Source organism: Taudactylus pleione, unplaced genomic scaffold (assembly GCF_031769625.1).
Source record: "Taudactylus pleione unplaced genomic scaffold, aTauple2 ptg000113l, whole genome shotgun sequence".
Taxonomy (NCBI): domain Eukaryota; kingdom Metazoa; phylum Chordata; class Amphibia; order Anura; family Myobatrachidae; genus Taudactylus; species Taudactylus pleione.
The window spans coordinates 14,921,928-15,492,500 of NW_028284515.1; the positions used below are offsets into that span (position 1 = coordinate 14,921,928).

At 44.3% G+C, this 570,573-nt stretch overlaps 5 protein-coding genes, 1 long non-coding RNA gene and 1 other non-coding gene across 11 annotated transcripts in view; 4 read left to right on the forward strand and 3 right to left on the reverse strand.

Moving 5' to 3' along the window:
* Positions 1-6,357: 6,357 nt before the first annotated feature.
* LOC148525121 (photoreceptor outer segment membrane glycoprotein 2-like) lies at positions 6,358-25,898 on the reverse strand. Its single transcript, XM_088471336.1, has 4 exons — positions 25,763-25,898; positions 23,566-24,189; positions 9,813-10,059; positions 6,358-6,945 (listed from the first exon to the last, which is right to left on the reverse strand). Exons 2-4 carry the CDS (start codon positions 24,144-24,146, stop codon positions 6,679-6,681), a joined length of 1,095 nt encoding a protein of 364 aa, XP_088327462.1. The 5' UTR covers positions 24,147-24,189; positions 25,763-25,898; the 3' UTR covers positions 6,358-6,678.
* A 31,040-nt stretch (positions 25,899-56,938) lies between these two features.
* TTBK2 (tau tubulin kinase 2) lies at positions 56,939-169,928 on the forward strand. Of its 2 annotated transcripts, XM_088471338.1 has the most exons (16): positions 56,939-57,102; positions 71,216-71,369; positions 100,671-100,818; positions 111,125-111,198; positions 113,516-113,656; positions 114,554-114,658; positions 132,251-132,316; positions 133,088-133,180; positions 134,214-134,339; positions 137,157-137,314; positions 142,390-142,606; positions 144,884-145,095; positions 145,362-145,953; positions 154,712-154,960; positions 163,187-164,403; positions 167,668-169,928. In XM_088471338.1, the coding sequence occupies exons 2-16, from the start codon at positions 71,301-71,303 to the stop codon at positions 168,149-168,151; spliced, it is 3,951 nt and encodes a 1,316-aa protein (XP_088327464.1). In that variant the 5' UTR covers positions 56,939-57,102; positions 71,216-71,300; the 3' UTR covers positions 168,152-169,928. The 2 variants fall into 2 exon arrangements, with proteins under 2 accessions (XP_088327464.1, XP_088327465.1); XM_088471339.1 differs by lacking the exon at positions 154,712-154,960.
* Positions 169,929-193,789: 23,861 nt separating this feature from the next.
* Positions 193,790-295,462, forward strand: CDAN1 (codanin 1). The gene is made up of 28 exons (XM_088471261.1): positions 193,790-193,878; positions 199,479-200,170; positions 200,714-200,923; positions 201,284-201,465; positions 208,300-208,419; positions 215,059-215,137; positions 224,939-225,059; positions 228,010-228,119; positions 228,376-228,465; positions 243,339-243,414; positions 247,873-248,081; positions 258,018-258,132; positions 258,605-258,748; positions 258,956-259,122; positions 259,480-259,564; positions 259,645-259,734; positions 263,259-263,313; positions 266,181-266,314; positions 266,884-266,987; positions 267,585-267,734; positions 279,087-279,150; positions 280,161-280,239; positions 280,314-280,468; positions 284,806-284,913; positions 285,238-285,301; positions 285,397-285,602; positions 286,712-286,819; positions 292,348-295,462. Exons 1-28 carry the CDS (start codon positions 193,798-193,800, stop codon positions 292,471-292,473), a joined length of 3,924 nt encoding a protein of 1,307 aa, XP_088327387.1. The 5' UTR covers positions 193,790-193,797; the 3' UTR covers positions 292,474-295,462.
* On the reverse strand, positions 295,300-451,139 carry STARD9 (StAR related lipid transfer domain containing 9). The gene is made up of 33 exons (XM_088471260.1): positions 451,030-451,139; positions 422,232-422,301; positions 403,994-404,110; positions 381,785-381,901; positions 378,321-378,353; positions 377,928-377,989; positions 376,872-376,984; positions 372,908-372,977; positions 370,730-370,802; positions 369,455-369,522; positions 369,275-369,372; positions 366,316-366,516; positions 364,599-364,696; positions 361,182-361,259; positions 360,265-360,348; positions 359,650-359,829; positions 356,404-356,443; positions 354,770-354,907; positions 352,299-352,381; positions 347,806-347,909; positions 338,207-338,394; positions 333,185-333,668; positions 321,552-330,023; positions 320,076-320,273; positions 319,649-319,823; positions 319,276-319,422; positions 318,245-318,347; positions 315,779-315,927; positions 312,163-312,227; positions 311,518-311,723; positions 306,605-306,684; positions 305,788-305,946; positions 295,300-296,856 (listed from the first exon to the last, which is right to left on the reverse strand). Exons 1-33 carry the CDS (start codon positions 451,074-451,076, stop codon positions 296,755-296,757), a joined length of 12,402 nt encoding a protein of 4,133 aa, XP_088327386.1. The 5' UTR covers positions 451,077-451,139; the 3' UTR covers positions 295,300-296,754.
* Positions 451,140-451,277: 138 nt separating this feature from the next.
* LOC148525125 (uncharacterized) lies at positions 451,278-457,042 on the forward strand. Its single transcript, XR_015878318.1, has 2 exons — positions 451,278-451,365; positions 456,206-457,042. It is a non-coding gene; the product is annotated as an uncharacterized LOC148525125 (long non-coding RNA).
* Positions 457,043-514,455: 57,413 nt separating this feature from the next.
* LOC148525126 (U8 small nucleolar RNA) lies at positions 514,456-514,584 on the reverse strand. Its single transcript, XR_015878321.1, has one exon. It is a non-coding gene; the product is annotated as a U8 small nucleolar RNA (small nucleolar RNA).
* A 19,587-nt stretch (positions 514,585-534,171) lies between these two features.
* The window catches only part of NUMB (NUMB endocytic adaptor protein), a 122,653-nt gene continuing 86,251 nt past the window's right edge, over positions 534,172-570,573 (forward strand). For all 4 annotated transcript variants that reach the window (XM_088471262.1, XM_088471267.1, XM_088471266.1 and 1 more), the window contains exon 1: positions 534,172-534,321. The gene's annotated coding sequence lies outside the window, so the exon portion shown is untranslated. The remainder of the gene's footprint in view (positions 534,322-570,573) is intronic.

Consider the following 570,573-nt stretch of genomic DNA (forward strand, 5'->3'; position numbering starts at 1 on the left):
TACATATTACCATGGACCTGTCATCCCTACATAACTTTTCATTTATATTCTTCAAATGTTCAGTTAAGGGGATGCGGTTAAGATCCTGACAACTGGGTTTCCGAACCCCGGCACTGGAATCCCGATCGCCGAGACAACACCGGAGCCGAAATCTTAGGGTTAGGCTGCGGGAGGGGGGAGGTTAGGGTTAGGCTCCGGGCAGGGTGTTTAGGTTCAGGCACCACCCGGGGGGGTTTTAGGGTTAGGCACTAAGGGGGGAGGGTTAGGTGTAGGCACTTACCGGGAGGGTTAGGGTGCAGGGTAGGGAGGGTTAGTATAAGGGTGCAGGAAAGGAGGGTTAGGGGGTAAATGGGACAGGGGAACATTACTTACCGTTACCCTGTCTTGATTTGAACCATCGGGATGCCGCTGTCAGTGTACTGACAGCCGACACCCCATCCTCCATCTGTATTTCATACCGATTTCCATGTGAGCATTTGCCAGTCATTAGAGCTATAATTAGTATAGAACTTCCATGTCTCCAAAGCTAAAGTAACCATAACTATTTGATGCCCATTAGTTCTCTTTTCCCGGTGATTCATTGAGTTAAACTGCAGAATAACTGCTCAGCTGCTGCTGATGAATACCGGTTAAGAAGTTGTCACTTCTGGATTATATTACTGTAATGATTCCTAGATGTCGTTTCATGGTATTGTACCCATGCTGTTTCCTAAGCAATGAAATACCCAGCCTTATCTTAATTCTGATTGCATTAAGTAGCATGACCAACCAGCTAAGTCTTCCTCCTGAGCCTGTCTATTTCTGTCTCATGGCAGATGTTAATCCCTGGCTAACTTGTGTTTTCTTAATAGCCTACATGTCTCTGAAATTAACCCTGAGAATATTGATGTCATTGTGTGTTTCCGCATGTCGGTGTTACACAGAGTGAAGGGTTCTGCTTATGTTATTAGAATGTTGGAGGTGTGCACCATGCTAACAATATGAGGTTAAATGAGGCAGTCTAACAGTTCTGGGTGCAATTAATGAAACAATCTGCTAGGTAGAAATCCCTGATTCCCTGCGTATTCAGCAGTGTGACGCGGGCCTGAAAGGAATTACCGTGTCCAGAGACGTCACAGAGCTGAGCTGTTCCGAAGGTAAAACTCTGGTTATTATGTGGAATACAAAAACGACTGTGATTTAATGTTTGGTAGCTGATCAGGAAGAGAATATATATAGCATAACTCCCAACATCGACAGTCTGCAAAGTGGAATGGTAGACCGTAAAAACAAAATGTAGAAAAGACACCTGCTTCCCCAGTATGTGATTTTGCAGCACCTCCCAACCCACAGAAAATCGGGACGAACATCCTGATGATGGGATAGTCCTACAAGATCGTGACTGCAAAATAAACATCAAAGACTTAAATTTGAAAAAGTTTACTTAGTTTCTATATGCTGGTTTTCCATCTTATCACAGGCTGTACTAAATCTTGTGTATGTGTATATATATATATATATATATACTGTATATACTTGTTGTTGCCTGCGACTTCACCCACGATGAAATTGCTTCTGCCAACATTTTTTTTATTTTAGGTGTTCTAGTTGTATGGCTTTTCATAAGGACAACTGTCGCGGGAGTGACCCACGTGACCAGCAGCGCTCTACAGACTGGTGGTAGCAGCGCCTTCACCCACCACACAAACTGCTATGTAGCCTATCCTATTCAAGTGAACTCTGGCCAAAAGCACCTCTCCCCCCAACCTTACAGGTCGCCTGCATGGTGCCACACTTATCTCTTGCATTGATGATGTCAATTCCTTTTGTATTGCTCAGCATTAACTTGACATATCGAGATGAGACAAAGTGCAGGTTATTTCTAGGAGTTTCCATGATGTGGTTTTAATGAAATTCTGTGGATATACTGTATATATAGATAGATATGTACACACACATTATATACCGTATCCCTTCCCATGGCAGTGGGTACCAAACAAAAGTGAGACACCAAGCCTATAATGTTAGGGAGTGTCACAGACTGCTGCAACATGGAACTTATTTATACTAGCAAATTGCCAAGAGGACTTTATCAACTGGACTTACAAGATCACTGTGGAAATTGGCCTAATGTCTAATAAAGGCAAGAAATTGGCAGACTGCTGCTTTGCAAATGTCTATATAGCAGGCCTTGGTAGAGACAGCACAGTAAGCGGAGTCCGGCCTTGTGGAGTGAGCATTGGCACTTGTTGGTTTAGATACTGCTTTTTGAGCATATATCCCTGATATAGTTGGTAGTCCATTTAGCACTGGTGATCTTGTCTGCTCAATGTCTTCCTTTGGAATTGGCATAGAAGAGAAGAATGAGACATCTGACTTCCTGAAGATAAGACAACGGAGATCATCTAAAGTTTAGCATTTGCCACCTATCTCTATTCATTCTTTGTAGATGGAAAAATAGAGTGATGATGAATTATTCTCCTGAATGATGATGAATTCTCCTGAATGAGGTGCTGGCTCCTTCCATGTTAAATCTCAGAGAGAGAGAGAGAGACAGGTTGGCTCAAATGGAGACAATAGGCTAGCTCATCCATTTAATAAGAAACACATAAGAATTACACAGGTTCTGTGACTGGCTGACTTCAAATCTCCATTTCACCTGATTTTAATCAGCCGCAGAACCTGTGTAATCCACGTGTGTCCTTTTATTAAAGGGATGAACTGGCAACCTTACACAGAGAGCATCTGCAGAAATAAGTTTAGACCCCCAATGCAGCTCTCTGCTCTTTATAAGAGGTCTAAGTTGCATATTTATTGATATTAATATTTTGGCCCTGAAGAAAAAAATATTCTTTAACACTGCCTATTACAGCGATTCGGAATGAATCTTGCCTCCAATTTCTCAATCCGAGGCTGTGGTTATTTCCGGCTCACTGGCAGCCTAACACTGCATGTGAGGAGTTTCTCCAGTATGCGCTTGTGCAGGCTACCTGGCAGGATCTTATGGAATATCCCAGAAAATAAATAAAAAATGTAGCCAGTAGTCTGCAATGGCGTTGGCGATTCTGAGCTTGGTAAATAGGGCCAGAGCTAATATTGGGGACCTCTTTTTGCAGCGTAATTTAATCGTATGCAGAAAATATCTTATATCTCAGTTGATGAGCTAGTCATATAGTATTATGGTGTCCAGTGCAACCTTGGTATGCAGAAACTAGAGGTCTGAATCTTGGACTATGACCAGAATGTGATCTCCAACCCCATTAGCAAGTGGAGACTTGTTTGTTCTGAAGCTGTTCTGCTTATTGTCTGGTAGGACTTTCTATTTCTCCTTTGTGTTGCGGTGACTTTCTCCAATTTTCTTGTCAAATGCAGGGCCATACAGGAGATGGCTTCATGGTTGGAGCAGACATAGATTGTTTGGAAGTGGCATCCATCTGGCATTGGTACCACTGCATTCTCCCAGTAAATAAACTAGTAACTACTATTTCTGGCTTGTTTTATCAGAAGTACATGTATTTGGATTTGCCAATGTAATGTAACCTGACCTTTTAGTTAAATGAATCTGAAAGCATGGCCTGTTGGGTGTATTATAGGAAAGGAACAAGATACACTAAAGCTGGCCACACACTAGACCAACTTACATCCAACCAGCCAACTTGTTGATTGGTTGGAATGAAAATCTGGTAAGGAATGAAAGCAAATAACAATCGGCAATATGCTCCCAAATGCCTGAAAATTAACAAAAACTGTTGTTTGAACAAATTGTTTAGATCAAACATTTAACAAACTTGTCTGACGACCATTTTCATCTGTTTTCTGGCATTTAGGAGCAAATTGCTGATCATCATTTACTCCCATTGTTTACCAGATTTTCATTCCAACCAATCAACAAGTTGGCTGGTTGGATGTAAGTTGGTCTAGTGTGTGGCCAGCTTTAGGGGAAATTCCAAGAGACAACACCCAGGGAATACATTTCGCAAACCAAAGTTCATATATTTTATTTTTGAAGGTGTTTTGGTTCATTAAAGGATGTAATGGAAGAAGAGCTCTTATAGTTTGGCAGCGATTGTTCAGTGTCAGACTGATAGAGTAAGGCCGGGTACACACTTGTACAACCGGCAATCTTGCCGATGGTCGGAGCAATTTATCTTTATCCCGGACCATGCAAGATTGCCGGCACACATTAGAAGATTTAATAAACGACGGCACAATGTGTCATTCCGTCCTTCATTATGATGCACTGCACCACATGCGATATCGTGTGATTGGCCGTGCAGCACGGGCAGTTACATGATATCGCATGCGACCCGCGAGAGCGTGCAATCAGGCATACACACTGCACGATATGCCCGATTTGTCATTCCAGTAATATCGTGCAAGTGTGTACCCATCCTAAGATATGATCGTTTGACTTCGATGGTCTGGATGGTTTACGGAACTTCCCCTTTCACTCTCAGGTCTCGCCCCTGACTATTCCCGTTTCCTACAGTACAGCCATGGCCAAAAGTTTGGAGAATGATGCACGTATTGGTTTTCACAAAGTTTGCTACTTCAGTGTTTTTAGACCTTTTTGTCAGATGTTACTATGGTATACTGAAGTAAAATTACAGCATTTCATAAGTGTCAAAGGCTTTTATTGACAATTACATTATGTTTATGCAAAGTGTCAATATTTGCAGTGTTGACCCTTCTTTTTCAAGACCTCTGCAATTCGCCCTGACATGCTGTCAATCAACTTCTGGGTCACATACTGACTGATGGCCGCCCATTCTTGCCTAATCAATGCTTGGAGTTTGTCAGAATTTGTGGGTTTTTGTTTATCCATCCGTCTCTTGAGGATTGACTACAAGTTCTCAATGGGATTAAGATCTGGGGAGTTTCCTGGCCATGGACTAAATATTTAGATGTTTTGTTCCCCGTGCCCCTTAGTGATCACTTTTGCCTTATGGCAAGGTGCTCCATCATGCTGGAAAAGGCATTGTTAGTCACCAAACTGTTCTTGGATGGTTGGGAGAAGTTGCTCTTGGAGGATGTTTTGGTACCATTCTTCTTTATTCATGGCTGTGTTCTTAGCCAAGGGAGTGTGATCACACAGTTTTGCCTGAGAAGCAACCCCACATATGAATGGTCTCAGGATGCTTTACTGTTGACATCTGACAAAAAGGTCTAAAAACATCGAAGCAGCAAACTTTGTGAAAACCAATACTTGTGTCATTCTTAAAACTTTTGGCCATGGCTGTATGTCTCTACATAATAATAAATTTAGTGCATAAATAAAGAGCATACATTTAGCAGTGTATGAGTTGGTCCTATGTGACTGGGAAAACACATACTGCCCATTTTCTGTGTAAATATCCTTAAATTATGTAGACCTGAAAGGGTACTTGGCTGTCCAACAAATGACAACCCAGTCCAATTTTAGATGCAACATTAAAGACAGGCATCCTGGACTTGTCTGTCCAGTTTGTCACTAGCAAACCAATGGGAGATGTATCAAGCCTTGGAGAGAGAGATAAAGGGGCCTATTTACTAAGCCTTGGAGATGAAGTGAATGGAGATAAAGTACCAGCCAATCGGCTCCTAACTGCCGTTTCACAGGCTGTGTTTGAAAAATGAGTTAGGAGCTGGTTGGCTGGCACCTTATCTCCGTCCACTTTATCTCCATTCAAGGCTTAGTAAATAGACCCCAAAGTACCGAACATTTAGCTCATAGCTGTCATTTTACAGGCTGTATTTAAAATATTACTGGAGCTGATTGGTTGGTGCTTTATCTCTCTCCAAGGCTTAGTACATCTACCCCGTAGTCCACATGGACACATGGTTTCCTGGTTAGAGTTACCAAAGGAGCAGGAATTGGGGCCAGCGGAGAGGAGTGTCAGTGGGCTCATGCACAACATAAGGACTGGAGTAGGCAGCGGAGACCAACATTTTAGGAAGCTCTGTTGCTGGTGATGTACTATAGTATGTCTGTACCCCAATGGTAATGCATAGTTGGTGGCTGTGCTGAAGGACCTGCTGGTGTGCAAGTAGCTTGATCTTAATGCAAAGAGGTCAAATGTGGAGTGGATGCCAAGACGTGTACTGTCATTATATCTTAGTGCAAGGGCCTGCCGGAGACTAAGCTCATGAACAGTGGGGCTTTGAGAGATCAAGTTCTAACTTAAAAACTTAGATTAAAAGAAAGATGTTTACATAATTGTAGATGCACCAACATCACAAATGATTATAATGTGTTGGATATAACCTTAAAAAAAAGCTACACAGCTTTCTATGGATTTCTTTTACACGTGGGCATCCCAAAAACAAAAGTACTCTTATCTGCTAAAGTTTTCATTCACAGTACAAACGTTTGTAGGATATAGAATCAGTTTACAAATATTTAAAAAGTCCATCAACTTTAATAACAATCGTAACCACCTTTCTAGCATGACCATAGCATTTCCTTACAGCCTTTCAGAAGACATTTCTATCCTCAACTGCCCTAATGAATTCTCTCTCACTAGATAATTCCAGTCTCACAGGCATTAGATCCAAAGAGTCTGCAGCTTCTGGTCAAGTATGAAAACTAAGATGAATTTTTGTTCCTTTGGGAATGTTTTCCATCCACATACAGAAACCACATTTCCTTAACTTCAAAACGTGTCCATCAGTGTGCAAATCTTGGTGTCTTATATAGGCTTTTGCCAGCAGCACTTGTAATCAGCTAACAGTTGGGATGGAGCTTGGTGGAACATTATCTGGGCCATAATCTGCTTTTGGGATGTCCACATTTGGGTCCGATATCCCGGTGACTGTGGAAATCTGGTTGACTCTGCCGAGATTCTTGATTATTTTGAAATTGTGTTTAGCAGTCTCCATGCAGCTGTTTTCCAGCAACCATCCATGCGATTCGCTCTCTGGGTCTCCCAACATCAAAAGGTTTTCCATTGCAGTCTGAAGGTAACGTACACCAGTCAGCACTGAGAGCTGTACAAACAAAGCATCAAAAGTCAATATTCAATTATAACTCAATGAATACATAGTCCCTGTAAAAACAATTTAGGGTACATTAGTTAATAGGTCTTCTTACCACATAATGAGGTAAGCACCTCAACTTAAGAAGCACTGGAGGCAGTTTCAGTTTGCTCCATGTAGTGCAATTTTCTGCCCTCAATGACTTCATTATGATGCCCTGTCAGTGCCGGATTATAGACGGGGCAGTGCTCCAGGGACCTGTACAAGGAGGGCCGCAACCATTGGCTTGATGGTGCTTCTTTGGTCGTCCTGCTCCCTAACCTCAGTCCCTACTCGCTGACACTACCTGTTCCCTGGGTCCTGCTCCCTGCAGAGACTGGGACTGATAGTCAGTGGAGACTGGTGGAGTGTTCGGGAGCAGTCCGGAGACGGAGGAGCGTGAGAGGATGGCCTGAGGTAAATTAACCACTGGACCGTAGCGAACCGCAATATGGAGATGGGTTGGGGATTGTACTGTGAGCATAATATAATACAAAAGGGGCATTGTATAAATATATTTTTTTGTTTTATTGGTGGGGACCCACACAAAACTCAATCTGGCCCTGTGCACTAATGGAAAATAAAATGGGCAGTCATCACATGCCTCCTGCATCTCATAGAGCTCACCAACTGGGGCATGTAGCAGGGAGAGAGAGTGGGGGGTAAACCTTCAAAGTCTGAATTCATACACTTGGGAGACATAGTATACCTACTTTTTATTTTGCCCATTTCTGTATGGTGGGCAGCAAAGGAGGGTACTCTCATGCTACAGCCGTGCCTGAAATGGCTTTGCAAGAACTTTACATGAAAGGGCACCAGCATTGGATTGAAGCAATCAGAGTCACATACAATTGTCCAGTACAGAGCAATACACTCCAACACATTAGTCTAAGAAATCGTACATTAGGTTAATTTTTACATCTTGGACAATTTTCTGGAGCTTATTATATTTACTGATGTGAGTTAGAACCACAGTGAGTATGACTAGCTACATGGTAGGGTGGATATAGCAGACAGTGCCAGAATTTGTGATAAACTAGGTGGCCAGTGGTTGCCAATGATAGAGGTTTTGTGGCACAGATGCCACAATGAATGTCTTGTATATAAAACAACAAAGATAAAATGTACTATAAAAAAATATTATACATAAAATAGGTGTGTTTGAAAACAAAGTTAACAGTTCATTTGTTGCACTTATACTTAAAATATGCAGTGGGATAGGGTTTCATACATTTTGGTGACACATGCAGACTACTAAAGTAACACAAAAACAAAAATACTGACATACTCATTGAGAACCACTTAGGCAGGCAAGTTGGCATGCCTGTGACTCTTTCAGGTACTGCTTTGTCCCCACAATGTTTGATCATGACCTGTCTCTTTTTTTTAAAGGGAAAGATATAGGGCCAAATGTAATAGGGTGAGAGTTTAGCGGTAAGCTCTCACATTGGTCGAGTTTTATCTTCAAAATGTGAAAACATCCGGATGAGAGTTTAAATTGTAAGAGTTGTTTTAGTCTAAAAACATGTGCGTTTGCCTGTTCTCGGACTCTATTACATTGGGCAAGTTTACAAAGTGTGAGAGTTTACTGCTAAACTCTCACATTTTCTAAACTCTCACCCTATTACATTTGTTCCATAGAGTTTAGTACATAAGTTAGTCATACAGTATAATACATTAATTATTGTATCCCCAATCTGCCCTGAGAATGCCAGTGACCTTGTGGGCAGCTGATTTAGGGGGAGATGTACTAAACTATGGAAAGTGATAAATTAGAAAGTGATAAACTACCAGCCACTCAGCTCCTAACTGTCCTCTTACAGGCTGTGGTTGAAAATGACAGGAGCGATTGGTTGGTAGTTTATCACACTCCACTTTATCACTTTCCAGAGCTTTCGTACATCTGCCCCTTAGAGTCTCATAAAAGATAGATAATCTAAAATAGTATATAGTACTATTCATGCATTATATGTTGACAAATATTTTCGTTTAGCTAAAGAACTACTTAAATTTGAAAACGTCAGCTGCTCTCCCCAACTATCCTGCCCAATCCATTCCCAAATGCCTTTAACAGTCCAATCAGGAAATCTCTTCTGTTTGGTTTGACTTTTCCCAAATATCTAACCTGGTTCTCGAGGACCCTCCCCCAACATCTTCCTTTGTATCCAAATGGGAAGATCGGCTGTGGTGTCAAAAACCTTACTCTATGAGAGTCCTATATAGCCAGATGGGAAGTTCATGATGTAGAGCCAACCAACCACGGTCCTCAAGGCACACTAACAGTCCAGGTTTTGAGGATAGCCAGGTGTCTCAATTAGTACTGCAGTTATTTTGATTTAACCATCTGTGCTCAAGCATGGATATCATTAAAACCTGGATTGTTAGTGTGCCTTGAGGACTGAGTTTGGGAAACTCTGATGTAGAGCCTTTGACAATACAGCTAGCAATATGTTAAATGCCTACATGAGCAGGAGATAAATGAGCCTAATGCTCAGACTATTAAAAGCAATGGGGGACCCACCAAATCTAAGGACCTAATATCATCCAAAATGCGTTTTTCAGTTATAATTTTGAACGTTGTGATAAATGTTTCCCAATCTTTATAATGTAAAGGATTATTTTAATGGAAAATTCAGTTTGTCCTTGACTACTTGGGCTAAGCATGGTATGTATTTTTCAGTGTCATTATAGTATATAGTTATTATTATCCTTTGGTAGAAGAATATATTTTCTTTGAATTTAATAATATTTTAATTCTACATCTCTTCTTTGCTTTGTTGTTGACCTGCTACTATTTTTATATCTCAGGTAATGCTATGAAGTTAGTGTTGCAGACTTACCTCAAAGAGCCAAATAAGAAGGACCGTCATACCGATAGACTGCATTAGGTTGTCATAGTATTCCAGTAGAGCCTGCCTGCAACCTCGCAGCCAGATGTTCAGCTCTTCTGTCAGGTAGTCATAGTTATAATGAGCCGAGTTATTAGTGATCTGAAACTGGATGCAAGGACGAGGGGAGTTTGGGTTACAGCAGCTGAATGGGACCCCATCTAATAAGTATTTTCCATCCACGTTGCTCTTGAAACGGCTGCAAGAAGAAAATGAATAACAAAGTAGATAATTAATGCTATATGTGCAGCTACATCATACTTGTATGCTCATCATTATTATGCAGCTTGGTTCCATTTGTGTCTATATTTAATGTTTTATTTTCCCAATAGCTGGCAAGATTCCGCATAGTGACTAACATATGGTTTTACTGACCATTATTCGTAACATAAAAGGGAAAATAATAATTTTTCCATGGAAATCTGTACTAAGACTTAATGGCAACAAAATTGAATAGTGGGATATTAACAGTTGTATATGTTTTCTATATGTACTTGAAGGGAGAGTGTAGAGATTTGCAGTTATCGTAGACTTATTATATACATCCAGCAGCTATAACATTAAAACCACCTGCCTAATACTGTGTAGGCCCCCCTCGTGCCAACAAAACAGCTCTGACCTGTCGAGACATAGATTCCACAAGATCTCTGAAGGTGTCCTTCCTATGGTATCTGGCACCAAGACGTTTGCAGCAGATCCTGTAAGTTACAAGATGGGGCCCTCTATGCCTTGGACTTGTTTTTCCAGCACATCCCACAGACCATAACATCACTAGAGGAGTGCTGGGGACGTGGACCGCACTGGGTGTCACCCACTGTGGGGTGACGCAAAAATGCAGGCTCCTGGTCACTGACTTGGAGCCGGGCGCTGCACCAGAGCCGGATTTAGACCTCATAGGGCCCTAGGCAAGATACCGGTTTTGCCCCCCCCCCCCCCCCCCACTAACCCCCCACCTCCCCCCTCAAACAATCTATAGCACTATTTCATTCCTGATTCATGCCCATGTACAGCACCCAGAAGAAAAGGTCCACCACGGCCTTGAAAAGTCAGCTATGTATTTACAATACACTTGATTTTTTTCTAGCTCTCGCTAAGCTTTCCCAATTTTGGCCCTACTGGATTGCCCCTTCTATAGCTCTCACTGCCAGTACATTCCATATCACAGCCCTCTCACAGTAATCACTCACCTAGCACACTGACCTCCATCCCAGCTCACTCATGCCCATTCATAGCACACTGAGGGCCTGATTCAGAGACCAACGCTCTGAAAGAGCGCTCGCTCTGAATCAGCGGGTTTTTTTTTTTGGTGCGGTCTCCTGGCCGCTCGCATAGCTGTTGGTGACCATCCACAGCTATTGCGAGCTGCCAGGATGATGGTCCATCGGGCTTGCAACGAGACCCTTGTGGTAGGGCCTCATGGCCGCAAGCCCCAGAGAGCTTCTGGCTCTAATAGAGCCAGAAGCTCTCCCACTGACATCACTGGTGATGTCAGTGGGGCTGCCCACAAACGGCAGGCGTTCACATGGGAACGCCTCCGTTTGTGAAGCCACCCCCTGCCATGCCTACAAAATGGGGCTAGCTGTCGATCAACATCGACAGCCGTCCCTTTTGTAGTGAGCCACGGAGCGAGTGCTTTTTGCACTGTCTCCGGGGCTCGCGCACGTCGTGCGTGCGCACTGGGCCGCCATCGACCTGCTTGCGAACGCTATGCGCTTGTGAGCGGGTCTGAATCAGGCCCTGAGTCCCCCACAGCACACACACTAACCCAGTTACTGCCCACCTTACAGCACCACATAATGCCCCATTCTATGTCTGTCTGACAGCACAGGAGGCGTCTTGTGTTAATAGACGCCTCCTGCATGCTTCAGTGATCTGCTGTTGAGTCCGAGGACGCATCACCAGGATCACTTGCGTGAACATTGACCATTTGAGTAACCCTAAGGTTAGTCAGGATGGCCCGGATGTTCATGCTGCCAGGGGGACATGCCCCCATTTTGTGCATGTGAGGATAATGGACCCACATGCATAAACATCCCACCATCGGGTTTCTGTACATCTCTGAATGACCCCCCAAGGACTTTGCTGTTCTCTAGATACCCCTTAACTTTCCAACCCACAGTACAGAAGTGGCAAGATCAGGACAGAGGTGAAAGGGACAAGACAGCGGCAAAAGAGACAGGACAGTGGTGGCAGGAACAGGACAGCTGGGACTGGGCAGCAATGAAGTGACAGGACAGAGAGCAGGGTGGGACAGGACAGCATTGACAGTGACAAGACAGAGGTGACAGGGCCAGGACAGAGAGGACATGGAAAGGACGAGGATGACAGGACCAGAAAAGTACAGAGGGGACAGGAGCGAGGGGGTGGCAGTGACAGGATAAAGGTGAGGACAGGGCCAGGACAGATGTGACATGAAAAGGACGAGGATGACAGGAAAGGCAAAAGCAAGATTGGTTTAAAAAAAAAAATACTCGCATGTATTCCCACAGCGGCATCGGCTCGCACTATTGCATTTAGGCCAAAGTATTAATGGGTCAGTCATAAAACTGTTTCAGACATTTGAGTCCATCTGTAAACTGTGTAGAGATTCCATAAGTGTAAGGTTGCGTCTGTAGGACAGGTAAGTATAATACTGTGTATGATTAAAAGTGAATGTGACATATGTAAAATAACATTGTCTAGCAGCTCTGGGGAGCTTCCTGTTTGCCCCCCCCCCCCCCCCCCCACCTCCCTCAATCACCATGGTAACTAGTCACATACAACAGCAATAGAGTACTGGAGACAGTACTCTGTTATTGTTGCATGTGATTCCTGCACACTAGTCAGCCTGGCTAGTGATTCAGGGGGCGTGTCTGAGCCTTGAAAGTAACCCAGAAGGCCAGAGCCAGATTAAGGTCCACATGGGCCTGGAGCTGAAATTTGTGATGGGCCTATTTTATGCCAGTGCAGGGGATGTGACTAAAGCTGGGGCAGTGGAGCTACAAAAAAAAAAAGTTTATTTCTTTTGCGTGAAAGTGTGTGTACTGTATAGAGATTTAGTTATGTGACCGGCAGCCGCAAGACCGCTGGTCACAATCCTGACAGCAGAATGCTGGCTAGGGTTTCATGATAGGCGTTGAAATACCGACACCTATAATAATCCCGACACCGGAATCCAGGACGACGTGTGCCCTAATTAAGTAGGTCTGGGGCGCCCGTCCTGTTAGCCGCGGGGGTTATTAGGTTTATGGCATTTAGCGGGGTTAGCATTAGGTTTTTGGGGGGAGAGGTCAGGGTTAGGCACTCCTAGGGGGGAGGGTTAGGCACCCCCGAGGGAGAGGTTATGGTTAGGCATCCCCCCCGGGTGTTAGGTTTAGGGAGCGGTAAGGGGGGGTTAGGGTTAGGCACTAGGAGGGGAGGTTAGGGTTAGGCACCACTAAGGGAGGGTTAGAGTTGGGAGGGGGGCAGGGGAGGTTAAAATACTTGCCACCCAATCCCATTCCCCTGTATAGTCTGCCTTTCCTTGAGTGCAAAAAAATCTAAAATTTTCACTGTTTAGTACCATATTTCTTTAAGTGTTCATCCCAGATGCCTAACCGGATTGGGTACGGGATGCCAGGCGCTCGTGATCCTGGCAGTCAGAATCCCAATGCCGGCATCCAGACAGGGTTAGGATACTGACACCTGTAGGTCAGTATTTTAATCCTCCCCCTCTCCTTACCCCTCCCTCCCCGCAGCCTAAACCTAACCCTCCCATATTCAGCCTAAACCTAATCCTCCCCCCCACAGTCTGAACCTAATCTTCCCCCCCGCAGCCTTAACCTAACTCACCCGCAGCCTTAACCTAACTCACCCGCAGCCAAACCCACCCCCTAGTGCCTAACCTTAACCTCCCCTAACCTTCACCCAAACCCCAATAACTGTCAAGTGCGGTCGCAGGGGGGCTGCAGACTATGCGGGGGACTTGCCTACTGATTTTCGGGAGGCTCCTGACAGTCTCGGGAGAGTAGGCAAATAGGTTACAGATAGGGTAAATATGTTATATATATATATATATATATATATATATGTGTACTGTATATATACACTGTATATATACAGTAATACACACACACTCATACACAAACAGTCCCTTGGTAGGATTACACACACGCACATACATTCATGCTCAGGGTGAGATCGAAAACACACGGAGCAGCACTAGATATTACACTGACCTGTAGGATGCATTGAACGGTGATAGATGTCCTCATGCCTGTATTTCTTCTGACCGTATTTGTCTCTGTAGCTCAGCCTCTGCGGCTCCATTTTTCTCATTTCACTGACATCATTTCACTCACACAGTGTCCACGGAGTCTGAATTCCAGTTGCTGCGGAGGGAGGGAGAGGCGAGCGGGCGGGGCTTTGGATGGCCGCGGGTGGGCGGGGCTTATTCCGGCGGGTGGGCGGAGCTATGTCAGGCAAATGGCCTTCGGGGGGGGGGGTGGTAAGAAGTGAATGGTCTGGGCTTTAGATGGCCAGGAAGTGGATAGGCAGGGCTCACCAATGCCGGTGATGGTGACTGTTGACAGGAGTATTTTTTTTCCTGTGCGCACTGGCTATACTACAGCAGATGCTATGGGCCTATTTTCATGGGGGGGCCTGGAGCTGGAGCTCCACCCGCCCCATTATTAATCCGACCCTGCAGAAGGCACACACAGACACACTTCCATGGCAGCCCAGCAGCACCCCGTGCACCAGCTCCACTTACCGTGCTGAGCGTGCTCAGGGTCTCCCTGATGCCCCAGCCTCCTCTTCTGCGGCTCCTCCCCAGCAGTCTCTGCGGTGCACGGCGCACGGCTCGTGACGTCATGCGCTGTGCCAATATGCAGCTAGGATGTCACAGAGGGCTCCTCCGGAGTCCGAACAGCGGATGATGCGCGATCGCGGCACCCAGCCCGGCAATAGTGTGAGCCGCCCCAATCCGCGCCTAAATTCATTGTGCACTTGAGTGCCTCTGGCTCTCCTCCTGGCGTGATTCTCTTACTCCTCCTCCCTCCCTGTGTTCCGCCTCCTCTTATGTAACTATACTGCCTGTGTGTGTGCACAACACAGCGCTGCAGGGACAGGATCTCTGCAGGGCTGGATTTCAGGGGGGCCCGACACGGGCCCCTTGGGACCCACCGGGCCCTAGGCGGCCGCTTAGGTTAGAGTGATAAAACCGAGGCATTGCCCCTACCCATAAGGTCACGCTTTCTTTTTGGAGGGGCTATTGAGCGCACTGGTTATCACCAACCCCAGTGATGCCACTGCCTTCAGATGCTCGATCGGATTGAGCTCTGGGGAATGTGGAAGCCTACAGGTCTACGCCTTGAACTCTTTGTCATGCACCTCAAACCAGTCCTGAACAACTTTTGTAGTGTGATAGGGCACATTATCCTGCTGAAAGAGGCCATTGCCATCAGGGAATATCATTGCCATGAAAGGGTGTACTTTGTCTGCAACAATGTTTAGGTACAGGTGGTACGTGCAAAAATAACATCCACATGGATGCCAGAACCCAAGGTTTCCCAGCAGAACATGGCCCAGGGCATCGCACTGCTTTCTTCCCATAGTGTATTCAAGTGCCATCCCTTCAGGTAAATGACACACATACGCCCGGCCGAACACATGATGTAAAAGAAAACATGATTCACCGGACCAGGTCACCTTCTTCCATTACTCCATGGTCCAGTTCTGATGCTCACATGCGCAATGTCCGCACTACACAGTAACAAGCACCGCCGACCACTATTACACTCGTACTACCCGGTGGCAGTGTGTTTTGGCAGCCAATGAGAGTAGACAGACTCTTATCTGCTGCGACCACTGCTGGTGCCAAGCTGGAGCTCACTCATGTGGGACTACTACTGGGGTATTATATAAGGGGCACTACATAGGGGGGACCACTACTGGGAGCACTGTATAAGGGTGCACTACTGGGGGCATTTCTTTTGGGGACATTGCATAAGAGGCACTACTACTTGGGGCATTAAGATGCTTACGGAATGGAAAGGAATGTTCCCGGAGTGATGAGAAACGGTGGTGTCACGTTGCTACGTCATTTTCCAGTGGCCACACCCTTGTGCCATGTGACCATGCCCACTTTTTTGGCGTGCGCACCTACTTGGGGGGGCTATGTTTCTTAATTTGCCCTGGACTTCAAATACCCTAGTTACGCCACTGATGGGCACTCTGACCGGTCTTCAGCTACGCAGCCCCAAATGTAGCAAGCTGCAATGTGTGTTCAGACACAATTCTGTGATAGCTAGTATTAACTTTTTCAGCAATTTGTGGTAGAGTAGCACTTCTGTGGGAAAGGACCATATAAACTAGCCTTCGTTCCCCACGTACATTATTGAGCCTTGAGCGCCTATCACCAGTTATCCTTCCTTGGACCACTTTTAGTAGGTACTAACCACTGCACACCAGGAATACCCCACAAGACCTGCCATTTTTGAGATGCTCTGACCCAGTGGTCTAACCATCACAATTTGGCCCTTGTCAAAGCTGCATAGATCCTTACACTTGTCAATTTTCCTGCTTCCAACACATCAACTTCAAGAATTGACTGCTCACTTGCTGCTTAATATATCCCACAATATTGCAAGGGTCCCAGCAAATATAAAAATGCTGCACAAAGAGAGTATTATTCTGCAATAGCAGCAAATATAACTATTTAATGGCCAGATCTCTAAAAGTAAAGAGAACAAGAAAGCACCTCTCTTATTCCAGCATATTGTTGGTTAAATATCCACTGATAAAATGCGGTTATGTCCGTAATGTTATTGAATAAGATATATAGTTTCTCACCCTTATATCTGCACAATGATTCCGCTGTAATCCCTTGGTAGCCCAGTAATTGTAGGACTTGTAAATAGGGCTGCTTGTCCGGATGGCAGTGTCCAATCATGGATCCTCGGTCCGTTGGCTTCCAGCAGCAATCCCACACTCACGCTATGTCCACACGGTGAGACCGCCATCTCTACCATGTGATAGGCTGTGAGTGCTGGGAAGGCTGGCGGCTTGCAGCTGACCGGCAATGGATGTTGGTTTGTAGCGGTGCTGTAAATAATTGCTGGATCCCTGCTTGTAATGGCGGTGGCAGGTTTTACTTAGGAAATTGCAGTTGCTATTGTTTTCACATAATTTATTAAAATCTGAAATTTTATATTTTAAATTTGAATGTGTACTGGATGATTTAAACACTCATTGATAGATAAAGCACAGTTCCTCAATTTTCCTTTTTTTATTTTTCTGATATATTTTTAAGCCTGCAGAGACTTCATTGGAACAGCAGGTAAATAATCAGTTCATGAGGATAATTAGCGCCTAATGGTTTATGTTATATTGTTTAATATATCCCACCCCTTGACAGGTGCCATTGTAACGTGATAATCAATCTTATTCACCTGTCACCTGTCACCTTATTCACCGGGCAGCACAGACGGTGTAATGGTTAGCGTTACTGCTTCACAGCACTGAGGTCGTTGGTTCGATACCCACTACGGCCCTAACTGTGTGGAGTTTGTATATTCTCCCTGTGCTTGCGTGGGTTTCCTCCGGGTACTCCGGTTTCCTCCCACACTCCAAAAATATACTGGTAGGTTAATTGGCTCCTAGCAAAATTACCCCTAGTGTGTATATGTGTGTGTGTGTGTGATACGGAATATAGAGTGTAAGCTCCACTGGGGCAGGGACTGATGTGAATGGCCAAATATTCTCTGTAAAGCGCTGCGGAATATGTGTGCGCTATATAAATAACTGGTAATAAATAAATAAATACCTGTCAGTGGTTTTAATGTTCTGGCTGATGGGTGTATCTCAGAGTCTAATTTCAAAATGTCTCTTATTAAACCACCATAAATAGTTAAAAAAAAAAAATCAATGGTGTTTGAAAAACTTCCATACTTACAGTCCAACCATCCCACCTGGCATGAGTGCATTACATTTAAAGCCTATTTATCATTGAATTTTTGCAGAATATCCACCAAAAACAGGTGTTTTCGTGAGGTACCCACAAATATTAAGTATTCCTGTGATGTATGTATGGTGGACTGCAGCAGATATCGGAGATAAGTTTCTTTGGAGATGGCTTTATTGCCAAATTTACCAAGCTTTGCCTTCCAGCGCTTGGCACCATTAGTTAACGCCCATTGGCAACATAATGCACAATTTACCTGTCATTGGCTGCCTGCACATGCTTGGCAGAAGACTGCGCAGAGGTGCGCCGGGGTCCTGGAGTGGAAGTGAAATGATTACATTAGCGCTCAGTTCACTTCTAACACATCACAGGATCAGGCTCCTTTTGGATGCCCAGTCCCTGCATGTATTTTATGATACATCCATGCGATCCTTCATTTCTTCTTGTTGTGAGAAGTGGCGATTACAGATTAAAATGATTGGGTCTAATCTAAATAGATTATGGGGTAAAAGAAACTGCGTAACTTATTGTCTCACACCTGTAATTTACTGCTCTGTGACCTGTTATTCATTCTTCTTGCTATACAAAACTGTAAATAAAGAATGTATATAAAAAATAAATGACGTTTCAAAGGAGTGTACAATGCTATAATGAATTTATGAGGAGAAAATGAGCTGAGCCCGCCAGGGCAGGTGACCCTTGATGGTTGAGGATCTCAAATACAGTTGTGAGAAAATATATGTAAATCCTTGACAAATCTGGTTTTTTTCCCTGAAATGGCAAGAAAGTTAACTTAAAGTGAATATATATATATATATATATATATATTTAATTATTTCAGTCTAGGCATTAGGACGTCACCCCCTATCTCTGGAAACATAATATTAGATGTAGTGTTACCTGTCCAGAAGGGTTCACATTGCTTGAAAGAGGGGATTCCCCTCTTTCAAACGAGGTTCCCCTCAAATGTGCAAATACCAGTAGGAGGGGGGGGGGGGAGAGATAGGGCAGATTTAAAGCCCTCAACCCATCTATGAAGAATGTAATGGAATCTTTAGTTCATGGTGACAATAACAGCTAAGGGGCGATATTATCTGAAACGGGAAATCTTTCAAATGTGGATGCCCCTGAGATAATAGAAGTCAGGGTGCGAGAGATATTGCCCCATCACTGGACTTTAGTTAGATTTCTTTAGTGTAGGTGGTTATTCTATGGGGCACAAAGATTAGGGAATGTACACCAGTTTGGGGTATTCATTTGATATCTTCCTGACCATGTGTGATGACGTCAGTGACCTGCGCCCTCACCCAACTCCCCTTGAGACTTTTCTAAGAATTTTCATGTCATTGTCCCAAGACAATTGGTCTGAGTTACTGTCCTGGGCGGAATTCGCGCACAATGCCTCATATCACTCCTCTACGAATCAAACTCCGTTCCAGGTGGTTTACGGGCTTCACCCTCGAATTCCTGAGTTTCCGGAGCCTACCAGCTTTTGATGTTCCAGCCGTGTAGGATATAGTACAGAGATTTGCATCCATTTGGGCCCAAGTGCGCACTAATTTGGAGAAGACGTCCTGTCGCTGCAAACTACAAGCAGACAAGAGACGCAGGAAGGTACCCTGCATGAAAGTTGGAGACCAGGTTTGGTTGTCAACCCGGAACCTACGCCTCAGAGTCCCGTCTATGAAGTTTGCCCCACGTTAAATTGGACCCTTCTCCATCACAGAAGTCATCAATCCTGTGGCTTATCGCCTTCAACTCCCCTCTTACTTAAGAGTTCCAAACTCTTTTCATGTCTCCCTTCTCAAGCCTCTGATTCTGAACAAATTTCTCAAGGTTCTCCCTGTTTCACCTCGTATCCAGACTGAGAGAGGAGTGGAGTTCGAGGTCTCTCAAGTCCTGGATTCTCATATTCTCAGAGGCCGTTTGCAGTACCTCCTAGATTGGAAGGGTTACGGCCTGGAAGAACGCTGCTGGACCAATGCCCGGGACATTCATGCTCCCGCACTCATCAGGCAATTCCATTCTACACATCTTGAGAAGCCTGGTGAGTGTCCTGAGGCCACCCATAAGGGAGGGGGGGGTACTGTCACGACCAGGGGTTCTCGGCATGCCAGCCAGCAGGTATTACCTGTGAGGATGCTATGGCGAGGGGCGTCTGGTGGTGGTGCTGGTATCTGGCATGGTGCATTGGCTGCACATAGTTCTGTGCGGGCATACTGTCACTCTGGTCTGGTTAGGCCTGATGGTGCTTCCGTTCCGCTCTGGCATGGGCTCCGCCATCTTTCCTCCGGTCATGTGACCTAGTCGCCCTATCCTGGTGTGTCACATGCTCTCTCTGGCCAGTCACAGTCTGGCACTGGGGATTTAAGGGAGTGCAGAGCTTCTTTTCATTGCCAGTGCAACGTGTTTCTCAGCGAGAGCTGAGAGAGTTCCTGTGTTTTCACCTGTCTGTTGGGATCATTGCCTAGCCTGTTTCTTCCTGCCTGTTCCAGTCCCCTGGATTCTCCTGCCTCCTCCATTGCCTCTCCCTTGCCTGAGTACCTGCGTCAGCTATTACCCTGCACCCTGCCTCTACTTGCCTTCTCCCTGCACATTCATTTCAGCTTGTAACTTCACTTCAGCTTGCAAATCATTTCTGCCTCACAAAACCTGGATTACTGGACTACTTTCTGTTATCACTACCTGGACTTTTTCCCATTGCTTCACTACAGTTCCCCAAGTGCACTTTAGTGCTATACACAGACTTTTTGTTTTGCCACTCATTAAAAACTCCACGTTTATTTTTAAATCAGCTTCAGTGTCTGCTCCTTTTACCACCCCGGGCCCACAACAAAACTAGAGCCTCACACCATGTATACTGTAACTTGGCGCATAATCGCATTCACCATCCACCATCAATACTTGAGCCAGCCTATGGCAGACATAGTGTCTCCTCCTGAACCAGGCTTGCCTACCCTCCCGTTTTCGGGTGCCGCTCCCGGCCCCCCCGGAAAGGCAGGCAAGCCTCCCGGAAGCTTGCGACCCTCCCGACCTGCCCCCTGAAGAAAACGTAAACCCCCGCAGCGGGGGGCCCGGTGACGCGATTAGCGCAGAATCGCGTCATCGTGGCCCAGCCCCCTGCTTCACAATGCTGAAAATAACAGCATTGTGAAGAGGGGGCGGAGTCACGATGACGCGATCGTGCGTCCCCGCCCCCGTCACCTCCCCCAGTGTGCCGCCAAATGGCCGGCCCCGCCCCCTGCTATTAGCCGACAATCAGCTCCCTCCCGGAAGGCTGGAGCTGATTGTCGGCAAGTATGTCCTGAACTCAGTCTATATATGGCCTCTGTGGCTGCAGCTCTGCATCTGAGAACGTAGGCGCGCTCACTGCCACGCCCGGGACACTCCCATAACACGCCCATAAGACATGTTTTCTCTGTTCACTTCATGCCACCTGCCAGTCACCACCCAGAAACACGCATGGCTTTGCCTCGCCATTCCTAATGCCAGCGTTCCCACACGTGACAGCATTTATGGACAAATAGGCTAGCGCAGGCGCCGTAGGGGTTTTCAGGATATTTTGCATATGCGCAATAGTAAATAATCACTCAACTGCGCAAACACGTTGTCGATGGTCCCAGTGTCGACAACTACTATGTGGACAGCATAATGCCAGCATGGTACTAATGCTGATTAAAGCATTTTAACAGTGTCAACATTATAACTTTAAACATAATGCTTTACCATTTAAACTCTCCCATGTAACACACCTCTATGTGAATCAATGTTCATACCTTCTTTATTGTCCACATTTATCCAATATTCTCTGATGCTTATGAATCATTACGGTAACCACTCAAGGAGTTTCTATGAATTAGATATTCTAATCACTGGGAGGAGAATCCGACGAGTTTGGAACACGGACCCTTCCTGTAAAAACGTTTGTCACTATCAGATTCTGCTCTTCGTGACACTAGTTTGTTGAGGTGAATTATTCCCTGATCAAATAAGAATTCTGAGAACGTCAGGAAAAAAAGTTGATGCTCTTGAGGGGTGAAATGATTACTCGTCAATTGCTGTAGACTCTGTCTCTTTCCAGCAAGGATCATTCAACGATCACCATTCTTAGAGCAAGGAGTAGAATTTGGTAAATCAACAAAGCGTTCCACATTAACTGCTTGGAATCTGCAGATCTGTCCTGCACTGTCTATTTATGTTTGTGTTCATGACTTCTTCATAAGGAAAGTATTAAACAGTGGTGCACAACTGCTCATAGGAAGATACCAAAGAGCGAATCACTGTTCTCCAAGGAAGGTGATCTCAGGCTTACCGAAGACCACCCAGATGATCCAAAATGTTATTTCAAGATGAGACAAATACATTTGGACATAATAGTATAATTTAGAGCTAGCCTTGCATCCAACCAAATAACCTTTTCCAACAATGATGCATTCATTTGGTAATTACAGTTTGGGGCTACATTGCATCCTCAGGATCCAAACAATACACAGTCTCTCAGGCAACAGGGAATTCTAAATTGTACCAGCAAAGTGTACAGGTGACTGTTATAGTATTAATTTAGAAGTTTTGCAGTAGGTACTGTGCATTCTCACAATAATTATCAAAAGGATCTGTTTTCTTAAAACAGAAACAATTACACATTATGACCGAAATAAAACCCTGACTCTAGCCCCACTGTAATGTAAGGATGTGACCTAAAGTTAAAGAATTATGAGCCTGATTCAGAGAAGTATGCAAACCCGATGGTTTGCGCACATCTCCGATATTTTGGGGTCTGCACAGGCGCAGGACCTGTACTGAGCATGTGCAGAACAGGTCCTGTGATCTCGCCCCCCCCTCCCCAAAGCCGCAGCATGATTTACATGCTGCACAATTTGGGAGGCGAAGCGGGGGCATGGCTGGTCAGCATTCCTGGAAATGGGAGTTTGACTAGGCCACCTTCTGCCTAATACAGCATGGCCCCCACTGTCGCTTCGTTGCTGCCGGCATCGGTTAATGTGTACGCTCTTGCTGCTGCCGGGACTCCGCCAGGTTCCGTCACTAACGAGGTCGGTACACCAGTGTGTACTGGCCTTGATCTCAGTTTACGCAGCCTGGCCACAACCATCAAGCACGATGGTTGCTATGGTGATCCGAGGCGGCACCTACGAACGCTGCACTTGGTTCGCAGATGCAACAAGGAGTTTTCTATTTCATACAGACACCTCCTGCTGCATTTATATTTCAAATGGACGGTATTACACAGCTGCTTCCTTGCGACTGTTCAATACCATCCATCTCTAAATAAGGCCCTAAGTTAGGCAGAACTGTGCAGGACTGATCACAATGTATTTGTGGCATGGTGACACAGTGATTAGCATTGCAGCTTCACAATTCTAAGAGTTTTATGTCAACCAGGCACTATTTGTTTGAAGTTTGGGGGTGGACAGTAGATTAAAAAATAGTATATATAAAGCACTGCTTAGTGTTTTGGAACTATATAAATAAAGCATGGTAAACAATAATAATAATGTACAGGAAACACTTGTATCATCAAGTTAAGTAGATATCACAAGTAACAAATTCTAAAGTTGCATATCAGTTTTTTTACAAAAATAATAGGCCCTATGACTGTGTTTTTGTTTTATTTTATAATATTGGATTCTCTTTACCAATGCCTTTTATGTCGTGGTACTCTGTACTGATGCCTTTATTGTTTATTTTGGGTCACATTTTTAACTCTTTTGCATGAATACACATAAATGTAAAGAAATCAGAATCTTACTATCCTAAAGTACTTACTCAGTGATCTCCTTGGAACCCATATCCAGATAACGTACAGATACCCACTGGATCTCAAACCAGTCCCTGAAGCCATTGTTGCCACAACATTGGTACTCAATCTGGAGAAGGTCTATAGTAGATTTCAAGAAACAGCGTCCAGGGATGTCCGTGTCTTTGTAATACTTCAAGGCATCTTTGAGTCCACGGTATAGAGCAGACTCCAGCTCGTTTCTCATGGTATAACACATGATGGCTCCCGCAAAGACGCAGAATGTGAAGAAAAAGGTGCAGATGATGTAAGGTAGCATGAACAGTTTCCACCTTGAGAACTTATTGGCGTCCAAACAATCATAGCAGATCTTTCCACCAAGGAAGTTTATTACACAAGCAATGGTGCCGACGGCAATGAGCATGTTAGGGACCGAGTGGATGTCCCCACTTATCATCAACTCGCTGCGTTTCTTGATTTCAATTTTGAGAAAGAGACCAAGGCCGAAGATGACGACTCCAGTCACCACAGAGATCCAGTTGAGTATCCACAAGACTTGAGCTAGTTTTCCCCTTCTGGTCTTGGTGAATTTCACTTTAAGTACTGCCATTTTGTAACACAGAAAGCGCCCCCGGAAAAAGGTGGAATTCTCGCTATGGAAACAACAGAAATACACTTTTATATCATTTACCATTTAGTGTTAAAAAATATATGAACATTGCTTATATTTAGGTATTCGCCCTTCCTCAATGTTGCTGTCAGGTAGAGGTCCCTCCTCTGATATCCCCACTTTCACTTGTCCATATACCTCAATAATTCTACCAGTAACTGCTGTATTTTCTGTGGAACGACGAGACAGATGGCACTACTTTCGTATGGAGGGTTCCACAAGCAACTATTTACATTCCTTATTGAAATTGTCATTTCCAAACCTCAATTTTGGCCTAATGTACTTTTTACCAAAATGATATTTTTTGCCAATTGTCAAGTGTCATTTTCATAGATCACTTTGCAACTATGCTCTATTATGGGTATATTTACTAAAGTGAGAGTTTTTAGAAGTGGAGATGTTGCCCATAGCAAGCAATCAGATTCTACTTAAAAGTGAACTGGCACCATCTCTAGAAGATAATAGCTAAATCTGATTGATTGCTATGGGCAACATCTCCACCTCTAAAAACTCTCACTTTAGTAAATTTACCCCTTTAGAGTTTATTTTTCTGTGCTTGAGTTGTAAAACGTATAACATTACTTACTCCTCAGTGAGAATCATTCTATGCATGTTAGTGCAAGCTGCCATACTATAATTAAATATCATCCATTTACTGTTACAATTGGGTGCCAACCTCGTGGTCATTATTAATTTAGAACCAGAAACGGCTCTGAATTGAGCATAGTTTTATGAAACTGGAAGATATCTATAAAGGGGATGTAGTCGGCAACCCGGCGTGCAGATGCAGACGGTCTAAATACTGGCGCTAAAATCCCGACAGGTCGGGATCCCGGCATCAGTATCCCGACCATCGGCATCCCAAAGGTAAGTATTGGGGTGTTAGGGGGAGGCACTATGGGGAGGGTTAGGGACCGGGGAGGGGGTGATAAGGTTTAGGCACTGGGGGGGGGAGGTTAAGCTTAGGCACTAGGGGGGAGGGTTAGGGTAGGGGTTAGGAAAACACTTACCGTTCGTTCCTATGGGTGTTGTCCCGCTGTCGGTATTCTGACCATCGGCATCCCGGCAGCCGGGATTTCATACCCAACCCCTATAAAGTCTGTATTCCTTTCCAGTGTGATAAGTAATGTTTCTACGGCAAATCCCTTCTAGTCTATAGTCAATACAAATGATTGGCTCCAGCAGCATTTAGACTACATGTCAAATTAGTGACAGATTGATCCATTAAATGTCATTGTCTTTTACAATAAGCAATGAAGATTTGATAACAGAAATATCCAGCCATAATATTGTATTTATTCCCCTGTTGTTGTGATCAGTGATTATAATGAAAACTTGCAATTTAGCATGAACAATTGCACTGTAATGTCTTGTTACTGGCAAAACAACATATATCTGTACTGTACATAACCGCACAAAACATCAGAGGTCATATCAATTATTATATTTATATATTGCACTAAGCAGATATCAGTTTAATGCCATAGATCTTGTTTCTTATTTCATACAAATGTTGCCATGTTATATTTGAGAAGTATTTGCAATAAAAATGTTACCTGTGTTGGATTTCTTTACATGTAGGTCTTTGCTGTTACATATACATCCATAGAGTAAAGTTCAGGAAAGGTGCTTGATTGAATGGTAGTGATTGCAAACTCCAGCGATACCTAGGACTTCTCTTTTCCTCCAGGATGCAGGAGACGCAAGACAGAGGATTTGCAGTATGAAGACTCCAAGAGCCTGGCTGCTGTAATCCTCGCTGGACTAATTACGGCTTACAGATTTAATTGTGCCCCTTATGGTAGATGCTGCAAAGCACTTTACTAAATAGGATGCTGTGCTGTAGCTCAGCGTATGCTTTGACATTCTAGCTGCAGAAAAATTACATTCACAAAAGGTTCCGATCATACAAATTAGGGTCTTAAAGTCGGCACCCTTCTGCACATAAGCTTATTCACTAAGATAGTGTTAGATGCAGAGCCGTAACTTGACATTATTGTCGATTGGGTCAAGAAACAAATTTGACACTCCCAGAGAACTCAGTTATAATGAAATTAACCAAGTATTGCCACTTCAGTCAGGCTTTCATTCCCAACACCCAACAGAGACAGCACTAACTATGGTAGTGACTGATTTGATATATGCTAAGTCTAAATACCATTACTCACTTCTTATTCTTTTGGATCTCTATGTTGCATACAAACACTTCAATCCCTAGGTCTCCAGACACAGTCCTATCCTGGTTCTCATTCTACTTATCAAATCGCCCTTTCAGTGTGTTTCTCTGAATCCACCTCCTCTTCGCTACCTCTATCAGATGGAGTACCGCAAGGCTCAGTCTCAGGTCCTCTGTTTTTTTCCAATCTATACCACTTCTCTTGGCAAATTTATCAGCTCCTTCGGGTTTCAGTATCATCTGTATGTGGATGATACTTAAATCTACTTATCCTCTCCAGATTTGTCACCATCTGTGTTAGTCCACGTTGCTGTATGTCTTTCTGCCATTTCATCTTGACATGACACCATAACTGCACATGCGCGACTCCATCTTGTTCACTGAGTATGAGCAATACAGTGGAAGACAGCTGTCCTCCCCTTAGCTCCTAAAACCTGAGCTTAGTACCCGCATATGACCGCTGTTACAGTGCCGGCACATTTACCAAAATACATGAGGAGTTACCGGCTGGTCAACTGCCTAACCCAACTCTGATACAAGCTCTGTTTCATGCCCTGGACATCCAGTGTAACAGTGAGTACGGCTGTACACAAGAAACCAAACATCTGATTAAGTTCCACTGAACAATTTGTCTGGCTTCTTTATAGATCTGCTGGTGTGTACACAACTCTGCTAAACCACTACTTGTACACACATTTCCAACAAATAGTAGTTACCAACCTTATATCACTGTTGAGAACTCAACAATCAAACCTACCCTACAAGCCCACATTTTTGGTTAAATGTAATTGTCAGGATGTGGCCTGTGATCGGCCTTTACTCACTGCTGAACTGTCGTCCTTGGGCTCTGAGGCGTTCAGACGCCAGGTGTAAGTGGTGAGTTATGGCTGAGGATTCTCCCCGGGGTCTGCTAGGAGTTCCATCTGTGCATCCTGGTTCCCACGTTAGCGGTCATGGGTGTAACCATGTTAGTTTATTTCACCTGATCAGTTTCCTCCAATGGCAGTCCTGCGGGGTCTCAGCTGATCTCACAATCCAATGACCAACTGCCTAAGGGTATTTAGGTCTGACTCCTGCAACAGGAAGTTGCCTGATCAACATCATTGTATGACTGTATGTCGCTGTTTCCTTGTGACAACCTTCTCATGTTACAGAGGCTGTATTACTTTCCTCAGTGTTCCTGGCTTCCTGTTGTCTTTTGTGACCTCCGTGTACTCACTACCTGTGTTCCTGTACCAGTCCGTGTCCGCACCTCCGGGGCGTCTCGAGCACATTTGTGTATTTATTTACAGTGTTTCTGTATTCTCCGTCTCCGTGTATCTAATACTTGTGCCTTCATGTTCGTACTTCCCGTGAGTCTCAAGTAGAAACCTTGTGTGCACAGTTCCTGTGTCTCAATACAAGTTTGTTCCCGCACCTCCGGTGCGTCTCAAGCACATCTTTGTATGCTAATTACCCAGACCTCAGTACAAGTTCATCTCTGCACCTCCGGTACGTCCCCAGAGCATCTTTGTGTACTCTGCTCCTGTGTTTCAGTACAAGTCTGTCCCCACACCCCCGGTGCGTCCCCAGTGCATTTTGTGTACTCATTACCCGGACCTCAGTATAAGTTTATATCTGCACCTCTCATACATCTCAATTGTATTCTCTCGTGTACCCTTACAAGTTTGTGTCAAGAGCTCCAGTGTGTCCCAAGTGCAACTCCGAGGTTATTTCCTGTATTTTCCTGAGCAAGCCTATCTCTGGATCTTCCTCTCCCAGTGTTTCTAGTGCCTCTTTATTTCCGTTCCTTTCTAGTGTTAATCCATTCCCAGTCTCCCTGTGTTATTTCTAGTGTTCCCAGTGTTAGTGATTTTCCCGTTATATTTGTTACTGTCTTCTGTCACTCCCAGGTACCTGTCCAGAGGGCCACGACCTGCTCACTTGGTGCAGCGAAAACCAAATCCCAACTGGAGGGGTCACTGGAGAAAACCACCAAGTGAGTTAGAATCTGCGCCTCTGGGCATGTCTAGCCAAACCTGGGTTTGGCCAAAATTAGAAGACTTAGTCTGTCACCCCTTTCATTTGTTTCACGGCTATCCTAACCCCCGGTTCTTGCCCTCAACAGAGGTATTCCTAGTTCCCGGTTGTGACAGTAATACATCAAAACCATGTAAATTCTGGATCACCACAGTGACGATACATTTGTACACAATTCATGTTTATAGGAAAATGTAACCATTAAGCTGCAAAATTCTCTCTATGTTAAGAGACGCTTGTGACAAGAGTAACACAGCATTATACTATATGTAGGAATGAATAACTCCTCAATGGGAACATTTTCTACGCACACGTGGGATAAGTGGATCATGCTCAAATTGATTGTGATTTACAACTATATGGGAACTGCAGAATCCCAAATTGAGAGACATTAGTTCAATTACATACTCTGAATTAAAATTGGATACATTGCAACAACAATTTCTGAAACTTCATAATAAATCAACTCCTGTTGCGAGAGTAATATGAGATATATACAGTATGTTGTATATCTGGGATTTGTTTCATTTGTAAGTAAACTCTATGGATACGCTGGAACACTACCATTTCTCAAACTGCAGAATAAATCGGCTCCTGTTGTGGGAGTAGTAAGCAGATAGAAGATATACTGTCAGGTGCATAAATATTGGGACATTGACATAATTTTCATATTTTGGCCTCTATTCACCACCACAATGGCTTTGAAATGAAACAAACAAGATGTGATTTAACTGCAGACTTTCAGATTTAATTTGAGGGTAATTACATCCAAATCAGGTGAACGGTGAAGGAATTACAATGGTTTCTATAGGTGCCTCCTACTTTTTAAGGGGCCAAAAGTAATGGGACAAACCAGGGCCGAAACTAGGATATCTGTCACCCAGTGCAAGGCAGCAATTTTGCACCCCCTCCCTTCCTGTACCTGAAGTTTGTCCTTGCTCGACCATGCGGATGGTTGGCATAAACCCCCTGGCAATGAGCATAAACCCCCCTGGCCAGTAAGGACCTCTAGCATTTGTCTCCTCTTTGGCGGCGGCCATTTTTGGATGGCCATTTTCTGAGCCTGCAGCCGCCAAGCCACCTTGAGTCAGCTTTTTTCACCCCCTACAATCTGGCACCCGGTGCACGTGCACCTCTAGCCCCCCCTAGTTGCGGCCCTGCACAAACTAAACAATCCTAAATCTAAACTTTCACTTTTTAATACTTTGTTGCAAATCCTTTGCAGGCAATTTCAGCCTGAAGTCTGGAACGCATAGACATCACCAGACGCTGGGTTTCATCCCTGGTGATGCTCTGCCAGGCCTCTACTGCAAATGTCTTCAGTTCCTGCTTGTTCTTTGGGCATTTTCCCTTCAGTTTTGTCTTCATCAAGTGAAATGCATGCTCAATCGGATTCAGGTCAGGGGATTGACTTGGCCATTGCATAACATTCCACTTTTTAGCCTTAAAAAACTCTTTGGTTGCTTTTGCAGTATGCTTCGGGTCATTGTCCATCTGCACTGTGAAGCGCCGTCCAATGAGTTCTGAAGCATTTGACTGAATATGAGCATATAATATTGCCCCAAACACTTCAGAATTCATTCTGCTGCTTTTGTCAGCAGTCACATCATCAATAAATACAAGGGAACAAGTTCCATTGGCAGCCATACATGCCCATGCCATGACACTACCACCACCATGCTTCAATGATGAGGTGGTATGTTTTGGATCATGAGCAGTTCCTTTCCTTCTCCATACTCTTCTCTTCCCATCACTCTGGTACAAGTTGATCTTTGTCTCATCTGTCCATAGGATGTTGTTCCAGAACTGTAATGGCTTTTTTAGAAGTTGTTTGGCAAACTCTAATCTGGTCTTCCTGTTTTTGTGGCTCACCAATGGTTTGCATCTTGTGGTGAACCCTCTATATTCACTCTTGTGAAGTCTTCTCTTGATTGTTGACTTTGACACATATACATCTACCTCCTGGAGAGTGTTCTTGATTTGGCCAACTGTTGTGAAGGGGTTTATCTTCACCAGGGAAATAATTATTTTGTCATCCACCACAGTTGTTTTCCGTGGTCTTCCGGGTCTTTTGGTGTTGCTGAGCTCTCCGGTGTGTTCTTTCTTTTACGAATGTTCCAAACAGTTTATTTGGCCACACCTAATGTTTTTGCTATCTCTCTGATAGGTTTGTTTTGATTTTTCAGCCTAATGATGGCTTGCTTCACTGATAGTGACAGCTCTTTGGATCTCATATTGAGAGTCGACAGCAAATGATTCCAAATGCAAATGTCACACCTAGAATCAACTCCAGACCTTGTAACTGCTTAATTGATAATGAAATAATGAGCGAATAGCCCACACCTGTCCATGAAATAGCTTTTGACTTGATAGTCCCATTACTTTTGGCCCCTTAAAAAGTGGGAGGCACATATTGAAACCGTTGTAATTCCTACACCGTTCACCCGATTTGGATGTAATTACCCTCAAATTAAATCTGAAAGTCTGCAGTTAAAGCACATCTTGTTTGTTTCAGTTCAAAACCATTGTGGTGGTGAATAGAGGCCAAAATCTGAAAATTCTGTCAATGTCCCAATATTTATGGACCTGACTGTTTATGTTGTATAACAGACATTTGGGATTTGCTAATAGATTGAGAAATTGTTATATTATAATGTATCCAAACTGCAGAATAAAATCAAATCCAGTTGTAGGAGTAAGTAAGCAGATGTGAGATACTGTAAAACAATATATGGGATTTACTGAATACTTAAGGGAATGGAATGAATATACAATATTACATATTGTGTTTAGGTACATATGTATATACCAGTGGTTCCCAAGGATTCAGAATGATTGACCGTTGGCCGCATGACCGGCGGTTCAAATTTCGACAGCGGCTTCCCGGCAGCAGTGAAAATCCCGATCGTCCCAAGGTAAGTATTTCCTACCCTATTCTACCTCCTAATCCTCCCTTAGGGGGTGCCTAACCCTAACCTCCCCCCCAAGTGCCTAACCCTAATCCCCCCTCTAAGTGCCGAAACCTAACCCCCCCTTCCCAGCCGCCTAAACCTAGGGTGCCCAACCCTAACCTACACCCAGGGGTGCCTAACCCTAACCCACCCTTCCCCTAGCCTATCCCTAAACTCCTGGGGGGGTGCCTCACTCTAACTGGTACCTCGGTACCTCGGACTGATACCTCAAGAACCCTAAACCTAATCCTTCCCCCCCCGCGGCTGTCCGCGCCCAGCTTTCCTTCGATCGGTAAGACGGGTGTCGGGCTCCCGGCGTAGGTAAAATTATAGGCATCAGGATTAGACAGTTGGGAAGCCGACGGTCGGGATTCCGTCCGTTGGCTTCCCGACTGCTTCCCGTTCACAAACTGTGCGCAGCAGCACCATGGGGTGCCTCGGGACACTTGCAGGGGTGCCTCAGGTTGGTGGTCCAGCACCAAATAAAATTATTTATGGTCTATGAAATGTAAATATGTGGACAAACAGAAGCGCCAACTTGTCCACCACCACATAACTGAGCCTAAGGATGACAGGTAGCACAATTTACTTCACTTTACTAATTTTTTTCTGAATTTCTTAATAGCAAACTTATGGCTTAGGGGTGCCGTGAAAACAATGCTGATACTCTAGGGCGCCGTGATTCAAAAAAGTTTGGGAACCACTGGTATATACTGTTTGGTGACCAACATTCAACAAGTGGCATGTAGCCTGTTGGGAGTCTTTGAGCAAGAACAATATGATTCTGAGATCATATAATAATTGGATTATATCCTAATCATTCAACTTTATTTCATCATTCAATAGAGTGGTGCATACATTAATGATTGAAAAATAAACTAACAATAATTATGGATAACACCAGTTTTTAATTCACATAAACACAATTTTATATAATACAAAAATAAAATATATATTTGATTATTATATTTTGCTAACCTTATTTTAAGGATTTAATAAAGGTTATATTTTAAATTTACTATGGTCACTATATGATATATCTTTAATACGCCTGTGAGTGCCCCATAATAGGAGTACGTTATCCCTTTCCTTATTGTCAAGCGCAGTTCCTCACCAGCTTTCCGGCCTACCTCTCTTCAGCTGCTTCTCCCTGCCTCCTCCTATGAAGGGATGGCAAGCCCAGGATCCGGCTCTTCACCAGGACCCCTTGACACCTGCACGCCCTTCCCCTGCTGCCTCATTGCCGAGCACTCCACTTTGCCACGGATCCCTGCAACAGCTCCCTCAGTTTCCAAGTAAGCAAGGACTTTCAGTTTCTGCAGAAAAGTGGCATGGGAAGGGGGGGCTGAAGTGACACAGGGAGTGACACTCCAGGAAGACCTGGAGTGACACAGGGGGAGACTGGGGAGACAATGGGGAGCTTAAAGAGACACAGGGGGGCCTGGAGTGACACAGGAACCTTCAGAGACACAGGGGGAGTCTGGAGTGACTAAAGTAGTAGTGAAGGGGATCATGGAGACATCTGATTTACGGATCAGCTGCTTCCGCACCGCAGCAATGTTGAAATGCTCCGGTTAATTTATGTCCACTGATGCTACTTACAGTGAGTTGGATACTTAATTTTCCTCTGCATTCCAGCCCCCGATAATTAGCATGATGAATGGACCCCCAGATCTATTAACTCAACCTCCAATTTTGATTGTCAGGAGGGCAACTCTTGGTGTAGTTTCTGTAGAAACAAACCAAGCACACATAATCCAAGTGCACAAATTGAAAACTGGCACTAGAGGGTCCGTCAGGCAGTGGGGCCCACCGGGGGTTTCCCCTGTATCCCTATGGGCCAGTCCAACTCTGGTAGGAGTTACAAATAGAATTCCTACAAATAGGAGGCGTGGCTTCACAGTCTAAAATGGTGGACAGGTTTCTCCACAACTCTGTGCTCAGTGGCGGGCTGGGCCAGGGGGCAGGGTGCCATGTGCCCCCCGGGCCGCAGCATTATGCGGGCCGCGGGCAGTCTGTGTCACTGTGACACAGGCTGCACCGCGTGTGTAGCGCTGACCGGATGGAGTTCGGTCAGCGCTACACAAGTGACAAACACACAGCCGCCGGCACCAGCAGCTGTGTGTTTGTTTTGATCAGCAGCCAATGAGAGTCTGTCAGGGTCTCATTAGCTGCTGCTGCGCCCACTGCAGGAGCCTCTCCATCTTCCGGCTCCCGCAGTGGGTAATGGGAGAGGCGTCATAACGTCATATGATGTCTCTCCCATAATGCAGAGCGCCCCAGCACGGGAAGGACAGACGGAGGAGCGGATGGCGACGGCGGGAGCGGGGATTCAGGTAAGTGTTTTTTTGTTTTTTTTACTACGTGTGTCTACCTGGGGGGGGGCTGGCACTACAAGGGGGAGACCACTACTGGGGGCACCACAAAGGGGCAACCACTACTGGAGGCACTGCAAGGGGGGGACTACTACTAATGGGGGCAATACAAGGGGGGGACTACTACTACTGGGGGCACTACAAGGGGGGGACTACTGGGGGCACCACTACTGGGGGCACAAGAGGGAGGGACTACTACTGGGGGCACTACAAAGGGGGTACCACTACTGGGGGCACTACAAGAGGGAGGGACTACTACTGGGGGCACTACAAGAAGGAGACCACTACTGGGGGTACTACAAGGGGGAGATCACTACTGGGGGCACTACAGGGGGGGGCACTACAAGGTGGGACCACTACTGGGGATTATAACTGGGGGCACTTCAAGGGGGGGACTAGAACTGGGAGGGACTACTACTGGGGGCACTACAAGGGGGGGACTACTACTATGGGCACTACAAGGGGAGGGGACAACTACTAGGGGCACTGCATTGGGGGAGGGGACTACTACTAGGGGCACTACATAGGGGGGAGGGGACTACCATTGGGGGCACTGCATCGAGGGACCACTGCTGGGGGCTCTATAAAAAGGGCAATACTGGAGGTACTGCATAGGGGGGAGACTACAACTGGGGCCACTATTTAAGGGGCACTGCATAAGGGTTACCACTATTGGGGGCACTGCATGGGGTGTGGACTGCTACTGGGGGCACTATATAAGGAGCACTGCATAGGGGGTACCACTACTGGGGGCACTATATAAGGGGCTTACTACTGGGGGCACAAGGGGCACTGCACAGGTGGGACCACTACTGGGGGCACTATATAAGGGTCACTGCATAGGAGGGATCACTACTGGGGGCACTACTGGAGGCCTGCATAAGGGGGTCCTCTCCTGGGGCACAGGGGGCACTGCATATGGGCACCATGACGGAGCTGTCCCTAATCTTTATTTTTACTTTACATTAATCCCATATGGACCCGCCTCCTCCCTGGAACACTTGAGGGGGGGAGGGGCGCCGTAGCACGCACATTCTTCAGGCACCTTGGCTACACACTACTCCTCTGCCAGGGCCGCCTGCATGCATTTGCCCCCCAGGCTATAAGTTGCCAGCCAGCCCCTGTCTGTGCTACCAGGCTGATTTCCCCCATTGTGGTGACAAACCTGCTACTCACCGCCCCAGCATTGGCCACCCTGGTACCCCCGGGGATATGTTGCTTCCCCCTCTCCGAGTCTGCACTTGCTCCTGGATCTGTGAGTGCTGCCCACCTGGTCTTCCACATGGTTACCCCGCTATCTTTGTACCTGCACATCTGTGGCTAAGTGTAGGACCCTTCTGGTGGCTTCACACGATCCCTCACTGCCCTATATTGCTGTCCAGGAGTCCAACCAGGGGCAAATGCAGGATTTCAAGAGGGGGTTTCCAAATGCTTGATTTAGACAGTGTGGCCAGTCCATGAAGAGGACATAATTAGCACTTAACCAGCTTTAATATGTGTCATACATATTGTGTGTCATAATTCCAGCATATACAGGACCGATCACAGTAAGCCATTAGATGCGGCAGTAGGGCCATCCTGCCTGAGCTGAATGCTTTTATACATGTGGGCCATGCTTACCTCATACTTACCAACATTTCACTCCCTCCTGCCAGGAGGGAGCTGTCGGGCTTTCTTGGCGGGCGGTGGGTCACTGTAAAAAGGGGCGTGGCCAGACAATGACGCATATTTGGGGGGCGGAGCATGGGGGCATTACATCGCCATCGTGGCTCTGCCCCCTCTTCACAATGCCAATGCTGAATCGCGTCACCGACCCCTCTGCTGCTGGGATTTATACTGTTAGTGTAGGGGGGGATGGGACGCTGGGGCCCGAGAGGCTTGCCTGCCTTTCCGGGGGGCCGGGAGAGGCACACGATTTTGGGGAGACTCCCGGCCAAATTGGGAGGGTAGACGAGTATGACTTACCTACTTTTGGAAAGTAGCTTCAGGGAGATTCTAAATGGTATGATGGTTTGCACTGTACACCGCTGAGGGGGCATGTTATGCTCCGCCTAAAGGGCGTGTGTAGCTACACTTATGGGTGTGTCTATTGCCGCTCAGGGTGGTGTCCTAACCAATGGTAGGAGGAAACTAAATTACTAAGTGTAGCATGCTGCCAGAGGGTGTTATTGTCACCCTATACACACACACAGAGGTCAGTGCCAGAGGTTAGTGTCACCACACACACACACACACAGGTCAGTGCCAGCCTACACACAGTGCCACCCTACACACACAGAGATGTCAGGGCCAGCCTACACACACAGGTCAGTGCCACAGGTTAGTATCACCCTTCACACACACACAGGTCAGTGCCACAGGTTAGTGTCACCCTACATACACACACAGAGGTCAGTGCCAGACTACACACACACATACACAGAGGTCAGTGCCAAACTACACAACACACACACAGGAGTCAGTGCCAGTCTGCACACACACATTAGTACCACCTTTCACACACAGGGATCAGTGCCAGCCTACACACACACACACACAGCGGTCAGTGCCAGTCTACACACACACACAGAGGTCAGTGCCAGCCTACACACACAGTTAGTGCCACCCTACATACACACACACACACATGGGTCAGTGCCAGCCTACACACACACACATTAGTACCACTTTACACACACACAGGGGTCAGTGCCAGCCTACATACACACAGTTAGTGCCACCCTACACACACACACACGGGTCAGGGCCAGCCTACACACAGTGTCACCCTACACACACATGGGGCAGTGCCAGCCTACACACACACACACATTAGTTCCACCTTACATACACACAGATGTCACTGGCGTTAGTGCCAGCCTGTGGAGCTGCTGAGATAGAACCATAGACAGTCACCTTGGGACCAGGCATCCTTCGTCCTCCAGGCTTCCGGACCCAGCCAGACCAGACCTGCTCTCCACGCCGTGCCAGCTCCCCCATCACACCTCTTTCTGCATATCTCACTCTCTGCAGCTACCAACATGCAGGTGGGAGAGGGGGAGGGATCTGCCGCTTCTGCCACAGCCACTAAAAGAGACTGTGGTGCGTTGTCTCCATGCCTGCACTGGTGGCTGGCCGCTCATTCACAGGCTCTGCTGGGCGGCCAACAATGCCCATGGACACTGTTGCCAACTCTGAAATGAGAAACAAGCAACTCTTGAGTGAAAAACAAGCCCAAAACAAGCCCAACCCAATCCGATAAGCCCAAACCATAAGCCCAACGTAATATGGTGGTACGAGGGTGGGGGTAATTTAGTGAAAACCACAAACGTTATTGTTTATTATTCATTTTCTTAAAATACACATAAATATTTGCAAAACATGGCTTTTCCCTGCTCTACGAATAGACTCCACTGTGCGAAGTAAAGCGCAGGGCACTCGGGCCTGATTCGGCATAGGACGGAATTGCAAAGCCGCATACAAGCAGCTTTGTAATTCTGTCCTTCCTAAAATGCAAATGCAGCAGAAGGTGCCTGAAATCTCTTTGCTGCATCTGCGATCCCAGGCTGCGACCAAGGTTGCAGTCTGGGATCACCATTGCAACCATCGATCGCGATGGTTGCACCTTTGGTCAGGCTGCGGTAGATGAAGCTGGCCATGTTCTGTCATCATGCAAGGCCCTGAAGTCTGCGTCCATGGATGCAGATCCTAGCCTTGCCACTCCCAGAAAATGGGGGCTACATGCCCCAGTTTCTGGGAATACAGGGCGTCTCCGCCCCGCAAACTCCTCTGCCTGTCAATCAGGCAAATGCATACAGGTGCCTGTACGATAGAGCAGGACCCGTTCTGCACATGCACAGAACAGGTCCTGCGCAGAGTCCCAAGCAACTAGTGTGCACTGGTGAATCAGGTCCTCTGTGCGTGGTAAAGTACAGGACAAAAGAGTAAGGTAAACAAGCACGTGAAAACAAAATAACTGACTTATGGGAAAATGTAACTTCTAATGATCATTTAAACGAGTTATTCTAGTTAAACAAATCTATATAACTACATATACAGGGAGATATACATACAGACAGACAACTAAACATAAATGGATTGGTGAAGGAGCTATATAACATTTGCTCACCTTAGTAGTGGAATCTGGCTATCAAGCCCAAAAACAAGCTACCTAAAAAAAAATAAGCCCAAAAACAAACAACAAGCAACCATCCCAAAAAACAAGCAACTGGGGAAAAAAACAAGCCCAATTCCGCTTGTTATAAGCGGACGGCAACTATGCCCACGGATCCACACTGCGTGCACCAAGCACCACCCCTGCCGCAGCTGGGCTTGCGCATGTGCGGTCCTTATTTCAGATGGGGCTGGTGTATTCCGGGGTATTGGGAGGGCTTTGTGGGGCAGCGGGAGACTGGTTGGCGTAACGGAAGCCTCCCGCAGAATGCGGCATTCTTGGCAAGTATGACTGTGGGCACCATTTAGCATGGGAGCAAATGGGAGTCTTGGGAGCAGCAGAAGAACCTAGCACTGCTCTTGACGTATATGTACATCTTATGCACTGGATAACAATATTAATAATTAACCTTATAGATGGTCTATAATTAGTGCAACCTTAACAGTGCATGTTTTCCAGATCTCCTAATTGGTGCACAGGGGTATTCATTACTAGCTGACACATGTTAAAAGAGCCACAGGTGGTGCTAATTATTTTATTTGTGATACTGAAGAGAACATGCAGCACTAGTAAACTATAATTATATACTATTTATATTGTGGTCATGGTGTGGACAGGGGAGGGGGGTGTCCAGGCAACCAGAACCCCCCTCTATGTTTTGCCTATGGGACCAACACGCCCTCTTCATGTCCAGTGCTTCAACTCTGCATCCTCCTGCTGCTGCAACCCACGGCGCAGCACAGTTGACTCATCACTGCAGCCTAAGCTGCGGGGCCCCTTGCATAGAGTTCAGCCTGTCTGGGGCTTGTTGGTTAGGAGGATCGCTGGAGCATCTCTAGTCACCAGTGAGTACCTACTTCCATGGGAGCTCTCCTACACCTCTGTCTGGGCTCTTTTATTAACCCCAGCCTTGCCACCACTTTCCCATGGCCCCTGTATTATTATCTGCATCTGTACAGGATTCTCCTAGAACTTTCCCTTTGGTCTCTGGGAGATATATGTGACTAATATCACTCTAGTGGGCAGTGTTCTGGGCACCCCTCCTTCCCACAAAAGAAACAAACAAAAAATCTCCCATGGTTCTGCATTTCCCAGAACTCATCACCTGCACCAATATATATTCACCACTGGAGGGCCTCAGAGTACCATCTATAACAGACTGAGCATTCTATGGGCCTGAATTATTATGTCTCGCAACTGCGATTGCAATAGCGATGACGTACGCAGTCTTACTGCAATAGTATGCTAATCCATTGCGATCACTATGCTGACGCAGCACTACATAAGGACGCCCACTTTACCTTACACACATCCGTAATCCTAGCAAGTCTGCAAAACCATCGGTGACATCGAGTACCATCGTAGCCCCACGCACACTTGCCCAAGCTCTGACCTTACTCATGAATTTCTAACTTACTTGCATGCTATGAGTACTCAGGCTGCATAAGGCATCGCAGTGGATTATTTACGCACGCCCCTACAACAGCGTTCAAACACACTGGCACGCCTGCATTCCGCTGACCTCCCACGCCCCCATCACCTCCCAAAAATGGCACTTCCTGTCAATCACTCTGCGATGGGTCTGTGTAGTCACTGCGGTCACAGTCCCGATCGCTGTGGGCAGTTCACTCACTCGCACAGTTGTGATCGGTAGTGTATCAGGCCCTGTGTTATTACTACGACTAACCTCAATAGCTGTTCTCATTGTGCTCATATATTTTTGCAACCAGCATTACTAGTGAGTTACACTGCTGATCTTCATTATACTACAGTATATGTGCCTTTTGCAATCTCCTTTATTGTCTGAAATAAGATTTATTTTCTCTACTGTATGAAGGTGTCTTACCACTGATGGACCCTCTTCATTAACCACTACAGTGGAACCGTGTCTCATTCTCATAGCTTTATCTGTACCAGTAATTTTACTTCTCTGGTATATCCCCACATTTATTTGTGTCTTATCTCATAAAAATAAAACAAATCAGCCGTGGCCACCGCCCTCAGTATATTTAAGACTAGACGTAAACCACCTACACAAACTGCAGATCAACCAAGCTCACCTCAACCAACATTGTCTTCAGGGATGGAGATTGACCCTAACATTCAAGCGCTTCTCACCACTCTGGTAGATGGTATTAAGGATCACAAATATACCGGAGACAATTTCTCTGTGGACATTACTGACCTAGGAACTCTTTAGGCATATACTTCCTGACTTAGAGGAGCGTGACCTGTTGCTGGATAGAGCACAAAGAGCCCTAAGATCCAAACAACCTCCTGGACAATACCCACAGGATATTGTCACACGTTTGCCTTACTTCCGCACCAAAGAGAAAATTGTTGCCGTGACCAGAGACACCCCGTTTGTTGATTTTTGAGACATGCTCATACAGATATTTCAAGGCCTTGGTCTGTCTACTATTTAGAAACGCAGAGACCTGCAACCAGTTTTCAAAGTGCTTCGGCAAAATAATATCAAGTACCGTTGGAACTTTTCTTTCCAATTACAGGTCTTCACGAACAATGCAACCCATCTGGCTAAAACTGTGGAGCAGGGACAGAAAATGTTGGAAGCCATTGAGATTCTACCGGAGCCTCCCATGACCTCAACTTCGAACAAATCTCCGAAACCACAATGATGCAGACCGCCAGCATAGGAGTGGGCTACTGTGGGTGGACATCGAGACGAGACAAAGATTACCCTTCGCCTTGAGTCTTTCCACTGTTGTCACTGGGTCTATTTCCTGTTAATGGAGGTAGAGAGGACATTAATACTCTGCTCTCTCTTTAGACATAGAAGAACATTGTCATGGACAGATCGTATACTTTCTTTGCCTGAGGGCTACTTTACACCACCTAGATACACGTTGGACATGGTTTTGACAAGTTCTTAAATGTTTACGAGACCTATTGTCTCGAATAAAATGTTATCATAGTTTTATAGGACTATTGAGTTATGGTTACAGTGCAAAGACTACGTTTTCTGTTTTTTTATGTTATGCAATTTCACCTGGTAGTCTTTACATTCCTAATCACTCTACAATGCACTGTATATTTAATTTTCCTACTCCAAACCTACATTACATAAGGTTTTCACACTTTTGCCTATATTTTGTCTGTACCAATTACTTCCTCCTTACAACGGTCATTACTACTGGTCTTTCAGCAATCACTTTTGTTGGGTTTTTTATACTAAGGCCCGTATTCAATTTGAGGCGAAAAGCCGGATTCCGCGGAAAAGTTTTAGCAATGATGTCATTTTGCCAGGCGGAAAAGTATCGCCGTATTCAATTTGAAAGACTTTTCGCCTATGAATAGCAGGCGGAAAAAAGTGCAGAATTGGGGTTTTGGGGTGCAACATTGTGGGAACCCCCGTGCAGCTTTCAGACAGTCCCCCAAAGGTAAACTGTGTCAAATTTATAAATTTTTTTAAATACTTAAGGACACCCCAAAAAATCACTTTGAATTTGGGGGCGAAAGAAAAAAATGTTGGGGGACAAAGTTAACAACTAGCGAACTATACTCTGGGGTGTCCCCAAGTATGCCCCATGTGTTTTTTTCATTGGATCCAGCAGACGCGCAATCAGAGACTTCTTTAGTCTCTGATTGCTTCAGAGACCAGCATTCTCAGTACTAGTGGGGGTCTGCCGAGCCGGGAGCCACATTAGAAGCTCAAAAGAGCCTCATGCGGCTCTAGAGCCGCGGGCTGGTCACCCCTGATCTATTGGATCAACACGAATCCACTCACATTCTTTTGGCACCTTGACATATATCGTCAAGCATTTTGGTTGGCCTTGGGATAAATTGGCCTCCTAAGGCCTTTCTCTATTTTTTTTTTAAAAAACTAATTTTTTATTGAAGCGTCAAGTGTCACATTTACAAACATCACAATGAACAATAATACAAATGTTCATATAATAAGAAAAAAGAGCAATGATCCTTCAAGTGAGCTGCTACCCTATCTGCCATACGCATGTTGCTAGAAATTCTCTCAATTAACGTTAATGGTCTTAACTCCCCTAGGAAGAGCACAGAAGTTCTAGGGGCTTGCAGAAAAGACAAAGCAGATATTGTGTTGCTCCACTAGGCAGGGAGGGTTGAGGTTGAGGTTAGGTAATAGGCAGGGATGGTTAGGCAATAGGGGGGAGGTTAGGTTCAGGGGGCGGAGATGGAGGGTTAGGGGTAAACGAAGGGTTAGGATACCTCACGACAGGCAGGACCAGCAATAGAACTCACGGGGCCCGGTACACACAATTTTTAGGCCTCCCCCCATCCCCAGGTGAAGCAGAAGGAAAGGGGGGGGGGGAGAGAAAGAGAGAGAGATTTGAGTAGCAGGGAAAGGTTATGTGGACAAACAGGTGGAGTTATTTGTGGTGCCCAGGGGCCTTACCTTTCACTCAGTGAGACGCTATCTACAGCATCTTTCCTTGGCCGACACAGCAGGGCAGAGCCCTATGAGTGACGGTGGAGAGCAGGTCCTCATATTCTTTGCGCCGGGGCACCAGCAGTTTCAGAGAGAACAAGGTAAGAGGAGGAGGGGAAAAGACGGGAGGGGAGGGGAGGTTACGGCCCATGGCAGTGTGCTCTAATGAGTCAGTCTGACTCATTACAGTACTGCTGTCGATACCGCTGCGGCCACACTCATTACCATAGGCCCCTGGTGCAATGGACTGGCTGCATGCATGACATTACGCCACTGTAGCAGAGCAGGTGTAATGCAATATAACTTTCCGGAGACACATACATCATGTGTAGCATTAACATGAGTTCGGACAGCCGTCCTTACACTCCATGGGTTATTACCCTACTGACTGTATGCGGTTCTGCTTTACCAAGGTACACACGCCGTCTGCAATATTATCGGGGATTGGGACATTTATATTTATTGTTGTATACCAATGCCGTATTCAATTAGCCGCAATAAGTCCGAATCCGCCCCAAAAAAATAGAGGTCGAAAAAAAAGTGCAGAATAGCGGTTTTGGGGTGCACACTTTAGAAAAACTTGAGAACACCTCAAAAAAAAGTACTTACTTTTTTGGGGACAAAGTTAAAAACTAGCGAAATAGACTCCAGGGGGGTCCCCAAGTATGCCCCAGGTGTTTTTAAGATTGCAGGTGCTTGCAGCAGGTGGATTTTTCACGTTTTATAAAACTTCACTTTAGCAACGTAAAAATATGCTTGCACCCATTTTCATGTATCCCAGTTATGCTGGGACTAGTTATTTTCTCAACAAAACCCTGCAAAATGCTATTCTTCACCACTTATACAAAGACGCTAAATAGCAGCTATTGAGATCATTTAAGTACCCCAAATACCTTCAGGAGGCCTATTCAGGGGTATCTATAGTGATCCCCAGTGTCAGTGCATCTTTTGGGGGGTGTCAGGCTGATTTCCTCAAATCTGACAGGACTTTTCACCGGGACCCGTTATCGCTGATTTCTAATTGAATACGGGGATAAGCGGGGACGCGCGTGATACTTTTTTGCATGCAAAACCAGCAATGACGGCGAAAAGTCCGGCATGCGAAAAGTACTCGGCTTTTCGCACCTAATTAAATACGGACCATAGTGTGCTCAGCGGGTACTACCTAATTTTCACAGGACAAATTGATATCATATTAAATCACATTATTTCCACGCTTTGTTGTTATGTAACAATACAGTTTGTTCAGCGGGTACTACCTAATTATACATGAGCTATATTCAGCAGTGATTTCACAGGAAAAATTTACATCATATTAAATCACATTATTTCAACACGTTAAAGACACACAGCTAACGTGCCGACGCGCGTTTCACTGTTGCTTTCTCAAGGCTCAAGCAAATTGTCTCAACTTCTTGGATTTTGAGCATGTATAAGGACCAACTGTCCGTTAGATCCTGGTTACATGATCCTTTTCACCTATCACGATCTTAGTTCTCTTTGTTTAGTTATTGTGACAGGATCACCAGAGATGGTGCTCATGAGCAGCAGATTCTGTGTGGGGCAGTAGAGATCCGTCCACACAAAGTAGAAAGGGAGTGTGGCAGCTTACCTAATGGCTGTCCTTTGCACAGAGCCCAGGGAGGACTGGAGCAGTCAGACAGTCCAGGTGGGACTACAATTGGAGACCAGTGTGTGCTGGGAAGCCACTGGTGGCTAGGAAGCCAGGGTTCAGACCTACAGAAGGTAGGGAGAACTCTAAACCTCTGAAAGACTGTGTTGAGAATGGAACTGTGAGGCTGTGGCAGCCATCCAGCTAAAGACCAGGCTGGAGCCTGTGTCAGGATAGCTGATAATTGGGAAGCCAGAGGCCAAGCCAGGCAAGGCTAAATATCCCAGTGCTACTCTGCAGGAAGCAGAGAGAGACTTTGGACTTTATTTGCAGACTAGCTGCCCAAAGGTAGTCAGGGGCGAAGAAGTGAGTCAGTGCCTTGAAATGGGGGCTTGGTGTTAGTTATTTTCCTTCTAAAGTATGCTGACTAAAGCACTTTTCTTATATTTATACATGAAAAGATGTGTGACCCTGACTGAGCACCTACAACACTGCACCACTGACACCCATCTACCAGCTAGTTTCTTCAAGTCATCACAGTATTCTGTTCCACGTGGCTCTTATCATTACTCCATCGTGGCCGCATTCCTCTATCTACGGATTGCCTTTATTGTATTAATTTACTTGGAACCGAATATGTGTTCATTTTATATTTATTTCAAAATAACTCTGTAGTATACATATTACTGAATGATACGGTATGGGATGTAGTCGGCATCCGGGATGCCGACGGTCTAAATACCAGCGCCAAAATCCCGACAGGTCGGTATCCCGGCACCAGTATCCCGACCGTTGGCATGCTGAAGGTAAGCATCGGGGTGTTAGGGGGAGGTTAGCGTTATCTAGCGGGGTTAGAGTTATGCATTAGGAGGAGGGTTAGGGTTATGCACCGGGGAGGGAGTGTTAGGATTAGGGTGCGTGGAGGGAGAGGTTAGGTTTAGGCACCTGGGAGGGGTTGTTAGGTTTAGGGTGCGGAGAGGGGGAGGTTAGGTTTTAGGCACTAAGAAGGGGGGGTTAGGTTTAGACACCGGGAAGGGAGGGTTAGGGTTAGGTTAGGGGTTAGGTTAGGGGTTAGGGAAAATACTTACCAGCCGTTACTATGGGTGTCGGGATTCTGTTTGTCGGGATGTCGCTGTCGGTATTCTGAACAGCGGCATCCCGACAGCCGGGATTTCATATCCAACCCATTGGTATATATCCATCTTGTAATATAGGACTAGTTAATAGAATACATTTGTTGATATGAAACAAAATATTGAAAATAATTATCAGGGCTTGGTACTGGACATTAATAGATAGTAATTAAATCCATAATCCTCCTCCATTCAGTTACCCATTTATTTGTTTGGTCTGGGATACCTGGCAATTGGTCTGGGATGCCTAATTTAATAACTTGAAGACTACGTCCTGGTCGGACCTCCCGTTGGTGTATGTTGGGCAGAACTTTGACCCAGGGAGCTTGTTCTGAGCACTCCACTGGATGAATTTGGATAAAAGGTGGTCTGGGATGCCTAACTTAAGAAGTTGAAGATTTAAACCCATGCAACGCTGGGTACTTCAGCTAGTTAAATATAAATAAAGCAGAAAAAAATCAAAATGGTTCCCTGGAGTTCAAACTCATTAACATATAAAACAATATACCACAATAGACATTAACTCGAAAGCTAAACAGAGTCTCAGAAATGATAATCACATTACTGCACAAAAACATTTGTGTGAATAATGATATGCTTAGTATTGAATGTTAACTCTGCTGTGATCGAATGCACGGAGCTCATACTATCAACAGTCAGAACCAAAGAACCGCATATCCACTTGCCGATTAAATAGAGCAATTGAACGATAATGACATCGTTATCGTTCAATCGCTCATTAATCGTGCACAAATCGGGCATTTAAAATGTCGAAAACGACCAGCGATGCGCGCTCCCGCTGGTTGTTTTCTATATCAATCATCGCCTGAACTTGCCGGTTAATCTGCCGATAACGACAGATTGGGCATGTTCGGGGATGAGGGAGGGTGCCTACACTGAACGACATATCGCTCAGTGTAGGCACTACAGGGGAAGAGGAACGACTGTACGATTGCAATGTTGTAATCGTACTGTTGTTCCATGATCTGCAAGTGGATACGCAAAGGTTCAGTCCAAGATCCAGGATCCCAGATCCCTCCAAACAGCAAATTGTGTAAAATAGACAAACAAATAGGGATTTCAGTTACAATAAGCCATGGTCGATATAGTGCAACATGCTATTCTGTTCTTCGGCTGTTTTGTTGTTGAGCACAGAGGGCCTGATTCAGTAAGGAACGCAGTTGCTTATACGCACGCAATCGGCCGATTGTGGCATACTGCGCATGTGTATACATTGCGGTGCTTGTGCGTGAACTAGCCATTGCAATTGGGAAAGCGATCGCAGAGGATACGCAGTCCCATGGCAGAGTGATTGACAGGAAGTGCCGTTTGTGGGTGATGGTCGGGTGAACGCAGCTGTGCCAGTGCGTTTCAACAGCATTGCAGGGGCGTGCATAAATTAGTCACTGCGATACCATACGCAGCCTGAGGCCTCATAGTGTGCGCTGAAGTAAGCAATTCCTGAGTGAGGTCTGACCTGTCTTAACTGTGCAATGGGGGCCTGATTCAGAACTGAACGCTCTGACCAGAGCGCTCGCTCTAAATCAGGGCCCTCCTACCTGTTTTAGGAGCGTCCTCATGGACGCTCGCATAGCTGTGGGTTACCACCCACAGCTTTTACGAGCGTCCATGATGATGGTCGCGATGGTCAAGTCCATTGCGTCCATCGGGCTTGCGATGGAGACCCTGCGGTAGGGTCTCGCTGCCGCAAGCCCTGGAGTGATTTTGGCTCTATCAGAGCCAAAATCACTCCCACTGACATCACTAGTGATGTCAGTGGGGCCGGCTTCAGACGGTAGGCGTTCCCATGGGAACACCTCCGTCTGGCCACCACGCCCCCGGCACGCCCACCAAAGGGGGCGTGCTGTCAATCAACATCGACAGCACGCCCCCTTTGGTGCGAGACCCGGAGCGACAGCTTGGCTGTTGCAGTCCGGGTCTCGCGCATGCGCACGATGGAGCTCCTTCCGTCATGCGCAGTGGGGCAACATCGACCCATTTGCGAGCGTCCTTTGCTCGCGAACGGGTCTGAATGACCCCATGGGTCCGATGTTACTCGATGTTACCAATTGTTTCGCTATGTTGACAAAGTATACGGATGTGAGTAAGGGGAAGTGAGCGTCCTTATGTCAGGCTGTGATCACAATGAGTATATACACATTTACATAGCACCACTGATATTAGCAAATGCGTTGCGTGCGCATAAGCAGAGTAGCGATCCTTAGTGTCTCCAAGCTCTGCCCTCTGACAGCTAGCTATTGCAGTGCTGGTCCATAGGAAGTAGTCATTCTGGAATTAGTTGACACCGACCCCGCGGTGTTGTAGCAGTGTGACCATACATACTAACATGTAAGTGGTTACAGGAGCTGTTCATCTGGTCACAGCGGCCAATTGCAAGTAATCAACTTTACACTTACACAAGGATCTGCGCACACACAAATCGAGACCCTTTCAGGAGGCTGTTTTCAAACTTTTTAGCGGGCATTTTAGTTGCACTTCATGACTAAACACCCACACTATGGGGGTCATTCAGAGTCGGTTGCAAGTGCTGAGCGCTCGCAACCGACTCGATGTTGCCCCACTGGGGATGCGCACGACGGAGCCGGCTCCGTCGTGCGCATGCGCAAGACCCGGCTAGCGACGGACACTCCGTCGCTAGGGGTCTCGCAGCAGACGGGGCGAGCTGTCAATGGTGAGTGACAGCTCGCCCATTTTGGGAGGTGGGCAGGGGGCGTGCCTGCCCAAACTGAGACGTTCCCGCCGGAACGCTTGCCGTTTGCGGGCGGCCCCACTGACATCATTGCTGATGTCAGTGGGGAGCTTCCTGCTCGATCAGAGCAGGAAGGAAGCTCCCTGGGGCTTACGAGTGCCCAGACCCAAACTTAGGGTCTGGTCGTAAGCCCCGATGGTCGCGATGGACTTGACCATCGTGACCATCACCCATGTTAGTCGCTAGAGCTGTGGGTGTTAACCCACAGCTTAGTGATAGACAAGGAGGCGGTAGTTCAGGATGCAAGCGGCCGCCCTGCTTCAGTGCGACCACTTGCAACTAACGACCGCCTCAGAATGAGGTCCTATGCCCTTACTGTGCTGCGGCTGTGACTACACGCCTGCTGTGATCGTTTGCACGACAACTTCCCGCTACTGCACACCCATCCCAGCCATGGTCTAGGCCGCTAGTCCGACACAGGGCCTAATTCAGATATGCACGCAATGCCGGTATTTACGCAGTTGAGTGATTATCGGCCGACTGCATGTACCACAGTCGCACTGCGCATGCGCCAAGGTATCTTGATGAAGCTGTTTCGTATCGATGATTTATTTGCTAAGTGATTGACAGTCAGGGCCCATTTGGGGGCGGTTAATGGGAGTGGTGGGAAAAACACAGCCGCTTCGCAACTATTTTTGGGGCGTGTCTGAACCTACAACTGCGATCCCTTACACAGATAAAGTGGTTGTGGCGTCTCAGTTTAGGTGGCCGTTCTGCAGGACCATAGAGCTACTCAGATGCCTGATTATTGAATGAACTGTGACGACGCTGCGTATGTGGAGTTGCTTGGATTTGTGATGGCCCCGGTGGGCGTCTCAATACATATTCCAGCATCTGCAACATATTTTCCCACAGCGTCTGTGTGCAGGATGGCAATCGATTGCATTAATGTACATATCTGATTCTGGCCCACAGTCTCAAGTTACATATGAGACTAAGGGGTCTATTTACTAAGCAGTGTTAGGAGACAGAGTGAAAAGTGATAAGAAAGCCAGCCAATCAGCAGCCAACTGTCATCTCACAGGCTGTGTTTGAAAATAACAGTTGGGAGCTGATTGGCTGGCACCTTATCACTTTCTTATCACTTTTCACTCTGTCTCCTAACACTAACAGTAAATAGACCCCTAAAAAAGACACAGGCTGTGAAAATCATTGCATGTGATTGGCAAAAATCACAACTTGAGAAAAATCTCATTGCGTTCAATAAGGTCCTAAATTCCCAATTCACCTGTGGACATCATTGAGCACTAAATAATAGAGATGACAGGACTAATTAACATTTGTACAGATATTATTGCTGTGGCCCTGCAGTTGTCAGTGCACATCTTGCCAGCAGGTGGCGCCAAATATATTGATATGTGGTCTGCAGATAATAAACTAATTATGGTGATCTACAATTTTCTGCCACTTTGGAGCTTACAATCTATACTCTCCACCGCACGAGCACATGGGTTAATTTAATCAGAAGCCAAATAACCTACCTGTATGTCAGGGGAGGTTTAAGAGAGGAGGGGGCCCGTGTACATTCTCTGGACCTGGTTCAGACGATGGTGGCCCAGAGCGCATGCGCACAACGGAGCCAGCTCCGTCATGCGCATGCGCAAGACCCGGATAGCGACGAGCACTCCGTCGCTCTGGGTCTCGCAACAAAGGTGGCGAGCTGTCGATGTTGAGTGACAGCTCGCCCCGTTTGGTGGGCGGGGGGGGGGGGGGTGGCTGCCCAAACGGAGGTGTTCCCATGAGAATGCCTGTCGTTTGAGGGCGGCCCCACTGACATCACAAGTGATGTCAGTGGAGAGCTTCAGGCTCTGTTAGAGCCAAAAGCTCTCTGGGGCTTGCAGCCACGAGACCCTGCCACAAGGGTCTCGTCGCAAGCCCGATGGTCGCGATGGTCTTCTTGACCATCGCGACCATCATCATGGCCGCTCGCTGTAGCTGTGGGTGGTCACCCACAGCTATGCGAGTGTCCAGGAGGCCGTTCTAAAAAAAAAAAAAAGCCCAGCCCTGATTCAGAGCGAGCGCTCTGTCAGAGCGAGCGGGTCTGAATCAGGGCCTCTGTGCGGGGCCCCACCTTTTTTGCTGTAGTAGACTCTGGCACTGTGCCAGAATGTACTGCTCATGGGTAGGTCTTCGGGAACATGGCGCCACAGAACTGATCTTTCTAGGCACACATTCTCCCACCTCATGTTAAGAAGACCATACTTACCTACTCCCCCTGGAGTTACGGGGCTCACAAATTTTTGGGTAGCCCCCCGCACCCCTGGAGGAGTGTCTTGATCTCCCGCATCCAGAGTCCCAACTACTTAATTACCAAAAAATAAGTCCTGTACTATATATATACACTTGTGCCCTTATATTAAGGCTGAATCGTAAAAAAAGGAATTTTCCATAGAGAACTCCTAAGGGGAGCATGGTGTTTAAGGGGCTACACCTCAAAAGCTATTGGAGGTACCGAGCTGAAATTTGGCATGGATGGGTAGAACTATCAATTTCAGGGCAGAAAAATGAGGATTTGGGAGTAATCTAAAGTTCCAACTGTCAGTTTTTTGTGACACTATCAATTAGGAACGCTTTTCTGCTGTTCTCTATGGGGGATTTTTGGGAAAGCATACCTCAGTGTAGGGGTCAAATTTACACTTGAGGTTTGTTTTATTAGGTAGCTATTGATCCAGGGTAGGGCATTTTGGAGTTAAGGTAATTGAGAAAGTTACAGTTTTAAATCTATTATCTCACAATTGCGCCATTATATTGATAGGAAGCTTCAATTTGTTGCGCAGCCTCACTAGGTGCCTTCAGCAGATGTTCTCACTGTGGCTTCACTTGGGTGCATCAAGATGACTGGCCAGTGCGGGCGGTAGCGGCGGTGGAACCCGGGGGAAACAAGCGGCCATTAGCTGCAGCCTTGGTCGGGGGGGGGGGGGGTAGAAGGCATTAGCAGCGGCGGTGAGGGCTGCGGGACCCAGCAGCGGTGCGGGCAGTGGCGGCAAACAGATGCAGCATGCACGGATCTGGGAGATTTGTGATGCCTGCATCTGTGTGGTAAAAATAAACACAGATGGGCTATCAGTCCAGGCCTGGAGTGCCCTGGAGATGGGAACCCCTTTATGGGAGGGTCCCCAACTCCCCAGGAATCCGGGTCTGGGCTGACTAGCGGTCAGGGATGATGATTCAGCTGGGGGACCCGATGATAGGGCACCCCTGGCTGTGGCATTACCTGTCCCCCCCTTCCCCCGCTAGAAAAAGTCTGGTGCTGGTTCTGATTAATACAGGGGGACCCTACACATTTTTTCCCCTGTATTTCCAGAACAGGACCGACTCAGAGCCCAGTGTTGTTTGCACTTAATACCGGGGACCCCTATGTCGTTTGTCCCCTGTATTTGGCACAAGCAGTACTGGGACTCCAGAGCCCGGGGCTGGTTGCTCCTCTTTGGGGGCGGGGGGTACGTGTTTAGGTTTTTTTTAAATGTACTTTTATTCATTTTTTTTAACACAGATGCAAGATGCATGGATGGATCTCACTGATCCGTCCATGCATCTGTGTCTTATTGAGTTTTTTTTCAGATACAAGCCACACGGATCGCATTGATCCATGCGTGCATCTCTGAATCATTTATTTTACACAGATGCCTGCAGTCAGCTATCTTTAGATCTTGCACAATAGTTCTTAAGTCAAAATGTGCTGTTTAAGCACCATATCGTGTCCTGAAGTGCCGGCGAGTGTTCAAGGAAAATTGTTCACGGTATTGCATCTTGAGCACATCGTTCCACGTGTAGGGGTCTTAAGGAGTAGTTCAGTGGTGGGACTATCAGCGCCAGTGGGCCTTTCTGTCCCCCGCTGCTGAACCTGTGCACTGCCGTGGTGCTGCCACTGCTCTGCACCCCCACTGATGCCCCTGAGCACTATCCCACTGCTGCCTCTGCTCCGCACGCCTGCAGCCTGCCCCTCAGCCATCTCTCCCGCTGCAGTCCCCTCCACCATCAGTGCTAGTGTACCATTTTGTTGCCCTTCTCCCCTGCAGATGGCCCAGTTTGCTCCTCCCATCCCTGATGGTTAGTCAATTATAACAAAAACAATGAAATTCCATAGACAAAAAACCTATGTCCCATTAAGGCACCTTAGACATAATCTGAAATGTTACAAAACCTATTGAATTTCTGCCACTCAAACTTAATAAAAGAAATAAAATTCTGATCATTAAGGCTAACACCTTAATGGACATGTTCCTTGTGCAATACAGATATGGTATGCCATCACATTCTGTGGTTAACTGCAGATTCAGCACTCTCACAGAGTGAGATTCCTGTCACTCACAAAATGGTTAAGCTGCTAATTCTCAGAATTGTGTGCTCATTGGAATACACAAATGCAGTCTATGCAACTGAGGTCTGAGCAGAAGATAGAGCTGCGCAGATGGGATAAGAGTGTTGTGGATTGGTGAGACACAAAGGCGAGTAGAGGGGGGAAGATTAAACAGTACAGAGGGGGGGAGCCAAAGTGATGCAGGTGGGTGGAAAACAGTTGTGCGGATATGGGAGAGGAACAAAGTGATGCAGATGCGTGGAAACCTGGAGGGGAAACAGAGTGTCACAGTTTGGGGGGACAGAGCGATGTGGATGGGGGTACAGAGTGACAAAAACATGGGAAGACAGAGCAGTGAGGATGAGTAAAGACAGATTGGTGCAGGTGAGGGAATACAGACTAGCACAAATGGGATTGGGGAAGACAGATTGGTGCGGATGGGGAGGAAGACAGAGTGGTGCGGATGGGGAGGAAGACAGAGTGATGTGGATGGGGGGAGACAGAGTTGCACGATTGGGGGGAAGGCAGTGGTGCAAATGGAAGGAAATAGAGTGGCACGGTTGCAGGAAGACAGGGCGGTGCAAATGGGGAAAGACAGATTAGTGCAGATGAGGGAATAGCACAGTTAGGAGACCACACGGCTGCAGGGATAGGGGAAGATAAAGCACAATGTAGGCGAATATAGTGCATGCATGGACAGAGTATGATAGTTTTAGAAATTAGTGAGCTAGATGTATATTCTTTTTTTCAATAAAGATTTTTACTTGAATGACACAAATTCAAAAACTTACATCGCTACAAAATTCTTTTGTATATTATAAAATTGTGACATAGTTTGTATTAAAGAAACAAAGAAAAATAAGACACTGTGGTATCTCTTTGTATTATAATTAAACAACTCCACCTATCAACTGGAGTATGAGTGTCTTATTTGACAATTATAACTAACCGTCAACATGTATAAAAACATACCGTATATCTGTAAATCAGTAAGAAAAATTACATACAAAACTGTCTAAACCATTGGTATTTTGATTTCCCTTGTATTAGAAAGGTGCCTGTCCTTTTAAAACTGCTGAATTGTACCAAGTCGTCCATTGGAAACTACGTTGAAGAGCTGTTTTCAGGTCAGGTGTTAGTGTATGTATGAATGGGAGCCATATTGAGAAAAACTTCCCTGATATATTTTCTTTGTCAATAGCTGTGGAAGACCAGTTCATACTAAATAAGTGAAGTATTCTTGGCAGCATCGGGTTGAGGGAGGGTGTATTAGGTTCTATCCAACAGGATAATATTGTTTTTTTGCCTGGAGCTGCTATTTTTGTTAAGAGAAGTTTCTCCGATTTGCTCAAAGTGTGTATTGAGGAAGATTTGTATCTGTTCCAAAAGGCCCATTCTGGTTTCTTCAAAAATTCTATGTGTAACGTGTTTTTAATATATAAGCATGACCACAAACAGTGGTAAATATCTGCGTCTGGTGATTTAAATTTAAAGCAGTTTGCGTTTGTAGATTTCCCTAAGTATTGTAGTCTAGGGGTATAGTATGCCCTATGTAAGATTTTAGAATTCACTTCTGCATAAGAAATGGAAATCAGGTCTTTATTTAGTTTTCTGGTGGCTTGGGTAGATCCAAATCAGGAAATTATTCCTCCACTTTGCAAGTCCTCCCGTTATTTTAGATAAGTCCAATATGGGTCTTATATGTGAATTTATACAAGAAGAAGGAAAAGGATCACTGAATCTAAGACGGAGCACATCATCAAGTTTATATTGCCTGTCTGTCTCTTTGAACACTCTTATTGTTCTTTGTAAGTAGCTAGGCACTTGTAAGTAAGGAAATATAATACTCTGGACGACTGAACGATGGAGGATAACAACCAACGATGCGCGCTCCCGCAGGTCGTTGGTCTTTGTCATTCATCGCCCGAACATGCAGGCCAACCTGACGATATAGTCAGGTTGTTGCATGTTTGGGAATGAGGGAGGGAGCCCGGCACTGAACGATATCGTTCAGCGTTTGTTCTCAATGTTGTTAACGACACACTAGACGATATCGCTCATGGGGCGTATCGTCTAGTATGTACGCATCGATAGTCTATATGATTGTATTGTTATTGACACATTGGCCCGTATTCAATTTGAGGCGAAAAGCCGGAATCTGCGGAAAAGTTTCACCGATTACCGATTACGTAATTTCGCCAGGCGGAAAGGTATCGCCATATTCAATTTGAAAGACTTTCCGCCTAGGCGGAAAGTCATTGCAATGTGATAGGCGGAAAAGTTTTGCCTATGTATAGCTGGCGGAAAAAAGTGCAGAATTGGGGTTTTGGGGTGCAATGTTGCAGGAACCCCTGTGCAGCCTTCAGACAGTCCCCCAAAGGTAAACTGCATCAATTTTTTTTTTTTAAACTTAAGGATACCCCAAAAAAAATCACTTTGAATTTGGGGGTGAAAAAAAAATGTCGGGGGACAAAGATAAAAACTAGCGAACTTGACTCTGGGGGGTTCCCAAGTATGCCCCAAGTGTGTTTTCACTGCACGGGCTTGCGGCAGGTGGATTTTTCACGATTTTTTCAACTTCACTTTAGCAACTTTAAAATATGCTGCCCCCCATTTTCAAGTAACCCAAATTTGCAGGGAAAAGTTATTTTCAGCAAAAAATCATCCTGAATACTATTCTGCACCACTTATACAAAACGCTATTTAGCAGCTATTGAGCCCGTTTAAGAACACCAAATACCTTCAGCAAGCCAAATCGGGGGTAACCATAGCTAACCCCCATGTCAGAGCATCATTTGGGGGGTGTCAGGCTAATTTCCCCAAATCTGACAGTACTTTCCACCTGTTCAAGTTTCGCCGGCTCCCGTTTTCACATACTTTCAAATTGAATACGGGGATATGCGGGCACGCACGCGATACTTTTCCGCCTACAAACACGCGATGTAGGCGAAAAGTCCGGGAGTCGTAAAAGTATCACCGGTCCACTCAAATTGAATACGGCTCATTGTCATACCTCCCAACTGAGTCCTGCTATTCAGGGACTGTCCCGCCCACGGGCTGCACGACTGTGTCCCACGGTGGGGGGAAGTTGGGAGAGAGCACTCTATGCAGAGCAGTGGGTGAATAGAAGCTGCGAGGGGAGAGCCTGGGGGCAGCCCAGCATCTTTGTGAGTGCCGGGCTCGCCCCCTGAGTGATGTAAATAGGGTCGTGTCACAGGGCCTCCGGCGCCCATAAGTCCTGAATACTTAATTACCAATGTTAGGAGGTATGCATTGTGATTGTTTCAAGTGTGGACTCTGGTAGTTTTGGAAGCGATGTAGTAACTGGTAGTATGCAGTGATCTGAAAACACACTGAGGGCTCAATTCAATGATCGGAGATGCTGATGATGCAGTGCGCATCCATACGGTAGCCTGTAAATCGTGCATTTTAATATGCGCCCCTTTAGGGCTACGAACTGAAATGTGCAATTTAGGAGGGACATTGGCATAGGCAAACGCAGGGGGGGTTCTGTCTGCCTGGAAACCCCCCTCCCCAGCACACACATGACCACAGTAGAAATAGTAATATAATAGAATTTTGCTAGTGTTGCATGTTCTCAGTATCACAAATTAAATAATTAGCTCCACCTGTGGATCTTTTAACATGTATCAGACAGTAATAAATTACCTGTGCACCAACTAGGAGATCTGGAAAACATGCGCTATTAGAGCTGCCCTGCTATAGAGCCCAATATGTACATATATGTCCAGGGCAGTGCTAGGTTCTTCTGCTGCTCCTCCAGGCTCCCGGACTTGCTCCAATAGTCTGGAATGGAGCCCACATCTAAAATAAAAACATTCAGCTCAGGCAGGGTGGCCCTACTGCCGCATCTAATGGCTTACTGTGATCACTGGTCCTGTATATGCTGGAATTATGATACACAATACACTTTGTATGACGCATATTAAAACTGGTTGAGTACTAATTCTGCCCTCTTCATGGACTGGCCACACTCGCTTTAAAATCAAGCATTTGGAAACCCCCCTCTAGAAATCCTGCGTTTGTCACTGATTGGGGCCATGAACGTTCCAACGCTGTTATAATGGTACATTACAGGCATCGCCCGCACATCACTCCGAATTTAATCCAAACCCTATTTATGTATATTTATAACTAATCTACTCTTAGTTGCCTATTTATTAAGCGTGTGTGGGGTATATTTACAAGAGTGCAAGCTTTTAGAAGAGATGTTGCCCATAGTAACCAATCAGATTCTATGTAACATTTATCTAGCATCTTCTAGATAATAGCTAGAATCTGGTTGCTATGGGCAACATATCCGATTCTAAAAATCCGCACTTTAGTAAAAATACCCCACAGTGTGTTGGCGTGTGTGACACCAGGTTTTAATGTGGTATTTTATACAAAAGAAAATAGTGGACTACATTTCCCGTCTGACCCTGGCCCTCGCACATGCGCAGTCGGATTGTGACGCTTCTCCCAGGTAACCGCTATCTCCATGTAACGTTAGGCATCCGCTAGGAGTGCCGGGGAGGGGCCTGGCGAGGGCGTGTCTGTGTTACGCCCCTTCTATTTGTGATTGACATGAGCTCTTCTCCCTCATTCTGCTATGACTTGCAGCCTAGCCAATTCCAGCAACCCAACCGTCTTGCGGGGGAGGGATCATTCGCCTTGGGGGCGTGGCAGTTCCTAGCAGGCTAGGTTGTGGCTTGTGTTGGTTAAAGGTAGTCTGTGACGTCGCTGGTGGTGCAGTGATGGAGAGAGGGGGGAGCAGCCGGTGACCCGGGGAAAGGGGCGGCGCAGGCGCGGGACCGGCGGCGTGTTACGGGTTAGTAGCCTGGCACCGGTATGGATGGCCACCAGCTCACAGCTACGGATGGATAGAGGTGACCTGAGCGCCCCGTTTGCGTGATAAGCTTACCCCAGCTGAGTACGGGGTTATATGGGATGTCAGCAGCTCTGGGCTCCGGGTACCACTGAGGTCAGTGTGTGTGTGTATGTGACAGTGTACATTGCAGCTCAACATCCATCTCCAGCCATAAATCATGTCTTCTACAATGGCACATATTGCCTCTGTCACTGTGCATGCATTTCCATTGTGATTCATTCTTATGGCTGTGTATATACATATATGTGTGTATGAGCCATGCACATAGGTTTCTGTGGAGACATTTATATATAATATGTCAGGGGCATGTGTGTGATCTGTCTGTATAGGCTGAGCAATGTAGATGATGAACACTATGAAGGGAGCTGTGTGTATAATAGCCTGCACAGGGAGAGAAATGTGCTCTGTATAATATGTATACACACACATAGTAGGGAGGGGCCCAGCAATCTGCTATTTCTTTATTGTACTGGAGGCTTCCCCTCCTCCCCTGTCATTACTGAGCATTGCATGACCAGGAGACCCCTGTGGAGAATTGAGAATCCCCTATTGGTAAAGCAGTTTTCCCTAGAAATTCTGCAATTCTTTATTTATTTGGCAAGTTTGATCACACTATTGTCTTTTTCAGAAAGTGTGTGTTATCTGTGTGCAGCATCTACACTGCTATTGTACCCAAACTATATTGTCAAATGAGCCATGCTGAGTGCCTTTCACAGTGTATTATTCAGGTTGTTACAGTGGCAATTGGCCACTTTGCTCCTATATGGTGAATATTGTGTGGTTTGGTCAGTGTAAAGGGGCCTATCCATTACACGACTTTTGGAATGATCCGACCAAAACCAGGAGGTTTTGGTCGCTTTGTTCACAAAGTTGTGTAATGGATAGCCGGCAAGGACCAGCAATGCGCGTGCACACTGGGTCCTTGCCAACCCCTACTATCTACGGAACATGCTGGTCAACCTGACGATGATCGTCAGGTTCCCCATGTTCTGAGATAGTAGGTCAGGATCCCGCACTGATAGACGATCAGTGCGGACACCGCACCCAGCAACCTGGAGGACTGAACGGTAGTCGTTCGGTTTTTCAGGTCGCCTAATGATTTGGCACCTTACGGAGCCGATCCCAGGAATCTTGGAGAAAGCTTCTTCTAAGCCAGAGGTTCGCAAACGCGGTCCTCAAGACACCCCTACAGTTCCGGTTTTAGAGATATCCATGGCACTAATGAAGTCACATGTGCTCAACCATGAATGTCTCTAAATACCTGAGCTGTTGGGTAGCCTTGAGGACATAGTTTGGGAACCTCTACTCTAAGCTATTAACGTCGTTGGTGGCAGTTAGCGTTTTGCTGGAGGCCTCTTAGATAAGTGTGTGCATATAAAGAGGCCTATTTATCAACGAGTTTTATCATACGCAACGAGTGATAAAACTCGTTGTGTATGATAAATGGTGCTCCAGCCAATCGGCTCCCAACTGTCATTTTTTAAACAAATGACAGTTGGGATCTGATTGGCTGGAGCACCATTTATCATACATAACGAGCTTTATCACTCGTTGCGTATGATAAAACTCGTTGATAAATAGGCCACGAAGTCTGGTTTACTCTTCATTGTGGCTGGCCAAAGACATCCAAGAGTGCCCTGTATTTAGGAATCATGGAACTCCTACGTTATACGTCATATGTCAGTTTGTATACAGATGATATCTATACCATGCCTTTTCAATATTCATTGGTGGTGTGAAACTTTGCATCTGTTCAGTATGTTTTCCTTGTGCTGCTGCAGAAGTCAGACATATACAAATGTAGTGTTGGTGCATTATGTGTGTATACAAAAACATTGTAATGAAGGCAGATCCTGCAGGCCTCTTGTAGGTTTCTGAAGCTTTCCAATGTTTTCAGTGCTGCAGACTTTGCATAGCAATCCCCTGCTTGTTGCAGCGTGTAAATAACCCCGTAAGCTCTCTGTGTGCCAGAAACTTTGCATTAAAAGAGCGATATTTAAAATCTGGGCAATGTGTGAATGATAGTGAGGCGAGAGCTCTGCGGTAGGGAGCAATGATGAGTATTATTGAGTAGCTAATCTTGTTGCTGTGTGGTAGAGATGACAAGCTGCTCTTACTACACTACTACAGCATCCACTGACAGACTACATATACCCTCTCTGTATCACTTTTTAGTGTGGATGTTGCAGATTTGCTACGTTTTAGTAAGTCACCAGGTAGGCTAAAATATGAAGTTTTTCCAAGATCTATTTTCTGCAATTTTTTATTAAAAATCTAATTTTTTTTTTTTTATTATTTTTATTTTGAAGCCAGCTCTAGATCTTGTTCTTTGATTCACTCAGTCTGTCACCTAACATTTCACCATCATTTTGCTGACCGTCCTGTTTTTACAAGGGAGAAACAAAAATACTATTTATAGCTTTAAATGCTCTTTTACAGTGAGCGCAGTTGCTGAAAAATTGCTTGATGTCTTAATGCTTTGCAGTGTAGCCTATTCCTGTAGCACTTTTACTGGGGTGGAGCTATACTTTAAAGAGCAACAAGGATATACAGCTCTAAACATCATACCACTCTATTTGTGGGCCGTGCTAAAGATGTATTCCACAATAATAATGCAGGGCAAAATGACAGTGTAAAATGTATCAATATTCTTGTTGTACAAAGTATATATTTCAGTTATACCCCTTTTTCCACCAAAAACCGGGCTCCAACACGGGACACTGAGCACGGGTCAGAGCCGGGTTGCTGGACACGGGTCCAGCCATTCACACCGGACCCAGGTCTTCTGACGTTACAGTGGACGATTGGAGATGATGTCCTCTTCAAGCGCTACTGAATCCAGCCAATCCACTGGTTGAATGCATGGCCTGGGTCATGTGAATTACATCGGACTGTGACCCTGGTCACATCCAATGTCGAATTCCCGGGTCACTGGATCTGGGTTAATTTTAAGGGACCCTTCCACTAAGCTGCGCCCGGGTAGACCCTGCAATAACCCAGGTTATTGAGGCAGTGGAAATGGGGTATTATTTAAAAAAAAAAATACAAAAATAACAATAATCAAGGAATGCAGGAAAGTTGAAAATACCTATTAAATTTATATGGTACATATCATTTCTTTTGAACAGTCACAGCAGCAGTCATATGTGTTTGTTCCACAACAAACCTAATGGATGCTGTCAGGTTGAGAATGTTAGATGTGAGTCAGATTTCTGCAGACTTTGCACGCCGTGGTTCTTACAGCCAGGGACTGTGTCATCTAACAAGTTTAAGAGATATTTTATCAATCTGTCAATAAAAACTTGTTAAAAAAAAAAGAGATATATCCACCCTCCATCTAAATCCGTAGTATTGTAACAGCATGTTCTTAAAATAATTTGTACTGCTTATGGACTGCCTAAATGTTATATAAAATATATATCCTATCTTTATTAACATATACTTGTGCTATTTATTGTATTTTATTGTTCTCGTCAGTCTCTTGTCTCCTTAATACATAATTGTTTCTCTACCTAGCTGCAATCTTATCTCTCTTTATTATTAAAACCGAAATGTATCATAATGTGGAAATTTCAATCTACAATTTACAAAGTAATACATTACCAGCTGCAGTAAAACCATTGGCAGTATATCAGGAGATTGTTAAGGCCAGGGAAGGATATAAGATATTATATATATATATATATATATATATATATATATTAGTGCTACCTACCCACAAGCAGGTTATGACCTGAGGCAGTGACGCTGTGTTATATTATAGCCTAGTATATTGGCCCTTACAGGGATTCTATACAGCCTATCCTGACCAGGGAAATCTATTGTCTTTGGTGTACTCCTTAAAGATCACGAAGCCACAGACTGGCCACGGGTTATCCATGCAGTCTTTGTCATTGTTAGGCAACATGATATATTTCACTGGATTCCCTAATGGGACCCTAATGGCCTGTGATATCACTAAAAGGGTGCACATTACCATTGTGAGGAAACATCACATAATGAGATTCAAGGTCAAGCACATGTTCATGCATTCTGAGCAGGAGGCAAAGCATTGACACTTCGATATGGTTACTCGTCAATAAAAGGTAATTTTAATAATCTGTAATATGTCATGTTTTATTTTTATTTTTATTTAGCTGTGATCAGCCAGGTGTGTTATGCTACTCAGGGCCCTTCATATTTATAAGGTGTGCTTTGACCAGTGTCTTATCACCTGAAGGGGTTCAGTCTATATCTTCTACTCACTCAAGATGTCCTTTTTTGAAATGGGTGGTGAGGTGTGGCAGGATGGGATTCCGCCAGGGAAGAGGTCACCTACATCAGAAGCAGGAAATAGCTTTGCCACTTTCTTACATTGGGTGGACTTATGCCCTTTAGCCCAGTATGAAGGAAGCTACTAAGAGGAAGTAGTGTAGAATGGTGTCTCACTTTGTGCTACCTTCTGCAGGTGTAAATACTGTTTATATTGTATAACAGCGATTGTCCCAGGAATTTATTCCCCGTTTCTCCTGTCACCTCAGTCTCTCTTGCACTTGTCGACCCTCAGTCTCTCTAGCTGTCCTGCCCCTTGTTGCCCCCCCCCCAGGTGTCCTGATGTGCACCACACACGAGCACCTATGAGATTACCTTTTTTTTTTTTTTATCAGCAGTCATGTTTATTATATAGGTAAGCCCTTACTTTCCTTTGCTTCATCCACCGCACTCCTCTTCCTGTATTGCTAGATTCATGTTCCTGCTCTTTGGTTTATTAAGACTGTATCTGGAGTCCTGGCTAGGTCACTGCCCTCCACAAGTTGCTGTTAGTGTTTGGATTGAGTGAAGTTCTGGTCTTTTTTAGTATTGAAAAGTGCTATCATTAAGGCCCTTGACAAAAAGATCAACTTGCTCCAGGAAGAATTACAAGACTGGAGCTGGTGATAATAGCAGGAGCCTTAGCAGACACAGATGGAGTTTGTGACCAGACTCTTTGGGGGTTATGCAATAGGTTCAGAGAATATGGAACCAATGTGATGTTAATGAGCTCGCCGCTACATTGACAGTAAAGTAAAGGCAATCAGTTATAAGGCAAAACCAGCCTTATAACTGATTGACGCTTTAAATTTAATGGCGCACTCACCGAAATTACATTGGTTCTATTACCTCGGAACCTATTATGTAACCCCTTGTGTCCACTGTACCAACAGTGAAATGCTACTTATCTTGAGGTGGTATGAATGATCATTGTGAAGATGTGGGAAGCCATGGAGTGAGTGGTATATAGTGAAAGGCGCATGTGCAGTGCGCAAACATCAGGCCACTTGCGAGCGCACAGCGCGTGCGAGCGGCCCTGAATCAGCTCCATTGTCTGATGTGTCTTATGCTGATTACACAATGAAAGATATATTGCCCGTTCCATTGAACATGTGATCTATCTGTAGTGTAGCGGTCATTCTAGCACCCTGCACCTGTCACAACCCGTGCAGTTCCTCTTTCCTGCCTGGTGTGTCGATCTCTGCTCTGGTGCTTCTAGCACACTCAGCTGATGCAACAAACTTCTGATATACAGACCAATGTGTGCTTAAAGCACCAGAGCAGAGAGCAACACCCCAGGCAGGAAAAAGGAAGTACACAGGTTGTGACAGGTGCAGGGTGCTAGAATGAAGACTAGTAGTGCATCAACGGGTGTGTACAGACGATATGCCTGTGAACAATGTAGTTCAGACATATCGCATCTGCCCTGCAGCACAGCCAGTGCCAATATATCTGGCTGCCTGCCAACCACCCATACACTTGGTCCAGGGACCCGCCAGTGACTGACATGTCTCAACTGGCTGGGCCAATTTAAATGCCCGTCCAGTTGCCCACATTGGCAGAACGATTGGTAAGTGTGTGTGTGCACTTACCAATCGTTAGGTAGGTTGGCCGACCTGTCGGCCAGGTGTGTACCCACCTTTAGTATCTGACGGAGTGAAGTTTTTGAAAAATGAATTCAAACCCTTATTATATTTCTAGCACGTAGGTTCATAAACGCGGACCCCAAACAGTTCATGTTTTCCAGGTCTCCCCACAATGAAATACTTAGCTCCACATGTAGAGCTTTCAAAATGTGTCAGTGAGTATGAATACACCTGTGCACCTGCTAGGTGGCCTGATAAGCGTTAACTGTTTGGGGTCCTGGGGACCGAGTTTGGGAACCACTATTATAGCACATTATGATATACCAGTTAAATTAGATACTTAACTATATCAAAGCAAAGACACCTTTTTCATTGGCAATCAGTCGGGTAAGTATTAGTGTTCTTGCACATGAGGATTTTATCTAGGTACTGTATGAGAGTAGTAGTGCTATGACAGCCTTATGTTAATAGTCCCAACAATGTGGCCCATAGTGATACCAATGTGTTAAGGGTGAAGTCCTCCAAATAATAATCTGCCCTTTAGCTGGGATGTGTAATGGGTCCTGGGACTTGAGTGTCCGTGACTGATGCAGCTTAATGGCAGTGCGCACCACTCGGAAGTCCATCCTCAAATGGGGCGCTGACTACAAATTTGTGAGTAATGCGATCCACTGTGGAAACATGCAATGGTGTTAGCGGTGTAGGAGACAAGGCCGGGAATATACTCTTAAAAAAGTTCCTGGCAAGGAGAATGAAACCCGTTAACCAGAGTGTACTCCCTGCCTTGTCTTCTACAACGCTAACACAGTCTTAGCACTACTACTCTTATATGGTACCTAGATAAAATTTTAAACTCATTCCTGAAAAATTCTTACTCTGCGGTCAGCAACAGCCTTATTGTGCTTTCAGTGCCTTGCAAAAGTATTCACCTCCCTTTGCATTTTTCATGTTTTGTTGCCTCACAACTTGCAATTAAAATGGATTGTTTGAAGGTGTGCATCATTTCATTCACAGAGCATGCCTACAACTGTGAAGTTGTGTTTATTGTGTTATATTGCGAATCAAACAACATTTAGGACAACATAACAGAAAACTTCAGCGTGCATAACTATTCACCGCCCTAAAGTCAATACTTTGTCGAGCCACCTTTTGCGGCAATTACAGCTCGCTTTGGATAAGTCTCTATGAGCTTGCCACATCTTACCCCTGGGATTTTTGCCCATTCCTCAAGGCAAAACTGCTCCAGCTCCTTCATGTTGGATGGTTTCCGCTTGTGAACAACAATCTTCAAGTCTGACCACAGATTCTCAACTGGATTGAGATCTGGGCTTTGACTAGGCCATTCCAACACATTTAAATGTTTCCCCTTAAACCACTAGAGTGTTGCTTTAGCAGTATGCTTCAGGTCATTGTCCTGCTGGAAGGTGAACCTCCGTCCCAGTCTCAAATCACAGGCAGACTGAAACAGGTTTTGCTCAAGAATATCCCTGTATTTATCACTATCCATCTTTCCCTCGACTCAAATCAGTTTCCCAGTCCCTGCTGCTGAAAAACATCCCCACAGCATGATGCTGCCACCACCATGTTTCATTGTGGGCATGGTGTTCCTGGGGTGATGGGATGTGTTGGGTTTGCGCCAGACATAGTGTTTTCCTTGGTGGCTGAAAAGTTAAATTTTAGGCTCATCTGACCAGAGCACCTTCCTCCATACATTTTGGGGAGTCGCCCATATGCCTTTTGGCAAACTCAAATCGTGTCGTCTTATTTTTGTCACTAAGTAATGGCTTTTTTCTGGCCACTCATCCATTAATCCGAGCTCTATGGAGTGTACGGCTTATTGTGGTCACATGCACAGATACAGTCAGGTGCATAAATATTGGGACATTGACAGAATTTACATATTTTGGCCTCTATTCACCACCACAATGGCTTTGAAATGAAACAAACAAGATGTGCTTTAACTGCAGACTTTCAGATTTAATTTGAGGGTAATTACATCCAAATCATGTGAACGGTGTAGGAATTACAACGGTTTCTATATGTGCCTCCCACTTTTTAAGGGTCTCTGGGAAAGGTAAAGTTATCAGGAAGCGGCACAATCAACCAGGGCAAGTTTAACATTAGGGCTGACAGAGCTACAAGCTTAAAGTCGCCTCCCACAAATAGGCCCAGCGCTGATCAATTAAAAAATGCAAATCGATGTCCATGACTTGATATAACATACAGGTGTGTCCTCGTACACCTACCCACAATACGCCATGCGGGGCGAGACACCTGGCATGAGTGAGCCGCCTCCAGGTCTTGTGCGACTCTGCTTGCGCTGAGCGTAGTTTTCCTCGGTAATCCGTTTAACTCACAATGTGATGCGACTAGTACACAATATTTGACAGTTGTTTATCTGTGATTTCATTCTTCGTCTCCTGGCGGTATGATGCATGCACAGACCTAAAACGTCGGGCAATTGCGCGCACCTCTGAATCCGACCCTAAGCCTATACTGTATGTAGTTAACCAGTACTTATGCAATTATATTTTTTGACTAATATTTGTTGGCCCATTATTCTATATGGCTGTTTGTGTGCGCACCGAGACACTAACATGGTTTAGGATCTTTCTTTTATATTCTGAGGTAGCATGCGTAGTGCTGAGGTCAATTACCCAATACATTTCCCAATTTCGCCTTGTTAGAGTCTGTGAAGTAATTTGTGACTGTGTCATACCAGGCTTAGATTTGCTGGAGGCACTTAGGACATTTCCTCAGCCTCGGTAGTGGCACATTTGTTTCTGCTTGTTTACAGCCTAGCAGTTTTTTCTATGTCCCTTCATTGTATCACATACCTGAATGTCCCCTATAAACGTGTTTTTAAATAATGCAAGTTATATCCTTTTGTGCATCGCCAGATCATCAATCTAGCACAATGTTTTTTTGAGAACCTGGCTAACAATTGTGCTTAATAACTGAGTGGTACCCCCTAACATCGCGCTAAGGGCCTGATCCGCATGCTATGTTGGTTTTCCACTAGGCTGCGGGAATGGCAGGACGGGGAGGGACGCCTCTAATTTGTCTCTCTTGGGGGAGTGCCCTGCACTTACGGAGGTGCTGAACTTCCCTCAAGCTCTCCACTCATGGTGCATAAATGCCGTGCTCTTGCGTCTATTCATCCTGGTCAACTTTTCCTGCCTGCGGGACACGGTGGCCCGCGGGTGGGGAAGGCCGAGAGCATGCTGTTTTAGCGGGACGCCGTTAAAAGGGCAGGGTGCATTTTACTCTGTTAAAATCGGGCAGTGGACGATTTTAGTGGGAACACTACAATTTTGATGTCTATATTGTGCCATTTTATTTTTACAGTGCATGTGTCTTAAGTCACAGCAGGCATGCCTCCCGATTAGTGTTCGTACAGAGTCGCAGTTGTGATCTCAGACGGGGGATGCTGGTGTCAGAACTTCAGCGCAAGAATCCGGACAGCAGTCGGATTCTGAAGCTTCCCGCAGCCTGACCTGATGTTGGTCACGTAAGAGGCCGGGAATCTGCGTCTGCCCATGCAGACCCTGGGCTTGTCCCTCCCTGAAAAGGGGGGGGGGGGATCTGTAAGCGAGATCGCAGGACCCGGCGTTCTGCACATGCGCAGAAAGGCTCCTGTGCAGACGCAGACCCCTAACAATTGGAGATGCATGTTAATCGTGTGTACAAGTAAGCAGACTTGGTGATGTCTTCATAGGAAATAGCAAAAGCCATATAATGAGCATATTGTATGTTGAAGATTCCAATTACACAAATGTATAGGTCAAATATTGAATAAAACCTGGTCAGAGTGCCATAAATGAGGAGTGTGACCCTATAGAGGCTTTGAGTTACTTGGCCTTCGGTCACTCTGTGTGTGTGTGTGTGTATGAGTAGTAGCATGTCACTGCTGAGTACTATGATGCACAGAGTTGTTGAAGCAGTGTGATGTTGTGCAGACAGTAGAGGAGTGGATCTAAGAAGGATTGAAGAGGTTATTAATGTCTTTTATTTACGCCATGAGTGCTTCGTGGACCAGCGTACCAGTTGTCTTTGCCATGACCTCCTTAGAGAAGTACATGCTAACTTCAACAGACCAGAGTACTCTGGAGTTAACAGATGAATCACCTGTGTTTTTGTGAAAAGCACTGTTTTAGCAACACACATACCTTAGAAGTCTCCTATACACTGACTGCTATACTGCAGTCCCATGGCCACAGTACACAAATCACTATGCTGGAGCTGGGCTGAGCTGCACTGTGACCGGCAGTTGTCCTTCTTCTACTTTTATGAGCAGGAGAAAATCTAATTTTGTTAGAGTTTAGCAAATGTTCACGAAGAAATGCCACCTTTTATATATTGCATAATTGTGACATCATAGGGAATTGTAATATCTGAATTGCTGACATATCCAATTGCCAGGTGATCCTTCATGAGGTATCAAGCTATGATAGTAAGGGATGTGGTCAGAATGTCGTCATTCAAAATGTGGGCACTTTAGTGTTGACCTTTTCCGTCAAAATGTTGACATATACAAAATGTGGGCATTATAAATTGTTGACACATGAAATTATAGTTAGGCTGCAGTTAGGGTCAGACTAAAATAGGTCTGTCGACACTTTTACTGTTATTCATAATGTTGACATGGTGAATAACTTGTTGACCTATGGCTACTTTGGGTATTCCTATGAAAGAATAAAGTGTTGGATTTACTTGTCGACATTCTGATTGTCAGCATCCTGAATGTCGGCATGTCATACCGCACCCATAAGTCATGCTTTTCAGGAATATTTTGATGAGCTGTAGTATTTTCCATTATTACTAGTTTTATGTTATGTTTTTCACTATTGGAGTCCACGGGGTATATTTACTAAAGTGAGTGTTTTTAGAAGTGGAGATGTTGCCCATAGCATCCAGTCAGATTCTAGCTATTTTCTAGAAATGTCAAGTAGAATCTCTGATTTTAAAAACCCACACTTTAGTAAATATACCCCCACATGTGCTGCTGTATAAAGGTTCATCAGTCATTCCCAAATTTGCACGTAGCTTTATCAATAATAATGCCAAATTAGGCTATCTCTCTGTATATGTATGTATGTGTATGTGTGTGTATGTATATATATATATATATATATATATATATATATATATATATAGCTAGATTTAAAGAAGCGCACTCACCAGACTAGTTTAGAAATAGTAAGACAAATTTCCAACACTTTATTCTTTCTTAGGAATACCCAAAGTAGCCGTAGATCGACGTTTCGGTCCCTGCAAGGACCTATCTCAAGACCACCACTTCAGCATAAAGTCAGCACCATGTTCAAACGTCGACCTACGGCTACTTTGGGTATTCCTATGAAAGAATAAAGTGTTGGAAATTTTTCTTACTATTTTTAAACTAGTCTGGTGAGTGCGCTTCTTTAAATCTAGCTATTGCGGACTGGGTCTTATGGACAAAGCCTGAAGAGCACCCCAGCTGTTGCAGACTTCAAAAAGTGATTGCTACTCTAAGATTTATATATATATCTCCTAAATAGTTAGTGCATTAAAAGCATATTCCTTTAGACTCTTTACCAGGGACACTGGACCTCCTTTACAAAGTGCATCAGAACACCAACATGGGCCTATCTATGCACTGTACGGTACTAGCCTGGTTTACACTCTCGGAGATGCCTTCATGCTTCTAGTTTGCGGAGAGGTGGAAAAAAAACTGGAAAAAGGGAGGTGTAAAGGTTTTAAATTAAGATTTTACATATTCCTCCTAAAATATGTCTTGACTTTGCCTTATTCATGGCTTAGATTAGTCATGAGAGTGAGGCTATATTGGGACTGTCTTCTTTTACATGGGGCACGATTGTGTTCTAGAAAGCATTAAATACAGTGTAGACCATAAGTGTGGAAACCCCCTTATAAAAAGGAAATGAGTAAGGAGATATTAATCAATTGTCTTCACATGTGATATGGGAGTGGGGGAAACTTTTTAGGGTATGTCACCAGTATGGCGGCCATCTTAAAGTCGGCTATCTTGGATGCCACTCTAATTTTTTTTAAAAGAGAAAGTAGTCATGTGACCTATCAAAGAGATGCAGAATTCCATAAGAAAAACAACGGTGTTCTTCATTTTTGCATATCTTTATTCATTCTTGAGTTTTAACATAACTGTTATAGGATATATTTCAAGTGCTGTCCACCATGTTGCAGTGTCAAGGCTATTCTCTTTTCCCATTCCTGATGAACCATGACCAACATGTCTGGCTGAATCTGAGCACAAGCATCAATAATATGTTGTTGCAGATGATACCAATGTTGTATCTTCACAGCATAAACGTGTTCCTTTAAGGAACTCCACAGAAAGAAATTCAACGGAGTTAAATCTGGGGATGTTGGCGGCCACTGGACTGGACCTATATGGCCAAACAACCTTTTGGGAAACTGCACATCAAGATATTCCCTGACAATGAGTCCATAATGAGGTGGGGCTCCATCTTGCTGGAAGAAATTAGAACATGACCCATCCTCTGATAACAATGAGGGAAAAATCTCTTCATCTAACAACCTCTTGTAACGTGCTGCTGTTACTGTTCCATCAATGAAGAATGGTCACACAATACGGGTACCCACAAACCACACCATACCAACTGTTTTGCCGAGGCTACAACCCTACAGGCATCCATCCAGTGAGGGTTTGTCTCTGATCAGTACCTGTGGTTCTGTTTATTTACCTCATCATTGACAAAGAAATTTGCCTCATCGCTGAACAATACCTGGTGTGGAAAATGAGGGTTCAGTTGAAGTTGTTGTGTTACCCAGTGTACAAACTCCACCACACGGTCTGGGTCATCCACAGTCAGGTGTTGCAACATCTGAATCTTATAGGGGTGTCATTTATGTGCAGACAAGATTTTCAAAGTGGCCGTATGACTAACCCCACATTCACCAGACAGATGACGAGTGCTACATTGTGGACTCTTTGAAAATGATGCCCGCACAGCAATTGTTGTTGATTCATCTGTAACAGTTTTTGGTCATCCACTTTTTGGTTTATCTGCAACTGATCCAGTTTCTTTAAATTTAGTAAAGAGTTTGGCAAATGCACTGTGAGTAATAGGTTGGCTATTTGGGTGATAGGTTGAAATATTTTGCAATAGCACGTGTGCTTCGTTCTCCAGATATCAAGACAAACTCAATACGTTCTGTTTGTGTTAGTGCCATTGTCATTAATGTCACTACCTGCAAAAGAATTTCTCAGATAAAACTCGAGAATTAATAAAGATATGTTAAAACGAAGAACACCATTGTTTGTTTTTCTTATGAAATTCTGCATCTGATGTGAAGTCACATTTAAAAAAAATAGTTGAGTCCAAGATGGCCGACTTCAAGATGGCCGCCATACTGGTGACGTACCCTAAAAAGTTTTTCCCCACTCCCATATCATGTGTAGACACTAGATTAATATTTCCTTACTCATTTCCTTTTTATAAGGGTGTTTCCACACTTATGGACCACCCTGTACATTAGGAAAAGTGCATCTAAAACTGTGCTCCTCCTCCAGAGTGACTGGAAGGTGCAAAATGTTTCCTAGTAAAAGTATAGCATGAGACCCAATCACTGCCAGCTCAGAACTGGGACAAATCTTCATTGTGGAATGAGGAGTGCTGTGTACCCGTCTGCAAGATATGCCCTTACGACAGTGCCTTCTCCGCCTTTTGACCTAGTTTTGATCATTTTGCTCCGTAAAATGATTTCTTAGTTTTGCACCCCTCCACAAACAAGGCACACCAGTGTATCTGCCCTCAGTCCGCTAAACTTCACCCATCTGTTGGTGCAAACTTCTTCTTCTACACAATTCCACCATCTGTTTCAGCAAACACTTACCCTTTGGCTGAAATCTAGAAGTGCCTGTACAATTATGTGCTCATAGCTTCACCACAGATGACTTTACGCAGCAATTGTGCCATTTTGCATTCATAGATGAGGCTCAGTGAAGTCTGACTAAGCCATCCCAAAAATCTCTGCTAATTGTGTGTGGGTGTTTAAGGTGAACAGAGGTCAAAGCACTCTAAAACATGGCCGCCAGTGTGAAAACCTAAACCAATAGTCTGCCCACACAAATGTTTGTCTAGAAATAGAATCCAGAACAAACAGGGTTTACAAACACACTGATCTGTTCATAAATGTAATTAGGAGGTTGCGTTGGTTTCATATTTTAAGTATTCACTGAAACGTTAATTATTTAGGGTCTCATAGTTGCAGTCCTAATTCCTGTAATCATTACTTAGCTGCACAATATATATCGCTAATGAAGGTAATGTTATTTTTCTCTGTAGCCTCTGGGTAAATGGGAGCCACCTGTGGGAGACGGATGATCTCCAGGGACGTGAGTTGTGCCTAGCAGCTCCACAACCAAGTACCATGAGTGGGGGAGTGGAGCAACCGGACATCCTCAGTGTGGGAGTTCTGGTTAAGGAAAGATGGAAAGTGGTAAGTAAATCATTCACTGTACTGTCTTGTACTCTATATATTGTTATCATCGTGTTTCTCCGTGCAGCAATATTGCAATGCAGTATTTATCTTGACTAGTCTGCAGGGAAAGTAGTGTGATTTAAACGATAGTTTGGACAATAAAAGCTTTATCTTAACAAAAAAACATGAACCACTTCTGATAAATCGGCCGTGGGTTCCTTTAAATACAAATGACACCAGTAGTGCCCTTTGTATTTGTGTTAACATTGCAATGCCCTCAATATTAACTGCACCGTTACACCACGTTAGTTTTCACAAACACAATCGGGCTAATTTACTAACATTGCACTTGGGAACACAACATTTACTAAAACCACAGACATGCAGCTAGTGTTGGGTTGATTGCAAACTTGCTCTACAGTAGATGATTTGGCAATTGCTTATTGTGGTTCAATTATTTTTTTTTTGCACTAAACAGAAGCAGCAGCTTAATTCATGAATGGCATAATGTTGGTGCCTGTATGACAAGATGTTAGTGGTAACAACACTACAGTGGAAAGCAATGACCCTGTATAGGGTGTCCATCACGCTTTGATTAAACCCTTTATTTCCTATAACCTATTGATCATTTACCCCATTTTTGTATCTTAATTTAACCAGCTCACCAAAATGTATATCTGCATTTTTTTTATTTTTTTTTGCGAGAAGAGAAACTGAAACACATGAGACGTGGATCTACTAATACAGTCTGAAATTACACAAACATAGCAGTAATATGAATACTGGAAACCATTTAACTTTGGTAGAACACTGTAAATATGCATTTGTGATCCCAGCATTGCGACCGAGGTCGCAGGCTGGTATAACCATCTGTCGCAATGGTGGATGGTGCCGGGCTGCCAGGCAGCTGAGTAATCCTCGGCTTACACAGGCTGGCTGGCTGTCTTCCGAGGCCAGGAAACTGCCTCTGTGGACGCAGCCCCTGGCCTTGACACTCCCAAAAAACGTGGAGGACACGCTCCAGGAAAAAACGGGACAGACACACCCCTGTTCCCGGGAACGCCAGCCGACCCTGCACCACCCCTTAAATGCCTCTGCCTGTCAAACAGACAGAGGCCTAGAAGGGGCTGCGTGCAATCACGCAGGACCCATTCTGCACATTCACACTGAGCTGGTCCTGCACTCTTGCATGCAATGCTGAATTAGCCCCTCTATTCCCAAAGCTGAATCAGGCACATTGTGCTGTGTACAGTACATAAATTACTCAGCAATGGAGGAATCCAAACATATCACTTTTTCTGCAAACATATATATATTTTTTTTTTTTGCGAGAGCTAAAGCAAAGAAAACTCTGATGCAAAAATATCGTTAAAAGCCTACATTACTGAAGATACAGAGTAAACATATAGAGTATTCATGTATGTTTGTCATGCAGGACTGAAAAACATTACATTTGATTGTATACTCTAAGCAAAAACCTGATTGCAATAGGGATCAGGGGTACCTAACCCCCACCTCCCTGCACCCTAAACCTAACCCTCCCAGGGGGGTGCCTAACACTAAACTTCCCCCGGGGGTGCCTAACCCTATATCCCACCGGGGTAACCTAAACCCCACCCCTTCTCGCGCAACTATGAGGACATGCGACCGTGCTTACCACTTTTGGTCCCGCGTCGTTCTAGATTTTGGCGTCTGGATTATGATAGGCGTTGGTATTTAGAAGCCTATTAATAATCCCTAGCCAGCATTCTGCCTTTGGGATTGCAATATTCAGTTCTTAAAACCCAGTTCCATCCAAAGCTGAGATCTGCATTTTGGTTGGAAAGCCAACACAATGTTACACAATGTAGAATATGACTTGACTTGTGTCTGGTGTTCCACTTGATCTAGCCAAAGGTTTGCAGCAATCTCACTGTTGCCTTTTAAATGAAAGTCCACCTCTGCTAGAGGGGGGCTGCTATCTTCCCACCGCTAGGGTCTTTCCTTACTCCTACTAAAGCAGGTTTTTGACATGAATATTTAATGTATGCAGTCCTCCCATAACTACTGTTTAGGCAATGCAGTGTTGCCAAATTGACCTTCAGCTAAATATTAATTGAGTTGCTTAAAATATTTATATTTTTTTCTGTTTTTCAGATCTATCTAATATTTAATTTGTCTGTACTTCTTTTTTTAAGAACTGAATGAACCTTGGGCTTGTTAGGTTCCTTATAACAAGTAACAAATGTGTTTCAATTGAGGAGTCTGATATTTGGTTAAAGATTTATATTTTGTGTAGAAATGTATATTAATGTATGTACGGTAATTGGGGTAGCAACATTCATGTTTATGATGATCTTTTATACAATCCAATAAATTGTGACATTTTGAATAGGTGGGTTTAGCTTTTTTATTTTTTTTTTATGAGATTTTTTGGGTGTATAGGCCTAATATTAGTTTTGAATTACAGATATAATAAAGTGTATAGTACTTTATTGTATAAATGCAAAAGAATAACTTTTGCACAGTACTGTATGTCCAACATTATCGGGGTTTATTAGTGGCCCAAATGGGTTTCCATGCTTCTTGGTGTAAACAGCTGAAGTTGGCGTTTGTTAGATCCCTTTTGCTCTCACCGTGATGTCCTCCATGGTGTGAGGTCTGCGGCAGTCCATAAGTGCGGCCTACGATTTCTTACGCGCTTCCTCCAGTCTGCTCTATAACGGTATATTCTGGTGCGAAACTTCTTACAGTATGACTTTCAGGCCAAAAGAAGTGTAGTAAGAAAATGAAATAACAAGCAGCAAAATTCTACGTCACACTGATATAATGTAAAACAATGAATGATGTTGAGATCTTCTATTCTTTATTCAGTTGCTCAATTCCCTCTCACACTGGGGTACGTTACCATTTCTCCTCCTCCCACGGTCGGCTTAGATTATGCAGCTGCTGTGGTGTGTGGCAGCTGTTACTCAGTCACTAGGGGTTCCTTTTTATTGTGATACACCATGTATGTCTCTCTAAGGCACTGTGCAGAAACAAACCTAGGGCCTGATTCAGCAGCGATCGCAAATGCAACTACGTACACAGATCAATCGATTGTTAGCATATGCGCATTGGCTGCACTGGGCGTGCGCTGCGATTGCACCGTGACTATGTACGCACAGAGGAATCCATCGCAGAGTGAGTGACAAGCTGTGAGCGTTTGGGGGTGGTGACGGGGGAGCGGTCATAAAAATGCAGGCGTGTCTATCCGTTTGATCGCCGTTGCTTGGGCGTGCGTAAATTAGCCACTGTGATTGCCTACGCAGCTTTAGAGCCCACCGCGTGTGCAGAGACTTGTAATATCTGTAATCGATGGTACCGATGTTTACACAGAAGAGCGACCTTGGACGGGGGTGAGAAAGCAGCAGTGGGCGTCTTTGTGCCGGCGATGCTTTGGCAAGCATTAGCATATTTTCGCAGCTGCGTTTCGTGCAATTTCGCAGCTGCGAACGCAATAGCTAACCTTAGTGAATCAAGCCCCTTGTTCATGCAGTGTTAAAGTGTGATGGGGCACATTGGGCCTCATTTCAGTTGTGGACGCAATGCCTATACTTACCCAGATTGAGCGACCGTTAGCCATTGAGCATCCATGTAAGCAGCACTGTGCATGCACAGCGATTGGTTTGTGATTACGCTCACACAAAGTGAGTGATGGGTAGTGTTTGGGGGAGGTAGCGGGGTGGATGGAAAAACAAAGGCGTGTCTGGAGCACGCTATGTCTACGACAGCTTAGACCAACTCAGAAGGCTGAGGGCTGCCTCATCTGCGTTCGCTGGTTCTGGTTTTGAGTGCGACCGACAGATGTGAGATGCTGTCAGTGGGCGCCTCTAAGCACAGGACAGCAAGTAAGTCATTCGCATATTTTCGCAATTGCATTCCATGAGAGATCGCAGCTGCAATGGCATTTGCGTCCACATCTGAATCGGGCCTGTTGTTTGGTGCAATTGAACTATGAAATGGCTGCAGCCTTTATACCAAGTGTTGATTACGTGTGATAATCTAGCTACCAGAGATGTGGCCTCAATGAGCCATGCGGAGCGAGTCAGCCCCCGGGTCCCCTGCGAATCGGCTTGTGCCGACTTTCTTAATATGCATGTTAGTTACAACTGGATGTGACAAACCACTTAATGAGACTGCACTGATTAATTTGATATGCGACTCTTGTATATCTGTTTGCATCCGAATCTGCATACGAAGCATGGCGTGGAAAAAAGCCACGGGCGCTGTATCGTAGCACTTCATATACAGATTCAGACTCCGCCACACTCAGATATACAAGTGTCAGATATCAAATTAATCAGTGAATTCTTGTGAAGCAATTTGTGACATCCGTTTGTGACTAAGATGCATGTATGGGCAAAAAGACACTTGGCGGGATGACGGGATGTGCAAAGAAGGTCTTTTTGGCACTGCTGCAGCACTGTATGAGGAAACCTATGTACATCCCTCATGTCTTCAGTGACCCAACATACACTTTCTTGAGTTAAAGGGTCACTATGCTCAAACTGCATAATGTGTTTACACAGTGGTGTAACTACTGCCCCCGCAGCCCCCGCGGTGGCTTGGAGGCGCTGGGTAGCTTGGGGGCGACAGGGGCAGTAGTTACGCCACTCAGTGGCCGAACTCCCGTAACTACGGAGGGTGCAGGGGGTGCGGTCGCACCCCCTGCACCCTCCATCTGCCGGGCGCCCGCTGAGTGTGTTACCAGTGGGCGCCCGGCTCCTATTGAAACCCCCGGCGGCAGCCGGAGGATGGAGCTCACTCCGTCTTCCGAGTCCCTCAGGGCACTATGGGAGTGACGTCATGACGTCACTCCCATAGTGCCGAGGAGCGGACGCTGGGGACGGAGCTCAGGAGTGAGCTCCGTCTTCCGGGTCCCGCAGAGCACTATGGGAGTGACGTCATGACGTCACTCCCATAGTGCCGAAGAGCGGACGCTGTGGTATGGATGGCAGCAGCACTGGAGCGGCGATAAAGGTAAGTGGTTTTTTTTTTATTTATTTTTGTGTGTGTTTTTTGTGCGCGCGGGGGAGCAACCACAGGGGGCTCACTACTGAGGGCAACCACAGGGGGCTCACTACTGAGGGCAACCACAGGGGGCTCACTACTGAGGGCAACCACAGGGGGCTCACTACTGAGGGCAACCACAGGGGGCTCACTACTGAGGGCAACCACAGGGGGCTCACTACTGAAGGCAACTACAGGGGGTACTACTAGAATGGGCACAACTACAAGGGGCACTACTAAAATGGGCACTACTTTAATGGACACAATTACAGGGGGCACTGCATAAGGGGCACTATTACAGGGGGCACTGCATAAGGGGCACTATTACAGGGGGCATTGCATAAGGGGCACTATTACATGGGGCATTGCATAAGGGGCACTAGTATAGGGGGCATTGCATTTTGGGGCACAACTACAGGTGCACTGTATAAGGGGCACTAACTTGATATACACAGTTTACAGGTTATAAACTATGTTCCCAATAATCTGGTTCTACCCGGACATAAAAACTGCAACCTGTCTTGAGCTGAGGTGACAGACTGGCAGGAGCAGAGAGGAGGGTTGGTGAAGTAGATCTGTCAGGGTGGGATGTAATGGGCATTACTGTTTGGCATAATGTGTATTTGCCATTACTGTGTGCACAATGTGCTATTAGGGACATTATTGTGTGGCATAATGTGTAAGGGGCATTACCGTGTGACATAATGTGAAATAGGGGCATTACAGCATGGCATAAATTTGTTATAAGGGCTTTACTGTATGTCATTATGTGTTATACGTGGCATTATTGTGTGGCATGTGTAAGGGGCATTGCTGTGTGGCATAATGTGTTGTAAGGGGCATTCCGGTGTGGCATAATGTGTTGTAAGGGGCATTCCTGTGTGGCACACTGTGTTATAAGTGGCATTACTTAGTGTCATAATGTGTAAGGCACGTTGCTGTATCATGTAACCACACACACCTTAAACGTCGTCTTTGGGTGTGTTTTGATTTTGGGCAGGGGGGCGCCTGAAACTTTTTTGGCACGGGGGAGCAAAATTTATAGTTACGCCACTGTGTTTACATTCAAGGCACCCCAGAGAGATGATCACATTCTGTAGTTTTGTTAACCTCCACCAATAATTAAAACCTGAATGAGGAGCAAAGAAGTGAGAAGTAAATGGCAGAAATTCAATAATAACACTGCTACATCAAGCAACTTAAGCATTGATTGATAGAAAAAAATAATGATAGCAATATGTTGTCTGTGACCGTGATAAATGCTTTCCATTCGGAGATGTGAGGAAATTATTGAACATGTGTAAAACCCGTTCTGCCAATGCAATCACTTTAATGTCAGATTAAGCCTTCATCAGATCTTTCTCTTAGGTGGGTAACATTCTCCAAAGTTATACCTCTGTGCTCTACCTTTTGATATGCTGATCTTCTTGTTGATTCTTTATTTTTTTTTTTTTAAATTCTTTTTACTGAAATATAAGACATTCCAAAAAATGTCATGCGGTAGAAATAGAAAAGACATTGCAAAATTATACAATGGAAACTGTGACATAACAAAAATAAACAAGAGCATACGTTTGCCACTATCATAGTAATTATAAAAATATAGTAAAATATTAATACACAGGTGTCAAGGTAGATTTAGATGAGTAGCAACATATGAAAGTAGACATTGATGGGCAAACAGATGGTCAATACGATGAGGTTTAGAAGAAAGAGTGGAGTAATGGGGAAGAGGGCAAAGAGGAAGGGCCAGTCAGCACTAGGTAGCTGTATAATCTGTTCATGGTATGGGAAGAGCGAGGCTATATAGTAGTTAGGGGGAGGTTCAGCCCCAAAATGACTTGTCCAAAAGGACCAAGTTTTGCCAAATTGGTCCGGAGTGTCATTAATAACTGATGTAAAGCGTTGTAATCTATATGTGGACCCGACAGCGTTGATGGTAGCAGACAAAAAGAGTGTTGGGGCAGAAGATTTCCAGCAAGCTGTGATTTGACATTTGGTGTGTTTAAAATATGTTTGATTTTTGCTGTGGGCGCAAAACATTAGGAATGGGTTGGGATAGCAAGGTGTAAGAAGGAGATGTGGGAATTTGTACATAGACTATAATTCTAATAAATTTATGAACCTAAGACCAGAACTGCTGAATAAGAGGACATGTCCACCAAACAGGGCCGTAGCTAGGGTAGTGCGGCCGTGGGCGTGCCTGCCAGACGGAGGCGTCCCATGGGAACGCCTACCGTCTGAAGCCGGCCCCACTGACATCACTAGTGATGTCAGTGGGAGTGATTTTGGCTCTGATAGAGCCAAAATCACTCCTGGCCTTGCGGCTGGGAAACCCGACCGCAGGGTTTCCCTCGCAAGTCCGATGGTCGCGATGGTCAGGACCATCGCGACCATCTTTTTGCACGCTCGTATATGCTGTGGGTGGTGACCCACAGCTATACGAGCGTCCAGGAGGACGCTCCATATTAATGGAGGAGGGCCCTGATTCAGAGCGAGCGCTCTGGTCAGAGCGTCCGGCTCTGAATCAGGGCCTAAGTACCAACAGTAGTAAAGGTTGTAGGAATTTTCTTTTATTCGGACCGAGATCGAGCTTTTAGCAATTGCCAGCCTAATTTCGGAACTTTCCTCAGGGGTTAGGGTCTCACCCAGATCTTTCCCACGCTATCTCATGCGTTTCTTTGTGGGGTTGATTATGGGAAAGCAATAATTGGTATTAGGTTAGGGGTCTTATTAATGAGGGTGGATGATTTGTGGTGGGAGTTATGAAAGTGTTGTAGTTGTAAAAATTGGTAAAACACTTTTTATGAGGTAAAGAAAAACGAGACTGAAGGTCAGTAAAATCAGGAAACGCTCAAAGAGGTGCAAGGTCAAGAGGAAAAAGAATATTGTGACAGGTCCAATGGTAAATAGATAGGTGATTCATACCCGGGGGAAATGCTGGATTATTTCAAAGTGGGACCAAAAGAGGGTTGGACAAACGCAACTCCTAATGTCGAACACAGAAATCCCATGTAGACAATGTGAAGCGCACAGTCGGTAAGAGTGTGATACTGTGTGGGCGATTATGAGGAGGGCACCAAAGAAGATTAGAGCGTGAGTACATCTGTAAGGTATCTGCCTCCAATAGATGTCCAAATCCTTTGAGTGGGAGGAGCATGCCATAAAACACATGAAGTAAGTTGTGTTGCACGGAAATATTTAATAAGATCGGGGATGCCCATCCCTCCAGAGTCGCGGTGCTTTTGAAGTAGGCACATCTTAATTCTAGTTTTTTTCCCAGCCCAAATAAAATGTGAAATCTCAATTTGGATGTTTTTTTTAGTACAGGGGTGGGGATATGTATTGGTTGTATTTGCCATAGGTATAAGAGACGAGGGAGTATAGTCATCTTGACCACAGCCATATGTCCTATCCAGGATAAGAATAGCCCATTCCAGGCAGATAGATCTGATGCTATCGAAGAGAGTAATCTCTGGAAATTAGCTGCCTAGAGAGCGGAATGTGATTTGGTTAGATAAACTCCCAAGTATTTAAGTTTATCCGCCTGCCACCTAAATGGTTGCGAGGATTGAAGGACGTGGAGTTCAGAGGTTGGGACATAAAGGTTCAAGATTTCCGTTTTATTCAGTTTAGAATTCGAAAATTGGCTATAAAATGAAAGGGATATGTGCGGATTAGTGAGTGTTAAAATCACGTCATTTGCATACAAGACAACTTTGCGATCAGTGGGCCTGATTCAGTGCCGGACGCTCTGACCAGAGCGCTCGCTCTGAATGAGGGGTCAAGACCATCGCGACCATCGGGCTTGCGACGAGACCCTGCGGTAGGGTCTCGCTGATGCAAGCCCTGGAGTGATTTTGGCTCTATCAGAGCCAAAATCACTCCCACTGATATCACTACTGATGTCAGTGGGGCCGGACCCAGACGGTAGGCGTTCCCATGGGAACGCCTCGGTCTGGAAGCCACGCCCCAGGCACGCCCACCAAAGGGGGCGTGCTGTCAGTCACCATCGACAGCATGCCCCCTTTGGTGTGAGACCCCGTGTGACGGCTACCCCGTCGCCGCCGGGTCTCCCGCATGCGCACGACGGAGCTCCTTGACACGAAGCAAGGAATTGACGGGTTTAGCTCGTAGTCTGCGGGCAAGATGTGTCCGCTTTATCAGATTTTTCATAAAATCTCTGACAAACCCATAAAAGAGCCTTAGCCACCGCCTTTAAAATTTTCGAAAGTTGGCCCTTAAGCGCCAGAATTTTTGAGTAAGTGCGCTTTTTATGGTAACGCTGATGAAGTCGAGTTACATTGGCAAGTGAAGACTCAAGTTCAGAAATGCACTTTGGTTTCCGCTTTCTTCTGAGCTGCATGAGATTATTTAATGAGTCGCGAAGGGTAGCCTTATGGGCCTCCCATAATATAGAGGGGGAGATGTTAGGAGTGGCATTGCTAGGAAAATAATCTGTTATGGCTTTAAGCAATTTCAACAATGGAAGCTTTTTTTTAAAAGGAGAGATTCATTGAGATACCAGCTACAGGCGGATGGGTGTACACCTGAAGAGGAGAATTCAAGTTCAATGGCTAAATGATCAGACCAGGAAATGGGGAGAACCCGAGCCTCGAGGAGTTTTTGGGTGGTAGTCCGATCAACAAATAGTCAAGACGCGTGTGGAGATCATGTGGCGGAGTATAATGCGTGTAACCTCTTGCTGAGGGATATAAAGTTCTCCATGCATTGTACAGATCATTAAGAGCAATATGAGATTGAAGAAGTTTAGTCAGTTTGGTATGGTTGTGAGGTTTGCGGCTTCGATTAGATCTATCTAAAGTAGAGTCTAGAGTAACGTTAAAGTCTCCTCCTATGATCACAAGGCCACCGGGGAATTTGGAGAGTTGGTTAAAGAAAGTAGCAAAAAGGGAACCCTGCTGCAGTATGGGAGCATATAAGGCAAGTGTAATCGGGGATTGATTAAAGGTACTAGAGAGGACAATATAGCGGCCGTGATAATCCGCTAAAGATTTGTCAATGGTAATAGGAAGATCACGGTGTATCATAATCGCAGTGCCCCTATGCTTGGTAGACATATTGGAATAGAAGTCCTGGGGGTATTGTTTGCAGGCTATAGATGGGTGATAGGCCTTAAAATGTGTTTCTTGCAACATTACAATGTCTGGTTTGCGACGGTTACAAAATTGAATAGCCATAGCTCTTTTAGTGGGTGAATTTAAACCGTTGGCATTTAGGGAGAGTATGTTAAGCTTCATGGTGGGTAATTGAAGGAGTAACAATAAAACTGTTGTAGTAGCAGCAATGACTGGCTAAGGGGAAGGGTTTGGGGGGAAGGTACTTAAGGAATGGAGTTGAGAACCCCTTGTCTAGACCCCAACTTGCCACTGTCATTCACTGTCAAACCAAAGTGTTTCAATCCGCACAGAGATTTTCTCAAGGTGTGGTGACTAGGGGGTAAATTTACTAAGGTTCAATTTAGGTAGATTTGTGCTCTTCCTGCGACTTCCCCATGATTTTGATTATCAGATATTTAATAAAGGCAAACTGGCATTGAAGTTGCATGTCAAACATGACTTTTGACTGCAATAGACTTCATCCAAATATCGTATGGTTAACATTGGTAAGAATAGAAATCGCGGATTTACAAAGAATAGTGTTTGTCAAAATCGCTCCTAAGTTACAACACAATGCACAAAATCAGTAGAAGCACTGCACAGATCAGGATGAGACAGAATGTAAAGATGGCCCTGCCCAAATGAGCTTACATCTACGAGGTATGGGAACACTTGCTGTATAAGGAAGCAGAATAACAACTATAGCTGCTGCTGGGGAAAGTGCTTGTCCTATTGTAAGGTAGTGCCGTTATCAGCCATAAATAATACAGCAGTCCTTGGCAGCAGCCATTTCTGTGCAGCTAACGGTGGAAAGTGAAGACACAAGACATGAACGAGTCACAGTACAGATTTTGAATGTCAATCAACAATGACGGTTTATCACCATTTCTTTATTGAACCCTCCTCCTTCTAGTTCTAGAAAAGGTTTTAGCATTTGTGCTGCATGGACACTGTTGTGGTAGTCTGCCAGCTTGGAGTAGCTGTTTTTTTTAAATGTTTTTATTTAATATCCTGTTCGCTTTTGGCAACGGCTGCTGCCACCAAGGAGAAAGTGGAGATAACCCAAGGGGATAGCGTTCCCACTAGGCTGATTTGGCGGGGCGCCATCCTGCCCGATTTCAAAAGGACAGAATGCGCCCTGCCCTTATGGCTGCACCCTGCTAAACCAATTTGCTGGTTGCTGTCCCGGATAGTGGGCCACAGTGTCTCGTGTGGGGGAAAGTTGCGGTGCAGCGCTCACCACCGGTGAATAGATGCCGATGAAACGGGGTTGCGTCTTAAAGACACCCCCCCTTTTCTTGTGACCACCCACCCTTTTCAGATGAGAGTGCACGGTCCTAAAATGGACGCTAGGGGAGATGTACTAAGCTTTAAAGAGAGATTAAGTACCAGCCAATCGGCTCCTAACTTTCAGTTTATAGGCTGTGAAAAAAATGACAGGAGCTGATTGGTTGGTAGTTTCTCTCTCTCTCTCTCTCTCTCTCTCTCTCTCTCTCTCTCTCTCCACTTTATCACTCTCCAAGGCTTAGTACCTCTGCTCCCAAATGAGGTACAGATATGCCAACAGCTTTTACAGTTTGCAGAAATAACATTTGAACTCACTGGGACAGGAAGTGGGCCAAGATGTTGCTCCAATCAGCCTTGTCCTTGGTGTGATGACACCCTTCCTTGTGACCTTGTCATTTCCCATTGCCTTTGGGGAAGATATGAGTGAGGTATGGCACAGAGCTGATCTAAACCACAGCCACCTGTAACTGCTGTCTGCGGTACGTGCTCACAGAGGTTTTCTATAGATCGGTTTCATGATCGGTGTATGAGGAAACGTGCACCCATGTCACTCCTCTATCTCTGGATGTGAAGCATTGCTTGTTCTTGGCAGGCAGCATTTGTCACGAGTCCCAGGTAATAATGTACCTGGACTCTTTGAAGTATGAGCGGTTAATCAAAATTATTAATTCTTTCATTAGAAACTGTTGTTTATCTACTGAGGGGAAGACCTACTGTTAGTCAGCTATGTAACCTATGTGGGATATAACAGAGCCGTGCTTGTTATCCATGCTCTAACAAATGTTATCTCTGCAAGTGTTTAGCCTGTGTATTGATCAAGCTATATACTATACATTATGCATTATTTTGAATCTTTCCCTTTTTATTGGCTTTCTAGGTAATGTTTAACTGTCTCCTATTTCTCCTATGCTGGATACTGGTTGAAATGCTGTTGGGCTTGAATACCTGCTACATGCATTTTTAGATAATAGGTCTCCGCTGAGTATTACAGATCGTGTATCTAATCCGAGTCATAGCTGCACAGCAGAGACAAATGCTGGGTATATACTACACTATGTGTGTACCCGGCCATGATACGACGATGGAGATAATACATCTCGCCGTCTGTACACACTACGCGATGCAGTGGAGGACGGCGTGATGTGTCATTCCATGATGGATCTAACAGCATGGCATCATTCATTGCATCGTCCCACCTGCTGGGCAGCACAGCAGGTGGGGTAAGATGGGATGAACGACCCCCAGGTATGCATGAGCAGGGGTACACACAATGCGATATTCAAAATATATTGTTTCGATCCACACCAAAATGATATATCGTGCAATGGATCGCTTAGTGTGTACCCGGCTAAAGAAACCATTTTGGGGAGTCACCTGTTAAAATGTCTCAGCAAAGGGTTATAATTATAATATGTAAAAGTATTTACCCTTGATTTAACTTTTATTTTTAATTACGTTTTTTTTTTTTTTTGGTGTTCTGGCCAGAAAATAGCAACATGAGAGACCACCAGACACTGCACAGGTATAAATGAATGGTCTTTGTTGCCTTCCTGCTGCTGTGACGTACAGTTTACTGTACTGTACACAAATCACATAGACCAATTCTAACGGCAAATGCTATGGGCCCTCTTGCCTGGGTTGGGTATGGGATCTCGGCGGTTAGAATCCCGGCCAGTAGAAGGTAAGCTCACCAACCCTTACCCCAAACACTAACCCTCCCTCCCTCCCCGGTGCCTAAACCTAACCACCCCCTCCCCGATTCCTAAATACTAACCGTCCCGATGCCTACACCTAACCACCCCCGCCCTGCACCCTAAACATAACCTCCAAACACCCTAAACCTAACCCTTCCCTGAGTGGCTAACCCTAAACCTAACCCTCCCCTGAGTGGCTAACCCTAAACCTAACCCTCCCCTTAGTGGCTAACCCTAAACCTAACCCTCCCCTAACCCCCGATACTTCCCTTCGGGGACCGGCGGTTGGGATACTGGAGCCGGGATCCCGACTCCAGTATTTAAACCGTCTGCATCTCGTACGCCGAGATGCTGACTAGAGCTATGCACCGGAATACAGTGTTCCCTGAACAGCGCAGTGATAATGTAGGGCTCTAATCTGGTTCAAGTAAAATATTTGAATACATTTTTAAAAATACATTCTAAAATGGAATAATGATAATTAAAAAAAAACAAAACAAAACAATTTGTCTCCAGTTTTTGTGAAAATAGTTTTTTTTTTCCGTTAAGTGGTTAAAGCAGCCAATTTATGATCAGTTCTGTGTCAGGCCACCATTGAACTGCCTAAATAAGCTACATGACATTTGAGCAAATATAACATTTATTTTTTTAACCAATGTAAATTATACATAGATAAAATATTTTTAATATAAAATAATTTTTTTTTTTGTGCTGTTTTTTTTTTTTTTTAGTTTTGATGGCTAGTTTTTCATTTACACCAGAGACCATTATGTGACATTACTTTTAATAGCTCATAGGGTACAGGACCATGTACATTTAAGTGAACTGCATTTAGCTAAATGCTCAGCGTATCTCAAGGGTGTGATTGAGAGTCAGCTGTGTCTCTATGTTCTCTGGATGATTGTAAAATGCATCTCATTCACCAATCTCTTGAGAACACCATGGCAGATGGGACCAATGATAGTAAAAGTTCTCATTACTCAGATTTCCTAATACTATAAATAAGATGGATATTTCAGTGAAGTCACGTCTTTACAGGCAAATCTTGACAAAGTCGTCCAAGTTGGCCTGCATGTACGGTTGACCATGGATATCATTATCGCTCATGCGGGAACGCGCTTCGCTGGTCGATCTTTCACTGCATAAAAATGAACGATTTTATTGTTGAACGTTATCGTTCAGGAAAATCGTCCCGTGTGTATGCAGCATATGACTAGCACACGCTCGTACATAATTCATACATGAATTGTGGTGTGGAATACCAGCGCTGAAGGACCAAAAATAGAAAAGAAATATATAGGGGCCCATGCACAGTTGAATGCAAATCTGGTTGCAGAGCAAATCTTTCAGGTTTTCCCACTGCGCATGCCCCGGAATCCAGCATACGCATGTACGGACAAGTCATAAGTAATTCAGTGTTTTTTTCCACTTGCAGCCACGTAGGTGGAACTAGGTTGCAGTGAGGCTTTCTCACGTGGAATAAGTTTAGTAGGGGCGTTTAGATGGCGTTGCGGGCAATGCTGATTTGTGTGCCATTGTAAATAAGCCCAATTTCAGAAGCATCTTTTGCTCCAAGGACAGAACTTCTGCAAGTTTTCACCAATTATGATAACCATTGTGAAACCAAGTGTACATATAGGGGCCGCCCAGCCACAAAAATGCCTACAGCTCGGAATGTGCGCAGAAAACTATATGCGTATAATGTGGGTGCAGTTACAGCCGTCATGCTTTTAACTGTGCGTCGGCACCATAGTGTTTATTGTTTAATAATAAAAAGGTTGCATATATTTATCCACTTCCTTCTAAAGTGCTTAATGTAAATTTCAAGAAAAATGGTGTCAATTCTTCATAGTGGGGTTTGTGTGCAACTAACATAGGGGGCAATTCAATTGAACGCAATGTTGAATAGCGCAGGGAATCTGTTCCCAGAGCTATTCAATTGACCGGACTGTTAACCCAGAATAGAAGATTTCTGCTCGTACCCTCCTGAGGTGCGAGCAGAAATCCAACTAAACTAGGACCGCAATGCTGTTTTCGGGCTTAGCGCGTGCGCTAACAGCATTACGGAGTCGTAGCATGCAGGTTACCGCGACTCAACACTCAGCTTAAGGTGCGGTAACCTGCATCTCCCGACTTAAGTGCAGGATACGATGGTGGGGACAATTGATTAGCTCCTTGAACGCCTTCCGAGCGCTATTAAACATTGCGTTCAATTGACGTGCCCCCTAGGTGACCGGAAAAAAAAAATTGATAAAAACAACAAAATATTGCACACAGTTGGAATGTATAATATTGCAATTATTGGTGAATCTTCTCACCTATATTTTAATGATAAATAAGTCTTGTTTTTTGTGTAAAGATTTTGGCATTCTATTTACAGGGTGAATTTGTAATACTCCATAATAATAAAATTAAAACATAATTACTTATCTACACACCCCAGAAGAAAGGGGCCAGAAAAAAATATACTTTACCCTTATTGGCACTGTAGAGGCAAAGAGATAAGATATATCACATTTATCCAAGTTCACAATCTATTATTTGTTTTATTATTTTATTCCCTCACACACATCCTAATGTTAGTTGAGATTATAGGTGCAGCCTTAAATAAACACTGTCATGACCATTAAATTGGCAAATAAAATGGAACCCTCTATAAAACTGGTCTCCTGACAACCAGTTGTAAGAGGAAATACTTAGTTGATTAGCATGGACCATCTGGTTTAAAAATTGCACTTGTAGCATTGGACCTTCATTATATAGGTAATCTATACTAATACTATGAGAACGTTGTGTGAGTCTGTCTGTACCAAGTTGGCGCAAAAATTACAGTACCGATTTTCATGGAAACTGCATAATTGTGTAGTGGAAACTCCTAGAAATAACCTGCACTTTGTTTCATCTCTAGCCCTCAAGTTAAAGCTGAGCAATAACCAAAACAAAATGTATTGACATCGTCAATGCAAGAGATAGGTGTGACACCATGCACGTGGCCGGTAAGGGGTGAGGGTGAGGTGCTTTGGGCCCGCGGTCAGTTGGATAGGACAGGCTACATAGCAATCTGTGCACAGGCCACACAGTGACATTGGTGGGTGAAGGTGCTGCTGCCACCAGTCTGTATAGCGCTGCTGGGCCACCTTCGCGACAGTCCCCTATGCAATACAATACAACTAGAACACCTCCAATAAAAATAAAAAAAATGTTGGCAGAAGCGATTTCATCCTGATGGAAGCCGCGGGCAATAGTTACTATACAATAGAAATTGAGGAGTGCATCCTGTGACCACAGTCAGCCTGCGGTTAATCTTAACCCATGGCCAGTATTTAAGGCTTAAATGTCTGTTGATGGGCAAATCTTCTTTTTTTTTTTTACATATACTTTAGAAGTTGGATGATAACTTGAGAAAATAATAATAATTTTTATTTATATAGTGCTTTTCTCCCATAGGACTCAGTCGCTTTACAGACATCAGAAAACATGGTACATTGTAAGTTCACAAGTAGGCTGAATATTTAGGGTGATGGAGTTGAGCGTTTACTCCGTAAACTCAGGAGCCGTTTAAGGTGTAACAAAGAGATTATATTATCTCCCGCACTGTTTGCAAACTTCAAATATGCAAACAATCTACTCTCTGTTGCGGGTGCACTGACTTCTGAGTATGCAGATGCTTTTTTATCCTATGTTCAGTCTGCAAATGTTGCAGATCAGCGCTCCGTGGGAAAAATAATTGACTCGATGGTGATGGGCCATCCATGTGTGACCGAGTGACCCCACTCAAACATACGATCATAGATTTGTTGTATGTTGAGAAGGTTACTTGCCCTTGAGCAACCTGATAGAACTCCCTCAGTTTACCAGTAACCGTCTGTCACTGACTCCTCCCAATGCGTTGTGAGCGGGTAACGTGCTGCCGTACAGTCTCCTATATCGACACTTGGAACCACTTCTCTCTGGCTCATAGCACCTGGTGGTATGAGACTGCTTATTCCCCACTGGTCACTGACTATCTGCGCTTGGTATCTGGCAGAGGGCTTGAGCTTGGAGACATAGTGCTCTACTCTATTCAAGCTTGAATTTTCTTGAAAGCAGGAACATGTTATTGCTCAAAGGATATGTCTTTACAATGGCAATTGCTCCATAGCATACAATGAGGTGGACACTCCTGATATTATATATCCTCTGACCGTCTTGATAGAACATACACGGCCCCTTTTAGTTTCAACACACAGTACCGCAGGGGGTAAGCCCATACTGGTCTCCTTAGCCCAGGAACGGGGAACCTCAGGCCCAGGGGCCATATAAAGCCCGTGGAATCATTTGGTCTGGCCCTCGGAGCTTTTTTCTGCACCCTGCAGCCAGAATCTATGCAGCAGCGTCCTTAGGAGGCTTCAGACGGTCACACCGCTGCCTTACAGCTCCCCGAAGCATCCTCAGGATGCTCTGGGCATTGCTGTAATCACAGGTGATTTTTGCCCCGCCCCGTGTGACGTCACATGGAGGGGGCGTGGCATGCACCGGGCCCGCAAATAATGTTATATATCTCAAAATGGCCCTCAGCAGATAAAAGGTTCCCCACCCCTGCCTTAGCCAATCAATGTGCTATGGGGAGTTGACCATGCCCCTGGTGCCAGAAAGTGTTGGAAGGATGGAAGGGGTCTCTCCAGAACTTACTTCTTCTGGGAGGAACCTTATCACCTCCACTGGCAGAATTTAAGCTCAAGAGACAGAGTGACCAGATCACCAGGCAGCAGTTTCAAGTATTCAGTTACATGGTCAACATTTACCATGTTGACACTATACTGTTAACATTGATCGGCATGTTGACAGGTTAACATCCTTAGAATGTCGACATGTTCACAATGTTTACATCTGAAATGTTGCCATGGGAAATATCGATATTACACCGCCAGGATGGTTAGAGAGCGGCTGAGGGGAAGAAAGTGTTAGGGTTAGGCACTAGAGGGAGGATTTGGGACAGGGCAGGTGAACACCTTCGCATCAGATTACTCAGCTGAAACTGACGATCACATTTATTTATTTTATTTATTAACAGTTTCTTATACAGCGCAGCATATTCCGTTGCGCTTTACAATTGTAAGCATTAATAGAACAAAACTGGGTAATAACAACAGACAGATATATAGGTAGGAAGGCCCTGCTCGCAAGCTTACGATCACATGACTGCTAATGTTAGTGACCGCTGGGCCACTGGGGACAATAGGTCAACATTCTATCATGTCATCCGTGTAGACATGATGAATATTGACATGGTAAATGTTGACATTTCTACTATGTCGACATTCTCACGTCCACCTACTGCATGACAACTGTCGACCTAACATATCACGCCCGCAGTTTCCTTATTACCAAGCTGGAGCCTTTTAAGGCTCCAGTGAAACAATTAGCTGGCTGTGATGGCGAGCTCTCCCTGAACCTCCTAAATACACTCGGACCCAGGAGGCTGCAGGAGAAGACCTTCCTGTTCCCTGGGATGGTGACTGCTGGGATCAGCAGCCCACAGAGGGCTCCAGATCCCCCTAGACTACAAGGAAAAAGGCAAGTGCAAATATTTAAAAACATTCAACATATAAAAACCTAATAAATATATAAATATATATACAGTATAGCACAGCACAAGACCTATCAATGGCACATTAGTTTATACATTTTCAGGGCGCCCAGTGCCGATTAGTTTTTTTTTTAATGATGCTGTAGCACGAGGGATTTAACCCCCTCAGTGCCACAACCACCATCTTTGCCATATGGAACGGGTCCCGTGCCCACACTTTGCTCCAGAAATTTAGTGATCATGCAGTTCTGTTTTCACATACAGTGCATCCGGAAAGCATTCACAACGCTTCACTTTTTCCACATTTTGTTATGTTACAGCCTTATTCCAAAATGTAAAATTAATTTTTGTCCTCAAAATTCTACACACAATACTCCATAATGACAACGTGTAAAAAGTTTTTTTTGAGATTTTTGCAAATTTTATTAAAAAAATTAAAAACCACTAAGAAATCACATGTACATAAGTAGCCTTTGCCATGAAGCTCAAAATTGAGCTCAGGTGCATCCTGTTTACACTGATCATCCTTGAGATGTTCCTACCGCTTAATTGGAGTCCACCTATGGTAAATTCAGTTGATTGGACATGATTTTGAAAGGCATACACCAGTCTATATAAAGGTCCTACACTTGACAGTGCATCAGAGCACAAACCAAGCATGAAGTCCAAGGAATTGTCTGTAGACCTCCGAGACAGGATTGTCTTGAAGCACAAATCTGGGGAAGGGTACAGAAAAATATCTGCTGCTTCGAAGGTCCCAATGAGCACAGTGGCCTCCATCATCTGTAAATGGAAGAAGTTCGGAACCACCAGGACTCTTCCTAGAGTTGGCCGGCCGTCTAAACTGAGCAATCGGGGGAGAAGGGCCCTAATCAGGGAGGTGACCAAGAACCCGATGGTCACTCTGTCAGAGCTACAGCATTCCTCTGTGGAGAGAGGAGAACCTTCCAGAAGGACAACCATCTCTGCAGCAATCCACCAATCAGGCCTGTATGGTAGAGTGTACTTTCTGGATGCACTGTATTGTCCTGAACCTTGTCATTATTTCAGGCCAGGTTGTTCATTGTAATTTACTCTTAAGCCGCGTATCCACTACGTGACATTACTGAGCGATTGCTCAATTACGACATCGTAATCGTGTAATCTGGCACAAATCATGCAAATTAATGTTGAAAACGACCAGTGATTCGCGCTCCCGCTGGTCGTTGCTGACATCCATCATCGCTCGATCATGCTGATCAATCTGCCGATAACGACAGGTTGCCCATGTTCGGGGATGATTGATGGTGCCTACACTGAATGACTGATCGTTCAGTGTAGGCACAGCACAGACTGAAATGACTGAACGATTAAAATGACGCAGTCATTTCACAGTCTGCTAGTGGATACACACCTTTAGTATTTCATCCAACATACAGCAAGCACCGACATGCACCTCTGACTGTACTGTAACGTGTCTAGCCTCCGGCCTCACCAGCATTGGTAGTGAGAAGATGCTAACATAGGACCTGATTCAGAGATGGACAGTATTGCACAGCTGCTGCGTCCTTGTATTCAGAGGCTGTGCTAAAATATGCAAAAGCAGCAGGAGGCGTCTGTAGTAGAAAGATTCGCACTGCAGGCTTTTGTCATCCACTACTGTGTCCGAAGACGCGGTATCAGATCATCTATATGAGCATTGGTCATATGAGAAACTCTTGGGTTACCCAGGATGACCAGTGTTTTGACTCTCCCGTGGCCAGTAAAGCTGCGTTGGATGACACAGACTCTTGCCTTAGCATGCCTATAAAACACGACTGGCAAGCCCCCATTTTGTAAAATGCTCCATGTCGCTATCCCAAATGGCTGTAGACTGTCACTCACCAGATGTCTGCGGCCGCACGCCAACTACGCTAAACCCGATCTGCACATGCGCAGTTGAACAAACATCAGAGATGGACGTAAACCATCGGGTTTCTGTACATCTCTAAATTAGGCACGTAGACAGGTTTATGATACCAAAGGTAGAAAATTACTTTCTATTTAATCCATAGTGGAGGCACTGCTGTACCTTGCAGTGTAGAGGGCACTGGTGATGGAGCAGGGCACAAACTTACAACAGACTGGTTGATTTCTGACTCCTCCCTCTCTGTGTCCTTCCCCAGTTTATCATTTTGTGCCCATAGAGTAGGAAATGTTTTTTTTTTTTTTTTTCCTTCAGTGTAGAATTTTATTCACTACAAAAGAACGCCTGCATTGAGAGTGCAGTCTCCAGCACTGATAGCTGCAGATTCTGCCACACACGGCTCTCCTGGCAGTTTAGGTCACCTGGCCCAAGGAGCGAATTGGAACTTGAGACCTGTGACCTAATTGCACCCGACCACACAAACTATGCTCCAGGAGCCACAGTAGAGGCTGTGTTTATGCTTCATTGTCTCGGTCACCCCTCATACATGGCAGGAACGCGTTGGCCAAAAGTGGTACTACCCGGTGGATCTGTCATTTGTTGCCCAGGAAGAAGGTATGACCAATTTTAATCCTTGCTAGTTTCTTGAAACCGGACCTGAAATTGTGGGGACTGTATATTAATTTTTACAAATCACCTTCCTTCCTTATATATATTTTTACATTAATGTACGTTGATTAAACCGGTCTTAAGAAGACACAGAGTTGTTTTCATCACTTGAAAGAAAACTTTATATATTAACAAAGATCTGACAATTGTGAGTACCGGTACAAGTGATTATTGGTCTTTCATCGGCAAAGATATCGTTTTATATGCAGCAGCACTTTTATTCGTGTAAGTGAGGTATGCCACCTCTATTTGTTTACTACATTGATTTGTTAAAGATTCCTTTTATAAGAGTCAGACCTCATCATTTGAAGAGAGTTTGGGTACGCAACTCCTATTAACTGTGGTATCTCATCTTCGTGTCGGTACCTTTCACCCTGATAGAAAAAATCACAAAGGTGGAATTTCCATCATCGAAGGTTGGAAATACTGCACATTTCTCTCACATTTTCTCTTTTGTGTACCTGTAATAGCGAATCACTGACTAGAGGGAATCCCTTAGGAAAAAAAAAAAAAAGCAGAATACTCATCCAGTATATCTCCTATTTTTTCTCTAAGGATTGTATGATTCACTGTATATTTACACTATATCTACATAGAATATCCATCCTTGGTGACATTCTTAGTAGCGACATTCTTCAACACCACACATTTCGAGACTTGTAAGCGGTCCGCTCAGAGCGGCAGGCTTTCCCTCTGAAATGGAGCGCCCATGTAGAAAAGATAACTGCTATTAATACAAAATGAGTGCTGCTGTTCCCACCTAAGGAAAATGCGATCAATATAATACACACCCCAGTCGCCCCCTGATGACAGTGGGGATGCGGCTGACAGGAAGCCCTCGCTTAACATGATTGGAGAGACACTCTGAGCCACCACGTGTTCAAGAGCCTTTCTGTGTCCCAATCTGGATTAGGAATTTACCAAAATTTCTCTTTCTTGGGAAAAATGCTGAAATTTGCTTCCAGTAGACCTTATGGACACCAGGGGTCCTCACAGTTCCACCATTTGGGTAATTCAGACACTGTCCCCTCATCTTAGGAGGCGGTGATGGCCTAGGGTACTTTTGAATTTGAAGATTTAAGTTTATTCAGTTATACAAGTTATAAACTTACAGGAAGCTCCACAAACATCCATCCTTATTTTCCCCACAGCTTACAAAACTGAGGCAAAGCCTGATAGGTGCTTTAGTATTTAGTGAACCTTTTGCATGAACTGTCACATGCTTGAAGAGGATATGGTACACTGGAGACTCCACCTAAACTGTATGTTACCATTGATGTCCTCTAAAACACTACCACATCCCAAGGTTAAACTGCTGCTGCTTCTAACCATAGCACAGTCAGAAAACATGGCTGATATCCAATTGCGTAACAGCTCAGTGAAGATCTGCAAGCAGTGTTGCCCAGTGCTGAGTTGCTGCCCTTGATGGATCTTACCAAGAAAGTGTCAAAATACCTGGGTATTTCCATGTGTTCATTGGAATTGGATGTAGTTCAAAAAGACCCTGGAGTGGTTACTGTTTTTGTCTTCAGACCAGCTAGTTGGCAGTTCCTTTGCAAATGGACAAAGCTTTTCCTCCAGGGGGCCTCTCGCAGAGGTAGATGAATTTAGTCATGCTAATATCAAAAATTCAACCCTGCAGATAAACCATCTGCATTATAGAACCTACCACACAGTCTTTTCTACGGTGGAGGCCTGTCTGCATTGCTTCTGAGACCATTGTATCAAGTCTTCTGTGGATGCTTGGTCATCATTATAGTGGTCACAATCTGGACCTTGCAGGCCCATACCTCCCCCTCGACTTGGCGATGGCACTCTTAATTTTTCTCTGTGGTCATGGCTGTCATGGCAGCTCTCTTACAAAGCAAGAGGATAATTCCATAGCTGTACGATATCCTTGTCAAATAAACTTAGACCAATTTTTCTGTTAGATCACCTGAACCTTACAACAGCGACCCTGGAGTCACATGGTTAGATAATCAGTTACCTAAAGTCCAATCTGCTTCTGACTCGGCATATGATTTACCTGGGTATCATGCTTGAGTTGAGCTGCCAAAGAATGCTTTTTCTTTTGTAGGTGAAATGTGGTCCAGAGTCAGATCACCGTTGTCTCTCAATCTAGTTTCCATTTAAAGTTCCTATTGTAAAGGGTTTCTTGTTTCAAAAATGGTTTACTTCGCCTGCTTTCATTCAAGACCTTTACAACTGGAGAACCAAACATCTCCTGGAATAAAACTTCAAAAACTTGTCACTTGCTGCTGGTGGCTCAAAGACAAAAACATCAACAGGGGCAGTCTTTTCTCCATATGCGATTTGGACTGTGGTGACCATGGATGTCCGCTTACATGGTTGGTGGTGAGCAGTGACCTTATACCTTCGACTCCAGGGCCTTTGGTCTATAGATGAAATGTCCCTTCTATCAGTGTCCAGGCATTCTTGAGGGGCAGACAAGTAAAAATTAAATTGGACAATATGATGCAGTGGCTTACATCATTAACCAAGTGGGAACCAGGTGGCATTTTTCCATGCAAAAATCATCCAATATCATGCGTTGGCTTGAACGCAATGTCCCAACCATTTTGGTAGTCTTCATCAGTCGACCAGCCATCCATCCTGGAAAATAAACTTTACACTCAAACTTTTTAGGTAAATAATGAAAAGATTGGGACGTTCAAAGTTTGACATGATGGCCTTTTGGCTAAACCACAAAGTGCGTTGCTATTGTGTGTGAACTCCAGACCTGGGGGCATCATTAGAAGATACCACGATGGTCCCTTGGTACTACATCCAAGTGTCCGTGGTGAATGCCATTTACAAATGGCTTGCTAAGTCAAGACCCCTTCTTGTATCAGGACTTGAACTGTCTAGATTTGATGCATGGCTCTTGGGGCATTGATCTTGCAAGCAAAGGGGTTGTTGGACATGGTTACTCTAGTACAGGGGTGGGGAATCTTTTTTTTTTTCAGCCGAGGGCCATTTTGATATACAGAACATTATTCGCGGGTCTGGTGCAGGCCACACCCCATCCGTGTGATGTCACACGGGCGGAGCCACAATCGCCGGTGATTACAGCAATGACCAGAGTATCCTGAGGATGCTCCGGGAGCTGTATGGGCAGCGCTGTGAGCGTCTGAAGCGTCCTAAGGACGCTTCAGGCAGCACTGCTGCATAGATTCTGGCTGCAGGGTGCCATTCTAGGCACCCTACAAACCTAATGAGGCTAACAGAAAAAAGCTCCAAGAGGGCCAGACCAAATGATTCCGGGGTCCTTATACGGCCCATGGGCCTGAGATTCCCCATCCCTGCTCTAGTATTATCTAGGTTAACAAACCAACTTCTAAATTACTCCTTTGTGTGGATGGTGTATCTTGTATGGTGTACAAAGCATGGTTTTCACTATTCCTCTTTTTGGTTGACACGTCTTTTTTACAGTCCTGCCTGGATGCGGTATTGTCTTGCTTCTCTCAAGACTCAGGTTTTCTGTTTTATCTAGATTTTTCAGCTCAAGCAGGTTGCCAAGTGGGACCTTAAGTTGGTACTTGCTGATTTGCAATAGTCTCCACTCGTGCTTTTTCAGTCAGTAAAGCTGAAATCGCTCACTTGGAAATGTACCTTTCTGTTATCCATCTCATAAGCACGGATGGTGTCGTACCTGACAGCTTTACCTTGTAATCTATCTCATATTTCACAAAGATAGAGCTGTTCTTTACACCAAGTCCTTCTTGTGAATCCAAACTTAACTTTCATTTCAATCGTAATTTTGTCTTTTTCGCTGGGTCAGTCCAAATTGTCCACTTTCATAATAATTTTTTTCAATTTTTTTTTTTTGGTCTTCTATGATGACTCTGAGAGACGTTAGCCTACTTAAAAACAGTCTCTTTTGCAAAGGTCATAGCCATCCATTCACCAAACCTGTCTTTCTGAAGGTGTCTTGCTCAGGATCGGGTCCTAGCTTATTCTACCAGGTCGATGAGCTCTTCTTAGGGGTGTGGCATAAAGCCTCAATGGACCGCGAGCTGTGGGTTGGTCTCCTGTCCATACCTTCACAAAATTTGAACATCTTTTGTATCTAAGGATGCTGTTTATGGGCAAATAGTTCTGTGCACAGCAACTGTTGTACGTACCCTCCCCTATCAGCAGCTTTGTAACTTCCCCAAGGTACAACTGTGTCCCCCATTATGGAAGAAAGAGACCATAAAATCTGTTTCTGAGTCCATTAGGAGCACTAACAGTGCATGGTTTCCAATTTCCTAGGTGTATTCTTTACTGGCTGACAAATTTTTAAAAGATCCACAAGTGGAGCTAATTATTCCACTTGTGATTCTGTGAGGAGACCTAGAAAACATGCACTGTTAGTGCTTGGGAAACACTGCATTAGGGGAACACTGTGATCTCCCGGTTTTCTGTAGTATATCTTTGTTCCGGTTGTTTGTTTGATTAATGGTTTGTTTAGTCCTTCTCATGGGCTTTATTCGTAATAAACTGAAATCCTTACAGGGGAGGCGTCTGAGTTCAAAAAGTCTGTATTATAGTTGTGCCCTGCTCCAGCACTAGCGCCCCCTACTCCCCAAGGTAGAGCAGTGTCCCTGAAATGATTTTTTTTATTGCACTCTGGTGGATACTTTTAATACGACTGCATTAAGACTTCAGCAAAATTCAATCAGGTTGTGATGTTTGTATAGCAGGATGTAAATGAGAATATTTATAGCTTGTTTCTGCTCACAAGGGGGGGGGGAGATAAAGTTACATGATACAGCTCAGATCTGGACTGTATAGAACACAGCCCTGGTTTATACCAAACTTGTACATCTCTGAGCTTGTTTTACTATTTCCAACATATAAAAACCAACCATGATCTGCTTGTTGCTGATGTGCTGTTCTTCTTGGCTTTTGATGTCTGTGGTTGTTGTGATATCTGGTGAAATAGTCTACTTTCATCTTTGTTAAAATATTAATTAATCATCCATCAAAGGCCACCTAACTTTTATCCTAGTCCTTTGAACTGTTCTGTTCAGAGCATTTACTAATTTGTTTGTACCTTTTGTAATTATTTCACTCTGTTATATTTAGGGTGTAACTACCAAACCGTTTCTTATTTCGCCATGAACAAAACTGGATGTTAGTTACTGATATGCAATTGGCAAATGAGCTCACCCGCTTTCTAAAGCTGGGTACACACTGAACAGATATATCTGCAGATGATAGTCGTTCATACACACTGAACGACCATCATCTGTCTCTGGCCGGGGGATGTGTCCCGCCCCTCTCCCCGCGGCCTCCGCTGCAAGTGTTATGGGCTGTCGGCAGGCTGCCCGTACACACTGCCCAATGGACAGATAGATCTGCCATCGGCTGTGCAGCAGCGACAATGCGATATGTCTGTGAACATCATAATTCAGACACATCGCTAGTACACACTGGCCGACGGTCACCCAATATATTGGCTAATCAATTGATCGGCCAATTTATCTGTCAGTGTGTACCTAGCTTTAGTAAACTGCCTTCTTCAAGTAGCCTAATTTTGGTGAATTAATATCACGGTATTGGTATTCCATTAAACATTTCTGCAACCCACTATTACAACTCCCAGAGGAAAACCTTGCATTGGTCGAAACACGTTGGTGATACACCAAAGCCAATATTTGAATCATATCCCTGATAATCCCTGCACACAGACACTGCCAACTGAGACCCGTACACAGCTGCACCACGTGATCAGGAAGTAACAGAGACCAGAAAGGAACAGAGCACCAGGACGCCGAAGATGGGCACCCGCATCCGCCGAGTAGAAGACACGGAGCACGGATAGGAGGAGGAGTGATCCAACCACACATAACGACAGGAAGATAGGTGAGTCTCTGCAAACGGAGGGGGAAGCAGGCCTAGATAGTGAGCGGTCGCATCCAGCGGTTCCCCTCCCAAGACGGGACTGTAAGGCTGTACAGCCGGAGTGCAGGGTACAGTCTTTCAGTAGAGTTATCACTCTCTCCGTCCACAGCCTATACAACCCCAGTCCGGAGATCCTGCACCCCAGTCTGAGTGGTTCTTCTCCATCTTGACCAGAAGATATCCCGGGCAAACAGCATCTCACAGCAAGTACCTGACTCAAATTGAAATTCTCTATATCAGAAGCTATTAAACGCACCTATTGGATGAGATAGCGGGACGCCGCTAGTCTCTCTCCCCCACACAGTATCATTGACATATTTACCATTCCCCATCCTCATCAAGGGTCTCAGTGCAGCCAACACTCTTCCTACCAAAAATATTGACATATTGAGTGCCAACCAGCACCTCTATATATAACATTTATTTTAAATTGATCATGAATGTATTAAGTGTATGTTTGACAATATACTTTACTGTATATGTTGTATTCATATCAGAGTAAAACATTTTTTTTGTACTGCGTATGACAGTTTGCCATTAATACTATATGCCAAGTATCCTAGTATCAGGACACACACCCCAGTCATAAGGCACATTTAGTGCATCACACTTGTTTAGATAGGTGGAGCGCTGAATATTCTATCTTTAAATAATATGGGGTGATGGCAGAAAATTGCTCTCTTAAGCGTGAGCTGTCCTTGAATTTAATACTCTGACGTAGAGGGAGGATGAGGTTTCATATGGCAGATTTTCCAATGTGACCTTTAATAATATAACCTGTGTGCTGGGAGCTTTCCTTGCTGGCTTCCCGTGTCATTTTGTCTCCTGTTTTCTGGGCTAATGATTATTTATCCTAAATGAGAGGGTGTGTAATCTTCTCTGGTGAGAACGCCAACTACAATAAGAGAGATCTATTTCCTTCTGTAATGATCAGTGTAATTAGCGGATATAAGAATTAATCTTGAAGTGGTGGTTTATGGGTTTATTATTAATGACCATTTTCAAGAATAACAAAATAACCTCTGCAAAACATGGTTTTAAGTAGGGACGTTAATCCCGGGATCGACGGGATCCCAGGATTTTGGCCTAAAAATGGCCGGGATTGAATCCCTGAATTTGCCATAAAGTTTTTTTTTTTAAGATGCCGGGCTCAAACTCTGCCCGTCTCCCCCTCCCCCGGCTGTGCGCATCGCATAGCGAGACATGAGAACACGGGTCACGCTGCGCAGCCCTCCGCAGGCTGGTCCGCCCACCCACCTCTCTACAGGACACCGCCACCGAAAGGCTTTTTATTATTTATTTATTTTTTAAACCGACCCAATCCTGAGAATCCCAGGATTGGTCTCCATAGTTTTAAGTTTGTATTCAGAGACTTGTGTACTGCTCTTGATAATACAGCAATTTCACACATGTAAAACAAAATGGTATAATAAAAATGATTTGTATAAAGGTGGTTTCACATTAGGCGACCCCTTGATGTGACGCCTGATGGTGCCAGCGAACGACATATCGGGCAGTCGGTACACACTGCACGATCCGGTGAGCGACTGCCCGATATATCGTTCACCGGCACCATTGAACATGCCGGCATTAGCAGCTGGGCCGCTCCGCACGGACGGCAGAACGACCCCTCTGTCGGGCAGCAGGGGCGTATTGGTTACACACGAGACAATGTGCCTGAAATGTCGCCCGGATCCGCGAGACCAGACAACTTATCGTCTAGTGTGTTCCCGGCAGGTTTCCCAGAAAGAGAGATTTATTGCAGAAGTAGCTCCTGTGTCCTCCATATGGCATTTATGTAATAATGTCCTGTATCCGTTATTGCGTAGTGGAAGCCGTAGGCTCCCCCTATAACCCAGCCATTAAAGGGATGGAGTGAAGGGGACAACAGGTGACTCGTTGAATTACCAGTTCAATACTAATCAAAATAGGACCTTTTCTGAGCTTTCTTAAATAGGTGCTCTTGTAATTGTATTTATTCACAAGCAACTTGCATTTTATGCTAGTAGTTATGTAATGTACGGTGTAAGACAGTCAAATAAAATGAGATCGGGGATTTTAACATGGATTTATTGAAAGATACCAGTGTTCCGATCAAATCTTTCTTTCATGTCATGTCAGAATCTATTGAAAATGTTCAATGACAATGTTTAATCGCCTTTCTTCTGATTTTAGCTAAGAAAAATTGGTGGTGGTGGCTTTGGGGAGATCTACGATGCGCTGGACCTGTTGACGAGGGAGAATGTGGCCCTCAAAGTGGAATCTGCCCAGCAGCCAAAGCAGGTCCTGAAAATGGAAGTGGCCGTTCTGAAGAAACTACAAGGTAATGTCCTCTCTCCTTATAATGTCAGTCTCCTGGCTTTGTGTTTGGTACTTTTGCATTACAAATATGAAACCTAAAGGTAGTAACATCTTTCTATGCCAAAGGGTTTTCATTTACTAAACCATATACTTCGGAGAAAAAGGTATAATATGGTCAGTTCTTCTAGAAGGTGCTAGTCATCTGATTGGTTGCTATGGGCAACATCTCCACTTCTAAAAACTCTCACTTTTAATAAATTTACCCCTAAGATTACATTTCCACTAGGTTGTAAGATCTCATGTGTAGAGCCCAATCCATCCTTTGTCTTCTTGCCTGCAATCATATTGTCCACCTTCCATGTCCCTGTCCTAGGGAGCACTGTTGCGTCCTACAAAATCATTGACCAGGATACTGGGGTAGGCTCATAAAATATAATTTTGTATCACTAGATAACAAATGTATAATTACATATAGAGTTTACCTTCTCACTTTTATTGCACTTACCTCTTGCACAGATGTTCACTATAATGAAGTGATGGAGTTAGAAAAACATATTATAATCACAGTGGTTAGTGTGCTCACACTGCCGCTTTTACCAACAGTCTAAAAACATACTGTTAATTGGATACTCACAGCACTGACTGTGTGTGTGTGTGTGTGTGTGTGTGTGTGTGTGTGTGTGTGTTGTACACTGTAAGCTCCATTAGGGCAGCTGTGGTTGGGAATTATTAAATATCCTCTGTAAAGGACTATGCAATATGTTGGGCGATGATGTATGTAAACAAATATAAATAAAAAGGCAGCTTAAGTGTTATCAAGTTCACGGAAATGTAACTCAGCCAACCCCAGCTAATCCACACATCTGTGTACACAAGTTTGAAATGGGAGGGACTTGACTATGATGTAGCTTTTCTGTACTCCAGAAGGACACCAACAAGCACTGATTAGTCCCTGACATATTGGTACTGGATCACTTTGCTGTCACCTTTATGTATGACTATGTTCATATTTTAGTTTGTTTGTTTGTTTCCACAAATTGTCCAGATAATTGTGGCCACGCTTCTTACCGCATGTAGGAGATTAGGAGGCACAATAATCTTTAAGAGATTTCCACTTTAAAAAGCAACTTTACTAGATTCTTCATCTCGCAAATAATTTTTGGGCTGCAGTCCTTCCCCTGGGACCTTCAGCATTCTTGTTTTTGCTTGTGCTCAGCAATATCCATAACAGAATGGGTCTGACATGGTGGCTCTAATGGAAAACCCAGATGTGTCTCTCCTGCTACAGCTATATGTATGTGACATGATCCTGCTAAGTACGTATGCCCAGGGAAAGAACCCGAACCAAAGTACAATTGTAGAGAAGATTTGGTAAAATACATTTACATTACATTAGTGGGAAAACCTTTTTAAATTGTTGTTATAGTTCCTCATATGGTGGTAAATGGTTATGGTTTTGGAAAGACCTTCTGTAGTGTACTTTTGGTTTTTTTCTGAAACACACTGTTCTATAATAACATTTATGTTGTGTTTACATCTTTTCTTTTATGTGGGAACCTTCTTTAAATATATAAAGATATTGAGCAGTAATCGTGGCAGAATTATGGCCACCATAGGGGGTACAGAGGAGGTACAAACCCCAGTGGGGAGAGAAGTTGCCGAGAGAGAAGGTGCCGCCAGGCCACTGCTCAGTTGGAGCTCTATTGCACATGTGGAAGATATTTACTATTCCATTTCTTTATCAGATGCTAGCCTGACCTTGTAGTTACAGAACTCTTGCTTCCATTTAGGGTTAGCTTGGAGTCTTTTGGATCACTCATAAGTGCAGAGTACAAGTAACCTGGTCTGAAAGTGTCCTCATATCTTACTGGTTACGATTGCCCTGACCCAGGTTTAATTAGTATTAATTCCAACATTGTATCTGGGAGAGCATGATCCAGCACAACGGCGGGACTGGTGCTATGCCTCAGTTCGGCCCAGACACATAAAGCATGCAGCTTTTAGGCCAGGTTGTTAGTCTCCCTGGTGTCTGCCTATCAGAGATGGTAATCTGAGCCAGGGCTCGGTTCTGTTAACTCTGTTAGCTTTTCCAAAATGAACCTTGAGGCCCAGGCCATGATGGCTAGGAGTTTTCTGGTGGTAGCGGCCCAGACTATGCTAATTGCAGATTAGCCATTGGGTTTGGAAGGTGTATATAGTGTGATATGTACGCAGGGTGTTCCAGCTTTCCAGTTCCTGCTACCTTGCCTCCTTTTCTGTTTGCTGGGAGGCTTTGATCAGGGGCTTCATCTTTGAGGGTTCGGATCTCAGTCTTGTCTCTGTTTTTTGCAGGAAGGGGCAGTCATTAATCTCTGATGGCAGTCATTCCTGCAGGGTGTGGTTCACGTTAAGCCTCCTGATTTAAATATTACCTTGGTGGCCTTTCAGAGTTCCCAAGTCAGGCTTGAGTCTGTGGAGCTGTGCTTCCTTCATAGAAAGTCTATTTTCTGTGGATGGTCATGGTAGGGGCTGACCAGCTTCCGGGCAATCTAAAGCACCATACAGTAGTTCATCGCCACTATCGGACAAAGGTCAGTTTCCTATCTACAGGCTGGTGCTGGTTTCCATTGGGCATTCCTACAAAAATCCTTTATTTTAAGAAATTGTATGTTAAAATATTTATATATTGCAGTTTAACTTTTAAAATGGATTATGAGGAAGAGTGAATACTCATATTTCTGTTGCTATTCGTGGAGAAAGATATAATAGAAAGTTTATAGTGTGTCCGTTTTAGTCATTTATTTTTAAACTAATGGAAGTTTTTATGTCTTCTCAGAATGTCAGCTTCAGACACTTAGTACTTTTTGAAATGAAGATTTAATGGCAATTTATTGATTTTTTTTTTTTTTTTTTCGAACCACTTATTTGCTTCTTACTATTTCATCCATTTTGTCCCAGAATCATATTTATATGCATAGTGTACACATTTTTTGTTTTTCCTTCATCCAGATAGAGAACCGTTTATGCACAGTTTTTTTTTTTAATTCAGTTTTTAAAGGCATAGTGTAACACTTAAAGCCATAATGATGATTATGATAATAGTAATAATACTTTCTCCAGTGCTAACCAACTGCATATATAAAGTCCTTTCCATGAACAAATGTAGCAAATACTATGGAACAAATAAGTTGAAACCCAGAAAATAAATATTAAAACCATTTACTGAATAAAATATGAAAATCTAATGATAATAAAATAAATGTACATTTAACAAAAATATTAAATATATTTTATTAAAAACATAGAAAGATATACAATATAAATCAGAACACCGGAGTACTCAGCAGTGGCATAACAAAGAGTCTTTGGCACCCAGGGTAAAAGGAAAAATGGCACCCCCCCCCCCCAACTGTGTGCGAGCGCCGAAGGCACGTGCAGCAAAAATTGGGCATGGCCATGGAAAAATGGGGGCATGTCAACATGACACACCACAGTTTATCATCACTCTGGGAACATTACTTTCCATTCCATATGCACCTTAATGCCCCCAGTAGTAGTGCCCCTTACGTAATGCCCCCTGTAGTAGTGCCCCTTACGTAATGCCCCCTGTAGTAGTGCCCCTTATGCAGTGCCTCCAATAGTGCCCCGTATGCAATGCCCCCAGTATTAGTGCCCCTTATGCAATGCCCCTTACACATAAGACACCCACACACAACACTATACTTGCCTGAATCCCCACTCCTGCGCCCGCCGCCTTCCTACTGCTCCTCCCGCTCTGCACTATCGTCTCTCCCTTCACCAACTGCAGGAGCCGGAAGGCGGAGCTCAGGAGGGAGCTCCAGCCTCCAGCAGCTGCAGGGATGGAGCTGCCGGGCGCCTGCCGATTACAAAATATCAGCAGACACCCGGCAAATGAAGTAGGCAGCGGCGATGTCTCTCCAGTCCGGCACCGGCCCTTGGCAGCAGCCAAAAAGAATCTGCGTGACTCCTATTGGCTGTTGCTGGCTGCTCCTGGACGTCCACCGTGATTGACTGATCGCGTGTCTACGGTCGATCGTGATCGACTCTTTGTACACTACTTCGGTCCGTCATCGACTGGTGTTAAATGATGGGATTATAACGGTTGGAACCCTGAAGAGGAGAAAGTTCTTACAGATGAAATGTAGCATCGCCAGATCTTGTGACCAAGCATGATGACCTCGTTCACACCAATGACAGTAACACCTCTGTGGTGCATTACACTGATGTTCTGTCATATGTGTTGTCTCACATCCAAGGATGATACTAGCCTCACCGCAAGATACCGGGGACCTAATTCCGAGGCAACAGCAAGTGTGGAGGGCTGCAGCAGCCAAACGTACCACCTTATGCTAATGCAAGTATCTGCACGACTTCATGTGTAGAGTCACATCGCCCACTGTTTTTCCATCTGCAGTGGCAACCATCATCATTAATATCGCTCGCAGCCACTGTGTTGACTCCCAGAAATCCCCATCTCACAGAGAGAGATCCAGTTGCGCATGAGCCTCCATCACTGTACGTATGCAGGTGCAGCACATGCGCAGTTTGTCCTAAATCGCTAGATGCATCCACTTTCATGCTTGCGGCTCAGATTCAGGCCCTATATGCAACCCAAAGTGTTTAGTGAACACTCCTCTATTGAGTGTTTACCATGTGTTTGCGTGATGCAGCGCAGACACCTAGGCTGATGTTGGTTACTAGGGCTGGTAAGCTCAAGAGCCGTTACACATCTTTCCCAAGTACTAATGTATCCTTGAGAGCCACAAGAACAGACTGCATATAAAATATATATTATCAGCAGAGGTATAGTTTCCATGGACACAGTTTCAAATAATTATTAATTGCTACTTTGCATGGTTAGGAAGAAACTTTGGAGGCTGAAACAATATTCATGAGAATAGAGCTTATTATTTAGTTTCTAAGGCGTCTATGTACTAAGACTTGGATAGGGATAAAGTACCAACCAATCCACTACTAACTGCTATATTTCAAACACAGCCTGTAAAATGACAGAAGCTGATTGGTTGGTACTTTAACTTTCACTTTATCTCTCTCTCCAAGCCTTAGTACATAGACCCCCACTTCACTAAGTCATAAAGTCTGTCCAGTCATAAGAATGTTAAGACATCAACCAATCTGATTCAACCTACCATTTATCTAGTACATTTTATTAAATATTAGCTATTATCTGATTGGTTGCAATGGATAACACATCCCCTTGTCCTCTTTAGAAGGGTTGATGAGCCCCCTCCCCCCAAGTCATGGTCAGTAAAGCATGAATATACCTTCATAAATGGGTGCATAATTGTATACTCAAGACTAGAGACTGCTTTAAAATGTTATCTTTGATTTTACTATATCATGATAATGGTAGATTAAGCGGAATCAAACTATTTCAGAAAAGTCTTGTAATTTTCTAGCTGTCTTAAAGCAATTATTGATCTGCGCTTAATTTTCTCAGGCGTTTATTGTGCTTAACTGTATCCCAAGCCTCAATCCTGGTCCTGTGATTTGCCAGTTACACTTGGTAATTTACCTTGGTCGGTAAAGCTCTTTACCAATCATATAAATGATCTTGCTTGATAAATAGCAAATGTTTTAATGCCTTAACCAAAGAAACAATAATCGGACGTTTTTAAATAAAAATATATACGTTTTCCAGGAATTTACTTACATCGTGTAGTGCTAGATCAGAGGAAGGAAAAATGGAAAGTCCATATTTTTAGCTCTGCCCTTTTGTATATACAGATGTGTCCACATCTATCCTCCATGCGCTACAAGTCGCGCCACGCATAATGCAGGAGCTTGGTGTGACTCGGTAGCGCTGAGCGTCTTTTCATGCGTCTTTTTACCTTCAAATGCGTCTTATTCGCACTGCTATGTGAATGGAACACACAAGCAGCGGGATGCAATCAGGAAGCCGGCTGACGTAAGCCCGACACCCGGCTTCCCGACTGCATTATCCCGGCGAGGGTTAAATGACAGGCGTCTAAATCTAGACGCCTGTCATTTTTCTGACGCCAGGAGACCGGCGCCTGGCATCGCGATCGAAGTGATGCCAGGCGCCGCCAGCGGACAGCCGCGAGGGGGGGAGGTTTAGGTTTAGGGCTCCCGGGGGGACTTAGGGTTAGGCACCCCCCGGGAGGGTTAGGGTTAGGCTAGGGGGAGGGAGGGTTAGGGTTAGGCACCCCTAAGGAGGTTTAGGGTTAGGGGGGTTAGGTTAGTAGATACTTACCTTAGGGCGATCGGGATTTCCAGTGCGGTCGGGCTTCCACTGCTGGCCTCTGCTGTTTTGTCGGGCTGCCGCTGCCGGGATTCGAGCTCCCGGCCATGCGGCCGCCGGGATAGCATACCGATTCCCAAGCAGCTTCTGCTGATTAAAATTAGATGCAGCATGCCTATGTTCTGTGTGTGACTGCGGGTGTCTCTGCATGCTAAACACTACACATTTTAATCAGCAGAAACGGCTTGTGCTATCTAGTCTCATCGCCGTGTGACTAAGACTCATTTGAAGGTAAAAAGATGCACGAAAAGACGCTCGGCACTGCTGAGTCACGCCACGGCATGGCGCGACTTGAAGTGCTGTTTACGTGCCAGGAGACTAGATGTATGTGGACCCACCTGTAATATAATTTTTGGGCACTAAGAGGTTCTCTCTGGCATTCTGTATAGACATGATGATGAATTAATGTATATACAAGAAGTTTTTTTAAGTTTATAAAAATAACTATTTGAGTGCTTCAAATACAGATTATCCCCTTGCTTGTACATAACTCCTGCAACTCGCTGAGCATGTGCAGATTCATTGTATAGATTCTTCAGCTCGCAGTACAGCCCCCACCAGCGACAAATTGTTTGGAGGCATCAGAGAGAGGTTTTGCTGCTAGTTGTGTCCTCTGTAGAATAAAACGTATGTTTAATGATGGTACATTGCAATTATATTTAGTCTGGGGTTCTTATTAAACCTGACTGACAGATTGTCAGATTGTCAATCTGAAACTTGAAAATGTAGATGTGTGTTGTTATCCTTTGTTTTGTTTGGTCATGGCATTCACGTGTTCAGTAATATAAAAATAATGTTGTTATATAATAATACTCTCTTCTCATAGATATATATTTCTATTTTAGGCTTCCTCTGGAGCTTATCTACATAGGTTGCACAACAGGTTTAGCTTAAACCTAACGATTTAATGTTACATGCCATATAATCTGTTGTGTGAACCTCACTGATCACAATTAAATATTGTACATGCTTTGTTTCATGAATTAGTATGTTTTGGCATTCAGTCCTATAATTAAAAAAAAAAAAGGTCTGAGGACAATGGCTCATTTAAAAACTGCCTGTTAGATCTGAACGTTCTGCAATTAGGGCCAAATCTCTTTTCAGTTTGCTCATACACAATCCATGAGGCTTGGCTGATAACGGTCACCAATCAAAGTTTGGTCTGTAGTCATTATGTCGACATTCAGTCAAAATGTCAGCAAACATGTCAACATTAACGATGTCTATGGTTATGTCGGCATTTTGAATGTTGACAGTAAACAATGTTGACAGTACAGAGTTGGGGTAGGGTTGGGGCTTAAGCACTTAAAAACGATGTTGACATGTCATATGTCGACATAATGTCCACTCTGACATTCACACCATGATGACGATTTGAATGCTGACATAACATTCCCCGCCTGTCTGTAAAGATTTGCCCTTTCATGATTAAACTTGAATGGATTTTAATCTTTCAAAGCTGTCTATAGTAGTCTGTGGAGTTCCACTATCCGGTGTTTTTGCCCAATGTTGTTGCCTGTTATATGGGTAAGATGACATTCGGGGTAATTTCTGTGTATAGTAATGTGGTAGTGGGGGCACCTGTAATTGGGGTATGCAGTCGGGAAGCCGGCGGACCTAATCCCGGCAGCCGGCTTCCCTACTGCTTAATCCCGGCAAAGGTTAAATGACATGCGTCTAAATCTAGATGCCTGTCATTTTACCAACGTTGGGTGACCGGCGCCCAGCATCCCGATCAAAGGGATGCCGGGCGCCGCCACGAACAGCCGCGCGGGGTGGGGGTGGGGGTTAGGTTTAGGGTTCCCGGGGGGGACTTAGGGTCAGGCACCCCCCGGGGGACTTAGGTTTACGTGGCGGGGAAGGGGGGTTAGGGTTAGGCACTGGGGGGGAAGGTTAGGGTTAGGCACCCCTAAGCGAGCGTTAGGATAGGTTAGTGAATACTTACCTGGGGACGATCGGGACTTTCATCCTCGTCGGGCTGCCGCTGTCGGGATTTGAACCGCCGGGCATGGGTCCGGTGGTAAATTTTACCTATTTCGAAATTGGAACTGGAAGGGATTTTAACAATCATTTTTGTGCTTAAATTAAATTTTGGTCTGGAGGCATTTAGCATGGTAACATTATACAAGGAGAAATGGTAGATTTCTCGTAGACATCTAGCGGTGGCTAATCCATGTTCATTTTCCTGTTGTTTGTTGTTCTCAGATAGCTTTTATAGAGTACAGGTTATTTTAGAAATAACCAAAATACTTAGACCCATGTGAGGGAGTCGAGTCATGTAATTTGTGCTAAAGTACTGACCCACCTGTAAATATTTAGGCGCTATTTAAAATGTTATGAGGATGTCGCCATTGCATCATTATATTATGAAGCCACCTCCTTCAGTAACCTATGTATAGCCATCTTTTCCAGGCCCTTTGTAGATATGGTACAAACACTTCTACGCATGGCATAAAGTACTGATTTACCAGGAATAATGCTTTCATCAATCAGCAGTCACCAAGTAATGGGAGATGTGCCATCCCTCTAACATACATAAATAAATACATACATTCATTCATTCATACTCGCACACATGCATGCTAACTATATTACTCTTAATATTGGATTGTGCAGGAAAAACCAATGGATATATCTATTGTGCTCTTTATTGGAGCCAGATAGCTGTGTTTAGAAAACATTTTTGGTGTCCAAATGTGCAAGGACTGAGATGCCCATTTTCTTTGTAATACCGGTTGATGTGTCCTTTTAAGCTGTGTACACACTGATATATATCAACTGCTCAGTTAACGGCCGAGCTATCTATAGTATGTTGACTGGTGTGTACACCCAATATGTTTGTTAATGACGACCTTCATAGACATATGGGAACGGCCGATGGCCAATATATCTGAAAGCTATATCGTTCATCTGCTGGTGTGTACAGGCGACCCACCGATTGCCCGTACACATGTGCAGGGACTCACCGATGAATGACAGCCCAGCTGGGCGGGCAACTTTAAATTTCCGAACTGTTGTGACCTCAAGTCCCGGCCAGGTGTGTACAGCGGATATTTTTGTGAACAACGTAGTTCAAACATAACCAATCTGCTGTGCAGCACAGCACATGGCCGATTATACCTGAAAGATATATCTGTCATCTGCTGGTCAAGTCAAGTGACGTCAAGTCCCGGCACAACGGTGACACCTGCGATACGCCCAAAATATACCCATTGAACGGACCATTTTTATGCCCTGATCCTTTCCACAACATTCCGGTTACCGTGCGTCTCGATGGCAGCTGTATTTTTGTGTGTACACTGACTGACGCAATCCCTATACCAGTTGTTAGGGATTTTCGCGCTTGCACAGTTGCAAACAATCCCTCCACTACGTGAATACCTGCATTGTGTGCGGCTCTGAATCAGGCCTATGGGCAGACAGTATATCTGCATTGTGTGCTGCTCTGAATCAGGCCTATGGGCAGACAGTATATCTGCATTGTGTGCTGCTCTGAATCAGGCCTATGGGCAGACAGTATATCTGCATTGTGTGCTGCTCTGAATCAGGCCTATGGGCAGACAGTATACCTGCATTGTGTGCTGCTCTGAATCAGGCCTATGGGCAGACAGTATATCTGCATTGTGTGCGGCTCTGAATCAGGCCTATGGGCAGACAGTATATCTGCATTGTGTGCGGCTCTGAATCAGGCCTATGGGCAGACAGTATATCTGCATTGTGTGCGGCTCTGAATCAGGCCTATGGGCAGACAGTATATCTGCATTGTGTGCGGCTCTGAATCGGGCCTATGGGCAGACAGAATACCTGCACAGGGCAGCAATACCCCAGAAATTGCCCTGGTCAGTAACCTGTATCCACCCTGCGACATCATAACCTTAAATAGTGTTTGTTACTGTCCTGCCCTTCTCGCTGTTTCATCTGTCCCAGTGATCTGAATGATAAAAAAATATGAAGGTGGATCAACCTGCTCCCACATTTAGTCATTGAAACCCGTTACATATAGGATGCATGTGTAATCTGCTTTACCCTTTCTTCTCTGTGTCAGGTAAAGATCACGTATGCCGCTTTATTGGATGTGGGAGGAATGATCGGTTCAATTATGTCGTCATGCAATTACAGGTAAGCTTGCAAAAGAGATTAAGATTCTATTGTCGTTCTTTTTATTAGTGTTAGTTTTATTGGTCGTTTTACCATATTACAGTACAAGTCACTAGAAAATACTCAGGCATGTTAGTATGAATACATCACTTTTAGGTACAGTATGGTCTTAGTAGTGACTTTGCAACAGTTTTGGTGCTCGCATAATACACAAGCAGGCCTGCATATGGGGAAAGGCCATATAGGTGTGTGGAGGACAACATTACAAGGGGGAAAAAGCTGCCCCATGTATCATTGGGATGCAGTTGAGATTCCGGTGGTTGGGATGCTGGTACTCAGAATGCCAGCGTCGGAATCCCGTCACAGGTCATAATCTTGGCGACGGCATCCTGACCCCAGGCAACCCGACTATAAGTATTTGGGTTAGGGGTTAGTCCAGGGGTTTCCAAATGCGGTCCTCAAGGCTCCCCAACAGTTCAGCTATTAGAGATGTCCATGGTTGAGCACAGGTGACTTAATTAGTACCTCTGTCAATTTGATTTAACACCTGTTCTCAACCATGGATATCTCCAATACCTGAACTATTGTGGAACCTTGAGGACCGCATTTGGGAACCTCTGGGTTAGGCACTAGGAAGTTAGTTAGGGCTAGGCTGCAGGGAGGGTTAGGGTACTTACCGGCAGGTGTCGGTATCCTAACCCAACCCGTATCTTTAGATTTTTTTATATTTTTGTATCTATACCAGAGGTTCCCAAACTCTGGGCCTGATTCAGACCCGGTCAGAAGCGCTGAGCCCTTGCAACCGGGTCAATGGTGGCCCAGAGCGCATGCGCACGACAGAGCCGGCTCCGTCGTGCGCATGTACGAGACCCGGATAGCGATGGCCAATCCGTTGCTCCGGGTCTCGTACCAAAGGGGGCGTGCTGTCGATGTTGAGTGACAGCACGCCCCCTTTGGTGGGCGGGCCAGGGGAGTGGCTGCCCAAACGGAGGCGTTCCCATGTGAACGCCTCCGTCTGGGGCTGGTCCCACTGACATCACGAGTGATGTCAGTGGGAGAGATTTCGGCTCTGTTGGAGCCGAAATCTCTCTGGGGCTTCCGGCAACGAGACCCTACCACAAGGGTCTCGTGGCAAGCCCGATGGTCGCGATGGCTTGACCATCGCGACCATCTTCCTGGCCGCTCGCTATAGTTGTGGGTGGTCACCCACAGCTATGCGAGCGGCCAGAAGACCGGTCAAAAAAAAATAAAATAACCCGGCCCTGATTCAGAGCGAGCGCTCTGTCAGAGCGTCCGGCTCTGAATCAGGGCCTCTGTCCTCAAGGTACCCTAACGGTCCAGGTTTTAAGGATAACCATGCTTGGGCACATGTGACTTTATTAGTACCTAATTTGATATAACCATCTGTGCGCAACCATGGATATCCTTAAAACCTGGACCATTAGGGTGCTGAGAGGACTGAGTTTGGGAACTGCTGATCTATACTATACTGCTGGTGAAGAGGAGCAGGTATGTTGTGGTGCAATATTAGAAAATGAATAATGTATTTTGAATTTATTTTTTTAAATCTTATTATGCATGACACAGAATTGGCGTATGAAGGCTTCAGGTAACGCGGCCAGAGCTGCTAAGCCTATGACCATAGGTTGGCTTGTCCCTTTCATGTTCTGCACTGGCATATATACAGTAAAACTAGCTAAGGCAGACGGCTGTGAGGAGCACCTGACAAACACCTCATGTAAATAACGTGTTTGCTGCTTTGCCTAGGACCATTCTGGTAGCAGCAAGTCGTGGAATTGACAGTCAATATTGGCTTTCTATTGTGCAGATAAAATCTGCTTTGCCTTATGACTATAAACAACTCTGACAATCTATGAACTGAGGCGTAACATCCCCACCTACAGTATCTGCCCTGCACCCTCCTGTAACAATGATAAAATAAACAAAAAGTCTAGTATTCTATCAAGTCTTCAACAGTGACAAGTATGAAAACTTTATTTTATTTTGTTATTAATCATCAAATGAACAGACCTGACCCCTGGTCCCCTGCTGTTACCCGACTCCCCTACTTAAACAGGCTAGCCATGGATCTTGTACTATACAATACACTGCGTAGTACTGGGACGGTAGATTAGGTTTGGTTACACCTGATTTGGTTTCCTTAACATTGAATTTAGTCATTGTTTACTGCATTCCATTGTAATTAATTTCATTGTAATTAATAATGTAAGCAATTGTTTTTCTATACACTGCAAAGGTCTGCGAGCAGTTTACATACATCACCTCATCACAGTGTTTGTGGGCCTCTTCATACTGAAAAACTTTGTCTCATCTTCAGGGAAGAAACTTGGCGGATCTGCGTCGTAGCCATTCTAGAGGCACCTTCTCTGTCAGCACCATGCTACGGCTCGGACGTCAAATCCTGGAGTCTATTGAGAGCATCCATTCTGTGGGGTTCTTACACCGCGATATCAAACCAGTACGTTGGATAATGAGCACTGTAACAAGGGCCGGCAGGAATGAAATGGAACCATACAGAATTGTAACCATTCATCTAAACTTGATTACAGCGTTTCCAAACAAAACAATAGATAACGTTTTACAATGATAGCGTAGAGTACAATTCACTGTATGTTATGTGCATTTTTCTTCTACAATGGTAATCATTCCATTTACAGAGGCTGATCTGTTATGTCTTATATACATTGTTTTGGATAATTGTCGAATCTCCCTTTCATAACTCGCTGCCTCAACTTCGGGGGACGTAAAGCTGGGTACACACTGACAGATATATTGCAGGTTCTATTGAACGGGTGATATATCTATAGTGTCTCGCCAGGCGTGTACAGCGGATATTTTGTGAACAACGTAGTTCAGACATAACCGATCTGCTGTGCAGCACAGCACATGGCCGATATACCTGAAAGATATGTCGGTCGTCTGCTGGTGTGTACGGGCGACCCGCCGATCGCCCGTACACATGCTGCAGGGACCTGGCGGTGATTGACAGCTCAACTGGGCGGGCAAATTTTAAATGCCCGCCCAGTAGATCTGTCGAGCCCGGCACATCGGGCAGAAGATTGGTTTGCGTACACACACTTACCAATCAGATCGACCTAGCGTGTACCCAGCTTAAGGAACTAAAATAGTAACCACTAGGAATAATTTTCACATTACGTTAGTGCATATCAGGAATGTGATACAATAGTGATCAGTTTGTTTTGTGGTGTACTACACTGTACTGTAGATTTTAAAATGTGTTACCATTCGCTACAAAACGTATACATTCAGCGAAGGATAAAGCATTATTTTCCATACTCATACCTTTGTTGTTCCGTGCTTTTTATTCACAAACTTTCCTTTCCTCCTTGTACAGTCCAACTTTGCAATGGGTCGTTTTCCCAGTACTTGTCGGAAATGTTTTATGCTGGACTTCGGGCTGGCGAGGCAATTTACAAACTCCTGTGGAGACGTGCGGCCGGTAAGTACATCGTACTAAGCGAATACTTCAGAAATGGTGAAAGCATTACTACTTTTTATGTATACTGCGTCCTAATCTATTATGTTGGTGTACAGTAACAAAATTGAATGCAAACACCCTCAGCTTATAATCCATTTTCTCCAGCGTAGGTGCAAATTTATCAGTGTGTTAATTAACCTACTTGTAATGGTGCATACACCCGTAACGATTTTGTAACCAACAACTTTCTGTCAGATTTTCTGTCAGATTTCCCTTGAAAAGTGAACGATTTTTTGAAGTGTAATGAACAATTTTTACAACGATGAACGTAAAATATTCCTTCCCTTAATGGAAATCGTTATGTTGGACAGTCTGAAATGGATGATAAACTACAAACGGGAGCGCGCTTGAACGATTCTCGTTCAGTCATAACTCAGAAACTGAACGATTTTTTGAATGATAACGACGTCGTTAACGACTAATCGTTCAAAAAATCGTTACGTGTGTATGCACCTTACGTTTTTTTTTGGTTTTTTTTGTAAATGATTGGGTCAAGCTGAGGAACTCTTATGAGGAGTGCATAAAGACATTGACAGCACGGATGGTGTAATGTTTAGCATTATTGTCTGACAGCACTGAGGTCCTGGGTTCAATTCCTGCCATGTCCTTATCTGTGTGGAGTTTGTATGTTCTCCTTGGGCTCACATGGGGTTTTTCTGGGTACTCCGGTTTCCTCCCACACTCCAAAAATATACTGGTAGGTTATTTGGCACCTGACAAATAAATGATCCCTAGTGCGTATGTGTGTGAGCATGTGGTAGGGAACATAGGGTCTGATTCACCATGGATCGCAATTGCAACCGCATACGCAGATCGTCCGATTGTTGCGTACGCATATGCACCGAACTGCATGTGCACGGCAATCGCACTGCGATTACGGACGCACTGTGGAATCCATCACAGAGTGAGTAACAGACAGTCAGCGTTTGGGAGTGGTGACTGCGGAATGGTTGCAGAAACGCAGGCGTGCCTGTCCGTTTGAGTGCCTTTGCATGGGCGTGCATAAATTAGCCACTGCGATTGCCTATGCAGCTCGACAAGACTTGCAATTACTGAGACAAGTCAGACCAGCTGTAATTGTGCGTGACAGCCCGGTGTTACCGATGTATACGCAGGACTGCGAGGTATTATGGATGTGAGAAAGCAGCAGTGAGCGTCTCTATGCTGGCTGAGCGGTGGCAGACTTTAGCATATATTCATTGCGTGTGATTACTCAGCTGTGATCGCAGTTGCGATTCTTGCTAAATCAGGTCCATAGATTGTAAGCTCCACTGGTGGGAATGGCCAAATATCCTCTTTATAGCACTGCGTAATATGTGTGCGCTATATAAATAACTGGTAATAAATAAATAAGTTGAGCCATTCAAATCAAAAAATAAAATCCTAATAGGAGAATAATAACTCTTAAGTTTGTAGATGACTGAAGCAGCCAAGAAACTTTTTTTGCTCCCATTTTAAAGACCCATAATGAGCATTATTGGAATCCTAAGAACAGCTGGTAATGTCTAGGGCTTTTATATCTGTCGGTTTTATGTGAGTCCTTGATTAATAATGAATGGTACAGATTTCATTCGCCATAAATAGCAGGTGTGTCGAGATAGACAAATGAGATCCCGCTTAGATTCTCTCGAACAGTAACAGACAACAATTCTATTATTCTGGTATATTCAGGGTTAATTAGTGTATAGTCAACAAAAGCCTCCTAATCACATTTCTCTTGTCTGAGATGAGAACGTAGAATTTGATTTGTTGCAGAACAGATTTGCATCAGTTGCTGACAGAGCCTTAACTGGATTTGCATTCAGGCCCCAGCCTCCAGCGGCCAGGTCTCTAATGATCTTAAAATGAGATTGTGGAGAAATAGAGAGAATGATGGTGGTGGGTGAGCATGCAGGATTCTGCTCTACCCTCCCTTCAACAGTGTCTTGTTAAATGAAGTTGAAAATTACTAATTCAATTACCTTTCTAGTTTAATTCAGTTCTTAATGCATTCAGCTTGGAGTCTTGAAGCTTGTCTTTTTAAGGTAACCTAATGGTGCACTGCACTTTTCATAGCCATTGCTTTGTCATTTTTAGACGGAAGTTGTTGGAAATAGTGGTATAGAGATGTCCTCATTCACCTAACCTCAATACACCATGCGGCACAAGACGCCTAACGCCAATGAGCTTTGCAGAACCAGTGGCGTATCTATAATGGGTGCAGTGTGTGCGGGGCATACGGGTCCAGCAGGGCCCCCGCACCACACACTCTGCACCCATATTATTTTAAACTCACTTGTCCGTGGTCCCACGTCGGGTGTCAGCGCTGCTCAGAACACCGGAAAATGGCCGCCGCATGCGCAGTAGACTCCGGGCGCACTCTAGTTTGCGGAGGCTACTAATGCTTCGGTGGCCGGCCAGCCGCGTCAGTCGGCTGTCGGCCACCAGGGAGATAGGAGTGGGCCCCGCACGGGGAGTGCACACGGGCCCCCTCCACTCCTAAGACGCCCTTGTGCAGAGCGGTGTAGCAATCAGTCTAAATATAGGCATACAGTTGGGTCCTTATATACTATTGCCACAGTCATACCAAACAGCCCTTCTTGGAGCGCTAGGTCCGGTGTGACTCTGCTTACATCTTTGTAGCGATGCGACAAAACTGCTTCACGAGACAGCACTGATCAATTTGATATGCGACACTTTTACATCTGTGTGCGACTGTCTCATTCTGTACAACGGAACTTGCCGTAAAACAGCTGCGGACGCTGCAACAAAGCGGTTTGTGTACAGATTCAGACTAAATCACTTACAGATAAACAAGTGTCGCATATCAAATGAATCAGTGCGGCTTTGTCACATCGTGTTGTGACTTATGCTGCCCATATACTAGGCGATTAAACCTAGCGTTTGAGTGATAACGACCGTCGTTATCGCTCCATCGCTTGGTAATCACCCATAAATCGGGCAGTAAAATGTTAAACACGACCAGCGATGCACGGGCCCGCTGGTCGTTTTTAACATCAATCATCGCCCGAACATGACGGTCAACCTGAAGACTGCCGTCAGGTTGCCATGTTCTGGGGATGATTGATCTGCATACACTGAACATGCAGTGTATGCACTTCACCCCGCGGGAGACTACTACGGCGGCGTCATAATCGTGCCATCGTCCCCGCATCTAGTAGTGGATGGGCAGCATAAGGCACACATTTTGAGCGAAAATGACGCTTGCTACAAGCCGAGTCACACTGGACCTAGCGCGCCGGGAAACTCTTTTTGGCATGATTGCGGCAATAAAGTATGAGGACACATCTGTATGTCTATATTCAGACTGGTTATCTGCCTCATTCAGAATCTGGGCAGACTATATACTCCTGATGGCTGAATGCTGCATCTGTCTATGTCTGTCATACTGAAACATTGAGCCCCACCAATCCATTTGTTTGCCCTACTCCCTGGATGGTCAGATCTGTTACACTTGTGGTTATATCAGAACCAATGTTTGCGTGCAACTTCATTTACTATATAACAAGTACACTGTAGTTAATTTGCTTTAAATTACCCCTGCCCGTGTATCCACCTGGTGACATTGTAGTTTGGGAGGTACCCTGCTCTCGCTTGTGCCAGATGGTTCAAATCGTTAGGATGGCTTGTAAATGGCATATGGTGGGTACGTTTGCCATTCCCCCTGATGAGATGGTTGGTATGGCTTGTAGGCCGTGGCTGCATTCGTATTACTAGATGATGTGGTGGATTACGGGAATAAATTTAATTTAATTGTCATTCCCCCTTAATTTTGTCCTGGAAGAAATGTTTCTGATTACACGTGTAAGGATACTTATTGCGTCCTATGTGCTCACCTCATTTCAAAACAACCGAGCTTGCCGTGTGTAATATGTACGCGAAGGTACTTTGCGCTTTGATCGCTGGCAGTCACTCCTCTATTGTGAGCTACTAATTCTACAGCATTTTTCCTTAGCAAAGCAAATAAACGGCAGCTGCCACTAGATTTAATGCCTGCTGATATGCTAATAACGCTGGGAATAATTACAGAGAAGCACAAACTCTCCATAATATTACGGGTACATTATGCATTGTTCTTGTAATGCTGGTGTTGGGTGCAGTGTAATTCACACTTTTCATATTGTTGTGCTGCTGTATTACAGTATATAGGAAATACTTGATTCATGGGCAGCATTTTGCAACAGTGAACAAACAAAAAAAACACCCTTTTGTGTAATTTCATTGTTTTCTTTGTATTTTGAGGTGGCGAGTTGTTAAATATACAGAATATATCATGACCTTTATGTTGGTTTAATACAACCTGCAGCAAAGTGTATGTATCACGCGGTACTTACTCTTGGATGTATGCAGTCCCCTGTCATGGTGACGACATCTGTTTTGAGCTGCCTAGCACAAATAGCTTTACTCAATACTCATCTCAGTGCTGATGCCTGTTCCTATACAGGACTGCAAACACCCCGACCCCTGCAAATTCATGGCTTACTCAAAAAGAGTTGAATACACTCTGCTATAGTTATGAGTAAATCTAACTAACAGAGAGAAGGTAGGATTTTTTCATGGTCCTTTTGGGGACTGTTTTACTCACTTTAACCCTTTCCCACCCAACCCCACCCACTTTATCATAGGTGGATTGTTCACTACTGTGGCACTGTATGAAGGGATCGTGGTATAGAACATAAAACACAAACGTTGAAGGTTGCTGTGATATTACTGGGTCTGACGCTGTGTATGAGGTCACAAATCTGCAGTCTCTACAAATCCCGTTACCTAGGAGACTGCAAAAAGAAATGTTCTTTTTTTTTCTCTCTGCACCAGAGTGATGCAAACAGTTTGTGCTTTCACACAGAGGGGCAGATTCATTTTGAGGCGAAAAGCCGAGATCGGCAAAAAGCGTTTGAGGTTTTCGCCACAAACCCACGAATTACCCCATTCAATTCCAGGAAATTTTCGCATGGGCGAAAAAACTCCATAGGCAAAAACAAGCGCAAAAGATTCACCACCCAAAGGCAGGAGAAAAGATGTGCAAAATCCCTATTTTTGACTTAAAAATGTGGGGATTTGGCTCAGGGCCCTTTGGACACCCCCCCCCCCCCCCCCAATGACTAATAGGCAAAAAAAATATATCTTAATTCCCCTTAAAAAATAAAATTTCAAAAGTGTTTGAAAATGGGTATAAAGTATCAGGTCCGGTATTTTGGGGGGCTGTGTGGATGGGACAGTTGTTTTTAGGATTGCAGGAGACTCCAGCAGGTGTTTTCTTTTAAGTTTTTTTATAATGCACTTTACAGACAAAAATATGCTACTACCCATTTAAATGTTGCTACCAATTTAACTACAGCAATTATTTTACTCAAAAGAAATTGCTTTATATCACTTTTCCACACAGCCCTTTGACTCCAGTTAAGAACACCAAATACTTTTATTAGGTCTATTAATACACTTCTATATTGATTGCCAGGGACAGCTAGGCTTTTTATGGGGTACAGACTGATTTCCCCAAAATATCCTATCCTTTTCGCTAGTTTCGCCTTTCACTGCATTCACACATCTGCGTTTTCGCCTCTTTTGGAAAAAGGGCGAAACGCGTTAATGCACATTGTGAAAGTACGCAAAAACTTGCGAACGAGGCAAAAAGATTGCAGCGGCGAATGCATTTTGACGGCCGCGACTATTCCCCTCTAATTAAATTCGGCCCAGAGATGAAACCGCATGCTGGATGAATTTTGTTGTAAAACAAAGCATTATTTATCCATTGGCTCATTTATAGTCAGAATGTCTTATATAAATGTGCAAAAGTGGCTTTATTTGTTGTGTAATTGCCAGCATAGTTGTTGTTTTATTATCATTAACCTTTTATTTATATAGTGCCAACATATTACACAGTGCTGTATAGAGAATGTTTAATCACTCACATCCGTTTCTGCCCACTGGGGCTTACAGTCTAAATCTACTGTGCACACAAATGTCTATTTCTAGGGAAGCCAATGCATCCGTAGTGCACCCATGTGAGAACAGAGAGAACACGCAAGCCCTATACAGTACATTTGTGATATCTGACGAGATATAGGCTGCCTTTACAATTCTTTGTCGCTTATTTTTTTATTTAGTGCTGTCATCCGTACATAACAGCTATCGTCAGTGCATTTCTCCAGATTTCTTCTTTGAATTTGCAGGCCTCAGCCTTTTCCTAGCTGGCTGGGTCTCTACATGAAGTCCCATTTTCTGAGTGTTACTGTAATTATCTACTCATACCAGTGGACAAATCGTCTGGTATAAATGGAATTCTAATGCTGTATTAGTGTTCACTCTAGTTTCAGCGCTGGGCAGGGTGCCGGACCTAGAGGGCACACTGGTGCCTGTCGAAAAGGGGCCTTGGCCACAAGAAAAGGGGCCATTTGTTTGAAACGTGCCCCCTTTTCATCACTCTTGGGGGCGTGCTTGGCACTTACGGACATGCCAGGCTGCCCCTAAGCTCTCTATTCTCTGTTAATAGATGCCGAGCGCATGCGCCAGACATCCATTCATCGGCAGTGACCACTACACCGCTATTTCTACTTCAGGGTCCATAGGGTATCCACAGGATACCTTGGGGTATAGGTGTGACGTCAGTCGCAGGGCACCAAAGAGTTAAGCTTTCAGCCTCCCAGGATGCACTAGGTCCCCCTCCTATACCCCGCCCCCGGGCCAAGGCACCTCAGTTTAGTTTGGTGCCCGGCCGGCGTCGGGTGCACCTGTCGGAGTGGGGGCTAGAAGAGCCCCATAAGCTTTCTTCAGTGCAGCTGTGGCTGCACATCTGGATGTACAGCATGGACCTTCAGTCCTGACGTCCATGCTGTCTTCCCTACACCCCCGCCGGTACCAGAACGCCGGTACCGATCCGGGGATTCTGGTGAGCATCTAGGGTCACAGCTAGCAGTGACCCCAGATGTTCCGGACCATGGCCGGATCCAAGGGGGACAAAGGTAAGCAGCGGGGTCCCGCGGTGGGTCCCCGCTGGTCACATGGTCCTAAGTCCCCAGGCAGGGGGCTCCCTGGGGACTGGCTGCAGCGTGGAGCCAGGTACTGAACCTGCGCTTTCCACTACCCCCTGGGACAGCGGACCGCAGCAGAACGGTAGCGCTGCGGCATCCCAGGGGTTAAATGCATGCCAGGGGAAGCGCGCCTTCCCTGTCTCACAGCCGGCGCCTCCCCCGCTGCACACAGCCCTCTCTGCACTGTGCTGACTGGCCCTGTGTCAGCGCTCCTCCCCCAGGCCAGCTTCTCTCTGCTCCTCGGCGGCCATCTTCTCTGCAACGCATGGTGAACGCTGCTGGAAGTCTGGAAGGAAGCATCGTGGTCTGGGTCCCCCCGCATACCTCTCCTCCGCTGTGGCTCAGGTCTGTGTATGCAGCGCTGTGTCCTACCAGGCCCTGTGTCTGTGTAGTTGAGTGATCAGCGCTGTTAGTGCAGGAATTGTTATTTCTCTGCATTGTATGTGACTGTGCTAGCGCTGCCTGTAACTTTTCTTCTCTAAACTGTCAGCTTTATTACTGTCCCTGTTCTTTCTGCTAAAGCCCTTGCGGTGCGGTGCTGCAGGGTGGTCTCTCGCCTATTTAATACTTAATTGGTGAGAGAGGTCACATACGTGGTTCCCCTCCGGCTACAGTGTACCACGTGCAAAGTACCGTTAGCGGAGGGGGAGGGTAGCGCGGAGGGCCTTTGCCGGCAGTGTTTGTCCATGGCGCGGCCTATTACGGTTACAGCACCGGTACAGGAGCCGCCCTGGGCTTGTTTCGCTCAGGCGTTAACAGCTTTAGTGGGCCAGTTAGCTCCGCAGCCCGCGTTTACTCCGATGGGTTTGTCCCAGCATTCTGTGGTGTCGTCACCCATGCAGGGGTTCCCACGACAATTGGTGGTACCCCACAGTCTCCCTATTTCCCCGCTCCCGGGTTCTCAGGAGCCAGCGTGGGTTAACTCCCTGACGAGTTCTGTACAGCACTTGTCGGATGTGTTGCAAGGGGAGTCTGTGATGCGGCCTCATAAAAGGCCGGTGGCGTCTCTGTCCGCTCCTTATGAGGATGACGAAGGGACGTCTGATGATGGGGAGATTCTGGATCCTTACGATCAGGAACCTCTCCATACTAAGGACGCTGATGCTAAGTCCAAAGTATATATTCCTGGACTTATTCGGGCGGTCCGCACAGCCTTGGTGATTGAGGACGAAGTTCCCCCAGCGGCTAAATCTAAGTATGCCTTTTTCAGAGATGTGAAGGGCGATGCCACAGTCTTTCCTCTTTCGGGTCAGTTGGTGGACCATTTAGAGGAGGCGTGGAAACAACCTGGCAAAAGATACCAGCCGCAGAGACGCCTGGCGGTGGCTTATCTGTTCGCGGATAATTATTTTGCTAAGTGGGAATCCCCTCCACAGGTGGATTCTCACGTGACCCGTCTTGTCCGTAGTGCCACATTGCCGATGCCATCCATGTCCTCCCTTAAGGATGCTACGGACCGCAAGGTAGAAATCTGCCTGAAGTCCGCTTATTCCCTTGCAGGGGGGGGGCAGCACGGCCGGCTATGGCCATTTGCTGGGTTGCCAGAGCGATGGAGCGCTGGGCGGATTCATTAGAGGCTTCTTTTGAATCCGACTGTCCGGCCGAACAGGCGGAGTTGATTGGCAATCTCCGTGATTCGGCCACCTACATCAACGAGGCGGCTCTAGACATTAGTACTCTGGTGTCTAGAATTTCTTCAGCAGCGGTAGCTGCTCGTCGCACCTTGTGGCTGCGATCCTGGAAGGCGGACGCAGATTCCAAGAAAGGTCTGGAAGCGTTGCCGTTTACCGGAGAAGTTCTCTTCGGTCCGGATCTGGATAAGATTGTGGCCACGCTGGCGGCAGCCAAATCTGCTTGTCTTCCGTCGGCCGCTGCTCCTTCTGGTTCTGGACCATCGTCCTTTCGGTCATCTAGGGCCCAGGGCAGGCCCAAACCACAGTCGTTTCCTCGACAGGCTGGCCCTAAGAAATCGGTCAAGCCCCGGAAACAGGCATGGAGTACCAGACGTCCGGCCCCCAAGCCAGATGACAAGCCTGCGGCCTGACGGTCCGGGTCTCCCCTTGGGGGATCCCAGGGTGGGAGGCCGCCTGCTGCAGTTCTCCCGGTGTTGGTCGTTTACTACGACAGACACTTGGGTTCTGGAGGTGGTCTCCCACGGGTACGCCCTCTCCTTCCGGCACAGACCCCCGGCTCGATTCTTCACCACGGGTCTACCATCAGACCGGAACAAGGCTACGGAGCTGTGGAAGGTATTGCACACTATGCTCCAGGCTGGAGTTATAGTGTCTGTTCCATTCTCCCAGAGGGGCCAAATCTATTTTTGGTACAGAAACCCAATGGGTCATATCGTCCGATTCTCAACCTCAAAGCACTCAACAAGTCTTTGCGGGTCCCGAAGTTTCGGATGGAGACCCTACGGTCCATCATTCTGGCGCTGGAACCTGGGGACTACTTGGTGTCATTGGACATACAGGACGCTTACCTGCATGTCCCTATTCTTTTGCGCCATCAAGAGTTCCTTCAGTTTGCAATCCGCAGCGACCACTTCCAGTTTCGGGCGTTACCTTTTGGCCTGGCGACAGCACCACGTGTTTTCACCAAGGTGATGGCGGTCATGGCGGCTTCTCTGCGGCTGCAGGGAGTCCGCATGTTGCCGTACTTGGACGACCTGTTATTGGTGGCAGGATCTCCAGAGCTCCTGTTACACCACTTGGACCTGACCATTGCACTGCTGCAACGGCACGGCTGGCTAATCAACTGGCAGAAGTCCACTCTAATCCCGTCTCGGAGGATTCTGCATCTTGGAGCCTTATTGGACTCGGGACAGCAAAGGATCTTCGTGACGGAGGACAAGATCTCTGCTTTACAGTCAAGGGTGCGCAGTTGTCTGCACAGCCGCCGGGTGTCCTTACACTCGGCGATGAGGTTACTGGGCTCCATGGTGTCGGTGTTCGACATGGTGGAATACGCCCAGTTTCACTCCAGACCTCTGCAGCACCTGTCCAAGTGGAACGGGCTGCCTCAGTCTCTGAAGTTCCAGACGATTGTGCTCACCCCGGAGGTTCGCCTGTCCCTTGCGTGGTGGTTAAAGACGACCCACCTCAACAAGGGACGTCCGTTCTGGGTTCCAAATTGGGTCCTGTTGACAACGGACGCCAGTATTCGGGGCTGGGGAGCAGTTTCGGGTCCACACTTGTTCCAGGGCAGGTGGACGCCGACAGAAGCGGAGCTTCCAATCAATATCTTGGAACTCCGTGCGGTCTTCAATGCTCTCCTGCAGGCACAGCGGTTTCTCCAGGGTCACCCGGTGCAGGTCCAGTCGAACAACGCTACCACCGTGGCCTACATAAACAGGCAAGGAGGAACTCGCAGTCGGGCGGCTCTCGTAGAGGTCTCTCGGATCCTGGTTTGGGCGGAGCGCAATCTTCCAGCCATATCAGCGGTCTTCATCCCGGGAGTGCTAAATTGGGAGGCGGACTTTCTAAGTCGCCAGGACGTTCATCCAGGGGAATGGTCCCTGCACCCGGACGTTTTTCAACTACTGGTGGACAGGTGGGGTCTTCCAGAAATCGACCTCATGGCGTCCCGGCACAACAACAAGTTGCCGGTGTACGGGTCTCGCACAAGAGACGAAGGGGCGTCTCTGGTGGATGCTCTGTCCGTCCAGTGGACGTTCAGGTTCGCATACCTCTTCCCTCCGGTCTCCCTTCTTCCACGGGTATTCCGGAAATTCAAACAGGAAGGAGGGACGCTCCTGTTGATAGCTCCCGCGTGGCCCAGACGGCACTGGTGCTCAGACCTTCAGGGTCTGTCCGTGGACAGTCCTCTGCGGTTGCCGCTACGACCGGACCTTCTGTCTCAGGGTCCTTGTCTTCACCCGGACCTGACTCGGCTGTCTTTGACGGCGTGGCTGTTGAGACGGCCATGCTGAGGTCCCGGGGGTTTTCCAGCTCTGTGGTGCGTACCATGTTACGAGCTCGGAAACCGTCTTCCGCAAGGATATACCATCGCGTGTGGCATACGTTCTTCCAGTGGTGTCGACCGAGAGGTTATGCACCGCGGGAGTTTCGTCTGTCTCGGATTCTCGCCTTCCTGCAAGCGGTCCTAGATCATGGGCTTCGGCCCTATCGGTACAGGTTTCGGCCCTATCTGTCTGGTTTCACCGTAGGATTGCTACAATCCCGGATGTGCGCACCTTTATGCAAGGTGTTCTCCGTATTCAGCCGCCCTTTGTTCCACCTGTGGCGCCTTGGGATTTGGCTGTGGTCCTGAGGGCTCTCCAAGGACCGCCGTTTGAACCACTGGGCTCAGTGGATATTAAATGGTTAACAGCTAAGACTGTTTTCCTTCTGGCCATTGCTTCGGCCAGACGTGTTTCTGAGTTAGGGGCTCTTTCTTGTAGACCCCCTTTCTTGGTTTTTCATGGGAACAGGGCAGTGCTCCGCACTCGGCCCGAGTTTCTTCCCAAAGTTGTTTCCCAGTTTCATGTTAACGAGGAAATAGTTGTTCCGGCCTTTAACTCACCGGGTCTTTCCATGGGTGAGGCCTCTTTGGATGTTGTGCGGGCCTTAAGGACTTATGTTGACCGCACTTCTTCGTTTAGGAAGTCGGACGCTTTGTTTGTCCTCTATGGCTTCCGTAAAAAGGGTTGGCCTGCTTCAAAGCAAACTTTGGCAGCCTGGATCCGTATGGCTATTTCTGAAGCTTATCTTCATGAAGGCCTACCGGTCCCTCCTTCTCTGAAGGCTCATTCCACTAGGTCTGTGGGTCCTTCGTGGGCAGCTCGACGTGGTGCCTCGGCAGTTCAGATCTGCAAGGCTGCTACGTGGTCTTCTGTCCATACCTTCGTGAGGTATTACAGGTTTGACACCTTCGCCTCTCAGGATGCTTCCTTCGGGCGGCGGATTCTCCTTTCTGCACAGGAGCGTCCCCACCCTTAAAGGATACTGCTTTGGGACATCCCCAAGGTATCCTGTGGATACCCTATGGACACTGAAGTAGAAAATATGAGATATGGTAAGAACTTACCCTTGTTATCTCTATTTCTACGAAGTCCATAGGGTTCCACAGGACTCCCGCCCTGTCGCACCTGTGCTGCAGATGGGCTTTGCTCTGGTCACCGGTTTTTCCGTCTCCCTCTGGTGAGAATGTGATTCTTGTATGTGTCCAGATCTTTGTTCTCTCTCTTCCTTCTCCTCCTCCGGCCTATGGCTTGGTAACTAACTGAGGTGCCTTGGCCCGGGGGCGGGGTATAGGAGGGGGACCTAGTGCATCCTGGGAGGCTGAAAGCTTAACTCTTTGGTGCCCTGCGACTGACGTCACACCTATACCCCAAGGTATCCTGTGGAACCCTATGGACTTCGTAGAAATAGAGATAACAAGGGTAAGTTCTTACCATATCTCATATTTTTTCCCACCCGCGAAACACTGGCAGGCTGTTTTAGCAGGGGCAAGACACATTCTGCCCTTTTGAAATCGGGCAGGGCGCGGTGCCCCGCTAAAACAGTCTAGTGGGAACGCTACTGTATGAACTAGCTTAAGCAACGTCATCAATCTGTCATTACACTACAACTCCCAGCATGCTTTGCCAATAACTGGATCACTACACAATTTACCTATATTTGCTATACATTCATATTTGCTGCTTAATGATGGGTAAAGTTTGCTCCTGGTGTTCCTTATTTTACTTTTTGGAGATAGAAAATGTCTTTAATAACTAAAATATAACTACCATAGAGAAATGGCTGTAGAGTGCCACAGTGGTTCCCAAACTCTGCCCTTAAGGCAACCCTTGCAGTCCAGGTTTTAAGGATATCAATGCTTGAGCACATGAAGTTTAAATCAAATTCACTGGCGTAGTAAATAAGCTACCTGTACTTAAGCATGGATATCTGTAGTTGGGCAACCACTGGAGGAACACATACCTTTTAAATTAGCAAATCTAGTGTAACCTTATACTAAATATTATGGTAGCGTAATCTGCTAATTTAGAAGCATGTTATATAAGTCTGTGTTGATGTCTGTTCCTATAATCTTTAAAATAAAAAAAATAAAAATTCAAATGATTTTTTAATTATAAATGAATGTGCCAAGTAGCTGTAGTTTCATCTGGGGCTTAATTACTGATACTGACTGTGCCTAGCTAGTTACATCAGACGTCACTGCTCTCATGAGATTCAGCTCTGAGACTATGTAAGAATCTTTTACCTGCTTGGAAGATGTGGGTGGCAATCCTGTTTATAAGGGTCACATATGAAATACACAGATTCTGTGGTTGACTGACTTCAAGCGGTATAAGTGAGAGCTTTTAGAAGTGGAGATGTTGCCCATAGCAACCAATCAGATTCTAGCTATCATCTTCTAGAAAGTGCTAGTTAAATGTTAAGTAGAAACTGGTTGCTGTGGGCAACATCTCCACTTCTAAAAGCTCTCGCTTTAGTAAATATACCCCCAAGTCTCCATTTCAAATGGTTTTAATCAGCCACAGAACCTGTGTAATTCATATGTGGCCCTGATTAAAGGGATGTGGCAGGAGGCAACGGAAGCCACCTTTTTATCCCCCCTCCATGAAACTATTTGCTCTATGGTGGGTTTGGGTCAAGTGAACACTGTTTTTGTGACCTACACATAGTGAACATTTGTGGCTATTTAAACAGTAAAGTTATAGGTGTAATGATACTTGACTGCATACATAGACCATGAGGGGATCCATTCAGGATGGTGGCGGACGGGATTCCGGACGTCTGTATAACGTTGCCAGAATGCCACCGCTGGCATCCCAAAGGTATCAAGATACTGACGTCAGCATCCCAAAGGTAAGTATGCGGGTTACGGTTAGCGTTAGGCCGGGGACAAGGGGGTTAGGTTTAGGGATGTGTTGGGGTGGGGTGGGTTAGGGTTAGGCAGCGATGGGGGAGGGGTTAGGGTTAGGCATCATCGGGGGGGAGGTTAGTGTGACGCACCGCCCGGGGAGGGTTAGGTTTAGGGTCGGGAAAGGGGGGTTAGGAACCATCGGGGGGAGGTTAGGGTGACGCACTGCCCGGGGAGGGTTAGGTTTAGGATCGGGAAAGGGGGGTCAGGGTTAGGCACCATCGGGGGGGTGGTTAGGGTGATGCACCACCGGGGGAGGATTAGGGTTAGGGGGGGAGAGGAGGAGGGTTAGGCTGCTTACTGGCCCCTGTCGGGATTTGCAACATCTGGTTGTAGCTGTTGGACTTCTGACCACGGGCATCCCGTCCGCCGGTAAATCATACAGATTTCACCATGAGCATACACATCAGCTGTGTGTTTAAAAACTTTATGCAAAAGAGATGCATTCAGTTATTTTCTTTGGTCATAGTCAGCGGCTGTAACTTCACAACATCAACCACAAGGGAAATGGCACAGATACATGATTTATATTAATGAGGGACATTTATGAAAAACTTCACATACTAAAAGAAATAAGGCAACGGTTTCAAGAACACTCTAGCGATTAATTGTGGGTTTATCTTAGTTTGTGATTTGTGTGGTAAACTTTACTCATGTCAGATGGGAAAATACATAATACAGCTAAAATTGTTTTAGTACTTAAATTAAAGTCTTGTCTGCCCAAAAAAATTATCATAATGCTAGCAAATATAGCGCCATCTTGTGGTGTGTGGAAAAGGAGCACAACATGAAAGCCAGGTTTGAATGTAGCTGTGCTTTGTGTTTTTTTTTATTTGTTAGTAGTGTTTTTTTTTTATCTTTTACTACTTTAGACTTTCACGTGGTCTATAAAATGTAGGGGTAGATCTATTAGAACTGCAGGCTCTGTAGATCTTCACCTATTACTTTGTGATGATACTTATGAAAGTCCTCATCTGCTAAAGTGAAACGCATAATCCACCAGTTGATAAATTGGTCAGTACTGGCACAGTGCTGTTTAAAAGGAAGGTATGAGTGATATTCCTTCTCTTCCATATTCCAGTTGAGGAGCGCTGAATAATATTGGAGTGTATAGAAAGTGATGAGGAGATCGTCACTTTACATTTAATAACTGTCATGAGACAAGTTTTTTTTTTTTTTTCTTGGCTGGCCTGTTTTAACTTTATTTACCCATTTATCCGTCTTATTTTTCTCAAAGACTACCACCATTCTGATTCTGAATATTCCTACCTTTCTGGATTAACAAAATAGGAAAATTAAAGCCTCCTTTGATGATTTACACAGTAGCAGGGCTCCTTTAGACCAAATTTAGTTTCAACTTGGGTCAATAAGGCAGTATAGGGGTGGTTGGAATAGTTGGCATAGGGTGTTGACGCTCACAGACCTAAATTGGATTTGGTAACCTGGATTGATTGGAGCAAAGCATTTTATCCATCACAGTGATTTTACTCTCCTTGGTGGAAAACTTTAAAACCGCATTCCTCAGCAGATAAAAACTTCTACCCAGAAAAATGGTCTTCTGGAAGGTCTTCAGTATGTTGTTGACTGGTGGGTGTTGACATGATGGCATCTTGTAACATAAGGTGGAGTGCTTCTGCTCTAGTATGATTGAATCCTAGGCATTTCTTGGACCTTCTTTCTATCTGATCTGCCTGTTCCCTTCAAGAATTATGGTTTCACAGGTGTTAAATAAGCGAACTTGAGAGGACATTGGGGTGATCCAGGTAGCACTGATCTGGCCCAGAAGGTCTTGGTACATAGAATTTCCATACATAGAAGAAAGCTTTAGTGTGGCACCTGCCTCCAAGACCCGTTCTCTGAAGGCAGGACCTCATTTCTCATCGGCAGACTGTAATGCTGTTGCTCTGTTAAACCATGTTTCCTGAGAGGTTTTTCTAACAATGTGGTTGAGACCATGCTAAAAGCCTGCAATCCTGCTTTGGCCAAGCGTCATCACAGTGTCTATATCACCTGTTTCCTACCTCTTGTTTTTGCATGGACCAGTTGCTGCTGTATCTGAAGGATTATATGGGAGAGGGATTAAAACTCAGCTCTTTTTTTTTTTTTTTTAGAGATTGTTGGCTCTGTTTTCTTTAGTACAGACCTCTGCAGCCTCCATACATGTCCTCCAACTCTTTTGTATCTTTACCAGGTGCTGACCGCTTTGCAGCACCTTCCCTTAGAAGCAATGGATTCTCTGAAGTTGGCATTCCTTACCTGGGAAAAATGTTATCATGTTCACCATCTCCACAGCCAGGAGAGTTATAGAGCTGGGAGCTTTGTCTGTTTGGTGTTCATTCTTTCACCCTGCACCTGTCACAACCCGGACAGTTCATCTTTCCTGCCTGGGTTGTATCTCTGCTCTGGTGCTTCTAGCACACTTGGCTGATGCAACAAACTGCTGATATACAGACCAGAGTGTGATAGAAGCATCAGAGCAAAGAGCGACACCTGAGGCGGGAAAGAAGAACTGCACGGGTTGTGACAGGTGCAGGGTACTAGAATGAACACTAGTCTCCTTTCCTTATCTTCCATGAGAAAAGGCTGTTCTTAGGACTCTGCCTTCATTACAGCCAAATGTGGCCTGTAAGTTTCATCTAAATCAGGACTTTGTGAGCCTGGCCTTCAACTGAGATAAGTCTCCAGAAGAAGATGGCTCTCTTCATTGTCTAGACCTTCTTAAGGCATTGAGCATCTGTGTTCCCAGGACTTGCACTTGACCTGTTGGTTCTTTAAGATATCTTCAATAGAGTCTGGCCAGCTTCCAGTCAGACAATTGCCAGGTGGATTATGATGGCTGTGAGGTCCCATCTGTGCACTGATGTGACCTCTCATGTGATTTGTGTTTCGCCTCAGTTGGTCTTGTTCTTATTTGGAGTTATACCCACTGATGATCAGTCTCGGCGACCTACACCAGATCTGTGAACAACTGCTAATTGCCTGCTCATAGTGAACCATCTTGTTTATAATCTCCGGTCTCACGGATTGTTTGATACATCATAGACAAAATGAGACTGTCTTGTTGATGATTTGATATTTTCTCTATATATCGACATATTACCTTACTGGTTAAGATTTTTGACACAATTTTAACAAAGGAGACTGTCTCATTAACTAGATATAGGTTTTCCTATGGTGATACGTTGATACAGACTATGTTTTTCTACATGTTACTTGCACAGTGAGACAACTGAGATCTTAATATCTAGCACACACAGATCTTTACTACTGGATATGCATACAGCACACATTGATTCCAACCATCTAATCAGGCCCAGCAATCCCACTCTGTAAACGCATATTCATTAAAGTGGGTGGAGATATACTATTACAAACTTGCAGTACTTGCCACAATCATGCTTCCTTAATACCTTTTTAATACATTACATATTTCACATATACTTGATCAAGGTTTGTGAGTATAGTCGTATGTAATCTAATATGATGCTGATCTAATTTGGCACATTGGTGAATTGGTTGGGGGTGTATGTGAATCCATTACCACAACTTTTGTGCATTCACTTATCTCTGTTACTGTACTGTGTTGTGTTCTTGGAATCTCACGTGAACTGATCAGTACATTTTGATAAATCCTGTTTATTTTCTTGCATAGCCTCGTGCTGTAGCTGGATTTCGTGGAACCGTACGGTATGCTTCAGTCAACGCGCACAGGAACAGGGTGAGTATGAGTGTAGGCAACAATGGCATGGTTATTAGCTAGCATAATAATGGGAGATAAAATTGGGCCTAGCTGAGATATTGATTTTGTAACATGTATTCTAAACCATTGTAGCATTCAGTCATATGCAGGAAGACTTACAGTAAATGCTGCAGAACTAAGCAGAGTTTTGATTTGCTGGTTTGAAAGATCTGATGACAATAAATAGCAGCCCCCCATCCCACCCCTGCCCTCCTGTGGCTAATGATCCAAAGCTTACAGTTAGCCGCAGGAGGGAAATTTCACCAACTGTTTTTATTTTTTTGGCCAGCCAGTTAAGAATTTTTCAAAAGGTGATTTTAAATCACAAAAATAATGTGTAGCGAAGTTCAGTAAAACCTACTATAACTCTTACTGACCTTAACTTCTGTAACACCAACTTTTTGGGAGTGTAGTGTACTAAACCCAGCAAAGACATTGTGCTTTGTGACACCTGTGGGCTGATTCTGATTTGCAGGTAGCGGCTTAAGTGTCTGCGACTTAACGCAAATGTCTCTACAAACCAATCCCTGGTGTACGGCTGTGCGTCTGCAGGTGCAAGGACTGAGGCGCCCAATTTTAGCATCTTTAGACGCTCAAGTGCACCTACTCCTAAACTTTAGTAGATTTTGTTTAGTAATTACAAAGTATTGTTACTGGCACCATACTATTCAATACAATGCAAAATGCACTGCATTAGGAGACTTGACATTGATTAGTCATAGCTCCCATGTACACTTTATACCTGTGCAGGAGATGGGCCGACATGACGATCTGTGGTCCCTTTTCTACATGCTGGTTGAATTTGTGGTTGGGCAACTTCCATGGAGGAAGATAAAAGACAAGGTAAACGTCTTTACTTCTCAACTTATTTAATGTCCGAGTTGTCTACTATACTGATTTTGACAGTGATGACTTGGGAATGGGTTACAACCAGTCTGATTCTGTCCACTGTATAGCTGACTGCCTCCAAGCCCTTTGTCACTTCCCATTTCTCCTCAATCTCTTTTTTTTATATTTCTATTTAATTTGACAAGATTCAAATGGTAATATTAGCTGATGTCACACTCAGTGTTTTTGTAATGGCTATTTATGAGGCTTTATCGGACGGATGGAAACATGTTTTACTGGAATTGTTTCCTTGTATCATGGCAAAGACAGGTGTTTGATCCTTCTTGGGTGGGCACAGACTGGCTTGTAATCCTTTTGGTGTGGTGTCATGATCCAGTTTGTAATTTATCATTGAGGAGTAAAGGCTTTTGTATGATGGTCAAATGCCAGTATAATTGTTTTTGGGGACAATGCTGTTCCTTGAGGCTGCATAACATGTAATATCTATTCTGTAGATACAGTATTTGACAATAACATAGTTCCACCCCTAGACATATGGCTGTATGTGTTGTATATATGGTACTGTAAAATTGCTGACACCCCCCCCCCCTTTTGACCTTGGCTGCTAACGTTACTGTCAACATCTCTAATGGTGGGTACACACTGGGCGATATTACTGAGCGACTGCACGGTTACGACATCGTAATCGTGCAGTCGCTCAGTAATCGTGCACAAATCGTGCACTTTTATGTCGGAAACGACCAGCGATGCGCACTCCCGCTGGTCGTTTCCGACATTGTCCATCGCCTGAACATGCAGCACAATCTGACGACCTTGTCAGGTTGCTGCATGTTGGGGAATGGGGGAGAGAGCCCGGCGCTGAACGATATCGTTAATGATATCGTTCAGCGGCTGTGCTCAATGTCATGAACGACATTGAGCACAGCCTGCCGGGTACACACTACACGATATCGCTCAGGGAGCATATCGTGTAGTGTGTACGCACCTTTAGCCTGCTTGCTTTAACCACTGATTTTTTTTCTTACAGGAACAAGTTGGTTCCATTAAGGAACGATATGAACATCGGCTTATGTTAAAACATCTTCCCCCCGAGTTCCATGTATTCCTTGAGCACATCAGTGGCTTGGACTACTTCACAAAGCCAGATTATCCGGTATGCGGATTTTAAAAATTGGTGATAATGATTATATCAAATTTATTTGTTGTAACAAGAACCATCTTGGCAATCATGGCATATGGGGTATGAATTGTTTTGTTTTTTTCCACACACATCTAACTGTATGGTCTAAAGGGAATTAAACGTCCAAAAACTCTCATACAAAAATAAATAAATCTTGTACTCCCTATTAAACGCTCATCCTCCACCCATACTTTTTCTATATACTTATCTCTCAGAAGTCCCATGGAGTAGCGCTACACAAAACGCCTGGAAAATGGCCGACGTGCATGCGCAGTAGGAAATGGGTCCTGCCACATTTTTCCGGTGACATGCGCAGTAGATTCCAGGCACACTCAAGTTTGTCTAATGCTGCTGTCAGTTCGCTGACACCAGCCGGGGAGAGAGGAGGGAGCTGACACTGGGCCTGATTCAGAGACGGACACTAATGCAATCGCAGCAGCTGCGAATACATACGCAACGCAACAGCGAAAATATGCCAGTGTTGGCAAAGATCACCTAAGCATAAAGACGCCCACTGCTGCCTTCTTACCTGTGCGCGACAACGCATACCTGCATAAATATCGGTAACATTTGCCGCAGGTTTGGTAGCTCTTCTGACACACACAGCTGCGTATGCATTAGCAGTGGCTAATTTATGCACGCCCATGTAGCGGCGTTTAAACGGACGGGCACGCCTGCGTTTTTCTGACCACTCCCCATTACCACTCAAAAACGCTGACAACCTGTCAGTCACTGTGTGATGGGATCCACTGTGCGTCCGATCGCTGCGCACACAGCGATCGTACGCTGTGTACGCATGCACAATGGCAAATCGTTCGATCTGTGAGAAAAGTGCATTAGCGTCCATCTCCGAATCAGGCCCACTCTTAGGAAGTATTCAGTTAACCCCGACTTATCCCGAAATACTTTCACAGCCTCATCTAATCAGTTTCTGTAAACCACACAATTCCCTGCATTATTATAATGCATATTTGACACCTGAATCCATTAATAACACGAAGACACAACATTAGTAAATGTGATTTAATACAGCACAAAGTCGTAATGCTGAGTGAGCAAACTTAGCGATTAAATCCTTTTAAGATTGGAATATCCCAAATGCATAACTTTAACACTGGTCTTTTAACCCCTTCTCTATTATTTATGTAGGTGGACTATTTATGGTTTTTACTTTAACACGATAGTATTCAAAAATCCATTAAGCTAAACCAATGCAGAACAATGTATATTACGTTTAACACTGCATCCGAATCTAATTTGTATTCTGTTGCCAGTAACAATACAACAGCTGTAGTCTTCTAGTCCTCTCAACATTCTAGCTAACGCTTTACTTGTAATTAGATTTGGAAAAGATCAGATACAGAATGGCAGAGTTCCATAAAAGCTCCATAAAAGCTATACACAGTCTACTTTTATAATCTATAGTACTTATTTCCCTAATACAAGGATTATTTACCACCAACTACTGCCTGGTCGTACCCATCATCAGTTACAGCATCACTTCCTTGCTGTGTCTCCTCTTGTTTGAGGAGCAGCCTTGATGACAGGGTCACCCTGTTGAATACATGCAGCAGACTGAATTGTGATCGCTCTCTCCATTGTGTCGCCAATCACATGGTGTGTAGGTGGCCAAACACAATTCAGATCTGCTAGAACGCAAACTCTTATTGGGCTTCAAAACCATAGACCTGAAAAAGGCAGCAGAGACAAAGAGGGGACAGGTTATGTAGCTGCCAAACAGTTGCAGTAAAGTAAGTTATATTGAAGAAATTATACAGGTTAAGTCTCTCATATCCAAAATGCTTGGGACCAGAATAATTTTGGATTTGGGATTTTCCTGGATGGTTTCAGGGGAGCAGAAGGTGGCCACTGGGAGTGGAGAGGGGCTCAGGTCAGTCCAGATGCCTGGTCCGGCAGGTGCCACAGGAGGGGTCCAGCAGCAGGTGGAGGGGAACAGGCAGAGCTGCAGAGTCACCTGCGACCCAGTTACATGTTCAATATCTCGGATGATGTCTGGTCACGTCATGACGTCAGTTCACGTGTCACGACTGCCCACATACTACGGTGTTCGGAATATTTTGGTTTTTGGAATATACGGATATGGGAGACTCAACCTGTACTATTACGAAAAGTGGGCATAATCTTTAAGCCACTGGCAGGCAACCAGATCCACTTATGGGCCCATGTTGGACTGTTCTTCAACCAGGGCCGTAACTAGGCTGGTGCCACGTGCCACAGCACAGGGCACCGCAGGGCAGGGGGCGCTGTTTAAGCCTGTCAATTTTCTGTTTATAATGTAGCTTCCTCTTTTTTCATCCACGGCATCTTCTGGCCGCTCCTTATCTCCTCCCTGGCCACCTCCCCAAGCACTTTTCATTTAATCCCCTTTTATTTAACACACACATTTCAAAATTTCGGTGATCACTCATTGGACTTGCGTACCCTTTCATCATTATACGAGATAAATCAGATTTGTCATGCCCCTTTTCCAGGCACACAAGGGCGTCCGTGCTGCTTCTGGCCCAGGGCACCAAACAGTCTAGTTATGGCTGTGCCTTCAACCTTCAAACGGGTCGCACTTTTGCCTTTGTAAGTGACAACAATACATTTGATCCATACAGTTACATATCTTCTGGTATTTTAGACAAGTGTTACAAGTTATTATGTACAAATCTGGAAAGTGCTGGGGGCCACATGCGTTACTAGGGTGCCTGTCACTGCTTTAAATAAGTCTGGCGATATCTTTGCTATTTTGCCATTTAATATGCTGTATTTTTGTTTTCCCTGCAGCTTCTTTTATCAGTCTTTGACAACAGCATGAAGTCCTATGGGGTGGTGGAGAGCGATCCCTTTGACTGGGAGAAGAGTGGCATGGATGGCTCCTTAACGACTACAACCACATCGACTACCCCTCAGCTTCACACTCGCCTGACTCCGGCTGCTATTGGGTATAAGAGGGGACTAGTAGGCAGATGTTTAAAGATCCCACAACTGTTTTTGGGCCTTAAAACAAAAATACATTTCCTACAGGTTAACTAAGACTTTATCTGCTGTGCCTCTGTTTGAGTCCATTGTCTTTTTGTTCATCACACACACTTTCATATCCAGGGAGAGTGCAGGAGAGAGGCAGGGGTGTCATGTGACAGAGCTGGCCAATGCTGATTCTCTGCAGACACCAAAATCAATGAGTTTGTCTCTAAATAGAAGACAAAGGAGGTGGGCGCAATGTTGATTTCGGTTGTAAGCGGCAGATGGTTGTCTGTGCATGTGTCCAGGGGCGTAACTAGAACTTTGTGGGCCCCATAGCAAAGTCTTGACCACCCCCCCCCCCCCTGGAACCCCCTCATTGGCACCGAGAGGTTAAAAAAAAAACACATTTGCCCCCACAAGAAAAAACACATTAACCCCCACATGGAAAAAAAACATAGTACTGCAGGGCTATACTGCTCTGCACCTCCTTATACTGCTTCACATCCCTTTATACTTCTCTACACCGTTCTATACTCCTCTACTTCCCTCTATACTGTACTCACTGACCATCCTCACAGCACCACATACTGCCCCTTTCACAGTCACCTCACGGCACCCCTCATCACAGCACAACACCCCCTTCCCCCACAGCACAGAAAAGCCCTTTCCTCTCACAGCCCTCCTCACAGTCCACCCTCCTCACAGCACAGAAAACCCCTCTCCCTTCACAGCACTCCTCACAGTCCACCTCACAGCACAGAAAAACCTTCTCCCCTCACAGCACTCCTCACAGTCCACCTCACAGCACAGAAAAACTCTCTCCCCTCACAGCACTCTTCACAGTCCACCTCACCGCACAGAAAAAGCCTCTTCCCTCACAGCCCTCCTCACAGTCCTCCCTCATCACAGTCCACCTCACAGCACTCCTCACAGTCCTCCCTCATCACAGTCCACTTGACAGCACAGAAAAACCCTCTCCCCTCACAGCCCTCCTCACAGTCCTCCCTCATCACAGTCCACCTCACAGCACTCCTCACAGTCCTCCCTCATCATAGTCCACTTGACAGCACAGAAAAACCCTCTCCCCTCACAGCCCTCCTCGGTCCTCCCTCATCACAGTCCACCTCAGAGCACTCCTCAGTCCTCCCTCATCACAGTCCACCTCAGAGCACTCCTCAGTCCTCCCTCATCACAGTCCACCTCACAGCACTCCTCACAGTCCTCCCTCATCACAGTCCACCTCACAGCACTCCTCACAGTCCTCCCTCATCACAGTCTTCCCTCATCATAGTCCACTTGTCAGCACAGAAAAACCCTCTCCCCTCACAGCCCTCCTCAGTCCTCCCTCATCACAGTCCTCCTCACAGTCCTCCCTCATCACAGTCCACTTGACAGCACAGAAAAACCCTCTCCCCTCACAGCCCTCCTCACAGTCCTCCCTCATCACAGTCCACCTCACAGCACTCCTCACAGTCCTCTCTCATCACAGTCAACCTCACAGCACAGAAAAACCCTCTCCCATCACAGATTTACTCACAGCTGCCCTCGACACAGCACCTCACAGTACAGCCCTCCTCATCATAAGCCCCACACATCACAGCCCCCCTCAGTGCAGCTTCCCCCCCTCCCCTTCCCGAGTTTAGCACAGCCCCTCTCAACTCCCTGCCCGCAACAGCAAACTTACCTGTCAGCTCTGCACATTAGGGGACTGGCGGCAGCAGCAGGGAATTGGCAGCGGCAGCGCCATCCTTGTGGCTCCTGTACAGCGAGGGATTGGCAACGGCTCCGCCATTCTTAGTGTGGCTCCTGTACAGCAGGGGACTGGTGGCAGCAGCGAGGGATTGGCGATGGCAGCGCCAGTGTTCTAAGTGGCCAAGTACCCGGAGTAACGGGTGGGCTGACTTTGCTGACAGGTGACTCACGATGGACCAATCTATGCGTGACTGAGTGCAAGGAGAGCGGCGGGCCCTGGAGGCAGCCCGGGCCCCATAGCAGCCGCACCCCTTGCACCCACGATAGTTACGCCACTGCTTGTGTTATAGTCGCATTGCGCATGCGTCCTGATGGTAATCAATGAGGGACGTGGAACAAAATTGGACAAAGAGAGAGACAGAGAGACCATTCCAGTGGGTATTCCTGGGTGGTAACGGGGTGGGTGGGGCCTGACTAGAAGTGGGCGTGTTGCTATGGGTGTGGAATGTAATATCTAATGAATAGGGGGAAGTCCTAACCCTCACTAAAGGAAGATTTTGGTAATACCTGTAGGTCCCAAAAGAATCAGAGTTTTTAATGGTTGCAGATAAATGTGGAACAAGAGGATTGAAGGGATTGGAGTGCACGAGTAGGAACAGCAATGAAGTATCTTGGGGAAATATAAATTTGCACTGCAACTCAGGAATAATAAATTTTGATTGGAGAAGATCTTGATCAAATTTAGGGGTCAATCCTATTAACCCCGGGTTCGTGTGGTCATATGCCTCTGACCTCATGGATTTTTGTTCACAGTCGGGCCACATACAAAAATCTTCGGGGGGAGTTGCGATTCCATTGTCCGTGTTCTATGCAATTGCAACTCACCTGTCTCTCACCTAATTTGCTTGACCTAATAGAGAATAAAGGGGGAAAGGGTAATTGGCACTATAGAGCTAGTCTTAGTAATATTGACACCGAGATAGGAGTCTTTTTCCATTGGAAATCAAAGTTAAATATAAGAAGCTTTTTTAGAGAGTCTGGCAAGTGGAAAGACAGCGCTTCAGATTGTTGTTACTTTTACACTACCGTTCAAAAGTTTGGGGTCACTTAAATATCTTTTTAAAGAAAACCACATTTTTTTTCAATGAAGATAACATTAAATTAATCAGAAATACACTCTATACATTGTTAATGTGGTAAATGACTATACTAGCTGCAAACATCTGGTTTTGAAAGGAATATCTACATAGGTGTATAGAGGTCCATTTCCAGCGTTCTAATGGTACATTGTGTTTGCTAAGTGCTTTAGAAGACTAATGGATGATTAGAAAACCCTTGTGCAATTATGTTAGCACAGCTGAAAATGGGTTTGCCTGTTAGAGAAGCTATAAAACTAGCCTTCCTTTAAGCAGGTTGTGTCTGGAACATCTCATTTGTGGGTTTGATTATACTCTCCAAATGGCCAGAAAAAGAGAACTTTCATGTGAAACTCGACAACCTATTCTTGTTCTTAGAAATGAAGGCTATTCCATGCAAGAAGTTGCCAAGAGACTGAACATTTCCAACAATGGTGTGTACTACTCCGTTCAGAGAACAGCACAAACTGGCTCTAACCAGAGCAGAAAGAGAAGTCGGAGACCCCGGTGCACAAATGTGCAATAAGACAAGTACATTAGAGTCTCTAGTTTGAGAAATAGACGCCTCACAAGTCCTCAACTGTCAGCTTCATTAAATGGTACCCGCAAAACGCCAGTGTCAACGTTTACAGTGAAGAGGCGATTCTTGGATGCTGGCCTTCTAGGCAGAGTGGCCAAGAAAAAGCCATATCTGAGACTGGCCAATAAAAGGAAAAATGAATATGGGCAAAACAACACAGACATTGTCCATAACACTTTTTTCCAATCTTCCTCTGTCCAGACGAATCGAAGTTTAAGGTGTTTGGATCACACAGAAGAACATTTGTGAGACGCAGAACAAGTGAAAAGATGCTGGAAGAGTGCCTGATGCCATCTGTGAAGCTTGGTGGAGGTAATGTGGTGGCCTGGGGCTGCTTTGGTGCTGGTAAAGTGGGAGATTTGTACAAGGTAAAAGGGATTTTGAATAAGGAAGGCTATCACTCCATTTTGCAACGCCATGCCATACCCTGTGGACAGCGCTTGATTGGAGCCAATTTCCACCTCCAACAGGACAATGACCCAAAGCACACCTCCAAATTAAGGAGCATTCTTTGACGAAAACAAAGTTTGAAGGACAAAATTAATATTTAAAAAAAAAATCATTATTTCTAACCTTGCCAATGTCTTGACTATATGTTCTATTCATTTTGCAACTCGTTTGATAAGTCAGTTTTCATGTAAAACACGAAATTGTTTGGGTGACCCCAAACTTTTGAACGGTTGTGTATACCCAGAGACTATCTAAGTTGAATAATTCTTTAAACATCTTTCGCAGTGAGACGAGATTTGGTTAGAGTTGGCAAAAAGAGAGATCTTCTACTGGGAGTTGCATACAACTCCGATGGTGGGTGCATGTGCAGGATCTATACTGCGTATGTGTTGATCAGTGTCTGCGAGTTCGCTTGCAGTGCCCCCTAAGCCATGCTGCGGGCACTTGGGCGTGTCAAGGCCAGAGAATGCATCTTCCGATGCAGATTTCCTGGCCCCGGCAGAGGAGTTCCAGCAGCAATTTTGAGTAAGTGGCTTTTTCAAATGGCCGATGGCTGCCCAATGGTGAACTTATGCTGAGTCTTCGGACGCAGCACTTGAATCTGCAATACCGGCAGTGGGTGCGTCTTGAGCCTTTAGACGCCCCCTGCGGCAAATAGCGTACAATTCTTAGTCCGGCCCATTGTCACTACAAACATCAGGGTTGGATCGAATTCTAAAGGCTAATGTTTCAACGAGTAAGGCGAAAATGAGGTGTGATGGCGACCATCAGTGCTCTTCCCTATAAGTTATACAGAAATGGTGGGAGAGTAGACCACCAGCAAGGACAAACGGCGGAGGGATTGTAATAGCTTAAATAGTTTGTAAGATTTTACTCTGAAATCAAAACGTCAACAAGGTCTGGGTTATAAAGAGCCATGCGATTCTACCAAAGGCTTTCTCCATGTTCATAGCAAGCGCCATCGGTGGAAGTTTCAGACTGTTAATACAGTGGATAAGGTCTATTGCACATCTGAGACTATCTAACCCTTGTCTTGATGGGAGAAAGCCTACTTGATCCGAGTGGATCAGAGAAGGAATGACTGGGTTTAGCGTTTGTTGGGGTTTGTTTTATGGAAAGGACGGACGGGTTGTGGTCCTTTTTCTTCTTGTTCTTCTTTTTATAACTTCTGATTTTTTTTGTCTTCTCTGCCCAGCATTGCGAATGCCACACCAATCCCTGGAGACTTGCAGCGTGAGAACACAGATGAAGTCTTTCCCGACGAACAACTCAGCGATGGGGAGAATGGAATCCCAATTATGGTTTCTCCTGAGAAGATACCTGGGTCACCTAGTCATCAACATCCTCAGGAGAAAGATGTTTGGGAAGAGATGGACGCCAACAGGAATAAAATTAAAATGGGACTGTACAAGGTATCCAGACATTTGCAGATTATTGCTCTTTCTTTTGCAGAGAACCCAGTCATACATATTATTTACACACAAAAAAAGCAGATTAGAGACACAGGGTTTAGTTACCAAGTGTTGGGTTGTAAAACCCTACACTTCTGTTCGTGTTTATGCCCGATATTTAAAAGGGCAGTGCTTTTACTAGCCGTGTCTTCATAGTAAAAACATTGCCCTTTTAAATATCGGGCATAAACGTTGACAGAAAACTAGAGACTTAGTAAATAACTCCTAGATCCACTTACCAAAATAAAGGTGGATAAGATGATGTATTGTCTCCACTAACATGAGTAAATCGTCATAGTTTTTATAGCTTAATTCTTGTGTTTTGTTTTTGATATGTTTCTACTCAAAAACCAATAAATTATTTTTAAAAACAAAAACGATTCCATCATGGATCTCGGTGAAATGACACAAATCACTTTTGCAGTGTTGCACACCAATAAAGGGCTTCCAGCCTTTGGCTAAACACCTCTAAAAAGAGAACTTAAGTACATTTTTGATAAAAATTTTGCAGGAATCTATTATTTGCTAATGGCACAGTATCTGCTGTTTAGATTTTAGACGGACTGTTGGGAGCCAATCAAGATATTGCTGATATTTAACAAACCATTTTTATCTTCTTCGATAACATTTAGAAATGTTCGGTAGTAGTATGTGTAACAGTGCTGAATAAGGCAGGACATTGGCACAGAAGGGAACCATGATAAAAGGTGCTGTATCCCATAGCAACTAAACAGTTTTTTTTCTAGACTATGCAATAATACAGTGGCTTGGTTGCTATGGGTAAAGGCTTCTTTTTTTTTGGGTCCCAGTCACCTGTGCACCAATTTTAATATATGCATGAGTATTTGTAACCACCTAACTGTTACAGCATTATTACACACTCACTGTATAAAGCTAGAGTCTGTACTCGCCTATACCCCCCTCTGTTCTATTTAACCTTTGTAGTGAGCGCATTCTGAAGAAAGACCACTCTCCTCCCCTTGCTCTGCTGATTGGCCGGAACGCGTCCTGCCGGAGATGGACTTTTCTGTCACCCCACTGTCATTATGTATAAAACACTTAGGGGTCGCAACACGCAGTTTGAGAAAAGCTAGGCTAGTATATACACACATATAGGCACCCACATGAAATATTTCTCACCAGTTCCACAATCTTATCCACATTACACTGCACATAGTGCCCGATTCACATTAAACCACATAGTACAGGTGCCCCTTATTCATGTTATGACACACAGTAGTGCCCCTTTTACACAATGCCCACAGTAGTGCCCTTTATTCCTAATGGCCACAGTAGTGGTGCCTCTTATGCAGTGCCCCCAGTAGTAGTAGTGCCCCTTATGCAGTACCCTCAGTAGTGTAGTGCCCACAGTGGTAGTGCCTCTTTTGCAGAGCCCACAGTAGTGCTGCCCTTTATGCAGTGCCCCCAGGAGTGGTGCCCCTTATGTATTGCCCCCTGTAGTAGTGCCACCTGTATAAATGCCCCTCGAGTATTGCCCCCAGTAGTAGTGCCCCCTATAATGAAGCTGCTTGCACACAAAAAAAACAAAACCTTAATTCCCGCGTCCGCTGCCGTCCGGTTCGCTGGCTGCTCCTCTGAACTATGGGAGAGACGTCATGACGTCTCTCCCATAGTGCACTCCGGAAGCCGGAGCTCAGGAGTGAGCTCCAGCCTCCGGCTGCCGCTGCGAGGAGGGAGCCGGGCGCCCACTGGTAACAAAATCTCAGCTGGTGCCCGGCAAATAGAGCCCCCCTGCGGCGCTGGGGTTAGGTGGGCCGGCTGAGGTGGAATTGGCTCCGTCCCACTTTAACCTCGGTGGGTGTGGGGGCCCTTAATGTGTGGGCGCCCAAGGACGACCGCCGTCCCCCTCTCCCCCACACTGTTAATTTGGCCCTGCATCTCACTAATAAACCTCTTTACTGTGTTACCTCTGACGAGTCATATTGTATTTAATTTATTTACCACCAGTAACTTCTATTAAGTTTATGTCGCCGAGACATATTCTGCCGTGAGTGCCGCAAGAAGCCGCCGTAGCTTCTAGTGGCGCTCGCTGGTAATTGAATCAGCCCCATAGTGTCTATGAGTGGATGATTTGCGCTTCTATTGTTTCATTCTGTTAATTGTTACACAAAATGTCTTTGCAAACATGTTCACATTTAGTCTTTGGTGTGGACTGTTCTGGATTCGTGAGATTATTTAAGCTTTGATGTATAAGTCTTCATTTTGTCTTGTTCTTAGGCCGCCACAGAAGAAGAACATAGTAATGGGCATGCAAATGGCCTACATAATGTTCCAAGCCTCGGTTCTCCTGTGAGGGTTCGATCAGAGACCACCCAACTAGATCGTGATGTCCCCCTTCTACGCAAGTTACGCACTATACATAGCTTCGAGCTGGAGAAGCGACTGGCTTTGGAGTCAAAACCTGATGCTGACAAATTTTTAGAGAACTGGTAAGAACTCTGTTGCTTTAGTTTTAGTTACAACAGTAGTTGTTGGCAACGAGGGAAAAAGTTTTTTTGTTTAAGCAGTAGTTTCGGGAGTGCCGAATCATTTTATTTCCTGAATATTTTATTTAATTTATTTTCTAGCCCTCAGTTATTATCTTTATTGGATTGGAGTGTTTACCTATCAATCGATCGATATATCTTAAAATAGAAAAAAAAAATGATGCATAGTAGTTTAAGGTTTTTAATGCGTTTGTTTTTGTCTTTTAAAGTGTTGATAAAATTCAGAAGGATACAAACTTGAAAGAAGTACCAGTTGCCGAAGGATCTTCACCTTCCCCCACCTCTCGACCCCGAAAGACCATTGTTGCTCCTACCACCGCCCACGCCGACCACGCCTGGCATTATGATGATGAATATATTCCAGAAGGTTGTAAACCAGGGTCAGCCAGCTCCCCTGAAAACTTAGATGGCGTTGTTAGCAATGGGTTTGTAGCTGTGAATCTGAGCTCCTGCCGGCTAGAAGTTGATTCTAAAGAATGGGTCATTGTGGACAAAGAAAGAGATTTGAACGATTTTGGGTCAAATGGGAATCTCTGTCAGAAGGTGACAGGAAGTCCATCCGAAGAGGAGCCAGAGGTGCTTCAGGTGCTGGAGGAATCTCCTCTAGAAGGTCCACCAAAACTAGGCTCGTGGACAGACAATGATCATAAGAAATCTGATGCAGGCCTTGGACTTCATATCATGGTTTCCTCAGGCCCTTGTGCTGATAGGCTGGATCCCCTGTCAGGAGCTGCTGGCCAGCTGCTTCCAGCAACACCTACAAGTCAGATGGAAGCTCAAGCTGAAGGAGCTATCACTCCGGTAATTAAAGTTTGTTTAATTATTAAGTTTTTGGTATGCACATTAATTGTCTTGTAATCACATGGTAGACCATGCATAATTTCCCTTTCCAGGTGATAAAGGCCTTTTGTTTTGTAGTATACTACTTAATATTTAGCAACAGGTCCTGTATTTTACCTTTTTGCACAGGCTGCATACTCTTTGCTCAATTTTGCATCTAATTTCTCTTCTTTTGTACTTAGGATTAGTGTTTAGGCGCAGTTTAGTTGCAAAATACATGGATCACCAAACGGAACTATGTGGGGCGATTTTGAGTATAAGGTGTATGCGGTCATATATGGAATTGACCAGTTTTGGAGTAGCTGTTATTTTTCTTGATCATCCTTTTTGTTGCTGAAAACTGAGCCAGAACAGGTGTGCCTTAAGCTGCATACACATGTAAAGATTTTCTGTCCAACCATCCAACTAGTTGATTGGTTGGAATGAAAATCTGGTAAGTTATGAAAGCAAATGACAATCAGCAATTTGCTCCCAAATGTCGGAAAATGGACAAAAACTGTTGTTTGAACAAATTGTATAGACCAAACATTTAACAAACTTGTCTGATGGCCATTTTCATCTGTTTTCTGGCATTTAGAACAGTGGTCAAAGTGGGGCGGTATACGGCGGTATGACATACCGCCACTTCCCGACCCCACTTCATTTTAGCCGCAGAAAAGATGCACCAGCGCTGGGATGCAGTATGGCATCCTAGCGCTGGAACAGCGGCGGAAATGTGTAGAGATATGTCCCGCAGGGGACACATCTCGATCGGCGGCAGCGGACACACTGGCATGTAGCCGGGACAAAGCATTAGGTCCCGGCTACAGTCAGCACACACTGGCCGCCAGCCAATCGCAAGGCTCACGGCCGCCAGCCAATCACGGGGCTCACAGCCGCCAGCCAATCACAGGACTCGCGGCAGCCAGCCAATCACAGGGCTAGTGGCCGCCAGCCAGTGAGAAGCTGCCACTTGCAATGTGGGACCCTGTGCTCCTGAGTCCTGGCAGCTCCGTTCCAGCAGCGTACTGAGCGCAGGACAGAGGTAAGTAGTGAGAGGGAATAGAGAGAGGGGAGGATGTGAGAGGGAATAGAGAGAGGGGCAGACAGAGGGAGGCAGGCAGTTAGTATTGAAGGGGGTGACAGAGAGGGAATTAGTGAGAAGGGCAGGGTGTGAGAGAGGGGAGCAGGCAGGGAGTGGGGTGGGGGGGGTGAGACGTACAATGGGGTGATATGGAAGCAGGGGCCCAAGGGGAGGGGGGGGGAAGAGATTAATTCGCCATACCCCCACCTCTAAATTCCCACTTCGAGCACTGATTTAGAAGCAAATTGCTAATCATATGTTACCAGATTTTCATTCCAACCAATCAACTAGTTGGATGGTTGGACAGAAAATCGCAACAGCAATGACCGTTGTGTTCACTGTGTCCAAAATCTGAACTGCGATTATATTCCTTTAAAACTTCTCATTAACCTTGTTTTTGGCGTGATGACTCAGCGAGACCATGTCATTTCCCAATTAAATTTGCGTGAAGGTGATAATACAGGTCGTCGGCTACAGAGCAGATGTGAAAATGCAGCCATCTCAAACTATTCCCCTCATACTGCAATGTTGCGGCTTAACTGTATCTCCAATGATGCTTAGTCTCCATTTTTTAATAAAATGTAGCCATATTATCACTAGTTACTAATGTAAAAAGGTCTTTTGATACCTTTTCTGTATTTATCAAGATAGATGCTATTAAAAATATTGTCCCACCCAAGTTCGCTCGGCACATAACAGACACCCATACAAACAGATTTGTATTTAACAACAATCGGTGCGTGTCACTTAATGCGCGCTGTGCAGTAAAAAATGTGACGCATAAACATGGCAAACAGCAGCCGGAGCGAGTGATTATGTCCCTGTCAGAGGCTTACATCCAGGATATTTCCCACAATGCTCCACCTCCCAGGCCAGCTGATGAAGCTGGGAAACTGTGAGGTGATCCAAAAAAACCGCACTTATCCTGTGATAAACAAAAAAAAGAAAGAAAGAAAGAAAAATCTTGCAAACTGCAACAATAATATAATAAGTTATTATATAATTATGTGGATTGTTATTGGTAGAAAAAAGTAAGTAAAAGTGTCTGTAAGGACCATTGTTACATGCACACCGATCAGCCATAACATTAAAACCACCTGCCTAATATTGTGAAGGTCCCCCCGCCAAAACAGCTCTGGAAAATCCCCAGCCACAGCAGCGACTTTGCCACCCATTGTGGCGGATTCTGTGTCTCCCGCTATCAGCATGCAATGCAATGTTCAGCCATTTTTAGAATGCGAACGTGTGAAAATTTCCTTCCTGGGTGGTGACTTGTGAAGTTGCCTGAAGTGAACGGGAAAAAGAAAAAAAAGTCGGTCTTATGGGCGTATCGCAGGCGTGACAGTGAAAGCGGCTGGGTTCCCAAGCGCACAGCCGCAGCCACATGAGGCCAGAGTCAAACGGTGAAACGGCACCTGCCACTAGGCTGGTGCTCATGAAGCACCGATGGTAAAGAGTCGACGGCAGTATTACAGCGTGCTGAGATGCAGGGAATGGGCGTCTCGGTCCTAGTGGAGACTACTACACCAGAGAAAGGGCTAGAATTTGCATATTGTCGTAGCCGCGACACCACCAACAGGCGCAAGAGCTGACGCAGCATTGTCCATCTCTGAAACAGGCCCATAGTGTCATTATTACTACTTAGATCCTTTTTAAAGTTCAATCAAGTGCTTCAAGGGCGTGGCGGTGTATTAGTGTGCATTCATCCCATACCAATAGGTCTCATTCTTGTAATACCTTGGCCTTGTATTAAGGTCGAGTAGCAATTTCAGAAGACTGTACTGTGCGTCCACCAGTCGGGATTGGTACTGTAATTCCAGATGATGCTACGGTCTTTAAAGATATTTATTTTGTATTGCAATGATGAAGTTGAAGTGTGCTGTAAATAATCTTGAAATGACAGGATTATATGGAATGACCCATCTATTAATCAGTCATTATTTCCTGATGGCCATATTTTGTTTGGATCTTCACATTAGAATTTGCCCTCATCTGGTTTTTGCCCTGTATACATTGGGTGACTGTCTTCTCTGGTGTGTGCCTCTTTTATAATAGTCTATGGATATTTTTTGAGCACTTGTCCATCATGCATGGACTATTTGGATTCAGTGTACTACAGGGACCATGCAACCTATGAATTGATGCAATTTTAAATAGTTTAATACAGGGGTTCTCAACTCCAGTCCTCAAGTGCCACCAACAGGTCATGAATTGTGGATTTCTGTTATAGTCTCTCAAAACAATTGAATTAGCTCCTGGTGACTTTAGACGGGAGCTTAGTTCTCTCAAACAATTAGATCGCCCCCTAAATGTCGGCTTAAATCCTTTCTACTCCCTTCTATTTGTTGCCTCAAATGATGTTGAAACATGAATTGAATTTTCTGATGTTTTTTTTTTAGCAATGCTTTGGAATGGCTGCACCTCTTTAGGGGGGTGTGCCTAGCATGTGAGAAGCACCCACTCACATGGCATAGCGCCCAGCAGCTGGGACCAAAGTATTCACTATTAGGATGGTGGGACAGACCCATAAAAGCTGCATTTTTAGCTGGATATATATAGATGTTATAATGAAACAAACAAAAACGAAAGTGCAACAACTTTAATTTCTACATTTCTCATGTAAATAAAATGCAATTTTTGTTAGAGGTAGATGAACGATGAACTTAATTTTGACATAACATCAGGTAATTTTAAAATACACATATTCCGCAGCGCATATATATATATATATATATATATATATATATAAACATATACATACATGTCAAAGCTTTCCAGCTCCCATCCTAACCCACTGTGCCATGCTATTTCCACACTATCTACCCCATCTGTGTCACCCCTGTTTGTCTGTCCCTCCCATTTAGAATGTAAGCTCTCACGAGCAGGGCCCTCTTTTAGGCACCCCTAAGGAGGGTTAGGTTAGTAGATACTTACCTATCGACGATCGGGATTTCCATGCGGCCGGTGGTATTTCATACCGATTCCGTTTTTCTTGTGTGCTCAGTTGTTTATGTACTTTGTGAGGCTCTGCGGAACCTTTGTGGTGCCATATAGATAAAGGAGAATAATGATAATACTTCAGGAACATTAATGTAGCAGGTTGATGAGTGACCTCACAACGGTGTGAGAGTATGAAGGCGGAAGCTGATAATATGCGGATAGTATGACATGCAGTGCGCTGATAAACCACAGCAGTGAGACAGAGAGCTTGGAGCCAGCAACAAGATGTCACACAGTGGGTGTGTGCATCAGCTGGAGCCGGTGGTCAATAGGTCATGCAGTATACAGCTCCAAAGCATTTCTTCATTTGAATGATGAAACCATTGGCCATTGATCTTCATTAGCATTAACACACTCCTTTCCCCTCCCTGTGACCTGTGTCATTTGTTTAACTATTTTACACCTCCATCCTCCAGGGCCAAAGGACTATATTGGAGCATTACCCCTCCACCACATGTAGAGTGCAGTGCAGCAATGTCTCTGGGAATTGATAATCCGTCCCCTTTGCTGCAGAGTTAGTGCTCAGTGGGGAACCGAAGTCCTCCCATCGCAGGTTTTGAAGTGGCAGAAGTACCATTCGAACAGCATTCTGGGTTGCAATTTTGGCAGTGATGTTGGAGATCATGGCATTGCCTGCGGGGCCAGGAAGCAATAGGAAATCTGTTCTGTGCATGTGTAGAACGGATTTCCATTTTTAAAAGCTGGGGTACGGAAGCGGGCTAAAGCCCATCTGGCTGCGATACAAACTTGCCAGTTAAGTGGTTGTAGATTAAAGATGGCAGACAGTATTGCAGGTATTAGGCAAGTTCCTAACAACTTGTGCATTGATATGTTTGCATTTCTGAACTTCAGTGTCACAAGACAACACTATGTTTAGCGCTTTGGAAGTGCTCTATCTCGCCATGCCATTGCTTGGTGACTGTCTCTAGAGCAGTGATTTTCAACCTTTTTTTATCTCGCGGCACACTACACAAGATTTTAAAATTGCCAAGGCACACTATCCGGCGATGCGGTGTGCGCGGACTATGAAAAAACACACTACATTAGTTCCCACAGGAACAAAACACACTACATTGGCCCCCACAAGAATAAAAAACACACTACATTGGCCCCCACAAGAATAAAACAATCCCATTGGCTGGCCTAACAGAAAAAAAAAAACACATTGCGCCCCACAAAAAAACAACCATACCACGTTTTGCCCCACAGAATTGCTCCCCACAGAAAAAGAAACCTATGGCTGGCCCCACAGAAACAAAAAACAAAACACATTGTTCCCCACTAAATAGGCAAATATGTGGCTGGATAACATATGGCTGGTTCTCACTAAAAAAAATGACATGACTGGTTCCCACGAAAAAATAAACTATGGCTGGTACCCACGAAGAAGAAAAAAATGTCTGGTCCCCACAAACCCACATTTCTTCCCCCCTTGTCACTCACACTGCAGCAGGATCGCGTGCGGGCGGGCTTCCAGGCAGGCTGCAGAGCCTGCCTGGACAGAGCGCGGGCTGGCTGATTGGCGCAGGGCGTTGGCTGGCAGAGCGGGCTGGAGGGCAGTGGACAACGCGGTGTGCATGACCTGTGATGTGACGCCGCCGCATCTTTGCAGGTCACTACCCGGTCGCGCCTGAGTCTCCCAGAGGAGCTCAGCGGCCCGGGATGCTGAAGTACAGTAAAATGTGCCCGGTGGCTCTGACAGCCCCACGGCACACTTCACAACCGGCCACGGCACACTAGTGTGCCGCGGCACACCGGTTGAAAACCGCTGCTGTAGAGCGTAACATAAGTTTCCATTGGCTCCTGCTTTACCTTTTTAAATGCTGAAGTTCTCCAGCTTCCTGGAAGATATGCCGGTTTAAGACTTCAAGGTGTAAAAATTCCCCTTTTGTTTTACATTTAGAGACAAGTGTTTCCTTTACTTGCAGGTGAGCAACCTACTGTACATGTTTTCTAGCTTTCTCTCAGTGGCCAAAAACTGCTTCTCTCTTTGGACAGTTGTCTTTTAGGCTTATTTACATCAGTTCTTTGTGCTTCAAAAACTTTTCAACTTGGTCTATATGCAGACTGTACTTACCAACTTGCATAACACAATCGTATATATTTATCAAATATATAAACGGCAATAACATCAATTTGGAATTCACCGCATGCTCCAGCAATAGAGCAGATTGATTTCCTCCACCGTACATTCTGTATAGAGAATCGGAACATAGATACAAAAACATTTTTGAAACAGGTTGATTGCAACAGTTACGTACCAGTATCAGGTAGGCATCACGATCACTGGCTGGGAAATATTCTGGGAGGGTAGTTATAGCAACTAAGGAGAAACTGTTCTGAAAATCACATTTTCAAGAAACTGGCTGAATATCTGTCAACCAAATTAGTGAAAAGAAACTACGAGAAACAGAAAATTGAGGAAGTCCGTAAAAAGCAGGGCGACCAAATAAACTTGACCTGCTAAAATATGATTATAAAAACGTAAACTGACTGAACAACCTTCTACATTTACCACCACTACCTACAGCTGCCAAACCAAAGTTTATATCTAACCGTATGAGGAACTCTGCAAACTCCTCAAAGTGCCTAGTATTGTTTTTAGGAGACCATCGGGTGTAAAAAAAACAAATTAGCTTCAAGTTACTAAGCTAAACGCCAACAAAAATGAAGGGTCATGGCCAAGACGATAAGAGACCTGGATCCTTCAGCTGCTTGATCTGTGCAGCATGCAAGAAAATGACTGTAAAGACTTCTAAATCACATACAATAGTCACATTCCAAATAAAAGACAGTCACTTGTAATGCTAAAGGCGTTATTTACTTGCTACAATATATTGGACGGACTGTTCGTATATTTCATATTAGAGTTAATGAACACTTGAGAAATATCTCAAACAAAATTATTATCGTACAGTCCGACGTTGGATTTTATCTGGTACCATTGCAAGGTTAAATTATTTAATGATTTATATCTTGATTGCGCGCTCTTTCTCTCTCTAGTTTTATAATAAAATTTCATTATCTATAATTATAATATTCAACACCATACATAAACCTTTTTCAAATTTGCACCAAGTAGTTTTCATACGTCGCTCTCTACTAAAAAAACGCGTTGAATTATGAGGTCTGTGTTTGCGCTGCTCTCAATTTGGCTCTGCAGCCCTAACGCTAATCATCTGTTAAATGATAAGTGATGGAGCCCTCCTACTGTATGTACATAGCACTTGGAGGGAATTCAGCATTACAGTATTTAAGTGTGGAGAGCATAGTGGGTGGGTGGCTGACTAATCACTTTGGTGCTGCTGATCGTCGGTCACCTACTGGTCACAGGTCACAGTGGGTCTCTCTGTTAAGACTCCAGGCAGGTTTTTTTTATTTATTCGTGTTTATTGAGTTTTCTAATGTACCATGGGGTAGAAAAATAGGAAAAGCACAGAAGTGTTAGGGGGGTACACAAAACCCGCTGACGCAGACAAACACATACAATATATACAGTAATTTGCAAGAAAAAAAGTGCAGAATACTCCCACATTGATTAGCAAACTACAGTCAACATAAAACTATTTCAAAAAGAGGAACCCCCCCTTCCCCCGTATGGAGAGCATTACAATAGCCTACTAACTGCACCACTGCGTTGGCTATAAAGAAGGGTTGAAGTCTTGGAGGGGTACATGTATCTGCCCAGCAACCACTATAAAACAAACCACTCCACTAAGGGGGAAGGGGCCTAGGTGAAGTATTGGCAACCCACTGTTTCTAGTTAATAATGCCTATGGACATTTGCGCCAATAGTGGCCAGGCTAGGAATGGTGGCAGATCGCCAAAGTTGTGCAATTAATGTGGTAGGTTACCCCACAAACCTTAATTACGCCCTTGGACCTGACTGCTGTTGACTGTTTGTGGGGGCAGAGGATGGTGTTTGTGTAACTAACATATTTGGTATAATATGTTGGTCATATGGTCTCCATGTCATGTTGAACAATTTTTTTTTTTTTTAATATGTTCTGTGACCCTAAAAAGCGCTAAGTACTTCACACTGTGTAATTGTTGGTTCATAACTTTTGCCCCTGGCTCCAAACCGTTACCATGTCGTACTATGCGCTTTACTGATCTCATTGTTTCCACACTTTAGGGGCAGATGTACCAAGCCTTGGAGAGTGATAAAGTGGAAAGTGATAAACTACCAACCAATCAGCTCTTAGATGTCATTTTTCAAACAGCCTGTACCATGGCAGTTAGTAGCTGATCGACTGGTACTTTATCTCTCTCCATTGTATTACCCTCCAAAGCTTAGTACATCTCCCCTCTGTAACTTATTCATTTTAAAAAGAATTTGACCACTTTGGTGAAACAGGGGGGAATATTGAGCTTTCTGTGGAAATCCTTTAATTGCCTCTGAGAGTCACATTGAAGTCTATCATTATTTTAATTTGCATGGAAAACATTTTGTATCATTTTAAGATATTTATATATAATGTGTACGTATGATTCACAAAAGTTTGCTTACATAAATCTTGATAACCACATTTGCTTTTAAGGAAACGCACATTAGACCTTGCATCCATGGCTGATATGGTGGGTCATGGCATTCACCAACATTTATATTATTTTGTTCTTTTTTTTTTTCCCCCTCCCATCATGGCATATTCACAGCTTGGTGCTTCTCACATCCCGTTTTCCTCTACCTCAAGACCTCCTAGCAATGTTATGCGCATGGCGAGTCCCTTAACATCCCATTCCAGCCGCTCAGAGTCTGCACACAAGAAAGAGATCGGCCTCCCCAAGAGTCAGTCGGCTGAGAGCTACTCTTCCTCCTCCCGTTCAGCCGGCCGCAGGAAGCTGCCTGTAACTCCAAATAATGGCACCAAGTACCCTACTGTAATTCGCATATCAAAGTCCCAGGTGAATAAACTGATATGTCTGTAAGTCAGCCATCACACGGCTATCCATGTCATAGTGGTTGTGTCCTCATTATTTGTGACATCTGTTTGTCCCTTTTTAAAATGAGTCCTTGAATAGTACATAGAAACCGAAACAGCAGAGTGTACGTATATATTTTTGATTCTCAAAATCTTGTGGTTTGTCCTCCATGTTTATCTATAGAAAAGATGGCCCACCAAACTATTTTTGAAGAATGAAAGTGGGTTTATAGGAAAGGATTATTTAGAGGGGGGATGGTAGTGCCAGCTATAATTGTACATGGTGGTATATGTGACACTTTCTAGTATAGACTAGTGTGACACTAACGTTCTTAATGCTTTGTTTGCATAACCCCAAAGTTGTATTTTTCTTTTTTCCTGGAGCAGTAGGGAGAGACAGACTGGTTTTACCACTAGGAAGCAGAACACAAACCTCAAGAACTGATTACTTCTCTTCTCCCCACTATAGCCTGCCTGCTTATTCTTAGTTTTTATCAGCGCTCTTTATGGGAGACCAGCACAGCTGATTACCTTATTTACTAACTAGATGTCCCCAGCGCAAACTGGGTTCCCCCCCTTCTTTTCTCCTCCTCCTTTCTCTATCTCTTTATCTCCCTTCATCTGTCTATTTCTCTTATCAGCACTTTATTCTATTATATAGATTATCCTTAGCATGACCATTTTTACTTTTCATTTTTACTGTTGTACTGTTTCCCCTTTTTCTTTCTTCTATATGTTTTTCTGCGGTTTTGATTGTGAATAATGTTGTGATGTTATAATTGGGAGACTTTCAGGAGTGTCTGTGTTATGACCATGAGATGATGTGTGAGGAGTAAGTATGGGAAATAACAGAAGTGTTTGGAGACTGTAGACGTGCGTTATGTTGGGACTCTCTGTAACATCACTGACATTGGAGGGACGGGTCAGAGCTCAGACCAACTGTCAGTAAATTTCAGTGTGATCATTTTTATCACTCCTCATAGAGAGGAGAGGGAAAGGGAGAGAGACAGAAGGGTGGGTGGGTGGGGGGTGAGAGCGCTAGCTCTGTCCTCAGCCGCAGATCAAGCAGATGCCCCTCCTACATTGCCAATTCCTTTGTCCTGGTAACCTTAGTGTCCTGGGCAGGGAAGTGCCAGTGGTGGCCACTCTCTTCAGTGCAGAATGGATTTCCTAGCTCTTAATGAGAGAGGGGTTTGCTTTCAGGAATAGAACGCATCACATTATAGGAGGAATGTACTAAAGGGAAAATGCAGCCAAATTTCAGAAAACTGCAGTTTTCCTCATTTTGGCCACATTGTACCAAGCTGCGGAATGCGTTACTTTGTTGAGCTTGGACCGAGTGGGCAACGCCATCTATAGATGGCGTTACCCAATAGAAGCCCATGGGCTTCTCTTCGCATTCCTCACCGAGTGGGATCCAATCAGATCTCTCCCAGCATCCCCCGCAGCTCACGTGCCATACGATGCATGGGCAGAGGAACTTCTGAACCTTAAACCCGGAAGTCTCCTCTTTGCAAAGGACAGCTCTCATCAACTTTAATCACAATTTTAGGTGCATACCGGCGTTATTAACACTGGTATGTACCTGATAAGTGGTGGGATGTACTGTATCCATAATGCTATGTGTAGTATGTATATGTTCCATATCACTGGCCAGTAATAGGCCTTTTCTGCAAAGCACGGGTGTCCACAATAGGATAGAAAATGCACACGCTGTAGCTGCCTACAAATGTTTTAGACTGTTAAGGGGTATCACATGACAGTCATTCGGATTCCCCAACCATGAAGCCCATTTACTATCAAATGTACCAGGATAGTCTCTAAGCGTACAGGTAAGTTTCTGTAGGGGGAGAGAATTTGTAATTGTTCTAAACCACATGGCAGTAGTATCCGCTAATGCCCCTTCTGCTTATTGCTTTTCTGGTATAAAGAGTCTCCAGTAGATAAAAACTGAGGTAAATGAACTGCGCTTAGGAGAATAATCTTAAAAATCTGCTCAGTTATAGTGATCGAGTATAAAAGGGGGAAAACGAGCGCTATTAATTGTGTATAAAGAAAGAGGGAGAAGAAGAGGAAAGAGACAAGAAACAGACATAAACAACACTGAAACCATATGCAAATGTTTAAGCTCTTTTGAGAGACATCTGAGGCAGGTAGCAGCGAGCGTGCAGTGGTGTATTAAGTCCAGTGCAGTCTAACTGTCCCTACCTGTGTCTTCAGCTTCCAATGCCAGCAGCGTGTGCATAGGAAGCCGCACGATGTGTTGGTGGGGTAGCGGTGGTGTGCGTGGCGGCACGGGATGATGTCAGCGGGTCAGAGATGATGATCAAAACTTAGTCCGCTGATCCTGCGCTTTACTTTCCTCCACTCTGTCTTTGGGTACAAGTCCTATAAGTGGCGGCATGGGACACATCTGACCACTTCTAGCAATCACACCTTGTAGAATAGCATAAATTACCTGTCATATCTCCACATGCCCTTCTCATGTGAAACTGTCCTCTCTTCTTTGCCTAACTCCAATTAGAAACATCCGTTGAGGCATATAATTAGAGCTTGTGTTTAATTAAAAAAAAAGTTATGTAAGTCTCTTTCTGTCATTAATAGAGGCAATTTTAGGCATACTCTGGGCTCACTGCCTATCCTCATCTTCCAAAGGACCAACTCTCCCTGACAGTGGATAAGTGTGATTTACTGTACTTTATGAGGAAGCCGTACGTAGCAATATGTACTTTATCCTGCTCAGGATGACCAAAGTGACATTCTACAACATAACAATTTACAACGTATCACTACATTATGGACTCTGAGCTCTATGTAGTAATATTTAGATTAGTGAAACTGCGATATGTGGTCAAAAGTAGCTATACAGTCCTCAGTGAGTATGTTGCTCAGAGTCTTATTTTTACTCCAGATCCTTTTTTTTAAATATTTTTTTTTTTTTTTTTTCTTGTTAATTTTTACAACAAATAAAATTTCTTGTTGATGCTATATTTTATCAGAAACATAATGGACAGAAGATGATACTGGTATGCACTGAAAGTCATACAGCAGTGAATTACATCAAAGTAATCCTGCAAGAGGTCGAATATGGCCATTATATCATACAACAATAAAGAATAAAGAACATACAAAGAAACTATCTTAAGTATTGACATAAAAAGGAAGAACCCTTCCAAATGTCACTGCAGATAGGTGGATGAGAGTTCACATAGCTCCTCTCCCCTTACATGGGCATAAGTGAAGGTAATTGTGTCAATTTAAGAAAGCTGACGATACAAGTACTAATTAGATTCAAACAAGTTTAAAACCTTTGACTGTTCAGTCAAGTCTAGATGTTCAATATATAAACACACTTTTTTTTAACAAGAAATTTATTATTTTTATAAATGAGTTGGAGGGAGAGGGTGTAAAATAAAAAAGGGGGCAAGGGATCAGGGTAATAGAATATTGCCCTGAATTGCAGTCTAGACAGAGATATTACTGTAGATGGGGTTGGGTACGGTATCCTGGTGGTCGGAATCCCGACCAGGTTACCATCCTGATTGCTGTAAGTAGACTAACCTAACCCCTAACCCTCCCTCCCCGGTGCCTAAACCTAACCTTCCCCTTTTGTGCCTAAACCTAACCTCCCCGTACCCTAACCCCTCCCTCTAACCTCGGTACTTAACTTCGGGATCCCGGTGGTTCGGATGCCGTCGTCTGTATTCCGATAAGTGTCAGGATTCCAGCGTTGGCATTGTGAACGTCTGAACCCCTGCTGTCTGGATCCTGAACATATCCCCTGTAGATATTCCTTGGTAGATGTCCTGTAAAAATTACATTGAGAATATTATAAGTCGTACGAAAGAGCTCAAGAGGGGAGAGGGAACATCCAAAACTGTATGGTGATCTACGTTTGGAGACTTAGTGGTAAAGGGAAAGATATGGGGGTGTTAGTATGGGAAAGAAATGAGGGGGGAATGGCAGAGGAACCCTGGAGGATGCTTCAGTGGCATTGGACATTCTATAAGCACAGGAGGGCAGAAAACGCAATTGTTAGATGACGTGCGGGCATCAAAATGGGCCAACCAATCGCTCCATACCTTGAGGAAATGAGGGCAAAGGTCATGTAGTATACCGGTGATTTTCTCATAGGAATAAATTTGCCAGATTGTATTAATCTGAGCAGGGAGAGAGGGTGGGTCTACTCTACTTGTTTCCATTTGATTGCTATAAGGTGTCTGGCTGGGATGAGGATATGGTTAATGAATTAACACACCCCATTCTTTTTATAAAATTGTTCAACACCTTTTTCAATAAATAGCAACGTCAAAATATAACTGCATCAGAAAGACCCTAAGCTCCCCTAAAAGCAGAGGAGTGTCTGTTATCCGATGACGTAATAGGACCTCCTTGGCTGCAGTAATAATGGTAGTTAATAAATGAATGATTGTCCGACTGTTGAGGCCTAAGTACCAGTTCACAAAATGTACGCAAAGTATGGCTAAAGGGTCTTTAACAAGTCTTAGATGAAACAGAACATTGACAAATCCTATCACTTTACCCCAAAAGCTCCTAATCTTGGGGCAATCCCATAAATTACAAAAAAAGGTTGCGTACGTACATATGCAATTAGGACAAAAACCCAGTTCATCCGCAGCCTGTCGCTGTTGACTATGAGATATAAGTGCCCTATGTAGTATTTTAATGTGCATCTCTTATAACATGGTGGAGTGCAGATATCATGTTATCATAATGATGAGTGAGGACATCTGCAGGACTAATTTCAGGAACCTCCAGTCGCCAGCGATTTACAGAGATCTGCCAGGCCTTGCCCGCAGCCATATGTGGGATTTAAAATCTTTTGTCTTAAAGTTTAAAAAGTGAGGTTTAATACCACCAGGGTCAAATACATCACAATGCCTTTTTCTTTCCATTTGAGAAAAATAGGGTTTACTTTACTCCGGATCTTAAAAATAACTCTTGAGTAATTTTCCCTGAAGTCCAGGTTATACCAAAAAAGAGTTAAATGGAGGATATTGTGAATACACAATTGTGATCGCATATTGTGAAAGGTTGGGTATGGCATGCCGGCGCTTAGGATTCCGACAGGGTACGATACCGACAACTATCAGTGAGTATCCTAACCTCCCCCCCAGTGCCTAAACCTATCCCTCTCCCACCACAGCCTAACCCTAACTCTCCCCCAGTGCCTAACCCCACTACTTACCCTCGGGATGCTGGCGGTCAGAATGCCGGTGCCGGGATTCCGGCGCCAGAATTCTAAGCACCATCATCCCGACAGCAGGTATTTAAACTACATCCCATTGTGAATACTACCAGTAAGCATGCTGAGCCTGGGCAGCCAGAGGATACATGTAACAGTGCCTCCCTCATCTGCCAGATATCTTGCCCAACATAATAATCAGTCCGGACATGCTCTTGAGGTTTGAAATATACCCAGATTAATTGCGCTTGCAGCATTGAGAGTTGTCACTACCCTTGTACCTGCATTAGACATGACACTTGTATGTTAATAATTAGTAATCTTCAGTTAGATGTAAACGGCCTGCCTTCCCCAGTACCACAGTATGCCCGATTAATAAAATCTTTGCTAGAATTTTAACATCCGTTTGGAGGAAATGCCTCAGAGTCCAGGATCCTTATCTTTATTTTTTTTGAGATTTATCAAGTGCCCCCTCCGTTTTTGCCGCAATAATTAACAGCACTGGACTATAAATCTAATAATTTCCTAGAAGAGATCCATTACTTTGTGTGGTCTACATATTTGGGAAGGGAGAGCTAGCTTCCACCACCTACTCTTCCAGAATGTTTGCCCCCAAGGAAGCCCTATAAGATTTTGTCAGTCATATATGGGGTATGGTAACAAAGTATATTTTAAATTCCTCTAATTTCGGGTGTACATATATTTATATGCCCTTTATAATACAGTCCAAAACCTACATTAATGGCTGAAATTTGTGTAGAATATACTTCCCTGCCCTAGTCAAGTCTAGAATATACTTCCCTGCCCTAGTCGGGTCTAGAATATACTTCCCTGCCCTAGTCGGGTCTAGAATATACTTCCCTGCCCTAGTCGGGTCTAGAATATACTTCCCTGCCCTAGTCGGGTCTAGAATATACTTCCCTGCCCTAGTCGTGTCTAGAATATACTAATCTGCCCTAGTCAGGTCTGATGTCTCTTGTTCTGTTTTCCTATAAGAAAATTATTCAGTTTTGTTCCATCTTGCTCAGTGTGGTGTTTCTGTGACATTTTCAGAAAATACACTTTTGCAATCATTCACCACCATAACCAGATCTATAGTGTGCAACCAAACTCAGTTCATTTTGCACACTATAGGCTTTATTTAGGGATAGGAGCAAATCCAAAGAAAAGAGGAAAATCTGTGGCACTTTGACAAACCGTGTGCAAATGCAGGGAAAGTACTGTCTGCTGGTTTAGTTGGGGTTCGCCCACTCTCCTAATCCTATATGTCTCCACATTTTAAAATTGTTGTCCTGCAGTCCAACATGGTACTGCCAAAGTAAAAGCTGGATCTACTCCTTACTTGAAATGAGGCCCAATAAGAGGATATGTTACATCAGCCCAGCGTAGGTGAGTGATACAAAATACCTCTTGGTGGGTATTCCGCTGTCCGCAGAGCATATTTTGGAAAAATCATTGATCAATTACTGATTGTGATCTTTGTGGTGAAATGAGCGGAATAAATCCTTGGTTAGAGGTGCTGCCAGATAATCGCCAAATTTAACATCTCGATAAGCTGTCAATAGAAGCCCAGGGATTTATTTAGTAAATATCAGTTTTTCAAAGCTGCTGATTCTCAGCAGACTCGAGGGCTGATTTAAAAGGGCAGAAGTAATACACACAAGGCAAGACTGATTTAGCATCTTCATTGCTATTGCACTTTTAAATTCAGCCCTCAAAGCTGATCTTCAGTGAATCTTCTTCTGTGGTAGTGCTGCTTTAAGTGTCCTATCCTAGACATTTAATTTTTTTCTACTAACTTTTTATTTCCCAAAATTATATGGGTAAGATAAACGTTCCGATTAGTTCATTGATTAGGTCACTGAAAAAGCAAGCAGTCAAAGACTGTTTAGTGGATAGCAAGATTATATAGCAAAGTTTTTATTAGGACTGTCGTGTATGGAAGATCAGTTGTAGGCAGCTCCTGGGTGCAATATGATTTATTGTTTTGTAGGTAAGGTGTGAAATGAACATTACAAAAATATACATGTATTACATTATGTATCTATAGGTAGTATTCTAGGAGAAATGAGTGCATTAGTTGACTGCCGAGTAACCTCAGTCCGCCCCCTTCCTCGCTCTAGCCCCTCCCCCGCTCTGTCTAACCACGCCCTCTCTGATTTTTTGTCTAACTTCCCGCCCCCCTTCCCCAACACCTAAACTCTATCCTGTCCTCTGTCAGATCCCCGCCCGTTCCATTTCACCCCCATACGTACCCCCGTTCCCAGTGGCGCGGGTGGGTCCTCCTCTTCTCCAGAGCTAGATCTTTCCCGTCTCCCTCGAAATTGAAGAGTGTGCTTTGGCACTCACTGCGCATGCATGTTGAAGAAGGGAGAGACAGTAGTAAATTATTATATGTGTGGAAATGACAGATAATTGAGTGCAAATTGGGTTAAATTGCCTTTGTTAGATTATTACATTTTTGGAACAAAGCTACAGTATATAATTGAAACAATTAAAAATAAGTTGATGGTTGCTGCTTGATTTTACATTGCTAAATTCTGGAAATGAAAAAAACCTGATTTTCAAAATTCAGTTGTATTTGGTATAAAACCTTTAAGGAGTACCTTTGTTTCCTTAATAATAAGTCACCAAAAAAATCTTTTGTGCAAATTGAAAGTACTGCTCTGCATGGCTTAAAGTAACGCCTATTCTAATCATATATCACTCCCGCTCCTTACAGTAACCTACCATCCCACCTTTACTAAAAAATAAAATCTAATTTGCGACAATTATAATACATTTTCTTGTTTTCAAATGTTCTATGCATTTACAAATTTTTTTTTTTTGTCAGCTTTATATCAGCTTCCGACTTCACTTGTATTTTTTTTTCTTTGTCAAGGAAAATACAGAATTTTTTTAAAAAAATTGTACATAGCAAGAGGAATTGGTTATTTTTTTGTTGACAATATTTTTGTAACTTAAATTTACTTTTTTTTTTTTTTTATCTCTCTTTACATGCAGATGACAATTCCTCGGCCTTCTGTTACATCCACACAGTCTGCTTCAGAGAGCTTCCAGTGTGGGACAAATTTAGAAAAGCATTTTCGGCAATCCCATGTCTTGGAGATGTTGTCGTCGCCAGAGAATCCACCAGTATATGGGGCATCAGAAGATGCTATTGCAACTTGTACGAGCAAAGCAAACCTCGCTCTAGATTTAGAACAAAGTACCCAAGAGAAGGCTTGTGGGACATCCATACTCTCAGGCAGCACAAACCTGGTTAATGAATGTGACCAAATGCTGAATGAGAGAAGATGTGTGGAGACCCCAGTACAATCGTTTTCAAACTCTCTGCTTGGTTTCCTTGAGGGCAGAATGGATCAAAACAAAGGGTTCCATCCACATGAACTTTCTCTTGAGCAATGCAAATCCTCTGAAGGCATGAAGTTTGATATTTATCAACCCGCTGAGACCAGGACTTTCCACTCTGTGCCAAATGAACACTATGATGTTCAGGTAACAAAGCCAGAAGAAGGATCAGATCAACAAAAGGTTGATCATATGGCAGTGCCTGTAGTGAGTTCGCTTGTAGAATCCCAACAAAACGGTTACCATGAAGAAAAGGACACAATTATTGCTAGTGGCTTTCCCGACCACCAGACAAACTTGTCCATGTTACATGAACAAGAATGTGATAAAGATAAAAGGAATCTAAACAACGGGGAGCAATTTGATGTAAGTGATGGCTTTCACCAGTTTAAAAAGGATCATACAAAGTCTTCTATTCCCACCAGACACAGTAGAATTCCTGTATTGGCCCAGGAGGCTGACTCTGCATCAGAATCGTCTTCTCCCATCTCTGCAAAGGAGAAACTTCTCTTGAAAAAAGCTCATCAGACAGATCTTGCCAGGCTCTTAATGGAAAAGCGACAGATAAAGTCCGTTCTTGGTGACTTCTCAAGTGCCTCTGACAAGTCTGTGGAAGAAAAGACCTCACCGCCAGCTGTACGTCTGTCGGAGGAAGAAGTTTTATTCATTCCTAGAACGGTCTCCGATTCTAATGTCAGACAGTCTGATGATGAGACTGTGACATCTCACGTCTCTCAGTCCAGGAAAAGCAAGATTCCTCGTCCTGTTTCTTGGACCTGTAATGATCAGATCAGCAGTGCGCCTTCAACTCCATTCCTTCCTAGGCCACCACCTGGAAAACCGCCTACACGAGCCGCAGTGGAGACGAGGTAAGAACAAGGGTGCAGCAATATTATTTTTTTTTTAATTCAGAGTAATATATAATAAAGAATTGGTAAAAAGAGAAATTAAAAATCATGTTTTTACATGTGTGATGATGATCAGCTACGACTGCTATCAAATGGAATGTACTATAGTTCTTATTGAACCCATACTACGATAATATGCAAAAAAATAGCCGTTTTAGTATGAAATATGCAACAATTCTCAGTTTTTAGCAAACAATCATATCTACATGGATAAGCTTTGTATGTATATATACAATATATAACACACACATAATAGATTCTGTATAATATCTGTGGATTTCCCTCTTTATTACCTGATTCCTCCGCAGGCTTAGTAGATCTGTAGAAGTGGTTTATAAAAGAATGTAATCTATACTCTGACAATACAATTATGCGCTCCCACCTAACTTGTCTTTCTCATCCCAGTCTCTCAATGTACTTCCACCTCCCTCACATCCTCCTTTATGTTCTGACTCTTCATTTTCTTGTCTAACTATCTTGAGGAGTTGTGTGCAGAACAACCAATATTTTTGAACCTCTCTTTTGATGTTCCCCTTCCATCGCTCCTACCCTTTTGTTTGTCACACTGTCCCTTTTAAAAAAGACCATATGTAAACTCTTACTGCTGACTGTATTTGTACATTGCTTATACCAGTTTTAATGGTTTAGTAAAATAAATTATACAGGTTGAGTCTCCCATATCCAAAATGCTTGGGACCAGGGGTATTTTTATATAACGGAATATTCCATATTTTGGAATATATGCATAGCGTAATTAAATATTCTGGGAAAGGGACCCAAATCTAACCCAGAATGTATTTGTGTTATATACACCTTATACACACAGCCTGCAGGTTATTTTATACAATATTTTCAATAATTTTGAGGCTCAAACAAAGTTTGTGTACATACATGAAATGAATGTATATTTCATATACACCTTATACACACAGCCTGAAGGTAATTTTATACCATGTTTTTCATAATTTTGTGCCTTTAACCAAAGTTTGTGTGCATTGAACCATCAAAAGGCAACGGTTTCTGAGTCATGCTAAAATAAATCCGTATTTCAGAATATTTGGATCTGGGAGACTCAACCTGTATATATTTAAAAAAAAATACAGTTCTACATACCAACTGAAATCAAAAGATAGCATTACAACTAATTATTTAGGAGGGAAAAATGGCACTGGAAATCTTCCTATGATCCTCTGTAAGGTTGAATAGTGTGTCAATCTATGTATCATCAGTGGGCAGAAGTGGGCGTGACCACTGGAAAATGGGGACTTGTCAACATGACACACCACCGTTTCTCGTCACTCTGGGAGCATTCCTGTCCATTCAATATGCACCTTAATGCCTCAGGAGTAGTGCCCCTTATACAGTGCGTCCTGTTGTAGTGCCCATTATGCAATGCCCCTGGTAGTAGGTCCCCTTATGCAGTGTCCCCAGTAGTAGTGCCCCTTACGCAATGCCCACTGTTGTAGTGCATATTATGCAGTGCCCCTTTATATAGTGTCCCTTTATAGTTCTCCCAGTAGTGCCCAATATACAGTGCCCCTTATGCAGTGCCCAATATGTAGTGCCCCGAGTAGTAGTGCCTTTTACACATAAAACACGTAGCCACACACAGACAGACAAAATGATACTTACCTGAATCCCCGCTCCTGCGCCCGCCGCCGTCCGCCCCTCCGGTCCCACTCTGCACTATGGGAGAGATGTCATGATGTCCCTCCCTTCACCCAGTACAGGAGCCGGAAGGTGGAGCTCATGAGTGAGATCCAGCCCAGCTCCGGCCCTGGGTGCAACAGCAGTCTTTGTGACTATCATTGGCTGCTAAAACAAAAACACCGCCGCCGGGTAGTACGAGTGTACTACCCGGCGGCAGTGTGTTTGTTACTGTGTAGTGCTGACCACACTTCAGAGCGGTCCGCATTACACACTAACCACTGACCTGGATGCCGGCCGGTGGTACCGCTGGTCCGACAGCTCTCAGTGCACGTACCCCGTCTGACCCCCTCTTAGTTACGCCACTGTTAGTGGGATGCCTTGCTTTAGGCGTATTAGGTTTAAATAACATTATTCCAATCAATTGTTAAGTGTGTTCATCTTAAACAAAGAGACTGGACTCCCTGGGTCTTTATCATTCAACCAGAAGGAAGACCCCTAAACATAGATGTACAGATCATTAGCATACTTGTTACCAAGAGTGTCATAAATAAAACATCAGTATCATTCATATATGACATACAGCATACCAGTCTCATCTGTTCAGATTAGTCTCAATTTTATGCAGTAAATACAACAGAATAATTTTTATTTATGGAATGAACTAATATTAACAATCTATCCAGTTCACTAGGAGCTAGTGACAACATTGAGACTTTCCTCATCCAGGTCACTGCATGTAGAGTACAGTCTGCATTCTTTTAAATCTTGTATCCGTTTCCAAAATGGCCATCTTTGTGATGTATCTGGTTCCTCATCAATGGAAAGGTGGCACGTTCATGAATACTAGTTCATCCAACAAAATGGCTGCTTCTATTGGCATTGACTGCAAGAATTTCCTTGACTAGCACCACAATTTGGATGTTCCCACATATTAACAAAAGCAACTATGCTTGCAAGGTTCTTTGTGTTATAGTGAACATTTGTAGCCAATTTAAATGAATAAAAAAATGCTTTAAAGCTGCAGTGCCTAGTAATAAAAAGAATGGGAAAATGGCGGCTGATCCAGCAGATCAAATTAGTTCTACGACATAAAATGGCAAAAAGAGTGAGGGCAATCTCTTGCCTTCTAGCTTGTGGCTGGGCTGCCTGGTCATACATACCCACCCCGGTTTTCGAACAGAGTCGTAAGAGAAACTCTTTGCAGTCCACTTTCCCGGGGCTAGAACTGCCACTACCACTATTTGCTATGTCACTGAAAGATTAAGCTTCCCTAGTAATTTATTAGTTTGTTTATTTATCGCTGCATTGTGTAAAATGAATGTGCATTTTTATAGCTAATGGAGAGGTTTACTTACAAATATCCTCCCTCTAAGTAGTGGTGGAATCCTTAAACCCAGTAGCTGGTGAGCTGATAAGAGGAGTGGGCTCTGCCTAGGGATAAGATGCTCATAGGAAGATGTCTTCTATGAAAGCACTACAGAATTATACCTGTTTGGTATTGGCAGATGGTTAACGATTATAGTCTGCTTGTTTATTTTTTCTTGTTTTAACTGTGTTATCTGTTTTATATTGTAGAATACGCCGGTACAAGGTTTTGGGAAGCGGCAACTCGGACTCAGATCTTCTTTCCCGTCTTGCTCAGATTATTCAGAAAGGATCTCCAAAGCCACGCGGCTCCTCCCAATCCAAAAGCCCCGGTTCCCCTCACAGCCCAAAAACACCACCTAAGAGTCCTGTTGTTCCCAGACGTAGCCCAAGTGCTTCCCCACGCAGCTCATCTTTACCTAGAACCAATAGTTCTTCATCTTCAAGAGCAGGACGACTCCACTACTACGACCCCAAGAGCTCATCTCCTTACGTGGGCCGCAGCAAGTCGCCACCCAGCCTATCTGGTTCCTCTTCTTCTAGAAGGTCCTGTCAGCAGGATCATTGTTGTAGTAAACAAAGTAAGAACATATCCAAGGGACCAGGTGGTGGTCACCACTCTTCAGGCAGCAAAACCAGCCGTGGAAAGCCGCCTGTTCGGGAGGGCAAACTATCCAGTAAACTGAGCAGATAGTAACCAGGCTTTGCCTCCTCTGCAGCAGTGATTTACCCATCCGCTGTATTGCATGTTGTGTATGTCATTGTATATTTCAGATGAAAATCCAATTCAGTGTTGATCTTTATGTTCAAAATAGACTTGAAAACCCTGAGTTATGTCTTTGTAATGAAGAAGGGAGTTTTAAGTGACTCAATATCTCTTTTGGTCTTTGGCAATGCGAGTGCAAGCAGGCAAGAGGTTATGGTGTACTAACCCAGTTCACTGGTAGAGGGTCTGCACTGTGCGTTCAGCCGAGGCAGCATTTCATTTGATCAGAAACTGAAAAGGAATTCTGAAAAACAAATGTTTGATTTTGTAAACATGCTACACAAGCAGAGAGAGAGAACCATTTAATGTCCTCTTTGCATAGATAGACAATTCCTGAATTGCCATGGCTTGTCTAGCTCTGATCAAGAGCTGTACAGGTCTCTTGTGTTTTTTTTTTTTTTATCGGGATGGAAGTTGCACGTAGTCTGACTTTTCCCCTATTGCCTAAGCATTTGACCATTTGTGTCTAGATGCCAATTACCACAGTGTTTTTGTCCTCATCACTTAGAGGTACTGTAATTAGCAAAAAAAAAGCTTGTCAAGTTCTGGGGCATTTACCGAAATCTGTCAGCGAAAATGAATGTTGTAACCCAAAGCCGCAAATTACCTTCAGATTTCTATTGCTGTCTAGGCAAAAAAAAAAAGAAACCTCTGGTTGCACTTGTTGACACTGCACCATGTTGACGATGATAGTCCAAATGATAGAGTCCATCATTAATGTTAGGTGTCAGTGCCAGGTAGCAATGCCCTGAAAGTCTTATTATATAATATTTAGAGACTACGTTTGCTTGATTTGATTTCAAAAATACTCCAGACAAGACTTAAATAAATTAGTAAATGTGAATGTTGACTATACCTCAAACCATTGTTATATACAATGTTTATTTTATAATGCCCATGTTTTAATACGTCCCTTGCTTTACCACTAGATGTATAAAAGTGCAGTACAATGTATACCATCATATATTACTCTCTTTATAATGCCATCTTTTTATTGCACTGTTTTTTGTTCTGTGTTTTATTACATTGTTTTATTTATTATTTCTGTTATAGGAGGTAATACTATCACCGTTTTATTTACTTTTACACTGATGGTCACCAAATGATCATTCTACTGCAGGGTTGTCCCTTTAAACAACCATTTACTTAAATATTCCTTTCTTTAGACAAGTTACAGTAGTTCGATTTTAGAAAGTTTTGCCCTATTTTATGACAGCTCTGTGAAATCAAGTATATACATCTGTCATTACCCAGAAAAAGTAAATTAGAAGTTCTGGTACGTTGGTATGCAACAATTGAAGCAATAGAAGCCTAGGGATTGTAGTGACTGCAACTAGCTGGAGTAGTGATTGCCCGCAAGTCTGAGCTGGCTCGGGACACAATGAGAAATGGTGGATCATTCCATTATTCTCTACAAAGCAGATACTTTAAATGTATGCTTGCATTTTCCTACATGTCCACAGAGTGGGCAAGGCATTTTCTATCTGTACTCCTATGCAGTGACGTGCATGAAACTCTGACTTTAGAAGGACTATATAATCTATTGTCTGCTCCATGCATTGCACAATTCCTTGTGGCTGTTTGCTACCAGAAACCAAGCTAATTTAGGATAGAAAAGGGAAATACTTTCTGCCTTATAGAATTCCTTTTCCTTGGCCCAAATGTAATGGCCTGGGAGCTGCAGGCACCGACGTGATTTCCTCAAGTTAGCCTCTAGATTTAAAGTGGCAATAAGCTAAAAGGCAAAATCATCCTGGTTCAGCCTTTCAAATTATTGCCACTTTAAATCCAGTGGCTAAATCGCAGAAATCTCATTGGTGCCTGCAGCTGGAAGGCCATTACATTGGGGCCCTTATCTGTTCTTCTGCTGTAGCCGCAAGCTTTTAACCTCTGCTGTGCTGGAGGAACATTGCAGTTGTTGTTAATAATGGTGACTTCAATTGTGTGGGGTTTTATAGCTATCCTAACCTGAACAAGCTGCAACCTTATTCCTCATCCTATTTGTTTGTATTATATTGTACAGTAGTTTCTGTCCCTATAATTGCATGTCCTAATAGTAAATTATATCATATATAAATATTTATAAATATATATATATATAAAATATATATACATTTAAAGGCATATCACATACTCCTACATTTGTAGACTGCAGACAATAACGCCTTCTTTTTATTAGTTTGTGTGCCTGAAAATGTTTTGGCCCTTCATCTTCATGTATGTGCAAATACTTTACCAGCATGGCAAATTTTCTATCTAATATTGTCTCTAAAGGATTCTAGCATCTACATCGCACATATATATATTTATAGGGTTGGCAAGGTATAATTCATCCAGATTTGTTAATATGTAAATGTTTTTTTTGTTTGTGTTTTTCTATATTTTTATTTAATGGTATTTATAGGTTTATTTAAATGTTTCCTGAATAGTATGTCCTCTATCACAGTGTTCTAAAGGGAATTGTTACATGTAGAATTTAAAGCGGTTTTATATAAAATGTTATTTACCTTTATTTCACCCCCCTGTTAGAGAAAGTGCCTGCTTTTAATATTGGTGGGAAGCCAAGCTAAGCTTCTAAAGGCATAGTGACTGACTTTGTGGCACCTCCCCTCTGAGAGATTCAGGAGGGGGTTCCCAGGGCCAACTGTGTGGGGTATCTTGTCATCCCGGCAATTGGAGACAGAGCCACAATTACATAATTTACAGCGAATCTGGTCATCACAAACCCAACCCATTCGCTGTAGAAGTGGGAGGGAGTGCCCCGGACATTCCAGGAGAGTAGGGAATTATGTCTAACAGAGATTTAGTTCTGCATTTCGGTCAGGTCTTAGCTGTTAGCTCTTTTGCTTCGGTGTAATATACTTTCAAGGATTTGCTTCACTGTGTACCGAGATCTATATGAGCAATAGTCATATAGTCTGTGGCGCATTACACCTCCCGTGGCCAGGTGGGGTTGTGCCCCAGCAGGGGAGAGCAGCTTAGGGCGCTGCATCTTGATCTTGCTTCTTTGTGGTCAGAGCCGTGTGTGCCTGCCTCTCTGAGCAGGTATGAAATAAGGATGCAGTTGGAGTAGATCTTGCCTGCGGACCACGGCATTAAAGGTCTGCCACTGCATATAGTACATTATAATCAGCAGAATTGTCAGTGGAAGCTAGTATCTTGGAGACTAAGGAGCAGTAAAGAATCAGTCATTGCTGAATAGTGTTAATGAATAAAGTATGTTTGTCAATAATATTATAATAGCATATTCTCTAAGAAGGGGGTGCAATGAGGTAAAAACTAAACTTCTTGTTAAGCCAATCCGGTATCTGTTATATTATAAATCTATAACTTTTCTGCAACAACTAGACAAACGTTTCCATCATGAGCTCTCCCCAGTAATGTCAGCATTCTGATAGTTTTTGAAAAAGGTTCAATTAATCTTCTTAACAATATAACTGTTACTATGATTTTTCAAAATTCTGTTGCTTTAAAGCTAATTATTTTAGTTTGCATTTTTGAAAGCTGCTTCATAATGTTACTGAGTTACCTTGAAAATGGTCTTTATGTTGGTTCCGTCTCCTGGTACATCTGAAGTGAAAAATGCAGATTAGCTAACATTGTATTAAATCTAAAAATATTGATTCAAATAATGGTACTTGTTAATAATACAGGCACCACTTGAAACATGTATACTACCCACCTGTTATTCCAGGGAGTATTTGGTTATCTTGAGTGGGAGTGGCAAACTGGCGCTTCTGTCTGAACCCCCCTCTTCCTCCCCTTCCACTCTCACCCAGCTGATTACAGAGGAGGAGGTGCTTCTTCTGTGTAAAGGAGCACCCCCATTATCCAATAACAGGAGGGCGCACTGTATGTTTCAAGTAGTGTCGACAATGTTTTGCAAATTTTTAATAAAGTTGTGTACATCCCAATGAAAAATATATGGGCACACTTGTCACAATTAGACATATATAAATATATCCTCCTATATAAATTATTTCCTTAGTATATAAATATGTAGATAAAATGTGTGCTTGGGACAAGGTATAATGTGATAACATTATCTTAACTTTCAGGCCCAATTCTTATTAATCCCATTATTTTTTTCCCTAACAGATTGTTTCTTTTAAACTGCTGACTGGTGCCGATGCATGCTCTTCAGACAGCATGAAACTTTATATTTTGTTGTAATTATCTGTTTTTATGTTTGTTCTTTTTTTTTGTACACAAGGATTACTTTGGGTACTTTTAAGTTTTAATCCTTTTTCCGTACAACATTTGTGAATATGTTGTTTAGCCGTCCAACAATGGAAAAGATGCACTTTTTATTTTATTTTTTAACGCAACAAAATAGATTGCAAACTGTGATAGATGACCACGTTTTGTACTTTGCTGCTGTATTATATTTATTTTGTTCATTTGGTCTTTTTAGCTGTTGTGCAGCAATTTGAACTTGTAATGTATCGCTTTGCATGTAACCCAGGTGTACAATGTCTTACAATGCATTACAAGCAAGAGGACAGAGGGGACGAGATTCCACTGTCACATACATTTTAGATGTAATAAATGAATCAAGCTGTCCTCGCTTAATTACAAATGGGATTGTCATTTGAATCTAGTAAACAAGTGTTTACATTCAGGCACTAGGGAAAAGCCGTGCTATTTATTCAGGTACATGCTCCTTTTTTTGTTTTTTTCCCCATAACACATAAATATGAAAATAAAGAAAAAACAATAACCTCAAACAAATGGTGTTTTGCGTATATATTCATGGAAATTTGAAAATGTATCTTAAGATTGTTGATTATTAATTATTATACTACTTCAGTGTGCCCCGATAATGAGCTCTACCCACAATAGTCTAATAAAATAAAAAGCATTTATATGGTAGATTTCATATGTAGGCCATCAAATAGACCTGTCTAGATGTTCTATATTGACGGGATCTGCACATAGCTGGGGACAGTGGTTTGATTGTGAACAGAGCCCTAGCTGTATGGAGTTTGTATGTTCTCACTGTTTGCATTGGTTTATTCCAGCCTTCATTAGAATATGTTATGTAAGGATCTCTTTCCTTTTTTATATATTTTGTTTTTGCATATATAAATAACAACTTACAAACTGACAATGAATTGAAGAAAGATATAGTACAGGGAGGGAACAAGCCCACATACACATTATCCCAAAAGCACGGGGCTGGGGTTATAACAGAGGTGCATGTAACGCCGATGCCACACACTAGTGACCAATGTTTTCAGTCTGCGCATGTGTTTTGATGATTTCCGACAGGACTCCGCGGTACGGATTTGGACGAAGGAGTTGGGGATTTCAGTAAGAATTCCTGGCAGGTATTGGGGGTGGCATGCAGACACTGGCGTGTTGCGACAGCGACTGCATCTAATGATGTAGTTGCACTGACAGACGGCCATGTTCAGACGATATACTGCGCCTCCATAGGGCTGGTGCAATATTCAATGGTGCTACTTAATACACACGACGATGGATTAGCGCCTCAGTGGGTGGACATCCCTGTACAAATCCCGTCGGTTGCAGCATTAGTATGGCGACTGTTGCGTTGTTGGAAAAGACACAGTCGCTGCTGCAATAGCGTGCACCTCTGACAGTAGCCACCATATCCACTTTGCCCATAAACACGCATTGGACTTTAATATGTTATGAAGTCCTAAGGTTCACAAAAACCTAAGGACTAAAACCATGCTTGCTGACATTTTATAATGAAAATGATCTGCGCTGTAAATCAAGTGGAAATGACCATAACAATTGTTTTAAACAAAACTAAATAATATAGACATGATAAATATGATCAAATGGTATTTAATATAATATATATATATATCAAATTAAAAAATTATGCTAACACTTCTAAAACAAATATTCAAACTGAGGATCCTCATATACACTGTAGCAGAAGTGACCAAAAACAATGTAGTAAATGTTGCAAAATATAATTGCAGTTGACCTATATAGAAATGGTCACTATGGCAGTGTGCAGCCACCGCTGTAATAAAAAATGGAAAATCACAAGAAATAAAAACAGGACATTCCTGAAAACCTGTATTGTGTTCAGTGGGGGGACCTTATGAGCCGATTGAGTGTATCCTTTGGGCTCCCACGGGCATAATCAGCTGATAGATATAAAAAAGAGGTGGCTAGAGAATCCAACGTGTGTGTTCAAGCATATAGAAATTGTCCCATCCTCGGTTGAAAAACCTGATGTGTGGGCACACTTATTGACAACCGTAATGTAAAGCTCATAAGCCCTTCAGCGGAATCGGCAAGTGCTGTGTGTGCGCATATATATTGTCCCGTCCTCGGTTGGATAGTCTGGTGTATGGGCACACTTGTTATCGACAGCCGCAATGTAAGGCTTGCAAGCCATTTAGCAGAATCGGCAAGTGCTGTGTGTTTACTCACACTTCTGTAGCTTGAACTGGTAGGACCCTCCATCCGAGCATCCTCGGAAATCTGTGGGGAGCGGTCCTCCTGCTGATAGCTGCGTATTGATCCCGGCCGGGTGATTGCAGAGTGGTAAAGCAAAATGGTGCTTGGTAAGGTGAGTAGAGTCCTTAACGCGTTTCGTCACACCCACTTGACTTTTTCAAAAAGGTATGACTCTACCATGTCTGATGAGCCTATTTAAGCTCTAGCCAGGTTCATGCCACAGATGGAGTTAATGAATTAATCATGTTCAATAAGAAAGCCACCATCTATTATATTTGGAATACTTCCATTAAGTTGGAAAAAAGGGGGGACATTGCTGAGAGAATAGAAACTCAAATTACTATCCTAAGCCACAAAAAATAACAATATTACTGATACAAATACACAATAAAAAGTATAAAATAAAAATAAATGAATAAAAATTAATAAAAAAAAAAACTTAAGAAATGTAAAAAATCCATACATTAGAAATGCATATGAAGCTCTAATATAATTATCTACATTATGTTCCACGCAGTAACAAGAATACAGTATGAGAACCAGATGTCTCTCTTATCTATCAAGAGTACTTAAACGATAACATATAGATGAACATTTAAAAATTCACACCAAAAAGGGATGAATGTATGTGTGAAACACAAAAATGAACAACAGTTTATTACTGTATGGCTCATACCAAATAAACAGATCGAAGCCATAACACCTTTCCAAATCTGCTTTAGCATATGCAGGATATCTATATCTGAGGTAACACAGGCTATATATATTCTCAAGGGGTAGGGGCAACCTAACATAACCACTTGCAATATAATTTAATTTATATCGCTAGAATCTCAATTCAAAGGTGTATATCAACATGAAAATTTTAATAAGAAACAATATATATACAGTCAGGTGCATAAATATTGGGACATTGACAGAATTTTCATATTTTGGCCTCTATTCACAACCACATTGGCTTTGAAATGAAACAAACAAGATGTGCTTTAACTGCAGACTTTCAGATTTAATTTGAGGGTAATGACATCCAAATCAGGTGAACGGTGTAGGAATTACAACGGTTTCTATATGTGCCTCCCACTTTTTAAGGGGCCAAAAGTAATGGGACTATCAACTCAAAAGCGATTTCATGGACAGGTGTGGGCTATTCCCTCGTTATTTCATTATCAATTAAGCAGGTAAAAGGTCTGGAGTTGATTCTAGGTGTGACATTTGCATTTGGAATCAGTTGCTGTCCACTCTCAATATGAGATCCAAAGAGCTGTCACTATCAGTGAAGCAAGCCATCATTAGGCTGAAAAATCAAAACAAACCCATCAGAGAGATAGCAAAAACATTAGGTGTGGCCAAATCAACTGTTTGGAACATTCTTAAAAAGAAAGAACGCACCGGAGAGCTCAGCAACACCAAAAGACCCAGAAGACCACGGAAAACAACTGTGGTGGATGACAGAAGAATTATTTCCCCGGTGAAGAAAAACCCCTTCACAACAGTTGGCCAAATCAAGAACACTCTCCAGGAGGTAGGTGTATATGTGTCAAAGAGAAGACTTCACAAGAGTGAATATATAGAGGGTTCACCACAAGATGTAAACCATTGGTGAGCCTCAAAAACAGGAAGACCAGATTAGAGTTTGCCAAACAACATCTAAAACAGCCATTACAGTTCTGGAACAACATCCTATGGACAGATGAGACAAAGATCAACTTGTACCAGAGTGATGGGAAGAGAAGAGTATGGAGAAAGAACGGAACTGCTCATGATCCAAAACATACCACCTTATCGGTGAAGCATGGTGGTGGTAGTGTCATGGCGTGGGCATGTATGGCTGCCAATGGAACTGGTTCCCCTGTATTTATTGATGATGTGACTGCTGACAAAAGCAGCAGAATGGATTCTGAAGTGTTTCGGGCAATATTATATGCTCATATTCAGAACTCATTGGACGGAGCTTCACAGTGCAGATGGACAATGACCCGAAGCATACTGCAAAAGCAACCAAAGAGTTTTTTAAGGTTAAAAAGGTGGAATGTTATGCAAAGGCCAAGTCAATCCCCTGACCTGAATCCGATTGAGCATTCATTTCACTTGATGGTGACAAAACTGAAGGGAAAATGCCCCAAGAACAAGCAGGAACTGTAGACATTAACAGTAGAGGCCTGGCAGAGCATCACCAGGGATGAAACCCAGCGTCTGGTGATGTCTATGCGTTCCAGACTTCAGGCTGTAATTGCCTGCAAAGGATTTGCAACAAAGTATTAAAAAGTGAAAGTTAAGTTTAGGATTGTTTAGTTTGTCCCATTAGTTTTGGCCCCTTAAAAAGTGGGAGGCACATATAGAAACCGTTGTACTTCCTACACCATTCACCTGATTTGTATGTAATTACCCTCAAATTAAATCTGAAAGTCTGCAGATAAAGCACATCTTGTTTGTTTCATTTCAAAGCCATTGTGGTGGTGAATAGAGGCCAAAATATGAAAATTCTGTCAATGTCCCAATATTTATGCACCTGACTGTATATATATATATGTGTGTGTGTGTGTATGTGTATATATATATATATATATATATATATATTCTATAATTAATTGTACGATATCTGAATGATTGATAATCTAAATCCCAAAGGGAGAGCATTTAAATCTCCATAGAAAGAATTCAAATGAACAAGCTAATAAGTACGAGGTAGAAATAGGTGGTTTTTTTTCAGGGGTCAAATTCAATGCATTCATTGAGTCCTTCGGGGCCGAGGGTTCCCAATTTATGTATCCAATAATTTTCCCTAATACATAGCTTCCTGTACCTATCCCCCCTCTTATAGTGGGTTTAGCCCACTCTATCCCCAAGAAAGTGTGCGTGGATCTTTTTTGTGCTGTTCCAAAAAATGTCTAGAGAGTCCATTCATGGTGTGTCCTTTCAAAATATTCCGCCTATGCTCAAGAAATCTCAACTTTAAACTATGGATGGTCCTCCCTACATACATATAATTGCAGCCACAAGTGATTACATATATGACATAACATTTTTGAAATTAATAAATGATTGAATCTCGAAAGATTCAACACCCCGAGATAACACAAAAGATTGTACTTTATTCCTAATAAAGGAGCAGGTGATACAGGATAAGGAGCCACACTTATATCACCCTTTAGGTTTAGTTGGAAGCCACAAAGGACATTTTAGCTGTCCCCCTCCGGAAGGGGACAACCAGGTCGTCATAGCAGGTGGCTGTGGTGTGGCATAAGAGGGCGTGGTGGGGACATGATGCTTTATTGGGGGCTGACTGGGGGCGTGACTCACTACACTGCACAGATTACCGGCATTGTGAAGCAGGGGGCGTGGCCACGATAACGCAAATGCATCACCGTGTTCCCAACACATTTCGTCTCATTCCTAGGACTTCTAAAGTGGCAGGATCAGGGTAAGGATGCCGTCTACTATGGTGGACTGGTGCACTTTTACACCGTAACCAATTAGTAGAAAACTAGTCCAGAGCCTTGGTATAGCTTTCCACAGCTAGTGTTATTTGCAGCATAAAGATAAAACACTGGTCTGTCTGGCTATAGCTAAACAAATTATTTCCTCTCTGAGTGTAAGGATTTAGTGTCCCTCACAAAACAACAGTATTAGCACAGTACTTAACACAGCCATTAATCACAGTGTCTCTCAACAGGCCTGCTGTTTGCTCCCCAGGTAGTGAGAGACTGAGACTAGCATCTTATATCAGCCTCTCACAGGTGCTCTGACAATCAATGTTGCCAATTTTCTTCTGTCAACCCAACAGCAGCCACGAAACTAGGGCCCATATAACTCCTATTTACAACATTTCTTGTGTTTTTACCCCCCCCCCCTTTCCCCCTACCCCTGCTTCGACATGTGGGGCAAATCAACTGTGGTTCCTAAACAAAAGATATGAGACAAAGCATCTGCTTTGGCCAGTTGGCTTCCTGGTCTATGATCTATTGAGAATTTTAAATTATGCATCACCAAGAATTATCTAGGTATTCTGCCATTGCTCTCTTTATTCTCAGACATCCCTTTCAAGTCACCATGATCGGTAATCAACCTGAATGCTCACCCCAAAAGATAGTACCTGAGTGTTTCTAATGCCCATTTAATTGGCAATGCTTCTTTTTCAATAGTGACATACTTTCTCTCATGTATATTTAATATTAAAAGGTGAATGTAGTCAGTTTACCGCTGCACGGGATGCTGGCAGTCGAAGGTGTTAGGCTGTGGACAGGGGGGGGTAGTTTTAGGCACCACCGGGGGTGGCTAGGGGTAGACCACTATAAGGGGGAAGGTTTAGGCACTAAGGAGGGAGGGTTAGGGGGTGAATGGAGGAGGGTTAGGATAATTATGGAGTCCCTGTCGGGATTCTCAGCATCGAGATGCCACTGTCGGTATTTTGACAACCGGCATCCCGACTGTCGATCTCCCATACCCAAACCCATTAAAAGAATGCTCTTCACCATTTTGTCCTGAAACAGAACTGCACCTGTTCATACCTCGGATGCATCTGTTTGCAGCAAAAAATTGCATTTAAAGTTGTGTCATCAAGACCGATTGGGTGCACAACATTACTTTCATTGCCTGTGTGCTTTCTGCCTCAGAATTCAATTTAGCCATAACTGACTGTTTGCCCTTGGTAAGGTCAATAAACGGGTCAGCAATAGTGGCAAAGGTGGGTATAAACCTTCTATAATACCCTGTGATTCCTAAGAAAGCTATCACCTACTTCATATTTATGGGTAGTGGCCAATTTTGTTTTGCCTTAATTTTATTAGGTTGGGGCTTTAGCAAGCCTCTGCCTAGGGTGTAGCCAACAATTTTCTGGGTTGGCTGTAAATCCTGCCTCAGTGCAGCACTGCTTGTACCCTGGGTAAATGAGACTGCCAATTAGGACTATAGATGACTACATCATTGAGATCAGCAGCAGACTGTCTGTGGCAGCGGTTTTCAACCGCTGTGCTGCGGCACACTAGTTGCCGTGGCGCGAGAGCCGCCGGTCACATTATAGAATGGACCTGGCAGCACTGCCGCTGAGCTCCTCTGGGAGGATAAGACGCGCCCGGGCCGTGCCTAGATGCAATGGTGTGACATCACAGGTCACGCACGCCACGCTGCCTGTTTGCCCGGCCGACCCGCCAGTCACCCAGCCCTTCTGAGATGCGTGGAGAGTGCCGTGACAGTGGAGGAGGAGCTGAGAAGACTGGAACATGTGAAGAGAGAAGAAACTGGTAAGTGAAAGGGGTGGGGGACACACAATAACGGACACTGATGGGTACGAGGGGAGGGAGTGCAGAATAATGGACACTGATGGGGAGGAGGGGGGGGGAGTGCAGAATAACAGACAACGATGGGGAGGAGGGGGGAGAGCAGAACACACCGATGGGGAGGAGGGGGAGCACAATAACACACGGTGGGGAGAAGGGGTGTGCACAATAACATAGATGAGGGGGGGGCACAACAACAGCTGGAAAGAAGGGACACAATAACATGAGGGGGGAGCACAATCACACAGGTGGGGAGAGTGAGGAGACACAGTCAGAAGAGTGAACCAGAGCAGGTACTGTACACCTGCACCATGACCCCTTCAGAGAGTGATTATTCTGAAAATCTGGGGGGTTGCGCCAGTCCCTTACTTTGCCAGGGGCGCTCTGACCCCTAGATACACCCCTGGGGCCAATATATTTGTGTTTTATTTCTCTGGGGAATATGTATGTGCATTATATTCCTGTGGAGGCCAATGTAGTGTGTTTTATTCCTGTGGAGGACAATGTAGTGTGTTTTATTCCCGTGGAGGACAATGTAGTGTGTTTTATTCCTGTGGAGGCTATTGGGTGTGTTTTTTTATGTGGGAGACAATATGTATCTTTTTTCATAAGTCGCGAACGTCGTATCACCTGTTGGTGTGCCTTGGCAATTTTAAAATCTTGCGTAGTGTGCCTTGAGTTGAAAAAGGTTGAAGTTCACTGGTCTATGTGGTCTTAGAATCTTATCCATAATCCCCTGAAAGGTGGCAGGTGTCCCATGTAACCCAAATGGCAACATCTTAAATTAGAACCTCTGGTGCACAAAAAGCTGTATTTACTTTTGCCTTGTCTGTCAACGGCACTTGCCAGTGCCCTTTGGTTAAATCTAGAGTGGTTAAGTACCGGGCCATTCCCAGCTTTTTAATAAGTTCATCCACACGAGGCATTGGGTATACATCAAATATAGACATGCTATTCAATATATGGAAATGATCACAGAATTATAATGTAGAGTACAATGGGTCTTGACCACTCACTATGTGACTCTTCAATCATATCTAACTCCAACTTCTGGTTTTCTATAGGGCTTTAAGTTAAACTTAACTCCTGGTTCAGTGATTGTCATGTTTAATGACTGTTGTTTTACCTGGTATGTCAGAAAACAGATCTATGTCTTATGAGATAATATTTAGCCTCATGCTGTTGAACAGTTGAAAGGGTTTTGGCTATAGTCACTACAGGAACCAAAGGTACTTCGGTTACCAGGGGGACCCGGGTGACTGACAGAGCTACTCTATTCTTCTAGGAATGTATAAGATTTACAGGGTAGATCTGTTCTGGTATACGTTCCCTGTGCTGGTATACTTTGTCAGGTTTTTGGATTCTTGTGTTCCCAGGGATGATATTGGCACTGGTTCTGGAATGAGTGCCGAATGCAGGAAGCTGGGTGGGTGTATATATAGCTCCTTTTCATGAGGTGTGGACTAGATACAGTACTGGAAGACGACTGGTTGGGATGATATGCCAGACTGAAACTGGTAATGCTGGAATTCCAGGCTGGGACCGGCTAACTAGGACATTTGGTTGGGAACGGTTTTTCTGGTATGCTGGGCTGGGACTGGCTACCTTGGACACTGGACTGGGACCTGTTATGCTTGTACTGGAGTTGCAGGGTTTAGCTGAGCTTTAATTGTTACTGCAGGGGTTAACCAAGCTGGAATTGTTACTGCAGGGGTTAACCAAGCTGGAATTGGTACTGCAGGGGTTAACCAGGCTGGAATTGGTACTGCAGCGGTTAATAGGATCAGGTGCAGATTCTTTAGGAAGCACCATGGAACTTGGAGCCACTGGACACAGGGTATGTCCAACATTGCACTGGCAACGTGTGAGTGCACCAGGAAGGCCTTTTATAACACCTGCTGAACTGGGATTGGTAGTCTGGATCATGTAACTGGGTCCTGTTGCACAATTGGTTGTTCGATTGTCAGCTGACCTAATCCAAGATGGGTGCACGCAGTGCACAGAACTGGAAGGAAAAGTGCTGGAGACAGAGCAGCCCGGAACTGTGGTGCACTGTGCAGCTGTTATAGAGCTGCAGGAATGCCGGGACCCCTGCCAGAGGAAAGTCACCCATCTTACAGGCATGTGATGGGGAGCCAGCTGCTGAATCCTGACCGTTTATAATTAACCTCTCCCACTTTTTCTATTATTTCAAATGGTCTCTCCACTTGTCCAAAACTATATTTTCTACCGTGAAACCAAAACAAGAATACTTTCACAGAGAGCAAACATGCGCAATTGGGCATAAGTTTGTACACCCTCTGCTGGGCCTATTCCAAGTGCTCTCTCACTATCTGCACCACTGAGGCTATTCTTTCCTGCATCTGAGAAACATGCTCAATAACCGTTTTAATAGGACTGGACTGTCTCCTATGTCTCTTTTGCAATTTCCAGCAATCCCATAAAGCAAATCAAAAGACGAGAACCGTGCTGGAGGATTGTGGGACCTCTCTAATGGCCAGCAATAAATAGGGTAACACACAATCCCAATCTTTCTCATTTTTATCCACCACTTTCTTTAGCATATTCTTTGGCTTCCACATACCTCGCCACCATTTCCACCAGTTGCTCTGCTGTTGTAGATTCCAGATGGCTCCTGCACAGAACTGCAGGCAGGGGCCATAGATATTGATCCATAATGATCCTTTCCACGATCTGTGGCCCTGTAAAGTCTCTGGCTATGGCCATTTCTTGGTGAGATGGATGAGGTCATACATTTGAGAGCTGGAGATTTATCCACTTGGTATCCCCAACGATTAACTTGGTAGATATATATATTCACCACAATGGTACAGCGGCACTCAGGAGTCTTCACAATAGGGTGAAACAACGTGTTTATTTCAACGTTTTCGGGATACGAAGACCCCGTCTTCAGGAACACACAGAGACGGGGTCTCCGTATCCCGAAACGTTGAAATATTGTGAAGACTCCTGAGTGCTGCTGTACCATTGTGGATTGTATAGAGGGGAGTGATCTCCACCTTATTGAGGGCACCTGGAGCAAGGTATTTGCCCGGTTTTGGGCCAAAGGAGTGCCGGGACATTTATGTGCATATATATATATATATATAATGTTTAATCTGTAGACAAACTCAGAATTTCATCACAGGGTAAATGTTTACCCTGTGCATACTTACCAACTCTTCCTCATTGTTAGGGAGACTCCTTGAAATAGCAGCAATCTCCCTGAAGAACCTACCAATCTCTTTGCTTGCACCTTACCCCCATTATCAAGCTGTTATATTAAAAACAAAACATATATACATTCAAATGGGATCATTGGTATAATTTCCGATGCAATTGGTTGTAAGGCACAATGATCCCTATGGTTACATGCATTTTCTGAAAAGTATCAGTGTGTTTTCATCAACAAGTATATCTTACTGTGTATTGTGAATGGACTCGGCGACTGGTTTTGATAAGGCTCCTTGTTTTTTTCCCTGATTTTTATACAAGTTTTAGTGTGTTGCACTTTCTTATTTTGTTATAAGTGTTTGCTCTGACAACAATAAGTTGGTAATGGCTAATTACCACATTAAAAACATAAAACCAATGAAGTTAGTAAGCGAGTGACAATAGTGCCTATACACTGCATATATTTATATAAAGAACCGTGTATATAAAGAAAAATATAAAGTGTCTAGTGCGTATGTGTAAATAAATCTTGAGGTATCATCCAATACAATTGTGTCAATAATTAGTTGATTATTAATAAATAGTGACAGTGCAAAAACGTTGTAAAAAAATTATATGTTAGAAACCATTTAATTTACATAGAAAGCAGACAATTATTAAAATACAATAAATAAAGGAAGGCAAGGTTGGACAATATAAATATATGAATTAAAATAATAAAAAATATATTGTACTTCATAAAAGTAAAAAAAAAAAAAACCAGAGAGGTAAATCATATGCTTATCTTAATGGGGTAGTCAGACCCAGTTCATAGAGGTAAGAATAGTGCAAAAGATCTATGCGACACAGATATTCCACCAACACGCATGTACAACTTTTATGTCATGATATAGAATACTGCATCCAAGTCTCTCTGCCAGTGGCAGAATGCCGCACTGCAAAGGTGCAGAGATTGCGAATGGTTCCTCTGTATAAACGTAGTCTCAATGCAAAGTGAGTGACAGGGAGTCAGCTTTTGGGGGTGGTAACGAGGGGGGGAGTGTTAGAAAAACAGGTGTGTCTGACAGTTTAAACGCTATTTCATGGGCGTGCATAAATTAGGCACTGTGATATCTTTAGCAGCATGAGAGCTCATTGCGTGTCAGGAGAGCTCTCGAGTCTGCGGATGGTCAGACCTAGCGCATATGAAGCCTGGCTGCCTGCTGTGCGTCAATGTTACCGATGTTTGCACTGTTGCACGTCGTCGTACGGATATGAGAAGGCAGTAGTGGGGGTCCCTGTGCTCGGCTGTGCTTTGGGACGCATTAGCATATTTTTGCAACTGCGATCTGTGGGAGAATGCCATTGCATTACTTTGTGTTCTGCTGGATCAGACCCATTGTTCTAATCAGACTCGTACCACCTGCAAATTCTTCTCAAAGACTAACCGGTCACAACAAGTATTAGCAGTCAATAAAACAATCCATTTATGATGGTTGGTTTTTCATGTCTTAAGCAAAAATTAAGTAAAAATTCTGGGTTTTGTTCTTTTTTACTATGACATTGCCAATGTCTTTACAATGTGGCTGCACGCTGCTATCACTCTATAAAACATCATCTTTGAGTGCAATGAAGTGATTTGCATTTTAAATTCTGATTTTCCATAGCCTTCATGCTAAAACACAGGCAACCCCCTGGGAGGCTTAGGGTTAGGCTAGGGGGAGGGAGGGTTAGGGTTAGGCACCCCCGGGGGGGACTTAGGTTTAGGCTGCGGGGAAAGGGGGGGTTAGGGTTAGGCACTTAGAGGGGGGATTAGGGTTAGGCACTTGGGGGGGGGGGAGGTTAGGGTTAGGCACCCCTAAGGAGGGTTAGGGTTAGGGGGTTAGGTTAGTAAGTACTTACCTATCGACGATCGGGATTTCCAGTGCTGTCGGGCTTCCTCTGCCGGGAACTCTGCTGTTGTTGGCCAGGCACTGCCGGGAATCGAACCGCAGGTTGCTCGTTGTCTTCTCAAGTTCTCCAAAGGAAGGGGAGGATGGAGGAGAGAGTAGGGGGAGGGGAGGAGACAGCCAGGGGCGGGATCCTGCACTGCTGAGCAGCACACGTCAATGCTGGCAGTCCGGGTGGCCGCTGCAGAAACCTGGCACTGGCAGTAAGAAAGTGTCCAGTAAAGTCATGTGCAGGGTGACAGGTCACAGTGGGTTCAGGCCTGATGGCTGCGTGAGACTCAGAGACCTGCTGGATATGTGAAGATGGGTCACGTGTGGGTGGGTGGTGATGGATCACAGTGGGATTGGCTGGATAGCAGTGGCTGGGGCTGATTAGACCCATTGCAGCCGCCAGCGCCTTATAAGCAAAGGCAGAGACATCCTTTACTGTTTAGTTTGGCGGACTCAACGGCGCCCCTTCAGAGGCCAGGGCCCTAGGCAGCTGCCTAATGGTAGCACGGGCCCTGACTGTGAACAATGACATATTGATATAATTACTGGCTACTTTGAAACTCACTCTCTCTCTCGGGCCTATTTATTCAATAATATTTGCAGGATATTCCCCGAAAACACTAAGGATCCCTATGGGGGCTGTGAAGCTGTCAGATTAACCAAGCTCTGGAATGCAAAGGAGGTGGGGGGAGGGCAAAGACATCTATTTTATCCTTTTATGAGAGAGAGATAGAAAAAACAGCTGAATCACAGGGCCTGATTCAGAGCCGGACGCTCTTTAAGAGCGCTCGCTCTGAATCAGGGCTTTTTTTGTTGTTGTTGTTGCGGACTCCTGGGCGCTCACCCACAGCTTTTGCGGATGGCCTGGCCATGGTCACGACCATTGGGGCTTGCGACGAGACCCTTGTGGTAGGGTCTCGTCCGTCGCAAGCCCCTGAGAGCTTCCTGCTCTAACAGAGCAGAAATCCCTCCACTGACGTCACTGGTGATGTCAGTGGTGCCTCCCACAAACTGCAGGCGTTCCTTCGGGGACGTCTCTGTTTGTGTAGCCACCCCCCCCGCCCCGCCTACAAAACAGCGCGAGCTGTCGATCAACATCGACAGCCGCCCCTTTTGTAGTGAGTCCCGGAGCGAGATAATTTTTCTCTCGCTTCGGGGCTTGAGCATGCGCGCGGCGCGCAGTACCCCACCATCGACCCGCTTACGAGCGCGTCTGAATCAGGCCCACAGTCCTGTATTTTATGTTTTTGTTTGCCCAAAAGTTCTTATGCCCATCCTGGCTAAAACCACTTGAGCTGCTTACCTACCTCACAGCTTTACCCGATTCCCCACGTCCTCATTGGTATTCCATTAAAGGCACGGGTACAAATTTGCTATCTTTCCAACACCCGATGTCTGACACACATGTTGCCTTCAACGTTGCACCAAATCGCTACATGAAAGAGTCATGCATTGCTGGGAACAAGCCTATGCATTGAGAAATGGGAAAACAACTGTAACCCTTTCCTTTGATATACAGTCGTACCTAGGGCGTGAGTCCGAGATTTACGCAATGGCGATTTTTACTCAGATTGAGCGATTGTTTAAAATAAATTAATTAATTTGAATAAATACAAACATATTTACACTATATTGTTTTCTCTCCTTAATACAACATTGAGCAAGTTAAGAACAATCCTTTTATGTGGGGACGATTATGATCTGCTTATTATCACCACAGTAACATAGAGTACATCCGTAAGAGGGGGAAGGGAATACTTTCCTACCTACATAGGCGTGCACTCCTCTCACCAAGGGACATGGGAACTGATTCAGCAGCGATTACAACTGTAATTACGCACGCCATCGGCCGATTGTTGCGTTCTGCGCATGCATCACAGTGCGCATGTGGGAACACTCTACTGTGATCGCAGTGACTACGCAGACCCATCGTAGAGTGATTGACAGGAAGTACCATTTAGGGGAGGTGATTAGGGGGAGGTGAACTGCAGGCGTGCCAGTACATTTGAACGCCGTTACAGGGGCATGCATAAATAAGTCACTGCGATGCCATACGCAGCTTGGGCTTTCACTGCGTGCGCTGCAGTTAGTAATCCTGAGTAAGGTCAGAGCTTGTGCAAATGTGCATGAGGCTGCGATGGTACTCGGTGTTACCGATGGTTTTGCAGTCTTGCTAAGGATTACGGATGTGTGTAAGATGGGCGTCCCTATGTTGTGCTGCGATGGCAAAGCGATCACAATGGATTAACATACTATCGCAGTGACACTGCGTGCGTACTCGCTATTGCAATCGCAGTTGTGATCCGTACTGAATCAGGCCCATTGTTCACCCTTTGTGAAACAATGGAGGAGAGGTGTACCAATAAAGCAGACTTCTCCATTGTCTCACAAAGGGTGTTCTATAACCAAATTGTACTTCACTATGTATATACTTTCCTTCTTTTTTTTTTTTTACATTTATTTCCATTGTATAGAGAAAAAAAAGGACCTTCTTGAGAAGAAATAAAGTTGCTAAGTATCTATTTATACATAGATCTGTCTCAGCTAGCACTTGCTGTTGGGTACACACCTGAGTGATGGGTCTGCCGCCTGCCGATGGCCGACCATTTCACCGATTTGGTAAGTGGAATGCACAAACGATATTGTCAGTACATCGCTCAACATGTCTGGCCACAGGAACTGGTAGTGACGTCATTGTCGGCGGTTTCTGGGTCAGCATATGGATTGGTCAGTTGTACAGATGGCAAGATCCTGTGCTGCAGGATCGACGCGATATGTATGTGAACGACATCATTCACAGGGGTTGGGTATGGAACCCCGGTGGTTGGGATGCCGCTGGACAGAATACCGACAGCGGCATCCCGAGAGTCAGAATGCCGACACCCTTTGGTAAGTAAGGTAAGACTAACCCTTACCCTCAAATCTCTAACCTCCCCCTCGCAAGTGACTAACCCTCCCTCCTTAGTGCCTAACCCTAACCTCCCCTCTTAGTGCCTAACCCTAACCTCCCCCTCGCCGATGCCTGACCCTTCCTCCTTAATGCCTAACCCTAACCTCCCCCCTTAGTGCCTAACCCTAACCTCCCCAGTGCCGAAGCCTAACCCCCGAAACGTACCTTCAGGATGCTGGTGGTCGGGATTCCAGTGCCGGTATTTTGACAATTTGCACCCCGCACGCCGGGATGCTGACTACATCCCCATTCACAGCAATTTCTAATATAAAGTGTTTGCGATATAAATGGCATCTAATATATACATTTCCCAAGAGCTGTATTATATAGCATATAAATACACTATATGTCTGTTCCTAGAGTAATGGTGCATACACACGATCAGATTTTTCCTTCAGATATGAACGATAACGATTTAAAAATCGTTCAGTCGTTCATATCTGAAGGAAAATCGTTCATATCTGACATGCCTGAACGACGGACGATCAACGATGCGCGTTCCCGTTTGTCAGATAACGATATCTGACATCTGATGGGTTTGCAGTCAGACTTGGACGATTCCATTCATTTTAATGCAGTCAAAAATCGTTCAATCGTTCAAATCGTTCAAATCGTTTAATCGTTCAGTCGTTCATCTGACAAATCTGACCGTGTGTACGCTTTACTACACACGGTCAGATTTGTCAGACTTGTCAGATTTGTCAGATGAACGACTGAACGACTGAACGATTTGAACGATTTTACCAAAGTTTTGAACGATTGAACGATTTTTGACTGCATTAAAATGAATGGAATCGTCCAAGTCTGACTGCAAACCCATCAGATGTCAGATATCGTTATCTGACAAACGGGAACGCGCATCGTTGATCGTCCATCGTTCAGGCATGTCAGATATGAACGATTTTCCTTCAGATATGAACGACTGAACGATTTTTAAATTGTTATCGTTCATATCTGAAGGAAAAATCTGATCGTGTGTATGCACCATTACAAGTATGACTGCAGTCAGATAGTTGTATATGTAATAAATGAGATACATTTGATTCCAATAGATAAAATAGAAAGAATTAAGATAGTGTTGCAATTAACCTCAGCCTGTCAGGGCAGAGTGACTAGCAAACCTGGATAGTATGAAAAATCCCTTAATACTTGTACGACAATGAACATGAAGTGATTAACTGGTATTAAATTAGAAGATCCAACACTCCTACAGGGAATTGTCTCAAAGTTCTCCAGTAGGTACACTACTCTGTATATTAAATATTAAAGCTGTACCATAAAACTTATTTTCAGACACTTGCTGGCAATAGTGCAATGTATAAAGAGCCTATGAAGTTCTCCATATGAGCCAACCTGTTATACCCCTTTCAGACATCTAGAGATTCCCGGGAAATTACCTTGCATCTGTCTGAATGGTGCTACCCGGGAATTTACTACTCCCAGGCAGCATCAACCAGCTTTTACATGTAGTTGACATGTAAACTACAGCTGCTTTGAGCTGACAGCGCAGAGCGTCCTATAGGACACTCAGCGCTGCTGCTCACCACCCCCAGCTGCGGCTGGCTGTGCCACAGCGGGCCGCCTGCACTCCCACTGGACCACCAGGGAATTAAAATAAATTTTTAAAAAAGTGTAATAGAAAAAAAAAAAAATCTGCATTTTGATTAGCCGGCTTCCGGCTGCTGAATGATGACATCATCATCATCAGCCAGAGAGGGGATAGGCTAGGAGGAGCAGACGGCAGAGAAGAGGCAGGTAAGCAGAAAAACCCTGCTCTTGTCTGAAAGGGGTCTACCTGGGAATTTCCTGGGTAGACACTGTAGTGTGAAAGGGGGGTCTCGACCAAATACCCGGGAATTTGCACAGGAGAAATTCCCCGGTCTGAGCAGGAAATTTCCCGGGTTGTATATCTGAAAGGGGTATTAGTGGTATTGTAAACCCAACTCCTAGGCTTGCCGTGGAACCAGCTGAACTGCTCGGTGTCTCTTGTAACCAAACACTGACTGTGCGGAAGGGGCAAGCTGGTATATTACCTCTTATGGGGGAAAAGCTCAGGTTGGCTCATATGGAGAACTTCCTAGGCTCTTTATACATTGCTCTATTGCAGCAAGTGTCTGAAAATATTTTTTTTTTGGTATGGCTAGGGGCAGCGCCATATCAGGATGGCAGTGCACCTTGTGCTGCACTGCCGCCCCTCTCGCTCCCCCTTGATAGCATAACTTTTTCCGCCAGGGGATCTTCATCGGTGTTGCTCTGCAAGCGTCGTGCAGCACTGCAGGCGGTCTCTTCATGCGCTCCTCTGGAGCTGGGCAGTTCGCGGCTGGTGACCTTGGAGGATTCCGCCCTGTGTGGAGGCACCGGCCGCACCACCCTCCCTTTGGCCCTGGCTGCGGGAAACAAAATATCGTTCCAACACCGCCCACGTCCACCCCTTCCCCTCCCCTCTCTTCCATCTTACCTAAGCGCACGGCCTTGAGACGGTCAGGGGCTGTGCTTTATAGTAATAGGCTGCACAGCCCCTGCACTGCATGGAAGAGGAAGTGTAATGTGTGGTATTTTAACGGGAAGCCAACGGATGGAATCCTGACCGCCGGCTTCCCGACTGTTAAATGACAGGTGTTGAGATCCAGACACTTGTCATTTTACCTATGCCGGGAGCCCGACACCTGGCTTACCGAACGAAGGTAAGATGGGCGCCGGGCACGGACAAGCGCAGGGGGGAGGGTTAGGTTAGAGGCTCCCTGGGGCGACTTAGGGTTAGGCACCCCCTGGGAGGGTTAGGGTTAGGCTAGGGGAAGGGGTGGTAAGGGTTAGGCACTCCCGGGGTGTGATTAGGGTTAGGCACCCCCCAGGGAGATTTAGGTTTAGGCAGCGGGGAAGGGAGGTTTAGGCACTTAGAGGGGGTTAGGGTTAGGCACCCCTAAGGGAGGGTTAGGGTTAGGGGGGGTAGGTTAGTTTATACTTACCTTTAGCGCAGTCGGGATCTTCATCTCTGCCGGGCTTCCGCTGTCATACCGATCCCATTTTAACTTAAAGACCGCACAGTGCAGGGGCTGTGTAGGCTATGACCACTGTATAAAACTGCACAGCCCTGACAGTCCGCGTCCACCGCTCATTTGAAATGTTTGGTAGGGAGGGGGGTCATGGCGAGCCACCCCTTGCCCCTTCCCCCCTTCCTTTCGAGGCCGATACCTACTGGAGAACTTTGAGACAATTCCCTATAGGAGTGTTGGATCTTCTAATTTAATACAAGTTAATCACTTCATGTTCATTGTTGTTCAAGTATTAAGGTATTTTTCATACTATCCAGTTTTGCTAGTCGCTCTGCCCTGACAGACTGAGGTTAACTGCAACACTATCTTAATTGTTTCTTAATTTCTATTTTATCTATTGGGATCAAATGTATCTAATTTATGTATGTTGCTAGAGTAACAAGTATGACTGCAGTCAGTTGTATATTAATATTATATGTAAACAAGTGTATTTATATGCTATATAGTACAGCTTTTGGGATATTTATTTATTGGATGCCATTTATAGCGCAGACACTTTATTTTATATATTACTTTTTTGTTGTTGTTGAGGTTTATGCTGGATCCCTCATAAATGTCAGCTGCTTCAAATGACATAGGGGTTTTGTCTGTGTGCAAGCGCATCTGCTTGTTTTTTTCTCTATGACATCATTCACAGACCTATTGTCTGTACACAACCGCCGATACACTATGCAATATGTAGTTCGTCGGCTGATTGAACGACACATCGCATATGTGTTGTGTACCCAGCTTTAGAGCTATCTTCATCCCTTTTAAATTATAATAGTATTAGGCATTTGAATCTGAGTGCAAGAAAAACAATCGACTAGTACTTTTTTGGGGGGATTTTTTATTAAACTAAGGGCCGTATTCAATTAGTTTTGCACCCGCGATAAAGTTCCACCTGCCAAACTTTTCGCCTACATCATGTCTTTTGGCTGTGGAAACTTATCGTGCGCATCCCCGCTATTCGCCGTATTCAATTCCAAAAGACGTGAAAACGGCGAGACGCGAAGTCAGAACAAGCGGAAAGTGGTGTCAGAATCGGGGAAATCAGCCTGAACCACCCCCCCAAAAGATGCAGAAACATTAGGGATCAAACATTAGGGGTCTTTGCACAAGTGGTGAAGAATGGCATAAAGCAGTATTTTTTTTTATAAAATACGTAGTCCTGGCAAATTTTGGGTACCTGAAAATGGGTACTAGCATATTTGAAAGTCTCTAAAGTTAAGTTTTAATAAAAGTGAAATTCCTTTGTCATAAAAGCACCTGCATTCCCCAAAACACTTGGCCCCTTATTAGAGCACCCCCAGAACCTTATTTTGCTAGTTTAAAAAAAAAATATATATTTTATTGTAAGACTGCAATGAACATTACAAAATAGCGGTTAAGAAGTAACATGACATCAACAGGTAGACAGTAATAAACCATAGTAGAGTCCATGAAGAACGTAGAGTCACGAAACTTAAAAGGGGGGAGCACCTGTAGACAACATTTCTTCATTATACCAAGCTGTAAGATGGACTGCAGTACAGAGCATATCTTTGACCAGAGGCGGTAATGTGTGAACATAGGGGAGCCAAGTATCAAAAAACTTCTCTGCTCCTTTATCTTTAGTAAGAGATAACTCCAACCAGTCCATATGGAACAAATCCGATATTCTAGGTTGTAAAAGAGTGAGTGTCAGAGTATCAGCGAGATCCATTGGGATAGGATGATTTTCTTTGCAGCTGCTGCAATCTTTGCTAACAGCAGAAGGGCACCTTTAGAGGGACAAGATGACCCAGACGCTGGCACAATATTCCACATAGCCCACTCAGGTATTCATTCAAAACCAATTCCCAAAGTGGTGGATATATATGTGTGAACCAGGGACCAGAATCTCTGCACCTCCGCACAGGACCACATACAATGCATTAGAGCTGCATCGGGTTGTTTACACTTGAAACAATTAAGAGTTGGTGGAAGCACCTGTAAGGAATCTTAGTTTGGGGGTGACATAAGCGCGATGCAATATTTTGCTAGTTTTTGAAGTTGTCCCCCCCCTTTGTGCTTTTTCACCCCCACAATGAAAGTACTTTTTTGGGGTGTTCTTAAGTTGTTTTTTTTTTTTTTTACGCAGTTGTCCTTTGGGGGGGCTGTCCTTTCTGACCTTTGCACCCCAAAATAAAAAAAATGCACATATTTTCTCCTGCTATTCAGATGTGAATCTTTTTCGCCTATTACATTGAGTTTTCGCAGATGCAAAAAAAATATTCGGAATTGAATACAGAGATAAGTTTCCAACTAGCGAAAAGTGGCAATCGCCGATACTTTTTTGCGTCTCTTGGTTTTTTACCTCTAATTGAATACGGCCCTAAGTCCTACTTGCTAATATAGTGTCTACACCTTTGGATTTTTATCTATCTATCTATTCTATATATCTATAGAGACATATACATATATATAAAGATATGTGATGAGAAAGACAGTAACATTGCAATTCTCTGCTAGGTAGGTTTATATTCGTTATTTGCTCTGTATAACGTGTAAATTACCATTTTATCTGCAGTTCTTAGTAAAATGATAATCACTAGCAGGCGCTATATACACAGCCCGCCACCAGGGAGAGCCTGCTACCCTACTAATTTGCATATGAAAAACAAGAAACGCCCATTAGTAAAGACTGCACCCCTCCCTCTCCCTGTTATCCATGGCAGTAATCCCGCCTCCAATCCGGGGGCCACCGCCCACTTCGTGACGTAGGGGGGCTGCCAGTGGTTGGCGCGCAGGGCACGGAATGGCGGCGGCGCTGGAGATGTTGCTGCAGGAGAGGATCACAGTGGACGAAGTGCTGCGCTGGGTGACCGATACTACGCAGGTATAGCGTCCAGCATCAGTCTTTGCCTCGCCAGCACCAGCGGGGGCCACCTGTGGCGCTTAGGCTGTTGTGTAACTACAAGTCCCAGCATGCCCTGACAGCCCTAGCAGCACATATGAGCTTTTTTTTTAGCTTCACAAGATCTGTAACTTGTTCAATTATCGTGAGCTGTCAGCAGCACCATGTGAGGTATCCATCTCAGACAAGTGGCTCCTAACCTTGGTATGGCTCCCAACCTATGCACATGCCAGTATTACCTATATAAGAATATGCTAATACCCCTTTCACATCGCAATTGGCAGGTCGCACCTGGGATTTGTGCATGCGTCCATCCCGGGCGCGACCCACCTGAGACCCCTTTCAGAATGACGCCATCGCCGCTGAGCTGGCACTTGGAGATCAGCGCAGGCTCTTCCTATGCAGTGAATGGGTCGCCTCAACCCGGGTTACCTGTTCACACCGCACCGCGATCCGGGTTGAACTTGTTCAGCCCTGCTCGCTACCAGAGTTGAAATGCTGGGTCTCTCGACTGCGCAGTAGCCTGGGTTGCCGCACGATCATGAGCAATAACCCGGGTTGTTTGATGGCAGTGTGAAAGGGGTATTAATCGTGTCCTGAGATGGACATGCGCAGTGGCCGCGCACACCCCTTCTCCAAAGGCTCTCGCTGCCGCCATGGAGATGGGATGGATAAGGAGAATGAAGAACCCTGCAGCGCTGGGGTGGGCAGTGGGGTACCGCCGTATGCCTGGTCCATATTACTAGTCTGTAACGTAGGTGGAGATTTATCCAATCCTGGAGAGCGATAAAGTGAAATTGTTGCTCATAGCACAGCCGGTACAATGACAGATGCTGATTGGCTGGTATTTTATCTCTCTCTACATTATCTCTCTCCAAGTTTTAATGTCCCTCATAATCTTGAATGATGTCTCCGTAACCATATGGCGCAGTGACAGCCAGAGTGCGTCACTCCCTGCTAATAATTCCCCACAGCTCCGCAAGCCACGGCCAGGTCCAACTAACTAGTACTGTAAAAAACAGATCTGAGTATGCTTAAAAACTGCTCTACTCTGGCGTGTAATTTTCCATTCAAACATGTTTTTAGTTTTCCAAGGGGTGGCAATCCTTATTAGTTGCAGATGCAGACTCTTCAGTCACAGGTTGACACAGTACCAGCATCTGTGTTATGAAGTAGTCCTCCATGTTCAAAACTATTTTGTTCTTTATCACAATAGTTACATTTCAATGCAAAATTGAAACTTGTTTTTAGATGTATCTCCTGAAAAGCATAAAGTTTGAGCCTCCCCAAATTGTTATTGGTTTGAAAGGTGGTGTGCCAGTCTGGAGGGCCTCATTTATCAACGAGTTTTATTATACACAATGAGATAATACTTGTTGCGTCTGATAATGGTGCTCCAGCCAATCCCAGCTTTCATTTGTTTGAAAACTGACAGTTGGGAGCTGATTGGCTGGAGCACAATTTATCATATGCAACAAGTTTTATCACTCGTTGTGAATGATAAAACTTGTTGATAAATGAGACCGTGAGATCTTTAACAACGGCTATGTTTCGACTCTACAAATATGTTTGTAAGGGAGGTAGTTGAAATCCCAACAGCCGGAATACAGACGGTCACAATGCCGGCGCCAGAATCCCGGTGCTGGCATCTCGACTGTAAAGGTGGGTATCCACTTATAGATATACAAACGAGAGCACGATTGCAACATTGCTGTCGTGCTCTCGTTTGTATATCTAGTGATGTGCCTAGACTGAACGTTCACTCGTTCAGTCCAGGCACATCCCTCATCCCCGCACATGCTGAACCTGACGAGATCGTCAGGTTGACCAGCATGTACGGGTGATGTCGGAAGCGACCAAAACATGCGCGATTTGCAAGCAATTGCACGATAACGACGTCATTATCGTGCAAACGCTTGGTTAAATTGCTAAGTGGATGCCGCCCTTAAGTAGTGGGGTTAGTGGGAGGGTTACAGTTAGGCACTAGGGGGCAGGGCCGACTTGAGGCATGTTCGACCAGTTCGGTCGAACAGGGGCGCCACCCCATAGAGGGTGCACCCCTCCCAGCCATTCCTGATTTTTTATTTTTTCGGGCACTGCCCCGCTGTTCCACCCACGGGACGAAGTGTCCCACGGACATTCGGGATGTTGGGCACCTCCGCAGCCGCGTGGCTGGCCCCCGGAGAAGAGGAATGGATGTCTCTGTGCCAGAATTCTGACCGCCAGGTTACCATGCGCCCCGGCCTCCCGTACCCAAATTGTTTGTAATTGTGATGCTTCATGCCACTGTATTTAGGAGATTCTTAAAAAAGAGAGGTGATTGCCAATGTATTTCTTTCTGGTGAAGTACTTTTATGGATAAATACATCTTAAAACTTGGCCAGTTCTCTTCCAACAAAATTCTATCGAGTTCTGTTTGTAGAAGGCTGGAGAGATTCATTCTTCCAGTGCGGCTCAGTGTGTGGGCCTGATTCAGACCCGCTCGCGAGCGCTGAGCACTCGCAAGCGGGTCGATGGTGCCCTAGTGCGCATGCGCACGACGGAGGGAGCTCCGTCGTGCGCATGCGCGAGATCCGAATAACGACGGGGTAGCCGTCGTTATGGGTCTCGCACCAGAGGGGGTGTGCTGTCGATGGTGAGTGACAGCACGCCCCCTTTGGTGGGTGTGCTGGGGGCGTGGCTGCCAGATGGAGGCGTTCCCAGGGGGAACGCCTACCGTCTGGGTCCGGCCCCACTGACATCACTAGTGATGTCAGTGGGAGTGATTTTGTCTCTGATAGAGCCAAAACCACTCCAAGGCTTGCGGCAGCGAGACCCTACCGCAGGGTCTTGTCGCAAGCCCGATGGTCTTGACCATCGCGACAATCATCATGGACGCTCGCGTAAGCTGTGGGTGGTAACCCACAGCTATGCGAGCGTCCAAAAGGCCGGACGGAAAAAAAAAAACACGCCCTGATTCAGAGCGGGCGCTCGTTCAGAGCGTCCGGCTCTGAATCAAGCCCTGTGTCCCCAAGTTCAGGTGGTTGGGGTGTGTTGGGAAGGTCATGAGATATAGCCATCAAATCATTACAAAGGGACAGACATACTGTACAAACATAGATCAATCACAATTACTACAGAATCACAATTGCAGTCCTTAGCATAATGCGATACTAATTAAAATCTTTTCAAACAACAATAAAACAAAGCTGTAACTAACTTTTACAAAACATTAAAACTTCTGCAGTTAAACTTTGTAATGACCTCTCTATTATGTACGGCGTTAATAAAATACAATTAGACAGTTTTTTTGTTTGACATGAATTTTCAGTGCTGCAATACACAAATGTAACCATTATTTCACACAAAAGCTAAGGGAGAGATTTATCAGAGCTTGGAGAGAGATAAAGTACCAACCAATCAGATTCTGTCATTTTTCTAGCACAGCCCATAAAATGACCATTAGAAGCTGATCGGTTGATACTTTATCGTTCTCCAAGCTTTAACAACTCAACCCTTAAGGTGCCATAGGGCTAGATGTGTTAAGCCTTGGAGCTTAGTAAAGGGGTCTATGCAGGAGCATTTCTAGAGAGGAGGGGGCCCGTGTGCAGTCTCCGACACAGGCCCCCTCATCTGCGGCCGGCAGCTCACTGAGCTGTGCGCGGCCAGTGCCGGAGTTATAGACTCTGGGCACTAGAGTGTGCCCGGAGTCTATAGTGTATGCACAGATCACCGGGAAAATGGCCGCGGCGGCCATCTTCCCTGTACTGCGCATGCGCAAACGACGGGAAAATGGTAGCCGTGGCCATTTTCCAGTCGTTTTACAGCACCGGACCCCCACGCCGATGTGGGACTCCGTAGAGGTAAGTAATATTATGGGTGCAGGGAGTGCGGTGCGGGGCCCCCCTGGACCCAGGGACCCGTGTTCCCTGCACCCATTATAGATACGCCCCTGGGTCTATGTACTAAGCCGTGGATGGAGATAAAGTACCAACCAATTAGCGCCTAACTGTAATTTATCAAACACATCTTGTAAAGTGACAGGAGCTGATTGGTTAGTACTTTAGCTCTCTCAGTACATAGACCCCAAAGTGTTTGAAGTATCGAGCAGTGGAGAAGTTGCCTATAGCAATCAATCAGCTTTGAGGAAACATTTATCAAGTACATTCTATAAATGATAGATAGATAGATGCTGATTTGTTTTTATGGATAAACTTCTCCATGCTTTACACCGCTTGATGTAACCAATCGGCTCCTGTCACTTTACATGCTATTTGAAAAATGACAGGAGCTGATTGGTTGGTACTTTATCTCTCTCCAAGGCTTGATGCATCTCCCCGCACAGTTTAACATGGGCCATACATCTACAGCCCGATACCCCGTTCTCGATTGGTGATTAAAACCGGTGACCCGTTGTCATCTCTAATCGTCGATCAGTCAGCAGATCATGAAAAAAACTGCATGGTAATATCCCAGACTCACCGATCCTGCTCTTTGTGGTTGGGATCAGCGTATCAAGGATTTCCAACATGTTTAGATTTCCCTGGTGTCAGCAGAATGGGGAATTGGGGCAATACATTGCAGATGTACGGGTCCCATTACACTGAAACCTGTATACATGGGGCCTTATTGTAAGTCTGATGCAGCTCATTATATGGCCTCAAATAGTGAGGCTTAGCGTCTCATGGGAGGTCCTGGGAGTGTAACTATGACACACTGCTTTTCTGACACGCATTTACAGGGAAGGGAAGCGTGTTTCTGATGGGTCTCTTGCACCCAGCATAAAGTGGCTACTGATACTAATGATGACTGTTGTGGGCGTAAATACAGCGGGTGGTGTGGCTTCCTGATCGTAGCCGTATGGAATATTTTGCATATAATTTCAGACCAATATGGTTCCATTAAATTAGATGCGAGAGGGGCGAGCTGCCGGTTATTCATCTTGCCCCCTCGTGGCACGATCTTGTCTCAAAGCTACTGTAAGGGCCTAATTCAGCTGGATGCAGATTCCCGATTATCGTGAATCTGCGCACGCGCAAATCGGGTCTGCATACATGTATGGAGTTCGGCAGCAGACTGTCTGTGATTTACAGTTTGCTACCATCTCTGGGCTGGAAGAGGGCGGCGACGGCCTCTGTTTACCATAACGGAAGCATGTCGCAGCCATTGGGGGTGAGGGAAAAGGCCAGGATCTCCTGATGGATGGCTAATGGACATTTCCTGGCCTCTTTTCAGCATCTGCGGCGGGGGCTTGCGTTACCCCATGGTGACTCAGCCGGCCAAGGATCACGCAGATGGTGTGAAGCTGCGTCCTTGTACGTAGCTCGGATCAGTAATGCATGCAGGAGACCTGACTCCTCGTGCCGCATTATGCAGGAGGCTTGACGTGTCCTGCTGCATTACCATATTAGCAAGAAAGGAATTGCAAAGCTGCTAGTGAGCATCTGTGCAATACCGTCCTCTGCTGAATTAGGCCCCAAGTGCGGAGAGTCTAATTTAATCAACCCCTAAGTGTCCATAGGGCAAAATGCGATGGATTGCTTGATCAAAAATGGAATTGGTGATCCTTGATCCCCTGTATATATTTTTTTTTTTCCTTTTAGGAGTGTCCTGTTAATTCCAGTCTTGCCTCGCTTTACTTGCTTCGAAAAGACTTTGCTCCCTTTCTGCTCAACTTTCTACGAGAACAGACCAGTCAGATATTGAGCAATGGCCCATCTACTCCAGCAAAAACACCCAACGCCAAGGCTGGTTCAAAAACCATTAGTACTGGTACCCAAAGAACGGTACCTGAGAATAGATCCGGCAACTTGTCTGGGCAGCGGGGCAGCCGAATGCAGCTTTTTCCTCCAACCTCCGCTTACTCTAATGCTTCGGATGTTTCCGTCCTGTCTTCCCACTCCACCTCCAGCGACTCCTCTCTTATGAGCAGGTCAAACTTGACAAACTGTTCGAGTAGAACTTCTTTTTTAAAAAATAGTCCAAATTCGAGCTGCAGCCCTTACCACGGGGAAAAGCGATCAGCACAGAAATCAAATCTTGGGAACTTTATAGTGTTCACACCAGAAATACAGACGCCTAGACGAGGCCGGAAAAAGAACCATTCTAGTCGTCACCTTTCTAAAGATCTGAGCTTAAGATCAATTGAAGACGAGCTGCAAGGAGAAAACACTTCATGGAGTGCAAACAGGAGAAAGCAGGTGCTAAATGCTAGCAGCTCTCCCATTACTCAACAGATAAATCTGAACAACTTGGAGGAATTTCCTCCTGTGGGTGCGTCCTGTGACTCCTCAAGGTATGGAAATATTACTTTCTCTCACAGATTTTGTAATGCAAATACCGAAAGGTAAACGTTCACCTTCTTAGCAGGCTCCTGCCTTCAGAACTTGTCCTACCTTTTCCAGTCTCCCTTGAGCAGTTCCCTCTCTGTTGGTAATACACATGGGTAAGGCATTCCTAATCCTAACCCTCCCACTAGTGCCCAACCCTTACCCGCCCCTGTACCCCAAACCTCCCGCCTGCACTCAAACCCCAATGTTGACAGTCTGACAATGTTGACGTTTTATTTGTCGACATCGGCTGTTGATGTTGACATTGTTACTGTCGACCTTTTGACTACATCCCCTTTCAATAATATACATTATTGAAATACCTTTTTCCTTCACCTCCATGGCTGCTTACACAATGTATAATGCTGTGTTTCTCTAACATACCAGACTTTTCCTACATTGATGCGCACAATGCTAATGCTATTTCTTTATTAAATAGGTATTTTTAGTTTATTATTACATTTGTCTGTATTATTTATATTCTTTTTTTTATAATTTTTTTTCCCCAGCAAATCAAAACCTAGCAGAAGGATCAACCCTACTCCAATCAATGATGTACATTCTAAGTCCGGGCTGTGTTTCACCTCCACTCCGATCGGCTCGACTAGCATTTGCCGCAATCGCACAGCGACAGACGTGTTTACCAGCGTTCAGGAAGGCACCCGCACCCCTTACGTAGGAAGCTTGCGCGAGGAGAGGGAGATATTGCGCAAAGAAATGTAATGTCATTTTATGTACAACAGCTATACTTACCATGTTTGTTGTGTATTTTGTGGTGGAGCTGACTCTTTGTGTGTATTACAAAGCCCCACAGTTAAAATATACCTCACTAGTGAGTTGTTGTTTTTTTGTAGTTTTTAGCAACTATGTACAGATGTCTCGTGTGTGTGTGTGTGTGTGTGTGTGTGTGTGTGTGTGTGTAAAAAATAAATAAATAAAAAAATTCCCGTTATTGCTAATTTTATTATCCACTAAGGGCTTTAGCTAGTTGATGCATTATGTTTAGCTGTATTGTTGTGTAGTATTCTGGCCTCTCCTTTATACAGATTAGTTTACTTTACTTATTCATTATTTTGTAGCACCAAACTGCAGCAGCATGCCTCCTCTCCGGTGGTGTTGGATCCCATCACTCCCACCAAGCAGAGTTACAGCCGGACAACCAGTGTTTCTTCAGATATGATTACTTTTGCTGACCCTGACAAGGTTTCTGGTAGGAAACAGCTGGGGGTCCTTGCTGAGCTCTATTCAGCCTTCATCACAAGTATGTTCCCTTCCATATCTATTGCTTTATACTCACAATATTTACAAAGGTGTCATTATAATCATATTGTGTCTTTAACCACTTAACTGGCAAACTTTTTTTTTTTTCCATAAACCGCTCTGAAATTTTTTTCTTTTTTTTTTTCTTTTTATGATTGAATTGGGTCAAGAACATTTATTTGATACTTATCCAACACTATTTTTTTTTTTATATACTTCATCCACTAGGGGACACTGGAGAAATTATACTGGGGTGTAGAGTGGAGCCTTGGCACTTAAAATTTCTAGAGAAGTGTAGCTGGCTCCTCCCCCTCTATACCCCATCTGACCCAGTTTAGATTTGTGCCCAAGGGAGCCCGATGCACCTTTGGGCTGTCTCCAGCCTTTTTATGTTATTTTACTTTATTTACTATCCCACGGACCATCCTCTGAGGACTACACAGGCAGACTGCAAGCTGCTGCAGTCTGCCTACACCGTGGGAGCCGCCGGAGAGGACCCACCACGGCTTACTGAGGCCAGTGTCTGGGTCCTTGGCAGCAGGGTCTTCAGATGGATGCGCTGGATGGGCCTAACTGTGTCTCAGAGCTCCCAATTGGCCCTCGGCTATCCTGCAGTTCTGAGAGGAAGGACAGCCCCTTCTTCTGGCGTGCTTCCACATGTGGACAGCGCCATTTTCTCAAGCACCGCTGATCACCTCCAGCGCTGCACACAGGTAGCAGCTACCTGCTCCCGCCAGCATGTGCCAGAGACTCCATACACAAGAGCCGTGAGTTGCACTGCGGGTGTCTGCTGAGTGCGGGGCATAGCCTCTGTATATGTGTGACTTGCTACCTGTGTAGAAACAATATTTCATACCTCTGTATTCCTCACTATACAGACACTGTATGTGTGCTATCTTTTAGTACTATTCTGTGTACTACATATGTTCTGTGTGCAAACATTATCTCTGCAGGCTGCATACTTTAGATTGTGTTTTCTGTGTACTGTCTGAGACCAAACCCTGTCTGTCTGCTGTATACTCAGTTTTCTCTCTGTGTGCACGATGGCAAGGAAGGAGTCTACTTCTGACAATGGTACTACCCAGAAGGTGTTTGCTTGCACTAGGTGCAAGAAGAAATTTCCACACGCTCAGAGGGCGGGGCAATGTGTGAATCTTGTGAGTCTGAGGGCTCAGCCCGTTTCTTCGCTTTAGCAGGTGTCGTGTCTGAGCTGTCTCATGAGTTGGCAGCCTCCCGTAGGGAACAGGAGTCCGAGATCCAGTACTGTTTTTGCCTCCTTCACAAGTGGCTGAGCCGGCTTGGGTTGAAGCGATAACCCCCTCTGTTGGGGGGTTAGTACAGATCATGGGGTCCTCTTCCAGAAATTCAGGGAGTTCCTCACGACATCCATCAAGAAAGAAACTTAAGTCTGAGGATGGATCGGGCACTGGGCCTGATTCAGAGCCGGACGCTCTGACCAGAGTGCTCGCTCTGAATCAGGGCCCTCCTACCTATTCTTGGAGCGCCCTCTTGGACGCTCGCATAGCTGTGGGTTACCACCCACAGCTTATGCGAGCGTCCATGATGATGGTCGCGATGGTCAAGACCATCGCGACCATCGGGCTTGCGACGAGACCCTGCGGTAGGGTCTCGCTGCCGCAAGCCCTGGAGTGATTTTGGCTCTCAGAGCCAAAATCACTCCCACTGACATCACTAGTGATGTCAGTGGGGCCGGACCCAGATGGTAGGCGTTCCCATGGGAACGCCTCCATCTGGCAGCCACGCCCCTGGCACGCCCACCAAAGGGGGCGTGCTGTCACTCACCATCAACAGCACGCCCCCTTTGGTGCGAGACCCCGAGCGACGTCGTGCGCATTTAGGCACCATCGACCCGCTTGCGAGCATACAGCGCTCGCGAGCGTGTCAGAATCGGGCCCACTGATTGCTCCTCCCAGAGAAGGTGAGGTGGTGGAGGACATGGAATTGGAGGATTCCTCACCGCAGGAGGCAGATATTGGTACCCAGGGGATAGAATCCCTCATCCTAGCAGTCTGTCAGGTCCTTAAGTTTTCTGACTCTGAGACTGTGAAGTTTTAGGATACCTCCTTATTTGGTAAGAAGAGATTTGCCGTTACTTTTTCCGCATCCCATCAGTTAGAACAGCAGCTGTCGGTGGCCTGGAAATATCCAGATAAGAAGTTCCAGATGTCCAGGCGTTTCCTTACACTATACCCTGTTCCGTCAGCTGACAGTCAAGTGGGAGACTCCATCTCTGGTGGATCCACCGGTATTGCGTCTTTCCAAAATGACGACACTGCCTGTCCAGGGGGCCACATCCTTGCAGAATAGATCAGATAGGAAATTGGAGACAACCCAAAAATCCATGTATATGGCAGCAGGATTTTTACTTACCTCAGTCAGTGCATGGTTAAATAAGGCAGTTGAGAAATGGGCGCAACTGTTGGTCGAGGGCCTGCGATCAAATATACAGTGAGCTGACTTGATCCTCCTAGCTAAGCATATTAGGGAATCTTCTATTTACCTGGGTGATGTCTCCATGAACGTTGGCAGGTAGGTTCCAAGATCTCTGCTTCGGTGGTGGTCGCGCGCCGCGCTCTCTGGCTTCAGGCCTGGCAGGCCGATGCAGAATTTAAGCGGGCTCTGTAGAGGCACTTCCGTTCTCGGGGATGTCTTGTTTGGTCCACAACTGGGCAAGTGGATTGCTGCGGCCATAGGTGGCAAGAGTACTATCTTGCTTTCAACCGTCGGTCCTACTCTGGGCCTACCTTCTTTTCGTTTCGGGCCCCTCCCTGGTTTCAAGCCAAAACCAGAGATGCCTCATCTGCGGCTAGAGGTGGAAAGTCCAGAGGTCGGCAACCAGGCCCTGCCCGTTGTCCGGACCCCAAGCTTGCAGAAAAGCCGATAGCATGACTTTCTCCCGTCCCACCTGGGGGCCCCCATGGTGGGTGCCCACCTGTTCAAGGAAGTTTGGTCCTGGACTTTGGTTGGATATTTGGGTTCAAAATCTTGTATCCCACTGATACAAAATAGTTAGTTTGTTTCTCCTCACCCAGTTCGATTTATTTATTTTTTTACTTTACTACAGGACTACTGGTCTCTGTCCAGAATTAGATGGTGTTGCAGCAGGCAATAGCCAACCTTCTTGTTTATTCCGGTCCCACTGCACCAGCACACTCAGGGTTTTTATTTAACCTGTTTGTGGTTCCGAAGCCAGACGTTCAGTCCAGCCTATTTTGAATCTGAAATCATTAAATTATTTTTTAACATTTTATTGGTTCAAGATGGAATCCCTACATTCTGTGTTAGTGGGTCTGGGGCTGCAGAATTCCTGATGTCTTTGGACATCCGAGTTGCTTACCTCCACTTTCCAATCAGGGAACCACATCATGCGTTCCTTCGATTTGCTATTCGAGATTCTCATCCGTTTCAGGCGCTGCCTTTTCATTCTCTCCTCAGCACCCCGGGTCTTTGCCAATGTGATTGCTGTGATGATTGCACTTCTCTGGTTCCTGGGGGTGACAATTGTCCCTTACCTTGACGACCTTGTCATCAAGGCTCAGTCAGCGGGTAAACTTAATAATCAGATTTCCTTGACGCTCCAGGTTCTCATCCAGCATGGCTGGATTGTCAACTTCCAGAAGTCCAACCTGGTGCCATCCCAGCATCTCCAGATTCTAGGCATGATTCTGGACACCAACCCTGCAGTGAGTGTTCCTCCCATCGGGCAAGGTCCAAGAGATTTAGGAATTGGTCAGGATGGTTCTCAAGCCAAAGAAGATGTTAGTTCACCTTTGCATTTGCCTGCTAGGCAAGATGGTGGTGTCTTTCGAGGCAGGTTCTATTCCAGACCTCTTCAGTTGGCCCTTCTATCTCTGCTTTGGTGGCTTCATACTTATCACTTCATGGCAGGTCACCGCTTCGGCACCTGGAATTAGGTCCCCCTGACCATGGACGCCAGCCTACATGGCTGTGGTGCGGTGGTACTCGAAAGCCAATTTCAAGGTCGCACCATCAATGTGCTGAAGCACAAGACGTTCTACAATGCCCTTTTAGAAGGGACTGCCAATCCAAGTAGTCAGACAACGCCATGGCATTCATCAATCGGCTAGGGGGAACGTGGAGTCGTATGGCCATGAAAGACTCCAATCGCATTCTACAACAGGCAGAAAGACATGCCATGGCCATCTCTGCCATGTTCATACCAGGAGTTGAGAACTGGGAGGTGGACTATCTCAGTTGCTAGGGAATGGGCCCTTCATCTGGAGGTGTTTTCGCAACTGGTTAGGCATTGGGGCAGACTGCAGTTAGACTTCATGGCCTCTCGGCGGAATCACCAGCTGCCAAGTCCACAATGGCCATCCTGGTGGCTCCAGATCGGCTTCGTCCGAGCGTGGTACTTGGACCTTCTGCTGCTTCTTGCAGACAAGCTGTGGCTTTTACCTTTCAGGCCGGATCTTCTTCAGCAGGGTCCATTCGTGTACTTAAACTTACCGTGGCTGCATTTAACAGGGTGGTTGTTGAGGCCGCAATCTTAAGATGCAAGAGTGTCCCTGAAGCAATGATTCCCACCATTCTTCGGGCTTGGAAGCTGATGACGTCCGCCCACTACCATCGTATTTGGAAGTCTTACGTGGCATGGTGGGAGGGGCGTGGATTCTCCACTACTTCCTTCTGGCTACCCTGTCTCCTTTTCTTCTTGCAAGTAAGTCTGGACCCTGTTCTTCGTCTGGTGTTGCTGAGGGTACAAGTGTCTGTCTTGTCTGTTCGTCTTTCAGCGCTGCTTGGCCCTGATTCCTAAGCTTCAGGGCATCCTTCTGGTTCAGCCGCCTACAACCCCTTGGGATCTTAACCTAGTGTTGACTTTCCTACAATCGGATGTGTTTGAACCTTTTGGATGTGGACCTCAGTTTCCTGTTCTGGAAGACTGTTCTCCTGTTGGCTTTGGCTTCAGCTCGGGGGGTGTTGGAGCTTGGGGCATTATCCTGTCACTCTCCATATCTTTATCTTCCATGACGATCGAGCCAAGTTTCGCACAGAGCTGACTTTTTTGCCGAAGGTGGTCTCCGCCTTCCACGTAAACCAACCTATTGTGGTCCCTGTACTGTCGGTTGACAGTGCATCTTCTCAATCGCTGGACGTCATTCGGGCTCTCCGCATCTATGTTGCCTGGACAGCGGCTTTGTGAAAATAGGATTATTATTTGTGCTTCATGATGGTACCAGATGTGGTCGGTCCGCCTCCAAGCAGACTCTTGTCAGGTGGATCCGTATGGCTATCCGTCAGGCTTACATGGCCAGTTCTAGGCCTCCACGTATTTCCATCTCGGCACACATGCTCGATTGATACCTCTCAGAGTTGCGAGGTGCGTCTGCTTACCAGCCCTGCCGTGCGGCTACTTGGTCCACGGTACACACGTTTGTAATGTTTTACCATTTTAACACTTTTACAACTTTGGATGCAGGGTTTGGCCATGGGGTTTTGCAGGCTCCTCAGCGCTCTCCCACCCGGGAGGGTAGCTTTGGGACATCCCTAGTGAAATCGCTCCAGTGTCCCCTAGTGGATGAAGGAGAAAACAGCATTTTGGTACTAACCAATAAATCCCTTTCTCCTATCCCATAGTGAACACTGGATTGCCCGCTCAGCGCTGCATTCCTGCCATTGTTCCGTTGTGTCTGGCTGTATGAGTGCATGTTGATGTCTGCAGTGTGTTTGATAATTTTTTCTACTTCTGTTCCGGTCCTCGGACAGTCTTATTGTTGGTTCCTTCTTTTCAGTGTTTCTTCCTTTATTGTCTCTGCTCTCCGTCTCCACTCGGTCTCGGGTTTGCTAAACTAGGTCAGGTGGGCTATAGAGGGGGAGGAGCCAGCTACACGTCTAAAGAAATTTAAAGTGCCAAGGCTCCACTCTACACCCGTCTAAACCCCAGTGCAATTGCTCCAGTGTCTCCTATGGAATCGGAGGCAAGTGGTTAAAGATGTGTTCTCACTGATGGCTTTAAACTTCTTACTTTATTTCTACTGGTTTATTGTAGATATTTGTGAAGTGGCTTATTAAATTGAACATCTATTTAACCTCTTCCCCTTGTGTGTAAATCCTGTCACTCGTCTGAGCTCTGAATGAGAAGATCTGTGCCCAGTTAGACCACACATGCTAACCAGTACTGTTGGCTTAAGACAACACACTGTCCTTTTGTGGTTATTGGTTGACCAGAACTTCTCCCAGTCATATGTTCAGTACATCTGTTGTACAAATGAATACTGACAAATTGGCTTTCACAAATGAGCAATTGTGGGCATCATTGTTATCTCCATTGTTAAACTTCATTGATCCTGGAACCTCAACCTTATTAAATCATCTTCCTTAATGATAGTACTATGTTCAGGTGTTCCTCCTCTCTGACCACCACAGTTTTCTGTATTTAGCATTGTTTTAGAACTGACATACAGCCAGGACATTCACCGGTCACCTTCGCCACTGCTCTGATTTCTCCATAGCACGAGAAGTTGGATACAGCAGCTCTTAAGACGTTAGTTAGACCCGTTGTGTTGGTGTTCTCCTTCTACAGAGTGAGCGAGCAATGCCAAAAGGTGATCAAAAGAGGTTCTCGCTAAACGCACTTAAGCTGTGACTCTATTAAATAGAGCAAATGATGGGTAAAGGGAAAGACCCCGACTAAAGTACTAAAACTGGTAAGTGGGGGATTTGCTGAAGCTAGTAAATAAAGAGGAAAAATCTTCAATGCTATGCACATTAGTTTGTGTGACTAAGTAGAAGATAGATAACTTGGGTCAATAATGATGATCCATATATGCTTCTCCTTCCTTATTCATTGCAGAAAATCTTGTGCCAAATATTTTTCTGGAGCTTTTCTTTGTTGTGCAACTGCTCACATCCAGGGCACCGGCAAACAGTGATGATCGGGACTGCGACCCGGAGAACACCAGAGGAGTTAAAGGTGAGTGGCCCCTCTGCCTTGGTAATCAACACTAGACCAATTAGAAGTTCTTACATTGTGGGGAAGATTGTGGATGCCATTTTGTTCCTCACAGTGCCCAGGCTGGGACTAGAGCAGGGGTGGGGAACCTTTTTTTCTGCCGAGGGCCATTTTGATATACAGTCAGGTGCATAAATATTGGGACATTTTACAGAATTTTCATATTTTGGCCTCTATTCACCACCACAATGGCTTTGAAATGAAACAAACAAGATGTGCTTTAACTGCAGACTTTCAGATTTAATTTGAGGGTAATGACATCCAAATCAGGTGAACGGTGTAGGAATTACAACGGTTTCTATATGTGCCTCCCACTTTTTAAGGGGCCAAAAGTAATGGGACTATCAACTCAAAAGCTATTTCATGGACAGGTGTGGGCTATTCCCTCGTTATTTCATTATCAAGTAAGCAGGTAAAAGGTCCTGGAGTTGATTCTAGGTGTGACATTTGCATTTGGAATCAGTTGCTGTCGACTCTCAATATGAGAACCAAAGAGCTGTCACTATCAGTGAAGCAAGCCATCATTAGGCTGAAAAATCAAAACAAACCCATCAGAGAGATAGCAAAAACATTAGGTGTGGCCAAATCAACTGTTTGGAACATTCTTAAAAAGAAAGAACGCACTGGAGAGCTCAGCAACACCAAAAGACCCGGAAGACCACGGAAAACAACTGTGGTGGATGACAGAAGAATTATTTCCCTGGTGAAGAAAAACCCCTTCTCAACAGTTGGCCAAATCAAGAACACTCTCCAGGAGGTAGGTGTATATGTGTCAAAGTCAACAATCAAGAGAAGACTTCACAAGAGTGAATATAGAGGGTTCACCACAAGATTTAAACCATTGGTGAGCCTCAAAAACAGGAAGACAAGATTAGAGTTTGCCAAACAACATCTAAAAAAGCCATTACAGTTCTGGAACAACATCCTATGGACAGATGAGACAAAGATCAACTTGTACCAGAGTGATGGGAAGAGAAGAGTATGGAGAAGGAAAGGAACTGCTCATGATCCAAAACATACCACCTCATCAGTGAAGCATGGTGGTGGTAGTGTCATGATGTGGGCATGTATGGCTGCCAATGGAACTGGTTCCCTTGTATTTATTGATGATGTGACTTCTGACAAAAGCGGCAGAGTGAATTCTGAAGTGTTTCGTCCAATATTATATGCTCATATTCAGTCAAATGCTTCAGAACTCATTGGACAGCGCTTCACAGTGCAGATGAACAATGACCCGAAGCATACTGCAAAAGCAACCAAAGAGTTTTTTTAAGGCTAAAAAGTGGAATGTTATGCAGTGGCCAAGTCAATCCCCTGACCTGAATCCGATTGAGCATGCATTTCACTTGATGAAGACAAAACTGAAGGGAAAATGCCCCAAGAACAAGCAGGAACTGAAGACATTTGCAGTAGAGGCCTGGCAGAGCATCACCAGGGATGAAACCCAGCGTCTGGTGATGTCTATGCGTTCCAGACTTCAGGCTGTAATTGCCTGCAAAGGATTTGCAACAAAGTATTAAAAAGTGAAAGTTAGATTTAGGATTGTTTAGTTTGTCTCATTACTTTTGGCCCCTTAAAAAGTTGGAGGCACATATAGAAACCGTTGTAATTCCTACACCGTTCACCTGATTTGGATGTAATTACCCTCAAATTAAATCTGAAAGTCTGCAGTTAAAGCACAACTTGTTTCATTTCAAAGCCATTGTGGTGGTGAATAGAGGCCAAAATATGAAATTTTTGTCAATGTCCCAATATTTATGCACCCGACTGTATATAACATTATTTGTGGGCCCGGTCCAGGCCACGCCCCTTTCCGTGTGACGTCACACGGCAGCGGGGCCATAATCGCCGTGATTACAGCAATGCCCGGAGCATCGTGAGGATGCACCGGGCAGCTGTAAGGGCAGCAGTGTGACCATCTGAAGCGTCCTAAGGACGCTACAGGTAGCACTGCTGCATAGATTCTGGCTGCAGGGTGCCGTTCCAGGCACCCTGCTAGCCAGATGAGGCTAGCAGAAAAAAGCTCAGAGGGCCAGACCAAATGATTCCGGGGGGCCTTATACGGCCTCCGGGCCTGAGGTTCCTCATCCCTGCTTTAGGGCGTCTTGTTAGAAGCGGCTATTTCCATAAATGGGAAAATGAAATTGTTATATTTTTCTGTAATCGGATGTGAAAACGAGGGTTCTATGAAAGATAATTACAGGATTTCCAGTTGTTGTTGCAATTTTTTTTTTTTTTTTACCCCTTCGTGATGTGGCATATCCTATGTTTTCATCACCAGATTATCTGTATACTGTATATAAAATGAATTGGTCTGCTTGTATATCTGTCCGGTTATGCAATCAGGCACCCCTGCACCGATTTGAATGGAACCATCGCGAGGTGGTCCATTTTGATCCAGGCAAGGTTTTAGGTGGGGTTGAGGTCCCAGTCGGACCTCCCGTTGGTGTACGCTGGGCAGAACTTTGACCGAGGGAGCCTTTTCTGAGTCTTCCACTGGATGGATTTGGACAACATCATATAGTTTGAACGAAAACTTCACAGAGTGGTAACATTGGATCCCAGAAGTAATACTAGGGGGTTAAGGTCACATTCGGACCTCCTGTTGTACGCTGGGCAGAACTTTGACCCGGAGAGCCTGTTCTGGGCCTTTCACTGGAATGAGTAATAGCATAAAATATTTTTTATCGAATAAAATATATCACACCATGAAATCTAATAAACTGGACAATCCTATTGATCTTAACTTACTCAGTATACAAGGGACTTTCGGTTACATAATCTCCATTAGAAAGAATGTCTAAATCGTTTGTTACAAAGTAACAAAGTCCCCACCGTTAATATCCCTAAGGATGGGGGACGTTCCTGAGCAGAAAGGAGAATCCGACGCCCAAAGGAAGCATCCTGAGAGGCAAAGGTATCAAAGGCGTAGAACCTGAGAAAGATGTGGACGGAAGACCATGTGGCCGCCTTGCTCAATTGTTCAGCAGAAGCACCACGTCGAAGCGCCCACGAGGGTCCCGCAGACCGAGTAAAATGAGCTGTAACCCTGTATGGAACAGAAAGATTAGCTTGCGTGTAGACCTGAGAGATTGTCATGCGGAGCCATCGAGCAAGAGTCTGTCTGTTAGCTGGCCAGCCTCGCTTGTGGAAGAGATACAACACAAAAAGAGAATCTGATTTCCTCAAGGAATTTGTGCGATTCACGTAGATCCGAAGAGCACGAACCACATGCAAGGAAGCTTCACCTGCAGAAAGATCCGAGGACTTGGAAGGATGGAACCGCAATCTCTTTATTCAAATGGAACTGGAATACCACTTTAGGGAGGTACCCAGCCCTAGTACAGAGGACAGCTCTGTCCAGATGAAAGATCAAGAATTATTATTAGAATGGGGGGAGCGACATGAGAGCGTTGTGAAATCAGATACCCTGTGGGCAGAGGAGATAGCGAGGAGAAAGAGCGTCTTCGCTGTCAGCGACTTGAGGTCTACAGAGTCCAGAGGTTCAAACAGAGTAGCTTGTAGAGCCCTGAGAACAAAGGACAAATCCCACGGAGCTACTGGAGGGACAGAATGAGGTTGAAGACTTGAGTACCCTCTGAAAGAATGTTCTAACATCAGGAAGGGGAGCTATCCTTCGCTGGAACCATATTGACAGAGCAGAAACAACTCTAAGGGATGCAAAGTGGAGACCAAGGTCTAGGCCAGCCTGGAGAAAGGTAAGCACCTGGGAGACCCTAAAAACTGTAGGGTCATAGCCTCTGGGGGAGCACCAAACTCTGTAATAGATGCGAGCTGAGGCAGTCTTATGTCCCCTCAGCATTGTCTGGACCACAAAGTGAGAGAAACCCTTGGCTCTTAAGAGGGATGACTCAACCACGCCATAAAAGACAGACGAGGTAGGTCCGTGTGCCGGCAATGACCCGGTGCTAGTAGATCCTGCCATAGAGGCAGTGGAAATGTCTATAAAGAGACTCTGTAGGTCGGCGAACCAATGTCGCCTGGGCCAGGCCGGAGCTATTAGTATCACTGTGCCACCTTCTTGCTTGAACTTTCGAAACACCCTTGGAAGGAGGGAGATCGGAGGAAAGAGGTATGCGAGATTGAAGTCCCACCTCACTGCCAGAGCGTCCACGAAGGTGGCTGAGGGGTCTCTGGTCCTGGACCCGTACCTGGGGACCTTGTAGATCTCATGGCCTCACGTCACAACCACGTCTGGCAGGCCCCATTTGTTCACCAGGAGTTGAAAGACATCTGGGTTGAGAGTCCATTCTCCGACGTGTATGTCCTGATGGCTTAGGAATTCCGCTTCCCAGTTGAGGACTCCTGGAATTAATCACTGCCTAGATTGCTGGGAGATAACCTTTGTCCCAGACCAGAATGTTTGCCTCTTCCCACATAGCTGCCAGACTTCGCGTGCCTCCCTGATGGTTGAGGTACGCTACAGCAGTTGCGTTTTCGGACTGGACATGGTCCGGGTGCCTTGGAGGAGATCCTGTGCCTGAGTGCTCTGTACATTGCTCGAAGCTCCAGAATGTTTACCGTCCCTGAAAGGAATGATGACCGACTATCGCTCCCCATTCGCGAAGGCTGGCATCTGTCGTGAGAAGTTCCCAATCTGGAACTCAGAAGGGGTGACCCTTGTCCAGATGGGACATCTGTAGCCACCATGAGAGGGAAAGCTGAACCTCCGGAGAGAGGAGGATCGTCTGGGACCGGATCAGATGATACTGTCCATTCCACCGGGAGAGAATCGGTTCTTGCAGAGCAATCACCTTTTTTAGTGACTTTAAAAAATGCAGTACTGTAATGGGACTTAACAAGCTTACATTACACAATGCAAAACTTGCATTAGGCAGTAAATGTAATTTAAATCCTGTACCTGTTAAGATGGATCAACTTTTGGATTCATAAGGTGCATACATACGTGAAGATTTTCTGTCCAACCATCCAACTAGTTGATTGGTTGGAATGAAAATCTGGTAAGGTATGAAAGCAAATGACAATCAGCAATTTGCTCCCAAATGCCAGAAAATGGACAAAAACTGTTGTTTGAATAAATTGTTTAGATCAAACGTTTAACAAACTTGTCTGACGACCATTTTCATCTGTTTTCTGGCATTTAGGAGCAAATTGCTGATCATCATTTACTCCCATAAGTTACCAGGTTTTCATTCCAACCAATCAACTAGTTGGATGGTTGGAAGGAAAATCTTTACGTGTGTACCCAGCCTTAGTACAGTTCTGTGTTGCAACATAGGGTCATGTATCAGTTGAAAATATTTGATCTTTTTTTTTTTTTTTTTTTTGTTTTGTTATGTAGTATACATCTTCAATATCCAGTAAATCTGCCCCCAAGTCCTCATATCACTGGCGTTAATGTGGGTTCTATTACTTTTTTTTTTTTTTTTATCATGTAAATTACTGCTTATGGTATTAGCTAGTGTTCATTCTAGCACCCTGCACCTGTCACAACCCATGCAGTTTCGCTTTCCTACCTGGTGTGTCGCTCTCTGCTCTGCTTCTAGCACACTGTGGTCTGTATCTCAGCAGTTTGTTGCATCAGCTGTGTGCTAGGAGCACCAGAGCAGAGAGCGACACTCCAGGTAAGAAAGGGGAACTGCACAGGTTGTGACAGGTGCAGGGTGCTAGAATGAACACTATTAGCTATTATTATTATTATTATTATTATTATTATCCTTTATTTATATGGCACCACAAAGGTTCCGCAGCGCCTTACACAGTACATAAATGAGCACACAAGAAAAAGTTAATAATAATGCAAAACAATGTAGAACAAGGACATGGTTTATAAACATAGCTGCATAACACAAGCAGCAGGACATGAGCAACCAGGTGTTAGGTGCCGTTGTGGGGAGTTAGGAGTAAATGATACTATAAGTAGGGGGAGGAGAAGCACGTGAGAGACGAGGGCCCTGCTCTAAAGATTATTATACTAGCTTTATGTACAGGTACCGTAATGCCAGTGTGTAACTGGCCTGAGTGTTTTGTGACTGTTCCATAACGATGTGTCCTCCATACACTGTTGCTCAAGTTGCGGCAAATAGGCCTTCTCGGCGCACCAGATCCCGTGCAGCTCTGGTTGCACAGAGCTTCTGATTTTGCTTCTTTTTCAGCTGAAAATGCATCTTGGTCGGAATGTGATGCGACTAGGACACACCAGGAGACTGCACTGACTAGTCTAAATATGCATCACTTGTATATCTTTGTGTGATTGTCTGAATCTGTATACGTAGTGCTACGATGCAGCGGCCGCAGATTTTTTTTTTTCCCAATCTTAAGTTCCGAAATGCTTCATTTACAGACTCGGTCGCACACAGATATACAAGTGTCACATATCAAATGAATCAGTTCTGTCACCTGGTGCATCCTGGCTGCATTACATTGCGACTAAGATGTATTTTCAGACAAAAAGACGCTCTGCACAAGCTGTCACTCCGGACCTGGCGACTCATGCCAGCCGTCTTGCGCCACATGGCATATTAATGCTAGGACACATCGATATGTGGTGCTGTTTACACCTGGCTAGGTTTGTATTATATGTTTAATGTAATGTATATATGCTCCTTTATTTTTCAGATGCTGTGGAGCGGCAGCACTTTCAAAGTGTTCACAACTGTGTCTTTTTTGCTGTTTCGGTCCTCGACTTTCAGTTTACGTAAGTTTCTATTCATGTTTCTGTGCAAACTAAATTTTTATTCTCCATAATGCAGGGTAATGAGTAGCTGTACACACGTTTGGTTTACTTGTAATCCCATGTACATACAATATTCTCTTTATTGTTTCCCTCAGATTACTGAAGATCATTATAATGTACAGTATATAAGGTGTATTAGGTACATCTGGCTTTCCATATAAATGCTCCATTAGTCACAGCGTCATGTGTACATACATTGCTGTTTAAACTGACGCGCAGTTCAGATAGAACAAGTTAGATTTCAGTAAGCTGAAGATGGGTGCTAGCAGAGATTGACACAACTTCTGCAAAGTAAAGCGGATACACACTTAACCGATATATCTGCAGATGCTGGTTGTTCATACATACTGTATAACCATCATCTGGCCACGGGTCCTGCTGGACGGGGTTTGCACCGCGACCCCCTACCCGTGGCCTCTGCTGCAAGTGTACGGGCAGTCGGCTGATCGCCCGTACACACAGCGCGATGGACAGATATATTTGCAGATATACCTGTCATCGGCTGTGCGATACAGTATGTCTGTGAATGACGTCGTTCAGACATTTCACTGCTACAAACTGGCCGACGGGCACACAATATATTGACAGATCAATTGATTGGCCAATATATCTGCCAGTGTGTACCCAGCTTAACAGAATAGCTACTGACCGATAACTATCTCCTTAGTAGAACAGTGTCTAATCAAACAGGCTTATCAGAATGCCCGATTCATTGTACATTGTGGATGGGAGTATGACAGCTGCTGACCCCACCAAATTCCACTCTACAGCGAAAAAGTGGTGTGGTTGCAGGTGGCTATGGAACATGAGAAGATTGTAAAAACATTTACCTTGTCTGATGCATACTGGTTTCTAATCTTTTTATTTTTCACTGGGGGGGGGATTAAAATATTGTATATTGATCCTGCTGGGCATTAGCTATGCAGGTCCAAACCAAACAGTAGCTACGCCAAAAAGCGCAGCAGGATCACAACTATGCTTCGTTGCTAGGATATGTGCTCCACTTTCTCTTATAAATTCATGCAAAAAGAAGGAAGAACAAGATGATGAGAATTTGTAGAAAAGATTGACGTGTGAGGATTCCAATTGGTTAATTCACCTAAGATAGGTGATTTAATGGGGTTGGGTATAGGTTCCCGGCGGTCGGGCTGCTGCCGGTCAGAATACCGACTGCGGCATCCCGACTATCAGAATCCCGACACTCGTAGGTATACTACCACTGATCCTCCCTACCCGATGCCTAAACCTTCACCCCCCCCCCCAGTGCCTAAACCTAACCTCCCTGCACCCAAAACCTAACCCTCCTCCCTTAGTGCCTAACCATAACCCTCCCCCTAGTGCATAACCCTCCCCTAACCCCCTGATACTTACCTTCGGGGTGCCGGTGGTCGGGATACTGGAACCGGGATCCCGACGCTGGCATTTAGACCATCGGCATCCCGCACCCCGGGATTCTGACTACATCCCGATTTCTTGTCCCTTAAACATCCTATAGAAACCATGCTATATATTATTCCAAACACAGCCAAACGTCAGACAGATCAATTTACAGAAATATTCTCCTCTGTGATTTCATAAAAACTACATAAGAGAGAACAGCCACAATCGTGTAACTCTGAGATATTATAATATTTAGTTGAGCCATTGCTCTCACCTAAACATTATAATATCCATGCATGTCAAGGTTTCTTTACTGCAGGAAGACTCTTGCAAGTATTCAGGGGTTGGTCCACATCCAACAATGATGTTATAAAAATGTATTAGGTGCCTAAACACCACAATAATATACATACAAAATTTCTTTAAAAATACTCCATATAAGGGTTCCCCAGAAATACCAGGATCACAGGTACGGTGTTAATTTTGTCTAGAAGTAATCATTGTCAAAAAAATTTTTTTGTGAATTGCATTGTAACAATAACGATAATATAAACGTTTTAATAACGAAAATGATGACTAAATCTGTGTTCAATTTTAAATAAGTGTCTAAGACTAAAACTAAATTTAAAATCCTTGTCAAAATTAACACTGCTCTGGCCCTAGATGTACTTGCCAGTTACAATGTCCTTTTGCCAAGTGGGTGTTTTGTGTTACCCAGGGGACCTGAGAAGGGCCTGTCAGAACAGGGCAAGGGTCATCTTGGAGAGAGGGGCCGTCCTGAAACTAAACTGAGATAAATAAACTATTGCATAAACTGTACGTCAGGAATATCACAGATTAGCTACATTTTATTACACTGTCGTTCCTTATTTGCAGTTTCAGCAATTTGGTTGTAATTCGTTTTTTAATACTGTCTTCTATACAGGTTTATCATTATGTGTACATACTACATATACTACTTTCTATTTTTGAAGTAGGGTTATTTTACAGTTTTAAAGATTGCAATAAATATGACCCGTGTGAAGTAAATGAGATTGTGGATTGCACATACTGCGGTAAATCAGTATGTAACACATTCTTACTGAGCCTAGATTACTAAACGCATACTGTAGGTAAAGGTAAGCTGACTTCAAGTTCTCAAGGGAATTTTAGAGAGAAGTTCTTCAGTAAGATCCATTACAGTATCATTAAACTGTTTGAAAAAATTATGACTAAAACATTGACTAACATTAGACTAAAATGAAAACTGAGGTCCACTGACTAAATCTTGACTAAAACAAAGCAAAAAATAAAAAGACTAAAATGTGACTTTAAACCAACTACAATTTTAAAAAAGTTGCTGACTAAGGACCATATTCAAATAGACGCGATAAAGCGAAAAGTTAACGTCTGAACTTTTTGCACACTTTGGGGCTTTTGGCGCGAAATCTTTCGCATCTTTTGTGCGCGCTCCCGTGTTTCGCACTATCGTATTACAAAGGACGCAGTGCAGCATTTGCCCGAAAATAGTCAGTGGTGTAACCTGCGAAAAGTACAGCAGATTTAGGGGAAATCTGTCAGTCCCCCATAAAAAGGCTAACTGACATAGGAAATCACTATAAAAGTGTATTAGCGGACCTAATAAAACTATTTTGTGTTCTTAAATTGTGTCAAATGGCTGTTATATGCATTTTTGTGTAACAGTGGGAAAAATGATAGAAATAATTTTTTTTTTTTTTGCAAAATAAATATTTTTGTGTCATAATAGTGCACTTTTAAAAAATGTTAAAAGTACACACTTGTCCCATCCATAGAGCCCCCCAAAATACCTGACCCATTTTCCAACACTTTTTTAAATTTTTTACCCCAAAAATGAACTGCATTTATTGGCCACAATAAGCGATTAAAAAAATAATTGTTGCCTAATTTGTCATTAGGGAGGGTGTCCAAGGGGTTCTAAACCAAGTCACCACATTTTTAGTCCAAAATTGGGGGCTTGCACAAATTTTCACCTGCTCTGAGATGGTGAACTCTTTTCGCTGGTTATAAGCCTATGGAGACTTTGCACATGTGAAAAGTTCGGCAATAGGATAGCACGATGCGCATTTTGGGCCTGATTCAAAGCCGATTGCTCGCACAATGTGTATGAAAAATGCGTAGGCAGTGCTATCACACAGCAATGCATTAGCACGCCCAGTATTTCTTAGAGAGCGATCACATAGTGTATGCAGACACCCACCAGCCTGTCTTAAGACGCCCACTTGTGCATGTCATGTCCAGGAAGTGTATGCAACAATCAGGTAACATCGGATGCGATCGGAGCGTTTGAGGTTAACCATTCCCTGCCGCAAGCACTGCGAGCACTTCAGTGTAAAAACAAGCCAGGTGACGTGTACTATGCTGCTGTCTTCTAATTATGCGCACCTCTAAAACGCTGCTGAGATGCTCAGGCACGCCTGCGTCTGCACCTCCACTCCCCTGTTTTTAATGGCCAGCCCGTTACCACCTACAGACTGCTTCTCCTGTCACTCACTCTGCTGGGCTGTCTATGTGCAGCAATTGAATGCATTGTGAACTTTCGCTAAGGTATGCGCACAGCGATGCATGCGCACAATGCATACACACTGCATACCATCGGCAGCAGCGAGAGTATGCATCTTAGGGAGCGGGTCTGAATCAGGGCCTGTGTGCGAAAAATGTTCGCGTCTAATTGGATATGACCCTATAACTAAATGGTGCGTACTGCTCATGCATATGCACTGCATTACACGTGCTTGAGTTAGCATTGCGATTGCTCTGCGATGACTCTCACAGAAAGATAGCCATCGCAGAGTAAGTGATGGGGGAGGTCAGCACCTGGAGTGGTGACATGGGAGTGGTCGGAGAAATGCAGGCGTGCCTGTCCACTTGAACGCCAATGCATGGGCGTGCTTAAATTGGCCACTGCGACTGCATATGCAACTTGAGTACTCGCTGCGTACAACGAGGTTGGCAATTTCTGAGTAAGGTCAGGGCTGCTGTAATTCTGCGCGAGGGGCCAATGTTACCAATGTATATGCAGGACTGGAAGGTATTACGGATGTGTGATAGCGGTAGTGCGCGCCTCTCTATGCTGGCTGTGCGACGGCTTTGCAATTGCATTCATTAGCATTTTTTCGCAGCAGACCTCCGTGCGTAATCGCAGCTGCGATCGCAATAGTGATCCGTAGTGAATCCGGCCCTAAGTCCTCTTTAACAATACTCAAGAAACTCAAGGAGGGAAGAGTCCAGTCCTCTACAAGTGTTTCAAGATTCAGCCTTGTAGTTAGAGGTCCCCAACTGCGCTGGTTACAATTTATTATTCTGTATTCACTATGCAGGCTTTTTGTGACTACTGAAGTATGGCACGATTTAGGTGTTCAGTATATGTGGACCTCCTTTACAATTTCTCAAGCTTTCCGAACAGTTTACCTGTTAAACCAGAGAACTAGTTGTATATGTTCTTTTGTGTTTCCGAGAAAATCAGAGGAGCCCAATTCAGGGGTTATTTGAATGGTTTCAATTGCGGAGACCAAAGGGCAAGGCAGTCTTGACTGGGTGCGCGTCCTGACCCCATGCCTCCCAACAAACAGAACAGTATTATGAGAGTCATACCCCCCAAAACACTGTATGGTGGGGTCTGTCTACTTTTTCATGACTGTGGACAGCTTCTTCCTCGGATCGGTGGTTAGTAGGTTTTAAAGAAAGTTTTATATAGGGACTTCCAGTGGGCAGGACACCAAGCGTGGCCATGTTTTACATGGGCTACAGAACTTCTCTGTTTACTGTAGACGTTTCAACACTTTGGTGGTAATTTTCTTAAACTGTATTGGTTGTGGAGACCCCTTCTTTACACCGGAGTCGAGCCACAGAGGTCTCTGCTATTTGTCTGCCCTCATGCCATCTTTGTGCGTGAATGCTGAAATGGAATAAGAACCTGTGGCCTACCCTCTAACTTGCTGGGTGCTCATTAGATACCTGGACACCTCTCACTGTTTGTTTGCCAGTCTTCTGACTGTTCCCTCTGAATATCTATATGTCCATGACGACCTGCCAACGGTGGTACCAGCACCCCAAGCTCAGCTTGTTGGATCTGCTGGAGTTTTTCTTCTCCATTGTGGCTTACTCCCACCGCTTCACTTACCTCTCGGTGGGAAACTTCACACAGGGGGCTGGATGGACTAAGATTCGGATCATCTTCTCCACGTTCCACGGCCTATTTTTCCATTCTGAGCCTCTGGATGCAGTAGTTGCGGTACAAACCTGTAGCTGCCTACTGTATCTCTGACACTGGTCTTGTCGTTTTTCATCTCCAACTTACAGGGATCTGTTATTGTAAGTGTGGACAGACCCGACCAAAGACTGCTGGCTGCCGATTTTTGTTTTGTCCCCTTGCTGTGAATGATTAGAACTGCGGTTTCCTTCTGTTTACTGTCTTTTCCTTGTGGATCTAGTGCAGATAACTGAAAGGACTGTGCCTGGTCTAGTTCTGGATAAACGTCTCTATCTGCATTTTCTACCCATTGCTACTATTTGCCGCGGATACCAGTGTGCTGTATGCAGCCTTGCAGCATACATGTTTTCATTACTCCGTTATATCCCCTATAGTTATTAGTCCAGATGCTTGGCCTTCAGTGGGCAGTTAGTTTTACTTCAGTCAGTAGAACCTGTTCCTGGTTCTGAAACTGGAATTGTCCTTTTGAACAGTATTGAACCTTAGACCCTGAATTTACACCCGTGGATCTCCACATTCCGGATGGATGCTCCCTATTCTGTACCCAATGCCATGGAGTGGGAGAAATTTCTCATCTCCATGGACATCAAGGACACTTATTTGCATGTCCCGTATTTGGGAGGGACACCATTACCTCCTCAGTTTTGCCGTGTGCAATGTTTTTTCCAGTTCAGAGCTCTTCCCTTTGGACTGGCCGTGGCCAAACCAAATTCAATGCAGGTATGGATGCGCTTTCTGTAGTCGAAAGAGGTGACCGTTTTTCTGTTTCCTCATGACCTACTGATAAAAGCTAAATCCACCTGTCATCTTCAGTCTCATCTTCAATTGTTAAGGGAAACCCTGTAGGCATGCGCAATAAATTATTCCAAGTCTCACTTGGTCCAGTCCCAGAGTCTAACATTTCTGAGTCATCTGTACCAGATATTTCTGGGTCCTCCTGCTAAGGACAAAATCCTGACCATCCTGAGGCAGGTGTTAGCACTACTGGCTTGTAGACAAGTGTCAGTTGTTCACTGCATGAAGTTACTTGGGAGGATTGTGTCCTGTTTCAATTCCATACAGTTTACGTGCTTCAACTCACTGACCTTTCAGACTCTGCTTCTGGCATGTGGTCACGGTCAGACCCTGACCTGGGGCCCAGTTTTTAAGGGTTTTGCCAATGACCAGTCAGTCCCTGCTTTAGTGACTAAACAGACACCACCTCTGACAATATTGGCTCATTTTATGGGGAGTTGGACCAATGTAACCACATATGCCAGACTCTTGGGTTGGGTTGTTTACACTGGCTCTTCGCCTGCAAGGACTTTGCCCCCTAGATGAGGTATGTTTCCCATAAACATTCTTGAACTAAGATCAGTGTTCAGTGCTTTGTTCAAAGTTAAGTCCTTCCTTTGGTGCAGACCCCCTCGGATACAGTTGGAGAATAACATTGCTGTTGCATACATAAACCATCTGATATTATTATAAACCTGAAGACAAAAAGAAAAGAAGAAGAAAGTGTAGTAGTAGATGGTAAAGGTTGTGCAGTAGCCATCTACTTAGAGGGGGAAGACCAGGAGAAAGGGAGGAGGAGAGAGGGGGGGGGTGTGGCATATATACAATGGAGAGACCTGAAAGTGTGAAGTCCAGGGTTTCCAAGTTTTAGTAAAACTTTTAGAGGAATTGTGTAAAATACTAGTCATGTATTCCTAGGACTCCTGGTCTCAAGTGACAGAAGCGATTCCCAGTTCCTGAGTTCCAGCATCTGTACTCTCCATTATTTCACCTGAGTCCTTTCCTTCCAGTGGATTCAGCCTGTCAGCTGCTCTCACCATTCTGCAACTAAAGGCCCCCATACATCAGCAATGGATTGTGGCAATTTGCAATGGATTGTGAATAAAAATGTGCAATGTATGGGTTTCACAGATCGCAGATTGCAACCAAAAAGTGATTGGAATTGTTAAATCAGATTGTCCAACATGTTGAATATCACAGATGAATTGGGGCTGTAGATTGCTAGTGTATAGACATGATCAGCAGATTTGCAGACCGTTACTAGTAAAATGATGGGCCTTTCAAGATTGGCAGATCTGTGTGTGCTGAAAATGATCTCTAATGTATGGGTGCAGATTGCTACATTAGGAAATCGGGCAATAAATCTTCAAATTGTTCAATTGTGGTTTTCAGATTGCTGATGTATGGGGGCCTTAAAAGCACACATCTACTAGACGACAGGCAAAAGACTGCACGATTACGACATTGCAATCGTGCAGTCGTTTGTCTGTCTGTGATGTGCCTACACTGAACGAGCAGTCGTTCAGTGAAGGCACATCAATCATCTGCAAACATGTTGAACCTGACGATATTGTCAGGTTGACCAACATATTTGTACGATGATGGATGTCTAAACGGCCAACGATGTTCAAACGATTATCGTTCAATTGCTCAATTTAATTGTCTAGTGGATGTGTGCCTTTAGAGTTACCATCTGCTCAGCTGTTGTAATCAGTGCTACCTTACAACTGTACCTCCAGCAGCTAGGATTCATTCATCAGTTCAGTCTGCTATACCTAGCTTCCTGCATGCAGTTTCTCTCACCTATACCGCCTGTGTTCAAGAACTGCTACTGACTGTTAGTTTCTTGAGCTGTCATCTGCAGACACACATTAATATGTTAGACTGATCCATCCAGTACTCATTTGCACTCACATGTACTAGGCTGCTAAAAGTATAGCTACAGTACCACTGCTGTACTTAACCAGACCCAGATTTGCTCTGAAGTAGTATCATTCAATTTCCTAGTTTCATTCACTGTAGTTCTAGTCAGTCCTGCTCTGTGGCCCTAGTTCCAGGTACTATACAAACTCTGACTGTGAAGCTCGCATATAAGGATGTGAGGGGCTCTGAGGCAGACATGTATAAAAGGGGCATGACTGGGCTCTGATGTTGGTATATAAGGGCATGTTGGGCTCTCTGACTGGCATACATAAAGGGGCATGACAAGGGGCTCTGACTGGCATATATAAAAGGGCATGTCTAAAGGCTCTGTGGATGGCATATGTAAAGGGGCATTAAGGGGTTCTAAGGCTGGTATATAAGGGCATGTTGGGATCTGAGGCTGGCATATGAAAGGGGCATGATGAGGCTCTGCTGGCATATGAAAGGGGCATGATGAGGCTCTGGAGGCTGGCATACTAAGGAGGCATGATGGAGCTCTGAGGCTGGCATATATAATGGGGCATGATGAGGCTCTGGAGGCTGGCATACTAAGGAGGCATGATGGGGCTCTGAGGCTGGCATATATAAAGGGGCATGATGGGGCTCTTATGCTGGCATACTAAGGAGGCATGATGGGGCTCTGAGGCTGGCATATATAAAGGGGCATGATGGAGCTCTGGAGGCTGGCATACTAAGGATTCATGATGGGGCTCTGAGGCTGGCATAAAGGGGCATGATGGGGCTCTGAGGCTGGCATACTAAGGAGGCATGACTGGGCTCTGAGGCTGGCATATATAAAGGTATGATAGGGTTCTGAGGCTAACATATAAGGGCATGACAGTACTCTGGCTGGCATATATAAAGGGGGTATGATGGGGTTCTGAGGCTGGTGTATATAAAGGGGCATGACTGGGAGGCTGGCATATGAAAGGGGCGCATAACAAGTAAAGCATTTTTAATATTCTGCTTTTTTCAAACTGGTGGTGGGAAGGTGGGGTGACCACACCCTATTGTTTTAGGGAAATAGGATCTAAAAAGCAAAGTGGCATATGTCTGCTCTATACAAATAAAATATTTTATTAATAAAATATATGCACTTAATTATTCACTAATTTGGTAGTGCAACTTTAATAAAGTAAAAATATTCCCATACTTACAAGAGATGATAGTAAGCATAATGGATGTGATGATATTTACGAGATGTCCTAAATATATACATACAATCTAACATTTAAATTCAGTCTTGGAAACAAGAAACGTAACTATTTTTGTGTTAAATAAGCAATACTCCGTGGATGTGTAGTAACTCTTACAGAAGCCTGGTTTCTATTTCTGGGTGTTTCAGACTTAAATTTCCAGGAATGTCTAACAAGCTTCATCCAGCAGCGCTGTCACATTGCAGTTCCTAAATATGAAATGGTAGTAATTGTATATTTTTCCTGTACGTCTTGCAGTGTTATCTCTCTCTTGGATAAAAGCACCTTGAAGCTCCTTGCAGAAAATGAACGTATTGGTGCGTTTTCTCCCACTTTGCAGGAGAGACTCCTAGAAGCACACCGGACCAGCACAGGGAAGGTACATAACAACTCTGAATGTATGTTGATGACTTGTTTGTTGAACTTTGTGGCAATGCCATTTCTTGGCACATGTAAATTTTCCTTAGTGTAGACCAGGGATTCCCAACCCTGGTCCTCGAGAGCTACCAACAGTGCATGTTTTCCAGGTTTCCTCACAGAATCACAAGTGAAATATTTAGTTCCATCTGTGGCTCTTTTCAGATGTGTTAGTGAGTAATGAATACACCTGTCCACCAGCTAGGTGGTCTGGAAAACGTGAACTGTTAGTAGCTCTCGAGGACTGACGTTGGCTACCCCTGGCGTAGACCCTATATAATATTTTCAGGAACGCATAAGTACAGTTTAGAACATAACCGTGCCATTTGTTAGAACAAATAATATATTTAATTTCCGTTGTGCAATCCGTACATGAAAATTTATATACTGTATGCTAAGTAAGGTTTTGCACCATGGACAGAAAAAAGCGAGAACTTTTTTGGAGATGCTTTTGCTGACTGTTACTCATTCAAGAAACGTCTTTGATATAATTGTTTTAGTGCATACAGGACACAGACTGATTAATGGCAATGGTGCTTTATGCGTACCAGACAGTGTTCTGTGTTCCTGTGAGTCCTGAGTGCAATATGTCCTGTGCTACAAGCTGCTTCCACAATCACTCCAGTTCACATTCTCCAGACTTTGCCACAGCAGTCTATTTGTGAAGACTGCAGCTGCTCTGGTTCTCCCCTCCATCCAGGGTTCTAGCATTTGCAGTACTACGTCCCTTGCTAATTGTTCCAAAGCTTTGTTTCAGCTGTTCAGGTGGTACAGTAGTGCTGGGTGACAAGGACATACTAATGTTCTTTTAGGATCATCCCTCTTCCCTAGTTTTTCTGGCTAACCCATTATAGACAGAGTAGTACAGATACAGCTGTATCCCTTTTTATGGACATGGGTATGTCTGATTCGGGATATATGTCAAACCTACCTGTGGGTTAATTGGATCCTTTCTGCTCTGCTACACAGTCCCAGTAGGCTCCCATAGTGGACTGAGGACCTGATTCAGATCCACTCGCTCTCAGCGTATGGAAATTTAGCTAAGTGACGTCAAGGCAGCCGCTCGCACGGCAAGGCATTAGCACGTCCACTTGGCGAGTGATCACTTTGTGTTTATAGACGTTCACCAGCATGTCTTTAGCTGCCCACTAGCGAACGTCATCTCCAGGAAGTATATACAACCATCGGTACATCGGGTTCCATCGGATCTGACCGCAGCGCTTGCGGTTGACTGTACCCTACCGCAAGCACTGCGAGCACTTCAGTGTATTATACAATCAGGTGATGTGTACTATGACGCCCCAGAATCTGAGTGAAAACACTCTGGCACGCCTGCGTCCGCAACTCCACTCCCCCGTTACTACTGCCCTGCCCCTGTTACCACCCACAAACTGCCTCTCCTGTCACTAATTCCACTGGGCTGTCTTTGCTGGGCGAGCAAGCACATTCCGATCGCTCGTACTAGTTTGCGCACGCGCACTGCAAACTACACGCATGCGCACATTAGCGAACATCGTCTGCAACCAGCGGCCGCTTGCTATCAAGCGTGTCTGAATCAGGCCCTAAGTCATTCCAGGCCATGTGTGAGCGAGCGTTGGAATGTTACCTTCAGCACTATGCAGACCGCACTTCCTGCTTCCTCTTTTGGTAGGAGATATGGGGGAGATATACAAGTAGTTTTGTTACCCTTTTTCCAGAATCAATGTGTGCAAGCTCCATAATGCAATCCATCATGTGGAGCAGACTATGTCAGCCTGCCATGCCATGCCACGGAGGCTCCTGGGGAAATGGTATTGTACAAGTCTGTGGTGGACCCTTCCTTGAGTGAAACAGAAGGCAAAATGAAATATGTTTACAAGGATGGAGTCCACAACAGTTTGGATGCCAGTGACTATATTTATTCAGTACTCAGCACTACTATATGTGGACCCTGCTGCAATATGTGAAGTTCTCCAGATCAGGATGCAGTTTCTATGTTGCGTCCCTGTGGTTATGAAGCAGGATGTATTTGTGAGGGTCATTACAGCCTCCTCCGTACAACAGCAGTTGTTCGTACCAGGATAGATTTTAGATACACGCAAGCTCAGGTCTCTCCTCCTCTCCCTGGAAACACATGGTTGGATTCTCAGAATGCTTAACAACCAGTCTCAGCCCTAGCTAGTATGTGTCTTTTTTGGGGTGGTCTTTTTGACACCTGATGTCCACAGGACTGCTGGGAATAAGATTTTGGTCATTCAGAATAAGGTTAGGTTTCTGTCTTCCATTACATGATGCTCATGTAGCAGAGCTAGCGCTTCCATTCTCAGACTTTAAGATCCACATTCCAGTGGTCATGGTCCAAGCCTTTTTGGGAGTTTAGTTGTCCAGCCTGTCGATTATGGTGCATCAGCCCTTCTGTGTTGGCTGTAGACTATCTCTCTCAACCAGGGTCATTCCCTATTCTGTTGTGAATGGACTGTCCTCGCCATGGATGCAGAGATGACAAGAGCCGACATGGTGCCTTCACCTGCTGGGATGTAGCCGAGTTTCACTGCCTACACATGTTCCAGAGCTCTTTGGCGATGCTGCAGTGGGTGAGACACAGGAGCTTAGGTGATTCAAAAGGAGGAGGAGAGTAGTTTGTACCCGTTCCTCTCCATCCCACCTGCTACCTCGGCTTCTAGGGTAGAATTTAACACACTATCCCACTACTGCCTTGGGGCCTTTCAGTCCCTACACTTTTAGTTAGCTGCTAATGCCCCTCAAGTCACATTCCCCTCTTCCCTTCTATTGAGTCCGGTAAAAATAGGCCAATCAAGTGTTGATGTCGCTCTCAAGTGAATTTCCCATTCATATCAATTTGTTTGTTTTTGAGGAGATACAACTGTGGAAATCTCAACATTTGAATACTAAGATCCTTCTCTGTTTTACAGGTATCTCTTCTGCTCCCCTCAATCCTCCATTCAGTGTCTTTTCAGCCAGAGACTGATAATCGTTCCAACTTTCCAAGTGATCGGTCATTCCACATCTTTAAAAAGCAGAGGTAAATTGGTTCTGTGTGTAGTATAAGTATCAGTGTAATGTACACAGAGTTTCTTATTGCTGTGCTTCAGGTTCCTGACACATTGTGTGAGTGTTCTCCGTCACATGATTTAAAGAGAAAATATACATCATATGACAGTAAACATTTTGTTTTATGCCCAGATTTGTATCCCAGCCACAGTGAAATGCTATTTCCATATCTTAAACTAATCTTTTCCCCTCTAGCTCATTGATTGACTGTTCCATGTACATTTCAGGGATATTTTTTATGAGCTGCTACGTGAGTTTGAAGATTGCCATGAAAAAGCGGACTGGGACTTTGAGCGTTGCCTGGGCAATAAGATCAGGTATGAGCTGCTTATTTACCGTTTCTGTGCTCCATTCGCTTGTTCTGACATCATCCTCCATTGGAACGGTTACAAGTAGTCCTTGTTTATGACTGTTGTGTATAAGTGATTATTTGTGGGCTGTCTACATCTAGTCTATTATATCCATGATTTTTAAAAACCTGTAGCAAAGTTTCTATATATCTTTTTAAAGATTAACATATTCCTGACATCTCTTTTGCTGTTTAAGCCTACGTCCTAATGGACTTTCTCTTTCATCCATGGTGGACGTTAGAGGCACTGGGGCATGTTGTGAGCTGACTGGAGCTTTTAGGCACTTTCAAATTTATTTTCAGAAGTTTCAGCTCCTCCCTCATTGGCTGACCGGGATCTGAGTGTTTCTACCTGTCTGCCGGAGTTGGGTACTTGTCCTTTGGACATCGACTTTAATGTTTTTACATTTTTTTATTTTACTTTTCCAGTTTATTTTAGTACTTTAGTTTTCTATGGGCTCTTCCTTTTCCCTGGCTGCGTCTTTTGCAGCTCCACTTTCTCCTTAATTGTGCAACCGCAGCTGTCTCTACCTTTCTCCCCCCCCCCTTCATTTTTTCTATGTTTGGTAAGGGGAGTAAGTCCAGTGCCAGTCCTGGAGGTGAGACCAGTGCAAAAGTTTTAGTCTGCTTCAATTGTCAATCCATATTGCCAGCTCTGTCCTCTGTGTTTTCTTCAGAGAAAACAGTCTGTCTTACCTGACTTTCTTTCAGGAGTCAACAAACAAAGAAAGTTACTCCGGCGCTTAATAGAGAATGAATATATAAACTTAAATTTAAATAAATCTCAGCTGCACAGAGTTTGGATGGGTCTGTGAAAAAAACTCACCCTAAATGGAAAAACAGGAAAAGAGAGATATATATATATATATATATATATATATATATATATATATATATATATATATATATATATATATATATATAGATATAGTGTGTGTGTATATGTATGTGTATATATATATATATATATATATATATATATATATACACACACACATACAGACAGCCAAGTTGCGGCACTCGCGGCATAATCTCAATGGATAAACGATACGTGACACACAGTTAGTCAGCGTTTCAGTTCTTTACTGAACTTTTTTCAAGATAACAAATACATATAACAAACATACCTTTATACATGAACAGCACCACGTGTAATGCCGGGAGCCAGGGCCGGGACCACCCATCCGTCCTGCGGCACCATGAGATGACGTCATGACGCCTAGGCGTCCAGGCTCGGCTTCCCTCAATTGTGTCACCATCACCATAGCTACCATATAAACAAAAAAATGTTTAATCTAAAATCAAGCGGCACAAGTATAAAGCAACTTTCAATGAGATAAACAGGGTTAGCTCATACTAATGTTCATATATTATCTTATAATGAATATTATTTCAATATTGATGGTCCCCAAGCAAAACAACAAAAAACATATATATCAAGAATCAGAAATTGATTTTACATTCTCCTAGCATGTCAACCGACATACATGTCAGTCAGAAACAGATTGTAAAGATTATAGAAAACTATTATATGAAATATTCTCGTTAAGTCCCATAGGAGAGATGACATCTAACCGAACTATCCAACGTGCCTCGCATTGTAATAATTTGGTGGCGCGATCACCACCTCTCATTAAAGGAGGAATGTGGTCGTTCATTCTGTACCTAATGCTAGATACTAGGTGGCTAAATTCTGCAAAATGGCGCGCCACCGGCTGTTCACTGGTACCACTCGCCAATGCATTACGGATGGCTGAACGGTGCGCTGTCATTCGTTCTTTAAATTTGCGCTCGGTCTTACCGACATAAGATAGTCCACAGGGACAGATAACCTGGTATACCACAAAACAAGTGTTACAATTCAATTGGTGTCTAATAAAGAATTTTTTTCCGCTATGAGGGTGTAAAAATGTGTCTCCTCCTATCAAGAATTGGCAAGTTACACATGTACATTTAATACAACCAAATTTCTTTTTAAGAAAAAGTTGTGGCTTATTACCCAATTTTGATACATCTGTTTTGACTAAGAGGTCGCGTAAGTTACGCCCTCTCGAATAGCTGGGCATCAGCTGGCTCTCATGCAGATTTAGTGTACTGTCTGATTCAATTAAAGACCAATTAGATTTAGCAATATTGGCAATCTTAGAAGATGATGTATTGAATCTGTTGACCCAGGGAAGTCTATTATTAAGGGATTTGCGTTTATCCTTTTTAACTAATAGATGTTTACGATCCAATGCTAATACTTTAGCTTTGGTCAATTGTAGGGACTTAAATGAATACCCCCGGGCACAAAAGCGCTCAATTAGCTCGTCAATTTGAGAAATAGCCACATTTGAGTCACTGTTAATTCGTCTGACCCTGATCATTTGGCTATATGGTAAACCCTGAATAAGTTTCCTCGGGTGGCATCTCTGGGCTTGTAATAACAGATTTCTATCTGTAGGTTTAGAATACAGTGTGGTCTCGATGGCATTATTTCTAACCAATATCTTTACATCCAAAAAATTCACCTGTGTCAAGCTCATGCTGTAGGTAAATTTAATAAGAGAGCTGCTCTGGTTATGAGCTACCATAAGTGATTGAAATTCTACCGCTTCGCCACACCAGAACACTAGGAGATCATCAATGAAGCGTGACTATAACATGATTTGAGATGCAATACTAGAATTAGAAAAAAACAAATCACTTTCAACCTCAAACATCACAATGTTTGCATACACAGGAGCTGCGCTAGAGCCCATTGCGCAGCCCCTGTGCTGCAAATAGAATGATTTATCGTATAGAAAAAAATTACTTGTCAATACCAGTTCAAATAATCGCAATATGCAGTCAATCATCGCTTCCCCAAAAACAGCTTTTCGGGGGCGTGGCCTAGCTGTCGGGCAGTGTGGATGTGTCTCCTCTAAGCTCCCTGGAGAGTCCCTCTAAATACAGGTCCCCCTGTCTCACCTTGTTACCCTGAGGGGCCTGGGCCTCTTCCTCCTCACTAGAGGAGCCGCTCCCCTCTTGTTTGGGCTCCGTGGGCGGACTCGCGGCGCCGATTCACCTGCGGCCTAGGTCGCCTCCAGAAGCCGCAGGCTAAATTTCGCCCCCCCCGCCGGCGCGTCCTGGACCAGTGCCGTCGCGGAGAATTGCCGCTCTGCCCGCCGCTTGTCTACCCTCTACAGCCTTGCCGGGACCCCAGGGTAGACTATACTTACCCCTCCTGAGCCTCTGAGACCTCTAGGAAGCTGCCGCGATTGCCGCGAATCGCATGTGGCGGCCATTGTGAGGCCTCCTATATATTACATTACACTGCTAATCAGAAGCTCCTCGGAATAAGGCCTGTGGCACAGGCAGGTGTATATGAGCCCTGACCAGGTTGCCCAATCTGCTTAGCCCTGTACTGGCCCTTGGAGACTCTGTCTTGCCCAAATCAGCCTTAAATTGATAACCTGCATGAAAGGAGCTTGTGTGCTGGATTGGTGGCCTCCTTGCACTCTGTGGATATTAAGCCCTACAATGCATGCCCTGACAGCTTCAACCATGATATAACAACATGTCACTGAGGGGAACCTGAAATATGACACCCACTCTCTGCTAAGCCTGGTATTCCGCCTTTTCCTTATTGTGCCAATCCGCTCTGATATGTATCCTCATGGGGAAGAAGAATACAGCTAAACGCCCGGCCGCCACTCCAGTTAGGAAATCATCTAACTCTGCATTCCATACTCTATTTGCTGTTTCTGCCCCTCCGACTGGTACTTCAACAGGTTCAGCCTCTCCACACATGGCATCGGGGGGCTCAGATGGAGGCTCTAACCAGGAGTCTCATTCACCTCATTTAACCCCACCCGCCTCTTCTCAATCGTCCGATATAGGGGAGATTCTGCAACATTTACGGTCCTTACCGACTCGGCAGGACATTCAACAAGATCTGCAATCCCTAGAAAAACGGATTCAGGAAACAGTCCAGACTCATATCTCCTCCATCCGCTCAGACCTCACCCACGTGGCAGAGAGAGTGGTTGCCTTGGAAGAACACGTGGAATCTGTGGATACCCAGCTTGGCGAATGTAACACCTTGCTCTCCCGCCACTCCAGTATATTGTTGGCGATGCAGCGTAGATTGGACGATATTGATAATAGGGGTACACAAAATAATCTGCGGATTCGGGGGGTTCCTGAAGGTATTCCTCAGTCGGGAATTGAAGATGCTCTCACCAAAATATTTAATGAACTTTTACATGCTGATCCTGATGCACGGATTCATTTTGATCGAGCCCATAGGGCATTGCGCCCTCAAGGTATGCCCTCTGAAAGACCCAGAGACATTATATGCCGATTGCATTATTATAAGGTTAAGGAGCAAATTCTACGACATGCCAGACAAACAAAGGAGATCGACTTCAATGGATGTCCAGTACAGATTTTCCAGGACCTTTCGTGGTCAACGCTCCAACAGAGGCGCCTTCTCCGTCCTCTCACAGAGGAACTACATAAGCGGGACATTAAATTCCGATGGGGCTTTCCGCTAAGTGTGCAAGTAATGTATGAGGGGAAGCTCCATATTCTTCGAGAACCTGCTGAATTGCCCCAGTTTTGCTCTTCTCTGGGTCTGCCTACTATTTCAGTCCGCAATTGGCTGGATTTATTGGATACCAGTGCCCCCGTGCCACCTCGTAGGGAGTTCTGGCTGCAAGCCCGAGGCTCCAGACGTAGACCGGGAAGAGATCCTACAGCTGAAAGTGAGGAAACTACCTGATCAGGACAGTTATTATGGTCCGTAACATTTTATTTTATGCTTGATGATTTTTGTGGTCTACTTGTTGATCTCTGCTGTCTTTCCTATACATTGTAGGTCACTTAACACTTTTTCACTTCCATTTAAATGCGATCCTGCTAGATGTCTATGTGGGTCGCAATGGCCCATGAACAGTTCTTGTTTAACCTGATTATTTCATGTTAATTTTTAATATTCTAGATTAATGTTTTCCTATTGATTTTATATATTTTACTGATCTAGGCGAATACTTGGCTTTAATATTACTCTAATTTAGATAGGTCCTAAAACAAAAAGGGACCTATTTGGGTGTCATGTTCACTATTACCCTCCTATTTCCCCCTACTCCGTTGTGTATACAATGTCCATGGACCCCTTAAGGGCTTCCATGGCCTTTATTACGGAGTTCTGTTCTTACTACACTAATATATTCAGTTTTGAATTGAGATTTAATCTGATGTTACAATGTCCTTTGTTTTTTAGGATTTGTTCCATGTTTTCCTTGTATTTCCTTTGTTTTCTTCCTGTCTTCCTTCCCTTTTGGCTCTTATGTGTCCCCTCTTCTCCCAATATCTTTTTGCTGGTAGACGCTCTCTGCATGCAGGTAACTGTTCCTTGTATCCGACAAATGAGACACTCTCCTACACACTTTAAATATGGCTAAGTTAACTATTTTTTCTCACAATGTAAAGGGTCTTAATATACCGGAGAAGTCTTCTGCATACGTTACATATAGATAAGGTGGATATAGCTTTTCTCCAGGAGACGCATTTTAAGAAAGGTGTGGCGCCATCTTTACGATCTCGTTATTTCCCAGTGGGGTACTTCAATGATTTCTCCGAAGCCAAGGCTAGAGGGGTGGCCATATTGTTTTCTAAACATTTGGTGCTCTCTGATACCTCAGTGGTCCATATTGGGGACGGTAGGGGATTATTGGTCAAGGTTACCATAGCTAATCAAAAATATTCTCTGGTAAATTTATATGTACCCAATAAAGGTCAGTCTGGCTTTCTACGCAAGTCATTAGAAATGATAGAAGATCAGTTGGAGGGCATCCGAGTGGTTGGTGGAGATTTTAACTGGGCTCTGGAGCCCTCTCTTGACACCACTTCTGGCTCTTCACGCACCTCTTTTAGAGAGGTTAGGAAATTCAGGCTGACCCTGCACGATTTTCAGTTGGTAGATACTTGGAGACTTTTACATCCATCAGAGAGGGATTACACTTTTTATTCTTCCCCTCATAATTCTTATTCACGCATTGATTATTTTTGTGTAGATCATTCCCATCTAGATCTCCTGGCAGATGCCGCTATTGGGCAGATTACTGGTTCTGACCACGCCCCTGTTTTTTTAACCTTGTATCTGCGTGATCCCCCTTCTCGCCAGTGGAACTGGAAGTTTAACGAGCAATTCCTTCGAGACTCTTACTGTAAAGATCAAATTGGGGAAACCCTAAGAGAGTACATCTCTCATAATGTCACCAACGATGTCTCATCAGTCTCAATCTGGGAGGCTCACAAATGTGTTGTCCGGGGGAAATGTATTCAGTTGGGGTCCTATCTCAAAAAAAAGAAAACTGAGTGTAGGGATGCTTTGTTATCTAAAATCCAGATGCTCGAACTTACCCATAAATCTACTATGTCCTCTGATGTATTTGTAGAACTTCAAAAGGCTAGAGACGCTCTTAATGATTTACTTTATGAAGGGGCTAGGAGAGGGTTTCGAAGATGCCGCCATAAATATTATCGTTGGGGGAACAAACCAGGCAAAATGCTGGCAAGGGCTCTTAGAGCTCAGAGATCCCTGACTTATCTTCAACGTATCAAGGATCATACAGGTAATCTCTGTCATACCGACAAGGACATTGCAGCAGTCTTTCAGACTTTTTACTCTGCCCTCTATAATCTAGGTCCGGATAATGCGAATTTAGATCACGCAGCTCGAGTATTGCAGATTCAGAAGTATTTGGAAGAAATAGACTTCCCTATTCTCCCCGAAGTGGTGACACAGGCTCTTGACTCCCCTTTCACAGAAGACGAATTATCTGTTGCCATCAAATCTTCCCCATCCGGAAAGAGCCCTGGTCCTGACGGCTTCACGCTGTCATACTATAAGGCGTACCAAGATACTCTCTTGCCTCTTTTGTTACGGGCCTGTAATGCAGTTTCAGAGTATACCCCTTTCTCAGATCAATCGCTTGCAGCACACATTACGGTTATCCCTAAGGAGGGCAAGGATCCATCACTACCAGCGAGTTATCGCCCGATATCTCTCTTAAATGTAGATGTCAAGCTTTATGCAAAGCTTATAGCTAATCGGCTTAAGCCTCATCTCCCATCTATCATCCATTCTGACCAGGTGTGCTTTGTCCCGGGTAGGGAGGCGAAGGACAATACCACTCAAGTCCTTGATTTAATACACCATGCAGTCTCCTCTGATATTCCCATGGTGCTCCTCTCCACCGATGCTGAAAAGGCTTTTGACCGGGTGGATTGGGGTTTCATGACAGGGGTCTTGAATCGCTTAGGGTTGGGTGCAAGCTTCCTTTCTAAAATTTTGGCCCTATATAGAGCCCCTTCGGCCCAGATACGAGTGAATGGGATCTTGTCGGCCCCAGTCAACATATCAAATGGTACTCGTCAGGGCTGCCCTCTCTCCCTTGGTTTTTGTACTTTGCATGGAGGCCTTGGCAAGAGCAATTAGAGCGAATCCTAGTATCACGGGTCTTAAGGTGGGTTCATGGGATTATCGCCTTGCCCTCTTTGCGGATGATCTGCTAGCAATAGTAACTAATCCGGTTACCTCTCTCCCTAATTTAATGAAAGAATTCCAGCGTTTTGGTGACCTCTCTAATTTTAAGATTAATTATAGTAAGTCTGTTGCCTTAAATGTTACCGCTTCGGTCGAGACAGTGTCTGCACTTGGTACCTCCTTCCCCTTTAAATGGCAGACTTCTTCTCTTAAATACTTAGGCATATTTGTTCCTAGATGTTTATGTGACCTGTTTGCCCTTAATCATACGCCTTTGATCACTTCTATTCGTAAAGAATTGGATAAGTGGAGTTTGCAAAAGTTTTCGTGGCTAGGCCGCCTAAATATTATCAAGATGAATATTCTTCCGCGCCTCTTATATTTGTTGCAGGCCACACCGATTGCTCTTCCCTCAAGCTTCTTGTCAGAAGCACATACCCTCATCCGAAAATTTGTCTGGGGAGGTAGGAAGCCCAGATTTAAACATGAAGTGCTTTTTAGGCAGAAAAGTCAGGGAGGCCAACAATTACCAATGATATCCACTTACTATCAGGCCATTATACTCGGTAGAGTTCTAGATTGGACTCGGGGTACAGTGGGTAAGCAGTGGGTGGAGCTGGAGTCAGAATCGTCTAATCTTCATCTGAGTACTTTGCCGTGGTGTTCCAAAATTGTTCGTTCCGCACACCCAACAGTGGGCCCTACTTTAGAAATGTGGAGAAAATTGCGAGTAAAACCCGGAATATCTTCAGTGATATCTCCTCTTACCCCTATCTTATACAATCCCCTTTTCCCTCCTGGGAATTCTGGGCGGTTTTCTTCCATATGGTCTGCTGCAGGGATTATTAGAGCTGGTCACCTTGTGGCCAAAGGTAAACTCGTACCCTTTTCAGATCTATGTGCCAATACCTCTCTTACAACCCAATCTCTCTGGGCCTACACTCAGATCCGACATTTTGTCTCTTCTCTGGGGGGTCCTTCAGTATTTGCTAGAGATATGACATCCTTTGAATCTATGTGTACGCATCGGCAACCTCCTACACATATAATCTCGGGTATATATAAGATTTTATTACATAACATGTTTTCTGGAGACCCTCTTTTTGTAAAGGCCTGGGATAGAGATTTTATTAAAAAAGATATACATATCAATTGGGACAGAGTGTTTCTAGTTATTAATGCGTGCTCCAACAGTTTAGAGGTTTTGGAAACACAATATAAGGTCATGACACGATGGTACCGTTGCCCGGTCATTCTCCACAAATGCTATCCCACGGTGTCTCCTCTCTGTTGGAGATGTCTTGGGGAAACGGGTACGATGATGCACATCTGGTGGGATTGTCCACTAATTATCCCCTTCTGGGGTAAAATAATAGCCCTGGCTTCGGAGATCTTAGGCTTCACTGTTCCATCTGGCTCGGATTTTTGGTTGCTCTCACATACATCTGACCCGATCTCTCTATACAAAAAGTCCCTCCTTAGTCATATTAATAATGCGGCAAGGGCGGTACTCCCAGTGCATTGGCGCTCCCGGACCCCTCCTACAGTCTGGGAATGGTGTCAACGTCTTGACTTCTATATGACAATGGATGATGTTCTTTATTCAGCCCCTGAGAAACACTCTGAGTTTACTGCTATTTGGTCCAAATGGATTGACTTTAAATCATCTGCCTCATATGCAGCCCTCATTCCACATTCTTAATTATGGGAAAAAAGGAAATAAATTGTCTTATTTCGGATTTCGGTGCATTCAGGGTCTATCTGCATAACCTTCCCCCTTTTCCCCCATTGTCTTACTCTCTCTCTGTTTTATTTTATTGTATGTATTTTTCTTTTTCTTTTTCTTTTCTCTTTACAAAAACAGATGTCTGTATGTAAGGATATGTCTGTATATGTGTGTAATGTTTTTCTTATATATACAGTCCGTGTTATGTATTGATTTTTCGTTTACAAAAATGTGTTTTTGTTCTGAAAATAAAGAATTTATAAAAAAAACAGCTTTTCTCCCCAAGAAAGTTTTCACACATGCAAGGCCAAAGTCATGGGGTATCGAAGTATATAAGCTTGTCACATAAATTCCAATAAGCCAACAGTTATCAGGGATATATTGCAATGTATCAAGCTTGTTAAGCAACATAGTTGTATCAAGCAGAAAAGAGGCTTCATTTTGTACCAATGGCTGTAACAAAAAATCCATAAATATTGCTGTCGGTTGCAGGAGTGATCCCCGTGCTGACACAATCGGGCGACCTGGTGGCGGGTTAATCCCCTTGTGGATTTTTGGCAGCGTATAAAGTAATGGCATGATAGGGAATTTAGGAATTAACGATTCCATCATTTTGACTGAGATAAGCTGCAAATCCACAGCCTGCTGTAAAATGTTACATAATTTTTTATTACACATCGATGTTGGATCATAGGTAAGTAGAGTCAGGGCCGTTTCTAGGGGCAGGCGACCCGTGCAATCGCACGGGGCGCGCTGCCTCCTACCCCTGCTGTAGAAACAGCATGTTAACTGCCGGGCGCCCGCTGAGATTCAGTTACCAGCGGGCGCCCGGCAGAGCAGAGCAGCCGGAGACGGAGGCTCCGGCTTCCGGCTCCCACAATGTGCACTATGGGAGGACGTCATGACGTCTTTCCCATAGTGCAGAGAGAGGAGCAGCCGAGCGGAGCGGACGCCAGAGCTGGGGCCAGAGCAGGGCTGAAGGTAAGTGTTACTGTTTTTTTTTTTTTTGTGTGTGTGCAGGCAGCCTGGACAATACTTGGGGGGAGCCACCACTACTGGGGGCACCTGGGCACAGCTACTAGGGACATTACTCTGGGGGCACTTCTACTGGGGGAGACACCACTACTGGGGGCACCCGGGCACTACTACTAGGGACATTACTCGGGGGGCACTTCTACTGGGGTTATTGCTTAGGAGGCACCACTACTGGGTGCATTACTCAGGGGCCAGGGGCACTTCTACTGGGGGCACTAATACAGGGGCATTAATACTGGGGAATTTATAAAGGGGACACTAGTACAGGGGGCATTACTATTGGGGGCAATACAACTGGGGACACTACTACTGGGGCACTACAACAGGAACCATTACTATTGGGGGCATTACTGATGGGGGCATGACTACAGGGGACATGACTACAGGGGGCACTGCATAAGTTACATTACCACTGTGGGCACAGCATAAGGGGCATAAATACAGGGGACACTGCATATGGGGACAACTACGGGGGGCACTGCATAATGGGCACTTTTGCCTGAGAGCCAGTGGGGGGGAAGCCTAAGACCTGTCAGGATGGAATGGCAAGGGAGGGGGCTGGAATGGTAAGGGAGGGGGCTGGAATGGTAAGGGAGGGGGCTGGAATGGTAAGGGAGGGGAGAGAATGGTAAGGGAGGGGGCTGGAATGGTAAGGGAGGGGAGAGAATGGTAAGGGAGGGTAGAGAATGGTAAGGGAGGGGGCTGGAATGGTAAGGGAGGGGGCTGGAATGAAGTGTGTATTATGTGAATCATGTTTTTTCAATGTGTTTTATGTGGTTCTGGATTTAATAATGTATTTGAGGTGGATGTGGTTTTAAAACGTAGTTTATGCGCCTCTGGCTTTTCCAATATATTTTATGTGGAAGTGGTTTGTTGCAGTGTATTTTATGTGGATCTGGCTGGGCTCGCTCCCAACGCGACTAAAACCGGGTGTGATGCAAGGTCATACTTCTGCAAATGTCACACCACAGGCATGCACACAGAAATGCGGCGTGGACTTGTGACAGCTAGGCCACACCCCATTTTTTGAGCGCGCGCCTCCGGCGCGCGCATGCTGTCTATCTTTTATTTAGCTACATATATTTTTCAGCGCTTTGCCTCTGACAGGTTAGACACCCTTGTACTCAGTAGTCACGGTGGCTGTCATTCTGTGGTCTTTCTAGATCACGCTCCCTTACTGTGATACCACACCCCCTCATGATGACGCCACGCCCACTCCACAATATTACTGCTTCGAGGGGGGGGGGGGGGGCGCATTTTGACTGCTCGCACTGGGAGCCTCAGACCCTAGAAACTGCCCTGAGTAGAGTATACACTTATTTATCTGCCAGCTGCTTTTCGATTTCTTTTTTATAGTCCTCCAGGTCCTGAAGGACAATAGAACCCCCTTTGTCTGCTGGCCGTATAATTAAATTTTTATTGTTAGAGAGGGAAAACAATGCCTCTCGTTCTAATAATGACAAATTTGGGTGAGAAGGGGTACTGGTTAGATTTAATTTAGTAACCTCCTGATCTAAAATTCTCATGTATGTTTTAATACTGGGATTGATAGATTGAGGTTCAAATGACGATGTTGGATGTAATTTTCTAATTTGCGCAGGGATTGTTTCCATGGGAGTATCGACATCCTTCTTGAAAAATTCTTTTAGTTTTAATTTCCTATGCAGTGCATGTTTCTCAATGCTCCATTGGAATTCATCGAAAACAACTGTTGGAACAAATGACAATCCTTTATTGAGTAATTGATACTCGCTATCTGTTAACTCATACGAGGATAAATTAAAAACTAAATCCTTCTGGGTCGCGGTGGCTTTACTGCCCGTCCTCTGCCTCTGGTTTTGTTTACTTCTTCTCGTGTAGCGCCTTTTGGGGCGGTTTTTTCGGACCTTGTTGTAACCCCTGAAGGGCCGGCCGCTTGGTCACCTCCTTCCACTTCACTATTAGAACTAGAATTGTTCTGTGATGAATCAGTCTCGAATCTACTGATCTGCTGTCTCCGTCTGAAAAATGGAAATCTGGCATCCTGTGGACGTTGTCATGTTGTCCATCTATAGACTGCATGAGTTTCATAGTCATGTTCTACTTTTTGCAGTTTCTCAGATTTAAATTTTATAAGATCCCGTTTGTACTGAGCCATCTGGACTTTTAATTTCTCCTCCCAGTTTTGTTCCTGATCAGCTAGCAATGATGACATGTGGATTGCTTCAAATGCAGCTATTTTTTCTTTAACCTTATTTAATTCTTTTGTTGATTGCTCGATGACAAGTAATAGTAAGTCAAACGAGCATTTGTTCAAAATCGCAATCCAGCGCTTTCAAAATTCTGAATCATTTCGCCCAATAGTGGGACAGTTACGTACTCGGAATCCCCTGGGTATCTTTTTTAATTTAAAATAATCGTTTAGAGAAACTGCATGGAGATAAAAGTCAGTTTCTTTTTTCTTAAGGCGTATCAGATCTTTAAAAATCATATCGACGGATATCGATTCCATTTCATCCTTAAGACCTTTATTATACACTATATTTTCAGCTTCAGAATCCGTGAAGGATAGAGTATCTCCTATCTGGTATTTAATGAAACATAATGGATCTTGCGTTCCACTGGCCATCTTCAAAAAAGAATGTCAATGTAAATATTTCCCAAACTATAATCCTGTATAGTTGCTAGACTTGACCAAGTGAAAAAATATAAAAACAGTGTCGCCAATAAAATCACTGGAGCAAAAAACTTGATGATGCAGTTCACAAACAAATGTGCTGGGTGCCAAGGCTGGAGTACTCACTGCCACGGTGTCTACTGTGATTGTATGTGTATATATATATATATATATATATATATATATATATATATATATATATCCTGCGCTTTCAGTAGTGATGCATGTGTAGCCTCCGTACATCCTCCCAATAGCTCCTTGGGATCTCAACCTGTTTCTGAGAGCTTTGCAGAAGTTGCTTTCGAACCATAGGATTGAGTAGAGTGAACGGTCTTCTGGTTGGCTGTGCCCACAGCTTGGAGTTCTCTGGAGCTTTGTCATATAGGTCTGTTTTTCATTTTTCATCTAAATAAGGATATCGTGATTCCAGCATTAGATTGGATTAAGTCTCCAGAGAAAGAGGGCGCTCTCCACTTTCTGGACATAGTAAGTGCATTGAGAACCTATGGATAAGGGAAATGTGCAGGTTGAATGACCTTTACAGTGTCAGAGAGAATGGCTGGGTTGCATCTAAACAGACCATTGCCAGGTGGATTACTTTGAAAATTCATGTAGGTCAACCTGTCCCTGAAAATGTGAGGACTCATTCCCCCAGATCGGTGGGTGCCTCTTGGGCGTTGTTGCATAGGGCGTTGGATGTAGAGCTGTTCCATTGGCTCCCATGGATGAAATAAAAAAATGGGCTTGTTTGTACTACCTACCCTCTGAGTCCAATAGGGATACAGGATATCCTCCGTGTCCATGTTTTCTTTCTATTCTTCTTCATGCTTTCATTTTCTCACTGTTACGATTATTCTGACTGGTGGATGTTTTGCTGTCCTCTTCCTCTTGTGCTTTACTTCTGTTTCTGTCTATTAGGGCAAAAGACAGAAATTGGAGCAGCTAACCAATGGGATTATAGAGCGGGAGGGACTTCTTTTGGGGGCAAATTTGGTCAAGCCCCTGTCCATGTACTTTATATTCCCGTGTTACAGTACGCCCTTTGGATTTTCGAGAAGAGGATTTAATGCAAATACAATATTGGCATTTTATATTTTTATTTGCTGCATGGAAGTATTAGGAACATAACTGTGTAGTAAACATAACTTTCCTTGCTTGGCCCAGGTGTTTTCTAAAAGAAAAAAACCAATTTTGCCTTGATTTCTTTACAATTTCAATCAGTGAATGAAGGAATCTCAGGAATGTGTTGGGAACATATCTAAAGTGACAAATATAAAAAAACAACAGATTTTTATTTGAATCTAGTTATGGCATGTTTTATTTAAAGAGTCCTTTGTTTTTGTCTTGGCCGTGTTACATTGCTCCCATGTTCTATATAAATGGGTATTCCCCACCCTCTGCCCTGGTAGGGAAAAGAGACCATTACTAAACCCATTTACAAATATACTGATTGATGTGTGTGTGATAAAATGGATCATTTTCAAACCATGACCTGCTGGGAGTAATAGAGGACCAGAGTGGCCTAGAATAGTAGTGATAAAAAAATTAAAACAATGACTTCTTTATTTGGGTTTGGTATATTATGTCGACATGAGAATGCCAACACAGTCTTAATGTCGATATGCACGTCATGTCAACATTTATCATATCGACACTTATGAAATGTCGCCATGTTCACAATGTCAACAGGCTATTTCTGCTGAATCCCTTATACTAATGTTGACATGTCCAGCATTTTGACATAGTAATCGTCGACTTGATGACTGCATACTGTACCCTTATTCCTGTGTCCTACAGCTGAACAACAGGATTTATATCATTTCACATGTGGTGTAATGGGTTGAATAAAGTAATATTGCTAAGTAGCTATTGTAGTGACACTGACACTTCTGTGTACTCTTTTGGCAGAGCTATGATGTCCAACCTGTCTGTAGCCTCTAATCACAGTCATTTTGCTAGACTGTTTCAGAAGCAGCTTGTCCAGGTAACCCATGACATGTTCTCCAATATATTTTCCAATGTGTTTGCTAAATGATGTATTGTTGCCTTGTTACTTGCTGGCGCCCAACACTTGGTTTGAATGATTAGTTTGTCTCGCTGCATCGATCTAATTATTTCTCAAGACCATTCTTTCACTTCACCATTATGACAATTATGTGAAAATGAATATCATTCAGGTTTAGCACAGACCTTTTACCGGTTTAATAGGGGATTTTTTCCGTGAGCTGCAAGGTCATAAACTACTGGCTATATTTAGAGCTAGATGCCACCTGCTTTCACTTTTGTGATATGTCAAACGCTGGAGTTGGTTTCTATATTTACATTTATATATAACTTCTTCATACAAAATGTAAACTGAATTACGTGTGAGAGGAATTATAACGCTTAAAGGCATGGAACAAGGAAAGGTTGGGGAGTGGCCGTCCGCAGAAAAAGGGGGCAGAGCGGGGTGGGGTGGGGTGGGGTATGCCCAGTTAAACCATCTTGTAGGGGCATTGGAAAGATGTTGGGTAAATGCCTGCGGAATGTTTAAATGTAAGGTCTGTGTTTTAGAGGAGCCATGCAAAATACTATGGCTCGGATAGGTTAGAATCTGCACGCCGAGTTTGGATTTTTCCCTCCAAAAATCGGGTCTCAGAAAAAGGCAAACCATCATCTGTCATGGACAAACATTATCATTCCTGGACAAAATACCATGGAAGATGATGTTTGTCCATGAAAGATGACGTTTTGCCTCTTTCTGAGACCCGATTTTGGAGGGAAAAATCCGAACTCTGCGTGCAGATTCTAACCTATCCGAGCATGCACATCCCAGAGAGATAGATATATATATATATATTGTGACACAGTTAGGTTAGGGGGTCCCTCTCCTGGGTAGAGGACTCCTTCCTTACACACACACACACACACAGCAGCAGGGAAGCAGCACACCAGTCTGGATGCCAGTACAAGCTGGTCGGCGCCAATCTTTATTGTACAATGTCAGAAACATAAAGAAAACATAAATATAAATCCTAGCCCTGTCGGGGCACTAACTTCACAGGTAGTTCCCTCACTACCAGAACCTGGCAGGGCCTAATGCCCTCTCCAGCAACAAAAGCACAGCACAACACTCACGGTTAGGTTTCCAAGTGTCTCTGAGCAAACTCCCTGCCTGCTCTCCCAGGTGAGACAATCAGCCCTAAACACACTAGGCTTATATTGGCCACTCTCAGGTGAAAAACTAACAAGCCTGTTACCAGGCTGCGAGAACCAAAACCTGGAGTGGCTGTGGGTGGAGCCCTCCCTCTCCTCTCACCCACAACCCCCAGGTCCCAAACCGGCTTTTCAAAAAGCCGAAACTCAAGCCTGCTACACTGCAGACTTTCTCCTCGGGGTTTAAAACACAAAAGACAGGAATCTGGGACAAATGTACCTGCCACAGACCACTTTACCAGTGATCCTATCACAATATATATATTTATATATATATATATATAACAAATAAACAGGTCGCACACACTTTATACAAAACTTGAGTGTGGGTGCCCGGTAATTATTGATATAGCAGCAATACTCCACATGTCCTAATAAGGTAAGACCTGAAGAACCAGCACACCACCAAATCCGGTAGTTTTAAACAAGTATCTTTAATGTAGCATCTGTAAAAAGTTATATAACAGCCATCATAGAGCTTTTATATGGTCAGGAGGCTGACCATTGACAAAGGCTAGATGTGCAGAAATGGCCCGTTTGGATGGCCGGTTCTTATCTACAGTGATGGATGAGTACTTTACAAAATATCCTACAGTGATGGATGAGTACTTTACTACAATTTACTGAAGTTGGCTCTATGATGGCTTTTATATAACTTTTTACAGATGCTACATTAAAGATACTTGTTTAAAACTACCGGATTTGGTGGTGTGCTGGTTCTTCAGGTCTTACCTTATTGGGACATCTGGAGTATTGCTGATATTACACATATATATATATATATATATATATATATATATATATATATATATATATAGCTGTTAGACTCAATAGGGATGAACTACTGACACCCAAAGCACCTAAAGTTTTGACCAAGGTTATACCATGGGTTAATCAGTATAGTGTCAAGAGTAAGCATACTAACCAGGTGGCAAAAAAATTTTGCCCACTGGTCTCTACTGACCCAGAATTACCTATGCTTTACTCATCTAAGATCATGCCGAGCTATACAAGGAATAGAAGCATAAGGGACTGGTTGGTCAAAACTGACATCACTGGTTTTAAAACATCTACCAATGAATCTACTGGTTTTTTGCAACGTAGGAAGGGTTGCTTTCGTTGCCTGGGGTGCACTACATGTAATTATTTGATTCCAGGAGAATTTATCTCCCACCCGTACACGGGCAAAAATTTAAAATACAGTGGAATCTGAGTTGTACTTCCAGGTTTGTGGTGTACGTTCTGTCTTGCCCATGTGGGTTACACTACGTGGGCAAGACAGAACGTCAGTTCAAGGAGCGAATGGCTCAGCACAGGTCTGCTATCAGGGCGGCCCTATTGTCGGGACAAAGCGAACAGCCGGTGGCACGCCATTTTGCCAACTTAAAACACAGTATGGCGACATTGAGGTATCGCATTATAGACCATATCCCTGTGTCCATTAGGGGAGGCAATAGATCTAAAAAACTTTTACAAAGGGAAACCAAATGGATTTTCCATTTGGATACTGTAGTCCCTAGGGGCCTTAATGAGTCATTAGGGATACATAACTTTTTATGATATGATGCTGAGTCTCCTTGGTTTCTAGCAAGGAGCGGATTGTGTATTAGGTATCAGCTTGGGTCATGTATAGGGCAGTTAATCCTTTTAATCCTTTTTGTTGTTTATAGGATTACTTTATGTAGCCCGCCAGCCATTATACAGATACACTAACACATATATTTCTTTTTGTCGCCTTATGATCTATATAGGCGGGATTTTTTTCTGTGCTCTTTGTGCTTTATGTACATATACATTGTTATGTCATTGCTACCATTGATGTCCACCAACAAACAAGAGGTGGCATTTCTATATGCAATATTTTTTGTATATTACAGGTGTGATCATTAGTATATAATGTTGTAGATTTGTGTATTATGTTTTTATGGTCATTACATGTTTGTCCTTTTTTTTTTATATTTTCATATTTCCATATGGTTACACAAAGTATTATTGTCTTGCATTTTTGTGGTCGGGCCACAAGATGGCAGTGTGGCCACCTTTGTGCAAGCAATCAACAAACACTTATGTTTCACTGTTTTTATTTTCACTTCATTGCACAAGCATATTATTAGCACTTTATAGCGCTATCCATTTGTTGGCTAGCGCTGATGGTATATTAATTATTCACACATAGGAGAGTTGTTGCACTATTAAGTGACTGTATCTTCCTCCGGGCAGTGGATGACGTCACTTCCGGTTCGCGGGTGCCGCGACCGGATGTGTGGGGTCCGTTTACCAGAGGTGGGCAGATCAGCTGCATTCACTCAGCACAGACACAGGTATTTAAGACCACTGTTATTGTATGTTATTCATCTGTATGTTCCTGAAGACGGGGTCTCCGTATCCCGAAACGTCGAAATAATTAAACGCTTTTTGTGATGTCTCCTGAGTGCCGCTGTACCTATTGTGGAATATATATATATATATATATATATATATATATATATATATATATATACATATATATAAGTGTGTCCTATAATCTCCTGGAAATTCTGGACTTCTGTTTGCTTTCACTTTGCTGACAAGTGGCAGCCAATAGTTTGTGTCTAATTAATTAATGTTGATGACGAGTAGCATCTGGGATGCTCAGTGGCAAGAGAAAGTATTTGGGGCTTAAAGGCATAATCAAGCCAACTATGAGAATTGAAAAGTGCTCTAATCTTGTTCTAAAAGGGGTGAGCGTTGGACAGCTCCACCAGGTATGCAGAAATGCTCCTACATCTGTAGCACAGCCCCAGCACAAGCTAGAGATCATTTTATTCAGTCTGTATGGAACGTAATACCATCTATAGGAAAGTTTATAAGCACTCTCCACAAATGGACCTAGTCGCTACATTATTACATACAGATGTTGCTTTTTAATCCAATTTGTGTATAATTTTTTTGTTTTACAGGTTTATCTGTCTTATAGCAAAAAAAATGTTTTGGGGGATCTTATTGCACAGTGCAGAGTTATCATTACTGCACTAAGATATCCATGGAATTCCTATTAACATTAGACGTTAAGTGCTAAACATGGTCTGGTGCTTTAAAAACGTGTGCACATGGATGTAGCCAAGCTAAAGTCATGGACACGTATGATTCATGTTTGCACTGATTTGTAGCAAATGGGTTACTAATTCCTAACACAGTTCCCTTCTGTCAGGTCTTACATTCATTACCAGAAGAAATAAGTCTTCCTGTATGTATTCTCTTATGTTAGATGTGTAAGGGACCAGGTGGAGGTATGGGAGGTGCTGGTGATAATCCAGACCAGGATGTGCTCAATATGATTGGATCTGACAACCTCAACAGGCTGAAGCGATTACAAGAGAGATTTGTGGCCCCTCAGAGTGTCGGTGGCCCCTGTCCTCCTCCTTCCTTTCCTGGGTTCCAGGAATTCTTCCGAGACTTCATAGTCAGTGCAGGAAGGTAAATATAGTACTATATATGTATGTTCATGTATCTTTACTACTTTTGCTATCATCTTTTCAGTGTTTGCCTTTTTACCCTGTACATGTTTAGATGATACATATGTATGATGTAGTTTAGATTTGAAATTATATATGGTTTCTCATTTATTTACATGAAAACTGACCTCATCCTCAGCAAAAATAGTTAAAACTTTAGTTGAAGCTGTTAAGTCAATTGCGACTAAGATTGTGAGATTTTGGAGGCATCATCAAGCGCAGTATATCATCATTTTTTATGTCCATTATATTGTGTGACTTCAGAGTTTTGTTCATAATCGCAGTGTTTGCTGTGAGCTATAATAAGACAGGTACTTAGGCATTTAATATACAGGATATTCATTTTTAGAATGCCCATTCATTAAAAACGTAGTAAGACATAGAAGTTATTTCTCACCCACCTAGCAGTTGATAGATACAGCAAGTGTGTGTTTTAGACGTTTCACGTCACCATCCCTGCGGTCGGGATGCCGGTGCTCCGAATACTGGTGCCGGAATAGTCAGCATTTGGCATCCCAGCTCCAGAATCCCGACTGCCGGCATTACGACGGTAAGTATTACAGTTTGGGTTAGGGGAGGGTTAGGCTGCAGGAGGGGGAGGGTGTGGGTTAGGAGGGGGGTTGGTTAGGGTTAGGCTGCTTACCTTCAGGCCAGTGCAGGATTAAATCCTGTGGAGGCCGAGGCAGTCGAAATCTTGGGGCCCCCCTCGCAAATTATCTCCTAATATGTTTTATTCTATTTCAGGGTCCATAGGGGTCCACAGGGTTGACCTTGGGGTATAGGTTGGGAACCAAATCCGGGCACCACGCAGTTAAAGCTTTTAGCTCCCAGGATGCACTGGGTCCACTCTCCGTATAGCCCCGTCCCAAGCCAGAGGCACCTCAGTTTTAGTTGGTGCCTGGCCGGAGTCGGGTCACACTTGGCGCAGGTAGGCTGCTTAGTAGCCCCTAAGCTTAATACTTATTTTAAGAGTTTTATTTTGTGTTTCTTCTTTTTTACTACTCTTCAGAGCGGCAGCATCAGACTGTCCAATGGACATCTAAGCTACCGCTCCTACACCCCTTACGGCGCTGCAACGCCAGTACAGATCTGGGGATCGCAGTGGGACCCCAGAGTCTGTACTAGCTGGGCTCTGGAGGAATCCATGGGCTGCTGCCGGATCGATGGGGACAGGTAAGTCGCGTGGTCACCGCTTGCGGTGACCCGCGTGTACATGTGGCCTTATGCCTTCGGTCTCTGGGGACAGACCGGAGGCGCTTGCGGTGGCGGCAGGCTCCCCCTCCAGTGAGGCATACCCCGCATGTCCACTAGCCCACCAGGGATTATAGTGGCAGCGGGAGCCGGCATCCCGGGGGGCTAATTGCTAGCCAGGGGAGGAAGCCTTCCCTGTCTAGTGGCCCTCAGCTCAGCGCGCCTTTCAATACTACAGTCTGGCGTCGCTGAGCTGCTTCCTCCGCGGGCCACGCTTCCTCTGAGGTCTCCAGGTGGCCATTTTCTCCCTTTGGTGCTGCAGAACTCCTAGGATGACAGTGAGCCCAGTCCCCCTGCGTACCGAGTGTACACAGCGCTATAGCCTTCCCAGACACTGAATCTGGGCAGTTGAATGTAGCGACATTGTGCAGTATATTATATGTCATGCTAATGTATGTATATATTTTTCTGCATTGTATGAGACTTATGCTAGTGCTGACTGTCTGCTTTTTCTCTCACCTGTCAGTGAATATCTATCCCTTTTCTTTACAATCTGCCCTAATACAGGTGTACCTAGGGTGGTTCTGAGACCTCGCATATATATACTTGTCAATATTTGTGAAGTTGGTCACATACTGTTGCGTGCTGCACGTTGCCATATTTTAGGTGGAACTGTGTGTTGCATACGCTGATATTGAATCCCTGCAGCTAATCTTAGCGTGAGTCAGGACCGGTATGGCGCTGCTTATTATTTCCACCAAGATGGTTAGTCAGATATGTCTGACCAGGGGATAGAGCGCGATACTGCACCCATTTTTGCTAACCTGCAAGTCATGATGGACTGCAGGTGTTAGTGCGGAGGATTTGACTCAGAAAAGGTTATGTATGCGGCGCCATCTGGTGCCAGGCCACTTACACGACCCCCTTGGGTGGTTTGTTTCTCAGGATCCTCTCCTTTGCGGATCGCCGGGCGGGCCCTGTTATCGTAACTCACTTGGTTACTTCACCATACTGCCCTTTGTCATCTCAGGGTATCTCGCAGTTTCTTGCACTTTACCCCTGTGTCACAGACTATCGCTCCGGGGTTTTTCACAGTACATGAATTACCTCCGGTACCGCAACGGTCTGTCATTCCCCTTGCAGGGATTACCACAACAGCCATCCTGTGTGGATGTCGTTTTCTATGAAATACAAAATGGCGTGATATACGCCCTGTGGTTACTTCCCATTGGCTCTGCCATGAACTTGATGATGTATTGGGCTCTTTCCCTCTCACATGGGGGAAGCCTATTTTTAGTATTATTATTATCCCTGCTTTGAGGCTGGTAGCCAGGTCCATTCTGGATATAGAGAATGTCGATCCTGCACCTGTATCATACATTCCCCATTTCTGTCAGCGGGTGGATCTCAGGGCAGGAGCCTGACTGTTGCCAGATACGATGAGTCACAAAGGCCTCCTGTTTCCCATTCCCTGAGGGTCTTCACGAGTAATAGAAATCACCTCCTGGGGTGGATTTTAGCATGGGCTCAGGTTTGCTGTGCCACAGCAACACTTGCAATATTCGGGCTCTGCCTTTTGAGACTGTCCTCAGCCCCAACGGGGTTTACCAGCTTTATGGATTTTCTGACAGTTCACCTGTTCAGTGTATCCGACTGCTCCAGTATCTGGACGGCCTCAAGCTCTTAGCAGGATCACCGAGGTACTTTACAGCCAGGTCAGGATAGCCATGGCTTCTTCAGGGCACAGATGTTTAATCAACGGGGAAAAAGTCCTCCCTGCATCCCTCACAGGGTATTCTTCATCTGGGAGCACTGCTGGATTCTCAGAATCTGAGAATTCTTCTGGCGTAAGACAAGATCTTCACTCTTCAGCTAGGTGTGTGTGGATGTCTACGCAGTCGACATATGTCATAACTCTCTGTGATGCGCGGTCAAATATCCAGAGTGTCTTCTTTTGGAAGGGTGGAATGTGCTCAGTTCCATTCCAGGCCTTGCCATAATTGGCTCCTCTCCAGATGTATCGAGTTTTTTCCATCGGATCGCTGTTCAAACGATGATGCTCTCTCCAGTGGAGGGTCGGTCTCTGTCCGGGTGGCTATGGACATCTCGTCCAGGGTATTCTTTGCTACGGACAGTGTCTGGTCCGCATTCGTTTCGGGGCAGTTGGACATCTGTGGCTTCCGCCCTGCCAATTAACTTGTTGGAACTTTAGGCTGTCTTGGGCCTTCACTCTGGCCTACCACACATGTCACTGTCGGACTGAACCTGAAAAGGTTCAGTCCGACAGTGTCGCAACAGTGGCTTCCATCTAGGCAACACTGGTAGTTGGGTGGCAATGACAGGAATGTCACACATTCTGACATAGTCCGAGGGCTCCTCCTGGCCATCTCTGCAGTGTTCATTCCGGAGGCTCTCCATTGGGAAGCGGGCTTCCTCAGCCGTCACGACGTGCATCCCGGGGACTGGTCTCTTCTCCAAGAGAGGTTTCAACTCCTGGGGAGGAGAGGGGGCCTCCCTGAGGTGATCCTAATGGCCTTCTGACTCTTATCACACACTACCGGTATTACAGTCCAGTACTAGGGGTACTAAAGCAACCTTCAGTGACTCTGTCAGTGAAGTGGTCCTTCCACATTGTGTACCTGTGTCCTCCGGTCTCCCTTCTTCCTCGAGGCCTTCAGAAGTTTCCTTCGAGACGGACCTGTTGTCTCAGGGTCTTTGTTTTTCTCTGGACCTGGATCATTTGTCTTTGACTGCGTCCTTACTGTGGTCCTAAGGCTTCCCTGGCTCTGTCATCATTGAGATGTTTAGAGCACAAAGGCAAGACTTTGCTGGGATCTACCACAGACTGTGGCATACATAATTCTTATGGTATCGTACCTGTCACTATGATCCTCCAGTGATTAGGATTTCCAGAAGTTCGACGCAGGACACTCGCAAGCGGGTCGATGGTGCACTACTGCGCATGACGGAGGGAGCTCCGTCGTGCGCATTCGCGAGACCCGGCTAGCGACGGGATAGCCGTCGCTCCGGGTCTCGCACCAAAGGGGGCGTGCTATCGATGTTGATTGACAGCACGCCCCCTTTGCTGAGCGTGCCGGGGGCGTGGCTGCCAGACGGAGGCGTTCCCATGGGAACGCCTACCGTCTGAAGCCGGCCCCACTGACATCAGTAGTGATGTCAGTGGGAGTGATTTTGGCTCTGATAGAGCCAAAATCACTCCAGGGCTTGCGGAAGAGAGACCCTACCGCAGGGTCTCCGTCGCAAGCCCGATAGTTGCGATGGTCAAGACCATCGCGACCATCATCATGGACGCTCGCTATAGCTGTGGGTGGTCACCCACAGCTATGCGAGCGTCCAAGAGGCCGCTCCATTTTCATGTAGGAGGGCCCTGATTCAGAGCGAGCGCTCTGGTCAGAGCGTCCGGCTCTGAATCAGGCCCTGAGTTGCCTCTGGCTTGGGGGTGGGGCTATAGGGAGAGTGCATCCTGGGAGCTAAAAGCTTTAACTGCGTGGTGCCCGGATTTGGTTCCCAACCTATACCCCAAGGTCAATCCTGTGGACCCTATGGGCTTCGTAGAAATAGAGATAACAAAGGTAAGTTCTTACCATATCTCTTGTTGTTTTGCCAACCAACAATTTTAATAAACTGTACATGGGTTTTTCTACAAACTGACAGGTGACAGAATATGAGCTTTTAAGAGATGATCTGTAATTTGTGAATCTGATGCCTATGGTTTAATAGCGTTCCCGCTAGGCTGTTTTGGTGGGGCACCACGCCTTGCCCAATTTCAAGAGTAGAATGCGCCCTGTCCTTTTGGCTGTGCCCCGCTATAACAAAATGGCGGGTGGACGAGTGGGAAAAATAGCGTTGCAGCGATTACCACCGGTGAATAGATGCCGTGCGCTTGCATGTATGTGCATGCAAAATTTTACGTTAGTGTCAGCAGCCGTGACAATGTAACGTAGTACTTCGCATGCACATACACTTGCAGTTGCACACAGAACAAATGCATGCCACATATCAGTTTAATCAGAAGCTGCTTGTGCATTTTATTTGCATGGCTGTGCGAATAAGACGCATTTGAAGGTAAAAAGCCGCATGAAAAGTCGCACGGCGGTACCGAGTCACGCCACGACATGGCGCGACTAGAAGGGCTGTTAAACGTGCAAGGAGGCTAGATGTATGTGGACACATCTGTATACCGGAGGATAAACACTTAGGAGACAGGAAATGCATAAACAGGAAGTAAACCTGGGGGATTTGCCCCGTAGTGAGACCAGGCCACATCGAAGGTCAGGGAGGAATCATTAGTTAGCAAACTTCCAGACATTCTCATCCTGAGTGAGATAGATAGAGGAAAGGGTAGGGAGACGTTTAGAGATTTGCAGATTCCAAGAATAGCAAACCCCTGTTATACACTCAGCAAGAAGAAGGATAGAGCACTGTAGAGACATAAAACACCCTCACAAATCTACAACATGACTTGAAGAGAGTGTGATAAGCCTCAAACCAAGGGAGGCCCTGCAGCAATAGACTGAGGGTTAGGAAATAGTACATAAATCAGATCGTGAAGACTTATCGCCAGAGTTCATTCATGTAGGAAAATTCTGGGAAGGATATCGCACCTAGAGAAAGGCATAAAACTCACTGACCTTGTGAGCGGAAAGGTGCTAAATCAAAACTGCTCTGACCATAGCCTGGTCTAAGTCCCGGAGGCTGTACCTGGTTGAGAATGGCCAGCCGGCAATATAAAGTTCTCTTACACAAAGGACCCACAGGGTTGGATTGGCCTTAGAATATCTAACTGGACTCCGTCAACAGGGATATAATAGGTTGTAGAGTTCTCCTGATTGGCTAGAAGGAGACAGAACATTCCAGACCACACATCATCACTAACCTGAACTTTAATAAATAAACGTTAGTAATGTACCTAGTTATAGCAACCTGCAAGGGGACACCGTACATTCAGAATGGTTGAGGCAGCGTAATTTATAGCTGAGTACTGAAAATAATAGGTCAGCCAAGGGTACCCCAACTAGTGTGATTAGTGCCGTAATACTTATACCTCTAATACAAGAAGACACAGATTTCTGCCACAGTTGAATTACAGGATAAATGTGGCTTTGGCAAGCACTGCATCGCTTTTGAAAAACTTCAGGTTATTTGGGAGCCTCAGAACATGCTATAATACAAGTCAAATGCATTATCCGGTTGTGCCGAGGGAAGGACACATAAGATACAAGACAGATGTGATGATAGACTGTGCAGAGCTGCTGATCACAATATGGCCCTTCATCGGGGGAGGACACATAGACCAGACATTACACACAAAAAATAGTATACTCTGCTTGTATGATGTGTACACAAATGCCTGTTAGTTACACCTTACAATGTGGACTCAGATGTGGAAACTGTACTCATGGTATGTGAGGTAGCTCTGAAAACAGCGAATACAAGCCAGTCTTGTATATGCTGAGGTAGTAGCATTTTATCATCAATAATGTAGTCTGACAGAGGTGCAAGCCAAGAGCACCTGGACTTGGGCCGTATAAAATGTGCCCTTTTACAGAGGTGAACATGGCACCAAAGGCAGTGAATACCCACCCGTATCTAGTGTGCGCCTTTGGATATGGGTATGGACAGGTAGTACCCACTGAGAATTTGGAAGCTATATGTATCCCTGGACTGTTTGTAGATTGCAGTCTGGAGACCCGAGAGTGGAAACTCCCACCTTGCAAATCGATGAACGGTCAGGGTACCAAAGATGCCAAGGGCACCTAAGAAAATGGGCTTTCTGAAACATACTTTATCACAGGGACCAGATTGTACTTTAAACTTATTACCCGTAAGGGATAATTCGGACCCACTAACAATAGGGTTGTGGTCGGAACTAAGAAAGAGGCACCCTACACAGATACCGCAGGGAAAGCAGCTGTTTAAATTAGAGATGTGCAGGTTCGGTTTTACTCAGTTCTTTCCTCACATTAGTGCAGATTCGGATTTATGTTATTGGCTATCCAAAACACGTGAGAGCCGGACAGCCAATAAGATAAATCCGAAGTAATCCGAACTTGCGCTAATGTGGTGAAAAGAACTGAGTAAAACTGAACTCGCACATCTCTAGTTTTAAATGCATATTGTTAGCATGACTAATCAGTCTAAATAAATATATATTACATAAATCTCTATACGTATATAGAAAGTTACTTAGCTAGATGTCTAATGCTGGGTACACACTGGAGCGATGTCGTTCCGATTTGGCCAAATCGGAAAGACAAATTGTGCATATCGTGCAGTGTGTATGCACGATATGTGCGCTCCCGCGGTCGCATGCAACGTCATTAGGTTTGATGTGCTGCACATCAAATCTGCCGATATCACAGGCGGCACCATGCATGTTAATGAAGGATAGAACGAGTGATCATTCCGTCCTTCGTTAATCACTGCAGTGTGTTCCGGTAATCATGCGATGTCTGGAGTGTCCCTGGACATCGGCACGATTGCCGGTCGCACAAGTCTCTACCCACGTTAAGGTAAGCTTGGCTTCTAGGAGTAAGGTAGAAAAACAACCATACTTATCTACAGGAGCACAAGCTGCTGGTCTTCTGAAGGTTACCTGAGATCCCCCGGCAGCTGTCCACAAGAGAGAACACTCCACAGGTCTGAAACTCAACTTCGTGTTTTCCACCTCCGTCTGTAAGGCCACGTTAGGAAGGAGGAGAGAAGCATTAGTCAAATTAACATCTGAGCTATCTGCTCCTGGTGGATCTCAAGTTGTTTCAGAGGCCTGAGAACCAATCAGTAAGTTGGATCTAGAGTTTTACCTGTTTATCAGCTTCCCCTGTTAGGGAGGAGATTACGTACACAGGGCCTGATTCAGAGCTGAACGCTCTGACCAGAGCGCTCGCTCTGAATCAGTGCCCTCCTACCTGAAAATGGAGCGGCCTCCTGGCCGCTCGCATAGCTGTGGGTGACCACCCACAGCATATGCGAGCGGCCAAAAAGATGGTCGCGATGGTCTTTGACCATCGCGACCATCGGGCTTGCGACGAGACCCTGCGGTAGGGTCTCGCTGCCGCAAGCCCAGGAGTGATTTTGGCTCTATCAGAGCAAAAATCACTCCCACTGACATCACTAGTGATGTCAGTGGGGCCGGCTTCAGACGGTAGGCGTTCCCATGGGAACGCCTCCGTCTGGCAGCCACGCCCCGGCACGCCCACCAAAGGGGGCGTGCTGTCAATCAACATCGACAGCACACCCCCTTTGGTGCGAGACCCGGAGCGACTGAGAGCCCGTCGCTATCCGGATCTCGCGCATGCGCACGACAGAGCGCTCTCCGTCGTGCGCATGCGCAGTGGGGCTACATCGACCCGCTTGCGAGCGGGTCTGAATGACCCCCACAGAACCATATTCTGACCGAACAGGTGAAGGCAGATATACTGAGGAACTGCAAGTCCAGTCTCTGTTGTAACCAGATGAATCCCAGGACTAGACCTATTTTCCACATGAAAAATCCTGCTGCCCCAGGGGTGGGGGTTCAAATGGAGACTGTTCGAGGTATCTGCAGAATGAATAGTTCAGGGATTGGCGAATCAGTCAGTTTTCACCAAAATAGATATATTTAGGGATGGAATAAGACAAAATAGATACATTTCAGGTGGGTCATCTCAAGATCTTGTCTCATCTTTTGTCTAGACAAGGATAGTTATATACAGGCTCATAAAGGGTCTGGGACTCTGTCAGAGGCTGAGCCATTTCTGAACTATACTACTACACTATGGTGGAGCAAGGAACACCGAAACCAGCAGTTTTTAGAAGCAGTGCGGGGAGCTGCTTACCTGCCCTTCGCCGCAGCTGTGTCCTCCAGGGACCAGCCCGTGTCACTGACACAGTAACCAGGGCACTGGCCACCGGAGTAGGTAGATGCATGAGCGCTGCACCTGTAGCGGCGCAGCTAGCCACCCAAGTAAAAATAAAGTTAATAGATAAAACTTAACCAGCTGCAGGAGCAGTTGAAAAAAAAACATGCCCAGCTCTGTTGGGCACCAAAATGAAATTGAGGCTGCAGGCAGGGGGTGGGGATATACAGGAGCTCATTTTGACTCTGTAGTGCCGAGCATCTTTTCGAGCATATTTTTACCTTCAGATGCATCTTACTTGCACAACGATGTGAATAGATAGCACAAGCAGCTTCTGCTGAATGAAATGATATGCGGCATGCCTATGTTCTATGTGCGAGTGCGGGTGTAGCTGCATGCAAAATGCTAAGTTACAGTGTCAGTGGCTGTAACACTGTAACGTAGCATTTCGCATGCAGATATACCCACAGATACACCGAACATAGGCATGCCGCATATCATTTTAATCGGCAGAAGCTGCTTGTGCTATCTATTCGCATTGTTGTGCAAATAAGACGCAATTGAAGGTAAAAAAAACGCTCGAAAAGACGCTCAGCGTTACTGAGTCACACCACGGCATGGGGCAATTAGAACAGCTATTTAACGCGCCAGGAGGCTAGATGTATGTGGGCCCATCTGTAGAGGAAGAGGAACACGTTGCTGTGAAAAGCTTAACTTTTGGTGCACAGACTCCTCTCAGCTCCACCTATACCCAGCGTATTCCAATGTCTCCGATGGATAAAGGAGAAATAGTAACGTTCTAGTTTTTCAGTGCCACCTTTTTACCACGGTTTCCATTTCTGATGCAGCTACCAGTTTAATCACCACCTAATGGACAGTCTGTGCCAGGAAATACAAGAGCTAGATGCCATTTCAATTGTAGAACACGAGACAACAGATGGGGAATCTTATATGGATGAGCAGGTAAATTCTGATTCTGTGATCTCTAAAAAAAATATATATATATAATTTATTTATTTTTCACACAAGGAAGGTGAGAGGCAGTAACAAAAAAAAATATCCTGTAAGCCTTTGAAATATTACATTGTTTTAAAAAAGTTGTTTGCAAGTTGGTGTCACTGCGTGCCTAATTTTCATCAGATTATTTTTTTTATTTATTAGGAATAGGTTACTCATAGCACCGAACAGTACGAGTTTAGGCTATGTAAGGGAAAATATTTCCTTTTTTTTTTTAAGAAGGATTTAGTTGATGTAAATGGTCAGTAGAATGTAAACAGGCCATGTTATTATTTCACTGTATATTGATACTATTCTATTAAGTGAAATCTATACATTCAAATGAGCCATTCCTAGACAAGCACCTACACAACAACTTCTTATTGGTTTCCAAAAACTTCCAGTTTGAAGTGGTCTAATGCCCCAAAACCTGTTTCAGGATGAAAAAATCCGCTTTGCGTCAATTCTATTGACGGTCAGGCTCCTGGCAAAGTTTTTGGGGTTTGTGACGTTTTTGCCATACAGAACCACAGAATGTCTCAATAGTGAGTTACAAGAGTCTGCAGTTGCCTTACGGAATCAGGTAACATTTTTGCATTTTTTTTAAAAATCATTTGAGAAAATGACCTTCTCTCCTTTCCTGTTGCTTTCATTCTCCCTCTACACCCTTTCTCTCTCTCCAATGCCTTTATTCCTCCTCCTTCTCATCTCTTCTATATCCCTAGTTTTCTCTCTCGCCTCTATCTGTCTCATTAGGTACTACTCCATGATGATTTCATGTCTTTCTTAGACTCTCCCCACCTTAGACGTGTTGCTGTTGCTCAGACGATCCATACAAGACCATCGCACAGTGCTAACTGTTCCGTGGGCAGTAGAGTATCTGTCATTGGTGGATTGTGTCGCCCCCTACCTCGACTATTACAGAAAGGTTTTCTGCCTTTTACTGTACCTCTACAGGTAACGAGAACAATAAGCTTTTTACTATTTCTGTTCATTTTGAAAGGACAGTGGCAAATCTGCTTTGAAGTGTTACCAATGAGTTTATCTTTAATGTGCGCTACAGTGAGAGACATAGTAGCCGTATGCAATTGGTGATCACTTGGTTCTTTGCTAGCTTCAGACATACAGTCAACATGTCATGATCGTGACTTGTAAAACTGATGATGAATCCTAATTTGAACTGTTTAGACTGATGCATTATATTGGGGCTGCAAACATTCCATTTACTGCACTTGTGTTGTCCTTTGTGTTTGCTCTGTGCTTGTGGTGTCAGACACAGGGGAATCATTGGTATATTGTCATTTATGCTCTTAGATATAAGCTGATCCTGACTGAGGAAAAAGAGATGGGTTTCTTAAACAAACTGCTGCTGCTTAGCATTCTGGGCTGGCTTTTCCAGGTACCTTATTTCTTGCTGCACAATATTACTTCTATAAATCCAATACCATTTCTAACAGCCAATATTGATTATGTACTAAGGTTCCTACAGTCCCAGAAGATCTGTTTTTCAACAGTGAGGCTGCTCCGGATGAGCTTTCGTCCAGCGCAATGGTAGCAACACAGGCACTGGTAAGTCTGTGTATTCTCATATTGGATTGTGCGGTGAATATGTTGCATTCGTTTCCTTGTTAAAAAAAAGAAAAAAATCTGGATCCTCCCTGAGAGAGAGAATAAACTTAAGTGTAGGATTTGTTTGTATTGTTATTAAATATATTATATAGATTTCACTGCTTCTGCCCAGAAAATCGTATTTCTTGGAATCCAATATTTAGATGTATTTAGTGGGATCAGTTATTGACTCTGCATAGGTGTCCTTACTGGCCAAAACAATTAAAAGTAATGGTAAATACATGGTAATAAATTACCTCAGCTGCTCCAGACATTGTTCCCGGGTCGGCTCTGGACAAAGCACCAGTGGTGTAGTAGGAAGTACAAAGTATTTTGGCTGCACGCTCCTCCCTGTTATGAGCCGTTGTGCAGCCCCTACACTGCATCCTGCACAAGGTCGGTAAGTGCAAGTTGAGGGCTGTCTGTTGTAGCAGCTCCGCATTAGGATGGTTAAGGGAGCCATCTATTACACGGATGCCATCCTGCTGGGCTGGGCTGTGGAGTGAAGTCCCATCCCTTTAGGAACTTCCTTTTTGACTAGCCATCAGACACAACTGCAATTTTCTGGGAGTAGCCACTTGCAGCTCCTTTTCCTCTATATGCTGGGAAGTAGTGGCGAGGTGTTATGGGGATGCTGTGTTTTTTTTGTGTGGTTGTACCTGTGACTGGTTTGTGTGTTTTGAAAATCCATGTGTTGTGCAACTGCCCTTTTATTTCCTCTCTGTCTAATAAGGGGAGTACATCGGGGCTCATCCTGGCAGAGGAACAGTGGCAGAAAGTTTTATCTGCTCCCAGGTGCCACTCAACATTGCTTTGTGCCCAGACCAGAGTGGATACCCTGTGGGTATTATGGAAGGCAGAGGACCAGCTGCGTGTGTACTTCCGGAGATGGCAAAGCCTTATTTGGCCAAGTGTGTGGCCCAGTCTAAAGTAGAGCTCATGCAGCTCTCACCATACTTTGGCCGAGCAGGTTTCCTAACTCCTCTTTGTTCTCCATCTCATCTGTACCTGACAGCTCGGGTTAGTCTCAATGACTGGCATGGTCAGTGCAGGGTCTGCTGCAGTGTATGTTATCCTTCCTTACCTGACCATCTTTGGACTTACTGTTCTTGCTACATATTCATGTTCTGGAGACAGCCCGAACTTTAGAGGACCACAGTTGAATTTTCAATTTCCAGAAATCCAAACTGAGTCCTTTCCAGATTTTTATCTTTCTGGGTCTCCTGTAGAGAATACCCTATGGTAATGGGTGTCAAAAAGAAGTCAAGATTACTTCACTACGGTGATTCATGAAGTCCCTTTTAGCTCACAGACAGGTTCCACCTTTTAATGAAGATCCTGGGAACCATGGTATGCATCTTCGATGTAGTGCAGTTTGCACAGTCCCATTTGTGGCTGTTCCAAATAGAATTGATTTTGAGAGTGATCAAGTCTCACAAGCACTTGACCAGCCAGTTCTTCGGTCTCTCCACATGGGTGTGTGTATTTCTCCTCTGATGGCTGTGATGCAACAATTTCATCAGGGGTTGCCTGTTCTTCTTTTGGGACTGGACCATAAGGACAATACACACCAGCCTGTGAGGCCGGGTAGCCGTCGCTCTTCAGTCCACTCCTCCAAGTGTGCCCCCTGCAGAGAACCAATAGGATACAGAGGGGGAGGAACTTAAACTGCACTCTATACCCCATGATAATCCAGTGTCCCCCAGTGGGCTATGATTACAAAAATCCCAGCTTTTTTCTTTCTTATTCCTAGTGCAAAATGTACTATGCAGAACATGATTAGTCTCCAGTGAGATGTCTCTCTAAATGTTTTACGTGTAGTATATGTAATTGCTGTAGGCTACACGTTAAATGCATTACCTATATTAAAAGAAAGGCAAGATAATTGTACAAAATAATATTGAACTATGATAAATGGTTTGCTAAAAATAAAATGATAGGGAGCCATTCTTTTGGGTTGCAGCTGTCACGTTAGAGGCCCTTGTTTTCACATTGCATGATATCAAATTTAAGGATGTGCAGGCTCGGTTTAGTTCGGATTTTCCCGCCAAATTCGGATTTTTTTTTTTCCCCGCCAAAAATCGGGTCTCAGAAAGAGGCAAAACGTCATCTTTCATGGACATCTTAGCTACAAGTGGATGTGTCAGACTGCTTCACGAGACTGCACTGATTCATTTCATATGTGACACTTGTATATCTGTGTGTGACTGAGTCCGAATCTGTACGTGATGTGCTATGAGGCAATGACCGTGGCTTTTTTTCTCTCTTCACGCCAAATTCCGTTGTGCTTCCTATACAGACTCAGTCGCACGCAGATATACAAGTGACATATCAAATTAATCCGTGCTGTCTCCTGAAGCGGTTTGTCACATCCATTTTGCGACAGATGCATTTTTGGGCGAAAAAGAACGCTCGGCACAAGCAGAGTTGCGCTGGACCTGGCAGCTTACTTGCGCCGCATTGGCGTATTGAGGCTAGGTGTATGAGGATACCACTGTATTGTGCGGTTTGGCCTTTTTAGCTTAAGGGAGACTTCTGTCCAACAGTTGGAAGATCACAGTGTGAAGTGCTCCTCGCTGTATAAAACAAAGGCCCTCATTCAGAGCCGTACGCTCTGAGCAGAGCGCACGCTCTGAATGAGGGCCGGGCTCCATTTTCATGGAGCGTCCTCCTGGACGCTCGTATAGCTGTGGGTCACCACCCACAGGCTATACGAGCGTGCATTGTGATGGCCGCGATGGTCGTGACCATCGCGACCATCGAAATTGCGAGCCGGAGCCTGCGGTTGAGGTTTTCAACCGCAAGCTCCGGAGTGATTTTGGCTCTATCAGAGCCAAAATCACTCCCACTGACATCACTAGTGATGTCAGTGGGCCGGCTTTTGATGGGAGGCGTTCCCGTGGGAACGCCCCCGTCAGGGAGGCACGCCCACCAAAGGGGGCGTGCTGTCAATCAACATTGACAGCACGCCCCCTTTGATCGGACACAACAAGCGAAGGACTTTCCTTCGCTCGTCGCGTCTGGCGCATGCGCACGACGGAGCTCCCTCCGTCGTTCGCATGCTCAGTCCATAACATCGACCCACTTGCGAGCGGACAGCCGCTCGCGAGTGGGTCTGAATCAGGCCCAAAGTCCATACTCAGACCTAAGTGTTTGAAAAGACGTATGTGCTGCCTGCAAACAATTCACTAATAAAGCTTCACCCATTTTAGATGCAGAAATGAAAAAAAATGTGGTTGTTAGGGAGCAGTTGTAGACACTTATCTTGCAAGTTTGTGCTCATTTATGTCAGCTTACGAATGTGAACTGTTACATTATCGTATGCGGACATTGGTTGAATTAACCAGGCATGGTTGAACTGTTAATCAACAAGAATCATTGCTGCATGCTATTGAATCTCATAATTCTGACCAATATTTATGGACTATAAATCGATAGCCTCTTCAATTAGAAAAACATTTAACCTTATGTTTCTCTTACTTTAGGATTGTGTGCCTTTGGTGGATCAGCAACTTCTATACAGCTGTTGTCCTTACATTGGTAAGTCTTTTTCCTTTAAACATTATAGAACTAAAACATTTTATAGTGGATAGCGGTGCTTCCGTGGTGCAACACTGCAGTTGTGTTTGTCATTGTTTGTCAGTCCTATGGTAAGAAATGGGTAGAATACCATACCGATTATGATCTGCTGGTAAACTGGTAGTTGTGTAGCCGGTGAACTGGAAAGATTTGTATCGGGTGTAGTGCAGTCTTTGTTGTGTACTGGGTGGCACTTTTATAGGTTCTAGCTCATTTCTGTTAAGAACTCATTTTTTCTGTACATGATCTACAGTATGTATGCACTGACTATAGTTTTTTAGTTTATTATATTTATGCTCTTGTGTAGTGATTATAGCTCCTCTGTTGTGTGCTGTGCTCTCTTTATGGTGAGGTTATGGTCTTTGTGTTGTCTACAGCTCTGATGATATGAGATGTAAAGCGATGTTCAATCTCATATACTCTCTTACATTAGAGGAACTATATTGTATAAGTTTAAGCAATTTTGCAGTGTGTGTATATATAAGTCCTAAGGTTCAGCACTCCAATGGTATGTTAATATGGCCCTCGTGCCCTCCGCAAGTATGGATGCATAACAACAAAAGAGGCAGCGGCACTGAGGGTCTTAAGCAAAATAACGTGTATTATCACACGTGATAATACACGTTATTTTGCTTAAGACCCTCAGTGCCGCTGCCTCTTTTGTTGTTTTATATATATATAGTGTGTGTGTGTGTGTGTGTAATATATAATGTGTGTGGTTTGTTGAGGTATTAAGTCAAAGTATACTTAAAAGATCAGCCATGTATGCAGATGCTGGCTGGCAAAGCTGTCTGAGCTATGCATTTAATGTAGTACATGGTTGAATGTTGTGTACCACAATGTTAATAGTAGTAGAGAAAAAGGAGCCTTAAGGACTACGGTCTCAGAAGAGCAGTTGTGCTTTGCTGCTGTTCCCTCCTGTCGGCCTAGCTCTGTGGTCACTGTGTGGAATGTAAGACTCGTTCCACCACTCTTTTATTTTGCAGCTGTACTTTAAGCTGGCCATCAGATGAAGGTAGAGCAGGGGTGGCCAAACGCTGTCCTCGAGAGCTACCAACAGTTCACGTTTTCCAGGTCACCCAGCAGGTGCACAGGTGTAGTCATTACTCACTGACACATTTTGAAAGATCCACAGGTGGAGCTAATTATTTCACTTGTGATTCTGTGAGGAGACCTGGAAAACGTGAACTGTTTGTAGCTCTCAAGGACCGAGTTTGGCCACCCCTGAGGTAGAGTTGAGGGCCCAGGCATGAAGTGACTGATGTCCTTGGCACATTTTCATCTAATAAAACATTTTTTTTATAATTCAGATCTGGAGCAATCAGGTGAAAGACATCCAACTAGGATTTATAGATGCATCTATCCTCCCCTGCTAGCTGTACTTGAGGCATATTGCCATTTGTGCTATGAGTTTAATTAGCGAGCCTAATCACCAAGAACCCACATGCTTCTGTAGAAACAGCAGTGTATAGTGAACTATCCTACTACCTTGCCAGAGCCTCTTTTCTTGGAGGTGTGGTGGACTTATGCACTTAAACCCTCAATGACGTTCGATTACTGCTATACCCAGCGGTGGCTCCTACCTTCTTAGATGAGGAGAGCTGCCACCGCCGAAACACATTCACCCGGCTTCTCCTGGCTGGGTCCCTGCGCAATCGATCTGACAGGCGCCGTGACTGGAGCTTGCGCACTAGCGGCAAGGCGCGCCCATGCGCATATCACCGGCTTCCAAAGGGCTGCATTGCCTGCAGCCCCTAGGAGTCGGGTAGGGCTGGTGAAAAGGCAGAAAAGCGGCTTCCTACTGGAAGCTACTCTCTGCTAATGGCAGCCCGGACTGGCAGTCCCAGGGGGAGGAGACACCTCCATCTGAGACTGCCTGTGGTGTACGTGACTGGCAGGTAGCGCTTCCAATAGGAAGCCTCCTCCAGTCACACAGTGTAGCGGCTACACTGAGGGACTGCACTGACTACATTGAGGTGGTGGAATTTTTACTAGGCAAAATCCACCACTGGTTGCACAGCATACATAATTTAAACAAAAAAAAAACATGAAATGTAAAAACTTAAACAATAACAATACATTATTTTCCACTTAATTTGGAACCTGTAACGGTCTGTAATTTTCCTTAAAGTGTCAGCAGACTGTGTATACTGCCTTCCAGTACTTCCTTGGATAGTAGGCACTTCCGTTTAAACAGATCAGATGCAATTGCATGCACTGAAGCGAAGTGTGCATAGTGGCCTGTGTGCAGACATGGGCACCACTTTATGAGCAGACCGACCTTGTCCATATGCTTAGTTTGATACCTGTCATCATCAGGGTGCACTTGCCACCAGCCCTATCCTTGGTGCAAGACGCATCTAAAAACAGCTCAGTTATGCCCCTTCAGTCACAATTGGATTGCATTGGTTCTGCAGCTTGCACAATGTGTTGCGCATTTCGGAGAACGTTCAACTTTGCTCAAGCCACAGTGTATCCAAAGTGCTTGATTGCGGTCTGGACAGCTATGTATTGATGGAAGAAGAGTATTTCTCCTTCATCCACAAGGGGACACTGGAGTGAATACACAGGGGTATAGACTGGTGTAAGAGTGGAGCCTGGCACTTTAAATTTCTTTAGATGTGTAGCTGGCTCCTCCCCCTCTATACCCCACCCTACCTCAGTTTAGATTTGTGCCCGAGAGGAGCCAGGTGCACAGAGGGCTGTCTCCAGCCCTTTTTTATATTTATTTTATTTCTATGTGGATGAGACTCTTGTTTTTTTTTTTTGTTTGTTTGTTTTGTTTTTATCTATTTGCGGTCTGTAACACAAATATTTGCATTTATCAGGAGAACTGCGGAAGCTGCTCATGTCTTTCGTGGCTGGTTGTGGAGCAAAGAATGGTGGTTTTATAAGAAAAATCACTCCCACTGCTGCGGAGCCTCCGATGCCAAAACCCACTTTATCACAAAGGAAGCTTCAGGTGAAAATGGCTGATCTTTTTTTATTTATTCATTGACAGTTATGTTTATAGCGCACACATATTCTGCAGCGCTTTACAGAGGAACTTCAGTCATTCACAATAATCCACGCCCTAGTGGAGCTTACACTCTATATTCCCCACCATGTGGACACACACACAACGCCACACAGGACCTTGGTTGGGAATTGAACTCGTGACCTCAGTGCTGTTAGGTAGCAGTGCTAAACACTACGCCACCATTCTCAGTATTTTTGCGGCATCAAATCATCATGGGAAATTTGCTGATTTATCCAAAAAAATAATTCCTACACTACTCCTCCATGTTTCAGATACAGATCTATGATAACAGTGAATTTGGCTCCATTATTTACTTTTATGTTTTTTTTTACATTCTTCATACAAACATAAGTCCTATAAACTTATCCAGGTATATTGGTTTGCAAAATATTGAATTAGGTTTTAATATATTTTTATCCAAATGTATTATGAATTGTGCTTGAATCATTTGTGTAGTACTGTGTATGTGACAAGTTTTGGCAAAATCTTTTTACCTGGATTTGTTTGCACAGGCCGAGCTGGAACAAGCGTTCTTCCATAACCAGCCCCCTTCCCTGCGCAGAACCGTGGAATTCGTGGCTGAGCGGATCGGATCCAACTGTGTTAAGCACATAAAGTGAGGGACTGGTGCATTATTGTATTGCTTGCAAAATGATAGAGTGCTGTAGGGAGCAATGTATTCTGTGCTGTATACTGTTCATTAACCTGGGTACACATTATTTGATCCGTCATACGATATATCGTTCTGTCGCCGTTCATAACGATATATCACGCAAGATGGTATAATTGTACGCCTGATTGCACGCATTCATGAGGGTCGTTCATCGCTTCATCTTATCTGCTGCACTGCAGAGGGGACGATGTAATGAACAACGCCATACTGTAACCTGCAGCATGTAACGATATATCGCGCGGCCATACACCGGATCGTGCTGTGTATACGGCATGCGCAATATATCGTTCCATCGTGTCGTTCTGTCGCTGGGTTCGCTCATCGTTTAGTGTGTATGCCAAGGTTCTGTGATTTTATATAGTCACAAGACACAGCGACTGTGTATAAGTCAAATACATGGTATCTTCATACAATGCACAGAACTATGGGCCATATGTTGGCTGAGGTTTTACAATATGACTGTATGCGTCTAATACCTGGGTTGTGCGGTGCTGACATTCGTAATTTAAATATGTAACTCAGTATGTTTGTGTCTTGAAGGGCAACGCTTGTGGCAGATCTTGTGAAAAGAGCAGAGGTCGTTCTGAAGGATAAAGTGACAGAGGACAGCACAGGTCACAGCAAGCTGCTGGACAGTGTATGCGCCAAGCTCTGCGAGGGTGGACGACAGGCACTTCAGAAAGCACAAGAGTAAGCTTGTGTCATCCATAGTTATTCTTACCATTCTTGCGAGACTAACTAAGAAATGATAAGAAAATGACACAATAAAATGTATCACAAATGTAGTAAATATTAGAAGCCTTGGAAGACTCCTCTCAGAAACCCTCGGTCCAAAGAGGGGCGGTCAGAGACCAAGGCTAATATCTGGATACTGCACAATCTTACCCAACCGGCGACCACTCAGGGGCAATCATAAGCTTGGGGCTGGAATGTTCCACTCCTCTAGTAATTTAAGTACCGCTTCCAAAGAGGACACCACGAAAGCTGAACCATCTCGTCGTATAAGGAGTTTGACAGAGAATCTCCAGCGGTAGGAAATCTCGAAGAGTTGAGGTGAGAGGGTAGAAGGTGCGGCAATTGACAATGGGTGGCTGCTGAGAAGTCGGGAAACAATTGTAGGTTTCAAAGGATTTCAGAGTCTGAATCAGCCCTAGCTGCTTGGAGGTTCGCCTCTTTGACAAGATAAAAATGGATATGGAGGAGAGCATCTCTAGATGCAGAAGAAGGCAGATTACGGAGTTTGGGAAGACGGTGGATCCGATCGATGAGGAGATCAGACTCAGCCGAAGATGGCAGGAGTTGCAGAAATAGAGAAAAAGCAAACTCTTGGAGCTCTGAATTTGACACCGATTCCAGAAATTCCCTGAATTTTAATATTGTTGCAACGGGATCGAACCTCCAAGTCCGCCAGCTTGTGTCTCAGGGCAGAAACCACCGCCACAGTGGATTCGTGAGCAGGAAGGAGAGTGTTATGGGAGGTCACAAGCTCCTCCATCTTTGTTTCAAGATAATCAGTCCTATCCCCCAGATCAGTTAACTCTCGCTTAACATCCTGCAAAGCAAATTGTATATCAGCCATGAGATCCACCTGGAAGGATTGGAGTATTTGTTGCATTATCAGAGCTGTGAGAGGAGTATCATCATCTATCGAACCCGGCTGCATAACATGAAGAGACGATTTGTGAAGGCTGGCTGAACCTGTAGGAGGAGATTTGTTAGCGGCTGCAGATCCTCAAAGCTGAAAGTGAATTGGTTGAGTCAAGGAAGAAAACTTCTGCTGTGTCTTAAGAGCCATGGTCAGCCACAACAACCAGTCAGACGTTCAGAAATCAGTAGGACGAAGGTCAAAGAGTCAGGTAGCAGTTGAGGAGGGTTCACCAGAGAAGATGTCACATGGGTGGGCGAGGGAGCATCACTCACAGGGCATTATCCGGGAGCACACACATAGCAGGTAACCAGGTTGACACAATGGAGGGAGCACCAGCCCAAGAATTCCCTGATCTCAGAGTTATTCCAGAAAAATAACACTCAAACGTTGTAGGGATGGTGGAAACGAGCCAAAAGTATAGGCAGAAAGCAACAACTCTACCTTCCTCAATTCAATCACTGTAATACCATGGAGCCACCATCCAGCAGTAGCAAAAGGGGGAATATCAGGTATAACCCCTAAGATTCCTTATGAGGAGGAGGCAGGAGGGAGTCTAAATGCAGCCCGGGGATTTTCAGGTGCACTCTGGGTCCCATTATTACCATTCTTAACATATTTGATGGCCACGTGTGATACAATAGACCATCAACAAATGTATGCAATATTTCCGTACTCTATAGATATCAAAGTTAGAGGACCTACAATGTTTTATATGCTACTTTATTTTATATAGTACCTAGTGCCTCTGCTCCGAGTCGTCTTGCATTATGCACAATTCTCATTCCCAAGTGCCTTCAGCTTTCATGTTGCAGCTTCCCAGTCTTGCAAGATATCAGATTCTGGTAATGGGGTTAGTGCAGAATGCAGGCAGACCATTTGTAAGGGAAATCCTGCCTTTAAAAAAAAATTGTTATTGGTTTTGATCACCAAGCCCTGCTTTTTTCATGTTAACCTGGGCTCTAACTCTTTTGGATTGGCTGAAGTCCCACTCACCTCCCTGTTTTTCCTCCGGATCCTCTCTTCCACCTCTCCAATCCGCGAATCTTACTTCGGCCTGCAGATAACTCAAGGCTGCGGCTCTGGCCTGCTGTGCATTTGAGGTTGTGGCTCCAGCCTTCTTTTCCATGTCCCAAGGTGAGCATTGCTCCAGCCCTGCCTGCTGTAATTGCAGACTGACATATCTGCCTGGATTTCGCCAGAGATCCCTTCAGCCATAGCTGGGTGACACGTCTAGCTGCAAGAGGTCTACTAGTGCAATTGGCCTTTTGCCCCCACCTGTTTCGGTGGTATAGTGCCTACTCAACCACAAACCATGCCCCTTACAGGTCCCTGTCACCACCTAGTACCCTATGCCAAGACTCTGCCAAACTTCTTCATCTTCTTCACCATCCTGTCCCCCTGCACCACCTGGGCGGATCCCCCACCTGATGTCTCTCTTACACCTCCTTCTAGACTGTACATCCTCACTGCAGGCTCCTCTGCCCCTATTGTCTTTATAGCCCTGTGTTGTATATCCTTTATCGAAATCTCCTTTTAATACATTAGGAAAAGTGGGAATAACCCACTTTTTTTTTTTTGCATTTATAACCACTTGAAAGGCTCCTGTGAACACCGGCAGCAGCTGCACAGGTCCATGGTCAGCACCTGTAGCAGCACTGGCCGGGTTCCCCTCTAGACAGCAGTTAATGGACAGGTTGTGACTTGCTTTTCTCAGCACAGTCCCCATTTAAACACACAGTATAACTACCTGGCTGTTACTACACGGCAGTGATGCCCCTAAACCTAAATAAAGAAAATAAATAGACCTGAAGGTTACACAAGTGTAAGTGCTTAAGGCGGCCTCAGGCAGCAGTTCCTTGAAGCGCCCTGCTCCCGGGGCATTTGCAAAAGAACGAAATGTAGGGGTTATGGAGAGGCTGGTCTTGGAGTGCACTTGGCTTCCTGTTTGATAAAGCCCGAACAGCGAAACGCGCGTCCAGGTCACGTGAGTATCAGCTGTGCCCAGCTGACCTCCTGGCAGGCGTTTGTTTGTAGCCCCGAAGCACACCGCGGGGACTCCGGAGAGGTACCGTACATGTCTTTCTCCCTGGTCTGCTCACTATGAGCGATACTTGCCATTGAGATGGTATTGATCTAATTATAATGATCTGACTGTCATGCGCTAATAAATCCTAGATATCTCGCTACTCAGATGGTATTGATGGTATTATGAGTGATACTTGCCATTTAGATGGTATTGATTTAACTATAATGATCTGACTGTCATGCGCAAATAACCCCTAGATATCTTGCTACTCAGATGGTATTACTACTCAGATGGTATTACTACTCAGATGGTATTACTACTCAGATGGTATTACTACTCAGATGGTATTGATCAGACTATAATGATCTGACTGTCATGTGCAATTAACCTCTAGATATCCTAAAGGGTGTATATCTCTATTAACAAAATGTATGTTACCAGACTGTGATGTAACCAACTATTATTTATATGGATAAACTGTTGCATGCTGCTTGATTACAATGGAATTATCTATTTTTGTCACATATAACTCAATATATGCCGCATGACTGATGTGACTATCTAATTGTTTACACATATAAATGAATTGCCTGATATAACATGCAGAGTTTTACATGCCTCTTTTGGATTGGCATGGACTTCTGCTATTATTTATAAAGGACCACTCTAATGTTCATAATTATGAGATATTGACTAAAGAAGCAGCAAAAAGAAAGGGATATCAAGTATATTCAATATTTTCGCATTGCAAGGTGAAGGGATATAATAGGCTATTACATTGTATATCCAGTCTCTTTTTTTTTCTTATTATGTGTTTCATATATTGTGGTTATAATTGGTTTATTAATACCGCGGTATAATCAATCTACAAACTCTACGGTTATATATGGCACACAACACCGTAGAGCTAATTCCTTTTTCTAAAAACATGTATATATTGTGATTTATGTTTATCGTTGTTTGTCTGTCTTTGTCCTTTTAAGTGCTTTCAATAATAAAAGTTATGTATTAGGTAATTTTCTATAGATATGATTTACTAAAGAGTGCCCCCAAAAAGGAGTATCTTTCTGTTGTCCTACTTTATAGGATAATCTTTGCGAGTTGTGTATAGCCCTTACTCCAGGGGAGCACCACCAACCAGTTTATGGATATGGGATGTTCTTACAACACCCTTATGACTTATACATACGTTGGTTTCTTTCTTATGGTCTTAAAATTGATTTAATCCAGTGCGGAGTCCCTTACTGTGTTCTTTTAGTGCATTTAAGTACCTGAGCTCAACCAATAATTCTAAACCGCATTTGTTCCAGTGTAAGAGAAATATACACCTTGGTTTATCTGTTTGTGCTAGGCAATTACATAGTGCACTAGGTACTATATGGAATAAGTTTCCCTCTACAAATTATTTGACAGGTTCTCGTGATCTTAGGGCCTGATTCAGCTTTGGCAATAGAGAATCACATAGCACTTAACTGTGTACCTGGACAAACCATGTTGCAATGCAAGGGGTGTAAATACATAAATTTTTCTACTTCAGGGTCCATAGGGGGTCCACAGGGTTGACCTTGGGGTATAGCTGGATTTGGATCCACGGGCACCACGCAGTTAAAGCTTTGCTGCTCCCAGGATGCACTTGGGTCCGTCCTCCTCTATACCCCACCCCCGGCCACAGGCACCTCAGTTTTAGTTGGTGCCCGGCCGGAGTAGAGTCACCCTGCGCACTGGGGCTGCATAAGCAGCCCCATAGCTTTATTTTTTATTTTTAAAAAAACAAAGATTTTATTATTTTATTTTTACTGTCTTCAGAGCGGCAGCATCAGACTGTCCATCTGGACGTCTACGCTGCCGCTCCAACAGCCCCGCTGGCGCTGCGACGCCAGTACTGATCCGGGGATCGCAGCGGGACCCCGGAGTCAGTACTAGCGTGGCTCCGGGACCTCCCAAGGACTGCTGCCGGACTGAAGGGGCCAGGTAAGCCGTGTGCTGCACGCGGGGATAATGCAGTCTTCATGCCGCCGGTCTCTGGGGACAGACCGGCGGCGGGCTCCCCCTCTTCAGGAATACCCCGCGTGACCGCTGGCCCCTGGGGTGTAAGTACCGGCGGGGAACCGGCTTCCCCGTGGGTTTAGTACTAGCAGGGGAGGCAGCCTTCCCTGCTTCAGCGCTCCTCCCCTCAGCCCAGCGCGCCTTCTCTCATGTGTGCTGGCGTCGCTGGGCTGTTATCTCCTGGCCACTTCTCCTCAGAGCTCTCCGGCGGCCATCTTCAGGCAGCATCGCAGAGCTCCCAGGCAGGCTTCCAGTGGACCAGTCCCCCTGCGTACCTCTCCCCCTGCAAAGGACAGTGTTCGCAGCGCTATAGCCCTCCCAGACACTGAATCTGGGAGGTTGATTGTAGCGGAAGGTGCAGTGAGTAATACTTCTCTGCATGGTATGTGACTTTTGCTAGTGCTGCTGTCTGTGCTTATTTTCTACTTACTGTCAGCTTTTTACCTATCCCTTTCCTTCTCCTACGGCCCGCAGGTGCGTGGGGGAGGGGTGTTCTTTCTGTGTACCTCACTTATATAAATCTACGTATTTGTGAGGTCCGTCACATACTGCGGTGTGCTCCTCAGTACCATATTGTGGGCTGTTTGGGTTGCATACTTGGGAGTGCGTGGGTGTTATACGTCTTACCTCGTTTCGGTGAGACACTTTTATTGCAAAAAAGTTTGTGTCATGTCTGATGAGGGGAATGAGCGCTCCGAGGCTCCTGTGTTGTTTTCCTGCCGACGCTGTTCGGCAGGGGTTGACGGGGCAGATTTGTCTCAGGACGGTCTGTGCGGGCGGTGCCAGTTGGTACCTGGACCCTCTAAACCCCCGGTGGCGCAGGATCCTCCGTGGGCGATGTTTACGCAAGTGCTGGCGTCAATCGCGGACCGACTTGCGGTCCCGACTGCGGCCCCTTCTAGGGCGTTGCCCCAGCCTACCATCCCCCGTTCCCCAGGTGTGACTCGTCTGGTGCAGTCTCCTCCCGGGTCTTAGACTGTGGGTCCTTATGCGGGTTTGCCGGTATACGTGCAATCCCCAACGGTGCCGCAGCAGTCGATGGTACCTTTTCAGGGGTATCCTCAGGCAGTACCCCCGCCTTGGGTGGACGTCCTCTCCAGCTCTGTTCAGAGTCTGGCGGCTTCGTCATCGGCTTTTCAACATATGTTGCACAGTGATTTGCCCCCACGGGCGTCCAAGCGTTCCGTTCCGGCTTCACTGGTGGCTCAGTTCACGGACACGGACGTGTCTTCGGATGACGGGGAGATCCATGAAGACTCTGACTCGGATGCCGGGGCCCAGGAGATGGAGGCTAAGTCTTCCATTAATGTGCCGGCATTGGTTAGGGCGGTGCGGGCCATCCTTCACATTGAGGAGGATGTGCCCGCCCCCAGGTCAAAATACCCAAATTTTAAAAAGGCCAAGGTAGCTTCGACGGTTTTTCCCCTGTCCGATCAATTGACGGATCATATGGCAGGGGCCTGGCAGTTGCCCAGCAAGAGGTTCCAACCACAGAAGCGGTTGGCTTCGAACTATCCGTTTCCGGAGGCTCATTGCAGGAAGTGGGAAACTCCTCCAGCGGTGGATTCCCACGTTACCCGCTTAATTAAAAGCGCTACGCTGCCTTTGCCGTCGATCTCCTCCCTGAAAGATCCCACGGACAGGAAGGTGGAGACTTGTTTGAAGTCTATCTACTCTCTCTCGGGGGCGGTGGCCCGTCCGTCCATGGCCATCTCTTGGGTGGCTAAGGCCATGAAGAGCAGGGCCAATGCTTTGGAGGATAGCTTTCCGGAAGATGCTCCGGAGATCCAGAGAGCGTTGATAGGTCAAATGAGGGATGCGGCTTCCTACATTGGAGAAGCATCGTTAGACGCAAGCCTGCTAACCTCTCGGGTGTCGGCTGCAGCTGTGTCGGCGCGTTGGTCCTTGTGGCTGAGGTCTTGGAGAGCTGACGCTGACTCCAAAAAGGGACTGGAGGCCTTACCTTTTAATGGGGAGTTGCTTTTTGGTCCAGACTTGGACAAAATTGTGGACACTCTGGCTAAGTCTAAATCAGCCTTCCTCCCTTCGGCTTCTGCTCCTACCAAGGTACGGAGCTCTGCTTTTCGGTCCTTTCGGGTTCAGGGCAAGGCAAAAGGTCAGTCCTTCCTGAGGCAGTCGACGACCAAGGCCGCTTCTAAGCCCAAGAAGCAGCCCTGGAGTGCCAGGCGCCCTTCTTCCAAGCAGGAAGATAAACCTTCTGCCTGATGGGACGGGCCTCCCTCTGGGGGACACCAGAGTGGGAGGCCGACTTCTATTTGCCCAGTGCTGGCACAATACCACCACGGATGCCTGGGTTCGAGAAGTGGTCTCCCAGGGGTACGCCCTGTCTTTTCGGCACAGACCACCCCACAAGTTTTTCTGCACGAGTCCTTCTCAGGATACGACCAAGTCTTTACAGATTCAGGAAGCTATAGAGTCCTTGCTGACAGCAGGGGTCATTGTTCCCGTTCCTCAATTACAACGAGGGACGGGGTACTATTCTTCTCTGTTTCTGGTGTGGAAACCCAATGGTTCTCATCGCCCTATCCTCAACTTGAAGTCTCTGAACAAATTCCTCAGAGTTCCCAAGTTCAGGATGGAAACGTTACGTTCCATCATTCTGGTGATGGAACCGGGGGATTACATGGTGTCCCTGGATATCCAGGACGCCTACCTCCATGTTCCGATAGCACCTTCGCACCAGCGTTATCTGAGGTTCGCTATCCTTCAACACCATTACCAGTTCCGGGCGCTACCCTTTGGTCTCTCCACGGCACCGAGGGTGTTCACGAAGATTATGGCGGTCATGGCCGCACATCTTCGGAACCAGAATGTACTGCTACTACCGTATCTGGACGACCTCCTGTTGCTGGCGAGTTCCCCGGAGGTACTGCTTCATCATCTCCACTTGACGGTCGCTTGCCTGCAAGAGCACGGGTGGCTGATAAATTGGAAAAGTCCTCCCTGATTCCATCTCAGCGGATGGTTCATTTGGGAGCCCTGCTGGATTCTCGTCAGCAAAGGATCTTCCTGACCCCGGAGAAGGTCTCCTCCCTGCAGCTGAGGATACACAGTTGCCTGAGCAGTTGCCGCCTGTCGGTCCATTCGTCTATGAGGGTTTTGGGCTCCATGGTGTCAACATTCGACATGGTGGAATTTGCCCAGTTCCATTCCCGGCCTCTGCAGGGGCTGATTCTATCGGAATGGAACGGGTTACCTCACCGGATCCGCTCTCAGTTGCTGGTGTTGTCCCCGGGGGTTTGGCAGTCTTTGGCTTGGTGGCTTCAGACAGCTCATCTGGTCGAGGGGCGCCCCTTTTGGATCCCGGACTGGGTCCTGCTCACGACGGATGCCAGTCTTCGGGGTTGGGGGGCAGTGACCGGCTCGTTGTCACTTCAGGGTCGTTGGTCTGCGGAAGAAGCTCTTCTTCCCATCAACATTCTGGAACTGCGGGCGGTTTATCGGGCCCTGCAGTCGTCCGGTCCCGCTCTTCACGGAAGGGCGGTTCAGGTGCAGTCCGACAACGCCACCACGGTGGCGTATATCAACCACCAAGGAGGAACTCGAAGTCGGGCAGCGATGTCGGAGGTGTCTCGCATCCTTGCTTGGGCGGAGTGTCACATTCCAGCGATCTCGGCAGTCTTCATTCCCGGAGTCCTCAATTGGGAGGCGGACTTCCTCAGCCGTCACAACGTGCATCCCGGGGAATGGTCGCTTCACCCAGAGGTGTTTCAGCTACTCGTGGACAGGTGGGGGCTGCCGGAGCTGGACTTGATGGCCTCCCGTCACAATCACAAGTTGCCCATTTATGGGTCAAGGACAAGGGACGCAGGCGCCAGTCTGGTAGACGCGCTGTCAGTGAAATGGACGTTTCACCTGACGTATCTGTTTCCTCCGATATCCTTACTTCCTCGGGTTCTGCGGAAATTCAAGCAGGATGGCGGCACGCTCGTGCTGGTTGCTCCGGCGTGGCCCAGACGTCCTTGGTACTCCGATCTGAGGGGTATCTCCATCGACGCTCCGTACCTTCTTCCTCAGCGTCGGGACCTGTTGTCTCAAGGGCCCTGCCTTTACCCGGATCTGGGTCGGCTGTCTTTGACGGCGTGGCTCTTGAGACAGCCGTCTTGAGGTCTAGGGGTTTCTCCAGTTCGGTTATTGGTACCATGCTTAGGGCACGCAAGCCTGCCTCCGCACGGATTTACCACAGGGTGTGGCGCACTTACTTTCAGTGGTGTGAATCCAGAAACTATGATCCTCAGGTGTTCCGGGTTTCCAGAATCTTGGAGTTTCTTCAATCAGGTTTGGACCTCGGCTTACGCCTGGCCTCTCTGAAGGTTCATGTGTCTGCTTTGTCCGTGTGGTTTCAGCGACGGATTGCTACACTACCGGATGTTCACACCTTTTTCCAGGGTGTTCTCAGGATACAGCCTCCCTTCGTGCCTCTTGTGGCTCCTTGGGACTTGGCGGTGGTGCTACGGGTCTTGCAGGGTCCTCCTTTTGAGGTGGTGGACCTCAAGTGGCTGACGTTCAAGACCGTTTTTCTCCTAGCAATTGCTTCTGCCAGGAGGGTGTCAGAGTTGGGGGCGCTTTCCTGTCGCCCCCCTTTTCTGAATTTTCATCAGGACAGAGCGGTGCTCCGCACTCGTCCTGAATTTTTGCCCAAAGTGGTCTCCAAGTTCCACATTAATCAGGAGCTTGTCGTGCCAGCTTTTCAGTCACCTGATCTTTCAGCTGGTGAGACTTCCTTGGATGTAGTCCGGGCACTTAGAATCTATGTGGACCGGACTGCTTCAGTTAGGAAGTCGGATTCGTTGTTTGTCCTCTTCGGTTTTCACAAGAGGGGTTGGCCTGCCAACAAGCAAACGGTAGCCCGTTGGCTTCGTTCAGTTATTTGTGAGGCTTATGCACAGGAGGGTTTACCTGTGCCAGCCTCTGTTAAGGCTCATTCCACTCGTTCTGTGGGTCCCTCTTGGGCTGCTAGACGTGGCGCCTCCGCTGTTCAGCTGTGTAAGGCGGCCACTTGGTCTTCCATTCAAACGTTTTTGAGGTTCTATGCGTTTGACACCTTCGCCTCTCAGGATGCATCCTTTGGGCGCCGGGTACTCCTTTCAGCACAGGAGCGTCCCCGCCCTTAGTTGAACTGCTTTGGGACATCCCCAAGGTCAACCCTGTGGACCCCCTATGGACCCTGAAGTAGAAAACAAGAGATATGGTAAGAACTTAACTTTGTTATCTCTGTTTCTACGAAGTCCATAGGGTCCACAGGGCGCCCGCCCTGACGCACCTGGCTTCAAATGGGCTGTGTGGCTGGTCACCGGTTTTCCGTCTCCCATTTCTGTGAGTATGGTTTCTTGTGTGTTCCAGTCTTCCTTCTCTCTGTTTAGTCTCCTCCTCCGGCCTTAGCTGCTTACCAACTGAGGTGCCTGTGGCCGGGGGTGGGGTATAGAGGAGGACGGACCCAAGTGCATCCTGGGAGCAGCAAAGCTTTAACTGCGTGGTGCCCGTGGATCCAGATCCAGCTATACCCCAAGGTCAACCCTGTGGACCCTATGGACTTCGTAGAAACAGAGATAACAAAGGTAAGTTCTTACCATACCTCTTGTTATTTTGCATGTAGGGTAAATACTGGCTGCTTTTACATGTAGCCCACAAATACTGCACAGCTTTATTATTACTCTGCACTTTAGATGTCAGTTTGGATACCTCCCTCCCAAATCTAAATCTCTCTGCACATGTTACATCTGCCCCACCTGCAGTGCAGCATGGTGTCACCAAGATGATCAGTTACGTGCTAAATCTCACTCTTATTCCCAAAGCTGAATCAGGCCCTTAGTTTTCACTTCTGAGATTTATGCTGCCCCCTTTCCTCCTTGCGCTTTTCCTGTGTACGGAGTATCTATGGTGTGCTGTATACTGTGCCTTTTGTGTGCTCTATCCCCCAGCATCCTAACCAGAACTGGTGGTGGTAAGGAGATCTTGTATCCAGCAGCATTTTTACACTTACAGCCATTTTCATGTCCCCCTCCTCTGTGTAGCTTCTGTCCCCGGGATAGTGTTACATCAGTTGGAGCACAAGGTGCACATAATAGAATATGCTGTTCTTCCTCTTCTGCCGATATTAAGAATGCAGCAATATAATTCTCCCTAATAACGTTCACACAGACACAAGCCTGGCAGTGAGATAAGTTCAGACTAACTTGTCATTTGTGAGACATCAGCATTTTGGTATTAGATGAACGATCTTATAACCGTGGTCCATCCAGTGACCATTTTGTACATATTTGTTCTATGGGTAATAACTATGTCATGTTACACTTTCTAGATACTGCAAGAAGAAGGCTCCGGAGGCTGTGAGAGTCCTGTTACCGGAGGAGACCTCTGCATGTGTGAGTAGCTTTGTGATACCGTTATGGGGCCCTGTTTTCATGTTTTATTTGTTGGGGATTTTTGTGTTGTTGCAGGAATAATTTGTTTTACATAAAAAAAAAAAAAAAAAAAAAAAACATTTTTCAGTGTTGGATAAATACTGTAGTTTGAGAGGGGAGGGGGACAGAGCGAGGGGATGGTGTGGTACAGGAAGACAGCAGGGTCCCAGGAAGAAGTTGTTTTCAGGGGGGGGGGGGGTTGTTTCAGGATAACGCTGTGACAATGTACTTGGGATAACGCTGTGACAATGTACGCGGGATAACGCTGTGACAATGTATCCGGGATAACGCTGTGCCAATGTATCCGGGATAACGCTGTGACAATGTACGCGGGATAACGCTGTGACAAAGTACTCGGGATAACGCTGTGACAATGTACTCGGGATAACGCTGTGACAATGTACTCGGGATAACGCTGTGACAATGTACTCGGGATAACGCTGTGACAATGTACTCGGGATAACGCTGTGACAATGTACTCGGGATAACGCTTTTGACAATATTGAGATTTGGGGGTGCTTTCATTTTCCCAGGCAGGGTGCTAGGCCAACCAGTGTAACTTACGTCTCTATCAGCCTGGACTGGCGAGGCAAAGAACTAATTCTGACTGGCTTTCTAATCTGCAAAGCCCACCAGGGAGTAGGTGCTACATGAGGGAAAAACATCTTCCACTGATGGCCCTCTCCAGTCATGGCCCTGTCCATGGGAGAACTTCCCCTACCATATCAGGTCATTGTGCATGGCTCCACTCCATAGTGACTCGGCCCCAAGGGGATCCCGCACTGTCACACATGCAGGGCAAGGCAAGCAGGGTGGGCCGCTGCCAATCCTGTCTGAGCCTGTCAGAGGGAGAGACTGGGGATTGCTATTTGCTAATCTATTCATCAATAGTGGAATATGAATTTAAATCAGATTTTGAGTGAGCAGTTATTTAAAGTGCTTTTTTTTTTTTTTTTTTTTTAAAACACCAGGTCCTGAGTAGCGCTGAAGATATCGCAGTGTCCCTGGCAATAGAGAAGGCCAGCACATGGCTAAATACCAACATCTCAGGTAGCTGGGTCAGTCTATAGAAGTGTCAGAGATGCAGTATGGGCAGAATTATAATATTCTTCTATCCATCTCAGCATTAATCAGAAGAGAAGTGAAGACGACTTTCACTCGCATGGTGAGGTCACAGAGTGTGATGTCATCGGGGAACTGCGAGGAGGTGAAGAAAGGGTGTCGGAAAGGGTGTGAGCACAAAGTCACCCTCCCCTCCAGGCTCATTACAGAGATAAAGGTAGGTGTGTGGTGTGTAGCCGCGTATAGAGGACTTATCACTAAGCAGACATTCCACCAAAGGCTTCATGCTACAGCACCTATGATGTATATGAGGATGGAGTGCTACAGCACCTATGATGTATGTGATGGATGGAGTGTTACAGCACCTATGATGTATGTGATGGATGGAGTGTTACAGCACCTATGATGTATGTGAGGATGGAGTGTTACAGCGCCTATGATGTATGTGATGATGGAGTGTTACAGCACCTATGATGTATGTGATGGATGGAGTGTTACAGCGCATATGATGTATGTGATGGATGGAGTGTTACAGCACCTATGATGTATGTGAGGATGGAGTGCTACAGCGCCTATGATGTATGTGATGGATGGAGTGTTACAGCACCTATGATGTATGTGAGGATGGAGTGTTACAGCACCTATGATGTATGTGAGGATGGAGTGTTACAGCACCTATGATGTATGTGAGGATGGAGTGTTACAGCACCTATGATGGATCGAGTGTTACAGCACCTATGATGTATGTGAGGATGGAGTGTTACAGCACCTATGATGTATGTGAGGATGGAGTGTTACAGCACCTATGATGTATGTGAGGATGGAGTGTTACAGCACCTATGATGTATGTGATGGATGGAGTGTTACAGCACCTATGATGTATGTGAGGATGGAGTGTTACAGCGCCTATGATGTATGTGATGGATGGAGTGTTACAGCACCTATGATGTATGTGAGGATGGAGTGTTACAGCACCTATGATGTATGTGATGGATGGAGTGTTACAGCACCTATGATGTATGTGAGGATGGAGTGTTACAGCGCCTATGATGTATGTGATGATGGAGTGTTACAGCACCTATGATGTATGTGATGGATGGAGTGTTACAGCGCATATGATGTATGTGATGGATGGAGTGTTACAGCACCTATGATGTATGTGAGGATGGAGTGCTACAGCGCCTATGATGTATGTGATGGATGGAGTGTTACAGCACCTATGATGTATGTGAGGATGGAGTGTTACAGCACCTATGATGTATGTGAGGATGGAGTGTTACAGCACCTATGATGTATGTGAGGATGGAGTGTTACAGCACCTATGATGGATCGAGTGTTACAGCACCTATGATGTATGTGAGGATGGAGTGTTACAGCACCTATGATGTATGTGAGGATGGAGTGTTACAGCACCTATGATGTATGTGATGGATGGAGTGTTACAGCACCTATGATGTATGTGAGGATGGAGTGTTACAGCGCCTATGATGTATGTGATGGATGGAGTGTTACAGCACCTATGATGTATGTGAGGATGGAGTGTTACAGCACCTATGATGTATGTGATGGATGGAGTGTTACAGCACCTATGATGTATGTGAGGATGGAGTGTTACAGCGCCTATGATGTATGTGATGGATGGAGTGTTACAGCACCTATGATGTATGTGAGGATGGAGTGTTACAGCACCTATGATGTATGTGAGGATGGAGTGTTACAGCACCTATGATGTATGTGAGGATGGAGTGTTACAGCACCTATGATGTATGTGAGGATGGAGTGTTACAGCACCTATGATGTATGTGATGGATGGAGTGTTACAGCACCTATGATGTATGTGAGGATGGAGTGTTACAGCACCTATGATGTATGAGGATGGAGTGTTACAGCACCTATGATGTATGTGAGGATGGAGTGTTACAGCACCTATGATGTATGTGATGGATGGAGTGTTACAGCACCTATGATGTATGTGATGGATGGAGTGTTACAGCACCTATGATGTATATGAGGATGGAGTGTTACAGCACCTATGATGTATATGAGGATGGAGTGTTACAGCACCTATGATGTATATGAGGATGGAGTGTTACAGCACCTATGATGTATGTGATGGATGGAGTGTTACAGCACCTATGATGTATCTGATGGATAGAGTGTTACAGCACCTATGATGGATCGAGTGTTACAGCACCTATGATGTATGTGAGGATGGAGTGTTACAGCACCTATGATGTATGTGAGGATGGAGTGTTACAGCACCTATGATGTATGTGATGGATGGAGTGTTACAGCACCTATGATGTATGTGAGGATGGAGTGTTACAGCGCCTATGATGTATGTGATGGATGGAGTGTTACAGCGCCTATGATGTATGTGAGGATGGAGTGTTACAGCACCTATGATGTATGTGATGGATGGAGTGTTACAGCACCTATGATGTATGTGAGGATGGAGTGTTACAGCGCCTATGATGTATGCGATAGATGGAGTGTTACAGCACCTATGATGTATGTGAGGATGGAGTGTTACAGCACCTATGATGTATGAGGATGGAGTGTTAAAGCACCTATGATGTATGTGAAGATGGAGTGTTACAGCACCTATGATGTATGTGAGGATGGAGTGTTACAGCACCTATGATGTATGTGATGGATGGAGTGTTACAGCACCTATGATGTATGTGAGGATGGAGTGTTACAGCACCTATGATGTATGAGGATGGAGTGTTACAGCACCTATGATGTATGTGAGGATGGAGTGTTACAGCACCTATGATGTATGTGATGGATGGAGTGTTACAGCACCTATGATGTATGTGAGGATGGAGTGTTACAGCACCTATGGTGTATGTGAGGATGGAGTGTTACAGCACAATAACCTCCTTCCTATGACTATGGCTCATAATACCCCAAAGCCAAGGAATCCGCTATACAGTTATTCTAAAGCATTTCACATCTGCAATGGTGGCTTGGAGGCATTTCACTCTCTCCTAGGCGGAGCAAACCTGTGTCATAATTATTATATTGTAGTAAGAAGTATAGTTACATGCTATAATCACCTTACTTGGGACACAGATGTATATGGCACAGAGCTTTCCACTCACTTTCACAACATCCCATTCATCACAGTACAGTTTTACAGCTCTGCTTTTTACTATCAGAGCTTCTCCCATTGGCGAGCAAAGTTGCCGAGGGGGGGCTGGGGGGGCTACCGGTTACTCTTTACCCGAGCCTGCTGGTGGGGCCCGTGTCCTGCAGATAGCCCCCCCCCCCACACACACACACACACTTCCTCTTCGCTGGAGGGAAAGAGAGAACTTGATGCTGTTGCAACAGCCTCTCTCCCTAGCTCAGGGCATATGCTGCTGTGTGCTGGGCTAGGAAGAGTGGCTGCTCCCCTGCAGCGGTCAGTTCACTTTCCCTGCGTGATGTGCGGGGGGGAGGGGTGGGTCTGGCCACACCGCCCCGAGTTTACAACGTCCCCTCCCAGTACCAGGGCTCGGCAGAACTGTCGGGCCTTGGGGTGCCCCATTCCTGATATACGTTACCAGCATGACACAGCCTGGCCTGGTTCCAGCTGAATTAGGGGAACAACTAGTGTAGGTTCCCCATTGGTAGACTGGACAGGTCACACTGCCACTGGAAAACAGTGATGACCCAGTGCTGGGCTGGAGCTGACTACTAGCCCTGCATATAAAAGTGCTGGGTACCCCTGAGCTGCTGGTGACTAGGTAATAGGATAAATAAAAAATGGGTACAGCAACGTTACAACTTATGGTGGTGTGGGCCTATTATCACCATAAATCCTATGGTGACTGCACTGATGATTACAGGTTGTTTAGATGATGTATATTTCATCACATCAGAAATGTTCTATGTGATTTTCTGGAGATCCTAAGTGTACAATCTACACACAAACTTGTTACAGGAGGTTTGTGGGAAAGATGAAGACTTTGATGTGATTTGTACCTCTAGTCCCAACCTGGGCACTGTTTTTATTCATTTTGTTCCTAAAATGTTTAGGGGTGATGGGCAGCAACTGTGCATTGATCTAATTAGGGGCGGGTGGGTGCCTCCCCCACCAACATGGCTCTTTACAGAGAAGTTCGACCTTTGTTTTTTTCTGGTGTGTTGCAGTGTGGGAAAGCTTTATTGCAATCTTACCAAAGCACATTACACACTGAGCGCTTCATGACCAATGTGTGTGGGGGTAACCGTAACTCATTCTGATAACTAATGGCAGTCTTCATTGGTAGTATAATATAAAATAACGACAGATAAGGACTTGCATGCCTTCACCCAGTTATCATTATGTATTTAACCGTTACAACTTATGCTTTGTTCTATCATGTCCTTACAGATAGATGGAGCTGATTGTTGACACTTTTGCTGTTATTTACTCATCGTGTACTGCACTGGTGTAACATGTCTGTAGTCACATGGAAAAATGTGCTGATGGCAGCAATATACTGTAGTAATTAGTATAGAGAGATGAATCCCTTGTGGTGTTGTGTAGAAGTTGTCCATACCATAGTGTCTTATCTCTTGTAGGACATCCTGTGCATTGCTTTAGGGCCACGTTACGAAGAGGAGGGAGTGGAGATTATACAACTCCAATGTTTTCTAGAGCGTCTCTCTGATACCCTAAACTGCAGGCAGGTAAGTAGTGTATTGGGTGCAAGTCTTGCACAGTTGTCGTGGCCCTTTAGTGACTTGGCTGTATCATTCCAGCACAAGGGATCCAGACCGAAACCTGTAACCATAACGCAAATGAGTGTTTAATTTAGTCGAAGCGGATGTAAATGCTGAAATTACTATTAAATGTTTTCTTATCAGAGCATTGCAGTTAAAATATTGTCTGATTTTCTGACGTTCGAGCGTATTAGTAAAAAAAATGATTTGTTTATATATATATATATATATATATATATATATATATATATATATATATATATATATATAATGTGTTTTCCATTTTTACAGTACATGACCCCTTCAGCAGAACATCACCTTGCAAAGTGTACGGTGGAGCTGGCTTCTCTTTTGGGTAAGCCTGACGCCGTAGCTGGACATTACATTTCTATATAAATCCCTTGTACAAGCACTTGCTGTACACTGATTGTTGTTGCCCCAATCCTGCAGTGTCTGATGGTGTACCATTGCTGAACGTCACTAGTGCAGAGACAGACACTGCACGTGAGGAGCACATCAGGAAGCAGGAGCAGATCAGACACGTCCTGACAACGTTACTTGCGGTCTGGGAGAAAGACTTCAGGGTTCCCATCCCCGTACAGTTATTGTTTAGTCACAAGAATATCGGTTATATTAAGGACGTTCGGGCACATGAGGTGAGATGAACTGGGATTAGGGCGGTATATTTTTAGCAAGTGATTTATGGATGGGGTACATACAGTTATTTGTTTAAGGTGTTTAACAATTATACACACAGGGTATTCAACATGTGGCCTGCCAGCTGCTGTGAGACTACAAATCCCAGCATGCTAAAGCTGTGGCAGAACATTCTGGGATGAGTAGTTCCACAACAGCTGGAGGGCCACATATTGAATACCTCCGCCACACACAGGAGTTTGCCAGAGTGTAAGCATTTAAAAAAAGAATAATTAAATTAAGTGTTTACCTTTTTAATAACATGATTAGTTCACAATTGGGATGTGAGTGCCTCCACCTAAATACCCTCTCAGTATTGTCATTCCGTAGTGTAAGCACTGCAGCACTTGGCATTCCTGTGCAGAGTCAGCCGCGTGTGCACCGCCTGGTAAACCAATCACCTTTTCACACCTTATTTATGAAGCTATTTATATTGCGCACACACACACTATGCAGCGCCTTACACAGCATATTTAGCCAATCACATCAGTAGAACTTAGAACATTTTTAGCCAATCACTGCCAGTAGAACTTACAATCCATATTCCCTATCACAGGGACAGACTTACACACAAGGGTTCAGGTTTAGGCAGTATGTTTTGGTGTGTGAGAGGAAACTGGAGTATCTGGAGGAAACCCATGCAAACATGAGAAGAACATACAAACTCCCTACTCTTTGTGGGGGGGGGGGGGGGTTCGGCTAGCTAAGCAGCAAGCCCCAGTCTGATAATTTACGTAGTATAATGAGCCCCCAACAGCACAGAGTAATGTGAGACTCCTAGTAATATGGTTCTTACAAATTATGGTTTAAAATATACCGCAATATGAAATGAAAGCACTAAAGTGATGTCGTCAACATCTGTCTATGCCATATGCACTTTATTTCAATCTATTACAGATTAGCAAGTAAATTCATATTGGATATAGTTATGTTTTTACTTTGTACCCTTTGAGGGGGGTAATATGGGACTCATCAGCTGATATCTGCACATTATTGGAGGATTTTCCTGCTCCCTGTGTAAGGATGGGAATGTAATAGCTTGTTTGTTGAGGTTTTCCCTGTATTACAGTGGGACCTTTTCATATTCATGCTGCGACGGCTGGTTGAACTGGGTCTTACACGGCAGGAGGAGATTGAGGATCAGATGCACCGGCTTCAAGAGTACAAGTGGACATCTGTATGTATTGTCTATTTATAGATATTGTGTCAGGACAGAAATAACAAATGTGCTTTATATATTTAATGTTAGAAAAAGAAGTCATTGGGTTAGTTTACAATTAATAATGGTGGGGAGCTAATGATCAGCATGATTCCTATGTTGGCTTTTCACATGTTTGGTCAGAGGCCCGAAACACATACTGCTACAAAGTAATCATTCCACATACTACAAAGTAGCACAGCATACATGGAAACACATACTGCTACAAAGTAATCATTCCACATACTACAAAATAGCACAGCATACATGGAAACACATACTGCTACAAAGTAATCATTCCGCATCCTACAAAGTAGCACAGCATACATGGAAACACATACTGCTACAAAGTAATCATTCCACATACTACAAAATAGCACAGCATACATGGAAACACATACTGCTACAAAGTAATCATTCCACATACTACAAAGTAGCACAGCATACATGGAAACACATACTGCTACAAAGTAATCATTCCACATCCTACAAAGTAGCACAGCATACATGGAAACACATACTGCTACAAAGTAATCATTCCGCATCCTACAAAGTAGCACAGCATACATGGAAACACATACTGCTACAAAGTAATCATTCCACATACTACAAAGTAGCACAGCATACATGGAAACACATACTGCTACAAAGTAATCAGTCCGTATACTACAAAGTAGCACAGCATACATGGAAACACATACTGCTGCAAAGTAGCACAGCATACATGGAAACACATACTGCTACAAAGTAATCATTCCACATACTACAAAATAGCACAGCATACATGGAAACACATACTGCTACAAAGTAATCATTCCACATACTACAAAGTAGCACAGCATACATGGAAACACATACTGCTGCAAAGTAGCACAGCATACATGGAAACACATACTGCTACAAAGTAATCATTCCACATACTACAAAATAGCACAGCATACATGGAAACATACTGCTACAAAGTAATCATTCCACATCCTACAAAGTAGCACAGCATACATGGAAACACATACTGCTACAAAGTAATCATTCCGCATCCTACAAAGTAGCACAGCATACATGGAAACACATACTGCTACAAAGTAATCATTCCACATCCTACAAAGTAGCACAGCATACATGGAAACACATACTGCTACAAAGTAATCATTCCGCATCCTACAAAGTAGCACAGCATACATGTAAACACATACTGCTGCAAAGTAGCACAGCATACATGGAAACACATACTGCTACAAAGTAATCATTCCACATACTACAAAATAGCACAGCATACATGGAAACACATACTGCTACAAAGTAATCATTCCGCATCCTACAAAGTAGCACAGCATACATGGAAACACATACTGCTACAAAGTAATCATTCCACATACTACAAAATAGCACAGCATACATGGAAACACATACTGCTACAAAGTAATCATTCCACATACTACAAAGTAGCACAGCATACATGGAAACACATACTGCTACAAAGTAATCATTCCACATCCTACAAAATAGCACAGCATACATGGAAACATACTGCTACAAAGTAATCATTCCACATCCTACAAAGTAGCACAGCATACATGGAAACACATACTGCTACAAAGTAATCATTCCACATACTACAAAGTAGCACAGCATACATGGAAACACATACTGCTACAAAGTAATCATTCCACATACTACAAAGTAGCACAGCATACATGGAAACACATACTGCTACAAAGTAATCATTCCACATACTACAAAGTAGCACAGCATACATGGAAACACATACTGCTACAAAGTAATCATTCCGCATCCTACAAAGTAGCACAGCATACATGTAAACACATACTGCTGCAAAGTAGCACAGCATACATGGAAACACATACTGCTACAAAGTAATCATTCCACATACTACAAAGTAGCACAGCATACATGGAAACACATACTGCTACAAAGTAATCATTCCACATACTACAAAGTAGCACAGCATACATGGAAACACATACTGCTACAAAGTAATCATTCCGCATCCTACAAAGTAGCACAGCATACATGTAAACACATACTGCTGCAAAGTAGCACAGCATACATGGAAACACATACTGCTACAAAGTAATCATTCCACATACTACAAAATAGCACAGCATACATGGAAACACATACTGCTACAAAGTAATCATTCCGCATCCTACAAAGTAGCACAGCATACATGGAAACACATACTGCTACAAAGTAATCATTCCACATACTACAAAATAGCACAGCATACATGGAAACACATACTGCTACAAAGTAATCATTCCACATACTACAAAGTAGCACAGCATACATGGAAACACATACTGCTACAAAGTAATCATTCCACATCCTACAAAATAGCACAGCATACATGGAAACACATACTGCTACAAAGTAATCATTCCACATCCTACAAAGTAGCACAGCATACATGGAAACACATACTGCTACAAAGTAGCACAGCATACATGGAAACACATACTGCTACAAAGTAATCATTCCACATACTACAAAATAGCACAGCATACATGGAAACATACTGCTACAAAGTAATCATTCCACATCCTACAAAGTAGCACAGCATACATGGAAACACATACTGCTACAAAGTAATCATTCCGCATCCTACAAAGTAGCACAGCATACATTCAAACACATACTGCTACAAAGTAATCATTCCGCATACTACAAAGTAGCACAGCATACATGGAAACACATACTGCTACAAAGTAATCATTCCACATACTCCAAAGTAGCACAGCATACATGGAAACACATACTGCTACAAAGTAATCATTCCACATCCTACAAAGTAGCACAGCATACATGTAAACACATACTGCTGCAAAGTAGCACAGCATACATGGAAACACATACTGCTACAAAGTAATCATTCCACATACTACAAAATAGCACAGCATACATGGAAACATACTGCTACAAAGTAATCATTCCACATCCTACAAAGTAGCACAGCATACATGGAAACACATACTGCTACAAAGTAATCATTCCGCATCCTACAAAGTAGCACAGCATACATTCAAACACATACTGCTACAAAGTAATCATTCCGCATACTACAAAGTAGCACAGCATACATGGAAACACATACTGCTACAAAGTAATCATTCCACATCCTACAAAGTAGCACAGCATACATGGAAACACATACTGCTACAAAGTAATCATTCCACATCCTACAAAGTAGCACAGCATACATGGAAACACATACTGCTACAAAGTAATCATTCCACATCCTACAAAGTAGCACAGCATACATGGAAACACATTCTGCTACAAAGTAATCAGTCCGTATACTACAAAGTAGCACAGCATACATGGAAACACATACTGCTACAAAGTAATCAGTCCGTATACTACAAAGTAGCACAGCATACATGGAAACACATACTGCTACAAAGTAATCATTCCACATACTACAAAGTAGCACAGCATACATGGAAACACATACTGCTACAATGTAATCATTCCACATCCTACAAAGTAGCACAGCATACATGGATACACATACTGCTACAAAGTAATCATTCCACATCCCACAAAGTAGCACAGCATACATGGAAACACATACTGCTACAAAGTAATCATTCCACATACTACAAAGTAGCACAGCATACATGGAAACACATACTGCTACAAAGTAATCATTCCACATACTACAAAATAGCACAGCATACATGGAAACACATACTGCTACAAAGTAATCATTCCACATACTACAAAGTAGCACAGCATACATGGAAACACATACTGCTACAAAGTAATCATTCCGCATCCTACAAAATAGCACAGCATACATGGAAACACATACTGCTACAAAGTAATCATTCCACATCCTACAAAGTAGCACAGCATACATGGAAACACATACTGCTACAAAGTAGCACAGCATACATGGAAACACATACTGCTACAAAGTAATCATTCCACATACTACAAAATAGCACAGCATACATGGAAACATACTGCTACAAAGTAATCATTCCACATACTACAAAATAGCACAGCATACATGGAAACACATACTGCTACAAAGTAATCATTCCACATACTACAAAGTAGCACAGCATACATGGAAACACATACTGCTACAAAGTAATCATTCCGCATCCTACAAAATAGCACAGCATACATGGAAACACATACTGCTACAAAGTAATCATTCCACATCCTACAAAGTAGCACAGCATACATGGAAACACATACTGCTACAAAGTAGCACAGCATACATGGAAACACATACTGCTACAAAGTAATCATTCCACATACTACAAAATAGCACAGCATACATGGAAACATACTGCTACAAAGTAATCATTCCACATCCTACAAAGTAGCACAGCATACATGGAAACACATACTGCTACAAAGTAATCATTCCACATCCTACAAAGTAGCACAGCATACATGGAAACACGAGGACATAGAATAAAGTGCTGTATTTCTTCCGTTTTCCAAATTTTACTATATCTGATATTTGCTGAATTCTGTAATGTAGAGTCTTGGATTGATGGATATAGATAATTAGTTTTTTTCTCCGTATGGAGGGCATTGGAGAGGCTGGTGTGTAGTGGTGCATCTTACAATGTGAAAGCTTGTGTCCATAGCTCCTCCCCATCTGTAACTCTGGCTGTAAGGATCCGGCTTACGTTACAGTGTGTCTGAGTGGGGGGACTTTCTTCTTGCTGCCAAGTCTGCATTTTATTTCTCTATTTTATTTTAGGTCTCTGGTCTTTAGGCTGCATTGGGCCTACCAGGGGGTTTTGCTTCCATTAGGGTCACAGACCCCAGGGAGGTGTACGGACCAGGACTGGTAGGGTCTAGGACGCTGATAAAAGGAGTTGCTGGCCTTCTAGTAGTCCATTACTAAGTGGATTATGTCTACCATGTGTCAGGTGTAAAGTAGTATAACACAGCAGATTTCTAAAAAAAAAATCTCAAGGTACATTCTACTTTATTGGTGAGTGCTTATTAGGTGACACAGGAAGGGGCTTCAGCTAAGCAGTTGTGCCATCTGTTCATATATTCACCATATTTTACAGGTATATGTGTGTTGTAAGGAAGGTTCTTTGTCCCTCCTACACTGAGCGTACCCGCCCATACATGTAACATTGACGTGTCCTCCAATAGGATGATAAAGAAAACTGAGAATTGTTATATTTGCGTTAAATACTTTTTTCTCAGTCCATTGGTGGACACTGGACGTCCACTATTTATTCTCTTCTTCTCCTTACGTTTGTTTGATGTTGTGGGGGGCGGCGTTCTTTCCTCTTCCATGTATGTTCCTCTCTATCTTGTCCTGTGTGGCTTGTTTAAGCATTACTAGGTCAAAACATGAATGGGTATTAGAGGGGGAGGAGCTATGTAAAAGCTTTCAAATTTAAAGTGTCCACACCCTGGATTCACCACTATACCCCCAACGTCTCTGGTGTCCCGTAATGGGTTTAACAAAAGTATGAAAATCTTTTTTTTATTTTTCTCAACAGAACTTGTTGGTGGAACTGGATGGATTAGGACTTAGATCTGAAAACCTCAGAGAACCTGACGACCTAAAGGACACTTCTTGTAATCTTGTTCTACAGACAGTGACTGGGATCATAGCTCCAAGCTAGTACCCGGCACTCGATGTGTGTCTTTCCGTATTATCTGCTGCTATCTGAGCTTTACACTTGTGGGCCTACAGCTGCTTCATGAGGTTGAGAAACTGGTCATGGAAGAAACCTTCACTATATTGTACACCGCTAATTCACAGGTTACATGGAGCCATGAGCATAGATCTACATTCTGAGAGCTTCTATTTATGTATTAATATTTCCTTATTGTTCCTTTTTTTTTAGAGCATCATGGGTATTTTTGTATATAAATTAACAAAAAGTAAGTAAAGTTACATAATCAAAGTAGCGTCAACACTCTATGGGAGTGCAGCTTATCAATCCGTTCTTTAGCATCTACTGCAGGGTTGATGGGTTGAATATTAATTCACCTCACAAAATGGCTGCCTCAGCTGCTTTTTTTTTTTTTTTTTTTTTTAAATATAAGAACTTTGTGGAAAACAGAACTTTTTCATTTTATTAAACATTTTTATATTAATTCACAACTTCAGAATATAGCTGGAGCAGGTGTTTCGGATTTTAGGTGTTGGGAGGACACTATCTAATTTAATTTTAAGGAATTGGCACTATTAAATGTATTTGGTATCTGCTCTGTGTGAACTGGGTTTTATATGAACCACCTGAAGTCCTCTTGGCTTAGCACTCAACACATTTCACGCGATCAATGAAATAAAATGTTTGTATACTGAACAGGGCTGCATTTTAAGATAAAGATTTTTACTTTTGTAATAACTTTTAAAAAATTGTCTCTGTATTATCGAGTTATATGTCGTGCTCCCCCTACTAATGGACCCTCACTCTTGCGGATGATGCATAAAACCTGAAGCAAAATGAATGAAAAAACTAAATGATATATATTTTACCAACATGTCTGTTGGCAATGGAATATTTTAAGCACGAAAGTGCACAGACTAGGCTGTATCCTGAAAAGGTTGTAACCCTCACAACAACTAATGTCACTTACACTAGTGTTCTGCATTTTAAGCTCACTGCTGCACTCTACTGGTGATGAGTGTAATGGGGGGTATCCACTTAGCGATATACAAACAAGAGCACGATTGCGACATTGCAATTGTGCTGTTGTTTGTATAGCTAGTGATGTGCCTAGACTGAACGTTCACTCGTTCAGTCCCGGCACATCCCTCATCCCCGCACATGCTGAACCTGATGAGATCGTCAGGTTGATCTGCATGTACGGGCGGTGTCTGATGTTGGAAGCGACCCGCGGGCACGCGCATCGCGGGCCGCTTCCGTCCACAACATGCCCGATGCATGCGCGATTTGCAAGCGATTGCACGATAACGACATCGTTATCGTGCAATCGCTTGTTTAAATCGCTAAGTGGATACCCCCTTAACAGTGGGGCGTATGTATCAAAGCTTGATGTGAGATAAAATTGTGAGATATACATCACCAACCTTCTAAATTACATTTTGCAGGCTTTGTTTAAGAAATTATAGTTTGGAGCTGATTGGTTGGTGATATATATCTCACAATTTTATCTCACATCAAGCTTTGATACATTTACCCCAGTGAACGGTATTCACAATTTACAGCTATTGTTTATGTAATTGTGGACACAATTGTGAAGCACTATGAAAGCTGAGAGAAAAACTGTGGTCATGAAATTCAATGAATCTAAAATAAATTGGCAAATATGTAATATATATATATATAGATAAAAAAGTATCATGTTTTCTCATTAAGTGTAAAAATGAACAGAGCAGATTTCACTTCCCTGCTGCATTAGAAGTCAGTCAGTGAAGTAAACATTCTAGACACCATGGATACTGAAGTGGGTTTGTGCAGAGGTGTTTCTATCACATTTTGTGGTCCCCCAGCTGGAAGAAATGTCGCCAGCACATGTGCTGAGGGCTCTGGCACTATGCCGTAATCTACCTTGCATGCGCAAAACTAGCAAAAGCGCTGTTTTCCAGTGATTTCTTAAAAAATTTGACAGTCGCTGCACCCATTAGCTATGCCAAAGGGTTGGTGCTAAGAAGGCATGCCCACTTATGGATGTGTTTGCCTCTGGTACAGTGAAATTCCCAGAAGTGGGATCTCCAGTTTCTTTTTCCTCACAGAAAAACCTGATGTGCAGTTGGCCCAGCACATCACCTCTCCACATAATTTCTAGAGATGTGCAGGCTCGGCTTAGTTCGGATTTGCCCGCCAAAATCTGATTTTTCCCGACAAAAGTCCATGAAAGATGATATTTTGCTTTTTTCTGAGACCCAATTTCTGGCGGGAAAAATCTGAATTTGGTGGGAAAAATCAGAACTAATCCGAGCCTGCACATCTCTAATAATCTCTACTGAGTGTTACCTGGGAAAGGTTCAGAGCGGTAACTGTTGATGTTGGGATGTTAGAATGACATGATGCTGTGGAGGGCAGATGGCACCAAATACACGGTAGCAGCCAGGTCTGCACAGCAGGTGCTCCTCTGTGAATGTCTGATGGCTTCTGAGACCCTCTTGTGCAGAAGACCCCAATTTTATAGGTATGATATGTCCTTTAAAGTAAGTTTTTCAGGTATGCGCTAACAAATAGTTTCCAGGTAAAAGAAATGTACTTTATTTTGTTTTCGTGAGCTTTATACACTGTCATTTTAATATTCTATGTGCTACATAATCGGTTTAATATAACTCAAAGGTGAAAGTACAATGTAAATGTTTAATATAGATCTATTTTAAATCTACCTTAGCCAGCTTAGTACATGGGCTGCCTCATAAGCTGGATACGGTTTGTGTTCATAAGGAGAAAGTGTTTAAATATTTTAGACCATCTTCATGCACGTCATATTGGTAAGAGAGACGACGGAGGCCATTGTAATTCAAATGTTTTGTATTCAATGTTCTGCTTGTGATACATGGATAGATTACAAAGGTAGATTCACGGCAAGCATATACTTGTATAGAAATAATTTAGAGTGTAAACATATAAAACTGTATACATTCATATAAAAATAAACCTTTGGCTGTACAGAAAATTCTATTATGAGTATCCACATGTCAAGTTATTCGTTTTATAATTTATTAACATAGTTGTGTTGTACAACACTGAAAAACAGATAAATCTTGTTGTAGGCAAGACAATGACCACTTTTTGTTGAAAAATAATAATAATAATAATAATAATAATTAAAAAAAAAAAAAAAAAGCTTAAAGTGCCCTGTTGTGTACACATACTGAGGGCAGCCGTTCTGTGGGCTAGTACTGAGGAACGAAACGCATGCAGAAATATAAACCAATGCTGTCTGGATATTGGAGGCCTTTTGTGCAGCAGACGCACTATTCTTGCATTGCACAGTTTTGAGACTCAGCTGATTTGAATTCTTCGTTATGGTTGTAGCTTCCTGTAGTAACTGTACTTTGCGGTTGTCATTGATGGATATTTGATACTTTTGCAACTCTGTTTTAGAGGACACAATTGTATACCCTACATCATGTCTCCCAAACAGCTTGTGCTTCACGTTCCAGCCTGACCAGGACATCGTTCCAGGTATGTCAGAGAACTTTGCCTTACGTGCATTATCCTGAACACACAGAATACAAGTGAAGGCTCCAGTACACACCGTCTGAGCTGTCGCTTTTTATTTGGTATTTATAAATATTTTTAGTTTTCTTCCATTTCACATTTTCAGACAGGGAGTAATTAATGGAAATAGAATCACTTTTATTTACTTATTAAAATGTATTTTACTTTTATTTACTTATTAAAATGTATTTTGCTTTTATTTACTTATTAAAATGTATTTTACTTTTATTTACTTATTAAAATTCATGAATTGATCCTATCCATAAGGGAAACAAGTAATTGTACCTAATCACTTTATGATAAATAGAGAATGAATGTTTATAAAGACATGCTATAGTAGACGTTTGTCGATAAGTTGTGATTTATCCACAAATAACTTTTTATTGTAGTTGTAAGCTAATTGGGACCTTTCTGCATAATCTATCTTCAAAAGTAGTTTTGCTAATAAGAATCCAGGATTTAAATGCTGACAAAACGCCATTGTCTTCATGCAGAAGGCATGAGCTGATTTCCCTAAACTATGTGCAAAATAACTTTGTATTGTTTATGGAAAACCTTTTGAGTGCATTCACAGAAAGAAAACCTCTAATGTATTGATTGTCTTGTAAGCATGAAACACGTGCTGTAGCTGCCAGATCCTGACTTATTGTGCAATGTGACCGATCCCATCACAGCCCTGACAGGGAAAGTGATACTAGCGTTATGTTACAATTTCTGTAGTGAGGATCACTAGGTGCCACCACGTTACCTAGAAAGAAAACTGGCCAGGCTTGCAATCACCAGAGGCTGCCGCTTGCTAACCACTCGCAGTAGCCTAGAAGGGATAGCTGGAGCTCCAAGGTCAACCTGTAAGAGAGAACTGAATTAATTATTTCATTATAACCATCATTTATTTACAAACAACTCATTTTCATGGAAGAATGTGGTGTTTTTAGGGAACTGTAAGTGCAGAGTTTCTTACAGAGCCCTCGTGTTGGCATCTTTAGCAGGTAGAGTTCCACCTCCTTTTGGCTAGATTTTCAGCTAGTAGCATTTCTGAGCTGGGCCCTCTGTCCTGTAAGACTTTCTTGAAGACATGGCATTTCTTCTGACTGGTTTTTAAGTTCCATCTACAGTAGCTCTCCAAAAGAAGAGGGCTCTGTTCTCTTTTTCTATTTTTCTTGGGCTTGAGGATTTGCATTAATATAACTCACAATGTGCTCAGGATAGAGGATCTGTGGTCCTCTATTATACCCACAAGAGAGGTTGGCTGGCATTGCTAGTTTGATTACTTCAGTAATTCACCAGGAAGCCACTTCAAGGAATTGTTCTACTGGCTTTGTAAGATCCTGTGGCTTGGCATAAAGCCTTAGCTAAGCAGCTTCTGCTAAGTGACCACCTGAGTTTTTGTCTTTTCCAAGTTTTACAGCTTACAACATTTGGTCCAAAACTGGCATCTTTTACGTAAAGGTGCTTCTATTGAGCCCACCCACTATCAGTGGCAGCCTTTGGCTGTATCCAATGCCCCCCCAATTGAAAAAAAAAGGTCAACAAACAAATATAAAACCCATTTTCTTTTTAATCCAGAGTTCACAGGGGGACACAATGTGCTTATCCTTTCATACTGTAGTCCTCCTTTTGTAATTGATATTGTTTCTTGTCTTCTATCCTGTTGGGCTATTTAGTAAATAACTGGCTTCTTGTCGGCACGGGAGGAGTTGTTGAACTTTTCTGCTGGCCTAGCAGGCTCTTTAATGAATAGTAGGCAAAAAAGACCTACTCTATATGGCCAAGGTGCAATACCAGAGCAAGTATGCCTAGGCTGATGCCCAAGCACATTGATTGGCTTCTCTGCCATCTTGTTCTACAAAACTGTTGAGGGGAGGTGTTGGGTGAAGGTATCAGAGAACGGCTTTTCTATGCATACTTTGCTCAAGACTATCCTCATGTCTCCTCACTCTTGGGATTTAAGTCATGTAATTTCTAAATCAATAAATGTATAATTTGTAAATGAAAAAAATGGTTAGTATTGCTGCCTGACCAGTGCCTACATATCTGTAGAGTTTGTATGTCTTCTCCCATGTTTGCATGGATTTTCTACTACAATTCAAAACCGGTAGGTTCATTGACTGCTGCCAAAATGTGGGTGGTAGAGAATTTAGGCTGTAAGCTCCATTGGGGCAGGCTCTGCAGTGAAGTATTATAGATTACCTGTACAGCTCTGCGTCTTAAGTTTGCACTGTATAAAGAAATAATTAATACATTTATTGACAGGAGTGGTTCTAAATTGTAATGAGCTTGGACTTTTGATGTGGTGCTTCTCCTATTGTACAGTAATAGTTGTCCTACTGTACAGTATGACTTTGCAGACTCTTTGCCTCTCCTACACTCTAGGTTGTAGAGGCAGTCTCTCCCCAGAGCACCTTCATATGGGATGGGCAGACATGCTGGGTGTCATAATACCCAACATAAGCATTTCTCCTTCATTCACCAGGTGACACTGGAGGTTAAGACACTGGGGTATAGACGGGTGGATGAGTGGAGCTGGCATGTTAATTTTTAAGTGTGAGTGACTCCTCCCCCTCTATCCCCCAGAAGCCCCAGTTTTAGAATCTTGTCTGAGGGAGCCGATCACTTGGGGCTGAGCTCAGCCCATACTTAGTCTTTTAATTTTTTATTTTTTTTTTAGCTCTCACATAGAGGACAGGCTGAGAGATAGCTGCATCTGTCAGTCTGCTATATGGACGCATCAGGGGACCCGCCGCCACTAAAATAGAGTGTGGGTCCGGGTCCCAGGCACCCTGACATCAGCTCAGGGAAGGGACAATCCACAGCCTGATATAGAGGTTGTGTCCATGTCACCTTGCCCACCACAGACCTGATGCTGGCAGTAAGGTAGGTTTGCCTCTTCCTCTGTTTGCAGGGGACTGAGCGGATGGATTCTGCGTTTCCCCCCCTCTTCCCTCCATTCTGAGAGCCCTTTCAGTGCTGCTATTACTGAGCTTATATGGCTCAGTGTAAGTTTACACTGCACTTGTGTGTGAGGCTTTTTTTCAGAGGCAGCGTTTAAGACAGGCTGCTGCACGCAGGGCTGGTTTGTGGTTCAGTCACTAATCCAGGAGGGGCGGCTATAGCAGCGCTGCTCATCCTGACAGCCACCGGCGCCTTAATCAGCGCAGCTCTATTAGGAAGGGGATGATCACTATAATGTATCCCGAAGGAGGGCAGGGGCAGAGTCTCACAGCGCGCCTCGGCAGTGTGTCAGACGTCAAAGCAGCGCATTCATTGGCTCTTCCCAGCGGGGAGGGCCAGTACAGCCTCTCTGCAGCGCCATTTTACACAGGTGCTTACTACTGAGGGACACCAGCATAGCAGCATCCAGGCTGTGGCAATATAAACTCCAGCACTCCTCCTGTTTAGAGGTCGTGGGTACACTGGGGTGTCTGCTGGGTGAGGGGGAATTTAATTTAGGGAGGAATATAGTGGCTCCTCCCTCTGTACCCAGTTGTTCCTCCCTTTATCTGTGTGTGAGGATCCTCTGTCTGTGTGAGGGTGTGTGTACAGCATCATGACTGGTACAGGGGCAGCTGCTAAAGCATAACAAAAAGTTTTTGCTTGCTCAAAGTGTAATTCCAAGCTACCTCAGGCATGCTCTGATGGAGCAGCCCTATGTGATTGCTGTATTTCAAGGGGACCCGTTGTGGTGGGACCCTCTTCGGATGCAGCCCCTACGCCACCTTGGATATCTACCTCGGCAGGTGTTATGGCTGATCTCTCCTTGGAACTTGCTGCACGCAGAGACATCGAATTGGCTAGGACCCAGGCCCCTGTTTTGGGTTCCACAGAGAGATAGCCAAGTTGGTCGAGAGATCTAGCCCGTTCGGTGAAGAGCTTGGCTCCGTGCATGGGTTCTTCTGCAACTTCTTCTAGGGTCAGTGCATCTGCTGGACCATCTAAAAAAAAAAGACCTCTCCTTGCCGTCCTCCAGTCGGGCAACTCAGACGCAGAGCTTCTTTCACAGGAAGAAGAGGAAGGTGAGTTGGAAACGCTTTCAGACAGTGACTACCTACACCAGCAGGCTTCTGATTCGGGCGTCGAGAGAGTTGAGGCCCTTATCCTGGCGGTCCGACATGAAGATTCCAGATGAGGAGTCCACGGTATCTCCGGATGCATCCTTAAAGGGAAGAAAATGGCAACAAGTCTACCATTTTCTTCCCTTTTTTGCAGATGCCCAAGCAGTTTTTGTTCATTTACCAGTTTCCAAAATTGGCCACTGAAAAATGGGAAGCTCCTCCTCCAGTAGCTTCGTCTGTCTCCCGACTCTCAAAAAAAAAACATGTTGCCTGTCTCTGCTGCCACAGCCCTTAAGGACAGTCCGACCGTAAGCTGGAAGCCTCCTTAAAATCCAAATACTCAGCAGCTCAGGGTGCTACTTAGACCGGATTTAGTTGGCTCTTGGGTCATCAAAGCTGTGGAGAGATGGGCAGAGGAGTTGGTCAGTGGACTTGAATCGGGAGAGTCAAGATCCGAACTTTCCATTCTAGCTGAACACATTCACGAGTCTGCAGTATACCTTGGAGAGGCGTCTAAGGACATTGGTCATGTCGGCTCCAGGATCTCAGCGTCAGCTATAGTGGCTCGCAGAGCTCTCTGGCTGAGGTCCTGGCAAGTGGATGCTGACTTCAAAAGAGCTTCCTTTTACTGGGGATATCCTTTTTGAACCTGAATTGGACTAATGGATCTCCCAGGCTACAGGTGGGTATGTCTATGTTTTTTCCCTCCACTGCTCCCGCTCCACCTCGCTTGCAGACTGGTCCTTCCTTTCGGGGATGTCCACACTGTGCCTCTGCTACCCATGGAGGTAAGGGTAGAGGTCGACAGTCTGGTTTGACACGACATCCTGAGCCAAAGCCTGCGGTAAAAACTACCGCATGACTGGCTTTTGGCCCACCTCGGAGACTTCAAGGTGGGGGCTCAGACCAGTACATCAGTTTGGATCCGCAATCTGGTGTCTCTGGGGTACAAAATAGAATTTGCAGAACCCCCTTCACATCGGTTTTCACCACAGCTCTTCCTGTCTCCCAACAGAAGCAGAAGGTGGTTTTTGAGGCAATCCAGAAGCTTGTGGATTCCGAGGTTCTGATATCTTTTCCAGCCCATCAGCATTGTCTGGCTTTCTACTCCAATCTTTGTAGTTCTGAAACCAGATGGCTCTGTCAGGCCTATTTTGAATCTGAAATCAATAAATCTCTATCTGGCGTTTTACAGATTCAAGATGGAGTCACTTTACTCTGTGATTGCTGGTCTGGAACAAGGAGAGTTGCTACTATCCATGGATATCAAAGATGCTTATCTCCATGTACCAATTTGGAAGCCACATCAGGCCTTTATTCGATTTGCCATCAGAGAGGAACATTTTCAGTTTCAGAGTCTGTCGTCGGCACCTCAGATCTTTACCAAGGTATTGGTGGTGATCGCTCATCTCAGATCGTTGGGGGTCACTATTGTTCCGTATCTGGACGACCTCATCAAAGCTCCATCTGTTCAGATTCTCAACGACCATGTAGCTTTGACACACCAGGTACTTATCCATCATGGCTGGATAATCAACTTTCCGAAGTCCAGTCTAGTCCCATCTCAACGCCTCCAATTTCTGGGCAGGATCTTTGGTACGGCTGCTCTACAAATCTTCCTTCTAGTGGACAAGGCTCATGCTATTAGTCAGCTTGTCCTCCTAGTTCTCAAGTCGAAGCGGGTGTCCATTCATCTACGCATTAGTTTTCTCGGGAAGATGGTGGCTGCTTTCGAGGCTCTTCAGTTTGGACAATTTCATTCCTGTCCTTTCCAGTTGTATCTCCTGGCCCAGTGGTCCAGATCACATCTTCAGATGCACCGCCTGGTACTACTATCCCCTCAAGCTCGAATGTCCCTTCTCTGGTGGATTCCGCTAAAACACCTAACGGCAGGTCGCTGGTTCGACTTTTGGAATTTGATCATTCTGACAACTGATGCCAGCCTCGCTTTGGGAAGTGATGGTTCGAGACCATCACTTCCAGGGCCGTTGGTCTTGACAGGAGTCGAGTCTACCGATCAACGTGCTGGAACTGTGGGCAAATTTCAGGGCCCTTCTGGATGCGGTTTCTCTGTTAAGACGGTCAGTCATTTCGTTTCCAATAAAACAACGCGACAGCTGTCACATGCATAAATCGTCAAGGTGGGACTCGCAGTCTCATGGCTATGCGCAACGTAAACCGCATTCTTCGATGGGCAGAAATTCACGTGATTGCGATCTCAGCAGTGTTCATCCCAGGAGTGGACAATTGGGAGGCCGACTATCTGTCGTCAGGACATCCATCCCGGAGAATGGGCTCTTCACCGGGACGGTTTCCGACAACTGGTACTGAAATGGGGTATGCCAGAAATAGTTCTCATGGCTTCCAGACAACCATCAGGTACCCAGGTATTGTTTCAGAACTTGTGCCCTGAATGCGGAGACGATAAGTGGTCTGACTGTCCCTTGGAATTACAGCCTCATCTGCCTCTGTAATCCCTACCAAGATCCAGGCTCGTAAGCCAATCACTTCGGCTCAATATCACTGTATTTGGCGGGGTTATGTAGCCTGGTGTGAGGAACGGAGGTTTCACGCTACTGCTTTTTGGATTTCCTGTCCTCCAGTCGGGTTTGGACGCGGGTTAGCGCCTTGGTTCTTTGAAGGTTCAGGTATCTGCACTGTCGGTCTTTTTTCAGCGCCGTTTTGCCTTAATCCCGCAAGTTCAGACCTTTTTACAAGGGGTTCTACGGATTCAGCCTCCGTTTATCCCACCTATAGCTCTGTGGGATTTTAACTTGGTGCTGGCTTTTCTCCAATCTTCTATGTGTGAACCCTTGGAAGACATGGATCTTAAGCTTCTCACTTGGAAGACAGTTCTCCTTTTAGCCTTGCCTTCGGCTAGAAGCTCTTTCTGGTCGACCTCCTTATCTAATTTTTCACGATCTTGCGGAACTCCGTACTAAGGCATCCTTCTTACCAAAGGTAGTTTCGGATTTTCACATCAATCAGCCGATTGAGAAGACTCCGACAACACTGGAACCACAGTCTTCTCACACCCTAAATGTCGTTTGGGCTCTCAGGATTTATATGGCCCGTACTGCTACCTTACCTTGTTTGTTCTTTATGATGCTTCCAAGCGCGGTTGGCCTGCTTCTAAGCAGACACTGGCCAGATGGATTCACCTGGCCATTCCACAGGCCTACATCTCTGGCGGCCGGCCTCTATTTCTGCTCATTCCACTCGCTCCGTGGGAGCCTCCAGGGCTGCTCATCGAAGCACTTCTGCTTCACACTTGGTCCATGGTCCATACCTTTGTTCGACTGTATTGATTTGATATCTTTTCGGCCTCCAAATCTAGTTTTGGTCTCAGGATTTTGCAGGTTTCTCTTAGCTCTCCTGCCCGGGGGGAAAACTTTGGGATGTCCCCAGTGTCTTAACCTCCAGTGTCCCCTGGTGGATGAAGGAGAAAATAAGATTTTGGTACTTACCAATAATATCCCTTTCTCCGATTCCACAGGGGACACTGGACGCCCTCCTAGCGCTGCTTTATCTGCCATTGTGTTTATTTTTTACAAATATTTGAATGTTTCTCTTGTTATGTGTGTCTTTATTCGGCTCTGCCGTCGTGTGGTTTGGTTCCTTCTCCTTAGTTGTATTTTCTGGTTCTGTTTTCGTCTCCTCGGGCTCCAATTCTATAACTGGTGCTTCTGGGGGATAGAGGGGGAGGAGTCACTCACACTTAAAAATTTAAAGTGCCAGCTCCACTCATCTATACCCCAGTGTATTGATCTCCACTGTCCCCTGTGGAATCGGAGAAAGGGCTTTTACTGGTAAGTACCAATATCCTATTTTTGGCCTGCACCTAATTTGTAAATTAGCTACAGTTTTTACTGACCCCTTCTCGCCCTCCAAGGCCATTTTTGTACTGTGAAATAGGGAAGATCAGGCATGTCTGGGTGTATGAGGATATTGTGGTGTCTGGATAGATAAAAAAAATATTCAAGCAAAGCAGATAGGAGCAAAATTAAGTATTCTAAGCTCAAAATAAACTTCAAAACATTATAGTAAATACATCCCTAATGTACTAGGCACAATTACCCAATGAACATGTTTGTGATTGTATTGCATTTATATGATATTGAGAAACATTGGGGCAGATTCCATTACAGGCGATGAGCCATCACCACAATGTTTGGCTACGCACATATTTGCCCATTACAGTACCCTCAATATAGCTACTTTCCCCTAATACCTCTACACAAGGAAAAAGTAACCATGCTCCTGCCCACCACATCTCATTGCCCCCATTGTGTTTTTAAGTTAAAATAAACAGGTTCAAGAGCCCTAAGCTCACATCACAGCTATAGCCACTAGAAAAGAAAAGTGTATAATGGGACAAATATACAGTGAATGAGGTTTTACTGGTGCTTGGAAGGCTAACTATTATTCATTACTGTCTTTGGTCAGGAACAGGGAATCACACTTGACTAATTAATCTTTAAACAGAACAAATGCATCAATTAACCTCCTAAAGTAAAGGATATCTGGATAAATGTGAAAAATAATTAAATCTGTAACTTAACTGAAATGCCCAATTTCCCAGTGTGGAATTGGCTGCCCCTGGGGACTTATTGCCATACAAACTATATTGTGGTATGTGATTGAGTCACGAGAATTCCCGTTTGAGAAACATTGAGAAGTGTTTTTACAGCACTTAGCTAGCCTTTTGTTCCATCCAGGGCAATAAAGAAGCCTTATGTTTCTTGTCCTTGATTTGCTTTTTATGCCCTCTCCCCAAATCCAATGCTGTTTCCCAGTCATATTTTACTTGCACATTTGACTCCCCTTAGGACAACTTTGATGTCTCAAGTTGCTGTCCACCCTCTAGATTTTTCCCAACTGCGGCTACCTCCATCCACCATTAGCTCCAAGCTAACTCTTACACACTCTTCTCGTGCTACCCAATGACCTGTGCGCCTGCTTTGGAGAGCAGAAAAAGGACATCAGGGGGCCCATTTATCAATGATCGCTTTTGCAACGCGACCACGTCATGCCAGTAACGCAAAACCGGGACAGGCAGGGACACGGACTTCGAAAGGAGGCCGTCCCTGCGGTGTCTCCGGAGAGCTGCCGGCCAGTGCAGGGTTTGCTGCGCATGTGCAGTACCGCGGACAGCACATGCACATCCGCCATTGCCGGGGAGGGATCTCCTATGGGGGATGCAGCTGCCAGCGGTAATGGAGGGATCACTGCAGGTATCGGAGCGGTCCATCTTTACCTTAAATACTAAGTATCCCTCGTATGTGTTAAACTTCCGAATATTTATGTTTTCAGGGATACTACCTCAAATGCACTTTGATAAATGGACCCCTAAATGAGAAATACACTAGAGTCACTAAAAGTAATAAGGTATGTGAGATGCTAATGCTCCACAGAGCTAAAGGTGCTACATCTATGACCCCGCAGACCTACAAGACAGCAGTAACTGCCACATAGAATATGTGTATACTTTCTTCCTGTACCAGATCTCCAAGCATCTGTATACTGATCTGACCTGGAAAAATAAGGGCTGAAGTGGTTTATAGTGTCATCTACTAGCGATTTTTTGCCTCCTATGCACCATTGTTTGGAGGTCATTTATTCTAATTGATTTTAGTACTGCTGCTTCCCTGATCTTTAAGTTGTGTCCCGTCCTCTTTCAGAAACATGACCCAAAATTCTGCACAATGCCATGTGTAGCTCCTACCTGCACCATATAAATGACTCTGGTCACTGCTTCTCCACTGATGGTATCAGACTGTAGGATCCATGCACTGGGCAGGAGCTCCCCTCGTACAGTATCTTTATTAGGACGTGGCATAGCCTCATTGTACACAGACTGGAAGGATAAGCTGTAACACTTCTCCTGAGCAAAAGAAACGCCAGCAACAAACTTATTCTCTGCTACGCACAAATGTTAGCTGTGTACATCATAAGTGTGTTACCCGTTCCCCGCAGTTGTAGGTAAATCAGATTAAAGATGTCACAATTATATTCAAAGATTAACATAATAGCTGAAGCATTAAAATGGATAGAAATATTTGCCAAGTAATCACTCGTCTTATATTGTTGTTATACAGGCAGATGTATGTTTTATACATTTGCACAGTAGGTAGACTTGGGATAAATGGAGAATTAGAAATCCCACTGTACTTCATCATTATACGGAATAGGGTACTACATTATATGTAACAATTAAATGGGTTCTTTGTAACTAAAGTTCTCTGGAACAAGATTATACACAGTCTCACCATTCATCTAATATGAGAAATGGTCAACATGACTTTGCTAAGATCATCGGTAATACATATTATGGAAACGGCAAATGTAAAGTTTGTGTTGTGGCTGCATTATGCATGTGAGACTATTAAGGTAGTTCCAGAAATGTTTAGTGTGTAGCACCAATAGAACATGTAGGTAGTAATTGCCACTGCAGACATGAACATTGTCTGTGTTATATATGAAATATTATATATAATTTGACCAAAGCTGGTACTGAAGTATTCTGCTAACTGTGTCATTACCTCTTTTGACTCCACAGTGATGCAGCAGAAATCCCTGGGTTGTTTTAGGTAACAGAGTGACATATCAGTCATCACATGGACTAATAGGAAAAAACAAAGAGAAAAGAACTGTATTTAGGTTCATGTAAATTTAATACTAGGGTTCTTTACAAAGTAAGTATTAATTGTGACTTAAGAGGTTTGAAATCTGGTCCTTACATACCAACAAGAGGTCATGTGTTGAGCAGGTGGGATTATTACTAACCCAGCAAAATAGATCAACACTCCTGTGCATGATTAAAGAACACAATACATGACCTGTTGGTGGTACTTGAGGACTGGAGCTGAGAACACCTGCCTTAAAGTATAACCTGATGAAGGTATCTGAGGACTGAAGGTGAGAAATCATAGTCTATCACAGGGGCATGCAACATTTTTCTCTTGGGTGCCAGATAGTCAACATTACTAGTTTAAAAAAAAAAAAAAAAAATCCATCCTAGGCTGAATCAGCCCCACAAACATTTACAAACTTAATCGATATGAGATAGTAAATTCACTTTCCTTCCTTTTTTGCAGCTAGTTTGCTCAAGTTAGGTTGATTTGTAGTCTGCAGATGTAGACACGCTTCTGTAGTTTGTACTGTTATTTGACTGTGAGGGCAGGGCTCACATTCCAGAGGCACAGGCTTCCCTGGCTATGCAGGCTACACTTGGGTTCTCCCGTTTGGATAGAGTCTAGCACGATGAATAGGTATCTTCTGTGAGGGTACCCCCACGGTACCATTCAAAAACATCCTGGCTTTACGTGATAATCTAGATATCCTTCAGTTTCAGTGTAGTTTTCAGGGTATTACCTGTAATTTTACAGTACTTTTCTGGGATAATTCACTCCTATATAGTTGGTGGTCATACTTTGTTCAATGCTCTCCCCATCCACTTTACATGCCTGTGTGTGTTTTCCTTTTATAGTGTGCAAATATGTCTGCAAAGGGAAATTTCTCAAGGGCTGCCCAGTAGAGGTGCGTGGTTGAGCTGAAGTCCAGTTAATACAGAAACTGTCATTACAAATTCTCTAGTGCAGCTCAGAATCATGGGGGACTTTGTGAAAAGTGCTTCACAACGGCCTAGTTCCCAGGCAGCATGTACCCTGCATGGGCTTTCACACTGTCCCAGGCTATGAAGGTACTAGCAAAACAATTGGCTTGTTCCAGGACTTCCCCTGTAGATGGCCCTACTGCTGGTTCCTGATCCTTGCCTGTTGATCACTGGCGCCAGTTTAACCGCCTTGGGTAGAGGGCTTATCCCAGCCTGTACAGGGCCTTGTGCAGGTCTCCAATACTTTACAACAGATGTTGGATCCTGCTGTCCTTCATAAGCCATCTAAATGTCCTATGACTACAACTACACCCCCTGCAGTCAGGACTCTGAGGTCTCCTATCTGGCAGAAGAGTTGTCCTTTCAGGGTCACATCAACCTAGTCCAGTAAGTGTTGAGGCTTTGATTGCTGTACTCAAGTCCCCGCTCCTTATTAAGGACTTGGAGGGTACCCCTTCTCAGAAGGCCGCCTTCTTCGAACACACAAAGCAGGAGACTTAAGTTTCCTTCCTCCACTCAAGTAGAGGACCTTATTGCAGAAACCTGGATAGGCGTTTCCAGGTCTCCAACCGTATTGTGACTTTCTATCCCCTTCCTTACGCTGATTGGGCAAAATGGCAGATGCTTCCCCCCTATAATTTGGCTGGCTAAGGCAACACACTCCCTTTTCTCAAATAAGCCACAAAGAAAAATTTTGATTTTCCTCATCCAGATTTTCTAGTGCAGGTGCAGTGTGCTACTGCCACTTGCCTCTGCTTGTGTTACGAAGGCCTCAGAGCAGTGGGCAGATGGGGGACTTAGGTTGGGTGTACATCGCTCCAACTTGTTAGTAGTCAACAATATCAGGGAAGCAGCTATTGACTCAAACATTCTGTCTGTGAAGGTTACAGCCTCTGAGGTAACAGCCAGTCGAGCAATTTGGATTTGTTAGTGGAGTGGGGACTCTGAATCCAAGAAGCCCTTGGAATCCTTTCCATTTAAAAAAGTGAAGTTGTGGCCTTCAAATCCACCTTCCTGCCCTCCATGGCTCCAAAACCCAGGACTCCTTCCTTTTCTCAGGCAAGTCAAGATTTCAGCTCTCTTCGAGGAGCCAGAATTCCTTGTCCAGAGGAAGACCAACTGAGACAGGATGCTAGCCTGTGAATAAACAGACAGCATCAGGGGGTAGACTTCCACCTGGGGGTGCCCATAGTCAGCGGCAGTGTTTTGCTTTTCTCCAAGGCATGGCTGCAGACATCTGACTCCTGGGTGCAAAGCATAGTATTTCTGTGTTATACTTTGTACTTTCAGGAAGCCCCTCCAAGCCAGTTCTTCACGATGTGTCTTCCTGTTGACCTAGTCAAAGCAGGAGCCATCAGGGCCCTTCTGGCATCCGACGGCATCACCCCAGTTCCGCCACATCAAAGAGGAACTGGTTTCTACACCAATCTTTTCCAAGTACAGAAGCAGGATGGCTCCTCCTTCCCCTCCCCACCTCAACTTGAAGTCTTTAAAGGTCTACCTCAGGGCTCCCAGGTTCAGAGTTCAGGATGGAATCTCTGGTCCATCATGCAGTCCTTGAAGTCATGGTGTCTCTGGATATCCAGGACACCTATTTACATATTCCTATTCAGGAGGACCAGCAGAGTTTCCTTCTCTACGCAGTTCTGTCAGATCATTACCAATTTCGTGCCTTGCCTTTTGCCTCGTCAACGGCACCTCATGTTTTCACAAAGGTTATGTCCATGACGGTGGTCGACCTTCAACTTCACGGTGTCCGGATCATCCCCTACATGGACAACCTCCTCATTGCAGCTCCATATTCTGACACCATTCATCTTCTGACTGTTCAGGTCCTTCATTTGCATGGTTGGCTCATAAATTGGCGCAAGTCAAGCCTGTCTTCATTGCAACAGATGCTTCATCTGGGGCCTCTGTTGGATTCCCAGTCTGAATGAGGTTTTCTCCCCAGGGACAAGATTTCGGCCTTACAGAAAATGGCACAATCTCTCCGAATGCCCAGAGTATCAGTACATTTCTGTATGTGAGTTCTGGGAAAGTTAGTTTCCACCTTCTACTGTACTTTGTAGATTCTGCTCAGTTCCAATCCAGACCTCTCCAATGGAGCTCCTTTCCAAATGTAACCGCTCTAACCGTCACCTCTGGTCCTAACTTCTGGCCTTGTCCTAGGAATTGCGTCACTACCAGCTGTGGTGGATTCAGTCCTCCCACTTAGACAGGGGATGTCCCTTTCTGATTCTGCACTAGACACGAGCCTAAGGGGATGAACCTCTGTGCTCTCTACTACGCATTCCAGGAATTCAGTCTTCCAATCAACATACTGGAGCTCAGGACAATCCACCGAGCACTTAGTCAAGCAAGATAAACGTCCAATCAGACAACGTGTCAGTTGTCAAGTACATCAATCATCACTCGAATCCAAGGAACCATAAGAGAAATTGGTAGGATTATCTGTTTCTTCACGCTCTGTCGGCAGATATGCATTTAATGCTATTACCATTTTAAAACCAGCATTCAAAGCCGTTTATAATCAGAGGTGTTTAAGACACAGTAGTAAATATACCCCCAAGAGTGTGGAGAAAGATCAGGACAGAGGAGGCAGAAGTGATTTCAATTCTATCTGCTTCATCACAATGACTGTGGTTTGTGATGGCCCGGGGAATATCTGTAAAACCAGCATGTCCACTAAAAATTCAGTAGAATCAAGGTGTAGTGTTTCACCTAAATCCAGCATATCTGGCTTTGGTTGGATGGCAATTGCTCAAATAAGACCCTTACTGGCGCTCTAATGGATATTATGATACAAGCAACAACAGAAAAATAACTTCGGTCACATATCACAGAACATGTAGGAAATACTTCCAATGGTCTGAAAGCAATCCGTAACCACAGGCATACATTCAGGAGTAAGAATTTCTTTGACAGGGTCTAACCAGCGAATTAGCATTCAGTACCTTTAAAAAGGTACAAATTTCGACCCTGAGCTACTTCTACAAAAGAAACCGGCCATAGAGGAGTTGGTCATACAATTCTTTCCAGAGGTGAAAGCAATAAGCCAGAGTCTGCCTAAAGTCTCATCCTCATTTCAGGAAATTACATTTCCTCATTAATATAACAGTGAAAGGATGGTAGAAGAATAATAATTACATTTTTGGATGTAGTCAGAGCAACCTCAGAATATTTGGACAGGAGAAGGAATATCCGGAAAACTAATCACCTTTTTATTCTGCCAAAGAGGTCTCGCCAGGGGCAACCTGCCTCGCAAGATATTATTGCCAGGTGGATCCATGCAATTATTATTCAGGTTTCATAACTGGCAGTGCCAAAAATAATCAGGGCCCATTCGACTAGTGCAATGGCAACATCAAGGTCAAGGAGAGCTCAAGTACCAATAAAAGAACTTAAAGTTGCAGGATGGTCTTCACTACATACATTATATGCTGGAAATTATGTCAGTAATTATCACTCAATAACCTTTTTTCCAAATCGAATCTCTGAACCTATTTTTTGTTGTATGCATTAAATACAGTTTGTGATAATTTCTCTCAATCCCACCCTTCCTCACTACTTGGTTACATGCCTAAGTCAGACCTACCAAGGTCTTCTTCGTGCTAGGGAGAGCAGTCAGAAAGAGAGTACTGGGTGGCGAAGAGGCAATAGTGCTGCGCAAACATGTTTCACAGATGGGGCACGTTAGTTTCAGTTCTCTATTCAAGCAAATACCCTATTGATGATTGGTCCGCTCTAAGGTCATGGCTGCAGACCGTACACGTTGGGTAATGAACATTATATGTGGGTTGTTATACTCTAAATAGCACTTTGTGTGCATATGTCACTTACCCATCTGAATATTGCCACTCATTCGCTGATGTACAGAACATGAGAGGATGGACTGGTCGTAGAGCTGCCGTGTATTAATGTCCCTCACCATACACCAGACATCGTGCAGAGGCCTCTTAATGACTCCAGCGCCAATAAATCCATGCCGTGTGGGTAAGGAGAAGGCCTTATAATACACCAATACATCCTTCTCTGTACCCTGGTATCTGGAATGGAGAGAAGGCAGAATGGTAAGCATATGTTGTTGAAAACAAGTGCAGGTTGGAGTACAGAGAATTTGGAGGGGGACAGCCCAGCCCGAAAGCTGTTGGTTAGAGGGTGTAACCATGTGTACCAATAGCATGCCTAAAGCAAGGAGCTTGCAGTTTTATATTTAGCCCTCCAGCTCCCACCCATTTTCAATGGCTATCTTGGCAGGACAATCATGCATTACTCCTATAGCTGGCTGCACAAATATAGAACAGGTCTCCAAGGTACTGTACAACCTCAATAAGGAACAAGTTTATGTGAGTCCATCATGTATATTAATTTATTGTGCGTTGTAGGTTAGAGATTAGAAATATGGATTCTGCCAACTAATAATAGGGATAAGAAAATAGAGTAAATGTAATTCTAAAAAGTAGACAACAATGTTTTGAGACTTACATCCAACCAGCTGCTGCCTGGTGATTATAGAGATTGTTTAGGTTGTGGGAGCAAGCTGTCATTATCTGAAACAAAGATATTTGTAAATGACAGGAATAGCGTAACAATAGCATAAGCACACTGGCTGCAAATAAAGAATGTTAATCTACAGATAGGTCATTGGGGCTGATTCAAATAGCTGCAGATTCTGTGCCCTGTGCGCGTGAGTTAACATTACGTGGGATTTCTGAAGCGCGGTCCCGATACCCATGCAATTTAATCTGAAATGTGATGTAGCAGAGGCTGCACAATTATGGCAGTGTGCGAACATTGGGGGAGATGGGCGGTACCTGTAATATTGGTAACTGCTCACATTATGTGCTGCTGTTGGATATACCTAGATCGGGCGCCCCATCTGGTGTGGCAAACTATGACCAGTCAGTGGCACAGACCGTTCTGATAACTGCAGCTATATGTTTCGACAGCTGCAGTTGTCATACTCACACAACACTGCATGCACACAATCCCTGCAAGCACCAATCAAAGCAGCTGCAAGAGGGGGTGTGCGATTTACCAGACAGGTGATTAACACTGTCCCTCATCAGCCAATTATAATACATCTGGGTGGTGTCTCGACCTGCTTCACCCCAATAATGGGCTAAGCAGGTCCAGAAATGTAATGATAGTTAGCCACCTGTTTATACGGGATGGGTATGAGATGCCGGCAGCAGAATAGCCGCTGGTTGAAATACCGATGTCGAAAGCCCGATCACTGAAGATCTCGATTAGGGCAGGTAAGTACCCTAACCCTCCACTCTCTCCCCCCCCCATAACAATTCCTTAGTTGTGCCTAACCCTAACCTCCTCCCAGGCTAAAGCTAATATTTACCGGTATCCTGATGTCCATTGAGATATCGGCGTTGGCATTATGCCGGGCGGAAGGAATCCGGAGTCGGTATTTCGGCGTCCAGCATCCCGTCCGCAAGCAATTTGACTACATCCCGTTCATACATCTCCCCCTATGTGTAGTACACGAAAGAGTGGGGAAGTCATCCTGAACCCCCCCCTCCATATTCCCCCCCCCCCCCTAAAAGGGGCAAATAAGATAACAGGATAGCGTAGGAGTCTGTTAGTGACCATAAGCAAAGTATTGGTTCATGAGGTCACATGGTTGATTTTTGAAGCTTTATTAAAAGATGGGAAAATGACAGCCAGAAAGCGTATTTCAGCAAATAAACGTGTTTATTAGCTCCCATTACCTTAGGGCCCGATTCATTGCCGATCAATGCAGGCAGTCGGCCGATTGTTGCATTTTGCAAATGCATCGCACCTTGGGCTTTCACTGCGTGTGATGAGGTTAGCAATTTCTAAGTAGGGTCAGCCCTTGTGCAACTGTGTGTGAGGCTGCGACGGTACTCTGTTACTCATGGTTTCACTATTTTGCTAAGTATTACGGATGTGAGTAAGGGGAAGTGGGCGTTCTTTTGTTAGGCTGCGACGGCATTGTGATTGCAAATATTAGCATATTTTCGCAGTGGACCTGCATGTGTAATCGCATCTGCGATCGCAATAGCGATCCGTAATGAATCAGCCCCTTAATGCGGATTTCTAATTGAATATCAAAAAATCGCAGACACTTTTTTTAACTCGCGTTAAGCAATATTCCGCCAACTCGCCAGCTATATGAATTGGCTAGTTTGAGATATTAAAAATGCCCATGCAACGTAAATAGTGTTCCCAATAACTTCACTGAGGGTTTTATTTGTTTTGTTTTTTTAATTCCATGCATGTTCATAATCATTAATATTTCATTTCTGTTCTTACCTATTCTGTGCATCACAAGATATACTGGGATATTGGGTGTAAATGCACAGGCTGCGTTTCCCATTGTGTTATGTCAATTGGTGAATTTTTCTACTACTAACAAGGCTATTACTACTACTAACAAGGCAACTAGTACCACTAATAACAAGTCTATTAGTACCGCTACTAACAAGTCTACTAGTACCGCTACTAACAAGGCTACTACTACTACTAAGTCTACTAGTACCGCTACTAATAAGGCTACTAGTACCGCTACTAACAAGTCTACTACTACCGCTACTAACAAGTCTACTAGTACCGCTACTAACAAGTCTACTAATACCGCTACTAACAAGTCTACTAATACCGCTACTAACAAGTCTACTAATACCGCTACTAACAAGGCTACTACTACAGCTACTAACAAGGCTACTAGTACCGCTACTAACAAGTCTAATACTACCGCTACTAACAAGGCTACTACTACTAACAAGTCTCCTAGTACTGCTACTAACAAGGCTACTACTACCGCTACTAACAAGTCTACTAGTACCGCTACTAACAAGTCTACTAATACCGCTACTAACAAGTCTACTAATACCGCTACTAACAAGTCTACTAATACCGCTACTAACAAGGCTACTACTACAGCTACTAACAAGGCTACTAGTACCGCTACTAACAAGTCTAATACTACCGCTACTAACAAGGCTACTACTACTAACAAGTCTCCTAGTACTGCTACTAACAAGGCTACTACTAACAAGTCTACTAGTACCGCTACTAACAAGTCTACTAGTGCCGGTACTAACAAGGCTGCTACTACTACTGCTACTAACAAGTCTACTAGTACCGCTACTAACAAGTCTACTAGTACCGCTACTAACAAGGCTACTACTACCGCTACTAACAAGGCTACTACTAACAAGTCTACTAGTACCGCTACTAACAAGTCTACTAGTACCGCTACTAACAAGGCTACTACTAACAAGTCTACTAGTACCGCTACTAACAAGGCTACTACTACCGCTACTAACAAGTCTACTAGTACCGCTACTAACAAGGCTACTACTACTAACAAGTCTCCTAGTACTGCTACTAACAAGTCTACTAGTACCGCTACTAACAAGGCTACTACTACTAACAAGTCTCCTAGTACTGCTACTAACAAGGCTACTAGTACCGCTACTACTACTACTACTAACAAGGCTACTACTACCGCTCCTAACAAGGCTACTACTACCGCTTCTAACAAGGCTACTACAACTACCACAACTAATGCTTCTAGTTCTTCCATGTACTGCGATCTACGCAAAGATAGGCATTAGAAGTGCACATACATTTATTTTACTTTTAAGATAGTGTTTTTTTTTTTGTAAGAATGTCCTTAAAGTCAAGGTGCACGGTTGTTTAACATGCAGCCCTGTAACTGTTGTGAACTACACAAACCAGCATGCCCTGCACAGTTTTGCTATTAGGGAATGCTAAAACTGTCAGGGCATGCTGGGATGTGTAGTTCCACTACAGATGGAGAGCCACAAATCGATCACCCCTGGTGTAAAGGAGGAGTCCCAGCTTGTGCAGTCTATGGCCTTCCTTTGGCTAGATTAGAAACACATCATTTGTAAATTTACAGTTTAATCTTGTGGGAATCACAAACCTTGCCATGCAAATTGCCTACAAACTCCCAAATTGCTGGTCATCTACATTTCTCTTAGTTTCCGGCACAGTATAATCTATGCCACTATATTTGTCTTGTCAATCTTCTTAATCACAAGACGACCATACAAAAGTGAATATAACGCCAGTGTTAGCTATTAGACATGGAGCTCACCTCAGACATTGCACTGGCCTGGATCTTGGCGGCCAGACCCTGATATGACCCCGGTGTAGACTGGAGAAGGGAAACGTGCGGGAGAGGGGAAAGACTTGCTTTACCTGGTGAGCTTTCCTCTGCAGGGGTAAGGCCTATGTTTGTGGGGCCTAAGAGAGGAGACATTTACACACAATATATATATATATATATATATATATATATATATATATATATATATATATATATATATATATATATATATATAGTCACATTTTCATAACAATGTTTTAAAAGTAAACAACACTTATCAGATGCATAAAACGCTATATGACTGCAGGCAATGTACAGTAACTATCCTGGTTTCTCCTTATTGCTGTGCTCATAACTATCCAGAACCCAGGAAAGCTTATACTTACTGGCCTCATATTATTCTTTGTAGATACAAAGCTATATCATTCTTGTATATTAAAAATAGGCTGTATTCTTTTCTCTCTGTCCTCTGGGGACCCTGAATGCAATGCCGTATAGAGGCTGGTGCCAGTAGCATGGGCGCTTTAAATTTACCAGCAAAAGGGCAAGTTCCTCCCCCTATGTCACATGGTCGGCTGGGACTTTAGGATATTTCTAACAAAGCTCCAAAAGACAGAACCAGATGCACAGAGCAAGAGGGAGAGGATAAAATAATCATAACAAGGATAACAGTGAAACAAACATTGAACAATAATAAAGACAAAGAATAAAGGGATGGAGCTAAGTGTTCCCCACAGGATTTAATGTAGGTACAAAATCGAATTTTCTCTAATATCTAATTCTAGGACATCGAATACTTGAAGGACATCCTAAAGCTGTCCCTAAGGGAGGGTATGCTTAGAAGTTGCAGTGCGCATCAACATACACCAAGAACTGGCATCTTTGGATTTAGTTGTATTAAATCTGTTGAATTTTGTGAAGGTGAGCAGTGAAGACCAGGTGGTCACCAGCCAAAGCTGCTCAGCAGAGGCCCTGTGCCAATACGCAGGAGGCCCACACCGATCTGGTGAAATGCGCACTCACATTGGGGCAAGAAAGCCTGTTCTTGAAAATGTAAATCTGGTGATTTACTGAAATAATCCACCTGGAATAGCCGGTTTGGAAACGGGCCAGCCTTGTAAAGAACCAACAGGCCATGCACCCTGTAACACCCGGTCATATTGTCATAGATTCTCAGTGCCTTTATGCCATAGAGAGAATGAAGAGAGCCCACTCCTTCTGGGGACATATCTTGGTCTAAGGCAGAGATAACAATATTCTGATTTAGATGGAATTTAGAAACCAATTCTGGATGAAAGGAAGGTTTGATTCTCACTTGTGTTTATGGAGAGACAAACTGAGACCTGAACCTTCAAAGAGCAGAGTTTTAAACTCCCTTCCAGAAAGTCCTCTGCAGAAACAACAGTAACGTAACTGGTTCATATGAAAACAAGAGGTCGGAAACCACTTCACTCCACATCAGGTTATGTTCCAAACCCTGTGGTAATTCCTAGCTGACACAGGCTTTCAAGCCTTGACCTGGTCTGAACTATACTGTCAAAAAAAACTTTTAGCTGTAAGGGGGCAACTTGAATGTTCTGTGTGCCCCCTGCTGGACGTCTATATGAATAGTCGCCCGACGGAGCAAAATCAATTTTCTCCATTGGGGCGCCCATTAGTATTTACTGTGGCTAAAAGCAATGGGTTTAGCCATGAAAAGCATCGGCCATGCTTGAAATGTCCAGGCTGACCTTCTGGCCTTATCCGCAGTTACCAGAGTCATCTGAATTTTAGCTCCACTGGTGAATTGTTCAAGGGTGGCAGTTGTTACACTCTACACAGAGTGGTCCAGAAGACAAATACTGGGTCTGAGTGCAAGGCCTGTGGTCGTAAATGGCTACTAGATGCTCCAGCAGAACAGAGAGGGGGCAGACTTGTTCAGTCCCACAGATGGGCAACAGTGCATCAAATTATGGATAATCTGAAGCAGAAGGCCTGTCCGCACGCCATTGATATCTGCTGCAAACAGGGTGATGCCTCCAAGATGCTCAGGAACACAGGAATGGACAGTAAATGATTAGAAACGGGTCATACGGTCTGACCAGTCACGGTTTCAGTTACACCATGCAGATGGTAGGGTGAGGATATGAAGACAACAGCACAAAAGCATGGAGCCTTCTTGCATCGTCACCACACTTCAGGCTGGCAGAGGCATCATTATGGAGATGCACTTCATCGCAGTTGGGCCAATAGTCCCCTCAAAACATACCGACAGTAAGTAGAATCCAAGCCTAGAAGAATTCAAGCTGTATTAAGGGCAAAAGGCGGCCCAACAAAGTACTAACCCGGTGGGCATAATAATTTGGCCACTCAGTGTGTAACAATGTCACATTTAGAAAACTTTGGTTACATAATATGTTTCTTTCCTCCAATATGAACCAGTATATTGACCATTGGAAAGTTTAGGCCACGTACCAGTCACAGAAGCAATCTGGGAAGCTGCAGAAAGCTGACCGTTCCTCGCTGTAGGTCGACCTCTTCCAGATCTCAGCTGTGGATCCATATTTCTTGGCAAAGGCTATTAAATGCACATTAAAACAAACCACTTACATGATTGTAAAAACCTGCTATGTAATTAAAGTGAACTCATCGCCTACTCACAGTAGAGGCAGACATTTTGTGGGCTGAAAAAAAGTCACAAGGCTAAAACCTATGAATTCATTAGGAACTGAAGAGTTTTGTGTCTTCAGTTACATAAACATGTATTCCAATATATACAGTTTACAGCTTGGATTGACACATTCAAATTTCAAAGAAATACTTAAATGTATCATGTTAAACTAAATGAATCTGTGCAAATAGACAAAAAGTATATTGCGAAGCAATGTTCCCTGTGTATGGTTTCAATGCCCCTATTATCTACACACTCAGGAAGCAGCCATGTAAGTTCTGTTAAAATATTTAATAGGGCAATGAAGCGTACTAGGAATGAGTGAAATCACTTGGCCACTAATTAAATGAGAAGCTGTATTGTGCTTTTAGCCTACATCAGAGGTTCCCAAATTTCAGGGGTCCCCAACAACACAGATTTTAGAGATAGCCATGGTTGAGCACAGGTGGTTAAATCAAATTGACTGAGGTACTAATTAAGTCACCTGTGCTCAACCATGGAGATCTCCAAAACCTGGACTGTTGGGGAGCCTCTGGCCTACATCATGGTTGCCCTATGTAAGCAACGTATTGAACTGCTGTTTCTTTTCTGCCTTCCAAATGCGGCCCCCAGGTGAACACAATTATGGAGGGCAGGTAAGTGACTAAAGGGTTGCCTACTGCTTATTTGCACCCTAGTGGGGAGGGCACAATAAGCGGCTAGGCCGGGCCCAAAGTTCATCTCGGCGACCCTGCTCTCTGCTTCCTTTAGTGTGTAGTTTATGACTCCACTAATATCTCTCTCTATTTTACGGAAACATACAGAGGAAATAATATACTACACTGAGAACACTCACATTTGCCTCCTGGATGCCCAGCTTGCTGCACTTGCCAAGCGTAGCGGTCATGCCGCTGTTATACCCAGACGTGGGTCCCGAGGACAGGCTGAGGCTGGAACTGGTGAATAAAGTGCTGGTGCTTACAAGTGTCTTCAGTTTGTTTTCCTCCTAAAGAGAGTAAATCATACAGGACAAACATTTACTCATTGTGTTTGCTCATTGTAAATGGTGTTTTACAAATACTGTATGATAAAAGTTACCTACGGACATGTCACACTGGACTACAATGGGAAAATCTCATAGCCGGGAAACAACTGATGTGCGATTTGTTTATCCATGAAGCCCTTGTGGTCTGTACGATAGGGGAGCAGCGCGCTTGTTCCATACTTACCTTTGGAAGGCTGTTTTTCTGCAGTCGTCTCTTTTCAAACTCCGCCCTCTCTCGCAGCTTATCCCTTGCTCTGGCAATTTCCAATTTGGCCTCTTCCCGAGCCTTCTGATAATCTTTCAGCATCACGCCGATCTCCGAGGGACACTGAGCTGACCTTCTCTTTGGTTCTTGAATTCTAGACATGCAAAAGAGAAAGCATTTCACCTGGTATCCTCAGCATGTTACCCTACACCTGATAACAAGATGGTGTATAACAGTTACTTCATAACAGATGGATGGGAAGGTAATCTTTACAGTAAGAGTTTTTCCAAGAACACCACATTAAACCATTTTTTTCTCAAGGATTTTGCTTGTCTTGGATATAGGAAAGTATACTGTATGGATTGCCAGCCTTATGTGCAATAACTGAAACAATACATTTCTCTACCTGGTATTGTCCACAATATCTCTCCTCAGCTGCTGCAGGTACTCTCTGCGACGGCTGGGCAAGTCAGACTCCCTCAGCGAGGTCAGCGATGCTTGGGAGGTGCTCAGCTGTTTCTGTGGACTTAAGCTGCGGCTCCTCCTGAATCTCTGCATACGGTCTTCCCTTTCCTTGCGCAAATTTTCTATTACTTGCAAGTGTCTGAGGAGTTGAAAAGCAAAATCAATTGTTCATTTTCCTTTTGGAAATGCATGCTCTCACTGCCCCATGATTTACTTCTAAATACTATATATACACACATATATAAATGTATATGCACACGTCACTGTAAATAATGCCGGGGGGTGGTCTGAGAAATGCAGGCGTGTCTGACAGTTTAAACGCCGCTACATGGGAGTGCATAAATTGGCCACTGCGATTGCATATGCAGCTCTGCGTGAGCTCCCAAGAACTGCGGCAGGTCAGACCTGCTGCAAGGGCAAGAGGGCTGCTCGATGTCCGTCGATGTTACCGATATTTATGCAGGTAAGTGACGTCGTACGCATATCAGAAGGCAGCAGTGGGCATCTTTAGGCTCGGGTAAGCTTATCATATTTTCGCAGCTGCAATGCGTACGAAATTACAGTTGCGATGACACTAGCGGGCGTCTCTGAATCAGGCCCTTAGACGCAACGCGATGTGACAAAACCACTTCTGACTGCACGGATTCATTTGATATGTGACACTTGTACATCTGTGTGTGACTGAGTCTGAATGTGTGTATGAAGTAGGGATGTGCAGGCTCGGATAGGTTCGAGTTTGCACGTGGAGTTCGGATTTTTCCCTCCAAAAAAACGGAACTCAGAAAGAGGCAAAACGTCATCTTGCACGGACGAACAGCATCATTCCTGGACAAAAGTCCAAGAATGATGATGTTCGTCCGTGCAAGATGACGTTTGCCTCTTTCTGAGTTCCGTTTTTTTGGAGGGAAAAATCCGAACTCCACGTGCAAACTCGAACCTATCCGAGCCTGCACATCCCTAGTATGAAGTGATACTATGCAGTGACCGCACTTTTGTTTCACGCCAAGTCACGTTGTACAGACTCAGACGCACACAGATATACAAGTGTTGCATATCAAATTGATCAGTGCAGTCTCGTGAAGCATTTTTTTCTCACCTCATTGTGACTGAGACGCCTATTTGAGCGAAAAAGACGCTACACTGCTCAGCACAGCTCACTCATGCCACATGGTGTATTAAGGCTAGGTGTATGAGGACACATCTGTGTAAGTTACATGTTCTATGTACAACGGCTCTTTATATGCTAAGCCAGAGAGAATCTGTGTACTGATTATTTCTCTCTTTAAATTCTGTGACTGCTTTTAGTATCATAACTGAGGCAGAAAGGCTTTGCTCATATTAATGAGGTCATATATGTTAACGGAGAGTGCAACAACTGTTCTACAAACCCAAATGATTTATGGAATATTAACCCTACCTTTCATATAGCTGTTTCTTTAAGGACACAGTGTCTTGCCCATCCATCTTTCTCGTCTGAATAACTCTCAGAAGAGCGTCAGTTTCTCCGATCCCATAGCTGAGCTTGGCTTCGGCCAGCTGTACAGTAAGAGGCTGTGGATTCATCTCTAAGTGTATCCCGGACATGACCTCTGCACGTTCTCTCTGCAGCCTCTCAATCTCCCGGGATCTGCTCTCAAGAACCTCCTGTGATGCCTCCATCATCTTAGAACTCTCACTTCTATTCAGATCACCAGTACTTCTTAACAGTTGTGCACTTTTGGGTGTACTACACTGAACTCCAGACCAGTTACTGAATTTATTGTGTAGTGGCAGATCCAGCAGTGCATAATTTTGTGGTTTCTGATTTATAGTGATGGTGGGCTCTTGACCCAAAAGAACGTCCGTATTACAGTCGCTATCTACAACCGATAAGCCATCCTCTTGCAAGTCAAAACCACTTTGAGAAGAGAGATAAGGATAATTTTTAATTTTTAAGTATGAACTGCTTGGCGCTACAGTAAATCTGCCATGGTCATTCTCATCATTACCATAGTCTTCTCTTGGACCTGGTGTCAAGGCCTGGTCATTTTTGATTGGCACAGGAGGTGACATTTGAGACAGGTTTTCAAGCGACTGTGGGCTTTCCCATGGGGGTAAAACAGATGTCTTCTCAGATTGAGTGATATAGTTCAGCTCCTTAGGTCTTTTAATAACACCTGAAATCTCTGAGTTGCTACTGGAATGGTTGTTAAAAGTCTGTTGTGCATCATGCAGAATGCAACCTTCACTCCTGAATTTCTGGACTTTATAAGTTGCAGTCCTTTTTCTAGACGATTCTTTGAGCGAGTTGCTACGAGGAGCTTCAAATTCATTGTTTATATTGGACTTCCCATAAGAACTGAAACATTCGCTGTCTGTTTCTGTATGTGAACCATTCATTAGTGGGTCACGAATACCCCTCTCTCTCCTTTTTCTGTGACAAAGAATTTTAACAAGGTTTGGATTATTCCAATGATACTCTGGCACAAATTTTTGGAGAGAGGACTTCTTACTTGCACTTAGTGTTAGAATTGGTGATGAGGCTCTATCTACCATTGTGGTGTTCCCACGACAAGTGGTGTGGTACCTTGGGGAATGAAGAACGCTGGATGACGGACTGATTACTACAGTATGAGATATATCTTCTGTATCCTTATTCACACTGGATGAAACTGAAGAACTTCTTGGTGAAGAAAGTGGAAGAGCTGTAGATGACATATCTTGCAAGACGTTCAAGAATGGGGTGGATGCTCGTACTTTTGATGATGGAGACAAACTATGTTCTGATTGTTTGCAAGACACAAACGTATGTAGATTTGGTAAGCTTTGCGTCTTTGTTTTTGGTACATCGCAGACATTTTGTTCTGATGTGTTTTGAGGACTTTGAGTCGAAGAATCTGTTCCCACTACTTTAACAAACACATTTATTCCTGAAGCGTTTAGGAAATGGTTACTTTCTAGGTCATGTTTTTGTTCATTGTTGTCTATCGTTGATTGTGAATCTGTCTGGATACCCCTGTCTACAGACGTCTGAGTGGATGAATCTCTGACTTGTCTCTTCATAATCAACTCTGCAGAGTCTTTTTGCAGCTTGGAGGCATCAAGATAGATATTTTCGGGGTGATGTTGGGAAAGATTTCCCAGCAATTCCGAGGTCTCTTGCAATAGCTGTGACAAATGTAAAGACATGTTTTGCACACTTGACCAAGATGCTGGCCTCTGGAACACATTCCGTTTCCTCAGGTGCCTTGAAGAGGATTCATCTGTATGACTTCTCTGGTGTTTAGTGGCTCTTCGATGCTTTTGCTTAATTTGTGTTTCCCGTTCACCTGAGACTCTACGGTCTGTTTCATTACAAGTCTCAGACTCTGAAGTGTACAGAATCATTATTTCATCTAAATTGGAGTAATCTTCACACTTTGTCTGCAACTCACATGTCCCAACAAAGTCTGCTCCACTATATATAGCAGCAGTGTCATCTGACAGAAGATCCCGAGAACCATCCAGTGAAATTGGGCTTGAATCATTTTCTCCAAAACTACTTATGGTGCTGGATTCTGTTTTAGCATTTGCATAGGAACTTAGATGAGAATGAAAAGGAGAATTATGAGCATTGAGACCATCATCCACACTGGAGCACCTAATTAATTTGTCAACCTTCGCTTGGAATTTAGTACACGATACATCACTTGCACTGTTGAATGTACCATTCCTCCACCCTGGTGGTTTTGGAGTCTTTTCTTGCTGCCAAGTGTGGACAAAGGGATTAATGTCACTTGAAGAGAAATGAAGACCTTCAGTATTCCCTACCAATTCCTCTGATGGTTCCCTTGCTTGATGCGATGGTTCATTATATGAATTGCTTAGAGTTTTAGTTGGTACTCTGCTTTCCAAAAAGGCTTTGCCTTCCACCTCAATATTGTCAGTCATGTCATAGTTGTGCTGTGGATTCACAATCGGGTTAGGTGTCTGGTTACTAGTGCGCAGATGGTCATGTTTTTGTACTTTGTTAATGGTTACAGTATTTTGTGTGCACTGCACTGACTCCATTTTTAAAGTGCATTCATTAGACACAGGACTTCCTCCACAATTTAATTTATGTGGTAAAGCTTCAGCACTGGGGTTGGTGAGTGATTTGGCAGAAAGAATAATGGCGGATTCTATCAAATGCAACTCAGCAGCAGCCATGCGAGTAGGTAAGCTGGGGTGTGTGGTGCAATGAGTATTAGTGCACATAAGGCTTGGCGACATTTCTCCATTGTAAATCTCATCTTGTGAAATGTCATTAACAGTTTCATTGCGCATACCCATACGAAAGTCTGATTCGCATTCTTTCCGCATTGAAAGATCTTCCACGGATGTGTTTTTCAAACCACTGAAGTCTCTTGAAACCAAAGATCTGGCTATTTCTGTGTCCTCTTCAGATGAGGACATTTCAGATGATTTGTCCAGATCTGAACAATATTCTCCACAGACCACTGTAGTCCTCAAGTTATTGTCCTCAATGTCACCCGGTGCTATAGATGGGTTATTTAGTTCTATACCATAACTCACTGTGCTGGTGTCCAATACATCTGTAGGGAGAGGTGTATTTTTGTCAATTAGCTGGTCCAATGCACATTTATTTTTACTTGCCATGAAATGCGATACTTCACTTTTGCTGCCCAAGTTTTGTTCTAAATTTACCTGTTTAACAGACGCTGCCTCTTTGGGTGGTCTTCGAAAAGATGCCCGATAACCGGCAAACATTTTAACCTCTGTGTTAGCTCCACAATTTGACCTACCTACAAACAGCACTTCATTTGATTCTGTACCAGCACAAAGGGTTGTCCATGTACCCTCATTATCTTGATTAGTTTGGCAGTAACATGTCCTGAGAGGTTCATTGGCCGCCTCTTGCAAATTGCCAAATTGCTTGCAGCACGGACAGGACTCAAATAAGGTGACATTTGGCAAATGATTCATGTTTTTGAAATCTGAAGTATAACAGTCGGCTTCAGACCTACAAGACTCTGGTTTTTGTGAGCAGACGATTCTAGTTCTGACTGCTATGTCTTCAGCTGTATTCATTGCAAATGTATTTTCACAACTCTGTTTAAAGTTTAGATTTGGTTGGTTCTGTTTTGTTTTCAGTAACAAGGCTTCTCGTGCTTTCTCATTACTATGCTTTTCATGACCCACTTGTTCATCTGCATTCTCAGATTCACTTTGAAAATAGTTCCATTTACCAGTAACACTGGCAGAACAGATCGTGCTGTCCGGCTCTGCAGTACAATATGTCACTTGTTGGGAGACATCTTGGAGTTTAGGTTTTACCACATTAGCTGCAGAAGATAAAATGGAATGAGTTACTGCACATGGACTGTCACTTATACAGACCGCTGCCCCAGATGACAGGCTACATTCTTTTTCTAGCTCAAGAAACATTTGTCCTCTTTCATTCTCCTTACAGTCATTGTCTGCGTGTGTGTCAATTTCTTGTAGCTTGTTCAAGCCTGCTTGTTTTGGAAAAGAGATGGCTTTTGAACTTTCTTTATTTTTCGAATGTGTGCTTACATAAAGATTTTCAGGTGGATATTTGGGTTCATAAAATAGTTTATTTTGCATTATAGCTTCATAATATGGAATTGGCAGACAGGTTGCACTAATATCTTCTGTTAAATGGTGATTTGCACCATCACACTTTTCCTGCTGGTTACGATTTACATCAGTACATGAAACGTCTTCAGTGTTACCTCGCTCTTTATTACCGAAAATACATGGATCTAGAAAATGTTTCTGATGATAGCCACTGGTCTGGGAAGATGCGGAATCCTTAGTGTAACTGATATCATTTTCATAGCTCATTTCTACAACTCCTTGATTGTCAATTGTCTTCTTAAGCCTTTTAGGTTTTTTCATTATCTTCCCATTTATCTGAGAGGAGCCCTTTGTGTTGGACACATTCATTTTCTCGGCTAATTCTTTCACAACCTGAGGTTTCTGATTGTTATCAGTGTGAATTTGACAGTTTACCTCCTCACAATGACACTTATTACACAATGGTGGGTCCCTATCTACTGTAACGTTGCTTCCAGAGGAGTTGCCGCATTGTTTATCGAGTTCGCTATTAGGGAACAAATGATTGGGTACAGTTAATTCACCATGTGCTCGGTCTACCTGGCTTGTTCCATATGAAACGGATGTTCCCTCAGTATGTGTATTGGGCAGACTCTCTATATTATTTTGGCTTTCATCATTACTATATTCAGAGTTCATTAATGTTTCAAATGTATTCAGAATAGTAGGAAATGCTTCAATTTGATGAATTAAGCTAGAGGTCTCTGGTGAGTAATACGCTGACCCTGGATCACTGCTGGTGAGTACTCTGTCTTCTGGTAATGTCATCTTATCTTCACAGAAATTCTGTTGTTCCACCGCCTTACTAGACACGTTAACATTATCTCTTAAACTAGGCAGTTGTTCTATGGCATCTTTAGAAGAACCCAATGAAGAACTCTCTATCGGTTGAAGACTTTTTATATGTGGAGTATCATAACTTCCATCATAAACTTCTGGCTGTGTTCTAAAGTTTGGGTGGAGACAAATAGTCACTGTATTACCTGTCGCATGCTCTGGGATATCAGTAGTAGGACTGGTGGCAACACGTTCAGACCTAGGACAATTTTTATCTGGGTTCCACAGAATATTACCATTTGTTATACTACATTGCTGGTCTTCATCATTTTCTTTAAATGAATGATCACTATATGCTGCTGCCCCATTATGATAAATCACTGGGGTTGAACTTGTCAGTGTTTGTTCAAAGTTCCCTGTGTTGTTGTCATTGAGAATAGGCGCTGAAGAACTCCAGATGCCATCCACGGTTGTGTCAGGTGATGTATGGAAGGGCAAATGCTGTAACTGGCTGGACTGAACATGTGTTTCTAAGTCCTCCATGCCAGGACCAGACCCAACCTCACACTTTCTAGAAACTGAAGAGCGATCTTTGACATGGCTGTAAAGAGAAACTGGAAAACATGCAATTTTAAGCTGTCCTTTTTGTTGGATATGGTCCTCGATTGGTGAGGTGCAATTAACCGCTCCACTCTGAACGGCAAACACAGCCGGGCTTCTGTTTTCCATTGTGGATAATGGTTTGTTGATCCCAGTTACTGAATTATCAGTATTCCCAGCTCCTGCAATTTTTCGAAGTCCATCATTGGTATGTCTTTGGATGGAGCCAGCTCCATTATCCTGGTTAAATACATGGTGTGCATGAAATACCAGACTTTGTTGAGTTTCAGCTTTACAATCTTCATTAGCATTTATATCCAGCGCTACCATAGCCACTTGGGTTTGTGATAACAATTTAGTGGATTTAAAATCGTAATGTATTTGTTGATCATCAACTGTCAACGGACTCATAATTCCAATAGTGTCACTAACTAAAGCCTTTGGCACTAAAAGTTCAGATCTTTTAGATTCTGGACAAGTGGACGCTAGAGAGAAATTTTGTTTTTTTATATCGTCAAGCTGCCCATCCGCAGATATTGTGATGGTAATATTTTTATTTTGCTCAAAGTGTTTTGCAGTTGTATCATTATTGTAGGGTACTTTACCATATTCCTTGGTCAAAGGCAAAACAACCCCCTCTATAGTTTCACAGTTTTCTTTTGAATCAAAAAGGGAAATGTCAGACATCATCTGATTTGAGCAGAAATCTTGGTCAATAATATTAGCATTTCTTAAAGATAATGAGCCGGTTGGCTTGTTTGTAATCACAGCATTCGATGGTGTAACAATACTTTTATCATACGATGGCAAGGCCAAGGCTTCTGTGTCCTCCTCTTCTTCCTGGCTTTCTATCCTACAGGATACCTCATTATTGCATGTTACCTGCTGTTCCACACAGGCTGTTAGATCACTTTTTTTCTCTGATACAGATGTTGTCCTCTCACATGTAGTCAAGTCTACTGATGATGTTTGGCTACTAATGGAATTGCTCTCATCATTACAAATGGACTCCAAATCCAAAGCTACTATCCCATTGTTTTCCTCATCTACTCGATTTTCTAAATAGGCTTTTACAGTGAAGCTTGTGTTATCTAACGGATTATGTTTTATCATAGAATTAGGTGCAATACTAAGTAATCCATGAACTTTTTCCTGTTTTTCAGAAATTAATGAGGTAGGCATTTGTTCTGGGTTCTGGCTGGGAATTGCTCTATTATCACTAGTATTTATTTCATTTTCTTCAACATTGAGCAGTTGTATTTGTTTTTCACATGGTTTGGCATCTTGACTAGATTGTGTTTTTAAAGTTTTCATTATAACTGGGCATTGTTGATGGTCCATTTCTACAGTGTTATGTTTCATCACATCTTCTCTGCAGGGAAAATCGTTTTTTGGAACACAGTTTAAAGTAGAATCCCCATGTAGAATATTCACAGTTGGTTCTGGACTGCAGTTTTGACTTGCTAAGCCAAATGAAGTGCATGCACCATGAAGAGCAAAAGAGTCGTCATGGATTTGTTGAGATTTTCCACCACAAATATTTGAACGTGTTCCATGTGTTTTTCCAACTATTGAGACATCACTGTAAACAGAGGCAGCCCCATCATTCATCTTAAGGTAAAATGAGCCACTTCTGTCCATGCCAGTAGTTTCATCTGCTGATGCCACATCTAAAACCTTCTGAGCTTCTCCATTCAAGACCAAACATCTGGGGCTTTGAAGTTTCCAGAATATCTCTGCTGGCAGTTCTTCTGATGAATCCCCTTCAGGTACTTCTTCAGCATCAGCTAAACTATCAAGAGAAAAGCTTTTTGACAATCCAGTAGTAACTGAACCAGTTGTAACTAAGGGACAAGAGTTTTGAGCTCCCATCAAGCCATGGGAAGGGCTGGATGATGTCCCAATAGTCTTGTATTTATTAAATCTTCTTTTATTGGGTCTCTCTGTTCGGCTGTCTCTCTCTGCCAGGGAGTCTTCAGACAACTGGCTGTCTTCACTGTCCGAATCTTTACGGATTGAAGATCTTTGTCTCTTTACTTCTTCCTGTTTCAGTTGTTCAGTTAAGACGCTGGCATACGCAGAAGAGAGAGAATCTACAGAATAGAAGCTTTCACTATCTGAGGACACACTATTGTCATCCTCCTGCCATTTCCCCAAAGTCTGAATGTTTATTCTCTGGAGTCTTTCTGTGCTCACCCACTCCCTAGCACTTGTGTGACCATATCCACGTCCACTGTTTAACTTGCAGATGTTGTCAACAGATGATGAGAACTTATTTGTTCCCTCAGTCGGTCTCTTTCGAGTACTTGGTATGAATGAAGCAATGTTTCGCCTTGCCGTTTTGACAGTTAACAATGATTCCCCAGGAATGGTCTTCCCTTGAGCCACTGACTTTTGAGTGCTCTTTGTAGATTTATATGGTGGAGATTTTCCGCCTTCATTCTTTTGGTGCAATTTGCTCTTTTCCTGCACTATGCTTTTTTTAGAGTCCACAACAGTCGTTAGAGAAGGACTTTTCGATGCTTTTAATTTTGTGTCCTTGGTCCCTGTATTCACAGTTGCCCGTACATTTCTTCTCTTTGGAGGTTCAGCAGTGCCGTTGTTGGAAGACCCTTTTGATCGACCACCAGCTTTGTCCATTTTTTGCCGTATTTTGCTCATTTGTGGATCGCTTGGCAAAAGTGTAACACATTTATTGATTTGTTCTGTATGAGAGTCAATGCTTTGTTTCTCAGCAATTTGTGGACTTGCAGTACATAGAATGGATGGATCACTGATTAATTGCCCGTAGCTACTATAATTACAAGAGGTCTTGAGAAGACAATCTATGGATACACTTCGTAAAGGCTTGCAGTCCTTGCGGATCTTGGAGATGTGTACCAGCTCAGATTTGCATTTCCTTTTCAGGACACCACTGAAAAACATGACCAGAATGGACACCGTATAACTAAATTTCAAGAGATAACATAAAACAAATATAATAGGAACTGTTTTATAATCTTTTTACAAGCAATTTAGGCAATTCTGAATTTATCTTCTATTCTACCACGTACAGGTTGAGTCTCCCATCTATAAAATGCTTGAGACCAGAAGTATTTTGGATACCTGATTTTTCCGTTCTTTGGAATATTTGCATACCATAATGAGATATCTTGGGAATGGGACTCAAGTCTAAACACAGAATGCATTTATGTTTCATACATACAACTTATACACAAAGCCTGCAGGTCATTTTATACAATATTTTTGCATCAAACAAAGTTTGTGTACAATACATAGACAAAATTAATTTATGTTTCATATACACCTTGTACACGCAGCCTGAAGATAATTTTATACAATAATAATAATAATTTTGTACATTAAACAAAGTTTGTGTACATTGAATAGTGTTTACTCTAGCACCTTGCACAGTAGCGGCTCCAGGCACGGGCAAGCCAGTCCATCACCCGGAGCGCCACTGTATCCGGAGGGCGCAGGAAACGCCCACCACCCTCCCGGAGGTAGAGGAAATATTTAAGCTCAGGGAGAGGGAGCGGAGGACGGAAGGGGCGGCAACTCCATAGGGCGCTGGGCGCAGCACAGCCTAGCGCCGGCCCTGCCCGTGCAGTTCCTCTTTCCTGCCTGGGGTGTTGCTCTCTGCTCTGGTGCTCCTAGCACACTGAGCTGATGCAACAAACTACTGAGATAAAAACCAGAGTGTGCTAGATGCACCAGAGCAGAGAGCAACACCCCAGGCAGGAAACAGGAACTGCAAGGGTTGTGACAGGTTGTGAAGACTATTGAACCATCATAAATCAAAGGTGTCACTATCTCAGTCGTGCTAAAAAAATTCTGTATTTCTGAATATGTGTTCAGTAAAATCCTTATTTTCATACGTATGTGATAAACAGATATCCATGTAGCAATAAAATAATGCCACTCAGCAGCCTAATTATCACTAATATGGGATCAGTTATCCAGAATGTCTGGGGACTTAGAAGATTTAATCAAACCTTCCCTAAAGAGTAAAAGTGGAGGTGTTTCCTATAGCAACCAATCAGAAGCTAGCTATCAATTATCTAGTACAGTCTATAAAATTATAGCTTGCATCTTATTGGTTGCTATAGGCAACACCTTTCACTTTTCCTTTTTAGGTTTGATAAGTCTCTCCCTTGGGGTTTTCAAAATGAGGGATATTTCCATTATATGGAGCACCATACCTAAAATGGAAATAAACTACATTTAAAAATGATCCACACACCATTTCTCTCCTCATTACATTCCTTAGCAGTGATCTTCCCAGTGACTATAGAAGGAAATGCTTTGAGTACATGACATTATCAAGCAGCAGCAATCGGTGGCATAAATACCAGGCAGCATCAGCTGGGTCCTGTGTAGCAGATACACGTGCTACGTCCCTAACAAACTCCCTACAGTGTGACTGGCAGCACCGCCAGAAATGGGGTCATTCCATGCCAAATCATCACAGCGTCCAACCCGACCGTCTCAGATTTTCATGAAATTTGGTAGGATAATAGACGACAAAGAAACTTTCATATGTAACATTTTAGCCCTCAGTGATACACAGTGTTCATGCAACAGGAATGCAAACATGACAAAAAAAAAAATCTAATTTATGCTTGTAATGTCAACTAAAACCAATCATAACTTTGCTTCTAATTGTGGTAGAACTTTCATGTTGGTCTTGTTTGAAGCTTTTTTTTCTTTAGATATTCAAGGTCAAAGTTCACATCATGTGACCTTGAAATGTAAAAGTCAATATTTAAATATAAAACTATTCTTTATGAAAGCTACGGACCCTCAGCTTCAAACAAGACCAACATGAAAGTTCTACCACAATTAGAAGCAAAGTTATGATTGGATTTAGTTGAGATTACAAGCATAAATTTAACATTTTTTGTCATATTTGCATTCCTGTTGCATGAGCACTGTGTATCACTGAGGGCTAACATTTTACATATGAAAGTTTCTTTATGTCGTCTATTCCACCAAATTTCATGAAAATCTGAGACGGTCGGGTTGAAAAGTTACTTTTCTTGTGATGATTTGGCCTGGAATGACCCAGGGGGCCACTATTCTGTGGTTTAAAAGTCCTTCTCAAAGAGGAAGGGATTACTAGTGTTTTCTTCCTCTGTGAGCAGGAAGCAAAGTTCAGAATGGTGCACAGTAGATGAAGAGGATATATGGGGAGGGAAGTGGTATCCCTACAGAGAAACATTAGGGGCCTCAAAGCTCTAATCACTCCACTGGCGGCAATTATTAATTTTTCTAATTTTGGGAATTTTCTACCCAGGCCAGCTGCGCAGAAGGGAGAATGCCCCCCTCCCCCCTCTGCACACACAGTAGTTTTGAGCAGATGTGGCCATGCCCCCCAGACTCTAGCCACACCTCTTTCTTTGCCCGAGCCCGCCGTTGCTCTCTACAGCACTGAATAGAATTCCCTTATGGACATCTGCAACTTTCACCTTTCCCTTGATCCCTTTCCCTTATGTTGACATCAATTAATGTGTGCTGAGATATTTGTGGTTGGGAATGAAGGTCACATGATTAGAAAACTAATTACGGCTATCATAGCTACTATCAGCTGGTAAGAGGAAAATGCCTTCATTCAAACAGCTACAGGGCAGGGGTAATATTGTTTGCTGCCCTCCTACCATACAGAAGACTTTCTATATACTTTAAAACAGAAAACACTGACACCTAAGTGTGACATTAAGTTTACCCAGTCCATAAAATCATGGAGTTTTTCAGGTGGCAAATGCAGTTAAAACAGATCCTATTTCCATCATTTCTGCTAAGCAAAGTGTGTTAGGAGTCTGCAATCCAGAATTGTTATTTTCCCATAATACAGAGGTCCAGTGGCTAAACCTGTTAATCTTCTTGGAAAATGGAAGCCCTGCAAATTCAGGGTCATTGCCATCGGGCTGGGCAAAAAATATAATACATGTTATGTCTATATGGCATAACATCAGTCATAATTTGGAACCGAAAGGTTATTAGTTAAGACCCAACATTAGTTGAAAATGCTAATGTAAGGAAAATAAGATTTTTTTCAGTGGACTCAATATCTACCTGTAAGCAGGTGTCTGTAACGTCCAAGGCAATGAGCATCTCCTGTAGTATGAGAAGCCAGAAGGAGAAGACCTACATCTGTGAAGTGCTGTTGAACAAACCAATGGTTCTTTAACCTTTGGTACAGGAAGAGACGTTGGCCTTCTCACTGTGTCATCACTTAGCCAACACGCTGCCTGCAGCTGCTGGAGAGTTTTCTTGGCTTCTAACAGCTTTTGCTTCTTGCCAATTCTCTCGAGCTGAAACTTGACCCTTTTCCTCCTGATGTTTCGTTCAGCTCTTCGTAACGAGCACCTGCGCACTAGCTCAAGTTGTACCAGCTTCTTCCTATCCTGCTCCTCAGGCGATGGCTCGGTGTCGGTTTGTACAGAGTTCTGGACCTCGGCTTCCGCATAGGTCTTCGTCTCGGTTTGAGCTGATGATTCTCGTCTCTGCCCACAAAGAGCAGCCAGATGCTGCTTCTCCTTTTCGAGCCACTGTTGGGCTGAGGAGAGACATAAAAGACATTTATAACAATGTATGCAATCTATGTTATAAGTTCTGGAAGTGAGTGCTGCAGAAACCTTGCTGAACACACAAAAAGGGGCTAGAGTTAAGAGGACAACTTGAGACAGGGACCAACAAAGTATAACATTACTCCATCATGAGCCTCAGTGTATACAGCCAGGCAGTAGTTTTCCCTCAGACCTGCAGCAGCTGGTTCAGGTGAAGATAAAATCCAGCCACCTTCTCCTATAGTCAACCATTTCTCATGCCTGACCCAGCTCCACTGCATCCTCCCCAGTGTTACTTGAATTAGAAAGCACTGCTTGGCACACCAACTGAGTGCTGGAGGCAGCACAGTACTGTCTCTTATGGTGTGTACAGTGGAGTGAAGTGATATACCATAGTGTATGCTTATCTCTAACTCTCTCCAGCAAAATAACAGTTGCAGACAGTGATCACATAGGAGCATGTAGGTTATTCACAGTGACTGTTCTGATCAAGCATAGGGCTATCGCTTTCAGACCAAGTGCTAGAGCTCACCAGTCTATTTTTCACTGATGCTAAATGCTCCAGGCTCCAGTTCCATTACATTCACACTGAACAGACTCCCAGTTTGTGGAGAATTCAATGCGAGTGTGATGGAAGTCCGAGAAGAACCTCAGTCCATCTAGTTCTCTCTTTTCTTTTTTTTTTTTTTGTGGGGTGCAGAAGGAGTTTTGTATTTTTCCTTCCTTAATATTTTTTTTAAATTAATTTCTCAACAAAGTTTGTCCTGGGCATTCTGTCACCCCTTCGGATGCAGAGGACAAGTGAGGCTCATCCTCCCCATATACAATAGGAGGGCAAAGAATGACCCCTACACATCCTTTGCAGGGCTCCTGTGGGAGAAAAACAAATAAATTACCTGATACCCAACTAGTCCATGAGACAAGTGGGGAATGGCTACATCTATGGCTAGACAACGGGAAGAGACGTTATCCCGTAAATGTGCTACATCCATTTTATGAAGAAGAAGAAACAAATGAATGGAAAATGTCAGGGGGGGACTTTAAGGGGGTTTGCGGATGCATCCCAAGGACATACTGCACATGCACCGTAGAAAGATGCGGATGGCTTGATCGGACCACTCTTTCCATGAAATGGGCGTTTCTGGGTGGCGACTATGCAGACGCGCTGAGCTGCTGCGTCTGGTGTCAGTGTCGTGGGCCTGTAAGCCATCATCAGTAGTGTGTGGACGGAGATGGGATGCCAGTTTCAGATAAATCATTTGCACCCAGCATGGAGTGGGTGCATGTCCAGGATGAATGATTGTTGCGGCTGCAGATGGAAAAACAGTGGGCGGGATACATGGATATCCAGCATGCACAGGCAAATTCTGGCATTAGCTTTAGCTATTCAGTAGGCTAATGCGTCCAACTCATAATCAGCTCCTTTAAGTCAGTATAGCTCCCCCACCTTAGTACCTACAAAGATGGGGGCACCATCGTTGTAAAGAGGGTAGTCATAATTGTATTCAGTCACAGTCTGTAATAGAACAGCTATTAATTCACAGTCAACATTAGTTGAATATACAGAGAAAATATATATTTTTTTCAGTGGGCCCAATATCCACCAGTAAGTTGGAGGCGTTTTGTATCATCTCTTTAACCAAGCATTTATAGGGTCTGATGTGAATCTCTTTCCCTAACAGACATAAACGTTCTCTGTACTGTTCCACCATCACCTGTAGATGCATCATTAACAACAACATACACTACCAACAGATAACAGAACAGCAGCAACATTGTCTACCTCACCACCTTGATCCAATAATCCTTGCCATGCTTCTCGAACACCTCTAAGCAGCAGCTCTTACCAGCTGGTGATGGAGGGAGGAGATCCTGCACCCCGGGTTTTAATAAAAGATGTGTCCTCCTCACTCATCTAGCCTCAATATACCATGCAGCGCACAGTCACACACAGATTAAAGTGTCACACATCAAATTAATCAACGCAGTTTCCTGGTGCGTCCTAGTCGCATTGCATTGCAACTTAGGTGCAAAAAAGACACCCAGTGCTAGCGGAGTCTCACAGGACCACGCAGACCAAGAGGGGCTGTTTGACACGACTGCAGCAAAGACGAGTGAGGACACATCTGTATATTGCCATAGAACATATACATTCCACTCTTACAACACATGCTAGACCAATGGCATAATATCCTACACACATACTATAGTAACATCAAAATACCCAATATAGCATATTGCCACTGTAATCTATATAATAAAATCAACTGCTGATAAAAATTATGTCAGTACATTGGAATGTATTAACCGTTGGTATGAAAGTGTTGGGGTGGGGAAGAGAGAAAAAGGAGTAGGTGGGAAGAAAGTGTTGAAGATAGAGAAAGGAAGGGGGGGTGAAAGAAATAAAAGCCAGGCAATGTTGGGGTTCCAGCTAGTGCCTAATAGTATACTACATCCATAGTAACACACACACACACACAAAATACTGCTACTAAAATATCCCACATAACTTATGGCCACACCAAGGGCCCATGTAATACAGTTATCCATACAAGCTGATAAAACAAAAAATACCACACTATTCGCCACCTAGATACGCCACGTTGACAAATGTTTGGGGAGCTGGGACTTGTTATAGTAGTATGCCCAGTATCAATGATGTGCTACCAACGCTGCTGTCCTATCTGCTACTGTATGCAACTGCCTCGTCCCCTCCCTTGATACACAACATATACAGCAACCCTAGACCGTAATAAAACATAATAATATCCACTCGGGGCAACACCCAGGCTGCATTTGCAATCGATTTAGTACAGATATTTATTTTACGGCTTTTAATATAATTATCATAATAATAATCAGATTCTGTAATGCTTTGTAGAGGAAAGGTGTGGTTAGGTACAGTAAATGTGTGCATATTTAATTATTGTTTTCTTTCATCTAATGACAAAAACACGGTGTAAGAAGCACAGCCTAAATATTTAATAAGGGAGGATGTATTTTAGAACACAGTGCAGCTATTGATGGTTTTATTCCGGCAATTCTCATAACAAGCATGTAATCCGTAATATCGGACTGGTTGCTGCTTCCAATGGAATGGCTGTGTATTCTGAGCAGCCTAGCCTTGGGTTTTACTGTTATCGCCTTAGTGTTGGAATATCTCATGAGACCGATCGCTTATGTTTATAAGTCTACGCAATTTTAGGCGATTAATCTCCTGAGTTGAAAAGCGCAAAGGGAAACTACAGTAACCCCCCTGCTTTCTCTATTATAAATGAATATTTCCTGCCCAGAATAGTCTAAAATCTCCCGAATAAGCAAATACGTTCATTCAAAGAGCTTAAATTAAAGGAGTTGGAAATTAAGCAATCTAGGTTTATGAGATCTTTGAGGAGATGTAACTGTAGAGTTCTCTGCATTACAAACAAGAAAACGCTTTCAGCTGAACCCGATCACGTGACAGAACCGCTTTCAGCTGAACCTGATCACTTGACAGAACCGCTTTCAGCTGAACCTGATCACGTGACAGAACCGCGTTCAGCTGTACCTGATCACGTGACAGAACCGCGTTCAGCTGAACCCGATCACGTGACAGAACCGCGTTCAGCTGAACCCGATCACGTGACAGAACCGCGTTCAGCTGAACCCGATCACGTGACAGAACCGCGTTCAGCTGAACCCGATCACGTGACAGAACCGCGTTCAGCTGAACCCGATCACGTGACAGAACCGCGTTCAGCTGAACCCGATCACGTGACAGAACCGCGTTCAGCTGAACCCGATCACGTGACAGAACCGCGTTCAGCTGAACCCGATCACGTGACAGAACCGCGTTCAGCTGAACCCGATCACGTGACAGAACCGCTTACAGCTGAAACTGATCAGGTGACAGAACCGCGTTCAGCTGAGCCTGATCACGTGACAGAATCGCTTTCAGCTGAACCTGATCACGTGACAGAACCACTTACAGCTGAAACTGATCAGGTGACAGAACCACTTACAGCTGAAACTGATCACATGACAGAACTAAAAGATGAGAAACAAGATAATAATGTGTGAATTTACCAACAGGGTAAGGTCAGGTTCCAGGCCCCTTTTTATTCTATGCCACCCATCCCAAAGCACCATTCTCCATGGTCCAGATCTGCACAACCTCTAATAGAAATTGTACAGTATTCTTTCTGTATTTAATGGTAATTGTCTTTTTATGTTGGCAAACATGCATAATATTTAAGAAGATGAAACAAGGGGCAGCCTGCCACCAATGCCCAGGCTTATTTGGAGTTACCACACCTATGGGCATGTGGTTAGGTAGATTAATAAAAGTCGCAAGTATCATCTTGAATGTGTGGGGAAAAAAAAGTATTTTTTGGTGATAGAATTAAACATTTTAACACTTCCAGGAAACAGCTGTAATGTGAATAGTTTTAACAAAGTAGTGCTATATTTTCATTGTTGGGGAGACAATGAATGGTCATATGGTAGAAATAGAGGTATTACTGGCTTTATCCAAAGGTCAAAATCTTACTTTCTTGAATCTGCTGATTAATTAGGGACTGATCTTTCTCCAGCTCCTCTTCTCCCTTCACTTGTGCTGCCTGGATCTGCCTTTTCAAGTCCTCCACGTACTGCTGTTGTTCATCCACTTGCTGCTGGTAAGAGGCTTGCAGGTCTCTCAATCTTTGCTGGTATTCCTCAGATAAAGGCTCTGTACTTCTGCTAAATGGAAAAAAAAGCATTAGGAGATGTTACTCAGAAGTGTCGATACATTGTTGAGACAGTTGATTTGCAAACTTAAGCTGGCCACACACATAGCGATATTTTACACGATTTCGACGAATTGTGGCGACAAATCGTGTAAAATATGCCAAAATCGTGAGTCCCCGCTGGTCGCACATCTTATCGTCAGATCTGCCGTGCTGTAGGGCAGATCTGACAATCGGAAAGCGATGCACTGTGAAAGTCTGGATGCAGGAGAGATCGTATGAAGATTGGACACCAAATCGTGTGCAGAGCTGCCGGGGAGTTTCAAGGGAAATCGTACACATCGGCTGATCGTGTGCACATTGCTATGTGTGTGGTCACCTTAACTTTGTATTTTATTTGAATTGTATGATTGAAACTATATGTTCATATATCCTAGTGATATTTTTGTATTTTAGTATTCAAATGTTTCAAATGTTTTGCTGTACCTTGGTATAAAAGTGCTATTTATAGTTTTGACTCATCCCTGCTAAGCAGACAATGTTCCATTGTGGTTTGTTATTACAATCTAAGTGACCTGTCCTCATGGTGCAAACACTTGTTTTAGACCTTTTGGGTAATTTACTAAGCGTAGGCGCTTCCGATCGCGTTTATGCCAGCAAAACACGGCTAGTAAAAGCATTGCCCTTTTAAATATTGGGCATAAACACAATCGGTAAATAAATCCCCATTGAGTTTATAGAAAATCTCAGTATCGCTCACTGACCACATTCATCCAGTTTGAAATGCTCAAACAAGATGGCTGCTGTGTGAAGCAGCGGAAAGCGCCCTAAACTGCGCGCTGAGCCACTGGACCGGATTCCACATTTTACTTTCTGTAAATATCAAGTTAAGTACCTTTTAAGCATGCATCTTATTAGTCATTGTTCTTAGCTCTCCTCCAAGTCACTGGGCCTGATTGGGCTGCAATTTCTTTGATTCGCTGCTCCGAAAATATGCAAATGCTGGTCTCAGCCTCCCCCTTGTGTACTTGCGAGTGCCGGACATTACAAACCCTTTCAGAGTCTGTGGACAGTGCAAATCCACCAGTGGACTCAAACAGTCAGGCATCGTCGCACCATCGCGATCTCCATCGACACTTACAACGCCCTATGTCTGGCGCTGTGTCTTCTTCTGAACTTCCTCTAATCATGGCCTCTGTAGCTGAGGCTCTGCAATTAAGACAGCAGCCGCGTTTACCAATACGCCCTTGATACTCCCATAACATGCCCATGAGACAGCCTTTTCTTGCATTCACTTCAGGCCACCTCGCAGTCACCTTCCAGGAACACCCATGGCTGTCCGCTAAAAAGCTCTATTACAATTGACTCAATTCGCAACAGATGCACTTAGTGGTACATGTGAGTCGCAGAGATTTCCCAGACTTATCACACATGCGCAGTAGCAAATAATCGCTCGACTGCGCAAACATCAACACTGCATCCACCTCTGAATCAGGCCCATTATCTCTTTTTCAAAATCTCTCTGGATATGAAAAAGTGTAGCTGCAAGACATAATAAGTTTGCTGAACAGACATAGGCTCACAGCTCTCAGCATGTCGAGTGACGACCAAGGGAGTATGATCTTACATTAGAGAGAGCAGGCAGAGTTCAGAGGGGCATTCCAAAACCTCTCTGCTTACTACACCATATGCCATGTGACTGTGGTTACCATGGTAGTCCAGGACACCCAGCAGAATTATAGCTGCGTGATTTATGTTAATATTTTTTTTTTTTCATGGAGCAACTGCTTTCATGCAAATAAACCTGTAAAACTGCCCTAACAAAACGTTCAATTTTCTATGGATTTTGGGCCTGATTCTGAGTTGTGCGTAGTTTCGTATGCGGAATGTGGATTCTTGCTAACTAAATGCTAATGTGTCTATACGCATGTCTACATATGTATCACACCGCTCCGCTGTTTTCTATCCACTAACCAAGCCATCATCACTAGTAATGGGACCCACATCTACGCTGGGTGGAAGAGATCAATGTGACGTGACGTCAAGTTACCGATGCTTCACCAAACATTGGTATGAATGTGGCCTTAAGGGAATGGAGGACACCGCACTCCTCACCAGATTGCACCGAGCTACTCTCTTCAGCAGGAGTTTAAAGAAATTTGTCTTGAGTTTTTTTTAAATAATTAGTATATTGCAGTCACTGACTTCTGGTGCTGCCTACTTGCTGCCCTTCCAAACGCGCTCACCCTAGGCTGTGGCTATTCTGTAAACTCTCACATAATCGGAGTCAGGATTAATGTTCCTCTTCCCAACAATAGATTATGTCCTCAGTTATCATTCAGCCAACAGCTCCCTGGGTCTAGTCCTGGGTATTGATACAGGCACTTTAATATCTTGTCAATGTGTTGGTGCATGAAAATAAGTGTTTTATAAAAAAAATGGCAGTAGATACAAAAAAAAAGAAAATTAAAATTGGCAAAGCACAACATAAGCACCCAGCAAACACTGGCTCAGTGTCCCACCGCTATTGTGCTTCAGGCTAGGCATCCTCTATGGCAGCATGCCATCTTGGATACCTTATCGATGCAGAGTCAGCGCTGACCGCTCGTGACAAACACAGAGAAGGGCTTGCAGGCTCACTCTGGCTACTTCCCCTGCATTAGGTCACATTAACACGCATGTGCACTCGGGTATAAACATTCATGGAAAATTCAATGAAACGAAGCACGTCATAACTCTTCACAGCTGTGCACAGCAATGGGTAAGGGCATAGGATTCCATCACGTCCCTACTTCAAAATATACTTCATGTATTCCTAAACTAATGCCACAAATATAAAGCAAACAATAGGCTATATTCTGTAAATTTCACCACGCATTTTAGGTAAACATTATATATATATATATATATATATATATAAAATGTGCAAAGGCTGCTACAAACTACCTTCCCTCCCCTAAAAACACCCCGTTAATACCGTGCACACCTACTACTGAGACTGTTTGAGGGGCGAGGCTGTACTTGACTTTTACTAACTAGGAGCTGCCATGCTGACATTTATCAAAGCGTTCTATATTGTGCTGTAAACAAAATGTATGGTAACCATTTTATCGGAATAGATAATGAAGGGTAAGAGAGAATGATGTGGTAACATACATTACAGCTGGCTAAGCAGACAGTTTATAACCCCAAGCCATCAATTTGGGATGGACCGAAATATGGCAGCATTAAGTGATCAACTTCTGATTTCATAGCAAACACAGTTATTCTGATATTGAATGACAGACTAAACAGTAAACAGTACTAAACAGAACTGTGACTACCCTATAATAAATACAGGTAGATAAGGTTAGGTAAAATAGATAGTCATAGAGAATACCTGCAGAATATAATTGTCATGATTTATATATCGCCATTAATTACACTGTTGTACAGTCCCATGCCTGACTGGAGCTTACAATTCCTTATTCTCAAATACACCCAAACAGTCAATTATTAGTATGTTTTTGGAGTGTGGGATATAACCAGAGGAACCCAATACAAGCACAGGGAGAACATACAAACACCACACATATTAGGACCTGGTCAGGAAATTAACTCATGACCCAGAGCTGTGACGCAGCAATGCTAGCCACTTACGGCTCCCTAACATTAATTCACATAGCGCCAGTAAACACTGTAACCCATTACAATTGGTAACTCACAGTAATGAAACACAACCATGTATTAACAACCACACCAAGGGGTCACTGCTCACAATCTGCACTTTACAATTAGAAGATAAATGCATTAAGATATCAATACCGGATGTCGTCACTTTTGCTAGTCCTGTTTCAGCAAATCAAATATTTTTAGTATTCAAACATATCATAATATTAACATTTTTAATCAGCATGCTTTTAGCAATGTAGTGTTATCCAGATACCAGCACTGAATCATGATGTTCTGTCAATACAGGGAAACTTTCCTAACAGCCTCCTTTAGGTAATGGTGCAGCATTTACATGGCTGGAGAAGCAGACAGACTGACCTTACCTTATCCCGTGTTAGGCCATCTCCACGTTTGCAGGGAGAGAGAAAGAATCAGAGTGTCAGAATGCAGCTTTTTCAGCTATTAGAGATGCAAAACCCTGAGATGCTGGTGTAGAGGAAACGTCTCCATACAAACACACTGTCATGTTACGCTCCACCTCTCGTCCCTGAGGTCCGCCCAGCCTGGTGCAGGGCTTTGGCTGAGTCTACTCTACAGCATAATGCAGCTCTCTGTTACTGTAGCAGCTCAGGTGTAGGAATGAGCACTAAGGGAATGCACTGCTGTTTGCATTATGGGCCTGTGATGCTATAATTGCCAGGGCTTCAATGCAATCTTATAAAAGTGTGACTGAATGTTATACTCGTTGCATCATGGGGAAAGAGATCCATCCACATCTAACAGGGCCCCTGTGTATTATTGGGGGATGGGGGCTACTGAAATAAAAAAAACTGGGACACAATATGATCTGTGATTAGCATAGTAATAGCACATATAAGACTAATCTTACATATAGATCCCATGTTTCTTTGGTTGTGCAAAGGCACGAAAACAGATAGGGTGACAGGGGGGAGTAATGGTGCATACACACGGTCAGATTTTGTGTCAGATCTGAACGATAACGATTATAAAAATCGTTCATATTTACAAGAAAATCTGACATGTGAGCCTGCAACGATGAACCCAGATTTGGACGATTCCATTCATGTTAATACTGTCTGAAATCGTTCAAATCGTTGGTAAAATTATTCAAATCGTTCATCTGACAGTTCTGACCGTGTGTATGCACCATAAGACCTCACTGTATAAGTGTAATGGTGCAAACACACAGTAAAATTGTTCATCTGACAGATCTGACCAACAATTTGAATGATTGCAGACAGTATTAAAATTAATGGAATCGTCCAAATCTGACTGCAAACACATCAGATGTCAGATATCGTTAACTGACAAGCGGGAACGCGCATCGTTCATTGTTGCAGGCCCACATGTCAGCTTTTCTTTCAGATATGAACAATTTAACGATTTTTAAGGTAAAAATGTCGGGACACAGGGCCTGATTCAGAGCCGCTCGTAAGCGGCCGTTTGTTCGCTCCGAGCGATGTTCGCACATCTGCGCATGCGTATGGGTCGAAATACGCATGCGCGAACCAGTCAGTGCGGTCGGAAATCGTGTGCTCGCAAAATAGCGAATGCCTGCTAATTTGAGTGACAGGATGAGGCGTTTGTGGGTGGTAACAGGGGAAGGTGCTTGAAAACGGGGAGTGGAGATCCGAACGCAGGTGTGCCAAACGGTCAAAACGGCTGTTTTAAGGGTGTGCATAATTAACAAAGCAGCGTCATCGGCCACGTCACTTGGTTGTCTTTTAGTCTGAACTGCTCGCATGATTGCGATAGGAAAATGCTACCACAAGAATAGCGAGCAGTTCATACGCCTTTCGATGTACTCGATTAATCTAATAAATAGCGGAGATGACGTATGATGCGAGCGGCCAAGGGGCGTATTTTTCAAAATAGCGAGCGCATGTTTCGTTCGCTCGTTCGGACATAGAAGAGTCAACAGACCGCAAAGAGCGAGCGCTTAATTTAAATATCCGGCCCCTTTTTCAGAACGAGCGTCCGCAAATAGCGTCCGGCTCTGAAGCAGGCCCACAGTGCAGACCTCCAATACACCCCTTCTCATTGAATACATGCACTTTGAGGGGTTTAAATCAGTGGTCAAAGTGGGGGTACGGAAAATTTAAGGTCGTACTTATGTGCACGCAGAAGTGTGGTCACTCAAAAGGGTTGCATTGTTAAGACACGCCCCTTTTCATCATTGTAGAGTGCCACACCGTAGTACCCCTTATACTACACAATAGTAGTGTCCCTTACACGTTATGCCACACACAGTAATACCCCTTACACATTATGCCACACACAGTAATGCACTTTACACATTATGCCACACAAAAATGCACTTTGCAAATGATGCCACACAGTAATGTCCTTTGCAAATGATGTCACACAGTAATGCCCCCCACAAATTATGCCACACTGTAATGCACCTTATAACATTGTGCCCCACAGTAAAGCCCCCCCCCTTGTACACCCTAACCTCTCCCTGTGTCCCTCCAGCAGCCTCTCACCTCGCCCTCATGGGCAACCAGCAACAGCCTTCGACCTCACCCTCAGCAACAGCAGGTGTGGATTTGATGCGGCCGCTCCTGATTGGCTGCTGGTCCAGCACCAGATTCAAAATTATGGCAGCACTGTGTCCCTGTCTCTCCATGGAAGCCTACTGGTGCGCCAGCTGTAATCAGCGGGCGACCCGGCACCAAATCTCTCTCGGCGGTCACATATTCTGGCGCGGGGGGGGGGCATAAGGGCGGTTGACGATCAGAAAATAATGGCTCAGTGCTTGAGGGAAATGCCATTGTATCATACCATTGCAGTGCCTTGCGTTCATCCCAGGTGCCCAGAGGCAAGTTATAATTTGGTGCCCCCCTCGTTACAGTCACTGACACTGTAGCATAGCATTTTGCATGCAGATACACCCTCAGTTGCACATAAAAAATTATAGGCATGCTGCATATCATTTTAATCAACAGGAGATGATTGTGTGTCCTATTTGCATCACTGTGCGAATAAGACGTATTTGAAGGGAAAAATTACATGAAAAGTGCTTGCACCTGGCGGCAGGTGCCTCTATTGCCTCCCATAGTTCTGCCCCTGTACCATTGTATACCAGCATACTTCAAGCACTGGTTTAACTAGTATAATTTGGCCAATAAAGACTTGTTGGCTTTCAGGTGAATTTATCTAAAAATCTTAATACTGGTTTAAATTATGTGGGACAGGCACGGGGAGGTGTAAATGATGTAGGACAGGTATTTGTAGGTGTAAATGATGTGGGACAGGTGTGTGGAGGTGTAAATGATGTGGGACAGGTGTGGGGAGGTGTAAATGATGTAGGACAGGTATGTGTAGGTGTAAATGATGTAGGACAGGTATGTGTAGGTGTAAATGATGTAGGACAGGTATGTGTAGGTGTAAATGATGTAGGACAGGTATGTGTAGGTGTAAATGATGTAGGACAGGTATGTGTAGGTGTAAAAGATGTGGGACAGGTGTGTGGAGGTGTAAATGATGTGGGACAGGTATGTGGAAGTCTAAATGATGTGGGACAGGTATGTGTAGGTGTAAATGATGTGGGACAGGTATGTGGAGGTGTAAATGATGTGGGACAGGTATGTGAAGGTGTAAATGATGTGGGACAGGTACGGGGAGGTGTAAATGATGTGGGACAGGTATGTGTAGGTGTAAATGATGTGGGACAGGTGTGTGGAGGTGTAAATGATGTGGGACAGGTGTGTGGAGGTGTAAATGATGGGGGACAGGTATGTGGAGGTGTAAATGATGTAGGACAGGTATTTGAGGGTGTACATGATGTGGGACAGGTATGTGAGGGTGTACATGATGTGGGATAGGTATGTGTAAGTGTAAATGATGTGGGACAGGTATGTGGAGGTGTAAATGATGTGGGACAGGTATGTGAAGGTGTAAATGATGTGGGACAGGTACGGGGAGGTGTAAATGATGTGGGACAGGTATGTGTAGGTGTAAATGATGGGGGACAGGTATGTGGAGGTGTAAATGATGTAGGACAGGTATTTGAGGGTGTACATGATGTGGGACAGGTATGTGAGGGTGTACATGATGTGGGATAGGTATGTGTAAGTGTAAATGATGTGGGACAGGTATGTGGAGGTGTAAATGATGTGGGACAGGTATGTGAAGGTGTAAATGATGTGGGACAGGTACGGGGAGGTGTAAATGATGTGGGACAGGTATGTGTAGGTGTAAATGATGTGGGACAGGTGTGTGGAGGTGTAAATGATGTGGGACAGGTGTGTGGAAGTCTAAATGATGTGGGACAGGTATGTGTAGGTGTAAATGATGTGGGACAGGTATTTGAGGGTGTACATGATGTGGGACAGGTATGTGAGGGTGTACATGATGTGGGATAGGTATGTGTAAGTGTAAATGATGTGGGACAGGTGTGTGGAAGTCTAAATGATGTGGGACAGGTATGTGTAGGTGTACATGATGTGGGACAGGTATGTGAGGGTGTACATGATGTGGGATAGGTATGTGTAAGTGTAAATGATGTGGGACAGGTATGTGGAGGTGTAAATGATGTGGGACAGGTGTGTGGAAGTGTGTGGAGGTGTAAATGATGTGGGACAGGTGTGTGGAGGTCTAAATGATGTGGGACAGGTACGTGGAGGTGTAAATGATGTGGGACAGCTATGGGGAGGTGTAAATGATGTGGGGCAGCTATGTGGAGGTGTAAATGATGCGGGGCAGCTATGTGGAGGTGTAAATGATGCGGGGCAGCTTTGGGGAGGTGTAAATGATGTGGGGCAGGTATGTGGAAGTATAAATGATGTGGGACAGATATGTGGAGGTGTAAATGATGTGGGACAGATACGTGGAGGTGTAAATGATGTGGGACAGGTATGTGGAGGTGTAAATGATGTGGGGCAGGTATGTGTAGGTGTAAATGATGTGGGACAGGTATGTGGATGTGTAAATGATGTGGGATAGGTATGTGGAGGTGTAAATGTTGTGGAACAGGTATGTGGAGGTGTAAATGATGTGGGGCAGGTATGTGGAGGTGTAAATGATGTAGGACAGGTATGTGGAGATGCTGTATTGATGGGAGAGTGTTTTTGAAACTTGTAGATGAGAGGTAAAAGTTATTACAACTTTTTACAAACTGGTATAAAAAAACAAAAAAAAACCCAAAATACTATACAGAATTTTTTATGTACCCCAAAATGCTGAAATTTTTTTAATTTGCTGAAAAACAGTTGCAGGCTCTGATTTTCCAACCATTAAAAAAAGTGTAAATATCATCCATTTGACACCTCCAGTACTTTCCTTATGGTCACTATTAGCCTTCTATATGGTCCTGCTATCTCAGTTATCACTTTTTTGGGGTCTAGGATGATTTCCCCACGGCTTCATGTGCTTCTCCCAGGTCACATTTTGTAGAAAAGTCATGCACCTTCACCGCGACTACCGCAAAATTGAATCTTGCATTTCTTGGGTGCGCACATTTCTGTGATGTACACAAGTTTCATTAAACAAATTCGCTTTTGCAAACTCGCACCTAACTGGATTGCGCCCATGAAGTACAAAAATGAAGACTGTTCAAATACATATTTGGAAAATCTATGATAGTATTAGATTATGATGACAATCACTGAAACATGTTAAACCATTCTCTGGCTCCCTGGCAAGTTTGTAACAATAAAACCTTAAAAGAAACTTGAGGTTATTTGTTTCAAAAGTCATCTAAAGTAGTGTCGTACAGTATGTGTATAATGGTATAGGCTCAAGTTACCTTTCATTCAAGGTGAGGGAGTTCTCTTTGGAAGAAGAGGAGAAATCTGCAGACAGGTCCAGCCAGTCCAGGGAACAATCATTTACAAAGGATGCCTGACTGTCCTATGGGGATAACAGGTAGCATTTGTAAGGAGGAAGGTTATATACATTTTACATCACTCATGCTTGTGGGCTGAATCATACCAAATAATGTTTACAAAGCGAAACTGATGACACTCATGTAATCAATCCAATTGTGTAGATGGCAAATTCAAGTGCCAATCATGCCCCTTGGTGACATTACATTACTTAATAAGTGATGACTGAATTAAACCAATGAATGGCAATATTGGCGACATGAAATTAATGGCAAAAATATGGACTTTGCAATGGATTACCTTACTAATGATATTATAATAGTTTGCTACATAATACTGAAAGGATGCTGATAACATCATAGTGGAGGATATTCCACTGAATGGCTAAAATACTTGTGCCATCACTCCTGATCTCTGTCTCTCTCATATGTCGGTAATGGTTCCTACTCTTCCACCCTTCCCCTCTTTTTAGTTCCCCTCTCTTCCCTGAATCCACTTCCGCGGGTCTCATGTACTCCGTTTTTTGTTTTGCATTATTCTCTTACAGCAGGATTTCGGTCTCATAGTCACCAATAAAAGCATCACAATGGGCCAGATATTATATATATATATATTACTGTATATAACCAATGTCATTATCGCATCGGATGTGTCCTACTGTCCAACATCACCATTCATAACATCACTGAGGAAATTATCATAAATATAAATTGGGCTTGGGTACGGGATACCGGCGGTCAGAATACAGACAATGGCATCCTCACAGTCAGAATCCCGGCGCCTGAAGGTAAGTAGCCTAACTCTAACCCATCTTTGCCACAGCCAAACCATAACCCTCCCCTCCCTCAGCCTAACCCCAATTTTCCCCCTCCCCTCCACCCCAGGCACTAACCCTAACCCTCCCCCTAACATTTACCAATCGGGATGCTGGCAGTCGGGTTTCTTACACTGGGAATCAGACTGCTGTTGGGAATCCGGCGCTGGTATTCTGAGCACCGGCATCCTGACCGCCGGGATAGTGACTACATCTCATACATTGAGCATAAGTGCTTCTATAATCTCAGCACTTGCTGATTGGGGATGTCACTGAAATGGAGCACGGCCCAGCAATACGTATGGAGAGCAGATAACACAGTAATAGACAAAGTTCTGTTTTGATTGCTTTGAGCGTGTATAATTCCATGAAGCGCTGACCACAGAGGCAAAAGTTCCGAGCACAGCTTTGGTTTGTAGAGGCTTTGATATAGGAAGACAAAGTCACTGGTCCAATGTTACAAGCAGCACATACTGGGATTCTTAGTGCCATTAAGTAAATTTGGTAACGGTCATTTAAAAAAAAGTGTAAGACATAAGGGGGTGCGCACAGCTTTTCTTTATATGCATATGTGCCTCTTAGTCCACCACGCACATACAACCAACATCCCAGGTTTGGAACCCAGGAAAATCAATGTGTTCTCACTTTTATTATAATGGTCAGATGTGACAGGAAAGACACATGGTGGATCCAGTAAGAGAGCCACCAGGGGATCTATCCTGAGCACGATTCTCTGCATTCATTTCAAATGTTCAATTGTTTCTACAAATACTGCTCAGTGTGGGGTGACAGAGTAGACTGCTAAACATTGGATGAGCTTTAACCAGCATACATTGCTCACTATGGGGCTGATTAAGAATCACAAGCAAAGTGACTGTAGCAGCGGAAGCCAAATTTCCTACCTTATGCTAATACCATATTCTATCGGGGTAATGCGTAGGTTTGTGCGCGTGCAAGCAGAAGCCTGTGCCGCCCACTGAATTTACACCCACTGCCGCAACGGTCATCATTAGTATCGGCACATACAGCAGCCCCGTGCTAGGTACAAGACATCCGACAGAGACAGACTTCCTTTCCCCATACGTACGACTCAGAATCACACAGAGCGTTAGCTGCACGTCCATGACACCAACAGAAGATAGGGATGTTCCGTGCACTCGCCCTGTCACCGCCCTGTAACGCCCATTTTCATGGAAAGACAGATCAGGCCAAGTTCCATCTGACTCAGAATAGGACAGGCATACACAACAAATGCATACGAAGGCATCTGTGCACGCGCTATAGGCTAACACTCGCCATTTGAGATCCATACATCTCCGAATCCGCCCCTATGTGTCCTAAATGAATCATGAGAGTGAGGGGATGTCAGGACTGTCCGTATTACAGGTCACTTTGTGTGCTTGATGACTTGTTTTTGTACAAATGCACTTCCATGTACAACGTGAGCCTGGAAGGTGGAAAGGGCAGCCCACTGAAAGTACAGGGCAAAGACCAGTTCTGATGCACGGAGAAAAAGGCCCCAACTAAACAACAGTCTGGCTTCAGTAAGTGAACTTTTTTTGCCCTCCATTAATGTGCGTTACATGCATTTAGCAACGGAAGCCCACAGCCAGCACAGCGCCTCCCATCAGAAGAGGTAAGATGGTGCCGCCATTCAAAAGAGCAAAATACCTGTTGTATAAAATCAGGCATATTTGTGCAAAAATAAAAAATATTATGGGCACTTGTGTTTTGCCCTTTCTAAACAATTTCTATTTTTTTCATGTCTTCTGTGGCATTCACTACACCGAACTGGTTGAAATCCACCATACATTCCTACTCACATACTGGTATCAATATGTCAGAGAGATATGGAAGCATGCAGTGAACAGTTTCTGGATGGCTGTCTTAGTAGACACAGCTGATTAGACATTTCCAGGCTAGTTTCACTGTAAACTTCTTTAAATGAAGGTTTCAGAAGGGCCTAATAGATGAAGTGATTACATAACATTTCAGCCATATAAATTAGTAAATACAACAAGATGCCATTTGACATTGTCAGGGAGACTCCCTGAAATAGTAGCAATCTCCCTGACGAGTCTAGTAATCTCCCTGAATGCACCTTGCCCCAATTATGAAGCTGTTATATTAATAAAAAACTGAGATATATACATTCAAATGGGATCATTAGTATCATTTCCCTGCAGTGGTTATAAGGCACAATGGCCCTCATTCAGAGCCGTACGCTCTGAGCAGAGCGCACGCTCTGAATGAGGGCCGGGCTCCATTTTCATGGAGTGTCCTCCTGGACGCTCGTATAGCTGTAGGTCACCACCCACAGGCTATACGAGCGTGCATTGTGATGGTCGCGATGGTCGAGACCATCGCGACCATCGAATTTGCGAGCCGGAGCCTGCGGTTGAGGTTTTCAACCGCAAGCTCCAGAGTGATTTTGGCTCTATCAGAGCCAAAATCACTCCCACTGACATCACTAGTGATGTCAGTGGGCCGGCTTCTGACGGGAGGCGTTCCCGCGGGAACGCCCCCGTCAGGGAGGCACGCCCCAGACACGCCCACCAAAGGGGGCGTGCTGTCAATCAACATTGACAGCACGCCCCCTTTGATCGGACACAACGAGCGAAGGACTTTCCTTCGCTCGTCGCGTCTGGCGCATGCGCACGACGGAGCTCCCTCCGTCGTGCGCATGCTCAGTCCATAACATCGACCCACTTGCGAGCGGACAGCCGCTCGCGAGTGGGTCTGAATCAGGCCCAATGATCCCTATGGCTACATGTATTTTCTGAGAAGTATCAGTGTGTTTTCATCTACAAGTAGATCTTACTGACTGCTTTGGGGCTCGTTTACATTTGGATGGAAGTCAATGTTATGACACGCCTCTCAAATTTAGCAGTATACACCCACTTTACCGACGCACTCATAGGTGCTGCTTTTACAGTCTTCCTGAAATGCTTTTTCAAAAGTAGGTAAGTATGCACATAGCCGTAACTAGACTTTTTGATACCCTGTGCCAGAAAGAGCATTGGCGCCCCCCTTATTTTTCGAAGGGACATAATGCACCCAAAAAAGGGCCCTGGCTTCATGGGGAAGGGCCAGGGAAGAGATAGGAGAGGCCAGGAGATGCTGGGGATGAAATAAGAGGAAGCTACAAGCAAGAATGATAATAAACAGAAATTTGACAGGCCCAAACAGCGCCTCCTGACCTGTGGTGCCCTGTGCGATGGCACCGGCCGCACTACCCTAGCTACGGCCCTGAGTATGCAACATGGTTTAACTTATAGTGGTTTGTGTATTGATGTACAATGGATGCACAGAACGATAGTACAGTAATACCTAATGATGTGATACAACAGGTATCAAGTACCGTGTTGTTGTACAAATGTCCATGAAACAACTGCATAATTCTTAAATCTTTTTATCATTTAAAAAAAAAATTCCCACTTCACTAAGTAACTTTTTGTTTATCAAGATATTAAAGTATCATTTTGAGCTCAAAGCAGCAGGTTGCAGTACACCCTGAATCTGTCTTAGAAGTCCTAGTACCGGCTAACCCTACAACAATAAAAGAAATGTAACTTCTGATGCAAAAAGTCTCATACTTACAGATCGCATTTGTCTCAGGATAGCGGCCTCTGCTGGGTGGTTGAATCGAAATCTATGAAACTTTCCTAAAACAATAACATCTCCTGAAATAGAAAATAAATGATGTATTGAATACATATAGTGCTTGTACTTATTAGGGATGATGAAACACTGCCGTAGTCCTTCTTTCATTTCTGAAACCCTTATGATGTATACTTTACACAGAATGTACACCCAATGGCGCTGTGTGGTTGGGACACGCGGAATCAGAAATGTTGTGGGAAAGTTATGAGCATTCTAAAGCAAAAATAAAAAACAATAACTGTGTATCTGGAACAAACTATGCTGCAATACAAGGGGTACAAATACATTTATTGTTTTTGCATGCAGGGTAAATGCTGGCTGATTTTACATGTAGCCCACAAATGCTGGGCAGCTTTATTGTTATCCTGCAATTTAGATATGAGCTAAACATGTAGCCTTTCCTTATTAATTCAAAACATATGTGAACTGAAGGGGTATGGAAACGGCAAAACATTATAAAGAACATTAGAGTGCTAGAAACAAGATATCTATTTCTAGATCTATGTGTACGTTAGTAGTTGCACTCACATTCAGTGTAGTTATATTTCTAGATCTAGGTAGTGATAATTGAGCTTACTGCTATTTAAACTGGATGTTCTTTTGTTACTAATGTCAAAAAGCTTAATGAGTAACATCTGCGGTTTTATTATCTATTCCAGAAAAAAAAAAAAAATATTTGATTTTTTTAATTAAAAAGTGTAAAAAATAAAAAATAACCAACAAAATCAGCAATCTTTATATCTACAAAACTAGACATATGTATTCTATAAATTTACAATGGTGGTGTCGCTTTATAAAAAAAAAATGGTAATTAGCTTTCTGTTTAAATATGATCTCCCTCCCACTTCTTTTGGCAATAGACGTTGGCAGCAATTAGACTGGTAGTCATTCCTGGAGTGCAGTGAGATTAAGAGAGAATGCCTGTACAAATGACTCTTAGGAGCTTACATATTCATAGATACTGCAGGGGGAACTTGCACAGTAAGCTCTATGTCATTACCTCCAAACAGGGGGCTTTGTCTTTTCTTTCATTTGCATTCATTTTTTACTCTCTCATTCAGGCAAGCAAACATTGTTAGAAAAAGACAGATTCCTAATGCACGTCAGAGATTCAAATACTGTGATTAGATCACAGATACGTGATATGTGATTTCACAAATGACATTAATCACTCAGATTATTGAACTGCACGAGTAGTCTATCAATGTATAAAACTATTACTATAATGGGTACAGATGAGGGTCAGGGGACATTCCCATGTAGCCCAGTTATGTCTGTAAACACAGGGGTGTGGTATGGTATGTCAATGGTCATAATGTTCCCTGATGGTGGTGCTGGCTACAGGTAACAATTTCTGCATTTCAAAGTACATCACTATTATACAGGGGATGCAGTCGGGAAGCCGATGGACGGAATCCCGACCGTCGGCTTCCTGACTGTCTAATCCCGGCAAGGGCTAAATGACAGGCGTCGACATCCCACCTGTCATTTTACCTACGCCGGGAGCCCGACACCCGGCTTACCGGTCGAAAGTAAGCCTGGCACGGACAGCCGCGCGTGGGGAGGGTTAGGTTTAGGGTTCCCGGGGGGGACTTAGGGTTAGGCACCCCCCCGGGAGTTTAGGTTTAGGCTGGGGCAAGGGAGTGTTAGGGTTAGGCACCCCCGGGGGGAGGTTAAGGTTAGGCAGCCCACCGGGGGACTTAGGTTTAGGCAGCGGGGAAGGGGGGGTAAGGGTTAGGCACTTGGCGGGGGAGGTTAGGGTTAGGCACCCCTTAAGGGAGGGTTAGTGGGAGAATAGGTTAGTCAATACTTACATCTCAACGATCGGGATTTTCACTGCTGCCGAGATGTGGCCGGCAGTAAATCATACTGAATCCTTATACAGACACTGCACAGGAACTATACATCTCATAAAAGGGGCATATTTATTATTATTTGCGGTTATCCCCCAAAAATAAAGATTCATTATTGCGTTAGGAATATTTATTTGCCTGAATGTATCATCGCCAGGACAGGGCGATCACATTACTTTCTGCTTTGCCCACTCACTTGCTCTACTGTGCTTGCACTGGCATCCGGAACCCTTCCCCGAAATAGCCTGTGAAAGGTAGCCCATAGGCTACTGTAGGCTGTCAGTCAGGGACAAGCTTGGTAAATCTATCAGCACAGAAGACCCCATAGAAACCTATGGGGGCTGCTGTTGCTGTTGGAAGTGGAAGGCAGGAGGCAGATATTGGAGGTACCTGCTGTATCCCTCCTTCTTACATCTTGGGGATACTTAATATTTGAAGGTACCCCTCCTACGGGTGTATGGCTCAGTTATACTTAATATATATGCCCCAAATTCCCCAACCCCCTGTTACGTGAATAATGGAATTAGAAGACAAAGATATAATGAACTGACCCACCTTGTGATAAACGACTGAATTCTGTGACTTGCTGTCCATTGACTGAGCAGAGCGCTCCTAGGACTGGTCGCAGTTCTACAACCCCACAACTGTTCTCAATTACACAATGATCCTGTTCAATGCACTCTCCCTGCAACACTGACATCATCAAGACATGTGTAAGCAGCAAGTGTCTCAATCAGCAATATACTCAATCAAGCAAATGTGAGATATAACATTCTATATTATACTGTGTATCCTTATATTATCATCTTTATTTATATGGCACCATACGGATTGCATAGTGCCGTACACGGGGGAATAAAGTACATGACAAATTTATATAAGTACATTAGACAGTTACAGATGGGTATATACAACCATTGACATAGTCAAGTCAATGTTTCATGCGGCACAGCTTAATTCAGGTATGTACGGTCCTGAGGAAAGGAAACATTGACCTCAAGTTTTACAGAAAAAAAATTGTATTCATAACATGAAAGTTGATGGTGCCCAAGATCTTTTTAACATTACTTTTTTTAATTGGCACCATGCGGTTTTTTAATTTTACATTGTGTACACCGTTATAAAGCAAAGTGCAGGTGAGATTATGGATGCACCATATTCACATTTTAGAATTTAGTTTAATCTTGCTACAAAAGATTCTGCCAAATACCCAATCATATTAATAAATATTAAAATTAAAGCAGGAATTCCTTCAACAATATACTCCAACTGTAACTCTGGAAGTGGCAGGTCTTTGTTTAATGCAAGTGAATTAGGATACGGAATCAGCTGGCCAAATCAAAAAGGTTTTGCCAAACCAGAATCTTTCTATAAACTAGAGATGAGCGGTTCGGTTCAACTCGGTTATGTTCGGATCTGAAATATGGCATCTTATTGGTATCAGGCTATCAGGTGTTTTGGACAGCCAATAAGATAAATACAAACTAGCGCTAATTTGGCGAAAAGAACAGAGTAGAACCGGACCGCTCATCTCTACTATTACCCCTTAATATTATACCAAATCCTAAACTAAAGTCTGGATGTGTTGTGCTTGATTTGATGTATCCCGAAATGAAATGGAACTTGTACAATGTACAACATCATCATCTTAGAGTTCTCCATAGTTTGGGTATAGTTTGGATACCCAATCTATTGAGAATAGTTTGGAGGTGTATACTAAATAATTATCATGTCCGCTCTTTCTTTTATATGAAATTGCTCAATTATAACAATGAAGTATTCTAAAAGACAACAGTATTATAGTCTCTATAATAAATTCATTGTACTCGAAGATTTTCCAGAATCCATTAGTTAAAAACTGCTTCTAAGGCAACATGAAATGAATGACTATTTATTAGAAGTTCATAAAAGTTATGTAATTTCAGTACAGACAAAAGAAATTCCACAATAAAGTCCATTTTGTTTTTGTTTTTGCTAAGAAAAACTGTGCACTGCAAACATCCACATCTAAATTAGTCTGTAAAGACTATACATTATTATATATTATCAAATCTAAACCTATATAAGGCACACTTCAACTTTAAGTTTGAAAGATGCAGGTAACTGAATAGGCTGAAACGCTACCTTGCTCTTGGATGTGTCAAACCCACAGGAGTTAATTCTGTAATATGGTAAACAGCTTTGCTTACCTATATCATGATCGCCTCTACCAATGTTCGTTGTTCCTTCCTAGTCAATCACGGAACAGAAAAATGAAGCAGTCAGTGAAACCATGAGATCAGCTAACAAATTTGGGGCTCAAATACAGACACGTCAATGAGCAGAACACAGCTAGAACACCAGAGCCTTTGTCTAAACACACACACAATGTGATACACAAGGCAATCTGTTTTATCTTCTCAGGGATAAGATGCTATCAGTCTAATTAATGCGAAGCAGAAATGACCAGGAGAGTGTCATCTACAAGCGAGAGAGAGAGAGAGAGAGAGAGAGAGAGAGACGGCCAGACAGAAACAGAGGGAGACAGGCAGAGAGATGGAGACATAAGACAAAGAGAGGGAGCCAGAAAGATATACAGGCAGAAAGGGGGTTCCAGACCGACAGTGAGAGGGAGACGGAGAGTGTGAGCCTGACAGGCACAATGTGAGCCAGACAGAAAGAGCCTGTCAGCCAGAGAGAGAGAGAGAGAGAGAGAGAGACAGAGTCAGTCAGGCTAAACCAAGAATTAGTGAGTCAGACAGTAAGTTATAAAGACAGAAGGACAGTGAGTGAGACAGACAAACAGATGGAGACAGAGAGCCCTAGCCAGGCAAACAGAAAGAGTGAGAGAGACAGGCAGACAGACATACAGAGAGCCAGTTGGTCAGAGAGGGAGACAGACAGTGAGCCAGACAGACATATTGAGTGAGACAAAGTGAGCCAGACAGGCAGAGAGATTGATAGTGACAGAAAGAGACAATCTGAGAGATAGTGATAGCGATAATCAGACAGACAGAGAGGTAGATAATCATACAGACAGAAAGGGAGACAGAGAAAATGAGTAGAAAATTAAATTTTGCTTTTACTAGTCAAATAATTAACATTGTCTATGCGACTTATAGGCAATGCCTTTAGATACATTTGTTATTGATAGAGTAGACTGCTAAACAACGGGTAAGATTAAACCAGCATACATTGCTCAGTATGTGGCTATTATCATAGAATGAGACTAGAAGTAGTTACATGTAGTGACAGAACAGTGCTAACCCCAACCCCTTACCCTCCCCCCAACCCAATACTTACTGTCGGGATGCCGCCGTCGGGATTCTGACTGGTGTCGGAATTGTGGTGTCAGCATTCGGAGCGCCTGCATCCCGACAGCCGGGATAATAACTACATCCCCTAAAATCAGTATTTATTTAAAGCAAGAAACTCAGATAAACGTTTCCATTATATTGTGAAAGTGGAAGCCCATTTCATCTTACCAATAGTATGGGTATCAAGACCTGAGGGAAGTATATAAACGTAGACCTCCAAAATCTATACGGCCCTGGTTTTGTGTTTTTGATATGCCTTAAACCTGCTTACCCTGAGAAGCTCAATACACCTCTCTATAGGCTAAATAGTCAAACTGCTAACTAAATATGTAGACTATGTTTACAGTCACTATTGCAACAATTTCATATAGGAAAATCTGCCTTTTAAATGAAATAGTTGAGTGAGCAGGCTGGCTGCATTCCTGATATACATAACTATTACACATCTTTACTGGTGGTTAAACCTTGGCAGTGGTCATAGCACTATTCTGGGTGAAGGTTCACAGGTTTACACCTCTGACAGATTAAGAAGGTTCATGTGCAAGGATAATATGTATAGTATATGCCCTAGTCTTCTCATGAGGTTTAATGAAACCCTCTCAAGTTCCTTGAAATTCAGTACACTGAGCAATGGGCTTTGGTACAATGGAAGCTTCTCTGGAAGCCTCCTATGCTCTTTTATTTAAAAAAAAATTGGATTATGAACTTTGTTTTATTGTTCATTTGACACCGCTATCCTCCTGATTTAGTACCACAGGAGCCTGGAGACAGGAGTCTCACATCACAACTAAGGATCCTGCTTCCGAACTTTCAGTACTGTGGACAGAGGGCCTGATTCAGAGCCGGACGCTATTTGCGCTCGCTCGTTCAGAAAAAGGGGCCGGCTATTTAAATTGAGCGCTCGCTCTTTGCGGTCTGTTGACGTCTCTATGTCTGAGCGAGCGAACGAAACATGCGCTCGCTATTTTGTAAAGACGCCCCCTGGCCGCTCGCATCCTACGTCATCTCCGCTATTTATTTGATTAATCGAGTACATCGAAAGGCATCTGAACTGCTCGCAGTGCTTGTGGTAGGATTTTCCTACCACAATCATGCGAACAGTTCAGGCTAAGAAACAACCAAGTGACGTAGTCGATGACGCTGCTTTGTTAATTATGCACACCCTTAAAACGCCCGTTTTGACCTTTTGGCACGCCTGCGTTCAGATCACCACTCCCCGTTTTCAAGCACCTTCCCCTGTTACCACCCACAAACGCCTCATCCTGTCACTCAAATTAGCAGGCACTCGCAATTTTGCGAGCGCTCGATTTCCGACCGCAATGACTGGTTGGCACATGTGCATTATGACCCATACGCATGCGCAGATGTGCGAACATCGCTCGGAGCGAACGAGCGGCCGCTTACAAGCGGCTCTGAATCAGGCCCAGAGTCCCATCCTCATTGACTTAATCTCATGAGTGGAAAGGTTGCTACCTTCAGCAGGATCATCTGAAGTACTCTGTGCTGCAATGAACATTCCTATGATCTGATTGGCAGCAGACTGCTCTATTCCCCACCTACTTCAGAACCAGAGACATCCAGCTAAGCAGAAGATTAATAATAAAAGCTGCTCTGACCACAGTCAGAACAAATGTTAATATTACCTACCCATGTTTTACAATATGGAAAGTCACAAGCTCATTTCTTCACATGGTTATATTGCCATGTTTCTGCCTTACAGATGATAATTCTACTTTTTCATTGAAAAAGTATCCTGTCATACCACAGGCACCAGAGGTATGCCTGTAACATACAGCATGGATGGTGTAGTGGTTAGCATTGCAGCCTCACAACACTGAAGTCGTGGGTTCACCATGGCCCTGTGTGGAGTTTGTATATTCTCCCCTTGTATGCATGGGTTTTCTGTGGCAGGGACTGATTTGAAAGGCCAAATATCTATATATATATAATCTTTACTATCAGGACAAACTTTCGTTTGCTAGAAACGCCATTGTCTGTGTCTGGACAATTTTCCATGAGACAATTAAATCACAGATGCTGAAGCTAAATGACAGCACTCTGATATAAGAGGATCACACTGGCTGGCTGTGGTTCGGTAAAAGATGTGTATGTACCAACAGTAATACAAACTCTACACACCCTAAGGTGATAAATCACCACTCCAGTGCTGAGTATATCATCGTCCATCGCAATGAGATGGGGCAAACTGGAGTCTATGGTTACTCCGGTTTTACCCTTGTTGATATCCACATTGTATTGTTCCACGAGGGCTGCTTTATCCGTCCACTTATCTGTCCAATCTTTGGTGAGCTGCTCGATCTGTAATCCCAGAAAAAAATAAAAAAAACATTTTTATTAAAAAAAAAAAAAAGCCCACAAATGCAGGAGAAACGCACTTTTTACACAGCAAAACACACTTTGCCTCCAACTAAACATAACCACTGAATAACTCACTGCCCCCTATACCCACTAATAACAGCTTGTAATGAGAATATCCTGCCATCTAGTGGTAATAGTATGCAATGCACTGATTGAAACATTTTCAAAGGTAATAAAAAGTATGACAGTCAAGGACATAATAAGAAAGTATTCACAGAATTATTATTATTTTTTCTTTCACTAAGGCTTTCTAAGCAAACAGCATTACTGAACCACTTCCATAACCATCAACAGAATGTAAAAGTTTGGCCAAATGTTCTAAAGTGTTTCATTTCAAAACATGGATAAATGACACATAGATTCTTATGGACCTACCTTTAATTCATTCTGTAGCACCAGCTCTGTTAGGTTCCCATCTCTTTCTTCACCAAATGAAGGGCTAATGGTTCTCTGCATAGACTAAGCATGAAAAGTTAAACATATACGTCACAAATACATGTTTTTAACAACTCTGCCAACAGCTGACTCCAATGAAGGTAATACAAGTCAAAATCAATCCGTCAGAGTATTTTTGTAAATTCACCTACACTTTATTTTCCTGGGACTTAGGACTGTACTCAATTAGCGGCGAAAACGGGTGTTTTTTTCACCATTATCGAAAATGCCAAATTTTTTGCCAAAAAACAGGTGAAAACGGCTACAGGCAAAAAAAAAAAAACTGGAGAAAAGTTTTCTCCATCCCAGACCAGGAGAAAAAAAACAAGCAAAATCCCTGTTTTTTGATAAAAATGTGGGTATTTCTTTCAGAACCCTTTGGACAATGATGAATTACTGCAAAAAAAAATTGTAAGTTGTGTACTTTGTCGAAAAACAACCGTGCAAATTTTGGTAAAAAAACCCCCAAAAACCGTTGAAGATCGTTTTAACGTATTGGGTCTGATTTTTCGGTGGGCGGTATGGATGCGTCAAGTGTTTTAAACATCTCACGCGGTCACAGCAGGCGTTTTTTGACGGTTTTTAAAATTGCATTTTTGCGACATGAAAATATACTTGCACCCATTTTAACGTACCCCCAATTTACGTGGAACAGTAAATTCCTGGGAAAAAAGATTGCTTTCTATCTTTTTTCAACAATTTTTTTTTCTCTCGCCCAAAATTAGCACCGTAGTTTTTGACAAAAAATGTCTATTTTCGCCACTAATTGAATACAGCCCTCAGATTGTTAATTTTTGGATGCACTGAGCTTGGGTAAAAAAAATCACACAGAAGATGTAACATTTATCGCAACCTACCATTTCAAAGGTCCTCAACATGGCTTTCAATCTGTTAATCTCTTCCCTTAGCTCGCGGATCAGTTTAACGTTAGCATCCTGTAAAATGAAATTGGGAAATAAATATCACCCATATCAAACTATTGGGTTATATTCTATGTGATCTTTAAAAAAAACACCAACCTGTCGACCAATAGCTTTCCCATGTACAGGGTCGGATTAAGGTTTATGGGAGTCCCAGGGCAACAAACTTGTGGGAGGGGGACTATAAATAAAATGGGCAGTAAGATATACTGGCGATGTTATTAAAAAGTGTAAATACTCCCAGAACCACAAATGTGTTAAACGTACTGTAGTATACCCAGTTTTCATTATGCTGCATAGACAACCCAGTAAACATATGCCACGGTGCATATGTCGCTATATGGGCAGACCCCCAGTGTTGATAATATGGCTCTGGCCGTGTAATTTAAAAAATAACAAGATATCCTAAAATAAAATGTACTCTCTGCACCTTTAGGAAGTATTAATTTTGGATGATTTTTAGAGTGAATACTACCACGAGAATACATTACTTCTTCTTTTGGAATGGGATAGTTAAACCCAGGATCATTTATCTTTACAGGAGGGAGCATCCCACATACATCTCTTTGTATAGCCTAATACAGATCATCCCGAAAATAGACTATAAACTACATTTTCCAAGTATTTAGTCACAATGCTGTTTGAGGATTACCCAACCTACTTAGATATGTTCTATGTACAGCTATATTATAATAGGATTTTTGCACTTGTATTAAATCATTTTCCTCTTTCGTCCATGCTGGGGGACACTGCCATGACACTGGGTAGTAAGGGCCAGCTCAGGAGATCAGGCAATATACACTGCTCAAAAAATTACAGGGAACACTTAAACAACACAATGTAACTCCAAGTCATTCACACTTCTGTGAAATCAAACTGTCCACTTAGGAAGCAACATTGATTGACAATCAATTTCACATGCTGTTGTGCAAATGGAATAGACAACAGGTGGAAATTATAGGCAATTAGCAAGACACCCCCAATAAAGGAGTGGTTCTGCAGGTGGTGACCACAGACCACTTCTCAGTTCCTATGCTTTTTGGCTGATGTTTTGGTCACTTTTGAATGCTGGCAGTGCTTTCACTCTAGTGGTAGCATGAGACGGAGTCTACAACCCACACAAGTGGCTCAGGTAGTGCAACTCATCCAGGATGGCACATCAATGGGAGCTGTGGCAAGAAGGTTTGCTGTGTCTGTCAGCGTAGTGTCCAGAGCATGGAGGCACTACCAAGAGACAGGCCAGTAAATCAGGAGACGTGGAGGAGGCCGTAGGAGGGCAACAACCCAGCAGCAGGACCGCTACCTCCGCCTTTGTGCAAGGAGGAACAGGAGGAGCACTGCCAGAGCCCTGCAAAATGACCTCCAGCAGGCCACAAATGTGCATGTGTCTGCTCAAAGTCAGAAACAGACTCCATGAGGGTGGTATGAGGGCCCGACGTCCACAGGTGGGGGTTGTGCTTACAGCCCAACACCGTGCAGGACGTTTGGCATTTGCCAGAGAACACCAAGATTGGCAAATTCACCACTGGCGCCCTGTGCTCTTCACAGATGAAAGCAGGTTCACACTGAGCACATGTGACAGACGTGACAGAGTCTGGAGATGTCAAGGAGAACGTTCTGCTGCCTACAACATCCTCCAGCATGACCGGTTTGGCAGTGGGTCAGTAATGGTGTGGGGTGGCATTTCTATGGGGGCCGCACAGCCCTCCATGTGCTCGCTAGAGGTAGCCTGATTGCCATTAGGTACCGAGATGAGATCCTCAGACCCCTTGTGAGACCATATGCTGGTGCGGTTGGCCCTGGGTTCCTCCTAATGCAAGACATGTGGCTCGAGTGTGTGAGCAGTTACTGCAAGACGAAGGCATTGATGCTATGGACTGGCCCGCCCGTTCCCCAGACCTGAATCCAATTGAGCACATCTGGGACGTCATGTCTCGCTCCATCCACCAACGAAACGTTGCACCACAGATTGTCCAGGAGTTGGCAGATGCTTTAGTCCAGGTCTGGGAGGAGATCCCTCAGGAGTCCATCCGCCACCTCATCAGGAGCATGCCCAGGCGTTGTAGGGAGGTCATACACACTACTGAGCCTCAGTTTGACTTGTTTTAAGGACATTACATCAAAGTTGGAGCAGCCTATAGTGTGTTTTTCCACTTTAATTTTGAGTGTGGCTCCAAAACCAGACCTCCATGGGTTAATAAATTTGATTTCCAATCATAATTTTTGGGTGATCTTGGTGTCAGCACATTCAACTATGTAAAGAACAAAGTATTTAATAAGAATATGTCATTCATTCAGACCTAGGATGTGTTATTTTAGTCTTCCCTTTATTTTTTTGAGCAGTGTATAAGACCTGTCTATTCCACTTGCACTTCAATTTTTTTGTTTTAGTATGTAGGAAAAGGCATGTGTCCAGTTAGTCAGATTTATTTCTTTTTACAATTGTTTCAGCTGTCTTTCCAGACCCGACAGTCTCTTCAGTGGTGGCTTCACATGCTAAATCTGGTGAAGGGCTCCCTATTTTCGGTATGGGACTGGGTGTTGATCACCACAGATTCCAACCTGTCAGGCTGGAGGGCATTTGTACTAGATTATCGCCTTCAGGGTCATTGGCCAGAGGCCGAAACCTCTATTCCTATCAATATTCTGGAATTGAGAGCAGTCAGGTATTCCTTGATGCGGGAACAAGAGGTCCTCCAGGGAAACCTGATCTGGATACAGTCGGACAAATGTGACAACGGTGGCCTAGATCAACAAGCAGGGCAGGACTCTCAGTATTCAGTCCCTGATGGAGGTCTCTCACAAATTTTGTAGGATGTAGAGATGGGTTCCTACCAACTCAGCGGCTCACATTCCCGGGGTGGACAACTGGCAGGTGGATTTTTTTCAGTCGCCCAACAGTTCATAGGGACAGAATGGGAAATTCATCAGGAAAAAGTTTCAACAGATTGTGGACAAGTGGGGGTGCCCAGAGGTGAGTAATTAGTAATCATAATTTTGCATCCATGTCTGTATTACGGAAGAATCAACTGACACAAACTTGATAAACAAAATGTAACATGTATCTACAGTACCCTGACTCACTCTCCTAATACATAGTGTATATATAGATCCTTATTCAAGACTTTTTCAAACACCATTACATTGTTTCAAACACAATCACCACATTGTATAGTCATTGGTTCCATTCCAAACTCAGACACAAAAGAATTTGTATTATAATATATTTCCCCATTGTGCAGTGAATAGGTGATCAGACTGGTCCCAAAATAGCCATAAAAAAAAAAGCAGAGAGTAGCTCTTACCTAAGCTCCTTCGTCTTATTGCTGACAATGTGGAGGAATAAATATTTACCTCATTCACTCTGGGCTTATTTATGATGTTTTTGGCATTTGATGCATATCGCAAGGTGCTCATGGTCTCGTTGTAGCTGCTGCTTGCCGGAGACACCGCTGGAAAAACCAGGGAAAGCAGAGTAATGTGACGTAATGCAGATGGGAGCAGTTATTCCACAACAGTTCTCACTGGGAAAAAGTAAATGATCCTTACCAGGCACTTCTTATAACCCTTTGGGTTTCCGTTCTATTAATATGGTTTTTATCACTTGAGTCTATTAATGGCCAACTTGTGAGTACTCTATATACAATTAACATTAAATGGAATGTGACTTAGGGGTCTATTTAGTAAACATTTTTTTGCATATTGAGAGGAGCAGAGAAAAAACGTTTGGCCGGGAGGCGCATGTGCCCAGAGCACGGGAACAAAAGCCATCACTGGGCTCCATTATCTCCTCGCCGGGACAGGCCTTTACAGCTAGGTCAGTCCCGGCACACAAAAATAAATAAATATGAAGATAAAAGGAAAGCTAAAAGCAGCAATGCTTTTAATCCTGCTTTTCGCTTTCTTTTTTTAAATAGAGCCCATAGTCTGATGTCCTTTGCTCCCCTTAGATTGCCCTCTGTATAAAACACCACACACACATTGGAGGACTGTTTTACAAAAATGCCAAAAGTAATGTAATGAAAACAAAATGTTATATTGCCAGTGGAATTTAATATCTATTATATAATCTAATACATATAATTAAATATGTATCTAACACAAGTGCAGTGAGAGCTGGAGGGAGAACCGGTCTCCCACCCAAACCTTCCTTCAAGCTCTCACTAACTGCCTGACTCCCAGGCACGGCTTCTCTATTCTACCCAGCCCTGTATGGATGCACAGGACAGTTCCTTGAGACGGACAGACGGGTTCAGTGGAATGGAGGAATAGAGATAACAGGCCAACTCTGGGAGAGAGAGAGAGAGAGAGAGATAGAGAGAGAGAGATGAGAAAGACAGAAAGATACAGACAATTAGGGGAAGGGAACAAAGTTGAGAGAGAAAGACACAGATTGGGAAAGGATATCAGACATGAGGGAGACAAACAGGGAAGGAGGGGAAGACACAGAGATGGGAAAGTGAGGGAATACAAATAAAAACCCCTGCAATGCCAGCCACAATAGCTAGTGATCTTGCAAATCACTGGTTCAAAACACTAATATTATATATTGTGCTCCCTCTAATTATCTAGATCACCTACAGTACATAGGTTAAGGTCTGGAGCAGTGTTCAGTTTGGCCACACACATACTAGCGGCTCATTGGACAGGTCCAGCTTTCCAGTGTTCAGCTTGAATGGCAGGACTTAATGCATCTGGCTGACAATCGCACACACATGCGATACCAGTCGGCAGATGAATGGATATCATTTAAACTGACTGGATAGCTTTCACTTGCTTTGGAAAGTTTTGGTGCTTGGGTGCATCCCCACACACCAGGCAAACTCATGGGTAGTATGATAGACATCTGACAATTTGGCCATTGAAATGACCACACATCTCTTCCGATAGTTTGATCTTTAACACGAATATTTCAAAACAATAACGAGTTCACCATTTAGAGTTTACAAACAGCGAAAACATTTCATATTGATAAGAAAATGACTTCTCTGATTTGGTTGGGAGAGAAAACTTTCATGGATGTGATAAGGCTGGGAAGCAGCGGTTATGTAAAATGGAGGAGGAACCTTACTGGCAATCATGATGGTTTTTGAGTTGCCTCCAAGACTGTCCTTTAATAGCCAGGTCAGGATGGAGTCTCTGTAGGGCACAAACGGCTGACGCTTAGATCCGCTCATGCTGCTTCCAGAAGGGCTGCTTGGGATACCACTGTCCCCGTCGCTGACAATGCTATTGATACTCTGGCAGCTACTAGTCATTTGGGAATTCTGTGCTACATTTAAAAGGAAAATGAAATTATGTTAATGTTACAGACACAATACATGTGTTCTCATTATAAGGGCTGAGAAAAGAGATGAGATGTACTAGATGGGTTCGTGCTGGCATAAAATACTAAAACGTACAGCTTGTCTAGTGCGCTGCAAGTCCAAGCTATGCAGATAGAAATCTGATTGGCTAATTTACTTTTAAATCAAGCAAGGAGTTGCTGTAGAGCCTGCGTCCCAGTCCTGCAAACCATCAGCCCTTTATCATAAATCCTTGACAATGACCACAAACGGCCATTCTCCTGTCAGTCCTTTAAAATCTGTTGTCTACAGAACTACATTTCATGTTGCACCACACAACCCAGTAACCCCAGGCAGTCTTAGTTTATGTTACTGGAAAATCTAGAACTTCAAAACATTCGCCTAGTGAATGAACGGTTAAGGGAATTGTCATTATTTAAGTGGATGATGTATGTAGAATATACAACATAAAAACTATTTTTAAACATGTGCCATCATTAATACTATGTATACTTTTAAAATACATTTTTGGAATAAAGTTTGAAGGAATAGTTAGAATTTTACAACCAAAACAACAGGAGGGATGTAGAAATGACCAATGAATCAATGCACAATGCTAGGAAATGAACAGACAAGTCCAGTAAATGAATAATATGACTTACAGCAATAACCAGGGCCAGATTAAGGTCTGTGGGGGCCCCTGGGCAACAAACATGTGGGGGCCCCTATCAATAAAAGTTGAAAATCATAAATATATATATATAAAACAAGTTCCATTAGGTCGGCACTCCCTTAGATAGAGTTAAAAGTACCCTGGTGCCAGCAACTCAAATTCCAATCAACACATATCCATTTGCATATACATATATATATATATATTGAACGCAGGGCGGCACTCCGTAATAAACATGTCCAAAAACAGAAGGTAGTTTTGCAACGTTTCAGCGCTTTATTCAAGCATACAAGACAAACCCGTTTGTCTTGTATGCTTGACGAAAGCGCGGAATAAAACGCTGAAACGTTGCAAAACTACCTTTTGTTTTTGGACATGTTTATTACGGAGTGCCGCCCTGCTTTCAATGTATTCAGTTTGCCCTGCTGTTAGAGGCCGACTGTGGAGGGCACCCGGCTCAGTTACCTGTGGAACCCGTGAGTGCCAGAGTGATGGCTATATATATATATATATATATATATATATATATATATATATATATATAATGCACACACACGCATATATATATTTTAACACACATAAAAACACTCCTACACTAAATACACACAGACAGCCCCCTACTATACTACCAACACCCAGACACCCCCCTACTACACTACCAACACCCAGACACGCCTCTCCTACACTAAAAACACAGACATCCCCCTACTACACTACCAGCACCCAGACACCCTCTACTACACTACCAGCACCCAGACACCCCCCTACTACACTACCAGCACCCAGACACCACCTCCTACACTAAAAACACAGACACCCCCCTACTACACTACCAGCACCCAGACACCACCTCCTACACTAAAAACACAGACACCCCCCTACTACACTAAAAACACAGACACCCCCCCAACTACACTAAAAACGCACAGACACCCCCCTACTGCACTAAAAACAAAGACACCCCCCTAACTACACTAAAAACACACCCCTCCTACACTACCAGCACCCAGGCACCCCCCTACCTTCCAGCTGCAGTGTACTGCTTGTGCTCCCTCCATGGTGCTCACTGCGTCCACTGACAGAGCAGAGGAAACAGATCCCGGGCCCCGGCCACCTGGTGTGTTCGCGGAGAAGAAAGGACAGGAGCAGAGGAGCCGATAAAGGAGGTAGCCTGGTCAGTTTGAAAAGGGGGCGGAGCCAAATCGTGGGAGGGGCGGGGCCTAATTGCGGGCCTCGGCACCATTAAAAGATTTTAAAAAATTGTTTATTATGGGGATGGGGGTAGTGTGTGGGGGCCCCAGGACGACCACCCCTGTCGCCCTGCCCTTAATCCGGCCCTGGCAATAACACACAGTCAATAGATATAATCTAAGGTTGTATGCACTAAATTTAAAGATTACTGTATTAAACCTGAAAATGTTCATTCACTGGTAGTGTTCTTTTACTGGCTGATTCCCCCCTGTATATTATATATTAAATTCAGTCTACTCCTCTATACCAAGTAAGAGATTAATCCCAACACTGAATATCATCACTGCCGAAGGCTCTAAAACACAGCATCGTATAATTGTCTAATTAAAAAACTAAGAACCCTCCTATTTTCCAACCTCTGACAAATCTAGATGACACTTTGTGGTTCTTTTGTTTTATATGTCATGTACTTTGATGGATAAATCCACTATTTAACATAAACCACCACTTCCTGCAATCTCTGAACTATTTCTTCGTTTGTACATACTTGGGATAAATGGAACGGAGCTAAAGATACATTGTTTCTATGAACTGTACTTGTTTAGGCTGTGCTGATATTATATGGAAGTGTTTATTGTTACATTCGCAATCTACTGTATATACCATTTGTTATAAATAATGACAATACACTATAGATGAACCTTTTAATAACAAATACTATATTAATGTACTAGTAATTTGTTGACTGATCCACTGAATATTTGTATGACTATAGCATAATCTGCTCTACAGATATCATAGTGAAACATTTTAAAATTGAACTACACCTTTACGTGAGAACAGTCCCTGTGTTAGTAGCACTAGCCAGATCGAGGCCATACCTAATGCAGAGATGACAATCCCCAAGGTCACCAAGGACCTGTTGATGTTCGAACCTTCCGTCAGACGGTCTTTGCAGTAATTTGGAGAAGCTCTTTCACTAGAACAAAGACAATGGACATAAACAACCACTTGCACAGGACAAATCAAGCCAGAAAACGCACCATTAAAGTCATACTCACCTGCCTGCCAAGTCAACCAAGTTAACTTTGCTGGTCATTTCTGATGGTAAATTGTCTTCTAGCATAGCCTGTGGCAAAGAAAGGAATATTTGTTAATCATATAATGGTGCTTTTAGATTGAAGCCACATGTCTGAAATATGATCTATGGGGGCGTTTCAATTCAGCGCGATGCTAAATAGCCCCGGGAAGGAGTTCCCAAGCTATTCAATTGACTGTGCTGTTAAGTCCAACTAGAACAACTTAAATCAGAGAAAGCCGGTTACCGCGCCTTGAGCTGGGTGTTTGGTAGCGGTAACCGGCATTCTCTGACTGAAGTGCTGGCCGCAAGGCTGTTCGCACCGCACTAAGCCAGAAAACAGCATTGCAATCGGCACTTAAGTCGGATTTCTGCTCGCACCCTCCTGTAGGCAGACTTAACAGCGCAGTGAATTGAACAGCTGCGGGAACTCCTTACTGGGGCTATTCAGCATCACGCTGAATTGAATTGCCCCCTATGGTGTTAATAAAAGAAATTGATAATCTGCTATCTATAGTACCACCACAAGTTATCCTCATTGATGATATACACGAGCCACTTATTTCATGGTTTTCAATGCAAGAGAGGAGAAAGATTTACCAGGTGTTCTAGTATCTTGTAAAAACACTGTAGCTTTACATGTGAAATATAATTATTATTACATGAGTGTCTTTATTTTTTTAGGGTATTTAACTTTTCATCTCCTGCACAACTGCGCCACCTGAGCTTTAATGTGGGTGTTTGTGTGTGCAGAACAACCTATAATAACCAGTCACACCATCAGCACAGAGTATTTCAGAATAGGTGTGATGATTATGTGGGAGGTCGTCCACTTGTGTGAGCAAGCAAATTAGTACAATGAGGAGGCAAGTGGGAAGTCACAGACTAGGGGGCAAATTTACTAAAGGGAGAGGTTTTTTTTAGAAGTGGAGGTTGCCCATAGCAACTAATCAGATTCCACTTAACATTTAACTTGCACCTTCTAGAAGATAATAGCTAGAATCTGATTGGTTGCTATGGGCAACATCTCCATTTCTAAGAACTCTCACTTTAGTAAATTTACCCCTAGGAGTTAGGCAGATGAAGAAGCATGGTTCTCTAACAGCACAGAATGATGATGGGAAGTTCTGGTCACTATTGCTGGAAGATCCAGCTGCAAAAGCCTCATCAGTCAAAAGCCAAATACAGCAGTGTGGTATTTCTATGTAACAGACCCAGTGTAATAGATTACAGAGTGCTGCACATGAGCAGTACTTACCTGTGTGTACTGGATGGTGAAAATGGCATGAGACCGGCTACTGGCATCATGGACATGGGTGGCTGCGGTTATTCTTTACGGTGAAAAAATACACAGGATAAACAATGAGAAATGTATAGTAAAATGCTGATTATACATGACCCATCCTTTGCAACTTCCTAGTATCTGCACAGATTATAATATCTGGGACACTATTCTGATTACTGTAACTGGGACACTGAGAACTAATGATGCATTGCAAACGTGCGCATTCTGCATGGTTCTATAACTATCTTCATCATGAGATAATGAGAAAAACAAAAGATCATTATTGGAAGAATTTCCTTTATTGAGCGGACATTCCTTATCAGGAAGAGTTATCGGTAACAAAGAGAAAATCTCAACCCACTCACTTTCATTAGGTGAGTTGTATATACTCGGAGCTAATAATGTTTAATTATATACAGTACACACCATACTTGCCTACTTTTGAAAAGTAGTTTGAGGGAGATCATTTACGGAAGTAGCAAACGACACGCGCAGTGTTGGAGGGCGCGGCAGCACCGCCCAAAAGGCATGTCTAGATCCATCTATTGGTGTATCTATTACTACGCGCCGACACACACACAGTAATAGGACCACCCCACACACACACAGTAATAGGACCCCCCCCACACACACACACACAGTAATAGGACCCCCACACACACACACAGTAATAAGACCCCCCCCCCACACACACAGTAATAGTACCCCCCACACGCACACACACAGTAATAGGACCCCCCCACACACACACACAGTAATAGGACCCCCCCACACACACACAGTAATAGGACCCCCACACACATAGTAATAGGATCCCCCCACACGCACACACACAGTAATAGGACCCCCCCCCACACACACACACACAGTAATAGGACCCCCCCACACACACACAGTAATAGGACCCCCCCCACACACACACAGTAATAGGACCCCACACACACACACATAGTAATAGGACCCCCCCACACACACACACACACACAGTAATAGGGCCCCCCCACACACACACAGACAGTAATAGGATACACACACACACAGTAATAGGACCCCCATACACACACACACACACAGTAATAGGACCCCCCCACACACAGACTCACATTAATGGTCCCCCCACTGACACACATACACACACACACACATTAATAGATCCCCACACCCCACACACACACACTCTCTCTCATCCCCTCAGTTGTCCTCTCCTGCAGCACCACTGACATCCATGGTTCTTGCTGGAGCTACAGTGAGCTCTGATCAGTCACACAACTCCTCAGTCAGTTCGGCATCAGCTCCTCCTCCAGCTGTCTGTTCCCCGTTATGGCTGGGAAGCCTGGGCTGGCCAGGGAATGCTGGGAGCATCAGTCTCTCCCAGCAGTCAGTGTGTGGCCCATGTGACTGTCAGCTCTGTGCAGGGGGCAGGCCTGGGAGGCACCTCCGGGCTTCATAGCAGACAGACTCCCTGCCCCTGCATCTTCCTGTATACAAGCCTGGGCCCCATCGCGCATGCGCTTGTAGGATTTCCTGCAGGGCAGTGGGGAAAGCAGGGGATTGCATATACATTGCGGGGTAGCGGGAGCTCCCATCTTAATTCGGGAGGCTCCCGCAGAAATCGGGAGGGTAGGCAAGCATGGTACACACTTTGTACATACTTGACATCTCTGTCATTCCCTATACACCTGCGCTAAAGAGACACATGACCCATCACATTCTTATTTATACAGGAGCCATGGATATTGCGAGGAACGGTCAGGATGTATATTGTGCACCGTCTCTGTAGCAGCTGTTGTGAAGTACATGTGGCAGCAATAAAAGGCTCAGAGAAAAAGCAGAATATCTAGTAACAGTACCATCATTACCGGTTTTCATTATTTTTGCACTTCTGCCAGCTAGTACTTTTATTTATTCTCGCATTCATCATCGTTATTGTTGAATATATAATTTATTTCTCCGAATTGTCCTAATTTATGTTCTGAGTATTCATTGTTACATCTACTGCTCGATTACCAATTGTTTATCTCCTACATTTGTTTGGAACTATTGATGTGACAAACTGCTCATGCATGTTTATGTATTTGTACTTACGTTTTTTTATTCTTACATTTTTTTTCTAAAAAGAAAACTCAAGAAAAATACTTTCAATTAAAATACCTGTTTTCCATGCCTTCCTCTAGGAGTGTCATTACTTGTCCATAGTCAGTGACTGCATGCTGTGACAATCCTATTTTACAGAAAGCAAAACAAAACCCTGATTATATTGAATTCAAAATGCCTTTGTGCATTTTATGTTAAACACGCATTATATAAGTTATGTACAATATATAGAAACAATCATGTAACAAAGATGATTCAAGACTGTCCGGGAATAAAATAACACTAATATTTCAAAAAAGCTGCGCACATGTGCAGTGTGGTCACAAATATAAAATAAAGACATTGGCGTTGGACTGGGAATCCCCCTGTTTCCCTGAGATCATGTGAGGTTACATTAGGGCTGTATGCCAAGGTATTTCCCCACTAGAGGCCAGAATAGAATCACAATTACATACTGTACAGACCCTCTTTATATAATACCTGGCTCAAAGCCTCATAGCTTTTACCCTTCTAAATAAAGATGGCTGCATTACTTTGTCAAAGGGACGTTATATATAAAGTTATACCGTTTTGATGTAAAATGAAAGTTGCATATTTCTCTAGGTTACTAATAGGGAGGTCGCAGGGGTAAATTCCAGATATTCTACTTCTACCATTACCACTATCGTATAGATGATCTCTATTAGTAACAGCATATTCAGCATATATTGTACTGTATATATTGCTGTGAAATAGAAGTCATGTCACTTTGCAGGAGAAAGAAGTACAAGAGCTGTTTTTCCTATATTAAAATGTAGTTCTGGTCTAGAACATATAATTCCAGCTACCTGAACCCACTCATGTATTTAGTTGTCATTGTAACTGTATATACCACCACTTAAATTGTTGTCTGCTCAGAATGAAAATAAACCTAAGTAAAAATACTAACATACTGTAGCAGGCACATAAAAATAATATCATACTGTAGTAGGCACATAAAAATAATATCATACTGTAGTAGGCACATCAAAATTATATCATACTGTATTAGGCACAAAAATGTCATTCTGTAGTTGGCACATAAAAAATATATCATACTGCAGTAGGCACATAAATATATCATACTGCAGTAGGCACATAAATATATCATACTGTAGTAGGCACATAAAACGAATATCATACTGTAGTAGGCACAAAAATAATATCATACTGTAGTAGACACATAAAAATAATATCATACTGTCGTAGGCACATAAAAATAATATACTGTCGTAGGCACATAAAAATAATATATTGTAGTAGGTACACAAAAATAATATACTGTAGTAGGCACAAACATAATATCATACTGTAGTAGACATAAAAATTATATCATACTGTAGTAGTAACATAAAAAGAATATACTGCATTAGGCACATAAAAATATCATACTGTCGTAGGCACATAAATATTTTATCACACTGTAGTAGGAACATAAAAATAATATCATATTGCAGTGGGCACATAAAAACAATATACTGTAGTAGGCACATAAAAATATACTGCCATAGGCACCTAAAAATTATATAATACTGTAGCAGGAACATAAAAATAATATACTGACTGTAGTAGGCACATAAAAATTACATACTGTAGTAGGCACAAAAAATAATATACTGTAACAGGCACATAATATATATACTGTAATAGGCACAAAATTAATCATACTGTAGTAGGCACATAAAACTAATATCATACTGTACTAGGCACATAAAACTAATATCACACCGTAGTACTGTGTTTCCCCGATAATAAGACACTGTCTTATTTTTTTTGTTGTTCAAAAAAACACCATAGGGCTTATTTTCGGGGTAGGTCTTATATTAATTAACATTGACAGCAGTGCCCCTTATGCAGGCCCCCTTGTAGAAGTGCCCCTTATGCAGGCCCCCCCTTGCAGGCCCCCTTGTAGAAGTGACCCTTATGCAGGCCCCCCTCTTGCAGGCCCCCTTGTAGAAGTGCCCCTTATGCAGGCCCCCCCTGTAGCAGTGTCCCTTATTGCAGTGCACTTACCTGACTCGCCGCCGTCCGGGATGTCGCTCTCACTTGCGCGCTGACTGGATCTAACATGATCCAGCAGGCGCGGCCACACGGGATCCTCAGCACGCGGGTGACGTCATGACATCACCCGCGCACTGCATGACTGGGAACGCTGGTCTCTGCAGCGTTCCCAGCTCAAAATGAGATTCAGGTAGGTCTTATTTTCGGGGTATGGCTTAATTTGGACCGGGTTAAAAAATTAAGGGTAGGGCTTATTTTCGGGGTAGGTCTTATTATCGGGGAAACACGGTAGGCACAAAACTAATACTGTAGTAGGCACATAAAAATATCATACTGTAGTAGACACATAAAAATATCATACTGTAGTAGGCACATAAAAATTTTATCATACCGTATTAGGTATATAAAAATATACTGAAGTAGGCACATAAAACGAATATCATGCTGTAGTAGGCGCATAAAACGAATATATAATACTGTAATAGGCACATAAAAATAATATCATACAGTGGTAGTTCCTAATACGTTTCTGAAATCCACATGGCTTTTATAAGGATAGTGTGAAAGTTGCATGGTTCTATTTTTGTTAGTTATCATCTAACTGCCTTGAGGATGTGTCCAACTCATACAAACATTTCTGTATCAGCTGACCCCTTTTTCATGCAGTTATATGCTACATTTTTAATGTTAACACTCACTTTGTATCTTTCCAAAGTGACACATTTGTCACAGATGTAAGAGAACAAATGTATTTTCTCTTTATGAAACATGGGGGGATGAGCAGTGATAAATGGAATGAATTATGAACTTTGCTTAGAACAAGGTTATTATGGAGTCCTTCAGCATCAAGTTAAAAACAGATGTAAATAAAACAAACATTAAGTGAAAATGTATAGGGGTGTGACACCAACAGTCGTGCCTTAGGACAGATGGGCTACAGCACAAGGTCAAGTACTCTGCCAGTGTGGGACGGGAGAATATAGGGCGAATAGGGGGATGCGGAGCCTAGTAACAATCCGGGGGAGATGTATTAAGCCTTAGAGAGTGATAAAGTGGAGAGAGAAAAAGTACCAACCAATCAGCTCCTAACTGTCACTTTACAGGCTGTGTTTGAAAAATGGCAGTTAGAAATGGATTGGTTGGTAGCTTATTACTCCCCAGGTTTATCACTCCCCAAGGTTTGGTACATCTCCCCCTCCATGAGGCCAACTCAATGAACTTCTCAGGTTGTGCAGAGGGCAGCTCTGCTTGTGAACGAGACAGATGGGCTGTGTGTTCTTATATTGGTTTAATTTATCAGTTTGGACAGAATCTTAGGAGTGGATGATCATATACATGGTATGGCAAAAAAGGAGCAGTCACAATAAGGAATCAGTGTAGTTAAAACCAACCAAGGCCCATGTTATCTGTAATACATGCTACAATGGCAAGAGTACGAAGTTCAAGTAATCAAAAAAATAAACAATTGTACTATATATATAATAATCCAAAAGTGGTCCGGCACTCATGTAATATACATATCTTCGCCCGGTGCCTCCACACTGCACAACAGTAATAGCAATACCACGGGTGCGGGACTCAGGGCTATGTAGAAGAATGAAAACTCCAACACGTATAATAACGTACAACGTTTCAATCAACGTTTTATTACCTGATGAAAATCATAAATTGATTGAAACGTTGTACGTTATTATACGTGTTGGAGTTATCATTCTTCTACATAGCCCTGAGTGCCGCACCCGTGGTATTGCTCTATATATATATATATATATATATATATATATATATATATATATATATATATACATATATATATATATATATATACATATACACACACAAATTCCATCTCTCAGTGAACAAAATGTAAGCAAACGATCATGATGGTCTACCAGCATCATGTTTTTGTCATAACAGGCAGCAATGAAAATACTGGTTTAAGCCTAGCCTAGCATAGCAGAACATTTCAGACAATGCATCATATCCTGCATGGGATTTATACCTTGTACATATGGGCCTCTCTCTGGGTGTTCCCGGACCCGCAAAGTATAAGGCTTCTTCTGATCAGATTGGTGCAACAAGTCCCGGACTCGTTCATTATATATTTCTAGAAAACTTAAAACAATAAAACAAAATATTAAAATAGGCCTAACTAAGACAAATATAATTTATTTTCTGTACAAGATCTGTGTTAATGCGGTCAAGTATAAGCATCTAAATTTAAAACAACAGAGACCTCCAAGTGCCTAAATAATACTTTTCTATATTGAATTTATATATCTTACACAGCTAAGGGCCTGAGGTGGACACAGTAGTGTAGCAGGTGCAATTTTTGTACAGCAATGCCGCGGCCGATGGGCGTCCTACTGGTATTGCACCTGATGTTTTACTAGTGTACACCTTTGAATCAGGCCCTAAATGAGCAAACAAAGGTAAATGAAACACTTTTTCTGGTTAAAAATAATAGTATATTTTAGAGCGCGGCATCTTAAAAGGAGTTTAAGACTTGGGGCCAATCGAGTGGTTAGTATAAAACTTCTTGTATTTTTAACTAAATACATTGTATTAATCTTTATCACTTCCTTCTGTGGTTTTCAACAATACAGTTAAATCATCCAAACAGGGTGGTGCATTTCTGTGCCCTTGGATATGACAAGCAATTGCTCTGCTGACCCAATTTTATGTAATATGCAGAGCACATACATTGATGACAAAATCCATGATGGAAGTGTCAGAAGAATCAAGAAAGATGAATCAATGCATTCAATGAAGGTGGCACGTGGAGGGCCTGTACAGTGACAGCCCTCTTTCACAGAGTTCCATGGGATCTAGCTGTTACATCCGTCCACCAAAACAGATCTGTCCATTTTACACTCGCACCTAACTTAACACATATCCAGACGTTCAGAGATACAGCTGAAAATTCAGATATTAATGTATGTGGTCAACTTAAATTTGGTCACACAGGAGACTGTATTGGCTGTGATATTGTAGCGTATGTGGTGAGCTAAAAGACAAATCTCCTAATAGTGACCTCTAGTTATGGATTACTTCTCACCTCACTTCAATCCGGCATGAGGACGGAGAGCCTGCAGGATGATCATTATAGGAGAACAGACCCTGAAAATAACGGACATGAGAATGCATTATAATAGAAACTGAACACATTCAAGCCGCACTTTCATTATCAATGTAAAGTAAGTACCAAGTACACTTTTAAACCATTAAGGAAAAAAAAAAAAAGGTACTAGGATGACATTAATTTCTTCTTCTGGGAAAACATTCTTATGTGTTGGTTTAGTCTATTTAGTGCCTCAGTACAACAGAACGCTTTCATGTTCCAACGTTAGCCCTGTTGTGAAACCATGAAAATTATCCTCCATTTACAGAAGTCATATATAAATCATGAGTAAGAGCATACGAACATTAAGAAAGAAAAAAAAGCACATACCTCACAAATACGGGGTGTTAATCCGATTGATGTCTATTTAGGAAACAGAAGGACACGTGAATGTAATGAGAACATAACAAAATAGCTATGGCTTAAATTATCTACATTTCTGCCCATTAATAAGCCTTGCGGGGGGGGGGGATGTGTAAGGTGCTGGAGCCTAGATGAATGGAGCGAGAGATAAAGGAATGAGGTACTAGGTACCATACAACACTTATTAGAATTCAGTGCACAAACATGCACCATGCCGATCCTGAAGAAAAGGCTACAAATCGCCTAACCAGGCATTACATAGAAAGACGGGGATTCATGCCATCCAATCTCTTCTATGTACGTTTGTTAAGACACAACAAAGTAAAGGTGCCCACACGCTGTCAGATATTTTACACGATTTGCAGATTTCTACGCATCGGAACGACAAATTGTGCAAAATATGTGCAAATCATGAGCGTCCACTCACAATCACGATTCCGATGCGCATAACCGGGGGTTGTACATCGCATCTTCCTGCTGGTAAGATCTGGCTGTCTCCTTAACGATTTTGTGCAGATCGGTAGTGTTTTTGCACTTGTGATCGATTGAACGATCAATCGTCTGATCAGCGTAATTTGAGTGATATTTCATTGCACACTCCCACCCTCCATTTTGGGCAGCATCGTGAGGAGACAGGAGAGGCAGCACCGCAGCAGACAGGCTTTCAGTATGTACTGCCGACCACCGATGTGCATACCACTGTCCACCAATGTAGGGACATGATGTGTGTTTATTTCCCCCCCCCCCACCCCTGAATGCCAATGTGTATAAACTGAGAGATGAGTAAATGAATAAAACTTTAGTAATAAAAATAATACATTAAACGTTAACATTAACCACTGTTTGGGAGGGGGGGGGGGGGGGGGCCTGTGTACACATATCAAATTGTACTCCATAATTAATTATTCTTTCATTTTTTTTTCACGCAGATAGGTCTATGGATAAGGATAGAGAGTTTATATCCAAGGCTTTATCTACATCTACAGGGAGCATGAATGTGGTGGGTAAAATCAAAGGACTACACCAGCAAGTCCAAACATAACCAGGGGCTGCGACAGTTGACAGACTTCAGCAGGCCTTACTACGAAGCTGCCTCACTGGATTGGACGAAAAATCCAGAATCTGAAAAAGAGTTTTTGTCAAGGAGCACAAATAAAATTCTGAATTCCAGGAGGTCCGGTGCGGGGACCGATGAAGTGTACCAGCCGACGCTTTGGTATTATGACCAACTTGTCTTAACCCTTGACCAGGAGCCACAGAAAACAGGACTGGTAGTAATGGCCGAGAGAGAATGTAGAGGAGCCCGTAGACTTGGGCGAAACATCGGAGGCACTATCGGTAAGTAGAGACAAAGTAAATGTAATTGTGAGAGTCTTGATTTCTAAATAAATGGCGAATCGTCGCAAGGTCTCCAATAGTCCTCTCTACTTAACGAACAGAAGGCTCGATTCAGACCTGCTCGCTAGATGCATATGCAAATTCAGCTATGTGACAGCAAGGCAGGCGATCAAACAGCAAGGCATTAGCACGCCCACTATGTCTTGGCGTGCGATCGCTCTGTGCATGCAGATGCCCACCAGCCTGTCTTAAGATGCCCACTTGTGCACGTCATCTCCAGGATGTGTATGCAACCATCGGTACCATCGTAAGCGAACGCAGCGCTTGTGGTTGACCATACCCTACCGCAAGCACTTTTCAGTGTAAAATCCAGCCAGGTGACGCGTACTATGATGCTGTCTCTTATTTATGCACACCTCTGAAACAGCGTTGAGACACTCAGGCACGCCTGCGTTCGCACCTCCACTTCCCCGTCTTCATAGACCACCCCCTGTCACCACCCACAAACAGCTTCTCCTGTCACTCACTCAGCTGGGCAGTCTATGCGCAGCGAGTGTACGTTTCCCGATCGCTCGGACTGGTTCACGCACGCGCACTGTGCAAACATCAGCAGTCTGCGTGCGAACGCTTCTTAGCGAGCGGGTGTGAATTGAGCCCAGCCTTTAGTCAGCAGGGATGGCCCTCCGCAGGTTTGTATCCTGTATCCGGATATAGGGGGGGTCACCAGACGCAGCAACTCCTGGAAGGTGGCATCATCCATACGCAGGTAGTTGCGAAAGTCGCCAGGATTGTGCTCACGGATCTCCATGCGAGAGTGACTAGCCCTCTGCAGCAGCCACTCCTTTGTCCAGCAAGATCTCAGCCTCATCCTATGCTGGGCTCTTTCCCTCTCACCTTCACCACAGCATAGGCTAACAGAACTCTATAGCGATAAGGATCCATTACCACAGAATGTAGTTGAGAACACACTTTGTTAAAGGCAAGCCAAAAACAAAGCAGAGCACAATAGTACAGCGTTCAGCAGGTATACACCAAGCAGAAGTGCACAGAGCTAAAATGGCGCCTGTTTTATATACCCCCTAGTTAGTCCAGCCGATTATTTAAATTTAGAAGAAATCTTTAATAAAATCATCAGGTGTTTTGGTAAGCAAACGATATATTGTTAACGATCTAACGATTTTGAAATCATTAGCGACACATTATATATCGTTAGGGTCGTTAGTAGATCGTTTGTCAAAATGAACACTTTATGCAGGATATCGTCAGTCCAGGACTGCCAGGGAGCTACCGGTGAGTTCAAGGGAAATCGTTAACGACATTGCATCGTTTGCGAGTCGTTCAGTGTGTGGGCACTCTAAGAATTTAGGCCGCCAATCCAATATTAATACTGTCAATAGTTCTGCCAGTGCAATAATTGTGGTTATCTGTAAGACATGGCCGCTTATGATACAATAACTTTATTTAATCATGAGGTATAACCACAATAACAAAAGCAAGCACAATGTTATTTATGAAAAACCCTGCACACATACTGTACTAAATAATTCATCTATTAGCAGTCATTTTGCACTACAAACTAAATACATTGATATAAGCTAATAATATGCATTTACAGTCGAAGCTGGATAAGTGGGATCTCAAGGGACGGCACGTTTAGTCTCACTCAAAGAGGTATCTCACTTATCCAGGTCCAAGAAGTGTTTGTCTCACTTATAGAAGTTCTCACTTATGCAGGTTTACTCAGTGGCTCTATGAAAGTCGTGTGTAAAGGGGATGCCCCTGTAATTCCAGGTACAGACATACAGAGGTTCTAAAGGCGGTCATCTCATTTATAGAGGTTAATAAACTGCACTAATCTCACATAAAGAGGTCCTAACAGCAATTGTGTCAGTTGTAGAGGTAATTATTCCGAATAATCGAGAAAAATCAGTCTCAGTTAAAGAGGTTTGACAGTCTCACTAACAGAGGTTTTTTGGTGCAAAAATGCTGGGACCTCACAATTAGTCCCAGTAATAGAGGTTTCCCACTTACAGGTCCCATTTATCCAGGTTTGACTGTATTATGTATACAGGTAAAATAAAATAAAAACTCACTGGAGTACCCATCATTGTGTAGGTTTTCCCTGAGCCAGTCTGTCCATAGGCAAACAGACACACGTTGTAGCCTTTAATGGCCTCTGACAGAACTGTGGTGCCGAGATCTTGGAATACCTGAGAGAGAACACAACAGTTTAAGAACAGTTCATTCCACATGTCATTTCCAGTGATTTCTACAACAGTACAAAGCCTGTAAGATGACTGGTGTGTCAGGGTTGGCAGATATTATTTTAATTGTAGAAACTGAAGGCTGATTTACATATAGAATTCACGCTATCACCTGCCAAGGGACTCCGCTCTAGCACTTTCACAGACATATAGAAAAAAAGGGTGGTATTACGTTTACCAGTTTTATCAAAGCCCATGCTGTCTACTAGCATCCAAGTGACTGCTGAATTCAAAATGTACATTTCTGACATATATAAACTTATGTTAAAACATTCTCAATTGTATAAATTCCCATTACACACTAATAGCTAAAATACTTATCATTGTACAAAGTCTTCTCTACTCTACTTCAATATTCTTTCCTCAACTTTCCTAGGCTCATGAAGCTTTACCTAAAACAACATTCACTCACATAAAAAGCTGACGCAGACAACAATATATATATATTAATAAAATAACTTATTTCAGCTGTAGCGGTCCTTTAAGAATGAATAATACATATTGAATATAAAATGTTTCTGTGCAGAACAGATCATTGTGACTATGGGTGGTTCCTATACAAGTCAACAAAACTCCAGATCAACAGGGAATAAGACAAAGCCTGTTCATTCTCTGTCAATCTGTGCAACAAAAGGGTGGATTGGTTTATCTTCAGATCTCTGTACTCAAGTAATATTTATTTACTGCAGTCCTTCATTCTTGTTGTAGGAACGCGCCCATTTAATAAATGTTCTCAGACCAACAACTTTCCATGACTATCCTCACATTCTATTGAACTTATACAAATCTTTACAACTGGAGATAAAAGATTCTTTAGATAGATAGATAGATAGATAGATAGATAGATAGATAGATAGATAGATAGATAGATAGATATATAGATAGACCTAGCTAAGAGAGCTGATCTGCTGTAAACCTCAATCACATGTATGTTAAGCATGTTGAGTCTTGATTGATGATAGGCTAATCAAACAAACAACTTTTTTTGTTATTTTAACCCTAATCCTCACCCTAACCCTCCCCCTTCTGCCTTACCCTAACCTTCCCATGGTGCCTAACCCTAACCCTCCCCCTAGTGTCTAACCCTAACTGTCCCCTTCTGCAGCTTAACCCTCCGCAAAATGCCTAGCCCTAAATCTAACCCTAAAATCATGAAAATGATGAAAAACCGTGTGTCAACCTTTTCTGCTTTGTCCATTTGTGTCGACATTTGGACCCTGTCGACCAGTTGACACTGTCAACCTTAGTCCATGTTGACCTTTTAATTGTCGACTTTTTTGACCCAGTCTACCTATTGCCTGTTGACCACTTGGTGTCGACCTATTGACTAAGTGTCTAGGCACTGTAGATCTTCCAACCTGTACAGTCCCCACCATTGGCCGAGTCATTTGGAGGTGAAATGTAATGCGTCTGTTTGTAGAGTTGAGCGAGGATTTCAGGAAATCATTTTGAAACTTAATAAAGACAAAGCTTTGTGACTCACTTCAGTATTTACTTCATTAGACAAGGCAAGTCACAGATATAAGGAGTCACTATAGACAAACAGTAGCAGACAAAGCTGGTTACTGAGAATGCAGCCCAGCCTTAAGAAAATCATGACGATTTCATGCATGGGTATAAAGAATGTGACTGAGGAACCAGAGTCAATATTAACACAACAGGTTCTCTAAGTGTTACAATGAAGATATGTTTGATGTAACAGTCTCTAAGTAACAAGTAGGAAACAGAAAAACGAAATAAACAAGCAAGTAACAAAAATAAAGGATTCTATAAGGACAATACATTTTTTGTATATAATCTCCTTTTATATAGAATGTTTCACCCTCTATATCCCTGTCCTCATTGCCCTCTAACAGTGCATGTTTTCCAGATCACCTAGTTGGTGCACAGGTGTATTCATTACTGGCTGACATTTTAAAAGATCCACCGATGGTTGTGCTAATTATTTCACTTGTGCTACTGAGGGCTGGAGTTTGCAAATCCTCTATACCATACTGTTAAGATCATACAAGGTAAATAAATAATCTAAAGCGCGATGTCGGCACATGTAGACGTAGTAATGAGGCTGATCTACACTGAAGTCACACTGATGGCCCAGAGACTGAAAGCTGGTGTCAACAATATTTAAAACGTATTTAAATAGTCAGAATGGCGTGGCTGAAAAGCTCATTGAAGCCGTGCAGCTGACAATCCATTCAGGCGCCCATGTACTTGGGTACTGTTCTTGTCGGGTCATGTCTAATACATTACAGAGCCTCCATATGCAAGCGTTAGTCGCAAGGAGTAACTTGTTTGTCTCTCCCCTTAGATACATAGGGTGGGCTTGACATCTTAGGACAGACCACCAGATCATGGGCTGCATGACAGCGACTACAGGGCTGCCTACGAAAATATTCAATGGTCACCTTTTTTATTTTTTTTTACAGGTTCAAGGCAAAGCCCCTGCAATATATTTAAGATTTACCGAATACCTTCTTTTATGTTTTTTTTGCAATGACACTTTTTTTTTTTATTTGTCTGCTTACTTTTTATTTTTTCCTTTGGACACCAATAGTTGTATGAAGCTATAAGTGGATTTCCTTGCAGATTGTGACCAACAAAAAAAAAAAAAAGGATGTTTGAGAATAAAATCAGCCTCTACAACAATGGAAAGACGTAAAGATCTGGAGACCTTCCAAGTTACTAGTTCACCCATGCACCATCCATCATATAGACAACATTATCAACAAGCAGCAGTATTGTGGTGGGTAAACAGTGAGCGCTGACAGCTGATCCTACAGATTATATTGCGCCTTCGAATCTTATTTTTCTACACTATTTTGCAAACATAACAATTTAGACATGTAGAAACCTACAGCAAACATTCAATTTATACAATAAACCGGAAGTTCTCAGCATATGCTTTTTGCTGGGGTCTCTTTAGTCTTGTGACTAACATGCGGCTACAATTATTGTAACAGTTGGGAAAATCAAATGAACCAGAACTTTAAAAGTGCATAAAACAAAAATGATGACTGGCATCTATGGCTAGCCGTACTATTGTTTTATTTACGGCTGGAAATCTGTAATGTTGAATACTTCATTTATTAAAATAGCCACAAATAGGCAGATCCTGCCAAATGAATTATGGTGCCCACACACATAGCAATCTGCACATGATCCCACGATGTGTGCGATATCCCCCGAACTCTCCCCCGGCAGCACCCCGGCAGTCCTACTCACGTTTTGGAGTAAAAAATGTCCAATCTGACTTGAGATCTATCGTGCATCCAGTGCATTGTGCCCCAGATTGGCAAATCTGCCCTACAGCACGGCAGATCTGAAGATGCGATGTGCGACCAGCAGGGGACGCGCATTGGCATCGTGATCGTGAATGGATACTCCCGATTTGGGCATATTTTACACGATTTGTCGTCACGATTCGTCGAAATCGGCCAAATCGTGTAAAATATCGCTATGTGTGTGGGCAGCTTAAATGTCCATTTTTGCTATACATTTTAATCTTTAGGAGATCTGGCAATGTTGGAACCGGCTAGTGTGGATGGAAGAGGTAAACATGCATCGGCAAATAGAGGCCATATGTGGTCAACTTCCTACCAAATTTATAACCCTGGATGACAATGATCTTCGATAAAGAATTTGTATAAATCAGCTGTAAAATAATGGGAGGGAGATGCAATGAGATAGAGCTTTTTTTAATGTCATATAGCAATTTCACTGTGTTCTCTTTCTTGGGATGACCATTATACTCTTCTGCCGTACTGCCCTTCGCAAGGCAGAAGAGATACCTCAGGACTCGAGAACAACATGGAGCAGGAAATGAAAACAATGCTATTATTTGGACAGGAGCTGTGCCACACAACCCATCTAATCAGGGGCAGCATTTTCTTCTGGTATACTGTACATTGAAGTTTAATTTCCATGGAAGGCATAGAATCCCCCAGTGCTAAAGTCACTGTTCTCTCCTGCCTTACAAATGCTTTGGTCTGGTGTAAGGTGTCCTTTCTCCTAACCTAACTGAATGCTATATGGATGGACAGGAAATAATAGGAGGGGGTTGTCCAAAAGGGTCTGCTAACAAATATAGGCAAGCTTTATTATGGCAACTTTATTATGAATAATAGCAACACCTCCTTTCTTATGATCTGCAGGAGAGAAGAAGAATTGTGAGAATTGCTTGTCTTGCAGTTGTGAGTAAATCCCCGTTAAATGTAAACCCCCATAAAATGGGTCTCTTGCAGAAAGACTATGGGCCTTACTGTAATAGCCTCATGGGTGGGAGTCTGTCCGCATTTATAAAACAGCAAAACCAACCTGCTTTTGCCTTTCAAAAATGATTGCCGCTTAAAAAATCTGGGCAGGCTTGCCTGAATCCTGCCTGTTCCTGCATCTTGTAAGCCATTACATAGGAATCTAAGTCGGCCTTTTTTTTTTTCTCCAGCAAGCAGGCAAAAGTACAGTGCAGTGCGTTTTTTTCGTGGGGAGTTCAGACCGGTTGATATTAATAAATAGAAGTTTTCATGCCATCTAAGGATAAATCATTTGAAAGTTCACTGAATGTAAATTGAAGTAAAAGTAAAGTTCAAAACTATTCCCACTGGGTGTACTGGCAAAACAAGAACACACACAGGTACGTACATATCACATACACTGTGTAATAAGGGGGTGGTGTAATAACATGCTAGAGGTGAGTGCTCTTCATTGTGACCTTTGTTGGCATATTAGCACTTGGATACAAAGCTGCCACGTGCTGGTCTCACACTTCCCTCATACGGCGGAAAGTCTGAGCTCCAAACAGGAAATGCAGAAACAATGTAATGTAAAAATATATTCCCTCAAGAGAATTTCCCTGTATTTGTTCCATAGGATTTTAATAGAAGCTAGAAATGAGATGTTGGCCAGGCCCCATATTTGTGTTTTGTTTTTTGTTTTTAAACTGGCTCCTTTCTGTCTATCTTCTACATTTTATTTATCTATCACTTCTGTCAGACTTTTCCCTGTCTGATTCCAGCCAAGGGTAGTCACCAGCGCTCTGTGCCATATAAAATAACCCTGCCCAATGGTATAATACCCTAAAAGCAGTATATTGTATGTAAAACAATTAGCAGGAGAGCACGTACAGGCAGGATGCAATCGGGAAACCGGCTGTTTTCATCCCGACAGCCGGCTTCCCGATTGCTTTATCCCGGCATGGCTTAAATGACAGGGTTAGGTTTAGGGCATCCGGGGGAGACTTAGGGTTAGGCACTCCCCCCGGGAGTGTTAGGGTTAGCCAGCGGGGAAGGGGGGGGGGGGGGTTAGGGTTAGGCACTTACAGGGGGGATTAGGTTTAGGCACTTGGGGGGGGGGAGGTTAGGGTTAGGCACCCCTAAGGAAGGTTAGGGTTAGGTTAGTATATACTTACCTGCGGACGATCGGGATTTCCAGCGCTGTCGGGCTTCCGCTGCCGGGATCTCTGCTTCTGTTGGCCTGCCGCGCCCGGGATTCGAACTGCCGGCCAGAGGGACGGCGGTATTTCATACCAATTCCCAGGTACAGGCACATACACTAATACTGTATAATTTGAAGATGTAGAAGACTTTGGTTAATGGCTGGTATTACTGCATTGCTGTTTATGCCTCATAATAATTGTATAGGTGAATGTATACCAATAAGGGGATGCTTGAGAAGTTTGGGATCGGAGTTTTAAAGGGGCAGTATATATACTCTTTATATTCCAGCCTCCAAATTTTGCTATGGGGTCTGCAATGGGGAGGTGCCCAGAAATACTGGACCATACCCCCCCTCCCCCCATAGCAGCCACATGTGACAGCTACGCCACTACTCATATGTAATACTAATGTTGCCTCACTACAATCACTCTGTTGTAGTCTTTTCAGGGAGTTTTAGTTGTAGAGATGACAATAATTAGTGTATATAAAATATACAGGACAGAAAAGCTGTCGAAATATATGAGATTTTGTCAATCACCACCAAAGATGACAAAGAGTGACTGATATTGGATGGATGACATTGTTCCTGGAAGTAGAAGCAGATGATGACCAGAGACTTATTGAGGAGGGTGTGCCGGTGTGGTAATCGGAAACTCACACCAATGGCACAATATAGGAATCAGCCATATGGCCTGAGGCTCGGACAGCAAACTGCAGTTTTCCTAAATGAAGTACAGTAACTGCCCCTGAGGTGGAAACTATGGAAGTGACATGTTTTATTCAGCTGAAAGAGCTTGGCTGCTGTAGTATGGTTGAAGAGCTGTGTGTTAGCATAGTCATATACTATGCTACATATAATAAACAGAAAAGGCACTGGATAAGGCACTTTTGGTGGTTACCACATCATCTGTGCAGCTATGCATTATTATAGCAGCCTTAGTATTTATTTAATGAGTTTGTCAGTCATAAAGGGTGCATTTCCAGTGTAATGGTCTTATATAATTTAATTCTTCCTTTAAATGTAATTATACAGTCATTACACAAATTAGAGGAAACTATAAACTTTAATGAAAATAAATAGCTCTTTCTTTTCAATGACACAGCCTGTCTTATATCCTAAACTTAGATTTACCTTCTAACAAAGCCATACAGAGAATTACAATATTAACAGAGTGGTTAAACAACAAAAGTTCACATTTTAAAGCTCTAAACTATTTTGGTAAATTAAAAAAGTATATTCCATATTGTAAATAAATAAATAAAAAGATTGATGAGAATGGTCACAGCGACAGTTTTCTTTCTGCATATTCAATATTAAAACTACATGTGATAAACCATATTCCATCAGATGAAATGAAGAAAATGTATTGTACGATTCAAATTACCTTATCTTGTTGGGGGGGCCGAGCCAGTAAGTGAGGCATAATAATCCCCTCCCTCTGTGAGCACACATGTATTCTGAGCGGCCAGTGGCCACACCCCCATGCTTGACCACGCCCCATTTCTAGCAAAGATGCCTGTGAAATGTCTTGTCAGCCCTGTATGCACCCAAACTTCCTGTGTAAAAGTACATTACCAATGGAGCAATTTATGGGGCCCATACATCAGCAATCACACAAAAAAGATTCCACAGATTCAGCGTATTTTTCCCCAATGAAACGATTCTGCAATCCACCAATATGCGTCCATTCATTGCAGATATGTACCGGCGATGCACAGATTATTTCCACCAAAGAACGGATCAACTAACCGTGAAAGGCTCATAATTTTATTAGTAATGGTCTGCAAATCGGCTGATCGTTACCATACACTAACAATCTACAGCCCTGATTGGTCACGAAATCCAACATATTGGACAACCTGAATCACTGATTCTCATCACTTTTTGGTCGGAACTGCCAATCGATGAATCCCATACATTGCCCATTTAATAGACCTGCCAATCGATGAATCCCATACATTGCCCATTTAATAGACCTGCCAATCGATGAATCCCATACATTGCCCATTTAATAGACCTGCCAATCGATGAATCCCATACATTGCCCATTTTATAGACCTGCCAATCGATGAATCCCATACATTGCCCATTTAATTACACACAGTCTCTTGCAAAATGCAGGTCTAAAGTTGAGAGAACTAATGGCTAAGGTTCAGTTTATGGCAAACATCATAAACTCTACTTTTAGAACTGAATGTTACAAGGTGCTTTTTTTTCACCATAGATTTCATTTAAAATAGGCTCGACAAAATTTCCAAAAAACATAAAAGCTCCATCATTTCTTGATTGACTAACTCACAAGGTTGGGTACGCGATCCCAGCGCTGATAATGCCGACAGTCAAAATTCCCGACGCATGCAGGTAAGTAATCTTTTTAGCTTATTACATTGCATTGTTTCCGCGTAGGTGAATTCCGGGTGGAATTGAATTCGGAGATAAGTTCCGACCAGGCGAAAAGCGGCAATAGGCAAAACTTTTTCGCAGATTAGGGCTTTTTGCCTATAATTGAATACGGCCCTATATTACCAAAAATAGGGATATTTGAAGAGTTACTTGGACACCAAGAAATATGTTTGACAAACGTATAAAATAATATAAATTCAGTCTCATCCGTAAATCATGGTGACGATCAATATTCATTAGGTAACACAAGTCTTTATTGCTAATGTCCTCTAGAAAGGATCCATAGTCCGAGGGACCCGGCAGGCAACAGATTTCATTGGTGACACAAGCGTCATTTGTTTTGTCAAATACAGAAAGTCATTGTGTCCTACACATTAATGGCGTAACACAGACAGGACGTAGGAGTGCCGAGTACAATCATAGCATTATGTAGGAGATCTGTGAGAAATGGAAGCTGTAAATTACGAAAGGACAGAATTGGGCTATTGAGTTCCATTAATGCCTCAAAACTGGTAATAAAACACACAAATATCCTGTAATATTGGGCGGTAAAAGTAAAAAAAAAATATTTGTTAATAACCTGTAAAACATAACAAATTTTACTATGCACCCAAAGCTGCACATACTACAATATTTAATTTTAACTGCGATTTCTGATTTTATAACATATAATGTATGCAACACTCATTCAGGGGCTGATTCTAAGGTGGGAGCAAAGCTAAAAAAGCAAGTAACTTTGCACATGGACAACCCATGTTGCAATACAAGGGGTTCAAATATATTCTTCTTGGGTTGGGTACGGGACACCAGCGCTCGGGATCCCGACAGGGTTAGGATACCGACACTTGACTGTCAGTATCCTCCCCCTATCCACTGCCTAAACCTAACATAGTGCATAACTTTAACCACCCCCCCCCCCCCACCCAACCCCAACCCCAGTACTTACCATCGGGATGCAGGCGTTAGGATTCTGACAGGTGTCGGGATTCCCGCACCTGCATTCTAAGCTGTAGGGATCATAACTACATCCCATTTTTCTTACATACAGGGTAAATAATTGCTACTTTTGCACAGCTTTATTTTTACACTATAATTTAGATTTGCGTTTTAACATGCCCCTCTCTTACACATTTTACATTTGCCTCTCACCCCCACCTACTGTGCAGCGTGGTCTTGCAAAGGTGCAACGTTACTAGCTTTTCATTTGCTCTGCTCCCAACTCAGAATTAGCCCCTCATTGCTTAACTCCAACCAAAACTTTTTTTTTTTTGTAGATATTTGTTTGACGATTACTCCACCATAATGCATAGCCTTTGCTTCACATATTTATATAATAAACATTCTTTATATATAAAGCCCCAACCTTTCCTGATGCATTGTACAAGTAGTAATGCGGCAATCATGCACAATAACCCATACTGTTTAGTACACGGTCACTGACAAGCAAACCCTTTAAACCAGACAAAATCTTGTATGTTGTCCTCTCTTTTAACAGAGTATTAGAAGCATGTTCTCACAAAGCTTCCCAGCAGCATAGTGCATTATGTACCTAATGTTTACTTGCTAACATTTTAAAAATACCCTCCGGTATATCCATGTAGAGCAGACGAGTGCTAATGTTTGTGAGCGTTTGCAACTGCTTCTCTGAAAGTGTCAGTGTTCAGGTCCATACATTTCCTTGACCATCATTGTTTAAAACATTTAAACATATGAACATGCGTTGTACGCTTAAATTAATGTCTGTGTATAAGATCTAAAGCAGAAACAAATCTAGTATATGTTATATAAATGGGACCAAACTAAACGGACAATCTCCATTTTATATTGATGATGAGCAAACCTCTCTCATAACAGAAACTCTCACATATGAATCAATGGCAAAACATTCCTCTTATTATCATGGTTGTGGCACTGCTGTATCACTGTTACTAAGGTAAGCTACAAGGAAGGGAGTACCGTGGAGCCCTCTATTTAGGTACTGTACACCATAAAGGCTATTTACTCGCAGATTTTTTTCTCTCTAGCTTCACGTCAAGCTTCTATGGTTGTCAAGTAGATGGTTTCTCTAAGCATATTTGGTGGTCTTACCAAACCCATAGCACACTTAGGGTGCAAATATTTCAAGATAGTTCAGTATAAATTTATAAATGAGTCCTGTTAGAAGAAAAGACACTGGAATTTCGCAATGTTTTTCATAGTCATGTACAGTTTATATTTTTTGGTGCATATATAGTGGGCAGATGGAGGAAGTGTTTCCTATCGAAGGCTTTGGTTAAGAAAAATATTCAAACAAGTTAGACATAAAAGGTAACGCTCCACTTAATGATTCTATGAAGGGGTTTAACAAAATATGTATCAACCTTAGCAACATACATTGTTCTCCACAAACCTGAAACACGTAGATAATTTATGCGATATGGGATCAAAGGCATAGCATGGTAATCCAATCCATCCAAACTGTATGAAAGAGAGAGGGCTAAAGCATTTCTTTATACCAGGTAGCTGGTATAATATACTTTAGGAGAGGCTAACTTGCGCACATGAAACTTTGTTAAATCATAAAAAATATCAAGTAACATTTGAGAAAATGTTTTGTTTTTTTCAAAAGCAAACACTGTAGTTTTCTAAAAACTAATTTCGTTTAAAAGCATTGCTGAACTGAAACAAATGGTGTTTAGAGCCAATCAGGAGACGAGCTCAGACACAGAAGCAATACTCACTCTAGGGAGGTTTTCTGCATAAACTACACAGAACATTAAACTCCACACAGTTAACCAGATGCCAGATTCCAGGGTAAAGTAATTCGTACACAGAGTGCCCCCTACAGTAATAACACATAAAGATGCAAAATACATTTCTCAGCTATGTCACACTCTGGGCACAAAAACACCTTTGTATGTCTCCGTTGTCTGTCAGGCTAGCGCTGTGCATCACTTCCGGATAGCACAGAGATCTGCTCACACTGCACATCACTCCCGGCTGGTGCTGAGGTCTGTCTGTGCTGCTCCTGCCCAGTCCACTCAGTGTCTCGTCACTGAGCATGGAGATGGCTCCCCACAGCTCCTTGCTCACAGCGTGTCTCCTAAGCCTGATGGTACACAAGCTGCACGCCAGAGTTCCCTCCAAACAACAGTATGGGTGCAGCCATGTTGGACTCTGTCATCTGATGCTCTTCCCCCATTCAGAGTGCTGCTCCCAGACCAGCTGATCGCAGCATCCAATCCCAGAGCATCCCTATAAATTTCATTTCCTGACTGGCTCCTGTCACTTCTGCTGAAGGTACAGCTCTGTGCTGAGCTCCCAGGTACTCTCTATCTGAACGGTTCCAGCCCGTTACATTTGAGTTCCAAGTCTGGTTATCAAGTCTCCAATTCCATCTGTACTCCAGTATGGTTTTACCACAGAGACTTGTTCCTATCTGCCTCCAGCCAATAACTCTAATCATTGCTCCCATCCGATATCTCAAATCATCGGTCCCATCCAATATCTCCAAAACATCAGTCTCATCTGATATATTCAAACTGGTCTCAAACCGATCTAGTTCTTCAATTCATCAACATCGGGCACAAACCAATCCAGTTCTTCAAGTCATCAACAAGTCATCTCACCTCTAGTCTTCAATCCTTAAAGCGTTCCCTGAAAACTCACCACTTCAGACAAGCTTATCAGATTCCAGAACCGCCCACATAACCTTCATAGCTTCCATGTCTTGTAACATCCCCTCTCACAGTCCACACATAACCTCACACATTGTCTTACTTTCACATACTCCTGACATTTGGCCAACATTCCTGTGTGACTGGATCATGCAGCCCACCAAGAAACTCTGCATTCTGGCTGGACCAAATTGCAATATATAGCACCTATCCTTGTGTATCAATGCCTATTTCCATATAGATTGCAAGCAGGGCCCTCTTACCTCTATGTCTGTCTGTTATTACCCTGTTTTGTTCTATAAATGTTTCCAATAGTAAAGCGCAACAGAATATGCTGCGCTATATAAGAAACAGTTAATAAATAAATAATAAATAAATCTCATAACGGCGCTACTCATCAATTCAGCATCATCGGTCCCAATCAGATTCTGCAATCTATCCAGTATCATCAACTCTAGTTATATTCTCTTCTGCTCATCATCAATTCAACTTCATGGGTTCCAGTCCGATATCATCATCTCCAGTTCTCATTCCAACCTGCTGTTTAATAAAGACATTACATTACTGTCCTCGCCTTTGGGTCCATCATCATCTACAGTTCCTCTACCTCCTCACATTAATACATGAGGAAGTCCTGGCTCAAGCCATCTAGCTTCATCCACGCCTCCCAAGTCTCCTCTTCAGCCTCCCATGCCTGTTCCGACCAATCCCAAATCTCAGACGTGTCAAGCTACTCTCTATCGATACAGTTTTTCCCTCAGATAATCAGATTTCTAGGTCATCTTCACAGTGCCACCTGTCTCTACTTTCCTCTCCCTGTAGAAGCTGCTCACGGTTATACCATATATACCAATATAGCTTGTGTTGCATGGTCCTCCAGTCCATTCACCACCAAATTACAGCTGCACATAATCTCCTGTCCTGTACTTAACTTCCCCCATGGTAATGACACCCTCACATGTTGCAGCAAAGCGGCATTTCTACACTGACTGCGCACTTCTATCTCCAAACTACATCAGCCCCTACCCAACATGTTGATGTTCCCCAATGACTGGTGTACAGTCAGAGCCAGATTAACAATGGGGCGGATGGAGCTCCAGCTCCAGGCCTCCAGATAATAATAGGCCCATCATCTTGGCAGCATGATGATGACCAGCTGCCTAATTTCAAATGTATGCTCTCATCCTCTAATGCTGCGCTCTCCCTCTCTAAACAGTCATACTTCACAAACCTCATCTCCTCTCAGTCTTCTAATCCCCAGCGTCTCTTCACCACTTTCAACTCCCTCCTTCGCCCACCCCCTCCTCGTCTCCCCTCCTTGCTCACTGCCCTTGACTTTGCTACCTACTAAAATTGATTCCATACGTCAGGACATCATATCCAACCAGTCCCCCAGCTCTCCACCTGCTCCTTTCCCAGATCACCCCTCCCCATCAACTTTACCAACTCTAACATCCTTCTCCCCTGTATCTGGAGAGGAAGTCATGGCCCTCATCCGGTCCTCCCCACCTTCCACCTCCTCCCTCGATCCTATCTCCTCCCGCCTCCTCTGCTTCCTCTCTCTCTGCCTGCTCCCATCTTGCCCACCTCATTAACCTCTCCCTCTCATCAGGCACTGTTCCTTCTGCATTCAAGCATGCCCTTGTCTCCCCCATTCTTAAAAAATCTACCCTTGATCCTAACCTTCTTTCTAACTACCGACCCATCTCTCTCCTCCCCTTTGCCTCCAAACTCCTTGAGCGGATTGTCTACAACCGCCTTACCGCTTTTCTTTCCTCCCACTCCCTCCTTGACCCTTTTCAGTCTGGCTTCCGTTCTCTCTACTCCACTGAAACTGTCCTCACGAAAGTCAGCAATGACCTCCTTGCTGCCAAATCCCAAGGCCACTACTCTCTTCTCATTCTCCTTTATCTCTCTGCTGCTTTTGACACTGTGGACCACCCTCTCCTGCTGCATATCCTTCACTCCCTTGGTCTACGTGAAACTGCCCTCTCCTGGCTGTCGTCCTACCTCTCTGACAGATCTTTCTCAGTTTCCTCTAATGACTCCTCTTTCCCCCCCACAGCCTCTTACAGTAGGTGTTCCCCAAGGTTCTGTTCTTGGTCCTCTCCTATTCTCCCTCTATACTTCCTCTCTAGGTGATCTCATCAGCTCTTTTGACCTCCATTATCATCTCTATGCTGATGATACTCAAATCTACCTTTTCTCCCCTGATCTCTCCCCCTCTCTTCTGACTCGTATCTCCAACTGTCTCTCTGCTATCTCTTCCTGGATGTCCCAGTGATTTCTTAAACTTAATATGTCTAAGACAGAGCTGATAGTCTTCCCACCCTCCCACATCACCTCACTTCCCACTATTTCTTTTCCAATTGATGGAATAACTATCTCATCTAGTATCAATGTGCGCTGTCTTGGAGTTATCCTGGACTCATCCCTCTCCTTCAAACCACATATCCAGAACCTCTCACAGTCCTGTCGTTTCCATCTCAAAATATTTCTAAGAACAGAACCTATCTCACCCAGGATGCTACTAAAACACTCATTGGTCATCTCCAGATTGGACTACTGTAACCTCCTCCTATCTGGCCTCCCCAAATCCCATCTCTCTCCTCTCCATAGTCTATCCTTAATGCTGCTGCACGGCTTATCTTCCTCTCCAAACACTCTACATCTGCCTCCCCTCTCCTACAAGCCCTCCACTGGCTCCCCTTCCCTTTTAGAACCCAATTTAAGGTTCTCACGCTCGCTCACAAAGCCCTCACCCAATCTTCTCCCATATACATCTCTGATCTCATCTCCCTTCATGCTCCTCTCCGCTCTCTTCGTTCAACTAATGCACGCCGCCTTTTATGTCAGCTGATTACTTCCTCCCACTCCCGCCTCCAAGATTTTGTCGGCACTGCTCCTCACCTCTGGAACTCTCTCCCACTCCCCATCAGACTCTCCACCTCTTTGCAATCCTTCAAACGGACTCTCAAGACCCCCTTCCAGCTATCATTCTAAGTCCCTGCTACATGCTCCTTCTTCCCCTTCTACCCAATCTGTGTCAAACCAGTTTGTCTTCCCCCACCTTTTTAGAATGTAAGCTCTCGCGAGCAGGGCCATCTACCCTCTTGTGCTTCTCCTTACTTTAGTGTAATTTACTTCTTACTCACCACTAGGGCACCTAACACTTGGTTGCTTATGCTCTGTTGCTTATCTGGGTGATATGGTCGCTAATATAGCAATATATATTATCCACGTCCTGCGGAACACTTGTGGTGCCATATAAATAAATGATAATAATAATAATTGGCCACACGGTTGGCCATAAATCATAATTTTTTAAATTGTATTTCTAGTTCTCACACAAAAGTATTAAATGTATCAATTTTTAAATATTTAATTAGACAGTGGGGCTCATAGTGTAGGTGGGTGTACACACCCACGTTGGGGTTGACCACACCCACACAGCACTGGTCACAGCTCCCCCCTTCTCAGTATAGGCCCCTAAACATTTTAAACCCGAGGCCCATGTGGCCCTCAATCCGGTCCTGCACACCGTCTACTATTATAATAACTTTAGAAGGATGATGCTGTCAATAATTCACTAATTCCCAAGATATGATATAGGGAGTGTAGAAATTGCATACTATGCAAGTTACAGCATTGTGTGTGTGCGTGAAGATTGGTGGGGCCAAGTAACAAGGGCTTAGAGAGAGAGTGAGGATGTAGAGATGAATGCAAGGCAGTTATGTGGAGTTGTGCCTAGGTGAAGATACGGTTGTTTTTAGACTAATCTCTTGTACCAAGGATATGGCTGAACCAAGGGCCTGATTCAGACCCGCTCGCAAGCGGGTCGATGGTGGGGCACTGCACATGCACGGCATGTGCGTGCGCGAGCCACGGAGCAAGTGAGAAATTCACTCGCTCCGGGGTTCGCTACAAACGGGGCGGCTGTCAATGTTGATCGACAGCTCGCCCTGTTTTGTAGGCGGGGAGGGGGGGTGGCTGGTCAAACGGAGGCGTTCCTGAAGGAACACCTGCCGTTTGAGGGCGGCCCTACTTTTAGAGCAGGAAGCTCACTGGGGCTAGCGGGAAGTAGACCCTACCACAAAAGTCTCGTCGCAAGCCCGATGGTCACGACCATTACCTGGCTGCTCGCAAAAGCTTAGCGAGCGGCCAGGAGGCCTGGTTTAAAAAAAAAAAATGGCCGCCCTGATTCAGAGCGAGTGCTCGCTCTTTGCAAGCGCCTCTTAATCAGGCCCCAAGTGCGTACTGATAAGGATAACAGCTATGAAACCAAGCGTATTTAGGGCTAGTGTGGTCACATAGATGGGTGCAACACAACATATGCTGGACATTCATTCAACTCTGCAGCAGCTGCTGAAAGTGGAGTAAAAAAATGCAACCACTGTCCCAATAACTGCAAGCCTTTCTGAATGCTTTAATACGTGAAACACGCTGAGGTGGGGGTTATATGTTCTTGTTAATGAATTACACAGATGTAAAATTAAATGCTCAATTATTCTCTGAGAACGCCATTAGATTCAGCAAGGTCATTTCAGTCTCAGCTGCGCTTCTTAAAATAAACCTTGGCAGAATATAATGATCAGAATCAGTTTTAAAGACCATATTTTCTACTGAAGTAACAAAAGGCTGGAGGAAGGCACCAAGGAATAACATGGCCAACAGATATTAGTATCCTGCAGTCACAGCCAAGTACGTCAGTCAGTGAACTCACTGATACGTAATGTATCATGAAAGGATCCATAGCGGCTGGATGCAAATAGATGAAATGCATAATAAATTGAATTAAATAGTAAAATTATGATTTATAAGATTAATGATGGTTTAAAATAAATGTAATAATTGTGGTAAATTGTAAACATTAGACGTTTCAATCAGGGAAACTGCTAGCGATTTAACATCTTAGATCAAATGAAAAGGATGATTACACATAATTATTTCACCTTATTATTATTACTATACTTGGGCCCAATTAAGAGTTGAACGCAAAGCGAAGTCCGGATGGACGCAGCACCCAGATTTATTACACTAGTGCGAGTATCCACTCAGCTTCTTGCGTAGAGTCGCACTCCGCATTGTCTTACCGTCCGCAGCCACAACATTCCTCATGCTGTGGGCAAAAGATCCATCTGAAACAGACGTCCATCAGTCATACGCAAACCACACTACACGGAGCACTGGTTACATGCCCAGGGCACTCCCTAGATACAATTCTCTATTGCCTGTGCCACCCAGATGACACCCAGAAACGATCATTTTACGGACAGGCCGCACACATAGCCCTAAGGTGTGTGTGTGCAATTTACTAACAATGCTCTAAAGGTGTCCTATTTTGGATTGATGTGCTTCTCAACATTATGGTCAGAACTACTGGTGCCATTTGAAACATCATTATTTCATATTCTTGATATAAAAGTTTATAAAGGAAACATATAGAAATCATTGTCTGCCTAAAGAAATTTCCCTAATGTTTTGAGGGTATGCAGTCGGGAAACCGGCTGCCTTAATACCGACAGCCGGCTTCCCGGCCGTGGGATAAATGACCATATCTATATCTAGACGCCTGTCATTTACCCGATGCCGGGAGACTGGCGCCCGGCACCCCGATCGAAGGGATGCTGGGCGCCGCGAGCGGACAGCCGCGTGGGGGGGGAGGGTTAGGTTTAGCGCACTCGGGGGGGACTTTGGGTTAGGCACCCCCCCAGGAGGGTTAGGGTTAGGCTAGGGGAAGGGGGGGGGGTTAGGGTTAGGCACCCCCGGGGGGAGGTTAGGGTTAGGCACCCCCGGGGGGAGGTTAGGTTTAGGCAGTGGGGAAGGGGGGGTTAGGGTTAGGCACTTGGGGGGGAGGTTAGGGTTAGGCACCCCTAAGGAGGGTTAGGGGGTTAGGTTAGGTTATACTTACCTTAGGGACGATCGGGATTTCCAGTGTTGTCGGGCTTCCACTGCCGGGCTCTGTCTATCTGTCGGGCTGCCGCTGCCGGGAATCGAACTGCCGGCCATGCGTCAGCCGGGATTCCATACAGATTCCGTTTTGAGAGTATAAAATATGTTATACTGACCTTTTGTGCTCCATTGCCTACATAAAATGAATTCAAGATAGAAGAATTAAGAAAAAAAAACAAAAAACCATCCTTCAGCTAACCACATGCAGACGCACAAACAACAACTATCTCTGAAGCCAAGGCAGTGATGTTCTGCCTGTGTAATTCAGGCCACTTAAAGAGCTAATGTGCAGAGCAGCTGTGTACATGAGTTTGTGAACAGGGCCGGACTGCACTTCTGGCAAATGTACATGTTGGTAGCTGCTCAATCACTTCAGTAACATAACTCAGGTGCATGTAAGGGAAATGCCAGGAGGGCTGATGGCCAGATGGGCCGGTCCGGTATTAAACCCTGGCCGAGCAGCTCCGCCTCTCGATGCTCTGCTCGGCAGGGATACTGAAAGACAGGGGAGTACCGCAAGGCCAGGCCCCATGACTCACAGCACACCACTTTTGTGATGAGGTCACTCCTCTTTTTGAGGGCCTTCCCTGTTTGTGAATATTTCCCCATTTGTCAAAAATGCTCCACAGTGTAAGCAGGGCCCTTTGTATCCTTCCTAACCAGTACCACGTTAGGTATACTCTTCCCCACAGCCAAAGTCATCAATATTGTTTGCAGCAACAGTAATGCTATTGCAGGTTATTTAGAAACTTGACATTGGAACGCTTACATTCTCTAGTTGCACTTTTCCAAAAATAACCATTACATAATTAAATACCAAGGTAGCCAGCAAAGGATTCACATTGCTCAATAATAAATGCAAAATATTAAGCGTAGCCTGCGCTCTATCGATAGAAGGATAAAATGACAAAAAGATTTAAAAAGGGCCTTAACCACTAACTTCAACATACACTATTTAACGCAAGTAACCATTAATCTGACGCTGTGTGTTCCAAATGATGTGGACACATTGGGGTTAATGGAGTATTATCTATTGCTCTGTCTGGCACAAACAATCATTTCACTGTTAAAATGACCGAAGTCACATCTCTTTCACAGTCTGCTGTTTGGTCTGAACAACAACTGAATCTCTTGGCCATGTCTGCATGCATTTATTGAGTTTCTGCCACATAATTAGAGCTCTGCATTAGTGAGCAGGTGTATCCAATTATATGGCGACTCAGTGCACAACTTTTGCTAGTAAATTCAAATACAGTGGCAGATAACCCAATATATAAGTACTGACTCGGGCCTAATTCAGACCCGCTCGCGAGCGCTGAACGCTCGCAAGTGGGTCGATGGTGCCCTAATGCGCATGCGCATGACGAAGGGAGCTCCATCGTGTGCATGCGCGACACCTGCATAACGACAGCCAAGCTGTCGCTAAGGGTCTCGCACCAAAGGAGGTGTGCTGTCGATGGTGAGTGACTTCCCGATCAGGTGATCTCCCATACTGCACTGGGGCCCGATCACCTGATGACCGGGCAGCAGGGCACTATGGGAGACCAGCTGACCGGAGAGGAGCCATCACCGGAGGCCCGATCACCGGTCCCTGGATTCAGGTAAGTAAAAAAAAAATGTTTCATTTTTTTTTTCTTTTTTTTACAGCAATCAGCTTGCAGTCTGTTTAGACCACATAGCTGATTACTGGTACCGGCTCCTGGCTCTGCTCTCCCCGTTAGAGCAGAGTGGGAGCCCGGTAACCGGGGGAGACCCTGGATAATTATCACAGGGCTTCCCCCGGTATTTTTTTACAATTTATTTTTAGTAACTATGGTCGGATCACATTTCCCATTACAATTATGGGAAATGCGATCTGCTTTACTAAAAATAAGTGATAATTAGGGGTTGGAGTAGAATTTTACTAATTCTACTCCAATTGCCCTATAGTAACTACAGGTGAAACTAAATAATGTGAAAGGGTGTGAAAACACCCTTTTTCACTTTATTTTAGTAAAAATAATGTTAATAAATAGAGCCCTAAGAAACAGAAACATCTCACTTCTCTCCGCAAACAATTATGATTATATATGTAAGATGGCTTCAGCAATTCCCAATGTTAGATTGGTTCCCAAAAATGTAACCTTTCTCATGCCAATTTATTCTTATCCTGGGCTTTCAAATAACCTCCCCCCCTTCCTTGTTCTTGTAGTCATTGCTCAAATTAGGCTTTACCTTTTCAGAAAGCACCCTAGCATCAGGATTACTTCAAACATATCTCTCTGCGCGTGTACATCAGAGAGTATCACGAAGAACAAATAGATAGATATATACATTATCATGTGATCTTCAATGGTTACGATAAATACCCTATTAATTCAACTTAAAAAAAAAAAAATTGACCTGGCTGGAGGGGTCATTTTAAGATTTGGGTCTGTGACATTTCATAGATCTTCAAGGAACTTGGGGAGTGGATTAACATGTCATATGAAAGTTGATGTACTAGGAAGAATGCATTTATGACCTTAATAATAAACAGTCATTTGTTCCCTGATCTAAGTAGCTTTATAATACATTTGGCTGTCCCTTTGTCACTAAAGAGGTCATGGGAGAGAAACGACAACTTTGAAATCCAAATGATCACACAACACTTCATCCGTAACTGAGAGTGCGCGAGCGGTGAGGTCGCACAGGGGGCAGTGCCCTGGGAAAAACACTGTCGCTGCCCCACAGACCCTGCATCTGGCTAGCAGGGTGCTAGGAATGGTATCCTGCAACCAGTATCACTGCTGCAGTGCCGCAGAGGTTCCGGTCACTCGCCCTGCAGCCTGTACAGCTGTCATCAGGACGCTCCGGGCAGTGCCATACTTTCCTAGTGATGGCGGTCTCTCCAACACACCCCCTCGGAGCAACTGAATGGCTGCATGCACTCAGGAGGCAGGGGGCAGCAGGACAACACTGCGCACTGCTACAGGGCTGCACATATTCACTTGTAACATTGACAATATTGCATAAATAAAATGTATAAAAACTAGCCCAGTAAAACCATTGATGCAATCAATTAAACAACACCTTTTTGCATTATATTTAAATTAATACAACATTTGAACAAAAGCTATTTCTGTGTTTCTTGATGTAGGTTCTATGTAAGTGAAAAGGGCCTGTTTACATATTTGGAGCACTTTGGCACATTACCTTTCGCACCCTAAGCCCCAATCCTGTCACTGCCAGCACCTTTTATAATGTCAGAGTCACACACAACTTTTCTTCCCCTAAACACCTTCCAATTATGCCAAAAGGTGACCAGGTCCTATCTTTTAGCAAGAGCAGTTTCTGTCCTGCCTCACAGTGTAGTCCAGCAAATGATGAGAGAATTCGACCTCAGCAGGAAGCTACAATGTGATACAACAAAAAACGAATGTTTCGATGAGGACATAAAACAATACTCTGGCAACTAAACCTTTTAACCTTTAGCGAAGCAGATTACAAGACACAGCTAAATGAGTGATGTTTCAATAGAAGGAACATCTACAAGTTGTATAAAGTAATTTAAGCTTACAGCTCATTGTTCATTGTGTCCACCTGTTATCCATGTTTAAACAATAATGATTGGTCTCTTCTCATGTACCAGATCAAACACATGGCAATCCTTAACATACTGGACTGTACTGGGACAAAGCAGAACGTCATACAACAAGTCCCAGCTTGCCTTGTTCCAGTACACTGTTATATCAGCCAAATCGCCCTTTGTAATCTGCATTGCAATTCTACAAATATGGATAGAGGCGATTGTATCCAAAAGTAAATAGACAACTTGACCGAAAAAAACAAAGATCTGGCATGAAGAGTGTGCTGTAAGTAACTTCCGTAACAGGACTAAAAGTGACGTCAAATTCCTACTGAGCCGGGGATAGGAACATGGAGCGTACAGGAAACTCCTTGCTTTTGTTATCATATTAACATTTAATCGAATAATCTGTTTTAATGACCTTAAGACAAACTTAAAACCCCAAATACAAATTGAGCCGTGAGTGAAAATACACAACTGGAGTTGTATTGTTGGAAACTACTGTATGTTGCCTGCCCCACTCAGGGGCACTGAGAGGGGGTGTAACGGGGGCCCGAGCTTGCTGAGGAGGCGTAACCACAGCCCATATTCTTCATCATAGTAAACAAGACAGGCTGTGACCATGCGCCTCTCTAACATCGGGTCCTACCTGATCTCCCAGCAGCCATGGCCGCACTATAGATTGACCCCTATTATCAGCCATTTTTGGCTCCGATGAGCTGCTTACCTTTCAGGAATATAGTGTCTTTTCTTTCTCTTGATGAAAACTTTATTTCAAATATCTTCAGTTCCAATAAGCTAACCAGGATCTCTTACCTCATTGTCTATCTGTAAACACCTAGTCTTGTATTATTACGGTGTTAAGCTGGGTACACACTGACAGATACATTGGCCGATCAAGTGATGTATATCTCATGATAAATATAGCATCTCACAATAGAATAATAAAATATGTAAAAGTAAAAACTGTACAAATATAGGCACAAAGAGACAGACATCGATGGCAATTCTGCAACAGTTGAGCTCTGCAATCTTGTCATTACTTACCACTTCCTGAGACGCATATTTTGGATCATCGGGATCTACAGACCAATAACAGTAATCAAAGGCAAACTCTATCAGTCGATCTCTGGTGTCCCCACAGCCATCTGATTTATAGTCCAGCTGAGAACAGAAAACACACAGTGAGAGACAGAAAATACAGCTTTATGGCTTATACAGAGTGGGATGTATTATTTCCTGTATGAAAAATAAATACATGGGAACCACTTAGTTTTTGTGGCATGATTTGCTAGCTGAGATGGTGACATCCAAGGGCGTGCTAAAGTTTAAAGCAGACAATAGAAAGAGTTAAGTGTATTGGGGGCTATCACTGCTAAGTGTGCTTTATGTACACAAGCACTCTGCACTTGCAGAGCATTGCTCTGATATGCAAAGGAGCGCACATCCCATTTCTCCCTGCATAAGGACTTGAATTTACTAACGTATCCTTAGGTAGATTGTGTGCCTTGCCTGTAGTTATTATGTGATAGATTTTGCTCCTTCACTCTTGTTCTACAAAATGACACCAGTAATAAAGACTCATTACTAATGACGGATACAAAGGTGGCTAATTAGGAAGCATTTTAGAAGAATTACAATCAGAGTATAACATGAGTGAGGAATGATAAGTGGAAGGAGGATTGATCAGGACAGTTATACTGTTTTCCCATGTGCATTGTTAGGTGCATCTACCAACCAGTCAGAAGGGGAACAAATGAGGTGTAGCCCGGTCTGTACCACCTACTGCCATTAGTGGCTGCACCCCGATACACTCCCAGGGCACTCGCATCTCTGTTGCCACCTAGGAAGAAATAGAATTACCCTTCGTAAAGGGTTTAGGGAACCTCACAAACATTTTCTAGTCTCTCCAAAATGCTGTCTTGGAGCAGTAAGGACAGTTTGCAATGATCTCACTGCTCTGCGTGCAAGAACAATAGGAAAGTACTACATCTACAGCCATGCAGTAAAGCACCTGTATATTGTGGGTGACATACAGATGTGTCCACAGACATCTTAATTCCTTGCGCAATAAACAGCCCTTCTAGTCGCGCCAAGCGTATATTCGTGCTGACACTGTAACGTAGCATTTTGCATGCAGATACATGGCATGTCGTATATCATTTTAATCAGCAGAAGCTATGCACCCTATTCACACCACTTTGCAAATAAGACACATTTAAAAGTAAAAAGTTGCATGAAAAGATGCTCAGCGCTATAGAGTGGCTCATGTGTTATGTTTAACGCGACTTGTAGCGCACGGAGGTAAGATGTATGTGGACACATCTGTATACATGCCTACTGTCTGAGAGACTCACAAATTTTAGGCAGCACTCCCAGGAGAGTAGATCAGCCTCAGGGCTCTTTGGGGAGTGGGCGGTACGAGTGCTCAGCGAAGCGATTCGCAGTGAATCGCGTCATTGTTGCCAGCCCCCTGCTGCTCAACAGCACAAATGACAGCACTAAGCAGCAGGGCCACTATGACCCGATTCACAGCGCCATGCCTTCCACACCGCCCACTGTGAGATCCTGGAGGGGAAAAGTAAGGTATTGGCAAGTACAGTATGATGTGACATCCTAGCCAAGCTGTCTATGGCATAGGTGAAAGCTAGTGTTTAAATCCATATTGTACTGACCTAACAGTTGCAGAAAACGTCACACAAAATGGAGTTTGAAGTGGGAGGGGCGTGGTCAAACTCTGCATAGAGGTAACAATACTGCTCCACAGGCAGCGAGGTTTCTTCTAAACTCACCGGATGTATTGGTAATGTTTATGTTCAATAGGTTTAATGGAAACAACCTATTTGAAAGAGGAAACGTCCTTCAAAATACAGGATGTATTTACAGTAATGTCCACACTATATTTCTTCTTCCAAATGTGGAAAATGATCCCCACTGACTGCCGTATCACCCGATTACGATGGAGAGCTGCGTTCTGAGCCAGCAGCCTGTCCGGCACTCACTGGGTTACATTTACCAAAGCATTCAGCAATGTTAAAATGTTATCCAGATGTTTCCATTACACAGCTGCTTTGTTGCCTTTATTACTGTGTGATCTGCGTAAAACAGACGACGAGCGCCTCACTTAAAGTTGTGGTTTACCACCATACTCTATCAGATTACTTTATACTAATCTGGTGAAATCCCATACAGATCACCATCCGCAGCTAGGACTACCACGAATACACATCTACACCCAGATTACCAGGCCTCCCACTTTCTCCTCTCCTGGGCAATGCTGTAAATAAATAAACTTGTATATAGGTTTGACTAAGGGCTCATTCACACAGACAGAACAACGCAAAACAGATCATACATGTGAAGAGATTTAATAGAGATCATTAATCTAGATCCTGGTTAGTTTGTGTGACTTGTTTGTAGACCTACTGTATGTGGGATTACGTTGCCTGACCTGTCCCTTACAGATTATGTTGCCTGACCACCTATGCTACTGATAAACTCTGTGCACAGGGCTCACGTTTTACCTACAGTGCATATGGTCACAAACAAAAACACCTACATGTCAAAAGTGCGGCCACACAGAACATTCTCCAAGTTAGCTGCGACTTTGCCCTTTGTACATAGCACATTCATTCTACATATTGTGATCGCATGATAAAAATGGAGAATTCCCCCCAGATCATCTTGAGGGTGATAAGAAATTACAAGGCTGAAAGCACCTCATTATTAAAATACAATGATGCATAAATTGCACTTGTGTCGACATAAAATAATTATAATTAGCTCAGTCTTGCACATGATGTATGAAACAGCTGCAGAGTTATATTGTTACTCAGGTCTGCTGGATGAAGGGCTCAGACAGAAGTACTCCGGTGCAGAAAATGTGCTGCTCAGATTTCAAGGCAAGAACCCAAAAGCCAGAAATTCCACATGCCAACTAAAGAGGTCATTGGCCCCTTCACTGCTTCAACAATAGAAGATCAAATATACCAAGGTAACCGTGTTACACATTCCTGCATCTTGCTGAACTGGCTCCAGCTACAGAGAATCTCAAGACGTTATCTTTTTTTGGAGAGGTAAACAGACATTCTCCAGGCAGATATACAATTGCCAATATAAGCAATGACATATTTTATATAAAATTGTACTGTAGTTATTGGTCAAAGTAAAGGTCAAAGCCAAAATACATTATGCTATGATGCAATTGAGGACTATGGGCCTGATTCAGTACAGATCGCTACTGCGATCGCAGCTCCGTAATCGCACGCAGTCTCCCTGCGAAAATATGCTGATGATTGCAATCTTAATGCCGTCACAGCCAAAAATAGGGACGCCTACTTTACCTTACACACCCATAATACTTAGCAAGTCTGCGAAATCATTGGTAACATCGAGTACCACCGCAGCGTCACGCTCACTTGCTAAGGTCTGACCTTACTCAGAAATTGCTAACCTCACCGCACGCAGAGATAGCTCAGGCTGCATATGGCTAATTTATGCATGCCACTGTAACGGCGTTCAAGCTCACTAGCATGCCTGCATTTCGCCGACCCCCCCCCCCAAAAGTTCTCTTCCTGTCAATCACTCTGCAATGGGTCTACATAGTCACTGTGATCGCAGTGAAACCTTGCGCACTGTTATGCATATGCATGCGCAGACTGCAACAATCGGCTGTCTTCGTGCGTAATCGCACTTGCAATCGGTAATGAATCAGACCCCATAATCGGTCTCTATATTATAGCCAACAGTTGGTCTATGCTGCAGTTTCATATTCTTAAAAATAGTGAATGGGTGTTCTAGACTGTAAATTGAGGGCCTGATTCAGCAAGGATCGCAGTTTCGGCTGATTGTTGCGTACTGTGCATGGATCGCAGTGCGCGAATAGGCCACTGCGATCGGGACAGCGATCGCAGTGACTATGCAGATCTATCACAGAGCGATTGACAGGAAGTGCAGTTTGTGGGTGGTGACGGAGAGGGCTCGCTCGTCAGGCGAATGAAGCCGTGCCAGTACATTTCAACGCCGTTGCATGAGCATGCATAAATTATCCACTGCAATACCATACGCAGCCTGAGGCCTCATAGCGTGCGCTGAATTCAGCAATTCCTGAGTGAGGCCTGACCTGCGCGTATGGGTCCGATGTTGCTCAATGTTACCGATTAGTTTGCTATGTTGCTATGGTATACAGATGTGAGTAAGGGGAAGTGGGAGTCCTAATGTTGGACTGCGATCGCAATGCAAATATTTATATATCCCCGCTGATATTAGCAACTGCGTTGTGTGCGTATTAGCAGAATAGGGATCCATGCTGAATCAGGCACGGAGGCTTCTGAGTAAAGACAGATTAGGACACCAGTGCTCTGTGAGGAAATGCTCTGTAGAGACCTGAGAACAGACGCGCATATGGATTTAGGAGAATACACACAGTTTGTGAGCTCTTAGGACAAGTTTCAGTAACATTATGATTACAGTATGCATCTATTTTGCACAAATCCATATACATATGCCCACGGCAGAGGTCTACGATTCCACTTCTTTCAAGCGCATCCATTAAGATGACAAATATAATTTTTCTCGTTATAAACTAAAATAGTGCTCAGCGGAGTATTATATGTGAGGATTATGATAAATGTCTCTATTTATACAGGATTTAGAACGTTTAGGCCCTGAGACTGATTTTCCTGCATCTGCAGACAGGTGTAAATTGAGAAGTGTCAAGTACATAACAGTTAATAAGTAGTTAAACATACAAAGAGTAAACACATTTTACAGCATATTAGAAACAGGCGCACACATCAAAAGATACTTGGTTCAATCATGCTCTGAACTGGGATATTTTGGTTTCTTTCCAGAGTTATGTGTGGAATGTTGCTCCATAGGTTTAGTGTGGGTTGGGTAGATTTTGTTGACATTCAATAATGTCGACATAAGAATGCTGGCAACGCTATCATTAAGGGATATAGGAGCAGCGGTGGTGGCAGGGGTGACTGTGGGCGAAGGGGGGGTCAATATTATTGACTTCCCACAATTTAGTTGCCTTTGGGCCCCCACAAGACTTAATCCCCTCTGATCTCATGTAACGCCTTTCAAAAAATCAATTCAAAAGGCCAATGACAGTATCGAGTGATTAGGAGGGCTGGTACGCTTTTATAAAAAGGAAGGTTTTTAGGGCTTGATTAAAGGTGTGGATGGATAAAAGTCTGATTGGGTGAGGGAGTGAGTGCCATAGGATAGGGAGGTACCTTGAGAAAAAGCCTGGAGGCAAAGGCAAGAGGAAGTGACCAGGATGCATAAGAGATAATGGCCAGAGGAGCAGAGAGGGCGTGAGGGGGCAGGAACGAATTAAGAGGGGGGAGGGGACAGAGGGGCCCCCACACATTGTTGTAGTGTCCCTGCCAAGAACAGTTGTCCAGTGGCACCAATTCCCAGATTCTGGCTCAGCTGCCATGGCTCTGTGTTCCACTGTATGCAGCAGCACAGTCAGTGCTGCTGCATACAGCGCTGAGCGGCTCCCAAGTCCCCTCACCGATGAGTGGACTATGGAACAGATCTGCCGGAAGGCCAGGTGAGTAATCAGTGGCGGGGATGGAGCAGTAGGCTCTGTGTGGCTTTGGTGGTAGTTTCCGTGTGGCTAGGGAGAGGGGTGGATAGTCTCCGTGTGGCTTGAAGGGGGCCCCCACAACTTAGTTGCCCAAGGGCCCCCACAAGCTTTAATCCGGCCATGTGAGGGGGTGTGGAGAGAGATGAGGTTGAAGATGCAGGGCAGGATGGAATGGTTTATGGTTTTGCAAGTGAGGGTGAGTAGTTTGAACTGAATTCTGAGTGGGATAGAGAGCCAGTGAAGCATGTTGCAGAGGAGGAGGCAGACGCCATGTGGTGGGAGAGGAAAATGAGACGAGCAGCAGCATTGAGAATAGACTGAAGTGGGGAGAGGTGAGGGAGAGAGAGACTAGAGAGGATGAGAGCACGAATGAGACTTTTGGTGGCTTCAGGGGTAAGGATGGGTTGAATTTTGGCAATGCTACAGAACTAACAAAGGTGAGATAGAGAGATGGCCTTAATGTGGGGAGTGGAGGAGAGAGCAAAGTTGAGGATAACACCAAGGCAGGAGACTGGGGGGACAGAAGACAGGGTGATGTTAATAACAGAAAAAGAAAAGGGGAGAGATGTAGGGACCCTGGGAAAAAGGGGGGAAAACAATAAGTTCACTTTTACTCCATGTTGAGCTTCAGGAAGTGCTGGAACTTTCAGGAGGAGATGGCAGACAGGTAGTTAGAGACGCAGATGTTGTGACAAGGGAGGGGGGTGAGGTTGGTAGGGTTTATGGTGCACTGAGATGGATCTTACAAAAGTTAAAAGAGTAATGGCAATATAGCTCCATCCTCCAGAGGCCACCGCTTTGTTGTGGACATTCGGTGGGTGGGGCAGCTATCTCCTTAGTTTTCTATAACTGCAACAACGCTATGACCTTCCCCATTCTGGATACCCTTAGATAGCTACAGAGTACACTGAAAGAGTCTGTGAATACACAGAAGTGAGCGCTGGTAGCACAATGGAGTCACACTGTGAGAAATGCTGATTTGAGACTGTAGTACAGAAGAGACAGGCTGCAGGTGATATTGGAACTACATTAAGGCCCTCATTCAGAGCCGTACGCTCTGAGCAGAGCGCACGCTCTGCATGAGGGCCGGGCTCCATTTTCATGGAGCGTCCTCCTGGACGCTCGTATAGCTGTGGGTCACCACCCACAGGCTATACGAGCGTGCATTTTGATGGCCGCGATGGTCGTGACCATCGCGACCATCGAAACTGCGAGCCGGAGCCTGCGGTTGAGGTTTTCAACCGCAAGCTCCGGAGTGATTTTGGCTCTATCAGAGCCAAAATCACTCCCACTGACATCACTAGTGATGTCAGTGGGCCGGCTTATGACGGGAGGCGTTCCCGTGGGAACGCCCCCATCAGGGAGGCACGCCCCCGGCACGCCCACCAAAGGGGGCGTGCTGTCAATCAACATTGACAGCACGCCCCCTTTGATCGGACACAACGAGCGAAGGAAAGTCCTTCGCTCGTCGTGTCTGGCGCATGCGCACGACGGAGCTCCCTCCGTCGTGCGCATGCTCAGTGCAGACCATCGACCCACTTGCGAGCGGACAGCCGCTCGCTAGTGGGTCTGAATCAGGCCCTAAATGCTATACAAAATGGAAGCAGCACGCAGTTGATGTTGGAACAGTGCGCAATGCACAATAGAAGCAGGCTGCAATGAAACATGTTGTGAAGCAATACTGGTGCAGATTTTGTGGATAGTACTGAACAGAATGCTTAGAAGCAATGTTGGTACAGGTTTTCTGGTAGCACTGCAGCTGCATCCAGTCTGGCAATTATTGGAGGCAGAATGTTTGTGAAGTAATTACTGGAGCACGTGTACTGGAACCAGTGGCGTAACTAGGGCAGAGGAGCGGGGTGCGTGCCCTGGGCGCCGTTGGACCGGCGGTGCGCCACCGGCCACGGTACCGGCCCGCCCACCCTAGTTAGCCAGTGTGGCGCCGACCGCAATGAGTGCGGTCAGCGCTACACATTTACACAGGACCGGCGCTAGGCTTCCAGCGCCGGTCCTGTGCTTCACACCTGAGCCCGTCCCCTCCCCCTGATAGCTTGCCCAATAGCGCTAGGAGGCGGGCTCAGGCTGTGCATAACACACGCATCGCCGCCAGCGCTGGCGGCGATGCGTGTGTTAAACAGCAGCCAATGAGAGTCAGATAGACTCTCATTGACTGCTGCAGCACCCATTGCAAGAGCCGGACTTCCGTCCGGCTCCTGCAGTGGGTAATGGGACTGACGTCATGACGTCTGTCCCATAATGCTTAGCGCGCCAGCCCAGGCGGACTGGCGGGCGGGAGCGGCGTCACGGACAGGAGCAGGAGCAGCGTGGATTCAGGCAAGTATATATATATATATATATATATATATATATATTTTTTTCTAACCTATCTGCACAACGGGGGAGGGGGGTGGCTACTACTGGGGGGACCTCTACTGGGGGAGGGGGTTACTACTGGGGGCGCCATTATTGGGAGGACCTCTACTGGGGGGGTTACTACTGGGGGCACTTAATCGGGAGGGGGAACCTCTACCGGGGACTACTACTTGGGGGGGAACTACCACTGGGGGCATTATAAAAGGGGCCTACTACTAGAGGCACTGCACTCGGGGGACCACTACTGGGGGCAATAATAGGAAGGGCCACTACAGGGGGCACTGGATAGGGGGATCACTACAGGGTGCCTGCATAAGGGGACCACTACTGGGAAAACTGCATGGGGGGGGGGGGACTACTGCTGGGGGCACTATATAAAGGGCACTGCATAGGGGGGGGGACTACTACTGGGGGCACCATATAAAGGGAACTGCATAAGGAGATACCACAACTGGGCGCACTGCATTGTGGGCACTGCTACTGGGGGCACTGCATAAGGGGGAACACTACATGGGGCACTGCATTTGGGGGGGGCACTACTGGGGGTACTGAGTAAGGGGAACTAATTGGGGGCTGTATAAGGGGGACCACTACTGGGGATACTGTATAAGGGGTACTACTATGGGCCTGCATAAGAGGGACCACAACTGCATACTGGGGGTACTGTATAAGGGGTACTACTGGGGTTAAGGTGCATATGGATAGGAATGTTCAGTTTGAAAATAAAAGGGTGTGTCATGTTGACACGCCCCATTTTTAAGTGACCACGCCCATTTTTTTTGCCGCGCGCACATCGGGGGGGGGGGGGTCTCCCTTTTCAAATTTGCCGTGGGCTCCAAATACCCTAGTTACACCATTGACTGGAACACAATGAAGTACAATGCTTATGAAGCAAATACTGGGGCCTGGTAACTGGAACAAGCGCAGAATGCTTTTAGCATACTGGAGACTGATGGCTGGAACAGATGCAGAATACAAATGGAACCAGGAGTCAGGATACTGATCTCTAGGGAAAGAAGTTATTCGCAATAAACAATCAGCAGTTCCTGGTTTAAATAGGGTGCCCTAAGAACTGATAGGTTGTATGAATCATGTTACTGGAGTTGGTTTGTCAGAGCTGCTGGTGACTGGTTGGTCAGAGCGAATGATGTGATAAGAATAACTGCAGGTCCCATGCTGCAGAATGGCAGAAAGTGCATGTTACAGATGAGTGAGACCACAAGTCTCAGGGATGCCGCAGGCTGGGGGCAGAAAGGTGACAGGGCTAGATCCGGTAACAGGGACTTGGACCCCGATGTGTGACAGTACCCCCTCTTAGGAGTGGCCACTGGGTACTTAGAGTGTGGTTTCAAATTATACCCCAGACAGAACTTTCGGACCAATCCTGGAGCATATACTTTGGAGGCTTTGATCCAAGCTTTCCCCTCAGGACTGCAACCCTTCCAATCTATGAGGTACTGAAGATAGCCATGTCTGACATGAGAGTCCAAGAGGTCTTTGAACCCAAACTCTTCTCCGTGCCGAGTCAGGCTTTACAGAGCCTTGATTGGAAGAGTAGAACCGGTTAAGTACCAGAGGTTTCAGGAGAGAAAATGTGAAATGAGTTGGTAACCCAGAGATATGAGGGCAATTGTAACGGAGTTGATGACTTTAAAGATGCTGAACAGCCAGATGAAGTAGGAGCAAATTTAATTAATGGTACGCTGAGTCATAAGCGACAAACCGGTAGAAAGCCAGGCTGTCTCCAGGCTGTAGCGTCTTGGGAATTTTGCAGCATTGGGACACTTTAACAAGAAAGGCTTGCACGGTCACGACCAGGGTTTCCCGGCATAGGGGACGACGGGTAATACCTGTGAGGAAGCTATGGCAAGGGGCGTCTGGCAGTGGTGCTGGTGTCTTGCGGGGTGCATTGGCTGCGCGTAGTCCTGTGCGGGCATATTGTCACTCTGGTCTGGTTAGGCCTGGTGGTGCTTCCGTTCCGTTCTGGCATGGGCGCCGCCATCTTTCCTCTGGACATGTGACCTAGTTGCCCTATCCTGGTGTGTCACATGCTCTCTCCGGCCTGTCACAGTGTGGCACTGGGTATTTAAGGGAGTGTAGAGCTTCCTTTCATTGTCAGTGCAATGTGTTACTCAGCAAGAGCTGAGAGAGAGCGTTCCTGTGCTCATTCACCTGCCTGTTGGATCTCTGCCTAAGCCTGCTTTACCTGTCCTGCTCCATACCCTGCTGGAATCCCCTGTCTCCTCCTATTGCCTCTCCCTTGCCTGAGTACCTGTGTCAGCTGTTACCCTGCACCCTGCCTCCACTTACATTTCCTCTGGGCATTTTCTCTTCAGCCTGCAATTCACCTCAGCTTTGCAAAACTTGGAATACTGGACTGCCTTCTGTTACCACTACCTGGACTTTTTTCCATTGCATCACTACAGTTCCCAAGTGAACTTTAGTGCTAAACCCGGACTTTCTGTTTTGCCACATTCATGTCTGTTAAGCCACTCATTAAAAACTCTACATTTACTTTTAAACCTGCTTCAGTGTCTACTCCTATTACCAAATCGGGTCCACAACAAAACCAGAACCTAACACGCACTTGCTGCCAATTCTTGGCAAAGTTTTGAAGGAAGGTCTTGGAAGCCGGAATAGAAGATGAGGGTAATGGGGTAAATGCTAGTACCCCAGGATGCAGTCCATACATGGTGTGGAACAGATTGGAAGCAGAACATTCATGATAATGGTTATTATACGCAAATTCTGCCTACAGAAGCAGTCCAAGCAGTTGTCCTGAGAAGACAAGATTTATAACCAAAGTAAAGTCTCCATGGCCTGATTAAATCACTTGGTTTGGCCATTGGAATGCCTACATCCTCCAAGTGCCAATTTCCTAGTGAGCAGTTCTTGGTCCCAATGGCATCATTTTTCTTGGAAGGTAGGGACTTTCAGGAGAAGAACCCGCAAGGATGTAATTGACCATCAGGTGCTCTTTGAGAGAGAACCTCCCCAACTCCAACAGATGTGGCATCTACTTTAAGAAAGGAAAGGCAACATCTGGCTGATTGAGAACAGGTGCTGAGATGAAGGCCTGCTTCAGTTGATGGAAGGTGAATTGGACTTCTTTGGACCATTTAGCTCGGTTGGCACCTTTTTTTTTAGTAAGGGTGGTGATTGGTGAAACCACTGTGGAGTACCCCCAGATAAACTTGCAATAATAATTATCAAAACCCAGAAATCACTGGACAGCACTCAAGGTGGGCTGAGGACAATTGAGAATCAATTGGACTTGGTCTGGATCCATTAGCAGACCAGAACCAGAGATTATGTACCCAAGAAAGGGAAAATACACACTTTTCCAGTTTGCAGAACAGGTTATGGTCTCTGAGCCGCTGAAGGACCTCTCTGAGATATTGGCTACAAGTCTGAATGTCAGCAGAAATAGATGAGGATGTAGATAGACTACAAAATTGCCATAGAGCAGGTCTTGGAAGATCTTGTTAACAAAATTTTGAAACACAGCAGGTCCATTACACAAACCGAATGGCATCACTAGATACTCATAATGCCCATCCTTATTATTGAAAGCGGTCTTCCACTCATCGCTCTGGCGAATACGGATATGCCTCCCTGAGATCCAAGTTTGTAAATATGGTGGCTCCTTTGACTCTGTCGAACAGTTCAGAACTCAGAGGCAGGAGGTATCCATTCTTGGCCATGATGTCATTAAGGCAACAAAAGTCAATACATGGACGTAGACCCCATCTTTTTTGTTAACAAATAAAAATCCTGCCCGGCAGGAACTGCATGTTACAGATGAGTGACCACAAGTCTAAGGGACAGTCAGCGGAGAAGCAGACAGCAGTAAGTTGACACCATTTGCTGGTACACTAGAGTTTTCCAAAAACCATTGTGTACATCATTCAGATGTGTCCTGCATCGTTGTTGCTGTAGTAGCATTAAACAGCACTTCTAGTCGCGCTTAGTCCTTTGTGAGTTTACTAATGCCGAGGGTCTTTTTGTGCGTTACTTTTACTGCAGATGCATCATATTTCAATGAGATGCGAAAGAGATGCACAAGCAAACTGCACTGATTACAATGATGTCTGTGTATCTGCATACGAAATGCTACGTTACAGTGTCACCGGCTGTTTCCCACACCACGTTCCATGAGGATTATACAAACACGGCCGCACACAGAGCATACACATGCCGCATATCATTTTAATCAGCATAGTCTGCTTGTGCATCTAATTTGCATCACATTGCTAATAAGATGCATTTGCGACAAAAAAGACCCTCGATATTACTTGTAGTGTTATATTGAACAATAAAATGTATATTAAAAAAATAAAATTACCTTTACCACTGAAATTGTTGGCCATCTCCCCTCCAGAATAAAAAAAAAAAATGAAACAGTTATTACAAAACTTTAAAAAATTTAAAATATATTTTTTTTTTAAGGAAAAGAAACAGACTATACAAACCTTAACCTACCAGTGTATTTTTGGAATATGGAAGGAAACTGTGGCATAAAGCTATTATTATAGGTCAGGCAGAAAGAAAGAGAGAGTACCTGGATGATGGCCAGGTGAATGTGCCAATATTTTCCTACAAGCTGATTTGAAAAAAAAAAACAACAATCTTTATTTTCATAGATTACATTTTATTTAAATAAATATTTACAATATGGCATCTGTTATATCAGTGGTCTCCAACCTGTAGCTGGTGAGCTACCGGTAGCTTGCGGCCTTCATTTTGGTAGCTCACCTAGCTGCAGTACTGCCGAGTCAACTAGGAGGAAGTGGCCTCTGACGTGTGCTCCCCCATGGCATCGACGTCACGGGTGGAGCCACAGGGAAGCACCTCAGGTGATTGCTGCAGCCTCTACAGCAATCACCTGACGTGGTTCCACCCATGGCATCTACCCTACGGCGGAGCGAGCGACTCCCGCCCGCCCTGCCGGAAAATCACACAGCAGCCCTGCCTATATTATTATTATTATTAGCATTTATTTATATGGCGCCACAAGTGTTCCGCAGCGCCTTACAAAGTACAAAAACAAATTGTATACAAGTGACTTACAGAACAATACAATACAGGACATGGATAATATATATTGCTACATTAGTGACCATATCACCCAGATAAGCAACAGAGCATAAGCAACCAAGTGTTAGGTGCCCTAGTGGTGAGTAAGAAGTAAATTACACTATAGTAAGGAGAAGCACAAGAGGGTAGAAGGCCCTGCTCGTGAGAGCTTACATTCTAAAAAGGTGGGGGAAGACAAACTGGGTTGACACAGATGGGGTAGATGGGGACGAATGAGCATGTAGCAAGGAGTTAGAATGATAGCTGGAAGGCTTTGATGAAGTAGTGGGTCTTGAGAGCCCGTTTGAAGGATTGCAAACAGGTGGAGAGTCTGATGCAGAGTGGGAGAGAGTTCCAGAGGTGGGGAGCAGTGCGGGCAAAATCTTGGAGGCGGGAGTGGGAGGAAGTAATCAGCTGGCATGAAAGGCGGCGTGCATTAGTTGAGCGAAGAGGGCGGAGAGGAGCGTGAAGGGAGATGAGATCAGAGATGTATATGGGAGAAGATTGGGTGAGGGCTTTGTGAGCGAGCGTGAGAACCTTAAATTGGACTCTGAAAGGGAAGGGGAGCCAGTGTAGGGCTTGTAGGAGAGGGGAGGCAGATACAGAATGTTTGGAGAGGAAGATGAGCCATGCAGCAGCATTGAGGACAGACTGGAGAGGAGAGAGATGGGATTTGGGGAGGCCAGATAGGAGGAGGTTACAATAGTCCAATCTGGAGATGACCAGTGAGTGTATGAGGGTTTTAGTAGCATCCTGGGTGAGATAGGGTCTGATCTTAGAAATATTTTTGAGATGGAAACGACAGGACTGTGAAAGGTTCTGGATATGTGGTTTGAAGGAGAGGGATGAGTCCAGGATAACTCCAAGACAGCGCACCTTGGGACTAGATGAGATAGTTATTCCATCAATTGATAAAGAAATAGTGGGAAGTGAGGTGATGTGGGAGGGTGGGAAGATGATTAGCTCTGTCTTAGACATATTAAGTTTAAGAAATCGCTGGGACATCCAGGAAGAGACAGCAGAGAGACAGTTGGAGATACGAGTCAGAAGGGAGGGGGAGAGATCAGGGGAGGAAAGGTAGATTTGAGTATCATCAGCATAGAGATGATAATGGAGGTCAAAAGAGCTGATGAGTTCACCTAGAGAGGAAGTATAGAGGGAGAATAGGAGAGGACCAAGAACAGAACCTTGGGGAACACCTACTGTAAGAGGCTGTGGAGGGGAAGAGGAGTCGTGAGAGGAAACTGAAAAAGATCGGTCAGAGAGGTAGGATGACAGCCAGGAGAGGGCAGTTTCACGTAGACCAAGGGAGTGAAGGATATTCAGCAGGAGAGGGTGGTCCACAGTGTCAAAAGCAGCAGAGAGATCAAGGAGAATGAGAAGAGAGTAGTGGCCTTGGGATTTGGCAGCAAGGAGGTCATTGCTGACTTTTGTGAGGGCAGTTTCAGTGGAGTGGAGAGAACGGAAGCCAGACTGAAAAGGGTCAAGGAGGGAGTGGGAGGAAAGAAAAGTGGTAAGGCGGTTGTAGACAATCCTCTCAAGGAGTTTGGAGGCAAAGGGGAGGAGAGAGATGGGACGGTAGTTAGAAAGAAGGTTAGGATCAAGGGTAGGTTTTTTAAGAATGGGGGAGACAAGGGCATGTTTGAATGCAGAAGGAACAGTGCCTGATGAGAGGGAGAGGTTAATGAGGTGGGCAAGATGGGAGCATGCTGAGAGAGAGAGGAAGCGGAGGAGGCGGGAGGGGATGGGATCAAGGGGGGAGGTGGAAGGGGGGGAGGACCGGATGAGGGCCATGACTTCCTCTCCAGATACAGGGGAGAAGGATGTTAGAGTTGGTAAAGTTGATGGGGAGGGGTGACTAGGGAAAGGAGGAGGTGGAGAGCTGGGGGACTGATTGGATATGATGTCCTGATGTATGGAATCAATTTTAGATGTAAAGTAGGTAGCAAAGTCAAGGGCAGTGAGCAAGGAGGGGAGACGAGGAGGGGGTGGGCGAAGGAGGGATTTGAAAGTAGTGAAGAGACGCTGGGGATTAGAGGACTGAGAGGAGATGAGGTTCTTAAAGAATGACTGTTTAGAGAGGGAGAGCGCAGCACTATAGGATGAGAGCATAAATTTGAAATGGAGAAAATCTGCCTTAGAGCGTGATCTTCTCCACTGTCGCTCGGCAGTTCGAGAACACTTTTGCAGGTATCTGGTGCATTTGGAATGCCAGGGTTGAGGAGTAGATCTGCGAGTGTGAATAGTGATCGCTGGGGCAACAGAGTCCAGAGCAGAAGTAAGGGAGGCATTGTATAGGGAGGCGGCTTGTTCAGGGCAGGAGAGAGAGAGGATAGGGGAGAGAAGTGAGTCAAGCAGGGAAGAAAAGGAACCTGTGTCGATAGTGTCAATGTTACGCTTAGTAATGGAGGCTTTTGGAGGTAGAGGAGGGGAAGGAGAGAGGGACAGGTTAAAAGAGAGAAGGTGATGGTCAGAAAGAGGGAATGGGGAATTGAGGTGGTCAGAAATATCACAACGGTGTGTGAATACCAGATCAAGCACATGGCCACTCACATGGGAGGGTGAGGAGGTCCATTGGGAGAGACCAAGTGACGATGTGAGGGAGAGGAGTTTGGAGGCAGAGGATTCTGTGGGGATATCAATTGGAATATTGAAGTCACCTAGGATAATGGAGGGAAGGTCTGAGGAGAGAAAGTGAGGGAGCCAGGAAGCAAAGTTGTCAAGGAACTTGGAGGGAGGGCCAGGGGGACGGTAAATGACAGCTACTTGGAGGTGTACTGGGTGGAAGAGGCGTATAGCATGGACTTCAAATGAAGAGAATGTGAGGGATGGTTCAGAGGGAATGGGTTGGTATGAGTAACCAGGGGATAGAAGGACCCCAACACCACCACCATGGCGACCCCCAGGTCGTGGGGTGTGGGAAAAGGTGAGGCCCCCAGAGGAGAGAGCTGCAGGAGAAGCGGTGTCAGAGGGTGAAATCCAGGTTTCAGTAATAGCTAGGAGATTCAGGGAGTTGGAGATGAAAAGGTCATGGGTTGGGACCAGTTTATTACAGACTGACCTGGCATTCCAGAGGGCACAGGATAGAGGGACAGAGTTTGTTGGCGAGATTTGAATGAGATTATCAGGGTTGCTATAGCGTGGGGGTGAGATTAATTTGGGGGACCGAGCTGAATAGAGTGTAGCGATGGTGCGGACTCCAGTGCTAGAAGGGGAGCCAGTAGAAGGTGGGCAGGAAGGGAAATTAATGATGTGTGGATGGATGTGGGGTAAAGTGACATGGAGAGGGGAGTGGGAGGAGGGATTAGCAGTGAGGTTGTAGGACCCCTGTGGAGTATAAGAGAATGAAAGTGGAGTAATGGGAGAAGATGGGGAGGAAGGTAAACAGAGGAGAGGAGATAAGGGGAAGAGGAAATGGAAGAGACAAGGGAGAAAGGATAAAGATGGAAGCAAGGGGCAGAACAAAAGATTAGGTAGACACTGAGTGAAGGTGGGATTTGAAGAAAACATGGTAATAGTAAGGATGATGTAAATAGGGGAAGAAAAGTTAAAAGTAGGAATGAAGACAGAATGTAGGAGAGAGCAGATTTCCAGAAACGCAAGTAATAGTGCAGTGTGGGAAAAGAGTCTGTACTGCAAAAGTTTATTATTGAGTATAAAAAAGTGGAGATTTGGTGGGAGCAGAAATTAAATAGTAAAATATACAGTGGTAGGAGCTAGATATAAGACTTAGAAAAAGAGCTAAGGTAAAAGTACATTATTATTGAGGAAAACTGACATATCTTTTGCTCCTCTAATGCACGTACCTCCATGGAGACGGTAAGTAACAGTGAATTGTGCATGTGCTTACATTTTATTTACAAACTACAATAATATCACTGTAATAATGAAATGCATTGTTATGTTCTATTAATCATTTTTGTTTTTTTTAAATTTTCATTAAATTACCTTCAATTGTTCGGTTTTTAGTCAGATTTTTTTCTCTACAATTTTAGTAGCTCTTCAGGAGGTTTAATTTTTCTAAAGTAGCTCACACCTCAATTAACGTTGGAGACCACTGTGTTATATGCAACTCGGCAATATATAGAGCCCCCTGCTCTTTTGCTATGCATGTGTCGTGGCCTTGGGGGAGACATCTGAGGTCGCACCCAGTTATGCAACTTACTCGCGACACTCCCATAACATGTACATAAGACAGTGCATCTGAATAGCCACTTCCCAGTCACTGCCCAATACCTTCCTCTCAATCACTACTGCGACTCTATGCGCACACACTGTGGGTTGCATGTACTGTGCGACTTTATAGCGCCTTACACGCATGTGCAGTTGAAAAACATTGGTCATTTGTGTGACTATCAGCATCGCTTCTGAGTCAGAACCAGGACACGTGTTTACAAGAGAAAAGTTTACACTCACCTAAAACATATGACCTCATGACCTATCAGTCCATATTAAAGGATAAGAGATAAACGTGCTAATTACTAACCAAGGACAAGTCAAAAGGATATAATAAAACTAACATATTTTATCAACCATGTGTCGTCGTAGTAATTTATACTAATTTGTAGCAGTGACACAAGGTTCATTTTAGAATCACAGAAAGTGCAAAGTTTCTTTATGTCCCCAAGTGTGCCTAATTGTCCACCTAGCACGTAAGGTTTGTGTTCACAACCTGTATAATGAATTCACATACAGCTTTGCGGGTAACCCCAAAAATGGGCGTGGTACAATATGTTGACATACAGAATTTTGACAGGTTCTGAATGTTAACATTCAGAATGTCGACACATGAAATGTTGACATTCACCATGTCGGCAGTCGGCACGTCAACGAATCGGTTTACCAATAATAAGGTAAGTATCCCTAACCACCTAAACCTAACATTATAATCGTTAAAGAAAACCCAGCTGTCTATATTCTATTGTCGACATTCACAATGTCAACATTATGTCATGTTGACATTCAGACCGCTTCGACATTCTGAATGTATAGCCAGAACAGGAGTGCAGTGACATCAGTGAAAAAAAAAAAAACTTCACAATTCTGTATTCAGTTTAGGCAAAGCATCGCAGTCAGGAATGGCGTAACCGCGGTGTATATAAATATCCGAGTGATGCTCAGAACACAGATTGTAGAATCAGGTTTTACTCAGCAAGGAATTGTGGAAACCTAGTATGTAGGCTAATTGTACTGTATATAGGGCTATGAGGGGGAAATATAAAAAGAGGGTCATACCTTTAGGCTTCTAATCCTGGCTATTTTATCTTCAACATTCAGTATGGTTCTGGCACCTTCTGCATTCTCTCTGAAAGAAAGAGGAAACAATTCAGCAGATTGGATAGAACTGGAGCAGGCATAGTGTATAGCAGCAGCAGCACCCAGAGATCCTTAGGAATCATCGCAAACGTTAGTGTTAATAGGACTGTGGCACCAACTCACTGCATAACAACTATTTTGTAATTGCAGCTTACTGCATCTTTGTGTGGAATGGGTATGAAATCCGGGGGCTGAATAGCCGCTGGTTCATAGATTCTGGTAGCCTGAAGATGTCGACAGGAGTGGTAAGTAGCCTAACCCTACCCCTCTCCACCCCCTAACCCTCCCTTAGTGGTGCCTAACTCTAACCTCCCCCCAGATGTGCCTAACCCTAACCCCCCCTTCCCACACCCTAAACGTAACCCTCCTGGGGGGTGCCTAACCCTAACCTTCCCCCGAGTGTTCCTACCCCTGACCCCACCCTAAACCTAACCCTCCCAGGGGGGCTTAACCGTAACCTTCCCCCCGAGGTGCCTAAGCCTAACCCCCCCCTCCCTGTAGCCTAACCCTAACCCTCCCGGGGGGTGCCTAACTCTAATCTCCCCCTGAGGCCCCTAAAACTAACCCTCCCCCTCTGCGGCTAACACCTTACAGGGCCTCGCTTAGCTTCGTTCGGGATGCCGGTTGTCAGGATTTTGTCGTCGGGCTAAAGATAGGCATCGGGATTTCGATGCTTTTCTTTAGTCCCGGGTCGGGATTCCTTTGTTGGGATTCTGTAGGCCGACATCCTGGCCGCCGGTAAAGTAAATACATCCCCATCGCACACATATTCATGAAAATGCGGCATTTTGATTCTCTAGGAATTAGTGACTTTAAGCAACAATCCCAAACAGAGGTTTTTTTTGTTCCTCTAAATAGCAAGTACTTTTTTTTCTTAGCTGTTCTTCTTTGTATCATTTTCTCTTTTTCAAAAATCTCAAGAGGGAAAAAGAACATGGCTGCCTGCTACAGATACACAGGCCCAAATGTAATAGCCTGCTAGTTGAAGGCACTGGTGTCGCTTTGAATCTAGTGGTATAATTGTCAAGATTGCACAGATGCCTACAACATGTAAGATATTACAATTGGGCCATTGACTCACAGCATGTCGTGTGATAGCAGAGGTGATGGGAGGAGGGGAAGGTTGTAACAGTGAAAACAGAGCTCTGAAGTGCATTTCAAAACCACTCAGCTCACTAGATCATGTGCCATGAGACTGTGGCTGTTATGGTAATCACATGACACTTGAAAATCTTCAGAATGTCCATCTTTAATACAAGACTGGAAAAAAAAAAAAAAAGCACTAACAAAATAAATGACCATACAACATATGAGGCAACTTCCAAAAGGAAGAAAACAATTAAATACAACATTCACCTAGCTTAATAAAGTGGTAAAACACTTTTCATATTAAGCGTTTTGAACATACAGGTCTTGCTGTGACAACACTAAAATTATAGCTGCCCTCTTTGTTATTTTTTAAGACGCTAAATTATTATTGTCACTTAAGACAACAGCATCACTATTTTTAAAGAGGAGTTAAAAATACGAAAATGTGTGGTTATTGCTTATGAAATAATTATATAGGCACATTAATCATTAAATATGAATTAGGTGATTATATTTACTTATTTTTCAACTGAGAAAGGCTGAATGTACTTAGTGAAGCGAAGATTAGGCATATACTTTAAGATCATCAGTAGATATCCCTGGTGTAGAGTATAGCACATCTAGAGGTAGTGGGGGAAAAAAAGAATCGGAGACCCTTAATCCAGAAGAATGATTTTAAGAGGCTTTACTCACATAACTGTCCTAGATATAACCATCATTACCTTCCAAATAGGAGTTCTAAAGACTTTGGACAGTTCAGATGTGTAGTCGTCCCTCAGAGGAACATATCATCATGGCCAGCAAAGGAATATCCTGAATGCCACCTCTGTCCACTAAGAGTGGTTTTACATAAGGTGCCAGTTTCATTTAGGTCTCTCTAGATACTGGACTTAAAATATAAAAACAGACGAGTAACATGCCTGCCAATATGGGGTATGTGGAGATACGGGTAGGACAGCACAGGAGAAGGTAGCCATTTATACTACAACTACTGTTGAACTACAATTCCAACATCTCCTGGGAATCTTTTCATCTGCTTTTGGGAAAGAAAAAAAAAAGTTGCACAAATTTGAAGGTTTTCAAATATAAATCGATCACTTGATGATGACACACAGACGCTATTTAGGGCTGGTGCAATGCAGGATGCTAGATGTCGTTTTCTGATATTATTATTTATTTATTTATTAACAGTTTCTTATATAGCGCAGCATATTCCGTTGCGCTTTACAATTGGAAACATTGATAGAACAAAACAGGGTAATAACAGACAGACAGAGGTAAGAGGGCCCTGCTTGCAAGCTTACAATCTATAGGGAAATAGGCATTGATACACAAGGATAGGTGCTATATATTGCAATTTGGTCCGGCCAGAATGCAGAGTTTCTTAGTGGGCTGCATGATCCAGTCACACAGGAATGTCGGCAAAATGTCAGGAGTATGTGAAAGAAAGACAATATGTGAGGTTATGTGTGGACTGTGAGAGGGGATGTAATAAGACATGGAAGCTATGACGGTTATGTGGTCAGTTCTGGAATCTGATAAGCTTGTCTGAAGAGGTAAGTTTTCAGGGAACGCTTGAAGGATTGGAGACTAGAGGTAAGTCTTATTGTGTGTGGTAAGGCATTCCATAGAGTGGGTGCAGCCTGAAGAAAGTCCTGTAACCGTAAATGGGAGCAAGTAATGCGCGGGGATGAGAGACGCAGATCTTGTGCTGAGCGGAGAGGTCGGGTTGGGAGATATTTTGAGATGAGTGAAGAGATGTATGTTGGTGTAATTCGGTTAATGGCCTTATGTGTAAGTAACAGTATTTTGTATTGAATACGGTAGAAAACCGGCAACCAATGGAGGGACTGACAGAGCGGGGCAGCAGACGATGAACGTTTGGCAAGGAAGATAAGCCTCGCAGCTGCATTCATAATGGATTGTAATGGCGATAGCCTGTTTTTGGGAAGACCAGTAAGGAGACTATTTCAATAGTCAATGCGGGAAATAATGAGTGCATGGATTAGAGTTTTTGCAGTGTCTTGTGTGAGATATGGTCGAATTTTGTATATGTTTTTTAGATGTATGTAACATGATTTTGAGACAGATTGAATGTGGGGAACAAAGGACAGTTCAGAATCAAGGATGACACCAAGGCAGCGAGCTTGTGGGGTGGGGTGGATTGTTGAGTTATCAACAGTGATAAAGAGATCAGATTGGTAACGGTTATTGGCCGGTGGAAATATAATTAATTCTGTTTTAGAAATATTAAGTTTCAGGTAGCGAGATGACATCCAAGATGAAATGGCAGAAATACATTCAGTGACACGGACCAATACAGATGGTGATAAATCTGGAGAGGATAGGTAGATTTGAGTATCATCCGCATACAGATGGTACTGAAATCCAAAAGAGCGGATTAGTTTGCTAAGAGAGGTGGTATAGATTGAGAATAGCAAAGGACCTAAGACAGAGCCTTGCGGTACTCCAACTGATAGAGGTTGCGAAGAAGAGGCAGAATCAGAAAAACGAACAGAAAAAGAGCGATCAGATAGGTAGGAAGAGAACCAAGAAAGAGCGGTGTCCTTAAGACCTAGGGATTGTAATGTTTGTACGAGAAGAGAGTGGTCAACAGTGTCAAAAGCAGCAGAGAGATCTAGAAGAATTAGAAGTGAGTAATGGCCTTTAGCCTTGGCAGGGACCAAATCATTTACTACCTTAGTCAGTGCTGTCTCTGTGGAGTGCTGGGAACGGAAGCCAGACTGAAGTGGGTCCAATAAGTTGTGGGTGTTAAGAAAGTGTGTGAGGCGGGTGTAGACAAGTCTCTCCAGTAGCTTGGAGGGGCATGGGAGCTGGGAGATAGGACGGTAATTAGAGAGAGTGTTAGGGTCAGAATTTTGTTTTTTCAGAATGGGAGTACTCACTGCATGCTTGAACAGTGATGGAAAGATGCCAGTAGAAAGAGAGAGATTACAGATTTTAGTTAGGGTTGGGATGAGCACAGGAGACAGAGCTTTACTAATTTGTGAGGGTATAGGATCTAGAGGAGAGGTTATAGAGTAGGGGGATGAGAAGAGTGTAGATACATCATCTTCATTTGTGGGGTCAAATGAAGAGAATGTGCCAGAGGGTTCAGGTAGGGAATTGAGTAGGTCACTAGCTGAGGAAGAGAATAACATTTCATTTCGGATATTACCAATCTTGTCCTTGAAATAGGAAGCAAGATCTTTTGCACAGATAGTAGCAGGTGGCTTGGGTGAGGGAGGGGTAAGAAGCAGTTTAAATGTATTAAAGAGTCGCTTGGGGTTAGAGGTATTATCACTGCACTGTGGCAGCCAGACTGAAGGTGATACAACTCCAGAAAACTGGGATTCACAGAACACTATAAAAGTATTTCTGGAGCACAAATAATACATTTCTGAGCTCTCAAATTATAGATTCACAATGATTCTTACAAGTGACATGCGGTGAGGTAAATGGCTGGAGAGCCAGAATTACAGATACATACATGAACCTGAGGGGTCATATGGGCATTATAGAAAGATGCAGCAGTATATAGTGCGTTTTCATCAGGGATGTGCGGAAAAGGTAGACAGAGGAGGCAGTGCCTCACCTGCCTACACTTTTTACTTCAGAGTTTTGTCTATAAAAATGATTAGAATAATACAAAGATGATATTTATAATATTTTCTTTACATTTTTCTTATAGTTTTTATAGTCAAAACTTTGGAGTATACCTAAGTATGACAGGAAAGGTTCTGCCTCACCTGATCGCATATCACTGATTCTTAGTGCACAGGGTCATCTATGTGCCTGCCAAGTGCTTTTCAAGATACTGTATAGACCCATTCACTAGGAAATGTGCATGGTACAAACAGTAACATCTTCACATCGCAGTTGAACCACTTTAGGGCCAAACTCTATAAATTACCCGTATGTTTTTCACTTAGAATACTGCTCAGTTTAGCCTCATTACAGGAATCATGAAAGTGAGGGGTCGTTTGAACTCTGTATTACATGTGTTACTTCTGTGTCTTTGATGATTTTATTTCTTTTACACTGATTCCTGTAGAAGGGTTTCTGGATAGTGCAAAATGCAGCCCATTACATAAGATGAGTCCTGATCTCTGGGACTTCAGAAGTGTTTTAAAGTTCTTTTGTGGGTATAAAAAGGCATTGCGCACCCTCACAATGTGAGCCCTGTAAATGTACCCACTCTAAGAAATAATAAAGTGCTGCAAAACAACAAACATATTTCCACTTTATTGCAAAAATAGGCACCCCGAACTAGTTCATTCCATTATGAATTAGGCTCACAACACAAACATTAGGAATGTCTGAGCCAAAACACTATCACACTGCGGCCTTCCTGTCTCTGTATACAGCTCCCTATAATCACAGCTAGGCAACATTGTTACTGCTTATCTCTGTCTATGAAAGTGAAAGTCTCATAGATGTAGGACCTGGTCTATGTTGCTGCACCATGCCTTGGCTGGTATCGTACGAAGGGGCTATCATTCTGCACACTAGTGATTATTTAATGCTGCTGTTACTTTTCCTGATAATTGTATGATTCCTGCACATCATACTTGGGTCCGGGGAAGTCTCTTCCTTCACTTCACAAATGGGTCGTATGCTTCAAAAATAAACACACACACACACACAATACCACATACACATAATTGTGTATTCAACATGCATTCCCTGCTCGCATGTAGCTTCAGAAACATTTTATTACTTCACATAGTGCAGCACTGGATAACTACAAGCAGCTGACGGAACTCACAGAGGAATTCCTGGGAATCGCTTACTATCCCCAATGTATTTGGCACAGATATAATAGTCTCAGTGTTGACAATGAACTCCAAGCTAACCTGCTACAAAGAGACTGAACTTTCCATCACTTCTTGCTGTAATGATAAAAGTAATGTACTGTATTCTCTTAATATGCGTTGCAATTGTGAATTACAAAATAAGCAAATAAGTGAGAGCTTTTTCATTACATAGTGCAGAATTAACAACATATTGAAGTAATCAGACGTATCTATAATGAGTGCACACAGAACACTGTGCTTACAGCGGGTCACCACCACCTATTGCTGGTGGCACAATCCTTTGTGTGATATATTTGGAAAGATAGTGATGTAATATTAAAGACTCTGACATTGAGCCTTTTCTATCCTACACATTCTCTATCTCCTGAAAATATTACACAGTAGATGTAAAGTCTAGGTGGGCCTGCAGCATAGAGAGGGGTGGGGTGCTGCACTCAGGCCCCCCTAGACGGCAATACTTCAGAATGACCAGAGATACTTCTGGGAAGCAGCATACGTATAGGCACATTTGTGCTGAAGCACAGGGAGTATAACGCCAGTTTGTGCAGCTTGCATGATTTCTCTCTGTGCATACTCACAATGCACACTCGTGCATATACACCTATATAGATCAGCACACATTCTACGCATATCAAACCCACCAGAGGCAGAGAGGGGGTGGTAAAGGACGTTCTCACATAGGCAATGTTTAGGAAGGGCATATTCAAGCAACTGAGGCCCATGCAGACCAGAAAGCAGGAGTATATATTCCTGTTAGGAGGGGCGTCTTTTATACCTGTTACCCTGTTGCATGACAGGTGCAAATAAACATTGGCGCATTTGCTGTGGAGGTGTACACGGCTCTATAAATATGCATAAATACACCATCTTAGTAATTAACACCCACTGCTACCAACTCTGCATCAGCCCAATTACTTATAACACAATCTAGGAGGATTTTGGTGCACGTTCCCATGATAACCCCTTGTAATGAACTCAAAGCGACTTTCTTCCCATAATTGTAAGACTACAAAATACCTAGGAGAAGACAAACCTTCTAAAAAGGAAAAGTGGTGTTGCCCATAGCAACCAATCAAAATCTAGTTATTATTTATCTAGTACAGGGTAGAAAGTGACAGCTAGCATCTCATTGATTGATATGGGTAACATAGCGAGATGTACATTATATGGAATAAGTCTGTTTTTACTGTACAGTTGGTTAATAATGATAGACACATTTGCAGAGGGAAATCTTTAAAACTTGGGAGTGTCCCTGGAAATGACCAACACTTGGCACCAAGGCATCAATTCTAAGCTTTCTCAGGCACGTTCTAATTCTGCATTACAGCAATAAATAATAGAATGAAATGTTGGAGCGCTTTCAGTTGATTCCACCTTGTTTCATGAGCTAAATTAGTTGAAATGTCCTCTATAGGGAGCTATATGACAGGATGGGTGGATATAAATAAATGTAATGCTGGCAATACAGTGAAATGTTGTACATATAGTCAAACTGTTGTAGCAATTCATGAAAAAGCGCTAAAAGGTAATTAGCTTAAAATCAAGTAAATATGAAAAAGGAAGACAGTGAGATAATTAGGGCAATTACACACATAAGTTGTTAAGACATAGGGAGTCAGGAATTCATTATGTACAGCATACAGCCCAATAAGTATAATGAGTGTATGTGGCCGGATGCCCCAACACCCTGCATGTTTGCAAAAATTTCCAGCACCGCAATGTTGAAGGACAAGTCAATGTCAAGTCTGTGCACCCTATATAATACATACATGTAGATTATTTTAAAAAGTTAATTTATTATATAATAGTATCTGATCATAAAGGATCAAAGTGGTTGTCCAGATTTGGCACCTCTGGAAGGGTTCAGCTATAACTCCGGTTATGGGGAGCTGGAACGCTGTGCTGCCCGGTGGGGTGTCATAGTCAAAGCTACAAACCTGTAGTTCTGATTCAATGGTCAGTAGGGAACAGCCACAGACATCTGTCTACGCAGTGAACTGCATGTGATTCCCCATAGGCATTGAAACCCCACAACATATCTGGCCTGCAACCACTCTGCAGGACAATGTCTGCAAGGGAAGCAGTCGGGTAGCCGATGGACGTAATCCCGACAGCCGGCTTCCCGACTGTCTAATTCCGGCAAGGCACTAATGACAGGCGTCGAAATCCAGACGCCTGTCATTAGACCTACGCCGGGAGCCCGACACCCGGCATACCGATCGAAGGTAAGCTGCCGCGGACAGCCGCAGGGGAGGGAGGCTTAGGTTAGGGGCTCCCGGGGGGGATTTAGGATTAGGCACCCCCCTGGGAGGTTACGTTTATTCTAGGGGAAGGGGGGTTAGGGTTAGGCACCCCCAGGGGGAGGTTAGGATTAGGCACCCCCCCCCCCCCCGAGACTTAGGTTTAGGCTGTGGGGAAGGGGGGGTTAGGTTTAGGCACTTAGGGGAGGATTAGGGTTAGGCACTTGGGGGGAGGTTAGGGTTAGGCATCCCTAAGGGAGGGTTAGGGGGTAGAATAGGGTTAGTGAATACTTACCTTTTGACGATCTGGATTTTCACCCCTGCCGGGCAGCCGCTGTCGGGGTTTTTGCTTCCGTCTGCAATACCACAATACTACAAGTATATCTACATTTAGTTTAGTTGAGTTAAGTGTTCAAATACTTTATATCAGGACTGTATTTTTTATGTGCTACTCTTTAAGACCACAACAAATACATTACAGTTGGCTGAAAATAATGAAATATAAAAGCATAAGCAAGGGCTTGTTCACACATATGAGGGCAAGGTGGAAACATTCAATATATAGATAATCTTAGCTCAATTTAGAAAGTTAAGTAAATAAAAATCAGTTTCTCATAATTTTACGGATAGTCTGTGCAAAAGAGCAGTTTTCTTTTTGGGCAGGCAAATATATGCATGTGGACTTGGGGCCTTATTCAGCTACGGATGGAATTACAAAGCTGCTCGCAAGCAGCTTTGCAATTCCGTCTGTGCAGATATGGTAATGCACAGGAGGCATCACGCCCCCTGCTGCATTACATATCCGAGCTGCGTTGTCCAACGCAGCATCGGATACTCTACAGAACATCGGCCGGCTAAGGTGACCCATGGTGTTAGGCAGCCGGCCGCCGCAGATGAGAGGAAGAAGCCAGGAAATCTCCATCAGGCGACGGAGATCCTGGCCTCTTCCCTCCTCCCCAATGGCGGCGACACTACTCCCTTCGCCGCCCCCTTCCCTCCCACAAATGGCAGCAGACTGTCAATCACTGACATACTGCTGCCAGTCTCCGTGCGGGATCGCAGACTCGTTCGGCACATGCGCAGAACGGGTCATGCACCTGCGCAAATTCGCGATCTCAGATTTTTTTGAGCGGGGCGATTTTTCAGCAAATTGCCTGCCCCAATATCTGTGCTACATATTATGCGATGTTCCATAGAAGCTAGAGATTTTTCACCACACCACACTGATTTTGCATGTGTCCGCCCACAAGGATAATGACATAGTGACAGGAGAACATAGGGAATATGGGCAGAGTACTGAGAATGCACACACACTGCTCCATATCGGTGGAATTGAGGCCGAGATTTTCATCCTTGACCGACAGATCAGATAATGGAAGGAATGCGTTTGAGGATATTTTCTTACCGTTTTATCGGTGAAATGCTGAAACGATCGTTTATACACACTATACAATAAATCAGGCCGATCACCTGATTATTGTGTGCAGGTAGCTTAAGGCCCTAAATCCTATTGATTAGGATCTAGGGCCTTATATAACGGATCCCAAGCTCACTCTCAATAAAGACCAATGCCACTGAAAAAGTCATGGAGAATTTGCTTGTTGGATATATAATAATATAATAAGTAACCTGATAAAAATGTAAAATCGACTCCTCTAGGGGGAGAATCTAATTCTGAGCGATCTGCTGAGATGTCCGGTTGTGCACACATTGGCCAGTTACAGTAATGCTGACACTGCAAGATTTCGCCCACCCCTCTATGGGGTCTGAGGGAAAACATGTGATGCTGGCAGACGCAATGAGCCGTTCCAGAATGGCACAATACATCGATGCCAAGAAATTGAATTTCCCACCTAAGACAGCTAACAACAAATGAAGTTTGTACAATTTGGGTCCGAAGCAGAGATGAACACAATTCATCCATAAATGCTCCGGCAATGAGTGCGCTAAACTGCAGCGTTGTACGTATCTCTGTGAGCAGACCGCTCCTATACATACGCTTGGTTTAATCACCAGTGCGCATTTGCACCAGTTCTATCCCACTGCATTGCACACAGTTCCCCAGGCTTGGTTTTGCAGATGTGCAGTGCAAAAACATGCTCTGCAAATGGACTTACATTCAACTATCCATCAGCCCTGTTATGTTCAATTGTGAGTCAAATTGCCTAATATAGTATTATGAAAGGGGGGGGGGGGAATACAACCACTTTAAGTTATACTTCCATAAAAAGAAAGTTTAAACAACAACACAAAGCTTGGCACGTCCTCAGCAGTCAGTGACAGTGAGGGTATATAGGGACTGAGAAACTTTGTTATTTCTGCTGGAACTCATCCAGAGAAACATCTGGTCACAGCTTCAAAACACTGGTATTTCCGGAGAAGTAACCGTCACAGAGCTCTCAGCTCAGCTGCCGTCAGTCTTAGCGATTGTAGCACACACACGAAACATTGATGATTTGCAATTCAGCATTTTATATAAAACGGCTGGCTTTGTTATATGCAGCAGCTGAAAACGCCTTGTGATTCTACTTTCCACGCAATACAGTACTAGTACAAGGTTCTACAATAAGAGAACATACACTATTTTTGAAAACTTTGCATATACAGTTTATGTTATTAGGTCAGTTTAAAAGAGGATTAACTTAATGAAGCACTTTATTCAAATAGTTCCCATTTTTAAACAACAAACAGTTGTCCCGCTGTTCTGGAGATAACAGTACACCCAATATTGTGCTGTTCTCTATGGCGATTCAATTCAACGCAAATTAAATAGCGCCGTGAGCGAGCTCCCGGAGCTATTCAATTCAGTGCGCTGTTTGGGCGGGCTAAGGATTTTTTCTCGCACCCCCCTGGGGATGCGAGGAGAAATCCGACCAAAGGGCTGGGCGCGCAGCTGTTTTTCTGCTTAACGCGGTGCTAACAGCCGTGCGCCCGGCACTTTGGTCAGAGAATACCATTTAACGCGCCTTAACACCCTTGTTAAGGCACGATAACAGCATTCTCCGACAACACACAGCGTACTGAATTGAACAGCTCCGGGAGCTCGCTCCCGGCGCTATTCAATTCCCGTTGACATTAATCACCCCCTATGTGTAACAGAAAATCTATAGCAGGCCTGGCCAACCTGTGGCTCTCCAGCTGTTGTGGAACTACAAGTCCCAGCATACCCTCCCACCGGTCAGCTGGTAAACCATGCTGGGACTTGTAGTTGTAGTTTCATAACAACTGGTGTTCACCCCAGAACGGAACAAACACTTTCACATTGTGACAATATACAGTAATACAGTATGACATTTACGTTTATACACCAGGAATTGTCTGTTCTGACTTTGGGCCTCAGAGTGATAAAACTCGCTGCGTATGATAAATGCTGCTCCAGCCAATCGGCTCACAACTGTTATTTTTCAAAGTTTTATCACTCGCTGTGAACGATAAAACTCGTTGATAAATGAGGCCATTTGTGAGGTGGACACAAGTGGAAGAATCCTATTTATAGTGGCTTTGTATATAATTTTTTATGAGAATTAAGCCATTACAAATGAGAACTACTGTATATGCCAATGTGATTATTTCCCAATTTTGAGGTATAAAACAGTGCTGTGTCCTTTATAAAACAAAATACTAACTCATCTATGTTGGTAGAAACTGCTCATCTGTGTTCCCGAAATAGTGATCACCTTGGATAAATTTCTCTGATAATTGTGCCTCTGATCCAGTGTGTGACTTTATATTGCTATGGTTGTTTTGTGCTGTGTATTAGTGAATGCAATAGCTTGTAAAGCTCCCAATATAAAGACAAGCAAGAAAAAAAACACCCTTTATATTACTTCTGTTCTCCATGTCTAGTGACCTCTGGCAGGGCCAGATTAAGGGTTGTGGGGGCCCTGGGGCAACTAAATTATGGGGGCCCCCTCCAAGCCACACAGCGTCTGTGCCTACCCTCCCCACCCGCAAGCCACATTGCATCTGTGCCTACTAATCTCACCCCCCACCCCCCGCAGCCACACGGTGCCTGTGACTACGTCCGATCCCGCACCTCCCTCCAGCCCCATATGGAGCCTCTCTTACCTTAAGTGTCCCGGCCGTTCCCTCCTCTGCGTCACGGACATGTGTCACATGACACTGACGAGGGGACTCGGAAGCCGCTCGGAGTCTGTGCTGCATGCAATAGAACAGCTGCGGCTTCTGAGCCCGGACCCCATCCGGGAACAGGTTCCACTGGAAACCTGTTCTCGGCAGGGTCACATCGACCATGTGTGGGGGCCCCTCTATATGTGGGGGCCCAGGGACGACCTCCCCTGTCACCCTGCCCCCCCTTAATCGGGACCTGACGTCTGGTGCTGGACCTTTACAAGCTGCTATTTTGTACTCTGGCATAAAAAAAACCTGACTGATAGTGGATACATCTTCATTATTCAACAATTAATATTCAAATGACTAAAGATGTGAGCTGACCTCCGCGTTTTGGTTTTGGATCTGGATTCAATTTCGGGTTTTGGTTTTGCAAAACCACCCTCAACTGTTTTGGATCTGTTTTTTTTTTTTTTAAATTGATAAAAAGTTTTTCAAAACAGCTAAAATCATGTAATTTATGCAATCCAAATCCTGAAATTCGGATTAAAGAAAAAAAAAAAAAACTGAATTCTGAACCACAAAAAGATCAGAATCGTGATTCGGATTTATCTGGGTATACTCAGCAGATCATATCCACAACAGATTTATGTAGATTCACGAAATTGGGATGGATTCGGATTTCTGGAGAACCGAACCGCACATCTCTACAAATGACAAACAACCCAGCGAGTTTCTATACCTTTTGCATATATGTGCTGATTTGTGTCACCCAATGGTATGTATCATTGCATTCATCTGTTCAAGCAGAAGTGTTTAACAACATTATATAGAAAAAAAAAATAATAATGTATGCCTCTCAACTGTGCTTTGTGTCACTTAGGGGGCGATTCAATTCAGTGTCATTTTGAATAACTCCAGGAAGGAGTTCCTGGAGCTATTCAATTGACCGCTCTGTAAACTCCCGACTAGAGAATTTCTACTCGCACCCTCCTGAGGTGCGAGCAGAAATCAGACTAAACTAAGCGATGCTGCTTCCCGGCTTAGCGCGTATGCTAACAGCATCGTGACTGGCACTTAAGTTGGAGAATGCCGGTTACTGCGACTTAACACCCGGCTTAAGGCGCGATAACTGGCATCTCCTAACTAAGTGCAGGGCATAGTGTGGTCAACTGAATAGCTCTGTGAACTCCCTCCCGGTACGATTCAAATCACAGTGAATTGAATCATAGCCTTAGTAACATACACTGATCATATCTCTGACAGAACAGAATTCATCGTCACCCACACACAGGAGGTACAGAGGGAATGCAACACCAATAAGATACCCATTTCCGCTGGTCCCACCTCATTATTTCCATTAGGTAGCAAAAATTTGTTACCACAGAATGGGCCTTTTGTAGGACATTGTGACATTTACCCTAGCATAACTCAAATTTCTACAGAATACTGTTTCACAATTCATGTGGAGCCACTGACATTTTTCTAGAGTTTTCATTCTCAGCATTGTCACTAAATTGCTTCAGCCCACAAAAATGTCTGCCTCTACTTTATGAAGTTCATAAGTTTGAAATTAGCATTTTTTCAGGTAATTCTTTTTGTTGAGATAATTACTGTTAACTAATCATTGTCCATCTACAATATTAATTGTGGTATAACTTAATAAAAGCAATTCAATTGTTGCTCCGTTCTGGTGCTTCTGCCGCGGGTGGACACATTTCTGCTCACACCCTTCAGGGGTGGCGAGCAGAAATGTGCGAAAGTCCCGGTTTTTAGCAGCCAAACTGCTGTTTGGGAGCGATAACTAGGACCTAAGATGGGTTTAGCAGTTTTACCTGGCAAAACTGTATTTGGGTACGACAAGCATGATAATTAATGGGCACCCAGAACAAATTAACTCCCCATTAATTATCGCTGCACAGAAAACAATTGAATTCCCCCCTATATGCACATATACAGTGGACACACACAGAAAGTAAGGCATTACCAACAAGTCACATTCAAAGTTTGGGTAGTGGCTTGACGACACCACTATAGCCTCTGGGACACAACCTGTACGGTCAAGCACTTATTCCCACTGTGCATGTACTGGCTCAGGAGTCCTCGGGGACCCTTAGGGTGGAATTGCAAATGGCCCACACTCTTGTCTGGGCCTCGTAGTGCCTACACACACACTGCAAGCCCCCCAGTTCCTCCATTAGACATGCATCACACTTAAGGAGATCTGAAATGCATGTCCAAACACACTGACTGTAGACAATCCCAAGTACTGCTGATTCCATTAGCGAACAAAATCCACATGACCAACCTTCATACCTGTCATTAAGCTGCTGATCTGCATCAGGAACTGACTATTACAACTTCCTACAGAAGAATTATGGAACGCTCTTCAACTATAAAAATGTTTAAATACGGCATAAAGACCCAAATACTGAAAGCCTATCTTTTTCCTAATTTTACTATATTAGGGTTCCATTTAAGAACAAGACATAAACCCTTTACCACTCACTAAATAGGTTGTATCCTCCGTTCTGTATTTAGCAAACAGTGGTAAGCTTAGCTTAACACGGTTTATCACTGTGTCATTTATGCCATCTATAGATGGCGTTAGTGGTACGGCCGGCAATGGGAACCCGGCAAGAACCTTTTCCGGCTACGGTGAAGGCTTGCAATGCACATGTTCAGACGGCTGACACACATGCGCATTACTTTACAGCCAGTCACTGGCAAAGATAGCAACAGAGCTGGGGATGTCACCGTAGAGTCGAGTCTTATTAAATGCAGGCAGCATGTTCATTAGTATCATGGATCTTCTCCTAATAGTGCTATACTTAACCACGTAAAGCCTATTCTATTTTTTTTTCTGTTGAAAGCCCCTGTTATCATCATCCTGAGATAGCAATGGTGATAATGGTGTGGCAGTTACAGGTACTGTCATTGTCTTAAATAGACCTACCATACAGTGTGTGTGGAAGCTATCACAGCGATATCTTTCTCTCAAACCCCCTGCACTTCCCACTTGGACCTGACCTCCGGGTAAGCAGTTATTACTATCTCTCTGCCTTAGTTTTTAAGCTCAATTAAAAACTCAGATTGTAAACTCAAGGTAACATTGCCTTCCATTTCATGTCACTGTATGTAATGTTTTTACAGCAAGATAGAATTAATGTAAAATTGGTTTACATTTTTGGGGATTTATGTAAAGGAAGTAAATTCTTAACCTCAGTGAATAGCTCACATGGAACAAGTGCTGAGGAAAGAGTGAACAACTGATGAACAGCTCCTCCTGGGGAATTAAAGCAATTGCTTGTAGCCTAGTCCGACCTGGCAAAGTCCAACAATTACTACATTTCACTTTTCCATGCATAATAATCTTATTGCCCTTCAATGCATTAGTACTATCATTCATAACTGTAAATACAGTGCCTTGCAAAAATATTCACCCCCGTATGCATTTTTCATGTTTTGTTGCCTTCACTAAGAATCGAGTTTGGTTGAGTTTTTTTAGTTTTAAACTCACTTTGCTTCACCAAAACTTGGGTGAGTTTTCCCTTTAATAACTCGCAAATTTACTAAGAAGTGAGTTTAGGTGAAAGTGAGTTTTTCGATGGTGAAGCAGATCGAGTTTAGAGGAAAGTTTACAGGAGAGTTTACGGAGACTTTAAGAAGAGTTTAGATGAGATTACTCACCCAAGATTGCAGTGCTTTCTCTTTTCCAAACTCACCCGAGCAAGCAGCCTGCACATATCAGTGAGATATGTGTAAGCTGCTTGTGTGTTAAGACCTGTAAAAAAACGGATTAAATAATATTAAAGAAAAAAAAAAAAAATGACATAGGGTCCCCCCCCAAAGCTTAACCAGCCCTGGACGTGCCAGCCTGTCCTGGTACCTACAATTATGGGGGAAAAAATGAGTAAGATACCAGCACCAGGCTGCAGGGCCAGTCCTGGTTTTAATTATAGGGGGAAAATTTTTTGCATAGGGGTACCCCAATAATTAAAACCAGCACCGGAGAAAGGGCTCAGCTGGCTGTGGCATCAGCCCCCCACTAGAAAGGGTCCAGTGCTGGTTTTAAATCTAGGGAGAACCTCGCGCCATTTTTTTCCTCCCTATATTTAAAACCAGCTATGTCCCTGCTGCCTGGTGCTGGTTCTAAAATTACAGTGGAACACTACACATTTTTTTCCCTGTAATTTTAAGAACCAGGACTGGCTGGCAAGTCCAGGGCTGGTTAGTCTTTTGGGGGGGGGGAGGGACCTCATGTCATTATTTAAAAAAAAAAAAAAAAGATTTAAAACAAGTTAAAATAAAAAACATACACAAATCACAATTATTTGTGTATGTTTCAGCCAAACTCACAGCTCAGGAGGTGAGTGTTTAAAACTTCTATTTCACAATGAGTTTGCTACAATCTCACACTAGATTGGAAACTCGATTCTTAGTAAATTTGCGAGTTGCATCTCTTTCATCTAAAGTACTTCCTAATTTGGGCGATGGTGAGTTTTTTCCTGTTTGCAAACTCACATGAGTTTAAACAGTGAAAAAGAGAACTCACTTCAAACTCACTCGAGTTTGTCTTTAGTAAATGTGCGAGATGAAAAAAAAGCCAAAACTCACGTGAGAATGCAATCTCACCAAAACTCACACAAACTCGACTCATAGTAAATTTACCCCTTAGATTTCACACAGGTGGACTTCATTTCACTAATTATGTGACTTCTGAAGGTAATTGGTTGCAGAACTTTTGAGGGGCTTCATAGCAAAGGGGGTGATTACACACATGCCAATTTTCAGAATTTTATTCATAAAGATTCTTCTTTATATATATTTCATTTTACTTAACCAAATTAGACTAGTTTGTACAGATCCATCACATAAAATTCAGATAAAAAAAATAAAAATTAATTACAGGTTGTAATGTAACAAAAAAGGTAAAAAGCCAAGGGGGCTTTTGCAAGGTACTGTATACAGAGCAGTAAGGTTTTCTGGGCAGAATGAGCGGTTTATATTGTGATAAAAAATAAATGAAATAAACCAAACATTTTATTTTCAATGAATGCTATATGTGCCTTTGGCAAGTGACGTGCGGTATTTGTATATGGTGTTGCACATGTATTTAATTGGCTTGACCCAGCACCCGGATTTAGGTAAAGTGGGCACAGCCTTTAGCCTTGTTGCTCTAATAACAGTACATACAATTTTCTCCTAGAGACAATCACAGCTTATACAAATACAAGACAATGAATTGAGTTCCATCTCTAATAGGTTTCCTCTTCTGTCACATTTAATAGTGAGTGGTAATGAGACGCTTAGTAAACTGTCAAGCTATACCAGTTATCCAAGCACAGTATGACTTTAAGGAATCTATATAATGGAAAATAAAATGTAAAAAAAAAGAAAAAATAAATAAATTATATATATATAGATATATAGATATATAGAGATATATATATATATATATATATATATATATATATATATATACAGTCACAGCTATAGTACCAGTCAAAAGTTTGGACACACCTTCTCATTCAATGGTTTTTGTTTATTTACATTGTTTTCAACATAGTAGATTAATACTGAAGACATCAAAACTATGAAAGAACACATATGGAATTATGTTGTAAACAAAAAAGTGTTAAAGACAAATCAAAATATGTTTTATATTTTAGATTCCTCAAAGTAGCCCCCTTTTCCTATGATGACAGCTTTGCACACTCTTGGCATTCTCTCAATCAGCTTCATGAGGTGTCTCCTGGAATGGTTTTCCAACAGTCTTGAAAGAGTTCCCAGAGGTGCTGAGCGCTTGTTGGCTGCTTTTCCTTCACTCTGCGTCCAACTCATCCCAAACCAGCTCAATTGGGTTTAGGTCGGGTGACTGTGGAGGCCAGGTCATCTGACGCAGCACTCCATCACTTTCCTTCTTGGTCACCCTTACATAGCCTGGAGGGGTGTTTGGGGTCATTGTCTTGATGAAAAACAAATGATGGTCCCAGTAATCGCAAACCAGGCGGGATGACATGGCGCTGCAGAATGCTGTGATAGCCATGCTGGTTAAAAAAATCCAAATTAGGTTTGTATAGTTTTTATTATAACTAATTGTGTGTGTTATTATTTTGCATTATATTTGACAGACTGAATACATCTCAGGGACCCTTTGTGGGGCACGTATTGCTAAACTATACAGAGAAATGACAGCTGGAATCTCATTGGCTGCTATCATTACAACACATTTGTACACAAGGCGGCAGAGAGCCTGATGTGGAGTTGGATAGAGATTGGGTGCATGTGCCCTTGCTTTGCGTGCAAGCCAAAAACTGCATATGCTGTATTGTGCCTGTCTGCATAGTTGAACGTATCTTGCATATCTGTACACTTGATTTTGGTACACATCATCATCATCATCTATTTGCACTTGCACCAACCTATTCTTGGTGCAAGAGATACTCCTCGAAACAGGCATCTATGCTTCCATCCAACTGCGCATAGCCCATCATTCCCATGGCCCGTCCTTCCCATGGCCCGTCCTTCCCATGGCCCATCATTGCGTCAACATGCACTCATTAAGCTTTGCCTATGTGAGAATACCTCGTTAAAACAAGCTCCATCTCTTTAGCACAGTCAGTGGAGATGTGTTTGAAATGCATACAACTCTGCATCCCTGGTATTTACATATGTTAATTTCTGGAGGATGCGCAGTGCGAAAAGACACAAGTAACGCTACACCAACAGGCGTACTTTCTACTTAGTATCAGACCCAGAGGTTGCAGCGTGTCCCATTTTACACATAGTAACGGATGCGAGGAAGGCCTGCCTACTCACTGGATCACTTATGACATTATAAACCTTCAACATTTCAAGCCCTGTAAAGCAACCCTGCTCAACAGTCGGCTATGTGGAATGGAGTGTGGAACTATTGTAGCATGGGAGCTAGACAGCCACAGAGTTCCTATGACTAATGTACACTATCGCCCAGGAGCATTTATGTATACCCAAACTGGTCGCTAGGGCAAGGGACAACTCATATAGTATGGACATGGTACACCTATATTTCACAACATCTCAGTAGGTATACAGCTTCTCTAAGGAACGTTTTTACACTATAAACGTATAAGCATTAAACATTATACTGTACTTAGAAAAGACAAGTCTAAACTTATATAGGTGTAACAATTCAAAATAAAAGAAAATACAAGTATTAGTATACTCATAAAAAGTACCTTAAGGCATTATACATGTAACCTACTTCAACATGTTGTTAGGAATATACGTTTCTGCTGTGCCGATTTACTGAAGTGTAGAAACTTTGGGGGTTTTTTCTACATGTGATGCTCCAATAAAAACAGTTTAAAAAAAAAATTAATAAATAAATAAAGAAGAAAATATTTTATAGTAAGAGCAACAGTAAAGTTACTAAGTGTAGTATGGTTTGAGAATGCTAAGCTACACTTGTTTCCAAGCATGTACCTACAGTAGGTTGTTTATGCAAAGCTACACACCCTCTCTGCTAGTATAGCAACATACAACAAACACCCTTTTACATAGCGCCAAAAGATTTAAAACCACCAAAACAGCATCCACAGATAAGGAATATAAATCAGCTTCATTAATGTGTTGCATTGAGAAAAACATACTCAGAGCCCGTACATGTAAATATTGCAGTGTGATGTAACAGGATTTTTTCTTTATACAGTATATAGAAACTTGTACTTAAAGAGGCACTATTTTTGTCCTCCCAGTTTTCCCTGGCTATAGTATATATTTAATGTCTAAAGACTTTTTAAAATAAAATAACAAAAGTTTTGCAGTAAAATGGTGCAGTTACAACACAGATACCGAACAAAAAGCAAATATACTTGTCCCGAACAGTTGTGCCATCTCTGTCTGTTAATATAAAAGTGTTGTAATTCACTAATACATCTATGGTATAACCTCATTGCTCATGGCGGTATGAACTGGTGATCAGAACATACACTAGCAACTAATGGGCTCATCGGTAGTACTGCATAAATGTAGTTTGCGTGCTTCATGGTTTGTCATACTGGGTCATACTGAAACTTGATGATGCTCTAGACCAGTTCTCAGCTGGTGGTACGCGTAAAATTAGCAATGCTAGGCAGTACTCAACCTCAAGTTCCACAAGCATAGAATGTAATTGGGACCCCAGACAGTTGCTCCCTAGCCAACTTCCACCTTAAGTGATCTCCTTTGCACAAATCAGAGAGACCAGGCTTATGGTGAGCAGGCAGGTCACACACTAACAGGACAGTCTCCGCAAATCGCTGAGTGATCAGAGGAGACATGTCAGACAGCTGCCCCTACAGTGCTCAGACAGAAATTGAAGATTTAATTCACTTCCTTGTCTAAATTGAATAGAATGGAGCGCGGAGCAGCAGCGAGAAAACACTGGATTAAGGTAAATGCAAGGGCAGAGAGAGGCCCGCAGAATGGGCAGAGAATAGGCCTGTGGACTTACATATTGGGATATTGCACACATTGCAAATCATTTTCATAAGCGCTCGCCCGCAGTTCAATTGTACACGCCCATTCCCAGGAGTTGCAGCAATATCACAGGTTAATGTTCGGCCTGGGAGAAGTTCATGAAAAAGAGAGGAAATCACCCTGTACCCTCCAAAAGTGCCAAATAGCAGAGCAGAACAGTATTAGAAGGCGGTTAGTGGCCATAAGCAAAGTAACAAGTGTTTTGTTTTTCTTGGTAAATATACTAGGGGGAGATTTATCAAGTCTTGCAGAGAGGGAGAGAATGAGGATGGAGATAAGGAACCAACCAATCAGCTCTTAGCTGTCACTTTACAGGTGGTGTTTTAAAAATGTCAGGAGCTGATTGGTTGGTACTTTATCTCTCTACACTTTTTCTATCTCCAAGCTTTGATAAATCTCCCTCTTTTTTAAAAGTCTGTTCAGTATTTTGGGGCACAGAGAAATGCATTTACTGTCCTTTTTCAGTGTTTGTATACAAGTTTGCAACATTTTGGAATAAAAATGTTTTAACTCACAGCTGCAAGTTCAAAAGCATAAATGCAAAGCCCCCACATGCATGGATTACCCAATTTTCAAGCTTTTTAGAGAAATTCACCTGCAAACTGACATGTCAGTATTGGTCATATTGTGCCATTTAAATGCCTCCAAGGGGGGGGGGGGGGGTAAATTGATATTTGGGTGCTCAACGGAGCTATTCAATTGTTGCTCCAATAGGGCATGAGTGCCGCGGGCGCCAAGATTTCTGCTCGCACTCTCCTGAGGTGGTCGAGCAGAAAGCCACAAAAACCAGGACTTTGCACAGGTTTAGCTGCATCTAATCTTTTGGGCGCAACAAGCTCAATAAGTAATGGGCGTCCGTGGAAAACAACTGAATAGCTACGTCGGGTGTCCTTTACTTTCCGGTGTGTAAAGAAACAATTGAATCCCACCTGTGAATAATCAGGACCTTCTCATAGCAAAAAGAGGAAATATGTTGAAATCAAAGCTTTAACTCTTCAGTGCATGTACAGTAAATGTTGTTTTCAGTTACAGAACATAAAATCTTCCAGTGTATTTGTAATTATGCTAGAACCTTTCCCTTTGCTGCAGATATACTGTAGTGATGCTTGGCAGTTTAGTATTAGTTTTGATTTCAGACAGCTGCATTATGTAACTGTGGGGGATTGCTGGTATTAGTTGCTATGTAAAGCGTTAATGTGGAGTAAAGCTGTTTCGTTATCAGTAGGTCATAGAGAGGGTGTGGTCCTCAGCTCGGACATCTTCAAGTCAAAAACTACTTGCTGGAATGTGTTACCATATGGTTTATATTACGGTAAAATAAATTTAAGCTGCATTCATTTATAATAGAGAATAGGTCAGGGGTTCTCAACCTTTGGGGGCGACTCAATTCGGGACGATGTGCTGGGCATTTAGGTTGATTGGTGATTTGGGACGTAAAAAAGTCACCTGTGCTAAATCTTGCAATTTAAGTCCAAACTCCTGGACAAGTTTCCCTTGCACCCCATGACATAACACAGAACCTTCGGTTCACCTCTGCCAATGAATAGTCAGACACTGGAGAATCTAAATGTTTACTTGTGCCCGCAGCCCCCTTCTAAAGTGATGGGCCATATTCGACTGTTGTGCCGCGGGCACCCATTATTTATCACGCATGTCGCATCCAAATGCAACGATATTAGCCATGAAAAGAGGCTAAACCGATGCAAACTACTGGCCATGCTGCCTACATGACAGTTTGAGCTCGACTTAAGGTGGATTTCTGCTCACCAACTCAGGCGGGTGTGCGCCCAGTAGCACAAAGAAATGAATATCGCCCGTCATTTTAGATGGGAGCTGCAGACACAAATAAACACATTAAATTCCCCCAAAGAGTTAATCTGACCAGTGAGATAAGACCGTTTGGCAAGAGCTGCATTGTGGTGCTCACTCATACATCTCCTGTCATGTATATTCCTGCACGGATCCATTCCCAAACTTGCGAAAAGTCACTTTGTCGTTGAAATGTTAAAAAAAAAAAAAAAAAATGGTGGAGAGGGTTTAGAAGACACACATGAAGTGTAAAAGAGTCGCTGCTCATTATTTTAAGCTTCGTGCATATTTTTTAAATCTGGAAAGTTATCTGCTCGAACACATTTTGAAACACCTGCATCTTGCCTAGGGATGGATGACATCTTGTGCTGCTCTGTAAACGCTAAAATATGGAAATGATCCCGCACTAGACTCAAATATAATAACACATATGAAAACCAACTTGTAGAGCAGTATAAATTAATATCTTTAACACATTAGAGTGCTTGCCGGTGCTCCCAGGAAAAATGTGATTAGACACAGAACTGAGCAAAAAATTTAGCAAGAATGCTAAGCAGAAGATTTCCTTCTTGGGGCACTCGTTTAGATAAGTATATCTTGATAAGAAATTTTAAATGTTAAAATATAACCTTTAATGATTAGGTTTAAAAAAATGGGGTTGTGAAAACCAGACCAGTTTACAGTGATGGGCTGGTCTGCCCCTCAAATGAAAAAAATACACATATAAAATGTAACACAGATATCAAATAGATAAATCAGAAAACAATTGGTAGGACGGCGAAATTCAAATATGGAAATTTTTAAACACAATGGTATAGGAAATTTTTAAACACAATGGTATAGCATCACTCATGAGCTCCACCTTCCGGCTGCCCCCGCAGCGGGTGATTGGAGAGGGTTAGGATAGGGGCTCCCAGGGGGGGACTTAGGGTTAAGCAGCCCCCGGGAGGGTTAGGGTTTACCTTGCGGGGAAGGGGTGGTTAGGTTTAGGCACTTGGGGGGGGGAGGTTAGGCACCCCTAAAGGAGGGTTAGGGGGGCAATTAGGTTAGCGATACTTACCAGAAAGAAATATCGGGATTTTCACCTCTGCCAGGCTGCCGCTGTCGGGATTAGACCCACCGGCCATGTGGCCGGCGGTAACTGACACCGATTCCCTGCATATGGGAGACTACTACTGGGGGCACTACATAGGGGGGGCTACTACTGGGGGCACTGCATAGGGGGGGCTACTACTGGGGGCACTGCATAGGGGGGTTACTACAGGGGGCTCTGCATAGGGGGGGCTACTACTAAGGGCACTGCATAGGGTGGGGACTACTACTGGGGGTACGGCATAGGGGCTAGACTATTACTGGGGGTACTGCATGAGGGGGGACTACTACTGGGGGCACTGCATAGAGGGGACCACTTCTGGGGGCACTGTGTAAGGGGTACTGCATAGGGGGACCACTACTGGTGGCACTGTATAGGGGGACCCAAAGCATATTCTTGCATCTGGGCCCACCACTCTCTAGTTCCGCCACTGCATCAGACACAAAAATATAATTCACTTCAAGATTTTGAAAATCTCTATTCAGTTCTCTAGATGTGAAGTATTCTGTGACATCGGCAACTTTACAACAGTATAGCCAGTATTTTTCCTCCTATCTTTACAGTGGTTCCCTCTATTTCCATTGTAGAATTTGGTACAACAATATTCAACATTCATCCCTGCTCAGACTTCTTTTCATTGGGAAGATGTAGAAAACCTTCTAAAGAGGACAAGTGGAGAAGCTGCCCATTGCAACCAACCAGCTTCTACCTATCATTTTTTCCAATATACTAGATCACACCTGCCTACTCTCCCAAAATGGTCGGGAGCTCCCAAAAAATTGTGTGTCGCTCCCGGCCTCTTGGAAGCCTGTACTAGATAAATCATAACTAAAATCTGATTGGTTACTTTGAGGAACTTTTCCACTTACCCTCTTTAGAAGATCTGATACATCACCCGCCAAGTGTTTTATAGTTTCCCCAAATTACAAAAGCAGCCTGGTTACCTACAACTCATGACTATGGGCCTGGTTCAGAGGTGGCTGGATAACTGCGCATGAGTTGCAGGTGGTTACCGCCCGGGGACGCAGATCGGAATTCCATGGAAATCCATGCAAATCTGATAGGCGGTCCTGGGGGGGGGGGGTGATGGTGTTAGGGATTGCATTGAGAGACGCAGTTCCACTGATGCTGGCGGACAAATTAAGTGGGACAGTGGAAAAAGGACCATGGTCTCATGGGCAAGGGCCAAGGAAGAGATAGGGGAGACCAGGAGATGCTGGGGATAACATAAGAGGAAGCTACAAGTGAGAATGATAATAAACAGGAAAATTGACAGGCCCAAACAGTGCCCCCTGCCCTGCGGTGCCCTGTGCCATGGCACTGGTCGCACTACCCTAGTTACGGCCCTGGTTCTATGCCGTATGATGTGCGTGCATTCGTGAACTCAATACAGTGATAACAACAAACTTCTCATCTGAGCACTGGTGCAGGAACCAAATACCAATGTACACTCACCTGAATGCAAACATACATACATAGATACATACATACATACATGCCCACAGTGATCTCTATGGCCGCACAGATGCTACTTAAGCAGTTTTAGCCACACATTGCTGCAAGGTATTCCAGGCCTGTTCTTCTGATTGCTCCTGAACCACTCATGTGTGTACTCTTTAGTATTGCTTGTGTGAGCCTGATCTGCCCGTGTTCAAAAAGTACACAGATTTAAATGAATGTCATTACTAGAATAATGATAAAGTATAAAAGAAAAAAATACCTATTCAAAAGTATAAAAAACTTTTCAATTATACTGAAGACATTTAATAAGCACAGTGGTCAGCATTGTGCTTCCAGGTCTTGGAACCTCAGGTGTGAGTCTGACCACACTGATATCAGCAAAAACTTGTATGTCCTCCCTGTGTTCATGACGGTTTCCTCCTACAGTACAATGTTATCTGGTTTGGGGCAGTTTTTAAATATTTGAGATTCTGTAGTCAGTTTTCCTACATTTGATTTGTTATAGTCATATTGAATACAAAATTGCCATTCCAAACAAGAGTAAAATGCAGAACACAAAACATACTTGCTGGTACCATAACAACCGATATCTTTAGGATATTTAACTTCTTGCAGAGAAAAAAAACAAAAATAAAATTATTTTCTCAAGCATTTGAGAACATTACAGCAATGTTATTTCTCTCATGCAGTAACAACACGGCTCCTCTCACAGAACAACTTAAATCCCACATGAAGGGAATAGGGAATAAAACAGGAAGTGGGTTGTAATGAGCTAGGGTCTCATTCTACTTACAAGGAAGGCTGGTCTATTATGTATTGCAGGAAGAGGAAGAGACCAGTTACAACTGAACAAGAAAAAAATAGATGTATCTGCAAAATGTGTAAATTTAAAGCTTTACATTTTCTAGAGGATATGAAGTACTACAAATACAACAACAGAAATAAGACACTGACTGTGGATCCCATGTCAATGCCAACTGTGTGGGTCTGGAAAATGTATTTAATCCCCCAGTGACCCTAGCACAAAATTTAGATTGTATGTGTGATTTAGAAACAGTGCAAAAAGACTTGGGAATATTACATACATGAATATATTGAAATTTTACTCTGTCCAAAGTGCTTTTAGAACAATGTATGAGGTAAGTAAATAGCATGCAATGGCAACTATTATTACCTATAACCATGTCATGTGATGAACAGTTACCAGATCACTCACTGTCAACAGTAAGGAAACAATTACACAGCCACACTATGCACAAGATATCTGCACTAAAATAAATCTACATTCAAAAAAATGCACAGCTGCGTATTACAGTACATGCAACATCTGTCTTATCTGAGCAACGGTCAGACCCACCAGAGAAAGCTGTAAGATGCCAATCTCTTGCACCATGTGACCCATTGTCACCCCTATTAAGACATAACACAAACACATCTTTTGTTTCCAACTAACAACTCGTCAGCCTTCTTCAATTAGTTCTACTCCCGAGTCCCAACAGACTCTACATGTACAGGGTATTTATTATATGGGGAACAAAATAGCGACACTCAAGAAACCTAAATATATCACTGCAGCATATAATGCACATGTAATACTCTCTGTTGCTTACAATAATTTGTAGTAAGCTACATTTCCTTTTTTTACAGAGCAGAGCGGTCATTCCTTTTAATATCTCCAGTGTAGCTGTTAACAGTCCCTGGGTTTAGGGTTTTGACTCTGGAAAAAAGCAGTTTTTCAGAATTCACCACCAGTTTAATAAAAATTTATCTTTCTCTTCATATTAAATACAGTATTACAACCGAATATTGGGGTTTTATTATTTAATATTTATTGAAAATATGTTTTTAACACCCCCCAAAAAGTGCACTATTATCATCTGAAGTCCCTAGCATGACTCAATGAGCATTGTATAGTGCTATAAGCAGTTATTATGCAAGTATCATGTACATGTATAGGTATGTGGTAAGTGTCATTTAGCAAGTAAGAGTATGGTGCCATAGGTATAGGTATGTGGGGTCATGTAGCTAGCATAAGTGCCGTGGTAAGGATCATGTACCATGTAGTGTCATGTAGCATGTAATTATGTGGTATATGGCATGTTGGGATGTGGTAAGTTTAATTTAGCATGTAGGAATGTGGTGTCAAATAGATATGTGGTAAGTGTCATGTAGCATGTATTAATGTGCTACGTTACATACAACGTGAAAGTATGTGGTAAGTGTCATGTACCCAGTAGGCATGTGAAAAGTGTAATTTTCCATGTAGGGTTGTGGTGTCATGTACCGTATAGGGATGTGGTAAGAGTCATGTACCATGTTGGGACGTGGTAAGCGTCATGTACCGTGTAGGGACGTGGTAAGCGTCATGTACCGTGTAGGGACGTGGTAAGCGTCATGTACCGTATAGGGACGTGGTAAGTGTCATGTACCGTATAGGGATGTGGTAAGTGCCATGTACCATGTAGGGATGTGGTAAGTGCCATGTACCATGTAGGGATGTGGTAAGTGTCATGTACCGTGTAGGGATGTGGTAAGTGTCATGTACCGTGTAGGGATGTGGTAAGTGTCATGTACCGTGTAGGGATGTGGTAAGTGTCATGTACCGTGCTGGGATGTGGTAAGTGTCATGTACCGTGCTGGGATGTGATAAGCGTCATGTACCGTGTAGGGACGTGGTAAGCGTCATGTACCGTGTAGGGACGTGGTAAGCATCATGTACCGTTTTGGGACGTGGTAAGCATCATGTACCGTTTTGGGATGTGGTAAGCATCATGTACCGTTTTGGGATGTGGTAAGTGTCATATACAGTATAGGGATGTGGTAAGTGTCATATACAGTATAGGGATGTGGTAAGTGTCATGTACCGTATAGGGATGTGGTAAGTGTCATGTACCGTATAGGGATGTGGTAAGTGTCATGTACCGTATAGGGATGTGGTAAGTGTCATGTACCGTATAGGGATGTGGTAAGTGTCATGTACCGTATAGGGATGTGGTAAGTGTCATGTACCGTATAGGGATGTGGTAAGTGTCATGTACCGTATAGGGATGTGGTAAGTGTCATGTACCATGTTGGGATGTGGTAAGTGTCATGTACCATGTAGGGATGTGGTAAGTGCCATGTACCATGTAGGGATGTGGTAAGTGTCATGTACCATGTAGGGATGTGGTAAGTGTCATGTACCGTGTAGGGATGTGGTAAGTGTCATGTACCGTGTAGGGATGTGGTAAGTGTCATGTACCGTGTAGGGATGTGGTAAGTGTCATGTACCGTGTAGGGATGTGGTAAGTGTCATGTACCGTATAGGGATGTGGTAAGTGCCATGTAGGGATGTGGTAAGTGTCATGTACCGTGTAGGGATGTGGTAAGTGTCATCTACCGTGTTGGGATGTGGTAAGTGTCATCTACCGTGTTGGGATGTGGTAAGTGTCATCTACCGTGTTGGGATGTGGTAAGTGTCATCTACCGTGTTGGGATGTGGTAAGTGTCATGTACCGTTTATAGATATGGTAAGTTTCATGAAGCATGTTAGTATGTGATAAGTGGCATGTAGTATGAAAGTATGTGTTGTCATGTAACATGTAGGCATGTGCTAGTAGCGGACATGTACTGCTCCTCCTGTTCCCGGCACTCACCTCTTGCAGAGGGGTCGCACTCGCAGAGCTACCTTGACGTTGGCCATTGCCGCAACCTCATGTCATGCCCCGGACTCCAGCGCCCGGCATGGGGCGATCACCCCGGCTCCCCTGTGTGTACAGCAGCCGCCGGCTGGGAGGATGTGAGCGGGGAGTGACCGTACAGCACAGCGCACAGCCCGGGGGGCGGCGATTATACCAGTAACATCCCTGGAGGCGGGGGAGCTCACTCCGGCCGGCAGCACCAGCAGCAACAGGGTCCGTCGTCCGCTGCTCTCTCCAAGGCAGGCTCCGGGGCGTGCCCGGCACAGGGCGCTGATGAATGGGTGTAAGCCGGTAACTATAGTGCAGCATATCAGCGTCCTGTCACTACAATGACCTGCTCCAGCTTTCATCGCTGTTAGGTTACGGGAAGAGATGCGACACGTTTACTGACATAACATTTACTTATTACTCCCTGAGCCTCCTCACAGTGTATTTATATTATTATTATTCCTCTGCTTTTCCCACTTAATTTCTAGCTGCTGTTATACTGAAGCAGATGTTTCCAACCTCCGCCAATACAGTCCACGTTTTAATGATATCTCTGGTTGTGCACAGGTGATCTAATTAGTATCTCAGTCAATTTGATTTAACCATCTTGACTCAAGCATGAATATCCTTAAAACCTGAACTGTAATGGCAGAATTTGGGAACCTTTGTACTAAAGTGACATTAGGTTTTCTTTTAACACAAATGACTGCTATTCATCATCCTATTGCCAGTGAGGGCTAATGAGGGTACTGTGGTGGAACTGCAGCTAGAGAAGCTCAGACAGGACACAAGTGCAGCCCTCACTTATATAGTTACATTTACTATACAGCTCTTTTCAAAATGCTGTGGATTTGGCCACAGGATTTACATTTATGTTCATTACAAGCTCAGGAGCATTTTGCATAGAACATATAAAATACAGCAGCGGTGACTTTGTTAGGTGCCACATAGTACATTTACTGCATACTCCACTGAGCAGTGGGTAGATGAATGAATCCTCCAAAGCAGTTCTCAACTCCAATCCGCAAATAGTAAATACTACCAGACGAGGGATAGCCATCGACCATCGATAGCCATCATCACTAATGGGTAACTGTCGATGGCTTGTGGTTTTGTCATCGATGGCAGAGAGCCAATGGTTCTCCACCATTGATGGACGAGTGGGAGCTGATGGTTATTGTTTTTTCTTCTTAACGGGACGGAGCTTAGTGCCGCACCCGGCAGCCACTGAGCCCCACCCCTGCTTTTTATTGGCCCGTGGCCTTCCGTGCACCAATCTGTGGTGGCCATCGAGGTGTGCAAACCATCAATGGTTCACTATAGAAGGTTTTTGTGCCATCGATGGTAATCACTGATGGACCCATTGATGGTAACCATTGATGGTCATCCCTAGACCAGACATACAACGGCCCCATTGAAGAACACAGAAATGTGGCCACAACCACTTGTTAAAACTATGACTTAAAGTACTATGCTTCGTGGTGGCATGCAGAGCCGTAACTAGACTTTTAGGTGCCCTTTGCCAGAGAGAGCATTGGCGCCCCCCCCCCTTCTTTATTTTTTAAATGGGGACATAAGATAGTGCACTTGAAAAAGGGCCATGGCCTCAAGGGGAATGGCCAGGGAAGAGTTAGGGGAGGCCAAGGGATGCTGGGGATAAAAGTAGAGGAAGCTACAAGTGAGAATGATGATAAACAGGAAAATTGACAGGCCCAAACAGCGCCCCCTACCCTACGGTGCCATGGCACTGGTCGCACTACCCTAGTTACGGCCCTGGTGGCATGTGACTACAATAGAGGCTTTGGGCCCCCTCCAGGTCCCTTATACAATTCTCACCTCCCTCTTCGCACCCCTAAACCAACAGGTCATTACACTGTTTCCAATCTCCAGTCCTCTGTAATAGTGCATGTTTTCCAGGTTTCCTCACAAAGGGGCTCATTTATGAATGACTACATTTGCAATGCGGTTTGGATACGATATTAGCAGCCATGATCACATTGCAGTATGCCATCATACCGCCCGGATGTATTAAATTGCACCAGCGGGGAGCCCGTCCCTGCAATGTGCTGGGAGTGTATGACTGCGTTAGCGGTCTCTTCACTCCTGTGCTGGGACTCCAGCGTTCGGTCATGCCAACACTCTCCTGGTAAGTTTTGCGATATGTAGCCCATAAGCTACAGCAGCACAACGTCATCTTCAGATGGCGTTAGCTGCGGGGGCCAAGCTCCGGAGTGGCTTGGTAGATTTAACAGCATCACATCCGGGCATATAAATCTATGGGGGACGTGGCAGCTATCGGAAATGGAGGGACTGCAGCAGATATCTCCGATAATACATCTGGGGGATAATTATTTGCGGTTATCCTCTGAAAATGGGGGTTTTCAGGGAATATGCAACATATAGCATATGATAAATGACCTCCAGAATCACCATTGAAGTAATTTAGTACCATCTGTGGATGTTTTAAAATATGTCAGTCAGAAATGAATACACCTGTGCTGAAGCATGGAGTATGGAAAACATGCACTGTTAGGGTTCCCTGAGGACTGGAGTTGGGAAACACATGGGATAATTACCAATCCTGCAATATAGATTAAGGGGCCTATTTATCATTAAATATTTGTGGCATATTCCCCAAAAGCATTCAGGGGATATCCGCATATATTAAGTATCCCCCAGATCTGCTGTGGAAGGATTGCCTTCCATTTCCAACTGCAGCTGTGACCCCGCTTGGTTTATAAGGGGGTTGTGAAGATGTTGAGTTTGGCCCCCGCAGCTTATGGCTGCCCAGGTGAGTAGTCTATGATGTCCCAGTGGAGGGGGTACACTCACCAGTCTTCATAAGGTGCTTTTTAATTTATTTCAACAGCATAACAGAGACCTATAGCATCAATGTTTCAGTCCTGCATGTGGACCTCTGTCAAGATACACATACAAGTGAACCCAACCCCCATATATACACCATGGGGGTCATTCAGACCCACTCGCGAGCGGCAGTACGCGCGCAAGTGGGTCGATGTTCCCCACTGCGCAAGCGCACGACGGAGGGAGCTCCGTCGTGCGCATGTGCGAGACGCGGCGAGCGACGGGCTTCCCATCGCTCCGGGTCTCGCACCAAAGGGGCCGTGCTGTCGATGTTGATTGACAGCACGCCCCCTTTGGTGGGTGTCCCGGGGGCGTGCCTGCCAGACGGAGGCGTTCCCTACCGCCTGAAGCCGGCCCCACTGACATCACTAGTGATGTCAGTAGGAGTGATTTTGGCTCTGATAGAGCCAAAATCACTCCAGGGGTTGTGGCTGGGAAACCCGACCGCAGGGTTTCCCTCGCAAGTGCGATGGTCAAGACCATCGCGACCATCTTTTTGGACGCTCGTATATGCTGTGGGTGGTGAGCCACAGCTATACGAGCGTCCAGGAGGACGCTCCATTTTAATGGAGGAGGGCCCTGATTCAGAGCAAGCGCTCTGGTCAGAGCGTCCGGCTCTGAATCAGGCCCCATATGTATACATAAACAAAACACCCCTTTCAGTTAACAACGACACCCCCAATTAGGCTAAAACAGCACCTGAACGGCGCCAGGTCAAGTGTAAACAACCACACATATCTCTAAAGTGCAAACAGCAATTAGGCTAAGTTAATAATACAAACAGCCTTACTTACCACATTAGGAAATCTAGCAGCGCTATGATGCAAATACCGCCATTGGACAAATCTAGATTTCGTGGCCACCAGGCCCGGCAACAGAGGGGGACTATGGGTACACCTGTACCGGGCCCCAAGGTCCAGAGGGGCCCCGAGGACCGGACGGGCACAAAACAAGCCGGCAGACTTATTGTTCTTGCCGGGCCGCGGCCGCCGGGACCCAGAGCCACTGCACAGCCTGCACAAGAAGGTGATATGGGCTGCGTACAGAAGAAGGTGATAAGGGCTGGGGACAGAGGAAGGTGACTGGGGCTGGGCCAGAAGGTGACACGGGCTTGGGGCAGAGGAGGGTGATGGGGCTGGAGATGGAGGAAGGTGATGGGGCAGAGGAAGGTGATGGACTGGGGGCAGAGGAAGGTGATGGGACCTAGGGACTGAGGAAGGTGATGGGGGGTTTCTGGGCTGAAGATGGTGATGAGGGGCTGAGGACTGAGGATGGCTGGCTGCATACACCATCCCTCCTACCCCACAGCACTGTTATTGAGAAGACCTTGCAAGAGACAGAAGACAAGAACTGCAGCCTGCATCGTTGGTGACAGAGGGCCTGATTCAGAGCCGGACGCTATTTGCGCTCGCTCGTTCAGAAAAAGGGGCCGGTTATTTAAATTGAGCGCTCGCTCTTTGCGGTCTGTTGACGCCTCTATGTCTGAGCGAGTGAACGAAACATGCGCTCGCTATTTTGTAAAGACGCCCCCTGGCCGCTCGCATACTACGTCATCTCCGCTGTTTATTTGATTAATCGAGTACATCGAAAGGCATCTGAACTGCTCGCAGTGCTTGTGGTTGGATTTTCCTACCGCAATCATGCGAACAGTTCAGGCTATGAAACAACCAAGTGACGTGGTCGATGACGCTGCTTTGTTAATTATGCACACCCTTAAAACGCCCGATTTGACCGTTTGGCACGCCTGCGTTCGGATCACCACTCCCCGTTTTCAAGCACCTTCCCCTGTTACCACCCACAAACGCCTCATCCTGTCACTCAAATTAGCAGGCACTCGCTATTTTGCGAGCGCTCGTTTTCCGACCGCACTGACTGGTTGGCGCATGCGCATTACGACCCATGCGCAGATGTGCGAACATCGCTCGGAGCGAACGAGCGGCCGCTTACGAGCAGCTCTGAATCAGGCCCAGAGAGACAGTGTGGTAAGTCATAGTGTATTTTTACTTTTTAAATGTTGGCATATATTTCAGTTAACAATATCATGCTTCACATATCACACATGCAGGGGAGGGATGTGCGGGATCGGGGGTGGTGATGAGAAGGTGGGAGAAGTGTGTATCTGACTTAATAAGATGCCAATGTTTCTTTAACAATTTCGTTAATGTTACCTGATGAGGTATTAAAATGGGTAACACTTCTCTAGATGTAGAATTAGATCTCGTCTTTTTCAACAACTCATTACGATCTTTTTGTATTACTCTATTTTTACATTTCACAGGAGGAACACGATCAGTGCTGATGGCTATCATCCAAACTGCCCTACCCAGCTGATAGCCGGAATTTGCATTGCTCTTTCTAGGCTATTGGGACTTCCAGAACTGCATCGCAGTCATCCCCATTCACACAGCTGACAGTCTGTCAGGTCATGATCCGGCCTCGTGCTGTTAACCAGCTGAATCCAACCTTTGCTCAACACATTGTTGCACTTGTTGCATCTGTACTCCATTGATGTGACCCGCTTCCGTGCCTTGGCCGGCTAATTGGAGACACATGCGGCTTGACCCATTGCCGCACCGGCTGCACCAGGATCATCGTTGAAGTGACTCGCCTCCGTGCATCGGCCGGGAGCTAGAGACACACGCGGCCCATCACATTGCCGCATTCGCTTCACCAGGAGCTTCATTGATGTGACTCGCTTCCGTGCACTGGCCGGGAGCTGGAGACACACGTGGCTACACAACGCCACTTTTAGAGACAGAGCCCATACTGTTGGATATCGATCTGGTACACATAGGTGAGAGCCCTCTCATATATCTAGCACTCACCTTTACCGAAATATAACATTTATTCCAGTGTGCTGGGTTCATCCATTGATTATTATGATACTATTATCCTTGGTTAAGTAACATAGGAGACCTCCCAAAGAGGACAGAAGAAATCCCACTCTCCAACTATCCGGATCGCATTTACTGTCAATATATTTTTATGCATGATAGTATTAACATCATTTCAGCATTGTATTGTTGTCAACTCCTGCTTTTATTTGTTTTATATTGAATTAATTAACATTCAAGTTCTATTTTATAATTATTATTAAAATTATTATCATTTTCAATATTATTATTATTTTTTCAATATTGAATTATAAGTACTGAGTTTTTGCGCTGTGAACTACACCTATATTTTTTTCGGTTCCTGTGAACCTTATTGGGAGTTTTGACAGCTGCATGATCAGTATTTTTTAATTATTATTAGCACCCATTTAAAGGGATTTCTTTGCGAAAAGTAGAATCTGATTGGTTGCTATAGGCAACATCACTTCTTAAATAGAACTCCCATCTTAGTAAATTTACCCCTATATGTGTTTGCATCCTAATGCTCCTGTTCATGTCATTTCCGGCACATATCAAATACTACTGACATCCCATCTACCTGATAAGCTGCATACACACACACCGATTTTGTTACCAATGATTTTATGAACGATTTTCTGTCAGATTTTTTTTAAAGTGTAATGAACGATTTTTTGAATTAGAAATTATTTTTGTAACTTCCCTTAATGAAAATCGTTCAGTTGGTCAGTCAGAATGAACTACAAACGGGAACACGCATGAACGATAATCATTCATCGTTATAACTCAGAAACTGAACGATTTTTTCAACGATTGAACGATAACGACGTTGTTATAGTTAAATCGTTCAGAAAATCGTTACGTGTGTATGCACCTATAGTCCGGCATTCCAAGATGTTTGGGAACAGGAATTTAATTCTAGGGGTATACAGACTAATTGGGAGAAAGTGTATCATACTGCTAGTACCTGTTCCTCAAGTCTGGAAGTTGTGGAAACACAATATAAAGTAATGTCAAGGTGGTATCACTGCCCGATTACCCTCCATACATTTCCTCCAGGAGTGTCTCTGCTCTGCTGGCGAGGTCATCAGGATAGGGGTTCGTTATTCCACTTGTGGTGGGACTGCCCATTGATTGTCCCATTTGGAAAAAGATTATAGCCTTGGCATCAGAGATTCTGGGTTCACCTGTCCCGACTGGACCAGATTTTTGGCTTTTACCGCACTCGGACATACCCATTTCTAAATATAAAAGATGATGATCTCAGTCTGATGGAGTTTTTCTGTACCTCCCTCACCCTGGGAATGGTTCCAATGCATAGATTTCTTTATGTCAATGGAGGAAATTTTTTACTCGACCCCCGAAAAGCATTCTGATTATGTGACACTTTGGTTTAGTTGGATGCACTTTAAATCTTCCTCCTCCTACAAGGATCTGATACCCCGGGATCAAGTATAAGTAACTGCTTTGATGGACTATAATATGTAGCGTTGTCAACTAGATTTTTGAATAGCGATATACTTTTACTTTTGTTATATATTGGATATCTGTGTTCTGCTCTATATCATTCCTTATGTCCCCCCCTCCCTATCCTTTTCCTATTTTCCCTTGCGTATCCCTGTAATGTTTGTCTGGTACTATGTTAATATGTTTTTGATTGTATTATTTTTCTGCTGTCTAATAGATATACATACAAATTGGATGTCGTACTGGTGTCTTTTGTTTTTACATTGAACGATAATTGTTTGTTCAGTATTTCTCTTTTTCTGTACTGCTATTGTATATGTATATTGAAAAATCAACTGAAAATAAAGAATTTATAAAAAATATAAAAAATTAAATGGATAATATGTTTTACTGATATTGGTATTATTGCTGCGGAGATTAGTAATATCACAGTTATATTGTGCATAGATCGCAGCAGCAACATTACTATATTATTAATGTAAGTGGGAGGGATACAGATGCATTCTGAAAGTCAGAAGCAGCTCTGATCATTATTATTATTATCATCTGTTCCTATTTTGCACACGGGATCATGCACACGCAAATGATCCACATCCACACAGCTGCATTTGTGTCTTTCTTATGGTCAGCATGGAACACGTTTATCCTTAGTGTACATTGGCTACTACTTATATGTTCCCACCAACCCCAGGCCTGTGGGTATATCAGCCAGCATGGCTATGGAGGCGCAAGCATTTTTGGTGCACATGTGCAGTTTTTTTTGTTTTTGCTTGGCGGGTAGCAAATTGCCTTTATGTCCAACTCAGTATCTACCGTATCTCTCTGCATGAGCAGAGTAATACTAAATATTGCCACTAGATGTCAGTATAAAACTGTCTCATGGCTGTATCCAGAGTTTATTTTAAATTAAGTGAAACAAATGTCTAAAGGGGGGTATCCATTTAGTGATACTTGCAGGCGATTGCACGATAACAACATCATTATCATGCAATCGCTTGCAAATCGCGCATGTATCGGGCACATTTAGGTCAGAAACGACCAGGGATGCATGCCCGTTGGTCATTTCCGACATCTATCATCGCCCGTACATGCTGGTCAACCTGACGATCACGTCAGTTTCAGCATGTACGGGGATGATGGATGTCCCTACACTGAACGAGTGAACGTTCAGTGTAGGTACATCACAGACATAGAAACGACAGCACGATTACAATGTCGTAATCGTGCTGTCGTTTCTATGTCTGTTAATGGATAGGCACCTTTAGCTTAATAAGAACTCATTTAAATCTATTTTGAGCACTTAGGGCCTGTCAGGTAATCCTACGTAAAATTCTACATTTATTTTTGTACAGTTAAGATGACATAATGTATCCCTGCATAGCTATATAGGGCTGTGAATATCAGGGTACAGGTGCTATGGGCACCCTGATTACCGGGCACTAGGAGCTTTTCTCAAAATTCAACTTGTCATAACAGGCGGATAATGGAAGCTGCCTACAGCTGTGCTTTCCATGAATATTCAGCCAGAAGGTGATCTGAGCAGCAGGGCCCATAGATTCCACAACCCAGGGAATTGTGGAATGATATTGCACAGAGAGGCAGACAGGCACGATTAAGGGGCCTATGTATCAAGCCGTTTTTTACATAAAAGTATGCAGAAACTGCAGTATCTGCATAATTTTATGTATTGTTCATATGTACTAATAGCACAATGCAGGAGATTTTACAGAAATCTCCGGCAAAGTGCTAATTAGTGCTGCAGATCACAGCCCCCATTATTATCAATGGGGACTACGATCTCTCCCCCTCAGCCCCTGGCCAGCTCCGGAAGCTGACACTGTGCGCATGCGCAGCGTCAGCTTCCCCCGGGGAAGTTTTTCACTTCTGTGAAAGACTTATCCTAAATACCGCTGTCCCTGCGAGTTCCTCTTAGTGCATAGTGGGGATAGTTAATTAAAAATGAAAATATTCCCGGTGAGATGGATACACAGGGGCGGATTGGGATGGAAAACCAGCCCGGGAAATTTTTGGAAGCAGCCCTGATTGGGGCAGGCTTTGCTGAGAGGGTGGGGTCTGCTGAGGGAATGGGATACTCCCTCTTTATAGGGCCTGTTTCTAAATTGGATGCAGTTGCGGCTACTACTAATCCCTTGCATGGTCACAGATGTGAGTCCGAATGTGCAAGGACTGAGACACCTACTCTTATGGCTGGTACACACTAAACGATATGTTGTCCGATCAGACGGATCGGACGACATATTGGGCACATCTCTAGTGTGTATCCTCAATGTACTGACGATGCACGCTCTGGCGCATCATCAGCGACATCGCCCTTTGGACTTGCATGCAGGTCCGACATGTGACATCATTAGCGACGGCCATGCTGCCAAATGCAGCATGGCCCCCCGCCATTGCAATGTCGCTCCCGACACCACCGCTGGTCCCATCACTAACGAGATTGTGCTGGGTACAAATGTGTACCCAGCATTAGCGCTTGGGGCACCTTTAGACACCACCATTGGTTACGCTATCAAAACTTGCACCAGCCATATGCAAGTTGCATTTCATCAGAATATGGCCTCCAATGTGATCGATTCAGCATCTCTGTACGCAACCATATATATATATATGTGCATGCACACACATACACAGTATATAGCAAGTAGATGGGTGGCACTTTAGTTGTGTGTGTGTGTATTATATAAATATATATATATATGACCATACGGAGGTATCGGTTTTCTGTTAGGTGTCAATACACCACCAATATAATGGATCACAAGCCCTGAGAGTGCCACTACATTGGAGTTGACTGTTTGGAATTTTTTGGAGGCACACAGGCTGGATGACATTTATATTTCATTGAGTGCCAGCATATTCTGTTAGTTATGTGTGTGTGTATGTATGTATGTATATGTATATATATATATATATATATATATATATATATATACACACACACACTCGTGTATATATATATATATATATATATATACACACATAGCATGTATATACGAGTATATATATATACAGTCAGGTCCATAAATATTGGGACATTGACAGAATTTTAATATTTTGGCCTCTATTCACCACCACAATGGCTTTGAAATGAAACAAACAAGATGTGCTTTAACTGCAGACTTTCAGATTTAATTTGAGGGTAATTACATCCAAATCAGGTGAACGGTGTAGGAATTACAACGGTTTCTATATGTGCCTCCCACTTTTTAAGGGGCCAAAAGTAATGGGACAAACTAAACAATCCTAAATCTAACTTTCACTTTTTAATACTTTGTTGCAAAACCTTTGCAGGCAATCACAGCCTGAAGTCTGGAACGCATAGACATCACCAGACGCTGGGTTTCATCCCTGGTGATGCTCTGCCAGGCCTCTACTGCAAATGTCTTCAGTTCCTGCTTGTTCTTGGGGCATTTTCCCTTCAGTTTTGTCTTCATCAAGTGAAATGCATGCTCAATCGGATTCAGGTCAGGGGATTGACTTGGCCATTGCATAACATTCCACTTTTTAGCCTTAAAAAATTATTTGGTTGCTTTTGCAGTATGCTTCGGGTCATTGTCCATCTGCACTGTGAAGCACCTTCAAATGAGTTCTGAAGCATTTGACTGAATATGAGCATATAATATTGCCCGAAACACTTCAGAATTCATTCTGCTGCTTTTGTCAGCAGTCACATCATCAATAAATACAAGGGAACCAGTTCCATTGGCAGCCATACATGCCCACACCATGACACTACCACCACCATGCTTCACTGATGGGGTGGTATGTTTTGGATCATGAGCAGTTCCTTTCCTTCTCCATACTCTTCTCTTCCCATCACTCTGGTACAAGTTGATCTTTGTCTCATCTGTCCATAGGATGTTGTTACAGAACTGTAATGGCTTTTTTAGATGTTGTTTGGCAAACTCTAATCTGGTCTTCCTGTTTTTGTGGCTCACCAATGGTTTACATCTTGTGGTGAGCCCTCTATATTCACTCTTGTGAAGACTTCTTTTGATTGTTGACTTTGACACATATACACCTACCTCCTGGAGAGTGTTCTTGATTTGGCCAACTGTTGTGAAGGGGTTTTTCTTCACCAGGGAAATAATTCTTCTGTCATCCACCACAGTTGTTTTCCGTGGTCTTCCGGGTCTTTTGGTGTTGCTGAGCTCTCCGATGCGTTCTTTCTTTTTAAGAATGTTCCAAACAGTTGATTTGGCCACACCTAATGTTTTTGCTATCTCTCTAATGGCTTTGTTTTGATTTTTCAGCCTAATGATGGCTTGCTTCACTGATAGTGACAGCTCTTTGAATCTCAGATTGAGAGTTGACAGCAACTGATTCCAAATGCAAATGTCACACCTAGAATCAACTCCAGACCTTTTACCTGCTTAATTGATAATGAAATAACGAGGGAATAGCCCACACCTGTCCATGAAATAGCTTTCGAGTTGATAGTCCCATTACTTTTGGCCCCTTAAAAAGTGGGAGGCACATATAGAAACCGTTGTAATTCCTACACCGTTCTCCTGATTTGGATGTAATTACCCTCAAATTAAATCTGAAAGTCTGCAGTTAAAGCACATCTTGTTTGTTTCATTTCAAAGCCATTGTGGTGGTGAATAGAGGCCAAAATCTGAAAATTCTGTCAATGTCCCAATATTTATGGACCTGACTGTATACACACATACATATATATATATATATATATATATATATATACACATATACATAGTGTATATATACACATATACATAGTGTATATATATATATATATATATATACACACACTGACAGGCAGACATATATTAGATACAAATACCATAGTTTACTTACTGACTGTCACACTGTGACAGTCAGTATTTGTAGGCTGTCGGTACCTGTACCTGTGTGCTGGCTGCTGCCGGCGTGTACAAAATCATCCTGGAGGCGCCGAGGTGGTCCGCATACAGCCTGGAGGAGCCGTCAGTAGTGACTGACAGGCTCCGCAAAGGCTTATGGGGGAGCTGCAGCGGCTGGGCATGCGCGGCAGCTCCCCCGTCTGCCATTTTTCTTTAGGTACAGAGAGAATGTTGGCTCCGATCGTGGCAGCTGGGCCTGCAAAGCAGAGAGGGGTGAGTGAGGGATGGGCGGCTGCTGGCATTCGCGGAAGCTGTAATGCTGCATGATCGGAACTGAGCTCCGATCGCGGCAGCCTGCAGCTGGGCCAGCAGAGGGGTAGGTGAGGGAGGGGCCGCCGCCAGCCCCTAAAGACATATAATAAGGAACCGGCCTGGCGGGAAACGGCCCGGCATCCCGGCGGCCCAATCCGCCCCTGTGGATACATAATAATTGAGGCAGTACCGTGATTATTAGTACATAGACCCCTAAATCAGCTAAGCAGCACATCTGTCGAGCGGCCCTTCCCCCACTCCCCCTCACTTCTGAGCAGGCTGGAGGCAGGGTGGTGCTGGCCAGGTTGCTAGAGGCAGGGAGCAAGGTAGGGATGGCCATCGACCATCAATGGTTTGAAAACCAATGGTTGCTGGCTGATGCTAACTAGTTTTGCTATTGATGGCAGAGGACGAATGGTTCTCTGCCATCGATGGATAGGTTGGAGTTGATCTTTTTTTTAATGGCAGGATGGAGCTTAGCCTCGTCCCCTGGTGGCTGCTAAGCTCCGAACCCATTTTTGCTTGGCCCGCGGCCTGACATACCAGCAGCAGAGGTGACCATCGAGGTTGTGCAAACCATCAATGGTTCACCATAAATGGTTTGTGTGCCATCGATGGTAATCACCGATGGGCCCATTGATGGTAACCATGGATGGACACCCCACCGATGGCGAAGGGTGGTGCTGCTGGCCGGATGCAGAGAGCTGCTTTCTGAGCTGCTAAGTGTAGGGAGCATGGCAGGTGGTGCTGGCCGGGCGGCTCCGCAGGTGATTTTGATGGCCAGGTGACTCTGTGCAGGGAACATGGCGCCCTACACGTCCGCAGAATCTTAGTAATGGTCGGGCTGTCCCAAATTGCACACTATCTCTGGCAGTCATCACTGAACAAAGGGGTCACGGAAGACAACTAATCTGATTTATCACAATAGTTCAGTGATCTTTTAAAAAAGAACCATAGTTACCAACATCTAAGTTGCCAGGTGGGAAGTGCTTTCCAACTGCAACAGTTATTTAAACTTATGTATAATATTATAGGGGTAGTAATTTGCATACCAGAAGTGATGAAGAAGCTTGCCTGGATCAAGTTTTAACCTATACATCTCACTAACTATCTAAAAAGTAATGACATACATATCGGGTACTACATGAATTTTGTGTTGCTAGTAGAATACTAAATAAACAATTAGCTACAACAATCCGATGACTAAAACCGATTTGTGATTGGTCGAAACTGGTGTCAATCTAATCTGACTCTACTGATTGGCTATCGGGATGCTGACATCTTCGTAGAAGGTGATTGGTCTATAGTACTGACACTCCAAACTACTTTGCCTATGATAGGCTATACGCTGTAATACACACCCCTTAGCCCTGCCTATATCCGGATTAGGCTATCTGTGAACAAGCCCACGAGCAGGTAAAACGTGCGTCATGATTTATACTAAAAAGGACATATCCAGGTCAACGGGGAACAATTTTCTTTATTTGTTGCTCCTTGATAGATTTAGCATACTGACCTATTTTATGCATTTCTAATAAAGGTTAGATTTTAATTATTTCTTATTTCTAACTGTGCCCCCAAAAAGGTTTATTTTCTTTCCCACTTTCTTGTGGTAACCTCCTGTGAATTTTGATTACAGTTAACCATGGGGAGCACCACCAGCATATATAGACTTTATATTAGTGATTATTCCTATTATTGTTGGTTTATATATTGTCGGTTTATACATATTGTCCTGTGCAGGATCACACCATGGCCTAGCAATTTCTGGCATTGTAAAGCGGGATCAGCAGTGTTCGGAATGCTGGAGACTGGCTTACTGTTTCTGGAGTCCAGGAAAGCCATTAGATATTCTGGAGTCTCCCGGACATTCTGGGAGAGTACAGTAGATAAGTATTCAGTATCCCATAGCATCTGGTCTTACAACTAAGTTGTCCCTACTGCCTTAAAAACCCCCATAACTACTGTGGGCCATACATCTGTGGCCCCATTCTGATGATCGGTGGCCATCGAAGATCGGCATACAGAACTGAAATGCGCAACTGGAAAGCAGCATCGTCAGTCTGGGAAGAACAATGTGTTAAAAAACCCCTACTCAACGATCCCGACCGAATTGCGGCATTACACCGTGTGGGGTGGGGCCTGATGATATGAGGTGCCCGCCCCATTAGCAGGCTACAGCTGCTGCATACAAATGTAAATGTGTCTATGTACTGTTTTATTGTGTTTATATGTGTATGTACTATTGTATATATAGTTAGTGTGTGTATGTGTTAGTGTGTATATATGTGTTAGTGTGTTTGTATGTGTTTATGTGTGTGTATACTGTATATGTGTGTGTTAGTATGTTATATATATTTGTTTGCTACATATATATGTGTGTGCGTGTTTAACACACGTGGGGGGGTGGGGGGAGTAGGCTTCGTGTGGCTTGGTGGGGGCTCCCACAACTTAGTTGCCCCAGGGCCCCCACAAGCCTTTATCCGGCCCTAACTGTTGTTAAATGTGTGTTTCTGGGTGGAAATAATGTGAACGAATGCAAGAGAATGGTGTTGTGGGCATGTAGCCTAGTACCGCTTTTATACCTAAATTCCGGATCTGACTCAGAGGTTGAAACAGGGGGCCTGAGACCCGGTCGAAAGGCTGCGTTCGCACACAGCCGATGCGAAGATATGCTAATGACCGCATACGCAATGTAACCGCAGCACAATAAGTAGACACCCAACACTACATAATGCCACCTACTTCCCTTCACTTATGGTCTCGCAAGACAAACACGCACAAGTTGTGGTTGACCTGACCCTACCGCAGACATTGCTAATGTTTGTGTGTGTAACTAGATGTTAGGATGCGTATGACGTCATTGGGGCCTAATTATGCACGCCCCTGAAATGGCGTCTAGACGCCCAGGCATGCCTGCACTTCTCTGACCACCCTCCATCACCACCCTCAAATGGTCACTTCCTGTCAATCACTGTATGAAGCCTCTGTGTGCTCGCTGCGGTCGATTCCCAATAGCAGCGGCTGGTTTGAGCACGCGCACTGCAATGCATACGCATGCGCAGAATGCAAACATCGACAGGCTGCGTGCGAACACAGCATTGCGACCGGGTCTGAATCAGGCCCAGGGTTCCAACCGGATCAGACCCGGAATTTAGCCGTCGCTGACCCAGCATATTACTGAGTTGGCGCCGTTCACACCGGAACCGTGTCTGCAGTGACCTGGCTCTTCCAGCCTGAAAGTGGACACTTGGAGATGACGTCATTTCCAAGCACCACTGAAGCTGGCCAATCGGCCTGCATGCGTCGCGCTCCAGGTCATCGTGACCTGGATCGCGTTGTTTACACTGCAGGGTTTTACAGGTCATTCCCTTGTTAAACCCTGCAAGTTACCTGGGTTGGATTGCCGGGTCACTCAACCCTGTCCCCTTTTACACCAAGGAGCTACCCGGGGTATCCCTGCAATAACCCGGGTTCTAGCTCTGGTGTAAAAGGGGTATAAGTTAGGATTTCAATAAAAAGGATTGCGCTATTGTAACCTAAAATAATCGTATCTAGGTGCCTGATTGATTAATTACCAGGCCTCTCTTAACCATTAAACATTTCTTAAACCTCACATATAATCCAAGTATTGCATACATAAAAACAATTTAAAAGGTAACACACAGTATCCTGTTAGTTGATACAGAAAATGTGTCCAATACTTAACTGCTGCTCTTGTATATTTGTAATACGGGGTTGTGTTCTTAATAAAGAGATATAAAAGATCACAATCACGTGTGTTTATTCCGGGGGTATATTACCTCCGCTGGATAGTAATTCCCAATAGGGACAAGCAGTGTATAAGATTTTGCTCACCAGCACCAAGGTGTTAGGTCTCCCGGTGTTAGCCTCAGCATGTTGGGCGGCTGAATCGGGCACCAGTCAGGTGTTGTTACTGAGCTTATCGGCTCTTGCGGCGGTGTACTGTAACACCGGAGGGAAGTGAGGATATGCTGCTAAGACGAGGGAAATTGTGGATATACTGTTGTCACTGAAGGACCAATAGGTGGCACTTGGAGTTGCACACAGACAAGGTGTTCGGACACTGCTGTACCAAATTATGACACTTGTAAATAGCACATAGGTAACGGTGTTCTGTCGCACTGATGCACAAGGATATAACACTAAATAGCACACAGGCAAGGTGTTCTGTCACACTGATGCACAAGGATATAACACTCTAAATAGCACACAGGCAAGGTGTTCTGTTACACTGATGCACAAGGATATGACACTGTAAATAGCACACAGGCAAGGGCCCTCATTCAGACCCACTCGCAAGCGGGCGCACGTACGTTAGGCGTACGTACAAAATTATTTAAATTCAATGGCTCGCTCGTATTTTCGTTCGCATCTAAAATTCCTCCCTAAACTCAGGCGACCCCTCCTCTAACTAACGAGCGTGCGAAATAGCGAGCGTACATCCCCGAAATGGCTTGAAGGGAACGCACGCACAAGTGAAACCGGAAGTGGCCTTGTCAGATGTCGATTACCTGCTCCTTTATTCTGCCTACCTCCCTCAATCGTATCATGCCAATCAATGTATCAATTAGCTTAATTGTTGTTTTTTTTTCAACACAATGCAAGAAACTTTACTCTTGTCCGTGTTTGTGTTTACCCGCAGAATACGTACGGATGGAACATTCGCTTTTATTGTTCAAAAAACATGTGAACCACAATTAAACAATTGTTCTATTGCTGTGGATCCTCGCATATTTTCCGGGGTTCATTTCTTTATTTAAATTTGCAAACGCATGTCACTGCATCAAGCCTATCATAACTCTCCAGAGATTTCTGGCCCTGTCGAACACATGACTCATACACTAACCAATAAAATTGCTCCTGTTAATTTCCAAAATACATTAGCCAATCAGAAATTTTTTGCACACTTTATCAAAAATGTTTTGTATGAAAAACTCCATTGCCATCATGAGAGCCTCCGCATTCACCAGGCGCGAGCTGCTGGTGCTTACGGAGGTGATGGATCGCCGTATCACCAGCCAGACTCCAACCATCGCCAACCGGCAGAAGCGCTCCGCGTATGCGGAGGCACGGTCCCGCCTGCGGTCCTTGGGTTCACGCCGCAACATCGGGCAGCTGGAGCGCAGGTGGTCAGACCTGCAACGGCGAACGCCCCGCTTGCTGGCATGCTTTCGCATGCAGATCCTGGAAAGTAAGTGTTATGTATTGTGGTTTTCATGTTTGTGTTTGTGGGGCAAACTGCGTGTGCATGTTTTCCTGTCTGTCCTATTTATTATTTGTCCTCATATCTGCGTGTGCATGTTTTCCCTCTATTTCTGTTTTTTTCATTCTACTCCTATTTGCATGTTTTTTGTTGGTGGTTTTTTTTTTTTTATTTGGGCCCCGGATTTTCCCAGAAACTAACCTCAATTTGTTTGACATATTTTAGGAGGACAGCCAAGACTACGCCGTCACCGTCCGGCCAGACGGCGTTCCCGGCCACTATCCCCAACCCCCAGCCAACACTCCACCCCAAATATTTCCCCTATACCCCACTCCTCCCCAGCCTTCCAAGACCCTCTCCCGGAACTGTCGGGCCTCCTTCCCCTCCGTCCCACTTCCCCCTCTCCTCCACCCACCCCTCTTCCAATTACCCCCTCCCCGGAGTCCGTCATTACCCCTCCCCGTTCTTTGGGGAATGAAGGCTCCTCCGAGGAAGAACATGGAGGGACTTCCGGAGCTCCCGTTTTGGCTCCCGGTATGTTTTTCTTTCACATTTTTTTTAACCACAAACTGTTTGTATGTAATCATGTGTCGTGCCTTTATTCGTGCTTGTTTGGTTTACTTTTGGTGATTTAGCAGTTTGCCTTTACCTCTTCCTGCTGATTTCAACATACACATATCACACCTGTGGGAATTTGTACATAGGCCTTGTATTTTTGGCAGCACCCCCTTTTTGTTTTTTTAGGTTTAGGAGTGATTTCGTTGTTTTTGTTTTTTTAATGTGGATTCCCTATTGTTTTATTAATCCACACACTTTTCTCACCCACAGAGGAACAGAGGCGTCGACAAGAGGTGGACGAATGTGTTGGCCAGATGCGCCAACATGTCATTGGCATTCTTGTGGGCCTTGACCGGCTGTCTGGCATCCTTCGCCAGTAGTTTTTTTTGTTTATTTTCGTTTTCTAAATAAATTTTTTAGTTCTAATATACGTTCTGGCTCATTCTTTTTTTCCAAAACAAAAATAGTTTTCCCTGACATAAGTAGACTGTTCCTGCAAGGATTTCCCTTTTTTAAAAGTTAGATTGTGTTTTGTATTTGTATGTTAAACAGCCACAAGAAACACATAACAGTAACAATGTCATTTCCCTTTTTGGGTGTAGTGTCAATTAGATATTTCGACATTTTACAGGTTCCTAGTTGGTGTGCAAGCTGCTTAGGCCAATCTTCAAAATCCAAAGGTTTGGACAGGCTTCCTTTTGGTGTGGGTTGGGAACCTGAAAACATATTTCAGTTTACATTAACTGGTGTCAGTACTGGATTACCCCTTAGTCAAATGTAAGGTGTGTTAACCTGGTTACACTTGCTGTTAACGTCCAAAAAAAGGAAGACCATTTCACTCTCCAAATATTTATTCACAACATAAATGAGAAATCAAAGTGGTCACTCCCCAAAAAAAAAACCAGTGATAATCTCAAATACAACACATACAAATAAAATATTTAAATAAAAAAAACAATCAAGAACTGGTTGACGAAGGACCATGCCAACATGATTCCACAAACATGGCGTTGCGATATGGGTTCCAGAATATATGCCCAAAATCACCAGATCCAGGTTTGGTAAGGGTAGCAGGAAGTAGTGAGCGTTGGAGTGGCAAAGATTATGTGAACAAACAGAAGATGGTGAAAAAAATAAAAATAAATTAGATGTTCGCAAACAAACACAAACACATTAGGTATAAACACTGTAGTTTTGGTCAAACTTACCTAAAAAATCTGGCCACCACATCATCGCGTATGGCCCCCCCACATACTGACCTCCGACCAACCTCGGGGGGGCCATCCTCAGGTAAGGCATCCTCTGGCTGCATTGGGACACCACTCCTTATGGCGATGTTGTGAAATATCCCACACAGGACCACAATTTTCGACACCATATCCGGCAAATACATGAGCTCGCCACCAGAGCGGTGGAGGCATCTGAATCGGCCTTTTAAAAGGCCGATACAGCGCTCCACCACTTGCCTGGTGGCTGTAAGTGCGGAATTATACTCACTTTGTGGGCCTGGTGTGGGAGCCAAATAAGGAGTGAGCAGCCAGGACATGCAAGGGTATCCACTGTCTCCTGTGAAAAATAAGAGACAACATCAGGAACACTGAGTATCAAGCTTAACATTGTTATGTACTAAAGGTCTCCACTTACCCAGAAGCCACGCATCACCAGCTTGTAGGTTGGTTAATTTCTGCCATATCCCTGATTGCCGGATGACGAAGGAGTCATGTGCACTTCCTGGTAATTTAGCATTCAGGGACAGGATCTGGAGGGAGGCATCACATACCACCATTACATTGAGGGAGTGATAGTGTTTCCTGTTTCTAAATATTGCCTCCAGCCGTGCTGGAGGCTGAAGTGGTATGTGAGTACCATCCACAACCCCTATGATGTGTGGGAAGCCAGCTATTTGGTAAAAATTGGCCTTGGCCACACTAAGGGCACCCATATCCAAAGGCATTTGAATAAAATGATGGAGGTGCTTGAAAAGTGCCTCCATCACTGCCCTCAGGATCCGGGAAAAGGAGGATTGGGAGATGCCCGCCACTATTCCCACCGTTGTTTGAAACGATCCTGAGGCACAGAAATGTAACACCGCCATAAATTGCGTCAGTGGTGGTATTGCTGTTGGACTGTCAATTTGCCGCTCAAGATCACTTTCTATTAATGAGAGAGTGTCTATGATGATTTTGGGAGGTAGACGGTAGCGTCTTAAAACCTCATCATCGGGCATTCCAAAAAGGGTGACACGTGTTCGAAATATCTGGGGCCTTGCATGCCTACGATGCCTACGCCTGGGATGAGATTGAGGTTGGTCGGCTTCCGGGAGCATGGCCAGAACAATCCGCCCCAGATCAACCTGAAATTCAAAGATTTCAAAGTAAGGCTTTTGACCCACCCCAAAACTATATTAAAACAACTTAGCTTGATGATACCATCCATTGCTGCTTACATGCCGGGGTATTGTCATGATACGTCCAAACTGAAAATAAACACCAAAATTACTTGACACATTTCACTCTGTGCATTTTTGTTTATAAATTTTGTGCTAGACCAAAGTTAAAATATGCCAAACACCCATTTAGCAAAACCGCAAAGCGACATTTAACACAGTACATCAAAACGGGTCGAAATGTTGGCTCAAAAAGCGAAAGATAAACCACCAAAAAGTTAGAATGATTATTAAGCTGTTTAAAATGCGCTAATTAGTTCGCTAATACAAGTCACAAGAGTAACTACTAAAAATGCGCTAATTAGTTCGCTAATACAAGTCACAAGAGTAACTACTAAAAATGCGCTAATTAGTTCGCTAATACAAGTCACAAGAGTAACTACTAAAAATGCGCTAATTAGTTTGCAAATACAAGATAAAAAATGGACTTACCAAGAGCAAATATCTAAGATGCAAAATCAAAAGGTCTTTGGGGTCGAAAATAAACAAAATCTAAAATAGAAGAAATTAGGGATCCAAAAATTACAAAATATACGAAACACAATGAAACAACAATTGAACAAAAGTTAGACTTCACAAAACTTACCAAATCAAGAAACGAGGTCCCAAAAATATAAACCAACAAAGATAACGGAAAAAAAAACGCAAATCTAATCAACAAACGAATCTCCAACCTCCAACTCCTTTCTACGCAATCAATAAACTCCAGCCAAGATAACCTCCAACAATCCAAAAACGCCACCTCGACTTGAGACACACCAAGCCATAAATAGTGTTTCGTTTCCCGCACAAATTAAGGAGGGATCATAGGGCCGCACAATCAATGATGCGGCCGCAAAATAAGGACGCATGTATAAATACGTCACGAAAACACATTCAAATTCTGGTGTATTTCTTGTTTGGACCTCAGACATGGCGACAGACCAGGGAAAAAATGCCCAAGAGTCAGGCGGTAAGTTTTTCATGCATTTTCTATCAACGATTAATTTGAAACATAAGATTAGGCAAGTTGTGATTTTGTGAATTCTGTAAATTTACACAAATAGGTGAGGAGGATGACATGGAAGAGGCTGCTGGGCCCAGTATTCCGGCCAAAGCGGCCCAAAAAAAAAGGCAGCCACATTTCACAAGAAAGGAGATGGAGGTTTTGATCCAGAAGTGTGTGGACATCCTGCCACAGGCAGACAGGAATATGAGTCTAAGCCAGAAGTGGAGAATGTGGGAAGAGGTAGCCGTTGCTGTCAATAGAGTGGGTGATTATGTCCGTCTAGCCCGGGATGTCAAACGGCGGTAAGTAAACCCTTGCCCCCCCCTAAAAACAAACCCCATTTTAAACCAAAGGATAATGGCTTCCATTTTTCCCCACAGATGGGGTGACTTCAAATATCACCTAAAGCAAAAACTCGCGGACAGGGCTAGGCATGCAAGGGGGACAGGTGGGGGTCCCACCCCTGTGTCATTGGAGTTGACGGATTTAGAAGAGCTGGCACAGGGGTGTGTGCAGCCTGTGGAGGTGTTTGGCGTGTCCAACATGGATACGGACATGCCAGACTTTGCGGCTCCTCATGTTGGCCCAGGTAAGTATTGTGATGTCACCAACTCTGAAATGCTATTGTGCCAATATGTAGATTCTAATGTGACTCTTTTCTCATTTTTCCAACAGAGACACAGGCGGATGAGTCTGCTCCAGAGGGAAGCCTTGGCCGCAGAATTTCTGCTGGCTCTGCAGGGGAGGAACCAGTACATCCGGCTGAGGACCCTGCAGAAGCCAGTCCAGGGCGTGCCCCCTCGCAGGCAGTGGGCCTCCTCACAGAACTCAATTTAAAATCGGATTTCCATACGGAGATTCTGCAGAGGATGGACGCCAGTCTGATACGGGTGGCTGAGGCCCTGGAGCAAAATGCTGCGGCCAACGTGACCATTGGTCAGGCCCTGGCGGAAAATACCAGGGCCAACATCCGCATCGCCGATGCCCTGGAGCAGCTCGTTCGCCAGCACATGGTGGAGCCGACCTCCCTTCCTGCCGGAACATCAGGATCCTCCACCTCTGGCACAACATCAGCCAATCCTCCAAATGTGCCTAGCCCTGTGCCTAGTCCAGAGGCCACAACATCTGCCTCTGGACAGGCCAGCCCGATGGCATCCCGGACCCGGTCTGGCGCCCACCCTCCCCCATCCAAACGGGCGAAAAAACGGTGACAGCAATGGCGACTTTTCCCACACTCCTTCTGTGCTTGGCTCATATTCCTTTCTGGTCAAAACTTCCCTCTCCTTTCTTGTGAAATGTTTTTAATTTATTTTTGTACGTTTATGTTAGCAGTTATTGATTATTTATTTTTGATAAAAAGTATCTTTGCCAGAAAAAAAGAAAACAAAATATTATGCCAATTGGTTTGTGTTTAAACAATAAATTTATGATAAAAATCTGACATTGTATTGTGACATTATTGTACAAATGGGTTACATTTAATCCTGGCCCTAAAGGCAAAAAAGGACACAAAAAAACATTTCATTTGTAAAAAAAAAAGGCCTCTTGAAGGAACGTTTAAAAAATCACATAACGATGCAAATTCCACATTAAAAAAAAAAAGGGGAGCTAATTAAAACATGATGACATTATTGTCACAATAGGCCATAAACAACAAATTGAGGCAAAAAAACCCCCCCAAAAATGTACGCCAATTGATTGTGTAATCCTGACATTAGCAGGTATGATTTCCACCTGCGTACGGTTTTGTGCTATCCCAATAAACTGCTTGCCAAACACATACCAAGCGGGTTTTCAATACAACACTAATTGCTTTTGTGACCACCCGCGATTAATCGCTGCAACATCATGGAGTCCCGGGACGGAGGAGAAGGCCATCGCCAATGCGGTCGAGTAATCCAGACCCTAAACTGTGCGAGCATTTTGAAGGGAAAGAGGATGTTCCAGTGACGTATGTGACGGTCCGAACACATTTGACGTTCGCATCTGCTAATGTATGTACGCCCCAAAAACGCCTCGCCACGCCTGCGTTTTTCCATCTCCACCCCCGTCAACACCCAAAAACGCCCTGTTCTGTCAATCACATTTGACATGTCACTTCCTGTACGCTATTTTAGGAACGAGAGAAAAAAAGCTCGCAATCTGCCGTACGCACATGCGCAGTGTAACACCGACGCATGCGCGGTTAGTCAACATCGGAACGCAACGAGCGTACTGTTGGTAACGTGCGGCTCTGAATGAGGGCCAAGGTGTTCTGTCACACTGATGCACAAGAATATAACACTGTAAATAGCACACAGGCAATGTGTTCTGTCACACTGAGGCACAAGGATATGACACTGTAAATAGCACACAGGCAATGTGTTCTGTCACACTGAGGCACAAGGATATGACACTGTAAATAGCACACAGCCAAGGTGTTCTGTCACACTGACGCACAAGGATATAGCACTGTAAATAGCACACAGGCAAGGTATTCTGTCGCACTGATGCACAAGGATATGACACTGTAAATAGCACACAGGCATGGTGTTCTATCACACTGATGCACAAGGAGTATACACAGGAAATACTACTTGGAAGAGTCTCTGGAAGATTGCATGTGAAGCTTGGAACAAAGCAAGCAGCAAACAGCAACCATCTGGGATTGACAAAGTTGATCAGGCAATTACCTGTTCACCTGGAGTCCTGTCTATATCCCCAGGTAGCTGTCCATTGGATGAGCAAGTCAGCTGAGAACTGACACAGCTACCACTGGATAAGGATCTATTAGGTGATTCAGCCAATATCCTGACACTGTCAATCGGGGGCGGAGTAGTAGTAAAGTTGAAACACAACATGGCTGGGCCTCATAGCAAAATATGTTGGAGGGCTCAACGATTCCAGTCCACACATCCGGAGGCCCTTCTTCTGCTCTTCTGAGCATATCAGGCCAAATTAGCTTTGTTTGTGTTTTTCCTGCGCATGCTCCCGCCCTTATACATGGTCATTACAACAGAAGTGGGGCCTCAGAAGCATTCCCTGATTACTGGGTAAAGCTGTTACAGCTGTGTTTTGTGACGTGATTTTGTGATTTTGATTCTGAATTGGTAGTTGCATGAAATGGGGCTGGGCATATTGTGGGCACTGTTGTACTCCCATCAAATTTACCTCTGTCTGAGGTAAATTTGATGGAGCAATAGATTAATAAAATAGGTACAGTACAAGCACAGTGTGCTACATTTGAAACTATTGTGTTTTTTAACTGTTTTTATATTTTTTTTACATTGGCCATTTTGAGACTGCCAGAGGGCTACTGAAAGACGCAATGGTGACGATAGTATAGGACTAGACCATATCTCCGTCAACTCTTAGAGTATTCTCAGGGGAACGAGATAAGATTATTTGGATACAAAAACGTTAATCAAGCCACACAACAAATCTCAGTTAAAAAGACATTTATTACAAAGTAAAAGAAAAAGAGTAAAGTATAATTAACACTTAACTTGCTTGACAGATCATCTACTTAGAACATAAATGGTTCATTCCCAGGAGCCTCTCTCCAACAGTTTGGAGCTGGATCTCGTACATCGAGCATAGGCCTCGCCATAGGCTATATACTGTAAGCTGGTTAAGGCTGATTGTATACTGATAAATGCAGTTTATATACGAAGAAAACTCCTTCATCAGCATTTTACAAGTACAAAGGTCATGTTCCGGAACATACATACATACTAATAGGCAGTAGGGGGCACTGTTGCCTCAATTATGAATGTTGGACATCCCAACAATACTTGACTATTTTAACAGCAAAATCTACACCTTAACCCTTGTAATAAACAGGCATACATCCTACTGTAATATATAATCTATATATAACATAGAACTTTTCAATTCACTAAACAAAACATTCACACTGGCTGTTTTGTGGATAGTAAGAAATGCAAATGACCATCCAGTGTACTCCGTGCTGTGTTTGCTCTAAGCTTCTCAATATCTCAAAGATGTTTGTCTTTGTCAAACGTGACAGTTTTCTGCATTGTCTCTGTCCATGGTTTGGAAGAGGTCTTGCTGGAATGACATCAGCTTTTTCATAGCTCACAAGTCTTTGCATAATCAGTGCTGCGTCTGCGATGAATTTCACCATTCAGGCTATGGGCATGTGTATTAGCATGTACAGAGGGCGAGCGACAATCACCAAAGAGTAGGTGTCCACCTCAGTGCCGCCGAATTTTGAACACCCCACGTCCAGTGGGCACAGGGCAAATAAAAGCTATCTGCCACACCTGTCCTGCTCGTGTTCCTCTGTATATACAGCCCATGTCTTTGGTTTGCTGTTCCTTGTAGTTCCACAGCAGACCTCCACAATGTTTCTTGCCATCAACTGTGTCATGGGAATTTATTTTTTTCTGGGCACAGGTATACAAGCCTCCTTTTGCTTCTCTGCGGGCACACTGTGTATGAGCCCATTCTCCCAGATTGTACAGTTCTTTGTTCTACAGGGGTAAGCGCCACTGTTCTGCCTTGAACTAGTACATCTATAACTACATTGCCATCTAGCCCAGTGTGGGCATTGACATGGCCCATGGACACAGGCCTTCAGTTGCACAGGGCAGTGCCACCACAGATTGCTTTGTCATGGACTTGCACCATCAGCACAGCTCGCAGTTCTGCATATTGGTTTGATCCAACCTACACTGCTCTCATACAACAGTTTTTGTGTAACTGGCTGGAATGCTGCTGCTGTCCAGCAGTGTCCTTGCATAGTCAGTGTGGCTGATTCATCTGTGATCCATACAAGTTGCATCTGGTCTTTTTTTAATTTGGTATATGAGTCTGTCACCTGAACTGGTCTCCCACCTATTTGCAGTAGGGGTAGCTGCTTTTCTTCACGTGTCTGTCTGACAGTCTGAAAAGATGGCTGCATCACTACAGAAAGAGTCCATAAAAGTTCGGTATTGGTGCAAGCAGCACTATAATCCAGTCCTGGTATTGTTGGCAACAATGGTTTAAACTTGACAAGCCCAGCAGACGGCTGTGATATAACTGGTACAACGTAAGGGCATTGTTGTTTCACGCGTATCCTTTCTTGTACGTACCATCATCCATGTACCAAAGTCTGATTTTGCATCCCTCTGTTATGCACAATCCATTCCTCTGCTTTGAACTCCTCAGCAATCGACATGCCAGCTCTGGTAACTGCTGTTGGTGACTGTGCATCTTTCAGCTGATTTAAAACAATTGACTGATAGGGTCTTATCAGGAAATACACTGGGGTCTGATCTTTCTCACTACTCACAATCAGGGGCTGGCTGGCAACTTTAGGCCTTGGGGGCAAACACTAGCATGGGCCCTCAATAGTCTACCAAATAACTGCGACGGAAAAAATAGCATAATAATCTTCTCGTCGGCGTGGTATATCTAATTTGAGTGTGGCTTAAATAATCATAGAAATTTCTTGTTATGCCAAAGAGCTATAAACAAACACATAACCTACCAGCCGTATCTAACAAAGAAAAAACACATACGTGTAATGGTTAGCATTACTGCCTCACAGCACTGAGGTCATAGTTTCGATTCCCACTATGACCCTAACTGTGTAGAGTTTGTATATTCTCCCTGTGCTTGCGTGGTTTTCCTCCGGGTGCTCCGGTTTCTTCCCACACTCCAAAAATATACTGGTAGGTTAACTGACTCCCATCAAAAATTAACCCTAGTGTGTGTGAGCATGTAGAAGGGAACTTAGATTGTAAGCTCCACTGGGGCAGGGACAGATGTGAGTGGTTAACTATTCTCTGTACAGCGCTGCGGAATATGTGTGCGCTATATAAATAACTGGTAATAAATAAAAAACTATACTAGTGTCCTCTGTTGAATACAGTGACCAATGTAGAATAATTAGACTTACAATCAGATCCACAATATGACCGCCTCTCCTTGCTCAATAAAAATCAGATGCCAGATCTTCCCCCTTGTTTAAATTAGACCCCAGATTTTACCGACTCCAACCTACCTTCTTAAAAATCGTATTCAATACACTCACACACCTAACTTATTGAAAATAATACCCCATATCTGAAGCACTCTCACTAAATAAAACAGACCCAACTTCTCTCTTCTTTCACATTAAAAATCATACTCCAAAATTGACACCCCCTTTTTATTAAAGATGATACCACAAATCTGTATTTCCTCCCAACCTTATAGCACATAATGCTGATTTAAACAGAAACACAAAGAGGAGAATGATAAATAAAAAGGGTCAGGAAGATACTTTTTTCCTTCAGTCATTATTCTTGCAGGAGGGAGGAGAAGCAGGGGACATCACAGGCTGGTGGAGGAGTAGATGATAAGAGATCAGGGGCTGGCATTAAGTTATGAGGTGACCAGTTCCCCTTCTCCAGATTAAATATGCCAGAATTCTGGTGTGGTACTTGAGTGGATTATTGCAAAACCACTCCAGTGCCTAGTTCGGTTTCTTTTAAACATTAAAAAAAATAATATATATATATATTACTGTCCCTGATTACAGTCCAGCCACCGAGCCATCGTCTGATAGATTTTACCTTCCAGAGTTATTCCAGCAGTGCTCACATGGGGCCCTGGGAGCAGCTGCTGCATGTAAGTGACATGCACCATGGTGAGCTGTGCAGAAAGTGGGGCCACATGCTTGGGACAGGATTGGAGAGGTACATGCATGCAGGAAGTGCGCAGCGCTCCTGCCAGTAGTTGATTAAAATAAGTCCAAAAACAACGTGCCCCAGCAGTGGCGTAACTAGGGTCTGCGGAGCCCAGGGCAAGTTTCAGATTGGCGCCCCCCCCCCACACACAAGACAAATATATCTTGCGCGCGAAGGTGCGCGCCAAAAATATGGGTGTGGTCACCTACCAGAAGGGGTGTGGCTACTGAATATGGGGCATGCCAACATGACACGACACCCATATTTTGGCACATTCCTTTACATTCCATATGCATCTTACCTCTGCAGTGGTTTCTCACATCGTGGAACCTCTGAAGAAATGTATCCTCCCTGGGACGATGGCGTCTTCAGTCGGTATTCACTATTCATGTAGGTCACATCGTCCGGAAGATGCCTGTTCGTGTGGGAATAATAACAGTGTCATCATCATACAAAAGCGGTTCAACCAGCCTCATGCCTCCTGTGTAACTTCCTTTCCCCTGCGTCTCTCAGCCACACCATCATCCCACTGCATCATCCGTCAGCCACACCATAGCCTCCCCCTGTGTCGTCTCACAGCACACCATCACCGCCACCCTGTGTCAACTATCAGCACACCATCATCTCCCCCCTGCCTCATCTCTCAACATACCGTCACCTCCCCCTCCTGCGTCATCTCTCAGTCAGGCGATCAGCTCCCCCCTGCGTCGTCTCTCAGTCAGGCGATCAGCTCCCTCCCTGCATCGTCTCTCAGTCAGGTGATCAGCTCCCTCCCTGCGTCGTCTCTCAGTCAGGCGATCAGCTCCCTCCCTGCATCGTCTCTCAGTCAGGCGATCATCTTCCCCCCACGTTGTCTCTCAGTCACACCATCATCTTCCCCCCGCGTTGTCTCTCAGCACAGACACACTGACACAGATACACACACACTGACACATTTATATATATATATATACACACACACACACTAACACATGTATACACACACATATATATACACACACACATACACACTGACACATATACACATACATCAGACTTGCCGACATTTAGCTCCCTCCTTCTGGGAGGGAGCTGTCGGGCTTACAGAGCAGGGGGGCGTGGCGTGTCAAAGGGGGCGGGACCCGGCAGCGGCTCGTCATTGGGGCGGAGCATGGGGGCGTGACAGCGTGATCGCATCATCATGGCCCCGCCCCCTCTTCACAATGCCGATATTAATGGCATTGTGGAGCAGGGGGCGGAGCCACGATGACGCAATTCAGCGCGAATCGCGTCACCGCCCCCCCCCCCCGCTGCCGGGCTTTATACTTACAAGTCCGTGGGTTGCAGACACGTCGCCGGAGGTCGGGAGACTTGCCTTCCTTCCCGGGAGGCCGGGAGCGGCACCTGATTTTCGGGAGGCTCCCGACCAAATCGGGAGGGTAGGCAAGTATGACATACATACATACATACACACTGACATATACACATACAGTACATACTGACACATAAACACACACTCAGGGCCGTAGGGAGGGTGGTGCGGCCGGTGCCTCCGCACAGGGCGGTATCCTCTAGAGGCACCGACCATGAACTGCCCGACTCCGGAGAGGTCTGCAGGTGACCTGCAGTGCTGCGCGGCGCACACCAGCGATGCCGGCGAAGATCCCCGCCCTCCACCCACCTCCGAGAGGAAAAGGTAAGCGCTCAGGGGGAGGAGGGGGGCGGGGTGAGCGAGAGGGGCAGAAGTGCAGTACAGGGCGCACTGCCGTCCTGCTACGGTGCTGCACACACTGACATATACACATACACACACTGACATATATTCACACTGACACATATACACACACACTGACATATACACACTGACATATACACATACAGTACATACTGACACATATACACACACACTGACATATACACAAACATACACACTGACATATACACATACAGTACACACTGACACATACAGTACATACTGACATATACACATACACACACTGACACAGACACACACAGACACAGACGCATACAGACACACATACACATACACAGATACACACTAACAGATACACACACGCTGACACAGATGCACACACACTGACACAGATACACACATACGGTGACACAATTACACCCACGCTGACACAGATACACACATGCTGACACAAATACACACATGCTGACACAGATACATACATGCTGACACAGATACATACATGCTGACACAGATACACACATGCTGACACAGATACACACATGCTGACACAGATACATACATGCTGACACATATATACACACATGCTGACACATATACATACATGCTGACACATATACATACATGCTGACCCAGATACATGCATGCTGACAGTAACACAGATACATGCTGACACAGATACATACATGCTGACACAGATACACACATGCTGACACAGATACACACATGCTGACACATATACATACATGTTGACACATATACATATATGCCGACACAGATACACACATGCTGACAATGATACACACATTATGACACATGCTGACACAGATACACACATGCTGACACAGATACACATGCTGAAACAGATACACACGCTGACACATATATACACACGCTGATGCATATACACACATGCTGACATGCTGCTCCCTCCCCCCCAATACTTACCAGTGGTGAAGCTGCAGAGCGCTGGGGAAGGAGAACTTTCACTATCCGTGTCACCCGGCGCCGGCAGCAGCTCTCAGCGTCTCAGGGTCAGCATGCTGCAGAATACCAGGAGGACTGCCTTGGAGGGGCTGCGCGTCTCTTCTGCAGCTCCCCCTACAGTCAGCACCAGCAGCTTGCTGCTGCTAGTCACTCACTACACTGTACTGTGTACAGTAGTAGATTTCGTCAGGGGAAGCGGGGGGGAGAGGAGAGCGGGCGGTGCTGGGCGGGGGAGCGGAGAGCGGGCGGCAGGGGTAACAATGCCCTGGCTGGCGCCCCCCTCTGCTGGGCCTGCCACGTCGTCCAGGGCACAAGCCCCGCTCGACCCCCCCTAGTTACGCCACTGTGCCCCAGCCACCACCCCATCCCCACCAACCCCCACTGTGACCGACAGCCGGGGGAGACTCATACACTATGCCCGCAGATGCCCGCAGACAATGACTCTGCCCAGACACTCTTACCTGCGTAGTCCTCCTGCAGCCTTCTGAATTCTGATTGGTGGATAGCTCCAGCCATCCACCAATCAATGTGGAAAGACATCCCACCACTGTGATTGGTGGATGGGACTAGAGCCATCCACCAATCAGCATTCTGACAAATACTGAGGGACACAGTAAGGCTGCATCATGATCACAGGTATGTGACACATGCGGCCGGGAGACAGAGAGAAGATGCTCCCTGGCCGCTCTGACTGTGTGAATAACACAAATGGAGCGGTCGGGGAGCATCTTCTCTCTGTCTCCCAAACCGCAGGGTATGTGATGCAGCGTGCAGCTGCAGCCACCCGGCGGCCCCTTAACTTTAAAATTGTAGCGGCCCGGGGGGCAAATGTTACCCAGCCCCCCGGTCCAGCCCGCCACTGCTCACAATCAACTTTTCTGCAATAAAAAACACAGTGTTTACATCCCAAATGTTTCTCTGTTGTTCTCTGTTATCAAACAGAATATCCCCAATCAGTTTGTATGTTGTGGGTGCAAGACAGTTGTGCATTGCCATATGTGATGGCTCGCTGGTTATCAGTATCAGTGAGTTTCCCACCACTACTGTCTCATTAGTAACTGATAAACCATAATCGTCATTTGCAGAGCATGCATTTTCATCATTGTGAAACTTCACAGTAACTCTCTGGTAATTTTGCCAAATAAATGATATCTCATTTGGGCAGTTTTCTGTCTCAGGGTTATGGACTTTGACTGCAATCCTGCCTATCTCCTACCCCCTGGCTCTTGGTAATTCCCATTCATCACTGGGCATCATAACCACTCCCCCATCATCACTTAGCCCAACCTTTTCTAATGGGCACTCAGGCTGGTTCTTGTTCAGTTCAAAACACACAGCAAACTGGGCAGTATGTGGTAATTCAGCTGTACCATCATTCATCTCACAAACCAATAGTATGTTATCAGAAACCTTAGTTTCTATTACATCTTGCACACATTTGTTCCATTCAATTCAGAACCAAACTCTTGTTCTAACGATGTGCGATTATCAAGAGCTTCTGCAATATCTTTACTTCTCTCAATTACAGCTGTGCTTGTAAAGTGCTCTCTCTCTCTCTCTCTCTCTCTCTCTCTCTCTCTCTCTCTCTCTCTCTCTCATAATGAACCTCCTCACTGCCCCTCCCTTGTGACTTCAGGGGACACAGGTTCAGGTTTTTGTTTCTCTATCTGTGAGATAGGCTTGCTTATCACTGCTGAATTCTGCATAGATTTTACACTCCCTCCTCCCTTAACAACATATGGGTCTATGTAAGAAATTTCACTATTTTTACTCTCAATAACAGGCAGTGAAAAACCAACATTATGCTTTCTCTGGAAATCAGCCAGCTGAATCTTCAATTTATGTTTTACAATGTAGCATATTTGCATATTTCTTAAAATTCTTAAAATGCATTTTTCCTTGTTTGTTCAGTAAAACAAAGACAGTAAACAGACAACATGCACATATACTGTGACATACAGTATACACTGTGAATGATCAGGTCACACCTCCCTCATTAAAATGAGACAGAGGAATGTTCCTACAGGACAACGCTGAACCATGAAGGCAATTTACATTGAGTTTGCACAACTCAACTCTGGGTTTGCACAACCCTAATAAACCAACCACTACACATTCTAAGCAGATTTATAACTATTAACCCTTTGTATCCCACTTCTGACACCATTAATATTCTCGGTGGAATGAGATAAGATTATTTGGATACAAAGACGTTAATCAAGCCACAAAACAAATCTCAGTTAAAAAGACATTTATTACAAAGTAAATGAAAAAGAGTAAAGCATAATTAACACTTAACTTGCTTGACAGATCATCTACTTACAACATAAATGGTTTAATTCCCAGGAGCCTCACTCCAACAGTTTGGAGCATAGGCCTCAGCCATAGGCTATATGCTGTAGGCTGGTTAAGGCTGATTGTATACTGACAAATGACAGTTTATATAGGAGGAAAACTCCTTCATCAGCAATTTACAAGTACAAAGGTCATGTTTGGGAATATATATATACATACTAATAGGCAGTAGGGGGCACTGTTGCCTCAGTTATGAATGTTGGACATGCCAACAATACTTGACTATTTTATGGTATATGCTTAGATTAAGATGAAGGTATTCCATGTTGATTTGGGATTAACTATGTCTGGTAACAATGTGACACTGTATATTTGGGATTAAACAGTGAACCTTGTCCATTCCTAACCTTTTCTGACACAGCAATTTATATATATACATATATTTCACCAAAACTGTCGCTTAAAATACACCATTTATATTTGAATCACAAACCACCGTTCTTCAACTTGCATTATATACAAACATATACACAATTACCAAACAACATTATAAACATAAATGAAACTGCTGAAAAAAACACTGTAACCTAACACAGATGTGTATATATAGCTAAAAACAATTCCTTGCCTGATACAACACCTAATGTCTGACACAGATATAAAGACAATGAATAGACATGGCTGTAAATAGCCATTTTTGCTCTCCCATTACACAGAGCTGGTGAAAAATACAAGTGATGGGCAGCGTCATAACAGGGCTTGACAGCGTCCTTTACTGGCCCTGCCCCCATTGCGCATTATGTCATTACCTCATGTGCATAGGGGACGTGGATGCCAGCACCTAGCTGTACGTACACATGGCAGGGTGCCTGCCTGTAGCTCTGCCACAGCGATACTGGCTGCAGGATGCTGCTGGAGCTGGCCCTGACTGTTACAGTATAGTATTAGGTGAGTGGCAGCCTTATAGGACCTTGGGATTCGAGCAGAGGACCTAATTCAGCAAGGAAAGCAACTGCGAATGCAATAGCGATTACACAGCAGTCTCACTGTGATAGTATGCTAATCCATTGTGATCGCAATGCAATCTCAGCACAACATAAGGACGCCCACTTTACCTTACACGCATCTGTAATGTTTAGCAGGACTGAGACACCATTGGTACAATCGAGCACCTCGATTGGTGGTCCAATACCAAATCAAATTATATATGGTCAATGTAATGTAAATCTGTGGACAATCAGAAGCGCAAACCTGCCCACCACCACCACATAACTGATCATAAGGATGACAGGTCCGCACAATTTACTTCACATTACCACTTTACTACATTTTTTCTGAATTTCTTAATAACAAACTATTGGCTTAGGGGCGCCATGAAAACAATGCTGATACTCTAGGGTGCCATGATTCAAAAAAGTTTGGGAACCTCTGCTCTACTGTATTATTTTGAATTTGTCCATCAATTTATATTTTGCTATTTAGATATTTAAAAGAGATGTTTTATTTTTGTTTCTACTGTAAAGGTTCATTCTGATAATGATCATCAGCATGAACCAGGGGACAGGGGGGAAACACAGCTGAAGCAGATATGCCTCACAATGCGCAGATCTCTGGCTTCTGATTGTGCCATACTTGCCTACTTTTGAAAAAGCATTTCAGGGAGACTGTGAAAGCAGCACCTATGATCAGTAATGTGGGCGTGTACTGTTATATCTGAGAGGCGTGTCATACCAAATGTAAATGAACCACAAAGCAGTCAGTTAGATATACTTGTTGATGAAAACACACTGATACTTTTCAGAAAATGCATGTAGCCATAGGGATCATTGTGCCCAATGCAGGGAAATAATAATTATCCCATTTGACTGTAAATATCTCTGATTTTGTTTTTTAATATATAACAGCAGTGTGGGTAAGGTGCAATCAGGGAGATTGCTACTATTTCAGGGAGTGTGGCAAGTATGCCGTATGCTGGGTACACACCTGACAGATAAGTCTGCAGATACATTGGGCATCGACTGAGCAGCACAGCCAACGCGATATGTAGTTCACAGACATATCTCTGGTACACACTGGCCGATGCACACAAGATATATTGGCCGATCAATTGATCGGCCAATATATCTGCCAGTGTGTACCCAGCTTTAAGGTGGGTACACACCTGACAGATATATCTGCAGATCGAGTGATCTGCAGATATATCTGCAGATGATGGTCGTTCATACACACTGAAGGGCCATAATATGCGGGTAACGGCGACCAGAGGGCGTGTCCTGCCCCCCTCCTTGCGGCTGCCACTCTGTGCGTATGGGCGGTCTGCAGACATATCTGTCCATCGGCTGTGCAGCACAGTCAATGCGATATGTCGGTGAACGCCAACGTTCACCGACATATCGCGGGTACACACTGCCCGACGGGCAGCAGATATATTGGCCAATCAATTGATCGGCCAATGTATATGTCAGTGTGTACCCCGCTATACTCTATTTGCCCCATGGTTGCTTGCTTCATCCCTCCTCTGCTCCACCTCTGTAAATGAATATGCATATGGATGCGAGTGTATTTATTTTTATGTACATTGTACCATGGATGAGCTATGCCTTAAACTGGACACTGTAGTGTAATATATTGTTTTATTTGATGAATACTGATGTCAGAATGTAACAAAGATGATATATTTCAGAGTTGTTTATATTTCACAGTTGTTTAAACAGATATTCATACCACTCCCATTATATTGAAGCTAACGTCTAAACTGAATTCCAGTATAGCTGCAACCTCTCCTCCCATAAGTCACATTGCTTGTTTTCCATGCATAGGAAGAAACTACTCCTAGTAGCACAGAGCAGATAACTGTTAGGAGCTGGTAACTCAGGACTTTGGTCAGAGATGTACGCTAATGCGACCGCAACTACGTCTCCGTACGCCACGCAGTTGCAAAAAATTTTAATGTTAGCAAAGAGCATAAAGACATCCACCACTGGCTTCTCACCTGCGTACAACTATGCATACCTACTTAAACATTGGTACCATCGAAGAACATCGGCGGCCAGTTTGCTCTTCTGCCACGCAGAGCTGCGTATGCAATTGTAGTGGCTAATTTATGCACGCCCGTGTAACGGCGTTCAAACGGCCAGGCACGCCTGAGTTTCGCAAACCAACCCCTGTCTCCACCCCCAAACGGTCAATTCCTGTCAATCAATCTGCAATGGGCCTCCGTGGTCTGCGTGAACGCACAGCGGACACACTGCTGCCTTCGCGCACTGTGATGCATGCGCAATGGCAAATAATCTCTCGATCGGCATGCAAATTGCAATTGCGTTATCTCTGAATCAGGCCCATTGTTCGAGCATGCTGAAGTTAAGATGTTTTGGGGAAAATCTTACAATCTGTTTAAACTGCTGCAAGACGTACCTCAGCCAACTGACAGCTTCTAGTTTCCTGTCTTTTGTAATATTTTGTTATCAACATAGAAATGATCACAATAAGCAGATGAATAATTCTGCTGGACCAGGAGATGGAGCTGTCTCCTAATTTGAAAAAGTAACCAGTTGTTGGCGTGTGATCACTGGAGTCTGCTTGCAGGAGGATGGCAGTGGGGTTTCCCTGACAATCTGTGCTAAAACTGGTGTCTTACCCAGGCTGCCCAAGGAAATGTTATTGAAAGAAATAGCATTTTCCCCATGTGGTAAATCAGGGGTTAACTCACTGATTCTGTGTAAACTGTGGAATCAGTGAGTCTCCCCGCACATGAAATCCCCCGATGGTGCCTTTTTCTCACAGACTTTTCCTTGCAGCTCCTGAATGGGATGCAGTAAGGAAGCCGACAGTCGCAATGCTGACCGCCGTCTTCCTGACTGTCAAATCCTGACGCCTGTCATTAGATCTACGCCGGGAGCCCGACGTTCGGCATACCAAATAAAGGTAAGCCAGGCACCGGATGTGGACAGCCGCGCTGGGGGGGGTTTAGGTTTTAGGGCTCCTGGAGGGACTTGGGGTTAGGCACCCCCCCGGGAGGGTTAGGCTTAGGCTAGGGGAAGGGAGGGTTAGGGTTAGGCACCCCCGGGCGGAGGTAAGGGTGAGGCACCCCCTGGGAGACTTAGGTTTAGGCTGCGGGGACAGGGGGGTTAAGTTTAGGCACTAGGGGGAGAGGTTAGGGTTAGGTACCCCTAAAGGAGGGTTAGGGGGGAGAGTAGGGTTAGTTATACTTACCTTTTTAGCTGTTGGGAACTTGACCCCTGCGGGCGTCCGCTGTCGGGGTTTGCGGCTGGCGGTATTACACACTGATCCCTCCTGAATCCACCTAGAAGAGATGATACGTGGGATTGACCCCGCTAATTGAATTGTCAGCCGTGGGGAAAACCCCGCGGATAATTAGATTACCCATTAGTGGTTACAATAGGATTTTTTTTGGTCAGAGTCCTAATCACTGTGGAGGGCACAATTTTAATTTTTAAAGGGCAAAAGTTTGGACTTGATGTATCGCTTCAGCTGTGTATTATGAAGTAAAGTGTGAGCACTAATGTGTGGCATAATATTATATGTAATATTTAAATCTTTCCCTTCAATATCCCACTTAAATTCCCATCAGACCATTTCACATGCCCTTTCAGCGCCCCTCATTCTTTCCCATATGTCATCAGACCACCCCAACATGTCACTGCAATGCCCATCAGACCTCCCTGCATACCATCAGACCACCCCACATGTCCCTGCAAAGCCCCTCAGATCTCCATGCATGCCATCAGACCACCCCACATGCCCCTCCTGGTAATGGCCCTGTTCAAAATCGAGGAATTGTGCAGATATGCGGGGCCCTAACGAAGTGCCAACTTCTGGTGTCGCAAAACCCACTGACAATTCTAACTGTTTCAAACTGTTTGGTGAGGCCTACTTAAATGTCTATAGAAAATTCCCATTGTGGCTGCAATAAGGGAAGCGTAGACACTGCCACATACACTATACTCTGCTTGTGTGTACTTGTTGATAAGTAGATTATCTGTTCTAATTTCAGGAAGGCAGAATCCATCGTTGTTGACACAAATTTTGTAATCCAACAACCGCAACATGGCCGGGTCCTGGCAGCTTGCCACCGGTGTAGACCCCGGGCCTCGTCCCTCCCGGAAAACGGAATGCTGTCCAGGAATGCCCCGGCTCCACCACCCAAATGCCGCAGCCTGTAAATTAGGCTGTGGCTGGGAGGTTTTGCAAGTGAACTCTCAGATGGAGGGCTGCACATGTGCAGTACACATCCTGTGCGTGAACAGTCCTCCCATCACCGGAGATGTGCGCTAACCATCGGGTTAGTGTACATCTCTGAATCAGGCCCAGGAGCTGATTGGTTGGTACTCAGGCCCGGCGGCAGAGGGGGACTAGGGGCACAGCTGTGCTGGGCCCGAGGTTGTAGGGGGCCCCGGATGTGCCCACAGTTAATACTTACCTTGATCACTACCTGCACTGTTGCATGATCAGCAGGGCGCAGCAGGCAAGTACAGGCTAGGTCTGTAAGGGGAGTCTGTGTACTAGTGCAGCTTTATTGGGTGTTGCAATTAAGTTAATTTTGTTTATTGCAGTGTGACATCACCCAGCGCTGCACTGGCACTGCTAGCAGGCAGAGGAGCCGCGGCATGGTAAGTGTTGGGGCTGCATGGTGGAAGCTGGTTGGCCACCGAAGGGGCACTGACAGGGGGCTGCCTGTAGGGAAACGGGGATGGGGGGACCCTAAAAGATGTGTATACCCGGGCCCCATGATTTCTGTTTCCGGCTCTGTTGGTGCTTTATGTCTCTCCACTTTTTCTCTCTCAAAGGCTTAGTACATCTCCCCCTGGTTGCGTAAAATGTTCCATATTCCTTTCTCTGAATTTGGGTTCTCTAGTTGTATATTGTAGTTCCTAACTTTAAAAGTGTATATTGACTTTGACTTTTTTGTTATCCATCATATCATCTACATAGAGAAGCAGGCAGTGCAGGACTGGCACATGAAGGACCACAAGGGGATAACAATGGTAAGGGGCTGGGCCCACGGAAGGGTGGTAGCACATTGCACATTGCTTAAGGGGGTGTGGCCAGCCACCAGCAGAAAGAAAGAATGGGGTGTGGAGAGCGGCCTCACATTTTAGCCAATATGAGGAGATCTCCTGCCCCTTCCCATCTACTTGAAATATAAGGGCAATGCTGTATACACGTTTGCTAGGTGTACACCCTGCACTTCATGAGAGCAGCAGTGTGAAGCAGGACACGCCTCCCAACCAGTGCCATAGCAAGTCATTACGTATGCCCTGGGGGCGGGGCTGCTGACACTGCTGCTGAGAGGACAAAGCTGCTGACACTGCTGCCTAGAGGACAGAGCTGCTGACACCGCCGCTGGCTCTGGTAAGTACGGCACCACTTGCACACCCCTAGTTATGTCCTTGCAATAAGAATAAAGTCCTGACTGAGCAGGACAGTCTCTCAAAATCATGACTTCCCTACCGGAATCAGGGCAGTTGGCAGTTGTCCTCTCTCCTACCTGTTTCTACAGATTTCACTATTGCTTGTCTGGATCCTGGAATGTTGAGGGCCTGTTTGGGAAAAAGGGATAGGTACATGAAATACGGTTAGCAATGAGTAAATCCTTAAGGCCTCCATCCCTCAAACCAATGTTAAGTCATCAACACACATTTTTTTTGTTAAATCGGCCTCCCTGTCTGCATTCTTCCCCAACATGAAATATTATAGAATAAACAGGCATTTCTCCCCAAACAGCCCTATAGTATTCACATTTAATAAATGGCGATCCTTCTACAAAAACTCAGCACCACATTTAATTGTTAGCACCCAAACCATCAAATAAACATCCCCATCATCAAACTAACCTCTCATACTGTTGAATAACTAGATACACACACTCTTTCCTGGTTCTCTCCACTCTGCACCCTCATCCCCCCTCCCCAACTCAACTTCAGCTGCATCCCTGGCGTGTGCAGGGGAGGGAGATACAAGCACAGTAACACATATTTGGCACATCACACTACCATCAATAATCTGCTAGCCTGACAGGAGCAGCAGGCCGCTGCCCACTACATGAGCATGTGTATACAGAGAACATGTCATGTGCATACATCTTTGGTATCCAGCTGTGCTGGCTTTGGTGACAGATGTAAACTTGTGTGCACACACAAAGTAACCAAGCACACACACTGCCCTGTATGCGCCCCTCTGCCATCCCTACAGTGCTACCGACACTAGAAGCAGGTGTGGATCAGTTTAACTTCACCTGAGCCCTTCATCTCGCAAAATAATGTTCATCGTAGAAATCCATGCTCTGGCTGATAGTTTGAATCTCTAGGGTGATCTCTAATTTGCAAACAAAAGTCTTGAGTCATCACGGATCGCAACTGCAACAGCGTACGCAGATCGGACGATGGTGCGTACTGCGCATAGTGCGCGTGCGTGAGTTAGCATTGAGATTGCTCTGCGATCACTCATGCAGAAAGAAAGCCATCGCAGAGTGAGTGATGGGAGGTCAGTATTTGGGGGTGGTGACGTGGGAGTGGTCAGAGAAACGCAGGCGTGTCTTGCCTTTTGAACGACGTTGCATGGGTGTGCATAAATTAGCCACTGTGATAGCATACGCAGCTTGTGTACTCACTGCGTGCGATGAGGTCAGCAATTTCTGAGTAAGGTCAGACCTGCTGTAAATGTGCGTGAGAGGCCAATGTTACTCAATGTTCTGGATGTATATGCAAGACTGCAAGGTATTACGAATGTGAGATAGCGGTAGTGGGCGATAGTAGGTGTGGAAAGCTGTGCTGGGATTAAGTGTCTGATCCTAGCACAGCAAGCAGAGATGTGTCCCCTGCGGGACACATCGGCGGCCAGAGCTGCTTTGTCTGCTCCCAGCGCCGGGTAAGCAGAGGCTGCGGGTAGCCAGCGCTGGGACAGAGTATCAAGTGGCGGGTGTGTCAGGCAGTACTTGGCTCAGGGGTTACTTTAGCCCGTCGCCCGGTAGCCTTGAAGTGGCAGTGCGTGTTTGATCAAGCAGCCAATAGAAGGCTGACGCGACTAGCGAATTGTGGCTCACTGCATCATAGCCCTGCCCACTCGTGGCGTCTTGTAATAGATGCCGCTGAGCGGGAAAAGGCAGTCCGGATGCTTACTGTAGCCCGCCGCCTGGTAGCCTTGAAGTGGCAGTGCGTATTTGGCTCTGGCCGAGAGCCAAACACGGCTCACGGTCCAGCAGCCAATAAGAAGCTGACGCAGCGAGCCAATCGTGGCTCGCTGTGTCATAGCCTCGCCTACTCGTGGCATCTTGTAATAGATGGCGCTGAGCGGGAAAAGGCAGTCCGGAGGGGGAGGAGAGAAGACCTCCCGAAGAAGAGAGGAGCGTCGCGGCAACAGTTCCGGTGGCCGCGGAAGAGGCTAGAAGACGCCGCTGTCAAGAAGGAAGATAGGAGGCGCCGGATGGAGGAAGAAAAGAGGTGGCGCCGATGGGCAGGATGGGCCAGCAGCAGAAGAATGCGGCTGAGGACTGGAGATGACTGCGGGGGTGGAAAGTAAAAGAGCTAACGAAGCTCCCCCCCTCGCAGCCCCTTCCACCATAACAGGTAGGCCCTCTGTGAGGCCTATCATTAACTCCTCCCTAGAAAACCATGGTTGTCGGGCACTAGGCCCGTAGGGCACAGCCAGGCATTAGGCCTGTGGGTATATAGGAGGGCGCAAGGCTCGAGCACTGTAAGCGGGCATCAGGCCCTATAGAGATTAATTGCCCCAATTAGGTGCAAGTGGCCTGGTATTAGACCCAGGTCACTAATCAAGAAAGTAGGCGGGCACTAGGCCTGTGGCCATACAGGAGAGCACCAGGCCCAATTGATTAAGCCACGCTGTTAGGCAGGCCCATAGGCCTTAGCCCTGTATAAAATGGCCCTGGGCATTAGGCACAGGCTATTATCTGAACCCCTCCGTTAAGCAAGCTAGAAGCCTGAGCCGCCGGTAAGACCCTGGGCTTTAGGCCTAGGGAGCTGAGCCCATTGAGTGTGGCTCTGAGTACTAGGCCAAGAGCACTGGTATAGTAAGTAGACAGCCCTCCCCTCAAAGTACCCAGTTTAGAGCTGTCAGACTCCTACCGAAAATAACTTTAACCCTCAAAGTACCCCGTGGAGAGCTGTCAGGCTACCACCAAAGTGTAGTGTATTCCCAGTCAACTAGAAGAGGAGCTGGCCAGCTCTAGTTAGGCAGTTAGCAAACATTTAAAGGGGCAGCGCCATGTTTTACTCTTGTGTGATTACTGTCTCTGATTGTTGTTCCGTGCATGGCAAAAGTTCAATGGTTTATTGTTATACATGCCGCACTACACACACTGTAGGTTGTAAGTGATATTGTCATAGTATGTTTAGTAGCGTGACACAGGTTTAGGCCCTGCACGGCTGTGGTGTATGATTTTCTCCTTACAGGGATCTGTAGGCGAGTGAGCAGACGAAGAACAAGAGTGGACACAGTGAGCAATATCTGTGCATACTGTCTCTCACTGTCTGTTTGTCCCTTTCTGTCTTTCTTCCTTCTGGGCGAACAGTGGGCCTTGCACTCCGGTGCAAGGTTGAGTCTTCACCTGGTGCACGAGTACCTATAAGTGAAACTGGGGATCTGACGGCAAAAGTGCCAGTGATGATCTTCACTTAAAACCCGAATCTATTTGTAGTGGTCCTTGGTCCGGTAGGGCGTGTCAGTTGACGTGAGGAAGGACGATTCTCACATCATTTCCTTCATCCTAGGTAGTCGTGTCCGTGTCCAGTTTGGAATTCCAGGAACGACTGATCAACATACGGCCTGAAGGTGAGAGGGTGTGACGCAAAGTAAGATATGGAAGTACACGTGCATGGCAGCAGGCACCGCACCACTCTTACAAAGGCGTCTCTATCCTGGCTGTGTGATGGCTTTGCGATTGCATTCATTAGCATATTTTCGCAGCAGATCTCAGTGCGTAATCGCAATAGCGATTCGTAGTGAATCAGACCCTTCTTTTTAGACATAGCCTTCAGATTGCTGCATATAAATTTCCTTGTCAATGTCACCATTGAGGAAATGAGTATTGATGTCATGCCATCTTACTTTTAAATTCTGAATACCTGTCACAACCACCGTAGTCCTGTATGTATTTTGTCTAGCATATGAAGCAAAAAATGGCAGATAGGGAAAGACCGACAGCAAAAAATGGCATAATAATCTTTACACCGATCTGAACTTTGTCTTGGTCTTAAAAAATAAAAATTGCATCCAAATGCACGCTTGCATTCTACTTCTGCTTCTCTGAATCTCCTCCCATGACTGTAGCTTGAGTTGTGGTGCTGTTGGAACCACGTAAGACAGACATTTGGCTGAAATGCGTCTGTTTAATATTTTGGCTGAAGGAAGAGGTGATATTACTCTCTCCTCTTAATAGCTGGATCCAGGGTCAGATTAAGGGATCTATTTACTAAGCCTTGGATGGAGATAAAGTCAACGGAGATAAGATACCAGCCAAACAGCTCCTAACTGTCATTTTGCAAATATAGCCTGTGACATGGCAATTAGAAGTTGATTGGATGGTATCTTATCTCCGTTGACCTTATCTCCATCCAAGGCTTAGTAAATAGATCCCTAAGGCTTGCGGGAGCCCTGGGACAACTAAGTTGTGGGGGTCCCTACCAATAAGATTTCCACAGGCCCCTGCAGCCACTACTATGCCCCTTACCTTGTCTCTGGACTCTCCACTGCACGGCAAGGTCGCTGCATAGTACATAATGTCAACAACACTGCTGGGAACCAACCCCCAGCAGCAATGCGGACATGATCTAGTACACTGCCAGGGGCAAACACAGGAGAGAAGGAGAGAGAGGGAAAGAGGGAGGGAGAGAGGGAAAGGAAAAGATGGGCCTCATTTATCAACAAGTTTTATCATTCACAAAGAGTGTTAAAAATCATTGCGTATGATAAATGGTGCTCAAGCCAATCAGCTCCCAACTGTCATTTTTTAAACAGATGACAGTTGGGAGCTGATTGGCTGGAGCACCATTATCATACACGACAAGTTTTATTGCTCGTTGTGAATGATAAAACTCGTTGATAACTGAGGCCCTCTGAGGGAAAGAAGGAGAGAGAGATGAATAGGGATGCAAAGAGAGGGAGAGACAGACAGAGAAAGGGAGGGATGCAATGAGAGGGAGATAAAGACAGAGGGAGGAGAGACCAACAGATGGCAAAAAGATAGGTAGGGAGACAGAGGGAGAGAGAGCGCAGGTAGAAAGAGGGAAAGATGGAGGGAGACAAAGAGGGAGACCGTGAGCGCACATTCTTGTTTCAGCTTCATCATGTTCCTGAAAGGGGCGGACATGTCACTGCATTAGGCCCCACCCCTTCCCATACACCTGTGAATCGCAGCATTATCAGCACGGAGGGGCGGGGCTTAGATCTGCAGTCATTGTCCGGTCACCCACTGTAGAGACAGAGAAAAGCTGCATCTGTCTTAAATCAAAAGTCCATCAGTGAGTGACTGTTATGCTGCCAGGAGTCGGGCAGGAAGGATCCAGAGTGGCCCAGTTTGGGACAATGTTTGCTGATTGTGGGACCGCCCCGTCTGCCCCGCCTATAATCTGGTCCTGGCTTGATCACCTATTTTGATTTCAATGTTATTTTGGTCCTTTTTCTGTGTTACTGACTAATCTTTTGCCTAGACCAGAGGTTCCCAAAATCGGTCCTCGAGGCACCCTAATGGTCCAGGTTTTAAGGATAATAATGTTTGGTTACATGTGACTTCATTAGTATCTTAGGGCCTGATTCAGACCCACTCGCAAGCGGCTGTCCGCTCGCAAGTGGGTCGATGTTGTGCACTGCGCATGCGCACGACGGCGGGAGCTCCGTCGTGCACATGCGCCAGACGCGATGAGCGAAGGAAAGTCCTTCGCTCGTTGTGTCTGATCAAAGGGGGCGTGCTGTCGATGTTGATTGACAGCACGCCCCCTTTGATGGGCGTGCCGGGGGCGTGCCTCCCTGACGGGGGCGTTCCCAAGGGAACGCCTACCGTCAGAAGCCGGCCCACTGACATCACTAGTGATGTCAGTTGGAGTGATTTTGGCTCTGATAGAACCAAAATCACTCCGGGCCTTGCGGTTGAAAACCTCAACCGCAGGCTCCGGCTCGCAGTTTCGATGGTCGCGATGGTCACGACCATCGCGGCCATCAAACTGCATGCTCGTATAGGCTGTGGGTGGTGACCCACAGCTATACGAGCGTCCAGGAGGACGCTCCATAATTATGGAGGGCGGCCCTCATTCAGAGCGTGCGCTCTGCTCAGAGCGTACGGCTCTGAATGAGGGCCTTAGTCTTTTGATTTAACCATCTGTGCTCAGCCATGGATATCCTTAAAACCTGGACTGTTAGGGTGCCTTGAGGACCAAGTTTAGGAACCTCTGGCCTAGACTGATGTATTTTCCATTTAATTTCATAAATAGAGTATTCTTTAATAACTAGATTTTGGCTGTTATCTTGTTATATAATTATTAATAGCTTTTGCTATCGCCTACCACAACTCCTTCATTTGCATGAGTTACAGATTTGGTACATAGGTCTTGCTTCAAATATTCTAATACTTAGGAGCTGATTCAGGGCCACTCACAAGCGGCCCGATGTTTGCGCACTGTGCATGTGCTGGGTCCAGCGTGCGCGAGCCCCGCTGAGTGACTTAAAGTTCAGTCGCTATGGGGCTCACAACAAGACGGGGCAGCTGTTGATGTTGATTGACAGCTCGCCCCGTTTTGTGGGCGGGTAGGGGGGGTGGCTGCACAAACGGAAGCGTTCCCTTAGGAACACCTGGCGTTTGTTGGGTGGTCCACCTGACATCACTATTGATGTCAGTAGTGGACTTCCTGCTCTATTAGAGCAGGAGGTCCACTCGGCCTTGCGGCAGCTAGATCCTGCCCCAGGGTTCTTGTCGCAAGGCCGATGGTCGCGATTATCGCGATGGCCTCCAGCCCACTCGCACAAGCTGTGGGTGGTCACCCAAAGCTTTGCGTGCAGCTGGAGACCAAAAAAAAAACCACACCCACATTCAGAGCGAGTGGCCGACAGCAGCGAGCGGCTCTGAATGGGCTCTTTAGTTCCAGAGGCAGGCTGGGCCAGGAGGGGGGGGGGGAGGGTCGAAGCAGGGTGCAAAGACATAAAGCCGAAATGCGTTGGTGATTCACCGCAGCACTATCTAAGACACCTATAACACCACCATCCCATTAAGGCTAAAGAACCCTATGAACACCACGAACCCTGCTACTCTAATTCAATAAGCGCTATGCAATTAAGCACCAATGACGCAGCACAACCCGGAAGTGCACGGCTGCACGAGAAACAACGAGGAGGAACAGAGATGCCGAAGAATTTACCCGGCAAGGGGGAAAGGAGCGGCGACCTGACGAGAGCAAGGAAGGTAAGTCACTTGGCAGGAGGGGGTGCACAGCAATTGGCTCCGGTGGGAGTCTACACTGTCACATCCCCTCCACAGTGACTGTCCCCTCTGACACGTACTGCAGGCAAGCGCCTGTCACCAGGTGCACTGCCTGCACTCATGCCCGGAGTAAAGACGTCACGTCTTTAGAGCAATCCCAGCCAGTCATCCGCTTGCCGTACTCCGCTCCCCAGAAGATATATCCCGGGCACCGAACACTGCAACAAACTTTCAGACCAGCGGGATGCCGCAGGTCTACAAAGACATGCACAGTGTCAACTCTTTAAAACCACCAGAAATACCGTGATAGGTCATCTTAGCCACTACCTCACCTGAATGTGAGATCCAGACAGTTACCAGGGTGGATATATCAATGTTCACCTGTAATCACATCCCGAAGCAAGATATTTGAGAGGGTTCATTAACTTCTTTTCACACTAACGTTAACCAAGGCAGAGCCGGAACTAGGATATCTGTCACCCGGTGAAAGGCAGCAATTTTGCGCCCCCTCCCCTCCTGTACCTGGATTTTGTCCTTGCTCCTCCATAAGGCAGTGCACTACTCAGACGTCCCTGATATAGTAACTTACATTATTCCACACACCATAATGCCCATTACACATTATGTAAAACACTGTAATGTCTATTACCAAAGTACCACTTACATATTTGCCCGACACCATTTTATACCCCACAGTAAGGCTTCTAATTGCTTTAAAATTACCTGCTCATTGTCAGGGGTTACATGCTCATTGCCATGGGGTTACATGCTCGTTGCCATGGGGTTACATGCTCATTGCCATGGGGTTACATGCTCGTTGCCAGGGGTTACATGCTCGTTGCCATGGGGTTTATGCTCGTTGCCATGGGGTTTCATGCTCGTTGCCAGGGGGGTTTCATGCTTGTTGCCAGGGGGGTTTATGCCCGTTGCCAGGGGATTTCATGGGAGATGCAGCTTTCAGCATCTTCTCCCGGCAGCGCAAGCGTTCCTGGTGCTGGGAACACTGTGTGCATTGCGCTGGCCCAACAGACACTAGAGGTCCAGTAGGACCTCTAGCATCTGTCTCCTCCTAGGCGGCGGCCATTTTTGGATGGCTGTTTTCTGAATCTGCAGCCCCCAAGCCACCTCGAGTCAGCTTTTTTCATCCCCTGCAATCCGGCACCCGGTGCACCTCTAGCCCCCCCTCCTAGATGCGGCCCTGACCAAGGGTACCCAATTTTTTCACTATCAAGTTAGACTACTTTACAGAAGCATAATCTCCGGGACACGGAGTTGAACATTTTAATTGGTTTATTATTTGCTTGTCTCATTGACGGCATGTTATGTTAACTGACTGATGTTAGCAACAATGTATTTAATTTTGCAGTAAAAAATGTTCCTTTATATATCTATACTTGATTCTTCATCTGAATAGCACACACATACCCTATACCACTCATTTGCTTTGTAAAGATACCTTAAATGGTTTGTTCTTGGCTGGCAAGAAAATTATTTACAATAAAGGACATTCTGATGTGTAGCGCTCGGGTAAACAAATCTATAAATCCTGAGTTAAAGGACTGATATGGCAAGCTTACACACTTGTGCCCCCTCCTACCTCTCTGTGCCTCAACCTGTACCCCTTCTGTCTCTCCATCTGGGCCCTTTGTACCTCTATCTATACCCCCTTTTGCATCTTTGTGCCCCATTCTAATAGTTTTCCTTTTCTAGACTCTCCTTTCTGTCTCACCCCCTCTGTGTTCTGTCCTGCCCTCCATGATACACTCCCCCCCCCCAGCGCATGTTGAATGCAGTTTCCACTCACTTTGTTATTTTTACCAGTTAGATCCAGGGTCTCCTATCCCCTCCATGCTGCTCAGTCAAAGCACTGCTGCCTGTCCGCAGACACCACTGCCCCTGCTTATCTGGGGCTGCTCTCCCGACTGCTGGCTGCAGCAGCGAACAGCCTCAGCACTGCATGGAGGCAGCAGCCGCCTGGAAGTTCCGGCTATCAGCCAGGGGAGAGGAAATCTTTGATCCGCACCCTGTCAATCTATGGAAGAGGATCTAGCTCTTCCCGCCGGGTAAGTGCTGGGGTGTCTCCGAGTTCCGGCTCCTCAGTCGGGTAGGCTCAGACAGGTTGCATCGGTCACATGCTATGTGACGTCCATGACTATATAGCACTCCGACAGCAGCAGGTAATGAAGGAGCGCTGCTGCTGATTGGCGCTCAGCTTCTCCTCTATCCTTAGCAGCAGGTGGCCCCGGAACGGCCGGGTGACAATGGAGCTGGGTGCCCCCTTCAGGGCTGACGCCTGGTAATAAATGACGCCATTGTTTCCGGGAGTTCCGCCACTGCTTACCTACAGGCTATTATCATGTGTCTATCCCCATTGCAATGCGCTGGTGGAAAGACCAGGCCAATTACTGGTGTCTGACCCCAGGCTAAAAGTTGCCAGCCAGTTCTGTGCATTTAATCAATTATTTGCTGATTTGCTCTTTCACACACTTTCTATAGCACCTCCTATATTGCAGTTTCAAATGTACATACTGTAAGTGTACAATTTGATCATCCATGCAGAGAGATGCTAGTTTGAGTTATTCACTGTCCAATCATCTGGGAGTGGAATACACTTGTGTATAATTCCATATACTTAACTTATTAGCTGCATTTGTATTTTAAGGTGGGAATCCAATTAGGTGCTGTGTTTACCCCCCGGCTAATTACCTATGCCAACATGAGGTGGACTTTTACTCGCAGCTTCAGGAGCTGCTAGGAAAAGTCCACGAGAAAAGGCACCTTCTGGGGTTTAACGCATAAGGAAAACCTTATGCGGAATCAATGGATTAGCATGCATTAGCTCCTGGTTTACTGTGTGTGGAAAAGTCTATTTAATTGAATAGCATTTCCCTGCTGTCGCTGGCAATTAGCTGCTAATTGAATTCCCCCTGTTTCCTTGTCTAGTAGCTATGGTCAATCAGATTGGCTGCAGTGAACTTCATTGAGTTGCTTTTAACAATTATTTTTATTAAGCTTCTGACTTTCCATGTTGACCTGAGCCCAAACATATTAACTGCAGATAAATTCCAATGAGATCATGGGTGTTGAAGTTAAACGTGTTTTTTTTTTTATAAAACAAATAGCGTAAGATGCCTCAATGCACATTTTGTAGTATTCTGTCTTTGCTTTTCAAAATGTATTGTCTATTAAAAAAATAATACATACAGTACTGTAGTTGTTGCAGAAAACATATGAAAAACACATTGTGCTGGACCTGCCTTAGCACACCACGGCAGTGACAACTGTCAGCAAACCTTATGTTCAACCCACAAACTTTCGCAACTCTGTAGTTCTGATAAATACTCTTGGACTGTCAGTGAGACATTCACAAGATAAATCTCATTGCCCACTAGGTAGATAACATGGGCAATTCCTTCAGTACAGAACACATTCTCAGCATTCTTTCTCTTCCATCCAAACCGATCTATACATGAAAACGTTCAGCTGATGCCTGTTTAATACACATATATTTTACATGGATAAAAATAGGAGGAGCACAACGGTGAAGTACGTTTAAAACCCAATTCTTTACTGAAAACAAATAAGAACCACTCACATATAAAATTGTGATATATGGAAATATCACAAACGGCACATAAAGAAATAGGACCTCCGGTCATCCCACATCAGCCGGCACCCCTAGCGTCCTCTCTAACCCACCAGCGCTTCCTGGACTGATGATGTCACAGCATCTCCATCATAAGCCACCCCAAACATGTTTCATCCTGAATGACTTCCTCAGAGGGTCCATCGGGATGAAACATGTGTGGGCTTGGCTTATGATGGAGAAGCTGTGACATCATCAGTCCAGGAAGCGGTGGTGGATTGGAGAGGATGGCAGGGGTGCTGGCTGATGTGGGATGACCGGAGGTCCTATTTCTTTATGCGCTGTTTGTGATATTTCCATATATCACAATTTTATATGTGAGTGGTTCTTAATTGTTTGCGCCTCCTATTCTTTTATCCTTTTACAGAAACACTGACCCTTGGAGACGCTGCACCACAAAAAAACAGACAATACCTGGACTTTTACTTGCACTATACAATTTTGCACAATATAGAACATATTTGCATCTACACATATATTTTAATCTAAAACTATACAGTACAATGATACCTGTGTATATGTTTTTATTCGCTGCTCCTGTGTCTTCAAATAGCTACATAGTTAGCAAGATTGAAATAAGTTAAACTGTTTCTGAAGCTGGTTGCACACTATACATGAGTCCCCAGCGATGGCATAAGGCGTTTGAACGATAGATCTCACCGACTGTACACACTACACGATCCAGTGTATACTGTATTTAGCAGCATGGCAATGTTAATTGCATCGTCACAACAATATATCGGAAGACGGATTGCATAGTGTGTACCAAGCTTTAATTTTAACTGTGTTGATCCAAAGGCAAACAACCACTTCACCCACTACCAAGTGTACATTTACCAAAGTGCTGGTTTACACAAGTAGAGGTCTTTAGAAATAGGAACCAATCAGATTCTGGATATCATATATGGTACATGTAAGCTAGACTTGTATAGGCTGATATAGGCAACACCTCCACATTTAGACCCGCACTTCAGTTTAAGTTTGATTGACCATGGCCCTGTCTATGTGGAGTTTGTATGTTCTCCTCGTGTTTGCATGAGATTCCTTCAGGTGCTCTGGTTTCCTCCCACAATCCAAAAAACTACAGATGTAGGATCTCAGAAAGGCAACATAGCTGTAAATGAAAATGTAATACGTTATTTCACAGTCCAATTTATCATTTTCATTGATCAATTCAGAGCAAAGTTGTCTTTCCGAGATCCTATATTCAAAATACTATGTATATTCAAAACATGATAGAGGATATTGGTACTCCTCTTATGAATTCCTCAAATTAGAAGTTCAAATCCTTAATAAATCACACACAGGGCCTGATTCAGCCAGGCAGCATGCAGACAGCTTTGCCATTGCGATTTTTGCAGATATGGTAATGCACAGGAGACATCACGCCCCCTGCTGCATTACGTATCCGAGCTGCGTTGTCCAACGCAGCATCGGATACTGAGAAACATTGGCCGGGTAAGGTGACCCATGTGGTCACGCAGCCGGCCGCCACAGATGAGAGGAAGAAGCCAGGAAATCTCCATCAGGCGATGGAGATCCTGGCTTCTTCCCTCCCCCCAACGGCAGCGACACTACTCCCTTCAAGAGGCCTACGCCGCCCCCTTCCCGCCCACAAATGGCATCAAACTGTCAATCACTGATAGTCTACTGCCAGTCTCCGTGCGGGATCGCAGACCCGTTCGGCACATGCGCAGAACAGGTCGTGCACCTGCGTAAATTTGCGATCTCAGATTTTTTTTGAACGGGGCGAGTTTTCAGCAAATTGCCTGCCCCAATATCTGTGCTACACATTATGCAATGTATCCATAGAAGCTAGAGAGAGATTTTTCACCACACCACATGGATTTTGCATGTGTCCGCCCACAAGGACATGCCTCCGTTTTGGGAAATGGAGGTCATCGCCACCATCTCCCCTCGCACAAATGGCAGTCTGCTGCCAGTCTGTGTGCAAGATGGCAGACCTGTTCTGCACATGTGCTGAATGGGTCAGGCGCTTGCGCAGTTTCCCAATCATCAGGAAACTGCATCCAGCAGTGCACTAGCTGGACGCAGCACTGCTGAATAAGGCCCACAGTACATACAGTTCTACATAAAAAAGCTGCCTCATGCAATTTGATTTTCTTCTTGAGTTGATTGTATTCTCACACAATTATTTCCTTTTACTATTTATTTACCAACACTAGGGACGGCCATGGGCACTGGGCTTACTCAGTTTTACCAACTCTTGCTGTTATATTGAAGACTTAGCACTAGATTTTGTTTCACATCTTCATTTGAATAATTATAACAAAAAATGTAGGTAAATTAAGGTGATATTGATGTTAAACAGGCAGAGAATATGTTGAGTAATTTTTTCACAAAGCAGTTTCACCAATGATTTTCTACAAGAAGCTCTAAATTATGCCTCAAATCTGGACTTACGGTCTCTGATACCGAAAGTGAAAAAGGTGACTTCTTTGATAATCTTATTCCATTTAATTCTAATATATCCTATTCATTTCATCATTTTTCAATCTGACCCAGTACTGGAAAATAGATATATGGATTCTGCCTAAATTATCAGGCTGTTACCAGTGCAATGTACGTCTGTTTGCCTGATTTGTAGTTATATAACCAATGGTACTTTTGAGAGAATATATTTTGTTACTAAAGCCAATGTATCAAGTGTGCGTCCGCCTACGTTGTATATGTATGGGGTATTTGGCCATTTCTTGAAACTCGCTATATATGTGTAAAATCAGTGGGCCATGCCATGTTCATTTTAATTTTGTTATCCTTTCATATGTAATATTTTCTACTATGACTGGCCTCAGTGCTATTTACCCTCTGTGATTTGTTCCTTTTCATTCTCCCTTTCTTCTCTTTCCTACTCTTCTACTTCATTCTCTCCTCTTGTCTTTCTCTTCACCTCTACCCTTTGCACCATTCTACCTCTCCTTATCTTCTTTTCCTCAAAGCACAACTTTATAATACTGTTTTAATAAGTCAAATTTAATATGTATATGTGTATATGTTGTTCTATATGCTTCTGAACATTTGAATAAAAAAAGGAAACTCTTGATGTGAGTAAAAATTTATAAATAGAATAGACCACAACTACCTTGCATGACTTGACCACAGGATAGCTCCAAGACACAAATCTTCATACACAGGCATGGGATCTGAGATGCCGGCAGGAAGAGTCTTTTTCCTTTATCCACCTCCTGCAGGCATTAGCATATTTTTGCGCAGCAGCTGTGTTCAAAGATGCAGCTTCTGTGCAAAAGTGATCATCTCTAAATCAGACCCAACATCCACAGGGGATCCAGCAATTCACCTCCATCTTTGCAGATCCCCCATAGAAGTTTAAAGGGCGATGCCATCTTCCAGGTGGAGTTAACTAGCGATAGAAAGCTAAGCTTTCTGCTATTTGATAAATAGAACAGACACTTCAGACCCCATAGAAGACTATGAGGATGCTGTAAGTACCAAAAAGTGGGACTGCAAGTGACATTGTGGCTTTCTCTGGGGTATCCTTCTTAAATAGAAAGAAGCTAGGAAAACCCTTTCTCTTGCAATAAAAAAGAAGTTATCACAGCTTCACCATATTAATTTCCCAGTGGGAGAAATACTGGGAAACTAGTATGAAGTTTGTCCGTATTTAAACATATTATAATAAACTCACGAAAAATAAAGTTCAGTAATTTTCCCAATATTATTATAAAGGTGGCAGCCATATAATTTAGTAGCGCTATTTTCTAGAAGACCTATGTGGTTTTGTAGTTATGGTGATATTTCCCCTCCCCGCAAAAAAAAAAAAAAAAGATCAAGTTAATATGGTGTTTTATTTATTTTTTGTCACTTTAATAATGGAAATGCCCCCACGCCCATGCCATTCCAGAACTATGAAAACCTGTCCCATGAATAATCTCAAGTGTTCGAATACTGGGCCTGATTCAGACCCGGACACTATTTGCGGCCACTCGTGGCTGAAAGGGGCCGGCTATTTAAATCATGTGCTCGCACTGCGTCGCGTAAAGCCGCCCACTAAGTAATTGCGGCCCGCCGCACTATGCGCTCGCACCTGTATAAAGATGCCCCTTTGCCACTCACAACACACGTCATCTCCGGCAGTTGTAGGATTAATCGGGAACATCGAGAGCCATCGGAGCTGCTCCACAACATTGCGAGCAGTTCCGGCTAAAATACAACCCAGTCACGAGTGTAATGACGCTACTTTGCTAATTATGCACACCCATTAAACACCGTTCTGACGGTTGGGCACGCCTGCGTTCGCACATCCACACCCCGTTTACAAGCACCTTCCCCTGTTACCACCCACAAATGGCACTATCTGTCACTCAAAATAGCGGCCCAACTGCGGGCTACGGGCGAGCACTTTCCCAACGCAATCACTGGTTCGCGACTCATACACATGCGCAGATTGCGAAAAATCGCTCAATGCGAGGAAGCGCAGCATAGCGTCCGGGTCTGAATCAGGCCCTCTGTTTTTATGTAATTTTACATGACTTGGAATGACTAGGGAAACTGAATGTGTCTACAAGATGGCTGCCAGTTATACAGAGCATTCCTGCTGCAAAGCTAAGGGCTATTAGTGAGAAGATGCAGAAGGCTTGTCTTAGAGCAGGTGGCTTTAGTGCATATCTCTATGTCAGCGCTTCTTGGACTGTAGAAAAAAAAAAAAAATCTCTGCTTGCCTCAGGCGCGCATTAGACAGAGCCTGCTGCTTCTCAGAAGGCAGGTAGACAAGATGCTGGAAATTATCTTCTACAATCTGTATGAAAGTCATTCATTTGTTCTTTTTTTTGTTGCTTTAGAAAGCAAACAACAGGTACAGTTGGAGAACGACATGTACATGTAAACAAGGAACAGCAGGAACAGGTTGGGTACAGCACCCCGACAGTCAGAATCCCAATGGTGAAAATGCAGGGGAATTGTGGTATTTTCATGCAAACCCTAATCCTAACCCACCCCTCCTGCAGCCTAACTCTTCCCTCCCACAACCTAGTCCCAACCGTCCCTCCCCCGCAGCCTAATCCTCCCACAGCCTAGCCCTTACCATACCCCTCAAAGCCTAACCTTCCCACAGCCTAGCCCTAACTGTCCCTTCCCCACAGCCTAACCCACCCCTCCTGCAGCCTAACCCTCCCTTCCCACAGCCTAACCCTTCTCTCCCACCCTCATAATTACAGTTAGAAGTTGTCGGCATTCTGACCCGCCAGGATCCCGCTGCCAGTATTGTAAGTGTTGGGATTCTGACTGTCAGGATGCCGACTACATCCCACAGGAACAATGTATGGTGAAAATAGAAGGGGAGGGAGAACATCACCAGTTTTGAATTGAAAGTAGGGAGCATATCAGTGGTTAGCCTAGTAAAACTAATTGGGTTGAGGGATATCTATAGGGCAGGGATGAGTAACCTCAAACCCGGGGGCCGTATGAGGTCACCAGAATCATTTGGTCTATCCCTCTGAGCTTTTTTAAGCTAGCCTCATCTGGCTAGCAGGGTGCCTAGAATGGCACCCTGCAGCCAGAATCTATGCAGCAGTGCCGCCTGGAGCGTCCTTAGGACGCTTCAGATGGTCATACCGCCGCCCTTACAGCTCCCCGGAGTATCCTCAGGATGCTTCGGGCATTGCTGTAATCACCAGCGATTGTGGTCCCACCCCTTGTGACATCACACAGAGGGGGCGTGGCCTGCACCGGGCCCGCAAATAATGTTATATATATCAAAATTGCTCTCGGCAGAACACAAGGTTCCCCACCCCTGCTGTAGGGAGTTGGCTGATGGAGGGAAATTGTCATGACCCGGGTTTCGCGGTGTGGAGATTTGTGGTCCTTACCAGTGAGGGCGCTGTGGCGTGGTCAGCCCTGCACCTTCCACCAGACCCACTCCTGCCAAACCTGTCTCCTCAGTTAACCCATTCCTGCTCAGCCATCATCACAGCATTACCGGATTTCTCCTTTCAGCCATCATCACAGCATTACCGGATTCTCCTTTCAGCCATCATCACAGCATTACCGGATCTCTCTCTCAGCCACTATTCAGCATACCAGGAAATCTACTTCACTCTTACAGTCTATCAGGATTCACCTTATTCATCTCTGTCACTGATCTGGACATTCGTTTATTCCCACTCACTACAGTTCCCTCCTGCCACATATATCAGTTTATAGGTAAATTTAAGGATTCGCGCTAATGAGTAGTACCTCTAGTTGCTGAACACCGGGAAGGTATCCCCACCTTCCTAAATAGCATGAAATATATAGTTGGTTTCCGCGCTCTGGGGTGCTATGTTGTCATTATCTGATGATGATCTATAGTATATACTCCTAATGTGTTGGTTAAAGTGTGGAAACCTAAGTGAACGAAATTACGTTAGATTATTGGTTTATATGTTATGCTATATAGACCAAATTCTAAAGTCTTGATATCACAGTCCTGGTGTAAACCACCTGTAGATTACTGTAGGAAGGCTGTTCTTAAAACATCGGTCCTGGTGACAAACGCTGGTTTGCTACAACTTTAGGCAGTGTATTCATCTGTATGTGAATCGAGGTTATGATTGATGATGTTAAAAAGTTCCTGATGTGAAATAACGTAATAAAGATGTGTTCTCCCCTCTCCAAATGGTCTCTGTACCAGGAAACTGCCATTCCACCTCAAGAATTCACAAAACAAACCACAGTATCAGGTGCTGATGGACACTATGGTGTGGAAGATAGGTAGCATGTAGGACTTACCCAGCCCGTTGAGATTGTGTTACCAGCGGGCACCCGGCTCCTCTAGCTCCCCCCCCAGCAGCACCTGGTTCTTTACCAACTCCCCCCCGGCGCCAGCTGGAGGACGGAGCTCACTCCTGAGCTCCGTCTTCCGGGTCCTGCAGTGCACTATGGGAGTGACGTCATGACGTCACTCCCATAGTACCGAGGAGCACTACAGGGGGCATTACAGGGGCTGCATTACTGGAAGCATTACTGGGGGCACTACAGGGGTCGCACTATTGGGGGCACTACAGGGGCCACACTATTGGGGGCACTACAGGGGACACATTACTGGGGCACTACAGGGTCCGCACTATTGGGGGCACTACAGGGGGCATTATAGGGGCCGCATTACTGGGGGCACTACAGGGTCCGCACTATTGGGGGCACTACAGGGGGCATTACAGGGCGGCACTACTGGGTCATTACAGGGGCCGCATTACTGGGGGCACTACAGGGGCCACACTATAGGGGGCATTACATGGGCTGCATTACAGGGGCCGCACTACAGGGGGCACTACAGGGCCTTACTATTGGGGGCACTACCAGGGCCGCACTACTGGGAGCATCATATGGGGGCACTACAGGGGCCTTACTATTGGGGGCACTACAGGGGCCTTTACTACTGGGGGCACTGCAGGGGGCATTACAACTGGGGGCACTACTACAGGGGGCATTACTTTTAAGGGAATTATTACTGCTGGGAGCACTGCGTAAGGGGCACCTTTACAGTGGGCATTGCATAAGGGGCACCATTAGAAGTGGGCATTTAGTGTTTTAGGGGAACTACTACTGTGGGCATTGTGTAAGACCTAACTTAGGGGGACCCCTTAAAAATGTTGCTATGGGCCCCAAAAAGTTCTAGTTACACCCCTGATACTGTGTGTGTGTGTATACATACACATCTGCCTGCGCCCCCCTCTTCATACTCATTTAGCCCCTCAGGTGAAAATGACTTTGCACAGGTGGAGTGGCGATAAGTTTTGCGTTATAATATATATATATCCTGGTATGCTGAATAGTGGCTGAGAGGGATAACCGGTAATGCTGTGATGATGGCTGAAAGGCCCCTGCTGCTGAAAGCTCCCTTCTTGCTGAAGGCCCCCTGCTGGTGGAGAGTAATATTGCATGCCCTGCTGATCTGTGTCTGCTATAATTCTTATTGGAATTTACATAATACCAACACCCAATAAAAAACATTAACAATAGCATAATACAATACAGATAAATCGTCCTGACAAAATAATAGACACAAAAATGGGATTTTGGTACTTACCGGTAAATCCTTTTCTCTGATTCCACAGGGGACACTGGAGGTTGCTTACGCTGGGGTATAGAGGCGTGGATAACTGGAGCCGGCACTTTAAATAATTTAGAAGTGTGAAGCTCCTCCCCCTCTATGCCCCATCAGCCCTCAGTTTAGAAAATGAAGACCGATAGGAGACGGAGAACAAAGAGTAAACGGGAGAGAAAAACACACAATAAATCAAAACATACAACATACGGAACAAACCGAACAGGCAGGCTAAGAATGCTGAGGTGGGCGTCCAGTGTCCCCTGTGGAATCAGAGAAAAGGATTTACCGGTAAGTACCAAAATCCCATTTTCTCTTTCATCCACTAGGGAACACTGGAGGTTGCTTACGCTGGGGACGTCCCAAAGTTTTCCCCACGGGCGGGAGCGCTCTGCGGCACCTGCAGAATAAGGCGGCCGAAACATGATGCTGAAGCAGCAAACATGTCAAATCTGTAAAATTGTACAAACGTGTGAACAGAAGACCAATTGGCCGCCAGGTACAATTGTGACGAGGAGGCACCCCTACCAACCGCCAATGACACACCCACAGAACATGTGGAATGTGCCGAAATGGATGAAGGAGGCCGACGGCAGCTCTAACATAAGCCTGATGAATAGTCAGCCTAATCCAATATGCCAGCATCTGCCTAGATACTGGCCAACCCCTCCAAATAGCATCATAGAGGCCAAAAAACGACTCCGACTTACAGATGGACGCTGTCCTGGCAACATAGATGCGGAGAGCTCTAACCACAGCCACGGTAGAAGAATCACCTGAGTCCGCCACCAATGACGGAACCACAATAGGCTGGTTGATATGGAAAGACTACACAACCTTGGGAAGGAAAGCGAATACCATCTGGAGTTCCGCCCTATCAGCATGAAACACAAGGTAAGGTGGCTTATAGGATAGAGCATCCAATTCCGAGGTTCTACGAGCCCAAGCTAGAGCCAGAAGGATGACCGTCTTCCAAGACGGGTACTTAAGATCAACCTGTTTCAAAGGTTCGAACATGGGCGACTGAAGGAACAGAAGCACTAAGTTCAAGCCCCAAGAAGCTACCGGAGGAACAAAAGGAGGCTGCATACGCAAGACCCCCTGAAGAAAACGTCTACACCTCAGGAATGAGGACCAATTTGCGTTGAAAGAAAATGGAAAGGGCAGAGACCTGCACCTTTACCGTTCCAAGGCGAAGGCCTGAATCCAATCCCGTCTGAAGAAAAAAACAGAAACCGGGACAAACGAAAAGTCCTAGACGGAAGACCCCGACTGGAACACCACAAGACATAATAATGCCAGATACGATAATGCGCAGCCGAAACTGGCTTCCTGGCGCGCAGCATGGTGGGAACAACAGAGTCTGGGATATCTTTACAAGATACTGGTTTCAAGAGCCACCCCGTTAAACGCAGCTGCGCTAAGTTGGGGTGGACGCAAGGACCCTGCTGTAGAAGATCCGGCGGAAAAGGAAGGGGCCACATATCATCTACCAATAGGGACCGAAGGTCCAAGAACCAACCTCTCCGAGGCCAGTTTGGAACCACGAGAATGACAGAGGCCAACTCCTGTTTAATTCTTCTGAGAAGGTAAACGAAGTTGTAGATCCAAGGAACTGTCAGAGCGTCGACTGCCTGTGCTTGCGGATCCCGAGTTCTTGACACGTATACTGGGAGCTGAAGATTCAATCGTGACGCCATGAGATCCACCTGAGGACACCCACATCGATGAATCAGTGCGCTGAACACGTATGGCTGAAGCTTCCATTCCCCTGGATGGATGTTTTAGCAACTTAGGTAATCTGCTGATTTTCGGGCCACCGGAGAATCGGAGTCACTTCTCGCATGGCCATGCGACTTCGAGTCCCGCCCTGTCGGTTGATGTAAGCAACGGCCTTCGCCTTATCTGTTGCACTCTTACCTGACAAGACCTTAGAAACTCTGTCGCGTCTATCGGAGCATTGTAAATCGCTCTGAGTTCCAACACATTTATGGGCCACTTCTGTTCCAGAGGGGACCATCGACCTCCAAAGTGATGATCGAGGACTACTGCACCCCATCCTCAAAGGCTAACATCTGTTGTTACAATGATGCAGTCCCACACTTAGGATATTTGGATTGTGTCCACCAGGGGATAGCCACTCTGGTACCGGGTTCAGACGGATCTGTCTATGTAGAAGCAGATGAGACCCTGACCCACAGTGACAGCAGGTCCAGCTGAAACACTGTTGAGTGGAACCGTCCGAACTGTAGTGCCTAAAAAGCAGCTACCATCTTCCCCAAGAGACACAGACAAAGAAGTAGGGACACTTTGCTTGGTCTGAGGACCCGCTGAACTAACAAACGGATATCCTGGGCTTTGTCTTATGATGCTGTATCCAGGATCATGCCCAGAAATAGGAGTTTCTGGGACAGAATGAGATTTGATTTCTTGAAGTTGATTATCCAACCGTGTTGGATTAGAGTGTGATATGTCAGTAAGGCCTGGTCTGAGAGAAGGTTACCGATGGAGCCTTGAGTTATAGGTCGTTCAAATAAGGGATTATGTTCACTCCCAATGACCGAAGAAGAGCAATCATGACTAACATGTGAATATGCAGTGAGCAGAGGATAACCCGAATGGCAATGCTCAAAATTGGTAGTGGTCCTACAGTATAGTAAACCGCAGGAAGGCTTGATGTGGTTTTCAAATTGGAAACTGGAGATAGGCATCCTTGATATCCAGGGATAATAGGAACTCCCTTGGTTCCAAGCTCGCAATGACAGACTGCAGAGATCCCTTTTGAAACGATACATCTTCAGACATAGGTTTAAGGACTTGAGGTTTAAGATGTGCCTGACCGAACCATCCAGTCTGGGCACTACAAACAGGTTTGAGTAAAACCCCATACCTTGTTGACGCTCCGGACCTAGCACCGATGATACTATTAGAGACTGGATAACCTCCTGTAGAACCCTGGCCTTGTCTGCAGGTATAGGCAGACTTGTAGTAAAGGACCGAGGTGGAGGGGGGACTTCGAAGTCTATTCGGTACCCCAGGGAAATTAGTCTCCACGATTCTGAAGAGATTTGAAATTTCTGCAAGCAGGCTCCCACCGCAGGGAACCCCAGGTGGGACGGAAGACCATCATGCCCCCTGTTTTACAGCTGGTTTTAGGCTCCTGTCAATGTACAACAGTGTGTGGTCGACCTCTACTTCTGTTTGCTAGCGTGGGATCACCTCTGGCTCTACCACAAAAGGAATGTGGTGCCCGAAAGAAAAGAAACGAAGGGTCAGTGTAAGAGCAGTAGACGGGAGGAAAGAAGACACCCCCGTGGCCTGAGATATCCATTCGTCCAATTTCAGGTTAAACAGCAAGTCACCAATGAATGGGGAGAACCGCACGCTTGGATACTGCGTCCGCTTGCCAAGCGCGCAATCAGACCCGAAATAGCAAACGCAGATATGCGATTCTTAGAAGCTTTTCCCAGGTAAACTGCAGACTCACAACTGTGTTCTGCTAGTAGGCGTAATTCTGCTCTGGAAGGACCAGAGTCCAATCCTGTGATCCACTGGTCAGCTCAGCAAACCACAGCCTTTTTAACCCAGGCGGTAACAAGGGTAGGTCTAAGTTGAGCTCCCACTGCAGTTTAGATAGCTGTTAGCATCATCTTCCACTTACGATCCAAAGTGTCTTTTAGTACAGTAGCTCCCGGTACTAGAAGTGCTGTTTTCTTAGAGACGGGAGGTAGACGCATCTACAGGAGGAGGCGTTTCCCACTTTTCCAGCGTGGATGATAGAAAAGGATAGCTAGACGGAAACAGATGTGGAATTTTGAAAGACTTATCTCGCTGTTTCCCAGCCACTGAAAGCTGCTGTGATAAACGGAAAAACAGCAGTGTTCATGAAATAATTCACACTCCTGGGACGCAGGAATTATATCCTCAGTTAAATTGAGGATATTTCTGACTGCCAAAATTAGAGATTCCACCCCGGGAGAGGCGGACTCTAACTCCTGAGGAGTACCGTTAAAGGGTACTCAGGAGTACCTGAGGCGGACTCTAACTTCGAGAAGTACCATTAAGGGTACTCAGGCCTTCAGGAGATTTGAACCAGGGGTTCCGCCATCACTGCCAGTAGTGAGATCAGCGTCTAACCCACTAAGCCACATGGGCTTCTCCTGTAAATGGTGTGAAATGGAGGGTGCAGACACTGCTGTACCCATAACCTGTACCATGGTGTCTAGAGACTTGGGTAACCCAGCCACCCAGGGAGGATGAGACCTGCGTGCCTCTGCTAACTGTGACGTTATGTCCGTCATAACTCCTACCAAGTCAGTGGCTATGGAGGCGAGTTAGTAATCGTGGTATACAAGCATCACATAACTCTGATGCTTGTTACCCTTAGAACAGCAAACAGCTTTTGAGAAGCCTTTATTCAGTTTGACATTGATACACACAGTCATTCAGAATGACACACATTAATCAGAACTGAACAGATCTGAGACAGAAGGCTGATCTGGGACACAGAGGAGGAGATACACCCCACTACCTTCCCTACAGATTAGACTCCCTGCACTTACACCCCAGTCACAGTCTGTACCAGGGATGTAGTAGGATTACAGATGTGCAGGAGTCCAACCTTCTGTAGCCTTACAGCTGCACTCTGCCTTCAGGAGGGAGAGAATGCAGGCATTAAGAGCAAAATATGGCAGGCATGCTGTTAGTAATAGCTCTGTGCCTGAGCTTTCCGCGCTGTGTAGGCTCCGCCCCCCGTCCTTATCAATTATCCAAAATGGCTGCCCCGTCTAACGGAGGAGCTCCTTCACTGTCAGTCCCGCTATGCGCCCCCACCGTCCCTCTGCAGCTCTTAGCGGTGAGCAGGGACTGAGGACAGCTTCTCCGGCTGTTTCCCTTTTGTCTGCCCCCGCCTGAAGCAGCGCAGCAGCGCTATGTCACTGGACAGCGGGCGGGCGGTCACGCGGCGGGCGGGAGGGGGGAGTCGTAGTGGGGAATGCGCAGCCATACTCACTGCGTTCGCTGGAGGTAGGATCATCAGCGCAGTAGTCGGGTTGACACACACCCTGCTTGTTGGTCAGAGCAGTGCTGGGGATCAGGGTACTCATATACTCAGATCCATTCATCATGTCTGTTTCTCCATAAGGAGGACAGGTAAGGAACACCCTCACTGATGATCTCACAGCTGCAGCACACTCTTCTTCTTGTTAGAGTTGTGCTGTGGCGATAAAGAGCTGTCAGTGCTTTTGTAATAAGCGCTGCGCACTCCTTCCTGTTCTACTAAGAACAGAGCGCCAGGTACCCGGACCCCACCTTTAGAGAGGTGGTGAAGGGTACCTAATATAGTGTAAAAAGATGCTTAAAAAACAAATTAAAACCTAAATGTAAAATAAAAATCATGTATTGCTGGAGCACAGCATAATGTGACCAGCTCCTAGTAGGCACATTTTCTAAACTGAGGGCTGATGGGGCATAGAGGGGGAGGAGCTTCACACTTCTGAATTATTTAAAGTGCCGGCTCCAGTTATCCACGCCTCTATACCCCAGCATAAGCACCTCCAGTGTCCCCTAGTGGATGAAAGAGAAATATTGTGGTACATATTAAGGCAATGCATTTATACCCCTAAATTAACATTATACTAGTAAATAGCATCCCAACTATATAAAGATATTATACATATCAAAAAGCATATCTGTTTTGGTACAATTCAGTCCTAAGCACAGAAATATACTAGCAATATATATCAATTAGGACATCTACTCCACAGTAATATTATACAAACCACACGGTGATCAAATCCACCATATATTATTAATTAACCGTACTATATATATATATATATATATATAGAAAATGAAAGGGAGAAGAGAAGCTTCTCCCGTGCCTGCACCTATACCATACAACAGTAAACAACAATAAGGCATTACACATCAGGGAGAGCGTATCTAGATCCATTCCAACTACTCCAAATGCGGTCAAATTGGAACTCTGCCCTGAGAGGCCAACCAGGTGCGAGCAATACTAACCTTAGCCAAAGTACACATATTAATGATAAACTGCCTCTCCTATTTATCGAGAATGGTATCCTCCAAGACACCCAAACAGCATACTATCGGGGTAAGAAGAGGGGCATGAATCCCAGTGGTGGAAAGAACATGTATAACCTTACTCCAAAATGTCTGAACTGTGAGGCAATCCAAAAGTAAGTGCCAAAAAGTACCAACAGCCATCTGACACGTTGGACAAACAGAAGCAAGGCCACCAAATTTCACCAACCTAATTGGGGTTAAATAAACTCTATGTAAAATATATAGCTGAATCTGCTGATATCTTGATAGAGGATATGCAAGGTATACTCAAGGCCATTTCCCAGTCACTATCAATTGTTGAACCTACATCTGCCTCCCATTTTCCTTTAAGATTAGGTAACCTGGATTTGTGGTGAAAGGATGAAAGATATGAGTAAATAAAAGACAAAGACCTGGGATTAGATTTAGGGGGACCAAGAGGACAGAAATTCTGGAAGTTGCATCCCTACTGGTTGACGCAGATGGGGGCAGGGTCTGAACTTGAGGCACTTTGGACGGGATATTTTGGAGATAACCTTGGGTCCGCTAAGTCTGATTTGGGATTAATTTAAGGCTTTCATGAGAGGAACTTTGTTAAAAAGGGAGGCCGAAATTAAAAAAATATTATAGGGACAAGGAGGTTGAGTTGGAATGCACTTGTAGAAAGTCTGAACTACAGTTTCTACAAGATGGGCTTGATGCTTCTCGAATTAAATGGTTGGTCACTCAGGAAGCATAGTCTGTCCATTTATTAGACAGAACTAATCGTCAACTTCAATTTCGAGCTAACTCCCAATATGTTTACGCTGATAAACCAGGTAGTTATCTAGCAAGATTGGTCCAGTCCGCCTGACCTGCTATTACCATTTCGGAGATTGTTGGTGAAGACGGTTGCGTGGCCACGTTATCTCTTACATAGCTGGTGTCTTCCTATCATTTTACAAGGAAGTCTATAGATCCCGTTTGTCATGCGATTTGGAGGATTTGCGTACATATATTACTTCAATTGGGTTCCAATGCCTCTCTCCAGAGGCTAAAGCATTTCTTGATGCTCCACTGACTTAGAGGTGGTAGATGGGGCCATCAGATCTTTTCCTGGGGGCAAAGCACCGGGTACAGACGGTATTCCAGTAGAGGTTTATAAAAAGCATGCCAATGTATCTGTCCCTAAATTACTAGTTATATAATGAGTTGATTGAATTGAATTCCCTCCCACCATCTATTTCAGAAGCACTAATTATTGTTCTATTAAAACCTGACAAAGACAGGGGCGTGGCCTAGAGCGCATGGAGTAGCACGTAAGTTGTAGTGCTCTCCAGGTCTTAAATTATCCGCTTTAAATATCCTGCATTCCCCTGGGACCCAACCACTTACCGGCTGGCGGTGGAAGGTGAGGGGATCCTCCTTGGCGGTATCTGAGCCGCGGCACCGCATTAGTGGAGCTCCCGGGACGCCCGCACCTTGGGGCCTGCTACGGAGACTAGCCGCGTGACACGCCGGCGGCGCCCTCGGTGGGCTCTCCACTCTTCAATACATCCGGACGGCAAGTTGCCCTGCCTGCTGCCTGAGTGAAGCGTCTGGACTCTGCTGGGAGCAGCGAGCCAGATGGGCGGCGCGGTAGCGGAGTCTGTGGCACCTTCATACTCCAGGCTTGCTGTGGCGCCATCTTCCTCTGAACCAGGGGACTGGGATATATGCTCCTAACGCTCTGCAGGAAGACCAGTGACAGGTGAACTATCCGGAGTGGCTCATTCTTATATCTCCTCTGTGATTTCTTAATGCTTCTTGGAGCCCTGCAGTGCCCTACAATCAGGCTCTGAGCTAATAAGCCTTGCTCCTATTAATATAAGCCAGTATCTGTTGCTACAGAGGAACCTTCTCACCATAGACCTGTATGTGTTTAATATAAATCATCTTCAAAACCCTGTGATCCCTCTGTGCTTGAGTGCACACTTGTGCGGACTGTACTATCTGCATATATAAATATGGTGAAGCATCAGCATCATTCAGCTGCAAAACTAGTACAATATGCTAGAGGCTCTGGTGCTCAACCTAAAACTGCTGATCATGGGAGTGAATCTCCTCCTGTTTCCCCCGCTGAGTCCGCGGCCTCAACTTCAGATACTCCGTCAGATCTTGCAATGCAGCGTGTTATCGATGCAGTCACGGCATGCGAAACCAGACTCTCTGATGAAATTGGTAAAGTCCAATCGGATCTATCGTTAATACATCATGATCTGCAATGTGTCCGAGAACGAGTGGGTGAGCTGGAAACCCGTTCGTCCACTTTAGAAGATCAAATAACACCCCTAGGTGTCAGAGTTGGATCCCTTGATGCACAGATGTCAGCGGTCCAGAAAAAGCTGTCAGATATGGAGGGTCGGTTGAGAAGAAATAATGTGAGATTTGTGGGACTGCCGGAAAAGGAAGAGGGCAGTAATCCAGAGCAATTTATTGAAAAATGGCTGACCGATACTTTTGGTAAAGACTCGTTTTCACCTTACTTTTCAGTGGAGAGAGACCATCGTATTCCCTTTAGGCCCCTGCCACCGGGAGCCCCACCTCGCACGCTTATTGCGAAGCTTCTTCATTACAGAGATCGGGATGTTATCCTTCGATTGGCCCGTACGAGTGGCCCCGTGCAGTGGAATGGCTCTCGGATCTCCGTGTTTCCAGATTTTACCATAGAGATTCAGAAGGAAAGGGCACAGTTCTCAATTATAAAAAGGCGCCTGAGAGATCTCAACATACCATATGCCATGATTTATCCATCCAAATTGAGGGTGGTGGCTGACGGAGAAACAATATTCTTTGCAACCCCGCAGGACGCAGCCCTGTGGCTGGACCGGCGAGACTCCTGATAGCCCAAGATTGAACCTTGCATGTTTCCTTTCTGTTGGTGTGACTTTTGAATTGCTACAATTACTGAAAGTCCGTATGTATACGAATATTTGAATGTGACCAATCTTGTTTGTATTGGCAATATATATAATTAGCTCATTTTAAAATTTTGTATGCTAAGGTACAAACATATTGTGGAAAGTTAATTCTATGTTTTCCTTTATGGTGTCCCGGGTACACATATATAGACCTGGAGACCTCTTTTGTGTTATGCCTTAGGGCCATTATATTTTTTAAATGGATATAGTTTGTGAACAGCGCTCAGAGGGATGTGCAAAGATAGTCAGGGAGCAGCTTAATACTGGAGACGTCCTATCTCCAAAGTTACGTATATAGGAAAAAAGTGTTGTATTATGCGCTCACCTAACTGTAACATAAATAATTTTGCAATATAACTGTGTAACTAAACTGTTCTCTATAAGGATCTATTAATATATTAATACCAATAATGAAGAAATGGCAAGCAGTATCAATATAATATGTTTAATATGGGAGACACAATAATGTGTTGCTAATAGTAGCTATAAAAATAATGGATGCAGATGGTTATGCGGGAAAATTAGAGACTCCTTTAGCGTGTCTCTATCCGTAGTGACCTCAAAAATGAATGAACTACGTATCCACTGTAACCTTTAAATTGTCCATCAATGGGATAAAGGTGATAGGTGTGCCCTTTGAGGGGGTTACCTTCCGTGATTATATACGTTACCTAAAGATGAAAATTCGTCAATGATGTCATGGATCAATAGGACGACTGGCCTCCCTAATATATAAGCAATATAGTACTTTAAGATGGCATCACTAAATGTTAATCTCTTCTTTTGGAATATCAGAGGGTTAAATGACAAAATCAAGCATTCGCTGGTCATTAGACAGATTAAACAATATGCAGCGGATGTTATTTGTCTAGTGGAGACACACCTAGTTGGAGGACGTCTGATGTCATTAAAGAAACCCTGGGTGGGCTGGGCGTATCATTCAACGCACACATCAATGTCCAGAGGGGTCTCGATACTAGTACGAAAATCAGTTCCCTTTGTGTTGGATCAGATACAAACTGATGTGGGGGGTAGATATATTTTCCTAAAATGCAGAATACATTCTTTGTCTTTATTGCACCTGGCAATATATGTCCCTCCCCTGTATTCACACGAAATTCTTAAAAAGGCGGCTGAGTTTATAGCTTTATTCCCAGGATTACCAATAGTATGTGCCGGTGACTGCAACAATGTGATGAACTTGTCACTGGAAAGACATGTTGGCACAGGCACGGCCGGTAGTGATCGGGGGACTGGGTTTGCGAACATGGTGACTGAGATGGGTTTATTAGATGCATGGAGACTTAGACACCCACACGAAAGGCAATACTCATATTTCTCCTCTACTTACAAATCATTTTCTAGAATTGACTTGGCCCTGGTAACACCTAATGTGATGCCTCGTATACAGAAGATCCATTATCAAACTAGGGGCATCTCTGACCACTCCCCTATTTCACCGACCATTGATTTAGAGGGCCATAGAGGACAATCTTTCTGGAAACTAAATCCGTTTTGGCTAACACGAATGGGTGCTGGTCTTGAACTGGAAGCTGCATGGTCAGAATTTTTTTATTTAAATAGCGAACCGTTTTTACAACCCAGTTTGTGGGATGCCTTTAAGGCGTTCCTTAGGGGTACGTTGATACAGAGGGTGGCCAGCCTAAAATCGTTCTATAAAAAACAGGAGTTTGAGCTGGAGACAATGTGTAGAATGCTGGAGCTGACATACCTATCAGATAACACTGAATCTAATAGACAGGACTGGGTAGATGCGCAAAAGGCTTGGACAAAATGCTTGGAGGATAAGGCAAACTTTAAACTGCTTTTCTCTTCTCACCACCAATATGCCTCAGGGGATAGACCCGGATCATAACTGGCCAATTTAGCTAGAGGCGAGAGATCGTCTATAAATGTAGCCCAGATTATTGACCATGATGGAGTGGTATATAATAAGGTTCCTGATATTGCCATGGAATTTGCGAAATACTACTCTCAGTTGTATAGCTCTCGTTTGAAAGGGATACAGGATATTTGTAACTACTTGGCAGATATATCTCTTCCAAAACTTAGTCCAGAAGGCCGCGATCTTTTAGACTCCCCCATAACCATAGAGGAGATTGAGTTGGCCATTAACTCCTTCCCCACCGGCAAAGCTCCAGGGGTGGATGGGATCCCTCTTGAGTTGTATAAGAAACATAAAGCCTTTTATATGCCTTGCCTGCTTAAACTCTTCAATCAAATATATGAATATAACAAACTCCCTGACTCTATGTCAGAAGCTCTCATAATTGTTATACCCAAGCCTGATAAGGATGTTTCCTCTACTGATTCATACAGGCCCATATCATTACTACCCACTGATGTTAAGATACTAGCAAAAATTGTAGCTACTAGAATTAACCAGGTTATACTACAATTAGTTCACCCGGATCAAACGGGCTCTATGCCTGGCAAATCGACTGCCATTAATCTCAGATGCCTGTTTACACATTTACAAGTGCCCCGAAGTGATGACTCAACATCCGTCATAATGTCTCTTGACGCCGATAAGGCTTTTGACTCAGTGGAGTGGGAATACTTGTGGGAGACACTGGAGGAATTTGGAATTGGTCCGGGATATATAAAATGGGTTAAATTACTATATTCTGCTCCTGTGGCAAGAGTTGCTGTAAATGGATTTGTTTCCCCCCAGTTTCCACTGTTCCGGGGTACCAGGCAAGGCTGTCCCTTGTCTCCTATTTTGTTCGCCCTTGCCATTGAGCCCTTGGCATGCAAAATTAGAGCCTGCCCTCATATACTAGGACTTACCGTCGGAACTAAAGTAGATAAGATTGCGCTATACGCAGACGACATTTTATTATTTATTTCAAAATATACAGTTTCCATCCCATATGTTTTAAGTACTATAGATACATTTGGTAGATAATCCGGCCTATGTGTGAACTGGGATAAGTCCTACGTGCTTCCTTTTGTGGGTCCTGGACCAACTGATTCTTTGCTACGTTACTCGCTGCATTGGGTAAACTCTTTTAAATATCTTGGGATTTGGATTACAAAGGATCCCTCTAGGTATCTACCCCTTAATATTAACCCCCAGCTTGAGTTTCTTAAAACTCGAGTCTCTGTCTGGGGCAAATTGCCACTTACTATGACAGGCTCTGTAAACATAGTTAAAATGGTTGTACAACCCAAAATACTATGGGCCAAATGTAATAGGGTGAGAGTTTAGAAAATGTGAGAGATTAGCAGTAAACTCTCACATTGGTTGAGTTTTATCTTCAAAATGGGAAAACATCTGAATGAGATTTTAAATCGTGAGAGTTTTTTAAGTCTAAAAAAACATGCAAGTTCGCTCTGTTACTTTGTTTTTGGACTCTATTACATTGGCAAAGTTTAAAAAGTGTCAGAAACTCTCACTTTTCTAAACTCTCACCCTATTACATTTGGCCCTATATGTTCTTCATCATTCCCCAATATATATTCCACAGCGAATATTTAAACAGATTGATGGCCTGCTTTCCTCTTTAATTTGGTCTAGTGGGAGAGTTCGAATTAAAACTGATACGTTGACTAGGCGTAGAGACTCAGGCGGTCTGGCATTGCACTCATTTAAATTATATTACTATGCCACGCAACTGGCACATTTATGGGAGTGGTTCCAAGCACTACAGGCAGACTCAATGATTAATCATATCATAGCTGAGAGCGACACAGGTTTGTCTCCGGTTCAATTACTCCTTAGCGATAGCTTGATAACTGTCAAAATTCCCCTGGTTAAACAAGCTGTATTGATTTGGAGATTGGCCTCGCGAATTTTAAAGGTGTAGGGATTAGATCCAGATGCCCCGTTAGCTCACACAAGAGCACTTTCTGAGCTTTCAGAGTTGCAAGTTGGGGAAGTATGGGGAAGATGGGGAGTGACATCTATTGGGCAATTATATCGGGAAGGATTTTTTAAATCTTTTCAGCAAATTCAAGCAGAGTTTAAAGTCCCTGGGGAATACTTTTACAATTTCTTCAACTTAGACATGCACTTAATGCTCAAGTCAGAGGGGCTCCACTGCTTCTTCGTGACTCGCCGCTTAAAACAATGATGACATTGTTAGGTTCTTGCCGCCTGATTTCTATTTTATATAATAAATTATTAAATGGGCATCATGCATCTGACCTAGCGCATATTAGACAAAAATGGGTAAACGATGTTGGTGTACTCTCTGATGAGGCATGGCAACTGGCCTTGACCAGTCCGCACAATGCCACAGTATCTGCTCGATTTCAACAGATGCAGCTGTTTATACTCCATAGAGTTTATATGACACCCACTAGGTTATACCACTAGGTTATACGCAATTGACAGTTATCAAACTATCGCTAAGGAGTAGTTGAACCGGATACAAACCTGTGTCGCTCTCAGCTATGATATTATTAAACTCACAATGTCCCAAATGTAACTCAACAGAGGGAGATTTTTGGCATCTCATATGGCAATGTCCAAAGATAAATACTTTCTTGCAAGAGGTATGTCGTATTATATCAGACACAGGTATACCACAAGATGTCCTCACTCCAGTGTCCTGGCTAACATTGAAGATGAGTCTATTGATAAATACTCTAAACTATTTGTAAATATGTGCATGCTCGCTAAAGTGTGCATAGCGAGGGAGTGGATGGCGCCCTGCGCTCCGAGCATTAACGCATGTATATCGCTGGTAAATAAAGTAGTTTCACATGAAAAATATGTATTTATAGCCAGGAAGTCAGAAAAGAAATTTCTTAAGATATGGTCTAGGTGGCTTGAATCGACACATGCTTGTCATGCCAGCTGGGGGTCTGCCGGTGATTAATGATTGCTTACTGAATTTTAATGATAAATATCAAATGTCTGATATAATAGTTTTACATTTGTATGATGTTTAGCTGAGATTCAAAGCATACATATATTTGAGATTTCACTGGCCGAAATCAACTCTAAACAACTATGTTAGATCCTCTCAGAAGTTGCTTTTTCTATATATTATATGTTGATGCTTGACTATAACAAATTGAGGCCACGTCCAGGTTCTCTTTGAAATACAATTTATTGTGAATCAACAATTGTCAATATACTGTTTTTACAATGTTTCAGCACTGTCAGTTTAATTTTAATGCTTGTAACTGCTTATAAAAATAAAAAAAAACTTATTGAATTAAAGAAAAAAAAACCTGACAAAGACCCTAGGCTCCCAAACTCGTATCCTATTTCTTTAATACCAACGGACGTGAAAATCCTGGCCAAAATTCTGTCTTTAAGACTAAATCAGGTTATCACCTCTGTGGTACACTCGGATCAGACTGGCTTTATGCCGGGCAAGTCCACTACTATAAATGTGAGACGTGTGTTTACACATATTCAGACCACTCATGAGGACGAGTCCTCCTCAGTCATTGTGTCTTTGGATGCAGCTAAGGCTTTTGATTCTGTGGAGTGGTCATGGAATGTATGCGTTTCGGCTCTGTATACTTACGGTGGGTTCAGCTGTTACACTATAAGCCTGTTGCTAGGATCTCTGTAAATGGATCTATTTCCTCACCCTTTGTACTAGAAAGGGGTACGAGGCAGGGCTGTCCACCATCGCCGGCCCTTTTTGCGCTGGCAATTGAGCCTCTTGCTTGTGTTTTGAGGTCACACCCTAAGATTTTGGGCCTTCAATCAGATACCAGAACGGACACTGTGGCTTTATATGCCAATGATTTACTTATATTTTTTACCAATTATTTAGAGGCTATGCCTATATAGTGTTCACTCTAGCTCCGGCACTCTAGCAGGGCGCCGGAGCTAGAGAGGGCATGTTCGTGCGCGACCGAGAAGGGGGCGTGGTCACCGAAAAGGGGGCATGTCTATAAGACGCATCCCCTTTTCGTCACTCTTGGGGGCGTGCCCGGCACTTACGGACACGCCGGGCAGCCCCCAAGTCCTGCAGACAGGGAGAATAGATGCCAGGCGCATGCGCCCGGCGTCTATTCTCCGGCGGTGACCGGGTCACCGCACATTTCTTCACCCGCGGGTGAAGACAGTTCCCGCAGGCTGTTAGGGCAGGGCGCTTTTTGCCCTCCTTCCGGAGGGCAGGGCGCTTTTTGCCTTCCAGAAAGAGGGCAGGGCGCCGCACCCCGCTAAAACAGCCTAGCGGGAACGCTACTATAGCTCTTCATGTTCTTAATTTATTTGGTGATTATTCTGGGTTAAAAATTAGTTGGAATAAATCCTTAATCCTCCCTCTTAGAGGACAACCCCCTTTACCTTCTCCCATATCTCTTCCCCTGAGATGGGTATCCCAGTTTAAATATTTGGGCATTTATATTACAAACTCCCCACATGCCTATATAAGGCTTAATCTGGACCCCCTATTTGACTACTTAAAGGACAAAACTAAAACTTGAAGAAAACTGCCCCTCATGGTTACAGGCAAGATCAACCTGATTAAGATGATAGTACAACCTAAATTATATACAGTCAGGTCCATAAATATTGGGACATTGACAGAATTTTCATATTTTGGGCTCTATTCACCATCACAATGGCTTTGAAATGAAACAAACAAGATGTGCTTTAACTGCAGACTTTCAGATTTAATTTGAAGGTAATTACATCCAAATCAGGTGAACGGTGTAAGAATTACAACGGTTTCTATATGTGTCTCCCACTTTTTAAGGGGCCAAAAGTAATGGGACAAACTAAACAATCCTAAATCTAACTTTCACTTTTTAATACTTTGTTGCAAAACCTTTGCAGGCATTCACAGCCTGAAGTCTGGAATGCATAGACATCACCAGACGCTGGGTTTCATCCCTGGTGATGCTCTGCCAGGCCTCTACTGCAAATGTCTTCAGTTCCTGCTTGTTCTTGGGGCATTTTCCCTTAACTTTTGTCTTCATCAAGTGAAATGCATGCTCAATCGGATTCAGGTCAGAGGATTGACTTGGCCATTGCATAACATTCCACTTTTTGCCTTAAAAAACTCTTTGGTTGCTTTTGCAGTATGCTTCGGGTCATTGTCCATCTGCACTGTGAAGCGCCTTCAAATGAGTTCTGAAGCATTTGACTGAATATGAGCATATAATATTGCCCGAAACACTTCAGAATTCATTCTGCTGCTTTTGTCAGCAGTCACATCATCAATAAATACAAGGGAACCAGTTCCATTGGCAGCCATACATGCCCACGCCATGACACTACCACCACCATGCTTCACTGATGAGGTGGTATGTTTTGGATCATGAGCAGCTCCTTTCCTTCTCCATACTCTTCTCTTCCCATCACTCTGGTACAAGTTGATCTTTGTCTCATCTGTCCATAGGATGTCGTTCCAGAACTGTAATGGCTTTTTTAGTTGTTGTTTGGCAAACTCTAATCTGGTCTTCCTGTTTTTGTGGCTCACCAATGGTTTACATCTTGTGGTGAGCCCTCTATATTCACTCTTGTGAAGACTTCTTTTGATTGTTGACTTTGACACATATACACCTACCTCCTGGAGAGTGTTCTTGATTTGGCCAACTGTTGTGAAGGGGTTTTTCTTCACCAGGGAAATAATTCTTCTGTCATCCACCACAGTTGTTTTCCGTGGTCTTCCGGGTGTTTTGGTGTTGCTGAGCTCTCCGATGTGTTCTTTCTTTTTAAGAATGTTCCAAACAGTTGATTTGGTCACACCTAATGTTTTTGCTATCTCTCTGATGGGTTTGTTTTGATTTTTTAGCCTAATGATGGCTTGCTTCACTGATAGTGACAGCTCTTTGGATCTCATATTGAGAGTCGACAGCAACTGATTCCAAATGCAAATGTCACACCTAGAATCAACTCCAGACCTTTTACCTGCTTAATTGATAATGAAATAACGAGGGAATAGCCCACACCTGTCCATTAAATAGCTTTTGAGTTGATCGTCCCATTACTTGTGGCCCCTTAAAAAGTGGGAGGCACATATAGAAACCGTTGTAATTCCTACACCATTCACCTGATTTGGATGTAATTACCCTCAAATTAAATCTGAAAGTCTGCAGTTAAAGCACATCTTGTTCGTTTCATTTCAAAGCCATTGTGGTGGTGAATAGATGCCAAAATATGAACATTCTGTCAATGTCCCAATATTTATGGACCTGACTGTATATTTCAGCAGTCCCCAGTGTTTATCCCTACCTCAGTATTTCGTAAATTGGACAGTATGCTATCCTCCCTGATATGGGTGAATAGACGCCCTCGCGTTAGATTAAAAATATTGACGATACCTAAATCTGCTGGAGGGTTGGAACTCCCTAATTTTCGACTATATTATTATGCAGCACAACTTACGCATGTGAGGGAATGGCTTCAGGGCAATTCTCCTACTGCTCTACACTCACTGCTGGTGTCTCAAGCTTCCCCTGGTCACACGTCCCTACAGGCCTTGTTGAGTGATAGGGTTAATAGCTCCCTTTCCCAGATACTAATACAGGCTGTTAAGATTTGTCGGGCAGCCTTTGATATCACGCAATCTGCTGGACTGGATCCTGTGGAACTCTAGAGCATTGCCTGAACTGAGATCACTTCAAATTAGACAAGTGTGGGGTACCAAGCGTATTTACTCTCTAGTACAGTTATATGTTGGCTCTACACTTAAATCCTTTTCTCAACTGCAGGAGGAGTTTTCTTTACCTAGGGCACATTTTTACAGGTTTCTGCAACTTAGGCATGCCCTCAGTGTTCAGTTAAGTGCTGGTCTCCCTGACGTTCAGTCCTCTCCTATTAAGACAGTACTTATCTCATTGGGCCCCCGCAAGTCTTTGTCTTATATTTACTCATATCTTTCATCCTTTCACCACAAATCCAGGTTACCTAATCTTAACGGAAAATGGGAGGCGGATGTAGGTTCAACAACTGATAGTGACTGGGATATGGCCTTGAGTATTCCTCGCATATCCACTGCCTCTGTAAGATATCAGCAGATTCAGCTATATATTTTACATAGAGTTTATTTAACCCCAATTAGGTTGGCGAAATTTGGTGGCCTTGCTTCTAATGTTTGTCCAAAGTATCAGATGGCTGTTGGTACTTTTTGGCACTTAATTTTGGATTGCCTCACAGTTCAGACATTTTGGAGTAAGGTTATACATGTTCTTTCCACCACTGGGATTCATGCCCCTCTTCTTACCCCGATAGTATGCTGTTTGGGTGTCTTGGAGGATACCATTCTCGATAAGTATGAGAGGCAATTTATCATTAATATGTGTACTCTGGCTAAGGTTAGTATTGCTCGCACCTGGTTGGCTTCTCAGGGTAGAGTTCAAATTTGACCACATTTGGAGTATATGAAATGGATCTAGATACGCCCTCCCTGAACTGTAATGCCTTATTGTTGTTTACTGATGTATCGTATAGGTGCAGGCACGGGAGAAGCTTCTCTTCTCTTTCATTATATATATATATATATATATATATATATATATATAGTACGGTTAATTAATAATATATGGTGGATTTGATTACCGTGTGGTTTGTATAATATTATTGTGGAATAGATGTCCTAATTGAGATATATTGCTAGTGTATTTCTGTGCTTAGGACTGAGTTGTACCAAAACAGATATGCTTTTTGATATGTATAATATCTTTATATAGTTGGGATGCTATTTACTAGTATAATGTTAATTTAGTTGTATAAATATGTACCACAGTATTTTGTAGTATATGTACCACAGTATTTTGTGTCTATTTCTTTGTCAGGACGATTTATCTGTATTGTATTATGCTATTGTTAATGTTTTTTATTGGATGTTGGTATTATGTAAATTCCAATAAAAATTACTCAATTTAAAAAAAAAAAAGAATCGGAGGTGGGGGAAGATTATAGTGAGGAATACTGGTATCACAGCCCTGGGTATTCAGGAATGCTGTATAAACTATACCAGTCATATGATATACTACAGTATATGCTTATTATACACATAATAAATAATGATGGAGCAGACTCATGATTATATAGGTTATTGACGAGGAGGATAAACATAACAGTGCAAGATGGTAATGGCAAGACCTGGCTAAACTGACTACATATTTAAAGAACTGCTGGGGTGAATGTGAAAATAGTAAGCTTAAAATAGCTGCAACACGTATCGCAGATCTTGGGTATTTTCCCATTCACCCCTGCATCTTTTATTTTCTAACGCCTAATATTCTAATATTTAAATTTTTTGCTCTTATTTTAAAACTTTTATTTTAATTATTTTATGTTCTATGCTTTAAGGTTACAGTATCATCACCTTTCAATAAATAGTAATTTTTTTATATATTGATTGTGTCTTCTTGGGAGTAGACATTTTTTCTATGAACAGCCTATAGATCAGTGGTTCTAAAACTCGGTCCTCAGGATCCCAAACAGGTCACATTTTCCAGGTCACCAGCAGGTGCATAGTGTTCACTCTAGCTCCGGCGCGAGGCAGGGCACCGGAGCTAGAGAGGGCACGTTCGTGCGCGCCGCAGGCGTGCGCTTCCGAGAAGGGGGCGTGGTCATTGAAAAGGGGGCGTGTCTATAAGACGCATCCCCTTTTCGTCACTCTTGGGGGCGGGCCCGGCACTTACGGACACGCCGGGCAGCCCCCAAGCCCTGCAGACAGGGAGAATAGATGCCGGGCGCATGCGCCCGGCGTCTATTCTCCGGCGGTGACCGGGTCACCGCACATTTCTTCACCCGCGGGACACTGTGACCCGCGGGTGAAGACAGTTCCCGCAGGCTGTTAGGGCAGGGCGCTTTTTGCCTTCCAGAAAGAGGGCAGGGCGCCGCGCCCCGCTAAAACAGCCTAGCGGGAACGCTAGGTGCATAGGTGTATTCATTACTCACCGACACATTTGACAAGACCAACAGGTGGAGCTAATTATTTCACTTGTGTTTCTGTGAGACCTGGAAAACATGCACAGTTTGAGGACAGAGTCTGAGAACCTGTGCTATAGATTTAAGTCGTTATAACAGAACGTTATTCCATTACTATTAAAGCAACTGACTTTGGGATATATAACTCCAGGGCAAATAATACATTTATAAAGGGTGAGTACGATCTTGAAGAATTTATTTGGTCCAATTCACCACAAAGAGACAGTAGACACAATGTTGTCTCTGTAACCCTTTCTGTGTATACTGAGCTACCAGAAAGTTTGAAAGCCACCAGTGCAATCTGAAATCACTGGCGGGTAGCGTTGCAATATTACTCGATTACGTTCAACAATCGGTGATTATGTATCATATTGAGTGTATGTGTTTTTACGCTTTGGTTTTGTTTTTCTTAAAAGAGCTCTGGGCCTTGGCGTGGCCCAATGTATTCTGAATTAGAAGCACTGCACCTCTACTTGTAATGAGATTATTTGGTATGTATTATTTTCCATGTGGGATGAAGGAGATTACAGTTTTAAACTAGGTACACACTATACAATTATTGGGCCGATTTGTCAATAATCAGGAGATTGGCCTGATTTATTGTATAGTTTATAGGCATGAGCTTTTTACTAAACGAAGATGAAACAGCCCAAAAATGTCCATAAACGCTAGGTTTCGATTATAGAATCGGCCAGACTTGACAGAAGATATTGGCCAAAAAGTGCTGATATTGTGCAGTGTGTGAGCATTTTCAATAATCTGCCCATATTTCCTATTATTTTTTCCAGATTACCTCATTTTCCTTGTGGGCAGACATTTGCAAATTATCAATCCACGAGCTAGAAAATCGGCAGATTTGGCAATAAAATTGTATAGTGTTCCACAGATATTGGGACCTTCCACTGGCAGAAAATTGTGCCATTTGTTGTGGCGACCAAAAAAAATAAAAATCACAGTGTGCACCTAGCTTTACTTCCTAAATGTTCTGGCACTTTTATATCTGTTTTTCCTTGTCATTTATACTAATTATTTACAAAGTGTCAGCACTTCTGTGTTATGATACTCCTGAATAATTTACATAAGAATAAGACCCCTAGGAATGGCTTCTGCCTATAACAACCAGCCATCGTTCCCTTAGTCACTGGTACTTACGCCAGGTCTTAACCTTCCGGACAGTAGGGGCTGATATAATTATCAAGAGATTGCAGGATATGCTGGAAGGTGAGGTTACAGAGGCTGGACTGAGACCTCAATAGTAAACCACTGGAGTAGGGCCACAAGGTAGTCACAGGGCTGGACAGGGGCAACCTGACAATAATATGAATTGGCACGTTCACTGAGCAGACTAATGGTGGAATCACCTGCAGACGGAGTTAAAGTTGCTCAGAGCCTGGACAGCTATAAAGAATAACAATGGAGAGACTAAAGCTGGCCACACACTAGACCAACTTACATCCAACCAGCCAACTTGTTAATTGGTTGGAGTGAAAATCTGGTAAGGTATGGGAGTAACTGATGATCAGCAATTTGCTCCTAAATGCCAGAAAACAGATGAAAATGGTCGTTCAGACAAGTTTGTTAAATGTTTGATCTAAACTATTTGTTCAAACAACAATTTTTGTCCATTTTCCAGCGTTTGGGAGCAAATTGCTGATTGTCAGTTACTCCCATACCTTACCAGATTTTCATTCCAACCAATCAACTAGTTGGCTGGTTGGACAGATAATCTTTAGATGTGTGGCCATCTTAAGCTAAAGACAAAACCCAGTACAGAATAACCAGGAGCACTGAACACAGAAAGTAGAAGTAATTCCCAGGACCCAGAGTGACAGGGACAGGACCAGCTGGACACCCTGAAGTACAAACTATCACTAGCAAGGAAGTGTGGGGCTGGCTGCCTTTTAACAGAAACCTGCACCAATAAGCAGGCAGAGAACCCAGCCCACTAATAGAATAGCAGCTCTTAGCACTGCGTGTAGCCAGCGTCCCAGCTGCTAATCCCGGGTGGGACCACAATACCCTGTGGCTGCCCAGTATCCCCTGGTTGCCTAGCAACCAGTAGGACCATCTACCATTGCAGCCAGGGAGAGGCGGCGTCCCTGCTGCCTAGCGACAGCCGGGAACGCGCTTCAGTAATGATCCGTGATGGCAGCTCATTACAGTACCCCGCCTTGAGGACAGGTTAAGGGAACCCTAGATCCAGGCTTATCCGGAAATTCCTTGAAGAAGGCCGTCTTCAGATTGTCTACATGTACCTTCCGGGTACCCATGACCTCTCTTCAGGTCCATAGCACTTCCACTCATTCTTTCAAATGATGTGCCCCATTAGATGTTGTCTAGTGATCACTACACAACATCACTCTGCACTACAGAAACCATTACTTTTACTGCAATTCCAATTAAAAATACAAATCATTTTGTTGCCCATTTTGGCTAGAATGTATTTGCTGTGGATGGAATTAACAGACTAAGGGGCCTATTCATCATCACTAAAAATTCTCTGGAGGTAATTAGGTTTAGAACTCGCATGGAGTTCTACCTAATTACCAGAGGAATTCATCATTCCTCCTCTCCACAAGTATCTATTCTGAAAAGGTGTCATTTTTGCAATGACAGCTTTTCGGAAAATAGATACCTTTCCTTATCTACTCTAACTTACCGCAGCTGTAATCAGTGCTGCGCATGCGTCGTTACATCCTTAAAAGCAGATCATGCGCAGCACTGCCTACAGCTGCTGTACTTCTGTGCCCCCCCCCCCCCCTTACCTGGCCGCTGCAGCCGCCTCTGGCTCCGTCTGCTGTTCTGACACACTGTTCTCCCGACAGAACACAGTAAAATTTAAAAAAGAAAAAAAAACAAACTTTTTTTTTTTCTAAACTTTACTGTGTTCTGCCGGGAGAGTAGGTCAGAACAGCAGATGGAGCCAGAGGGTGCCCTAGGGAGCCGAGGAGGGCCTGCTCACGCTGACAGCACCTGAGAGTGGCGTAGAGCAACACCATCAAATTCCGAAAATACATTATTTTCGGAATTTAATGAATAGCATAACAATGTATGGGGAGTGTGAAAATTAACGCAGGTAGACAACCAGGAGATATCAGTAATATCTCCTGTGTAGTGAGTTCATGAATACTAAAAAACGGTAATTAAAGGAAAATAACCTTTATTTTAGTGTTGATGAATAGGCCCCATAAGTATTTTCTGCAAATTTCAAAGTCTTCCGCAAAAAAATAAAAAGTATAGTTTTTGGTACTGCAGAAATAATTGCAGATTTTGATGTTGTAATGTGATCAGCCAAAATACACTCAGCACAGGTGTGAGAAACACATGGGCTCCAGTAGAGTGGGAATGGGGGCCTATTATGTATATGGTTGGGCAGCTTTACCATCCCACATAAATAAAAAAAATCTTTCTAGCAAAAAAAAAAAAAACGCATGTAAATTATTTGCAAATAACATTTTATGAATTTACAAAATAAAAATACTGGCATCTACACTTAAAAATACTGTGAGGGGAATTCAATTGTGTTCTCAGACCCTTAAGAAATGGGCACCCGACAGGCAATTTTCAATTGTTTTGCAGATGGGCAAAAGTGCTGCCCATTACTAATGGCTTCCAAATGCACTGGGTTTAGACGCTTGAAGCAAATAAACCCAGGCAAAGAAATGGGCGCGCTGCCCAAACAATAGTTTGGGTGCCCAAATGCCCGACTTTTGCTACCTCAGGAGGGTGCAAGCAGAAATAATGGGCGCACACGGCTCTCGTCCACAATAGCATAAACAATTGAATAGCTTCCATGCTCTTTATGGCCCCCATACACGGTGCGATTCAAAGTTGGTAAGATGTGTTGTTGTACGATTTCCCTTGAAATTCTTCATACGATGTGGTCAAATGGTGTACGACTGATCGTTACGATCATAGGATAAGATGCATAGAAGTTTATCACATTGTACTCAAAAGATCGTAGATCTCTCTGCAAAACCATCTGATCTGCGATCCAACTAGAGGACGGCGGAGACGCGCATCGGGGTGGCAGAACACACAAAAAAACACCTATTCATACGATTGGTCTGTACAACCCGTCGAAACTGTCCATATCGGGAAAAAAAATCGTACCGTGTATGGGCACCAGTAGACAGGAGATCGGGCGCCCAAAAACAATTGAATTCTCCCCCTGTGAACTTTCAAATCGCAGTAAATGAAGCTCAGGGTCAGAGGGCGAGCGTTACCGCCATCTAGAGGCAGAAAGAGTAACTGCAGGTGTTCAATTTACTCACGCTTTCCTCTGGGGTTTAGTACATAACACCTTATGTTTATATAATCTCCTTTCTTGTGCAGTTTATAACAAGTCCCCTGCACATATCTCCGGCATGTAACAGATACCTCTGACAAGATAGGCTTCTCCTACTGTTTGCCTGTGTATACATATAGCGGCCTTCGTAGTAATAGTGACGCAGCACTGTAACCAAGTCACTCGTATACCACACCCAAATATCGGGAAAGTGACATTCTCACAGCCCTTTGGGAGCAGCCAGTCCCCGCATCAGTGCGAGTTCCCCTTCCTCTCCCTGATCATGCGGGTGTACCATGAACCACGGCATTGTGCAACCAAACTCATCAGCGGCACACCGGAAATGTCTACTTCTCTATCGCAGGTTAGGGTGTGTTTCTTTGCCCAATCAGCTACGTCCCACAGCTCTGCTATGAACCAATCAGAAATCATTAGAGCGAAAGAGACCAATAGGGCGGCGAAAAGGCGGGTGCAAGGACTTAGGGGAAGGGCTTTGCAAGGAGCTGGGATACAGAGAAGAGGCGTGGCGCGGGAGGCGTGTAAAATTGAGACGGACAGGGCGGTAAGCCAATGACAGTCGTCTTCTGCGTCGAGGGGGGGGCGCTCTGATTGGGTGGTGCCTCGGCTGGCTGCGAGTAGCGATAGGTGTCGGGTTAGGTTGTGACCGGGCAGGTGAGAGACCTGGTAACTGGAGCCGCAGAGTGGGATTAGGAGGACGGATCGGCCACCGCCCCGTCAGGTAAATTCAGGCCGCCTGTGTGTTCCTCGGCGACGGGCTCCTCTATCCCAGGGGTCGGGCAGGGGGATCCCCTCTCTCCTGGGGTAGTAACAGCACCTATGTGGGAGAGTTTCCCCCCAGCGTGTCACATGATGTGACCTGAGCGCTTACTCGGTATAGCACTGAGAGGAGCGCTGCCGGTGTCATATAGCCGGGCTGTGGGAAAGCCAAGCGGGCACTACTTAGACATGGAGCATGCCCCAGCCAGCAAGGGGACCTCACAGCTATTGCTCTATAACATTATTATTCTTATTAGTATTATTATTTTTATGAGACACAAATCTTTGCGGGTATGACCTGCTGGGCTACAGAGCTGTGGACTTGTTAACCTTGCTTGAAAACGGGTACATTGCTTGGCAGTTTTGCCATGCCTTTGGCCCGTCTGGTGATTACTGGGCAGCCCCCCCCATCCACACACACCATTGGCCCACCTGGTGATTAATGCTCAATTCCTTACCTCCTTTCCCCTGGCACCACACATATCATTGGCCCACCTGGTAATTACTGAACAGTCCCATCCTTGCCCACCTGTTGATTACTGGGCATTCCTTGTCCCCCCTCACCATTGGCCCACCTGGTGATTAGTGGGCATTCCCCCTCTGCCCATCCACATACATACACACCATTGGCCCACCTGGTGATTACTGATCTTTGCCCCAACCTCACCCCGCATCCACACACCACTGCAGAGCCAGCCCTAGACAAATTAGGCAAATGCCTAGGGGCATGCATTCCAAGCTTAGGGTCAACTCAGCTTGACAGAAGGGAATGTTGGGACCGGGAGAGGCGGACGCACCTCTGCTCTTGCTGTCTTAACGCAATCAAAGCTCTCAGCTCTGATCGGGTGGCAGCTCATACAGCGGGCAGCGGGCAGTACCAAAAATCGCCACTGAAGGAGGGCTGCTGGGCATGCCCAGCCACAGCAGCTCCTCTTCCCATGGACCTTTGCAGAGTCCAGTAGCCTGGGCCTGCCTGCAGGAAGATAAACAAGGGGTTGGGTGCGCCAATGGTCTTGCTGTCACAGGGCACTAGAATGTCTAGTTACAGCTCTGTGGATGAGGATTGCTGTGGGTGATGTTGCTGGCTGCTGCTGTGATCTGTACTGTTGGTTGATTGGTGCTGTGCTTGGAGAGGGGTGCTGGGTCCTGGGCGGGGATGGAACTAGCCCCCTCACGCTCACCATTGGCCCACTTGGTGCTTACTGGGCAGACCCCCTGTCCCCATACATACACCATTGGCGCACCTGGTGATTACTGGGCAGACCCCCTCTCCCCATACATACACACCATTGGCACACCTTGTGATTACTGGGCAGACCCCCTCTCCCCATACATACACACACACCATTGGCGCACCTTGTGATTACTGGACAGTACTTCTCTCCCCACACACACACACACCATTGGCCCACCTGGTCATTACTGGACAGTCCTTCTCTCCCCACACACACGCACACGCACACACCATTGGCCCACCTGATGCTTACTGGAAAGTCCTCTCCCCATACATACACACACCATTGGCCCACTTGGTGCTTACTGGGCAGACCCCCTCTCCCCACACACACACCATTGGCACACCTGGTGATTACTGGACAGTCCCCCTCTCCCCATACATACACACCATTGGCGCACCTTGTGATTACTGGGCAGACCCCCTCTCCCCACACACACACACACACACACACCATTGGCGCACCTGGTGATTACTGGGCAGACCCCGTCTCCCCATACATACACACCATTGGAGCACCTTGTGATTACTGGGCAGACCCCCTCTCCCCATACATATACACACACACCATTGGCGCACCTGGTGATTACTGGACAGTCCTTCTCTCCCCATACACACACCATTGGCCCACTTGGTGCTTACTGGGCAGATCCCCTCTCCCCACACACACACACCATTGGCCCACTTGGTGCTTACTGGGCAGACCCCCTCTCCCCATACATACACACCATTGGCGCACCTTGTGATTACTGGGCAGACCCCCTCTACACACACACACACACACACACACACACACACCATTGGCCCACCTGGTGCTTACTGGACAGTCCCCATACATACACACACCATTGGCCCACTTGGTGGCCCCCTCTCCCCACACACACCATTGGCGCACCTGGTGATTACTGGACAGTCCTTCTCTCCCCCCACACACACACCATTGGCGCACCTTGTGATTACTGGGCAGACCCCCTCTCCCCACACACACACACACACCATTGGCCCACCTGGTGATTACTGGGCAGCCCATCCCCCCCCTGTCCAGTGTTTATGAAAATGTAAATAGGCAATTAGTATGTGTTTTAATGTTGTTGATGTTGTTTTAGCTGTTGATTCATTTCACGTATTGAAAGTTTAAGGTCAAATGTAATAGTTTATTTGACAGCAGCAAGTCGCTTAAAGTATAATGTAAAACTCTTTAATCTAAACCATACATATTTGCTAATACAACATGGCACCTGTGATAGTTATATAGATTCAGTGATGCTTGCTTCCTCTGGAATAACGTTGTTTAGCTTGGTTGCTATGGTTAACAGTGCTATGCAAACTGGGTACTGTCCGTTCTGTCTTTTCCAATTCAAACAATTTGTGTTACCTTCTCTCCAGGTGTCAGTATCTAGGAACCTACACTAGTTAGTAACCGTCCTGCATACTGCTTGTGTGTGATGTCACAGTGGAGACCCTCCCACAGTCCTTGCACTTAATGCTTTGATAATTGCTGAATGCTGCTTCTCTCCTTTTTGGAGCTAACATTTGGGATACCAGAACACTTCTATTTGTGATTGACACAAGTTTCCAAAAAATATATTTCTGAGGTCCCAATAGTTAAAAACAAAAATACTGTACAGTCATGTTTTTTTTTTTGGATAGTTATTAGCTGTACCATAATTGTTATTTAAAGATGGAATTATCAGTTTGTGTCCTATTTTTTATTTTCAGCGACACCATTCTTTTGTTGAAATAAGAATATTTAAAAAATAACTTTAAAGAGTATATTATTTGATAAATATAAACTGGATATCTAATTTTATGCCAGCTGAAATTGCCACTGTTAAACATATTGCATGTTGTGTGTCTTTGGCAGCAGTGAGTTTAAAGTAGGGATGTGCAGGCTCGGATAGGTTCGAGTTTGCACGTGGAGTTCGGATTTTTCCCTCCAAAAAAACGGAACTCAGAACGAGGCAAAACGTCATCTTACATGGACGAACATCATCATTCCTGGTCTTTTGTCCAGGAATGATGATGTTCGTCCATGTAAGATGACGTTTTGCCTCGTTCTGAGTTCCGTTTTTTTGGAGGGAAAAATCCGAACTCCACGTGCAAACTCGAACCTATCCGAGCCTGCACATCCCTAGTTTAAAGTAAAAGAAACTACAACACTAGTGGGGGGGGTGGGGGATTCAGTTAGTTAGCAAGGCTCTATGGCACTGCACTCTAATGGGATATGCGGTACTGCTGCCTTAGCTGGTTTCTGTTTGTACCTACAAAGGTCGCAAGCAGAAATTGGCGTTAACACACTGCAAAAGATCTGTTTCAAGGTGCCAGTCATTACCTGAGACTGGTCTGATTGAGCTTTCCAGGTGTAACCCCCGAAAACAAACTTCAAGGTTCCAGCTAATACATAATGGGATATGCAGGCAGGTTCATTCGCTTATTTTACTTTGCACCCCATAGAGATGGAGCAGAAAACAAGTGAAATATTGTAATAGACTGAATTTTGCGCAGCCTGCATGGTTCTGTCTGAATGAAATCTGCCTCTTAAGATGTTTGTTGAATAAAGTTACTTTGAGACGGTATCAAATGAAAATGGTTGTAATATTATAAAGGCAATAAGTCATGCCAGGGCCTGCTTTCTCAATTTGTGGTACATGTCTCCGCATGAGTATTTCATATTCATGAGGTATTCCAATCTATCTCATTAGTTTTACTGGTATGTTGCGAAACTTTAAAAGAAAAAAAAAAGGTATATTTATTGAACGTTTGCTGATACATTTACGTCGATCAAAGTACCTGGTAATTGTTTCTAACCCTTAGTGGTACTTGGTAAACATTCAGGTGAGTAAGGTGTGACATTGGGTAAACTTCACACATTGCTCAAGGGTATCTGTTTTACCAATATTGTAGCACAAAGTGTGATTTATTAGGGCAATAGCCATGCAGATAATCATACCTCCAAGCAGCTTTTCTACTGCTATATGAGGTTCTGAGGTCTTTTGCAAGAGTTTTAGTACTTGCTCCATGAACTGTCACATATATTTGTAGTCTATTAGGCATATGTATCAAAGCTTGATGTGAGATATATATCGCCAACCAATCAGCTCCTAACTATCATTTTTTTAAACACAGCCTGCAAAATGTAAGTTAGAAGCTGATTGGTTGGTCATATATATCTCAGAAATTTATCTCACATCAAGCTTTGATACATATGCTCCTATATATCTAGTGATTGGTAAATACATACTTCTGATGCTTGCCCAGCCTGTAACTTTGGTCGCTGCAGGTCTTTGCTATTACTTTGCAGTTGTTAATAGACCTGTTCTTTGTGTCTCTAGGGTCTAAAGTCTTGCTCACGCCGTTTGGTTCCTGGGGCTAGAACTGCTTGGTTCACGTGTTCATTGGCGTTTAGTCTTTAGACCATGCTGACTAATAGATGCTATGCGGGATTAGGTTTTATTGTCTTTGGACTTCAACCTCTTCTGGACATATGGTCACTGTGTCAATTCATTGGATTTTTCTTTTTTCCCTCTTGTATTGAACTTTTATTTACAGTTTTGTTAGTAAGTGGAATAGAATAAATGCTACTAATGTTTCAGATGTATTGGCAGTGATCAGTGCATTGGTAATACTTTATATATTAATTATATCAGCATTCACAGAATAGGATCTGCCGATAGAGCCGTAAGAATGCCTGCTGATAAATCGGTACTATCTGCTGTTTAAAATCCGTTGCTGAAATATGAGGTTATGTTTTATGCAGAACTTCTCTTTACTTTTGCATATGTATTTTCAAAAGAAATAAAGGAGAACATTGCCTAAGACCTATTTATACCCAGCTACCCTCTGCCCCACTTGGTAGTGCCATGCGGGTCTCATGCCAGGGGCCTTTTTAGTTCAGGAAAAGTCGCCCCTTGGCAGTGTGCTGTGACTTCCCTGTGATGTCACATGGGTGGGTTCGTATGGCACTGGTCCAAGTGTACCAGTGGTGCTGACGGCATAATTATGCAGCTCTGACCGATGTTAGTAACTGACAAAGCACTTTTACGTTTCAACTGTTTGATCCTGACGTTGACATGACTTCAACATTTTTAGCCCTGAATGCCAGTCTTCCTGTGCTTTTATATCCATGCCAATATGTTTTCTAGTGAGTGTTCGTTGAGGGAGTCAGTGCTTTAGGGGTCTATTTACTAAGCTTTGTTAGGAGATAAAGGGAACGGAGATCAGCTATCAGCTAATCAGCTCCTAACTATCATTATTCAAGCACAGCCTATGACTTGACAGTTAGGAGCTGATTGGCTGGTACCTTATCTCCGTTAGCTTTATCTCCTAACAAAACTTAGTAAATGGATCCCTTAATATCAATGCACATGTTCTTGTGTGCGCTGAAAGGTTTCCTTTCAAGTCATTCCAAAATATTACAGATTTTAATTTTGTACTCTTATTTTATCAAGATGTACAGTAAGGCAGGGCTCGACAAATCCCAGGGGCCAGGTCGCCATGGCTACTAGATTTAGCTGCCTGGCTACTAGATTTTGCAGTGAGGGAGGAAGCAGATCCTCATCAGCTCTGGCGCAGTTTCATGCCTATAGTATTGCTGTGATCATATAATGCACAGGAGTGCATGTGCTCAGTGTCGCCTGCGGTGACTGCTGTGCCTCTGTCCGTCCTGGCCTGCACTGACGACTCCTCTCCATCCTGGCCTGCTCTGATCCCTGCTTTCTGTCCCAGTCTACGCTGATCCTCCTGTACGTCCCGGCTGTCTGTCTCCTATCTCCGGCTGCATAGAGCTCTCCGGTAGTAGGGTCTATGCGTGGCCAGGGATTGCGGAGTGGCTTCAGAGGGATTGTGGTGTGACCACAAGGGGAGGGGGGTTTTGTTGTACTTTCTGGCACCATTGTTTTATGTGAAATGTGGGCCGTTATTACTGGAGGGTGGTGGGTGGAGCAGGGGAGCTGTGCAGAGCAGTGAGGGGGCCTCCATTTTACTGTATCCATTCAACTGTGATCATTTTGTGGACTAGTATAGTGTGTATAACAGTTGCATAACACACAAAGCAGTGATTTATTTTTTGGGGGGGCGGTGGTCAGGCTGCTACACTTTCATCCTGGCTCCTAGATTTTAGAAAAATTTGTCAAGCCCTGCAGTAAGGGCCATATCATATTAGCCGTAATAACCCTTTTTTCCCAGATAAGTTTTCATATGTGAAAACTTATTGCCAAACATGGTTATCTGTCAACACAATTAGCCGTAGTTTTTGTGGGTGCGAAATCTGCATTGGAGTCATCGCTATTCTGTATTCGGGACCCTGGAGCAGGTGATAAGTTGTGCAAAACCCCTATTTTTGGCTAAAAATGTCGGGACTTGCTGCAGAACCACTGGGACACCCTCCTTCATGATTAATTATGCAAAAAATTATTTTTTAGTTTTGTCAAAGTAAAAAGTGTTGGGAAATGGGTTTACAGTAGTGGGACAGGTATATGGGGGTGCTGTATGGATGGGACAGGTATATGGGGGTGCTGTATGGATGGGACAGGTATATGGGGGTGCTGTATGGATGGGACAGGTATATGTGGGTGCTGCATGGATGGGACAGGTGTATGGGGTGCTGTATAAATGGGACAGGTGTATGGGGGTGCTGCATGGATGGTGGCAGGTGTATGGGGGTGCTGCATGGATGGGACAGGTGTATGGGGGTGCTGTATGGATGGGACAGGTGTATGGGGGTGCTGCATGGATGGGACAGGTGTATGGGGGTGCTGCATGGATGGGACAGGTGTATGGGGGTGCTGCATGGATGGGACAGGAGTATGGGGGTGCTGTATGGATGGGACAGGAGTATGGGGGTGCTGCATGGATGGGACAGGTGTATGGGGGTGCTGCATGGATGGGACAGGAGTATGGGGGTGCTGTATGGATGGGACAGGAGTATGGGGGTGCTGTATGGATGGGACAGGTGTATGAAACATTGCAGGAGCAAGTGGCAGGTTTATTTTCAACATTTAAAAAATTAAATAAAATCATGCCCTATAATGACACAAAAATATACCTGCACTCAATTTAATGTACCCCTGATATAACTACAGCATTTATTTTGGCAAAAAAATATTTGCTTTCTATCATTTAAATGCCTATAACAGACATTTGGCACAATTTAAGAACCTCAAACCCTTTGATTATGGCCAGTAACAGATCTCTATAATGTTACCCAATATTAGTTTACCTATTTTGGGGGTACAGGCTGATTTCACCATTTTCACCTGTACTTAACGCCTGTCATCCCTGCAAGCTTTATCGCGTAAATGCTGGTTTTGTAATGGGATTGCCCCATAAACAGGAGTGTGCATACATGTGATAACTGGCATATTCAGGCGTTACATTTATACCTGCGCAAACTTATAGTTATCACGGCTGATAGGATATGGCCCTAAGTGCTCAGACGCTACAAGTTAAAGGGGGTTATCCAATTAGCAGCGCTAAAGTAGCGCTGCTTATTGATTGCCGCGGTGCTATTCTATTAGCCCCGAAGTTCCACCCGACGCCGGCACTTATCATGGATATTTTTGGGGGCCTGATGTGTCCCGAAAAATAATCCACGATAAGTGCAGTTTTTTTCACCCCCAAAAAGGCGAAGACACATAGGGTCCACGATAAGCTCGCAGACTTGTGTGTTTTCGTGAGATATATATCGTATTATTTTGTTCTAAATAGGATTGGGTGAAAAAAAACATTGGCGAAAAACGGGAATAATTGGTGAAAAATCCCAGTTTTTCGCCGTTTGCAGCAATCATTTAGCGCCCGAACAATGTTCGGGGCTAATTGTATAGCTCACGAAGTCTGAAGAATGCTCTATGTGTAATCCTTTCATTTTGCTTGAATGCAGTTCTCATATGTGATGAGTGACCTTGTATACTACAGTACTTGCCATTGAATTTGAATACTGGATGACTGCTCTGTGTATGTATATACAGTATAATAATACAGATGCACATTTCATTTTTGTTTTGTTTTTTTCCCCCCACATTTTCTCTTCTACTGGTTAAAATTGAAAATCATTTGTGTGTTCAGACCAATTGGACAAATAAGGTAAACCTCAGAACCCAGTCCGGGAAGTTTAAATAATAATTATATACTGTATATTCTTTTACCAAAAGATGCCAGCAGTAACTCTGCACGGGCTTACCCATACACCTGTCAGATTTCAAATATATTCTGTCACCAGCTTTGGTTCATTTCCACTATTTATCTTAAATTTAGTTGGGAAAACTAGTTTTCCCTATGTCATCTGAATATACCTGCCATTGTATGGAAGACCCCTTTACAATTAGCTCTAATTTTCTCATGTTGTTTTGGTGTGCCTGTAATGTTTGTCTAAATGTTGAATGTTGGGGGGGGGGGGACTATTCATTATTAAGTATGTGTATAACTATTATACTCTAATCTGCCATATCTGAGATTTATGCTGATTATACACTTAAATGGCGGATCGGTCAATAGGACGGTCCGCTGTACGATTTGTAAGCTATGTACACTTAACAATTGACCACTCGTTGTGTCTGGCTTGACATCACAACTTTAAATGCTTGCCCATTTGTGATGTCAGCATTGGCGGTCCCTGCAGCCAGTGTACGAGCGGTCGGCAGGTCGCCCGTACACACAGCCAGATGTACCGATATATCTTTCAAAAATATCAGCATCAGCTGTGCTGCAGGGCCGACCTGATATGTCTGTGAACTACGTCGTTCAGAGATCTGATGTACACACCCGCCGATGCACTCTATCGATCGAACAATATATCAACAAATGTGTACCCAGCCTAACATTTGCCATACAGCCTGAGTAAAAGCTGGATTGCATTGTAAATTTATCAACAGATTTAAGGCCCCCACACACGAAGCGATATAGCGGCCAATCCGATGGTTTTGAATGATTTTGCCGCTATATTGTCCTGTGTGTGGGCATGATATTGTCTGCTGCGCGCTCCTGTGCAGTCATCCGTTGCTCATCCAGATCTTTTTGCATGTTCAATTGCTCTGGGGGATCGACAAAGATCCCATGCAGCGCTGTGGGGGAGGGGTGTGCCGGCATATCGGGCAGTCGGTCACCGAATCGCTCCATGTGTGGGGACCACCCGATATGTCAGCCGTCGGATCGGCCATCGCATCGCAAAGTGCATATCGCACCGTGTATGGAGCCCTTTAGTTCTTGTGAAGGTGCTTTTCTACTGTGGCCTTCCCTCAGAACCATTCTGCTTCAATACCTGAAGCTGGTCACAAACTGCACGAAAGTGCAGAGTGCAGGAGACACAGAGGAGCGACTACATGGTATTCAGAGCGTTCTCCATACAGTACACAATGTAGGAGGCAATCTTCATTCACAGCCTAGAGTTGGATGAACGACGCTTGAATGGATCTGTTGCTTGTTTTCTGGCTGTGAACGATCGTTGTTCAGGTCCATACACTTAATGATCAACTGGTTTCCACGATTAAATAAGCTGTAGTTGTGGGATGTCCTGTGGGCACAAATTTTCTGATCATTTTCAGCCAGTATGTAGAAATCTGGGATTTTTCCTACAGTATGGGGTCACAAAGTTTCTCCAGTAGCACAGTGAAGAATTGTGACTATTTCATACCTGTCCAGCAATCATAATGTCAGTATGGAAGATTCCATACATCTCTACAGTAAGTGGAACTTTCATCTATATGTGTGAATGCAGCTCACATGCTTTTGAGCATGTCCCAGGGGGGTGCGAGCTGAAATGGGCGAAAAGTGACCTGTTTGGACACCCAGCACTTTGGTCAGGGGTAGACGTTTCACTCGGCTAAACTTGACCACTATGGGCACGATCAGCGTGAAAATGGGTATACGGTTTATGTTTTGTATAGACTGTATTATATGTGCAATATACTGTTTATATAATATAGACTCTTATTATATCTGCTATATTCTGTTTATATAATATTATAGACTATTATACAGTCAGGTGCATAAATATTGGGACATTGACAGAATTTTCATATTTTGGCCTCTATTCACCAGACAGAGCAGAGCATCCCTGGCTGAGCATCACCAGGGATGAAACCCAGCGTCTGGTGATGTCTATGCGTTCCAGACTTCAGGCTGTAATTGCCTGCAAAGGATTTGCAACAAAGTATTAAAAAGTGAAAGTTAGATTAAGGATTGTTTAGTTTGTCCTATTACTTTTGGCCCCTTAAAAAGTGGGAGGCACATATAGAAACCGTTGTAATTCCTACACCGTTCACCTGATTTGGATGTAATTACCCTCAAATTAAATCTGAAAGTCTGCAGTTAAAGCACATCTTGTTTGTTTCATTTCAAAGCCATTGTGGTGGTGAATAGAGGCCAAAATATGAAAATTCTGTCAATGTCCCAATATTTATGCACCTGACTGTATCTGCAGTATATTGTTTATATAATATTATAGACTATTATATCTGCAGTGTACTGTTTATAGATTATATAGGCTGTATTATTTCTGCAGTATACTATTCAGTGAGGAGAGAGCTTGGGGGCAGCCGAGCATGACCAGAACTGCTGGGCATGGTGTCAAAAATGGTGTGTGTCTTAAGGATACGCCCCATTTCTAGTGGCCATGCCTCCTTTTCGGGTGCGCACCATAATGCCCCTTTCACAGTCCTAGAATTAAAACTAGACTTTGATGCAATTTTGGCAAAAAAATACGGCCAACTCTAGCAGAGCTGCACGGGACCTGGCGGCTCACTCACGCCGGGTATATTGCACTGCATGTCGTATTGAGGCTAGATGAGCAAGCACACATCTGTATCACTGATGTGTAGAGGAGGCATCCACTTCATTTTGTATGTGCGAGTTTGTTTGTGTTTTTTTTTTTTTTTTGCACAACTAATATTTGAGACTGCTCCTAGCATAAGAATAGGCTGTATGCTGCCTCAGTCAACAAAACGTATACCTCCGTGGTGTGTGTTTAGCTTATAGTTCTACTGGCATGTCATGTAATATGTGATTTGTGCCGTACAGAAAAATAATTGGTATAGGGTTATTAAATAAAAATGACAAAGCAGCTGAGCGTCACGTCAGTGTTCTTATATAGTTAAATATAATACTTTCAAAACGGATTGCATTCTGGGTGGATTTCTTTCTTTGACTTGCGGCTGTAGTAGATTAACAATGAATACTCTACTAATACGTATTGTTTTATTTTTATGTATAGAAAATAACGTTAAGCTTTTTTAAAGAGTTTATCTAGTGGGTGGTAATTGGAGAAATTTAGGATTTAAAAAAATACAAAGTCTATGATACTACGCACTTTTTTTCTTGCATATATTTTGGGGAGTATTTTACCCCCCTCCCCTCCAATCTATCTCCCTTTTAAAGCAGAGCAGTTGGCACTGTGTAATGGGATTGTATCTGTCTACGTAATCGTTAAAACCGTTTAAAGCAAGAACACAGAGTTGTTGAGGCAGGCATAATCACTGAAGTGACGTCTGGGTGGATACGGATTGTACATGTACCCTAGTAGTTAGTAAATTATGTCTGTGTATTCGATTAAATTTTCAACACCTTTGTCACTCCTTGCACTTTGGTCCCTGGCACATGCGCTGCAGAATTCTAGCCTGCGATTCCGGCAGTGATGTCGGCCGTCACAGACAGCAGCATCACTGCTGGGGTCCGGGAACTTAGAGGAGAGTGCAGAACAGGTCTCCTCTGCAAAAGCCAGAAGACACAGCGGGACATGTGGTTACATGTGAGGCGACCTTGTCCGATTTTTAAATTCTTCTGACTCCTGCGACCACATCAGTTAAGTGGTTAATGATAACATTTTGTGTGCCGCTGACACATAGGATTTCATCCCCTTGATAACGTCATAAGGTCCTGCATGTGTCTTAATTAATATAAACTAATTGCATAATCACTGTATACATTTCCCTAGCTGTTTTCTGAGGGCCTGTTGGCACAAGTCCTTTTTAAACACATTAAAATAGTTCAACAGTGTTGTGATGACTTCTTGGCACTCCGTAATAAACGTAATCATAATTATAAAAATATATAGGTGTGAGATATCATATAATGGCCATTCTCCAATATAAAAGCAAGCTTCCCTCAGAAAATGCTGGTTAAAAAACATTTAATAATCAATTGAAGAAATAACACATATATGTTATTACATTTTTTTATGTGTGTTTTTTTTTGTTTTCCCTAAAAACAAAATCCAAATGCTGGATTTCATTAAAATGGTAAGCTGTTGTAAACAAATGGAAACATGGAGGATCCTACTCAGCTGGAAGTATGGAGCCACAGGTCTAAAATACAGGGTAAGTCCGGCCTACCCTGTTTAGGCTCCCAAAGTTTTGTCCAAGATCACAGAATCGGTAAAGGAAGATCATGCGAGTAGTTGTACACAGCATGCACAGTCCACCAACGTGTTTTAAGCTTCTGTTGAGCTTTTTTTTTTCAAGGTATGGAACTGTGCATGCTCAAGATCCACTGTATATACCCCTTCTAAAATCTGATATCGTTGGTCCAGAAGTCCTCGTCCGTTGACTTCCGGTCTGGCGTCCACATGGGCCTCAAGCATTGCCGGAAGTCATCATTGCCAGAAGGGCGTCATACATGACTTCAAGTGCTCGTGGGGGAAGCCGGCTGGGATGTGCATTGCCGGAAGTGTGAGAAGTGCCCTTGAAGAAGAAAACCAGATGAGAATCAGAACCAAGGGATTCCATCGGTGCGGACTTTGCAACATGTGTAAGACGGTTAAGAGCAAAGACACAAAGATCCTCACATTTAGGAAGAAAGAAATAGATTACTAAATCGGCTGCTCGGCTGTCATGATGACTGGTCTGCCTTTGGGTCGGTGTAGTGTGTACTCAGCTTGGCGGGCTCCTCTGTAGCATTGCTCTTTGTGGTACATACATTACTAGTGTTCATTCTATGTCTGGGGCACTTCTGCGCACGCCTGAGAAGGGGGCATGTCTTTAAGACGTGTCCCCTTTTCATCACTCTTGGGGCGTGTCCGGCACTTACGGACATGCTGGGCTGCCCCCAAGTGCTCCTGTCTCAGTGTGCCTGGCGGTGATTGCTGCACTACTATTTTCCCCATCCGCGGGACACTGCGGCACGCTGGTTCAGACGGTTTTAGCCCCGCTAAAACATCCTAGCAGGAACGCTACATTACTAGTTTCTTTTCTTTTTTCCCTCTTCCTTTATATTACCTGAATGTGTTCTTCCTAGTAGCAGAAAATCATTGATGTATTTGTATTGCACATGTTTTGCAGTACCTAGGTTTCACCTAATTGTCCTTCCAGTCAGACAGCCTGCAGTTCCCTGATAACACTGCTTGCAGCCTGTATACTAGTGTGACAATGCCAGCGAGATCATTGTCTGCCATTACTTTTATTGTCCTATATGTTGCTCATACCGCTTCTTCCAGCACAAATAGACACACTGAAACACTTTTGTCCCTAGTGTAAATAGAAGCTGCTCTTTGTACATTGTTTAGCTTGGATTCAGCTGGCATTATCAGGGTGTTGTCTGTAACCAACATTCTCTAGCACTGTATTCTTCCTGTAGCCCAGGATAGATATGCAGCCGAATGATTGTTCCTACACTGGTGTATTGCATCACAAATTGGGGACATTTATGCAAAGTGCCTCAGGCAGCGGATCAGAAAAGGGGCGTTCATCTTAACTCATTTTTCCCTTCTTGTTCAGTTTATAAGATAAAATCATTAACACCTTATCTTCATTTACCATATATGTCCCCTTAGTATTTTCCCTGTGCAACTTTGCTATATTTATTTCTTTTGTTATTCTTTCTGTTCCACTGTTTAGCTTTGTCTACAGAAATTTCTTTACTTGCACATTTGCTTACCCAGGAACAGACAGAATCCATATCATGCACTGATGACATCTAAACAGCTGACAATTAGCTGTAATTAACCCATTTGTGTCACAATGACTGTCATTTTCAGTCTGCAGAGCTGCATCACTCACCATCCCCTCCCCTCCCCTCCCCTCTTTAGGAACATTTAGATAACTTCTTAAAGAATACATACATAGAGGTGTTTTGTATCACACTGCATTATGAGTGCTGGCATTGTGTGCAAGAGGGACCAATACCTAATGGACATATAGAAAATGGGTCCTGTCCTTTTCTTGTATAAATGCTTTGCCTGCCATTTTTTGTCACTGTATATGTGTGTTGTGTTTTCCCAGAGATTGATCACTTTTATATTATGGTGCAGGCAGATTAAAAGCTCTTGCTTTAATGAGTGCTCCGAATTGAGCTTTATAGGCTGTCAGCACATTTTCTTTCAGTTTATTCCTTGGTTCTCTTTGGGTTTATTTTCCCCTTTTACAGAATTCCAATGGGAAAAAACTGATGGGCTTGCAAGCAATTGTTCACTATTCGTGCGTCCTAATGAGTGTTTTGGATGTTTGCACATTGCTGACTAAACGTAACCTGCCTAACCGTCAGCACTCCTACCAGGGTGGTCTGTGTTATTGGGAGATATAAGATCTGGGTACAGGCACAATTGCTTGTGTTCCGATTATGGGCCTGATTCATTACGGATCTTATTACGGATTACGCACGCAGTGTCACTGCGATAGTATGCTAATCCACTGCAATCACTATGCCATCGCAGCACAACAAAAGGACGCCCACTTTACCTTACAAACATCCTTAGCAAGACTGCAAAACCTTCTGTACAATCTGGTATCATCGCAGCCTCGCACACACTTGCACAAGGTCAGACCTTACTCAGAAATTGCTACCTTCATCGCACGCTGTGAGTACACAAACTGCGTACGGCATCGCATTGGATAATTTATACACGCCCTTGTAATGGCGTTCAAACGCACTGGCACACATGCATTTCGCCTCCTCACCCCCCGTCACCACCCACAAACTGCACTTTCTGTCAATCACTGTGTGATGGGTCTGTGTAGTCACTGCCATCAGTCCCGATCACAGTGGAGTGTTCACGCACGCACAATGCGAGGCATGCGCCGTATGCAACAATTGGCCGATTGCGTACGTAAGCGCAGTTGCAATCCTTGCTGAATCATGCCCTAGGTGCACACTGACGCATCTGGGCAGATCTGACATAATCTATTTGAAACTGGTTGGGAATGTTATGTCAACATTCATCATGTCGCCTCTGTTTCTTTGCCCATTTTCCACTATTGCCGCACACATACCCTGTTATATCACCAAACCTACACAACATAATAAAGGTAACCGTGCCAATGTAGCCAGTGGGCGAGACAGTACCCTCCTGCTACCACTTACAGTTGCGGACACTTTTTGAAGTTTGAATGTTTTTCAACTTCGAATGCTTATATAAACTGTTACACTTCACGCAGTGCAATGATTCATATATCAAATGAAAGGAAATTTAATGCTGAATTCAACACCATAAACAGAGGTCAAATATTTGCATTACAAGGGAAGTTATGCAGTGAAATCAACACTTAGGGTGAAAATCCCTGTGTACTTATGATGTTACTGTCCTATCAGTATTTCGTTGGGTATCCTTTATTTTTCAAGACAGCAGCACAGCGATGTGCCATTGAGCCAACCAATGTTTGGAGCTCTTCCTTCTTTTTTATGTGGTGCCATGAGACAATTATAGCCTCAATTAATTGTCTTTTATTGGTTGGACGCCTCAGATGTACCAGTTTTTTCAAACAGAACCACAAATGTTCTATGGGGTTCAGGTCTGGGCTGTTTCCTGGCCATCCCAGCACCTATATGTCATTCTCCGTGAACCCCTTTTTGCATGTCCGTGCAGTGTGGCAGGGAGCTGAATCCTGCTGGAAAACAAATGGGGTATTATCTGGAAAAAGATCCCTGATAGAAGGTAGAAGTTTTGGTTGTAGGATGGTGTCAATGTACTTTCTGCTGTTCAGTGTGCCATCTATAACATAAAGGCAGCCTACAGCATCTGCTGTCATACATGCCCAGATCATAACACTTGTAGGATTCTTTGTTGTTGCTTGAATAAAATCTGGATGTACCTCTTCCACCGATGCGACCCATTTTCTCCCATCACTACCAAATATTGATATCTTGGTTTCGTCACTCCATATGACTTTTTTCCACTGACCTTCTGTCCATGCAATGTGTTCTTTTGCCCACTGTATTAGTTTCTGCTGCTGCTTTTTATTCAGCAATGGCTTTTTTCGGGGAATCCTACCTTTTAGGCCAACCTCCGTTCTTCTTCTCCGTTCCGTTCTTGCACTGACAAAAACACCAGTTGCACTCAGTTCCCTGCTAATGGCCGCAGATGACATCCATCTGTCCCTAATGCAAATTCGTTTTATTCTCCTATCATCAACAGCTGTTGTGCACTTTTTCCGGCCTTTTCCTTCTTTGTTTTGTATAGATTGTGTTACCTGATAGCGTAAACAAAACTTTCGTACTCCTGATGTTGTCACATTCCCACCAACTTCTCTCGCAATTGCTGCATACGAAAGACCATTTTCACGTAACACCACAATCCTGGATCAGGTCGCTGTGCTGCGGTCTTGAAAAGTAAAGGATAACCAACGAAATACTGATAGGACAGTAACATCATAAGTACACAGGGATTTTCACCCTATGTGTTGATTTCACTGCATAACTTCCCTTGTAATGCAAATATTTGACCTCTATTTATTGTGTTGAATTCAGCATTAAATCTCCTTTCATTTGATATATGAATCATTGCACTGCGTGAAGTGTAACAGTTTTTATAAACATTCGAAGTTGAAAAACATTAAAATTTCAAAGTGTCTGCAATTCTGGCCACCAGTGTATACTTGCCCAATTTGTCCTCCTTCATCCCTCTGAAACACCCCCTCCCCTACACACCGGCTACACTGTCACCCTGCAGCACACACTGCTTGTCATGAAAGGAACATCCATATCTGTGGGTCAGAAGAGATCTGTTTTGAAGCTGCTCTGCTGTTACAGAATGCCTGCTTAATTGTTATTAACTGTGTTGTGACCGTATGACCTCACTTACCAGGTGATCACAGGTTTGTTATACTGTATGTAGAGGAGGTTACTCATCCTTGAGTAACATGATTGGGCTTATCTCCCCACCCCCTGGGATTCTCTCTCCAACAGTAACTACCTGTTACTGACTCCTCCCACTGCGTCATGGGCAGGTAGATCACTGCCACCTCCAGGCTCCTACACAATTGCTTGGAACCGCTTCTTCGAGGCTCCTACCATCTGCACCTGGAACTGCTTACTTCTGGGTATGTGTGCACGCTGCTGCAACACTACCTGGTTGGTGTTGGTGAATTTCCACTGAGCCCTCACCATGGACCAGTCAGTACTGGGTAGCTGGTAAAAGAATTGAGCTTGGATATACTGGTCTTGAGCACGGAATAGCATGTTACGCTATTCTGGTGGTCACAGGATGGAAGTAGATGCCAGCATCTTGAAGACAGTAGATGTTCTATGTAGCTCCAAATGGGTACCTGAAAAGGACCATATTCTCAGTCAAAGGTACAAAGGGGAGAATTCAGTTCAACACGATGGATGTGAACGACCTATTACAAATGACCTAATTAATGATTGGGGGGGGGGGGGATGTCATCCCAGGGCTCTGAAGAAATTCCCTATATTTTTACTTAAAACAGGGATTTTACCTGACTTTCTCCATGCTGGGGGGCTACAAGAAATAAACCGGGATAATTCCTATAGAAATTAATGTGACTGATTATCTCCCCTGCAATTGAATAGGAAAAACCTTGTGGCTGCTGGAAGAATTACACCTGCAGTTGAATATACACCCAACAGGCTAGTGCACAAATCTGGAAACTGTCACCCAAAATTAGATCTAACCTGTCAGTCACCAGGAATCTGCTAATGTGTTCATCCTTTGTATTTGCAGCACAAAATCATTAGCATAGTAGTGTTCCTTCCAGGGGAGCCTAGGGGCAGGGCGACTGTCAGGGGCACTGTGCTGCGCGCTACCTAAAAAGTGGCATGGCCACTAATAAAAGGGCACCTTTTCATCCCTGTAGGGGGCGTGCCCAGCACTCAGATGCTGGGCTGCCCCTAAGCTCTCCCTGCAGTGTGAGTAGATGACCTGCGCATGCAGCATCTATTCACTCACCGGGGGGAGCCAAGCAGCCAGGAAGAGCTGACAGCTGGAGGGAGCTGAGACAGCTCTGCAGCCTGTCAAAGCGGCGGACCTGTAAAAGGTCACCGGGAGGACAGCAGGACGCTGGCTAAGGGGCAGGGTGCATTTTGACCTTTAAAAAAGGTGCAGAGCGCGGTGCTCCGCAAAAGAAGCCTAGCGGGAACGCTAGCATAGGACTTCCTGTGTGAGCAAGGCCCTTTAGATTGTAAACAGACAGACAGTGGTGCACACTGGCCGACGGGGATCAATTGATCAGCCAATATATCTGCCAGTGTGTACCCATCATAAGTCTCTTTTTGTCCTCTCGTTTTATTCATACTGTCTGTCGATGTACTTTGTGAGGCGCTGTGAACCCCTTATGATGCTATATAAATAAAGGATGATGATAAAAACAATATGTCCCCAAATGGCGAAGCTTTATAAATAAAACATACTAAAAGTGCGCAGTCTACACATTTAAACCTACGTATCGATAATTCTACAACTGCACACTGAGCATTAAATATAACGTGTTGAAAAGCAATAAAACATTTCCCAACATTTTGACTTATTTTCAAAGTCCCAGCGCTGAGTATGAATGAACTCCCTTGGGGCTCACCGTTAGCTGCTACAGGTGTTAGTATGTACATACTATGCCATTACATATGCAGTCCCCATTAAGCACATAGCGCCAATATTTCCCTTTGATGGCATGGGAACATGCAGTTAGTGGCCATCTTAGCTGCATGGCTATTGTCCCCGACCATAAGTACATTATAGCATTACCACCACACCGATCTTACAGAATGTGTCACCGCCTTCTGTCGTCATATTTATATTTTATCTTATAAAGCTATGTAATTGTTTTGTTTGTTACATTCTTGGGGTTAATTATGTAATTGGAGGTCTGATTCCTTTATGTATCTCTGTTTGTAATTAGACCTTGAGGGATCGTTCTGATTAAGTCACTTGGTATGCATTAAAACTCAGGCGTTTCCTGATCTGCTTGTGCAATCCCTGCCATAGCACAGAGATTTGGCTGTTTGGGTAGAGGGAGGGATTAGCAGGTCTCATGCACAAGACTATGGCAAGCCTAAATAATTGTTTCATACATAATAACTGAACATGGTTTATTGATTGAGATATATACCATGCTCCCTAACCCATTGCTCAATCACCTGTTGGGTTGTAGGGAACTGATAGAGTGTGTGTGTGTGTGTGTGTGTGTGTGTATATATATATATATATATATATATATATAGCGTTCCCGCTAGGCTGTTTTAGCGGGGCACGGCGCCCTGCCGTCCACCCTGCCCTCACAGCCTGCGGGTGCCGTTCTCACCCACGGGACACAGTGTCCCGCGGGTGGAGAAACATGCGTTGTCCCGGTCACCGACGGAGAATAGACGACGGGCGCATGTGCCCGGCATCTATTCTCCCTTTCTGCAGCGCTTGGGGGCTGCCCGGCGTGTCCGTAAACACCGGGCACGCCCCCAAGTATGACAAAAAGGGGACGCGTCTTATAGACACGCCCCCTTTTCATGACCACGCCCCCTTTTCGGGCGCGCGCATAAGGTGGCCTCTCTAGCTCTGGCGCCCTGCGTGCCGCCGGAGCTAGAGTGAAAATATATATATATATATATATATATATATATATATACACACACACACAGTGCAATGCTTCAATATTTTTGTTTGTCGCAAGTTGCTGAACATGTCTACTATGTTTTTGTTTTAACAAGCTGTGCACTCTCTTTATCTGCAACTTTAACATTAATCCCTACTGAACATTTCATTTAAAGATGGTGCGAGGAACCATAGCTACTATTACAAATCTTCCAATCCTTTTATTTGCAGTTGAAAGTTGAGAATTCCCTGACTGTGACCCCACCAGGTGCTGTTTTAGCACAGACTGATCTATGAGTGGCATGTTTATTTAGTCAGATGTGCAAGTAGCTCCTGCTACCAGCTTAAAGCCGCACCGTCAAATAGGGTAAAAATTTGCCCTGTTCAGGGAGCCAGTGACCAGAGCTCAGGGGTTCTGTGGTTTGTCTCACAGACCCATGGGTGCATACATATGTATTTCATATTGGTCCAACCAGATTGCAGAGGTTATTGGTGGGCTGTATGATCCAGTTGTACACAAATGTTGGCCTGGGGTCAGAAGGATGTGAAAGTGAATTAAGAGAAAATATATAAAGTTTATGTGTGGACCATATAGAGGGGATGTAATTAGGTAGAATAGCTTATGGCCCGTAATCAATTTGAGGCGAAAAGCCGGAATCGGCGAAACTGTCACTGATGTAATTTCGCCTGGCGAAATGCCATCGCCGTATTCAATCTGGAAGACTTTCCGCCTAGGCGGCGCGTCAAGTCAATGCAATGTAATAGGCGGAAAAGTTTCGCCTATGAATAGCAGGCGGAAAAAAGTGCAGAATTGGGGTTTTGGGGTGCAACATTGCGGGAACCCCGTGCACCTTCAGACAGTCCCCCAAAGGTAAACTGTCAAAAATGTTTAAAAAAAAAAAATTAAAAACACCCCAAAAAATCACTTTGAATTTGAGGGCGAAAAAGAAAAGTTGGAGGACAAAGTACAAAACTGGCGAACTAGACTCCAGAGGGTTCCCCAAGTGTGCAGGGGCTTGCGGAAGGTGGATTTTTCAAGTTTTTTTAAACTTAACTTTAGCAACTTTTAAATATGCTGGCCCCCACTTTCAAGTACTCCAAATTTGCTGGGATAAGTTTATTTTCTGCAAAAAAACCCCCACCTGAATACTATTCTTCACCACTTGTACAAAAACGCTATTTAGCAGCTATTGAGCCCGTTTAAAAACACCAAATACCTTCAGCAAGCCAAATCGGGGGTAACCATAGCTAACCCCCATGTCAGAGCATCTTTTGGGGGTTGTCAGGCTGATTTCCCCAAATCTGACATGACTTTCCGCTTTTTTCAGTTTTGCCGGGTCCCGTTTTCGCGTACTTTCAAATTGAATACGGGGATACGCGGGCACGCGCGCGATACTTTTCCGCTTGCAAAACAGGCGAAGTAGGCAAAAAGTCCGGGAGGTGGAAAAGTATCGCAGGTCCGCTCAAATTGTATACGGCTCTATGGAGGTTATGTGAGTGGTTCTGGAATTTGATAAGCTGCCTGAATAAGTGAGGTTTTAGGGAAAGCTTGAAGGTTTGGAGGTTAGAGGTAAGTCTTATTGTGCACAGGAGGGCATTTTACAGAGTGGGTGCAGCCCAAAAAAGTCCTGTAACCATGAATGTGGGAGCAAGTAATGAGTGTGGACGAGAGACTCTGATCTTGTGCTGATCGGAGAGGTCGTGTTGGGAAATATTTTGACATGAGCCAAGAGATACAGTGGCAGGAAAAAGTTTTAGTCCCCTTCCTAATTTCTTCTATAGTGACATATGTCACACTATGGCCCTGATTCAGAGGCGCTCTCGCAAAAAACGAGCGCTCGCTCTGAATAAGGGCGGGTGCTTGTTTTTTTTTAGTTGTGGCCTCTTGGCCGCTCGCATAGCTGTGGGTTACCACCCACAGCTTATGCGTGTGCGGCCAGGTGTTGGTTGCGACAGTCAAGACCATCGCGACCTTCGGGCTTGCGACGAGACCCTTGCGGTAGGGTCTCGTGGCCGCAAGCCCCAGTGGACTTCCTGCTCTAATAGAGCAGGAAGTCCACCTACTGACATCACGAGTGATGTCAGTAGGGCCACCCACAAACTGCAGGAACGCCTCTGTTTGCCCAGCTACTCCCCCCTCCCCGCCTTCCAAACGGTGCGAGCTGTCGATCAACATCGACAGCCGCCCCTTTTTGATGCGAGCGCCGGAGCGAGTGCTTTTTGCGCTCGCTCCGGGGCTCGCGCACGCGGCGCGTGCGCACTGGCACACCATCGACCCACTTGCGAGCGGGTCTGAATCATGCCCTCTGTTTCAGATATTCAAACAAAATTGAGTACAAGACCGAGATAACCGGAGTAAACACAAAAGTTTAAATGATCATTTAATTTATTGAAGGAAAAACGTTTTTCAAATCCTGTATTGATTTAATGCTGCCACTTTAGATGGTTTTGAAGCATGAACTGCCCATTTAAGGTCCTGCCACAGCAACTCAATTGGATTCAAGTCAGGACTTTGACTCGGCCACTCCAATTAATTTTGTTTCTTTTGAGCCATTCAGTGGTGGACTTGAGCATGAACCTGGATTTTTAGCTCTGTATAAAAGTATTTTATATTGAATTTGGTAGAATACAGGTAACCTATGGAGGGACTGACAGAGCTAGTTATCGTGCTGGTTTTATGCTAGATAGACGAATGCAGATCTTAGCTAATTGATGATTGTTCTTCAAAGGGTCTGCATGTCGGAGACATAGCTGTTTAAAAATGTGTCCTTTTAATGTGCCCAAAGTAGGGATGGCCATAGCAAAACGATGTTTGGCAACCACTGATATTCCCGATTTAGATGGAAATGCTTTTTCCATTCAGTGCTTCTTCCTGCTGGCTCTTCAGATTGCTGACGTCCATTCTGCTGCATACACCAGAAAGTAGTATCTACAGCAGTGCTCCTTGTGCAAACATCTGTGTCCACTGCGCATGGGCATTACCAAACCATTGATGGTTAAACCAGCGTATGGGTACTATACCATGGCCACATGCCCTCACAAAGCATGTTGCAATGGTGGCAACCATTATTTTGAAGGCCTTCTAGTGATGGCCATCCCTAGCTTACAGTACCTAATGAGCGAATAACTGCTGTTGGCCAGTATATGGTCTTCTGTAACTTCACTAACTGGCTCCACTTCTAAGTTATTAGGTCTGTACAGTTCCACCCCACGAATGTATGGCCAAGCTGAACCCAATTGGCATAGAGGGGCCCTGTTCTTGAGCTTACACAAATGTAAAGATTTAAGATTTTTTTTTTGAGATCAACATTTATTTTTTTGTATTCTCACTTCTGAACTGGTGATCTGTTGCCTAGTACATCAATTGTAGTGCTCTTTAAAGTAAAGCAGTGCATGGCTGATTTAGTGGTGTATAGAGGAATTTTAAGGCCATTGAATTAAAGTGGAGCTAGAGATCTATAGGAAAGATGTGCACATACGCTGCAGAAAATTCTTGACAAATGAGGTGTAAATTTGTTCTGTGAAGTGCAGAGGTACCCAAACTCCGCCATTACACTCCAGGTTTTAAGGATATCCCTGTTTGAGCACAGGTGACGTAATTAGTACCTCAGTCAATTAGATTTAGTCAGCTGGATTCAAGCATGGATATCCTTGAAACCTGGACTGTAATGGCGGAGGTTGGGAACTCCTGGTGTAGCTCTTTAATTCCTGATTTAAAGGAAAGTATAGTTTTAGTTGCTTAAGTTTTTTTCTTTTGTTCTTCTTTGAAATATTTGCATACACACATCCTGTACGAAGTCCTACTTGGCACAATTAAAGGAGCAAAAAAAATAAAATAAACAGTTTAATGTTGTGAAGAGTACAGCACGTGGCTGTCATCTTTGCCCATAATTGCTAATAGTCCCTAATTGTTTCAGACCGTTCCTTGTTTGTTTGTTTTTTTGCTTGCTTGAAAATCTTTTGAAAGTTCAGTCACATTTAAACTGGTCACTAAAGGTGCGTACACACGGTGTGATTAAAATGCACGATATGAACGATAACGATATCAATCATATAATTTATCGTTCATATCGTGCGTTTTTCGGTGCCTCCAACCCACCAACGACCTGTGATGCGTGGGCACGCATGGACGAATACAATATCGTCCATCACCTGTGCATGCAGGCCAACCTGGTCGATATCGACCAGGTTACTATAGGGACCTGCGATCTTTGATCGCAAGTCGTTGGCCATCGTTTGTGTGCTGGATGATCAATATCGATCATCCAAGCACGCCCAGGAGATCGTTCAGCGATATCGTTATCGCTGGCGGTCGTCCCGTGTGTATGGACCGTAAGACTATTTGTCTTGCCGTAACATGCACTTTTTGAGTCCTCTGCACTACAGATTTCTCCTGTAGAGGATGGATGTCCTTGAAATCTACATTGGAATCCATTTATTTAGGGTCTGTTTTTAGAAAAGGACAGATTTTTCTTTGGTGATACTGGATGCATATATCATGCATGATGCCCAGAGTGTGCTGATGTAGTTATCAGGGCACTGTACTGTTAATTTCAATTGTTGACATCCATGTGCCTAGGTCTTCCATGATGAATGTTGTGTCACTTTAATTTATTTATGACTGTGCTGTGATGTCAGGCTTATCGGCTGCACTTTAGCCTGGGAACTTGATATGGCCATTGTGATTAATTCATAGACTCATTTCTGGGCACATTACAAAGTTTCTATTTAAAGAATTGTTTTAATTCTCTCTCAGACCAGGGAATGCCCAATTTTAAGTGACCTAGTTTTGTGGTGCCTAGGAATATTTCTAGTTCTTTCAGGGGCATAGTTTTGCATATTTCAAGTATGAGACAAAATTACATTGCAGCTCATTAAAGTGTACAGCTCCATGTTGTGGATGAGGGATAGTACTATTTTGACAGTGATCCCTCCATCTATTTAGAAAGGGCTCAAATTATTAGAGCGGTTTCTAAATCCTTTTGTGATTTATGGGGTTGTACGTTTTGGATTTGGTAATATAACTTAACCATCCCGATTTTGAGGGACTGTCACCCAGCTCTGAACTCCCAGACGTTCCTTCTGATAATTGCATGGTCACATTTTTAGTTTGTAGCTAAAACAAAGACCGAAAAATAAACTATAAAATGTTCCCTGTTTTTAAGCTTATGGAGGGTATTCAATTAGGCGCGAAAAGGCCATTTCTGCTGAAAAGTATCGCCGGTGATATCATTTCGCCAGGCGAAAACTTATCCCCGTATTCAATTCCAGAGACTTTTCGCCGGTGTGGAAAGTCAATGCATTGGAATAGGCGAAAAAATTCGCCTATGAAAGGAGGTGGAAAAAAGTGCAGAATTGGGGTTTTGGGGGTGCAAACTTGTGGGAACCACCCTGCACCCTTGGGACAGGCCCCCAAAGGTAAACAGTGTCAAAAAAAAGTTTAAAAAATACTTTAGAACACCCCAAAAAATTACTTTGAAAAAGGGGGTGAAAAAGTACAATGTTGGGGGACAAACTTAAAAACTAGTGAAATAGACTCCAGGGGGTCCCCAAGTATGCCCCAGGTGTTTTTAAAATTGCAGGTGGTTGCGGCAGGTGGATTTTTTTACTTTTTTTAAAACTTCACTTTAGCAACTTTAAAATATGCTAGCACCCATTACATGTTCCCCAAATTTGCTGGAACTACTTATTTTCTCAAAAAAAAAAGGGCAAAATTTTATTCTTCACCACTTTTGCAAAGACGCTAATTAGCAGCTGTTGAGATCATTTAAGTACCCCAAATACCTTCAGCAGGCCTATTTGGGGATCACTATAGATACCCCCGATGTCAATGCATCTTTTTGGGGGGTGTCAGGCTGATTTCCCCAAATCTGACAGGATTTTTCGCCAGATCCGAATTCGCCGGATCCCGTTTTTCGATGATTTATAATTGAATACGGGGATAAGCGGGGACTAGCGCGATACTTTTCTGCATGGAAAACCAGCGATGTCGGCGAAAAGTATGGGACTTTTCACACCTAACTGAATATGCCCCTAAATGTCTATATTTGATAGTATATATTTTTTTTCTTTATTTAACTAACATGATCATGTTGGAGTTTGCTACAGGTATTTGCATGGAAAACCTTTAAAAATACTATACAGTGTAGCCATTTAACAATGGACGTGGTTAAATCTCTTGCATTTTCTTATCTCCATTTCTAATTTCAAAGCAGCTGGTTGAAGAACTACTTTGAAACAAATGTAAAGACCTCTAGAGTAGAGCAGGCCGCTGCAGAGCGTGAAGGTTGTGCTCTCTATGCCGGTGCCATGCCACTGCTTATTTCCACTGGCATAGAAGCCTATGAGAGGCCCTGTGCTGTAAAGGTTGGTGCTGAGGCTTATTAGGCAGGCCCGACACTCTGCTGGGGCCTGTCTCTGCTTGTCTTTTATTTATGTTAATAATGGGGGAGCGGTTCGCCAGCACCCTCCCCTATTCTAGGCAGCACTGTTAAAAGTTAATTTATCTGGTGCAAATACTTTAACAGTGAAATTGTTGCTTCATATACAGTTGATTTATATTATATTGTCTGTTTGCCACCTCCCTGGATGCGCTCAGAGCTGTGGTGTATTGCCCAGAGCAGTCTGCCATGTATTCCATCGTACAGTTCTCTTCAGGAGACGAGAGGTTAAGAGGGCGGAAGTAGTCATCTTCACATGTTGTTTGTGTAATATTGTGGTATAATTAGGGAATGGACTATAGCCATATTTCATCATAAATAAGTGTCTATAGTGCCATGTGTGTAACCTTTATATAATCATTACTAGCGACCCGCCCTTGCTTCACGCAGAAATTTAATTTTCCCGAAGCCCCATTCATCTCATAACAACTTACGCCATGTCACCAAAGGCCTCAGCATCTCGCCAGTGTCACCACAACCCCCACTGCTGCTGCCCTGCAGCTGGCTGGGGCCCAGCCACTGGGATGTCCTGGGAAGGGCAGGAGGATCATGGATGGGAGATTTATATTGCAGCTACCGTAAGCATTATCAGCAGCATGTCCCCAGGGCTGGGGCACCTGTGCATATTTCTGCAGCCTCCATGCCCACCTCTCCCCAGCTGCTGAACATGGCAATGAGCAATGTTCTCTTTGCACAATGTACCCTGTATATCCTGGGCTTCCTGTTGAGCTTCCCTGCCATGGTGCCCTTGTCCAAGAACAGTGCTGACTTCCATGGGAGGTGCCTACTGTTCACCAAGGACGCGTGGCTGATTGGGAGCATCACGCTGGAGAGCACTTCACGGTAGAGGAGTGGTGGCCGGAGTCTGCCTGCAGGTTCGGAATCTGATGGTTACTAACCATCGATTTTTTTTTTTTTTCCAATAGTAGTCTTTTTATCATTTGATGGTGGCGGTCCGATGTTTGCCACCATCGAATGGAAATAATTTTATGGTGTTCTGATGTTTTTTTTTCTCAATTCCTGATAGTTATGCCTCCTCTGGCTCCTTCCTTTTTACTCTTATCTGCATCATGGAATCTTCATGGGTTTGTTGGAGGCTGTCTCTCACTCTCTGTCTGCCTCCAACATGACCCTGCTCAGTCCCTGTCTCTCCCCTCTAGGCTGCTGCTAAGCAGAATGGCACAATGCTACCTCTGATTGGCTCTCACTGTCTCTTTCTGTTTCAGCACAATGGCCAACTCCTATACATCAGCTTGGTGCAAGATTTTTTTCTTTTTTCTGTGGCTTTGCTTCACTAAAATTGTCACTGCACGACTCCAATTTGTCACAGATGAATGGTACTTACACCTAAACCACCTTCGTCCAACGCTGTATAGAATGCTGAAAACCATCAAAATCCATCCAGTGGTTCAAGAGATTAGCCCGAACGAACAGGCAGACCCTAATTAGATTAATGCTGTGTGGTTTTTATCAGCCTTTACAGATCTGTACAGCAGCAATTCCCAAACCCAGTCCTCAGAAACCTCAGCAAGTTGTGTTTACAGGATTCTCTTGCTATATACTGGTGACCTGTATCTATTGGTTCAGGTTAGTAATGTTCACACAGACCAAAATCCTTAAAACATGAGCTTCAAGGGGCGGGTTGATTAAACACACTGCAGCAATCCAAGAGAAATGCTCCGGGGAGTTCCAGTGTGGGTGAAGCCATTTGTGCAGCAGTGTGGGAGCATTGGGATACCACCCTGTATTTCTGATCATCGCAACTCAGGTGTGAACAAGTCCTTAGGAACTCTTGCATGTATGATGTGATTGTGGGCCTGATTCAGAGATGCATGCAGCTTCGGGTTGCAGTGGAGTGATTATATTTGCTACTGCTCAATATGCCAAAGCTGCACTGCGCACGTACGGCGAATGGTTATACGTGGTGGTCGCAGAGAGGATTTTTTTCGCAAAGTGAGTGACAGGTAGTCAGCATTGGGGGTGGTAAAACACAGGCGTGTCAGAATTTTCTGGGCGTGCGCTAGCGAGCCTCTGTAAATACGTACGCGGCTGGAGAGGCACCGGCATCATAGGTCAGATTATAGGGAAGCCAAGTCCCAAAAACACCTGAGATGCTAATCATTAAAAAGAATTACGGGATTCAAGGTGCACTTTGCATTGTGCCGGGGCAGTGGGACAATACTTTCTCGTTTCTGGTCGCATTATCCGGTCCTCGCAGGCCTTCCCAGCTGCCCATAGTATAGATGGAGTCCCGTGATGCAGTTGCTCTCAGTCACTGATAGGCTGGAAGCGCACTTAGTGGAAACCTCATCATTGGGCGGCATTCCCAGCCAATCAGTGACCTGAGAGTAACCGCATCACAGGACTCCAGCTCTTCTACTGCAGCTGAGCCTGGGAGGACCGGACAACTCGCCCGTCTTCAAGAGAAGCTCCTTCTGACCTAGCTAAAAACTTAGTTATTAATCCTACAGATTACCTTTTTTTTTTTTTTCCCCATAGCAAATTTCCTAAGATCTGCATAACTGGTTGGCTATACTTCTGTTAACAGTGTATAAGATTAAGAGCTATACAAGTTTGTAAATATTAGTGTATGTTCACTGCAAGCTTATGGGCTTGATTCAATTGATCACAAATTAAATAGCGTTGGGAGGGAGCTCTCAGAGCTATTCCATTCAGCGCGCTGTTAGGTTGGAGAATGCCTACTCTCCCGCCCCTCGCGTCTTAAGCATGGGGGGCGATTCAATTCAACGCGAATTGAGTAGCACTGGGAGCGAGATCCCGGAGCTATTCAATTCAGTGCGCTGTTTGGGCGGGCTAAGGATTTTTTCTCGCACCGCCCTGGGGATGCGAGGAGAAATCCAACCAAAGTGCCGGGCGCGCAGCTGTTTTTCTGCTTAGTGTGGTGCTAACAGCCGTGCGCCCAGCACTTTGGTCAGCGAATGCCGGTTAACACGATTTAACACCCTTGTTAAGGCGCGATAACTGGCGTTCTCTGACCACACAGGTCACTGAATTGAATAGCTCCGGGAGCTCGCTCCTGGCGCTACTCAATTCGCTTTGAATTAAATCTCCCCCATGGTGTTTAGTCGCGAGAACGGGCATTCTCCGATTGCCCCCGGCTCGATACTGTTTCCGCGACGCTAAGGGCAGAAAACAGCATCGCGTCTGTACTTTTGTCTGATTTATGCTTGCACCCCTGGAGGGGTGCTAGAAGAACTCCTTAACGGCGCGCTGCATTGAATAGCACCGGGAGCTCCCTCCCGGTGCTATTTAATTTGCTTCAATAGAATCAAGCCCTATGAAATGGCATTATGTTGACACTAAAGCTGGGTACACACTTGTCCAATAGGGATCCAACTCCAGATCAGACTGTTTATACAATCCTACTGCAGAGGTGGTCGCAGATTCTAAATCTAATCTATGCGTACATACCTGTCCATTATTTTCTGCAAACCTCCAATATGCATCTGCTGAAAAAAAATCTGGCTATGAATGGCCATACAATCGGTGCTTCATTTCTATGTCCGTGCCCACAAGTGACCTGTCATTTCGTCCTGGCTGTGCAAGCAGCCAGCCAGCCAGTCTGTCAGTTCTTTTTTTGAAAAGAAGTAGAGGATGCCTACATAGACCGTGGAGGACCTGATCCATACATTTTGGGAGTATTACATTTGAAAAAGAGCCAGCTCCGTAACTAGGGAGGAACAAGCGATGCAGTCGTGTAGAGCCCTTATTTATTGTTTATTCCATAGCCATTATACTTTTGGAATGCGGGATCAAACTGGAGTAGCTAGAATGAAATGACAAACTCTGCGCACACTTCCCTAGTTTTAATTGAACCTATGATCGCAGTGATTTGAGGCAGTAATGCTATCCACTGTGCAACCACACTGCCCACACATACTACAGATGCACTTCCCACTGACCCACAAGGTCGGGTTTTGCTGGCCTCAGGAAGTTAGAGGGATATAGGGGTTATTTAATGTGGTTAACAGCTCTTTCATAAGCTTGATATCATCGTAGACGTTTAGTGACCTGAAAATATACAGCTGTAAAGTTTGTGGGGAATCCAGACGTAGCTAAGGGCCTGATTCAAGTTGGCTCGCAAGGCCACGTTCGCACACAGCCGGCCGATGGTTGCGTTCTGCACATGAGTATGCATCGCAGTGCACTAACCGACCGCTGCGATCGGGAATCATTCGCAGTAAGCGCCTAGTCCCATTACTCAGTGATTGACAGGAAGTGACCGTTTGGGGGTGGTCGGGCGAACGCAAGCGTGCCTGTGTGTTTGAACGCTGTTACAGGGGCTTGCATAATTAAGCCCCTGCGATTGTATACATAGCCAGAGATCTAGTTGGCAACAGCAAGTTTAGCAGTTTATGCGACAGGTCACTGTCGACCACAACTGTGCGTATGGGTTCGGTGTTACCGATGTTTTTGCTGACTTGCGGATGCATGTCATAGGAAGTGGGCGGCATCATACAGTGGTGGGCGTCTTGGTATAGGGCTGCGGTTGCCGTGCGATTGCATCATTAGCATATTTTCGCAACGCGTGGTGCTTTTGAACGCAGTTTTGCGAACCATCCTGAATCAGGCCCTAAGTTTAAGTGAATTAAGAGTGGGGACCCAATCATAGACCTATTAGTTATGTCACATAATAATTTGAATAACATGAGCATCTAACATAAGATTGAAGATTAATTATTACCTAGTCTCCAGCAGTATGGAGAAGCCGGAGTATGGCTATTGCTATAGCTTATAGCTTTCAGCTTTAGGTTTTTCCAGATAAATCTACAGTACTGTGCAGCATTGCATGCTTTGTCTGAAAGTTCCAGCAGTGCCCTTTGTCCAGATGAGGAATGTACATATTTGTAAATTAAAGTTCTGCAACAGGCGATGGATAATGTTCTGCCCAAATATTTCATTAGCTGTCATTGGTAAGGGAACTTCCTTTTTAATAACTCTTTGAACTCCCACATTTAAGATCTGGAATATTTTTCCTTGATTGTACAATAAGCACTTGTACAGGGCAGCCCTACTTAACAGTGCTACCAATGGCAAGGAGAGACAGAGGGTACTCCATCAGAAGGCATATGATACTTGGCCAGTAGTAAAATGATTGGTAGATAGCAGGATATATGAAATGGGTCATTTTGATCTTGAATTTCCCAGTAAGCTATTTTTATCTAGCACAGCAGATAGAGAAGGCATTTGACAATCTTGTACAAAGATTTCCTGTGTCCAATGTAAGATGCAGAGGAGACTGTCTTTTCTGCCCCCCTCCGAATTGGTTATATCTGGAGCTTTCAGTCTTTCCCAAACCCTGCTAGAACCATTGTAACAATTGGGAGCCTGATCCTTAGCAGTCCAGCAGCTAACATTTTCTGTATAAATCTTGTAAAGCCGCATTGATCAAGAAGATTAAACAAAACATTGCTGACCTATCAGAATCTTTTCGTGGTTATTAGAACTGCTTCCAGCACACCTTAGGGAGATCTGAAGGCAGGTCATGCATCACTGAGTATGTTCGTTAGCTGTGGGATAGAAATAAACTCAATTTCTCAACGCAATCATTTATGAAACCGTCGGGTTCAGGGATTATGTGGTTTTATTTGTTGTACAAAGTTATTAGCTGAAACTTTAGGTACAGATGTGTCCTCATACACTATTGCTGTAGTCGCACCAAACAGCCCCTCTCGACGAGCCAGGTCCCGTGTGACAACCAAATTAGTCGCACCGCTTCATGAGACTGTACCGATACACTTGTATATCAGTGTGCGATTGAGTCTGAATCTGTATACAACCCAAGTTCCACTGTGCTTCGCATGCAGACGCAGACACGCACAGATATACAAGTACTGCATATCATATTAATCCGTGCAGTCTCGTGAAGTGGTTTGTTGCATCTGATTGCTGCTAAGAGGCACTTTTGGGGAAAAAGACGCTCTGCACAAGCCGAGTCGCACGGGACACATCTTTAGCGGTATTTCCGCTAAAGGCTAGATGGGCCAAGTGGTTTTTGTCTGCCATCAAATTCTATGTTTCTATTGCTGGGCACACACTGGCCGATTATATTGGCTGATCAATTGATCGACCAATATATCGTGCCCCTGTCAGCCAGTGTGTACAGATGATATGTCTGTGAACGACATCGTTCAGACATATCGCATTGGCTGTGCTGCACAGCAAGCGATGAACAGATATGTCTGCAGACATATCTGTCCATTGGCAAGTGTGTACGGGCGATCAGCCAATCGCCCATACATAGGGGCGCTGAGAGGGGGGGAGAGGATACTAATTATCCGGGTCTGGCACTGCTCCCCCTCCCTCTTAGGTCACAGCAGCCCAGCACACGATGCTGTGTGCTGGGCTGCACTGGGATACTTTCCGCAGCCGGAGCAGTCTCCTATGCCAAAGGGGGGAGCGATCACGCTGATCGTGCCCCCCATTGGCTGTGAGCCGGGCTGAGGGGCACACAGCACCTCTCTCCCCAGCACCCCGAATGATTTTTTTCCCCTTTTTTTTTCGAAAGGGCTGTGACCACGCCTTCCATGATTAGGTCATGCCCCCTACCCGCCCCCAGGCCGGCCCGACCTGCTGCAGCATGCAGATGATGGTCGTTCAGTGTGTATGAACGACCATCATCTGCAGATATTTCGCTATAGTGTGTACCCACCTTATGTATCACATACAAGGTATCTGTGGTCCAGCACTCACACCTTTTATATCTTGTAATTTGCGGGGGTGCTTCTTTAGAGTTTCCACTGAACTGTGGGTAACCCAACGATAGAGGATATCACATCTATACATAGAGATAACGGCAGTCGCAAGACTTTTGAAGTAAAAACATACTTTAAGCTTTATTAGCATGCACATAATCCATAGTTGCCAACGTTTCGGTTCCACTCCGGAACCTTTGTCAAGGCTTCATAAGAATACAAAAAAAACTCTGGAGCTGAAAAGTGTGTGTGTGTGTGTGTGTGTGTGTGTGTAAGCGTGTGTGTAAGCGTGTGTGTAAGCGTATTGAGGCTAGATGTGTGAGGAAACCTCTGTAGGATGATTTGTGTGTGTGTTTTCTTTGTTTTTCTGATGAGTTTTTAATGTGAAAATAGCTGGAGGGCTGAGGATGGCAATTGTGCAGTTGTATTCTTTTTCTAATATCCATGAATTAGAATGTGTACTTAGTGTGGACCTGTGCGTGCTCCTGTAACATTTTATATAGAGTGCAATCTACAAATATGATCTGTTGGGTGAGACTCCCGTTTACCCTGGATACAAATGTTTCCATGCATTGTGCAAGTTTTAATCAAATATAAGGAGTCCTCTCTAAACTTTGTTCATGTCTAAACGTATTATTAAATTCCCTTGCTTAATTGTTTGTATTTTCTTGAACGCTCCCCGCAGCAATAGTGCGTGCCTGTCATTTAGCATGTATACATTTGTGATTGTATAATTAGAATTGTTAAGCTCCCAAATCAGGATAATAAACCTACCCATGTGGTATTTATCATCCATGCAACAATCTCTAAAAGCCATTACACCGCCTACTTTTCTTTTATAGGTTGTAGCTGTTGAAAATGCGCTGGGATTTTGTTGTGCGTTTCAAGGAATGGCAGTGAAAATGCATTTACTACATACATACAGAGTATCCTGTTTTCCTAACAAGTCTCATAGTTTCCCTCCATAGTCTTCCCATCTTCGAGAGACAGTTTAGCATTAACTTATGCTGTAGTACTGTTTTCAAAGTAATGCTTCCAAACAGCCTGAAAGAACCCCACCCCCTCAAATGTTGATAAAAATAAAATATATTCTTAGAGGTAATGAGTAAATGTTTCAGCGTGCAGGTGTTCTCGAAATATGATATTTATGTGCCAGGGTTTGTACATTGAATGACGGACTAATCAGAATCGGGCACCGCTGTCATTGATTTATATTTTCTACTAACTGAAGAACCTGGGGTTGCCCGGGTTTAAATCTTCAAATTTAAGTTAGGCATCCCAGACTAATTGCCACCCCGCTGTGAAGTTTTCATCCAAATCCATCCAGTGGAAGGCCCAGAACAGGCTCCCTGGTTAGGGTCCAACCAGGATCCTAACCCCCCCTAAAACCTGGCCAGTATCCAACTGGACCACCTTGCATTGATTTCATCCTAATCAGTGCAGGGGTCATCTATGAAAACCACAGTATTCGAAACAGTGTTCTTTACCTCTAAGAGGATTCATCTTTAGACAACTTTGTGTTTATATGCATTTATACATAAAATGTGAGCTGTAGTTATGAGCCCTATTTTTCACTTAGACATAATACACTAATAGTCAATACTTAAACAGCACAGTATATACAGTGGGGCAAAAAAGTATTTGGACAGCCACCTATTGTGCAAGTTGTTGCACTTTAAAAGATGAGAGAGGTCTGTAATTTTCCATCATAGGTACACTTTAACTGTGAGAGACTGAATCGGAACAAAAAATTCCGGAAATCACATTGTATGATTTGTAAACAATTTATTTGTATTTTCTTTCGGAAAAAAAATATTTGGACAATCAAAGTTTAACTCCATTCTTTGTAAAGTAACCTCGGTTGGCAATTACAGAGGTCAAACGTTTCCTGTAGTTTTTGACCAGGTTTGCACACACTGCAGCAGGTATTTTGTCCCACTCTTCAATGCAGATCTTCTCTAGATGTGTCATGTTTTGGGGCTGTCGACGGGCAACACAGACTTTCAGCTCCCTCCACAGATTTTCTATTGGGTTGAGGTCTGGAGACTGGCTAGGCCAATCCAGGACCTTGAAATGCTTCTTATGGAGCCACTCCTTAGTTGCCCGAGCGGTGTGTTTGGGGTCATTGTCATGCTGGAAGACCCAGCCATGTTGCATCTTCAATGCTCTTACTGAGGGAAGGAGGTTTTTCCCCAAAATGTCATGATACATGTCCCCATTCATCCTCTTCGTAATACGGATCAGTCGTCCTGTCCCCTTTGCAGAAAAGCATCCCCAAAGCATGATGTTTCTAACCCCATGCTTCACAGTGGGTATGGTGTTTGTGGGATGCCACTCATCATTCTTCTCCCTCCAAACAGAGCGTGTGGAGTTTATACCAAAAAGTTCTATTTTCGTCTCATCTGACCACATGACATTCTCCCAATCCTTCTCTGGATCATCCAGATGGTCCCGGGCAAACTTTAGACGGGCCTGGACATGTGCTGGCTTAAGCAGGGGGACCTTTCGGGCGCTACAGGAGACTATGTAGTGTGTTACTAATAGTAGCCTTTGTGACTGTGGTCCCAGCTCTCTTGAGGTCATTGACCAGGTCCCCCCGTGTAGTTCTGGGCTGATCCCTCACCGTTCTCAAGATCATTGATGCCCCTGGTCGAGGGAGATTGTCAGTGATCTTATATTTCTTCCATTTTTTAATAATTGGGCCAACAGTTGATCTCTTCTCACCAAGCTGCTTGCCTATTGTTGAGTAGCTCATCCCAGCCTTGTGCAGGTCTACAATTTTGTCCCTGGTGTCCTTAGACAGCTCTGGTCTTGGCCATGGTGGAGAGGTTGCAGTCTGACTGTTTGAGGGTGATTTACGGAAAATTTTTGTTCTGATTCTGTCTCTCACAGTTAAAGTGTACCTATGATGGAAATAACAGACCTCTCTCATCTTTTAAAGTGCAACAACTTGCACAATCGGTGGCTGTCCAGATACTTTTTTTTCCCCACTGTATGTAGAAAATCTGTTGCTGTTTAGTGCAATCAGATATTTTATTCTAGGTGTCTGTCCACTTTCATTTGGCAAGGTTCTCCCAAAACAACCAAA

Coding starts and splice junctions, on each gene's coding strand:
- STARD9 (XM_088471260.1), bottom strand. CDS start 451,076: ATGGCCAACGTCAAGGTAGCTCTGCGAGTGCGACCCCTCTGCAAGAG. Junction 347,910..352,298: donor TCCTGAGACAAATGCGATCT/GTAAGTATGAGA, acceptor TTATCCCCATAG/GACAGTCAGGCATCCTTTGT. Junction 315,928..318,244: donor CCAGATTGCTTCTGTGACTG/GTACGTGGCCTA, acceptor CTCCTCTCTTAG/GCCCCACAAACATAGGCCTT.
- LOC148525121 (XM_088471336.1), bottom strand. CDS start 24,146: ATGGCAGTACTTAAAGTGAAATTCACCAAGACCAGAAGGGGAAAACTA. Junction 10,060..23,565: donor GGTTCCAAGGAGATCACTGA/GTAAGTACTTTA, acceptor TTCTTCTTGCAG/CCGTTTCAAGAGCAACGTGG. Junction 6,946..9,812: donor TTCTTATTTGGCTCTTTGAG/GTAAGTCTGCAA, acceptor TTGTTTGTACAG/CTCTCAGTGCTGACTGGTGT.
- CDAN1 (XM_088471261.1), top strand. CDS start 193,798: ATGGCGGCGGCGCTGGAGATGTTGCTGCAGGAGAGGATCACAGTGGAC. Junction 215,138..224,938: donor GTCCTCGACTTTCAGTTTAC/GTAAGTTTCTAT, acceptor TACGTCTTGCAG/TGTTATCTCTCTCTTGGATA. Junction 258,133..258,604: donor AATCTTATATGGATGAGCAG/GTAAATTCTGAT, acceptor AACCTGTTTCAG/GATGAAAAAATCCGCTTTGC.
- TTBK2 (XM_088471338.1), top strand. CDS start 71,301: ATGAGTGGGGGAGTGGAGCAACCGGACATCCTCAGTGTGGGAGTTCTG. Junction 132,317..133,087: donor TCAACGCGCACAGGAACAGG/GTGAGTATGAGT, acceptor ATACCTGTGCAG/GAGATGGGCCGACATGACGA. Junction 133,181..134,213: donor GGAGGAAGATAAAAGACAAG/GTAAACGTCTTT, acceptor TTTTTCTTACAG/GAACAAGTTGGTTCCATTAA.